The following is a 404,080-nucleotide window of genomic DNA, read 5'->3' as shown; positions in this document are numbered from 1 at the left end:
TATCCATGGAAAATGAAAATAAAAAATGAGCAAAAAGAAAAAGTTTAGAAATTGGACGATGAAATTGCCATCTAACGTACCAAAGCAGCAAGATGAGAATTTTGCTATAGACATAAAAGTCAATATTCGTTATGAGGAGAGAAAGTTTTTCAAATTGGTTAGAACATGATTCAATTCATCACCCAACAAAAGTAATAAACAGTGAAAGAAATTTTTCGCTTAAATGATACCATAAGGGACTTAAAAGCAGGAACAAAAATAGATGAATTGAAAAAGTTGTGTAATAAAACACTTCACGGAATATTAGAAACTGCTTGAACCGTCTTGAATGTTGAGCAAATACGCTTTGGGAAAAGCAATTTTATTTATTCATTGAGTTAGTTTGTAATAGAATTACTTGGTTTAAAAGCTATTCTCAGAAATTTTATCATTGTTCATTTTCCATGAAATTTTACATTTTTTTTCTGCAAAATTTCTTCTTTCATGTAAATTTGAGAAGAGAATTGATATTATTAAAAGCGGTTTGTCGATAAACGGCTCATTTCTGAATATTTTCGCAATATCTACTTGAAATGAATTATTTAATAAAGATCATGATTTCTCAAAATTTTACAGTATACTTTAAAAAGGTTTTTTTGGAATATTAAAGTATTTTTTCTAGGTAATATTAAAATTTGATGAAGGTAAATATTTTACGGATATTTTCTTTTATTTGAAATAATATTGAATGGATTCGTGATCATACATACATATTTGCTTGCTCTAAAGTTTCGTTAGTTTTCTTTAATTTTTCTTAAAAACAATTCAGTTTTATTAATGAAAACTATTAATACGTTTCGTGAATATTAAATATAAAAAGATTAGCAAATTGAATTTAAGACATTATTTAAAGTACATGTTGAAGAGTTTAAACATAATATAACGCACTGTGCGTTTGTTTTGTGTTATTATATATATTTTGGTTGTTATCTAAAATAAAAATAAACACCAAAAATTTCTCACTCTAAATTTATCCCTAAAGGCTTGTAAAACGTTTACAAATGAATATTTTCAAACTTCTAAACATTTGTTGTTGCATGTATATGCATATATATGTATAAATAAGATAAATAAATATGATAATAAAGTTTCTCAAGCCATTAAAGCCTAAAATTTGTTAAGAGAAATTTTCCCATAGCGTTTTGTTTTTATGATAAGTGATTCTGTGTTTATTGATTTCACCCAAAAAATCGCACTGGTAATATATGTTTGTTCTACTTTTCTATGTCTCATAAACTTATTTTTAACTTTTTTTTCCTTCCCTCAAGAAATATTTATGAAAACAGCAATAAAAAGGGTAGAACGAGAGACACAAAAAAATAAAGTTTTAGACGTGGGTAAAAGGATTTCAACAACAAGTTTTTGAGAAAAAAATAAAGAAATTTATTTCTTCAAGCCGTGGACATGGCATAAAAATGTCAAATTATATTGTTCTATTTGGAAAACTGAGAACAAATGGAAGCGATTGAAAATTTTTGAAACTGATCCAATAATGGATTTAGTCAAAATTACTTTTGGGAAAACAATTTAAATGGAAATTTTTGAACTAAAAAAAATATATATTGGTCTCATTTTAAGTTTGATATTGGGATGTCGAAATTTTATGCTAATTCAATAAAGAAAGTTTTCAAGTTTACACAATTTTCAAATTTTTTTTGGATATATTGTTACTAAAATACAAAAATTCCTTTGTTCTTTATACATTACAAAAGTCTTTGTAATATCTTCTAGGGCTACAAAATAAGATCGAGTTATCAAAGAGAACAACTAATTTGTAAAGTGAAAGTTTAGACAGTTTTGCCACTTTCTAGACACTGCTTAAAAACATTAAGAAAAAATAGACTAACTTATTAAAAGAACAAATGGCTTTAATCTAATTTAGACATTAAAAAAAGTACACAAATTCCTCAAAATATAAGTAAAACAAAATCTCAATTCATACATGTCACATGAAATAAATCCTTGTTTCGAAAGAGTTTTTATTAAAGAGAACTCTTCATCCTTGTCATGCTTTTAGGGAAAAAAGTAGCAACGGAAAAAAAACCGCATGAGATAAAAAAATCTCAGCAAAAGAAACCATGAATGAAACTTTTCGCCGCAAAAAGTAAGAAAAATAACAGGAATTACTGCTTCAATTATTTATTGTTGAAAGATAAGAAAAGTAAGGAAATGAAAATTTGTTATATTTCTGGTGATAAAAGCCCGCCATGACCTGCTTATAATCCATTTAAACCTGAATCTTTTTTCATGAGCAATATCAAATTCCTTTCGTAAAATATGTGGGTAGAAAATCATAACACACAATATCCGATATTTAATGCAAACACATAAAGCTCTTATTGGCCTTTTACCATTATGAATTAAGATTATGACTTAACATGGGTTGAATGAAAAACTGAAAATTATCATGAGGTTCATCGTAAACTTACCTTTCATTTTTACTATGCAGAAGTATTAAATATATTAATGCAATATTCAGATGATATCCAAAAATCATTTTTGTCTAAATCGTCAGATAATCCAAAGATAATCGTGTTTTAAAGTTACAACTTTGTAAAACTGTGCACACAATATGCGAGAATGCCTTGTGTGTAATTCCTTTTCATTCGCTTATTTTATTTTTTCTCGCTTTACTTCTTATATATCTTGATGTTGTTTATGACATAAGCATCACCACTGGAAAACACCGCTGGCTGTTTCCGTGTGAGAAAAGTAGAAAAGCGAATATAAAAATTTGTATTTATTCCATATTTATCTCTTCTGACACCTTATTGTTGAATAATATAAAGGTGGTACAAGCTGTATGGGAAATTCTCAGAAGCATCTTCGTGCTACTACTCATAAATTTCACTTATTTTTTATCTTATTAGATTCTCTTTTTTTTACTTTTCACTCCATTCATACACTTTTTCACTCTCCTTTTTATTTTCTTCTTTTTCTTTTACTTGTCAAAATGATAATGCACGCAAGAATTTTTTTTTTTGAGTTGTTATGCGTTTAATGAGAATGAGAAAATTTTTCTTTTCTAATCTTGTCTAAAGATAATCGTCTCACAATTTGTAATAAAAGCGTTTCTTTTTATTTTTCATCTGTGTATATGTCGTGTGCCGAATTTTTCTTTTTTTTTCTTCTTTGCTGATAAAAAATTTCATTTTTTCCTTCTTTTCTGTTCTTTTTGCACCTACACTTCTCTACACTTTATAACATATTCTCTAAATTTCTATTTCACTTGTCGTTTTTGTATGCTTTCCTTCCTTGACAAAGACGAAATTTTTGTGTGTGCTTAAGAGTGATACGTTAAACTTTTTTCCTTGAACATACAATGGAAATAAGATAGAGTAGAAAGAAAATGACAAGCAAATTGGTTATTTTCATTCACTTTCTTTTCTTCTCAAATACCTTTACGCATTTTCGCACGTTGGGAAAAGAATTATTACACTTTTGTATTCATATAATATACAATATTTTCAGCACATGTATCATTACACTTCTTTTTAAAATACATATTTTTATGGATTTCTTATGATGACATTTTCTTCCTCGTTGTTTAGCGATGAATATATGATAAAAACAGAGGGGTAGATTCAAATTGTCACAATTTTTTTCGTATTCATCATATTCAAAGACACGAGCCAGCGAGTTATCACAATTTTTTATTATTCTCATATGTATTTTTATTATTGTTATTATTCATTCAATATTTAAGCTAAGTGATGAAAAACAATTCAATTTTTAAAAAATTATTTGAAAGTAATGGATGGATCAAGAAACGATAGAGAAATTCAATATTGCAAATAATTGAATGTACTCGAGAACTGTTTTTGGTACACATAAATGTAACAGCAGTAAATGATTTTGAAATGTAAGTCATAGTTTCCACAAAAATAAAATCAGTGCTCAATGATTTTCCGCAAAAACCACATATGTATCGCGCTCAATGCAACAATTTTCAACAAGTCTACGGTTATTGTGAAAAAGGTTATGTAAACGACGAATGAAGCATGTACATACTCAAACCTCGGGCACTTTATCCCTTTTTTACACCTAGTCTTTTTATATTACTTTTATGATTTAACTTCTTCAAATCTTTACAAGTAATACACATACTCCTTATATTACTCAAGCAGATATCATATGTAATATAATAGGAATTTAAGAGGATAAACACTTCCAAAATCGTTATTATGGTACTTTCATTCTATTTTTTTATGCCACTTTTCCTCCTCTATATTTATCTTGTTTATTATTTTCATTTTATTTTTCTTAACCTAATATAATGCATATGGTATACAATCAATGTTATCCTTATCTTGTTTTTTCTCATTTCATATTTGCTTTTGTTTCAGTGAATGAGAGCAGAAAGTGGAACAAAAAATCTTTTTATGAGATAATCAAATTAAACTATGCGTAAACGATTATCTGTTTATTGTGTTGTGTTATTCTCTGCAAATGTATTTATTAAATTTCCTACTATAAGCTTCCTATTATCTTGCATTTATACATCAATTTATATTTTACTCTTCTATCTCTTGTAGTTTCAGGATAATTTCAAGCCTTATCAATTCGAAAATTCCGTAAACAATTGATGAAAATTGAGCTTTTGGAATTCAGAACGATTTGTCTGTAAGTACTACTTTCAAACTGAATCTACAGAAAGCAAATCAGTATGAAGAAGAATAGAAATTGATATTTTACCAATATCAAATTTAGTCTCTACTCAACAAAAAAAGAAATGTCGAGTATATGTGTATACAATATCGGTATCCTTGTCTCAAAAACTTTCCATTCATTCAATTTTTGGCTTGAATAAATTTTCCGTCTATTAAACAATTTCATAATTCAAAACGTACTATTGCTCACACTCAGTTGTATTATTATTTTTTGCAATAAATATGTCAATCTATGCAAATGTGAGTGTCGTATAAATTATACTTTATTTTTTTCTAGTGCCATTCAATAGCTTTAAAAAAATGTCTATCATTGATGTCGAAAGTTTTAATGCGGGTAGTTTTGTCTCAACTTTTTATAGCATTTCTGTCTGCTTAAAAACTCGGTAGATTATTGAGAACGAAATATATTTATGCTATTGCAATAGAATATGTATCCATCAAGATTAACTGTATAACTCAAATGCACCTAGACATAAAAAATTACCTTTGTGGTTTATATAAGAAAACCTCCCAAAGAAATAAATAATGGTAGAAAAATAGGGATCTAAGGTTTGAGTAGGTATTCAAAGTTTACAAAGAGCTTCATAAATCAAATTGAATTAATCATCAGGTATATCTATTATTAATGTTCCAAAGAAATTCAATTCTAAGGAAAAATTTTCAGGGCTTCATATTCAATTCATTACTCTTGACATTGTAAGATAAATTTGAAAAGTTATTTATTATTGTTGTTATTATTATTTTGTCTGTCAAAATTATATAGCTTCTATTTATTTTAAAATATGATTCCTACAGTATCTTATCATGTCAAAAAATAATCACTTTAATTAAACAAAGTTGTCTGCCATAGTAGGTATTTAAACACAATACATTATTAATGCTGCTATTATTAATTTTTAAACCTGATTCGAATTTCTTCATGTTCCATTATTTTATTGATTTCAAAATACAGACACATACACTCAATCTGCAATATGTATGTTGTCTTGAGATAAGCTATAATTCTCTTGTTTGTTATTAAACTTTTTTTTTCATTGTCTTCTTTTTATTCACTTCTCAATCCTTGCCCAATAAAGAAGAATTAAATAAATGTATGACATGAGGAAAAACAATATTGCAGGCATGGAGGCATTCGACATTCACAATAAATCATTTATGAGCTCATTTTCTTGTATTTTTCGCAATCATAATCCTGTTTGTCTTGTACAACATATTATTTCCATCTTTCTTTCTCTATCATTTCTTTATTTTATTTTCTTTATCACAGCTCACAAGTCTTATTAGTGTAGTTTTTAGCATGAACTATTTTATTATTACTATTATTATTTTTTCTGTCCTTTTTTTGAGACATATATGAAGAAAGTTTCAAAAAATTATTTTTTGGCAAACAGCCAATCTTAAATGAGTATAAATCATAAACGAATATTCAACCTGCACAAATATTTATCAAATCGTAAAAATATCCTAGACTTGTGGTCATTATTATTGTATGGAACAAATCACATTTTGATAAAACAATTAAATATTTTCACATTTTCCTCTTGAAATAGATTTTAATACGTACTGACATTTTTTTTTAATTAATTAAATTCTGTTCAGTAACTGCTTTATCCATATATTTTAAAATGTTCTGCATTCGACACGAAAAAAATAATTTTTAAACGATTTTTTATCTCCGCTATACTAATTCAATTATTCATCGTTCACGTTTTAAAAAAGTAAGAGACATCATTAGTGTCTTGACCGAACGATAAACATTATAGTACTAAATGCAAAGTTATCTCGTATATAGGTTATTCACGCAAGAAATCAAGAAACATTTTTGATGATTTTTCCACAAAAAATATTCCAGTGGAAATTAATGGAAATGTATAGACGTGTGGAAATGAACATTCCATTTATTCATGGAAATTTATATCCCCCAATATGAAAATTGTTGAATATTTTTATATACAAGGAAGAGATAGAAAAAGTTGCTCAACAGTAGAAGCATGCTTGGCTAATTTTCATGCATTTTCATGAGAATGACACTATGCGACCCCAATATTTTTTTGTATCTAACTTTATTTTTCCTTACCTCCAACACATAAAAAAATTTATATATTTTTTTTGTCAGTCCAGAATATTTTTCTTCATTTCTTTGCTCGAGTAAAATTCTCGCCTTAAGCATTCTAAATGACAGTAGAGACTGCCTTAATAACTTTCAAATTTGAGAAAATTTTATTTGCATAATGAACGTCCTTGTTATAGCTCCGCATGACTTCATAACAATATACAATTCACTTTTATATATTCATAAAAACAATGGTGGTTATGATATAGAATAGGAGCAGGGATAGCAACAAGAAATGTTTAATGAAAGGGAAAATTTAGTGTAAACGATTTTTTTTAATATATTCATTACGCAAACATAAAACAGAAAATTTTCAGACAGACAAAGAGTAGCAGTTTATATTAAAAAACAAAAATTCACAGAACGCTTACTGAATTAAAGCTCTTTTCTTTTCTAGAGTCACTGCCTGCTTAACATTATTATATTTATTCTACATCTTATAGAATTATATTATATTAAAAAATTTTCCGCGCATGCATGAGAATTTTCTTTCTTCAAAGTAAACTTTAGATTTTCTTTTTTTGTCATATCCTTGTATCTACATTTCAGACATAAGAAGAAGATTGACCATTTCTAAAACAGCCAAACATTATTGAAAAAAAATTTCAGAGCACGAATCCTTGTCTAAATTTTTGATCAACACATTCATCACCCTTCCTGATTTGTTTTCAAAGACAAACTTCATATTATATTAGATACAGCACAGTGAAGCAAGACTTTTTGTTATAAATTATCCCATAAGAAAAAAAAAGATTCAAGAACATGTCAAAGTTATGAATAAAAAATAAAATTTAAGAAAATTCTCAAATTTTTCAAAAAAGTGCCACATAATTCTTGTTCTTGTCTTGCTTAAATTTCGCAAGTAATTGGTTATTTTAAATTAACACTTAAGATTGTTTTTTTGAACTGTTTTAAACGTTCTTAACAAAGGTCGAAACTTGTTTAAAGCCGGTTTTTTCGGCTAAAACTTGGTTGTATTAAGTATACAGGATTTCCATAAAAGCTCTAGTATTGATTAACAACGTACAATATCAAAATTTATAAATTAGAAAATTCATGAATTATATTTTTAAAAACATATTTGATATTTACATCTAGAATAATCTCAATATAAATGGATCAAAAAAGATCAACATTTTTCTGGTCTTGTTGTTCATATTATTTCTGCATGAAAAAATCATCTCCTTTATGCATAGTTACATATACATATTTTTTAATTAAAAAACTTTCCACATATTCATTTTTCATGGCTTGACATTTGCCCAAATAAAGGAACCAAGTATACACAAATCTGTATATATGTACATATTACTATTACTTACTTATTCATAAATGTATAAAGCTGAAAATTTTAAAACGCAAAAAGAATTTTTTTTATCATGCACACAAAAGGGGAGAAAAGGAAAGAATGAACAAAAATTGTTAGTCAGTTTCATGCTTTATTATTTAACAGACTTGTAATCACTGCTTACAGACAGTCTCAAATATGAAGAAAAATGATGTGACGGGAAATAAATGTTTACATGTGTATGAATGATGAAGTCTTTTTCTTTTATTCTTCATTTTTTGCATATAGTGTCTATCTACTCATGCTTGTTTTTCATACTAGCTACTTTTTACATGTTAAAGATGACATAAAGGAATAATCTGATGTGAATGAAAAGGTTGAAAATTCATAAAAAAAAAACTTTAAAACACCTTTGAATGCTTGTTCGTACATAGCTTAATTACGCTTCTATTATGCACGATATGTTTTCTATCGTCATTGACTACTCGTTTCATCAATTTATGTGAAAGGTGAATGCAGACAACGAGATGACATATTATGAGATGAAATATCAAATATTCTGTGTCTCGCAACTTTACTTATTCTATTTGTCTTCGTTGTCTTTCCTCCTCTCATTTCACTTAACTGCCATCAATGACGGTAATTTTATAAAATGACATGAAGCTTTGTATTGAAGCTTCTGCTTCATGTAATTTGTTATAATAGGTGCAACGACTTTTCGAGTTGTCATCATTGTTGGCGAGAAGAGAGTGATTTTGTTCTCATAATGATGGAATTTTTTAGTTGTATTGTTCACAAGACTGTTCAACAAAAAGAGGCCCATTCTAGCTTTTCATTCTTCTTTTCTCTTCTCATTCTTCTTTGCACGGATATTTACACGTTCTTTAAAGTGAAAAAAAGAATGATGTGTGTTTAAATTTTTATGACTACTAACACTCGACTCGCTTTGCATAAATGAAGGAGAAAGAATGGTCAGAATAATTTTAGCTAAATTTCTTGAATGAATGAATAAAAGTCTGTATCAGATTGTCAATAACATGATTTTTGTGACAAGTCTTTTTTATTTGAAAATTTGGAAGAAATCAACTAAAATTTAAATGAAATAAAAATTTCACTTTAAATACAATAATGTCAAATTATTTTTAAGATGAGCTTTAAATTATTAATTTCAAGTTACATCTTCTAATTTGTATCATTTCAAATGTTTGTAGACCAAACATCAAAAAGAATTTTCTTGTCTACTTTTCACAACATTGACTGTCAAGCTTATTTTTAATGGCTAAAGAGTAAAAGACAGAAAAGTTTTATACATGTTTGCTTTATGCTCCATTGAGTACACACCTTACAACTTCCTTCATTGTTTTAATCGTTTGATCATTGAAAAAATATAGTCGAGAGATGACAAGAGACAACAAAGAAATACATTGAAATTATTGAGAAAGAAAGAAATGAAAATGCGAAGCTGCTAATAACAACAAAAAGTGAGGAACAAACATAATGATAAACACAACAGAACTTAGATTGAAAAGAGAATCTCGATAAAAAAAAATTGAGACAAGCATAGCTATACAACAGAGTAAAAAAGAGTTTTAGTCATTATTAAGTAGTCTTTATTTCGATGTGATCGGAAACAGAAGCATTGTTCGCATTTTTCCTCAAAGCTATAGAACGTGCTGAATGAGATTTTCCTTATTTCTGACATACTAAACTGTTTGTTATCGTTATATTGGAAAAATAGTGTTATCACTACAGTTGCATATCTTGAGATCTGTTCATTATATGTTCTGGATAAGTGAATGAAGAAATAAAACGGAAGAGAAAAAGATTTTTTTAGTGTAAAAGAGAGAAAATGAAGAAATTAAAAGTGATTGCACTGCTACTATCAGTACTAATCGAGATTTCTTCCACAATATCTATCTATTCAATAATTAGTGATTCAGAGCACGTCTCAAATGATAATAATCGCATACCAAAGAAACTTCAACCAGTTGAACTAATGGTAGATGCAACAAACAGTTTGGGCTTTACTATTCTCGATCTGCATTCAAAACTCAATAAAAATAATGTTGCGTTCTCTCCATGTGGTTTGATGAGTGTTCTTGCAGCACTTTTTGAAGGAAGTGGCGGTAAAAGTGCAGTTGAGTTGAAGGAAGCTTTAAGATTTCCGCGTGAACGTGATATTGTAAGAATTGGAACAAGAGATATTCATCGGAGATTAAGAGTAGGTAGCAATTTTTCTTTCACAGTCTTTTTCACTGTATTTAGATGTCAGTGGAAATCATGATTTTAACTTTGAATATGAATTTCTACATTTTGATGGAATATTCATTACCTAAATCTGTTCATAGTTCAGACATGTCGCTTTCATTCAGACTTTTAAAATATTAAGCACTTTTGTCATATTTAATATTTTTTTACATTCAACAGAGTTACTTCTACAAAAAGGAAAATCTCTTAAGTGGCTTAATATTTAATAAAGAAAATATTACGATAAAGCAAGAATATGAAACTATTTTAAGATTTTATGGTTATGATCTTGATGGCGCATCAAATATGTTAACAGACTCTAAAGTGGACGAAATGACAAATGCGACAGAATTTACAGATTCTTCCAAACCTTCGGCATCCAGCTCAACGTCAACATCTTTAGAAATGACAACAGAAGTCCCAACTACGAATATGTCAAATACAACAGAGACAAATGTCACGGGAGAAAATGTTGATGAAGATTTAACAACAACACCTCAATCAGAGGAAGTATCTGAAGACGATACAACCACAACGAATGAGGCAAATGGAACGGATGATGAAACTACGGATGATGACGAAAACATAACGACTGTTGCATCTACTCGAAAACGACGTGGTAGATTGGGACGTGGTTTAAGGGGAAAACACCGTAGGGACAAGAAGCAATCATCACCGCCAACATACGTTGCTCAAAAAAATCGTGCGATAAACAGACGCTCACGATCTTATGAAATACTCGACTATGAGAATGAATTTCATTTGGAAGCAGTTACGCAATATTCTCCACTCACGTCATTGAGTACAACATCTATAATACCTACCACTTCGAAATCATCGTCGTTATCTTCTCACCACGCCTATCATGAGCACAATCACCATCATCATCAACCTTCATCAACAGAAAATCCAATTCACACGCCTAGGTCGACAGCAGCGGAAAAGCGTAGAATTAACAATCACAAGGACTTATTTGAAAACGTGAACTCAGATACGATTGAACATATTTTCTATCTCAATGAGTATGAGACAGTACGTGTACCATACAAACTCTACGATACAGTAATGAAATATGCTTATATAAATTCACTTCAATCATCTTTTCTCGAAATCGACTTAGACTCTGAATACTACAATTTAATTATAATCATTCCTGATTTTCAAGATGGTCTAAACACTCTAACGAGTAAGTTAAGATCTCATCCAGCAAGTACTTTAAGATTTATTAGAAACTCGATGGATTTTCATTGGATTAAGACGATTGTACCCAAATTCCATTTGAAAGGAAACACAATTTTAACAAGTGATTTACAAAATGTATGTATAGGAACTGAATTCTAATATCGCACTATTTTTCATAAATTGGATTTTATTCCATTTTAGATGGGAATTATTGACATATTTGAACCAACTAAAGCTGATTTTTCATTGATGTCAGATGATGACACTTTATATGTGAAAAATGTGGAACAGATGATAAATATAAACATTCGAACGCAATCAACACAGCAACTAAAAAGTAAGTACGTTATGATTTGGATTTGAGGAGTTGCTATACATATGTATTTTTATATATTCCCATATTAGAAATATCATCACTCTACAAACGACCAACAGAAGTGCCTGTAAACATTCCATTCATTTACTGTGTTATTGATAAAAAACTTGACTTGATTATTATACTTGGAAGGATAATTAATCCACTTAATTCAAGAATCCAATAGGCAATAGCCATGTTATAGAAAAATAAAATAATTATGTTAATTTTTATTATTTTTGTAAAACTTCACTTAACCAACAATAAACAATTTCCTAATATTCTTTCATGGTTCATCAGTGCCTTATTTATAGCTCTTATAATATTATCATTTATACGATCACACAAAATGCTTTTGAAATAAAATTAAAGAATATTATGCTAATCTGTTGGAAAGACTGTTGACTTCAAAATATGCATTTAATTTCTTATACCATTGCTATCAATGTAAATCCATAAATTCAATTTGTATGCAAATTAGTTAGATAATTTTCAAACCCTTTACCAATCTTCCTTTTCAGATTCTTTAATACGATAAAAACAATAAAAAGATTAAAATCAATCTTAATTAAAAAATTGTAGTCTTTTATGCTTGCTCTTCGCTCGCATCTCAAGTTATTATAATCACGTCAAGTGTTATTCAATTAATTTCCTTCTTTCCTTTTATTTTCCAATTTAGTTCCTCTATTCGCTTAACGCTTTGTTCTTTTTATTAGAAGAAAGATCTCTCCTTTGACACTAAACGTGCCGAAAATATAAAATACAAAATGAATCCTTAAAGCTTATTTCTACTTTAATGCTGTAACAAATGATTGTCTTATGAAACTTGATAACATCTTCAAGAGTTTTCTTAATAACAAAAAAGTTTCCAAAATGAGATTAGATTTCGAAGTTAAACGATTTTACGCGAATTTTTTAACTGTATATTATAACAAAAGTTATCAAAATATGATATACAAGGCTTTTCAAGTCTTTAAGATTCATTGGAAATTTATGAGAATTCCGCCTAAAATCATAATTTTTTTGAAATTTCCATTGTGTAATTTATTAAGTTCTTCATTCAGTTTTTATTATAATTGAATTAGCAGTAAAAATAATGAAAAATGATGAACAAGATAATAATTCAAGTCCAATTATTGATTTTTATTTTAAATACTTTTTCAGTCTTTCCATTTTTGCTTAATTCCTTGTTTTGCAAACCTCAACACAAAAATTAATGTAAGCAATGAAAAGTTTACTACCTGAAGCGATTGTTCTCTTATTTTATACTACATGTAATGTTTTCCACCCAGCAAAAAATGCGGCTGCTAGAGATTTCCTTTTTTTTCTTCCTTCCGAAACACATCTCAACTGTTTCTTTTCTTTGCTATGAGATTTTTTTTTTACTGTTGTTTTTTATAAAGAAGAAAGTTCTAAAATCAATAAAAGAAAAAATCGCAAGTATATTTTTATTTTTTGAATCATGTTTAAAATAAGAAATTGCATTAACTAGAAAATTTTCTGCCTGTCTTTGAACTGGAATGCCATTCGAAGCTTGAAGTCGACTCAGATTTCATATAAAGTCAGGTTAACTTGAAATCTCTTAAAAATTTAAAAAATGCAACATATTCAGCAATATTGATTATTTGGGATCTACAAACATATTGAAAATGCGCTCATTCACATCAATTTCTATTCAGGTTCCCTACAATTCAATCGAGAAAGTTTTATTTTATTTATATTGTGTAAGTTTTTTTGTATAGAAGTGCAAAAAAGTGGAATTTATGAGATTTATACGAGCCCAGACCTCTATCAATACACATAAAATAAAAAGAACATATAACCATTGAGCAAACATTGATTTCACTTCTGAAACATATCAAATTTATTTTTTGACTACTGCTAATATTACGCTAAAGAATAAAAATATTATCTCACGTGTATTGACTTCAGGATTCCAACTCCATTCAACGATTTCTTCGCAGAAATAAAGAAAGGTAAAATACAATAAAATAAATGGAAATGCGGAATATAATAGTGAAATTGTGTTAATATAAAAACTTATGGGCATTATTCTTCGACATTCATACACATTGGTAATATTTATTTGAGAAGATACATACATACATTGTTTAAATATTACTGGTTTGTATATAAAGGAGAAAAGTTGTTTTATGAGTCACATAACTTTGTGTATCAACTTAATGATTAAGATTGTGCTATGTCTGATAAGAAAAGAAATTAAATGCATACAGAAGAAATACACCGACAGTAAATCCAATTAAATATAAATATATTTTATGATTATGGTCTATTAAATAGCTTTTGCAAATTGTTCAATCGGTTCCTTAAAAGCTTCTGAATTTGTTTACTTTATCATGACGTCAATCATACATTTTTTCTATTTTTCATTTGAATGTTTCGACATTTCAATTTTTTTCATATAATTTTCTTATCATTCAGGTCAACAATAATTACCGTATATGTGTGCGTATTTATTGACTAATGACTGTTTGTAAGCAATTAGGTGGTATCTTAAAAAACCTTGAAAGTTTCAGTGAAATTATTTATAAAAGTAATGATTACATTAAACATAGGTCATATACTATTAATACGTTGTTATTTTTTGCAAAAATAATTGCTTGTAGCACATTTTGATGGTTGTTTCTTCGTTGAAAATTGACAAGATAAAGAATATAGAGGAAAAATGGCCAAGGATCACGCAATGATACTTTTACGGGTAATTTAGATATGATGAATTAGAGAATTTCTAGGTGTGTAACATAAACTGTGTAAAGTATTCATCAACATTTGTGATATAATTAACAGGAAAACGTATACAAGGGTTTTCAAGATAGAAGTGAGATAATAAGAAAAAAACACATTTAAGTGTACTAATGACCCGAATAATACACTTCCTTTCTTGCCTAATATCAAGGTTTTTTCCTGAATAAATTGGGCACAAACTTGAAAACATGAGTTAAGTTCTACTTTTATAAACATTTCGGCACAATTTTCCTTGTTGATTCTGTATGCTGTATACAGAAATAAAGAAATATATTATGAACAATTTATCATCTCCAACATATCAGGACTTCTTTCTTCAACATTTCTCAAATTTATTCTCATTATGTACATATGATATATACTCATTCGCATTAAAGCCAGTTAGTAGTTTCGCAATAATATATTGTCCATCTGAAAAAAAGAACATAATTTGATCTCTCGGGAACAATAAGGGACATTAAAGTAGCACTGACAGAAATATATAAGAAATTCCTATAAAATATAATCTCGAGCCTATAAACATAATGGCGTAATGTATTCTAAAGCAACAGAGTACACAGTACACATACACAAATATTGTTCACTGCATTTGAACTAGTTTATACAGTATTTTGCGATCATTATTTGCTATAAATTCTTTCGACTAAAATTATGCTTCGAAAAGTTCTCTTAGTGGTATCAATACATTTAAGTAAGTTTATGTTGTGTAGCTTAATTTTTTAAAAAATAAAATGCCCATTAATTTATTTGAGCTTGCACTTCGTTTAAACACAGTTTTTGTTTAAAGTACAAGAAATTTATAGTTAATTATATTGTAAACATTTCATTCGTATTTTACTTTTAAAAAGTTCCATAGCACTTTCTACTGCAATTTAAACATTTTAATTGAAGTTTTCCACATAGACCGAGAAGAAAAAGAAAAAAAAGCATTTAATTGCAATAAATTTTGGTGTAATCTTCATTTGAGAGATTTTAAGTAACTAGCAGATCAGTAGTAACATACAATATTGTTGTTTAAAGATATCCCTGTATTTATACTTATGTGTAAAATTTATTTTCGATTTCGAAGAGGATTAAAGGAAAGATAGACGGTAGTTACATTATGAGAATATATCGACTACATGAACACATCACAGCTTCTGCAGTGGAGTGTTGCTACCAATGATAGTAAAGTACCATATGCCATATAGAGAATTAAGAAAATGGAAAAAAATCAATGAAAAAACATTTTGCCAATAAAATTTATTAAATTTTATAACAGCAGTTACAATTTTATTTCAAGCGCTGGAAAAAAAATTTTCCTTTTAAGCTGAGATTAGTAAAATTGTGAAAAATTATTCCTTTAAGCACAGTTGATTTTACTGAATTTATTTTATTGATCTACTTTGTATTTATTACAAAATTAAATTTTAAGCTATTTGTCAAAAAGTGTCAATAAGATTTTCGAACTAAAGTATTTAAGGAGCTTATCGAGCACTCCGATTAATTTTATAAATACTGGAACTATTGGAAGCATTTTTAAAACAAAAAACGAAAACCTTTGAAAACCACAACATTCAGGGATTTTTAGCTTCTATAATTGAGTTGAAGTTAATTGGAAAGAAATCAATAATTTATGTGCTAAAAGGAATTACTTACAATGCAATAAATTTTCTCTCATACTGTTTTCATCCATTTATTTGAACTTTTATGAACATTTACGGTTCATGTAGATGTGAGGAAAAATAATGATTCGACATATTTTCCTCTCCCATATCAGTAGGGTTGTCAATATCTTATACCGATATTCAATGACGGTAAGCTTTGTTACAGATTAACTTAAATGTCGAATGAGATAGCAAAATCAACAAAAATGAATGAGCTTTAGAAGTGTTCAATTGTAAAATAGCAAAGTGTTGATTAATTGACATCCTTTTTGCCACAAGAAGATCCATTTATCTACTATGAATCTTAAAAATATTTACATATAGAGCACATAATGTTTATCAATTTTCCACTAGAACGAAAAATGATCGAAAACTTTCATTGCTATAAATTAATTTATATGCTATGGAAAGCATCTAAGTAATTTTGTCAATATGTGATAAGTCAAGAGAATTTGTCACAAAATGTTGCATTCAATTCTTGCATGTTCCATATTTCATTGCCATGCAAGCCATTAAATCCTTGATTTAACACCAACACACAAACTAATCTTTCCCTTAGATCACACAATTTGTCATCATCTTTCCACTTCTACTATTTTATCCTTTAGACACTTTCATTTTCCACTTTTTATTGTAGTTTGTGGACATAAAAAACGAGTCATATCAATTAAAAACTGCTCAACAAGCAATTTAATTTTTCATTTGAATGATAATTAGAATTTTGTGAGTAAATTTCGGAAATGCCATGTCGTTATGCCTCATTATATAAAAGAATAAATTTTCATTAAATATCATGCAACTCCAGTGGTGATTATCATTTTTCTATAAAATTATTACTTTTTTTTATCCATAAGCTTGTGAAAGGTTAGCCACAATTATAAAATTGTTAAATAATGACTTTAAACCTTTTTTATTCGTGTTCCTACAAATGAAGCTCTTGAGAAAGAAAATTTATATTCAGTATTGTAATAAAGATGTTTATTCTTGTGTTAAATATTTCATACAATTTAATGCAAATATCTTTGCATAAAAAATATGTTTTAAACGAATTCTTTCATTAAAAGATTTTTTTAAATGACATGAAAAGTCAAAATGAAATTCTTTACAGTATTCCTGGTGGAAAATTGTTTGGAGCAGTTGAAAGTTTTTAAAATGAAGTGAAATCAAAAAAAAAAAAAAACTTTTTTCCTTTTACCAGCACGGAATTGCCATTGCAAAGAAGAAGAAAGGTAATCTTAGATGAGAGGAATGAGAGGTATTATATTTCAGTTGGTCGCCAGTCATCTTGGTATTGTACTTCTTGCCTTTTATGTGACTTCTCTTAAGTTGGTGATATTGCTATTGTAAATAGAGAAATAGAAGAAAAAAATTAATTAAAATTTCATTGTTTCAGTCACTTCAAGAAAAAAAGAAACCAGCTTGAAGCATGCAAATGAAAAAAGAACTGGCTTTTCAGAAATGAAAGTGACTTATATTTTTTAAAGAAACTTACCCTTCGGTGCATAATTTTAGCATAAGACCTAAAGAGAAAAAAAAAGACAACACAAGAGGGAAAAAAAGAAGGAAAAGTCATTATAAAACTTTTTCATTACTTCCTTGCCGCTTGATGATGAAAGCTGCTTTTCTTACATCTTTTATAAAAGCGCAGCCACTTAATGAAAGTTTTCTTCTCATTTACCTAAAATACATGCACAAATATATATGTTTAAGTACATAATTCAAAGGACTGCAGGTGACTCCATGAACAAATAAAACAAAATTATGAAATAAAAACTTAAATGAAATGAATGAAGAATACATAGTTGATTAAGAATACTTTGCGATTATCCTAATGTACTTTTTCCGCATACTTAATGCATTAAGAAGAGTTTGCATAATTTCTTGCATTTTCAAAAAAATTACGCTAATATAGCTTTTCTGCAAACTTGATTAATTATTCACACCTTTTCACAAAAAACCGCATTTTATTTCGATTCCTTCTTGTTTCTTGCCACACTACTATCGGGTGAGCGATTTTTTTATTCAGCTTTAAATATTTAATGAGAATTGTATGAGTTTAATTTTTTCGGAATGAAAAACTTTTTGATGAATGAAAAAAGTTATAGTTGGCATGCATGTAGAGTTAGCATGTCAGTGCTATAATGACAAAAGTGTATGTATATATCATGATACATGTACATTGTTGCTAGATTGCTCATTTCCACATTTAAACAAAAATCCTCTTTTGAACAATCATCAAAAACTATGTTTCTATTCGTCTTGCTTAACGGGATTGTATACTAGTACAACAAATATTATTCAAATCTCAAATCAACCAATTTTCTATAGATTATTACTCGTCATGCTTGTTGTGGATTTTACTAGTTTTGTGTAAATGTTACAAAAATAACTCTAGTAAAAGTTTTGATCAATATGTGTGGTTTTGGAAAATATTTAAAATTTTTAATAATTTTTTTATCCTGGATCAGAACTATTTGCTTATGGAAAATGAAATGACAACAAAACATGGATAAGATACATTTTAACATAAATAATTTGACACGATTTTTTATGAGCTGACAAATTAAAATGTAAATCTGTCATCGTTTTTATAAAGCACGAAAAACATTTTTCTCACTCTCTTCATATGGATCCGCTCATTCATGATAATATGTTAATGCTACGAGCAATTTTTCCTCCATCTCGCTCTATTATTCGGAAACAAGTTATGTGTCAACATTTCAATTTTGTTTGCACATAAATGAAACTACGGCTATGACAAATCCTATTAAGATGTATTAACATATACTATCTGTCATGTTCTGCTGGTTGATGTTTTATTATTTCTATTGTGCTGAAACATAGAAACTACAGAAATCTAGACAGACGAATCAAAATGAAAAATTAATCTTTATTTTTATGAAAATTAATATAGCACTAAAGGAAATTCCAAAGCAAATTGACAACTATGGGAAAAGAAAACGGAAGAATGAAAGATGAAACAAAAAGTCAACGAGAAATCATTTTGTTTTCCCACAGAGATTGTTATTGAAATTTAATATCTTGCTATGGCAATAAAAGCTCATTAACAATGCGACCATAAAAATTAATTAAAAATAAAACCGCTGGCAAAAATCAATATTATAGAAAAATAAATCTGGTTCATTCTGTTGAATTGTTTTATTATTTTTAACAATTATGTCAATTGAAAGCAGCATGAGACAAGGGTGAAGTGGAAAGATGTGTTAAAGAAAGCGGAAATTGCCAAATCATTTTTTATTGAATGTCTAGCTATCGAGGAAATGTTGCGCATATTTTTCAACAAGAAAATCAGCAGATTGAAAATTCTGAAATATCAGCTAAAAATAACAAAGACTGTCAAGTATTAAAATTTTCATTCAATTCAATATTCGTAGGTATAAACGAGCAGACATACATGAGAAGAAACTGAATAATACTTGTGCTTGCAAAAATGAGTTAAGGAAAATTTCATACAATTTAGTCTTTAAATATCAAATTTGTAGCTGAAAGTGATTAACATGATTTATTGTTATGCTTTCACATCAGGATTTAATCCCTTACAATCAGATTTTTCATTAGATCTCTTTAATGTATAGGTACATATGGTGAAATGAATTAACATAATCCGTATTTTACCATTTTTTTAATAAGCTGCTCTCATTCATCCATAATTCTTATTTACATATCCTTTGTAAATATATCTTTTTAATATGATTAAGAGTTTCCTCTTGTATAGCACACACATACGTATTTTTATTTTATTCATTAATTCCCTTGTTTGTCTCCAAAAAGCTAAATGGAATATCACCACTGAGAACCCAAAAAATTTACAAAAATTTTTTTTCATACACATGCATTTTTTATTTATTTTTTACAATCTTTTGGAGATGACTCAAAAGACTTCAAATAGAAGATCTCTGCAGGCTTCTATTTCGACATTTTTATTCTTCCTCTATCCGTGTTATATAGATAGTATAAGGTTTTCTCCGAGATTTCCCCACTGTGGAAACGATGGAAGCATAACAGTGGTAGTAGATACCTACAGTGAAAAGCGATAAGATTTATGTAAAATTTATGCCTCATCAACGTTAAATTACGCTTCTTCTTCTCATGTTTCTTTCAATTGCCTTTCAATTCAATTGACTAATAAAAAGGAAACATTTATTCTGAGCAATATTACTTGAAATATACATGCATGTGGTCGTATTCATCAGTTGCTTGATTTATGAATGAGAACTCACGCAATATGGTTACTACTTAAATGTATACTTTTGAATTTACATGCTAAAGCTTCAATCCTTTTCATACAGCATGAATATCATTTATCGAGACCTTGAACGAATCACTGCACATCATGCCATTGCTCCTACATTATGTACTTTATGTCTTATTTTCATCTGTCATGTAGAAAAATTATCCATAACATTATTTATGTTCATTGCTATAATTCAATTGCTTTGAAAGAGAAGAAAAAAAATATCGCTACACAAAAAGCCAATTCATCTCACATTGATCAACTCATGATAATGCGTAATTCATCTTTAACAAACGTTAGATAAATTGTGACATTTTTCTTTAAGGTACTTTATTAAAGCACTTTAATTTTATTTTCTCACAATTTCTTTTAAAGCGGGAATTTGAATTATATCTATATGTGCAGACGAGAAAATACGTTGGTAACGTCTCCATTACCAAGAATATTGCACAATATTCATTTGTTTTAATGTGAATCGATTTTTTATGTTTCTACCATACAAGACTTAAAGTAAAAGCATGTGCGAGAAATTCAAATTTAGGAGTAGCAATTTATTATATAAAATGCTGTTGAATTTTTTCCATAAAAATTTCCTTTGCTGATCATGTATTGAAACGTTATAGACCCTCATCTTAAAAAAGATGAAATGTTGGGTGTTTCAAGATGTGCCATTCAAAAATAAAAAATTTTTGCCTAAAAAATCAATTGAACACTTCTAGTGTTTTCTACCCAATATTTATCATATGTAATACACACATATGTTTCATAGCACTTTTATGATACATACTAGTCAATTTTTATATAAAAAAAATATATAAAATTTTTGGATCCAATTTTCTATTACATGATATATACAGTAACGTTGTCATTTTTGTTGTATGATATTCCTATAAACTACGATACTAAATGAGTTGTTAAATTGATACTAACATATCGGTTAAATTGATACTAACATATCGGTATTATTTTTTACCAACAGCTGTAAATTCTACTACATACTGATGAAAATAATCAAAATAATTTATTTATGTGCATCAATCAATAAATTGAGGTACATTTTTCAACAAGTGCAAAACCCACAAAATTTAAATCCATTTTAAAATATTGAATACAAATACCAAATAAATGTAAATATAAATATGAATATTATTTAAAACAGTCTTGAGTTTGATTCTTTGTACAGATCATCCCAAACAGTCAATCTGCTTGTTTCCGGTAAATCCTCAAAAGTTAAGCTCTCGCTAATATTCAAGCATTTAAATGGCGGTTCAGAACAATCCACTGCATCCCATTTTACACTTTCCATGTCAGCATTGATAATGTTAGAATTTGCATCACCAGTCACAGCAAAAGATGTTATCAAGGATACCTTTTATTTTAGTACAAATAATTTGATTAGGTTCACTTTAATTAAAAGATTACTTACGAATCTTTGAATTGATTTAAATTCAAATGTTGATCGTTCTGGAACATCACCATATTTATTTTTGAACATGTATGAAAGTTCATCTCCATGACAGACTCCTCTAAGATCTGGTCCATAGCGATTCATTTTATAATGATTCTGAGTTGGAGAATCAACGGCAAATCTATAGAGAAACGTTTTCCCTTTGCCGTTAGAATTTTGACGACCTTGAATTATTCGTTGCAAACCATGCCAAAAAGCTTTATCAGTCTGCAACTGTATGCAAAGGGTGAAAAAAAATTTACTTTAATCGATAAAAGAATGAAAACATAGAACAAGAGGATGAATGTAATATAAAAAGGAAAGAAAGAAAAAAAAAGTTTATCTTCGTTTTATATTAACCTTACAAAAGGCCAATTCATCTTTTGTTGAATCTCTACTTGATGATGAATAGTAGGTCTGGTGTAATTTTTCAGCAAAACGTAATCGTATAGGGTCATCGTCAGATAATTCTGTAACATCTACAGGCACCATATTTTTCAACTTTAATGACGCAAGTAATTTTGGCATTTCTCGTATGATTTCTAAATACATTAAGCCTTCATCAGATGTTCCACCAATAAGAATATCAATTTCATTACTCCATGCCATTTTTAGTAAATCGATGGGATGCTTTGAGATAAATGTGTTAGTTGTTACATAAGGCTCAATATGCGGTGCAAAAGGAAAAGCAATTTTCCCAAATTCTTCTGGTCTTATCAACTTATTTTGTACCTCAATCATTTTGACAGGATTAGCATTTTGTAAAAACTCTAGTATAATACCCTCTTCACTATCGTCACCATCATAACCCAAAGCTTTTGCTAAACGTACAGCCCAATCGCGCTTGGGAGTAATGGACCATGTATTTAGAGCACATCCACTCATTATAACTGCTTTTTGAAAAAGATTCTTCGATATGTCCGACAGACAGTGCAAACTAATAGAGCTTGCTCCTGCACTATGGCCAATTGCTGTTATATTATTTGGATCTCCTCCAAAATTTCGAATATTATCCTTTACAAAGTTTAAAACCATCAACTGATCTTTTAATCCTGCATTTCCAGGAACATTCAAATTTTTATCATTTAAATACAAAAATCCTAAAGGTCCAACTCTATAACTAAATGTCACCACAACAATGTCAGCCATCAATAAATAATCAGGACCATATATTTCTAATTTTGAAGAACCACCTTTATAAGCGCCGCCATGAAAGTAAACTAATACTGGATAAGGTTTCTCTACGTGAATATTTTTGGTAAATATATTTAAATACAAGCAATCTTCAGATCCCACCAATGTTTTCGTCAAACTATCAATAGAAAGGCAACTCGGCTTTTCTGTAGTTGCTGGACGTACTTTGTCCCATGGAGATGGCTTTTGTGGATTCTATTTTTTAAATAAATATAACAATCATCAATAATTGTTTTATTATTATTTACAAGATAACAAAAGAAAATAAATGATAAGAGCGCTTTTACCTTAAATCGAAGTTCTCCAAGAGGTGCTTTAGCGTATGGAATTCCAAGAAATTTTATATATGGCTCATTAAGCACTGAATCTGTTTTAACACCTTGGACCTTTCCATATTCTGTTTCAGCAATAACATCAGTCATTTTAATTTTAGTAATATTCAATCACTGCCCAACTTCCGTATGCAACTGAGTGAATATTTCAAATTTGTTGATACTTTAAATGTTTTTAAATTATCAGTAGCTCATACGCATATAGTATGTGTAAGCAGATAAGTCTTATTATAGTAGAATTAGCTTTAAAACTTTATAAACACATTCAACACTGATTCATATGCCCCCACACATGTATACATGTTTATGTACATATGTATTCTCAGCGTAAATACAGCAAATTAAAACTTCGATAAACTGTAAAACTCAACAAACAAACATTATTCATTGTCTTGTGAAAATATTTATGGGAATTATATTCATTAAAAGTAGACCAATTTTAGTATATTGTACTTTTTGAAACTTCATTATTATGCTTTTATGCTATATAAAATATTATACATTAATTTTTCGAGTATGAGAAACTTGAAAACACTTAAAATGGTAAAAACATAAACTTTACGAGCAAAACTTTATCTTTATGCAAGAAAAACGCCATTGCTTACTAAAACCAACGGGGGAAGAAAGCTAAATAAACTACAAAGCAGGTGTAGAAATTAAAATAAAGAAACCTTCCTTCTCTTCTCTTCACTTAATGATGATGCTTTTTGAGGTAATTTAAAAGAAAATATGAAAACTATAATACTTTTTTCCTTGTAAACTGAAAACATGAAAAATAGCAGCATGTGATATTAATTGAAAATTTCTATTTGTGGCAAGCATTATACGCTAAGCACATATAATCATGCTACATACTTGTTTTGAAAACTGAAAAAGTCGAAAATATTTTCTTTTACACTCGCTCGTTAAACACATTAAAACCAAGGTGTGCTTGTACTTAATGAGTAATTAGTACAATTATAACCATACAAACAATACAAAATATGCTATGAGCAAAGCTGTTCAAAAATTAATTAGAATTTGGATTTCTATTACTTTGAACTTTTAAAAGAACCCTAAATTTTTGTTACAAAAATATGTATGTACTTATAAATTTGGAACTAGCTGATAGCTCTCTTCAAAATGTGAATGCACATTTGTGAATAGAACACAACGATATCAATATTATAACAAATCTTTACAAAATGTAGAGCAAAAGGAAGAAAAACTTTATGATGAAATCAATATCTGCGTGAAAGAATGGAGAGCAGAGAAATTTAGCAAGAAAATAACAGTGAACCTTTATCAGATTTTTGCTCTCGTTTCGTTGTTTTTACATGAGTTACTTCAGACAGCTTCTCCTGCCCTTCTAACATTTTATTCCTACATTTTGTAAATGCGCCAAATTTATCTCCATTCTCTCTTCCATTATATTAGCGAACCTTAGCTTTTAATTTATTTTATCCGATAAATTTCTTGACACAATTCTAACCCTTTAATTCTAGCGAAACCCCTTTAATTAAATTTTCTTAAATCAATGATTAAAGACTAAAACCCAAAATTTTTGTCTTACTTCATCCCGTTTTATCTGTGTCAAATGCAGAATATGAGATTTTAAACCTAGACAGACATGAATCATGCTCATTTACTCAAAATTTGAGCATGCTCAATTTATATTGATTGAGTATATTCATGCCTCTCACTTAGATGATTATGCTCAGTGTCTGTTAGTGAAAAAAGAAATAAATATAAAATATAAATCTTCTTCTTATTTTCATTAATGATAGATGTGTGAAAAAAAACCCCATCGCTATTAACTCTTCCAATCAATCACAGTAATACTCTTTAAACTCGTAAAAATAAAATATATTCTTTTATAAAAATAACATTAAAAACCTGTTTTGAAGAATCCCTTCTTTGAAGTTTGTGTAAGGATGCTATAAACTATTATCTCGTCTGATAGTCTCCGTTGTGAACAAAACACAAAAATCTCTGTTTCTGTTTTCATGACAAGGCATTCAAAAAAGGAAAACATTGAAGCTTTTACACTTGGGAGTCAATTTTATGATTTGAAACATAACAACAGATTTAGTGAAAATTTATATCTCTTTGATGAAATGTGCGAGTGACTTTTTATAACAAAAATGAGAACAAAAAAGACATTTTCAATAAGTTTAAAAATGTTGAATTTTAAAAATAAATTGTAAGTAAACGTGCACATTAGAGCACAAGAAATGATTCTACTGTTATCAAAATATATGTTGCGCAAATATCTTTATCCATGTTAAAGTAAAGCTTTTGTGTTTGAACGTTAGAGGGAAAATAAAAAGAAAAGGAAAGAAGAGAATACGAAAGAAGATTTCGGGTCGCCACTGAGTCTGAATACTCAGTGAATTATTGAATAGTTTTCACAACTGGTATGATATGCGATATGTTAGGGATAGTTTTATTCATTTTCAGCAAAAATAAGCTATTTATATATGTGACTCTTGGTAGCTCGTTCATTCATTATAGCTCATGCTTGCCTTGCGTATCAAAAAGAAGTATAAAAAAAGAAAAGAAAAGCGATAATGTTCGTGAAGTGGAAATGTGGCGAAATTTTTATAATTTACATTCGAATTGGTGGCACGCACAATAGAGAAAAATGAACCCATAAATAAATTATTTATTATGCGAATCGTATAATTTATGCTTGCTATCGAGGAAACATTTACAAAGCCTCTTTACAAATACCACCAAATCTATTTACATGTTTATTTTCAAAGGAATTTTGTTACAGCAAACACAATTTGAGTCTTTTTATGTCAACACATATGAAAAAGCTTTTGTTATTTTTCTAAGAATACTCAGTCATCAAAAAAGAATTTGTTTTTTGTGTCCTTCTCTATCTTCCTCCTCCCAAACGAAGTTTTTGTTACCTTCATAACGTATTCTAAGAAAGTATGCTTGACCATACTAAATGAAGTGTACTGAAATTTTTAAAATAAATTGACTCTTTTGAATGGATTTCATATTCAAAGCTCGGTCTTAATTTGAACTTTACTCAATATCATTTTTAAATTATTAATTTTTCAATAATTATATTTGTAAGCTAGTCTAAGCACAGAAGGTCGGAAATCGACGATCTAAATCTCAATTTTTTGAAATCCTTTACGTATAGCCAACATTCCTTTCTTTATGTTGGATAAACACTTTTAAATATAATTCATTTTATCATCTTATAAACACATTTATGCTTACTACATAATCCTTCATACTTAATAAATTAATATCATTGCCATTGCAAAAAAATTAGCTAAAGCTAGCATAACAGAAAATTGTATTAAGCTGAATCTTAAGTAAAAAGCAAAGCTAGTGAAATAGAAGAATTTAATCAAGATACGATGTTTTCATTATCATTTCTTTATTTCTGTTCCATCGTGGGAAAAATTGAAAATCAAACTGATTTTTAAGCTCAACTGAAACAATAGAAACTGACCCAAATGATCTGAAATTTCGCAAAATTTGAAACAATATCGAAGTAAATATTCGCTTTTATATAATTTTTTCCATTAGCATACTTCAAACCTTATTAATTTTTTAATTTTAAAAATACGGCAGGAAATAAAATCATTATTATTTTGAACATAATCATCAAGAGATTTTTAATGGATTAGAGATTACGAATGCTTCGTCTTTTTAATGTACGAGCTGGTATGAGTTGTAAAGAAAGAAATGAATAAAGTGTAATACCTTGATTTTTTCTGTGCTTTCATTTTCATTTATTGTTTGAAAAAGTTTATAAAAGTTTTCAACATTTTTCAATTTCTTTTCATAATATTACATGCACATACTTACTACCAAATATTTTTACTCACTTTTTTTCTTTCTATATAAACTTTATATTCTTGTATTATGCCATAAAAAACGGATGTTCTTCAAAAAATAATAATAATTTGTAATGAAATTCCTTCCCTCGCTTACTCAAAAATTCATTCCCAAAAATCGCATAAATTATGGAAGGAAAATGAGTATAAAAAGTTTATTTTCGTACTTGAATAATTTATCACACATGTGTATTTTTTGACTGTGAATCGTTGAAAATATGAATAACTGAATTTGAAGCGAATTTTTCACAAAAATGTGAAGAAATGAAAGCAAATTTTGTTTTTTTCTTTTTCATTTCTTTCCCATGTGACTTACACAATATGACTCATCAACAAATGTTCTTCACCGCAGCATCGGTAAAATTAAATGAGATTCGACAGTATGTAACTTTTAACAATTCTCTAATGTTCATTCAAGTAAAATATTCATTTAAATTTATGATTTTTATTATTTATTAGGTTATGAATGATATTAAATTTAAAATTTTTGCTGTAACTTTAGGACAATTAAATTTTCTTGTTTGTGAATGTAAAAATTTTTTCATATTAATAAATTTACCGTCACATTGTTGAAGAATTCGTGTGTGTCAACATTTGGAAATAAATTAAATATGAAATTTAATTTTCATTTTAAATGAACTACAAATTCAAAATTTAAATTAAATAAATTTTTTAATTAATTTTACTTCATTTTATATAACCATACAGCATTGCACTTTATTTAATTTCATGTTCACGATAATGTCACTGTGACAAAATAATGGATTACAAAAAAGTATGAAATTTCAAGAGCTTTCTGTAAAAATGCGAAAATAAACATCAACATGAAAAAAATGGTCCCTTATCATTACTGACAAAGATTAGAAACAAAAGCAATCCAGTTTCAGTTTCGAACATAAGATGATTTATGTCCTAAAATATTTACGGAGAGAGCTTTTTTCCATTCAAACAAACATAACAATAACATAAAAAGAAAGTTGGGAAAAATCTCCGTACATATAGCAAATAAAAATGAATTAATTTCTCATCTTGACTTTTTTTTTTGTATTTCCATTCATGTGTCAATTTATGACCGAAAAAATATGTGACATTTTCATGACATTTTTACGATTTTCACAAAAAAATTAAGGGTATGAAAGCTTTCCCGGTCGTTATTTCATCATTTCAAATGGTACGGAAAATTTAATTTGATCATAATACCCACTTTGGGCGCTTTGCTTTTTGTTAATCACACATTACTGCACATTAATTTTTACAACAAATGAGAAAAATAAATTACCTATCAAAATATGAATTAAATATGTGATGATAATAAGCATTTGAATTTGAGTATGAATTTAAAGTAATTTGAATGTAAAAAGTAATACATACATACTAAAAGTGTTAGAACTTCATTACGTAATCATAAATTATTCAGACTAAAAGTTCTCATACAGAGCTTTGCTAAATAGAAAAGAATTATTATCACCAGAACAGGAAAACACACAATGAAATGTACAGTAATTAAAAATGTCTGTTGGGTTTTTATGTTTTTTATTGCCATTTAACATGTTGCACCTGCAATAGAAAGAACGACAACACTAAATTTCAACCTATTAATAAAGATAAGGAATGGAAAAATGTTATTATTGCAATGAGATTTTTATTGTCCTTAGCTCATAATAAAAAAAAATCAAAATGTTATTAAAACTTAAAAAATATATCTGCCTCGGTAGTAAAATTTGCAGAGTAATTAGTGATGTAACTGTTCTTTTTCTAATTAGGGGTAATATTCAGTAAAAAAAAGTATTCATGTCTGATGATTATCTGTAAAAATAAAACATAAATCAAATTTTTTTAAATGATATTCCTGATGTGAACGTTTATTAATTTCCTCTCAACTCAATTTGAAATTCAAATTAACTTAAGATTAATGTTCCGTTAACATTTTCACGTTGATCTTTTTTCTGTTTCAATTAAAATTTCATTTCAACATTGTTTCATCGATAAAAGTTTTCCCCTCTGTGTAAACTCACGGAAGCCAGTGTTGAAAATAAAGTGAAGGGAAAAGAAGATTTTTTGAATACATATTGACAGATCAATATGGAAAAGCTTTCATAAAGATCAATATTGAAATAATTGACTGAATGAGTAAAAATTAATTTTCATTAATACCCTCAAAAAATTTAATTAAAATCAGCCGCACTCAGAATAAGAGCTCTAGTTATTGATTTTTCATTTCGTTGTTAGCATTGTACCTACCTCAAAAATAAAGACTTTCCGTTACTTTCCAAAATATGAAAATATTGTGCACAGCAAAGTTCAATTATTAATTCGATTTATTGTGTTCATGAAATTTTCATTGGAATAAAGTATCAATTAAGCAGAAAATATCAGTAATCTGCTACCTAATAAAAAATTAATATTTATTTACATTCAGTTCAACGAAATGAATTTTCATTTTTCAAATTCAGAATGTTTGATTAATTAATGTAGAAATTTGCAAACGTGATGATAATTTATAATGCACAGTATTTTTTCCACAAATGTTTTACAAGAAATTCTCAAGACACTTCTAAACTCAAATTTCAATCAATCTTTATTACTAATGAGGAACATTTTCTCACATAATCTACATGTTGATTAAAACCACAAATTATATTCTTGCTTTTCAGTAATTTGTAATCCTGTCAAAAAACTTTCTTCTTCATTTTTTTCTCTCCTCCTTCTTCTTCTATCCATTTTCACATCTACTAAAAATCTCAATGCTCAAATGAAGTTAAAGTTCAAACCGCAATCTTCTACTCTTACTTACAGAATCATCACATCTCATTATTTAAAAGACTTGAGTGAATAAAAAAAAACCTTTCTGACACCGTAACAGACATGCGATATTGTCATTAAAGAATAATTTTCTCTTCATTTTCACTAAACTATACTTTTTGTACTTTGATCAGCAGAAAATAATCAAAGAGAGGTTCTTTTTTTTATCTTTCATTTCATGACGTACAATCATTAAGGATTGAGTGTTACAAAATATACCACAAATGGAAATGCACATACTTATCTGGTTAAAGCATTTGAAAAATAAATTTCTTTCGTCTTCTATTGCTAAGAGCATGTTCAATCATTAATGTTCCAAATGCTATTGTTAAGCTTTTGATGTTTGAGAAAATAAAACTTTCAATCAAGTTTAAAGCTTTTCTTATGTTGCTCAACATATTTCGTGAAATAAATTCGTAAAAAAAATTGATAATAGCTAAAAAAAATTATTTCTTGATCTCGACTTAACTACAAATTCGACAAATTGTGTAGGCACACATAGAATGTTATGAATATTTAAAAACTGTTTACCTTTTTACTCTATCGTGCTCTATATGAAAACAACTGCTTAATAATGTAAATCCAAGTAATTAATTATTTAAAAATCGAAATCCCTTCATTGTGGCTACACGAAGATTAAGATCGACAAGTTTTAATCTCTCTTTTTTCTCTGTATCTTAAAATTAAGAGGGATTAAAACATTCACCAGGTATGCGAATGTTGTTTTGATTAAAAACACATAAATAAAACATAATACAATATAGTAACAATATAATTTATATTGCTAATTTTTTTATTGCTCTTATGCGTGTGCTCGTAAATAAAATATTGAAGGAGATTAGATCCTAAATTTTACATCTTAAATCATGAACCCTTATTTACAACAACTGACGTGAATTAGACCATTTCCTAACGATTTCTTGATAAACTATTTATATAAAAAAAAGTTTGGATAAAATCTAGTATAACAAATCAATAATCATCTATTAAAACTTCTATGTTTATTTAGTGCTGAACCTTCCCAAGAAAGAATATGCAAAGCCTTTCGTATATGAAATTTAAAGTTTCAAATTACTGCAAAATCAACTATAGAAACTAAAATAGTTGTAAAAGTATCAAAACTGTGTATATTAAGGCATAGTGTTGAACTTCATTAACTATTTATGTTGTGAAAATAAATGGAAGCATTTCTGAAATAAAAATATTTTAAAATTCTGTTTTATCCTTATCTGTTTCACTTCCATTAAAATATGTTAGCTCTTAGGAATCATGAAACAATTTTCTGATCAACCATACAATTATGACTGTTTTTATGACATCGAGGAATACATTTAAAATTATCTTTCCCTTTTTTTACACATTTGTGATACTTTGTGTTAGATAGGTTTTCGATTTATTTTATGAGAGATATTTTTTCTTACATAAAATTCAATGAAAAAAAGAAAATATTTAAGAAGTGATTACCATCAAATTTAGTGAAGCATGGCGTTGTGGACATGCCAAATATTTCAAAAATCGTCAAATTTATTAACGAACTGCTGAAAATTGTAGGAATACTGAAACATTGATATGCTGAATTAAACCTATGTATTTGAAAAATATTACAAAATTTTATTACACCATCAGGAACAAGCTGAAATAAGAGAGTCCATAAAATTTTTTATATGATATCACCAAAGTTGTTTTTATCACTTTATTTGATGTGGTTTTTAGCTGTTTCTAGTAATTGACCAAAATATAAAATGTCAAAATATTTGCGTTCCTTTATTCCTATACCCCATTCCTGCAAGATAAAAAGCTATTTTTCAAATAAAAATAAAAGAAAAATTTAAGAAAAATGTTTGAACAAATACTTGTAAGAAGATTCTTCTGTGGTGTGGTATTAAAAAGTAAAATATTTGAACAATGAAAACAAAATCAATATAGGATAAAAATATCAATGCAATCTCAAATCGTTATTTTATTTACTTTTCAATGGCTGTTGAAGAATAGAGAAATTGAATCAAAAATTATGATGAGATTTCATTTTAAATAGATTTCCGCTAAGTGATAACAAAGCAAATGCCCCTTCGTCTATTTTAGGTACGTTATTCATAAAATTTTCAATTGTATCACTTGCCGGATTCAATGGTACTTTAGATTTATCATTCAATTCAATTTGACGCTTCGCTGCGTAGGTAGCAATAGCTTTCATCAATGGTTGTAAATTTGCTCCCGGCAAATCTTCAAATGGACCTTTCATTTCACTGTTTACAAGATATCCAACCAAAATCATTGCATAGTCATTTCGAATACCTTTCATTTGAGCACAAAATGTAACGTCGATTTTTGACAGTGCCTGAAGCCATAAGTTAATACGACTCATTTTGTTTGCATCACATCTAAACGATTCTTTATAAAATTCTGCTAATGCTAACAAATACTCAAACTGTTTATCTAAACATCTTCCAATTTTGACGTCTTTCAAATCATTGGGGCATTTTTCGTTCGATCCATGAATAGTACAGATTCTATCGAATGCTTTTGTTTGCTGATTCCTATATGTGGATGATTTCTTGAAAGCATTCTCTTCATCTTTAATGCTTTGAAGTCTTTTCTCCCAATAACGAGAATTTTCCCATTCAGCTTTGCAAAAAACATCTTCAATGTTCGTCAATTTCAATGGATCAAAAGCATCTTTCAAAGAGTGAGGAAATCCATGTTCATCAGCTATTGATGGTTTCATAGCTGCCATTTGTCCTTTCATGCCGGCAACTTTGGCGAATTTTGATTTTTTTAGACTGATCAACTTTTAAATGTTTTGTTTTGGCCAATTTCAAAAATGAACTTATGTTTCCAGTAAGTAATCCACAGCAAATGATAAACAGATATTGATTGCGTTTTTCACGAATTTCCAATGATTGGGCTGCATTAAGCGGATTTACAAGTAAATGAACCCATTTTGCTATCTTTGGCTTATGCTTTGAGTCTTCCGGTAAAACATCGACAAGCTCTCGTATTAAGATACTAATGGAATAAATGAAGAATCAAAATTAAAGAAAAAGAACTTCTCAGAATAAATGTTTATCTTACCAATACTTATTGTATTCAATTTCTATGTCTTCGTTTTTTCTTACATTCACTCGAGTCATTTCGTCTGTTACTGGTCGATTTTGAATAGTATTATTATGATTGGATTTTTTCGGCTTTGCTGTCATCTTTATGTCAAAAGTATTTTAACTAAACAAGTCAACAAAACAAGGATTATTAACTTTCAATTTGCGCAAGAGTTTTTAACAAAGCAATTTAAATGAAAAATTTATTTTGAATTCAAAAGCTTACTTTGATGTAGAAAAAAATCGATTGGTAAAATCAAAAAGCTTATTTGCTTCATAGATTGTTTGAGAATCGTCTACCTTGTATTACTGTGCAGTTTGAAATAAAAAAAACTTTATCCCTCTAATTCATCTGCGAGCAACTTTTCGCTCTAAATAAAGGAACACTGTTATTTATGGTTAATACAATGTTCTAATGAATATTTATGAAGATATTGAAAATGAAAATGTTTCATGCCTTAAGGATAAAATCCAATTAACTTTTCGACAATAAAGTATTGCTGAGACTTTCAACACATACATATGATAATATTTATATTTTTATATACATAATGTAACAAAAATCAAGCATGGGCGATGAAGTAAAGAAATCTCAAAAGTATTGGAATCATTTCATAAAAGAAACTCATGAAATCATTAAATGTCGAGAATGTTTTCATTCGAATGTTTACTCAAAAAATTAATATACCTTATAATTTTGTTAGGTATACAATTTGTAGGTATTTGCACATCAATTTTGAAATTACATTTTTCTTTTTAAACAAATCAATCAAATTTATCGCACACTTGTATTGTTGGAAAGGTTGAAAACAAAATTTTGAGAAGCCTTAAATATATTAATTGAAAGTTTACAGTATACCTTTTGCATTTGGGAAAAAATTATGCTTCTTCTGCTTAGCTACACGGCAATTACTCGGTTATTCTAGATATATTTATCTTGCAATCCTTCTCGTTTGAGTTTTCAAACACTTACTTAAGGTAAATAAGAAATACTTCAACAACATACATTCATATAGGAAGTGGCGCTTATTTGAAAATCACGCTCTATGACGAGACAAAAGCAAGCAAATTATTGAGAGTGGTTTGAGACAATGTTTTATGACTGGCAAAAATATTCTATTGCCGCCAAATGCTCTTGTTTTTCCTCACATTTTTCAGAAAAATAAAAACAGAAAAAAATTTCTCTCTCATTTCATCCGACAAAACAATTTTCCCTTCCTTCATACAATATCAAGTTTACTAACAGAAAAAAAGAAGAAAAAGAGAAAATTATGTCTATGAAAAAAGTTCGCCACAGGCAGGCAATCTGTAATAAAAATCCAATAAATTCGCTCGCATACTGTGATAAAATTGGCGGCCCCAAAATTTAATATTTCATTCATAATTCATTTATTTCCAATTTTTATTTTCCCAATCGTAAATATCTTTCAAGCATCGTTTTAAATCTATTTCATCATAATATTTGAAAACATTTTTATTCCTTGCTTGAAGTTGTTATACACTTTTCATCTATGTATTTTGAAAACTTTTTAAACTATGAGAATCAACGAGTATTATCTTTATTAGACTATAGACTTCAACTCTATAAATAATGATACAAGAAAATTTATTTCTTTTCTGTCAGAACAATGTCGAAAGAGAAAAGGATTTCTAAATTCTGAAAAATATACAAGTCTCAAATGGAAAGGTTAATGTTCGCATAAATCATTTTGATTTAAGGTTTAATACCGAAATTTCAAAGTGCTGCGAAAACCGCTGATACGTGTCAAAATATCAAAATAAGTGACATAAGATTCCCATACAAATTCACACATATTTTATTTTTCAGAGAAAACACTTTACAAAATTCAATCAGATAATTGTCAATTCGTTTAATGGTGGTTTTCAGGCATAATACGCTCACCCAAGGATGAAAATTTGTGAAATTTTAATAAACCGATACCAAATGGGATTTTAAGTTTAAAATAAAGTGTTTTTATGGAATGATGGATTTTAATTATGTCAGCCCAAGCGACACATGGTACTTTGATGGAGTTGTGATGAAGAATTTTTTATTTGTGTCGCTCGGGATAAAGTTGTTCAAAGAGTTCACAAAATAAAAATAACAATTAGTATGCAACTCATTTCCTTTAAATTGAATAGCATTTTCCTCGGTGATAAACGATATTTTATCAAAATATTTGATGATAACAAATTTTCACTTGAATGATCCTCTAAAAGGGATGAAAAGTCTTCCTTTATTTGAATAGTTTGGAAAAAGCTTTTTAAAAAGAAGAAAACAAATTTCCTCTCATTGATTTCTCAATTTCCATCTTTGATGATTTTCCAAATTATTATATGTTCCATTCACTGTTCAATACTCATTTCGTTTCATTTTGTATGAGTATTTGCACGTAGAATGAAACGGAAAAGCAAAATATACTAGATGATTCATTCATACAGTGTGCCTTTTTGAGTACTAGAAAAGAATTTCCCTATTTCTGTAACTCATGAAAAGTCATTTTCCTTTTTAATGGCATTTTTAAAAGGAAGATTGACAACCCTTTTAACCCTTTACTCATTTTGGTTATATTGGATATACAATTTGAATGTGATGGTAGTAAAATATTCACAACTTTAATATAATACAAAAAGAACGGGTGCTACATAAAATCTCACAATTAGTTGCTATGATAAAGAAAAAAACTTTTCCATTCAGACACATTTCATGCAAAATTGCTAAGCTTTGTGAATATGAAAGATAGACGCAATTATTGATGTAGCTTTTAAACATTTTCATACTATGTATCTGCATTAAGGATTAGCTCAATGAAAGAAGAAAGAAAAAGGATGTTTGTTAGTTCCGATTGACATACGCTGTTAACAACTACAACCCGATTTTTGCAAATCTTCATGATCTTGTTAACACATAGTAACTTAATATAAAATGAGAATATATTTTTCAACTGCACATGTAAAAGGATTTCATACAGCATATAACTTTATACAAATCACTTCACAGAACCTCTACTCTGCATAAATTTTCACTTTAAATTTCTGATATCTAACACTTGACTTCACACTTATTCCTACATACAACAACAACAACAACAACATAATAATAATCTATTCAAACATATTGTCACAAACAGGAAATTCTGTCATGATGAGAGCGAGAGCTCTTTGAAATATGAAATTTATTTCAACATCTACCTTTTTATTGTTGGAACGCGAATGAGTTACAGACTAAAGCATCAAACTTATTTTTCCGCTTTTTTCACTCTCTGAATATATATTACATACCGCTAACAATGTAATTTGAAATCGTAACAACGCGTGAATACTATTGCGACTAAAAATAACGTATAAAAGCAGTATGCTGTTATATGTATGCAGACTACACAAAAACAGCCATGAATGAATAAGGATTTTCTTATTTTGTTCACCAGTTGTTCTACATATTGATAGAAATAAACTGTTCCTTTATTGCATGTTTGGCTTTTTTAATGCATAATTTGTTCTTCTGGATAGCAATAGACTTGATACTCAATAGAAGAATATTATTATTAATATGTTTCATTACGAAAGGTTCTATCCATTTTGTAATAGAATAAATAAGAGACATAAAGGATTAAATTACCAAAAATAAAATAATTTATACAATGATAATGTTGTATGCCTAATAACATTAACAATTTTCAAAATCTTAAGAATTAAGTCCCTAAATAAACATTTATATTCATGAATAATGCGTCATATACTGTCGCCAAAATGGTATGCCTTTCTTTTTACCTCATTACAAATACCATGATCTGTGTGTATACATTTTAATCTCGAGGGATATTTATGTGACATTTAGCTACAAAACTTATATTTTGTACCAAATATTAAAATGTGAAAATTCATTAATAAAAATTCCCTTCCATTAAAAAATTTCCGTATTTGAAAAGTTTTTCGATTAGAGTTGTGAAATGGTAAAGTTTTATAGGAAAATTCAATTAATGTCAATATACATATAGATAGAAAATGAGAAAGAATAATAATCGATTCATATTGCGTTTTTTTCCTCCTATACTTTTTACAAATTTCTTTTTTTACATTTTAAAGACACATAATGAATACAAAATTTTCTTTTCCTTTTCTCTCCTACACACGAGAAAAGCATGTTACATGTAGACACTACTGTAGAAGAATTTTCATTTTTAAACGAACATTTTTTTGATTCCAGCATCCAATAAACTGGAAATTGCGACATTGGAAATTCCAATTTTCCATATGTCCATGATGGAATGCATGTAATATTGTTGTAAAAGCTTTTGTTCATATTTAGTAACGGACCAGTGTAATTGATAAAATGAACTTACAGGAACATTACTGAAGTCGATTTCAATAGCACTCAACAAAATTAAAAATTTTAATCGAAAATCCTCTAAATGGATTTTAAATAAATTTTCCTTCACTATTGAGTAATAATTCTAAGAAGGGATGAAAAAATTGAAATGAAAGAACTGACAATATTGAAGGTGATTTTATACAATAGATTTCTGATTCAAGTTTCGTCTCTACCGAACAATCCAAAATCTTCTTTTTAATCTCATAAAAATAAATTAGGTTATGTACACATGAAAATAAAAGACCAAAGAAAAAATACAATAGAGATAAATTTTATGATTTTTTTATTCATTCACTCTTTCAACTTGAGGGGGTGAGGTTGATTACATAAGGAAAGACTGAAAACTGATAACTTTTAGACGAAAGAAAATACATTTGAATATGAAAAAATGTCCAAAAATTCACTCACCAACAGACATTATTGAATAAACAGAAGTAAAGTTTATCCACAACCATAGTTTGAAATGATTAATGGAGCTCCTGTCATTGAAGAAACGAAACGTAATTTACAAAATATTCATCTTTTTGGTTTCATCATTTGTTTTCAAGATATAGTGAATACGATTGTCGGACACATGAAATTCAGACCATATTCGAAATTACATTTTATTGAATATTTATATAATTAAAATTGGCACGATGTTTACTGAATGATGTGCTGTGTCAGTTATCATTAAAATGATTGCAGGAAACAATTCTCGCTTGGATGTCAATAATGTTCGATAACTAATGGTCAGTTTTAAAGTAATCTTAATTTATTTCACTCTTAAATCAAAATCTATTAGAACTTAGTAAAGTTTTAATTCCTTTCAAAAGCTTTCACATTGCTTTCAGTTATTCCATAGCGCATTCTAGTCTATTATTTAAAAATATTTCATCAATTTAATTCTAATGAGTCATTTCAAATCTCATTTCAATTTAATTTAATTTTCTTGGCCTCTTAATTCCAAGCATTGTTTTTAAGGTTCTCTAAGAAGAAATTTGGGTCTTATCTTAAATTTCTGTCTTCTTGTTTAATAATAATATTCTTTTTGCTCCATTGCTTAAGGTTCTTATCTCCTAGAATTGTTAGAAGACTCAAATGAATATAGTGCAAAGACTTGTAAAAGTATAATGGTACGCAGACATAAAATAAAATTAAATTTTTTTCGTGTCTACATTGAAATAAAAGAGTATTAGAAATATGCGTTAAGAAAACGCATTTCCTTAAAAATACAACAAGTACATTAATGTTTTTTTTAATGAAGTGCTAACAATAAACTCAATGGTTTTCAATGAAGAATGTAGTTGCACGAAAAATTCTCCTTTATCTTGCACACACAATTAAGCTTCAAGCATCATTCAAAGGAATTTTTTATTAATTCATGCATAACAAAAAATGCGATTTTATAGAAAATTTATTGTACAATATGCAGGTATTCACATACATATTTTGGATAAAAAACAAATATAAGCAAAGTTAGATGAAGCAAGAGAAACAAAATGATATTGAAGAGAATAAATAATAAAACATAAGCCATAACATTTTTTTGTACAGAAATCATCATCGTGATGCCAGCGTACAGGCAAAACAAGAATACTTTTCATATTTCTATAAAGCCTAAGAAAAATTTCTATAACATATTTCATGATAAATCGCATTAGATATCTGAAATTGATTAAAGCGGGACCGAGAGCAAGCGGTCTTTCCGATAACATGGCATTTTTTAGTCCATAATAAATAAAATAAATTTTTTGTTGTTCATTGGTCAACAAAAATACAATTCGTGTGTAAAAAATTTATTGAAAATTTTTTTCCTATTCGTAACTGATGCGGTTGTTACTTTACCAGTCGTTTGTAATAATGGAAATTCTTTTCTTCCTTGGCAAAATAAATATGAAAAGTTGCTGTTCACAAATATTTCGGAACGTATGTATCAAGCTGCTGGAACAGAAAAAACCATTCCTATATATATATTTTTTTGGTTAGCCACAAACTATGCCTTAAGATTTTTGTATATTCATCTTAAATAAATTTGAAAATTTTTTAAATCACCTTCAAATCTATTTTGATCCTTAAATCAAATTATGTCAAAATTCCTTCCAATAATTTTTTTTCGAGAATTAATGTCTGTCAATGACTAACATATTATACAGTAAAAATAAACGTTTGGCAACAGAAAGTATAATAAATTTCATCTAAAAATAAGAAAAAAATATGTCTTCTCATTCTCTTTCTTTTCGACCCATAACCATTACTTCAAACTTCTATAAAACTGCAAAGGATAGCAAAATAATTTTTATGTACATGTGTTTGAATACAAATGAAGTTCCTTGATTTGAAAATTTTGAATAAACTTGAAGTTTCATGTGCAGTAATTTTCTTTGAAAAGTCCAAAAAGCACAGTTTTAATGAAAGGAACAAGTAATGTATTATGAGGATGACTCTCGTTTACGGAAACCATTAGACGGTCATAAAATTTCTCAGCGTGAACATGATATTTTAATTAAATTAAATTACAAAATTTTTGTGCTACCTTTCTTCTCTAGATCCATGTACACAAACATGTAATGTTATGTGCAAAAAAAAAAATTAAAAGTGAAAATAAATTAAGAAAAATGGCAAATTTAAATGAATGAGAAAGGTTAATGTTAGTGGTAGATTAATTAATGGATTTTCTTAAAATTATTAATTCTAAATAAATGAAAGGTAGCCTGGTAAATGTTGAATAAGCGTTCCCAAAACTAAATCAAAACGTGTCTATATCAAGAGAAGACAAAAGCCTGGTTTTGCTGCTTACCAGTCCACCTTCCCAATGAAGGGTCGCCATTGGCGAAAGTTACCATTCTGTGGAAACAGTGTAGTCCTCCAATGATTACTTCGAAAGTTCTTATCATACTGAAATTTTCTATATTAATTACTAATACAAATTTAATTAAGACCGGCAATCCATGTAAAGTACATAATAAGGGTTTCCCGCACATACCTATTTATTGCGATAAACATAATTGCTCGCTGGTGTAATATTTTAAGTGGAAAAGGAAAATGAAACAATTAAAAATTTGCACGCGATTACTTTCATAACCTCAAATTACTTAATGAGTGTAAAATACCATTGAAATATTTTAAAAGGGAGGAATAATAGTATGAGATATATTAAAAACTGACCACCAATAACTTGCAGTCAATTTCACTATAGTGGATTTTTTGATTTCAATTGTTTTATAAAATATTGTATGTAAATTATTTCTAATTCTTGTAATAAATCTCTTAAATTCTTTAGTAATGTAATTCACTTAAAAATATTTACCAAAAAGTGAAATGGATAATCTAAAATCGAGGATAATCCACTTTAGTGAAGTAATGAACAAAAAGGTGTTATTTAATATTCAAATCTCACCTTGACGCCCTTAAAATTGATTAATTATCAATACCACATTTAAAAATATAATTTTAAAATTGATTAATTATCAATATGTCCTTTTTCATCATTTACAGGCAGTAATGTCATCAAAGAATTGGTTCGGATTCCACTATAAACTGTAGGTCTAGGTTTTATGAAACGCATATAAACGCGCAGCTATGGACCTTAAGGTCTGCAATGCTAATGTTTATTTTTTTTTTTTAATATATATATTTGAATATTTACCATGTATATTATGTTAAATATTCAACTTAATTTAGGAATTCAAGACGAACATTTTCAACAGAGCTTTAAGAGCTTTCTAAAAAAAGCTGTTGTATTATGTTGATGCAAACACAATTTACAAGTAAAAAGAAAAAAATAAACAAATAGCGAGAAAAAAATAAACACAGTCGATAGAAAATGCGAAAAAGATACACACATTTTTACCTTCATCGTTATTTTCCTCCTCATTGTTTTCTCTTTTCTTCAACATTTCCCTGTATTCATTTCTCGCATTCTCAACTTAGGATGCTTATTTTACCTGCTTAAATGATTTATTGCTTTTCAGTTTTTTTACCAACCACATAAGATATTAAGCAGAAGAACAATGCTTTTTCAGCATAAAAGATTTTTTCCACTTTTCTCCTTTTTACTTGCTATATATGTACACATTACACACATCATAACGTAGAATGGGCTCATGGTGCGCAATGAACGAAGAATTTTTTTAAAAGAATTATAGAATGAATGCTCATTTAATATACCTGCTGCTGTTTCATTTATGAAAGGTTCACTGTAATAATTTTCATGTGATAAATCATTAAGCTTGTAGGAAGAAATCATTTTTCAGCAAAGGTTGTGTGAAATAAAGTCAATTGATGACAAAGTATGTATAAAAGAGGTCACAATGTGAAAGAAAATAAATTGCAAATTTATTATCATCATTATAACATTAAAAGGAATTATCTTTACGGGATTTTTCATATTATTTAGATACAAAGGTAATCAAAGCGTGTATGTGGAACTAAGAAAACAACTCGCTATGAAGCGTGAGTAAACGGATAAGAAATAACAATACATAAATTTTAATAAATAGCTGCTCTTTCTTCCCTCTTCCTATATCTCTCTGAAATATCGCCAGTTGACATCTACTTTATTTATAGTTAGCGCTTGTTTTCAAAAACAACAAGAACATATTTTCCTCTTTTAACTCGGACACTTAGTTAGGGTCACAATAAACTTGCAAAATATGCTTTAAATTTACAACATAAGTTTGTGTGTTCATGTTTGTTTACCATGTCAGCGAATTTTTTATATGCTTGATTGTTAGATGTAAAGAAAAACTTGCAAGCTTGTGTTATAAACTTCATGTCAAAAATAAATTTTGTTATTTTGAAACCAATCGTATTTGAATAAGTAATTGAGTAGATGAGTAGTTATATTAAATCTCTAGTAAATTAATGTAACATTACTAATTTAAAGAAAAATCTATTTTTGAGGATGTTATAAGAAACGACAAATGTTTGAGCATAAAATTCATCTTCTACATTAATTCCAAAAGGGAAAATGCAAGTCATTATGGGAGGAGAGAAACCATAAATTTTGATATTCACAAAACTGACTGAAATGGCAAAAAGCTTCACGTTAAGTATAAAAAAAAGAAAATTTTAAATGTAAAACATAACAGCCCATCTCGTTAACATTTTGTACTTTTTTTTGGAATAAGATACATTGCTTAAACCATTCTTCTTGTGGATCAACAAGTTTCATCGTTTTGATCAATCTTTGAATTCGTTTTTCAGATTGCAAAAAAAATCTCTGAATATGAGAAATAAGAGATAGAGAAAAGCTTAAGATTTATGTGGAAAAATCTACGAAGAAGGAAGTTTTGAAAGCATTTGAAGTACGAGGCTTTAGCTATATTCGTATCACTGTTAGGAAAAGGAATCCATAATATAATGGCTATTGAATACGTGAATCATTCATAATATATTCTAAATCCTCTGGATAGACATTTTCACTGATAACCGACTCCATAGGTAAAGTACGTAAAAGAGAATAAGGTGGGGAATGAAAAGGGTTTCTATTATACTGTGCACTAAAAAACGAGTTAACAATTGGATATAGAAGAACACGAAGAAAGTGGAAAGCTTTCAAGACAGCAACGATGTGAAAAATCACTTCTTTCACAAAAGGATTTTCTTGTTATTTATGTTCGCTTATCTTAGCATGTTAAAATATAGAAGAAAAAAAAAAGACAAAATAAACTTCCGAAGGGTCCATAATTCTAATGAAGTTCCTATTTTCTTATGTATAAAGCGATAAATTTCAATATTATGATAAGCACCAGCAAAACAACACGACAGTGTAACAAAAATTCCTTTAACCTACCTTTTTATAGTTAGTTAGATACAAAAATTGAAAAAGGCTCCGAATTTTTTTCTCACTCCAAAAAATTTTGGTCAAAATATCCATCCAAATTATCCAACCATGAAATTCATAAATTTAGCCGAATTATAAAATTATTAATAATGTTATAAAGATCCGAATGATCAAGATCTTCATATAACCTATTCATCCACGCTTTACTTATTGTGTTCATTCGCCATTCCTGAATTTATAAAGATCCATTTAATTAATTAAATTTTGTATCCACAAATGTCTGTTTTATATCATGTTTGATAATAATAGCACATATTCCTTCTACGTACACATAATAAAAATCTCCCTTTTTAAACAATACGTATTATTTTCCTTAAAAATATTTTTCATTCCAAGTAAGTATTTACTGAAAATGTTCAAATTAAATACACTCTATAGTTTTCATCATGCTCAGTATGAAGCAAAGCTCAATTTACTTTCAAATACAGTCTCGTCTTTTTTTATTGAATTTTCATAATAAGCTTTCACAACAAAATCGTGCCAACAGACAGAAAATGTTATAGTATTGTGAAACAACCTTTTGTGCACGAAAAACAAAAGTTTTGTGAATTAATTAGATTACAAAGCGTTTCTTTCACCCCATATAAAAGTTCCCAATATCCTTCCCTGACGTCAACTTGTAATAAAAGTGATCATGATGGTAATGACAATTCCAAATCACAATGTTTTCAGAAACAAAAGTTATTAATGCAGAGGAAACCTTCAAAGCTACTGAGAACTTTACATTGAAAATAAGGAAGAATCAAAGGAAAACTTTTAAAATGCTGACTCGAGGGAAAAAGTTAAAAATTTAAACATTTAAAAAGTTTTGTTTTAAAATTTTTTGATACGCATTGAGAGAACTAAATAAATTTTTAAAACTTTTGTTTTCTTGCATTACATTGTTGCCACAATACGATACAACTTTCTTTTGAAAAGAATATAATTTCTTTTTCCTTTTGAGCAGAATTTAATAAACATTTTGAATTCAAGTACCCCAAATACCATTCATTCTTATTCATTCGAGGTATGTATTTTAATGAATCATAAAAATTTCATAATTTTAATTTTCTATACTACAAGTATTCACCACAGCATGATGGGTTAAAAAAAAGAATTTACAAAAAAATACACTTTGAAATATTCTATCAAATTCTAGTATAGAATCAGATCACGTTTCTTCAGACATATTCACACAAGTTCATTCTTTCTACATGTTTTTGAAGATTCGTTGTTCAAAATGTGAAAAACAGAAGTTTTTCTGTTTTTTGATGAATCGGAATTAAAAGTAAATTAGAACGAGTTAAAATAGTTCATTTTGGACATTAAGCAAACAAAACATGAAGTCTTAAATCGTTCGCGTTGTTGATATATCCTGTAAATATACTTGTTTGAGTCAACCTTAAGTTTTTGTGAATATCGACTATGGTTTAAACTTTTTTGATGCGGTTTTTGGCATATGTTAAGTAATTTCAGGGCCAAATGTTGAACTCGAGAAATTTTCTGTCTATCTTAAAAAATTGTAAAAATATTCTAATTTTCCAAAAAGAAAATTTAATTTATTAACAGCGTGAAACGGAGATATTAATTATTAAAATTCATTAAAGAATATGAGAGACTAATTACTTCCAAAACATGACAACAAACCATTAAAATGCCACATATAGAGAGGAAGAAAATTATTTGAGAAGCAAGAAGCAATGAAATGAAGAATATTAAATTGTAAGAAATATAGAATTAGAATATCACATTGTGTGTCGTTAAACCATTAAGAACAAATAGCAAATTACTTTGAAAATAATTTCTGTTATCAAAAAGAAGAAAATATAACAGAAAACTTTTTTAAAAGTTTTTCCACTTTCAGCATGACTGCTAAGTAAAATATCGTGTAACAGTAAAATGAGTATACATTAAATTTTATAGCTTTCTGTTTTAATTAATGCCACATTTGCTACCTGTGAGTCTGATATAAAACAACAGAAAAATATAAATTAAAACTTTCCACATCGTTGTCAGGCAGGCGAGAAGCAAAACTATGGACAATTTTGTTGCTTCATGTACACGTGAATGTTTACTGTTTGCACCAAATCAAACATGACTGCACGCTAGAGAAATTCTCCCAATATATGCATATTTTCAAGCTCCCATAATATTTTAATTAAATGAATTTTTGTTTCAACAAAATTATTTTTTCATCTAGAGTTGTTTTCGGCATATTAATTTTTCGGAAAGTTTTTCTCTCATTTTTTTATGTAAAAGCAATTAACAAAATGTTATGGTACCCAATTATGGTTGAGTTTTTCCTACAAACAATATTTTTTGGGAATTATCCATCAATACAAGCGCCTAATTCAGGACATTAACAAAGAAAATAATTGAAAATTTTCTATATTTATTCTACATTCTTTATATGATTTAAATCAGATAAAATTGTAAATGCATACATAAAGTGCTAAAAATTTCTACATGACTAGTTTTCCTCCTATATCCTTCTCATTCTTTCTTAACCTTAAATATCCCACCATGAGTAAACATAATCCAACAATGATGAACAATCCAGATATCCAAAATTGAATTCTAGGAAGGGTGTTTATAGAGAAATTTAGTAGAGAGATTATTATTGGAGATAAGCCATCTTGATACTGTAGTAAGAAAATGAGAAAATAAACTTAAATAAAGAATTTAAATAAACATTAATTCTTGTTATATGTTACATATTCCAGCCAAAACATTGGTATTATCATGTTGGAAAATCTTGCAAAATCTGATTTATAACTTGACAAATCCTTTAGAATCACATTGCTTTGTGAAACAGCCTTTTGTTTCATTGGTACACCATAATTTGGTTCAACTATTGTATAGCTGTCATGAATACTCATGTTTGGTGACAGACCATCAATGTATTTATCCCAAGGTCCAGAACGATTACAAAAGTGTGGAAACGATGCAGCAATAGGTTGATCTAAATGTGTAAAAGATAAGTGAAACAAAATCACATCATACAAGATATAATAACCTACCGAAAAAGCATTTCGATACATCGCTCAGTCCATCGGGCAAATTTTCACCTTTATAACAATCCACTTCAGTGTCATGGTTACGATCAAAAACATCATATCGTAAAATGTATTTATACGCTTTTAAGTTGTACATTGAAAGTTCACTATCGTAAAATAATGGAACTGGACGGCATAATGTTTTTCGCCAAAACCAAAAAACTGTATCTTTTGATGCTAATCCAGAATAAATTGCTCCCTCAGTACTGCCTTTTAAACTTGCATTACAATATTTTCTATCAATATCAAATCTTGGTACGGTAGGATGGTCATTCCATGTATTGATAGTAAAAAACTTTTTATGACCATGCTTTAAGCCAATATTCACGTTTACACGATCTGTGAAATTTTTGTATATCTATATAGTAAAAATGTAATGATGAAAAAAATACCATATGTAGTTTTAATAAATTTTATATAGGGATCATTCAATGTTACAGCATATTGTGAATGAGAAATTAAAAAAAAAATACATACATTCTGTAATATTCCTGTATCTTTTGTTGGAGCAATAAATGGAACAACCGTATTTGCTAATTGCCTGTAAAAATCACAATAAAGTACAGTCAACAAAATGAAACCATTATTGCAATTGAAAAAATGAAATGAACTTGAATGGAAAACAAAATAAAATAAAAATACATACAAAATCGGATCAGTCATATTGAAGAAATAATTGTAAATTGTAGTGGACACAACTGGTTTGGTTTGAAGGGTACGTAATAAAATATTGTAAGAACGTCGCATAAAAAAGCTCTTATTAATGTACGATGCCGCACTCAATGCCATATTTACTACATAAACTGTCTCATTTAAAATTCCCTTCAAATTCGCTGACTCCTTAAAAATGATTTGCCTTGAGACTGTATATGACATTGTAGAATTTTCGTCATGAAATTGGATGTCTTTATGTTCCAATGTCTCTTGAAATATTATTGGCCCGATTTCTTGAAGCTTTAACTTTTCATCTTTTCCAGCAATAAAATCTTCTGCATTGGTAATATTAAAGATATAAACTTTCAATAACACTTCTGGTACAGGATTCTTCCACAAATGGAATTGTGGAAACAATGGAGAAAATTTAAGATCTGAAATGATTGTTATGCATTAATGTAATGAAAAAACATACATTGGTATAATTTTGATGTACTTTCATTCAACGAATGTTCTGACAATGGAAAATATGTCGTCAGGAGGCCAAGAGTCAAAAACATAAATCCAAACAGAAGTGAAAAACCAATCGCACCTGCAATTTAATCAAAACGTGATGCCATTTTCAATCATTGTCAAAAAGTAAGAAATGTAGCATTACAAAATAAAACAAAATGTCTCACACTCTATCTTTTCTCTCACGTTTCTCATTTGAATACGTAGAGCTTTGATGTTCAAAGCCTTGTAGAATTTAATTCAGTGACCTTCCTCCCACAAATTTACACGTAACATCAAATAATGATCTTTTGTGTTCCAACGTACGAACATGCAATTGCATGTTTGGTATCTTAACTAATATATGCAAATTTGTGTACACTACATGATTAAGGCATGCGAGGAAATTTCCATTATAGTGTAATACTTAGTGGTCATCAATTTTTGAAATTTGTTAAGACTGAATGAGAGAACAGATATAAGAGTAAAATGAAACAGTCTGCAAGACCAAAACAATTTTATTCATTTTTGAATGACTAGACAAGAAAATTAATAAATTTATTTTTAAAAGCATTGAAACCAATTAAATAATTTCACTGTCAATGAAAACGTGCATTATTGATTATTAGTAAAAATAAAATCATCTAAGCAGAAAGTAGATCAAATGTCAATGTTGTTTAAAAGTTCATTATCAATTCTAATTTAAGTGCTAATTAAATATAAACAAAAAATAACGATGCATGCTTTATTCGTGCCTTATCAGCATACTTTTAATACGCAATTTAATATTATTTACTCACAAACATCACAGCAGATACTTTTGCACATAAAATCAGAATTATCGGCTTCTTCGCATGCTAATTTTGATGTTACATTATTTTTAGAATTTGCTACATAAATGCTCTTGTATTTTGGTTCCCACTTCTTCATTTCATTCATATTTTTTAAATTTATATTGTTATTATTATGTTTATTATGGGCCATTTTCTTTTAATTCTTCTAGTTTTGTACGAAGACTGTTCAAAGAGCAAACTTTTCAACCTTACACTGTTTTAGTGATGCAAATTAAAATGTGTAAAACTTCTCAATGAATTATTCAAATTTCTTTTGTGCTTTTTTTGTTTAAAATTCAAATCACGATTTCACAATACACTACATTATAATCTGTATTGATCGAGCATACAATTTACTTTTTTGTTTTTGCAAATAAAAATTATTCTTATCAGCTAGAAGGGAGCGTGAAAAGCATTTTTAAACTTAGATTCCCATGTTTCTTTTCAATGTCATGTTGTGATAGGCAAAAATACTTGATTTCCTATTTTATTTTTATTTTATTTTCACCTAAATTGTTCTTCCTTTTTCTTAAAATAAACCCCTTAAATTGCGTATTTTTCAATACCGTGACATCACGTAGTTCAAGTTCGTAGTAATTTTAACGCATAAGCACGACTTAAATTTCCAAATTCAAGTACATTTAACTTATACATCCATTAACAATTTGAGTTCATGTAATGTTTATGTCTCTACGGTTGAACATATCTTACTACACGATTTGCATTGTCAATGAACTTTTATCAAAATTTATTATTTAAAAAAAAATTGATTTTCTTCTTTTAGATTCTGATTTTCACTCTTGAAATTTTAAAATGACACTGAACTGATTTTCTACTCATCAGCAGACTTAAATGAAAGTTCTCAAAATAATCAACAAGAACATACTTATTTACAATCATGATGCTTCTCATTTTTCTTTCTCTCGCAAAGCTTCTTCATAATTACATTATACAACTGTATGTACATATTAAGAATAAATTGAAGTTCAAAGTTGATTACATTTGTATTTGTCTTGTTCGATAGCGCATAATATATTCTCGTATGAATAACTGAATTATTTGATGACCAATTGCATGAACCATATAATAGTAATATGTGGCAGTGATATAATGGAAAATATTAAATTTTGAGCACAATAAATCAATGGTTTTATTCCTTCGTTCATCAGAGTAAAGCTTTTATTGATTGAATTATGAGCATTGGTACTTTATTATATAACCATTTCTCTGCATGCATATTTTTCATGTTTACATCGATGCTCTCTATCTATTGCACATGTGGACAGCAAACTATTCTTTTTCCCATAACCATAAATTTTTGTACTAAATCGACGATTCTGAATTCATCTCTAAATCCATAGATATAAAACTGTAGAATAAAGGACTATAAATTAAAAACAGTGAAATAGTGCACAAGTCAATATTCTAACATTTTAAAACTAACTGTGGTAATGACGCAAAAATATTGCATGCTCAAGCAACACGACAGAGGACAGTTCTAAAAGATTGTCAGTTAGATGCAAAAACGGATAATTTGTACAAACTTCGTGATAAAGCCAGTAATAGAATCTGATGGAAAGTCTTTTGTAGTAACCTAGGCTCCACGTCCGAGCATAGTTCCAGTAAGTATTGGATGCTCTTTAATAAATTAGATTTCAAAATAAATTTAGTGTCAAAATTCTAATTAGCTTTTGTTCGAAATCGAAACAGACAAAATGAAGACGAGTGCCCATACTATTTAATGTTGATCGTTTTTCATAGCTTGTTTTTTATAGGATAGAAAAAGTTTTTAGACGTTTGAAAACATTGAACATTAAAATATATTATCATGGACATTTTATGTTCAACATCATCTCATTGGCCGTTTTACCATGAAGCTTTTTATAATACCATTTTTTATTTTTGTTTTGAAAGTATACGCGATGATATTTTTCACTGACAAATTCATTTCCGCAAAAAATTCATGTAACTAGTTTTATAGATGAAAGTATTCAAAAACAATAACAATTTTTTCCAAATCCTGATTGAAAAAACATTAACATTAATCTCATATGTAGACGTAGAAATATCATACTATAAATAATGCAAATTAGCTTCCTTGTGGAATAAATTTTTTGATTTAAATTTAATAAAAAATATTGAACATGAGACCGTCTTCTGAATAATCTACTATATTTACATGCTGGATATATTATAGATTTAAAGAATTAATGGTGTACTTTTTGAAATATAATTAAAATAATCGAAGCTGACACTGAATTTGAAGACCAAAAAATCATTGAGGATGCGGCTTGACCTACAATTTAAAGTGGAATCAGAATCATTCCCTTCACAAAATTGCTGCCTATAGCCTAAAAAGGATGGTAGTGAACCGCGCTTAAAAACTAAAAATTTTGAGGATAATTGGAAAGTACCACAAATTGAAAATTATTTTAAAATTATCTATTAATAAAGAAAATAAAAGAAACTTTAATTAGATTAATGAAATAAAGGATATTGTGATTAATGTTAAAACCCCAGATGATAATTGAAATGGAAATCATAGCATAAATATTATGCAATATGATTGATGCGGTTAGTAAAATGAGCCCCAAGAGGTTAGAAAATGGGAAACTTTTGGCATTTAATAGAATGAAAAGGTCGTTAAAATATCACTTTCCTTTATTACACTTCTAATTCGGTTTAAAAGCACATTATGATGTACGGGCTCATAACTATAAAACCAATTAAATTCTAGTGAAAGTTTTTATAGGCATTTATTTTTGTTAAATGAAAATTTTATATTTATTATCAAACCACATATAAGCTTTATTATACTTTATTTTAATTGATGAAAATGATCAATTAACAATTCCGCAAATATTTTTTTCGTGAATCGTGTTATACAGGAAATTTTTTTTTTCATTAATTTTTTTTTTTTTTGTGTGTGCAAATGAATTATGTCATAACTTATGCAATTAATAATTTAAAACGCAATAAATATTAATGTAAATTTTTGCATTATAACATGAGAATGATTTATAGATTTTTGTATGTGACACTATTACTATTTTTGTAATTTATGCTACTAAAGCATTTATAAAGTTGATCCTGTTTTTCGTAAGTGTTGAAAAAAAATTTAAAAAGTACTCGACCTTATCGAGTGACTTCAACACTTTTTTGATTTAGCGATCAGTAATCGGTTAACAAACAAATAAGATAATAAAACATAAATGTGCTGAAAACTAACAATAAGATAGATCATCCCATTGAATCGTTTACATCTTCTTAATTAATTTCATCCGATTCTATTATTCTGTTCCTTCATTTAGATATTTCAGTATCTAAAACATATCTGACCACCTAAAATATTCCGATGATAATTTAATTACAAAAAATGTAAAACAGATGATATCAATAAAACTATTCAATAACCATTTTCATGGTGTTCAGAAACAACGACTTAGTAGTGAGATCTCGACATTGTAGGGAGCTGAGATTTAAAGCATTAACAAATCAGCTACTGGCTTATTGGTCGGATAAATTAAATCTGTTTTTTTTTTTCTTTTTAATACTTTAATTAATGATTTTGGTTCACATGAAAAACAACCAACGTTTTGAATAAAGGGACCTTCTTTAAGCTTTCACTAAAAAATTAAGCTATAGACAGATGGAATATCACGTGAAAACAGAAAAATTTAAATATCTTTAGAAATAATCTTTAAAGAATATTTGGAAAATTTTTAGCAAAGCAACCATTGAAAAAATCAAAATTTCATTTATTTTTTCAGTATCATTCATAACATAGAAGGAGCAACATCTTTAATTATTATGGAAGTGTCGACAGTTGATCATCAAATTAAAGAGGTTTGTCATAAAACAGAGAATATTTTTCCATGGAACAATTACTTATTTGGGAATCTGTATACAATCGACTATAAAAAAATAATTTTATCAATCATGAAGACTTTTTCAAATTTAATGATCGGAAGGGAGTGCAAAGGGTAGTGATGCGCAATACAGGTGTTCACCGCCCTTTCAGCCTCTCCTACCCAAGTACCTACTTCCACCTCCTCGTGGTGCATTCCTGGCTATGCCAAACCGCTAAGGCGGTACGGTACTAACGGAGCAGGTTAAGTTTGAGTGTGAGGCCTGGCGAGCCCACCCTCGTTAAGCATACGATAGCCACGAAACGCATAGAGAAAAATCAACGGACGGATTTACCAATGAAGACCCCAGCTAAACACAAACGGACTAGAGACCTTCAACTCAGCACGTGGAATGTCCGGACGTTATCACATCCGGGAGCATTGCAGGTTTTAGTGCTGGAGTTGAGACACTATAGGTGCAATATTACAGCAATCCAGGAAACGAGATGGACAGGAAACAACGTTTTGGATGTCAATCAATTCAGGGTTTTCGCAAGTGGTCATGCTACGCAGAGGATTAGGGGCACTGGCTTCATCGTTGATCCTGTTTGGAGTGAGAAAGTTATCGATTGGAAGCCTGTTAGTGACAGGTTGTGCGTATTACGGATCAAAGGGAAATTTTTTAACATCAGCCTCCTCAATGCTTATGCTCCTACGAATGAACGCCCTGAAAGCGAAAAGGATGCTTTCTACTCGCTATTGGAACGAACGTATGACAGCTGTCCCAGAAGTGACATAAAGATCGTCATCGGTGATATGAATGCCCAAGTCGGAAGAGAGAAGACATTCAGACCAACAATTGGATCCTTTAGTCTGCATCCTAAGTCAAATGAGAATGGATTGAGGCTGATAACGTTCGCTGCAGCAATGAATATGAGGATAAGTTCAACGTATTTCCGACGAAAAAATACCCGCAAAGCAACGTGGAGTCCACCTGGAAGAGGAAAGAAATGTCAAATTGATCACATTATGATTGATAACCGTCATGCATCAAGCATTCTGAATGTAAGGAGCTTCAGATATGCACATTTAGACATCGAACACCATGACTCAGATCATTATGCTGTTGGAGCGAAGATCCGCTTCAGAGTGAGCAACATCGGGCGTATCAAAAGCACGAAACAGAAGAAATACGATGTAGCAAAACTTAAGAATGACACGGTGAGAGCACACTTCAATGCTCGAGTGGAGCAACAGCTAGATGTTAGAAATGGTGAGGCGTCGTGGCAAAATTGTCAAGCTGCAATGAAGCAAGCTGCTGAGGAATGTCTTGGATATCAGCAACCAGGAAAGAAAGAGTGGTTTGATGACGAATGCAGGAATGCAGTCCAGAAAGTTATTGATGCAAATAAAAAGATGAGAACGAGAGCGAGATCCGAAGAACTGAGAAAACTTCAACGAGATAAGAAGGAACTTTTGAGGAGAAAGAAAAGAGAATTTGACAGACAGTGTCTTGATGATATCGAGGAACTGCAGTCCATGAATGAGTCAAGAAAGTTCTTCAACGCAGTTAAATTTGCTAGGAAGAAATTCCATCCAAGGGTAGCTATCTGCAAGGCCAAGAATGGGGAGCTCCTCTGCAGTAAGAGTAAAGTACTGGACAGATGGAGGGAACACTTTCAAGAATCCCTAAACGGCGGTGAAGTTGGTCATGGCAGTGAAACAAGCAAGCTGTATGAGAAAAATGATGGCAAGGATTGCCCTGAACCGACAGTAGATGAAGTACGTGAAGCCATATCTAGACTTAAAAACAACAAGGCGCCAGGTGAGGACAGCTTACCAGCTGAGCTGTTCAAGACTGGCTGTGCAAAACTAGAGGAGATAATGCATCAAATTATTGTACAAGTCTGGAGACACGAGGTGATGCCGGATGAATGGACAGTCGGAGTTGTCTGCCCGCTTCACAAGAAAGGATGTAAGCTCACTTGCAGCAATTTCCGTGGCATAACATTGCTTAGTTCTGCCTACAAGGTGTTCTCAAAGATACTCTCATCAAGACTAGATCCTCTTTATGAAGACTTTCTCCACGATTTCCAGGCCGGCTTTAGGAGAGGGCGATCGACAATTGATCAGATCCACTGCGTAAGACAAATCATCCAAAAAAGCGATGACAAGAATACAGAAACTCTGCACTTGCTCATCGATTTTAAAGCCGCATACGACTCAGTCAATAGAGATGAGCTGTGGCATCTGATGGCCGAATTTAAGTTCCCACATAAGATGATTCGTCTTTTAAGAACAACATTGCTGAAAGTCCAGAGTCGTGTTAAAGTGCAAGGCCTCTTATCAGAGAGTTTTGAAACTCTAAGTGGGCTTAGGCAAGGAGATGAACTTTCCACGAAGCTCTTTAACATCGTCTTGGAAGGAGTGTGCAGGAGAGCACGTTTAGAACTGTGTGGGACTGTATTCAATAAGTCAACGCAGTTAATTGCGTACGCGGATGACATTGATATCGTTGGAAGGAATTTAAGGTCCATCACGGAGGCGTACTCCAAGTTAGAACGTGAAGCCGGACGTTTGGGATTATTGGTGAATGAGGATAAGACTAAACTCTTGATGGTTGCTGCGTCAGAAAGAACAAAACAGCGAGTAGGTAGTCATCTAAACGTCGAGAGTAAACGTTTTGAAGTAGTCGAGGAGTTCAAATACCTCGGGTCATTTGTAAACAACAAGGCAGACGTTACAATCGAAGTACGCAAGCGGATCCACTCGGCATATGGTGCATTCTACAGCTTAAAGCACCTCCTAACATCCAAGAGTCTATCGAGAGGAACCAAAGTCATGCTGTACACGACGCTTATCCGGGTCATTGCGCTATATGGTTCAGAAACCTGGAATTCAACACAAGCGGATGAGGACGCATTAGGTGTCTTTGAGAGACGAGTGCTACGAGCGATTTATGGCCCTGTGAAGGAAGGAGAAGAGTATAGGTCTAGACATAATAATGAACTTTATCTGTTATTCCAGGATGCAGATATAGTGACAGTACTTCGCGCGAATCGCTTGAGATGGGCAGGCCATATATACAGAAGGCCAAGTGACGCCCCAGTCCTTAAGGTAACTACCTCAGACTTTGTGGATGGCAAGAGGTCGCGTGGAAGACCAAAGAATTCCTGGATTGCATGTATTGAAAAGGACGCTAGAGTCCTTAATATCCCGAACTGGCAGAAGGTTTCGAAGGATAGAGCTGTCTTCAGACATTCCCTATGCGCGGCAATGGGCCCTCGTGCGCCCCAGCCAAGGAAGTAAGTAAGTAAGTAATGATCGGAAGCTGAAAGTAAATAACAAATCCTTTCAATAACATTGCAACATATATCTTCTGACATTTTTTGTGCATAATTACTAAATTGTGGATCAACATGTGATATGTATGCTTTATCGGGATCGGTTTTTATTTGACTATGATGTTTTTTTTTTCGGTTCCGATTTTTGTAATTTGGTTTATTCCAATTTATTTCAATTTTGATTTAGGTAGGTATTCTTTAATTTTAGCATTTTTCAATTTCGACTTTTAAGTTCAAATTTTAAAATAAAAGAAAAAATGAAGCTTTATAAAGTATTTTGTCCGGTCTAGGTCAATTTTCCAGGCTGAGAAACTAGGCGGTATCGGCGGTATTTCGCGGTATTTTGCGGTATTTCGCGGTATCGCATTTATAAGGTTTTATCTTTTTAATATGGGAAAACCGAGATGGAAAATAGTATTTTCCGGTAGTTTTTCACCCTGGTAAAAGAAAATTTATACGAAAATAGTCATTCCCGAGAGTTTTGAACCCTAATATTGAATAGTTGAAGCGAAACTTTGCTTTTTTGAGGGGTTTTCACACTAATTTTGGAAAACTGAAAGGAAATTATAGTTTTCCAAATGTTTTTCGCCTTAACATGAGAAAATTGAGGCAAAATTCGACTTTTCCGAGAAATTTTTACCATAATGTAGGAAAATTGTGGTAAAACTTGGCTTTTCCGAGTGTTTTTCGACAGAATAAAGGAAAATTGAGACAAAATTTGGATTTTCCAAGAGTTTTTCATCATAATATAGGAAAATTGAGGCAAATTTGGACTTTTCCAAGAGATTTTCACCACAATATAGGAAAATTGTGGCAAAACTTGGCTTTTCCGAGTGTTTTTCGACATAATATTGAAAAATTGAAACAAAATTTGGATTTTCCAAGAGTTTTTCATCATAATATAGGAAAATTGAGGCAAAATTCGACTTTTCCGAGAGATTTTCACCACAATATAGCAAAATTGAGGTAAAACTAGGCTTTTTTGAGAGTTTTTCGACATAATACAGGAAAATTTGGATTTGTTTAAAGAATTTTTACCAAAAAAATTGGAAAATTGTGTTAAAACTTTTCTTTTTTGAGTGTTTTTCGACATAATATTGAAAAATTTAGACAAAATTTGGATTTTCCGAAGAATTTTTACCATAATATACAAAAATTAAGGCAAAGTTTGACTTTTTAAAGAAATTTTCATTATAATTTAGGAAAATTGGGACAAAATTCGACTATTCCGAGAGATTTTTATCCAAAAATAAGAAATATGAGGAAAAATTCGACTTTTCCGAGGTTTATTCACTTAGGATTGAGCAAACTAAGGTGAAATTAGACTTTTTCCAAAGTGAAAATAGAATTTTCACAATTTTCTATTTAAGTGTTTGAGTTATAAATTATCAGCGGTATTTATATGAAATACCGCGGTATTTGGCGGTATTTATATGGAATACCGCGGTATTTTGCGGTATTTAGCGGTATTTATATGGAATACCGCGGTATTTTGCGGTATTTGTATGAATACCGCGGTATTACCGCGGAGTTTCTCAGCCTGGTCAATTTTATTGTAGTCTTAAATCTTGTAATCATTCCTAAATTTGTTATTTAATGATTTTAATTTCAAATATATTTCAATTGTAAACATACATAAAGGCATGCAGGCTTTGAGTTAACCTTTAAATTGAAAGCTGAAAGATGAAAAAAAATACTAATAAGAAATGCAAATTTTCAATTAAATTTTGTAATAAATGTCAGAAATGCCAAAAGTTATAAAAGCGACCTTAAATAATTCATGTCTGATAAAATCCTCTCCTGACGGCAAAGTGATAAAAAACAAGAAAATAACAGAATTTAAATCGCATTGTAAATCAATTTTACATTTTTTTACATCGAAAAGCGATCAAAAAACAATTTATGCTCGAATTCCCAAAAGCACTGTAGAACCCCACAACTTCATCATTTTTTCCGCAATACCACTGCTGATATTTGCGTTTTATAAACATGAAAGGCAGTTAATGAAGTTATATACGCACGCCGGAACATGAAGAATGGAGGAAAAAAAAGCATCACTGAATGATAGAAGTGAATAATGAAAAGGCTTTTCATTACTTTTTGCTATCATTTTGAATTGAATCGAGAACAAGAAGGAAGAAAGCACAGCAGTTTGTATGGTGTGCCATTAAATTGATTTGCATGTCTAATTTCCGCACGTACTTTTTCATCATCGAAATGACGAACATCAAGGGTATAGGGAATCAATGATGAGAGAGAGAAAGATTGTAAAAAATATCGCATTGAATGTGCCTACAATTTGTCAGACATCTTTACAAAAGAATGAAGAAACACAATGATTTCAATGAAGGAATCGAAGAAAATGAGCAAACGAGCAGAAAGATATGGTGACGATATATTTAGATAACAAGTAAAAATGAATGTAAAGACATACAAAAGTTTTTTTTTTGTATAATGTTGTGCTACAAGCATTATGAATTTATTTAGAAAAACATTAAACTATGCAGATCATAAAAAATGCAGAAAAGTTTCCCAACAGCAACAGCAACTTAATAAACATAAATATGCATAGTCGAGATTTAATGAATTCCTATAAATTTTATTGTAAATCCTTCTTCATTCCTTAAAGCAGTAATAAAATTGCATTCATTATATTGAAATGGCAAAGAAACATTCACAAAATGTAAATCGAGATATCAGGAATCTAGTTTGCAACAAAACTTTTCAACCTATTGTCATTCCGCTCTGCCTTCCGCTTTTTTATAAAGTGCTAATTTTTCATTTAGGAAACTTTTTTGATGATATATATTTTTACATGCCTGTAAAAAAGTATTGAGATTCTCACATCCTTTATATTGAAATTAATAAAAAAATGTATTAAATTATAATGCAATAAGCAAAAATTACATTAAATATTTCTATGAGCACTATGCACATAAAAAAAAGCACCGGATTAGTATACTAGTCTCTCAACTGCTCTTATTCACACCAATTTCAGGTTTACGATAATGTAAAAGGAAAAGTTTTTCAACGAGTAAATATAATAAAATTAAAATTCCCAACTTGTTCTGGAGTACTCGATTTTTAAGCTTCTGGATGTTTTTTTTTAAAAACTTTTAGTTAAGGTAATAAATTTAAAACAAAAATCCATACTTAAAGAGAAGCACGAGCAAAATCTATCAAAGCCAATTTTTAAAGCTAAATAAAGTCATTACAAAATCTACAAAAAATAAAATAGAAGCAGCAAAAGTTAAGCAAATATTGTCTCATAAAACAGCAGTATACCAATGAAATAACTTGAATACTTTATCATTTTGATATCTTCATTTTTTATTTTATTTTTTTTTCGTCTATGAACATAAGGCGTAATTCATCTTTTAGCATTACGTATAGAAAAAGTTGTCTCAATATTATATTTTCATGTCGCGATATTGTATGTATGCAAGCACTATATAGAAACAAGACGAAAAAAATCGTAACAAATTGTTATTCTTCTTTGAAATTAAATAAAAACTTTTTCCTAAATGCCTGCCTAGATGATTAGTCTCTTGACATTACAAATATTTGATTTCTATTGATTTTGTAAATTAAGAACTGAAATTCAAAAAAAAAATTGATTGCGGTAAGGTTTTATAATGTTTAACCTTAATTAATGTCAAGTTAGAAAGTTCAACGCTCAAAAATCTGACATTCAGGAATGATTAAAAGAGATTTTAAATTAAGAGTCTCTGATAGAAATGAAGTCCTTACTTATTGTTTCAAGCGTCCTCGATAGATAATGAGCAAATCATTACGCCAATTGGCAACTGCAAGACTTTCATTACTGTGCTTTGCTGCTCAGCACGGGATTTGCCAGAAAATAAGAGGATGGGGTTTGAATTGAACCTTATGAAAATCACGTGGTGTTTTTATTTGATATCATGCTTATGCTCGTATGCTTAGTATATATAACAGTTTCTCTGCCAAGCTTTATGAAATTCGGATTCTACTCAACTTTTAATATTCTTACCTGAAAGTGATACAATTTCGTATCTGAAAAATCTTCCTGAATCTTATTTAGAACAGCACTCAGAATCCAAAATTTCCATTCTTAAAATTTATTTCAAATTAGTTGAGTAAATTAAGTAAATTTAAGTAAATCAGATCCATAAACACTCAATGAAAATAAAGCAATCTTTCCACACTCAAGAAAGGACGTAATATACTTAATGTATTGTTGCATTCCGAGGAGTAGTTAAATTATAATCTTGTGACGTAACAAAAATTGCCGTAGATTCTGAATTAATTGTCGTATTTGAATTATTACGTTCAATTTCTTCTAATGTTGGTGGATGTTCATTATTTGTAGAATTACGCTTTGGATATTGATTAGGAAGTCTAATTACATCATCGTAAGAAGGAGGTGCCTCTATATTCGAAGCTGGTGCTAAAATAATAAAATTGATTTATAACAATTAATATCAGTTATGTATTACATACCGCTTGGATATACTCCTTCATCGAGTACAAAAGTTGGATTAACATGTGAATTTGATTCAGATTGTCGTATATGATAGCTCCTACATCTAGAGTTGGAATGTTGACATCGTGAAACAGGAATAACATCATAAAATTGATTTCCAATTTGTATCACATGGACTGCATTCTGAAGTTGTGCTAAAAATTCAAATTCACAAAAAATGGAATTAAGTGCTTTAACTTAAATTATTTTCTTTGTTTAAGCTCACCTTGGTGGCGTTCCATTGCAATTCTTTTTTCTCGAGCTTTACGACATTTAATGATGAGAATTAATAAGGCCCAGCCTGTGATAACAATTAGATACAGTAGGATTATCATCTGCAAAAAATTAACGACAATATATTGCCCATAAAACTATGGTTCTTCCTCTTTTTTCGAGATATAGACTCGTAAAATATTTAATAAATTATTTGAGGAGATAGCGAACATTTTCATATCTAATTTAGTACTTTCTATTTCCCACGATGGATATGAACAAAATGACAACGCAAACTACTTTGAAGCATGAAATGTTGGAAAGCTTTTATCGATCAGTTATTGATTTACTTTTGTCCTTTTCCTTTACACTATATTGTTATTGAATTTATCAATAGCATTTACACTCAATTATTGCATGCTCATACAGTTCATTGAAATTTCATTGAATTGATGCAACCAAAGAACCAATTCAAACGGAATTATTAAAGCACATTCGTTTTAAGGTTGGCCAAAACATAACGTTCCATACTGATTAGTACTGAAAACTCAAAAGTTCCAATAAAATTTTAAAATGGTCAATGAATGGCATTAAATGAATTTAAAAAAATATAAATCTGCAAGCTTCATAGTTATTAAAACTGTAAATTCAGGTATGTATATCAAACATACCGTACATTTTATTTAAAACTCACATTTTTCCACACACATTTATATCCTTTTAAAATTAAAATAAATTCTCACTTAAAATGAGGCATTACGATTCAATAACTTTTACTCATTTGCTGCTCACTAATCACATTTATTATAATCTGTACAAGGAACCAAACAATGTAAACTCTATCTCACATAGTTTCTCGAAATATGCATGTAAAGCTTAGAAAATTTCTCACATGACTAACTTTATAAAAAGTTTCTATGTATTTACGTCGCAATGCTTTGTATTACATATTTGGGGGCAAAACAGAATGGAAATTTTACTTACTATATCCTCGAATATGTGGCAAATATAGTCTATAAATGCTTCTGTAGAGGAACTTTCACATGCCTTTTTTTATTATGCAGTTGTGTATAAGACGTCGCAAATGTTTGCAGGCCAATTATTATTATTGCTGACTTTTTTAGTATATAATATGGACTATATTAATGCACACTGTATTCCTTTATAAGTTCGTGTAGATTCCCGTTATTTTACATACTGATAATGAGCACGGAAAGCATATATCGATTGACACGAATCATATGTGTCTTGAAAGGTCATCAAATATTCATTAGGAAAAGTCCATTTTCGAATTTGAATTCTTTAGTTGGGAAAGTTGCATATTTAATTGAACGTTGTTTTAAATAACCCATACTTCTATGATGTTCTCTTCAAATGACCTACATGTGATTCACGCATCATTAGGTAGTCCGAAATAAGGTCCTCGTTAAGAACTGCAACAAGCAATCTCAAAGATAAAGTTTACTGGATTAAAAAAAGTAAAAATTAAAAAAGTTCATGTATCATTCTTATATTTGCCTTGTCGGCTTTATTACTGATTCATTTTTACTTCTGTTCTTGTTACAAAAAAAATATAGTAATAATGAAATTCATAAAAATAGAAAATTCATGTTAAGCGTATAAAATTCATAATTTCCTTTGGAACACACTTGATATTTATATTATTGAAGTTTTGAATATATTTCTCAATATTCATTTATTTCCATATGAATTATCATTTCCATAAATACACAAGATCATATTTCTCATTTGTTATAAATTTCTGCTAATAGGCTCAAAATCACTATTTCAATTAAATAAATGTAATTAACATAAAGAAAAATTGGAATTATCACATTTTTCACTGAAGGAAAATAAAGAAAAATCATTATAAAAAGAAGCACGCTGCTTTCATCACTGCTAATTGTTTTGGAAGACGTAAAGCTTTTTTTTTTCTCTGAGGCTATTAGTGGCGACAGTCAGTCTATTCAAAATTTTGTAGTGTCTGTAATATGTTGAAGTGATTACTATATCTCATGAAAATTTATTAGATACTTTATCGCTCGTTCTCAAATCTTCTCGGTTGAATGAAGTTGAATAAATTTCTCAAGATTCATTGGTACACAATTTCGATAGTTAATTTTATGTTGTGCAATCACTCTAGATGCAAGACATTTAAGTGTTATTGAATTGATCTCATGTCGCTTAATGAATAATTCTAATTGCTCTAGAAAAAGAAGAAAAAAAAATTAAAATTACTAATGCATAAATAAAAAAGTGCTTTAATTACGTAAAGACGATGATTTTGCAGCGGTTGATCCATCAGTGTTGACAGCATCAAGGTGTATTCCAGCATTAATGAACATCAAGATTATTTCTTCAGCTTTTGCGATCATTTCGTTCGCATTAGTTCTAAATGCCGGGAAAGTTGAAGCAAGAATATGGAGTGGAGAATTTCTTTCACGATCGAAATTATCAATTGATGCACCGCAATGAAGAAGGAGCTTTACTGTGTCTATACAAGGAAATCTGAAATAAAATATTCATATATGCGTTAAGTATGCAGATAATAAAATTTCCAAAATCTTGGACATACTTGCAAACGTCACTTGTGTGAAAATCATCAACAGGCGATGCACCATTAACAGCTAAATGAAGCAAACTTTGTCCATCTCTAAGTTTCAATCCAAGACGATTCAACTGAAACACCATTCTGTAAAGTTCTTTCAAATTTTCTGATGTAATTTTGACTTGACGATTTCTCATTAATTTTGTTATAATTGTCAGTAAGTATAAAGATGTAAATATATTTGTTTCATATTCCTCAACTATTATTTCTATGTCATCTTTTGGTCCTGGATTCATAATTTTTCCCTGGTTTCGATGAAGTTCAGTTATAGCTGCATTAAGAACATCCATAACACCAGTTATTTTTGTTTCTGTATCAACGTGTATCATTTGACTAAAAAGTTGGGCGAATCTCAATAAATCTCTCTGAACTGATATTTTATTATCTTGTCTTAGTTGCAAAGCATGTTGCCATAAAGCGATGCATCGATCAAATCTTCCATTATCAGCACAAACTGCTCCTCTAAAAACGACAGGATGAGCTACTTCTGGACATTGTGTTCCTAAAATTCGTTCTCGAATTGTTAATGCCTCCATATGCAGTGAATTATGATTATACTGAATTGCTACGAGATCTTGAAGAGACGTACATTCTATCCAATTTTCGTATGCTGGAACTGGTGGTTTCAATTCTTTTTTTACAATATTGCTAAGATCTTCATATCTTAACATCATTGCTGTGTGCAAGTAATAAAAAGCTTTGGAAAGATTATAATTATCCTTATCGTTTGCAAAAGATGCACCAATCAGCTCATAACAGTCAATTATCTAAAAATTAATATTATGTGAAATACAACTAGATTATGAAAAAAATATATTACCTGTTCTTTAGTAAGAAGATTTTCACGACTACAATACATTTCAACGATATCTTCCTTTGTTCGTTCTGCTGCTTGTATGAATGCTGTCATGCCATACTCATTGGTAATATTACAATCTCCACCATGATCAAGCAATAATTTACAAATTTCCAAGTTACCACATTCACTAGCATAATGTAAACTTGTGGCTTGACAATTGGCTTGTGCATTAACATTTGCTCCTTCTTGAAGCAAATATTCAACAACTTCTGTATGGCCTTTATAAGATGAGATCATAAGGCATGTATTGTTATAAATATTGGCTAGATTAATGTCTGCATTATGATTTACTAAATATTGTACGATGTCAAGCCTTCCGTCAAAGCATGCTGCTCTTATAGGTGACGAATTTGTATCTGTGCAGTGATTAACATTAGCTCCATGCTTTATAAGCTGCTTGACAATATTTAAATGTCCTGCAAAATGTTTTATATATAAGTAAACTCAATAAAAAAAAAAGTATAATTTTTTATAAATACCTGATCCTGCAGCAATCCACAATGCTGAAGCACCATTCACCATGTGTCCATCAAATTTGATAGTACATCTTTTGTCTAAATCAATTTTATCATTTGCCAATAACATTTCGACTACCTTTTCGCGACCATATCTACAGCCTGCTGCTAATGGTGTTAAAATTTGGCCATCATCCTCTATAAATTCCTAAAGTAATCAGAAAGAGATTAGAATTAAGTGATTCAAATGATCTATAAATTTAAGATAATTCTCTTATCATATAATTTGTCAGTATACTTGTCTAGCTTTAAGAAAAGCGTAGCTATATAGTTTACTTTAATCGCACTAAAAATAGGATCTTACTCATTGAATGAGGATTACTATAAGATTTATTACTATGATATAGTCATTACCCTATCTGTGCAGCTGCATATTTAAATTGTTTGGACATTTTATTATGGCGATAATTTAAATTGAATTTCTATGATTCAAGGACACTTCCGAAAACGAGAATTTTACGAGACTTTATGACTTTATTTGTTTCCGACTTCTTAATACCTATGAGTAAGAGATTTTGAGGATATTTTTAGAAATTTACGTTATTTTTTCATCTTTTTGTCTTTGATTCTTTTCATCGTCGCATGGATTTCTTCTTTAAAATATGATACATCGGCGTCATTAGTATCTGATTTAAGAGAAAATTAAATGATATTATTAAAATTTATTGATAATGAACAACCTCAATATGATTTTTATTATCTTGAATTTTCTTTTATATAGTTTAAATTGAGGGTTTAAAAGAAAAATCGGGTCCAAATTAACGCGCAATTTTCTTTAGTCTTTCAAAGAGGTCATAGTATGAGAATTTTTCTTAATTTCCTTCTTTGTATTAAAGAGGTTGTTTTGCGAAATGAAAATTCTCTGCGGAATTTTCTTTGTTTCCTGAGTACTTGTGTACAGAGAATGTGTTTATTTTTCCACGATATACGAGAAGAAATTAAAAATCAGGGATAATGTTGACTCTAGAAACTTTTTGGCTTACTTAAATAAAAAATTCCAAACATTCTTTATGCGGCTCAAGCGGCAAAAGCATGTAAAATTCATCAAGTAAATTTCCATTAGAACATGTGAAAGCCCTGATAAATTCTTTGAACCAGGAAATAAATGTCAATTTAAAAATGTGTGAATAATTTTCACACGAAAGGGCGAATGTGTAGGACGTATCCAAAAAATCTTGATGATGCGATCATGAAGATATTTATTCTTTTTTTGGTTCTAATACTATTTATGTCTGCCTAATAGTTCATTAGCATATAATCTTTTAATAATGACGATGGCCTTAAAAACCAAAAGATGTATGTAAATTTTGTTGTGAATATCCGCATGAGAGAGAAGAGATGAAAATCATATGTGATATTTTCACTGCCAATGATGAAAAGAAAATTTTTTTTGCGCGTCTAAGTACTGACTAGGAATTTTTTTCCATTTAAATATTTTCTATTACCTGATTCACAAGAATATTTCTTATATCTGGATTACTAATTCTGTTTAACAGTGTCGCTAAATTCAACGAAAAGCCTGACTTTGCTGCTGCATAAATCTTCTTTTTAAGTCCGTAGAAATATTCATCTTTATCAATCTCTGATAAAAGATCCAATTGATTTTGTATTGATGTCATTTCAATAATTTACTTCTTGCACAATACACTAAATTTCACGTTTTAATTAAATTGCGTATTGACCCAACTACACACTACTGTTTTGAAAATATACACTTTCTCCTCTTTTAAACTTATCTCTAGATATCTTTACTTGCTTTTTTGTCTTCTTAATATTACGAAAACTCACTAAAGACTGCTAAAGACTAAAATTCAATAACACTTTTTTCATCTCATGAAAATAAAAACAAAGCAAATTCAAAAAAAAAAATTAAAGCAAATTCGTTCAAATTCTATTTGGTCGGTATTTTTCCATCCATATATATATTTTTTTTATTATTATCCAATCTTATTCATATCCACTGAATTGATTCTTCTTATAAAAATCAAAAATTAAACAACACAATTAATTCATTTGATTTGTTTCAAACAACCTGAAGAAATAGTCAGGAATCAAGTTCTTACAAAATAATCGCATAAAAAATATCGCCATATAATTATTATATTCTTTACGAAGAATGTAAATATAAGATATAGGAATGAAAAGTTCGTATGATGAAAATTCAAAATCTATTCCAATTATTTAAACTAAATGAAATGTAACGCCAATAAAGTATCCTAATGATTTTGAATTTCCAGTTATATTTCTATGACTTGACGTAACATTGAAAGGAAAAAGAATACTTAATTGCTGTGAGTGCAATCGTCACAGTCATTATTCATTATTTGTTGATCTTTCTGGACATTTCCAGTTTTAGGGTTCATATTAGAACCTCCAGACATTCGACGTCTGCTATTAGTTCGTGAACGGCGACGACGTGAGTTTGGACGAGATCCTCGATTTTCCTTATTATTTAATCGTTGCGAGTTTCGACGACGAATATTTAAACCACTTCTTCCAGTTCCATTGTTCTCACGTCGTACGACCGGTTTGAATGGTTTCTGTTCAGGATCATAATGATGTTCCAAAATATTAATCAGTTCTTCGCGATCTTCTTCCTTGATTGATTCCAAGCCTTTTACTAAGTTCTCAATGCCTTCACGTTTTTCTGTATCCCAAATAGCTTGCAATGTCTTTGAGTCGTGATTTTGATCAGCTAATGCACGACGGAAATCTAATGCTCGACGACGATGGAAGCGAGATGTTGAAAAATATGTCAAGAAAATGTCTCGCATATCTGTTTGACGAGTAATACTCTCTTCCATTTCAACTAATTCATCCAATTCACGGTCGATTGGACGAGCTTTGTTGGAAATAAACTTGTTCATTGCATTATATATTTCCTTTTCATCTAAATCCTTACATTCGCCTTCATAAGACATCAGTTTACATATTTCATAGCTCAATTTTGCACGAACAGTAGCATTTCCCTCAAATTCGTCAGATTCTTTAGCATCAATTTTCAAGCAATCAGCATGAACCTTATAATTTTGTGCTAACGTCAGATATTTTAATCCTTTTCCTTTCTGATCGTCACCACTTAATTCATATCCATTGATAAATGCTTTAACTATCTTATCAAATCTTTCAAAGAGGTTAAATCGTTTCATCGACTCAATAAGCATGTAAGGTGCAAGCTTAGATTGTTCATGATATAACAAAATGATTCCATCCTTCTCATCATTAATTTTCTCTAGCCAGCTTAAGAAATCCATCAATGTTGCTATTTCGGTTTTTGTTTTAATAACCTATAAAAATCAAGCATTAAAAAAATGTTTTTGAATTGAAAATGTGAAATGCGTTACCTTATAGCTCTTCATACATTTAAGCATGCGGAAATTTCCGACATTAATAACACGAACTTGATGGCGTTGTCTCGCTCCTGGATTTAAATTCATTAGCGGCATAATGTGTTGAGAAAATTGTTCTTCCGGAGTATAAGCAGCAATTTGCAAAATTTCGTCAATCAATCGCCGTCCAGTTGTGTCAACATCGAATCCAACATACTTGTATGTTCCTTCTAACTTTGCATATTCAATTTCAGCAACCATTTTGATAGATTTAATCCTTTAATAAAAAAAAAAAGTAAAGTGATCTATGAAAACGTGTTCTATTGTATGATCTTTTGTGTCTTAAACAATAGAAATACATTTTTTATACGATATTTAATTATTTTTAAAGCTTATATTAGCATTTTTTTAAATTAAGTTAATAAAAAAATTACTTACTTTTTGAGTTATTTAAGCTTTTTTCAAATCAATGTAGTTGAGAAAATTTTCCTCTTGAAAACGTCTGAATTGCTTAATCGTAGACTTTGGAATGAGTCAAAATTTTGACTTTTGCTATAATGACGAATTCGCTGAGGGGTTTGTGACTTTAATAAACAAAAATCAAACTTAAATTTGATCTTTAAAATTTCACTAAACATGTGAATCGAATAGCTAAATATAGCATAATTTAACTAAATTTATGAAAATTCGATTAAAACCAAAATAAAAGGCTAGTTACAAGGAAGATTTAAATTTTTTTCATTTCTCTCCGAAAATGTTATTTTTAAATTATTAATTTCCGTTAAAACTTGCTATAATATAAAAAAAATTGGAATTTAAAAAAAAGTATTTTACCGGTTTTAGTTGAAACATGTGACGATAAAGCTACATACTAATGCATTCATAGGTGAAACACTCACAATCCTATTAATGTAAACTTTAAAAGAGAATAAAACATCAAAAAAGATAAAGAGATAAAGAGAGAAAGAGAGAAATAGCCACCTGTTGCAGAATAGAGTTTCGTTGAATATGTGATAAAAAGAAAACAATATCTAAATTTATTCAGGTATTGATTAATGAACAGATCATTTTTTGAATTTGTAGACCTATATATTTTTTTTAAAAAAATTCATCTGTAAATTTGTAATGTGAACAGTTTACTAAAATTGAATGAACTGATATTGGTAATAATATTATGCCCCATTTGTAATTCCTCTAGTGTAATTTTCTCTCAAAAGCGAATGTTTTCTGAATGGAACAAAACATTGAAGAAAATAATATTCAGTTTCTCGTGAGTCGTTCGATCGATAAGACATGTGTCGAGCTTATTCGTAATTTATTTTTTATATAATCCAAAAATAAAAGTAAAGAAGAAGCAAAAAATGTGCATAATGTGTTTTAGGCTCAAAAAATCAATTGTTTGATAAGAGAAAATTAGAAATAATCGATAAATATATCTATGAAGTTAAAAAGCCAAAGTTATGTGAAATAGCGTAATGAAAATAAGTTTAAGTGAAAATAAAAATAAGAGAAATATTTCAGTGAACGAAAGTTTCGTTCGTTTAAAGTCATTGAGGTCAAAAAAAGATTGCCAAAAAATATATGTAACAATGAGTAGTGGAATGGAAAATGTGCATCACCACAAGCTTAGATAGAAAAAAATCTGTAAATGCAAATTATATCGAAAGTTCATTTGCTGAAATGGATATATGAATCAGCAACTTTAAAAAAATGTGCACTAGACGAAGTTATCTTTTATTTGTGTGTTCGCTGCAATTGGTGAGTGTTATAATATCATTGTATTATTATTCACAACATTGTCCAGAGTGAATAAGTCTCATAAGTATGCAGAACTGTTGCAATACATTAAGAATGTTTATTAGCTACATCCTGTTCTCGATATTCTCAATATTTTTAACTCTCAAGAAAATTGACTTATTTTTCTTTTCTCATACATATCTTGAGCATTGTGAAAGTGGATACTTAATTGTATGTGCGATACAAGTTATTAAAAAGTAAAATCAACAATAATAAAGCGACCACTTTTGTGGTAATTTATTTGTCTGAAAAGAAAACTTCATTAAAAATACAAACATATCAAATAACGAATTTAATTTCAGCACCACAGTTTATGATTTGTTACACTTGCCTGAATTTTGAGCGTGGAATTAAAAATCTATTGACTGATTATTATTTTAAATACGATAATTCTCTTCTCATTTAATTTCTTCGTACTTTACTCGAAAACCAAATTCATAACGTGGGAAATTTTACATGTGATATACATAAATAGAGCCAAACTTAGGCATTCATTCTTAGCTTCTTGTAGCATTCTTAATTCTTCTGAAAGATTAACTAAAAGAGATTCTTTGTTACAAGAACTGAAATCAAGCCTTATCCTTAATAAATCAATTAAGAATCATAAAAGAGGTGCCTTAAAAGAAAATTATAAAAGCATTTTAACAAAAGATACGTTCCCATTTCTTTCTGCTCGTTTTCTTGCTTCTTAAATCTTAATTGTAATGAATTTCTGAGGAGAAAAATCGATCGAATCTTTCTCAAAATTAGTACTAATTGACCTCGATACTTACTATGCTTAGTAGCTACTCGATATAAAAAAGAAATATCACTTTCATTTCATTTGATTGAAATTGAAATGCTAAATAATAAATATGTCTAAATCCGTCCAACTTTTTTTTTCTCATATAAGTGTATATAAAAATATCCAGAATGAAACATAATGACAAACTCTTTGAATAATGTAAAGAATTGTCTCGAGCAAAATGACCTAAAGTTTAAAAACGAAACCTCTGTAGCGTAAAAATAAATAGAGAAATACATAGAATGGTAAAGAGTGGTAGAAAACGTTGAAAGATTGTTCTTAATGCAAGTCATTTCGTTAACATGATTCGTTTTTAGCTTTTCTGACTTCTTTTTCTTATTCTACACTTTATTATAGATTTACACGCTTAATGATAAAATTAACACAAATTGGTTCACATTTAAGATGATAAAATATATTGATTTTTATCAAATCTCTCTAATCATCTATAATAATTCGATATATGAAGTTAACGATCATCGTGACTCTTTAAACGCAGTATAACAACATTTTATGCCCGAATTATTTAATATCACTAAAACTCCCAACTTACATAAAATGATGAACCTTAAAAATGAAAGTTGCAGACAAACTAAATGTATTTTTGGCTCCATAATGGCTATACTATTCCTTAAGTGCCGAGAAAATTGGCAGAATATATTATGTATAATATTATCTTTTACTATTTGAACTTATAAAAGTGTCATAACAGTGATAGTGTAGTTTGCCAACAAAAATGAACGAGTAAGAAGAAAAAAATGCAACCAACTTATTTAATCTAGATAAATTATGTTCTATGCTTATGATATCGCAGAAGTTCTAATTTATTTTTGGCAAGGGATTCCAAACGAAAAGGTATTTCCGTTGAGCCTATCTCTTTCTCAGCCTGCGGTAGTATATAATCGATTAAATAAATTGATTTCGCAATTTTCATAGAAAGAGATGAGTATTCTGCGATGAGTAAACTTTCAACGAGTGAAGTATTTATAAAAGCGTGAGATATTTCAATATTATTGTAAATTTGCTGTTTCTGTATTTAATGTTTCACAAAAAATATACGTTAAAAAGTGAGAAACAAAACAAAGACATATAACGTGTTGAAGAGGAATATATATGTATCTAAAGATATAAATTGTGTGTATTTGACAGAGGTTTAACATTTCATTTTATTCCTCTATGCAAGTATATGTATGTTAAATATATTTGCCTATGTCTTGTGTCTTGATACAGGTTTACTCATATATAAATATATATTGTAAAGATAAGAATACATACACAGAGCAACAATTTTCTTGAGAATTTCTGCTCAAAACACACTCGAAAATTAATAAATGATTTCTTACTGTTTCACATTTTTCCTCTTCTTTCGTCTCCTTCTCAACTTACTTTGTTGTGTATGTGATCACAATTGTTTGCTTGCTTTTGAAAAGGAAGTGAAACAGGTAAAATCGAGAATAAAATATAAGAATTTCTCTCTTGAGTGTACTCTTCAGCATGAACATGCATTTGAGAATACCATAAAAACAAAATGTTAAGTATACTTTTTTTTTTTTAAATTGAAGTATATGTCGAAACCAGATAGACAGAAGGATTAAAATACTACTTATGCATAAGTATTGCCATATATGTGAATGTTATCAATATTACATTGAGAAAACAAATTTAATATTATTATGGAAAATCCTTATAAACCTAATGCCTCTTATATCCTTTATAAAAATAAATGTGATAATATTGAATTCATTCCTATATTCTGTTGAGAGCATTTGAATTCATGATCCGATTGTGTTTGAAGTTAAAAGCTCGTAGGTATATAATAATTTTAAGAAGATAAACAACACTTTCAATTAAACAGCTAAAGTAAATAATATTCCCATCATTATTTAATGACAAACATTTCTGTGAATACAACTGCTATGTTTGGAAGTGACATTTTAAATTCCGAAATGAAAGAATAATAATGAAAAGGTTGTGAAAAATTTACGATTGTATGACTAAGAGCAATAGAAAATGAAAATATGTACAAGTAAAATGGATTTCGGCTCACCCAAAAATAAAGGCATAATAATTAGAGGGTTTTTTGTCGTAATTTGTCACAAGGCATTTTTTGTATACCCCAATCTGACAATTTATTCATTTGCCTTCCATGGATTTTTTAAGCACAGACAAACAAACTCTGTTATTTTCTTTCAAGTTCAAGATTACTGCTCATAATGAAGACTACAAAAGTGTACTGTTTCCATTTCCATAAAACTGTATTTCTTATATTCCATATACACTTTTAAATTTAATTAGATATAACTCGACTGCTTAACATTTTTTTAAAAAGTATTATGAAGGCGTTTTGTAATCCTTTCTTAGATTTTTATCTGCTACCTGTTACATTTTACTATATCTTTTCATTCTACGGTTAGCGTAAACATAATCTTATGCTACAAAATGGAATGCTCGTATTCTTTTATTTGCTCTTTCTTAAAATAAAATGTTCTTTTTATAACGATAATATTTTTACTTTTACAGTGGTTGCATGAAAACACAGTAAAATTGGTAAAGCATTTGTAAACAAAATCCAGGATATTCAATTTGAGAGTAATTTTAATATTAATGAAAAAAATACCACTACACCGGTATTTTGTGTTCAAAATAGAGTTTTATTCGACTTCTGAAAACACTACATTTAAGAATACTAAGTTTCAATGTATGGAACTGTTGTTTTTGTTGCTACAATACGTAGAACTTTGAGTGAGAAAATAACAAAATTTTATATAGGTAGTTCTTGTTATTACTAAACGCACCTGTCTTATTATTTATTTCGAAGCAAGGAAATTGCTTGCAAAATTTCATATTATTTTTTTGTCTCCCTTTTCATTCATAACTTTTCACGTGTTAATTCTTTTAGGACAATTTCTTCGGCAAAATATTAAGGAAACAAGGAAATTTACTATAAGCTAATCAAAATTTATCCTAAAATAACAGTTTTCGTGAAAAACTGATTTTATTAGTGAATATAATTTTTGTGGTATGAAATATAATTTTTGTGGTAAAAAAATATAATTTTTGTGGTAATAATAAATTGACGATTTCTAGCTTAATTCTTCAAGGAGATTGGCTAAATTTATTATCAGGCATTTGTTTTTTATTGGATATTGGACTTGAATTTTTAGGGTAAATTTTTGGATCGATATAACTTAGTTTTTTCATTTTAATAGCATTCTTTCATAATTTATTTACCTTTCTGGAAGTGCATACTTCGTATAAACATAATTTGATTTTTTTTCTGGATCAATAGTTTTTTTTATTATTGATGTTGAATTTTCAAGTCATACATATTCACAACATATAAACAACTGAAATGCCACTAATAAAATATTTGTGATATTATTCGAGATAAGAATACATGCGTCATGCTATTAATTGTGTTTGATGAAATAATCTATAGATTGAGAATGTTTTTTATCAACGAATCGTAAAAGTGGCACAATTGATAATATGTGCAATGCTTTTACTTATTTTGTTTTCGAACAAACATTTTCTCTTCGTTAATACCTAACGATGAAGGAATCGAAAATGCTCTAAAAGTTTTTTACATTTTTGCCAGAATGACTAAATCTCATACATCGTAATATTTCAACCACTTTATAAAGAAATATGATTTAATTAAATATTTCAAAAACAGAAAATTTACGAATGAAGCATACATATATGATAATTTTAGGTATGTTCTGCGAATTATGAGAAGTGCTAATTAATTTTATTTGACTGAACATTATGAAAATTGAAAGGCTTCTGTGCTTCGATAATTTTTTAATATTTACGACGTACAAAAAAATGACAAAATTTAAGCAACAAAAAATGTGTATACAGCTTATTCCTACATAATTTTTCGTTTAAAACATGTCATTATTAATTATTTTGCTTGTCAAAGTTTATGAAGGGCTTCTTGTGAAAGTCTATTCTACACGACTTGTTTTTCTTAGTTAATTTTTTAAGGAAATGCTATTTCCCCCTAGTTTACACGAATCAGGCATGAATTTTATTAATGTGTTTAAGAACTTTAAAACAGTTAATAAATAGAATCAGTCGTAAAAAGATGTAATGCAAAAAATCACTTTACCAAGCATAAAATCATTGACAGTAAAAAAGTTTAATTAAAATAATTGTGGGAAATTTCATGTGTGCCTTGCGTGTACGCATAATAATGTACTAAATACTTTTCTCTCTAAATAAATAAAAATGTCTTCTGGGTGTCAATGATTTATTGTTTTGGGTTACTTCCATCATCTTTTCTCTAACAATAGCTCCATGCTTATTTCATACCAATATAAATCTCAAAGCTATAAACCGGATTTTTATCATTGTCAGAATTAATGATTTTGCTCCTATGTATATCCTAAAGAAATTTTTTATTGCAATGCTCATGAGACTATTCTTCTAAATCATAGAGTTGAAAATCTATAAATTTCCTTTTATTATTTCTTTTCAGCTTACTATCATCGAACGGCAAATATTCGATTTTTTAGGATATATGTTTGCACCAATACTTGCCAATTTCCTCCACATAATTTTCGTCATTTTTGGTTTATTCGGTGCTTACCAATTCAGAGGAAAATATTTGAGCTCTGTAAGTAATTTGAACCCATGTCGAATGATATTACTTAATAACCGCAAATTAATGCATGTTCTTAAAAATTTGAACGACATACATACATATCTTCACAGCAATATAAAAATTTTATCATATACATTCTAACATGAATTTTCATTACAGTACTCAGTTTGGAACGTTTTATGGATAGGATGGAACACTTTTATTATTTGCTTTTATTTAAATATAAGCCCATTGGATAGAGTAAGTGTTGAATCAACGTTTTTACTTTAATTTCTTTAACTTGTAGTAAAGAAACTAACTCACAATCAAAGAAATTTTTATAGCATTTTCAATAATGCTGAATTACGATAAGTTTATTTATTTAATAATTCATTCTCCACACATGAAATCAACATAGTTTGTATATTTGTGAAATGAAAGTACTTAACATTTGATACAAATGTTTATGGCATTATGGCAAAATGCGTACAACTGCTTGGGGCCTTTTACTGACTTGTTACAAATCCGCCCCTCTCTCTCCCTCGTTTCAAATTTCTTACGGAAGCTATTACAAATCCCATCTTCTTCTCCTTCTTCCTAAAAAGCATACGTAATAGGTAAACGACCCCTTTAATTATGTCAATAAATATGTTTTGACTTTTCTTCGTTTTCAATTACAATTACCATGATTGCATGCCTTTAGTAAGTTAGGAAAATGAAGAGGAGTAATGAAATTCGTTGAGTAGAGTGAGAAAAAAATATAAAAAGACTATTAGAGCCATTTATGTAGAAGAACAAATTAATAAATTTTTGTACATATACCAACCGTACAATATTTTCACCAATTTTCACGTTGATAAGAAAAATAACGAAAATTGACTCAAGAACTTAGGCATCACGTGTAAGCAATAAACTACTTCAGTCACTTTAGCTCTATTTCATTCAAAAAGAAAAATCTGTTTTTTAATAGAACTGTTAATGTTGCACGCCTTGTGTTACAAATAAAGTGACTAAATGGGAGTTTATTGGTAGTCATTTGTTATGCTCATAAACAATATTAAATTGTAAGCTTCAATAAAAGCTGAAGAATTTTTGTACTTTTGTTTCATCGCAAAAGAAATTAGAAGCCTAAAATTGTGGGTTAGCACTCATTAGTATGTCTCGAATTTCCAACAAAAAAAATCTCTACATTTTCATTCAAAAGAGGGTAAAAACTCGCATGCTCTATTTGGATTGTTGCCAAAAATCAATCGTCAAAGAGTGACTGTCTAGCGAGAGGAAAATATTTTTTGTTTTCCGTTTGCTTCTTTACAAGGTTTTTGTACAAGCAATTTTGTTTCAATATTACATATTTTAATATCGTTTCATATTTTATGAAGTTGCTCTTTCATATTTTCCATATTTTATCTCTCAATTTTTATTTCAAGGAAGCAAAAAAGCAAAGTTTTTATTTGAAACGTTGGAAAAGAAAAATAAATAAATAAACATTACTCTCATTTTCATTGATGAAAATTAGTCCGAGTTTTATTTTGGAACCGTCGTCAAACAGTAGCAAAGTAAGAAAAATATTTTAGGAAGCGTCCAAATTTCTTTCTTTTATATTTTATTCTACTTCATCTCTGCTTTTTATCTGCACATTAGAATAAAAGAAAATTTCATCTCGTCTTTGTAAATATATTGTATTCTCATACTGCTTCTGATTTTCATCTTGTTTATTCTGTTTGAAGTTTGTTGAAAAGTCATAATATCATGATAATAAATTTTTGTTCATTTCATTAGTTCTTACTTATTGTGAGAAAGATTCAAGAAAAAACACAAAAAAAAACTTACTGATCTAATTAATAATATAGCGTTGGAATTTGTTATTTGATATAAATATAGAAATAACATTTTTTTAATAAAAAGAGTTCTTTCTTCTTTACAACAAGTCTTAATAAATGTACACCTACGACTAATAAATTTTTTAAACATACATAAATCTGTTTTGTTTTCAGAATAGCGATTTATTAAATATTGGTACTGGAAGTGTATCATGGTTTGAGACTCATGGATATGGATGTAAACCAGTGTACCTTACGAATTCCACACAGGAAGATCCTTTTCGACCTATTCGTCCAGATCGAGTAGATGATTGTTTTCTTGATTACTGGATGATAGAAGTTATTCATTCATCTATACAAATTTTTCTTACAGTAAGTAAATGAACTTTTCAAAGAAAAAGTCTACTCAAATAACATAATAATGATCTGTATTAAAAGTTTTATTAATCTTAATCTCTTGCTTTTTGTTTTTGGTTACAGTTATTAGGTTTAATTGGTGCGATTTGCATTGCCTGCGTGCTGTGGGACGATGATGATAGCTGTAAGTACAATCTTCATTAAACATAATCTCTCATCATACAAAATTCACACAACACATACACACATAAATTTATTGCATAATGGTATAAATGTGGTCCAAGATGGTAATTTTGTGTTTAGTAGAAGATAAAGTTTATAATAAATTTGTATATGGTGAATGTATTTAATTTCATCAATTTTGTTCATTTGGTGAAGGCAGTATAATTTAGAGAAAAAAAATATACTCGAAATTTAAATAATCTATCTTGAAAGCATAAAAACGAACATTTTGATGTATAATATGTTATATAAAACACTATAATTAAGCTACGAAATTTAAAAACAAATTAGATTTCTGATAAAAGTTCCTTTTTGTAATGGTTTATTAAAATTTTCATTCTAAATAAATTCCCATGCTACATAAAAAACTCTTTTTCGTGCATATTGAGAAAAAAATCTAAAATTATCATTTAATCGTGAATTGAATAAATACTTACGAAAAAGTACGCAAAAGCTCAAATGAAAAAAGCAGGAGTTTGTACAATGGAAGAAGAAAGAATAAGAAAAATAAATCTTAAGATGTTATCACACATGCGAGTTGAAGAAGATGGATGGTTAATGAAATCGCAATATAGGAAAGAAAGAAAAACATGAATTTGCCGAATCTAGGATATTCCTTTTATAAGAAAAATTTCACATCATCATTGATGTATGAATACATCTCATTCCTTTATGATTTTATGTAAACCGTAAATGTTGACATGTGATGATATTTAATTTATTTTTAAAATTTCTATGTACCTACCTAATTATATTTTGCTGGGGTTGAATTTTCTTGAATTTAGGAAAATAAAGAAAAAAGTTCAAGTAGGTACATAGTCCTTGTTTGTGAAAGAAAACTGTTTTTGTATATAGATGAAATGAATGTTTATGTTTATTTTGCTTAAATCATTGCTTGATTACTGGTGTACAAATTATTTCATCAATAACATACATACAATATCACATGAATATAATAATGAGGAAAACAAATGACTGATGAAGTTTCCACTATTTTCCGAATTTTTTTTCTTTTTTCTTGGTTTATTACAGTTGAATTTATGGGGAATGACATAAAAAGTCCTGTTCATAAATCATTGCAACCGATGTATGTAAGCTATGCAAGTATACCAACTGAAGGCGCTTCAAATATACAAATCAATTCTAAAAAAGATTCTAATCAGTTTGGTGTTGTTTTAACATCAGTTAATAATCCAAACAATACTAACTCATTGTCATTATCTTCAACTTACATAAAAAATCATAATAACACACCATCGAGCCTCAACAATATTTCAAAACGGACACAGTCGCCAACACATTTTCAATTAATTGATCATCGACAATTAAGCAGTAGTAGTAATTTAAGCCAATATAATAGTAAAAATAATTTAATATCTAAAAGTGCCAGTTCACAACAAATAATAAAACGTAATCCAAGCTTCAATAATTCCGGTTCGAATCGATCCGACATTCGTTACACCGAAATTATTTCGACTGCTGATGAAATTTTGAGTCGAGATGAAAAGGATGTGGATACAAATAGTACTAGAAGCTATTTTATGCCATCATCCCAAGCCTCAACAGCAGCTGCTTCTCCTATAACGAGTAATAAACTTATGTCAATAAATTTGCAGCAACAACAGCTTATCAGTAGAAGTTTTGGAATTCAAAATCCACTAAATAATTTGTTGCATGACACTGATCTACATAATACAGATTTTAAAGGACAAAAAATACAACAGATGCCAGATAGTCCAGTTAACACGCGAAAAATTCATTCTCCAACTTTTCGACAGGACACCAATAATAAATATCAATCAAATCAAATGTCAAAAGGATGTAGCGGAAACAATAGTCAAATAGTATCTCCTGAAAAATATGCATGTGTGTCTCGCTCACCGAACTTAAATCACATGCCACGTCGAAGACCATTACCTCCAATTCCACAAGATGAATGTTTACCTTCTTCGAATGTGTCTCTTCAAATGCCTATTCCTAATTCAATTGTCAATAATAGATCGAGTGGCACAAATTTTTGTGATCAAATTCGTGAAAAGCCTATGCCTCTGAGATATAACTTGAATCAATATCTTCCTGAATATAACGTATCTAATCCTTTACCAGCAATACCTCCACATATGTTTCAACATCCTATGTATAGAGTGCGTTCCCAAGATAGAATTGGAAACCGATTGAAAAGACAATCTGGTGCCCCTCAAACTGGTGTTTCTCCACATGAAAATCAACGACCACGTTCATTTTGCAATAATACAATCAATTACCAGGATTACAATGACATTTAATGAAAATAACAAAAACAAAAAGAATTAGAACAGTTGACTACAGATTGCTAGAGATTAACATGACGCATTAATTGAATTTTCGTGCATGACTAAATAATTCTTCATATTATGCAGTGAGAACAAAAGGTCGATAAACAAGTGTGTAATACAGACATTCACAAGAAAAGTAGATAAAGCATAACCACAGGATTTGCTCTACATTCGTTATGTTTAATCTTTCTTATTGTGTTGTTCCCTGAAATTTTATTTAATTTAATATCCTGATTTTTTTTTTAAAAAAATGTAGGCAATATTAGATTAGGTAGTTAGATCCTGTGACATTTATTGAACTGCTGTATTAAAAGTTTCTATTTATCTCTGTTTGAATATTAAGTTTTTTCGCATTACAAGATTGATTAGTTTAATTCTAAATTTTAATCTTATTATTTTCATATAATTGGGACTGAAATAATTTTTAATTCTTGGAATATTGATTAGATAATTAGAATTTGTGAAATAACTTCATTATTGCTGACAAATTGCCTCACTTTATTTATATATTTGCAAATAAAAAAGATATACCCCGATATACCAAATTATTATACAATTTTTTAAATCTAATTTATTGAAATGAACGAAAATAATGAATGTCTAATAGAAATCGGAAAAAAGATGTTGACAAAATCGAATGTCCCACTTTTTTATTAAATTATCCTATTTTTCTTATCCTAGTCCTTTATATTGTACTGTGCATATTTGTCTTAATTTCAAGTAAATTCTCAGTACAAATAGTTATAACGAATTTATGATACAGATGCTAAAAACAGAACTTTAGAATGAAATCTTTTTAAGGCAGATTAAATGCTTACGTTTTTGAGTATTTCTTTTTACTTTACGTTCCAAAATAAATACCTACTTCTTTGAAGAAAGAGCTTTGTATACAACACTAGATAATGTATTTTTTTTTTGAATAATTTATGCATTCAAACTTTAACTTCGTAAATATTAAATATTTTAGACTGTGAAAATATTAGGGATATATAAGAATTAATTGTTAACATTTAGAGGCTACTTTAGCTTGAAGTGTATATTAAAAAACAACAATTTTACATTAAAACATTTTACGTAAAATAAAATCTTTTTTTTTTTGTCTTTGAAGACATGATACATCGAATATTCTAGTTCTCAAAATATTACACAAGAATTCATGCGTTTCAAGTATAATGAAGTATAATGCTAAACTTGTTGGATAAAAAGAAATGTTTAATGGTACCTTCATTTTTTGATGTTCCTTTGAACATAATAAGAATCAGGAATAAACACAAAAAATATTGAATTTCTTTCCCTAAATTGTTCATTATGAAAAAATCTGCGTACCTTATTAAAAAAATTCAGAATGTTACCGTTTCCTTTTACTTTGAACTAATGTTATGTCCTTTTTAATTAAACATGAAATTATGTAACCTGCACATGGAATTAAAATTTTTGGATGATTCTTAACGAAATTTTTCAACTATACCTAATTAAAGGAAACCTCGATGATTCAAACCTAAAGAAGCCTTAAAATTAAATAAGCAAATAGAAATGAAAAATGTAAACCAAATAAAATCAAAAAGAGGTCTATACATGTTTAAATAGGTACAATAAATTAATTTTGCAAATAATTTTTGAAGCAACCAACATTAAATTACAATAGCTTTATAAAGAGTCCAAAATGTAATCATTAAACATAATATATAGTTGTTGAGGATGTATCCTAAATTTTTCGTTAATGTTAGAATAAAAATCATTGTATCTGTCTGATTTTATAGACATGTAGGAATTTAAAATGTGCATCGTTTTACATGTAAAGTTTAAAGTAATTTAATATTTATAAATTTATTGTGATAGTCAGAAATCAATCAAAAGGAAATTTGAATTTGAGTAAATGAATTTCCATCCTAGATACTTATTAAATTGTTTTTTCTAAACTAATTTTTTTAAACTTGTAGTCAATGAAATTTTCTAAAAAATTCTTTTTGCTCACTTAAAGTGTAGTGTAATAACTAGAATATAGATAAATATATACCTAATTAAGTTCCAATAACTGTTAGTTTTTATAGAAAATTTTTATCATCTTTTAGATATTGTAATTACTTCAAAATTAGTCAAGTTAATAATAAAATGTTTTGAAATATAGTTGACTGAATGAAATTAAATAAGGTATTTTGTTTAATAATTTTTTAATTAAATGTCTGTATGTTAATTACGCCTACTCAGGTTTCTAAATACTATTATCTTTTTTCTTTATGAACTTTTTATAATTTATATCGTTATAATTTATAATTGGAGAAATTAGACCTTTTTGCAGGAGGTTGCAGTAAAGAATCATTGAAATTAATATTAAGCATTATTTAACTTTTTAGCAAACACAAGTCCTTTATCATACTGCTTTTGTATTTTTAGATTTTCCTTATTTTATCATTCATAACCTTTTGTGATTCTTTCACTCTATTTTCTCTTTTCTTTAGTCATTTTCTTTTATGCTTAAGTGCGTGTATGTGTGTATTTTTGTATAATAGACATCAGCAAGAAAATTAATTTTTTTGTTTGCTTTTTTTTCTCTTTTCTGTTCTGTTTTTATTCCTATCTTTTGTATACATCCATGAAAATTAACATTGATGTACGCATAATCATTCTTTCTTAATGATTTAGTGAGGAGAAATAACAAACAAAAAAGACACTCATTGTATACAGTAGAGTTTGGAGCTCCTGTCGATGCAGTAAGAAGTGGCACGTTGAGTCATAATCGAGATGATTCATTAAGTCCAAAGGCACCGATGACACCACGCCGTAAGTTTACCTTTATTTCTTAAAAATTATATTATTCATCCGACCGACACAAAGTAGGCGGAAGACATAATAATTGATCTTTCGACATTACAATGATTAACATATTTCCTTTTTATATCATTGATTCTAAAAGGTGTAAAACGGCGATCTGTAAGGGGGACAAGTAGCAGACAAAGTAAAAGATCTGATCGAGGTTCAAATTCTGGAACTAATACTCATAGAAGTAGTACAAGAAGTTCTCGCAGAAAAGTTCATCAGAATCCTGTTACTAAATTGATGGAACAACAAAACTCATTCCCATCATTTAAGCTCACTAACTCTTCCAATTTAACTGAAAATAATTTAAAAACATTAAATAATGATTATATTTTGAATAATCAATATCAGCATCAAATTCCAAAGAAAGACATGATGCCATCAAAATCAGCACAAGCTTTAAACAGTTTTCAAAATCAAAAACAAATGAATGAGCATACTGCAGCTATGAATCGACATACTCCTACTGATCCTATTTATTATAATATGAATTCAAGTTCCCCTCTTTTAACCCAACAAACGTCTTGGAATGAAGTATCAACTCCTTCACCGCAAGGTTCCAATAATTATCATCACCATCATCATCATCATCATCAACATAATCATCCCTTAGATGCTGCCGTTAGTTTAGGTCATACAAATTTAACGTATGTTCATTCAAATCCAAATTTAGTTGATGGAGAAATGAATGAATATTATCAGACTGAAAGACCACCCTCAGCAAGATCCAGTTACTCTAATTTCCATGGTACTCGACCATTAAGCTATAACGCAAATACAGTAAGCAATAGTAAAATTAGAGATAGTACAAAAGATAACTTATTTGCCGGGCTATCACAACAGCAACAACAGCAACAAGTACAGCACCAATCATACTCGCACTCAACCCGTCCACATTCTCTTTATCATCAACCTTCACAAGCAATACCACAAGTGCCAATGAAAAAAAATACAGGCTCTAGAGAAAGTCTTAGATTCCTTAATTCAGCTCCCCCAGCATATCATCAATATAATCATACTCCGCCCGACTCTGAAACAACGATGTGAAAGGACACATTTACTTAAAAGACTTTTCAATTGAATTATTTTAAATTATTAAATTTTGTGATGTTCTTTTCCTTTTCCCGAATAATTTACGAAATATATATACATGTATATATTGAACAAAAATGTCAAGTATAGAATATTGACAACGACAACTAAATAGAATTAAGTTTTACCAAAGTATGATCGAATAGTTTAAAATTAATTAATTAACATAAGTGATAAAAAAAGATGCATCAAACGATCTACAAAATAGACAAAATTAAAGATCTGAAGAATTCTTTATGTACTTATACTATTGCTTTATATTTAGATGATTTATGTGTGAATATTTAAATTGTTTAATTAAAATAGATTGAATAAAATATAAATAAAGTGAAAGATTCTCAATCAAATATTGAACATTTTTTATTTAATAGCTTTCATGTTCTATATAAATTCGATCAATTCTTTAAGTGCTAATAAATCTCAATTGTTTCACTATTGTCGTGTTGTTAATATGAGAGACGTATGGAATTGTAAAGGCTAAGCAACACGATATCCTTATCATTCTTTTCTATTCGTTTCTCACATACATCGAGGAAAGAAACGTTAATAGTGAAATATCGATATCAAATCCAATTGAAATATATTGCGTGTTTTACAAGAGTAAACATGATCTGTTGTCAATTCATCTATCCTTTAAATTGGGGATTTATCAATATTCGATTGAATATCTCCAATTTTTTACAAACCTACCTACATCGCATTAAATGTGCAATAATATTGAATTTTAAAGAATAAATTGTCATAAATAAAGTCACATGTCAAGCGGATAAGCAGCTTCGATTGTAATAAAAAGAAATATTTTAAAAACTATCAAACAATAATAATCGGAAAATGTACGAATCAGCACTTTTCATATGTATGAATCCATAGAAGATATATACCTTAAAAGAAGTTAACATGAAAAGATATGCAGACTATAAGGAGCCTCTTGTTATTGATTCTTAAACTTTCATAAAATTAAGAAAATGGTATAATTTTTAAAAGGAAGCAATAAAAATTCAAGAATTTAGGTTTTTCATTATATTTAATAAAAAAGAATTATTGAGCTCAATTTGTAATTTGAAATTTATTTTTTAATTATTTAAGGTAGGTCGGACACAATCGGACATAGTCTTGTTTTGCTGATTTTCCCTTTTTTATTTATATTTCTGTCAAAATATAAAATAAGATTATGTCAATAATAATAATCATAAAGATTCACTTAAAAACTCATTTAAAATGTCTTAAAAGTTACAACTTCAATTTAATGCACACTAACTGTACTTAGGCAATATCATAACGGCCGTTTTAAATTCAAAAAAACCAACGGTTCAGAAAAGTTTGAAAATTGGCGATAAAAAATTAAGGTAAACATCAATCCACATTTTTAAAGGATTTCATAAATAATTAATAAAATCAAGTTAATTAATGCTGTTCAGTACAATTTATTAACATTAAACAGTCAATGATTTTGTAACCAATAAAGTGCGAAGAAAAAATGAGTGGAAACAACAATAAAATGATGTAAGTTTTATAGATTTGTCGGCTTTTTATTTTCTTCAAATTTCTTCATTATTTTTTATGCTTTTTCATTAAATTTAATCCTGATCTTATCATGTATTTCATTTTAGTCAATGGAAAAAAGTGTATCAATTAATATCCGGGACGTTTTATAATGAAAATCCAGAAGTTGTTAAAAAAAGATTATTGGAACTTCAGAATGAGATCCAGGATGGACTTAGAATTTTTAAAAAGCCAAAAACTGACGCGAATGAAGAAGTGGAGAAATTGTTAAAAGAGAAGCAGCAAGAAAAATTAATATCATTTGCTCAAAAATTGTATAAATTTCTGGATCTTGATGTTAGTCAATCATATGAACTGCTATGCTATTATTTAGTAAATGAATATCGAGGATCGGCAGCTTCATTGCAAAACTTTGTTTCCAACGAATCTTTAATGATTAAATTGTTAAATGACATCTGGTTTTACTATTCTCTTGAAAGAATGGTCTTACTTAAAGTTGTTAAGTGTGTCCTTGAATATCATGAATCAAATAATCATCCTTACCGTCAAGCTTTCAATGTTATTGTAGAAAAGATTGGAATGAGTAATATACGAAAATCATTCATTGATCAATTTGAGACTGTTTTAAAAGACGTTCATCATTCAAAATATTTAACTGGAGATATTTTCAACAGTCAGCAAAAACTACAAAGCTGGTCAGAAAGAAAGCACCGTGAATTAAATGAAATTTTACAAATCATTATGATTAGTACTTATTATGAAAAGATGAAACCTGATGAAATACAGAAGATGCTTGAATTATTTAAGCTCCATTCTTTTGGAAAACAAAATCAGTTTTTGAACACAGCAAATAGCATACATATGGATTTAATTCAACGCGTAAATTACAATGAAATAGCTGTTTTAATGATCGCTCTATCGTCAAATAATATCGATTCAAATACGACTTGGACGAATGAAGTAATTGATAAATTGGATGGAAAAATCATTTCAATGCATCATTATCAAGAACATGGACCAATCTTACTTTCATGGATGATTTATAAATTTGCATCAAAAGGTCAAGATACAACATTAAATGAAAATTTTGAAAATTATGGAAAATTGGGTGCAAGAGCTGTTCAATTGAATGTTTTTGATTACTTATTAAAAATGTTGACTCATAAGCAATTTAAGGATAAAAGTTTAGCATCGAAAATCATCACTCGTTGCATTTATGATAACATCATATTCCTATGCAAACTTTTTAACTCAGACGGCTCAATGGCAAATCATCCAAAAATCTTTGAAGTTTTCAGTGAAATTTTAAAATCACCTTCGATTGCCAAAGATTTTTGTAAAGACGAAGAAAGTGTAATTAGGACATTATTTAATTCTGCAATTGAGATGTTTCCAGTTAACTTTGTTCCTCTGTCGATGCTTGCAAAGTCTCTTTCCAGTGCATCAATATTATCGAACAATTGGATTTTAAATCTCCTTCAAAACATGCCAGTTTATGCGGAGCAGCCAAATGATCCTTATTACGAGCTTCGAAAAAGCGATGATGATCAAGAAGATACATTTACTTTATTAAACGACTATCGACCATTTCAGATACCAGATTTTGTTATTCCGGCTAATACACAGGCAATCGTGCGTGAAGAAAAAGGAAAAATGTTTGTTTATTTTCTCACAAAACTTAACTACTTTCATGCATTGCACAATGAAATAAATCAACTCTTAAATTGTGTTGTAAGCTTCTCTGAAATACAAGACTCTAAATTACAACGTCTAGAAGCAGGAATAAATTTATTGGCAGCTCTAATAACAAGACTTGAAAAACCTGACGATATCACAAATGAAATGATTCATCCGACAGAAATGATATTTGACATCTTGGAAAAATTCAAAATATTTCAAAGTCCATCACTAGGTATAATGGCAGCATGTTTAAATGTTTGCGCTGAGCTTGTTATATTTTTTGGTGAAGAAATTATAAGACGATTCATTAATTTGAATATTGCTCCAACTGTAAATGTCATTCATTATGATTTTCAAGCGTATTGTAATGGAAATGCTTTTGAATCTGGTATTGTTGGGTATTACCTGATAAATATTGAGCGCTCATTAGGACGATATGATTTTACAAAAGCCTACTTCAATTTCCTAAAAAAATGCACAAAAGTAAGTTACAATTAAGAATTCTCATTATTTATTTCAACTAATTTAATTTTTTTAGCTGGAAGTTGCAGATATACATGCTATTGAATTGCCCGGACTCTTGTTCATCATAAGAGAAGTGTTTAACAATGTACATTCGTGGTATTATGAAAATGAGCAAGATAGAATGGAAATTTTACTGTTTATCTTTGAGTACATTCATTGCATTCTTACCCTTCCGAATGAAATTATAAAGGATGATCCATCAAAAAGATTATTACGTGACATTTGTGTATATAGCCTTTTATATTTAGACAATGGATCAACATTGCTAAGATATATTGCTATTGGAAATCCAGGATTAAACAACTTTATGGAGAATGAATCCAATTGGTTTATTGCATCTGAATCTGATTTGAATAAATTAGTTTTGAATGCAATACGTATATTAATGCAGACATTGCGATTAAAGGAAACAATCACTAAAAATAATGACATTTTAACTCCATTAGAGCAAATGATTTATACGCAACCAAAGCAACGTGATACGCTCAAAATAATTCCAATTGTGGCCAACTATACAACATATTCATTTAATCGACGTTTTCCAGTACTTTCGTGTAGATTGTTGAGAAGATTTGCTATTGAATTTCAAAGTTCACTATCAGCATGTCTTGATTTAGAACCCGATCAAATAAGAATGATGTTTTTGCAACGACTTCGTGATGACTTGGAAAGTGAAGATTTAAAAGTTTCAATTTTGGATTTTGTCAATGCTTGCATCGATAAACAACCTGGCTTAACTGAAGCCTTCTTTAAAGTTTCTTATGAAAAAGATACAAAAAGCAGCTTCTTTATAAAACGGTCTAGCGAAGATGAAAGCACTTGTGAAGGTATTATTTTTTATATGGAGGAATTCTTAGAAGCAGTTTCCAAAGATCCTTCAAAAATAACAAATGATCAATTAAAACGGATAATGAATTTGTTTCATGGTCTTTGGAAACAAGGATTACAGTCACTCGTTAGTAGTCTACTTAAGAAAAATACATTTTGGCCATCACTTTGTAGTCCAATATTAACTACACCAATTGAAAACTATCAATATTCACAATTGATTAATATAATTGGAATTGAACTATTCAAACTTAGAGAAGTTAATGCTGAGAATGAAAACTTTAGAAAAGTCGTTGAAAAATTTTTATCACCAGATATATTCAAGAAATGGCTTTCTGTTGTTTTTGAGCTATCGCATTTGAAAAATGTATTTAATGGCGAAGAAGATACTCCTGAGTGGTTGTCGAGATTACAATCTTTTAAAGACTTTCTTGTGTTGCTTTTCAAGAAAAAATCTGTTATAAAAATGCCAGCGGAATGCAAAAAGATGCTTTTGGATAATGCTTTGACAACTTTGTTACATGTGTCTCAAGATATGGAAAACGGAAATGATTCTAGACCTTTTATTGTCCTAGCTGAACTTTTCATGTTGGTTTTACAAAATCAAGATTTGAAATATACAAAAACAAATGAAGAAGATTCAGTATTGTTAAATCAGTTCCAATCGCTATTAAAAACTACAAGCAACTGTTATGGAAGCTTGCATAAGCGCTCAAAAGAGGCTATTTTAGCAATAGCAATAAAAATTTTAGACTTGGAATCTGATGAAATTAAAAATCATCCAGACATTGCCAACAGTTTAGTCATGTTTAGTTTGGAAATTTTAAGCAACGAGTTTTTCAATATCGAAACTCACTTAAACGAACTAGAAAAGGCTAAAAATGGATCAACATCAGCAATTTTGTCAATCAATTTATTGAAGAAAATTCTCTTAATTGGAGAAGAATTTTATGGAAACTGCAATTACTGGTTCAATTATTACAAAATTTTTAATAGAATTTTAAGTATCATCGGCATAATTACTCAAATTCCCAGTCAAAGCAAAGTTACAGCTGAACTATTTGATCTTCTTTTATTGATGGCAAAAGGTTCATATAGCAAGAATATTATGTATTGTGAAATTGGCGACTATTTATGGATGAATTTATTGACACCAAAATGTTTAACAGAAAGACCTTTGAATAATAACAAAACGTCTGATTGGACATCACAAGAATGGTGGTTAATTTATACTAAAGGCATTCAACTTGTCAAAATTTTATTGGAGAAAGAAAAACATCTTTTCATTAAAGAAGCTCTTTTCTTTGTTGGCATTCATGAACAGTATCTATCTGAAGCAATTGCATTGGCCAAATATTCTCTTGAACAAAACGCGATGATGCTTATAAAATCAACGCTTGAATTGCTGTCCGAAATAATAAAATATGAACATTTTTGGAGTTCTGATTATCAAATGACAATTCAAAACTTAATTGTAAGTTTAAATTAAACATATTTTGTTAAAATTATTTTAATTAATTTGTTCTAATTTTTTTGCAGCGATATGTTCAATGTCTTTTGGATCATGCAGTTTCGTTATTGTATCGTCCAAAACTTTTAAAACGTCTAACAGAATCGTCGAAAGCACATATTGAAGAGTACTCGGATTCAGTTCTTAGTGATCCAAGTGAAGATTTTATTGACGCAACAAATGGATTAATAGAAGTAATATCATTATGTTGTCAGTGTTTGCTGCATTTTAGTCCCAAACTAATAAATCTGTTGTGTGATATTGAATTTCATCAAGCTAAATGGATTCCATTTATAGAAGTTCAATTCGGAGCACCAAAAATCAGTGGAACGCCACAATTACTGTCTTATGGATCAATACTCAGTATCATAGCTTTATTGATAAAAACATTAAATCTTCAACATTTCAACTTTAAACAAACTCCTTTGAATAAATTTCCCGAGTTTGTAGAATATGAAAACGAAGGAAATGATACAGTTTCAATGATTTCCATTGGTGATTCAACTGCTCAACAATTGGGTTTACCGACAACAGCAACGTCACCATCCAAATCTAAACGACCATTTTCGAAATCATTATCTATTAGTTCTATGACAAGTTCTGTTATTCAGCCTTCAAATGAGCTGTTGCTACACATTGACACAAGGATGTGTTTAAATTCATTGGAATTATTATTAACATTGTTAGCATCTCAGAGTTTGCTTGCATTAAAAGCTAGACAATTGTCAAGTCGTGAAAAACAAATGATCCGTCGTGAGCTATCAACAGAATTATACTGTTTCCACGATTTTGTTAGGAAGAAGATTTTAAAGGATACTACTAAATCGCCGCTATTTAGACAAAAATTAGGAATTTTCCCCATAACAAATAGTAATGAAAATAATGATGACAATGATGATCAAAGTGCTGGACCATCAAGAGCTATTCCTTCGCAACGCAGAAGTCACGATTTAAGAGTCAACGTAGTACGAAAGCTTCATTTACAACAAAAGACAGTGCCTTTTGAAATTCCACACGCTATATCTCCCATCTCTGTTCATCACGGATCACAAGCAAAAGATCAAAATCCTCCTGATGTAACTCCAATTCGAAGCACTATTAATCCAACAACAAGCACTCATGTAAAACGAGTAGGATTTGACTTAAATTCAACACAGATTAACAAAATATCGATTCAAGAGTATGAAGATGAGCCTTATGCTGTCAATAATGGTGATCCTTCTTTTACAGGACTCTCATTCATTAAATTTATTGAAGAGGATTACTTACAACTTTTATCAAATATTTTCATCTTCATTTGTCAAAACGAAAATTAATGAGAATGTAGAACTTATCTTTAAAATTATAGTTTTCTTTATGTCTTAATAAAATATTTTTTTTTATAAAATTAAAAAAAACTTTCTCTAATTTTCTAATATAATTTGTTTATTTAACATAACGTTTAACATCGAATTATTGTCATCAAATTTTGAATAATTATTAAACAATGGCTAATAATAAGTTATTGTCAAATATTTTAGAATTCATTCACTAATGACATCATTTATGAAGAATTCCGTAATTGTCCGTTAAATTACATTAAATAGTGGTGTCCAACCTTTGTGCTTTAGCCTGCTGCTTGGATCAATTTTATTTTAGTTTAAACTTATTTAATTTATTGTTGTTCCACGAAAAAGTTGGAACTCCTTGCAAAAGCGATATAACTAATTTAAAGCAGCTTATCACCACTGTCACTGGAGGGAGGAATTGGTGAAGATGATTCACTCTTATCATATAAACTGTCTTTCGAATCTGATTTGTTTAAAACTTCATGCTGAAATGATCAAAAATGCATAATCTTTATTGCTTAATTATTGAAAATTGTTTGTTACCATATTGAGTGAAAATATGGGCTGTGAATTAATTTCTGATTTATCCTTATCATTACTTTTTATTTTTCCTGCTTCGTACTCTTTTAAATACGTTTCTATCTTGTCATGGTTAAATGTTTCCGCTTCGTCTAAAGGCGTATTTCCCCATCGATCTAATAATTTAATTAAAAATTGTATTTTCAACTTCATTAATCATTTATTGATTACCTTTTGGATTGTGCGGAACTTGACACTGCTCCAATAAGAATTTAACGCAATCGAGATGTCCTTCAGCTGCAGCTAAATGTAGTGCTGTTCTTCCGTCATAATCACTTTTTAAGTCAAAGCGACAAAATAAATCCGTTAAACAAACAAAAGTTAAATAAATTTGAATTAATACCTCAGTGTGATGTCCATCCCTGACAATTTATGTCGCCTCAATGCTGTAACATCTCCAGAAGCAGCAGAGAAGAGCAAATTTACGATTGAAAGTCCTTTTGTCTCATATCGATGTCTTCTTGGATCTTTCTTATTTGTTGCATGCTTCAAATTATCATATCGATGAAAATTAAAGACGTTTAAAAGTTCTTTGCAGAACTGAACTCCTCTGACTGAATTACCACATGTATCAAGTGGTGGACTCCATGCGAAAATACCAGCAACATTTGGAATAACTAACAATATTCCACCACAAACTCCAGATTTTGCAGGAAGACCAACATTGAACGCAAATTGTCCCGAATAGTCATACATTCCACAAGAATGCATCAAGGAAAGAACATCGCGTACAACATCAGGTCTAAATATCTATATGTGAAATCGTATGAGATTACCAAAAATGAAAATTTAAATTTTAAAAAAATTAGTACCTTTTCTTCCGTTATGGGACAAATTCCACCATTTGCTAAAGTTGACGCCACGACTGACATAGAATCGGCAGTTGTTTCCATCGAACATATCTAAATGTAAAGTAAACAAGTGTGACAACGATCACGATCAGAGATAAATATCACAATATTGATATAAGCATTTTACGTCAATGAGTTTTTCTGAAAACATGTGGAACTTACTTGAAAATAAAAGTCTAGACATTCGCGTAAATTTGTCTTGTCAGGAAAAACTTTATGCTCGCGCATATAAAATCCTAGAGCATAGTTTCGATCAGCAGCTTCTCGTTCAGATAAAAAGATTGAATTATTAAAACCAAAATTTTCTCCTCCAGCCATGCGTTCGAACCAGCTCTGTGTAAAATCAAACTTTTCGGCTAGGGTCATTTCCGGATGAACTAAAGTTTGCATCAATGAGCAAACAAGAATTGCACCAGCATTTATCAATGGATTATGTGGCTGTTTGTTATGATCCAAAACTAGTTCATTGAAATTCCTTCCAGACGGTTCTTGACCAACATATTTATGAACAATTTCTTGAGACAAGCATTCCAATGCAACTGCATAAGTTAGAGGCTTACTACAACTCTGAAGTGTAAATGGGACGTGAACATCTCCGATAGAAAAGCGCTGACCATCGATTGTGGTGACAGAAACACCCCAATAGTCAGGTGATACTCTTGCCAGTTGAGGAATGTATGAGGCAACTTTCCCATCCGTATTACTTTTACACTTCCAATAAATTTCTTCGATATCTTTGGTGAAACTTAAAAAATCGGGTACCACAAATTGATGACGAAATGCTCTTGCTATCAATACAATATTGGGTTCGATAACTCTATTGATGATGAAGAAAAACGAGGTAAAATAAATTAAGACGTCATATACAAGTGAGAATAGTAATGACTTACGCTTTAAAAGTTTCCCGATTTAAATTCAATGTTTCTGGACTTCCGCCTTCATAGTTGTTAGTTTTAAATACTTTTTTCAAATTTTCCATCATTTCAATAATCCGAGGATCAGTTCTTCTTATTCCTGTTGTTCGCAATGCAGCCAAAAAACGTCCCATTGGCAATAGTCCTGTTGACTCACTCTTAAACATATCAAACAACGTGTCTTCAACATTTTTTTGATCAGCCTCTCGTTGACTAAATGCAATTAAATAAAAATAATGAAAAATATAATTTAATAATTTTCTGAATGGAAACGCTCTATTTTCGATTCAACTTACTCACAAGTAATCCTGTTATATTTTTTTAAATAATTTATAAATTTTTATAATGGAATTGGTAATAATGTAAGTGTTATGTATGTTAAATATATGACTATGTTATATAAAGCACATGCATGGGAACTATTTAATTATACCTCATGAATCTCGATAAGAGCTTAATTAAGTGATCTTTTTGAATATCACTTGTAATGTCTTTTGATTTCGACATTTTTGTTCCTTTAAAATAAATTTTGACACTTTATTTACAGAATTATCAACCTTCTGATTTGTCACACGATTTTGATATGCAGGCATGATAAATTTTTTGAGGCTTTTATAGAAAAAAATCTTGTTGACATAAAATGTTTGCTTGCGCATTTCTTTAATAGTCAGCCGAGAATTAATAATGTAAATTTTGATCATATGAGTTCGTCTTATTTTTAGAATAAAATTAATAGTAAAAAGATCGGATTATTTATGAAAATAATGTGCAGACAAGCATAGATAGATAGATGCATATGAGAAATGATAAATATAATAGTCTATTTGAATTATAAAGTATAAAGTCATAAACTATCAAACAGGTTGTTGTTTCTCATTTCTGCATATGCACAATTCGACAAAATTTATTTTCATCTTACTGATCGATCGTGTCTCCTTCTTGAAAATACTGTGAATCACGTTTCATGAGTTTTTGTGTGTGCTGTGTTATTTTATTGAAACTTGTGTACAACAGTGTACAGAAGAAATTAGTTAACTATTTGCAGGTGAATAAAATATTATTTATTACCTTTCATCTGGTCCTGACCTATCATAAAATTTAACTCGTTCTGAATAACTTTTCAGTTTGGATATAAGTGATGAATCATCTGAATAATATCTGGATGGGATTTTCAATAGAAAATTTGGATTTTCATTCCTTTGACTTTCAGGATTTAATGAAGAAGAGTGGAAAAGTGATGTAATAATCCTTTGTGAATGTAATTGAATGTTTCTTGCGAAACTGGCAAGTTTTGTGACACTCATGATAATTTTATAATGTTATTTTAATATAATTAATAAATAATTGACTAGAATTTCACTCTAAAAATATAAATTCACTAATTTAAAGGAAAAATCTCCTTTAAGCTTTTTTAAGGACAAATAAAACTTTGATATTTTCTTTGATTCAGTAATAGATGGAGTAAGCGTCGATATGAAAGTAACAATTAAGTATTTTTATTCACAAGAATTTATAGAACATTGATTCATATTTTAAAATACATCTATTTGATACTTAATTTCAATAAAAAGTGTCCATTAAAAATAACGTAAATTAGGGAATATAGGTACTCATTTGATCAAGAAATAGGGAAATCTTGCTGAACACGTGATTGAATATATTTGAATTTTAACAGTTTTGTATTGCTAATGCGTCGACATAATATTTTTATGTTAAATTTCTGTTTCTTTCTAAATCGTTGGTCTACTTAATTAAACTTTAAAATAAATTATAATTTCAATTTTAAACTCATAAAATCATCTAAAATTTAAGTACAAAATTTTTTTGTTGATGCTCATTTATTTTTATATTTCCAACTCTAGAGCAAATTCAAAAGTAAACAACTTATATAGATGTAATTACTAGACTAACAAAAGCGCTATTTCTAAGCATAAAAGAGCACAGAAAATTATTTGATATAAATTAGCTTTGTATGTAGCTTCAGGGAATAATAATGGGTAATATTTTTAAAAAGTAACGAAAAAAATAATTTGAAAAAATATATACTTAGTGGCATGCTCCGCTGATTTTTAAATGATGTCTGTTAAAAATTAAGATTGGTTCAGTTGTTAAATTTACATGACATGACTAATAAAACATGGTGAAATGAGAAGGTCAAAATTGGTTTGAATAAAAGACACACAGACAAAATATGAACAATATAAAGAAATTCCGAAAAATGAGGTAAAAACATCGTGAAAATATTCAGAAGGAAATTTAATTAAATTGTTTAAAATGCTAAGCTTAGTTAATAGACCGCTTCAAAATACCAACTTAATTAGAAGTTTGTACAGTTCTTCAATTACTGTCATTCGATGTTATACTCAAAATATCGAAAATAATGAAGAAGTCATAAAAAGTAGCCAAGAAAAAGGTGGATTTGCAAAAGCATTCGAAAAATTTAATATGCCGGAACAGATAGAAAAATTGAAGGAACCAGATCTTCCATTTGCGACTCTTTTTAAAAATTCCAAGTTTGTTGAAGTAAGTACATTTATATTTTCGATAAAGCCTTATTCAACTTAACAATATATTTTTAGTTAGGAGATCCAGTAAATAAAGTTGTTGTTGGCAAGATCTTTCATATTGTTGATGACGACCTTTACATTGATTTTGGATGGAAATTTCATTGTGTTTGCACAAGACCTATTAAAAATCCATCTGCTTATGTGAGAGGCGCTAGAGTAAAGCTTCGAATTAAAGATTTAGAGATTTCATCAAGATTTTTGGGGTCAGCAAAAGATTTAACATTAATGGAAGCAGACTGTCAGCTTTTAGGAGTTTTGTCATCTCCAGCAACTCCTCGTACGAAACAATAGATTTAAATAAATTACTTTAGAAATAAAATTTTCAATAGACACTATATATTCCCTCTTTTATTTATCGAATAAATAGTAAGCACAGGTTTTAGATCATGAATTATGCATATAATGATATGTATTGAGGACTTCATAATTGAAGTACTTAATTTTATTCTGGATCTCAAATTGATTGTTTATGGTGAATTTAAATTTAATGTTTTTTTTAAACGGTTGTAAACGATTTAAAATTTTACTGTGGTGAATATAACGCGCAACGTGCTCGAGATATTTAATTTTTTTAAATTAAATAATAAAGAAACAAATTGATGCTCTGCGTCATTAGCATATAGAATCTCAAAGAAATAAGTAGTATCAATTGAAGATATTTCCTCATTCAATATATTGCTAAATTTTTAATTACACGCGGGTAAGAATTTTTTGGGCTTGTTGATTCGTTTGTTTATATTTATTTTGAGATAAATATGCACATCAGGATGCACATTTATTTCATTAAACGCATAAACAGCATGATAATCCTTGAACTCCTCAGAAGTTATTTGTTTTTTTTTTCCTTATTTAATTTGAACAGACAACCGATTGTTGATAATAATGGCATCTGAGAGATTGGCCTTAATAAGCGTCAGTGATAAGACTGGATTGATTGAACTTGCTCGAGGATTGATCGAGAAGGGATTGAAAATAACAGCAAGTGGAGGTAAATCTTAATAAATTCCACTATTAGAAAAATACATTTTAACATAAAGTTTATATTAAGGAACATCAAAATTGATCAAAGAAGCAGGCTTGGCATGCATGGATGTTTCGGAAATCACAGGAGCACCAGAGATGCTTTCGGGTAGAGTTAAAACTTTGCATCCAGCTGTTCATGCAGGAATATTATCAAGGACCATTGAATCAGATGTTGCAGACATGAGTCGAATGAACTATAAATTTGTTCAATTCGTTGTTTGCAATTTATATCCTTTTTCTGCAACAATCTCAAAAGAAAATTCCACTTTATCTGATGCCATTGAAAATATAGATATTGGTGGAGTTACTCTTTTACGCGCAGCAGCAAAAAATCATGAAAGAGTTACTGTAATTTGTGATCCAAATGATTACAGCAAAGTTCTAGAAGAAATAAATCAATTTGGTGATACACAGAAATCAACAAGACAATTATTGGCTCTAAAAGCATTTACACATACTGCTGATTATGACTCAGTTATATCCGACTATTTCCGAAAGAATTTTTCATCGGGTACTTCTCAAATTAATTTGAGATATGGCATGAATCCACATCAAAAACCAGCTCAGATCTTTACTACACTCGAGAAATTGCCTTTGAAAGTGCTAAATAGTGCACCTGGGTTTATTAATTTATGTGATGCGTTAAATGCTTGGCAATTGGTAAAAGAACTGAAAACTTCTTTAAATTTGCCTGCTGCTGCGTCATTTAAGCACGTCTCACCTTCTGGTGCAAGTGTTGGTATTCCTCTAAGTAAAGAGGAAGCCTCAGTTTGCATGGTCGACGATCTTTATGATATGCTGTCACCAATTGCAATTGCATATGCTCGTGCACGTGGTGCTGATCGAATGTCATCCTTTGGGGATTTCGTTGCTTTATCCGATAAATGCGATGTAATTACAGCAAAAATTATTTCGCGTGAAGTATCTGACGGAATTATTGCTCCAAGTTATGACGATGAAGCTTTCGAAATTCTAAAGAAGAAAAAAGGAGGTAATTATTGCATTCTTCAAATGGACCCAAATTATGTGCCAAATGATCTTGAAAGAAGAACATTATTTGGCCTTCAATTGGAACAAAAGCGAAATGATGCTTTAATCGACGAGAAAGTATTTTCGCAAATCGTTTCCAAAAATAAAGAGCTGCCATCTGATGCATTGAGAGATTTAATTGTTGCACAAATTGCTTTAAAATATACACAGAGTAACTCTGTATGCTATGCTAAAAATGGTCAAATAATCGGATCTGGCGCTGGTCAACAGAGTAGAATTCATTGTACTCGTTTAGGTAATATAATTTATTTAATGTCTGATTCCTTAATTCCATTTCAAATTTTAATGTATAGCTGGTGAAAAGGCAAATATTTGGTGGCTCCGTCATCATCCAAAAGTTTTAGCCATGAAGTTCAAACAAGGAGTTAAACGTGCAGAAATGTCTAATGTAATTGACAATTTTGTCAACGGAACAATCGGGCAAGATATGACAATAAAACAATTCGAATCAATGTTTGAGAAAGAAAACATTCCGAAATTACTGACTGATGATGAAAGACTTGAATGGATTAAGAAATTAAATAATGTTTCGTTAGCATCGGATGCCTTTTTCCCTTTTAGAGACAACATTGATCGCGCCAAATTGGTACGTAAACTTTCTATTTTCTAGAAATGTACTGATTAATGATAATGTAATCAAATTTATTAATGCGTTGTTCTACTTTTTTTATACATATAGAGTGGTGTAAAGTTCATTGGATCACCCGCTGGATCTACGAATGATCAAGCAGTTATTGATGCGTGTGATGAACACGGAATTGTTTTAATACATACACCTTATCGTTTATTCCATCATTAATTCTTTAACAAAACAAAAAATTATATAAATGCATAATAAACGTAAAAAAAAAGACATTCAACATTCTTGCCTTACCGGCATAAAATTTTTATAGTTTGTATAGAAAAGTATAGAAATAAAGGAAAAGAAAAAAGGGAAAATAAATAAATATGCATGAATTGAAGAAGAAAATCAATAATGAAACGGAAAGGAAGAAAAATAATGAAATGAGTAGAAAATGGAACTGATACACATTTTTTTCTTTTGATTCTCTTGTGTAAAGTGTAAACTTCTGTATTCATTCAGTCAGTCTTTATTCGACAAACGAAGAGATAGCACAACTCATTGCCTTTAAAGAACGGAATTTTGTCATAGAAATTTCTCAATTTCCTTAAAGTTTTTGTTCCTTTCATTTCATTCAGTTCGTATTTGTGAATTATCATATTAAATTAGTGCCTCTAAAGTCGAATTTTTTTTATAATAAATATTTTTAAAATTTTTGTACATAATCCCCGTGAAAATTTATATCAGACTTTTTTTTAAAACAAATACATCAAATAACCGAAAAGAAAAACTGCTTGAATGAGAGAATAATCGATAATAAAGAATAATATAGGAAACGATTTAAATATCAAAAGTGCATAAACTTGCATAAATCGAGAAAAAGTTTATGAATGAAAAAAATATTACCGAAAACTGCTTACATAACACGATACTTTTTTCCCGAAATAAGAACTTTAAGCAGTAAATAGTTCATTATTTAAATCATAATATTTATGATTGGTGGAAACAAGTCAATGCAATTTTATTTATCATTACATTGCCAAATTATTTAAGAAGGATTGCAAGCAAGAGGCAGCAAGAAAATCACACAAAAAAAAAATCATTAACTGACATTGCTTGTTTGAGAGAAACACGTGCTTAATAGAAAATTTACGTAATATACAACTCACACATACAAATAAAGAAACATTTTATATGAGTATTTGAGTTGTGCACAGTTTACATACATTTTGGAAGTTCCAACAAAAAACAGTCTCGCTTTCCATTATTATGGGGAAAAACAAGAAAACTCGATGGCGAACATTTTCAATTGATGGCTCTAAAGGTAAGGATATTGAATTTAAATGATTTTAATAGAATAATTAAGCTAAAAGTGATACAAAACAATGGTTAACACATTTTAAAATAAATATTGTACAGAGTTAATGCTTAAAATAAAAATTTATGTGTAAAAATTGAGCCGGTAAAGTGGAGAAAAATTTTCTTCTGTACTTGTGTTATGAATTTACGCATTAGATTGAAAAAGATGGGTCACATGTCTTGAAAATATTTTTCTCTATAAGTTAGTACAATTGTGCATTATATTTTGCGGTTGTTGCTAAGTAGAGCTGTTTGTTTAGCCTTGTATGTTGTTCCTAATAATAATTACATTGTAAGAAAGGTGAAAAGTTATTCTTTTGTCATATAAGTTATATATTCGTTCAAAACAATCTTAGCATACAGTGACATCACAAGAAAAAAAGAGTGAGAAAAGAACGAGATGATTTGTACTATAGTAGGTGGCGAAGGCTAAAGAAATTACGTAAAATCTTTTTCGCGAGTATATAATTATATATTTTCAATTCGCGTCTCACAAAAAAAAATCATGTGAATATTTAAATTAGTAACAACAACAAAACACCGCTAAATGTTTATTAGTCACCTCAAATATATGTCAGAGAAAAGGAAGAGAAAATTCCAATAGAGCCGGAAAAATTGCAAAAGTTCATTGACCTTCAGTCTAGGAAATTCTCCAGACATAATAATCTATGCAATGTAATACGCTTTCTAAAGTCAGGAATGCTTGTTAGACCAGAACACCCGAAAAAAGATACAATGTTAATAGCTGTATTAAAATTCTTACTGCAATAAATTGCCTTGATTGTGAAATATTTAAAAAGAAAAGAAGAAATATTTTTTTTATATACACAGCTTATCTCGTAAGCTGTGATGTTCTATAATCTTCATCAAAATTAAATTAAATGTTCATTTGTCATTTTTTTTCGGTGATTAATTCCTGTATGAAGAAAAGGAAGGATTGATAAAAAAAAGCCGGTCAAAAATGTACATACTTTTTTTCGATTATGCAATCGCATTATTTTGTAATCTATTTCTAATTTTGAAAATAAAGAGCTATCATTTTGTTTAAAATGTTCTCTTTTGTGTGAAGCACGTAGGAGAAATATTTGTGCACCTTTCACTAGACTAAACTTTGTTATTTTCAACTGTCAAAGAAAGCAATTTCCATAGTGAAATTTATTTTATTGATTTTTATAGAGAAATAATTTTTTTCTTCGTTCTGTTTCATTTCTTTCCTTCCTTATTCCAACCCTCAATGATTATTTTTAATAAAGATAAAGATGAAACCCACATTTCGGATACTAAATTGAATGATATTGACACTCAACATAATTCAGCAGAAACTCCACATAAATATTCACAAATACTTGGTGATCATACAAATTATATATCAACAAATAGAAATAATATTCATAATTCTAAAACGCGAAGCAGCTATAACAATAAGGAAAATTATTACAATCAACGAAGTGCTGCTAAAATATCTCTATCAAAAGTTCCATTCGGCTCGCATCGTACTCATAAATTTCCAACAACTGCCTCAGCAACTTTAAAAGACAACAAGAAACCTGAAGAAAATGGATCATCTGAATGTAAAGATGTTCCTACAATTACAACTGAATCTATAAAATTTAATGAGGGTAAGCATGGAAAAGTTTTTATTTCCTTTGTAATTAAAAAGCTAAGTAAATGAAATTCCATTACATAGATGAGTACACGCGCATAACAACTCCTCGTCAGGACGTTTTGTTCAAAAAAGGCTACCTGTCACGGATGAATAATAAGACTGTATCACAACCTGCTGTTGTATCTACAACAACTGATTCTACTGCACCAAACAGTTCTATCACAACAACGAATAGTGACCAAGAATCAAGTGTAAGCACATTATCACCGTCAACAACTCCCTCAATGGATTATGGACAAATAGATGGAATGGATTATACTGCTCCACTTTATTACCCTAGCTACTATTATGATGAAAATGGAATACTGGTTATTCGTAAGTATTAAGATCGTTAACTTTTAAATAAAATTCCTAACTTTTCAATTTCATACTAATAAAGCAGCAATGTATAATGGATATAATTACTATCCAAACACATCATCAGCAACTTCTCCTGTTTATTTGATGCCTTATCCGTACCAATATGATCCATTTTTTATGGCTCCAAACACAGAAGTACCGTTAACTTCTGAAAAGACCGATTCAGAAGATCCTCGAGATGACAGTGTTGAATCAGTTGAATCGAATGAGAAGTCTGAAAATGAAGGTGTGAAAGCAAACAGCTCAATTGCTGAAGAAGAAAATGTAAGTATTTATTTTTTTTTTATCTAATTCTGATGGTGCTTCAAGATAAATAGATAAGCATTTTACATAGAAAATATGATATTTCGTCAAAAAAAAAAATGTACTGATTGTCAAATATATATTTAGCGTATTAGTCGCTTTCCTTCTTAGAATTTAAATATTTTAGTTTGTACGAGCCACTTTGATCATATTTTGCTTCTAATTTTTCCCATTCCTCAGGACGGTTGTCAATGCTATAAAAATTTGCATTAACAAATTTAATTTATTAGATTACATGTTAACTTACATGAAATGCATGATTTTATCACTACCAGCCTTTTGTTTCTCGGAACATTTTGAGCAATTAGTTGCCACTGCGTCAGGTAGAGTTTCCTTTAATTCACGTCCATCTTCAGTACATGGACCTTCTTCCATCAAGCAATTGATATAATTTGTTAGCAATCGCTCACTCTTCAATATCTCGTCAATATCAATATTGTCATACTTAATGTCGTAAGCGTTTTCTTCACAATGGACAACGTTTGTGAAAAGCAGTAAACCTAATGTCAAAAAAACGTAATAAAATGCAAACTTTGGCATTTTGTCGGTTCTCTTTTTAGTATTTAGTTTGATTCGATACTAGATGTAATTTCATTAGAATTCAAGTCATTTTATAGTCATAGTTTTGCATGAGTTTAATTGGAAAATTTCGTTATCAAAATTAAATTATCATGCATATCCAATTACCTATCTATTTTACATACATGAAAATAAAATAATTTTCTAGATGCTCTATTGATGCTTCAAAACAATTTTGAGTAAAACTTATATAAGCTTATATTTGCAATTGATATTATATTAATATATACCTGATTTGATGTTCACAAGTCATTTTGAATTTTTTATTTTCAAGTCGTTTGTTCACATGAGGTCTTATAAATTTGTTATCTGAAGGAAAAATTTCTCACTCTCGTAGGATAAAGATCCTTTTTATACCTCTAAGTAGTAACTCAATATTTTTTTGAATTTGAACCTCATTCATATATCAATAGACAGTACATAAGAAAACAGTATAACCATATCTTTGTAAAATATAGTTTTTGAGTTTCCGTTCTCACTGTTTGCATTTCTAGTTAACATGCTCAAATTTTTTCATCATTACGTTAAGCTAACTGGATCGCTTTTTTGAAGAAAATGTACATTTTTAAAGAAAAGAAGAAAAAGAGATAACAGAATATGAGTTCGTGAAGATAAAATGAGTTTCTGCTATTTATGTTTTGATTATCATCGTAGAGCTAAAAACTGTTTTACACCAAAAATGCTTCTTTTTTTATCATCAATGAATTAAAAAAAAGAAAGTCACGATATATTCGAGAAGTATATATGAAGGTTTTCTTCTTTTACTCTATTTCAGGGTGCTAGAATGTCAAGCGAAGATGCAACAAGCAACAGCAGTCAACGTGAGGAAGCGGAGGTATTTTTAAATATAGCATGTTGTTATGTGGTATTATTTTAAAAATATTTTCTAAAATTGACTAATTTATAGTCCCCACGAAGAGATACAAAGCAAATTTCCATTATGTAAAGTATTCTCTCAAAAATATTTCTTTTTGTGCATTAAATGAAAGAAATGATGCATCATTTTTCAAAGTATGCACATGTGTGTGGTGATGAATATTTTCAACATGCAATTGTTTTTGACCTTCCTTTTCATTTTTTTTTCTCTTTCTCTACAATTTCATTCACGTTATGTGCATTTTATGCGATGTTCTTTTGTTTTTTTAATGTATTGTGGGAAATGTCGCATTTACACATTGACCATAATATTATCTTTTTTATTTAAAACTCTTGATTCGCATAAATATTTTAAGTCCAAAATGTGATGACTGAAAAACTTGTGGTCGCGTGTGTTCGCATAAAACATTTTCGTTTCATTTCTTTCTGTTGATCTTCCAATCAAATGAAATTATGGGAATCATTAGACATAAAATTCTTATTTAATCGTATTTTCAAAATTAATTTTTTTCCCTTTATTTAACGCCAAAGAAATCACAGATGAAAATTTCCCATACTAAAACAATATCCACCTTATATGATGAGAACTACAGATGTAAAAGTTACGAGTAAATTGTCTAAAAATAATTTAAATAACGATTTAAAAATTCTCTTCTCAAAATAAGTAGAGAGGTCCTCTAAACTCTCTATTTATTGCCTTTTATTTTAGTGTATCAATCATGAACACATGAGTATAGTTTTTTGATTAATCTAATTGAATACTTTATTTTTCTTTTGATAGAGTGACGAAAAAGATGCAAAACAAGAGCAAACGGAACAAAATGAAAACTCAGTGAATGAGCAGTTATCAAAACAATATTTGCCCTTTTATCCTGGTAAGCTAAAATATTAAAGATAATACTAAAAGATTAGTTTTTGATTAACGAATAATTTATTGAATTAGAATTCGGTTATGTGTATCCGACATACGGCAATGGTTTTTATAATGGCTTGTGTTATTATAATGGAATGCCTCCTCATCATCGTCAAACAAAACTGAAGAGACGCAAGCGGTTTTTAAGTGCACGAAATTCCCATCCGTCTCGTTCCACTGAAACAACAACTGATTACTCAGACGATGATGTTGGAAATTCAACAACGTATTCAAACAGACGATATACACCAAGACATCATAATGGATGGATGTACCATCACAATAATCATTACAATTACAATCAGTATCATTATAACTCGAAATACCATAAAATGAATGTAGATAAAAATGTAAGTTAATTTATTCACAGTGTTCACACCTTGAGACATGTTGTACATTTTATTTCTTTTAAAAAAAAATTATGTCTTTAGGCTAATGAGACAACATCGCATTCAAACTTGAACGTTAATGTTCAAGAATTCTATCCACGTGACATTCAATCAAAGGATGAAGAAAAAGAGCAGGAAACTCCAAAATCAAATAATGATGTGCCAGCAAAATTAAATAATGATCTCCAAAATCAGAGTGTACCAAAAACAAAAGGCGAATTGCCTACAAAAAACAAAACTAGTCACACATCCAAAATATCAAATGGACGTGTAACCAAAAAAGAAATTATTGAAGGAATCAAGTCAATGGAACAACAAAATATAAATTTAGTGTCTACATCGAAAATTCAATTAAATCCATCTAATAATACTAAAGTTGATGACGAATGGAACATTATTAAAAATGGGAAGAAAATCAAAGTTTTAAAGGATACTGATAATGGCCTTTTAAACTCAAATAACTCTGACGAAACTAAAATTGGTAATGTATTTGAAGTTAATACAGAAATCGTTCAAGAAGAAGCTAAACCCATTGAAGTAATTCAAGAAAAAATAAATATTAGCACCAAAAAGACTACGCAACAACCTCAAATATCAAAATCTACGCCGCAAACATCAAATAATTCGAAAGCAAAGAAAAATGCAAAAGGCAAAAAGAATAAGAAGAAGAATTTCTTGATGACAAAACAACAGGATGGCTTCGAAATCATCGAGCCAGAATTTGGAAATAATTCATCTGAGAATAAAAAAATCGTAGATGAGGAAGAAGCCATAAATGAAATTGTCGAAGAGGATGGAGACTCAGCAACCGAATATTCGGTAGAAAATTTATCGGATACAAATATTGAATGTGAATTATCCAATGTTGTTACTGTTAATGAATGTGAAAATTTAAATGTTGTGAATGAGTTGGAGCCAGTAAAGGAAATTGAGGAAGAAGAAGTAATTTTAAAGGTACTTAATGTGGAAGCATCTCAACCGTCTGACAATAAAAAATATAAGGATGTTGAAGATGCAGTCATTGATATAAGTGATGAAGAAATTTCCAGCAGAACAAGTATTGAAATTGATTTATCAATTGCTCAAGAGATTGCTGAAATCGAGAAGGAAGAAGAGAAGCAAGAAGATGAAAATAATTCTAATGATGTTTTTGATGATATAAACTTTTTTGAAAATCGCAAGAATATTGCAGAACTGGAACGTGATTTGATGGAAAATTTAAAGATTTTAGATGATGGAATTGATATAAAGAGTCCAATTATTAATCCATTGTATGATTTTCCTATTACATCAGCTGTCCAAAAATGGCTTCAAGAAAAGCAAAACGAGTCATTCGAAACTTTATTTCGAATAGAAAATTTTCAAAAGCTCAGTGAGCTTTATGATGATTGTGAAAATGATGATGACGAATCAGACATAAGCGATTCGCCTATCAAAAGTGAAGCCTCGGATTCTGATTACGCAAGTGATATACAAGTTAAAGTTAATGGATCACCAGCAAGTTCAAATGCCAAAATTGATACAAAAATTACATCCAGATGCAATAATAAGATTATAGTTAAAGAGTCGTTTTGTGCACTCATGTAAACTTTATCAATATGATATAAACAACATATTCTATGCTTGCACAAAATAATCCTAGCAACTATATATTTTACACATATGCATTCATAGCAATTTATAATTTTTTTCCTGATTGAATTTTCGTCATTCTTGATTAGTTTTTATTATTATGCATTCTAGTTTTGAGAGTGAATTCTTATAAGTGGAGTGGATCCAACATTAGGAACATTGATTGTGATTAGAGCTAAAAATTAAAATTGGACTTAGTATGTTTTGTCGTAATTTCCTAAAACAAAACAACAAAATCATAAAAAAATTAGAAGAAAATCTTTAAAAAAAAAATTTTTGTAGGGAATTTAATCATATTTTAGTATTGAAAAATTCATTAAAGGATCTATTCTAATAAAGAATATGTAGGGGCTTAATGCGATATTTGTTTTATATAAATAATAATAAGAAGATCGGATAAGTTGGAAACAATGCTGAAAACACTACTCAAATTATCATTATGATTAATGAAATATTCACAATAATTAACATTATTAATATAATGTATGGTCTCTATCATCTTAAATATTAAATGAAAATCATGGATACATAATTAATAATAAAAAAAAAATTAGAAGTTTTACAATATTGTTTCACCACTGATGAACCTAGATACTACTACGCAAACTATCGTTAATACCCACCAAATATCTGAATTCCCTTACACAGGAAATGAACTGCTATCATGCTCAGTCGCTTAGATTACTACTTAAAGCAATTACATAATGCCTGACAAACAAAGAACAAAATATCGAGAATATACACCTATAATGATACATTTTTGCGACATTTTTCTATTTTATTTGATATATCCAATATAATAGGTACTTGAATTTTGCTTCGAATTTCTAAAGGAAAATTGAAGCAAGCATTATTTTAATTAATTTGAAATCAAAATCCTTGCAATAAGTTTGATAAAAGAACGATGAAACGTACTTCCCAAAATAAAATGTAGGCATTGAATCATAAATAAAATCATAAGAAAATAAAGTTAATATTAATGAGAAAAATACCTTCAACATAAAAATGCAAAACAAATTTGATTGTTAGAACTGCAAAATAATATTAATTAATAAAAAAAAAAGAAGTAAAATATTAAGAATTTTTATTTTTTCTATTTCACAATTTTGCAGCAAATTACAGCATTGTCTTAATACAATCAGGTTTACAATCACGTTAGACCAGCGTTTCTCAAACTATTTCATATACAGCACATCAAATCGGTATGAGATATGACAGCGTTGTTTTCTAGGTGATTACATATCTCCGATAAAATTTAAGCAATCTGTAACGTATAGCATGTCTTTAAATTGAATTTAAAATAAAACAATTAGCGGTTCCATAACATAAAAGTTAAAAACCACTGTCTGAATTGAATGCTTAATTGTTTCATAGAGTATGAAAAATGCAGTTTTTACTTCTAGTCTACGTAATTGACGACTACTTTTATCAAGTCATAAGGAAACACATGTGCTAATGAATTCATCTCAGTTCTAATTTATGGAGATTGAAACTAACAACTGATTATATTAGCATATACATTAAAAATAAAATATTTTCAATTCATTAAAATCAGGTGATGATAATTTTCTTGTTGGCAATTCAAGCGCGGAACCATGTGTGACTTTAAAAATTTATTTCAAAAATCTCATGCCACTCGTCTGATGATTTAAATAGTTCATTAATCCCATGGACCTGCCTTTTGTTGAATATTTTTCAACAGACATGTTGATATGTAATCGACATTTGATAATCAGCTTTAAAGTACGAGAATGCAATAGAAGTACTTATTTTCACAAAACTGCTGATAAAAACTTGCAGGGGAGATAGTCACATGAGTTGAATTTTCATTCTACGTTCACAGGCTTCCAACAACAAAATTATTAGTAATGAGCTGAAATTTCCTGAACTTGTGCTGAATAGATGAAAACACTCATTCAGTAAGAATGCATTTCCTAGTTTTTTTGTTTGTAAAAAATGAATAAACAAATTTAGTCATATCAATTTGTGCAGTGGAAGTTACTAGGGAGGTATGTTATTTATTTTTTAGTTTGTTTTCCACATTCGTTCGAGTAACTTGTTATTATGACTTTATAAGAAGTACGAAAATATTTTCCATCAAATCACAACATTTACCGTTTACACATGTCATAACGTAAATGAGCCTTTAGCCTTTGTGTTTATATAGGAAGAAAAGAATTACGTTAAAGACATCACGAGTTTACGTTTAATACTTAAAATAATCAAATAATAACTTATGACGTTGTGACGATTGTTTATAAATAGGTGAGAAACTTAACTATTAAAAGTTTTTGGAAGTTAATTAAACTGTAAATGTTTTAAAAATATTATGCGATATAGGTAACAAGTTTTTCGAATGACCTCTGGATCAGTTTTTTCTAAGTGACCGTGAAAATATTCCAAAAGTACTTGCGCACAAACTCTTTCTGAAATAGAATCATTTAGGGTGTTCCAGTTGCAACCCAAAACCTTTGTTGTGAATCCTTCCACTTCATTTGCAAGTATTTGAAATGACTCTTTCCTTACGTTGTCACCAGGTAATTGTTTTAAAAAATCCAATGAATTGCTTTGAAAGGAGATGAGGTTCCAATTCACGAGATTGATAAAAGTCAGAGAGAGAGTAGAAGATAAAACTTGAGTATATAATGAGAGGAAATTCATTCATTTAATAAACAATAGAAATTTCCCGATTAATGTAGTTGTTGTTTAGGCTGCAAATTATTCAATGAAAATTTAACTTCATGCAAAAATAAATGAGGTCAATAAAATCATCAAAAAAAAAAAGTTGATAAGGCATAGAATGGCTAGAAAACTCAAATATTCAGAGAAATTCATTCATTTGTTGTTATGACAAGTTTGTAGAAGATAAAACTTGAGTCTATAATCTTCAAATTCAATTTTAAATTCTGGTTCAAACAATAGAAATTTCCCGATTAATGTAGTTGTTGTTTAGGCTGCAAATTATTCAATGAAAATTTAACTTCATGCAAAAATAAATGAGGTCAATAAAATCATCAAAAAAAAAGTTGATAAGGCATAGAATGGCTAGAAACCCAAATATTCAGATTTGTTGTTATGACACCGTTTGTGAGATGTTTATGTCTGTAATCTTCAATTAATTTTAAATTCTGGTTCAATCTGAATTTCTTGAAAAATGATTAAAATATTATCATTAAAATTAAGGTTCAATTCATCAACCTTAATCCGGCAATTTCCTCGTACAAAATATATTAATTTATGATTGGTCGAGAATTATTGAATGTCCATGTGATTCTTATATGACATAGCAGATGCGATGGAAAAATACGTTAATCATAAACCAAAGAAATACCTAATTATAAATAATAATAATTTTAGTCATATTCTTATCAGACATTCCTTAATTCCTATTCAATTCTCATTATTTTTCATTTGTTTCTATGGTTATTTTGTTTACTTATATACCAGACACAAAACGCAATATTGGTACTTTCTTTTTCATCTTCTCAGTCTGATGTATATAAAGCAGTAAACATCAATTGAGCAGCATCACTCTCGTGAAGTATTTAAAGTAGTGATAACAAGTTTTATAGACTTATTCTATTAAAATCTGTTGTCCAAGTAGTTTTACAACTTTTAGTATTGAAAACTCGTGGAAACAATAAACGTGTCGATCAGTGCAATTTTTGTTAATAATATATTTTTTTAAAAATATTAAGGCCAATAAAATTTGTGATAGATTTATTTTAATCAAATTAAAGGGACTGTGCTCTATTTAATATATTTTTGTACTTAGTAACTGAAATTCAAATTCAGCTTCAAAAATGAATCGGTAAGATAGAATATTCGTCGTCAGTGAAATATTAGACTTTGTGATTCCTGCTCGACTTTTTTAAAAAAATGCAATAATAAATTAAATAGTTAAAAAAAATGCATACGGTAGTAAAACTCATACTAATTGTGTTTTTGAACTTGCATTATTGCAGTTGGAACAAATCGTTTGTCAGTTTAGTGGCGATCGCTTCATCGACAACAAATGCTTCAAACTCATTAATAACTACAACCATGCCTCAAATACAGTCATTAGTGCGCAATATCAATTCAACAACAACAACCGGTTCCAAAGTATCAGCTGATAGTAATAAAACAAAGCGTATTTTGGATGCTAAAAGAATCATTCAGTCATCGGATGTTGTTTGCTTTGATGTTGATTCGACAGTCATTATTGAGGAAGGAATTGATGAATTGGCCGATTTTTGTGGAAAAGGTGAAGAGGTGTCAAATTTGACCAAAGAGGCGATGGGTGGATCTATGACATTCCAAGAAGCTCTTAGGCGTCGATTGGACATCATTAAGCCAACTCAATCACAAATTAGACAATTTTTGGTGGAAAAGCCAAGCACATTATCTCCTCATATTAAGTAAGTTGAAAAAAACATGAGTAATTGACCCCAAATTTGACATTTAATCAGCTGATTGATTTTTTGAAGCATATTATTTTGTTGACTACATAATTAACAAACTGGTTCTTTTTTCTAGGGACTTTATTGATTATCTTCATAGTCTCAACAAGAAGATCTATTTGATTTCCGGAGGTTTTCATTCTCTGATAGATCCGGTAAGAATAGAGCATGCATGATCACTGATTTGACATAATAATGTTTATATTTCATTATTTTGAAAGGTCTGTAAAGAACTTGGTATTCCTCTAACGAATTTATTTGCCAACAAGCTTCTTTTTGATTACAATGGCAATTATGCAGGATTCGACATCAATCAACCAACAAGGTAAGTTGAAATTTACAAAAAAATTATGCCACGTGCACTGTTTGAAATTTAATTTAATTTTATTTCAGTCGAAGCGGCGGAAAAGGAGATGCAATTACTCAAATTAGGGATTTCAACAACAGTCAATTAATCTCAAATAATCAGCAAGTTATTGTTATGATTGGTGACGGAGCTACTGATTTAGGTTTGTAATTTGTTTTCTATTGGATTAATGTGTCCGAAAATAACTATTTATTTTGATTTTTGCAGAAGCCTGTCCTCCAGCTAATTTCTTTATTGGATATGGCGGGAACATCATTCGAGAGTCTGTGAGAGAACGTGCTCAATATTATGTGACAGATTTTACACAACTTATGTAACAATGCTGCAGATTTCTATCTCAATATTTTTAAAACAAAATGATTAATTTCATTACATTATTAACATTATATTTCATCATTTGGAAAGAATTGTCAGCCTTTAAATTAAAAAATTGAATTATATTTATTATTTAACATAAATTGGTGATAAGAAAATTGTTATTTGGAACTCCACCTAATATTCATAATTGTATGAACTATTTTTAATAAAATTTTTATAAAACCTAATTGTCGACCAGAAACTATTAAATGGTGAATAATATTCCTGAAGGTCGAAAAAAAGTTTATGAGTATGTCGGATAGTATTTTTATTATAATGTGAAAAGTTTAAAAATTTTTTTAAATAGAAGCTTTTATCAGATCGTAGCACACAATTAGAGAACTACTGATATTGAAGGTTACTCTAAAAAAAACAGACAATAAAGGATGAATTATGAAAATTAAAAGACTAAGGAATGGTTTTGTTGCATGAATATTTCAAATCAATTTATTCTGTCTCATTTTTGTTTAAAGGATATTTACAAGAATCAATTTAACATACAATTCTTTATCTCTTAATATACCTATTAAAAATAATTTCCTTCATTTTTTATAGGGTTTTCAAAGGCCTAACAATATATGTTTCTCATTTATCGGATTATTCTCATCTTTTTCATTATTTAAAATCTAAATTATAATTAAGAAAGAAAATGAAAGAGTTCATAATTTTGAAAATAGTTCTTTTTTCTGTATAGTCCTTACTTTTGATACTTAATATTTTAAACAATTTTTTTTCATTTATTTATTAATTTCAGATACACATAATTAATATTTTTTGCTGCATTTTGTACATAGCTAGTACACAGTGCATTTATTTTCTATTATTATTTAGCTTAGAAATGTAAAAACTTGAATATTTGTGAATGTTTTAAAGGGGGCATCATTATAAGTGAATATAAAAGAAGTAGAAGAAATAAAAAATGTATTTTGTAAGAAAAAAAAATTAATTAATATTCACAATCTCACAGAAAAAGTGAGTTGTCTTCACATCCTTTAATCATATTTCTGAATGAAATTCAACTTACATAGTAAAGCATCATAAACTACGTCAACATTCTAGCTATTTTTTTACTTTTTCTTATTTTTTCATTAAGATAAGATTACTTTCTACTATATTTTTAAATTTTTTTACAATTACAAGTCCTCTTTTCGTCAGACAAAACGATAAGAGTGACGAAAAGAAGAAGTCTGTAATAACATTATTTCATCATCTTAGGCGAACGAACTAGTACAAGCTTAAATATTTTACAAAGGATCGTGAACTGCTCTTTTCTGATGAGTTGCATCAAGCTATTGTAATGGGTGTGTTCTTGTACAGAAAGTTCTCATCAAATCACGAAATTCACTGAAAAATATATTTAAAAAAATTAAATTATTCTCATTCAATAAATATAATTTTCATGGCAATCATACTTTCTCTGTCGATTCCTTTTCGTCATCTTTGTTTAATGCTGTATCTTTGTTTTCACTATCGACTGTAGCCTCCACTTCTTTTGATTTATCATCATTATTGGATTCGACTTCTAGAATTACTTTTTCTTCAGATGAAGCAGTTGGAATTTCAGGTTCTGTACTATTTTCAGGCGTTGTTGAAGCATCTTGTGAATTTTCTTCGAGATGCATGGCTGTTTCACCTTCATGTGAAACTTGTTCTTGGCCTTCTGCCAATTCGACGGGTTGTTGGATAAAAATTTGTTGACCATCCTCACCAGTTCCTGCCATCGTAACAGTTATTTGACCATCACCCCCATCACCGGTAAAGGAAACAGATACAGGAATTCCATCAGCGGTTGTTAGTGTTGTTTCTCCATCAGCTCCTTGTTGCAATACTAAATTTCCACCTTCTGTTTGAAGCATCGAAGCATCAATTAATTGACTTTCACCATTTTCGTTCTGCACAAGAATCATTTGACCTTGTCCACCTTCACCGAATTGAAGCGTTGCACCCTCACCGTCGATTCCTTCACCATTTCCTTGCAATTGAACAAGCACTTGATTTCCATCAACGCCAACACTTTGTAAAAGATGCTGTAATTGTTCCTGATTCGTTCCTTGCACTAAAATTTGATTACCTTCAGCGTCTGTTGTTAAAATGTGATTATCTAACTGTAAAAATTGTCCATTTTCGTCTACAATGAATTTCAATTGTTGTCCTTCGGCTGCTTGCTGTAGTTCTTCAAGATCCATTGGAATCTGACCTTGATCCACTTGTTGATTTTCCGAAGACTGTTGCTGTTCTTGGCTACTTTGTGTATTTTCATCGTCATGTAAACTTGGCATGCTTACGGTAGCACGATGATGCGCTTGTTCTGCTTCATTCTTATGAGAATCATCTATTGTATCGTCCAAATTTGGCATATCAATGCGAACTTTTTTCTGAAATTAATAAAGTCATTTTAATGTGACATAAATAAATAATTAATATTTATCTACATACCTCCTCGTGCGGAATATCATCCTGGGGAATAGTGATGTTGTATGTGATTCCACCGCTATCTTGTGTTGTAATCAAAATATTTTCGTTGCCATTATTCGAACCGTTTGATATTGTGACATTTTCAGAATGCATTTTCTCAAATATGCTTTCTAAATCTCCCTCTGTTATTTGAGATTTACTCTTGCCATAAGTAATTTGTGACTCCTCATTTCGCACAGACGAAGGACTTTCGTGTGTCTTCATGTGTTGAGCGTACAATTTCTTGTTTACAAATGTTAACGAACAAAGATTGCAAGAATGAAACTCGATAAATTCATTTACACCATCTTGATCCTCCTCGCTTAATGCTTCTTTAATGATATCAGTTAAAGGCTTCTGAACTGTTCCAAGACTTTCATTGCTCTTATTCATTACAATGACTTCTTGTTGTGAGACAGTCTTGAATTTTTCGTGTGTCTTCATGTGAGCTTCAAACACCTCCCTTTTAATAAATTGACGATTACAAATTCCGCACTTCATTCCATTTCCAGAATGAATTTTTGCGTGAGTTTGTGCAGCTTCTCGTGTGGCAAATCTTTCCAAGCACATGCGACATTTAAATGGTCGAAGCTTCATGTGATTACGTTGATGATCAGCAAACAAATTTCGATCATTTGTCTTGAACTCGCATTGTTGACAACTGAATTGAGATGAATTACTGCTTCGAATGATTGTAGTTCTTCCTACTTGTTGAGAAATTGGAGATGATACTGCCTTCTGTTGCTGCTGCTGTTGAGGACTATTTTGATATGCTACACGATTAACTCGATTTTGTGGAGAAATAATAGTATTTGGTTTTGTTTGTTGTTGCTGTTGTTGTCCTTTACAAACACTCGAATGCGGCTGAAAAGCATTTAAATCTGTGGTCTTGAAGTCACATGCAATGCATTTGTAAAGCTTTACAGGCCCGCGTTGTTTTGAATTAGCTAAATGCTTTAATTGACTTTCGGCTGTCTCTTTATTGACTGATGCTGCAACTGCTGGAACTTTACGTGCAGGAGACTCGTCAATGCTATTATTTTGCCAGCGATAATTATTATTATTATTGTTGTTGCTACTGTGAACTCCAGACGATTGTTGTTCATTTAATCTTTGTATTTTTACGGGAGGCTCTTCGGGCTCTTCAATTCCATATTTTTTGTTTATGAATCCCCTTAAACGTGTCTTTACGTTCTGAATATCAGATTCGTACTTATCCATAGTATTAAACAATGTAAGACAACGCCTACAAATTACGTCCTCTTCTGATACAATAACACAAAACTCGTCGCCAACTAATCTGGCCAGTTTCTTTGTAACTTTCTCACGAGATGTACTAGTTTCAGTTTCTTTAAGGCTTGTCGGTGCTCCCATGATATTTTCATCGCATATAAAACACTTTATGTTGGTCTGAATTTGTGGAGAAGCATAAATTGTTTGCCGAATCACTCGTGGTGAATTTGATGGAGATACGGTGACATTCGATAAATTGCTTACTTTATTCACTGCATTTAGACTTTGTGAATTGTCTCGTGGCTGAATTACCTACAAGGATATAAATTTACATACTTTAACTAATTCACTGATACTTGTTTAGATGAACGATAAAAATAATTTAAAAAAAATTAAGTTGAAGTAAAAAATGAAAGCGCGTCCCCTTTTCATGAAAGCGCTAAATTTAATTTAATATCTTCAACATAATCCATCCGATTTGAAACAAATTAAATTCCTTACACGACGCATTATCGTATTATGTTGTGGTTGCATTATTGTTGGCTGTACTCGCTTCATTATTTCGGTATTTTTTAATAAAATTTATTCCCTGGCTAAACTATGTATTTTTTCAATATGGACGACATGAACACGGGATAATTCCTATGCTAAGATTTTCTATGAATTTAAATTTTTTTTTGTCCGTTATGACTTCCGCGCGTATAAAAACACTTTTTATTTTAACTACAACTTTTCAACGACACGTTTCGCGACATACTAAAATCCTCTCATCAGATTATCACGCAGGAAACTTCGATAATGCTACCTGGAAAAAAATCGCAAACTAACGTAAAGCAAAATAAACAAGAAGTTTTGAAGAAATTAGAAACAAGAATCCAGTCAAGAAATTATTTATTTAATCTTTTGTTAGTAACAATTTTTACATGTTTCTATCTTTGACGAAATTTATATTAAAATTCTTTTTAGTTTCAAATAATTTATGACATTTAGAGTAAAGATAAATCATAACATGATCATTTCAGAATACCAAAAAAGTATGAATTGATGTGTGTGACTAACGCAATAACACAAATATTAAAAATATTGTAAAGAGTACTGTCGGTGATTAACTTTTCTATGAATTTTTTTATGACTTGTTGTAAAATGGAAATTTCTTCTGATTGAACTATCTATTATTTATCATTTAGGCATTTTGCATTTTGAAATATCTATCGATTCTATTATCTTTCTTTTGTATTATTGAGATATTCATATCTTCTCTTTTCTAATAAAAAGAATATGAATAATGCATTGATTGTACAAAATAATTAAATTAGTCGTTTTTTTTTCTCGTTACTATAAAACATTATAAATAGAAGTTTTTTTTTCGTATTTTTGCTTTGCGTTCATGTGATTTAATTTAGTATTATGGAGAGAAGAAGGATCAGGATATAAAAACTATCGTTTATAAATAAATGAAAGGAAATTAAAATATTCTTCATTTTTATATTCGTTTTTTTTTTTCTTTCCTTTAAATAACTGTAGTTTTAAGCGAACGTGATAGAAGAGTCAACAATATTATTATTAGGTATTAATTTAATAGATTTTTCATCATTTTCTTTTGTTTTGTTTTAAAGGTATCTCGGAAAAATTCGTATAAAATATCGTTTTCAATTGTTTTTTCTTCTTTTTTTATGAATGAAAGCTTGATGATAAGTAAATCAAGGAATGTCAGAGACAAATTTAGAGACTTTTAAATCAGAGTAGTAAATATGTGAAAGATATGGATATATAATATTATTAAAGCAAGTGTTGATTAAAAATAAACTAAAATAATTAAAAAGCGTAGCTGCCTTAACAGTAACAAAGCTTATATAATCGAGTCTTTTCGTGTGGATTTTCTTGAGTTAAGCAAGAAATTGTGGGTGGCGAGTGAGTCTCTATGTCTTTAGACAATCCATGATTTTCTCATCATCAAGTTGTTTTCTAGTAACGTGGTTGCTTTTGTTTTATCTATACAATTTAAATTATGTATACGTCATATTTTTTCTTTCGTTTTTCTTAAGCTATGTACAAATTAAAAATTATAATGTGTGGATGTGTGTGTGTGTTTTTTTTAAATAATGCATTCCTTTTCTCGTTTTTATGTTTTTTACTGATTAGTATTTTTGTGATCTCTTTTTTCTCTTCCATCGTCGCTTATATTACTATGTTTATCATTATTATCATTATTATTACTAATATTATTACTTTTACTAAGAGTAGCCTCCGATCGTGAAGATTGAAGTAATCTTTGTTCGCAATATAAAGGATATAAAGGAGCAAGTGGAGATGATATTGGTGAAGTTATGCTTCTTGTGTATTCAAAACTATGATCGCTGGTTGAAAAGTTTCTCGTTATGAATGATTGTTTGCCATCCTTATCGTTTGGGGCGGTGTTTAATGAAGTAGGTCTTCTCTCCGCTGTTGCTTGTTGGTTGCTGTCGCGATGTTTAATAGGAAATTTGTTAACCGCACAACTCAAATCTAGTTCCAAAGTATTGAAACGTCGTCTAGGATGTATAATTTCAGAGCCAGCACTTTCTGTATCTTTCTTTTGATGATATCCATGAATCTCGGCCGTAACTTTTTGTGAACTTCCAGGAGAATTTTTATTATTGTAACCAGTTGACATTAAATTATTCTTATTATTAACTGAATCAACTTCATCTTTGGTGCTTTTCGGAGGATCAATCAAGTTTTCTATACTGCTTTCATGAACACTGGCTAATAAAGGTGATTTAATAGAATGCAATTTATGTGATAAAGAAATTGCTTGTGATGATGATGGATTATGAAAATTTTGCATATTTGAAACATTTAAAATTTGTGAATTTGTAGTTGATTGTGGTGATGACGTAGATGATGTTGAGGGAAATGTTTTGGATGTATCCAATAATTTTTGATCGGCTAAACGTTGACGTGCCACATTTAAAATTAAATCAATGTCATTATTAAAAACATCATAGTTAAGATCCAAAAAAATTTCTTGAATAAAGCGACGCACAGACATTCTATAGTTACATATTCCCATATATTTACAAACTTCTGAATAAAGACAGACATCTTGAAACGATTGAGGGTATTTTTGCCTTAATTCCATCAAAATTTTCCGACAAGTTTTAAATAAAATTGGATTTGCCATTTTTTGAAAATTTCGTAAAATTATATTTGAGATGCGATCAGGCATGTTGGTGTTCGCAGAGTCATCACTGATGACACTTTCAGGCGAATAAAATGACACATCAGAAGAATCGCGAGTCTTTCCATTTGTCGTTATTGTAATTTCCTTAGATTCCTGAATTTTTAGTGATGTATCCACAATTTTTAACTTTCGACAACACAATAAACATTCATCCTTATTATGTCTCTTGGTTCCGCCACCTGAACTCATTGAACGAATCATGTTCGATTGATTATCATTATCATTCATATTCATGTTTTGTTCAGTTGTTATTGCTGTTAGTGATGATATCCCTGGACGTCGCTTAGTTTTTTTATTGCCTCCCGATAAATCTGATAAACTTGAAACAGTCGACTCATCGGGTACTTGTCCTAAGCCTTCTCCAGTATTATCTATTGGATATTGTTGGTTCTTTGTAAGAATCGACGAAATTGATAAATTATTTGACTCAAGGGTCTCAATATCGTGAATATAACGTGATACATATGTTCCATTTTGTTGATCATCCGGAAATAATTCAAGGATGTTTCGTGGAAGACAAATTCCTAAAAAGAAATATTTCTCGTTAAAAAATTAATTTTCTAAAAAATAAAAATTAAAAAAAAAATACCTCTATAGCAAGGACCTTTTGTGTCAACTTGTGTTAAAAGCTTTGCAACATATATATTTTTCTGAATATCATCATCATATCTGTTTGGAAATGTTTAAAAATTAGTATAATTTTATTAGGCAAACAATATTATTGCACGTTCAATTACCCTGAATTATTGATTGCTTGAGATTTAACATTTTTCTTGTTTATCCTACGTTTTGAATCGATATTAAATGAATTTAGCAAACGGTTCGTTGTAGTAAGATTTCCATCATTCTCAAACACATCTGCCAGAATGTCTTCTGTGTTCGATTCGCTCAACATTGGCCTGAGATTTTGTCTAATCATTCGTAGCTTTTTGTATCCGTGCACATCCTGATTTGATAACTGACTTGTATCTTGAATTACATTACCTGATAAAGATACTCTTCTGAAACGCTCATCTAAATCAAATGAAAGGACACATGTGAAAAAATACAAATTAATACATATAATTTTAAATTTATTTACTTATTAGTGTCTTCGTGTTTACTGAATCGCAACTACTGATTTCGGATGTGTTGGAATCTCCTGAATTGAATCTTGTTCGATTAGTTGATGAGCTTATCCTCATAATTCCGTCTGTTGTTTTTGATTCCGAAAGTGACCGAATATGCTTTGTGGCACTGTTGTTTCTTTGATACATTTGAGATGGTTGAATATTGGCGGGCAGTGTTCGTGATCGTTGCGTAGATGTAGTCATATTCAAATTAAGTGACTCATTTAGATCCTATAATTTCCGTAAATAAAAGTGTCAACAAATTCATATATTTAGAAAGACATGAAACATAAAAAATAAATAATTGAACTTACGTCATCTTCTCGAATAGAGTCACTTGATTCCTCGATGTAAAATGATGGATTTAAATTACTTCCGCTAAGATTAATCATAATACTTTCATCCATCGTTCCATAATTGTAAGCCGGCATGTGATGATATCGAATAGGAGATGGATTTTTGAGGTGCCAATCTTCAGGCTCTAACACTGGAAATTCATTATTGCGATCATGTCGCACACTAAGCCAATCAAGTTTATGAAGGATGTTTGATCCGGTAACAGTTGTACTCATAAGGCAAATGACATTAAATGCAGTTGAACGGATTGAATATACTTCAGCAAATTTTGCTAAATTAATGACTTTTTCAAAAACTTTTGTTACAGGATTATTTAAGAAGTCAATTCCATCACTATTTGTAGAAACGTGACCGAGGAGCCACAAAGCAGATTTAAGTTGAAGACATTCCTCGTCATTCGCACATTTTCCTTGCGATAAGATGTCAATATACTGCACAACATTTCCATATTTTTGTAAGTATCCTAGACCTGACTGAGTTTGAACAAGAGCTCCATAAAGATGACAAGGTATAGTTGTTGTTTTTGTGACTTGCCGCTGATTAAACGTATTTCGACTCATATAATACCCATCTTCATTTCTTTGATGAAGTGTCATGGACGAATGAATCTCAGATTCAACAAACATGACATACTTCTTATTGTAAACATTAATCCATAATTCAATTTCATCTTTCACATTTGCTTTCGGATGATTTAAACCTCGAGGTGTTGAATAAAATCTCATCATAATGTATTTTCCCATTTCATGATATTTGTCTAATTGTGGCCAAACATGTGCCAATTCCAATAAATAAATATTTTCGTGACAAGCCTCTTCCAATATCTCCATTGTGGCTAACATAATAGCCCTATCTTTATCCTTTAATTGATTCATTATTAAAGGAATTCCATATTCTTCAAATGTCGGCAATCGTGCTCTTAATAAAACAAGTAAAAATTGCGTTGCATATAAGCGTGATGCTTGATTTGGCGATGCAGTTAAAGCTTTTTCAAGAATCAAACGTGGTATACTCTGTGTCGAGTAGTCCAAGCCAGAAACAATTAATTTCACATAAATTGTGTGATTTGTATTTGCTACAAGATACGTTAGGTGCTTTATAATATCGGTATTTTTCAAAATATCAATGCCCTTCTTCGATCTACACATCCTTCCAATAAACAAAAAATATTGCTGGCACATTGTCGTATTCATGTGAGACGGTGAGAATAAACAATCCTAAAATAGATAAAAAAAGTGTTTAATAAAAATGATTAATAAATAGAATTTAGAGGAAATTATAATATTACATGAGCTTTCTTTTTGTAGATTGCTTGAAGATTACTGCTAATATCGGTAAAATAATCAGTTAGTATCCTCATGTATTCCAATTCATCGACTTGATCAAGCAAATAATCTATTAACATGATTCCAGCGTGTACATTCGGAGGAATTATTCTTCCTATTCCAAGTTCCATGTGAGAGAATTTATTACTGCTTGGCTTAAAATATTGCGTAAGCGTTTTAATAAATTTTAATTGATTCTCATCCAACTTTGTGCTGAGATTTCTATTTCGAAAAATTATTACAATTATCTCCCAATCCCATTTTGCAGGATCAACATGGGATAAAACCAATGAATCCTTAATCAATCGTTCATTCTCTCTAAATTTTTCAAAAAATCCTACGACTTTTTGTCGAATAATTGTTGATCTTTTCGCTCGTTCTTTACTCGTTTCGTTTTCACCACTCATATTCAAACTTGTGGTATCACGTAAATGTTCATAATAGTAATTATAGTTATTCGCATCAGCAGAGCCAATGGAGTCGTGACGCATTCGTTCAAATAATGTTAGACTAGCAGATTTGGAAAGACTTTCAACAGCATCAATTTCACGTTTAAAGAGCCTCGATTTAATTAAATCACCATTCTGAATGATACAGTCAAGAAAAAGACTGCATGCCGCTGGCCGATTCTTTATCATTGAATGATATGATTGCAGTGCCGATACGGCTGCTCTAGCCTGATAATTTCCTTGAGTTGCTTTTGCCACTAACATTGGCAGTGGAGCGTAATGGTCTGTATCGGACGGCAATGTCGTATGAATTAATTGAAGTATCCTTGCCAATAAGATAGTTGCACGTACAGATATAAATGTATCACTACTGATTATAACTTCGACTAAGGCATTGAGCAAACCGTTTTCGATGAAACAGTATAGAAGGAAGGCCTGATGTATTTCAGTAATATTGGGCACTTTGTTAATAAAACTTGGTAAAATTGAACGACCTTCGACAGCAACAAATCCTTCAGAAAGTCGCCACGAATCCTGATAGTCTGATGGATCGACTGCAGCCAGAGCAACTGAATATTCATCTGTCCATGTCGATGCTACGAGGCCTATTAAATCATACATGAAGTCTAAAATTGCCTTTCGAACTTCCAACTGATTTAGATATAATATGTCAATTACTGCTTTCAGACCAGATGCTTTGTTAGGATTACAAAACTCAACTGCACCATTAAAGCTTCTTAGGACAGACAACAATGCTAATCTTGAACATTTGAATCTCAATTCTCGTGCATCTTTATTTTTATCCCATAATCGATAGGTAAAATCGCAATATGGTGCTGCAAGACAATCTAATCGTATTCCTGATATCATTCGTATTTGAGGATATTCTAGTAAATGCAATAAGACTCCAACTAAGCTTTCACAAATTTTTGGCGAGTCACACTCCAAAACATTCCGCAGGAGCACTGAGACACCATTTGAAATGATTAATAATGTTGGATTTAAAACACCCAATTCCGATAAAGTTGCTAAGCATGCCCTCACTAAAGATAATAAAAGGAGTTAAAATTAATAAATTTAAATTTATTTATATTAAAATTTTTCAAACCTATGCGATCTGGCTTCGTTCCATCAATCATCAGTGTATCAGCTAAAGATGTTAGACATCGTACAATTTTTGGCGATAATTGCTCTGGTGATATTAGAATCATTTTTCTAATCAATTTTAATGCTTGTATCCTCTCATCCTCATTTTTAACAACTAAATCGAGACTCCTGCACACCAGAATCGGAAGTTGAAGATTGTTAAATATCTAAAGAAAATAATTTTTTAATGTAAAAAAAATCCAGATTAGACACACATATATAAGAATGAAGGAAGGCTGCAAAGAAAAAATGTACGCTATTATAAAATCAAATTTATTGTTCATTACCTGCAAATCATTTGGTGTTTTTAATAAATATCTTGACAATCTCAACGTAGCAGCTCTAATTTGTGGACATGATGGATGTACAAAGTTTTTACTTAGGCTAAAAAGAGAGGAAAAACAAGTGTATGATGAATCGTCAATACATAGAATACAGTAGAGGAAAAAAAATGAGATATATAAAAACGTAATTAAAAATATTGAAGATTAAATGTTTTACCAGTAAAAAAGCTCCTCTGTTGTAAATATATTATTAGAATTGCTGCTAGTATTAATTATTTTGGTACATGAATTAATTGCAGATAATCTTTTTTTCTCATTTGTGTTTTGATTTGATATTAAATAAAAATATTCTATTATGCTACTTTCCGAGCCATTAAACTCGCAATAATTATTAATCGACTTCATATCATAATTATTTATTACAAATTTACACTTCCTTTTATCGTATAATACACGCTTAACTTAATTAAATATACTTTTAAATTTTTCTAATATTACTCGTAAAAAAAAGTTGAAGTAGGGCAAATCCATGAGTCAACTTTAGCATCTTCATAAAAAATTTACAAATTTAAAAATATATTTTTTAAAATTTAATTAGCCACAATAATCTGAAATACATGAATTTTTCAAGTATATTATTGCAAATACTAAATATTATTGACCACAGAAATTCTATAAAAATCAAAAGAATTAAGAAAAATTAAAACAAAATTTTTCTTTTTTATCGGTTTTTAAAACATTTAAACACAATTTCGATGATTGGTCTGAAGTTAGCATCAATAGTTTATTCCCCTGGATTTCACTGTATTAGTATACATTTTTTTGGAGTGATTTTATTCTTCTCAAAACTTAATAAACTATAACTTATTAAGATGGCAGATCCAATTCTTATTGACATTTCTAATGCCTTCTACATTGGTAACTATCAACATTGTATAAGTTTAGCTGAAAAAATTAAGGTAAATAAGAAAAAATATCCAGAAAACAAAAAATCTTCCAGCTCATCATTTCAATAATTTTTTTTATGTAAAACAGAAACCACTTTTGGAGAAGGATATATTTATGTATCGTTCATATTTAGCGACCAATCGATTCCGCATAGTTCTTGATGAAATCAGGTAAATAAAACTTAAATAATCTAGTCATAATTTAATTCAATTTCAATACATACATTTGTTCTAGCCCTTCTAATAGCGGAGATTTGCTGTCTATAAGATTATTTGCTGACTACTTGATGAATAAGAATAAGTTTGTTGATTTGATTGAAATTTTTGAGAAAAAGATTTCTGGATCTGATGACATCCATGTTGTATGGAAAGTAATTGCGAGTATTATGTACATCATTGAGAATCAATTGAAAGAAGCATTGAGAGTTTTGAATGGAACTACCGATTTGGAGTGTCAAGCTATTCAAATTTATGTATACTTGAAAATGTCTCGGCTTGATCTTGCTAAAAAAGTTTTAACTGCAATGTCTGAAAAAAATGATGATGATACTTTGACACAATTGTCACAAGCTTGGATTAACATAGAAATAGGAGGTGAAAAATTGCAAGGTACAGTAGCAATCAATTATTATGAATACAATAGTTGTGTAGAAAAAAATTTTGTCTATACAAACTCACCATAAATGTGATTAAGGACTTACAAAAACTTTTATTACAATATCTAAAATGTTCATTTCAGATGCTCATTACATTTTCGATGATTTCAAAGATAAGCTAAGCTCATCAGTGCTGCTTCTAAATAATCTAGCAGTTTGTGCAATAGGACAACATAAATTTGCTGAAGAAGAAACCAGCAATTATTTAAGAGATGGACTTGACAAAGAGCCGAATAATTATGATTTACTAGTTAATTACATTTTCCTATCACAACAAACTGATAAAAATGCAGAAGTAACTGTCAATCGCTACTTGTCATTATTGAAGGAAACCTGTAAAAATAGTGAATTGGTTGATGAATTTTCTAAAAAGGAGACAGAATTTGACCGGCTATGCCAAAATTTCACTTTCAAGAGAGTAGAAAAAATTACATCGTAAAAATATTTGATAATAATCATGTTTTATTTTTGTATCATTAATATAAAAAATGGTTCCAATAAGTTTATTCAACTATCAAATTTATTATTAAGTCACAATAAAATTTATTCAATTTGAGGAAAATAATAATAAGATTTTTTTATAAATTACTAAGGCCAATGAATATAATAAATTTTGAATTTCTCATACCTAATAATTTTCTCTTTACAATAATATTAATTTTGATAATGTATAAGCAGCAGTTGAAAAGCTTTGAAAATGTCTAAACAATCGTTCCAATAAGAGTAGTACGTTACTCGTTGCTTTCTGATAACTTACTTATTCTAAGACCTTAAAACATATTTAATTGTAGGTATATAAATGAACATCTCTGTATCTTTTCTTAAGTTTAGGTCACTATTACGTGCAATCTTATGGCTTTAAAGCTGACATTATCAATAACGAAGACTCGTTAAAGCAAAAAGGTAAAAGAAATGATTAAACATTCAAAAAAATTACATGAAATATTATACTTAAAGACAAAGGTAATTAACGTTAATTTCAATGACTAATTTGAATGTGATTGTAAATTTTTTTATCTCTTAGAACACAAATAAACTTGTCCTTAGTTTATTTCTCCATGAACTCGGAATCTATACAAACATGTATATTTTGTATTTCCATGATTTGATTCAATCACCAGCTCAACAAATTGATGCGGTTGTTCTATTTCTTTATTTTGGACGGGAAAATATTGAAGACTTGGAGCATCTTTCGATGCTGAGTAAAAGTAGTTTCCAAACAAAATTGGATTCTTATCGAATTCACTCGTTAATCCCTGAAAAGAGGAAGACAACTTTGTCAAGAAGGAGAATTTTAAAAACAAAAATTTAATTTATGACCTACCCAAACTGAAAAATTGTTAGGTGCAGAATCAATAACATTATTTGGAGCATTTGACTGAGGTATGTGCTCAACAGTAAAGCCTGTTACTTTTATGAGATTACTAAGTTTGATTACGAGGAAGCCAGGAAAACCTTGAAAAGCCCAACATTCGCCAGGAGCAATCGTAGGTGATATCACTGTTCTCGGTGTATTCCTTGGATACCAAATTGGGATTCCAAAAATTGAAATTTCCGCACTTTTAGTTCGATAATTTTCTGTACATCTTGTTGAAATAATCTCCCCACCAGCTGATTCGAGTGAGTAATCTACAAGACCAGTTTTATCTGCATCATAGATTGCTAAAATATCTTTCACAATTTTAATCACATCAGCTTCGGTTAATCCTCCTCCAACAATGTTTAAATTTGTACTTTTAAGTTCCTCATTTTTTTGCTCAACAAGAATTTTGATTTGATTCTTAAGTTTCTCATTGACATCCTCCATAAATATACCCGCATTTTTATCAACTTGTTTCGAAAAAGCCTCATCAAGCTTCAACTCCAATTTTTGTAGATGCTGCTCTAAGTAACTTTTTGCAACAAATGTGTTTTCGATCCATTCCTTTAATAAAGCTTCATCACCAATTTCAGGATTTTTTAGTCCTAATATATTTAAAAGACTTTTTCTAACACTCAAGTCTATAGATGAAAAGTCTGAGAAAGTTGCAAATTTGTCAGTAATTTTCATTAATATGCTTTTCATTGCTTCATCATTTTCTCTTTTAAATCTAATTAAATCGTCAGAAATACTTGTTTGTTCAATTTTAATTCTATTTAATTCATCATTATAGACTGCAAATTTTCCAACAATATCAGATTTAATTTTTTCAACATCTGAGTTAAGGATGGTTGCTATATGATCATCAAGAAAGATTGATAGTTTATTTGATTCCAAAATCATTGCAATTATCTTATCAAGATCAATATTTTGAGTTGCTGTGCTCTGTTGTTGCCTCATGCTAACGCTTGCAATTGATTTAATTTTCTCAATATTTTCCTGATTATTCAAAGATATTTTTGCAAGTATACTTTTCTCCTTTTCATCTAAATCATTATTTAATTGCACTTTTATTTGGTTTACGATTAATTCAACATCTTTGGTTGTAAGATGATATTCATATTGCTTTAAGGCATCATTTAAGTGATTAGCAATTGTAAACACTAATCGGTCATTAACTTGATTTATTAAAATATCATTGCTTAGCTTTAGCTTTTCCTGAATTGTATTGTCAACATACTCATTAATATGTTTTAAAAGAACATTAAATTTTTCTTCGTCCAATTTAAAGTCTGGTTGTTTTGTGGTAGAATAACTTACAAATCCTCGAAATAGTGCACCAAGGTAGAATAATGGAGATAAGATCCATCCAAAATTAAAATGAGGTATTGATGGCAGAGATACACCAGAAAAGTATTGTGTTAAGTAATTTAATCGTTCAATTCGATAATTCTTTGTAGTAATGATATTATTATCCTCAGATAGAAGTAATGCTGTAAATTTTTATTTTAAAAATATCTTAGTAACTTAAGTTATAGCATGTTATGAATATAAAAATTGGAACTTCACATCCTTCTTCAAATAATGAGTTTCGAATTAATTAGAATAAAATATTAAAAAAAAAAAAATAAGCAAAAAGCAGAAAAGAAGATTCCACATTGCTTGTTACTGCTGATAATATTTTGAGGATGAAAGAGCTTCAATGAAGAAGGATAGAAGTTCAGTGATAATAATAAATAGAGAAAATGAAAGAAATATGCAGCAATTAAGTTCTTAAAATTTCCACTCACCTTTTTTATGTTATTTATTTTTTTTAAAGCATTTACTCACAAATTGTAAATTAAATTAAATTTTTAAATTTGATAAATCAAAATTGAACGTTAAGTTAAAAAGTTTTAGTATAATTTTCTTAAATTTTATTTAAAAAATCTTTTGATCATATGAAACAAAAAAAAGTATCCTATAAAAATCTTTCTTTCATAATTTGTTTGTTTTACATCTTAAACATATATAGGACTACTAGATAAATGATAAAGGATGAACAAAATACTTTGTTGTTACAAAAAAAGTAATTGATTCAATTGATGAGTTTAGTCAATCCCACATAATTTTCTATCCTTCTTCTATGATGCTTTTATGATTTTGGTATAAATGTTATTGTTCATGATGCAAATATGTATGGTTAGTATCGGTGATGATATGACAATTAATAGTGGTGGGTTTTGGAAATTTGATGAATTTTTGTATATTTTTTTAATGAAAAACTATTTCCTTAATCTTTAAAATCATATCTTTTATGTGCTTTGCAATTTAATTTAAATGAGATTTATGCAGTTTTTAAACATTTTTCCATCTTTTTCAAAATTACAACTACATATTAGTACTAGATTTGAATTATTTTAAAACTTATTCTTTTTTTTTTCTTCAAAAGATGATATCTTTATCATGAAAACATTTCTACAAAATAAATCTGTACTTTGAAAGTTAAATCGTGCCTACTAAAAATCTTTTAATTATTTTTTTTTTTCTCTTCCATTTCTCTATTTCTTCATAATTTACTTGTCTGATGCTGTCTTATGACATATAAACATATTTTTCAATTAATTTCATCAACAAATTACTTAATATTGAAATTTTCATTCCAAACAATTTGGAATTCATCCAAAAGGCCCATAGTTGCACCTCGAATTTTATCTAAAAACTCAAGTGAAGTCGACTTTACTGATCCAAAAACATCAGCCGTATAGGTGACGAATGAATTCAAAAATTCGAAAGAAATTGATGGCATTGATAAATTCAATTCGGGCAACTTAAACCATTCTGGAAGAGCAAATGAAATTTCTGGCATTTTAAGCCATGAAAATGAAAATTCGGGCCAACTAAAGGAAAGATCAGGTAAATAGAATGATAAGCTAGGCAAACGCAACCATGAAGGTAACGAAAAAGAAGGCCACGAAAAACTAAATTCTGGAAATTTCAGCCATAATGGCCAAGAAAATTCTGGCCATGAAAACTTGATGGAATCGAATGATATTTGCGGCATTGAAACAGATGGAAGTGAAATTTCCGGAAATTTAAGCCATTCGGGCCAAGAAGGTAGAGAAAATTCAGGCAATTTGATAAAATCAAAAGATATGTTTGGTATTGTAAAAGATGGAAATGCAATTTTTGGAAACGAAATTTTAGGAAATTGAGGAAGGGTAATTTGAGGAAAGGAAATGTTTTGTGGAGGATCAAGATAAATGAAAGTTCCTGTAAATAAAAGGAGAAATAATATTTTTCATGTTACAAGTTCCAATTTTTTTTCTTCAGCTTGGTTATTTTAATTTAAAATAAAAATTTATCACTTACCACCAAACAGCATCAATGGAAGAAGAACTAACAATCCGATCAAAAATCGTTTACGCTTATGATTTTGATGAGTATTTTCAGAGCGTGTATAAAGAAGCCATGTGTCCAGGCAAAGAATTGTTGAGACAAACAGGTAGAGTTTGCTGATGCATAACAGAACAAATCTTTGAGCAAAATTGTAAACGCTTCTCAAAAATCCTATTGTAAATATTGATTAAATGAAAAATATTGATAAGAAATTTATTAGATTGAATCAGGTAATAAAAATGGGTACCTTGTTGATGATGTCTTTTTATGGGTGTGTAAGAAAGGTGTTGTTTTGATCCATAAGTAACTCTTCGCTTTAGATTTGAGTATGAAGACGAGAAGACTCCAACAATAAACATAATAAATCTGGAGAAAACATTCTTTTGCGAATTACGTCTTGCTGACAAGTTTTTATAAAGGTCAGATACGTCAACTTCATCCGCAGAATCGTATTGCAAATCTGCTGACTTCTTTTGATATGACATGTTGCTAAGAAATTTACGTCGAATGAAACTTTCTTCGGTAGGATTTTGTTGAATCATGGCTTCAATACGATTTTGATATTTGTCAAGTGATTTTCGAGACATGTTTGGCATTGCAACAATTCCAGAACCCAACTCTCGTCGATGAGGTGACAGTTCCGAATAAGTATAGTCAGTTTTCGGAAATTTGTTCCAATACTCGCCAGCCTCTTTATATTCTTTGTAAGCAGGATGAAGATTGAAATCAACATTTCCCGTTAAGGAGCTATTTTCGTGAGTAGTTCTCTTTGTACGTTTGGTAGATAAAATTGGCGTACTTGTTTTGATAGCATTAAATATATTATTAAATATACTTTGACTTTCTGGAATTTCAGGTGCATCATTATTAGATGTTGTATGTGTTGTTGTTTTTACTGATGTCGATTCTTCGCTCTTTTCTTCAGTTCCATTAATTGTCTGTTTAGAGGTCTGTATTATTGTTGTTGTCGTCGTAGTTGCTGCTGTGACTGTATTCTTTGATTGCTTGCTATTGCTGACAACTGTTTCGAGCTGAGCATCTCCAGACGTATCTGATTGAACATTTTTTGCGCTTCGACGTTGACGTTTTGGCCTTTGTGAAGGCTGTGAAGAAACTTCAATGACATCTTCCTCTTCCTCAATAAGACTTATTGAGGGAACTTTTTTTGCTCCTTTAGAATCTCCATTTTCATTTGATAATAACCCAGGTGTTTTTGATCTTGATCGACTACGAGTTTCAATTCCAGCAATATCCGTCATTGTTATTAATTTTAAAGTTATTTTTTCATATATTTATAATCTATTGATAATTAAAAAAAAAAACATTATTTAACAATTTTATAAGAACAATTAATTTTTTCGAAACGAAGCGAGTTTTAAAAAATGTCGGGAGAAACCTTATTTTTACGCGCGTTTTAAAGAAGAGAATAACTTGAATATATTTTAAGAAAATGAGACCGAAAATACTAGCTTCGCTACTTATTGGAAAGTTCATTTTTTTCTTTTTTAATGTTTATTTTTAGCTTCTCTCTCATTTCTTCGAATTGTAGTTTCTATCAATGTTCGGTTACCAAAATGTGTTAAGTGTAATCATACAAAATGCATATCTTTAATAACATTCGATTTCATTAATACATAGACAAATTTGCGTTTCCAAAACAAAAAGGCAAGAGAGAGGCATGCGATCACTTCTTAACATTATCTTCAATAAAACTTTATCTGGGAGTCTTCTTTTTATTATTTAATCACGAAGAGCTCTCGTCTAATTTTAATTCCGTTGGTCGTCTTAGTATTCGCTTATTAAATGATGCGTCGGTTTTTACGCATACTAAATTAAAGTTATCAAAATTATCAGTTTTTATGTACAAATAAATAGATACACACTTTACAAGTAATTATTTATCTTAGCCGCGAACCGAATTTACGCTCACAAGAATCTTGGCATTTATACAAACATTACACGAAAGAAAGAGAATCAGAGAGCCATAATGTAGAAAACGGCTTTTTTGAAGGAGTGTTATGATAACTATTTTTAAACTTGATTTTTCACTTTTAATAAATGAATTACTTACCAAATTTTTGTCACAATTAATTGATTCTTCTTCAAACTATATAATACAACTATTTAATATAACAGAAAACACCAATTACTCGCTTAAATTTAATATTATTAATGACAATGATTTTTTGAGCTGTTGTACATGACGCTCATGATAACGGATTGGACTCATGTCCATGCAAAACTTTTCAAAAAAGTTTGAATTTAAAAAAACCGTTTAAATTATTTTCTCATTTTTGAAAGTTTTTTTCGTCTTTTTAATACTGAATTAAGTTCAATTGATTAACTTTAAAAACAAATTTGTGGTTAACAAAATAAAAATAATAAAAAAAACACTAATTAATATCAAATTTTGAAGCATTTTGAACAATTTTGAACAAGAACGTAAAATTCAAGAAAACCATACAAAATAAACGGTTTTAATATCAAAAAATATTCTTGGAGTTGAAAAACTATTAGTGACGAAATTTTTTGATTTGATTGTGTAAAATGGCACTTGTAAACTCATCCTCAAAGATGCTTTTGTCAAGCGGTTTCTTTGGACCTGTAAGTTATTGTTTATTCCTTATATCAAGCTCGATTTAAAAAGTTTTCATGTTTTTGATTGAATAACTTTTTTATTAGTATAGCCAGTGAAAATTTATGGTTCCTCAAATTAAGAAAATCTACTAGATTATGAAAATACTCATAACTCATTACATACATATGTTTAAATAAGTTCTTTACACTTCATGAAGTGTTTTCCATGTTTTTTTCAAAAGAAATATTGAGTTAATAATCTTTTTACGTCTTTGGTGAAAAACAAATTAATAATAACTATAGATATAATGTATATATGCACTAAGATGTCAAATCAACTTGATTTTTTTCTTTTTATTCTAATATAGCTTCGCAAAATTCACACAACAACAGCAGTTTGTGCCCAACGATTAAAGTCTTTTGACATCTATCGCTATAATCCAGAGAATCCAAATGAAAAGCCTCGCATGCAAACATACAAAGTTGATCTTAATACCTGCGGACCTATGGTTTTAGACGCATTAATTAAGATCAAAAATGAAATGGATCCAACCTTAACGTTCCGTCGCTCATGTCGCGAAGGAATTTGCGGAAGTTGTGCCATGAATATTGGAGGAACAAATACTTTGGCATGTATCAGCAAAATTGATACTTCGAATTTGGACAAACCAGTCAAGATTTATCCCCTACCTCATATGTATGTCGTTAAGGATTTAGTTCCTGACATGAACAATTTCTACAATCAATATCGATCAATTCAGCCATGGCTACAACGCAAGTAAGTCTTTCATTTTTTGTAGTAATTAAATCAAAGTATATTAATAACGCGTGAATAAGATTAATTAACATCTACCTATATACTTTTGTAGAAACGAAAAAACTGAAGAAAAGGGTAATGCTCAATATCTTCAATCAGTTGACGATCGTGCAAAATTAGATGGATTGTATGAATGTATATTGTGTGCATGTTGCAGTACTTCTTGTCCAAGTTACTGGTGGAATGGAGATAAGTATTTGGGACCTGCAGTTTTGATGCAAGCTTATAGATGGATTATAGATTCGAGAGATGAATCGACTAAAGCACGCTTAGATAATTTGAAGGATCCATTCAGTGTTTATCGATGCCATACAATCATGAATTGTACTCGCACTTGTCCTAAAGGCTTAAATCCAGGCAAAGCAATTGCTGAGATCAAGAAACTTCTCGCAGGACTTGCTCAAAAGTCTGCCCCTGGATTGGAAACTGCAAAATTACACAACAAATAAATAAATCTATGTCCTCTCTATTTGTCCATAAAAAATTTCACTAATGTTTTTTTTTTTCATTATTTTAGCAAAATTGTTATTGCTTCACATATATATTTATGAGTTATAGGAAACGAGAGGCATATTGATTACCTTATATTTTATAAATTTTATCACGAATTCTGTCACATAATAAATATTGAATCAGAATAAAGTATTTGTAGCTTGCAGATTACAACAAACTGTATTTCCTTGCCTTTACATACATTTGATAAACGAAAGGTTTTATGATCTTTAAAATTTTCAGTGATTCTCATTTGTGGGTGTCTTTCTAAAAATAGTTACTTCGTAAATTATTTTTATGAAAATTTATTTATGCAGCTCATGCTAAGGTCATAATTATTACTAAATACGTTTCGATATCATTCATCAAATCATTCTTTATTAAGGTATTTATGTAAAAATAATTAATTAATTTAATTCAATGACACGCTCGATTACCAACTCTGGAGTATAAAAGTTGCTTGCCCCTTTAATTCATAAAGGAATTTAAAAAAATATATATATATTGAAAAGTAGACCTTCCATGAATATAAGTATAGTATAATTAAACAAATATAGAATAAAGACAATTGCGAAGATTTTAAAGATGGAACACATAAGAATACCAAAGGTAATAAAGTGATAAATATGTTAAGAGCTGTCTAATTTTTATGATAATGAACTTATTGTATATTTTTCGAAATTTGATAAGAACATTATCCATTATTTTTGTACTGTGATGTATATGATTTAACTAATGCACTATTGCGTATAAAAATATTAAGTGAAAATTGTCGCAATATCAGTTATTAAAAAAGTTTTAATCAATACATGTATTTCCAATGAAATGCAATTTCGAAGAATTTTTGATACAAAATGCACTTAATTATACCAGCCTATTGTCTTATACAATACAAGTGTTTTCGAAGTTTTTAATAAACTTTAATGTCATTTATGGAAAAGGCTTAAAAATCATAAAATATATTACATAGTAGTTCTTGTGCTTAAAAATCAGGAAAATGAGAGTGTTGGGAAAATCCTCTCCTGTGGAAATTTACTCTCAAAATTTTCCTAAAAGGATCATTAAGGAAAATCAATTGAGAAGAAAAGCAAATCAAAAAATTTAATAATTGACATTTTCGCTGAAAAATTTAGATTGTAGCTATTTAGATTAATATTTAAAGATTAGGCAATGAGTAGATTCTCTGATTATCAAAATTCAGCTAGTTTTAGTGATTTTAAGCAAAATTTCGATTTAGTTTCACCTGAAGAAATTCAGTATTATAGTGATTTGTTAGTTAATGATTTCGAAGAACTGAATCGTAGATCTTGTATACTCGGGATAAGCTTGCCAAAATTAATAGTTGATTTTAAGAAATGGCTTGAAGAAAATTTAGCTTCTGAGGAAGAATTGAGTATTCCAATATTTTTTCGCGATATTCTTATGATTAGAAAGGTAATGCTTGTTACATAAAATGTTATTTTATTTTATTTAAGTACAAGAAGTTAAAAAGGAATTAAATATCTGTAAAATGTACCTATATATATGAAATTCTTTCCAGGTTGAGAATGTAAGAATGATTGATAGGTACAATAGCAAAAATTCAATTGTTGGAACACTCTATTTGACAGCAACTCATCTCATCTTTGTCGATCCAATCGCCAATAAAGAAACATGGGTAAGAACTTATAAAGCATAATTTACATTCGAATTATAACTGACTTAAGGTCTCATTTTAAGATTCTTCACATGCACATTTCAAGTGTTGAGAAGCAACCATTAACGACTACGGGATCTCCACTATTAATACGATGTAAAACATTTTTATCAGTAACGTTTGTTATTGCCAAGGAGCGAGAATGTCATGACGTATACACAACATTAACTAAATTGTATCAGCCAGGTAATTAAGTAAATAATAAAATTAATGTGATCAATGATACATGATCCTTCATCTTTATTTCAGTAAGCTATCAAAATCTGTATTGTTTTCAGTATACATCCAGTACTGAAGAACTACAAAAATGTGCTGGTTGGGATTATTTTAAGTTGGAAAGTGAATTTAAACGTATGAAAGTTCCAAATGAAGAGTGGCAGCTTTGTAAAATGAACAAAGGCTATGAACTATGTGATACATATCCAAATCAGTTTTATGTACCGAATTCAGTAGATAAAGCTATTCTTTTAGGAAGCTCTAGATTCCGAAGTAAAGGACGTTTGCCAGCTTTGACTTATCTCCATCCCAATAAAGCGTCTATATGTAGATGCTCGCAACCATTAGCTGGATTCTCGGCTCGTTGTGTTGAAGATGAACAGTTATTACAAGAAATAAGAAAAACGAATTGTAATTCAAACATCTTATATGTTGTTGACACCAGGCCTAGGGTACTTTTAAAAATATTACTTACCTAACTTTTGTTATGTCTAATACCATTTTAATTTTTAAATGTAGATGAATGCATTAGCAAATCGAGCTGCTGGAAAAGGCTATGAAAATGAACTTTTTTATGAAAATACTAAATTTCATTTTTTGGGGATTGAAAATATTCATATTATGAGAGCAAGCTTACAAAAACTTATTGAAACATGTGAACAAAAATCAATGAGCGGTTTTTTATCAGCACTTGAATCATCTGGATGGTTAAAGCATATTCGTTCTATGCTAGATACTTCATATTTTATAGCAAATGCCGTATATAAAGGTATTTCAGTTGTGGTGCACTGTAGTGATGGATGGGACAGAACTTCTCAAGTCTGTTCGTTAGCTTCGCTGATGTTAGATCCATATTATCGTACAATAAAAGGCTTTCAATGTCTTATTGAAAAAGATTGGCTGTCATTTGGGCACAAATTTAGTGAAAGATGTGGACATTTAAGTACTGATCCAAAAGAAATTTCACCAATTTTTACACAATTTCTTGATAGTGTATGGCAAATGATGCAACAAAGAATCGATGCTTTTGAATTTAATGAACGATTTCTTTTGATCTTACACGATCATGTCATGTCTTGTCAATTTGGAACATTTGTTGGAAATTGCGAAAAGGATAGAATAGATTTAAAATTATCTGAAAAGACATTTTCATTATGGGGTTTCATGGCCAATCATATGAATGAATATCTAAATCCTTTGTATAAACCTGGAGAGGTGGATGATATTTTAGTGCCAAACTTAGCGCCTCAATGCATCAAATTTTGGCGAGGCATGTACAGTCGATTTGAAAGCGGAATTCATCCAAGAGAAGATGTAAGCGATTTCTTACTTGCAAGTAAAGAACATTGCTCCTCATTAGATGAACACGTTCAACATTTGACTAAAGTAAGTACATTTTTATAATTTTATGTGCAAAAAGTAAATTATATTATTTTTAAATTTTAGCGTATTGGTAATTTGAAAAATTTAATATCTAAATCGGCAAAGAAGCTTCAATCAAATGGAGCAACTTTATTACAAAACGCTACGGGAAGAGCTGATAATAAATTTAATTATGATAATAAGAAATTAAGTGAACTTCAATCAGCCGATCATGATCACCCACTAAACCCTTTGAAATCTGACAGTTACTGTTTCTCAAATTTATCTGTTACCGATAATAATTCTGAAGAAGTTGATCAAATTAATGCTGAAATCAATTCAGTTGCGCTTGATTGGAAGAGTCTTCGGAGTGCAACAGCTTGTCAATGTTCAACGCCATTCTCTCAAGAAATGAAAAAGGTAAAAGCTTATTTAAGTACTTCTTTACAATAAATTTTAAACTTTTTTTTCTAATTAGACCCATTGTTGGCGATGCGGTGAAATTTTTTGCACTAGATGTATTGATAAATCAATTCCATTACCCGGCCATCATTCCAAAAAACTTGTTCCGGTTTGTAGAGCTTGCTTCAAACTAGTAACAACTATTAGTCCATAATTTCAGTATAGATCTGTTTATGTCCCATATTATTATATCATTTAAAAACAAGCTTTAATAAAGTCAAAAAATAAATGGATGCTTCATCACAAGACCTATTCATATTTTAAAATTGTGATTTAAAAATGTTGATAAAAAATGTACAATTATAAAATAAAATAATACCTATTTTAAAGCATAATTCATTGAAAACAATTAGCATTTTCTATTCCTTTGTGGTTTTTGAAATGAAAATAAATTGGAATGTTCTGATCAGACAAAGTAGCCACAATAACCAATTAGAATTAAAATGATATATTTAAATAATATTTATTATTTGTTGGAATCCAATCCAAAATTTATTAGGTATATTTTCAATTATTTTGGTAAAAAAATAAATTTTCATTCGGTTATATCCATTATAACAAAAATTGAAATTCTTAGAATTCAATATTAAACATGTAATATTTGTGACTTTTGCAAGCATTGAAAGGAACAGTTCTATGCCCTGTATTAAATCCATCCATAAATTTCATTTCTTCGTCTGATAGTTCGAAATCAAAGATCGAGATGTTTTCAACAATTCTTGTTTCATTTGATGATTTGGGGATTGGTACTGTGCCAATTTGATATAAATATCGCAGGACCACCTGTCCAGGAGTTTTGTTATATTTTTGACCAATTTCTTTTACTTTTTCATCTAAAATCGCTGGTTTTGGCAAAGACTTATCTTTTTCATAATAATGTGGTCTTGTCATTGGGGAGTAAGCCATAATGACAATATCTCTAGCTTTGCAGAATTCGATTAATTTCTTTTGATTTAAAGTAGGATTGCATTCTACTTGGTTAACGACCGGAGTTGAACCGTTTTCCATAATGCGTGTTATTTGCTCGCTGTTAAAATTGCTAACTCCAATTGCTTTTACCAAGCCAAGCTCAACAAGCTTCTCCATTTCTTTCCATGTATCTAAGTAATCAACGTCACTGAAAATGAAATTTCCGTCTGCGTCTTTTGGAAGCAGTTCTTCATTCTCAGTATATTTGTATCCGATCGGAGTATGCATTAAATATAGATCTATATAATCAAGCTTGAGATTTTCAAGACTTTTGCGACATGCCTTCTCTACAAGTTCTGGTTCATGAAATATATTCCACAATTTTGTTGTTACAAAAATATCTTCCCGTTTAAGCAATCCTGATGCTATTACATCATTCACAGCTTTTCCAACAACATCTTCGTTTTCATAAAAATAAGCAGTATCAATATGGCGATATCCGTTTTCCAAGCAAAATTTTGTGTATTTATAGCCATCGAACTCAGTGCTCTACGAAAAAAATTGTTTATTTTTAGACATAAAATTATATTCCGGAAATAAATTATTAGAAACAACTTAATGACAAGGAGTAATATCCTAAATTTTCCATCTAAAGTATAAGCTCTCGATAATAGTAGAAAATTGATTTTCTTCGTTTTCCTAACACTACAAAGAATTATTTACTACGCGTTGTTTGTTTTACGGTCTTTAAAATAGAATCTAATTCTTACAGCTTTAATATGGATAAACCACTTAAATGTCAAAAGTTCTCTAATTATGTATTCTAATATTGGTAATTTGTATTGTGGCTAACTGACTTGATTATGTTACCAGTTAAAAAGTCTATTGCAAACACGATAAGGCATTAATCAATTATAATCTTTATCAGTAAGTACGTACACAATAAATGTATATTATTAATTAGTGATAAAAATTTTAGAGTACTTATTATTTTTTAAACTTAATATTGATGTAAAGAAAATACTCACTAAATAAGTTCCTAGTCCAAAAGCTGGCATTTGTATGCCATTATTTAATTTAATTAATGGTGCTGTCATTGTAATTAGCAGGAATGAAAAAAGGAATTGAATAATGAAATTTAAGTGATCAAGCTCTAGCAATTGAAGGGCAATCCACTATGTTTGAAAGGGGAAAAAAATTGAGCAATAAGTTGTACATTTTGCTCAGTTCATAATCCAAAAAAAAGGAATTTTGTTTTTAAACGAAAAAAGCTATAATTAATAAATTAAAATGCTCGGTGTTAATCAATTCCCTGAATATCAAGTTCCCGGAGCAGTCCAGCATCAATTTAATCCATATGAATATAATGGAGGGTAAGTTTTTGCAGAAAAATTTAAAATATATATTAACCTTAGCAATGATGACAAACAAAAAATCCGACTTTAATTTTTATCTTATTTTCTTATTAAAATTATAGTTCAATTGTTGCAATTGCTGGAGATAATTTCGCAGTCATTGGAGCAGATACTCGATTAAGTGCCGGATATAATATTTTTTCGAGAAATCACTCAAAGCTATTTCATTTGACATCAACAGCAGTTTTAGCAAGCTGTGGAAATTGGTGCGATTCTGATACATTGACAAGTATTTTACAAACTAGAGTACGACAATATTCAGATACTCATGAAAACAAGGAAATTAGTTTGAATGCATTAGCTCAGCTTCTTTCTACTATGATGTATGGTCGCCGATTTTTCCCATATTATGTTTCAAATGTTTTAGCTGGAATCTATGAAGGAAAAGGATATGTTTATTCCTACGATCCAATTGGTCATTGTGAACGTCACACTTATCGTGCAGGAGGTTCCTCGTCTGCATTATTGCAGCCAATTTTAGACAATCAAATTGGCTTGAAAAATATGGAAGAAAAGCCAAATGTTCCATTAACTATTGAAAGAGCTGTAAATTTGGTACGAGATACTTTTATTTCTGCAGCAGAACGTGATATTTATACTGGAGATGGTATTCAAATTTCTATTATTACTGCAAATGGCATTGAAAAGCGTAATGAGCCACTGAGAAAAGATTAATTTTGTTTATATTTTATTCATACATATTATCTCATTTTTTCTATGAAATTACTGGAAGTGAATAAAGCATCTAATGTAATTTAACAGAATAATTATTTGACTTTTTCATGTATTGACACTTTATTTAAATCCTCAAAAATCATGAATTATCATTTGAACAAAGGAGAAAAACACTTTTCGATTGAAAAGCAAGTATCCAGCATTTATCAATGTTCATTATTCTGAAAACACTGATCCAAATGTGTGATAAAACAAAACTTATCAAACATTAATTCAAAATATAAATGTTGGATGTGCTTCAAATGAATATTGGAATAAATTTTGAATAAGTAAGTTAGTTGAAGATGTAAGAGATGTTCAATTGCCTGCATTGATATTTTAAAATCTTAGCATCGCCTCCTAGAAATGCAGCATCTATTTTTTAGTGCTAGGAGGCGGAACAAACTGATTGCCAATATCTTTTCCTCGCAATTTTACTCCAAGCACTCTTTCCATTTTTCCAAGGATGATGTTATTGGGAATTCCTCTGTTAAGACAAAGATGAATCGAATGTTAAATTTAATATTAAGAAATTGAAATAAAGTAAGAAATTACCTTCCAGCTTCATAATCTGTGATGATTTGCTGTTTTTCATTGATTTTAGTTGCAAGATCCTTTTGTGACAAGCCTTTTGCCTGACGGCCTTGCTGGATCAAACGAGCAACCGAAACATCAATTGCTTTGTGTTTTAATTCTTCAGTCTCACGATCTAATTTTGCAGTATTTTTTGTTGGCAAATGTTGCTTGTTAGTTCCTGCATTAACTGAAATTATTAATATATATTTATAAATACAGAGAATAAGTGAATGTTGTCTTACAGTAAGTCATAAGTCAATGATTTCAAGGAAATAAAATTTGTTCTAGCTATATAAAACTAAAACTCTCTCCAGTTTAATAAATAATTGCCTTATTATTATCATATTGAGAAACAAAAAACGGATCAAGTTAAATATATTATAGACGCATTGTTAATATTTGGATAAAAATGTAAACGAAAATGCGCTACAGGACTTTTGGAATCATCCAGAATTTCACAATATATGATAATTTTTTGCATCATAAAAAGCACATGATTAAAGAATTAACAGTATAATTAGACTAAATTTACTTACATTTCTGATGTGTTTCAACTTCAAATCCTTGCCTCCCTAAAATACAAAAGATTGACGGAAAAAGTATATTAGTGTGTTGGCCATTTTTGTTATCGTCGAAATTTTTATTTACTGGCTTGATTAACAGCAGATTCCGTCTTTAATTGTGCTGCTTTCAATGGTTTCTTCTTCAAAACTGTTACTGAATCCCAATCAGACATTTTTAAATGTTAATTATAGTGATTTTTTCAATTACTTCAACAAATGATTTTTCTTCAATTTTTTCAAATAAAACTTTAGTGACATGGATCATAACAACAACATTGAAAAATAATCAGCAATTGGCATAATTAAGCAACATAGCTAGGCGGAATAAAGTCTATAGAGTAAAATTACATCAAATATTATATTACATGCATACATTTTCTCAAATATCTATCATTTTTTATTATTTACATCTTGGGTGAGGATTCATTTTTCCTTGGATAATGATGTATTTTTTTCATATAAAAAAATGTTACTGTTCATTTTTTGTCTGGCTGTCAGACTTCATAAATCAATTGTTATAATTGATTTTAATGACAAGTTAAATGAAACTTACGTACTTAGCGTTATGCAAGGAAAATAAATCAGTAATTGATCATTACTAAATTCTGCTAAATTCTGATTATTATAAAATTGGAATTTTCAGACACTTTAATCGTTTTCATAAATTGTAATACATCGTAAAATCTTTCAAATGAATGTCAAACACCTCATACGTTAACGAAGAACGTCTTTTACGAGCGACTTTATCCATATTTTGACTGTTTAATGAAAATGCGCATTTGTTAGTGACATTGTTATAACATCTATACTAGATAAGTATACTTTTTTTTTGAAAAGTGTACTTGTTCATCATTTGAGTAAAATTTGCTGAATGGATCGGAATTATTAAATAATTTTTTTTGTATGAGAGTCAAAACAGTAGATAACTTTCTAAAATTAATTAAATTGGATCAATAAAGTGCTGTGATTAAAGTTCAAGTCAAAAAATGCTAAAAATTCCATCAGCAAAAAGTTAAATTAGTGAAAAAGTGAATTTTGGGTAGATACAAAAAGAAGAAATAATAAAATTGAAAAAAAAAAGAAATGAAAGCTTTAAAAGACGATAACTCCAAAATTTCCCAAAATATCTGAAATAATGATGTAAAGGAGTGATAAATGTATTAAGATTTAATCACATAAAGTGAAATTTGTGCAAGTTTTAAGAGAAAAATCAAATTTAGTGAATTATGGGAAATCAACAGTCAGTAAAATCCGAGTCTAAACAATCTTCCTTACCAAATCTTTCGATTGGAGGTGCGGTTCCATCGTCTATCCGTTCAAGTCGCTCAAAAACAAGAATTCCAAAAGATCCAAGGATATTAGGATCAAATATATTTACTGAGCATAGTGGTGAGTAAATAAATTGAAAATTTGTGTAGTGTTTAAACACAAAGAATGCAAGATTTTTTGTGCCTTTTAAGTCTCATAATGCGTAAAATTCTTTTATATCGATGTTTCCTTCATTTTTTCACTTCTTTCTCGTAGTGATAGAAAATGTTGTGCCATAGATTTTTCGGCTTTTTTTATTTTCGTCATGCTCATTTATAAATTGTATGCTGTTAGGCCCAGATTGCTACCTTTTTATTGCTTTTAAATGTGATTTTTCATGACACTTCTAAGGTCCTCTTTAAAAATCAATTAAAAATATTTATCTTGCTACAAGTAATTCAGATTGCGTTATTTAAAACAGCAGTTGTTTTCTCCCATAATTCATTTACATGCAATTCAATCATATGTAAGTTAGTTCATACGTGATAATGCAGGCTAATGAGAATATTTTCCGTCCAACTTGTCATAACAATAGTGAGAGTCTGAAAATACATTATACATACTTTATTTCATAAATGAAATTCATAAATTTTTTTGAATGCTATTGAACTGTGCAGGAAAAAATGGAAAAGTTGATTGGCATGAAAGGAAATTCCTGTATTCATCAAAACATGTATAAACGAGCAATTAAACTTGCGAAAATTATGCTCAATCAAGAAGTCTTCGATGTGTTATTAAGTAATAAAGTGCACAAAACTTCAATTGTTGTTGCTGACTGACTCCAATATAAAATTCTTCAATTTGAAGAGGAAAATAAAAAGAAATCGAAGAATAAATGAGAGAAAATAAATATTTTATGCGACTAAAATGGGAGAAAATTTTTCGATGACTGATGCAATGCACTGTTGCCAATTTTGTCGATTCTACATTCATCTTCTGGTGTTATCATTATTTTAGCGCAACATATGATTTATTCTTCAAAATATAATCTATGGAATTAAATTTCAATCAATGGTTTGTTTATAAATCACAGTTCACGAGCTAGAAATTGAAACTAGCGTAATTTTTTAAAGTTAAACATATCTCTTAAAACGGTATCGGAAGTATCCATCAATCGTGCATAATGTAGATAAAAGATGTAAGGCCTTATATCATTTTTTTCACTTTCATTTTCATTCTCAAGATTAAAAACATAATTGTTAACTTTCCAATGGTACTGATAGTGAAAACATTTTTTGCTAATTAATGAATAACACTCTCAGTTATATCATAAGTACAATATTGTGCATGCAAAGTTATCTGTGTATTTACTGTTAAACAATGTGTTAAGCAACGATGCATGTGATGAAGAGATAACGTAAATCCAAATGTTATACGAAGTATTTAGTACATCGAAGACATTAATCCTATTTTCTTTTATATTTTTTTCCATTTTAATATTCAGCATTTTATGATTTTTTTTAATAGCTTAATGACATTTTGAGTCCAAAATCAAATTCAAAGGAAGTATAAAAAAATTTAACAATTTCGCAACCATTTGAAGTGCGTGGAAATTAATTTATGGTGTTATTCCCTTTGAGTTTTCTCTCTACCTCACTTTATATTCATGAAAATGACTGGCCAAGTTTAACTGACATTATGACAACGCTTAAAACAAAGTACAGATTTTTCCCAACACAGCAATTTACAAAAATGAAATTTATACCACCTCAGTGAAGTTTAAGTAGGACATAAAAATTATCGTCCAAAATCACGATAGCGAAATTTGAATTTTTTCGCCTATTTGAAGTGAAAATCATAAAGAATAATAATGACATCAAGAGTTAGTGACATGCAATATTATTTAAATTTCTTTAGTATACAAAAACCTAGAGCGATATGTATATTAATGGTAAACATTTTTTATTAGTTAAATATTGCACTGATTACCAACAATAGTCTCGTTGTTTATGCTTAAATCGAGAATATGGAATGGCATGATTAAATTATTTAATCGCTAGGGTGAAAAGATTGTTATTGCCCTCTTTAAATGTCTACAGGATGATCTTCCGGTCATGATTTTTGTTAACATATTTACATTTAATGTATTGGTTAATTTAAAAATTCAAATTGAACTACAATTTAATTTAATTTTCTTTTTAATTTAAATTCAATTGGGTTCGCTTTGAAATATAATTTCTTTTAAAGAAAACTGTGTATGTTATAGTTTACTTTTAATTTTTATCATTTTCTGTAGCTGAATGACACTGATTTGAGGGAGAAAATTTTGATGGTTTGAATGAACTATTCAATTTTGTGAATAATCCTTTTATAGACACAAATTAAAATCTCAAATAAATTTTTGATATTTGAATTGGTGGTTTCATTTATGTGTATTTTGACCGTTATAAACGTTTTAATACAATAATTTATAGACAGCTCAAAAATTATATTAATTTAGATTCATGATGGATTCACTCGATTATTACTTTGTTGTCGGCATAAATTTTTATTTGAAATCATGCAATAATTTAATACAAATTCGTTCTCAGACTTTGAATCGTCATTTTATTTCATTTCTCCTTTCTTATTATGATCTTCATTTCATGGGCACTTGTGCACGATTCAAATAAATTTCCATAAATTTTCTATGTCTATTTAATATTTATTCTTTATATGAACCACTTTATGTGAACTTGGATTTTCTGCAGAATCGATGCGTTATCTTTTTTTATTTTTGCTTAAGAAAGTTTTCTTTCGTTTTTCTTTCTCTTTCTTTTGTTCAATTGTTCACATTTTTTTATAATTAAATTAAGCAGTTAATTCTTAGAGTGAGAAAAAATTCCAAACAGCCATAATGTGTAATGTGTTGTTAAATTTTCAAAGACTACCAAGATTGCGGTGTTTATTATTATTATTTTTTGCTATTTATCAGCACTTTATGATGTGAAATAAAAATAGTGTGTTTTAATTAATAATATTAGGTGCTATGTTGTCAAATTTTATTTTCAATACATTCGAAACATGTTTGGTAACATCCTCTTAACGAGAATTTAGGAAGAAGATAAAGAGTCATATGTTCAAAATTTAATAAAGTTACAGCATGAATATCGCAAAATTCCTAAGAAAAATTCTCAACAATGACTCATTCATTCGCTCATGTTGATTAAAATTCAAAACAAACCAAGACCTAAATTAATGAGTAAGCAATGCTGATGAATGAGTGAAATATAATAAAAAGTAATATTCAGTATTCTGTGAATTGTTTGTTTATGTTCTTCCAGTTGCTCCAAATTATTATGCTATATAATTTTAAAAATTAAACATTATACTAAGATAGCTAGATGATGCTATTACACACTGTTATATATAGGTGCTTGATTGTTTACATGCGATTTTTTTTATCATATTTTCTCAGTAAATATTTACTTTCCTATTATAATCATATGGCTTCATAAACAATCATAATTTTATTATTTATTAGTTGTGGATAATCGTATGACATTTTGTCTGTCACTTTTAATTTAATTTTAATCATGTTTACATTCCATAATAAAAGAAGCATAATCGGAAGAGAAACTTTATTGCGTATAAGTGCAATTATTGCGTGAAAAAGCGAAAGCGGAAACAGTCAAAATAGTTTTGATAGAAACATCTTGCAAAGGAAATTATAATTTCTTTATAAAAAGTTTCTCTAAAAATGTAACTTCTCTTTCATCGAATCTGATGGTTTACTAAATAATCTCATATTTTTTGCTTTTGACTTGTGTTTTTTACACAAATAGCAATGAACTAAATTAGTACACATTTTTTTATTATTTTAGTTTGTTTAATATTGCTCTCAATTTCAAATTTGATCTATTTTTTTCATTTGTTCTATTTACAGAGGCGCTTCTGCAATCTCGGCCATTACCTCATGTGCCGCATAATCCAGTAGAAGTTTTGTGTCAAGAAAACTCGGATCATAGTGGAACTTTACTTTCACAAGGAAGCAACACCAGTAATACGCAATCAACTTTTGAAACTGCAAATCGCTGGACTTCAAAAGAGAATCTTTTAACACCAGCTCCAGAAGATGATGATCCACAGTTGTTTGTGGCGTTATATGATTTTAAAGCAGGTGGAGAAAATCAATTGAGTCTACGAAAAGGCGAACAAGTGAGAATTCTCTCGTATAATAAGTCTGGTGAATGGTGTGAAGCTCATAGTGATTCAGGCCATATTGGTTGGGTACCATCAAATTATGTGACGCCATTAAATTCGTTAGAAAAACATTCGTGGTACCACGGTCCAATATCGAGAAATGCAGCAGAGTATTTGCTGAGTTCCGGAATTAATGGCAGTTTTTTAGTTCGAGAATCAGAAAGCTCGCCAGGTCAAAGGTCTATAAGTTTACGTTACGAAGGAAGAGTTTATCATTATCGTATTCAAGAGGATGTAGAGGGAAAAGTTTACGTAACTGCCGAATATAAATTTAACACATTAGCAGAGCTAGTTCATCATCATAGTGTTTTACATGAAGGTCATGGACTAATAACCCCTCTTTTATATCCAGCGCCAAAACAGAACAAACCAACAGTATTTCCCCTTAGTCCTGTAAGTTTTAAGTCATAGTATTTTGTTCATTTGATCTCATTGAATTATTTTTATTTTCAAGGAACCTGACGAATGGGAAATTAGTAGAACGGATATTGTAATGAAACATAAATTAGGCGGAGGTCAATATGGTGAAGTTTATGAAGCTATTTGGAAAAGATATGGAAACACTGTTGCTGTAAAGACATTGAAAGAAGGTTAAAAAATATAAAATTTCATTACAATAATATTTTATTTATAAGTTATATTTTTGCAGATGTCATGGCTCTCAAGGACTTTTTGGAAGAAGCGGCAATAATGAAGGAAATGAAACATCCCAACTTGGTACAATTGATTGGTGTTTGTACTCGTGAACCTCCTTTCTATATAATAACTGAATTCATGTCTCATGGAAACTTGCTCGACTTCTTGAGAGCTGCTGGACGCGAAACACTTGATGCCGTTGCTCTATTATACATGGCAACACAAATTGCATCTGGTATGAGCTATTTAGAAAGCAGAAATTTTATTCATCGTGATTTAGCAGCAAGAAATTGTCTTGTCGGCGATAATAATCTTGTTAAAGTTGCTGTAAGATATAAATATATTACTTTAACATAACAAAAATGATATGTTTTTGTTGCTATCATTCTAGGATTTCGGACTTGCTAGATTGATGCGTGATGATACATATACTGCCCATGCAGGTGCTAAATTTCCCATCAAAGTAAGATATTTGATTTATTTTGTTGTTTTGGATGTGGAATAATTTTTTTCAAAAATTTTAGTGGACTGCGCCTGAAGGCTTAGCATATAACAAATTCTCAACAAAAAGGTATGCATAACTATCGCAAACTATTAGTTATAATATAACTAATTTTTAACGTATTTTATAGTGATGTTTGGGCATTTGGTGTATTGCTCTGGGAAATTGCAACTTATGGAATGTCTCCTTATCCAGGAATCGATTTGACTGATGTTTATCATCGACTCGAATCCGGCTACAGAATGGATATTCCTCCAGGTTAGATTTTAATTATATTCAATGTAATTTAAATGTTAAACTTTATTTTTTTTAATAAAAATATTTAGGGTGTCCTCCAGAAGTTTATGAACTAATGAGAAAGTGTTGGCAATGGAGTGCAACAGATAGACCAACATTTAAATGTATTCATCATGATTTGGAGCATATGTTTCAGGTGAGTCTAATTATATTATTTTAAAAGCATTGATTTTAAATTGAAGAATTTTTAAATTTAGGAATCATCCATTATCGAGGCAGTTGAAAAGCAATTACAGGGATCGACGGTGCAAATACAACCGAGTTTAACTCCTCAGATGAGCAAAAAACCTCAAATGGGAACACACATCGTTCAGCAACAAATCGAACAAGCAGTTACTCCACTTTCGGGTATATATATTTACTCTTTATTTTAATTAATATTTAAGCATTTATTTTAATTATTTACAGAAACTGGTTCTTCATCAAAATTGAGTTCTTTTTCTTCAGCTAAACAAAATTCAGCAGTACAAATGAGAAGAACCACAAACAAAAAAGGAAAAACAGCTCCTGCTCCGCCGAAACGCACAAGGTTTGTAAAAGTCATTTGATTTTTAATTATAAAAATTATTAATAAAATTTTTTAAATTATAGTTTGCTTTCAACAAATCGAGATTCAACCTATCGTGATGATGACAACCGAAATATTGACGAAATTAATGGTATGGGTAAAATAGCAAAATCTTCTTCATGCAGTAGCTTCATAATTGATTTCTTATTTCGAGGTATTTTTAAAAATTTCTAGAATATTTCCAATTAAAAGACGTGTGATTTGAGTTATGGTAAATTTTAACCAAATAGATACAACAGATTAATTACTAATTTTAACACACATAGTTAATATTTAATTCATGCTCGCGAGTTGTCTTCGAGAAGTGTGTCAAATAACAAAAGAATGAAAATTTTGAAAATACCTTTAATATATTATTATTTTTTTCTCATTAATATGTCAATCATTTCTATAACTAATTTATTACGCTAAACATTATGTTGAACATTTTAAAAATATTTCGAAAATCTTTTATATTGCAGGATTTTCTCGTGAAATAGCAAATTTGGCATCTCGAGCTGATTCTGAAAACGAAAATCAAGAAATAACACCAGATACTGACACAGATAGTCAGGAGCATTTATCAAAGCCACCAATTCAATATTCATCTCAATCGTCCTCATTTAAACGAGCTCCGATGATGGGAACTCGTTTGGATAATAGAAACAGCAAATCAAGGTCGAGTCAACGCAAAACACCTTTAGGAACATCAATAGGAAATCAATCAATAATTTCACAACAACAAACTTTGCAATCACAACAGCAGCAACCGCCACAAACAGTAGTAGGAGCACTCGAAGTTCAAAATGTAAAAAGAGCCATAAACCGTTATGGAACCTTGCCAAAATCTAGTAGAATTGGGGCATACCTTGAATCTCTTCGACAAAACGGTGAAAATGAATCACCGCAAATTATCCAGCCTGTCAATCCATCACAAGTTAATATATTAGGTATTCCATTATCTGATCAATTGCCATCCATTCATCATTCACCTAGAACTGCTCTGAAAATGCAACCACCAGCCCAAATGATTCGAAGTAATTCTTCTGGAGGAGTAACAATGACAAATTCTGCTACAGCTAGTTTGACAAAACTTCAGAGACATCGAACAACGACAGATGGAACAATGATGACAACATTTTCCAGTTTTAGAAGTACTGGAAGTAATAATAGTCCCAAAAGAACTATTCCTACACCAGCATTGCAAGATTTAGAATTTCCGCCACCTCCACCACCTGGTAAAAGAAATTCTCAATATAAATGATTTAAATCAATCCTTAATGCATTTTAAAATTTATTTTTAGAAGAATTTGATGGAATGAATTCAAATAATCAATTCATTGCGGACATTCCATCATTAAAGCATCATAATAACAATAATGACGTTTCTAATACAGCTCCGAGTGTCGAGGAGGCCAGTACTCGATTTGGAGTTAGCTTAAGAAAGCGAGAACCATCGACCGATTCATGTAGCTCTCTCGGAAGCCCAGCAAATGATCTCAATGATGTATCAAAAATACCCTTTCAACATAATGAAATTGTGCCAAAAATCGATCCAGCAGCATTGTTAGTTAATGAATTGGCTGAAACAATGCAAATTCCCAAACCTGATGCTCCTGTTAAGCCATCAGATCTTGGTAGAAAACCGAGCACAGCTAAACAAATACTTTCGAATGTGCAAAATCCAACAGCATTACCAGTGGAATCAAATAATGGTATTGGATTTAAAGCACAACTTAAGAAAGTTGAACCAAAAAAAGTAATAAAGGAACCACCTAAAGATGAGATATCCACGAGTATAATTGACTTTAAATCACGATTACGTAAAGTAGATCCAACAGATTCTGAAATTAATCCAGATGATATTAATAAGATTAGTAGCAAGGGTGATGAGTTAACTTGTAACAGTAACAATAACAATAAAATCAAATCAAATAGTAACACTAATAATAATAACAATAATAATAGTGTTAAGGAGCCACTGAAAAAGACTGAAATTAAAATAGACGTGGTTGACGATAAAAAAAGAGAAAGTAACGGCGACGGAAAATTAGTTACAGTCGAAGAGGATGATAAAAGAAAAAGTACGGGAAGTATTAGCAGTTTGAAGAAATTATGGGAAGCCAAAGAACTTGCCGCTCCGTCAAATGATTCGCAAATTAATCAATTAAGTCCAAAAATGGGAAATCCAAAGAAAAAGGACGATTTTACTGATGATGGAAATAATAATAGTACATCGTCAAATAATGGGCAGTCTGAATCATCAAGTATGGATCCGCCGATAGCAAAAAAACCAGCCGTGCCAGTGAAACCATCAAAATTTACGATTTACGCAACACCACAATCTATGCCACAACACCAACAGCAACAAAATACAACAAAAGGAGTTGAAAATAATAATCATAATGTTATAACAAATGTGATGTCATCAACAAATTCATCGCCTCCTGCAAGTCGCGAAAATATTCTCGAACTTGTTCAAATGGTTGAGTGCAATTTAAAAATACCAGTTAATTTTATCACTGCTACACAATGGTTACAATTAAGTGATAAATTAAATATTATTCAATCGTCATGTGTAACATATGCAGATACTTTGCCATTGCATACGAAGTTTCAATTTCGTGAATTGGTCACGAGAGTGGAAAATCAATCAAATTGTTTACGTACTGCTGGTCAAAAAAATGTTCAAGACAATGAAAAACTGCTAATTGAAGTTGGACAATCGCTTAAACAACTATCAAATGCATTGCACAGATAGAGTGCAAATTTAAAGCGTTTTTTCTCTATGGCTATTTGATGTGGTCTCTCAAACGAATAAATTTTTAATCCTTGACTCTATTTTTCTACTCTCCCAATTTCTTCTATATACACACTCATACATACATATATATTACCTTTAAAATAATATATTGTAACATTTTTGGAGTATTTACTATACATAACGAATAGTATATATCGAATAACTAATGTAATAATACCTTACTTCAATACTCCTCGCTAATCTTTCCGTGAAGCTAAACTTACAACAAAATTGTTTAATTTCCATATATATTTTTTTTTAAATAATTATCTTCTCGTTTCCAATACACTTCACCAAAATTATTTAAAAAACTGATGAATATTTCCTTACAATATCCCATGTTTATATTGCATAATAATGCAAAAACTATTATGCATGCCAAAAGGCCAAAGTATTGACTGATTATGAGTTTTGTGTTTTTATATATTAAATAAATGTGTTTCATAATATAACTTAATTCCTCATTTTTCTTTTTCGCTGAGATGATGATGATGATATTTAAGCATTTCAATAAATTAATAAATATAAATAAATGTGTAGCAGAAAAAAAGGCTTATGAATGAAATGATATGATAAGTGTTTGATAAGAAAATAAAGCTTTATGCTCAAATATCTTATAATTCATGATAAATTTTAATAAGAGGGATACGTAATTTCTCAAGATAATACATACATTTCCATAGTTTTACGGTAATCACTCCAAAAAAAAAACACAATAAACGTTTATTTTCGTTAATTTAGTGATTATTTTAAGATCTCACTTAAGGTTCGTTCACTTATGAATGTATGTCTATTCTTATGTGATGTGTGTCACATTGGATATTGCTTGACTATAAACATAGAAAGACCATAAATCTAGATAGACGTCATCTGAGAATGATTCTTTAACAATATTATCACGAAAATTCTAAATTTGTCTACAGCTTAGTCATAGATCATTTGTCTCTCATGTACTAATCATTTATGCCAATATTTATCCAAACTGTATATTGAGAGCTCTTTAATTAGCACATTTCTTTCTTAACAATCCTTTTGTCATATAAAATTATGATATGTCGATAGCTTATTGAAAGCTATATCATTTGAAAATATTATTTTTTTTTTTTATATATTCATGCTTGATTATTCCTTTATCACAAAAAAATGCTAGTCGATTTATTTTACTTCCTTTATAAGTTTAAAATAATTATGAGAAAAGAGAATCAACTGATTATGATAAAAATATGAATGATAAATTACGCAAGAAAATTTTAACAAATAAGTTTGAAATTGTTTCATATCTGAGTATTAAGGAAACAAATCAAGACAAAAGGAGGTCAGATGAATTAAAAATATTTTAATATAAATGAAATTCTATAAGATGATAATAAAAAAAATCACTTTATTTGTGTAATTCTTAGATTTCAATGTCTTGACTAAATATAATAAAAAAGTAAATTCATATAAAATTTTACATATAATCATTATATAGACTATCAATGAAAGAATATACATAAAAACATTTTATCCAGTTCACTTAATTTTAATTTGACAAGAAATTTATTTCGAATAAGAGAAACCTATTTTTGGAACTTAAATTGAATTATTTATTGAAATCAATTAAACAGGAATTTATGTTGTCTATTAATCCTTTTGAAATCATACATGAAATGTCGTGACCATTGTGCAAAAATGCCAGTAATGTATGCATCCTGAATATATTTTGAGGAAATTAACTTCCTTAGTTCTTGTATGTAGACCAGAGCTCGTGGTTGATTTGAATTTTTAATGGAATCGAGTCGATTTTTCAATACAAAATCTGAGTCGACTAAGATCTCTGATGTAGACTTATCCTGGGTGACAAAAATACTTTATAACTAGTTAATGTATTTTTATCCAATTGGGATAATTTCAAGAATTTGTCTTCAAAACACCATCTCATGAACGGTTGACATCAATAATGGAAATAATACTAAAAAGAATCGAACATAGGTAAATGTCTTCATAAAAGTTGTTGCCTATCACATATGCCTAAACACCATAGATTCCATTTTGCCACGACACCACAACTTTCATGTTGCTCTATAAATAATAAACTTTGACATTTCAATGAAAACTAGTTTTTCTTTATAAAAACTTTCGGAGCAATGTTAAAAGTTGTCAAAAATCAAACAAATGAATTGGGTTGAATGAAAGGAACTTTGAAGCTCCAAGGAAATATTCGTTGCTTTAACTTCTGTCTCCAAAGATATTTATTGACGTAGAGTCTTTCGAAAATAATATTATGGTTTATTTTAAAACTTTTGCATACTTTTACATGAGCTGCAACGATTACTCCTAGATTGTAAGAAAATAAAACAGTAGAATATGATAAGAAAATTTCAAGAAAACAAAATCATTATTAAGCATAAACAATGCATAATGAGCAAACATATATTATTATCTATGAATTTCAAAACTGAAAAGGTAAAAATAAAAAATAATTTTTTTTAAAATTAAAATTAAACTTTTTTCTTTTCCTTGCATTAAAGTCTACTTTATTTATTAGCTTTAAATTATCCAATAATCCAAATTCCTTCATATTATTACCTCGTTTTTCTTAACTTGCTTTCTTGTCTGTTTTTTATTCTTCAGTTTTTAGTTATTTAAGACTTTTGTGAGGCAACTGTTGTTGGGCTGTAAAAATTTGCAACATTATTATTAGTTCACTAACTTTGTTCCCAACTTCCAACCCTTAATGATACACTCTTTTTGAATGTGGAAGGAAGGAAGAAGGTAAAACTTATTTTAGCATAGTAAAATACTTACGCTTCTGTTGTTGAACTTGCTTTTCTTCTTAAAATCTGATCAACTGGAACTGGTCTTTTCAAACCAGTTGTTCCTTGATTATCTGATTGCTGAATTTGGGAATTGCTTAGTGGTGTATCTCTTTTTGGTTTTGACTCTGTAACAGTTGAAGATGGAACATTGGTTTTTGTGTCACTCTTAACATGTAAATCAACCGGTTTTGATTGATCAACAGTCTTTGATGTATCACGTCTTGAGCGAGAGTTTGTTAAAGGTACTCGTACAACTTGTGGAGCAGTTGTTACTGAAGATGTTTTTTGTGCATCAGTTAATGTTTTCTTTGCATCATCAGTTTTGATAGTTTCACGAGTTTTACGTTTATCATCAACAAGCTTGGTGTTGTCAGCTGTTTGAGTTTTTACTGGATCAACTGATTTTTGTGGCTGAGCATTTGATGAACTTGGAACGGCTGGTGTATTTTTTTGAGCTGTTTCGCGAGTTTTGCGATTATTATTAACGAGCTTAGTATTGTCAGCTGTTTGGGTTTTTACTGGACCAACTGATTTTTGTGGCTGAGCATTTGATGATGTTGGAACGACTGGTGTATTTTTTTGAGCTGTTTCGCGAGTTTTGCGATTATTGTTAACGAGCTTAGTATTGTCAGCTGTTTGGGTTTTTACTGGACCAACTGATTTTTGTGGCTGAGCATTTGATGAAGTTGGAACGACTGGTGTATTTTTTTGAGCTGTTTCGCGAGTTTTGCGATTGTTATTAACGAGCTTAGTATTGTCAGCTGTTTGGGTTTTTACTGGATCAACTGATTTTTGTGGCTGAGCATTTGATGAGGTTGGAACGACTGGTGTATTTTTTTGAGCTGTTTCACGAGTTTTGCGATTGTTATTAACGAGCTTAGTATTGTCAGCTGTTTGGGTTTTTACTGGACCAACTGATTTTTGTGGCTGCGCATTTGATGAAGTTGGAACGACTGGTGTATTTTTTTGAGCTGTTTCGCGAGTTTTGCGGTTGTTATTTACAGGAACGGCTTGCGTATTTTTCTGAGCTGTATTTTTTGAGTTGTCAACCTTTGGAGTAAGTGAAGGAGCTGCAGCAGATGAACCAGTAACGGAAGTATCACGCTTGTGTAATGGATGCTTGTCAACAGTTGATGGAGATAAAGGTGCTGAATTCAAAGGAATAAGGTCACCTGAAATTTGCTTATTGTCTTGGGAATTACTTTTTGGTACGGATGTTGGCTTGTTATCAATAGGATTTGCTACTGCAAAAACAACCAATGACATCACAAAGAGCTGAAAGTAAATTAAAAATAATAGAATTATACATAAGAACTTAATTTATGTTTTAATAAAAACTTACAAATTTCATTTTGAATTATTTTATATTTTCCTTCACTATAATCCTAACTTCACCCTTTTCAAAATTAGACTGTTGAATGATGAAGAAAATTGTCATCTTTTTATACTTACTCTTAATAATTAACACCTCCTAAAACCGTTGAACATTTATATTTAAAGATTAATCACTGATAAAAACTTAACACCTCAATACAAAATGAAAAGTTCAAATACCTATTCTTTAAATATGTGTACTATATCTATATACAAAATTGCGTGATTGCAAACACCAAAATTTCTTCTGTTTCTTGCTATTATCGAATACGTCGGATGAAAATTGCAAAATATTTTAATATCTTATTAACACATTAGAGTCCCGAACAGCACGATGTGTTCGCTAGAGCACTGGTATGACACCATAAGACGCAAAATTGTCCAAACAGTATCGTGATGACTGTTTTTGATCCATTTTTATGACAAAAAATGCGGTATGTCGCAAAGTGCCGCTCGGGACTCGGGATGAGTCAATGGGAAATTTAAAAATGTGATAAGCTTTTAGTGTAGCCTCGTGTGAATTGAGACGTTGTAGAGAACTATTCCAAAGGCAAGAATATCTTTGAAAGTTTACACATTTTTTTCAATATTTTTTCTAAAAATTATCACAGGGATGCTAAGCATTTAACATACACAACAAGATGAGTCAGAGTAAGCTTAAGTTATAATTATTTATTTGAAGTAGACTGGGATATGCAGCATAATAATTTTTTTATCTCTAGATTTTGGATAATGGATAATATCCTTTTAGCTGACATTATCTTTATGCACTTAAAAACGAAAATCAATATTCTTTCCAATATGCTAAGGAGATCTATGAAATTTGATATTTGGTATTGAAAGCACAGGTTTAATGTATTGTAAAGATTACAAAATTATTAACTTCTTAAATTGAAATTTTAAGTATTAATATTCAAATCTTTTTTGCCTACTTACTTCAAGTTGTTGTTGAAATTTTCTTAATCGAAGACAATTTGAAATTTATTTGGAGTAGAGCTCTCATTTTCATGCAAAATCCGAACTCTGTTTTGCTCAATAAATTTGATTTCTTCTCGAATAAAAACAAAATGAATTTTTAAAATTGCAGCAGATGAATTTAATGTACCTATGTATGCAAAATCAATGTCAATATCATGGAGTCTAAAAATAAGGACAAAATTTCTATGATAAAGTAAAGTGTACCAGATGCTAAAACACTTCATTTTAATGCACATTTTGAATATTCTTTCTATTTTTTTGCCGAAGTAAGTTAAAGTAAACAATTTATAAAAAGTTCATTCTAAATCCAATTTACAAAAATCATTGCCTAAACCATAAAAATAATTTAGTAACATCCAGAAATGTCATCTCTAATACAATACAATGAGATTGTTATTGTTTAAAAAAGAAGTTTCAAAAACCTGTTTTTAAAAAAATTGAGCACCAATCTATCTTAATTATGAATCATTGGGGTTTCGAGGAAAACAAAGATTAGCGAAACCTCTTCATTAAGTTTACTTTCCTTTTAATTAAGTATAATATTTTCTATTAGTCATTTCTCACGATTTTTTTTTTCGAATCAGACCTTAAGTTCAACATTGTAAACTTCATATCATATTGTTAATTAACTTTAATTTGTACATTTAATTTAAAACCGACTAGGTTAGCATCAAACTATCTAGTTTTATTCCACCTTATATGATTGAATAAATTAAAGATCTGATAAAGTATATCGTAAGCAATCGATCCCTTGTCCTTACTTTTATTAAACAAAACCATGGAAATCATTTGCCGATCTGAATATATTAATTTAATTATTTCTGACAACTTATACCTATTGTAATTAAGATTGTTTTGTGTTTCTTATTCTGAATGTTTTGTTATACGGAAAATTTATCATGCGATAACTTATTGCTGAGTAGGCAACAAAATAATTTTGTATCAATCGAGTTTGATAAAAAAAAATTAAAAATGTAACTGCCATACTGCATTTTCCAGACAAATAAACATCGGAATACAATAAAGTGCTACCTAATTAAATTTTAATTGGGCTTTAAACTTGAGTCGGAAGTGATAAGATTTAAACCGAATGATTGGGTTATTTTTTTCAACAAGAGTTCGCACACATGATAAAGTTAAATGGATTTTAGCTACTGAAACTGAATAAAATCCGTAACAATACAATAAAAATTCCTATCGCATGTTAAGTTATCTATTAAAAAGTTTAGAAAAGTTATTCTGTCGATTAAAAGTATCTTTAAAATACCTCTAGACATTCAGTACTCCTAAAGTGTTCGAGACATTCACTTTAATTTCCGATCAAAGAAGTAAATTAATATTTTTCCTTTTTATGTGTGTTGACATTTAAAGGTATTTAAGATATATCCTTAATTCAGGACCAGTGTGTGACAGAAAAAAATAGTTCAAGAATATTTGTTGTTTAGTTCTTAATTTATTTTTTAAATAATTCTTTTACTTCACGTTAGGGACCAAGAAAAGAAATTTGATTTCTTAGAAACATTAAAATTTACCGGAATCAAACAATAAACTACAATATGGCCATTTCACGTGCTTGTGCTTTATTGATTGTGTTTACCACCCTCGTTTTATATACATCTGCAAAATCAATTGAAATGACAGGAAATGAATTTTTCTTATCTATAGATCCAAGCAGTAAGTATTACTTTTCTTCAAAATATGACATGGAACCGTTCACTTATTACGTTACAGAATAACGATCTTCTTCCAAAAATGAACAATGAAAATCTCAATATTTCTATTGTTTGAATGGACTTTACCCCTCCACCCCTTCTTGAACGAAATAAATTAACGGCCCCTAATAAGAAATAATTGTTTAATAATGATATATTCCATTATTTCATGCCAAAAAGATCAAGTAAAATGTTTGGTTTATGTCTTAGGCTTGCGTTCTTTACAAAAATAGCCATTACTTTTTCATCATTGTAGATTTAAAAATCTTAAAATTCATTCTTTGAAAAGAGTAAAGGACATTAAACCCATAGTCAATGACAAATCAAAAAAAAAAGTTTGAAGCAGTACACCTTAAAAGGCAAAGAGACTGTTTTAGGTGCCAGAGAGGTCTTTCTGAACTATGAAAGCATGCTCTTTGCCTTTTAGGGTACAAGCCTTAAATTTTTTGTCACCAATGTTTTTAAGTGCTATTTTGCTTCGAGATAGCTCTTCAATAAACTCTGATTTAAATCTTGACGTCAAAAATTTAACACATGATTAATTGCTATCTTATCATACATGATTAGAGTCACTCCTAATAAATAGATTCATTCATTATTTTTCATTTTTTTTTCCTTTTCATTCAGGGCGTGACTTGCTCGTGAAGCATTTCCTAACTGATGCTTTACAGAGACATCAAGTAAATGTAATTCCTGATCCTCGTGTTGATAATCCGATAGCAGAATTTGGGGTAAGATACGACAATTATGATGTGATTTTCGTCACGTGAATCGTGACTGTAATGACCTTTAAAATATTTTTGACACCTTGATTTGTTTGTATGCCACTAAAGTAAACAGTACATGCCAAGACATAACATGTACTTATCATAATAATTTCTTCAAGCTACTTCATGGTGTACATTATATGTTCTTTTCATTTAATAGTCTTGGATATGATTAATCTTTAACTGCCATGCAAATATTTGATATTTAAAAGATAAATTAGTTCAATAATAAATTGAGACGTGAATAAAAATAAGGGTAGTAAAATTTGATTTAGATAAATAAATCATTTATGATGATGCAGATAGGAGAGAATATTTGATTAAACAAAATTAGTTATTATCATGAATGATTGTGCGAAAATTTCTACTAACTGCCTTCGGGTTGTTAAAATTCAATTCACGCATTTACATTTTATTCAAGAAATGAGCTATTCAAAATGCTTACATAGGAAATGAGTGAGCGGATGAGAAATTTTTTACGGATGCCGTTTGCTGTAGAGAAAAAAGCTTTAAGTGTAAATATATATTTATATGCACACATTGTTACTCAAAATTCATTGGGGGAGATTTTTGATAAGATTCTGTAGAAATCATATGTTGCTAGTTGTTATGTACAAAATTAGTTGACGACGTAAATATTTTCATCTTATCAAGTTTCCAAGATATTTAACACATACAGGCACTGCAAACTTTCATATATTACATCAATTCTACGATACTAAAGTCATTTTCTTTTAAATGAAAAGTTCTTTAGAGACGTGTAACAAGTGCCTCTTCCATAAGATAAAATTTTACATATTTAATAGCGTTTATGTAGTTGAATACACATCCATTCCACTCCAACCCTACATACATACATACATATATGATTCCTTAAATTTCATATCTTTAGTAGTTTCATCTATGAATATTACGATGAAGCATAAGAATCTTAATAGATATAATGGTACGTGATTACAACGAAATAGCACACAAGCTTTTGTTCAAAAATTTTTCTTTCCTCCTTCGCCTTTCTTAAAATATCTCTTTCCCTAGCATCACTCACATGATGCTTTTTCACAAGTCAAATAAATATAATTTTTAACATAATAAACGTTCCAGTTGGGAATTTAAACTTTTTTTTCTTTTGTGAACTTCTCACTTTTTCATTTTATATTTTATATTTTTGAAATGTTAAACCGACAAAAAGTGAAGAAGGAAAAGTTCAAGAAAAGTTCTTTGAAAAGTTAAGTAGAATTAAAAATTTATTTATTAAAGTCTAGTTTTAGACACATTTCTCTTGTCCCAGTAAAGTAAATAAATTAGAGAACCTATTAAATCTTTAACCTTACGTAAAACCTAAGCAATGTGAATCATGAATAAATCTTGAATACTAACTAATACTTGAGCAAGAAAATATCAGTAAAACTATTATGAAACTTGTCAACTTATTCACTTAAAGAAAGGAAATGACTAAAACATTCATAAAGAATATATCCAGATGAAGGCAAACTTTAATTGTTATGAAAATTGAAGTCTTTTTATGAATTTTCCATTAAACAATAAAACTCACTCTTTAAGTTTGTCGTAAATTCATTTTATAAGACGTTAATGAACAATAGAAATTCATTCCTTTTGTTTCGAAAAAAATGGATACCAAATACAATTAGAATACATTTTAAATTTATAAAGTTACAGCTAACGCTTAGGATGAATATTTTTATGTAAAAAATGGAAACTCTTCAGTTTTTGACGGTTAGAATTTTTTCTTAAATTAATCATAAAGAGCTTTTAAAGAGATGAATGCTGTGTGACATTTCTCATGCTATTCTTCATGTTTTTTATTTCAGATTCCACCACAAAATTTTGCAAATAATCTGTTATATTGGACCCGAGCAACACTTGAGTTGGATTATTTTCAAATTGCAGACCTAATTGCTGAAAATTATGTCAACACCGATGAATTAGGATGTAATCCTCACGACCTTGGATGCCATTGTTGTCCTTTTTAACATATACATGATATGTAAAAATGTAATAAAGTACCATGATTTTGATATAATCCTGATCTTTTTATCATGTAAATCAAGCTAAAGTTTTTGCTAAAATTATACTGATGCAGTGTTTATGTTGTGTTAGACAAACAAAACTTACTTCTTCTATGTAATGTAATACTTTCTCATATGTATGTTGATCGAGAACGGAAGGAATATTTCATTGATTTTCATGAATAATTTAAACCAACAATCTAAATTTGCTATGTGGAATTTCTTTAAACAATAAAGAAAAAGAATAATAAAAAGTTGATGAATTAGATTAAATAGATTGAATTTAGGAAACAAGACTAAGTTGCTAGTTAGTATGAGTTGTAAAGAATAGAAAAGGGAAAAAATCAATCTTGATAATCATTTTTGCTCTTTACAAGAAATGATAATCAATTCTGATACCGAATTCTCACAAAAGGAGTGCTTTTATTGCAGAATTGTCCACATCATGACTGACAATATCAAATATAATTAAGAATCTCTAAAGAAATATCAACGTAATACACAACGTTTATGGATAAAGATAATTGAGAAATTTGAGTCATGTACAACCTGTAACCTGTAGGTAGGGTGCATCGTTATGCATATAAATACAAAAAAGCGTATAAGAACATGAAACTTATTATCATACTTTTGATTTATTTTCCGTAGGTAGTAAAATAGGAAGAAAACGAGCAACAAAAAAATAATCGCGAGCTTTCACATTAATTAAAAAGCTCGCTGTGAATTATCATGATATGAAGTTAATTATGAAAAGTAGAAATGAAGAACATAAATGAGTGAAAGGAGCAAGAATAGCAGTGAGAACGTTATTAAAAATTATGCAAGTTTTCCTTATTAAGTGGGTAATTTGTTATAATTAAGATGAAAATAAATAAGTACTGAAAATCTCATCGTATTTAATGTTCTAGGAAAAAGTATTTTGAATCCATTCTTTTGTTAAATTTGGAAGCATTTTAATAGTACCTAGAAAATATTTATTTCTGATACTTTAGATTCTAGTGATTGCATCAATTAAAATAAAATACTTTCAATTCCGAATGTTAGATAAGAAAGTGATGCTATAGTTTAAAAAGGAAACTCTGACTTTACGAAATAATTCAATGCACGAACTTAACATGAAATGTAATGTGCATGTACTAGTGTTATTTACATAACAATGGCAAAACCTTTATTACGCTCCAAGCTTAAATGTACACCTCATACATCCACATTTTAATTATTCGTATCACGCTAATGATGCGACAAACGTGTAATGTTCCTGAATGGAGCAACAATGTGTTGAAGGAACTCGATGGATGATACAAATGTAATGAAATACAAAGAAACATTTTCTCTGTGGGTTTCTTACTGTTACAGCATGTGTTTTATATTGGTCCTTTTCCCAGCTTCTTCTCGTTCCATTTTATTTCTTTTGTTTTAATATCAAATCCATTATTCAAGCTTCACTTCTATAAAGGGTTTTTTTACTGGGTTCGCGCGCCATCCTTTTCGATATTCATTTATGAAATTTACCGCAATTTTATGATTCATGGTAGCAAATTAAATAATAAGAGTAAGTAGGAGTAGATTTATGGCCATTTAGTGTTGGATTTTGATTAGCTTCCTACCATTTTCAGTTCATATTTTATTTTAATGTGCATGATTTAGCACGAATGAGTATGTAACGTGAAATAATGCTTCAATTAATATTGTTCACACTTTCAATGAAATTTTTATGTTTAAAATCGGAGATAAATTCTAAAGCAAAATATTATAAAACTAGAAGAATACCACACCAAGCATGATGAGATAAACAATTGTCCGAACTGTAAATTTCAAAGTTACAATAATAAAAACTGCGTATTTTTGATTCTCAAAACTTTTGTACATTACATTAGTAATAAAAAGACTGAAAATCTGTCCTCAGACCTACGTGACTCAAGCCACAGGTAAGATTCGATGATTTCCGGCCTCAGACAAGTGTCAGGCATAGAGTCGAAATAATATTGTGAACCTAAAAATTTTGAAAAAAGTTCTAAATACTTCTGAAAGATAGAAAATTAAAGTATAGTTGCGGTATTTTGAATATGAGAAACTTGAGAACTACATATGTACCTACTTATTTGACGATAGATTATATAGTCAGTATATATATATAGTAATATCATTTTCAATACTCTTGATTTCATCTAACATTACAAAAGATAATGCTAGCATAGTACGCTTTCAATATGAGAAAGGAAGACTGTTTGTATTGTGTATGCATGCAATGAAAAAAGAGAAAAGAATGAGAAAATGGAGCAATTTTATACTCTGATTTATCAACCTTTAGATACTGAAATATATTGTAGAAGAACTATCTTGAATGCGGATATTTTTCTTAATTTCCAGAATTCTTCTCCTTCGCTTACTTAAAAAATTCAATAAAATCATCAAGTAAATTGGAATGATGTGTAACAAAAGGTAGTTTCCAATTTTTCACTATTACAATTTAATTTTTTTTCTTATTCAAAGCTTTTAAATTAACTATTAATCATCAAATGTACAATCGCTTATAAATCTCTTGATTTAAAGTATATTTGAATTTAAAAATGAATATCTGAAGTAAGTTTTCATTGATAATAAAATAATGGAGCATAAAGAATCAAAAGAGCTAAGCCACTTTACATATATGAAATTTTTAGAACAAAAAAAAATCATAAATAAAAATGGTAAAAAAATTATTTTATGAGTTTTTTTTCCACTTGACTCATATGGCTTTTGTCGTGCTTATTCGGAAAAGTGTGGAGGGATAAAAAAAAGATTAGATATTTGAATACTGGATGATAAATATTAAAATCTATATTCACAACTAAGAGCAACAAGCTATATAAAGCAGAGGGGACACTAAAAATACAATGGTTTATACAACTTGTGCAGTATACATAAAAGCACACGGCGATTAAAGCATTGAAAAATTTTTTATGTAAAAAAACTTAATAGAAATGTGAAATATTCATGAAATTTCGTCCTTTTTTTCTAGATGAATCGTATCGTATAAGTGTATTTATGAGAGTAATACTGATAGGAAATCTGTTCAGTTTTATCTTTCCCATTTAGGCAAATCGTAAAATGTAAATATATGAATTCATCTTATGCTATCTTATAAATGTATATTTTTGTACACCAGCATAAACGTCATAAAGCGATGACAGATATAATGGTGCAAGGAAGGAAATAATATATATTGGTATTCACACCATAATCTTGTTTTCCAATTTTGTGACATTCTAAGGAGATACGTGTAGCTTGCCATTTTTGTCATAGTTGAATCTGACTAGGATTTTGCATCAAAATGTTGACTTGACTGCATATAAAATTTGATTTAACTAAGAGTTCTGATGTGTTAGCACGGTGTGAATATGTGTGCTTCGGCATCCTAAGGAAGACATAAAACATAATGTGTCACAAAAAGCAAGTGATAATCATTGTTGAGTAAATCTAATTGTGCTACTAAGAGAAGGATATCATCAAAAATTTGAAAAAGAAACTGTAAAAATATCTTTATTGAATCTTAAGTCCGTACGTGCAAAGAAAGAGTAGTAAAGACTAGTATTGGAAAAAAAATTAATTAAGCTTAAATTTGAAGAACATGTTAAACCAACTTTAATATTAAAATGATTTCCTTAAATATTATCAATTCGACTGTTACTTTTCGAGTTCATGAAAAATGACATGAACAAGCTTTGAGTTGAAGTAAATTTAGAAAAAGGTATGATAAATATTTCATTAATCAATGTGGATGAAGAAATATGATGCTTAGGAGATTTTTTACTGTTTCACCCTATTCTCATAAATCAGTAACACTGGTGGGAGATGCGAGTGTAAAATCCAATGCTTCTTCATCGGATGTCAAATATCGTATTTCGCTAAACTCTTCATCTGCTCGTTTAGTTCCATTTTCATTTTTTTCTTTATAATTGAGTGGATTTGTTGATTTTCTATAATGCTTATATCCAATGAAAATAGCAATAGAAAGTACTGCACTTGAAACAGCAATTACAACTGTGCTGATGATAAATGATGAATTTTCATTCCTTTTTGCTGTCTGCATTTTTTGAATTGGAAGTTTTTCCACTGCAGATGTCGGCATAAGTATTTCATCTTCACCAGACATTATATCATGTTCGTCCTCTATGTCATCATTTGTATTTTGTAAAACCTCATCATAGTCAGTTTTTATCGTTTTGTTTTGCATTTCATCATTTTTATTCTCCACTGTTTCATTAGATTGTTGTGGAATTTGCGGAATGGTGGAAGCCTTTGATGTTGAGGATGAGGTTGATTTCTGTGTTGTTCTTAATGTCGTTGTTGTAGTCATTAAAGTCGTTGATTTAAATGTTGATGATGAAATTGTAATTTTGGGTGTTGTATTCATTGGTTTTGTTGATGTTGTTGTAACGGAGAAACTAGTTGAAGCAATAGTTGTCGGTTGAGTAATTTTAGTGGATTCTGTTGTTAATGACGCAGTTGTGATATTTAATTTTGGTGAAGTACTAGTGCTGATTATTCTATTTATAAATACTGTCGTTGATGTAGCATTAACCGTGGTTTCCGGTGTCGTTTCTCCTAGCGATGAATCATCTTTTATGCAAACATCTACAAGTGATAATAAAAACAACATATTTATGACCATATGGGAATTTTTTTTATAATTTTTTATCGTGTTTTTATAAATTATATTTCGGGTCTGCCTCAAAAAAAAAAAACTCACAACGAGCTCCTTAAAGATTTTTTCTTTATATGTACACTTCAGAGACAAAAAGCTACTTATCATGTTTTATGGTTTTCCAATAATATTTGGTACCCATTGTTTTCAAATATTTGGCCATGCATATATATATGTATGTATAAGATATTGTGCAAATATACCAATAGAGTATGCTTAACACACAAATAAACAAGGTTTTATTTACCCAAAAAATCAGGACAGCATGTTACACTTGGATTGCAATCACGCGAACAACTGCAGCTTAAGGTTTTATTTGCATTTAAATGAACTGTTGAATTGCTTTCTTCGAAGCATCGATTGACACAAGAATCTATTGAGAATATGCCATCATTATTATCCTCAATATCATCTTTTATTTCACTTTCCTTTGCATCTGTTTCATTATCGTCACCATCGACTATTAAATCATCACAATCTTCATCTGTTAGTATTGACACATCATCAATTGCAATATCTGATAAGCGAGTTTGTCCGCTGATAGCTTCAATGATAATCTGCATTTTGATTCGATCGGAACATTATTTGTGTGTTGACGAGATCGATATTATTATTATGGAATAGATAGAGAAAAAAAGGGGAAGAAAATAAGGAAATTGAATTTATTTCATCGCATGCTTCCTCCATTTCTTTATTTTAGTAGAAAAATAAAGGGGAGAAAAATACTCAAACATGATTGCCTTTAACATACCTGGAAGCTCTCGTTGAAATTTTTTATCATTCCACTTCCTTTCTGCCATGAGTTCCCTTGAGAATCTGCATAAGACACATAAATATACACATATCAACTCTTTTCCATATTATTTTATACACGTTGATAATAAAAAAAGTAATTGAAATGGAAAATGAAAAAATGAGAGATTTTTTTTTAACTCCAACCTTTTATCTCAAATATGACATAATCATTTTTTGCTTCTGTTTCCATATCCTCAATCAGGACATCTTGCAAATCTACGCTTTCAGGTTTAGCGTAAACTTTTAATGTTCCAACACTAATTCCATACATATAATAGTACAGTTGAAAGCACAGCTTTTCTGCATTGAGGCGATACAATGGTGATATGAGACGAGCTTTCTTGGTAAATACTTCCGAGTTCGTATTTATGACCATATAATGTCCTTGTAATGGAATTCCTATAGTGTGATCAACTGATGGTCCAGTGTGAATTGATATTGTTTTGTTGTTGTAACCGTTGCGACGCTCAAAATCTAAGTCATGAGTGGTGTCATGAACATATCCACATAGTGATTCACCTCCAAATATAAAAAATTGCGATTAAATTCCGTTAAACTACACAAAAATTTCCCTTTTACTTTCAAAATCACACGATGTCGGTGGCAGATTATCTGTTTCCTTGCACGTTCCGATGACTCGATCCCAATGTGTTCCATTGCAATGAGCAAAATTACTTCCGACAATTTCGAAATTCGGTTCACAAAATAGCATTGCCGATGCTTTCGCATTCATATATGTTATTTTGCCATTATCTACTATAGACATTGTTGGACATCCGCTCTCTATGTATTCATGCAACGTTAGAAAAAATTTAGAGATTTTTTTTTAAATTTTAAAGATTTTTTTTTCACTTAATGCACAGAAAACATACTTATGCAGATGGGAAAAGAGTAAAGGGACCATCGTCCATTAGTGCATTCCGAGTATCGTTCACCTAAACGATAATATCCCTTGTTGCAATCAAATCGCATCATTTTGCCTTTAAAAAGCGGGGTCACTATGCCATTCAATAATTTTGGTGGACTGCATGTTCGTGTTTTTCGAGCTCTATCTCCACTATTCGATCCACTTTGTCGATTTCGTGGACGTGTTCTGGTAGCTTTTTAATTTAAAAATTGTAATTTAGTTATTCATCATTATTATGATGATGTACTTACCACAACTACATAAGGATATAAAAAGGAAAATAACATAAAATTTAATTAGAAATTTCATATTGATGACTTTTTTTATCTTAGAAACTTTATTCAAAACTAAACAACTTGACGATCAAAATGGAAATGAAGCTGTTACTTACAAGAGTTTGCATAAAAAATTCATTGATAAGAATTTAAAAATATTCATTTACAAATACATTAATGTATTTATGTATTATTTATTCTGTACAATTTTAACTTACCCTCAGAATGTCTCTCTTTTCCTCTCATTCTTTCTACTCCGCTGTTATCAGACAAAGTTATTTATTCATGAGTGATGTCTGTGCTTTTCAGCATGTTGTGTATGTTATTCTTTCACATGAAAACAGCTTAATATCCACCACGTGAATTTTTCTCTTCTAAATATTTGATTGGTTTTATGCTAATTGCTTTTATTGTTCTTATTAGAATTCAATTCGATTTACGAAAAGCTAAACTTGAAACAATTATAATATGTATGATGATTAACATTCTAGGCGTATTTTCAAATATGAAAATTTTTAAAATAATTCTTTACAGTAAGCAGAGCTTGAAGTCGACTCGTCTTTTCTATCTAAATATAAATCTTCAAGCTAAGTATCTAATCTTTGAAGAATTGATGAAATATTCTTAATGTGAAGGCATGAAACTTTTTTCCATGGGAGTCATGGTTATTAACTTCTGTATAAGTTATTAATGAAGATATTTGAGATTCCAAAAGATGAAATAAGACCAAACTTTGAGGAGAAAAAATAATAATAAAGTTGACAAGTCAGATTATAGACAGAAGTTTTTAAAATAATTTTACACCAACAGGATGCTTAATTTATCTTACGAAGCAAGAGAAGAAAATTAAACTTTTGGAGAAGCATCATATGACATGAACTGTAAAATTTTAATGACTATATAATGCTTAAAAAATATATAGGTAAGAGAGAAAAGTCATCCATCAATTTATCGTTTTGGAAAATAGAGGCGCTTTCATTTTTATTAATGCTGTCTATTGAACATATTGAACATTGAAGGGAATAATGATGATGATGATGATGAAAAGTATTAAACTTGAGGATTTTCATTATATTCAGATTTTTCAACGCTTTCTACGGAACTTAAATTACGATATTTATTTAAGGAACATAAAATTTTGTCCGCAGGCTGCCGCTGTCAATAATTTAAGGAAGATAACGTTTTCACGAGAAACAGAATCTATTTTTGTGCAATCGTTCAAATTACATTAAAGCTCCTTTAGTTTGAAAAGAGTCACTATCATTTTCTTCTGTGACAATCCCTTTTGAATGGGGTTTAGGTTATAGCCTTCTCATTTGGTAGATTGTTTGTTATATTAAGAAAAAGTATTTGCAGTCATGATGATACGCATCGAGGTGATGAAAAATTGATGATTTCAGATTAAGGAAATCGATTTTATCCTTTCCATTTTCCCCATAACACTCTGTAGTAATTTAGTTTGAAAAGAGTCACTATCATTTTCTTCTGTGACAATCCCTTTTGAATGGGGTTTAGGTTATAGCCTTCTCAAATATTTAATAAGGGTCTTTACCAGAACAAGAATCTTTCCTTTTCTTCTTCTTTTTATGTATAAAGCATTATTCTTGGGATAAGAAAATACAGACAAGGCAATTTGAAGACATCATTGTCCAAAGATTTAACAACAATTTAAATTGTCCTTGACTTGTGAACTAAAATCATAGCAAGAGTTCGAAATTAAGCCAACAGCAATATTAAATTGCTTCAAACTGATTGAATTGACCACTAATTTACAATAAGGATTGACAAACAAAAGGCTATTGAATAGAGTAACTTAATACAAGGAAAACAAACAAAAACATTACAGTTTATTAGAAATTGTCTTTATTGAGTATCGGTCCAGCAAATAATGTGAATCAGCTTCCAACATGTAGAATATACAATACACTATTTGATGACTAAATATTTTTTATTAGCTTTAACTTCTTTTGTTTCTCTTTATTTTCTTTTTTCGTTGTCATGTCGATGTCGTGAAATCTTTCAGGATTGATTGATAAAGTTGTGATGAAAATATTTATTTATTTCTCTTGATCATGTTGTTTTCTTTATTTTATTCTATTACGGCTCACTAGGCCTCATTTTCTCTCCCTTTCTATGTTTCTTTCCCGCTTCATGGCATTATTGTTGTTTTATCACCTCCGTAGGCATTTACCTCATTTTTTTCTGATTTCATCGTTTACATTATTATAGGAGGTGTTATTTATAACATAAAGTTTCTCATTTTCATTTTCTACACTGTTTTTAAGGTCAAAACCTAAGTATTCAGAAAGAAAGTCATTTCCTACTTTTCATTGAATTTTTTCTTATTCTTTCCTTATTTAAATTTTCCGCAATTTGTGGGAAGGCTCTTTAACGAAGAATTCTTTTTCTTTACATTTTTTGTGTGTTGTTATGTCCTATATAAAGCAGGCGAGCAATATTGAATGTAATTTCTTTTCAACTTTAAAACATTTCACTTGCTGTACTTTCAGGATATAAAAAAATGTTCTATTGATCTGTTCTCATTTAAGAATAATATTAAGTTCATAATTTATTATTATAAACAAGTGCTTTAGTCTTTATTTTCCGAATTGTAATACTGTTCTCAGTAACTGCAATTTTTTTATTCGAGGGATTTAACTTGTTTAAAGCATACCATCAAGAAATAATACCTTTCCTCGAAACCGACACCAAAAATTCTCAGTATCGGTCGGAATCAAGGCTTCAAAGAATTCTTTTGTAGTCTCAATCTCAAAAATTCATTGAAACCGTGACTTCGGGTTACACCAGATTTAATTCTATCAGTGTTGATGAAAATCAGCTTAGGGAACATTTTTTCGAAATATATTGTAATACAAATAATGTGATCATATAAAGTACTTAGCAATGTTCTTAACATAAGACTAATAGCGGTAGGTATACGTTTGTATCCGAGCGACATAAATGAAGAAGGCTCCGCTAAACTTCCACTGGATTCCATTGAAGGCAGCCTCCAAAAATAAAAGTTAAGGCGTGTAAAAAAAGCGCTCATGTGTTTCAGATCCAAATGATTGACAATCTTTTCATTGGTTTTTTTTATAGCGACTTGATGCTTGCCTGCTGTTTGTTGTGTATTTCATACAAAAAAAAGTAAACACAAAACTTTTTGTCGTAATTAAGCAAAAATTTTTTGTGTTCATTTTCCAACTCTCTGTGGATGTATGTTTTATTTTTTATTTTTTATTTTACTTTACCCTTACTCCTGCCTCTTTTATATTTCTTTCATGTTTTATATATGTTCATCTATTATTTAGTGATACAAAGAGAAGAAAGCAGTAGGAGTATTAGATTTTCCACGGTTCTATTTATTTGCATTTGTTGAAGTCAACAATTGATGCTTCTGAGATTAACATTGAAATGAAAGCGGAAAAAAGAGAAAGGACTGTGGTATTTTGGTTGTGTTAGTGCTAGAAAATTCTCTCACGATATTACATCTTCCTCTCACTTAATTTTGATGGAAATTTTCATTTAATATCATACAATAACAACAGCTTTTTATTATTTTTATTCAGAAAAAATTGTTTTCATACAAAGGAACGTACTCGTTTTTAATTGGAAATGATTTTTCCATATTTTTTCAAAGCTTTAAAAAATTTCCGGTAAAAAAATATTTTTACTGCATATTTTATTGATCTGACTATTTTCTGAAAACTTTGTTAATATCATATGTTTGAGCTTCTGTTCTCTAGAAATTTACATCCAACATACATACTATTCGCTTGAAAAACAAAAAATGTATATAGTCCCTCCAGTTTTATGCGTGGAATGAGATGCAGGAATTTTCGATCCCCTGTATTGTTTATCAGTATCAAAGCTAGTTATCCATACATATGCCATAGACTGTCAATAAAAATAACACCAATCACTTTAATAAAGAAGAAAATAACGAAACTTTATTGATCCGTCTAGATTGCAATTTAACATGATTGCATGACATGTAATACATACATAAGTTGTATAGGAAAACATACATATATCAAATGTCTACAAGTTCTTCTTATTTCTGAAAACTTCTGCATTAACTTATTAACAACAAGTTAAATGTTAATAGTTTACATTCTTCTTTTATTTTATTCTAGTAAGGAAACTAATTCAATCGATTTTATTCACTTCATAGCTATACAACAACTTTATATTAATATATTCTCAATGTACGTGTTTCTATAATCTTATAACATATGTGGTTATTTTAGATTTACTGTATTTTGGAGTAGTTGAGGTGCACTAAATTAATATTTGTTGTTTGTAAGCTTTCAATTACTATCAACTTGAAATTTGCAAAGGCATTTGTTGTATATTGTGTAGATGAATAATTAAATTTACCCATGTGCAAATTTTAATTTTGTTTGCATCATTTTGGGAATTTGTAGAAAATTTTGTCTCATACAGTAGAGATGCACATTCAGATTTAGACAGGCAACTTTATAACTAAACTTGTTGTCGAACGTTAAGCAAATGTACAACTAGACAAATTAAGTCAATTAAAATTCATTACGATTCACCTTTGTTGAAGCATTCTGTGTTTTATTTTGAAACCCCATTCTTAGTATTTGCCATCAAATCATTCGAAAATTGGATTTGAATTGTCAACAGAAACATAAATAAAATCAATACATTTTTATCACCCAAAAGTAAATCATAGATTTTTCATGTCAAGGGACATGAGATCCCTTTTGGATTTCAAAGAATTTGCGGATATTGCCTGCCTCCCGGCAGCAAACCTTTTCACTTACCCATATTCTTTCTTAGTCTTCTATTTTCAATACTCCCAAAATGACCAATCAAATATCAATTCAATTAAATTGCTAAAGCTACCATGAAAAAAGTCCATTGGTATCAGAAATCAATCAATCATTTTATATAAAATGAAAATTGTATTCCACCTGATAACTTTTTCTGTAATGACATGTGCTTCAATCCGCTTTAGAGCATTTGGTCTAATTTTTTATCAAAAATTTCAAATTTAAATATCGTTAGAGGAATAAAATGGGCACAAAGGTAGACGATATATAATGATAAAAATGAAACCATGTTTTGTTAAATGTTGCACAAGAGAACTTCTTGACCAAAACCAATAAATTTTTTACTCTACCCAAGACTTGAAAAAATATTTTCTAATCTTCTCATTCTCATGAATAAAACCCAGTAAAATAAAGGTATCCTCTCTGGACATTCATATGTATTACATGAAGCAAATACTTAGACACACATGTACATGGCAACAAAATACGTGTATGAATCGAAAGATATATTTATCATTGCTTGTCACATGAAAGAAAGAAGAAGAAATTTATATTTATAGCCGTTAAGTTGTGATACATAAAAAGCATAAAGTCATAGGTTGTATTAAGGTAAATCTAAAAATAATAATATTAATAAATAATTCAATGCATAATATTATACATGTACTTGATACATTAGATTAGTACATGTATTTTCTGTCAAAAACACGTGTACAGTTTTAATACTTTCTTGAAAGCATTCATAAACTTTAATAAAACAATATTAACACAGAGGATTTTACATATTAAAACTGGATTTAATTGAGCTTTTGTGTTTCAAAATATCATTTTTGAAATTCAGTGAAATTGGGTGGAACTATAAAATAAAGGTGTATGTCTTTAACGAGACGTTTCATGAAAGCTTTATGATGATGTATGTTTCATATTTTCATTTTTACACATCTCCATTATATGTGTACGAGATACTAGGATTTAACTTGTCTTTTAAGCCTTGATGAATGATCATGTTGTCATGTTTTGATCTAGTCATTGCGTTACTATATCAATGGATGAATTCTAACAACTTAATTTTTTTTGTACAAAATAAAATAATTTTTTGTGCGAAATATATACATGTCTGCCATTAAAATCAAAAAGCTTATCCAAAAACCGCAGGACAACAAAATAAGTAAGGGATATGCAATGGATATGTCAATATGAAAATCAGATGGTTTACGATTACGTACACTTTTTGGTTTTTTAGCCAGAATATCTTACCCCAACGGTCCATTAATCTGACTTCTTAATTCTTATAAAAAGGATCAGAACAGCCTTAACAGCATCGTGTCGTGATGGATGATTTTTACGGCAAAAAGTGCGGTTCGTCGCATTGTGCTACTCGGACAAATTAGTTAATATTCACCCATAAGTGTAAAGTTCACAAAATGACAATTTTTTTGAAGATTTACAACTGGCTAATTGGTCAGCAAACTTCAATTGCTGATAGTTTACAAATTAATCTCTTATCAAAAGTTTTCGCAATGATTTTATAAGCTGTTGAGTTTGTGACATGAAAAGCATACGTTTTACTTTGAACCGATTCGATTCCATATTCTGGATTAAAAATGTTATACTCAGTTTTACTTGATTTCTCATCATATTTAATAATCATCATATGATATCACATAAATATCACTACAAAGCTGATGCCTGAAATTTTAAGATGACCAAATTTTTGATATGCAAAAACCAATGTCTTAATTTACGTTAAACAAATCGATGCCATATGGAACATTTTCCGTTGCCAAATTTAAATGTTTATTGATTAAGTCTTGAATGGTTTTAATTGATTCATGTTTTGTGTCTAATAAAGAACTCACAATACTCCCAGAGTAAAATTGCTGAATAATGAACCCAAATAGCATCAGTGAAAATTTTGTTATTTTTACTGATAACAAATTGTCTTTTTAAAAGGAACCTATGATAAATGAGAGATAAAAGAAATCGCATATAAAATATATGCATGAATGTCCTTATCGTTGCTTGAAGAATTATTACCCTGTAGAGAAATAGCACTAAAAAAATCAATAAGCCATTGAAAAACTGATTGAGTGTTGCACAAACGCCTCTAGATTGTTGATTTTGTTTCTGTGACAGACATAAGCTTCAGTTTCTCGAGCTCAACGTCGTCTTTGACTTTCTCTTTACGATTTTTTTTTCATATTCATGCTACTATCATTATTATGGGATTTACTGAAAAGCGTGCACATTTTTGCCACATGAATGTTTCGGTTGATGACATTCCAATGTCTCTTTCCCCTCTCAAGTTGTTGTCTAATATGAAGCTGTGATTTATGATTTTGATTGATTGCTTCTTCCTTTTTATGCGTGATGTGATATTTGACTTTCATTTGTTTTATTGAGCAATTATGATCGATGTGATTTGTCCTTAATTTTGATTTATTGATAGGATTTTTATATGATTTTATGTGGTAAAAATTATTCCACAAAACGAAAAGAAAAATTGTACAAATTACTCCATCCATTCAATTTAAAAAGCATTTCACAATAATACTGTTGACAATATCAAGTCAAAAGCTAACCAGACCTTACCATAAATATTTAATCCTTTGAATAAATTGAGCATGAATGTAAAAACAAGACCTAAAATTCCTAAAATAATCCAAACAACACCAGAAAATGGTTGTAGAAATGGATTGTGAATAGTTGCTGAGTAATCAGGCTGTTGAAATATAAAACATGCACGATGAATCTGCCGTATATGAAACAACTGTAATATGAGAAAGGAGAGAAAAGAATTTTTGCTTTTATGAGGCAAAGCGCATTTTAATATGAACAATGTGTTGGAATAGACAAAATGTACAGTCATCATAAATATGGTTTGCATTTTAAATGAAAGAAAAATTTTAATCTCAAATGTTGTTTAAAAATGTATTGCTAATGTTGCATAAATTTAAGGAAAGAAAAATTCAATTCAATTTTTTTATTTTCTGCCTTAATGTTATGCAACACAACACATTTGCCTTGCTCAGTCGAAAACAAATGAGTGAAATTAAGAGAAAAACTTGAAGCAAGCACAAAAAACATCTGTCAGAAGAAAGAAGGAACAAAAAAAAATATCTGTAGAATATGGAAAAGGAACCGCTATGCAATGATGGAAAATGTGTAAGGAAAGTAGAAATATGAGATGAGAAATTATCTTGCCTTCATGTCTTTCCGCTCTAAACAACATTGATGTTCCACCAACATCAACTTCTTTTCACACTAATGTTCCTATCGTTCCATCAAATGTTCCATCTTCTTGCAAATAGCCCCATGATTTACTATGCTCGAGAGTATAGCTTTAAAGAAGGGAAGTACATATATAAATATAACGTGATACAAAAAAGAACGAAAACAGAAGGAAAAAGAGAGAGAGAGAGAGAGAAGGAGCATTCTAGGAAGAGAAAAAAATGTAATTTATGGAATGTAAAAAAGAAATGTCTCGCCTTGTCAGCCAGGATGGAAAAGAGCATAATTTCTCATATATGTTGAATATTTAATTGTGTAAAAAATTAGACACTTACGTAAGATTGAACATGTCTTTAATTATATCCATTAATGAATAAGTGGCTCGTGTTAAATATTCTCGAGTCGGTTTATAACGCGCAAATAGTAAACCTTTTAATGGCTCTTCAAGTTTTTCATGAATGACACAATTTACTTTTAATGTGATTCCTTGCATATTCATGCGACGTTTTATTGCTGTTACATTTCGAAAATCATCACTATTCAGTTGTAGACGATTTGAATCAGTAAAATTTCCCATTTCCGTCACGACCATATAACCTCCATGAAGATGTGATGGATTCCTGATTGTGTAAAGAGAAGAATAAATTCTTTGTTGACATAATGTGTATGTGCTTTTTGGTTTTATCATGTATTATAACTACATCATGAGGAAGCAGTAGGAGATAACATTTTAAATGAATAATAGAAATACATGAAGTGGAATATTCCAAATATCGTAAAGAGTAACTTCTGAAGTACTTGTTTTAGTCCAATAAAGTGTAATATTTGAACTAATGGATATATTGAGAGTGCTCGACACTTCAAGGATTTCTATGTATTTTTTGATAATTTCACAATAACTATCAAAAAGAAATGGCCATTAAACATTTCTAATTGCAATGCCTATATTTTTAAATGTATGAGTAAATGTAATCAAGAATTATTGTTAAGACAACGACATTATATTCTTGCTATTTGAAATGCAACATGAGAATGTATGGATTCAGCATCGACAATTATCATTGTATGCCAAACGTGATGCTGCTCATATTTGATTGTCGATAGCCTCATTTCAATTTGGTCATTGATCATCATCATCTTACAAATTAAATTCACATTGCAATAGAAGCCTCGAGTCATAAATGCTTTTGGTATTTGATTCACATCATTTGTTCCTATTGCACTCTCATTTCCACAGTTCAAAAATAGTTCAATCATTCGATTTGTATGAAAAATTTTTGAATATGCCAAAATATTCTATGCCAAATTATCAATTTCATCATTTCCCAATGATGGTTGTATTATTGTTAGAGAAAATAATAGTTAAATGTACGTCTGCTATAGACTCATGTCACAATATAAACTTCAATTTCGACTCACAATATACCGCTCTATTTATACTCTGATATTCTGATAATTCTTCCTTCCTATCAATTCACGTCAAACATATCAAATGAAAAATGTAAACGGGGCAATAATTTCTAATAAATCTATCATGAATGCCAATTTCTTTATGAATAACTGATGTTTTTAAAGCTTTCAAAAAAAGGTCATGAATTTTTCCTATCAGGATTTAAATTTCATTTTAAAAATTAATGTAATTTCAAAAATAGCTAATAGATTTTTTCCTACATTTTCTCTCTAATTTGTTCAATGATTGCCTCATTTCATTTATAATTTCCGAAGTCAATATACATAGCAATTAAAAAGTAAATTAGTTGCGGTGATAATCTCATTAATCTCTTGCTGCACTACATTCATGCTTATTTACTGTTTGAGATTCATTTATTTTTAAAATCTATGAAATTAGCCTGCCGAGAATTGCTCATGAGTTATGGATAAAGTTCAATTAGATATTGAATGGAAAAGTTGCATTTTTTCTACATTAATGTTCAATCGATTTTAACAAATTATTCATAAATTACATGCAGAATTTCTAAAGTCATTTACCTTTTCAAATTTTCAGCATTACGAAGTCTCACTTATTGATTCACATGGACTGAATCGTATTATTCGCAAAAAGTCTCTTCCCGAGCAACACAAAGCTTCGCCATTGAAGCTTTTAACACTCTTTTATTAACACTAAGCTTCGGAAATATTAAAGCTGCGTGATTTGAATAATTGATATGTTTATCAGTCTTGTAGATATCATGCTGACTTTGCAAAAATATAGGCACGAATATATGAATCAGATTCAAGGATTGAAAATTTTCATTAATTTCCTTTCAGTTTTCGCAAATGAAAAGCATTTCCATAGGAACGTATATTAGAAGAAAATTGCAGAATCTCAAATAGCTAAACAACAATGAATTAATACAACTGAATATGTATCCTTTTGAATCATTTGATATGTTTATCAGTCTTGTAGATTTGTATAAAAACATGTATCAACTGACTTTTGCAAAAATATAGGCACGAATATATGAATCAGATTCAAGGAACTTGAAAATTTTCATTACTATTTTCCTTTCAGTTTTCAAGCAAAATGAAAAGCATTTCATTTTCATATTATAACGTATATTAGAAGAAAATTGCAGAATCTTAAATAGCTAAACAACAATGAATTAATACAACTGAATATGTATCCTTTTGTTTTTCTAAAACAATATTTTTCCACGAAGTAATGATACTCGAAATTGATACTAAAAGACATTGCTATACAAGATGTAAGAAAATACGACATTTGTATAAAAACGTAAATAAAAGTATGACATTACAATTGTTGTAAAAGAGCGGAAAAACATCGTGATGTATGTCAACTTCGAGTATTTAAGAAACTTTTTGTAATTTTTCCTTACTAAAGCATTTTCTGGCCGTTCCTCCCGTGTCACTTATTTATTCAAGTGGCGATAAATCATAAAGTTTCTTTTATGAATAATACATTTTCCATCATTATAACGACATTTATATCAGTAAAAAGGGACATTTATGAACATATTTTTGCCTTGTCTCAATTATGTTGCCTTACATTCTATTCATTTTGTCGGGGTATTCTTGACATATATATATGGTAAGAATGAAAATACAATGAAACATTTATTTTCTTTAATACTGATTATGAGTAATAATTTATTGAATATGCTGTTAAAGCGAATGTATTGATAACATTTATTAATCGATAAAGCTATTCACTTTAGGACATTTTTTATTTTTAAGGGTATGTGCTTCCTTATTCGTAAAGAATCAAATTACACATTTTTATATTCTTTCTTACAGCGCTAAAAAAAATCAACAATTTGGACACAAAAGTATCAATTTTCATCACATTTAACGATTTTGGTGATTTTAGACATAATCAGAACAAAGAAGCTTTAGTGATTCTTTTTCGTGATTTTTTTTAGTTTTCACAGAATCAAAATTAATTAACTTGAAATGAAATATATATTTCCATTAAAGTCATCTTCAAATTTTTGAGAAAATTAAATAGAAAATAGAATTTTTCAGTTCTCGCTTTGTTTTAAGGAAATCGACCCAACAAAGAAAAAATATATTATTAATATCATCAAAAATTATAGAAAGCCAGTTAAAATCAAAAAGTTTACAATTTTTACAACCCCAATGTTTTTCAATATCGATTCCTATCAGTACATGTGTTGTCAATAGCATTTTAATATAAATTATTACAAGAACATTCTTGATCGTTTCAAGAGTCAATTTAGGTAAATCGTTGACGATATCGATAGGTAATAATCACGATTCGTTATCCAATTCAATTGATTCGTTTAATCATTGGATATCGATGTAATAAAAATGCAGATCCGAATAAGAACTAATGAAACTATATATAGGATAAATTATTGCCACTTAGAAGTTCTCAGATCCTTTCATATCAATTTCTATTCTCTATAGACAAAAAAAAATGTTTTCCAATTAAGAGCGGTGAGAGTACGAAGCAAAGCAGAAAACAGAACCATAATCATAAACAAAGTCATTATGATAGGAATCACATACAGGTTTCTTTTCTTGTTTTTCTCTTTCACTCTCACGAATTTCCTCTCACAAATTTTCATTTCTGAATGTATTAGTGCTAGAATATATCCTCGACAGTAACATTTTCAGCAAATATTTTTAAAATTGTACTACTCAGTCATCGGGTAGAATTCGAACGTTAAAGACGTAAAGACAAAGTATTTGATTTAGTTTATAGAAATCAAGAAAAAAAAAAGTCAGTGATTGTCTGTAAAATCGCAAAAAATTAAAAAAATATGAAAATAAATTTTAAAGTGTAAAATATCATAGGATAACGCCCATCATTTTCATATCAACTAAGATATATCAATTCATGGAAATTCCTGAATGTAAAATAAGAAAGAAAAACAAGTGAAATAATAGGAAAGAAATCTAGCGTTAAATTTAACTCAATGTGATAAGCAGCTGTCTACATTTATGTTATTATCGTAAACATAAGCATCGCATAAGAAAATAAGATAGGGGTAAATGTTTTTTCTTGGCATCAATTTAACAAAACCATAGAGAAAAGTGAAGCTTTGTGGTCGCTCGAATGAAAAATGCTTGTGAGAACTTTTCTGGCAGCTCATCTAGAAACGAGCTGAAAATACTTGCGTTAGAAAATTGTGTGCGAAAATTTGTGAATAATTTAGTGCTATAAATAACAAAGTGATAAATACACCCCAGGAAACTAGTTTCATTCTTCTCGACTTTATGAAGTTATTAAAGTCTTATACATATGATAATAAAAACAATACATAAACAAATAGACTAATGTCTGGAATAATTCGTAAAAAAATCGATTGCTTACATTCTGCTTGATAATTTTTTCAATGATTATATGAATCCATTTCTCAAATAAATTGTATTTTTTATAAATGAAGTAATTTTCCCACTCTTCCTATTTCTCTTGGATAATAATGATAACAAAAGCATTGAATTCTAATACTGGCTATACGCCAACATAAAAATTATGTTTTCGTAATGTATTTTGGTATTAATAATAAGGATGTGAGAAGGATATAAGGAGAATGTTAAGTGAGAAGAATGATTTTGATGGATGAATGTGTAGATGAATATGAGAGTAAGCAGGATTAATGTGCTTTATGGAATTCTAATCTTATTTCAAATTTTTTAAGCATTGCACAATTTATTCATAAGAGAATTAACTTTTTCTTCTCATAAATTGATAAAGTTTTAATAGATTCTTGATACTTTGAGCTTTGAAATTGGAAAACATTATACTATAAGCCATTATTAGTCACTCCTAAAAAGGCCGGGCATGTGGTAAACCACAATTTCACCATGATAGTCGTATAGCGATATCGTGAGAAGAAAATAGCTTTTTCTGACATGCTTTTAAAAGTAGAACGTTAAAAATTGTAGATTTTAAATGGATTGAGTTCACGTGATTCACAATAATGGATTTTTTGCTACATTCTCAAGAGTTAGGTGAAGGATAAGCTTTAAAAATTTTTCTATTTTTTTTTAAATTGCATTGAAAAGTTGAAAGAAAAGTTTAAAAATTTCTGCAATTGACAGTCAAAGAAAATAATATTTTAGTGAACAAAGTTTTATAAAGTCTTAGTTTTTCCACTTTATATTTATTTAATTGACCTCGTAAACAACAAAAAGAACTTTTTTTTTGAGTTTTCCAAACCAACATGAAACGAGAGAAGATAAATAAACTTCATGAATAAATATGGAAAAAGTCAAATAGATATAAAAGAGATGAAGAAGAAAAATAATCAAACACATAAAAAACTTTAACATTCAACATTTTTCTTTTTTCGCTCATGTCTGATGAGTTTTTGGAATAAAAAATAATGGGAGGGAGAAAATAAAAGAAGAAATAAGCTTTAGAGGAGCAATTTTTTTTTTGAATGAATACCAATAAGTTTGAGTCCATAAGATTGACTTTTTTTAAACTGAAAGTCTAATTGTGAAATATTTTTTTTGCCCAAGCTTAATGTGAAATTCAAATTTAATTCATTTTCCAAATGAATATGTCCTTAAACAATTAGACAGAAAGCCCTCATTGTATATCCATTTAATTATGTTCGCCACATATTGAACTGAGATTTATCTTATATACTTGATGGATATATTTACCAATATTAATAGATGACTTGGAGCTTTTAGGAAGAACTTTATGAAACTTTTAGTTATTTTATTATCTGTCTAATATATGTGTACAAACTTCCAAACAAGCTTAGCATGAGAATGTTATACAAATAATAAAATTTAGGAGAACTTGATATGTGTATCATTATATTTAACCCACTCTGAGGAAAGATAAATTTAGTTGTGTCATTAGATGATGGATAATGCTCAATATCAAGTAAAGGAATAAAGAAAAGATAAATTTCTCATACATTTTACTGTTCATTCCTATGAATGAAAGTGATTTGCTAGAAAAAAAGTTCTAACATGCTGTGCGACATATTTTCATCGTTTCGTTCATTTTTCGTCTACGTAATATGAACTTACCTAGGGAAACTTTTCATACATGAGAAAAAGTAGAAGAAGTACAAAACAGGAATATCATGATATTGCTCCAACATAGATAACATCTTCACCTTTTCCTATATAATGTTTGAGAGACGAGTAGGAACAAAAACTCCATGCTTTTCTACAAAATGTCTTTTTCATTATGACATGATGCATTAAAAACTCTTTTTTTTTATGTTTTCGTTACCCTTAAGTACTTTAGAACACATATATTTGAGATGCTGTTAGCAATAAGCACTATCTGGAGTGCTTTTACCACCATTTCTGTATGTGCCGTTTGAAAAAATGATAATAAATAAATATTAAAAAAAAAACATGATGGCAACGATGATTATAAAGAAATTGTAAAATAGGAATGCTTTTCATAGAAAACTAATGAATTTTTAATAGCATGTGCTTTTATCTCATTCTGCTTCTTCGTCTACAATTGCAGTACAGTTTGTTTGTTTTGTATTAAAATATGCCGGTTTGGTGTTTGCATTGCCCAAATATAAAAATTTAACAAAATTTTGTAGGTACAGTATTAAATGAAATAAATGGCAAACTTATTATGAATTAAGTGGACACATAAAATATAGTGAACAGTAAAATTGTGAAAGTTCGTTTGAATATTTCTTTAGTGGCTTGATAGACTCTAGTGCTATCGTAGTGCTGGTCGTAATGAAATATTCATTACCATGTTCAAGTGAAATACAAAATAAAAATGAAAAACTTTTTACTCTCTGCCATAAAAAAGTGTTGAGGTTCTCTTTTAGATGGTTGGTATTTTTATGAGTTTTGTAGTTCATTCGAGAATATTTTGCAAATAAAAGTCATGATATGAATAAAAGCTTTTTAATTATTCAACTTTCTTGCTGAAGCTTTTTTCTTATTCTAGAAAAAGTTGAACATTCAATTTCAAACGAAAGAAAATATTCATATTCAAATGAATCCTTTCATATTGTAGACGAGTTGCTAAGCTAAAGTTGATGCAATAATTATTACTGTATAATAAACTCAACATTTACATAGCTTTGTTCATTTCTAATTTATGAGGACTCTTACACACCTTTAAATATTTTTCCTCTATGTTTATGTAGTCACACAACAAAAAAAGGAAAATAATGTATACAGTTTGTGTATTACGTGCTATTTTATGTACATACAATGTGAATTTTGAGGTTTAAAAATACCTCGCGGTAAAATGAAAATCAATACACTTGGAAAAAGTTCCAACATTTATTCTACAGACATATATAAACATGTATCGATTATGAACACAATGTGGCAAAAAATTCACTTATTATTATTATTATGATGATTGTTATTTAGGTGCTTGTACAATTTCATTTCGTATGATAATTTCACTTATTAGTTTATTTCATTATTTAAATTTTCGGGTCGTAATTTTGTGTTATTATTTATGTGCAATTTGTGCTGTATGAAAAATGGAAAAAATAATTTCGTCCTTCTTAATAAATTTACTTGACTTGAATGACATGAAAATGCTTTGCACTTTTCCTTGGGTTTCAAAAAGGAAATTGATGTTATTAAAACGTTCCCGCAGATAAAACATCTCAATGGGATCCTTCACAATCTTTCTCATTCACTTCCAACGTTATTTATAATTTTCTAAGCCATGTTCAACTTTAAGTTCTTAATGAAAAATGGTTAATGTAATAACGTTTATTTGAGATTTGAATAAGATTTATTAAACTTAGTTGAAAGCCCCTTTTCTTTCTGTTTTTGAACTCGAATAAGTAAGCATCTCATTAAATTATAATTCAATGAAGAAGTATTTTTAATTAAACTACAGTCATCACAATTACAAAACTTAGAAACTTTAATGTAATATATATGGAATATTTATTCATCCAGTTCAATTCAAACATAGTAGTTAAGAAAGAAGTTTTTGATTCAAAATCTATAAATTCAATTGAATCTTGAAACATTCGAGAGATCAATTTAATTGATCTGTAAATCTTTAGAGAAATTGCTTTTCTTCATTTATGAGTTTGTGTAGTGACTTATGAAATATCAGAATAAATAACTCAATTATGTGCTATAAATGATTGTTATTGAGAAATATCTTGTTAAATTGTCTGTATACATATATTGCCCATGAATGGTTCCATGACATGAAAAGCTCATAGTCAATTGTTGTTTAACTTTTCCTTCTGGTTCTTTGAATTTGATTATGTTTCATTTCCTTCTAAATATCCTTATAATATGCCAATATATTTTTTGTACATGTGTATTTAAAAGGAAATGTATTTGAAATCGAAAGGAAAAAGCAATTTAAGAAGAAAGGTGTTTTGTCGACTCAATATAATTTGGCGTATACGTCATCCTTCTTGAGTGATGAAGGTTGATGTGGAAAAAGGAAGGCTTGAAAATTGGAAATGGAATCTCATAAACTTCAACATTTCATTTTCATTCTTATTCCAATCTATTTGCAGGATCTTGAAAAATGCTATTCAATATGAGGCGAATTAAGATAGTCGTTAGATTTGACATATTCGTTTCCTATTTTTCCATTGCATAGTCCTCTACATGTATAGAAATATATAAGCAAATAGAAATTGATATTGGTTATCTTACTGCTACAAATCTGTCTTTATCGTTTTAATCTAAAGGGACCCCAGTGACTTTTTCAAATTCCTTTTGTTCAACTTTAACTCACTTAAGAAAAGGAAAAGAATGTCGTCGGAAATATTTGAATTGCCACTTAATTTCTTTTCAATGACAAATTTTTGTTCTTTCTTTCTTTCTTTCTTTCTCAGTGTTTCTGTTTCTGTCTCGGAACCCCTTAAGAAACGTGGAAAACTTTCTCTTCGTTGTACTTATCTTCTATCTCGAATAATATTATCATATTAAATTCAAATACATTTTTCATGCCTAAAAGTTGAAGCTTACAATTTTCCTTTTTGTCGTCTTCATATTTCCTCTCCTTTTCTCACTCTCGTCTAAATAATTCGAATAATAAAATTTTTTATTGAATAAAGAAACTCTCTTTCCACCAAAAGTTAAAGAATTTATCCTTTGGGAATTGCGATCCTTGTGCTTTAAACACAGAACAAATCACAAGTCTTTCTCTAGTGATGGATGGCTTAAATAAATAAGATTGACGATGATTTTTGTTCATCTTCAAAAATAATTTTTTCACTTGTTTATATTGTGTAGATAGAGAAAAGGAATAATCGATAGAAATAAGAAGGCCACAGGCATGAAGGAATGTGAAATACAAGAAGAATTATTTTCTTCGTCGCCTTTGCAATTCTTTTTTCGTGATTTGTGACAGGCAAAAAGCTCACAGCATGAAATTCATTGATTTTAACTCTCTTTATTTCTTTTTATTTCTCCTATTTTTATTAAGCAACGCGTTTGAGTAAATGAATTATGATTTTTGGGTTTGACATGATAATTGTTATGCGATAAATTACATTTTTATTTATGTATTTTATGATTTATTAATTTTTAAAGACTTAGCCAGAGGCTATCGCAACTTATATTTTGATATTGATGTGATAGACATCACGAACATAGACATTGATTACAACTCTGTATATTGCATGATCTAGGGTATATCATTGCATTGTACCTAACCACAATTTGGATGTCTCTATTCACACAAACCGAGCTGACGTGGCTAGAACAGCGAAAAATCACACAAATTCAATTAGACTTTGCCAAGGATAGAAATCCAGATCATTAGATCTCTTGTCCGACATTTTTCTCACTATGTCACCGCCTGACAGTGAATTAGTGGATGTAAAAAAATTCATTTTGTTAAAAAAGATAAAAATTTTTGTGCTTCTTGTTAAATTTTCATGTTAAAATAACATTTAAAAATATTAAGTGATTGCTCTTGAGTTTGCTGATCTTTGGAAAATGCGTTCAGAACGGCAATTGATGAGTTACGTTAAATGAAAACGTCTTGCTATGGTTTTCGTCATTTTTCATTGCTGTAACATTCTTCTGTCCCTAAAAAATAATAAAAAGTAGGGAAAGTTCGGAAGAGAAAATAAACAACTCGGAAAATTGTCCCCGATGTGATGTCAACAAAGCAATCACAATAAAAATGCGTAAAATATATAAACAAAAATAATTAATTTGTTGAAGATAAAATTTTCCGATGTTTTCCTTTTTTCCTTTTTATGATTCGAAGCTATAAAAGTTTCTCGTTTTCAAGATGAAAATTGTACTAAATGACTTCTTTATAAAAGTCTAAAAAATTATTTGTTTTTGTTATTTTAAAAAGCTGAAACTTTTTTCATCAATTCAGTTAATTAGGACTTCTGAGTAATAGACATTTAACTATTGAGTTACATTTTCCGTTGAAATATTTTAACCGTGCAAACCAGTGGTGGGCAACCTTTTATTTTTCGCGGCACACCTTTGGCAAGCCATAACCAAAACTGCTCATGGTATAAGGTTCATAGCAGTTTTTAAAATTTGTTGGCGGCACATAGATTGCTCACTACTGGTGTAAGCTTTAACTGTTCAGAACTATGAATTGCAAAAAGTAATATCTACCATGAGAAAATTTGAATCAGACATGTAATCTTGTTCATTGAATTAAAATTTATTTATCGAGCACATATATGAATGTAAATCATATTATGCAATCACATGAAACTTCTATAAATGCGGTCTTTCAATTAAGAATTCACTCAATTTGTGGATCTATATTTTCAATTCAATATTTTTAAAATGACGAACCGTACAAACATATGAATGGACTTTTTAATACGCTTTACGACATCAATGAAATTTCTTATACATATATTTGGTGTATCAAATTTGAGCAAATATTTCGTACAACATATTTTTTCTATTAACTTTCGGTCATGCAATAAAAATCAATTTTGTTTCACAATAAAAATGTAAAGATATACATACATGTGATGCTTACAAAATAAAGCGGATTTGCAGTCTGAAAAATAAAACTCTTCAAATATTTGAAGATCAGTACAAAGAATTGAATGAGAGAATGATTGACTTTGTATATGCCTTAGTTCTGAATTCTCAAGTGTAAAATTCAACAAAGTGTGTAATTTTCTACTTTCAGATTATGTGGATTCTAGTTTCTTTTCTGTTACTTTTAAGCACTCTTTTTGACATTTCTGCCTTTACAATAAATACTGAAAAACAACAGGTGATGACAATTTTGAGCTATAGATTGATTCAGTGATGTATTTTAAAAATCTATATTTCTACTCCTTTTAGTTGGTGAATTCGCTGACACATTTTAGTGGTAAGTGTTATTTAATTACAGTTTATTATGATTATATTGAGTTTGATGCTTAATAATGTATAAAATTAAAATATAGACATGAGAATAATCAAAAAGTTAACTATCACTTCATAACAAGATTGAAGGAGAATCAAGCAGTTTGGGGAAGAACAGAATACAATGAAAGGATAACTCTTTTAAAATCTGAATTAGGGCAATAAACCCTTAAAGAATTTCATCCAATTACAGTAAAAGTTTTATTTTCCTTTTCTCTGAATCCTCACTCCACTTCCTTCATACATTACATTTTACAGACTTTAGTTTTTATTTCGTTGGCTGAAGGAATTGAAATGATGTACAAACAGTCGTAAATGCTCAACAATAACAATGTCTTAATACATGATTCATGAGGGAAATGTGAATTACTTTAGCGAAATTCATGGCTTGAATAACTTAATACTTATCTATGTCTAGAGAAAATTGGTATAGAGGATGATTTTTTTTTTGCCTTACCTCCTACATTCTTTTTTTCCGATACTTTGTATGGATGTATACATTACCTTTTACGTGTTTCCATTTGCATTACTAACTTTCGTTAATATATAAAGGAAGAGAAACGAAAATAGAATGTAAGAAGTTTGAAGGGAAAATTAAATTTGAAAATGAAATAGTAAAAGCATGGTCATTTCGCACTTTTTCTTCCAATATTTTTATGCTGACCATTTTCCTAACCATTTGTACAAATGCCTATACAAAATTCAAAATTGATGTGAGAAGCTATCAATGTCTCAAACTTATTGTATATATACTGAGTAGGAAATTGTTATAAGTTTATCACTTATCTATTACTGAAAGATATACAACAGATGATTCAATAGACAAAGTATTTTCTTTTTAATTTTCCTCTCTTGTTTTCCGGTTCTTCATCTTCATCTTGAATGTTTTGTTGAAGATAGGAAATGAAGTTTTAACCGAATAAAGTTATTCAACACATCCATTTACTATGCATGAATGTTGTAAAGTTTCAACTGTATAGAAGATGAAGAGTGATCGCCGGAAGCTAAGTATGTGAAAGACGAAATGAATTTAAAGAATCAAAATCTCGAAAAAGGCATTGTATGAAGTTGTGCTTCACTTTAACAACATCTTAAACTTTATATTTATTTTTTCTTCAACTACGTGACTTATCTTTCATCTCTTATTTTTTACAATGGAAAAAGGGTTTTTCTGAAAATGGGCTTTTACATGTTTTTATGTATTGAATGTATAAAGGGCAACTAAATGTTTATAAGGAGAATAAGCATAAAAATAATATGCTTCTGTTTTGTGTGACTTTATAGCATTTTAACACTATATATGCATGAAATCTGATTTGTACTCATAACTTTTTGTCAAAATATCCTTTTTAATGAACTTTAATAAATATTCATAGCAAAAAATACATCCACAAAAAATTCCTATCCAAAATTTCTTTTATCCTAGTCACAATTTAACTAAAATTTATTTCTGAGATTCAAAATCAAAATTTGTTCATTAATTTTTAATAATTTAATCTATTCCAATTTACCTACCTCATCTGGCTCATATCGAATGTTTTGTTATACTTATATACACACATTCATAGATACATATCACATTAAAGTATAATGAAATAAGTTCTGTTTATTTTTTATATTATCTCGACCCTTCCTATCCCATTTCTGTTTTTCTGAAAATTTTATTTGAAAACATTTTTATTTTCTTTTTAATGTAAAATGTATGTCCCAAATTGATTAGCTCCTATCGATTCCAAGCTTCGATTCTTGAAGTCATAAGAAAGCAGTGAGCAACAACAAAAAGTAGTTTTATCTGTTTTGGTATAGATTCTACTAAAGTATTTTTTCATTCTTGTAAAGCATAAAAAGGGAGGCTCTTTTTAAAGGAAGATATAATTTAATTATGTCACAACATAAATTAAGGATCGTAAAAGAATGGAAAGCGTAAATGTGGAGAATTGGGAGTAAGAGAGTGAAGTTAAGTTTTCATGTATCGTTATCTAAGGATAGGGAAAATAAAGTACAAAAAAAGACAGGAAATTTGTTTCCTTTTTATTTTGTAACTTCCTTATGTACTAAAAGCGCAAGTGAGAAGGAGCATTGTATAAAGACATTTGTGAAAATTGAAGATGGCATTTTCTTTAAAAGGAAAAGTTTTGTCACTGTCGTTTCTCAGTTCATTGTGAATAATATTTCACCCCGTTTCCGTTGCTTTCGGTAAATAACTTCTCATGGACTTTTTGACTTTTAGGATCGTAAATAATCCTAAATTGTATTTTTTAAGTTTATCATAAACTGCTTCTGCTTCTCTCCAATAATCAGTAATCAATATTTTACCTTATATTTGAGCCTTCAAATTATAAGATTTTCTATGTCACATCCTTTCGACATACCTCAAAACTCATTTTGTCATAGCAATATGCTATTAATTATTTAAAGCAAGTAGATTAATGGGGAAAACGAAATTCGATATTTATTTCCAGTTATTTTATATCCAATTCTCTAAAGCATTCATGTTTAATTAATCTTGAGACACATTTAATTCTGTTCGTATATAACTATGAATTATTCCCGATCGGCACACGTTGAGCATAATTGAAATAAACGGGTTTAAACTTGGTGAAAATGAATAATTTTACCAAGTGGATAAAACTTACTAATAGGTATACTGCCGCCCCGTTATCATGATAGCCACTTTTCAATATGTGCCGATCGGGATTGAATAACTATGTACGATTTTAAAACTTGAATTTCTTATTTATTTATTTAAAGCAAATTGTTTTTTGGATAATTCAACATATTACCATGGAGAGACATTTAAGCCTGATTGTCGGACGCAATGTGTTTGCCAGGTAATTTAACAAGATCTCATTATTCTTCATATTTCCCTCTTCTCTAGTTATCATAACCACCATCGAAAACATTAAAGAAAAGTCCGAAAAACTTTGCTCATTAATTTTTGACGCAAATCAAAAACTTTCATTTCATCAAAAACCCCAATGGAATAATTTCTTACGTGCACAAACTTTATCACTATTGTAAGACTTAGACTTTCTCCTCTTTTTCGAGTCTTGTGGATAAATAATGTTTATAATACTAAATGTTATTTGTGGGAAAAGTTTTTCACTCAATTTATCAATTAGACATTTTTCTTATTTGATGAGATTGAAATAAGAGACCTAAGATTGAGCAAGTGTCACAATTGCTATATTTCTTCATTTTGGTTCTGTTCTTTTATTTGCAGCATAAATATAAATTAGAATAAATTTCCCCTCGCTTCAATGTCATTTGTTTCCTCCGAGTTATCTCTACCCCCTTTTTATTATTCACTCGTTGTTGAAAGCTTTCATTTTTCAGCCTTTACCATGCCTGACATACATAAATCATACAAACAAACATAACACAAAGAGCGAAGAATAAAAAAGAAGAGAATGAAAGCTTTAATAATTATAATTAATTTGTTTAAAACATTTAGAATGGCCACCATGTCTGCTCATCTCTATGTCCACATGAAAATTTGCCACCTCCAGTGGATACTGCAATTTGTATAGCACCAAAATTAGTACAACTGCCAGATCACTGCTGTCGAGTTTGGCTGTGTGAGACGCCTACAACTGATGGTACGCATTAATTTATCTTCTAAAATCTATTTCATTTCCATTCTTTCCATTCTTTTTTTTTCAAATGTAATTAACCTAAAATTTGTTCATTCTGTAATTATATAGTGAATGCGACATGCTTCAATGCTTCTACAACGCCATGGTCACGATGTTCTGAAAATTGTGGGATTGGTGTATCAACGAGAAATGTAACAACAACGCCTGGATGTACAGAACTTAGTAATATTCGACTTTGTCAGAATCATCGCTGCGGTCAAATTGAACATAATTTGATTGTTGATAAACGCGATAGGTCATATTACTCATCATCTTTAAACAATATGAAAAAAAATTTAATTAAAAAACATAGAATTAGGGTGGGTGTCACATAATATATTTTTTTCATTTTTAAATTAACTCTAACACAAACTTTCTATATTTATATAATGTAGAAAGGACATGAGTGTCGAAGTTCACAACGAAAAGGCCCATCGAGATTACGTTTAGGGCCGTGTGTATCACGAAAATTGTATCGTCCAAAAATATGCGGACAATGTCAAAGTAAAAACATGTGTTGTGTGCCTTTAGTATCATCAACTATTCAAGTAAGTTTCCTTCCTATAAAATTTTACACATGTATTGGGTTACATCCACGCCCAAAATGACATAGAAAAAAATTAATTTGTCAATTTAATCTCCCAACAGGTAGAACTTCTATGCCCACTAAATTCGGGTAATCTATTTGATTTTATTGAATATGGCTATGATTTATGGGATAGCGATTCAATTGATCCATTAGATCAAGAGCTACTGAATTCGCGGCAGATTCATATTGAAAATAAATTCATTGATGTTGAATGGGTAGTAAAATGTCAATGTGGTTATAGGGTGAGTAGCTTTGTAGATAATATAGAAAAATGTTCTTACTTTTGTGACAATAGAAATTCTCATTAAGTTTTGCCTGACAATTTATTCACAAGTGTATTTGTAGAAAGCCTCAAAATTCGTCGTCCTTTTAAATATTTGTATTTAAAGTTAGAATTAAGCTTACGAATGAATAGAAATTGAGAGCAAAAATTTCATTTCACACTCAATTAAACTGTGGAAAGTGAATGAATGGAAATTTTATTCATAAAGTGCCTTTTTACTAATTAAAAATTTATTCTCGTAGACTTCGAAATATCTTCTAGATGAAAATAAGACAAGATAAGGAGAAAATTCAAATTTAATTATCATAAGTTAAACAATTTAATTTTTCATGAATTTAAGTAAATACTCTTTGCATTTTCTTATTAAAATTCTGATGCTTAGTTTAACTCATCTTGTCGTCTATACGAACTTTTTATTATTTAAATTATTAAACCTACATTTTGCCGAGAAAAATTTTATATAAAAGAGAAGAAAAAATATGCGACATGCTGAAAATGAATAATAAATTAATAAGAACTACAGATAGGTTGTATAAACAGCACATTGACATAAACAAAGAAAGCTTGTATAAAAGTTTAAAGAAATACAGCATTAAATTTTTCATAATTATAATTTTTATTTAATTGATTCATGAGAATTTTTCGTATCTCTTGAGGACTATTAAGTATTTTCGGATATACCCGTGTTTACATCACCAATTTTTTCTTGCAAAGTATCTTAATATAAAAATAATTGAAAGCATAATTAATTGTACTTTGTGGTTGTTTCTAAATATAACAGAATTTTTTAATGGAATCCCATCCTTAATGATATAAAATACTGTCAATCAACTAGCAAGCATTCATTTAAAAATAAAATTTGACCACCTTAAAGCTCGTTTTAGAACAGCTCTTATGGTTTAGTAGATTGTTTACGAAAACACATTAACTTAAATTAGATTATTTTGTGTTGAATGCAATTATTCTTAATTTACTTATCCTACTCCACAATACACAGCAAATTCGTACATAAAACAACCACAAAAGAATTATAAATATTAATTATATAAGTCAAATCACAATAGATACGCTCTAATACGCACATTTTCCCTAAGGAAATGAAATGCTTATTTAGTACGATTATGGCTTTTTTTCTTTTAAAACATCCGTACTTTTCGAATAAAATTTTTCTTGGAAACTTCATAATTAAATGTAATACATTTAAGAGTACATGAATGAGATTACTGTATTCCTCTAAATGGCAGGTATCTATACCTTATTTTAATTGACTCAATTTAAGGCACGAAACAGTATTTAGAAAAAAGGGAGTACCTTAATTTCCATGCTAACATAAATTCTACTTTTCTGTAACACTTGACTTCGGTTATAATAATTGAAAAAAAAAGAGAATTTAAAGGAAAATGAATTTTTACCTAGCTTTAAAGAAAGATACGTGGGTATATGAGCTAGAAAACGAGAAATATAATAGAACGAAGATGATATGAATGGGAAGAAATCTAAATCAAATTGAGGAAACGATTTCGTCATGAAAGCTTTCTTACATGAAATTGTATTCATTGTTATTTAACAACTTGTGAATCTAAATGCAAATATTTCCAATAAAACTCAACAAAATTGTATTGAATGTAAACAGATATATGTAAATTCTCTACTTTATTATACTCATGTTTAGCAATCTATCTTCTCTGTTCATTCACAGGGAAAGAATTGTACATCTCATCCACAAACTAGTGAGGATTCCATCGAGCTTTTAAAGCGGGTACATCGAACGTAACTCAAGAAATAGGTGAAAGCAGAATTATCGAACGAATAAGCAAAACAAGATGTGAGATTCAAGGAAAAGTTGAAACCTTGCTATTGCTTAAAAATGTGACCTTACACAGCTAAATTTAAAAATGCTAAGAAACATAACATAACATAATATTACGGTTTTTTTAAAAAAGGAGCAAAGTACACATGACATTACATTTGAATTTTAATTTAAATAGATACGAGACGAAATGAAGAAGATAAGATGATGGAAAAATCGTTTTATAATTTTTTTGTGCTTTTTCCTAAAATTATTGCATGCATAACTCTACTTTGTCTGCCTCAATCGGCGCCAATTTCTCATGGAAGCCAAATGACGGCCTCATGGCATCTAAGTGACAGTTAACATGAAAATTGAAACTTTGACGTCATATATGCCTATTGACTTTCATGAATAATTTATGCTGATTGTCTGCTTATTTGCTATAAATATTGCAAACATATACATTTTGATTCTTATCTGGATTTTGTCCAATGAAATTATTTAGAAGCAAATGACCAAGCTCATATCAAGTTTGTAAAAGATGCAACATTTCAATAAAGTAGAAATGCGCTTAAGTCGGTCTTGTATGACGAGAATTATACAAGTTGTAATTCATATGCGAATCAAATAAATGAAAAAGGAGGAAAATGTAACAAAAGCAAGGAAGAGAATTTAAATGAATAAAAGATGTAAGCGAAAGTTCTTTTTACGAGAATCTGTATTTTCGCACCTTTTGTGAAATAGGAAATAAAAGAAGATAAATGTATGAGCATATCGACCAACATGAAGTACGTTGAGCTTAAAAAGTTGACAGATTTAATTAAAATATTTTGTAAATCTTTAAATTTTTGGCAGAAACTCATTTCTAACCACCACAAATTCATTGGATATTAATTTTGTTATTTTTGCGTATTACCTAATTTGTTTAAAAAAAGGCTGTCTCCTTATTTTTTTAAGTCAAGTTTTTAATTCGGCTAAAAGCATTTTAAAAATTATAAAAATATAAAAAGTTAGGTTATAAAAATTTTGATACAAACAGTGGGATCTTCTGCATAAAACTTCACCACGTCAATTCATTCGTGCAATAAAAATAAATATTTAACATGGTACGCTGATTAAAATGAATTGTTTGAGTCATCTTCAATTTTCAACACGGGAGCAGTAATTTTTAAAATTTTAATTTCCTTAATTGTGATCATCACAAAACTTAAAATGTGTGCAAATTACTCAAAGTAATAAGTCTCACTTTATAACATAATTATTTTGAAATGAAATTTGTGAAAAAATATTTTGACATATTTGCAAATATTTGCTTCAATAAGCAAGCAAAATTCAGTCATATCATAGGAATAAAATAATAAAAATAAGAACTGGATGAAGAGTCTTAAATGATAGCAAAACTTACTTATTTTAGTATTTTACTGACATTAATTGATTTTTTTGTAAATGCAACATATAACACAAAAATGCATTTAATTTGAGTATTTTATTTATAATTACTGTAGTTTTTATATTATGCATGCTGCGTAGTTTATTTGCCCGAGCGGCACAAATTAAGAAGGTTCCTTCACGGGGAACTTTAAAGGCCCCGCTAAACCTTTTTTATTAACACCAATTTTGGCCAAAAATAGGCGACTTCCTTTGTTGTTAATAAAAGAGGTATAGCGGAGGATATAGAGTTCTGTGGTGGAGCATTCTCCGTATATGCTGCTCGGGCTGATATTTAAATTGATAAATTTTCTAAAAGTTAGTTTTTAATTTCAAACTTCTATCTAATTTTTAGTTTTAAAGATAAGAAAAAGATCCTTTTTTAAGCTTTTACATTCAATCCTAATTGCCAACATTTTGTATAAGTTTATGATGATTAATAATAAATTTTGTTATTTTATTAAACTTATTTAAATAAGAAGAATGTTCAGAGAAATATTCATTAAAATAAAAAGAGAAAAATTTTCTTTGATTTTGTCTCCAAATTAAAATTATTTAATAATTTAAAAAAATACCTATTTTAATTAGTCGCAGTACAAGAAACAAGGGTGTAGTCAAGGGGAGCTTTGGTGACACAGACCCCCTCCGAGAATTGGAAAATCATTTGTACAATTCAAATGCTTTATTTTAATTTTTTAATTAGAAACACAAGTAAATGTACATCAAATATGACTTTGAACAGAACAAAATTCAAGATTTCACAAAAATATTGGGCGACTCCTATAACTTTCAAACAGTTTGTTTCTAACTTTTGATAATTAATTTTATTTATAATAACTTATACCTACACAATTCCTAAATATAACATTTTTATAATGACAGATGGACACAATAAATGTCAACAACTTCTTTGAAACAAGTATTTAATAAACAAATAATTAATTTTATAGCATTAAAAAAGTCAAATGTATTTACGTTAATTACCATCATTTGATATTTTTTGCAACAAAAGAAAAAAATTGTATAAGATAAATTAATGTAAAATAAATAAATTATAATTAATTAATTTATAGAAGTTCATAATCAGTTAAATGGTTAAATAAAAAAAAGATTTTTTGCGTAAATAAAAAAACAATAAATTGAATAAAAAAATACAAGAGAAGAAAAAAATTTATTAATTATACCAAAAAAAAAACAAAAATAGTATTGAGTAATTTTCATTAAGTAAATAAATTAATAAAATGTAATGGATAATGTAATAATTCTTTATCATCATCAGCAGCACTCGCTCAATAAAACTGTGAATTGAGCATTAAAGTGGAATGAGAATTGCCGTAATGGAAGCAGATGAGGTGGAATTAAATTATACTCTAAATGTGGCGAAGCTAACTGACACAATGGGTCTACATTTTACAGAATTCAATCATTTAATTATTTACAGCTAGAGTCATGAAAGCGATTTTAATGAATTTCAGTCTTCATCAATAATTGTGTATACTTAATTGTACTTTTTTCTAATCATACCTAAAAATCAATAAAACACTAATGCCGATAATTGGATTAAAATTTGATTTCATCTGCGCTCTAGTTGACTATAAATTTCTTATATGACTTTTTTCATGTTTATTACAGATGATACTAATTTAAACATAAAAGTACTGCAATCAATCTGAAATAATAATTTTATTAATCATCATTAATATGTTTTATTGGATATTAATTGTTTAAAAGTAAATAATGTCTTAATTATTTAAATTAATATGCTTTTCTGTAGTTGACTCTTGTTAAATTTGACAATACTTATCATGCTGACAAAAAATGAACACAAATTTTTGATATTTACGTAAATTTTTTAGACAATTTTCCATCCATCGATTATTTAATAAGTGCTAAATTTGACTGCATGTTATGAGACATTTCACGATATTATTATTATTACTTTATATCCATATATTCACATTTTTTGGATGTTAGTTTTTCAATATCTCTTTTTACATTTCTTCGATTCAGTTATCTGTTAAATATTTTTTTTTGAATGAAAATTACTATTGCTTACCTATATACACATACCACTGTGTTCGTGCTCAGCGGAGAAATTTTTATGTTTCGCTTTCATCATTAACCGTGTAATTTAGTTAACAAATCGTTGTCATAGTGCGCGACTACAGTGCGATCTTCATTGATTTTTTATAACGCATCTATAGGCATCTGTATTATTTTCTTCGCTTCTCAAAATTTACATATTTTGTCGCGGAATTTCTCTATGAATACTCATCTTCTGCTTTTATTGTGTATTATATCATTTATGTGTTTTTTTTGTCATTTTCATCAATATCTGCTCTTCTCGTTTTTACATTTACGAAGACAATCCCATTTATATATATTTTTTGTTTTGTTTGCCGATATAAAAAAAAACTTTCATCCAAGACCTATCATTGACCTTCGAATAACATTTCTTCTTATATCATATTTAATGAATACCATTTCTTCCAATACAGTCGTTTCAATAGCTCATCAAAAAATATTACTTAATATTACAAAATATTTTTAGCGCCAAAAATTTGAGTAAAAATTTGTTCGTTCGTTTGTTCGGCTGTTAAAGTCGAATCCCACAAAAAATTTTATTGTTTTAATATCGTTCTAATTGATATTTACTGAATTAACCATAAATAATAATAATTTCTGAACATTATCAACTAATTAACAAAAATTTATTTATGTTTTTAATTCAAGAAAAAGTTATATTTTTTGACCGTTAATAAATTTTAACGTTTGATCTAAATTTCAAACATAAGTGCTAAAACGAATTTGAATGCTAAAACCTTCGAATAACATTTCTTCTTATATCATATTTAATGAATACCATTTCTTCCAATACAGTCGTTTCAATAGCTCATCAAAAAATATTACTTAATATTACAAAATATTTTTTTCTTATAGGTAGGTAATAATGAACATTTTTACTTTGCAATTAACATTATATTAAAAGTTCAACGAGAAAGGTTTGTATTTTTTTTTTATAAAAATTCCATATAAGTGAATCCTTTTTTTTCAGAGTAAATGCTGATTAATTCAAATCTCAGGTCGAAGCCGGTTTTTTGGCTTAAACTATTTTTTGGCAGTATGAAGTCATCCACAAATATTTTAGTGATTCAAGCTGTTCTCTTTATCAGAATTATGCAAAAAATTCGACGGCACATAGGCTGGCCACCACTGCTCTGGTGATTATTAGGAGTATGTGTCATATATGTTTAACTTTAGAACAACCTCGAAACTGTCCTTCAGCCGACTGTTTGTCTGATCGGCTATAAATAAAGCTGAGTTTTGGGCTTATTATAGCTACGAATTGATCAAAAATGACTGAAAATCCTGAAAAAATAATTTTAACTGAACAAATTTGCTTCGTCGTCTGACATGAATTATGAAAATGACTTCCATCCAAGGATGAAAGCAGTTGAAGTCATCATATTGATCACACTTAATTCCCCTAAACTCTACTAAGCATACGTTTAAAAGAATTACGTAGCATGGGAAATTTGTGCAAGATATATATTGTTAATATCTAATATTTAATAAGATAATAAATAGTCATATTTTTTTGCTTAAATGTTAACGTGTTAAAGATTGTCTTTTACCATTTCGAAATAGAAGACTAATGAATCTTCAAGAATGCAAATGATGCAGTAGATTATAATTTTTTCTTAATGCAAAATAAATTTACACGTTGCTAACTGATCAATGTCTAAATTTTGAGCTAAGGTTTTTATTTTCAAGACACGTTTAGTTATTTTTGAAAAAAAAAAAATATTTTAAAATAAAGACAAACTAGTAATTTTGCATAGAAAAAAAATATAGATACCTTGACTTAATATAAATGTCAATGTTCATAGCATGTGAATAAATTTTCAATTTCTTCTCTAAATCACTTTATCAAAAGACATTTGCTACATATGTATAATTTTTGCAAGGTTAACATAATCAAATGCATACAAAGCGGATTACAGTCGGAGTATGTATGCAAATTTTGCTATAGTCTCAATTTCTTGAGAAACCTTCTGACTAAAGCATTTTGTATTAATCGACATGAATTGATCAGGTTTTTTTTACTCAAAACCAGGAAATTTATTAGTAATGTTAAAGAATCTTGTATAATTTACTAATGACTAATATTCTAGCAAATCGGGGTTGGACATTTTACTTTGTTTCAAAATGACTTTATACATTCACGCATTATACGAGACAAATTTTTGACAGGATTGTCAGAAAATCATGTATGAAAAGAAACAAAAAGTCATTGCGCTATGATGTTTTTTGAAAGATCATGTACGAAGAAATCTTGAGTGAAGGTAATTTCTTAAAGATCATTTTGTTGCTTAATAATTTTTTATATTGTGTTTTTTATGAATAACTAAAATATCAAAAGTTACAAGAACAACAACTTTCTGCAAATGCATACACTCAAAATATGCTCAAATGTTAATTTCTGCTGTCTAGTTTTTGCCGCATTTCTCAATTTTTTTGTTGTTTCTATTCACAATTCAATGCATGTTTAAAAGTTCAAACCTTTTGCAAAAAAATGGAACCCAACCAGCAAGTTTTATGGGTATAATGGAAATTTCATAGCAATTATATCACGACTACTTAACACGATATACATAGTTATTCAATTAAATCAGAAATTATTATCAACTAGTGATGCTGTTTCTTTTATCTTATCTTCTGCCAACTGTTTCTTTTGATCATAATAGATAATCAATCATTGACATAACCAAAATACTCAACTTTTCTTTTTATTCATAATTTACACAACATTCAGCACATTGACAAAATCTTAAGACATAAACTTAACTAACTTTTCACAATACCATAAATTTTATTCAAACAATTTTTCAATATTTTTCTTTCACAACGACAGCGAAAGACCATAGAAATTGAAATTATGTCATTTAGATTTGTACTTTTTCATCTATTCTACTGGTTTTGTATGATTATTACATAGTTTCCAGACATACATGATTCATAACATTTTTTACATGGTTCAAAATAGAATAAAAAGGTGTCAAATGAAGTGTTCATACTCTTTTTGTTTTAAATCAATAGTATCAATGGTATACAGCATTTTATGTTGCTGGAATGTGGAAATAAGAATTATGTGATACTTTTACATTTCAATGTCACTCCAAATAATTTTTTTTTCCTAACTCTTAAACTAGTTATTAATTTTACTTTTTATATAATAAAAACTTGAATTTGGCACAGATGCTGTAATTGTCTATTTATTTTAAAAATTACCAATTCTCTATTTTTTGAAATTATTATGCTACCTTCAAAATTATATTGAATGAAAAGCTTTTTTCCCCGAAAAGTCTAGCTTTCTTAATTCTTATTATATTTTTGACACATAAAATCTGTGAAACAATTAATCGGGGATTTTTGAATGAAATTCGGCTTTCCTTGAATATTTTTTGTTCTTAAAAGTTTGTGAAATCAATCATCGTTTATGAGCAATTAATTTGGTAATTTTATTTAGAAAATATAAGCTAGAGCAACACTTTGTACAAGTTAGCATTAAATTACAGCTGTTAATTGATTTTTACGTAGCATATTACGTTTACAGCTGTAAATTAAATTCACTATTATGTAACTACTTAAAATAAAATTCTTCTTCTTCTTCTTCTTCTTCTTCTTCTTCTTCTACTTCTACTTCTTCTTCGTTGGTCATTCAGATCAGCTGTAATACATGCCCTCTCTCAGTTGGTGAATAAAATTTGTCTTATCACTGACTACCCTTTGTCAATTATAAAAACCAAATGATACACTGTTTTTATCAACAGCCTCCTTTTAAAAATTCTTTACCATCCTCGTTCTCTTTTGGCATCGACCAAATCAGACTTAGAGACTTTATTAATAGTCTCCTAACAATGTCTAACAAAATGTAGAATCGGATTTTGTACGACAAGTCAACTAGACTTCCTATGGAATTTAAGTCAAATCCGAGCTCTGATTATCTGTAAATTATCTGTTCGAGCCGATGTCTGTAAATTATAGATGTATATTTTATTTACAGCTATAATATTTGTAGTTTTATCATGCAATATTAATTTACAGCTGTTTTTTTGTAAACGTACTTTGCTAATGTAAAAATTGATTTACAGCTGCAATTTAATGCTGACTAATAAACAGTGAGAGCAATAATCATGAATTGTGCGAAATGGACATTGAAATTGAAATTTAATACTTTTATTGTTCACATTCCATTTAGGTATACATAAAGATAATAAAGAGAAATTTTGATTATTTGACAAAAAAATAGCAACAAGCATCTCTTTGATAACATAAAAACCATAAAAGTTGGATGGATGGGCATTTTATTATTTGACAAAAGACCTATAACACATGAAACAGTAGAATATAGCGATTAAAAGCTTTTTGCAGCTCAAATGAAATTCAAGAAATTAGGTAGACAAAATTCATAAAACTAAATGCCAAATAATTGAAGAAAAAGAAATACATTGGTGGGGTTGCAACGATGACGCATATCGATACTGTGAAAATACAAATAAAAAGTTGAACATGTATAGCTAAGCCCCACTAAAGCACACAATTTAGTGTGTTTATCATGCACTTTTTTTATTTTACAAAGTGAAAGGAGTGCTAATATAACTGTGTATTGTGTATTTTTAGTCTGTTTTGTTCTCTTTCTATTCCTTAAAGACGCAAGATAAGCGCCTTTGTGTAGACATTTAACAACATTGAAAGAGCAATATACTACCAAAGACGCAATCTTACTTGCCTCAACATTAATGTGAAATGAAGAAAAAAAATAATGTGAAGCAGTCTGCATGCTTTGCAGCACAACTAACTTTTATTTTCATTTCGGAGGTGTACGAAAACGGAGAGAAATAAAAAATAAAAAAGTTTTCGTAACCTTTTTGAATTTAATTTTTTAAATTCTTTTTTTAGTAAATTCATCGTGTCATATTAACTCGTTATTTAGTCTTGGATCAATGCTTTGCCTGTGAAGATTGTTGCGCGCGCGGCTACAAAAATTTAAAAAGTTATTTTGCAAAAAAAAAAATCCAACTCCCGCACAATAATAAAAAATTTATAAGAAAATGTTTTAGCAATAATTGTGGAAGTGATTTAAAAAGTTGGTGATTTTTTGGAAAAAAAATATTGGTTTTATAATATATGCATACTATATGGTAGAAGAAGAAAAGAGCTAAAAGTGAAAGTATTTTGCAATAAAGTCAATAAAAAATATTCAAATAAATTGCAACTGGATATATTCATCAGACAAAGTGCAAGTGTTGCTCGATTTACTGTCTCAACATATTCAAAATTTTTTTGCATACAATAACATTTGCAAATAAGTTCAATGATGCATCACCAAATACGATTTATGTAAGTTTTAATTTTGTAGATGCTTACATACTGTTGTGGCTGAAACATGAAATCACAGTTGCGGCATTTTCATTTTGAAATGTTCTTTTCTCATGACGAAAACAAATTTCTGCATAATAATTTACTTTTTGGTAAATTGTTAAAGGTGAATGAATATTTATGAAATATAGTTCAACTCTTTACAAATAAACGAGCACAGAAAACTGAGAAAATGTTGTGAAATGTGCTTCAAATGTTTGCTGTTTCAAGATTTTCCACTTGGCGTAATTTGAGAGAATGCTTTAAAATTTAAATATTTTTTTTTCATTCATAAATCTCTTAGATCATAGTGATGGAAGCATGCTGTGACACAAAATTACACATTTACGCTTCTTGTTACCTTCAAAAAAAAATAATATTCAAAAGTATTTTAGGTGCAATTTCATGCTAACAATTTTTCCATTAATTAAATTAATGACGCTGCTCTTTCTCCCCTGTTTGCTTTTTATCGTGCTCATCTTCTTTTTTTATTTTCGACTTATCAATTACCATTCAATTTCTTTCTTCTTCCATTTCACATTTTTTTTTGAATTTTGTTGCTCGATAGTGTGCTTTAAAGTAGAAAATTTTCAATTAAAATTTCTGCGAACACAATTTTCAAGGTGAATGATTTGGCAGCAAATTAACAGCTAAAAGTAAAGTTGAAATAAGCTAAAGGGTAACAACTTTTCAATATCACATCTTAAGCTGCCATTGAACTACTTATACCTTTTAATGTAAATTATATTTTAATATAAAATGAAGACAAAATTTAGTTCATATTTAATATTAACGTCATTTACTAAGCATTAAGAGAAAACTTCAATTAAGTTGGGTTCATACCCTATTAATCCACTAGAAACGTCTTTTGAAATGACGGTTGGTTGATTCAGTTATAATTTTATACCATTTAGATAAAATCTAATAATAAGTTTGGATGTCTGAAATGTCACATGCAAATCAAAGACTTTTCTAGATTGCAACACATTTCATAATCAAGTTTATTAACATTTTAAAGATGAAGATTTGGTTTTAAAAAAGGAAATCCATAATTGTCGAAGTATTTTTTAAGATATTGGCAAAAAATTGACTTAAAGACCAAAGAAAGTGAAAACATCAAAAGCAATTACAGTTCATTTGGTTTTCAAATATAATGAATAAATGTAATTTGATTCCCTCTCAGCGACGGAATGATCAAAAAAAGAAACATAAAAGATAATAATTGAAAAAGTACAAGAAGAAACAAAAAAATTTAAAATGCAGCCATAATCGCGGTGATTTTCGTCAAAAGTTTCATTTAAATGATGAAAAATTTTATTTGAAAAGCGTTTAACAAAACATTTCTTTTTTTGGCCTTAACCTTTAAGTATCTTTTGTTAAAATCCGAACACGACAATATGGACATGAATTTTACTCATCATATACCTACAACATACTCTTTTCGTGACTTGATTAACTCGATTGTTATATAATTATCTGTCATTTTTTGGACAGTAGGAAAAAAGTTCGACCTTAAACAAGTTTTATACGGAACTGACAACATTTATGAAACGTTCAATAAGACCTTGTATGTAAAATGTATTTAAAAAATTATATAATAAGGAAAGTAAACTGAAATATCTTGTATAGGATTAGAATGAAATATACGCAAGATTTTATCAACGTAAAAATATCTTGAATTGCTTTGCCTACATTTGTTAAATTCCACAGAAATTGTTAATGATTTATCTTTTTTTATTAAATTCAAATTCTTTTATTATCTTTGTACAAAAGTTATTAAACTTTGAAAATACAAAATTTGTTCTGGTTGCTTGCAATTTTTTATGCCTTAAATGTTCATCCGTTTGAATGGAAATTTATTCTAATTTATCAACCCTGAAAATTTCTTTCAATTTATTGAAATATTTGGTCATGAAAATCGTTTCTCATTAATTTTCTTTGCAAGTCTATCTGTTATGCCATCCATAATTTAACTCATGCTTTTTTTATTTTGCTTTCTTGTATTCTACCAGTTGATTTAGTTGCGATTTCCTGTATTCAGGCTAATTATTTCAATATCTGCTTTGATTGTAAATAAAAAAAATTCAGTGATTTTTTCTTCTGTTTATCTTTTGACATTAGAAAGTAATGAATTCAGTCTTTAAAAAAACTATAGATATCGATGGAGAAAAAAATGATGAGCAACATTGCTTTATTGTAATGAAATTAAAGAAGCGATGTAGAAAATTGACATACAAACAATAAAAATTATATTAAATGTGTCGAATCATAAAAAAAATTTCATTTCGAAGTAATCAAATCAATGGCTTATATTTAAGCGCCGCATCTGTGAACATTCGAGCTCGCTTTTTCTTCATAAGCATTGCTGTTATGTCAATGAAATAATTTCACTTTCATCGTCATCAGAGTCGTTGCAGTTGAAGAAGAAGTGATTTTTTTATACAAAAAATATATGTATATAAATCACAAAAATGCATTCGGCATAATACGCATACATTCGAGACGAAAAGGCTAAAAAAATTAATATAAATGACATTTTGATGTTCAAGCCGGACGTATCAGCATAAATTTATTTAACCATTTTGTTGCATTTTTTGAATAAAATAAATGCACTTAATATTGCTTGCCAAGAAGAAATCACAAAAAAATTTAACAAAAAATTCAAACAATGACGAAAGTGAAAACGAAACGATACTTTTCACATTTTTATTTATTTTTCATTTCATTCGTAAAGTCATGATCATTTAAAATAAATATTTTAATGTCCTGCATGTGTTAAGTAAGCATTCGGAAAAATTTAAATCTTTATTCGTAATAAAATTTATTCATATATGAGTGAGAATTGAAATCCACATGAATGTAGCAAAAAAAAGTTATGCAATACTTTTTATCTCCATGTGGAAATCCATTCCGCCGACTGTTACCAATCTATAAGATATATAATTTAGATAATTTATTGGTGCTTAAAGAATGCTGATTCGAGATTTTTAATTCTATATTTATTCCAAAACTTGTTTCACTTCTACGTTAGTAACAGTTATACGACATAGACATCGAACCAGAAATGGTAACAACGTGAAACAGATGGAATGAGAAATAAAATGCAATAGTTCAAGGACAGACATGTTGGAAGCTTGGCTATTTACACTCATATTCATATCACAACATTTTTTAATTAAACTCTTTTATTTGAATCATCATTTCAATAATTCAATTTAATTTATTTTTCAGATTTATTTGCTCTTTTCTTTGTGTAACTATCGCAGCAACAAATGATATTATCGACATACCAAAAGAGTCACACCAGCAATCAACAGTAGAGGTTTGTTAGTTTGACATTTTTAAACATTGCATATTTATTGAGTAACGTTAATGTCAATGTTCCTTGTATTTAATATTTCGCGGACATGTATGCATATACTATGCCATAATCAAGCTACAAGCAACAATGTATCTACCTTAATTTATTATTAACGTGCGAATATGACTAAGAAATTTTTTAGGCCTTTCTCAATTAATTCATTTCTCAATCCAGTGGTTCCCATTTCATGAAAATATTCATGGGACTTCCGTAATTGTTTTATTATGAAATATGATCCCAACAATCCTTTTTTATTTTTATTTCCTTAAAGCTGTCACATTTATCTCATTAATATTAATGAATAAGAATTATGTCAAAAAAAAGTTTGAGAAATACTGTTTTATTTTTTAAAATTGTGCTTTTATGGCACACCTTACTGCTCATTGTTAAAATATTATTAATTTAAAATTGTAATTTTCTCTTGTTACTTCATTTCACTCAAGGTGTGTCAATGAAACTTGCCATATTTAAGAATATTTCAAATTATATCTATGAAATGCCTGAGTGTTTCAGCAATTCGTGACTTGATTCTTTTTCTTTGACATTTATTCCATTTTTAAACCTATTAATTTTGTCAAAATTCATGCTAAGGTCATACAACTTGAGAACAAGGATTTCAAATAGAGAAAGCACTCGTTTAATATTCTTGGCTATAAAAACGCATATATGCAGTTTAATGCATACATTCCACCATAAACATACGGAAGCTTATTGCTTGTGGCAGTGTTGTTGGAAATTAACATGCTTACTACATTTCAATTCATAGAAGGAAATTTTTTATTGGAACTAAATGTTGATTTTTATGATAGTATATCTTGCTTTATCCAGTAAATTTTCATTGGTATTGAAATATTTTTCGATACTAAAGTTATATTGTTTATGATATTAATCTTAATATGTTGCCAATAAATTTTTTATTAACTGCTCTTCTTGATTTTTTGATTAAACCTTACTCAATTTAGGAGAAATTTATAATTTGTGAATCTACGAAATAGTTGTCATGTGAAAGTGAATAATGTTTAATGTATTATGAAGCACATTAAATATCATGACATACTCTTTCAAATTTTCTCGTGAATCGATTATTATTGTGTCATCACTTAAGAGACATAATGATACAATTAAGAATGGATTTTCTTTATGCTTTAAATGGTTTTCATTTATCATAAATATAATACATCAAATCGTTAGTAAAGACATTACTAATATTACATGAAGCTGTTTCCTCAATGAATGCTTGTATATGCTTCTAATATTATGTTTATTCTATAAGCATTAAAGTGAATAGATAAAGGCAATAATAACAGTAATCTCACATATGAGTTTGTGTGTCTCAAACAACAAGCACTTACTCGAATTGGATTATGCTAATGATGTACTGTAAACATTTCGTTTATCTTATTTCTCTATGGTTCTATACACATACATTGTACTTTCCTTTTATTACGTTCTGCTTCATTCTAAACTCGAAATGCTTGTCTATACAGTATAAATGTCTCCCTACCATCTCCTTCCTACATATTCATATTTTTTTTTCTCTTTTCAGATAGTTTCAGATGATGCTAGTAGTAGCAGCGAGGTAGCAGGTAAATAAATTTTTGCATCATAATGCATTTTTAATGTTGATAGCAATTATAAAGAATTTTCCATCATAAAGGTATTCCATTTGAGACATCACACAAGTCACCTTATCACAATGAATTCCAAACATCTCACAAGATTTCACCCGATGCCCTGCAAAGACGTGATGACTTGTTCAATTCAATGAAATCAAAGGAAAAACCAGAACTTGATGAACAACTTGGTGAACTCATTGCTGCTGATATTAAGAGCAACATTGAAGCAAAGAGATTAAGTGAATATGAAAAGTATGTGATTGAACCACTCACAACAGAAAAGCCAGTATTAGCAACAACAGAAGAGGGCATTGCACAAAGCATAAATGAAGGGTTAATAGATGATTTCTCTATTCTTGAGGAAGCAGGAAGTGAAAATAAGCAACAATCACGTATTCAAATAAAGAAAGGTCCAAATGGACAAGATTATGAATATGAGTATGTTTACTACTATTATGATGATGATGAGAAAAATCCAGAAGATAGCGATGTTATTGTAGCAAATCGAAAATCCCCATCATCATCATCAACGACAACAACAACAACAACACAAGCACCTGAGTCAGTAAATGCAGGAAAAATCAGTTACACATCAATTGAACGTGGTTCATCATCATCAAATGGAGAGCGTAATGAAATTCAGTCACGTGGCAAAGGACGTGCTCATCAAGCTTCACCAGCACCTGTTGTGGAAGATATTGTAAGTTTCCTTATGAAAATTTAAATTTTATTTAAATACGTGACGAAAATATTTTTCACAAATGCACTTTGTTTTGCTTCTTCACTATTTTTATTTTATTCAAGACTGATGATCGTCTTCCGCCTGCAACACGTTTCCCACAACGTAGCAAATCTGTAAATCCGGCACCAGTTGAAAATGCTGCACCAGCAGAATCGGGTAAAAAGCATCATCCAAAACGACCAAGTCTTGAACTTGTTGACAGTTTACTTTTTAAAACAGATGAGAAAGACAAAAATTCACAAAAGGGGCCAAGAATTATAGAAACTGAGCTCTCCAAGTCAGAATTACTTGAAACTGTTTCAAAAACTTCAATTGAATATGCATCAAGTACAGTTGAATCACCAGCAAACGATATTGAAGAAGAAGACACAACACCATCAATGGAAAAAGCAACATTCGACTTGTATGCACATATTGCTAATGAAAATGCAAATGAAGATGAGAAAAAAATTGTTTCCGCTGATATTGAAATAACAACAATTGAAAACGAAGACTTGACAACTGAAAAAGATTCTGATGACTTTGTAGAAGCAAGTCCATCTACTGAAGCTCCAACCACAACAACAACAGAAGCCACTACAACAACAACAACAACTGAAAAGATAACGACTACAACAGAGGAAGTAACAGAAGCAACAAGACGAGGAGGATTAACAGCTGGTAGAAACTCAAATCGCTTTAAATTCCAAGGACGTACTGGCTCATTATCTACAACCACATCAATCCCAGAATCAACAGAAGCAACTAAAGGAGTTAAAAGCCGCTTTAATAAGCCATCATTTAATGCAGGAGGAAGAAGTGGTGGACGCACAACAAAAACCACAGCAGCACCTGTCGAAGAAAATGTTGAAAAATCGGAAGTAACACAACAACAAGCAGCACCAGCAAATAAATTTAGAAGTGGTGGAGCAAGAAATCGTTTCAACTTACGTAATACTGCATCACCATCGAGTACAGAAAAGGCGGCAGTAAATACTGAAGTTGAAACCACAACAGCATCTCGTTTAGTTAAACCACGACCACAATTCAGCCTTAGAAGTCGCAGTAGGAGTGGAGCATCACCATCATCAACTGAAACACCGGCTCAGTCAAATACCGAAACAGCTGTTGCCGAAAATGAGCAAGACAAAGAAGAAAACGCTGTTGATAAATCATCATCATCGGCGCCTATTGTTCCACGACCTACATCTCGTCTTAATATTAATCGTTCTGGTAACCGTATCGCACCAACAGCAGGTCAAAGAAGTCGTCCATCACCGTTAAATAGAAGCCGTGTGAATTCAAATGTCGATAGTAATGATGACAATAAATCAGCAAATGAAAATGAAAGTGATGCAGAGGCAACAACTCAAAATAATTTGAATAAATTAAAGAGTCGACCACGCATTCAAATTAACACCGAGTCGAAAGCCAAGAAAACCACGGCTCAGCCTGTAATCAATAGAAAAGTTAATCCATTAATCTCAAAGCGAAAGTTTGGCGTTACATCAACCACTGGTATGTATAAAATCTATTTTAATCCATTCATTTATTTTATTTCGTAGCTACTTCTCTTATAATTTAGTTATCACAATGACAAATTATAATGAAAAAGTGGATCATCCTTTCGTATCTTAACATGTTTTGTTTTTTTTTGTTGTTGTCTATGACATGTAGAAGCTGCTGTTGATGAAACTGAAGAGAATGAAAGTGATAATGCAGCCAAAGAAGGTGCAAAAGATGTGAGTGAGAGTGTAAATGAGCTTAAAGAAGAAGAAACAACGCAAGCAGTTGAAGTGACATCAGAGCAGCCACGTGGTTTAGGTAAATGAGACATGCAATTACTTCTTCTGCATATATGCATGATATGCCATTATGTTAATTTCTTTATCTAATTGTGTTTTTTAAATTTCTTTCTCTCTTTTTAATTAGGTTTATTAAATCGTAGAAAATTAGTTAATAGAAGACCTGGTACAACAAACTAACTTGATTCAAGAAGACATTTCATTAATTACCGTGCCTAGATAGAAAATAAATAATTGAAAGAGAAAATTTAAACTTTCTTTTTACTCGAAATTTTGACAGAAATTTTTGTAAATTTTTCTTCTTTTTATTTTTAAATTTTTTTGTAGTATCTCTTATCTCCATGTTTTCCTATATATAACTTTTGTATCATTAAAGGAGATAAGCTTCCAGCAATCAACAATGTGCACATGAGATAAGAAAGTTTTTATTTATTATCGAAAAAATACTCAATTTTTATATCAAAATTTTTAAAGGAAAAATACGATGTGAATGAACAATAAAAACGAGATTTTTAATATAAACCCAGACTGTATTTTTAAAGTATTAAGTTACACATTTCGTGACTCATTGGAATGTAGATATTATGCAATTTTTTTTTGTCGAAGATTAAAAGGAGTTGGACAGACACTTAATACCCAGAGTGACACAAATTAAAAATGTTCCGTTAAAATAACGGCCACCTACGTGTATCGTTCGGGTATCTAATTCAATAAAGATTAAGATGGACTCAAGCATTTAAGGTATAAAACCAATTTATTATCATTGTCTTCATTGAATTAGAGCTAGTAAGTTTAAATCTTATTGTTGCACCAAAATTGCTGATTTGTAGTCTTTCAGAGCTTCCTTAATGAATCGGTTCCATTTTTTCAACCAGACTTGCTTTGCAAATGCTTTTTGAGTTTCATTTAATGTACTGAATTCAAATGAATTTAATATTAATTTCTTAATTGTTCTTAAATCCTGTCGTGCTGATGCAATTCCAAGAAAAGCAAAATAGAAATCGTGCGTTAACGGCAATGCTCCCCAGAATGATGGATCATCACTAAATAAGAAACAATAGAATAGAGTAAGAACAATAGGAAGTAAATGTAATGAAAAAATGTTCTGTAAAGATAATATTAAGTAAATAAAACCTTGATATAACGATTGGATAATCATCAGAGAAGAAAATTGATGCGGGATGATTTCTCAAGTCATCGACTAGTTTAAGAACTTGATTGGATATTGGATTTACTTCAATTCCAATTCTCTTCTCCTTAATTATTTTCAATAAATGCGGGTATTTAACAGCTGCATATCCATGACCGATTCTCTTTGATCCTAATAAGACAGCGTCAATCTTAAAAAAGAAAATAAATAAGCTAAGCCGGATAAAAAGTTCAAAAGAAATTTCACTTACTAAATTCTCATCTGAAGGTGTTCCCATCCAATTTGTTTCGCCAGCATGGAAGAAGAATTGTATGTCTTCAGGAACTTGAAGAAGTTTTTCAGCATAATAAACCAATGGTTTTGCTATAAAGAATAAAATATATTGGAAATGAAATTGAAATGGATAATGAATGAGATATTGTTCCATTTCTTACATTTATCTTCTTGTCCAACTAAATCAAATCCAGCCATAAACTCGGGAAAAGTCTTTGCAAGTTTTATCATGGTGGGAATGTAAGTGTCGAATTCGTCATCATCAACATATTTTCTTGGGGCATAAATGAATCTACATCCAAAGTCCGGATGACTTGCTCTAAATTCTTTCAATACATCTACGTAAGCTCGACATGTTTCAATTGGTCCGTAAGTATTTCCATCTAAATCGTACAACTTCAAAGAGATTTATGAAATAATAGACGTTAGCTTTTTTCCCTTATCATTTTTAATAAATTGTAACTAACCTCGGGTAAAACTCCACGGAACTCTAAATAATTTACGCCATCATCATACATTTCTTGTAGCGATTGACGATAATAATCTTTCCAAGCATCGATAAAGAAAACTATGGGACCTAACACAGAAAATAAGTCTTCAAATTTTGTCCATATGACGTTGATATCATTGTAATATGTAATAGGATTGTCAACGATCAATGTAAAGAAATGCCGTATTTTGCTATCATACACGTCATCGCCCATTTCTTTCCTTACATCCTTTACAGGCCTCCATTCAATATTGTTTAATATTTCAGGCTTTTGTCGACTAAACAAAAATTTTGGCAAATCATTGCCCTCAATTTCACCCCATTGCCATAGATTGTCCCATTTTGTCAATGACACGACATAGTCGGTTGAGCCTAAAGAGGGTTTTTGTAAAGGATTATGGTATCAGTTTGAGAAAATTCTTTTTCATTTATGTATCGATTGAATTGGTTTTAACTTACACATTGCAGTATCATGAGCATGTAAAACGGCACCTAAATGATAAAGGCAAAAAAAAGAGATTGGAGAATGAAGAATCTTTTCATTTTAAAAAGGTCGCAATGGGAATATAGATTTCAAGTTACTTTGCACCTTTTGGCATTTTGTGTATGAGCTTGAAAAGTTGAGATGATTCGACGGATTTTATGGTGTCAAAAAAATGTCGTGCCGGCGTGAAGTTAAATGGATTTTCAAATCCACGTGCCAGCTCTTCGGCTTTTAGGTCCATTAATATTGTATTAAACTGTTGCTCTTCTTCATTTAAGAGAACATCAGAACCCAATGCTCTGGATAAATGCGTATTTAAATATTCCGCCCTCATCTCATTATATTGCTCTAGTGATGGCCGCTTTGTATGTGATTCCATTCTTAATATTTTAGATGATGAAAGACTTATACACCCGATGACAATTGAAATTAAACTAAACACTTTCAAACTATACTGTGACATTTTCTTGCTCTTGAAATCTTATCGTTATCACAAAAATCGTTCCTTTCTGATATCGCAAAAATATTTCCGACACTTGCTGAAAAGTCTTAAGTATTATTATATATCGCTTATCAAATCGTGCTTTATGTATGATCTGCTGTAGAATAATATTGTGAATATCAGCTGATATGATTTTGTTTGAAAAATATTAAGGTCAATAGAACTGTCAGATTACAACTCGCGTGAATATATTAACATGTGTGATAGCAGAGAAATTTCATGTCGACATTTGGAAACAAAACTGGAAACAATTGAATATGTTCGAAACAATTGTAAAAAGTTCATACATTGTATTGCGTATCAATGCTTCCGAGCAACACAAATGTAGAAGGTCACTGAACGTTTAACCACTTTTGCAACACCAAATGGAAGCTGTCTATATTTTGCGTATATCCCAAGTAGACAAAATTTAGAGTTCTAAGGTGTAGCCTTTTCCAATTGTGTTGCCAAGGGTTGGATGATAACAAAACAAATTTAGTATAATTTATTTAAAAACCGAACCAAAAACAGCACTACGTTGTATATGGTATTAAGAAATCTGTAAAACAACCTCACGGTTAATTACAAATAAATGAATTACATAATAAAAAAGAATTGTGAAATATTCAGACTGACTCAGACTTTCGAAAAGTTGATCATTTTCAAGTTAAGCTGAACACAAATGTATGATAACAAATCAATTCAAACAGTTTTGATAAATTACAGAAGTACTGTTGCAATATTTTCACATCATAAATATGTATTTAACCAGCATATCAGCAAATATTTATGTTTGTCATCTTTTCACACTTATTTAACTATTTGCTTAATATGTTGCTTTATTTATTTTGACAGTCCATTGACCTTCATAAAATTTTACTGATTCATTTATACAAACACAAAATACGTATGGCAGTGCAAACACCAATAACAAAATAATTCCCGAATGCTTACTCGATGACAGTTTTCAATACACTAAGTAATGAAATGGAAATTAAATTCATGAGAATTCATCATCATCATCAAATTTTACATTATTTGCTGTGAAGAAAGAGTAAGATGCTCACAAACAATGTGCTTTATTTATTATATATTTCATTCTCTTCTCTTCCATTTCTCTTTACTTCCAATTTACTAATGTAAACTAAAGAAATAATGATTGACATTTGACGATCTAAAAATAAGCCATCATTATTGATTTATGAAATTCTAAATAATATGTACAAGACGTAATATCCTTAAGATTACGAGTAGAGAAATAAAATAAAATTGCACATTATTCCAAATATAAACAATATGAGTCAGCACTCAAAATATTCAGAACTGCTATCAAATTCATTTATAATAAAATATGTCATTTCTCAATTTCCTCTCAATTATACGAAAATGAGCTTTATTGAGTATTTCATTTAAATATTTGTCTTAAAAAGAGAGCACAAAAAATTTGTATTTTTCTTTCTCCTTCATTTGCTTATTTTTCATTCATTGATAGCTTCAAGATATTTTCAACTTATTTGTGCACATGCGACAATAAATATATTTTATTTTGTTTTACTTTATTTCATTTCATTGCTTTTTTTTTCAAATAAAATATGCGGAAATTCTGAATTCGATTGTCTGCTCAATCGAATTTTTCCTTTAATTTCACATTAAGTGCTATAAAGTGATTTTTTCTTTCATCCATTGGGAATGCGCTTTTATTCTTCACTTTACATTATTTATTGAATTGAATCTTTTCCTTGAATTTGTTATTTTTTTCAATCACACTTGTTGTTTTCTTATTCCTATCAAAAGCAAAATTGACGCACCTGAACAACAATGTCTCTTGTGTAATAAAGTTCTCAAATCTCGAACAAACAATAAAGAAGAATTTACTTTCGTTTTTTATTACACAGAAATTGTTAAGGGGTTATGTCTTCTCCTAAATGGTCGATATTTTTGATACATTAATTTTAATTTAATTGACATGACTGCTTCTTTGATCGTAAATTTTATTGCAGACAGAAAATGTTGCTGGACGGGATCATGAATATTTCTTTACTGTCAATCCGTTTAAATATTTTGTGACATTTCTTAGTTAACATTTTATAGCATATTAGAGTACTGTGCTTACTTTAAGCAAATTTTATTATGGACATTGTTCCTTAAAAAGGCATTGAGACAAATTTGAAAAAGCTCTAACAGGCAAAGAGCATGATTTCAAGAAATTGCTCAACTTAAATATTTTAGATGAACATGCTCTCAGCTTAGTCTGTTCATGAAAGCACGCTCTTTGCCTGCTAAGGAAGTTCATTTATTAGGTATATAAATTGATCTTACCCCTAACTTCAGCTTTTATGAGGATTATTAGATTATATGTAGACTTAAATTCGATCGAAAATCACAAAAGAGGATCAACATTTCCATAAACGAACTCATCACTATTTTGGATTCGAAACAATTTTCCACTTAGATTTATTCCACCTTACCTCAACCAATGACATCATATTTAATAATTAATGGTGTTCTAATTAAGCCACTAAAATTAAAAATAAACTTAAATATTTTATTGATAACCTTAAAAGTGAATAAAAAATTCAAGTATGACATTTGAATTTTGAATGACTTTTAATTAAATTAAACGTTTCAAAAGTCCTCAATTAATAAGCCATTAAATTTAAATCATCGCTTTTACCATTCAATTTTGAATTACAAATTAAAACCAAATCAAATTGAAATAAAATTAGCATAATAAATTTAACAAAATGTTATTTAATTCCATCAGCACTAATGAGAATTTATTTTCCTATAAATTGAAAGCTTTCACTCCATATTCCATCAGTTCTTTCGAAAGCTAAAGTATTCAATTGATTTATTAACAAGCTATTTGTAGCTATAGAACAATATTAAATTATGTATCCAAAATTTTTCATCGTATTTCTTGCTTGCCTTCTTTATGTAAGTTGAATTATTTTGTTTTATAATAATCTACAATTGCTGTCAATTCCGTTTATTTCATAGTGTATAAAAGATTCTGAAGCTGGGCAATGTGATTTAGGTCATCCTGCAAATCTATCTTCATTGGTCCCAGGTCAATGCTGTAAATTAAAGCATATTTATGACCAAAACACGGAAGCTAATTGTGTTCAAAAATATCAAAGTGTGATTTCAAATGTCAATATTGGAATTAAAGGAACATTTGATGGATTGGAAGTAAGGCATTTGTATTATAACTTATCCTATTTTATATAAATATAAATAAAATCTTTTATAGTGCTTCTTTACATGTTTGCTGAATGGCACAAAAGCTTTCAACAATAATGCTATTAATGTTCAGGCTTTAAAGTCTTATGTAGCAACAACATTGAACAACGATCAAACATGGCTTCCAATAATTAATTCAGCTATAGATTTTTGCAACTCTCAAACCCAGACTAACTTGAATAATCTGAACAAAAGTATGGGCAATAGAAATGTTGACAACCTAAAATTCTGCTCACCGGTTCCAGAGTTTTTCGCATCTTGCATTTATTTCTATCAAATTAGAAAATGCCCACAAACCGCATTAATAAATCCAACTTCTAAAGATTGTCTTGCATTACGTAGCTATTACGACACATGTCCAGTCTTACCACTTCATACTACAAATGGCGCAGCAGCTACTGCTCCTAAAGGACGACGATGAAGATAATGTCTTGAAAGTGTAATAAATTTAAAAGTAAAATGGACTAATGAATTGGTTGCACAGTTTTTCTTGTAGTGCATGCAGTCTTGTTCTTTATGTTTTTTCCTTCACTTTTTTGTCACGATTAAAATCAATTAAAGAATCTTATAAAATAAAAGAATTATTTTGATTAAATATACAGCATAAGGTTTATTTAGTGTAAATTTAATCAACGGTATCACGAAGTGTCAATTTAAATAACAAATTACAAGATTGAGCAGAATTTCCACTCACTGTTATCGCTATTGCTATATTTAGTTATGTATGATTGTGCTAAAAATAGCTCTTTATCTTAGCTTGCTTTGGAATTATTTCCTGTGAAGCAAGCGTGTCGCGATAAGAAAGATTCGGTGAAAAACACCAGGCATGGTGGGATGATTTTAAACAGTTTCCGGAAATTCTTTGAGGATTTATATATCAATCAAAGCTCGAAGTCAACTCCAATTTTATATGGAGTTTGATCGACTTAAATCAACCTTTCAATATGAAATCCGAGTCGATTTCAAGCTCTGATATCAACTGTAAATTTCAAAATTAACATTTATTTAAACTGGGTGTGAGATTCTCGAAACTTTTACAGGTACATATCATTTATCATCAAATCTCAGAATCTCAAAAAAAGTCAAGAAAAATGGGGTGGAGCTTTGAGTGGAACGACAAAACACCTAATGTAGAAAATAAAATACCTAAAATAATTTATGACATTCGACGTCTGAACTACGTCCAAGTTCAAAATTAGGAAATGCATAGTTAAGTTCAAGTGTAATTAAAAATTATATTTTAAATTGCTCTGTTTTCAATTTTACAGATTAAATATTTGATAACATAACTGTTATTCAGCAGATTTCAATGTCTATTTTAATTACTGTCGAAATTCACTATTAAAATCACTGAATATGTTTATCCAAAATCAGTCAGATTTTAAAATTTCATCCAAGAGTTTCTGGTCTTACAGCAAATAATAATGACATTGTGGATATATTTTATTTTATTCTTAATTCAATTTATTAATGTAATTGACAATTTATTCTCAACGATAAATTCTTTTTAACACTGAATCGTACTTCCCGAGTGACAGAAATGAAGAAGTCGTCGCTTTGGATTAATACTAAACGGAAGACATTCATTTATGTCACTCGGACTCCAACATAATCCTTTTTGATTTTACTGACTTTTATTTCAGCAAAGAGCTAGAGCTGATGAATGCGAACAATTTCCACCAGAAATGAACATGAATTTACAGGTTCTTATTGTCAAAATTTTAATTTACTAATTACTGCTTTAATGACTAAATATTTGTATAGCAATGCTGTACTTTTGCGAATATTTCTGATCCTAAAATCGAAAATAAAATTAAGACATTGGTCAAGGAAACATCATCAAGTAGTAAAAATAATTTTGAAACGGCTTGTGTAAGTTAACAGCAAGGATATATGAAGGAATAATTTAGTAATAATTTATTTTATGACAGAAAGTTGCTCAAATGGTTTTTAAGGAAATGAAACTTACAAAGGATAATTTAATAGACCCTGATTCATACTCAAAAATGATCGATAGTAAAATTCCGGAAAACATGGAGTTTTGGAAGCAGCCATTAAAGAACGGTTTTAATCAATGTCAACAAAAACTCTTAACTGATGTTACAAAAATTACAGAACTTTTTTCAAATCATCCTTTCAATGTTAAGAAAGAAGAATGTGATGCACAATATTTAGTCATGTTCATGTGTCTTCATCTCGATTCTTTTGTTGTATGTATATGTAATGTAATTATTTAAATATTTTAATCCTGTTAATCATTTCACTTAGAATTGTCCGGAACAAGCTTGGAAAATTGTTGGTGATGAGTCCACACATAAAGCATGTGATACTGTAAAATCGTGGTTTGGAAACTGTGGTAAAGATCTGAATGCTTTGAAGAAAATTGTTTTGAAAAGTACAGGAATGAACTAGTCAAGAATTGAATCTGGATAAGCAATCTCAAAAATATTTTAAAATGACGACAATGCCAGAGTGTGCCAGTATTATCTTTGAGTGCTATCTAATCCAAAAATGATGTATGAGCATTACAAAACACTTTTTAAAATACAAATAAAGCAGTTTATAGTTGCTAATCACCACATAATATTGATAAAAGTTATTCCATAACTTCCGAAAGATATCACTATTTTTAATTTGTTGGAACTTATCATTCATTGAAATATATATTGAAATGGATGACATAACGAGGATAAAAACACGAGATCATATAATAATGACACTGAGTAAACTATTAGCAAATCAACTTTGATGCAAAAAATTCAATACGTGAAATTCTTGTGCCTAATGATTATGCCCAATTTTCTAACAATGTCAAAATTAATTCTATGATTCATAACATCCAAAATATAAACAAAACATCAAGTTTTTCAATGCCAAATAAAGCTCGTTTTTATTCAGTTTTACGGTACATTTAACATAATAATAGCTTAAACTCCCTGCAAGTGTCCATAAGCTTCAAAAAAAATTTTTGTAGGTGCCATCAATTATTATTATTTTTTTCTTCCGATTCACAGCGGATTCAAATACAATTACTGTAATCTGCTTTTTATTATTATCGATTTCATTATAAAGTTTTCGCTATAAAATGCTCGCCAACTTTTCCAATTTACATCAGTAATTTTTTGAAAAGTTCTTGGTCTGAAGCTACATTTATAGATATTGTTGCCGTAGAATTATGAAGCGAATTATTATTGCAGTAATCACCATAGCAATGGTATGAATAATTACGTTTACAAAGTATTGTTAATCAGCAGGTGATTATCTTTTGTAGGTTTTTGCAATGCCACCTGACATGGACCCTGCATGCGCACCTTTCAATCTACCCAGAAATGCAACATTTAGTGATTGCTGTCAAATCAAGATCCAAATGATTCCATCGGATGTATTTCAAAAATGTGCTGCTCAATTCCCAAAGGTATTTAAATAAAATTATTGTTCATTAAAACTTAATATCAATAACAATTTTTTGCATTTTAAGCCTGCATCTCCACCTCCCCCACCCCCACAAGATGGAAAACCAATGGGACCACCACCAATGATTGCCTGCATAGCTGAATGTGTTTTGAAAGATTTAAAAATGTTTGTCGATGGAAAAGTTGATGTTAATGCTGCTGTCACACAACTTATCGGAAGTGATAGTTCATTGAAATCAGTGAGTAGTTAAATAAATTTGAATATGAATTTTTTGATTTATCTTTTTCAAATTAATTAGACGGCTGAAGCTGCAGTTAATTACTGTGTTAATAAAACAACCACCATGACCACACCACCTCCACCACCAGGCGCTACATGTAGTCCAATCCCTATGATTATGATTGGCTGTGTTTATGGTCAAATTTACAAAAATTGTGGTTCACAACTTGTACCTAACAAACCTGAATGCACACAATTAAGTGATTTTGCTAAAAAATGTGACTGGGTTCCACCTATGAAAAAGGAATAAATTTGGCGATGATCTTAATAAGTTAATAATATTTGAATCGGAAATAACATAAAATATTTTATGAATAAAAATAATCGTTGCATCAATATTACATAACGGTTTTTAAAAATTTGAATTTTTCGGAGATCTACTAGAAAATCTCGCACAATACACAGTTCACAATTTCAGTTACATAAATGTGTAGCTCCTCCCCTAGTGTTTATGTAGAAATTATGTGTGACGCATCATATGGATAGAAATGACAACAAAATAACGACGACATTAGAATTATAGAGGTTACAAGCTGAAAAAGTTTTATTATTTGAGAAACAAAAAATTTGCAAAAATATATTTATTAAGTTGTGAAATTAATTTTATTAAATGGATAAATTTATGAAAAGTGAGAACGTGGATCATATTTACTGTAATAAATTGAACAACAGAGACAAATTGCCTTACACAGAAAGTAATAATAATAATTTTATTGGTGATGATAAGACGGTGAAAAAAATGAAAAATTTTATTTTATCGAATATAAACTTGATTGAGGAACTTCAAAATCAATTGTCTGAACGAGATCAATTAATTGCAAAACTGATTCATGAAAATGATAGTCTAAAGCAGCGCTTGCAAAGGTACAAACACTCGAAGGGATCGAATAAAAAATCAGATTTTTCTTCAAATAATAATACAAACAACAGTAGCAACAACAACAACAACAATAATAACGTACCGGTAAATAAAAACAAAACAGAAAGAAGTCATAAAGATGAAAATTTACAATTTAAGGAGAAAAGAGTATCAATTGATACATCTGAAGATGAAATTCAGAATAAAAAGCGATCTGAGGATTCGCAAGAATCTATAAGCATTAAGCTAAGTAATAAAAATTTGTTTTTAATGACAAATAAAGAGTATCGCATTAATGATTGGAAAACATACAATTTTGAAAATGAAGATATTGATAATAAAAGTTTTGAGGGTGACGTTAATTTAGAAATTCCTAAATGGATTGAAAGAGATTTGACACCCTCACCAATAAATGAGATTGAAAATATACCTGTTGAGGATACAAGTGATGAAGCATATCTGAAAAGGCATTTAAAATATGAGGCAGATGAGAGAAGGAGAAAGAAATGGGATCAGCAGAGAATAAGAGAACAGAAAAATATTGAGAGATTGAAGAAGCGTCATTTAAAGGAAGAATATGCTGAAATGATGAGCCAGAACAACAAAATACAAAAAACTATGACTTCTTTCTTCCCCGATGTTAAAACTATAAAGTTTATTCAGATCTCGGATGATCTACCGATATCTGCCTTTGGCGAACAAATTCCTAAATTGATACTAAAAGATTTTTCCTTGCCCTGGCTCTCGGATCAAGATAACGACAACAGTAATGTTTATAGCATTGACAATTTATGTACGAATGGCGCTTCTGCAAAATTGAAGGTGCGAACAAAATTCATCAGTAGATGCTCCAATTCGATTTCTAAATAAGCAAATCCTATAGAAATAGCATGCCATTTTTGAAAAATTTGGCGGCATCCCAATAAGAATATTTAAAAGAAACAAAATTTTTGGAAATTGAGAAGACTTGAAGTTTTTCGACAAAATAATTGGCTGTTCAGAAATATTGTCATTATTAGATGAGAAGAAAGAGAAATAGAAATGTTGATTATAAAATATATTTTAATGCTTTATTTCTGCACACAATACTTAATAAACCAGATTAAATAACTACTCACAATTCAGATACAAATCATTATTTACTTTATTTTTTACTCTTGTGTTTGCTTTTGATTGATGTATTTTAAACTATATATGTAGTTCATGCAGCAAATTGATAAATTTATATTTGAAAATTTAAGTTCAAGGCTAGTAGGGCCAATAAACGAGTGTTGTCATAAAACATAAATTGACATTGATTGTTTTTATTCTATTTCCCCTAAATTCTCATATTCGAAGAGGATTTAAACAATGTAGTGTATTTCCATTTTTATTTCAATACACCGATGACTGTGGTTCATAAATGATAAGATAATCTATCATTCTTATCACTTAAAAGTCATTTATACTCACCAAACAATTTCACATTCTCCTTTTAAATTCATTCGAGTTGTAACTTTTGAGAGAATCAAATGGAAAACGTAGACGAGAGTTCTATTTTAAAACCTGGTAAATAAAAATGTGCGAAATTTACATATCGATTTAACCCAGAAAAAAATAATTCTAGGTACCAGAATAAAGCCTCAAGTTGATGCAGAAACAGCAAAAAATATTTTGCTTAAAACTTACGGAATTAAAGTCCTTGAAATTTGTGAGCTTAATTCATATGATGATAAAAATTTCCTAGTTTTTGCAGATAAGTAAGTGCATCCTGTAAATTTTATTATATAATTAATGAATTGCGTCTTTTTATTTAGAAACATAAAAAATCCAAACATTAATTTTTGTGCTGACGGTTATGTCCTAAAAATCTTGAACTCGTTTGATTCGAAAAAAATTGCATTTATTGAAGGTCAAACAGCATTATCACTTTATTTGAGTAAGTATCATAATCTGATAAAGATTAAAAAAAAATCGATAAACTCATGCATGTATTTATACTGTAGATAATCAGAAGATTGTATGTCCTCGTCAACTTCAGGATATTAATGGGAAATATTACTCATTTGAAAATGAAAATATTATTCGATTGTATGACTTCATCCCAGGTAAAATTCTCGGGGATGTTCCATCATGTTCAAATTTATTCTATCATGCCGGTGTTTTTCTTGGAAAGATGGATAGTACACTGAAGGTTTGGGTACATAATTACATTAGACCAATACTATTTGAATTAATTTTAACATGTCTAAATAGAATTTCAACCATGATGGATATAAAAATCATAAAACGTTATGGATGCTATCATCAGTGCCACATCTTGAAGAATTTGTCAACGTAGTTATCGATGAGGAAAAAAGAGGAATGGTTGAAGACATTATTGATCTTTTTAAGCAAAAAGTATTAAATCATATTGATGAATTTCCAAAGCAAATCATTCATGGAGATTTTAATGAACAAAATGTTCTTGTTAATAAGAACGCAGCCTCTGGAGATTACAAAGTTGTGGGTGTTATCGATTATGGAGATACTCAATATTCATGCCTTTTATTTGAAATAGCAATTGCTCTAACATACATGATGCTGGTTACAGGAGATATTGAAACTGGTGGATATTTTCTTGCCGGATATAAAATGGTACGCTTGATACCGGAAAATGAAATGAATTTGCTGAGAGTATGTAAATACAATATGTGTGCTTTGGATTTATATTACAAATTTCATTCTTCAATTTAAGATTTGCGTTTGTGCTCGTCTCTGTCAATCGCTGGTTCTTGGTCTTTATACTCACCAATTTGATCAAAGTAATCAATATTTGCTTACAACTCAAGCGGCAGGATGGAATTTACTAAGGGATTTGTATACTAAAACTGACAAGGAAGTTTGCCACATTTGGAATGAAACTGCAGATGAATATTTGACTCAAAGCTACAAATAGAAATAACAGCTAATTGCCTTACAGAAACTGTTCAATTAATGAGAAATATGTAATATTTCCTTTCAATTTAATTAAACCTTATACATAATCAGATAGTTAACTCAAAATAATGAACAGTTTGAAATCTTTAAAACATAATTTTGAATGCCTACTTATGAGATTTTATTTTATGGTAGTGACACTTAGCGCTATCTGAATTTGAAAAGTTTAAGTGTCATAAAAAAATGATACAATTATGATAATGTCAAGTGCTTAACGGACAAGAGCTTCAATATATTTCGAAATCGCCTCTCTAGCCTTTTTCAATTGTGGAAAATCTTTTTCACTAGGTTCATACATATTGGCACAATGTGCTGTTCCTTGAATGTATATTGTAGGTTGACGTTGGTTTTTGTTAGTTTCTGTCAATCCTAATGCATGCCATGGATCTATACTGCCGTGAACATAAAGTACATTTGTTGTTTCTGGTTTCAATGCACCATATATAATATTAGTGCGGTCAATGCCACCATTAAGTGCATCAAAGTTAAAACTATCACCATAAATGTCTGTACATTGCTTAACAAAGAAGTCTGCTGGAAACTTGTCACCAAAAAGTAAATTTGGCTTATCAGATGTTTGATAGAATCCAAATTCTGTACATGTTTGATATGTCCATTGACGTCCTCCTTCAGACACTTCTGAATCCCATGAAGTATTTTTCATTTGGTCAATCATTTTGTCATACTTATAATCAAAGCATTTTTGCTTGCTTTCAAGTAAAATCATTTTATTTACTTCAGCCAGTCGAGTTACTGGAACACCAATTGTTTGATTACACATTACTCCACAAACATCATCAATTGTTACAGGATTTCCATCTCTATTATCTTTGTTGTATTGAACAACACCAGCAAAATCACCGGCAAGACCTTCAAAAAGATTTGCTATGTCAAGTGGATTGTCGATTGATTTTTCAATTGGATCACACAGTACAAACTTTTCATTTAAAGTTCGTTGCCCTATCATGTGTTTTAAAAGCACATCGACCTGCTGAATTGCTTGCTGAACTTTTGTAACACAATCACAGCCTTTGTAAGTAGATAAGGAATCTCTTACAACTTCAAAATACTCATGAAAGTCAATTTTGGCAAGTAATGGCCCAGATGTCGAAATAGAACCGTAAACAAGATGAGGATATTTCTCCCGAAGCCATGCAGCTAATGATCCAGGATAACTTCCTCCAAAAGCAATCCATTTATTTGATGTTAAATTATATTTTTCATTCATACGCTTAATGAAGTACGCTAAATCGGCTAATGCTTGTTCCGATGATAAGAAACGAAGATTTTCGGTTGAAAGATCACTAAAATAGAATCAATTAATTGATGCGTATCGACATATTTTATTTGTAGTTCACTTACGGAGTAGGACGAGATTTTCCATAAAAGCGATGCTCTAATTGAAAGCAAAGTGCTCCAAACTTTTTTGCATATTGCATCCATGCTCCTTTGTGCATCCATTTTGATGTTGCTTCACCTTCCCCACCAATCATGAGAAAAACAGGTCCATTAGGTTTGAAGTATTCATCATTAACGTAATATCGCTAAAAATTTAATTTATAAGTCACAATAATTTTTACTTCCGAAATAATCAGATAATTACTTGATTCCATGTTTGTCTATTTAATGGCTCAAAATGATCTAAAAGTTGTGTAAACCATAAATCTTCATTTCCACTTTCTAATTCTAGATGAAAATGAGTAGGACCTCCCAAATTTCCATTAACTTTTCTTCCTTTCCAAAAATGTCTCCATCCACAAACTGCGTTGATGAACAGTATAAAAATTGCACTTTTCAAAATGAACGTCTTCATCGCTTGATTATTTCTTTACGACTATATAAAATATTTTTTTAAAATGTGTATATTCTCTTTTGTTGTATGAATCAGCAGGTCAGAAAATTCACAATAACAAAAACATTCTATTTGTGCTGCTTCGTTCCTTATTCAATACAATCAATACTATCGCTCATATGTTCAGGGTTTTGTAGGATTTTACATGCAATTTAAAACCAGCATAATATACGTCATGTGTTTATTTCTTTACTTTTATTCTCCTTATAAATCGTGCACACTAATTCCTTTATTATTAACTAAATTAACACTTTTCTCTCGCAATTATCAAATTTTAATTCGCATTCATAAAAGTGCAAAAATTTCATTGTAAAAAATGTCTACGATTAACTTTAACGTGAAAGTTGCTTCTCGTTTTGTAACTTTTCGAAAAAATTTATGATTAATTTTAGCAATATTTTTTAAATAAAATCGTCAAGTTAATTAATTTATATGAGTAATTAGAATAATCTCAAAATGTATACTTTTTTATACAATAGAAATTTTATAAAATTCACCTTAGGATAGGAATATCAGAACAAAAAGGATTCTTAAAAATGAGTATTGGTAGTTGAGGATATTCGTTTTAAGTCTTTAGTCTTGTTTTATGCCATTAGCTTGAGCAGCTGCAGCTTCTTCTTTTTGCTTTTCTTTTCGATGGATCTGTAGTAAACAGAAATAAGAAGATGTATTAATAGCTTAATGGAATGAACATTATTAATTTTTTTTACCTGGAAAAATATAACTAATCGTCCTACAAGCATAAAAATGAAGACTAATGTCGGACCAAGTCGTTCGAAGGGGTCATTAGCCATATATTGCGAATAAAGTGCCAAGAACATAAGGCAGAGAAGTGTACCATTTGCTGCATTTTTCACAGTATCTATGACGAAATAGAAACAATAAATTTTGTTATGAAAATAGCTTTTTATGTCAAATGAGCCAGCAACTTAATGTATTTGTAATACAATACGATAAATGCAAACTCAGCTGACTCATATGTGTACATGATTAGTAATATCTTACGGCTTGGAAATCCGGCCATTAATCCACCACAGATGACTTCGATTGCTCCTATAATACGGCGATACCACTTTGAAGGTACTCTAATGTCAAATAATGATGCCATTGGAAATGCCTTTGCGTATTTGACATAGTGTTTTCGCTGCAAAGAAGTATACAGATGTGAAAATTTTTAATCAAACAGGTGTTTTAAGGTTCAAGGCTTGTTTATATATTTGCTTTATTCTATGGCCTAATTAAATCTATTGAGAATTGGTCAAAGTAAGTGAAAGATTTTCCTGTAAATATTTACATTTCTTCGCATACATTTTCAGCTATGCTATATATTTCTTTTAATGAGTGAGATGAAAGAAGATAGAATAAGAGGATATATGTATGATATAAAGGCACATTAAGTGCTTTAAAATGTACAAAATTATAATAATCGTGCAAGTTTTAAAGAAAAAGTTGAAAAGAAATTCACAAAGTACAATGTTTTGCGACTCTATTTATAGCAGAGCATTTGATGATGCTATTCGTTGGAAATAATGAGAAGGATCGTAGGCCAAATTTTGATGGGAACGTGATGAATAAATTAAAACATTGGCTTTAATCCTCCGATTAAGTAATTTTTATATTATTATAATAAATCACTAACCGACGTTAATAAATTTTGGCAATAACTCTAGACACGCGTTCAAATTTCTTCTTCTTATTAATTATTTATGTCTGGAGTAAAATGAATTTCAACTTACCAAATCTCTGTGCAGTTCTTTTGATATATAAGGACTTATTTTCATAAATCCAGTAAAAAGGAAGAATAATCCGAGAAGAATCGAGAGGCCTAAAAATAAAATAATGAAAATTTTTTTGCAATTATGAAATATTTTTCTATTACCACATACTTTTTAATACTATGGAAGTTGTTTGTTGCATTGCGAGTTTGTTGATACACTACAAAATTCACAGTGCGAAAAAAATTTTATTTGACAAAATTTGCACCTCGCCCGATTTTTATTTCCCAAATAGAAAACTTCACAGGATTATTTTTCTTTCTTTTTTAATCAAATTCACTTTTTTCCCAGGCCAAATCTTAACTCACTTCATTTATTGCATTTCCTTTCGAGGAAATATTGCTTTTTTAAAATCTTGTTTACATTAAAAATTATTAATTTTAAGAGAATTTCCCTTTATTTTGTTAATTTTTTGGAGTGTTAGATAATGTACGCTTCCTAAGCATATGACTAGCTTGGAAAAATGTAAAAATGAAAATTGAAAATTTTGAGAGGAAAATTTATTTTCTCAGTGCTCATGCGCATAACATTTCATTCAAATGGAAATGCTTCATATACTCATGATAATCTTTAGTGGAAATAGAAGCGTGTATAACGATACAAATTAGCATTTAGGGCTGCCAATCACTATAAGCACTTTGTTACCACGTGTTTATTTCATTTTCGTTAATTCTCAGATTTATGTAATAAAACGTAAATTTATAATATTTGGGAGCACATTATGTCCTTAAAATCATTGAACTGCTAGACGATATTTTCTGTCTGACTTAGAGTCCTATTCAGACAATTAAAATGTCATTCCAAAAAATAAAATAACATTGAATCAGAAATGCAACATAATATTAATTATTACAGGGTGACCAAAAACATATGAACAGCTACAAACTTCTGAAATCAGAATTTTATTTATTATCACCGGATTCTTAGTAAAGGTGAATGTAATACGTCCATTTACTGATTTGATAACTTTTTATTTAAACTGCACTAGAAATTTAACAAATTACTCATTTACTTTCATCGCCCATTTCCCTTTTCCTTTCTTCTTCAGCGATGAATTCTTTAAGACGTTTTTGGAAATAAGTTTTACGGTCTGTTAATGGTATTGTTTTGGTTCTAAAATAGCTATTTATATTTCCCATCGCTGTTAATTCACTTGTATCGGTCAGGCTTTTAATTGCCATGTTCTTTTTGAGCATTTTATCGTAAAAACCTAATCCAGCAACTAGAAAATTACTTCCCAAATTCGCTAATGTTTCATCTACATATTTGTCTAGAGCCACTTGAGTGAAATCTTTGACGAAGAAGTACATTCCTATTGAAAAGAGCCCAACTATTGAATACATGACCAAACGTAGTGACAATGGCCCTCTAAATAGTTGATTTCGTGAATTAATTGTAGATGTTATGCTGTAATACAAGAGAATTGATCCCACTGGATATAAAGAATTGAATAAAATTTTGTGGGATTTCAATTCAAGTATTTCACGACACATTCCAAATATTTGTTCAGGTTCCGATAAAACTAATCCTTCCTGCAAAAGTTTTCCAGCATTTGAACTCCAATCCACTTGATCATATCCTCTTACAGTAATTTCAGTACGAGGTATTTCGTCACTTGCAGTGTATGTATAATTTACAGGAATTCCAACTAGGGAACCGTCACGAAACTTTGTTGAACCAATAGAATATAAATCAAATCCTGATACCATGAAAGGAACGAAGAAATCTCTTTCCGAATCCGTAACTTTAAGAGAATTAAGTGCCGTAACAAGTCGTTTCTCGAGCGTTTCACTGACTTTCCTTTCAATGCCATTTCTAGAAGTGAAATAATGTTAAATTTATCTTCAAATAACTTAATTTAATTAACTTACTGATAAGATGCAACTATTTCCTTGTGCTTTTCAGCTAAAAGCGTATGCGGTATGTATTTTATACAAAATGCAGATAATCCAGCTGTTGTCGATGCGTACATCATAAATTTTTTACCTCTTTCAGTTGTAAAGAACCTGAAGAATCTTTCCGATGCCATTTTAATGAGTTACTTATTTGATAATTCGTAAAATTATTAAATTTTTATTTTATTGTTTACAAAAATTCTGCAGAAAACTAAAATATTGGAAAGTCCTAGAAATCAAATTTCCAATAGATGGCGCTCGCTTATTTTATTTTTGAAATTATGTGTCTGTTATTTTTAGTCATGATTGACTTATAACTTAATTAATTATTTGATTTTATTAATAAAACAACTTAGAAAAAACTGTTATAAATCCGTTATAAAATTTTTGAAAATTCCAACACGGTTCAAAAAAAGTTTTCAAATTTTAGAAAAACGTTAATGTTTTATTTTAAAAAGCTGTGCAATTCAAAAAGTTAAATTAACTTTCTTAGATTTATTAATGAAAGAATATTTTACGAAATTCATTTTCTGTAAAAATTTCAACTAAAATCATTCATAACTCTTACCTTCTTAGAAAAAAATTCATATTTGGTTAAAAAATCGTTAGTTTTACACAGCATAACATGTGCGGTCTCCTAAGTCATCGCATTGTGCGATCTAAATTTCAGTTCTTAATCAATTTAAAATTCAATTTACTTTTTTTATCTCCATTCAAACAACAGTTAAAAAGTCCTTAATATCGCATAAAATGTCAAAGTATTTTTATGTACAAATCATACTTCCATTGATTTTCTTTTCTTCAAAAGAAATATTGAATTCTCTAGAGCACAGGATTTATTTTTACGTTTGAATAATTTTATTACATCTGTAACATCACAAAAAGTTACTTTGCTTATCGACGGAAATGTTGGGAAAATATTTCAATATCAAGAAAAAAAAGGATGAAAGCATTTGTACGAATAAGCAAATTATATTAAGGTTTATGCAATGATTTCCATTGATGACAGTTCTATTGAAAATAAGATTAGAAAAATATATAGTTTGAAAGTGTTAAAATCCGTTGGATGTTATGTACTTTATTAAAAAATAAATTTAATGCGATCGACAAGAGTTCAAGTTCCTCGTGGATCTTGTGAATTTTAATAAATGTAGGTCATGTATTTATTTTGATTTGAAAAGCTTTAGACATAATATCACATTCATCTTTTCTGTACTTACAATTCATCTTCATCTTTTTTGATTTCTCAAAAAGCATTTTTTGAATGGGGATGAAAATCTTGAAGTATTGTACAGAATCTACATCAACATTAAATGATAAATTTTCCCACACGTATTTCCAAATGGTATAGAGACTTTCAAAGATTGACTCAAAAGGTTCATTGACAAGAAAATGATTCGGAGTGGAAAATGCGTGATGTCTATTAATTTTGTCTATATAGACGACACGAACATGCCTGTAGACTCAACATTCATTACTTATCCAATTCATGGAGATTGATGATGGAACTGGGACGATAAAAACTATTTCCTAGGATTAAAATTGCTGCAAAAAAAGATAAAAATTGCAAACATGTGTACGTTTATTCCAAATCTGTATTTTATTTTTTCTCGGCCATTTCAGAGCGACCGAACACCTTCTTAATAGAACTGCGAAATTAATTACATAATTTGTGAAAGTTTTTTTTTTGACGTTAATGAATTGCTAAACTATAAATTAATAGAATGTAAAATTAGTTCCAATAAAAATTAATAATCATGGTGAATTAACAATTTTTGGTAACAGACATTCAAGTATTCAAAGATGAATGAATAACAGCTTAATAAACTCGATTTGGTGCTTAATCTCTTAATTTATAGAGAACATTTACAAGCTAATATTTCATTTTCATTTTAATAGCTTTTATTTCGCTATTTACTTCTTCTTTTATCATCAATAATTTGATCGTTAAAGCTATTTTTAAAGCTTGTGAGAATTTTACATAATAAATTCATTTCTACATTCTCTAATTTTAAAAAAGAACATAAAATATGGAATTTATTTTATAATTTTCTTGGTCATAAAGTGGATTTTTTGGTACAATGTCTTAATAGATTAAAGTAATTTACTAGAGATATCCTTCATTGGTTTTGTCAGTTTTTTAAGGCATGTTTAAAATTTTGAAACATACAGATTTAATTTGTTTTAACAGTGATTCAGGAATTCATATTTGGATCAAGATTTTTCATCGTTTAAATTTTCAACATTAAGGTAGGTATTTAAGGAATTCAGATTAAAAACGGTAAGAATCTTTCAATATTATATTTCTATTAAAAAAAGGGTTTAATAACTTTTAAGAATTTGGGTACAAAAGATTTAAAAAGAAAGCAATTTTCGGTAACTGCATAAACTCTTTAAGATGTTATTGACTTAAAACGTGAGCGACAACTTAACAGACAATGATCACTCGCCTAAATGAATGTGTTCATTAGTATACTCATGAATGCCTCTTGTCTGTTCAAGACACACATGGAGAGTACTCATCTAAAGCTCTTCCATTAACAATAAATGGGATCAAATGGGTTCACAAGATTAAAAGATTCTCACTGAATTTCCTCTGAATTCCTGTTATTTTAAAAACATGGGAATTCTTAATAAATTTGGTTCGTATTAATTCTAGGCATAAAAGGTAAAAACTTTTAATCTCTTCAATTTCATCAAGAATATACTTTTCTTTACACATTATTTTCAAAATGGAAATTGGAGGGATTTTTTCTTTCTATGTTTTTTTTTCTACATCATCACATAAAGAATACCGTTGCAAAATGCTTGCAATGGTCCCAGCATTATTTTACAATATTGATGATAAAAATCTTTAGTTTTGAACAAAAATCAATGCAAAGTATCAATTTTTAATCAATTTAAAGAAGTACTTGAGAAGTACTCAAAATGAAACCTTGAACTTTATTATCATTAATAATAAAATAAAATCAGTGCAATGGAAGGACAAAAGATTTCTTTTTTTGTTATCTGATGTATTTTATTATAAGTATGGTTATAATAAATAAATAAAGTGAATGTAGAGCATCATAAAACTTTTTTAAGAGGCAAGATTTCTCTTTTATTCATCATCATTGTAATTCTCATGAAAATAATACACAATGAGACAAAAGCAAAGGATCATTTTCATTATTTTTATTGATTTCGTTTCATCTATTTTTTTGATAATAAAAAATAATTTTGATATGGAAGATTTACTTTATATTCAATTTTTACTGTTTGATGATATTAATGGTATCGTCTTCTTTATATACATTATAGAATAGAATAAAAGGAAGAAGATAGGGTATCACAAATGGCTCTTTATAAAGAAATTTCAAACAAATTGATTATGAAAAGTTGTCATGAAAATTATCGGTAATGATTCTGATAGAGTTTGGTCGTGATTATAATAGATTCTTAAAGCATATCGATTATTATTCAATCCGGTTTATCTTCTTACTGCGTTGTGTGCTACATACTACCTTATGACATTTATCAAATTTAAACAGCTTTAAGGATTTTTTTTGGTTTTATTTGAGACAAATTTTTTAGAAAAGCCTAAAGGAGCTAAAGGACATGAGATATCATAAGATTTCAAAATATTTAAGAGAATAACCCGAACAGTACATTTTTTGCCATAAATATGGGTCGAATTCAGCCATCATAGTAGCGTCTGGACAACTTCGCGTCTTGCCGTTAATACGGCGACGAACAAATGCCTTAGCGAACACGCTGTGAGGTTCGGGTAAGTGGAATTCTAAATGTGTTATTTTTGGTTGCTTTACATGTCCTTAGCATATGTAAATCAGCTTAAGAAAATGTCGGAAAAGATCTAAACTCTGCATGCTTTTTGACCTTTTTGAATAAAATTTTTAGGAAATTTTAATTTAAGGAAAAAGGTAATGCTCAAAAATGACATGTGTAAGAATTCTACTCATAAATATCCATTTCAGTAATTTTCTTAAACAATGAATGAATTATTCACTTTTATTTCAATATTTATTCCTTAAAGCTCAAACTAAAAAAGTTTTGGTAAAATTTGATTAATCATCATGAAGTTGTAGATATTAATAATGAATTGAAATGAAGAAAACAATACCAACATAATTAATTATTCGAAAATGATTTGTGATTTATTTAACGGAACTTTTATAGTTTTACTTTATAAAAGAGCTATTTGGATTATTTTAGGCTTTTGATATGCTTTATTAGACTCTTTTTAGAATTTTGTATTTTGATTCTTTTTCATTTGAAATAATTGTGAATTCCAAAATTTCTCTGAGTATTGAAACTGTAACTTGATCTTTTCGATATCATCTATGCATATATTCGATGTCAAATGAAAATTGATTTGAGAAAATAGAAATTAGATAAAGGTACATCTGTATTATTTTACAGATATTTAAATAATGAATGACTGAAGAGGAAAACCATAAAGTGCTTTCAAGTTGTGCTTATGAAGTTCATTGTTTCATTTTCATTAGCTCATTTAACTTTCAATTTTCAATAAGATCGATTAGCTTTGGTTCTCATTAATTAATTAAATATAATACTATCGTTTCCTAATGTATGCTCATCATGAATCATTTATGTAGTTTGAGGAAATATGAAATGTTTGCACTCGTTAAATTAAAATTTAGAACTCAAACAAGAAAAATGTTATGCTGAATGAGACAATTTTACGATAGAAAATTTGCCTACATGTGTGCGCAAAAGGAAAATATTTTAAAAATTCTTCAAATATTTTTACATTTATCATATTTACAATTGTAAATGCGATCTGCTCATGTTTTAAGTAGTAAAATTTCTATTGACTCGTTTTACATTCTCTTGTTTGAATCATAATCAAGAGCACATTTTCATTTTATGCCAATTTTTTTTAGTCAAAATGTATAAACATAAATAGTAAAAATAAATAATATTCAATTTTAATGTCTGTAAAATTTCAAGGAAATCAAATGTAAATTTATATTCAATTAGCCTATTTTCCATTCGTAATTGATCAAATAGAAAAGCTATGTTACCCTAAACCTAATTAATAATGAATTTTATAAGCCTTAAATGAATTTTGGCTCTATATGCCGACACTAAAACTCATCCTTTTATAAGGGTATACTGACCTCAGCAAGAAAAAAAAAACAATGATATCAAGCATTCAGGCATAAATTTCTCTTTTCTTTACTAAATGTTTACTTTTAATCTCGAACTTGATTCGATCTTACTGTTCATTCGATCGTAAATTTTTGCCCCATCGTTCATCAGATCATTAATCACATAACTCATTTTTAAAATTTTAATGTTAACATAAGCGAAAAACGAGTAAACTGGATGTATACAAGTATATCATTTCTGATTTCAAATAAATTTTCTTTGTAATGGTAATAAATTTTTCACTATAAATATAGCGTCTGCGAGTAAAGTTTTAATTAATTGCCGATGTATCATTAATTTTAAACGCATTAAATAGAAATTAATGCCTTTTTTGCCTTTCAACATCCTGTAGAACTTGCATACTAGAAAATGATGTAGAGCCAAATTTAATTTCACTAAGAAAAATATTTGTGCATTTACATTTGATTATACATATCAGGTTTATAGGCATTCATAACGAAAATTTATTATGACTTAATTACTGTACAAAAATGTTGATATTTCTAACCGAAAAGATTTTTTTAACAGTCTTTAGTCTTTACAGAGACATTAGGTATGTTGATCTAAACATTTTTGTAATACTTTCAGTGTGGAATTCCACCTCCGATTCAATTGAGTTCTAAGATATTTTTAAAACATTTATTTATAGATTTTCTTTTTTTGACGATGCAATAAACTTTTAATATTGAATTGCAATTAAGCTCATTCGCTACAATGTCTTTTAAATTATTCATATTTTTTTCTTCTCAGAAATTCAGAATTTCGAATGCAGCTAATTAAATTAAGTTAAAAATATTCTTTCATTATGTTGAAATTGACATTTTGTTGGCATTAAATTTTTTGATTTTACGAACATTATGAGCGATATCAATGGATACGTAGATGAAGTTTTTGATAAAATTTTGTTAATTTTATGAATTTAAAATCTAATTTGATATTTTCTATTTTCATCGATCACTACACAAGCAGTTCGTTTAGTTTACTACTAGTATTTACAAATAAAGTTTTCTCGTTTAGCTACAAAAAATTTTGCTGTTCTTCGTCCTCTTCCTTGGTTGGTGAATTAGATGTTGGTGATGTATTTCTAGATGGTGCTGGCGATGGTCCACTTATACTCAGTGTCGGTAATGCTGCCAGAAGCTTTTTGGGCGTTCTCTTTGGAATACTGGCAATTTTAAGTGACGGATCATTATAGCACTCGACCATTTCAATCTTTTCTCGTGCTGGCGAATTTCGACATTCTTCACTTTCCCAGAGTTTACTACTAGATGGATTTTCTGAAAATCGACGCTAAATTTTTGTTTGGAATGATTTGAAAAATATTTAAATTGAAATTTCAAATTATAAACTATGACTAAAAGACTCACGTTTCTATTTCCAGCAGGAATATTTTCCGCACTTTTTGCCTTACGACAGAGGACACTTTGTGAACCATAACGTCGAATGAATTCAATTGAATCAAATCCACGTCCTTCTGATGATACAAAAATGGCTGAATTTATGCGTGCCCTATGACATCTGTCAGCAATCACAGTTGATGGTTCATCGTTATTCCATATTGGATGAATATGCTGCATAGTTATCAATTTCATCATTATTATTGTTATTTTAATTTATTAACAGATAGGATCTAAATACTCTTATTACATATTTTATTAATTAAAATAACAAAAAATTGAATGTCAAAAAGGAAATGTGAATTAAAATTTACAAAAAAATAAATATTTCTATGTATAATCAAGTACTATATATCATTGTAATTGCGAAAGATATTACATTTGAAGGAAGGAAGTGAGTAGGGAAGAACAGTAGAAAAGTACAGAAAACAGAAGAGGAAAGAAGTATTTTGATTCAAGCAACTTTAAATTAGCATTAAAAATTTGAAATGTATCGACGTGATGAAATAATAATTTTACTGTAAAATCTATTAACATTTTTAATTATTTAGATTAATTATCTTCTTTTCTGTTTTATAAAAAAAGTGAATTTCACAGAAAAATGCAATGTGGTTTTGAGAATCCATGTAGTCACGGTTCATAAGTAATCTCCCATATACTAAGAGTATTGGCACTTTCATCCAATAGTAAATCATTGAGAATTTTCTTTTAATCCTTTCATGCTTATTATGCCTTTATTCTCCCCAATATCTCAAGTTTTTATTATCTTACTTGAATCTTGAAAATGGAATAAATGTGTAAAGGAATAAGAGAGATGAGGAAAAAATTCTAAATTAAATTTAAACATGAATAATTTATAAATTCTGTGCTTTTATTGGTTTTCGTGTTAGCAATGAAGACCTTATTTTATATTATTCTGTGGATAGTGAATGCGGCAGGAATCAAAAAAGAAATCATTTAATTTCAACAGAATATTTTGACTCAATTGATATAAATTAAATTCCAAACTCAAAAATGTGGAGAATGTCTGTTAGTTGAATGGAAAAGTTTTGTAGGAACAAGAAGAGGAAAGATTGGACATAAATTAATTAGTGATTCTTGTTTTGCAAATAATCTATTAACATCAGTGCCTTGTCGACCAGTAAATGTTAATTTATAAAAAAATGTACAGGAAATTTTCATTATAAAGCGGGAAGAATGTTTACATCTGGCGAACTTCGATATTATTGATCACATAAATAAACTAATGTGTTATTCAACATAACAGCGTGGTGCTTTTTTAGCATATAAAAATGAACTTGGCTCATAGAGTACAACATTCAGACCCTACTGTAAAATACAAAATGACTTCAGATCAAAAAATTTCAGAAGTTTTGAGGTATCGTCTACAAAAAATATTTAATGGGAAACTTTTTCTAGAATTAATTTTTTATTGAATCCTATACTGCAAAAATGCTATGATTGTCTAAGCGGAACATTTAGTGTTCAGGACGTAGGATTTTTATCCAAAGCAAAATTTGCATAATTTTATCATTTATTCAAGATACCTAAATTTAAATATTGACGTAAATTTGGGTTATTATGGAATTAATTTTTCATTGAATGCAGGAGCACAACCAGGAGTAGGCGGATTTGGGGATTAAAAACCCCTACATTGAAAATGAATTTCTTCAATATAATCGGAGGTGTATTCATAGGAACTTTTGAGACTTAACTACATAAGTTCAAAATGAGTGCAAAATGTATTATTAAATTCTTAGAAACACACAAAATTCTCTTTTCACAAAATTCTTAGATAAATTATATAAAAAGCTTGTTAAATAGGAAGCATAGTTTTTATTAGTGACTACCTAGTTGAGCATGAAGAGATGAAAGAGGTGAAATAGTATTCTAATTAAAAATAAATTTGTGTGCTAATTTATTGCTTAAATATGTAATAAGCATCTAGTGTAAGTTACTACAGCGCATATATATTGTAAGCTTGTGTAGGTGCTCTAATGTTTGCAATCAAAATTTTTTGCAGTGAAAATTTCATTTCGGTAGGATGAAATTTTGTTTTGAGTTTTCACATTTCACATTTTAATCAAATCAAAAACACGAGTGTGTGTATAAATATAGAAGTTTACTTTAAAAAAGTTATAAATTTCTTTTGATAAATGAATTTTATCAAGGCTTAAATAAGGCTTTGTTGTTACCAGTTGTTACGATGTTTTATTAAATATTCATGATTCTTATTTTTCCTTACATGATTTCTTGAAAATTATCTCATATGAGCTTCTTTCAACTTTTGCTTTTTATTTAATCATAAAATTATTATTTTTCTTTTTATTCAAGGTATGAATTGAATGAAAAATTTGGGGAAAAATCAGCTAACTATCTTTTTGGCAATCTGTAGTCAAGTTTGTCTGCAGTACAGTGTTTCTTAAACTTAGCATATCTAGAGGATATTCCCGAATGGAACAAGTCGGCTAATCTATCCGAAATTCGACATCCGGCTAGCGTGCCTCTGCCATGTTGCCAGATCAAAACCAAATCCGGGATCAAGACAGAGTCATGTCAGCCTGAGACTCTTTTTTTGATCGATTAACCTATTTGTACTATTCGGGATTTGTGACTCACTAGTATTAACTGTAACTTAGTTTAAGAAGCACGGCTAGTAAGTGGGATAGATTAAATTAAATAATTGTTCCAAGAAAGCTGCTATTAATAGTTGGTCTAATAGCTTCAATTTGTAAATTAATAATTTTCTTGTTCAAGAATGACGAAAGTTTATAAATGGTTATAATATTATGAATGAATAATGAGAACATTTTGTAAAAAGGAAAAAAATAATAGATCGGAAAGAGGAGAAATCTATAACAATTTGTAAAGTTCTAAAGGTAATTAAGATAAATGTGAGTGTAATAAACTAAATGGTGTTAAAAGCTAAAGAAATTTACAAGAAATAAATTATCCAACACAAAATAATAGAAATTTACTAGAAATCAACATTAAGCAAGTTGACTAATACAGCGTAGAGCTCTAATAATTTTTCAATTTTATTTACAGATGACAGAGGTAAAGGAAGAAATAGGGAAAGTTTATCTTAATGGACATATTTTATTTATCAACACTACACATTACTAATTGTATGTCCACTTCATATCCTTGTGTTAAGCTATTTACAAAAACTATAAATTCGTATATAATGATGTGGATTTGAAAATTAAAGGAAATTAAGCCAAATTACATGTTTTGTACGGGGGAATTTTAGATTGAAATGTGAAATCTTTAGTTGAAGTTTCAAAACTTACACAATATTCAATTTCGTCATGATCAGAACGACTGCGCGAACTTCGACTTGATTTGGAATGTTGACCACTTTTTGCAAACATTAGGCGCTTTTGACGGTGTGTATAGTGTTTATGTGTTGTTGTAGTGGTGTGAAGATCAAGATGCTAGCTCCCTACTTCATGGTCAGCACGATGTAAGAGTGCAAATTGACATCCGCAATCACGAGAATCTCTTGAACGACGTGAGCATTGGAAGCATCGATCTAATAAGCCACAGCCTTCGCATCGCGGCAAACACTTTTTTAGGTTAAATTTTTTTTTATATTATAATTAAATTAATTAAGTCTTATATTTACATATTTTATCTTAATGGTTTTTTTTGGGGGAGATGACAAATGAATAGTGTTTTCAACTTTTCTATTATGTTATGTTAATTAATTTAGCATAATTTTGAGCTATTAGCAACGAATAATAAAATTTAACATTTTTTAATAGCAAAGTGACAAATGACAAACAATAATGACGACGAAAAGAGAAACAAATCACAATAGTCCAATAGACGTAAAATAAAACTTTTAAATTTCATGACATTTTGCACTCTCCAAATAATTTCGGGCCTTTTTCATAATTTAAAAGCCAATTAATCTTTCCTCATTTGTCTCTTTAATGTAATATCATTGAAGCTTTCTTAATTGTTGCACAAAAAAAAAGTTTAAATCAATTGATGAATACGTCAATTATCGATTTTTGATATAAAATTAAAAATAATGGTGAAACCTTATATTATGTGTGCAAAAGTTTATTGAAATTGAAAAGTGATAGCTGCGAGAAATTGAATATCTTTGCATACGTTCTAATTAATGAATTCTTTTCTGTTAAATTGAATGAATGTTGATTAAAATGTTATCTTTAAATGAAATTAACATGTTTATTATAGCTATTACATTAGTCCGATGGATTTGATATGACAAATTAATTCAACTATAAAAATAAAGTCTCTAAAAATAAACAATAAGCTTTTTCATAAAAATGAAATAAATTAATATTAAATACAAGTTTCATGAGCACAGATCACAATTGGTCGTTTGCAATTCAAATTTCGTTTTTATTCTGTTTTCGACATGTTAAGTGAAAACTTATTGAACTCGACAGCATCCAGTTTTACGGTAGACAAAAAAAAATTACTCCAGAATTTTACAAAATTCATTTATATTGTAAATGTTTTGCCTACAGCTTATAAATAATGGAAATAAAATTTAATTAATATAAAGCGAATTCAATCAACAACGATGAAAAAAGCTGTACATTTTCATTCATTAAAATTAATAAAATAAGCTCAGGCAGAGTCACTTGAAAATAATTTGCAAATTTTTGCGTATTTACTCAATAAAAAAATCATTTTAAGCTATTAAGTCCTTACGGGAGGTCCTTGTGGGAGGTTGAGATTCTTAAAAGACCTCATCAAGTTGCTGTGAAATTTTTATGAGCAAACTTATTATTACTCATGAAAACTCAAAATTAATTTCGTCATAATTTTGCTTAGCTCAAAGCAATTCGAATGAGAATGAAAAAAACTAATCAGTATTATAACGATAAAAAACAGTTACGAGTGGAGAGAAATGAAATTGTAAAGATTTATTCAATCTTCACTGCATTAGCTCTTTTTCTTTATTTGTTCCTTCTCCTCTTGCTGTCTACTGAATGAGGATGTAAAGCAAATAAGCTTATTCACAAATTCAGATTTTCAATTTCAGCAGAAATGAAACAAAATAAAAAATTCATTGAGTACGTCATTTATAAGTTTGTAATTTTCATTTCCATCCTGCTGTGATAGAGATATTAGGGAAATGCAAACAAAAGAGAAGGAAATGACTTTTTATAAAAGAGAACCAGAAACTTTTACAACTTGAAATTTTGTAAGCTTTTTTGGTTTAATTCGAGATGAAAACTTTTTGAACGATTTTAATTATGTGATATTACAACAAAGTTGCATAAAAAGAATCACTTAAAATGTAAATGCAGTTAAAAATTTATTCTATGCAAACTGAAATTTATTCGTACGGTAAAAGCTTTCCTATCTACCTAAAAAGATCAAAGCTATTGTATTCATATATATATATATGTTTACTACAAAGCTATCGCAATTATTGAAGTAGAAACTTGAAATGGAAATAGAGTCTATGCATAACATCATTATCAGCAATGTATCATGATATGCATATACAATTGCATGTGTGTGACAGGTCAGCGTTTATGCAAATTTATAAAAAATATATTCTTCTTGAAATATATTCATGTATGTATCCTTTAAAAAGCATGAAAAATAAAGTACGTTTCAAGGCTTTTAAGCTTCCTTATTAATATCATTTTTAAATGGATGCCATAGAACATTCAAGTACGTATTTCTTGAATGTATGTATACACCCAGGAAAACTTTTTTAAGAATGACTTTGAAGTTCAGATAGCAAATTTAACATATCAGTCACTCAAAGTTCCATGTTATTTAAGACTGAACGCTGATTAATCTGAAACTGAGTTGTTCTTTAAAACAGAAAGAAGACTGAACAAATTTGTTATAAAAAAGCAAAAAATAATATTTTGATTGAATTTGGTACCTACCAATTTATTTAAAGTCAATAATGGCTGAAGATGCTGATTAAATTACAAAATATGTTTTTATGTGGGAAACATTTCCAAGAATTGTTGACAAAATTTTTAGCATAAAAGTATATGCTGCTAAGATGCAATAAATAATTTTGAATTATAATAATTCTTTGTAGCTTGCTTCCTATTACTTCGTAGGCGTTTTTGATTAATTGAGTTGCTTCACTGCGAAGTGCAGTGATTTGTTTTATGCTTCTTTTAAAATTTATGATCCGAATCATAAGTTAGGGTTCTTGATACAGAGATCAAAAGTTCCCGGTTTCGGTCTTAAGATTATTTCAAGACCGAGACTTTGATAAATTCCCTTTAGACTCGGTCCTGTTCTCGGTCTCAAGAATTTTTCGAGATCGAGATTTCAGGAAACCCTAATCATAACTTGATTCTTAAACAACAAGTACAAATGATTTTGAAAATTTTTGAAAACTCTTTTATTTAACATGCAGCACGAAGAATGAAAACAGACAGAAGGAGAGAATAATAATTTATAATAATAATTCTTTTGCATACTTTATATACCGATTTATAACAGAAAACATTAAAGAAGGAAAAAGGCAATAGAAATATATACTTGAAATTCAGTAGCGAATGCATTACAATAATTTTATTCACACTCATGATAATAGCATGTATGTTTATGAGTAAAGCAAAATTTGCATAAAAAATTATTTCGCGTGCCTGCAAGCTATTTTTATTTCATAGAGTAAGGCTTTTACTTTTTTAACAGGAAAATTATGTACAGCTTTTTGTATATCATGAACTTGCATTTTCCCACTCTTTGTTATACAAAATCCTTTATTCTATCCTTATAATAGTCGTTAGAACCGTGGTGAAGGAAATAGCTTATCGACTTATGATGTCCAACTATATTGCTGTTGTGTACAGGTTTTTGAAATTTTTAAAATAGATTAAACCAGTCTAATTATGTTTATGAAGGGTGATATCAAAGAAAAGTGTCTGAATTCTTCGGATCATTGAATTATACTCTTCAGTAAGCTATTAAACTCTAGTAGACATCGTTTATATATAAACTAAAGCATGTGTTAGACAGTACTAATTTTACTTATCTCATCTCACCGACACTCGAAGAGATCCAGTGAGTATTTTCAGACAAAACCCACCAACATAAATTCCAAAATTATCCCCTCAGAAAGCTTATGACTACGTCCTTGAATTGAACATAAGCGTGTTACTGTAAACGTAAAGTTGGAACAATGAAAGGTTCACTGTCAAAATCAATATCATACCAAAACAATTTTCAAAATCACTAGGTACAACTTTGTTTTCTGTTTAGCAAATTCAATGACGACATTCATTCGTTTTGACATTAAATAAGTATAATTTAAATAGTCTAATATACTTTGTTATGTTTTAGACTACTCATAGTCCTTTATAAATCAATATGAAGCAACAGCGAATAAGAAAAAGAGTAAAATGTCTTCAATAGAATTTGTGTCAAGTGGAAATTGAAAATGTCTTTTTGTTAAAGGTCTAATATGCCTCTATCATAATTCTTAGTCTGAATCATTTAATCAATGTTGTAATATGAGTAACATGCAAAGATATCCAAAACGCATAGCTTCATGTAAACATAATGTAAAAACATTTTAGATTAATGGAATAGAATGTAAAGGAAAAGAATTAGGTCAGTAAATAATTGACTTTTTCCTCAGTAGCAAAGACGGTTTTATAATGAGTAAATAGATATCGTTGAAATAGAGAAAAGTGAAAAACAAAAGAGTGATAGACGAACTTTATGTATGTTTACAACATGGACGGTAATAAAGCCACAAAATGATAAATAATACAAAATACTGAATGGTAAATAATGAACGTAAAACAAAAATAGAAATCATTTTTTTTTTGGATTTTTGTTCTTCATACAAGTAGTCAGTATTTACCGAGAGAAGCATACATATATGCTTATTGTGCCTTGAAGTCTTGATTATGATGTAGATTTTAGTAATGAACTCCTCATATTTGTTTTGGAACACTAATCGAAAGGATGTGCAGCATTTTAATAAAATAAATTCTTTACACCATTGTCAAAAAAGGTATAGAAAATTTTTTTGGATCTAGTTTTTGTTTGTCTAAAAGAAGTAATTCATCATTTCTGATAGCTTTAGACAAGATCAGTTTTTTTTAATGTACAAGTAATCACAAAATGTTTGTGCATAATAAATTGGTGAAATCTTAAAGAATCTAAGTCTTTATCGACATATCATTACGTCTTTCTTCTCTCGTTGTACGTAAGTAATTCCCACGCAATAAATAAAAATAAAAATTTAAGAGAACGTAAAAAAATAAAAGTATGTCTTCATAATCATATCAAAAGAAATTTTGTAAATAAATACTTAACATTATTCAATTTTTGGAGAAGTAAATTTAATAAAAGTAAAAAGATCGATTTATAAAAGTTAATTAAATGATGAATGAGAGAGGAGATAAGATAAAATGTAAAGATTTTCATTACCGTAAGTGATGTTACCTGATGTGAATGTTGCCCATTACAGGCACCTGCCGCGCAGACACCAGTGCCAGGCACTTTCAATTGATCTTGTTTATAATCAGGTTGATAAGGTAGAAGCATTCGAATTTTGCCCCATCGATTAAAAAATAATGCTATCGCTCCAGCCCATACGAATAAAACTAAAACAACAATTCCTACTTCGATGCCACGTATCTGCAATGAGATGATATTATTGACGTAGTTTCATATCATTATAATACATACATTTATATTAATCAATGAATCAACACGAGATAAATAAAAATATCGGTTGGAATTTCATTAATGAAAGTAACAAAGAGATATAGCTGGTAAGAATAAACATTCGCTCGACATGATGTTGTTATACTAATAAATTTTACGTAAACATTGTCTACTCATCTATCTATGCGCAAACATATGCTTATCAAGAATCTGAAAGCTTAGCTTAATTTGATCCACGTTCAATATCGCATTGATATTGATTTTTATCAGTAATGTTAAATATAGAACCAAAGAATAAATAAATCATGAAACTGTATTAAGTTTCATCACATACCGTTGGAAGTGCTCGTGTCGTTGTTGTAGAATTTACAGATATATTAGCCTCTCGATACCGTGGATCGGCTAAAGGCGGATTGGGAGGTCCATCCATTGGAAAGTCTTGTTGTGGTGATGTTCTCGGTGATTCTGTTAAGAATAATAATTTAATTAAAAAAAATTAGTGATGAAATTCATGGAAAACATTTATTGATGTAATCTGATTTACCTTCCGTCTCACCTAATGTTCTAAAAATAATGGCACGACTTCGATATTTTCTACCGCTCCAAATGGCTGCTACTACTAATTGGTATTGTGTATCAGGTATAAGTCCACCCAGCACAACTGCTTCACTATTTCCTGCCACGACCGCAATAACCCTGTAACTTTGTGAATGAATTCAATTATGTTCCTTTATGAATTTCTACTATAAATGAAAATAAACTTAAGAATAAACAAAAAGAGCAACTAAAAAAGTCACCTTATAATGAAAATGTTTGCATTCTTTCATCCCTTAAAAACATAATAAATTAAAAAAGCTCTAAGCAAAGTGAATACAAGAAGCTTAATTAAAATTCATTTTAATCACATGAGAATGTATAGCATGCTGCAACTAGATCATATAAATGAATTCACATTTTCAAACATGTTTTAATGGCGATATGTAATACAATGAGTGATAGGGGCGTAGCCATCTTGAATCTTATTTACTCATAGCTTCCCTTCTCCCTGACTACGTGCCTGTTGTATGCAAGCAGTTATTATGACCTGCACAGTTGTTTATGCATGATACACATTATACATAATATTATTAATTTCTTCTATATTTTAAAATGAGTAACTTCTGTTGCGGTTCACAATTGGTTCAGATCATTCATACTGATAAAACAATAAAGTTTACATGCTTATGTCAAAAAGATTTTAGAAGCTTTTCTAAACTTAAATATTATTTTACGGTCACATCAAGAGAATAAAAATTTTAAAAATGTCAGTTTCCTAACATTTTCATCCATCAAAGCCACAAGCAGACAGTAAACTTTTAATGAGTTCAGACATGAATTTCGGAACTGTGTTACAGCATCTTCACATTAATTGAGAGTAATGTTTTTATTTTGTTCATGGTTCGCAAAATTGAAAAAAGCTTCCTGATTCTTCCTTCATATAGTAAATAAGGATAATTTACATTAAATTTTTTCAACCATATTAAAATTATTCTGAATCACTGAATTTTGTGGAAAATGAAAATTATGGTCAGGTCTGAATTCATAATGTGATTTAATTCTGTTATCTTTAAGGAGAAAGTTTGAAATTATCAGATCTATTAATCAAATATGGTCAATTTAATACTCAGCAGTTCCATGCATGCATGACGAAAATTTCAACAAAAATTCTGTCAATTTTGAATCGAAATGAAAAGTTGTTACTTTTGTTATGGTTACATTAATGTAATTAATTAATTTTTTGAATTAATAATGAACGTGACTTACAGAATAATAAATTTTTATTGGATTATGAGGATTTACTTTAGTAATTAAATGTATTTAATTAAATTCAGTTGAATATACAGACAGATATTTCTGGATAATTCCAGAAAAAAAGATAAGCATTGAGAGAAACTATGACAACTTAATTACATTGATAATGTGGGTGAATTTTTTTTTATAATTGCTAAAATAATGTGACAAGAGATAAAAAGAACTGACGGCAAACTTAATGAGAAATTATGTCAAAAGTGATTTCTTAATAAAAATAAGATTTATTGTCTTCAAAACCTGAATACAACAATTGAGAATAGGATAATAAGAAGATTTAATTGTGTATATAAAGATTAATGGTTTTGACTTAGTTGTTCTGCATATTTATTTTGTGTGAATTTTTAAAAATCTAAATTTTCAGTCGCCCTTCTGACCCTCCTCACTTTTAGTTTAATATCAAATTATTTTCAAAGACATTGAATGTTTCAGACTTGTAATTATCGGAAAAAACGAATCCTTTTTCTGGAAAAGCTTCAGACAATTTTTAAGGGTTGAAGAGCTTTTTTTTTAAATTGCAACTTAACCCGAGTGATACAAATAAAAATTTAGAGGCTCATTTAAAGCTTCTTTATTAATACCAAATGAAAGCGCCTTCATGTGGAAACTATAAGGCAGCCATTTATTGTTAATAAAATAGCTTAGGAGAGTCATAAAAGCTCCGTGGGGAGTCTTCGTCATTTGTGTCGCTCGGATACAAAACAAGTAAATATTTTATTTCAAACTCATTAATAATTTGTCGGCAAAAAACTTTTCAGCTATTGCATTGATTGTAGTTAATTTATTTTTCTGTTCCATCTCTTAATAATCATGTCCATTTTCTGAAGAATAAAAAGACTGAAAGCTCATCACGTATTTTTTGTTTATAAAACTTGTAGTAAATATTTTCTTATACGAAACTCATCATAGCCATTATCGCTAACAGAATATTCTCATGATGATTATTTGCTTTTGTTAGAGTATATAAAAGAACACTTGATGTAGATAAAAAATATATAATGGAATCAATGTTGTAAGCATTTTAGTTGATAAAGATTTTGAATGTTATTGCTTATGCTTATAAAAAAATATTTTATCTGAATTTATTCGTCAACGTTAAACGTATTTGAACGGGCTTAATGTGTCTGAAGCCTTTAAGGTATCTACAAAAACATTTCTGTGTGTGGCTTCATCTTATTCAATTCAAAACAAAAACAGGCAGACTAAGCAACTGAGAAATAAGTGAATTTCATGTACGTTTTCATGGTTTTATGTTGCCCGAGATACATACATGTAATGCCTTTAAGGTTTCTGTTGACATTAATTCATTGTGCTATGTAACATGCTTATACATTTAAGCGTTAATATTTCGACAAGTTAAATTAATTCTTGTGTGTCTTTAATTTTAAAATTAATTATCATAATATCCACAAAAACATATTTAAATTGCAATTATTTAATTTTTGACAAAGTAGATGTGGAAAGGATGGATGGAAAAAATTAATGGAAAGTAAAACAGAGAATGAAAGTTTCGCTCATGCAATATGCACGGAAAAAAGCTTTAAATTATTCATCCTTCTCTAAAGTGAACAAATATAGAAAGGAATATATGAAAAATTGAACGACTTTTCTTTGTTCAAGGTGGAAAAGTATTCCTTCATTTCATGAACAGTTCCACAAATCACTTGCAAATTATGTGCCATGATTTTATATCTCTTGGGGTTGTATAAAGCTGAACTCATAAAAGTGAAATGAATTTATATGTTCAAAATTATTTTTATTCAAAACGCTGTTTTCCAGGTAGTGAGAATATAATTCTCGTCGTCAACATAACATACAAAAGCTACATGAAATAAATTGTCGATATTGAGAGATTGTCGAAGTTGAAAGCTTATACGCTCCAAAACAATCTTAAAGTATAAAATGTCGACTTTTTCTTTTACAATACGGAATCCATGGCAATGGAAATTTCCTTACGGAATGAACTGCGTCGAAGTTATTTTGATAACGAAAAATAAAGAATTAGGAGAACTCGAATATGAGCATAAAAATTATGACTCACTTGTGTTTTTCACTTGAGAATTAGAAAAAAATCGCTTATAAACATTTCATATCATAATTGTACTTTTATAAAACTGCCTGTATACATTCAAGAAGGTAGCTCATTGAATATTTCAGTACATCGAACGTTGTGTTGAGCTCGAAAAAGGATATTGGAAATGAAAATATTCAATAAAATTTGATGAAAGGTCAATCCTATGAGGTTTGAGTATGAATTGCAAAAGGAAATAACCATTTGAATTTTCTCCGCTTTATTTATTTTTGTTATATTATTAATATTTTCCATGCCAATTCCATGATGTCTTCATCTTCTTCAAGAAAATATATAGAACGACATTTAAGTCAGATTTTTGAAAATTATTGCTTAATTTCAGGCAATTCATTAAATTTCTAATGATGAAAAACTAAATTAAAGGAAGTTATAACTTTATAGATCCACCATAATTTATTTATTGTCAATCCTTAAAAAAGCAATAATGGATAAGGAGCATCTAAGAAGAAAGTTTTTAAAATCATAGAAAAGCATCTGGAAATTTCAAAAGGTTTCTTCAAGTTTTATCGTTTAATAAATCAATTGTACAGAATTTTTTATATTAAAGCACATAAAAAAACTTGAAAACCTTACTTCACAAGAAATTCTTTTATTTTTCTTTCTTTACTGCGCCTTTCATCTTTTTTCATACCTTTCAAGGTTTTGATGTCTTTAAGAATGAAAAAAATATAAAAAAAACTTCCTTTGTTATGCTTTGAATAATTGACTGAGAACTTTGTAATAAAAAGTTGAGAACTTTTCAAGTGTTATTCACTATAAACACCTAATTGACATCTTCGTTTGTCAAAAGCTAGTTTATTACTGAAAATGTTACCTTAGAACAATTTCATTTTAATGTAAGAGCTTGAATTTTTTATTTACATTCGTCTATTTTCGTGAATGCTTTCATTATTAGCAAGTTTAAAAGGCTTATAAATCAAAAGTTCATAGTATATCATTATGCCTAGCTAACAATCAAATTTGAAAGCTTATGTACTATATAACATTTTTGAAACCCCAAATTTAAATTTAAGCTTCCACAAATTCAACGATTATGAAATTTATGTACAAAATGCGCCTTTACTGAATTACAGTTACTTGTTCTTCAATCTAGTTCATTTGCTATTGTTTTTGTAATACTTTGTTCGTACATATCCACTTATTTGTACATAAAATTATGGTTAGGGAAAAACGTCACATGTGAAGCAATCATTGACATAGATCGATTACCAGAAAAGCTTTCGACCTGAACATCCTTTTTAGATTAACATTGTGTCGATATTAAGCTGTTATTTAATGTTTTCCACTGTTTTTAAAATTGTTAAAAATTTATTGTTGAATAATTTGTACATTTTTAGAAGCATACAGTTAAAAAAAGGGCAAAAACCATAATCAAAACAATTGAATAGTCGTCGGAGACAGACTTTTAACCTAAAGCTTGCCTAAAGCATAAAACTTGAAAACTGGCCTTGATAAAAAGGTTTGATAATCCAAAATATTCTCAAAACAATGAACAAAAAGGGTTCATTGTCTTCACTCTTTAATATTTTAGGTATCTTTAAAATCTTTTTGAAACAACGCGCTTTTGGCTGTCTTCAAGTAATATTTTATTCTAGGTCCTTATTTAGGTAGATTTTCAATTAAATTTTAAAATTAATTTAAATTAATTAAAAAAAGATTCGCAAGAAGTTAAGAAAATTTCAAGGAAACATCATCGCATTTTATGTAAATCGTGTGATTAAAACATAAAATAACCCGGTGAAATAGCTTGAAATAAGTATACACTGTGAAAACATGTCAGAAAGCGATTAAATGTTTAGTAACTTACTTAAGGGAATTCCAAAAAAGCTTTTATATAATTAAATAAAATCTATACATAAGCGAATACCTAAGTAATTTTTTTATTGTTCTTTGCTCTTTTAAAAACAGTGCATGCCTTCAAGGCTGTAAGGTAGAGAATGAATGAGCATATTTGAAGCGGAAAAGGAAAGAAAACAAGCTTGAATGTTTAAAAATTGGGTAACGAGACGAGTAATTGAAATAATCGTTAAATTTAAAAAGTAAATTTTACATATGAGCATTTCCACATCTTATACATAGAACAGCCTTAGCATTTATCATAAAAAATATTTTATGCGTACAGAATTTAACTGTAACGACGTTAAAATGGCATGTGCATTGCACGTGGCATCTTGTTCCGAGCGACACTAATGAGGAAGGCTCCGTCAAAGCTCATGACATATGAAATCCGCATCAATGTTGGAAGCCTTTTTCATATGTGTCGTTCGGGTGTGATTCAAAGAAGAATACACATAAGTGAGTCACACAATCACAATAAAAATTTTTGTCTCATTGCTTTCGATTTATAGAAGCTTTTTAAGCAAAGAGCAATGTCGTACCAATGCACTGTGAAAGTACGTCATTCATATAAAAATGTGCTAACTCTGAATAATATAAAGTACATCATGCAAGTGAATTACAATTCCAAAAAAGAATCGGAACGACATGTGTACCATAAATTACATTATGCACTTTATTTAACCCATATACATAACAGTTTCGTAGAGTGGAAGTCATGATAGTTATTTAGGGATTTTGTGACTACCTCTGCTCTATAGGATAAAGTTCTATTCACATTACAAAATAACTATATACATCCAGTTCCTTTTTCTATCAGAACGTGAAACTTTTAAGTGCTTTTGTCATTGCCAGCATCGGCATCATCATCATCAATAGCAAAGCACCGTTCCATTGGGTTTTTCAAATATGTATTTCACGTTGGTTTAAAAATGGTAGAAAGGAATCATTGCTTATTATAAGGATGACTATTCACGAAAACGAAAGATTGTGTTATTTTTTTATGAGAGTCATAGAAGAGGATAGTAATTCATATATTATGAGAAACAGCTTTCAACAGCATTTTTTTTAGTTCTGATCACACTCATGACTCTTTTTGAACAATTTATTTTTTTAGCAAATCACTTCATATGAATTATAACTAAGAAGCGGAAAAAGCATGAAGTACGGGATATAGCAATAAATTATAATTCTTGTTGGGAATTTCTCAATTATGTTGTTACACCCAGTTCCTTGCTTTTCCTAACTTACTACGCCATTGTTCATCTTATATGATTTTTCTGTAAAGCTCCGTATTATCTCGAGAATAAAGCAATTTTCATAACGTCACGTATTACTATACCATTGTTTTCATCGTGGCATGAAATTTTTTGCATTGTAAAGAAATCAGGTTTATATCGTATGCAGTAAAGAAGAGAAAAGAGTTGAGAATGTGAGAAATTTCTTTGGAAAATAAAAAATAGCCAATTAGGATGAGGAAGAAGATTTTAATTAAAAATAGCAAGTGGAAAAATCTATAATTACTGTGAACTTAATTTTAATTGAGGTAATTTATTATCTTGATTAAAAACTGTATGTCGACATATGAATAATTCAAAAGTACGTACCAGCATGTAGATATACAGAACACATACAATTAAAACGTGTTCATATTTTCACAATTGATTATCAGTAAAAAAATATATTGTTTCTTATTAAATTGAAAAATCTGTAGATTTAAAAAAGATTGGCAGAAGCTGTCTTGAAATACTCATGAAGAAGAACACACAAATCATGAAATACGATTGACAGAATTGTTTATTTTAAAATGTGATCGATCATTAAACATTGCAAAATTGAATTGGAATTAATCAAATTCTTCATGAGAAATACCTACATGCTTTACAATTTGATATTTTGAATTTATAAACAAAATAGGAACAATCTAAGTCAATGTTAAGACTATGTACATATTACTACAACTGTACATAATCGAAAATTAATGTTTAACTATTTACATAGAATATTCACTTGTGACACTAATATTAATTTGATAGACATCAAAAATCGATTTGATGATTTCAATACGAATTTATATCATTAAATGGAATGATCAAAATGGGAATATTAAGCAGGACAAAAAAGCCTAATATCAAGGTTAATAAAAAAAAGTGTCACTGACCATCGTCAACATGAAAAGAAGAAATGAAAGAAATGCTGAACGCATTTTGTGGATTGTTAAGAAGGGTTTGCGTAATTTTAATGATTCAAAATCCTAACAGAGAAGATTTTTGTTTCCTAACTTCCATAAACTTGTATTATTTTTCCTGCTAATGTAAATTCAAGTAAACAACCATTTTTATTTATGTGTATACATTAGTATACATAAGGATTTTTACATATACATTAACAACATTATCATTTCCCTCCGGTCATGAATATTTATTTTTATTCAAATAGATCTATGCAGTACAAGGTTTTAGTTTTTCTGTCGCATCATAAAGCACATTCATCTCATTTTCTCCTTTTGTACAAATGATATTTTTATGAATTTTATTCCATAATTTAAGATATAACAACAATTTTTGTATTAATGGAATTAGAAGCAAATATCCATTTCAGGTGTAAATAGAATCGAAACTCATATTTCAGCTTTCACATGCAAATGTCGATTGATGTTGATTGAAAATCGGAAATCAATTTGTTAATGTTCTAACGGATGCGTTTAGACAGGTTGATAGACAATCGATAAATAGTTGCTGAATAGCATTTAAGCACATCAATATTGAATTTTTTATCTCCTAATTTATTTTCGTAATGTAGTATGGAATTTGTTGAAATATAAAATAGAAAAATTATAATTTACTTTCCTTTATGAACTAATTTCAAATGACACCATAAAGCAACAAAACTCAACGGCAATAAGGTTAATGAATAACATGGCATGAGTTGCAATTGTATGTGTATATTTGAATAGAATGAAAAAGTTCATTGTCTTATATCATTTGTACTGACATTATCACAAACAACCGTCAACCGTCATATCCTACGCATTTGGACAAATAAAGAATGAGAGACCATATTGTGTATGCACATAAAGCTGTATTAAATGAAATAAAGCTAAAATAATTGTAAAATTTCCATTTTATTTTCCTAAGCTCTTAGCAAATGCTATATTTTCATGCTTATTTGCTTTTATTTATTTTGCGCTTGTTGGCAGCATTGAAAGTATATTCCATAATGTAGAATTAAATTTTAAGCAAAGCACTCAATATGGTTGATGCAAATTTTGTTTTATGTATTTTTTGTTACAGACTAATGACTTATGAATTGAGCTTGAAATTGTTTTAATTTTCAATAATTTAGAAAATACTAAGAACTGTTTTTGATCCCTCATTTGTAAAGCTACATTATGCATAGTAAGGCGAATGACATGGGAATTAAGCACTATCTTATCAATTATTTGCATTTTTACATGAAAAATAAACCGCCTCGCTTCATCGTCCTTTCGTTTTTATTTATCTATGAACATTAACGAGATTATTTTATTATTCCTTTGAGTATAAACAGAGCAACAATATTGCTGCCATTTTTTTTATTTTTCGTCCATTACATTTAAATTTAACCTCAATTAATGTGTCATTTTTCGTGGGTTGGAAGATAAAGCAGAAGAAGCTATTTGTACTTAAATATGGAAATCATCAGAACCTTTTTGCTGATAAAATTTTTAAATTTTGCTTTGAAATCATAACATGCATCATTTGACAATTTAATTATAATTAATTAACGTAGCACAAAATTGTATTAGTATGATTATTATGTCATATCTAATGGCATTTTTAATGATTACTTTCGATATGAAAATGTTTCAACAAAGCATGAACTTTAACATAAAACAAAATAAAAAGAATGGAAGCATGATTATTTTGGTTACCTTGCATCTGTTGGCTTATAAGTTACATCATATTTTTCTATTGGATATGCAGTATCCATTGGTTGTTGCCAGCTTACACGAACTGATGTTGGATTAATAAATGTCACCGTAATATTTTCTGGAGCCGCAGGAATAGAACCTGAAAAAACAAATTTTTAACTTTTAATTTTAAAGATTTTAAAGGTTTAAAATTAAACTTTAATTTTCTTGGATCTTCAAATTTCAGATGCGATGAAAAACAACTTTACAAAGCATACGAATAATAACATCATTAACTATACATTTTTACTGTCGTAAGATTAAGTTATGCACTTAAATTCAATGAAAAAATTCAAAAGGATTCTTCTCCTCTCTTCACTTAAGATTTTTTACTGCTTCATAAATCTCTCCTTTGCATTCCTATGATACCTTACTCTTTTCTTTTATACATTATCAAAAAAAGCAACGAAAGAATGAAAAGAAAAGAGAGCACGGGGGTAACGGAAGCAATAACGTGCAATGTAGAAAGAATGTAATCTCAAGTTTATAAGGATATATGAAGTGACTCCAAGAGATTTGAACATGAAAAACAAAGAAAAGATACATTGTTTTAAGGAACACTAAAGTTTTTTTGTTGTCTAAGAAAGTTTCATCTAAAATTTAAGACTTCTTTTTTTAAAAAAAATAACTTTAATGTCTTTCACTTTAATATTTTAATATCTTTTTAGCCTTGTTTGTGTTTGGTAAACAAAAGGCTGCATGATAAACACTTTTTAAAAGAGAATTATCTTTGGGAACTCTTTTTTAAGCATGTGTATAAACTGATAGATTAAAGACTAACCGGATAAAAATCCATAGTATATAGACAATACATTATTGTAGTTTCTATCAGAAAATTCAAATGTCAAATGATTGAAAAGTTTGCAAAGCAGTTGCCATTTTAATACATCCGACATCGCAGTCTTTATTGAATCAATAAAATTTTCTAAATATTTCATTTGAGCAGAGTAAACTCTTTCATGAAAAGTTTACTAGGTATTTCAACTTATTTCTAACATCCCGAGCAACACAAGTGAAAAAGCTTCCAATACGGAACTTTCATTTTCTGCCAAAGTTCTTTTATTAACATCAAATGAAAGTTGCTTCAATGTGGATTCTATATGAGTTTTGAATTGCCAAGCTACATGACCACACTGAGATGACTCCCACTTCACTGTTAATAAAAGATCTTAGGCTGTGCCTTTTTCACTTGTGTCGCTCGGGAGCATTAAATATAAAAGAGATGTTTAAAAAATGAAAAGTTTTTTTTTGTGAAAATATCGAGGGAAAAACGAGAGATTTGCCGCTTCAATGACATGAAGCTTTAAGCATTGAATTTAAATTGATATGAAGGTTCACTCGGAAAGAAAACTTTTTGAAACATTTATCGATTTTTTGTTCTTCACATTGAAACTGGATGGATTGAAAGTTTAATGATTAAGCTATTGACTTAAATGAAGTTTCGTAAATTAGCCGTCGTATATTTATAAACCTAAATAAAATAGAATGTTCGACAGAGGATACGAATGATCGGTTAATAATGGTCATTAAAGCTTCAGATAATGAAATAATAATGAATCCATTAGGATAATCATTCGATTCAATTTAATGATCATTTATCACCTCGTCTGATGAATAAAAAGTAAAAATGGGCAGTTAAGATAAGTAAGTATGAGATAAAATAAATGGTAGAGTCAAGCAATAATTTCAGAGGAGTTACAAGTTTTTTACAAGTGGTACTTATGGAGTGAATTTCAACATGAATAATTAAATATGCCAAAAGTCATCGTTCTTATCAAACTTAAATGTATGGACATACAGCATGCAAAAGTTCTTAACGAGAATAGAATACAGCTTGGAATATTTTGTGTGAATTTCAAACATTGTAGATCGATAAGCTTAAAATCAATTATTCAATAGGTTCATGACTTATTTATTTGCAATCTTGTATTGAAGATTTTCTTCCAGTTGTATTCCTGTTTCCTCAAGGATATATTGTTTAAATTTTAGTATAGGTATGTTTTTTTACTGCAATAAGTAATTTCATTTCGGAATTGTAAGTTACATGATTTGGATTCCTTTCCTTCATGGAAATCTGATATACCATTAAATGAAGCGTAAATGATGAAATAAGAAGATATAATGCCTAACGAACTTACGTATACACAACATATCTATTTTTTGGGAGGATAGTAAGAGGAAATTGTAATTTATTAGTATTACGAGACCTTAATTCCTATGCTGTAAACTTTAAGCCTTCGGGATTAAATTAGTCAACTTGAGGATTTTGACGGAATAACAAAATGAAAAAAAGGAGGACAGCAGATTGTCAGTAACATTTTTATAGGATGTGCCTCTATTTTTTAATTTATCACGAATTAATTAAATTGCAATTACCTTCCGTACCATATTGCTTCTTTGATGTGATATTAAAACCTAATTTTTAATTGTTCTTTCTAATTGAAAAAGAAACCTTTTTAGAATGAGGAACAGTGAATAATCCTTGATGCAATACCTTTTGTTATGGACAATTTTATACAGGAAAGTATTGCTTATAAAGAATGCCTGTCTCTTATGGAATATTTTTTGCAACATATGAGATGAAAGCTTTAGGTTAAGCTCAAACCACTACTTAAGTTATAAATTTATGTGTATATTTTTATATGAGGAGAGGATATACGAGAAAATACTTTACGACACACGATGAATTTATTTTTATATATATGCATGATACAACTAGAGCAAAATACTAGATGGCTTCAATATAAATATGTATCTTAGTTATGCTCTGGGTGTATATTGAGTCACATATGTTGTAAATTTTGAACTTTACTGTCTTTTAAAAAGTAACGTAAATAAAGCAAAACTTACCGGCTAATCCACTATGAATGGCTAAAAAATATGTTATCAAAAAGAGCATGTTCAGCGCGTGAAATGATCTATCAAATTGTCTTTATTACTAGGCCACATTTGTTTAAAGTCACTAAGCCGATCCGAATAATTATCCAGTAAAATTAATTTTTTTTTGTATATTTTTATTTTGCACTCTTTTTCTAATCCGTCGATGACACTTAATATCCTTATCCACAATTACATTTGATCGTAACGTATAGCATGTTACAATGATGATAAGCGAAGACAAACTTTTTAATTGAATCAAGTATTGTAATAGGAAAAATTGTATCTTCAAACACCAATGATAATAATATCAAGCTGTGATTGAATTTTTATTTTGGCTCACTTTTAGATGAATAACTTGTTCATGTATATTAGAATGCTTCACTGCTCTCTTTTGTAACACATAATGACACTTAATTTACACTCCTTTATTTTCTTATTCTCCTCTATAATGAAATTGCAATTTGTCAATTTAATATTCATAGAAATTTGTGTTTACACTCTATCATTGGTCTCCACTTTGTATACATTCAAACAAAATAATACAAGGGTCTCGTTCAATAAATTATAAATCACACTTATTTTTATTTTACTCATTATTTTTTTGTTGCTATGTCTTCTGCTGATTTTATTTTTCCTATTCATTTGTTATTTCCATTATACTGGCTAAAATATCTTGAACATTACAATTGGAATTTTTCTGTTTTCACTTGAAGGATTTCAAATTAAACAACACCAAAAGGGAGAAGTAGAAAAATAAAGAGAGAAAAAAAAATAATAGAACGAGGAATAACGAAATGTACTTTAATTATGCTCTAGAGCAAATGTTTGTCTTTTTCCACCGCCCAGTATATAAAAAATTCCGCTCTTTTCCTCATACAGCACACTATTTGATTGTTCCATTACAATTGACACGTTGGGAATTTTCTATTCTTCTCGTCACTTTAGTCACTAAAAAATATTGTGCGTAATAAAAGAAAACGTTTTGACATTACATATTTTTTGTTGTGTTGCCTTCAATTATTTAACAGTCGAGAGTAATGTGTTGTTGTTCCATTAAAGCTTTTTCACATTTCACTAAAACTGGTAGGCAAATCTGCAAAGAAATAAACACAAAAGAAGAAGAATTAAATGTCTGAATGTTACATTTCTACTGCTAAAGCTTCAATCATTGTTCCCGTTTAACTTATTTTTGTATAAAATGTGCTTACTATTGTGTCACTAGTGTCGAGTCTTAGATAATTTGAATATATACAATACGTTATTGTTGTCTTCAAACAATCACTCATGACGTTCTGTGTTGGAGGATTATGAAGACTCGACAATTTTTTCCAAGAAATCTATTGATTCCCTTGAAAATGATAAAGTTTCTATGTATGTTTTAGACGACATAAGTAAACAATCCCTTATTTTTTTATTCATTTGAACCTTTCATATAAATTCATCTTTCCGTTCTTCAAACGTGTCAAAAACTGATCTGACTTCACAGAAAGAAGATGAAAAATGAAAAACTCAATTTCAAAGCTTTCCATAAGAATGAAGGAAATGTAAATCGTTGTTGATGTAATTTTTTGTTTGTTTGGATGATAATAAAAATGTATGTTGTTCACGTCAAACATTGAGTGTAGCTCAACATAAAGTTTCGCAGAGTTTTCATCGAAAATAAGAGACATTTTTGAAAGTTGGAAATTGATTTCATTCAGTTGTCAAAAACTGAATTATTGCATCAGATTATTTGAAATTTTAATCTTGTGAACCAGCTGGATTGAAAATTTGAATTGAGTTTTGTAAAGTTATTCCAACAATTGTTCGCAATAAGTTTTACCACAATGGCATGCAAGACTCTTCCATATTTGTCATATACGAAGAGATCGTTTACAGTACAAACCCACAAAAAAGGATTTTTGTTAATCTTGTCAATAAGTAAATAATTTATTATTAGTTATTCTAACTGTTTGAAACATATTAAACAACTATAAGTTGTGCATTTGATAGGCAAAACTGTGGTAATAAATTTCTAGGAAGAAAGTTTTTCTTTCCAAGTTTCATTGATTGATTTACGGTTCATGAAATGAGTTCAAATCGGAAAGTATGAGAATGAAATAACCTACGCGTATATATAGCATTACCTAAAGCTCATTAAATTTTCTGTTTGATTCATGAATTTTAGTAACACAACATGTATGTACATATGCTCATATTTTAAGTTACTACAATATAGTGAATTGATAGTGTTTCAAGACATGTACGAATATCGTAAATTTAATTATGGTTCATGACATTTTCTCCCTATTCCTTTGTAAGCTTGCATCTGTAGCTATTTATAGATCTTGTTTAACTAGAGCTCACATAACTTATTGATTTTGTCCACACATTTTTTATTCCATATTTTTTTATTTATATACATACATCAATGGATGCAAAACTGATATTTCATTCAACAGTGTTGTGGGCAACAAAACCTATTGATTTCATAAATCATACTCTTAGTAATACAAGAATGTAGTCGAATTTAGTTCAACATTTGGAATATTCTTTACTCAATTTGCTTTAATGTCAATTATTTATTGTTAAATTTGATGGTTGAATAAATAAATTGAAAAATTTTCAACAGAATGATTTAATCAGAAAATTTGATCAGCTTTTATATTTTACTCATGCCAAATTTATTTTTAAAATAAATGCAAACAAAAGAAATTACATTTAATATTATTATCGTCATGATGAGTATGCATAAAATATATTTCTATAGCAATCAATTTCAATCAACCGAAATTAATAATTTATTTCAACTTTTTTTGATTTTCAGAAAATCAATATCGACGTAGCATTTATCTTACAAATTTCAAATCATATCTTGTTTCACTACTAATGGAATCTTTGTTGTGTCTATAAAAATATAAAGTCTGCTGTTCAACAAAAGTCCTTAGCCTTGAGTAATTTTATTAAAATAATTTTATTTCAAGTACCAACTCGAAAGAGCAAAGGAAAATTGAAAGTTTTTCATTTAAGCATTATAAGCTTTTCCTGTCTACGCTACCTTAACAAAAAAACAATAATTACGAACGCGTGCTTATATTGTACCAGCTATAAATATTTCATACATAAATCTAAAATGTTCCATAAAATTTAAATCATTACCAAGGATAATAGCATTTATTTGTGGTCAGTCGACCTTACTAAATTTTCCCGCAATTTCAAACTTTTCTGTACCTAATCATAATATTTTTAATTAATTGAAATTTCTCCGTATTCGATTTTCATTTTAAATTGTTTTTTAAATTAATCCTAAATGCAAAAAGGTTGCTTTCTATTTCTGCTTCACATTCTTCCATACACTTTTTGTAATTAGTACAAAACCTGCAACGTTCATACAGTTGGTGGATATTATTTGTTTTTGTTATCGATTTTTTCAATACAATGAACTTGATGCTGTTATGCAAGGAAATTTTAGGTATTACTTCCATTAATTATTAATTCATAATTTTGTACAAAGATCTCTTAATAATTTTATGCCTACATATTGCTGCAATTATTTCATTTTTTAATATTTTTAAGTAAACTTTATATCAGTCTGTACAGTTGTATCTGATCGACAAACACAAAATGTTTGCACATTGCTCACTTTTTAAATAGCAATTCTAAAAATTGTTCATCTTAAGTTTCCTCGACTTTGATTTCTTACACAAGTCTGACTAATGATAAATATTTACATTTCATTCTCCCTCTTATATTTCTATCATTCATTATTCTATATACTAATTTTACCTCACCAAAATTACCGCAATATTTACAGCATTTCGACAAAAAAATAGAAATAAATTTGGTACAATTTTAAAATCAATAAACATTTTGATTCCAACATCTCTGACATGAACTTCATTTTATTTAATTTTCAATGATTTAAAATGTATTTTGGTAGGTGGTCGTTCACTGCACATTTATATGCAGAGCGGTGATCCAAAAAATTTCATGAATTTGAATATTTTTAAATTTAAGTTCAAAGCTCCTTGAATAGAAAATTCTTGGAGGTCAACTTGGAGGTGGTCTTGACCCGATCGGCACAAATTTTTCATGACAGTCAGGTGGCGACCACATGGTATATAATTTTTATAGCAATTAACATTAAAATTGGCTTTTGGACGTCATCTGACACCCACTTGGATGCAATGAATAATTTGTGTTGATCGGGAGAAATTTTATATTTTAATAAAAGTGTCAATTTCCAACAATTTTCTTAGAAAATCAAAGAATAAATAATAATACTAAAAGTTATTTATGAATGAACCTAAATCAAAGTATTTCTCATTTCTAACAATTTCTAAAATCAACATTAGCATAAAGTGATACATGTTTTGAATGAAACATATATGTCAATATACACTCTTAAAGAGAATGAACAGAAAGGTGTTCATCAACAACATATTGTATCAAAATGTTTTGTAGAATTTGGAAGATGTGAGTGAATTAGAGAATAAAATACAAGTAAGAAAATATGTTAATATTGTGGCAGTCAGATCCGTAGGGAATAATTTGTTTATACAATTTTCATCTCTGCTTAATTCAAAACAAGAAGAATAATAAGGAGAAAGATTCATAATTTATGACATTATCAGCAGTGCTTATGATAAGAGATTATTATGAAGATGAAATGAAAAGAAGATAACATGAGAACGTCGAAAGCTCTTAATAGCCTGAATTTTTCTCGTGCTTTTATGCTCGGCTTACTGTTGCTATAATTATTTTTTAATAACTCTTGTCAGAATTGTTTTTAATCATGTGAAATTATTTCATTCATAATATTATTTAAGCTGTATAAATCTTGATTATTCTGAGTAAATATTAATTTCTCATTCTTTAGAGTTTCATGAAAATTTTACAAATTAGCTTTTCAGCACCCTAATAAAACATAATTTCCACCTGCTTACACAGCAAATAGTGAAATGCTGATAATTTAATTTAACTCATTTTCATAGTAATAAAATGCAAAAAAGTTTCATGTAAAAAACAAGAAAATCAATTCCAAGCCGCTACATACGTTAAAATTTTTCCATTGGTAAATATTTCGTGTCTCCTCTATTTACAGTTCATGTTGTTTTTGTTGTCATCCGTGTTGCTTCAACGTTTACAAAATAAACTTTAATTCTTACTCTACACGTTACTATTCATATAAAATTTTGGTAAATTTGTGAAAATATTTATTGTTTTCTTGGGTTTTCCTGTGTTTAATTATTGATAAAACTTCCTTAACTCCTTTTAGATCCACTAATTGTTAATTTCTCGTTTGAGGTTACAATCAGTCAATATTTGTTAAAATGACATTTCAATACAAAACTCAGTATAGTCTGAGTCTAAACAAATTTGCATTTACGGATCGAGTTTATCTATTTTTAGCTGCTTATTTCGAACCTTGGGCAGGTTGACATTCAGAAATTCTATACAAGAATAAGATTTAAGAAAATATGAAATTGGGATTTTATTTCCTTTTTTTATCATTTTACCAATACAATGTTGGTATTTTCATATGTTACATGATAAATTTATGATTTGTTGCTGACAGTAAATAAAACACCCAAAAAATGAAGAGAAATCTTCAGCTCAACCTTTTGTGGAATGATTGTGAAAGTTTTCCCATAAGTCCTGATAATTTTGGCACTTACGAAGGTAATGTTGGAGAATATATTTGAATTTTAAAACAAAATTATAATATTTTGAAGTTTGTAAAACTTTTATTACAGGTCGTGGAAACTTGAGATTAATACCAAAATATTTCAAGAAAATCTTATGTGAATAAATAGGAAATCTGGATGTGGGTTTGGAATTATTCATTTGAAATTCCACACCTTGCTTCAGAATAATATGTGAAAAATCCATTTATTTTTTTAAAACAAAAAGTCTTTAATTTGTACTTTTTCTTTATGTTGAATGTGCTGAAAGAAAAATTGAGAAACTTTTCCTACAGATGTGAAGATGATTTTTTTTGGCACAATGAAGCTTTTGAGTGCATCACGAATTATTTCTTGTTTTATCTTTAATTAAATTTAAGAGAATCATAATCAACTTTTATATTAATTGAAATTATGAGTTAACATCTACAAAAGTTCATTGATTGTCTTTGTCAGGGCAATAAATTCGGGTTGATTTTTAATGCAAATTACTAAATCATGTTAAAATTAATTGAAATAATACTTTAGTATATCATTTATTATTTAATGCCATCATATTACATACATTTGATGGCAAATAACATAATTTTAAATAGCATATAAAAAATAATAATGATTTTCAAACAAGCTTATTTTTCAGAGAAATGTACAATTGGGAACATACAAGAGAATCATTAAAGTACATTATTGATGAAGTGCTTGAGTAATCCTGAATGAATAAATATCATCAAAATACATAAAAAATTATTTCTAGTAAATTCGTTTCGAATATCCAAAAGTTTGAATTTGGTTCCATAATATTTGTTTTGGACTTTCCCAGACTTTACAAAGCATTAAAAATCGATATCATTTAATATTCAGAGTTATACATACAACTCTATTGGTTTAATTAAAAGTTTCAGATTCTCCTTAATTCATTGACGAAATGAAGTGTGGGATAAAGTAAATAATTTAAAACTTCCCATGTCCTTCAAATGTTCACGTATTACTGTAACTCCAAAATTACTCATTTCCAATTATTTATTTAATTATCAACGTAATTAGACGGTGGTCTTTGAAGTTAATTATTAATCCATTTCACTTAATTTACTCTATATTCATTTTCAATTTATTTTAAAGATAGGATTCACAGCACTAAACCACTTTACCTAATCATGATTGAAAACTGTTGAACGCATATATTGTTTTCGTTCTACATAATATGTGCTTTTGAAATTAATTTTTATTTCTAAATTAGTTTTTGATTCCTTCCTTTCTGATTAGATTAACGTTTTTATAGCATCACATAAACTATATGAAGTGCTCAACATTTTTATTTCCCAAATTTCAGAGCAAATGAAAATATATTTCATTAATAGAAAGAGTCATTCTACTTGTTCTGCTCAAATTGTCTGGTTTTTGTGAACTAACAATTATTATCAGTTAAATTGTATTACTAATGCATTGTCAGGTGTAAATTCAGAGCTCGAAATCGATGTATGGAAAAGGTGGTCTGGCTCTATATGAGGAAGAAGATTTTGTGGCCGCAGTTGGACAGTATCATATGATTTGCTTAGGTAATAGGTAAGGAATGTCATATGAATTATTGCAATTTTGATTGAATAACATTTGTTTTCTTATCAAAGAACACAATCAGGTTTTTTATGTGCCATTGTAAAATAGAACCGTGTCTCATTAACAATAGCATTATCAATTTTAATTACGGCAAACAATTGTCTTTTTTTTCTATATAATTACATTTGATTTACTTTTAATATTACGAAGGTACGATATGACAATGAAAGAGTAGTAGGAGTCGTTGCTTTGAAATATATATTAACATACAAAATTTACTTTCTTGAGAGTGTCCTTTTAATTGTCGTTGTTCGGAGTTGTGGAAAGGTCGTTTGAGACAATAGCAAACGAAATAATAGAGAAACTAATTTTTGTGACAGAAAGCAGTAGAATAAGACGATGAAAATATTAAGTCAATTGAGCTCACCTTTTATTCTTTTGAATAATTTATTGGACCCAATGAATAATTTATACAGTTACTTTTTTACGCGTGTCCATGAATTTCACTTTTACCCGATACAAAATAATAGAATAAAATTGTTTTATGTATGATAATTATCATTTGCTATTCCATCACTCAAATTAATTTATTTTCTAGTTAAAATTATTTTTCACATGATTGCAATTTTTAATGACACAAAAAATCCGACACTAGATAAGCTATATTTGTTCACAGCAAAAGAGTTAAAGAAAAAATACATTTTTTTATTTCACTTCACTTTTAGTGTCTTTTCAACTCTAGACCTCACCGACCGATATCGAAAACTCTTCTGTGCATTTTTTCATAAAAACAGTAAAAGTTATATATACATTGTTATATATGTTTGAAATAATAATAAAAGGCAAAAAAATACACAGCACTAACTAGCGAGCGTATATAACTTTTAATTCAACGACGATGAAAACGTGAATGATTCACGACTAAAATTCTTTCTCTCACATTTCTTTCCTTTACTTTCCGGCACGAGTTCGAATATTCGAAATATAGAGAGTAAGCAGTAGTAAGCTGAGAAGGAAAGTGAAAAAGAGAGAAATGAAAAGCACGAAGATGCTTTTAAGCTGCCTTTCAGTTTCTTGTTCCTTTACAGAAATGATGATTACCACGTTTTTTTATATGCTGATAAATGAAGCAACAAAAGTTTACAATATATTACGAGTCAAGATTTATGCTCAAATGGTAAATGAGAAAACTGCATCGGCAACATAACACTGTTTCTCTGTCAAATTATCTCTCACTTTCTCTCGTTTACTTCCACTTCCTTTCTCTTGATTTATTCATTTATTTTTAGATTTTATCCATTATTTCTTGTGTAGAAAGGAGTTGTTAATTTAATTAAACAAAAATACTGTTTGATATATTATCACGACATTATGTCATGCGTAGCTTGTAAATTTTGTGATGTGTTAAAACAGAAGTGCACAAAATATGATCCTTGAAAAAATTATTTAAAAAATTTAGTATCCGCGAGACAATTTTGGTTGAAAATTATATCGGGAGACAAATTTATTTTGAAAACCACCGTGGTAAAAACAGTGAGTAATCTCTGGAGTGCATTAAAAATTCCACATTTACTTCACACGTATGAAAACTTTCTGAAAAGCTTAATTTTAATAATTTGAGCAAAATGCTGTCTAAAGTTTTAAATACTTTGTCTTGTGATTTTCGCAAAATTCATTTTCAGCAAATTCTAGTAATAATTCTCTATTCAACATGCATACTCCAAAGTGCATGATCAAATCTTTAATCCTTTTAAATTTATGGAACCTCATATATGAGAGCATTTTTGTAACCCGCATAAAATTACTATTCATTCTCAATGTTTCTGTAATATATAATCTTTAACACTTCCTTAAAAAATTTGCATGGCTTTATGGAAGATAAATTTTTATCTTAATATGATATATATGCTACCTAACTGAAGAACAAAAATGTTTTATATTTTATTGCAGGAAATGTGAAATTTCAACTGTACGCGGTTGTGAATTTCAAAATTTAAATTTATGTTTACATTTTATGGCACTATTAACCTGAATGTTTGCAATTTAAGGTTGAAAAACTAATTTTTTAGTAATTTCATACTAAATTAAATCGAAATTGAACCGAAAAAGTCATATATCTTTTGGTTACTGCAATCTTACTCCCTTATAACTCCAATTTTATTTGAACAATCTTGCTCTTATGCTTGTTTTACTACACATCCATTCACAATAAGTCAACAGCATTACATATATCTTATAGTATTTACAAAGTGTTTCAGTTGAAGAAAATAATGGAACTTTATTTTCCATTTCTTTCTGTTTCTGTCTCCTTTATCTTCTTATTTAACCATTTTTTATGTTCTCGGGTTGTAAACGAAGTGAAAATTTCATAAGTGCACATTACGATGGAAACCATTTAAAGTATCATGGAATATACAAACAACCTTTTGACTAGGGATGCTCAGCAAAATGATAACGTTTTTCTTAAACTCTATTTTATTACTTTTATTGCCGAATGCTTCTTTCAAATTGAATTGATAAGAACTTTTTTTATGCATTTATTTCTTTAGAAGATTAAGATATTTATTTCAAATGAATAAAGTATTGTGGAATCTACCGTTTATACATTTTATATCTAATTTAAAAGTATTTAGGAACTCCTTGCAAATTATAAATTATATAAAGGATATTTATTGTTTGACAATAGAAAACAAACTAAATAAGCATTCCAAAGAAGGGGTTTACAACTATTAAAGGGAAATCAACTGATTGAAATTGCATACTTTATTTTGACGCTTCAATTTTAATGTTTTCGAAGTCTTTAAGAAACAGCTGATTAAATATTTTATGTTCATGTAATAATTCTAAAATAATCTTCAGCAACGATGATCTTTTAAAAGAAGTAATGATGACTGTGTACGAAAAGATTTTCTCATTTTTATAGCACTTTATTGTTCAGTTTAAGGTGCTGAGAAGAAGAGCAGTAATAATGCATTAAGCACAGATCCCTGTAGTATGTGAAAATTTGATAAAAGTTTTACTGTATCCTTCCACTTGTGCTCTACATGAACATGAATTGAAAGTCATTATGTTCTTGTAAATATTTACTGTAAATTGTGTCATTCATTTGTATAATAGAAAACCTTTTAAGCTTTTACTGAATTTATCGATAAGAGATATTTTCAATTTACAATAACATTCTTATCCATTCTTATCAAACCAGGATTATTGTTTGTGTTTTTCGAGTAGATTAAAAGAAAGAAATTTGCATGTTACAAAATATTGAAAGTTAAATTTTATTTCCATTAAGTCTTGTCCATTGAACATTTACATTTACTGAAATGATTTATGAATCTCTAATTTCAATTCCCGAATATTCACTGATCCAGTCAAGGAATGTTGAGAGTCTTGCAGCTGAATGGAAACTGAAGCCATCTACAGTGCGACGTCCTGCATGAACTCCAATCTGTGTCATATGCTCACCTTCTCTGACAATAACTGTCAAACAAAATAAAGTGAAATTAGAAATAATTTTAAACTCTTGGAAAAGAGCAGTTCTTACCTGGTCCACCTGAATCGCCCGGTTGAGTCATTGAACTTGTGCCATTGTCAACATAACAAATTTCATATTCTGTGAAACGAGTGCTGCAGACGTTTATGGAAAGTACTAAAAAGTGTGCGTATTGAAGATGAACTGTGCTTACTCCAGTATTATCTCGTCCCCATCCGATCGTAGTTACTGGCCAACCAACGAATTCATAATTAGTTTGTACACGGGAAGGAATTCGAATAAAGTCTATTAAGGATGTGCGGACTATTGGTTGTGCAAATCGAAACATTGCAAGGTCTTTAACTAAAGTTGCAGGTTGTTCAAGGAACCAAAATTCTGCAGAATTAACAATTGTTCCAGGGACATTTCTATTGACAGTTCCAATCAAGAATGCGACATTTGTAATCCAATCTGGATTTGGTGTTACACAGTGACTTGCAGTTAAAGCAAATTGTTCATGAATTAATGATCCTGAACAAAGTGTACCAGATGACACTTCTGTCTCTGGATTTCTTCGGGTTATTGAAAGTCTAGCAACGAATGGAAATTGACCAGGTGTTGCATCACTTCCATTAATAATTCTTGCATCTCCATAAAATTCATAAACTGTATCACTTGATGGACCTTCCAAATTATAGTGATGAACTTCAAACTCCTTGTAATATCCAACGATTTCGGCAGATGCCGTCGCAACAAATAGCAATAAAATTATTCCTTTCATTGTGTATTTTTTGAAGTTTAAACAAAGACTAAATTGAATGAAAAATGCCTTGCATATTTTCGCTATATTTAATCTTTAGGTATTTTTTATCGTACACATTTTTGTTGATAAGATACTAGCCTAATATCAGTTAATACTTTTAATTAAAAATACTCATTAATATCAGAATTTCTGGACTTTAAATGCTTATTTTTAATTCAATTAATCAACAATGATATGAAAAGTTTTCCTGGTCTAAACTAGCTCTGTTTCACTTTTAATACCTGTATATGCACGCATATGGACAAGAAAACAAAAAGGTTTGTTCGATAAGATATAAATAATATTAAGAAAATCTGATGATCTCAAAATGTTTTGAAGGAAGTACTCAAGTATATCAAAAGAATTTTTGTTAATTGAATATCCAAAAATATTGACAAGTAAGCTCTTAACAAGCTGTTTATTATCCCAATCATCTAAATTTAGAGACACGAAAGAATTTCTATTCAGTCAGGTATACAGGAGAATCTGAAGGATACCATTCATAAACGTACTTCCATTCATTTCCTTGTGTATGAAATCAATGTAATGATTTTTTTGCTTTCGTAGGCAGAAACTCATCTTGATCTTCAGTATTTAAGTGCCATCAATATGCAGAATACTTGAAAGTCATAACACGTATTCTTTTCTCATCATCACAGTCTATCGTTCTGTACATAATACATGCATTGATACAAGTACACTTAGTCTTCATGATAACTTTTTACATGGCATATTTCAGATTCATAATTTTTTCTTCACACTTTAATAAAAGTCATTGTCATGCAACATTTATGTTTATGTCAGCAGAAATATTATGTACATCAAAATCAGCAGCACACAAACAAATATCTATAAAATTTTAAATTTTCAATATCTTTTTTGCGAGAAGAACTTTCATCACTTTTGCCTAACAGCTACTTCAGAGTGTTTTCAACATCATGATGATGCTAAGCATTTAAATTCATTAATCTTTGTTAAAACAGTAAGTTTCTGAAAACATTATAATTTAACTTGTGCATGAATGTAGAATAAAGGTTTTTATACTTGTTTTACACCAGCAAAAGTTGTAATCAGTCATGCTCATTTTTTATGACAAATTTAAATAGTTAGGTATTTATTGTCGATTTTTTATTATTACTTCTGGACATTTGCGATCTTTTTAAATCATTTTGATTTGTTTAGGTAATTTTAGCAAACTTTGAGATTCTATAAGCCTTGCCCTGAAGAATAAGACAAAATCAACTGTCATAATGCCGTCAGCGAAGCTTACAGTAACGTAACGGTGTCCTAGCAAACATGATGTGCTGTTCGGCAAACCAGGGTATTAGAATCGAATATCTTTTTTTGCTTCATGGTGCAAAAATACACTCAATTTTGTAATCTCTTTTAAGCCTCTCAGAGTGTATTTTATAAGATTCCTACTGCTATATGAATTCAGAATATGTAAATTCAATGATTTTCAACATGCTCTTTTATCAGTACACGAAAAGTCGTTAGAGGTTTCACAATTGAACTTATAAAGATGAATTACATAACAAAGTGCTTCTTGAGGCTGTTAGTTAAAACCAAGTAAGCACTTTTAATTATTATATAGAGTAAAAATAGAAAAAAGGCACTCGATGAGCTCAGAGATAAATTAGATTTATATTTATCTATCTTTACTTCCCATTAATTATGTCACGTTTCTTTCCTTTTAATTTGCAATGCAACTAGACAGGCCGGATGAAAACTTTTGTCATCAGTAAAGGATGAAACAGAAAAATGAAAATTTTCGCTATTGTATAAACGTGTATGAACTAAAAGCTAAAAGGAAATGTGAAGAAACTTTTAATTAATTATGAAAGTAAGAAGAATAGGAAGTTCTACTTAAGATTAATAAGAATTGAGCGCAATAATTTCCTAAGAGAATAGCATGATACATTTACTTATAAGTACAAATAAATCTAATAAGCATCATAAAGTAATTATTACCGTATCTTGCAATAACCCAGAAAATTTATTTTATTAGCTATCTGTAGCTTTTCTAGCTTGCAACTGAATAGTTTGGAATTATTTTTCTTAATGACCTAATTATTGGCTTCGTTAACGTCAGATTCCTTTTAAGGAAGATTTGCTTTTAAATGTTGATTCTACTTTTCAAAAAATTGCTGATTTCAATTTTTTATTGGAGTATATCCACTCTAGTTCATGTTGTGAATATGATCCCATCCTCAAGTTCAAGCAAACTTCAAGTATTCTAAAGTTTAAGAACAATTAGCATAAAAAGTCATAAAAAAATCTCAAAAATATTTCCATGGTGACAGAATGAGATTATTAAGTCATACACAGAGCATATTATGATCAAAGCTATGCAAAAGATGTAATAAAATGTTAAGAAAAATGATAATCTTCTCCATTTCTTAGTTCTTTGATATACAAAATGCTCTTTAAGCAGCGGGAGTTATGCTTAACGACAGAGTAATTTTGCAATACTTGGCAATGTTATGTCTAAAATAGAAATAAAAACATGATGATTATTTTTTTTAAAAATAATAATCCTTGCTATTGTTAATTAGTATATTGTCGAGACTTTCATAATTATGTGTAGGAAGTGATGGAAGAGAAATATCATTAATTTAATTATTGACTTATGTGACATTTTAATGAAGAACTTTTTATTCGTTTCCATTAAATGCTTTGACATTTTAATTTTTCTTATGTATATCATCTAATTATAATTGAAAGTGGGTAGACTATAACAATGAACAGAACTTGAAAACATGGCAACACGATGTATTATTTTTTCCTTTTTACCCCAATTGGCGATGGAATTTGAATCTGCAAGTCCTTTGCGTGCAGCATTGAATCAACTAAAGCATCTAGTCTTTTAATTCGAGGATCAATTGGAGGTGGTAATGTTGGAAATGTTGGTGGCGCAGTATTTGCTGTTGTCAATGGAATGGAATTTTGAATAAAAGGAAAGTTGTAGGGTAGACCATTTCCATTGACATGAGGACCACCAAATCCAAAACTATGAACCTAAAATAGACAATTTTCGAACTAAACATTTAATCATCAATAAAGGAAATAACTTACCATAAACATTTTTGCAAACGAGGAAGTAATGATGAAAAATGCCAGCAGATTCATTGTCAATATCAATTCTGAATTTCAATAGTAAACCAAGAAAATAACAATAAATCTCGGTTGAAGCTTAAATAATACTAACGTGTGATAATAACATGCTTCTGCACTTTATGGATTTTCCCTATAATTTAAATTGATTTTTTTTCTCCCGTGTCAAAAATAAAAATACTTTTTTATTACATTTACGATGTTCAAGGAAATTTATTCCGTTCTATATCACACAGTGGTCAGTGTTGAATATATTAGAGGTAAAGTACCTTGTTATCTTGGTATCAACGAATGCAACACAAAAATAATAATTCGATCTAGTTGATATGAAAAACTATGTGAGGTCATTTCAACAACGATAAAACATAACAAGCAAGTATTGAGACATTTCTGTTATAATTCAAGTGCACTGCACCACAGCAAAAAAAGTACTGAACTGACAGAATATGAATATCACAAAACATGTATGGTTTTTATTTTCTCTATTTTTCTTGTTGAAAATATGTCAACTGCCGTTTAATATTTAAATTATATTTGTTACTACAATTGGTTGATTTTCCCCTTTGTAGTTGTTGACCCCTTCATAAATATTTTAGTCTGCTCCTTTACTTCAAAGAACAAACATCATCCTAATTTAAATTCGTAAGGAAGTTCTTTAATTATGTTTATTTTTAAATAAGCATTGTAGTAAGTATTTAATTACAGATGGTATAGCTTTTTAAAGCAATCTGAAGAATATTCTTACGTTAAGTTTCATTTCAAAACCTCAATGTTTTAATCCAGTTTAATAGTTGTAAACAAAGATTATGTTGATTTTGGAAGCAAATCATAAAATATATTCCTTTGTTACACATATTATGAACAAGAATAAACAGTAAACATGTTAAATAAGGAATAAAAATAGATAAAAGCTCTTAATCTCTTTAAAATGGGTATATTTTTTTTATTGCACAAAGTTATTTCTCAAAAGATCTGTACAAAAATAAGTCAGTATATTATCATTTTATTGGCGGGCTAGCATGCCTCTCGGAAGAAGTCCATCGTTTCTGCCTTCACCAACATTTGATGTTTGATTTAAATATGCTTCTCCTGCAGTTTTACGATCCGGAGCTCCTGTCGAATGGTATGGCTGAATTTGTGCTGCACGCTCTAATTTAATTAAATAAAACAAATTTGGGAGAGAAATTTGTCTTTATAGTCAGATTTAATTTTGACTTGAATATTGGTCCTGACACCTTTTTGACTTAGAAAAGTCAGACTAAACAGTATTTGTTTGTACAACATTTTACTTACTGACAATACTAAGAGGCCCATTTTCTCCTTCAATTGCTAGCGATAATCCAATCTATGAAAGATGCATGAAGAAATTTCTTTAATCAATTTTATTGATTTATTTTTTCCCCTTTCAATGTATCTAGAAATATAACAATAGAAGTAATCAAAGTAATATCTACCTTCCAAACAGCAGCAGATGTCAAAAATATAAAAATCAAATAATAAAATTTCATCTTCAATTTCACGAATTGTTAAAAATAATAATAAAATGTAGAGGTGAATACAACTGTTTGTTTAAATGTCTGAATTTAGAATGAGTTCCGTAGAATGTTAATGAAATTTTGTTTGAATATTATCAAATTATTCAGTCAAATCGAATTGACATACAAGAATGACAATGAAATTGTTGGCCATTAACACATTTTGCCAACAGAAAATTGTAACAAAACATAAATTACAGTTTATTCATTTAAATCATGAAGAAGAAAAAGCTGTTTGTTTTTTTTGCGTAATTGTATGATAATTTATTGTAAATAATTTTTATGTCAATATAATAATTTTAAGCTAAAGAAAAATTACACTGAAAATTTGAAAACGATGTTTTGCAAAAACATTAAACAACAAAACATGCAACATTGAATTTTGTTCATATTAAACTTTTTGCCAAACATTAAGTATCTGAGTTTGATATGTAAACCTTACATATTAGATGGTTTTGAAATGCTGCGATGTCCGAGTGGTTAAGGAGATTGACTCGAAATCAATTGGGCTCTGTCCCGCCTAGGTTCGAATCCTAGTCGCAGCGTCAAATCTTTTTTGATAATTTTTTTGCTTTATTTTATTTTCTTTACAATTTAATTAAAATTAATACATTAAGCATTTAAAGTCCATACAACAATCCATCTGGTTAAGACAACTTTTTAATCTCGTTCAAATGAGATTTCATTCAGTCATCGATTTCCTCGAATTGCTCGAGTTATCAATTGTTTACAAATAAAATTTCCAAATCATCCGACTCTCAATGTTATTAAGCAATTGTCTCTCAATTCTCAATCCATCCATTTGTCAGTTTATAATAAATTGAACTTGACTTGTACTTAATTAGTTTAATTTCGAATTCATTAAGATGAAGTTCTTGTGCCTTACTGTTCTTTTAGGTGTAGCTGTTTGTTGTTTGGCTGATAGCGATGCTGACTCAACATACAACAATTTATACTGCCAAACTGATTACGTGCTTAAAGAGAAATTGCTTGACGTAAAGAATACAGAAAATACTTTTGAAATATTGTTGAGTGGAGATCCAAAGAAGTTAAATTGTAACGCAATTTTGGATGCAGAAAAAGACAGAATATACAAGGATTTGCGAGAAAGACAAGAAGATAACACAACAATTGATTGCAACATAAAGAAATTAAAGGACCTGGAATTCCATAAGCTACGATTTAAGATTAATTCACTTCTTGGATTGAGCATTCCCACTTCTGAAAAGAATAACATAAGAAAGAAGATCAACAAGGAAATTGAGAATGCGATTAGCCAATCGGTAGATGTTTGCGATATTTAAAATATTATATGTGAATGTGGAATTAATGAATAAAAATTTGATTCTATTGAACATATTTGTGATTTTAGTTACACTGCTCATAGAAATATGATCTAGATAGCAGTATCCTTTAAGTGTAAGAACATACTTGAAAATGAAACAAGAATTCCTCTTGAGATTCTCAAATTGCTTATACATTCTCATTTTTAATACAATTTTGAATAGAATAGAAGTCATTTAACGAAATTAGTCTGTGATTTATGAATCACTTGCTTTGTTAACATCCGCTATCATTTGCAAATAAATTAGGGTTTGGTACTAAAAGTCGCTCTGTCTTTTAAATCTTTTCTCAAAATATTTTTGGTCCAATTTTATAAAATGCGTTTCAGTTTGTTCACCAGTGATCATGTCTACAAGTTTGCCTTATCAGTTTCAGGTACTTTTACTGTTTGCAAAAAAAATTGAGTTACTTATCAACTCATGCGACATACACTGACATTTCTTGACCCGCAGAATTTTTTGGAGTAATCTCATTTTTTTAACAAAACAGATGCAAATGTTCTCAATTTTCAGTAGATGTTCTTTAAGTGGCAAAGTGAAAAGACGATGAGGAAGAATATCAAGCATTTTTTGTTGCTTCTTTTTATTTCAATTGGTGTAAATTGTGACGAATCTACATTCGATAAGGAATGTCTCGCAGATTACTTAAAACGGAATGGAATACTAGAATCTTCATTTGTATCTGCGCCGTACAATAACACTACTGAGTATTGTGATCAGTTTATGATAAAACTTGTAAGCGATTTCAATAATGATGTTAATAGACGTATCTATAATGAGAATTTGATGGAGAATCAGGAGTGCATAATTGAGAATTTCGAGAAGCATGGAATTGTGAAATTTTATTTGAAAGCCTATGTGTATCAGATGTACGGGAAGATTCCAAATTTCAAGAGAAAGGCATCAGCAACAAAAAATAAATTCATTTCAATGCTTGACAAGTCATGTCACCCGGATATTTTCGGAAAGGAATTTGATTTAATTAGAGGATCTCCAACGACTCCAGATGAAAATATTGCGTGCATTCAAAAAGCTTACTTTGAGGCTAACATCCTTAATTTTAATGAATTCAGAATAGATTTATCTAAATTCAAAATGCCAAATTGCACGACAGAAGCTCAAGAATTTTCTATTCCGCCTCTCATCCAACGCGATTATTTTGGACTTTCAGCACAACGTGTAAAACGATGTTATAAAAATTATTTCTTGAAGAAGCAAGTGTCATTACGGATGGCAACATCAGTTGTATTTAAGAATGTTGACCTATCACCAGATCAAATTGCTATTATTCGTAATAAGTATCATGTATGGATGACTGAAAATCAGAATGCAATATTTACGTGTATTAATAAACATATTTAATCAATTCTGAAAAGTTTGTATGACTTTTAAATGTACATGAATGTTTCAGACATGACAATTGGGAAAATCCTTATAGATGCGATTGTGAACCATTTCAAAAATCATGAATAGCTATTAATAAAGATATATAAAATTGATTAATTCACCTCAGTAGTCTAAGGACTATGAAATACATAGTAAGCTCAAAAGAGATTATTTCTTGACCTTGCTCTCAACTGTTTGTTCTTTTATTTCAATATTATTAATCCACATAATGATTATTATTTACGAATTCATATAAAACTTACAGGAATTATCTTGCGTTTATACTTCAATTAAAGGTATTATTAATTATGATCCTAGTAATATTTCCAGTTGCTTTCTCCTTCTTGATTTTTCACACGCATTTTACGCTCAACTAATTCAGTAAGTGCTTCAGATCGCACTGACAATGAGTCAATTTTTTCGACAAACTGCTGATAAGGACTCAAAGGTTGTCCGCCCATAACAACATATCCCAACTTTGAATCAATCTTAGCATCAAGACGAGCATTTCGAATGAGATTGACAATCCAGCATTCTGCTTCTTCTGGTTCCATATTCAATTTGTCAGCAAGCATTCTAAAATATTAAAAATTCAATAAATATTTGACATTATTAATTTGTTATTTAATTTCAACTTACTGGCTTGTAATGCATTGATGAATTCGACAGAATGTTTCGAAAATCATGAGACGAGCATTTTCAATAAACTCATCCAAGCATCCAATAATGAAGAAATCATTGAGAATGACTGTTTGACACTCGTGCAATTTCATTCTTGCTCCTTCAAAATCAAAATTGACATATAAATGCTCCAGGAATTCTGTAATTGGATCCTTATATGTGTAAGATTCTTGCTGAATGACTTTAATTAAATCCTTCAATGCATTTCTTCTGCCTCGATTGATGACAACGGCAACAGCAAGGTAGCGAAGAATGTGTGGACACATTGTTTGAATAGCGTTCAAATATAAAGGTTTATACAAGAACATCTCAATGATCAAATCTCGTCCTTTTGGATGGTTGAAAAATACAAGAACACTCCAGTGAATGAGCCATGTGCGTTGTTGAAGAACTTGAATGTTTGTAAAATTATGATTATCGATAAATTCTCTTAGGCGATTCAAATCCTCAAGAGCTGTCTGCCAATTCAATGTCAAAATTTCTGATGCAAGCTTTCCCCAAAGAACATTCAAATAATTCTTGTCACTTGGCTGCATAATCATCAAGCAAATGTACAAATATGATGTCGTTTCTGTGTAGTTACCGCATTCATAGAGGTATTTAGCTAATTTATACACACTCTGGATGATATCGATTTTTATCTGTAATTTTGACACAAACATTATGTTTCAGTTCTTATTTTAATTTTTTTTTCTCTACTTACATTATATTCAGATTGCAATACATTGATCAGCGTTTTACTATCCTTCATAGTGTCTCTTGTTTTGATTTCTTCCATACATTTCATCAATGGTTCCACTTCAAGTTGTAATTCCTTCAATTTTGCTAAAACAGTCTGACGTTTTAATTGAAGTTCTTCCGGCATCTTTTCCGATAGATTTAAACGTTGTCTGATGTCCGTAGTGTAGTCAATCATGTTAGTCTTATTAACAGTTTCCAATATAAAATTGAGAAGTTCATTTTTATCATAAATCTGTGAATTAAAGAAAGTGATAAAAAATTTAAGGTTATTGTTTAGAAAATATAAATTTTTCACTGAATTTTCAATTATTTCACTATTTTGTTACTTACATCCTTACTCAATAAGAATTCTAATAGTGGAAAAGTCAAATGACGATCCAAAAACTGCAGATTTCGCGTAGTTAAATCAAATTTTGCCATTTTTCTTAATTTTTCAATGATGATGTTTTGAGAGCGTAAGCAAAACTCGTGCGTTAAATTCAAACGAAGACTGAAGACTTTTTTCAAAAATTTCCAAACCGTTGCACTTTTGAATGTTTTTAATCACCTTAATGACAGTTTAGAAATGTTTTTACCAGTTTTCAGGTGAAATAAATGTTAAATAATTTAAAATAAAGTTATTTTAACAGCAAATGAATTCAAGGGTTAAAACACTTTATTTAAATCAGAATAACGGTTTGTTCTGTAGGTTTACAACAATATTATGTGTGTAATTACAAACTAGACGAAAACATAAATTTGTGTGTCAAACTAGATACGTTTTGGTTTTTAATTTTAAATTGTGGTACTCGGAAAGAAATCTTTGGCTATTTCTAAAATTCGATTAACAATATTCAAAACCTAATTTTTTTTGTCCTAATTATCTTTTAAAGGCAGAGTTGCTTGATAAATGTTGAAAGTTCAAAATGTTTATGAACTTGTATTTGGATTATGCCAAGCTCGTTAACAACACTGCAGCGGAGATTTAGGTAGTAAAAAGTTTAACAAATTTTCCATTCTAATTAACATCATCTTTCTACACACGTTTCAATTACCTGTTCAATTATTTCCCTTATTTCAAAATTTCTTCATACAAAATAGACAAAAACTTTTAATTTTTTGATATTAAATTTTTAAAACGTTAAAGTGCTCACAATTTTAGGACGAAATGTGATTCATGTTGGCTTATAAATGTTAAAACATTGCTGTTATATTTTTTTGGTTGAAAAATACATATTGCAAAGGACTTTCCCTAAATAGAGTTTTTTAGTTAGATTGACTTGAAATTCTTTGTTAATTATTTTATAATATCTTCTTTAAATTAATTTTATCATCAATCAGAAAGACACTCATTACTTTTTAAATGAAATATAGTAAAATATTAAACTTTTCCTTAAAATCGGAATTTTTCCGTATCTCTTGAATTCTAAATTTATCTTGATAATGATCGTAGATTATGTTAGTTGCAGGCAACATTTGCAGGGCGAGTTGTCTGCGCATAAATGCTTCCGATTGCAAGACCACTTTGTGGTCCCTTGCAAAGCTTACTGGTCGATCCACGTGGTGTATATGTTCGTTCAGATCTTAAGAATTGATTTGGACCATTGGGTTTGACTTTACATCCGCCAATTATATCAGGATTAGCACCATTCCAGGCTACATAGTCCACTCTGAATAGAAAATCATCAATTAGAATTGGAATCAATTTTCCAAAAGTATTTTGTACTTACAACAATAAATCATCTTTAGGTCCTTTAGCAAGATTCGGGTTTGGTCCTTGACTGCCTGATTTTGTAACAATCGACATGAAATTTCCTTCTTTGTTTTCTTCAAAAACAATGGATTTGCTGATAAAGGTTTTCGATGAATCCTTTGAGCTTGTATCCTTACGATTGACACTCTCGCTTCTACAATTTATTGGACATCAATAAAGTTAATTAAATAAAATTATTAGCAAATTGAATTAAATTAAAAACTCAATACACCAAATAACACCGAATTCTGATTATGATTGTTAGAAAACTTGGGAGGGTTGATAAGATAGATAGGTGATACTTCAAACATTAATATTTATCGCTACAAAGCTGTATATCCAATATTTTCTATTATCATAATTAATAATCAACTATTCGAAATATATGACTGATAAGGAGATAAGAATAAAGGAGGAAGGATGTACAAGCTAATTTTATCTTACAACATTGCATTATATTAATAGTTTTAAATGAAAAATCTAATCAAAAAGTAATTGCATCAAGGTTTAAAGGATTCTTAAAATGTTAACAAAACTGTGACAAACAAAAATAATTGATTTTTTTCATACTTTGCACTGCGAGCTGAGTCACTACGAGCTTTTTGTCTCTTCTTGCGTTTATCAACAGAATTAATAGCTCCATTGCTTGATCCATCTGATGGTGTCTCATCGTATTCCACTTGAAGCAATTTTGATGATACAGACATTTTTCCAGATGCTCTTGAGCTACTACCAAAAATATCCGTTTGAGGACTATCGATCGGTGTAGTAATTATAGTGTGATCGCTGTTAATTATCATTGTTTCATCATTTTCAATTGCAGCAGCTTTATCAAGATCAACACCCTTGCTATAAATTTTGAAAATTATAACCAATTTTGATTTTAGAGTCAGAAATTCAAAATAACAAATTTTCCTTCTTTAACAAAAAATAAAAGTTATTCATTTGATAAAGAGGTACTTTATACAAGGTGTGAGATCTTTCAAAAAAGTGATATAACTACTGAATAATATTTAAGATATGTTTATGCATGCAAATGTGGATAATTTTAGGTAATCTTTTAAGTTTTTCAAAGTGCGCATAAAGCATATTTTTTGATATTCATTTCGGTTTTCAAGTATCAGAAATTATTTTAAAAATGTTTTTATTCATACCTTGGTTCCTTAAATGAAACATTCTTCTCTACACCATCTCCCTTCTTCCTTTCCTTTTCCGATTTTTGCTTTGAATCTCGATCTTCTTGAAGCACAATGTCTAAGATTTTAAGTGCTTTCTCTTCAGAATAATCTACGGATTCTAATGCCATTGATATGACTCGTTCTGGGATCGTATCCTTGTATTGTGCTTGAAGCTTAGCTTTCACTAAAATAATTCAGCATATTAGAATCAATTTAATAATAATTAATTACAGCAAAATTCTCACATTTCTTCTTCTCATCAAATGTCTTCTGCTTTGGCGGTGGAGTCGGTTCAACATATTGTTGCTTTTTAACTGCAGTATCTTCTTTTTTGCGATGAGATAATCTTGGTGCTGGTGTTATTTCCTTCTTTTCATAACCCATTCTAATCAACTGTTCAGATGCTTTTTGAACGTTATTTTCACAAGACGCCAAGATATCCAAAATTATAGTTTCCTCGCATTTTGGGAACATGGATTTAAGGTATCTATAAAATTCAAGATTCATTAGAATTTATTGGATATGAATATTTTAATAAAAAAAGGAAATCATAAAACATAAAATAAAATTTGTTAGCATTTTGCAACATAAAAATATCAAGAAATTTAGCAACAAAGCCAATAAAATTCATAAAAACTCATAAGCAAATTTATAACAGAAGAATTGCAATATGAAATATATTAAGCAGTAACCTAAGCTTCATTTTTGGCGATGAGTGTGGTTTTGGAGAATTCTTCATGACTTCTCCAAAACGTGGCGATCCATAATATCCAGATGTATAATAACTGCTCGAGCTTTGTGGACGTAAAATAGGACTTCCGTTTATGGAAGATGAGTTTAATGTCAAATGATCACTATATAAATGATGTAGTGCTTTTCTGCTCAAAGCAGAAGACGATGGCGGAGTTCCAAATGCCGATAATGCTAATGCAGTTGTGTGGAAGGATCTCGGTGGTGGCGGTGTGTTTGGACCAGGCGTATGTGTTGGATGTTTTTCAACTTGTAATGCCGAAATCACAACTGCTTCACGATTGTGATATCTTTATGATTTCATTTGAATTAACATTAATTTGTTGCAAGAAGATTAGAATGCATACATAGTGTTATTTACAGTAATTGATAAAACAAGAAAAATGTTACACGCGTGATTATTTATGTTATTAGTTAAAAGCCGAAAGAATATAGTGAGAAAAGAGAGAATAGAAGACATTAATAAAGCAGCACTTCATTGATGTCACATAAAATTATTGAATAATATTAATGTGTTTATATCAAGTGCATATTCCACTCATGAGGTGTGTCTTTATGTTTTGTGACATATTTATATGTGTTTTTTTTTAATGAATACCCTTAAACCACTCACTTTTTCAATAGAAGCCTTATGTGATGTTCACTTGCCGTTGGAAACATAGAATTAATTTTAGAAACTGTTGCATCCGTTTCCATGGTAGTAGGCGTTGTGAAAGACGTTTCCTGCAAATGTTGTTGTTGTTGCTGCTGTTGCATCATTTGTTGATGTTTGATCAAATTTCCTACTCGTGGAGTATGAGGAGATGAACGTGATAAAGAGGACATTTCCTATAAAAAGGAAACAAAAGATGCAAACATATAAACATAAATAAGCATATATGGGAAAGAAGCAAACAATAGAAAATGTATTATATGATTGACCCAATTAAAATATGAAACGAATACATTTGGGAGTTCTAATTGATGACCTTGACATATGATACTTACAACAGTTTGATTTGTGTGGCTTGTATAATGACTAGCTCTTGTGGATGGAACTGGACTAGCATTTACTGATTGGCCTGAATGACTTTGAAATGCTTGAGTTGGATAGCTTTGAGTAGGATAAACTTGAACATTTTTTGGGGAACCATGCAATGTCTAGAAAATATTTTTTGTTGAATATGAAATTTTTATGTAACTACAGATTAAAAGGGGATTTAGTTTATACCTGCATGGGAATGGAAGGACCATATACATGCTTATATTTCAATCTAGGATCCTCCCATGTTGTCGTTTTCTCCTGAAGATTTATAAAATATCTAGAAAGAGGTACAAAATTTCAATAGATTAGCATGTTGCATAAAATTAAGGGGCGGCCATTTTTATTGAGCATTAAAAATTATTCAAAAATAAAAATTTGGAGGATAATATTAGTTTATTGATTAAACTCTTACTGTCTTCCACTTCTTGGATCTACTGCTGTAGCCCATCCAGGTAAATCAAATTTTGAATCCATCTTTTTCCACTATTTTACATAAAAATTAACTTTTTCACATAAACAAGTTCGGAATATAAGCGATACCTGGTGTTTAAAATGTGAACATAAAATATTTTCTGATAAGAATGTATTGGATGCATACTAACACATCGATAGGTTTGTTTTGAAAACTATTTTAATTGAATTAAGGAATTTGCATAAATGACAACTCATAAAATTAATTTTATCAAAAAATATTCATAACTATGAATTGAATCAAACAGAAATTTTCAATATGACTTTCTTAGAAAATGGACAAAAACATCTTTAATGCTGATGAAAAATAACTGAAAATTCAAAATATATCCCACATAAACCTACACAATTGTAATAAAGTATTTTTAAGTTCATAAAAGTTAAATTTATGTATCAAAAATTTATTTTTTAAATTTACACCATCGAATGCAATTTTTGGCGACATAAAGTTATTTACAAAACAAATTTAGGAAGTATTCTTCATCATCGAATAAAAGATTTACGAAAAAAGAATTGATTTCAATCGAAACTTTAAAAAATAAAAACATACTTAAAAATAAATATTTCAAAATCAAATTTTCATTAAAATGGAAGATATTTTCTACTGGTGCCGTGAAAATAACACAATTCAAGTGAGATTGTGGCTAGATGATACAGAAAGTGACTTCAATAAAGGGTAATTGAGCAAAAATTACAATTAGTCCATTTATGGATGTGAATGAAGGGGTGTGTCATTGATTCTAATTTTAACTTTTGCTTACAAATTTTAGTGATGATCACGGATTCTCACCTTTACATTGGTCTGCTAAGGAAGGACATACGAAAATTGTAGAAATGTTATTATCACGAGGTGCAAGAGTTAATGCTACTAATATGGGAGAAGATATACCATTACACTTGGCAGCTGCTCATGGTCACTTAGATGTAGTATTGATGTTGATTAAAGCAAAATCAGATGTGAATGCACAAAATGAGCATGGTAACACTTCTTTACATTATGCTTGTTTCTGGGGCTATCAACATATAGCAGAGGAGCTTGTAAATCATGGTGCCTTAGTTTCACTTGCCAACAAGGACGGTAATAATTTATTTTCTCTTTAAGTTCAAGCTCTTCAGTAAATACTATTATAATTTATTTTACAGGTGATACTCCTCTTGATAAAGCAAAAGCATTATTGGCAAAGCGTCTTCATGATTTGGCAATTGAAAGTGGCCAAGAATTGAAAAAAATTAGTATCAAGGATAACAATTGGCTAGGATTAAAAACAAGATCTCGTGATGCTACATTGTCCAGATACAAAGGTATTAATATTGAAGACTTAAAGCTTCATACAAAGGTATCGATTAGTCCATCTGGAGAAACATGGCGTGGAAGGTGGCAAAATAATGATGTAATTGCAAAGATTCTTGCTATTCGTGAAATATTACCAAGAATATCACGAGATTTTAATGAGGAATTTCCAAAATTGAGAATTTTCTCACATCCAAATATTCTTCCTCTTATTGGCGCATGCAATTCACCAAAGCATCTGGTAACAATTAGTCAGTATATGCCAAGAGGTTCTCTTTATGACCTCTTACATTCAGCAGCAGGAATTGTTGTAGATACAGCACAAGCTGTTCGTTTTGCTCTTGACATTGCAAAAGGAATGGCGTATTTGCATTCATTGGAAAGAATAATTCCAGAATATTTCTTGAACAGTTATCACGTTATGGTATGTCTTTAACTTATCAAAGAGTAACAAACTAATTAATATGTGTCAAAATTGATTTTTAAAGATTGACGAGGATTTGACAGCACGTATCAACATGGGTGACTGTAAATTTTCTTTCCAAGAGCGTGGACGCATTTATAATCCAGCATGGATGGCACCAGAAACATTACAGCGAAAACGAGCTGATAGAAATTGGGAGGCATGTGATATGTGGAGCTTTGCAATAGTTATGTGGGAGTTAATGACTCGAGATATTCCATTTGTTGACCTATCACCAATGGAATGTGGAATGAAAATCGCAACAGAAGGATTACGCGTACAAATTCCTCCTGGTTCATCAGCACATTTAGCAAAGTTGATTAAAATCTGTATGAATGAGGAAGCAGGAAAACGTCCACGATTTGATATGGTCATACCTATATTAGATAAAATGGGTTCAAAATTTTAAAGAGTTGCACAGAAAATGTTCCCAAAAGTTTATATTGTGTTCTTAACAACGATAAATCTCAGCAGTTGCACAAATTGATTAAATTATAATTTTTGAATCCATTAAGTGCCAAAATGAAATATTTTGAACATGCATATAATCTCAGATGCATAAACTACATTAGACTTAGTCTTCGATTAATCAATTTACTTAAAAAGTATAATCAAACTGCTTTTAACGTCAATACATGGTGTCTTATACTAATGTGCCTAAACATTTGTTTGTTATATGATAGAAATTTTAAGAACAAGTTACCAGACTCTTAACTAAGTCATTAATTTACGTTCTAACGTTGAATTTTTAATCAAAAATGTTTTAAATAAATAATTAAATTTTCGTTTATCTGGTAACTTTACGACTAGTTAGGTTCTACTAATTATATTACTTACAAATTGAATGTATTTTACTTAACAGTTAATAATTTACGCATAAAATGTTGCAGGACTATATACAAATAAATTTTGACTATTTACTTTTGCAATTGTAAGTAGTTGCAGTTATTTTTGATAAAAGCGTCTTACTTAGTTCCAATATTATATTTTTGTAATAAAAGAATATCGATAATTGAATATTAATAAATTATAAAAGATTAACAAGAGCAATCTATAAGTTCATTCATTTTTTGCATACATATACAGTTCTCTCATTTCCGGCTTCCCTGGCATTGAAAAATTTACAGTAGCATTTTCCTGTCTGTGTTTGATTTTACCACTTGCTTTCAAAATTTCCCTATGCACAAATACTAATACATATTTTATATATTCTCTCCAAAAGTTCTCTTCTGTGCTCAAAGCTGCAACAAAAATAGCACAAGAAATAAGACACAAAACAATATCAACAGAGCGAAAATGAGAATGGAATTTTATGTCCGTATAGAGTTACATGAGAGAATGAGAGGATGTCTCTCACAAGGAGGAATGAAAAACCTGTGAAAAACTTTTTCCATAGGCAGGAATTTCATCACTCATTTAAAATCGAATTTTCATCTAAAGATGACGTGTAAATGACTGTCTTTAATTCCATTTAGAAGGATTAATATTTGAATTTTCAAATTTTATAAAAGAATTGCCTGAAGATTATTTAAGTGTTCGGGGAAGTGTTCAAAAAAAAGTATTAAGAATTGAAAATAAATTTTTTATCCTAGATAATGTATTAAGAGCATTCTTTTGGAAAAGAGAAATGACAATCTGATATAAATAAAAAGTTCCAAGTGTTAATCAATAAACAAAAAATTTATTAGTTTATAAATGAGTTTTCTTTATTATCTCGTTGTGACATTAAGCATATATGTATGAAATATTAATCTAATACTCATTTGTACATATGTCTAGGTGAACTTGAAATTATTGTACCATAGTTTTCAAGGCTTGTGTGCTAAACAGTAAATCGAACATTGGTTTCAGAATTTAATACTTGAGCTTTTATACCTCAGAAACAAAAGGGAACCAAAAAATAAGAAGAAATAAATAAAAAGAAAATAAAATCAAATGACGTCGTTGTCGAAATAAAAAGATATATAAAATTTTGCTTCAGAAGCTTTTAACAAGTGCCATACAAGAGTTGTCTTCGTCATTGTAATAAAAAGAAGATAACCTACGAAAATCCAGTCCCTGTGACTTCTTATTTCTTCGTGGCTCGACAGAAAAAGTGAAGAATAAGTAAGTGATATTGAAAAAAGAAAGAAAAACGAAAACCGTGAAAACATAGGAAAATACGATTATAATATTTCATAGTATTTGAGAGTGTCTACCTTTAAATTTAGCATAAAATACATAAAGAACATTAATTTATGGAATTATATGAGAATGTTTTAGTGTAAAATAAACAGGAATTAAATAAATTTTAGGAACAAAGCAAAGGATTTAAAGTGAAAACTGGACAAGAAAAACAATAAAGGATGACTATGTGGAATTTTACAGTGATAAGTCGTGAAAATCGATTAGCATTCAATTGATGCAGATACAATCTTCATCGAATGGAGTCACAATCAATTGAATTGAATGAAAATAATTCAAGGTGAACAATTGAAAATGTTTTAAATGCCTTATTATGAATGCCTAGAAGCTTCGTCCCTTAGATACGATTCAATCATGATTGATTTAGCTCATTCATACATCTTAAATTTTTTATTAGCCTACACAAAGATTTTGAAACAGGCAAGCTTAAGGCTGTATAGGATTATTGAGCTTTTTTCATTTATATCGATTTTATTTCCTTTCCATCTCTTCGACTCTGTTGCTATTCTTTTGTATTCATTCTACGGATGATTTTCATGAATAAAATATTGCGAAAAATAAAACTGCTTTTGGATATGAAAAATTAATGAGATGGAGTTTTATGTAATTTTTGAAACAAAAAATAATGGGTAATTTACCCCGAGCAGATAAGGAGCATGGTCATGAACATGCTCACTTAATTGAGTATGCTCAATAATATTGGTTTAGTGCACCCGAGTGGACCCATTTTTATCCACTCAGAATACTAATTAGCACGTTCATTTAGGCGAGTATGCTCATTATCTGTTAGGGAATGCAATAATGATGAACACCATTTATGATGAAACAGCTCAAAAAGTTTAATTAAAATAACTGCAAACTTAATGCATATGCTTTTCTTGTGCATATATGCATGGTAATAAGAAGCTGTAGAATTACCAGTAAACGTAATATCTTTCACTGTAATTATAATGCTATGCATTTGTCGCAACTATTTCCTGAATACTCTTTTTCCCGTTTTACTTCAAGGATTTCACATCCCTCTGCCAGCTCGTTAATTTAATTCGCTTCACGTGCTTGCGCTTTTCCTCAATTCCTTTTTTTATTACACTATAACAGCAGCTTTTTATCTCAATATAAAATAATTGACAATAATGATATTGGTGCTGATATTGCATGGAGATAACGAGTAATATTCCGGGGAAAATGCGAAATGTGTCAAGGTCGTTGTCCTAAAGATGTTTATTGTTGTATTTTGAGTTTTCTTCGTTAATAACCTTGAAATCATCCCCATTTTCCTCTCTTTTATGGCTGATTGTGTTTAGGTAAAAAAGAAGATATAGAAGAAAAAGTGTACACGCAAGGCACATAAAATGAGATAAATTGTGAGTTTATGAAATGGATAGAGACTAAAAGCACATTTTCTACTCACATTATCGATTTTTTCTTCGTTTCCTTTCTGTTGCAGTACTAGAAATGCGCGGCATTGAAAAGCGTATGTGACCTTAACATATTTATGAAGATGCTAATGATAATTTTTCCTTGTCTATTTGTGATGATGCTTATTCCCATTCATTCATTCATTGTTATTCATTTTCTTTCTTACAGTTCAATATTGCAATTAAAAACGACACAAAACATTTCATCACCATCATCAATATCGACTCTTAGTGAACTATCACCATTATCAGAAATCGTTGCAAGTCCAAGTGATTCGTCTGCTTCAACAACTGATTTGAATGAAATTTTATTAACAGGTACGTCTAGTCAGAAATATTTCCATGTCTGTGAACATGAATTTAACTTATTTGTGTTTCATTTTTAAGCTGGGTTGAAGCTCAAAAATTAATGAACAGACTTTGTTTACTCTAGTTCTGTTATTACTATATGAATTTTCATTTTATTGCATAAATATTAATTATTTACATGACTTTTAATCAGTTTCTCCGTCCCGAAATAAAGCATAAAATTTTATATGGCGACCTTGACTTTCAACGCTCGTTCAAATTTTCTTTTTCCTCATTTTCTTTCTTTTTCCTCGTCTTCATTTTTCCATGTTCTTATTATTACTTTTTCTCTCTATCTCTTGTTCTCTCCTCTCTTCTGAGTTCTCTCTAGTGTTCAATCATATTGCTTACTTGTTGTTCCTAAAATCCATTTTTTTCTGTTCTTTTTATTGTTCGATAATATCAATATAGATCGACATTCTTTACATTGTATGTTCTAGACTAAGTTGGCAAATTAAATTTTCTTTTTCGTCTTTTTGGTTAATTTTAAGGTTATGAGCTGATTTATTCAAAAACTCAAGTTTTGTCTCAAATTAAATGATTGGCTGTGCTGAGTTATATGAAGAAGGATAGTCCTGATATCTATTTGATTGCTTTGACTCACTTCTTTAGACAAAAGAAATAAAAAAGTATTTAATTCAATAGAAGTTCCATTTTTATTGCTCACAAAAATATTTCTTTTCTGATATACTTTGATGGACTTTGATTTTACAGTCTTTTTATTTGGAATATTAAATCTATGATGCTGCATTAATTATGTATATCATTTGCAAAAAGAGTCAATATCATCTTTTGGTTTTCAATGTAGGTAGGAGTGCACGAGCTTAATTCTTATTCTTTCGTTTTATGTAAAAAGCATTCGTTCTAAAAATGAAGAGTCACAAATGTTTTATCTACCAAAATCCAATAAACCTAATAATTTTAATGTTTTTGCCAATTTGCTTAAGCAATTTTACAAGTTCCTTTTCAAAAAAATTTGACTGTGCAATTTTTCTTCTCACTGTGAGTCGTCATGTATTCGCCTTTTCTCCTCTTTGTCAATGTCAATACTATATATTTAATGGGCTCGTGTAATAAAAATGTTACAAACAGTTACATAATAAGAGTAAGAACAAGAGCAGCAGAAAATGTTATGGTAAGAAAACAACAGAATAGGCTCGTAAAAAACCATGGCACCATAACGAAAAGAAGACAATACAATAGCGATGTTGCAGGGAAAGCAAAAATGAAAGATACATGTAAAGAATCAGCAAGTAAAAGTCTCTTAATGCCATTTCGCTTTTATCAAGAAAATAATGGCAAACATCAGAAAAGAAAAACAGTTTTCCGTCCTCCTACTTTCATGTTCTATAAATTAACTTGTTTTCATGTCGTTATTCAATGAGGCTTTTACGTATGCAAAAAGCGACACATCGAAGTTTATCGATGGGTCACTGAACTTTAATTTCGCATAGGCTTTATAACATACACATTTTATTTACTCAATTTTTTTTTCATATGGGAACGCATGCAATTGAAGCAAATTTGTGTGAACATTATTTTTACATTTTTGATGGACATGCGGTTCAAAATTATATAAATGCATGAAAATTATGCATAACTTTATAACATTATGTTTATGTTTTGCGGATTTAATTTTTAACAATATTTAAATTCAATTTAATTGTTGAAACTGACCGAGTAAAAAGTCATGTTTGGTAAATTACAGCTGTTCATAATATAATAATTTGACTACAACCTACATTTATTTATCTATTGGCATTAAACTTGAAAATTTAAAATGAGCTTCTAGTGCGCAATAGGATTGGTCACTTGGTTACCAACAATCAAATTCTTTAAATTTTTTAAAACTTCTAAAATTTTTAAATTTTGTTATTTTTTTAAAAAATTTAAAATTTGACAGACAAAGAAAAAGCGCCTTGATCAAGGCACAATGAGGGCTCAAAAAGATTTTTGTTTAATTCATGAGCTTTTGTGATGTAAATTTTACTCACTTATTCTACTTATACGAATTACAATAGTTGGAAACATATATGTAGGCATTGCTTTCGATATGAAGTAAATAATCTGATTAGGAAAGTAGTTGACGCTTTTAGACATTCATGAGATCAAATTATAAGCGATCAACGAATTATCATTGATCACATTTGTATCTGGGCTTTTCTGCATTTAAATATATTTTAGTAATCTTCTTGAATTATACATGAATAAATTTCCATTTCCCCTTGAATTTTATCATTTCTTTTTATGTATTTTTAATAAACGATATCCGTTAAAAAAAATAGAAATTTGCCTAATTTCGGTTAACTACCGAAATATAGTAACGATTCTTAAATTAAAATTTAGGATTTAGACAACCTGTAAAGATTTTCATAGAAAGGAATCATTCAGAGAGCAATTAAAGCAATCAAATCTCAATAGTAAGGCTTAGCAAATCTTATGATGAGAATCAATTTATTTATCATAACAAATAATCTTATCATTATTATTATTAAGCTGAGTGTCTCAATAAATTCGAAGTTTTGAATTCCGACATTAAGAAAAGGTTGTAGAAAGGTGTTGGACCTTTTAAAAAATAGAATTAAGAATTTAGGGTTTTTACTATCGGAATCACATACAGTTGTCAATATCTTATCGATATAGTTGTCAACGAACCAGTCTTTAAAAAGTTAAAGCAGGTGAAAAATTTGAAATTTTTTGTATGGATCGCAAAAAATGAAAGGGGATTTTGGAATATTTTTCACGAAAAACCTTAGGGCATTGAAGATTTTTATCAAGAATAAACCCCTCTCCTCCTTACTGAATACGTCCCTAAACATAAAGCGCGTAAAAAATATCATCTTTAATTTGGACATTAAAGTAGAAGCAAGAAACGAATTCTATTGAATTATCATTTACGTTGCTCCCTCAATCATGATTCATTTATAGACTTTGAGTTCTAAATTATTCATTTACTGCGTTCTGATTTAATTTGTCTTCCTCTTGACTTTAAACGAGGAATCACTCTACATTGGAACACAACTTTTTTATTCATCAATTTCAAGATCAAGATTTCTTTGCATCACTTTGTTTTTAAAACCAGAAAGTTTCTATTTCTTCGTATTGTGCCAAAAATGTTTTTTAGGTCTTAGACTCGTGGCTGTATGATAAATAGATTTCAAAGTGCAAGTTAAGGAAAATTTTGAATAGAATTAGATGTGAAATTTAAAGCTGATGTCGACATTAGAAATGAAAATAAAAAATGAAAATCTTTAAGATTAATTGATGATTTTGGAATTGAAAGAAAATGTTATATCAATGGCTTTAAAGCACAATTCGCATTTTATTATAAATGTCTGTTTATAAAAAATGATTGGAAATATAATAGGCAGTATTAATAAGAATAATGATGATTATAATATTTAGCAACACAAAACATCACACACAAAAAAGGAAAAAGGGTGAGCGACATGGAGGCATTTTGTAAAGCATTCACGTTAAGGCAGGTAACCAGGCACGGAGAAAAAAAAGACTTTTTCAATTGTGTTTTAACAAAAGCAGTTTACATTATCTAATTAATGCCATTTATTAATTCCATATTCAGCTACGAATGAGAACAAGATGAAACATTAAGCGATAAATTTGAATATTTTACAGAATGAGAAAGAAAAATATTAAATAAGCAAAAAAGAAGAGTGAATGTATGAGCGAATGAAAGAAAGACAGAGAAAATCGGAATAAAAGACATTAAAAATACAAAAAGGTTTATTATTTTAAATATATTTTCCTTATATTAGAATAATAATAATAATAATAAACAGCAACATTAATATCCACGCCATCAGGTACGGATAAGGAGAATATAGTAAAGTAAACTAAAGAGTAAATATTATTTTAGCGCAGAACTTGCCCAGAGGCCTTTAAGAAAAAAAAATCACAAGCCTATCTCTTTATGTTAAATATCAAACATAAAGAGGAGCATATATAAGCAAAACGGGCAATGAACTCTCTTTATTTTATGCTGTTGTTATTCTTGTTGTGCTTCTTATTGTATTTCACAAATAAGAACAAGAATAAGACAGTCAATTGCGATTGTATTTCATGTGGAAAATATTTTTTATCAGTTTAGTATTTTCATTAATCTACTCGTGATCATTGTCGCCAAAGAAAGAAGTTTCCAAAGATTCAGCATTTCTACCTTTCTGTCTCTGCGATTAATTATATTCAAAAAAATTAAAATGACAAGACTGAGCAACTATAATGAAGAGTCGTCGTTTAACTTGTTTTGTTGTCACTCTGCAACTCCTTGAAAGTCTTTTACTCTTTTTAATTTAATTTGGAAGCGATCAATGGAAATAGCATTAAACTAGTTGAAAATAACTCTATTTATAAATGGTATTCTAGTCGTATTATAACAATTATTTGCCTACCTTTATTAAACAGCAGAAAAGGCATCATTGTGTCACACCGATTTAGAGTAAAAATAAAAAAAAAGAGAAAAAATATATTTTGTATTCACATGCGGAACTTAATCAATGTTCTGAGCAAAAAAGAAAAGATTGCGAAGAAAATTCAAAAGCAAAATTGACGATAAATGTGGAGAAGAAGACTATAAAATGTGCTAAAGTTGTGTAATATCATAAAAAGAAGTTTTTCATTTGTCTTTGTCCACTATCACAACGAACATGATAAATTGAATAAGCTCCATAGTCCTCTTATAGTTCAGAGCGCTGTTCATTTTAGCAAACTTCATTTTTGAAATTCGCTAAAATTTATAAAAATATTTTTAAATCAGGTTTTATCTATTATAATCCGCAAAACATCAGTGTTGTCCAAACTTTGTGTCGCGATATTTGTTTGCCGTAGAACAAGCTCAGGTGTGCCGCGATAGAATTTTAAAAATTCACAAAATATTTAGTTTTTAGAAAGGATCAACATTAAAGACTGGACAACACTGTAATAGAGCTTAAGAAGTTTTGGACAAAATGATGTTTATCAGAAGAGATGATGAATATAATTTGAATATCAAGTTCTTTTTTTCACTTTATTCTAAGCAGAGTTGGTAATACTGTTGCGACAAACAGTAATTTTCGATTGCAATTAACTCGACGGACGTTAATGTATCATCAACAGTTGGTCAGTCGCTGGAGGCTGTCGATTGTAGAAGACTGAAAATGACTGAAGACAGTCGATTACTATCTCTGCTTCTAAGTATTCCTTTCTCACTGAAATTTAAAAATATTCAGAATTAATTCAAATTTTTTATCTTGACATTTTGTAAATTTTATTTTCTTCCTTCTTTTGTGTATTTCATGCAAACTTTGATCTTACACTTACTATTTGTATACATCGGCTATAAACGAACGAGAAATAAAAAAACGTACCCAAAAGTATTTTGTAATAAAATGAGAAGAGAGTGTTAAGAGAATCAAATGAGAGAATAAAAAAGTCTTATTGTTAATTTCGTGCAACTTTTTCCGTCAATTCAGAAATGTTTTATTTTATTTTTCTTTATTTTATTGTGTAATCATCATAAGTTATATTTTATGAATGTGTTATGAGATTTTGTTCCAAAACTACTTACTCAATATGAAGCTGGCTTTGTGCTCTCACACTCATATGTGAGAGCAGTGTACACATATTTATATACACACTCCGTTCAGGAATGGAACGAGCCAAACGGCAGAATGAATGTTGAAGAAAAAAAAAAAAGAAATTAAGCGCGAGTTTAAAGTTTTTATTATTTTCATTTCTTTTTCTTGCCTTGTCTTGTCTTCTCAGCGACTGTTGCTGTTTCAGTGCTTCGTAAGAATTCTTGGATGATCGATGTGTGTCGTTACTTCGTGTGTTTCTAGTTTTTCGAGCAATATTTGTCTTAGAATGACGATATAAAAATAATAATAAACAATGAGCAGCTATTACTTTTAGTGTATAAATTATTTATTGGAATTCTAATGAAAATGTTTTATAAACGCAACATTAACCAAAAAAATGTTAAAAGACAGTAATATTGACATGCATTAGAAAGTTTATTTTAAGTTACCTCGATTGTTTGCCGGTAGTTTTTACATAAGTTACAAAATTTAATTCATTTATCAACTAAATTGGTGCTATTGTATATTTTTATACTTACATTCACGAGATTGACAACACAGAATCAGATAATTCTAAATTCGAGATTCACTATTCTTTTACGCTTATTTTTAAAAATAGAATATAATGTAATCGAAATTGACCACACAAAACCGTTTAATTTATCGATCATCTAGTTGCTTATAAAGTGTGAAGCATAACAAAGTGATATTAAAGTATAATAATGAAAGGTCAATAAAACCGCAATTTTATGCAGTTTAAAAAATTCACTCTGCTGTAATATTAAAATGAAGGAGAACGAAATGTAAAAGAATTAAATTCCCACCTGTGAACTTTTGTAAAAGAAATGCTATACTGTGAATAATTAAAAAAGTAAAAGAAACATAAAGTGATTAAGACTGTTTTCTGGTGCCATTTGATAAAAGAAACTTGTATCTTGTTATTGTAATGGATATCTTCCACATTGATTCATCGAATATCAGTTCAAGTATCGTCAGCACCGATCATGATACGTCGGTTCCTGACGAAATTACTGAAGTTAAATTCGAGTCTCATTCGGAATTTGATTTGAATTTCTTCGACACTCCTGATGACTCCATGACTCAAGGTGCATTTAGCAATCCAAATTCCGTTGAATCATCTGTATCATTGGCACCAACACCAGAACCACCGAACTCTACCAATAATGTAATTAACAACGGTATTTATACTATATCATCAACTTCATCTCCCAGCATCAATTTTAGTCAACAAAATGTTAAAACCGGTAAGACGAAAAATGCCTTTAGACTCAACAAGCGTGATAAGAGTCGTTTTATAGCAGACGCAAAAGCAAAATGTTCAGGCTCAACATTTATTTCCTCACAATCACACTATTGCATCACTTTGTCCTCATTACTTCTCTTCTTTTGTATCAAATCCCAAAACTCTATTAATCCCTATTAATTCGAAAGAAGTTAGCTTAGTGTCTAAGTATGACTAATAATATAATAAGTGATTTTGCAGAAATTAGTGAACAAGAGTCTATGATCTTGAAAATCTATGTATGAATATCTCATGCTTACACGTTCCACGTTTAATACATCTCAAAAAATGTGCGATAACGTGTCAATGACCTTACTCTTATAATAAAAGAAAAGAAAATAAATATGGCTTTACTCTTTTTCATCTTTATAATCAACATACAGTCTCTCCTCTCTCACTTGCTTATTTTCTCAAACTGCAATTGCTTAAAAGTCAACTCTGTAAATCTAGAACCTAACTTTTGATGCGAAAAACTAGTGATTTAATCAGTTCTAAGAGTGAAATTTCGAAGGAAAGCAGCTTTAGTCACATTATTTTTTAAACAAAGTTCTTTTCTTAATATGCGGCAAATAGAGACTTGTTAACTCATTTATAAGTCTTGTGGATTTATGTACTTACATTCTATATACATTGATCTGTGTGTTTTGTTAGAATGTATCATTCAATAAGTCTCGTTTATTTGTCCAATGACGGAATATGTATGAAAAAATAATAAATATTATCACAATGGCTAGGCTTTAAGTGGAAAATAATTATGATAGCATTAAGCTGTCGAAGCAATACATTTAACAAAATGGGATGAATTGTTATTGAATTAATTATTAATGAATGGATACGGAAGTATCTATCAATCGAGTGTTGATTACAATTAATTGAAAATCGCCTAACGAATCTGCAATCATATACATCGATAGGTTCAACATTAAATGAACTTAATTGACATTGATTCGGATGATAAAATGAAGATTCTGTGCGATTCGCCTGCCTGATTTCATTAGACTATTTTTATCGAATTTCGAAACTGTGCGAATATCTATTTTTTGCGAGAATTACATTGATTTGAGGTGACGAAGAAAGATAATTGAAATTGACAATGATTTGGATATACTTTGTTGTTTCTCGTGTTGATATTCTATTTTCAACTGCTAAAGATGTTAGGAAGTATAATGTTAACATTAATTATATTTAGGAACGCAAAGACTTGTTGGCAATTTCAATTTTTCACATAAATACATTAAATGCTAAAGACCAATGACCATGAGCATATACATCATTCTTTCAGAATTATGTTTTTTGTTAGTTTAAAATTTACATTTAATGTATAGATGACACGCAACAAAATGTAAGGATATTCGCTTCCTAAGAATTTTTTTGCGGTATATATTATTTCTTTCTGATATAACGTGACTTACATTGAATTTTTGGTGTACACACGTATACAAACTTCTCAACTCCAAAAACACATTATGCAAATTAAAATCTCTATCTTGTTTATGTTTGTGGGTATATTTTTGTGGTTTCTTTATTGTTGATTATCTGAAATGCAAGTAATTTCCATTTTTTGGTGATTCCTTAAACGAATGTGCATTGAATTCTGATTCAGTAGTGGCTTTACATATATGTATGTATGCATTGCATTTAAACAATTTTCCATAAGAAAAACAGCGACTTGGCTTCAAATGACAAAGTCCAAAATTTACATTGACCATTGTAATACAGTTCATATGTATGAGACTGCCTTTTTTTCTAAATATTATTTAATTTCTTGGTGCTATAAGAAGCTTTAAGACTGCTTTCATGTTTTCGATACATATAAACTCAAACTAATTTATTATTTAAAGCTTAATTTATATTTTATTGGATCAACTTTTTTTTTTCAAGAATGAACAAAAAACCGAAGAGCTACAAAAAGAAGTAACGAAAAGAGAAGCGAAAATGTTTTATTAATTTTTTTTTTATTATAATGATGTTGATCCCTTTCCAATGTTCATTTCTCTTGTTTAAAGTTACACATCGAATGAGGAAGTTTGACGCTCCGAGTATATATACATTTTTTTACCTTTTCAAGTTACAATTGCATTCTGTGATTGTAAGACACGAACGTATGCAAGCAGCATACTCTTTTTACGAACGTTTATATTGGAAGAATAAGAAAGATTTACGATTTTTTTGTTTTCTTAATAAAGCCGGAATTTAATTGAATACAGTGCAGGTTTTAAAATGAAGCGATAAAAATCGCAATAGTTGAAAATTATGTATTTTCGTGATACGAAATCATCAATTGGAAATATAAAGAGAAAATAGCGCATATACAGATTCATTGAACTTCACATTTTGTTTCCTTCTCATTTGCCAAGCCCACAGTTCTCTTGCTTTATTTCAATTCTTCAGGCATTCAAATTTCTTCATTCTGTTATTCAATAAATCTCCTTGTGCCAATCTTTAAATTGAGAATTCAATCAACGCTGCTACACGATTTAATATTTCATGATTTCTGCAACAGTTAGGCTTGCAAAAAAAACTGAAGAAGTTATGCTTTAAGACTTAAGAATTTATTTTGATGGTGTTCAGAATAAATAAGATAGGAACCTTAAGCTTACATTTACAGATATATCGCTTACTTAAACGTGACGTTTTAAAATTTCCTTATATGGATACTTTGAGACATTTGAGGATTAATTGATTCAGCACTGGAATTAAAAAGTTTGAATAGAAGAAAAGTTAACAAAAGGTCGGTCATTACTGACGTCTGTCTAAAAAAAGGATTGAAGAATCCCAATTTGTGCAAAATAAGTATGCGCTGAATTATTTCAATCAACTTAATCATCAAATTTTATTCTATATAACTGTATTTAATATTTATAGAACATCTTTATGCTATAAAAATTACTTGCTAAAGTGTGAAATGCCAGGATAAAAATTGATGAGATCTTACATAATGGATACATTCATGTTATTGCAGATGTGAATGAAAAGATGACCCAAGAGGATATAAAGAGCATAAAAATGATCAATCTTATGATAGAAGAGAAAATAATGAGGACATGTCCCATTTGCCTTCGCATTGTACAATATTTGTTATAGGATCCTTTTTCTACTTTATTATTCGTTTTCATTTTGTGCCTTGTTATTGATAAAGTCTTCAACCTTTGGGAGTTAAAAGGCATATTAAAAGTTATTGAAAGGTCACTTCTGGCTCATATTTCAAGAATTTTAAATTTACTGCTAGCAGTCTCTAATTGATTTCTAAATTCAGTGACGTCGCTCCATCAATTAAGAAAATGATTCATTTGTCTTTAGCAAGTATACAGCATTTAAAAAGTATCAAGCAGGAAACGTATTATCATTTTAAAAGTACTGATTGGAAACTGTCAATGACATTAAATAGATGATGAAAGTATATGTAAATAAATAAGATCTTAGCATTTATGGAAATGAAATGTCTGTAGAGCTTTCATATGCAGATTTAAAGATTTCTTATTTCACATTTTTTGCGCAGTAAATCGGGATAAATATTCCGTCTTTTTTGACTACCTATATATTTAATAAGTTTTCATAATTCAAACTCCCAACTAATTTTAAACGAGACGGATCATTAAGACACAAAAGAGTCAAAAGATTACAAAATGAAATTTAAAGTGAAAAAATATAGTCACAATTTTGGATGAGACTTAAAAGTATTTGACTCTTAAAAAATACAATAAAGCATATGCTTTAATTTGCATTACAAAGAGTTTGTTTGAAAGATTAAAAATAAGTACATCGCAACAAGAAAATGACCTGACTATACAGAAGCTTCATAATCAATTTAGACGACTATCTTTTATAATGGCCAGAGGTTAATCCAGAATTTTTGGAGGAGGAGTTTATTGTATAGGTTGTGAAAATTTAGATATATTTCAATTGTATATCTCTAAAATCCATAACAAATTGAAGATATTGTCCAAATAGTGGTTTAACCCTAAAACCATCCTTGGTGCACCCCTGATTATGACCACATGAAAAAGGATAATACTATTATAGCTTCATATCAAATTAACTATGTTGAACCATGATATTTCATCGTCGTTTTCTAATTTTTCTTTCTTATTAATATTTTTCTTCTTTGTGGTTCATTCACGTCAATTTGTAATAAATCTTTTTTTCTTTAAAAACCAGCCTTTCCTTTTCGACGCAATAAAGAAAAAATCACAGTCATTCTTTGAGTCGAGACATAATAATAAGAAAGAAAATTAAAAACGAGAAAATGATTTTCATCTTTAAAGCTTGGAAAGGAAACCCGAAATATTTTGGAAGCTTTTCTTTTTATGTTCTAATTGTTATTAAATCAGACTTAAAAATGAAAAATGATACACTAAGTATTTTAGTTAAATAAATTTAAGTAGTCCTACGTAAGATACCAAATTATTTGCGTAAATACCAAAATTACAGTAGTTATGATAAGCTTTTAAATTCCTGAGAAAATACAAAAGTGAGAGAAAATGAGAGATGAAAAGCATCTTTATGTGTGTGTAAGGAAACGAATATCAGAAAACATGTAAAGAAGAAAAATCGTGATTACGTATAAGGGAAACCCAGACTATGCTCTGGGTAATTTGTTCTAAAAATGCTCTCGTTTCTCTCTCCTTGTATTCTTTTGTTTTCTTTTTGTTGCTGCACTGTCGGTTAATATTGAATTATGGAGCAAGAGAGAAAAGTTGAATGTCATGCACTCTGTCTGTGTACACATATTTTTGACTGTATATGTAGGAAAAAGTTTGTGATGGCTGTGTCAAGTTCATAAAACGTATTAGCTTTATTTTACGATTTATCGTTCTGGAAAAAATATTTTCTTGTAGATATTGTAGATATCCAAGATATTCTTTCAAAAATATCGCTTTTAATTGAATATTTCTTAGTTTAGAGGATACCGAAATGGTCGAGAAATATGTAAATTATGTCTTTAAGTATTTTTGCATTGGAGTTCTTGATTTAACTAAACCTTGAACCCCATTGAACTTATTAATAGTATTGATTACCCGAGCGACACAATTATTAACGAAGGTGGACCGCTTTTGGATACGGAGCCTTTTTTGATCTGTGTCGTTCGGCTATTGAATGATAATAAATTAAAAAATGATGAAGCTTTAACTTATCTAGACGAAATAGTGACGGAGCTTTTTTTTTTTGTGTCGGAAAGGGTTAGACGCATTTTTAAGGTTGACAAATCGTTGAGTTTAGATAAGATTCTATCTCAATTCATCTTCTCTTGTTGATACTTTTTCCATTACATTTGTTTAGCTTCGAAATTGCAATTTAAGGTCGAGTCCCAAAAGTTATGCGAGACCTTGAAATCAGAAGAAGCTGATTCCAACGTTGTTAACACAATAAAGAGCTGCTCACTGATTACGCAACGTAAAATACGAATTTATTTTTGTTTACACTGGTTTAAAATGCCAGACCAGAATCTCCACTCTTGTTCCATAAAAATGCGAACGTAAAGTAACCTGTCCCGTAAGTAAAAGTAACGATATTAAATTAAGTATGATGAACTTACTAAGACTCAAGAATTTGATTTAAGGACTAAAATCACCCAATTATGAAAGCAGAGTTGAATACTTATGAACCAAAAATCTAAGAAAAATGTGTTAATAAGTCACATTTACGCACTTGCTCATACTGTCGATGGTGATGTTATAAAACGTGAAAAGATTTTCTACCTTTTTTTCATTTTTATGAAGCCTAAAAAAGCTTTCTTCTTCTTATTCTATTCCAAATGCCTGCTACTTCCGAAGGCATGAGCTTCAAACTCACATTTTTTCACAACTGTCAATGTAAAGGAAGAATTTTATGCGTTTTAAAAGTATTTCTTTATATTTTTTAGCTAAGTAAATCTGATCTCATCTCAGTTTATGTAAGGAGTTTTCTTATTACATCTACCTTCTCTTTTACGCAATACAGCCTATATGAAAAGGCAAACGACCTCATCAAGTACATTATTTATAAGTTTTCTTTTCGAAAGATGCTTGAAGGTGGCTTTTATTGATTAAAATTTTCACTGCACGCGTAACTACCTAAATTTTTCTTAAACTTCTCACTTCATAAATTTAGATTTTTAAGAAATTGTTTGAGCTTTTTAATTTTAGACGAATTTTAGTATATTATTTGGGTATTATCAAATTGTATATTTTCATTAAATTCAGTTTAAATTCCTTCGTTTTTCTAATTTTTCAATTCCTGTTATCCATTTGAAAATTGATGTTCAAAAGTCAAATCGTAATTATTAGTTATTAATGTTTCCTGGACTATACTCAAATCATTCCATATTCCAAATTTTTAAGAAGTCAATGTCAAGACATATTTTTGTTGCCAACCCAACTGAGTGACATAAATGAAGTAGGTCTCCGAATGGCTACCATAAAAAGATGCATTTTATTCGAAATTAATAAATGTGTCCATGACAGAGTTTGTGTCGCTCGGTTGTGTCAAATTAATTCATTGACAGTTTGATCATTGCTTAAGATTAATAGATAAACTATAATCGGCAATAAACTTACATATTAGATATTTGTATTCAATAAGTGTATGCGAAATGATGAAGAAAGAAGAGAAAATTTTGGGAATCTTTGTTTACGAATCAAACTGAGAAAGAAAGTTCTCTCACATTGAAAAGTTTAGGAATCGCTGTTGTAAGTGAAAATATAAATAAATATTTATCAAATGTGGAACCGACACAATTGTTTTTAGATGCTTTTAAAATTATAATACAACTGTAGTAATACATGTATTGTGTGCTGACATCCAGAATGCTATTGGTCAGTTGAATTTTAGATTTCATTAGGTTATGAAATTTAGTTAAGATTAATTCATGTCGAACTTGTTTTAAATAGTATCTTGAACGATCCAATAGGTCCACAAATAAATTTTATCTCTGATGTTATCAATTTGATACTAAATAAGTCATTACTAAATTAGTAGAGTACATTCTCTTTTTGCAAAACTAGCTTTCGCACTAATTGAACTCCAGTGTAAAAATAAGGAATATAAATTAAACAAAGAATTATTATCTAGCAGCTTTCGGTAACTATTGCGAACAGAAAGAGCTAATGGCATTCAGACTAAATGAACCTTTGATATTTATTTTCTCCATAATTTGAATAATGCATGTGTTCGGAACGTGAATGCTATTATTTCTCATCCACCCTTTTCAACTTTACTTCTATTTTATAAAGCAGCGCCAGCATTCATATATGACCATAATATACTCTATTCTTTACTTATTATTCCAAACTGTTGACGACCGTTCCACAAGATCATTCTAAAAAAGCTACATTCATTAAGTTACCGTTATGTGATATATATCTATGTGTACAGTAAGACTATGCAGAAGATAAAGAACTTTGTAGGAATAGGTTAATTTTCTAACTTTATGTTCTAGAACCATTTTTATATCTTCATTGTTTCTATTCTTCATCTACTTTTCATTCTCTGCCCTGCTTTTTGTTACAGAATACAAAAAAGTGATAAATACAGAAACAATGAGAAGCGGAAAATCAATAAATGTTTTGTTTTTAAATATTGTCTCGTGAAAATAAAAATTAAATTTGTAAGCTTTAAGTTATAGCCTTAAGTTTTTATTGATCATGAAAAATTGTTGACGTTTTGTTCAAAAATGAAAAGTTTTTCAAAAAAAAAATAATGCAAGGTGTGGGGTTCGAACCCACGCTCCCATACGGGAACCAGAGCTTAAATCTGGCGCCTTAGACCGCTCGGCCAACCTTGCTATCCGATGATTTGTTTCATTCTTGCAATAATCTTTTCTTAATTCCTTTTCTGGATATCTTTTAATTTAAATGCTTAAATTTATATTAAATATAATTTTAATTATATTATAAATTTATCTGTTATGAAGTCTTTATGCTTAAATTCTCTACTATAAATAACACTCAGCTTTTGTTCAATAAAATGGATAAAAATATTAATACACACATGTTTATTTCAGAAAATCAGCCATTTTCACCAACATCAACAGCAACAGGAACAACAACATCAGCAGCTGATTCAAACTCAAGTTCATCATCGAGCACAAAAAGTTTTGTTGCCTGCAAAGTCTGTGGTGACAAAGCATCAGGTAAAGTTGAAGTCTTTTGAATTTTAATCTTAATTAAAATCATTTATTTAACAGGATATCATTACGGAGTTACTAGCTGTGAGGGATGTAAGGTGAGCATACAGAAAAAAAGATAAAAAAAAAACGATAGCATCACATGCAAATTTAGAAAAGATGTCTGATGCTGATTATGAATAAATCAATCACATATGTAACAATATCATTTTTACAGGGATTTTTTCGTCGCAGCATACAGAAACAAATTGAATATCGTTGCTTACGTGATGGTAAATGCTTGGTAATCAGACTGAACAGAAATCGATGCCAATATTGTAGATTTAAAAAATGCTTAGCAGTTGGAATGAGTAGAGATTGTAAGTATCATCAATGACAATGCATTATTTACATTATTAATGTATGCATAAATATAAGCTTTAAATTAATATTTCTGCAAAATTCATTTAATATTTTTTAAATGCAAAATTAAGTTTTGCATATTTATGCATAGCCTAAATCTATAAATAAATATGCATTTTAGAGAAATTATACACAAAAATATGAATTTTACCATTCAAATATTTAAAGAGGAATGGTCCCCATTTTGACTCAAAATATCGCCAATAAACAAAATACATAAAAATTGAATTTTACATTTTTAACTTCGCAAAAATATTGAAAATGTCGCAAAAAAGTTGATTGCATCAGTAAAACTCGTTTCTTTTCTTTTTAATCCAATCTGTTGCATAACATTGACGTTCGTAAAAATATTTTTTTGCGATGCGATAAGAAATTCAATTCTACACTGATATCATTAATGCTTTTTATGTATTTTTTAACATAATATTGTATTTTTGAAATATGCTCCATTTGGCAAACATGCATTTGCGATATCGCTAAACAATCAATAATTTATAACATTACAGTTTTTTTCACTTCATAATGTTCGGCTGATAACGATAATATTTTTTGCTCGCAAACCCATTCACTGTTCGGAAGCAACAATATCAACAAATTCTCGATTTTTCAAAATTGACCCTAGATACATCTCTGATCAGAAGTTTTCAATTAATTTTAGTTTATTGAAATAAGAAATTTTAAATATTTTATTTCTGTTCTGAAGTTTTTGTCATCTGATCCTGTTCACATGAGTAAACAGATTGAGCTGATTTGGTCGTTATGAGAGTGAGGACATAATAAAAATAAAAAAATGCTAAATCAATTTCCTTTGAAAAGTTTCGGCTAACAAAATCAAAATAAATGTAGTCAAAATATACTTTTACATGCATTAAATGACTAATTATCCAATGACTATTTGAATACTTTAGTCATCACGTAATCATGAACATCGTCTGTCGATAATATCATTAATTATTAAGTTGTATTGACTAGTAAGGAAATGGCTATTTTAATTGTATTTTGCATGCGTCTAGCATTGAAATATTTTGTCTCATATGAAGTCTAATGACTTCACTAGACTTACTCATGAATTAATAAATTTATTTTATTGCATTTTAATTGCGCGTACCTTACGTTTTATAATGTATGACACATTATTTATATTATAATATAAGCACAAAAATTGCACCAATATAAAAGAAAAGCGCGCAAAGAATGAGCAAGTCAAATCGAGTGCCAAGGTGGTGATTTCGATGAGAAAATATAGCAAAACAAATGCTATAGAACGTTTCATTGATGTCAGTGACTTATAAAACTGTGTGAAGCTTAACGATTATTTTTATTGGTGTCTTTCTGCTCTGTACTTTATGTCCTTGAACAAAAATTCTCTTTTTTAAGATTTAATTTATCTAAAATTCTTTAATTTTTGGCTTTATCGTTGTGCCAAACAAAATATTCTAAATATTCAACCAATGCAATAAGATTTCTTACACACAGAGATAAAGCGAAGTGTCATGCGATTAACTACAAGTGAAAAACGTTGCATTTTTCGGTGTCTGTCATATATATGATATGAATTTTTTTTTTCCTCTCTGATGTGCGCTTTATTTGCATGTAAAATTGGCTTTGTCAAAAGAATTTCATTTTTTATATATTTAATTTCATTTTTTTTTTTACAAAAAGGCATATATGTATGCATAAAAAAATTATTGCGAGGCGTGTGCATGTATTTCAATAATGTTTTGGTGTATTTTGAGAGTAACTGACTGTACATATTGCATTCAGATGAGATGAAGATAGAAGGAAAAAAATTGGAAAATTTACTACACCAGCCAACAATGTATCCCACACGAAAATATGAATATGTGACACAATATCATCATTTAACGTCAAGTATCGTTTAACTAAATGCATTTGATTGTTTAAAAATTTCTAATAATAATGCAAAAAGTATATTCTTGTGGGCGAAATGAATGAAAGCTATTATAAAACTAGATTTCACATCGATCGTATAACAAATATGAAAATTGCAGTGTACAATTTTGCATTTCTTGCATCAAAAGTGAACTTTCATTTTAAACCAATATTTTCTACAAATAAAGAAAATGACAGATAGTAATGGAGAAAGGCAACAAACATGTGGGATCACGGGTATCCGTATATGATATCATTCAAGCCTATAAGTCATGGACACTGTCGACTTTCTTAAATTGATACCAAAATTCTTCTAAAATGATCATGTCAAGTAAAGATCTTCCGGATTATTTTAGACAAAAAAATGTAAACAAGTGTGTCTATGCCTTATTTACAGTCCCACGAAAAGTAAATGTATTCATATTTGCACAAAATTACATTTAATCTTCTTAATATTAGTGTCATTATTGTTGTTTATTTTGCTTTTCATTGAACTTCTCCTATTGAATTACAAGAGGTCGTCGTTACACTTTTCCTCAGCTGAAATTCAACTCTTTCAGTTAAAATAATAAGTAACAAACAGATGAGCATTCATGTGCATTTTTTTTAATATGTCAGCATATACTGCATTCAGAATATAAAATTATATATCATTGTAATTTTGTCCCGCCTGTTCTTAGCACAGTGAATCTTTCACTTGTTAAATTTCATCACAATCGTACTTTAACTTTTCGTTCTAAAATTGGCAACGCTCTGAAAGTAAGCTTTTGATCGGATTATTACAGTCACAGTTACAGCAAATATGAATGTCGTTCAGGAAAAGAAAAAAGTATTTTTTTATTGATGAAAAAAAAAATAAAGGGCAAAAATCCGAATGAGCAGCTAGTCGAAGAGAGTGAAAAGGTTTTCATTAACAATTATTAATAGTTTTTTTGACGAATGCATTTGTCTATAACAGTGATGGACTACCTGTGAACCGCGTTATAATATTTTGAAATGCCGTGAACTGTTTGTCGTGTAGTCTTGGTCGATGCTTGCTATAAAAGTATGCCGAGAAAAAGAAAACTGATCTTAAATATGAAGTTGTTTCAATCCTGAGTGGCACACTAATTAAAAGAATTATTGATACTTACTAGGGACAAAGGACTTGATTCTTCTTCCTTTTATAAAACTCCAAATTGAAATGATTCTTAGAATGATTGGTTACCGTCAGTTCATTGAACTCTTAACACTTGTGTCAATTTTCTAGCTTGATATAATACATCACTAAATCGTATATAATACAAAAGGCTCTCCTTGTTTTCTAATTTAATAGTTCGTTCCAAATAATCACTGAATTTCGCATTTATAAGAAAATAGTCGAGTGTGTGTACTAAATAAACATTTTTGATAATACAAAACAAATTCATTTCATTCTTCTTTTTATGGGTGCGTCATATCACTTATGTGTGCTTTTGCTATTTATTATATTTTCCTGCGTCGATTAAAATGCGTACAGATACAGCAGAATGTACAAACAACTCATTTTTTAGAGTTTGATAAAACGCGTGCAAAAAAGATAAATTAATAAGAGTGATATAAATTTTTTTGCTCGAAAATGGAGTCATTTAAGCATTTTATTATTTAATGATAAATTGTAGCTGATTAAAATCCATTTACAGCTTTAGAAATATTAAATTACTAAGTTTAAGGATAGTAAAAGAAGTGATGCAATTCTATTTTTATGGCAGACAAAATAAATCAATTATAGAAAGCAATCAAGTCATGTGATCCAAACGACATAATTATAAAGCTGACTCATTTATGAAGAAAATTTGAAATCTTGTCGAAAAATGTCGAATTCAAAAAGACGAAGGATTATATGACAGACGAACGAATAAACAAATATATTAAATGAATTTACATATATATTTGCTAATATAAGTGCAATCGTACTAAGTCAAAGAAGAAAATAAAGGGAAATATATAAAAGAAGAAGGAAAGCTGAAGTGGAAAAAATATAATTTGCTCAATGTTATGACTAAAGTGTGAATATTAAATATATGTATATCCATGTATATGAACAACAAAAAAGAATATGGCGTTAAAATTTAAAAAAAGAGATTTCCACACTTGAGAGTTCATTGCATTTTTACTCTTTTGAATGTCACTTATTAACACACTCATCAGTCGTCACTTTTGGCTTGGCATGTACAGTGAAATCTTCATTCTCCTTGCTTCTTTCTTGAAATTTAACTAAATGCTTACTGTTGACTTTACGTTTAAAATTCTTACATCTAATTCAGTAAGTACACAATGATTTATTACGTAATCTCAGGCACACATTTGCACTCGAAAAAGTTATTTTTGACCTTGACTGTATAAGCATCTTAATGCAGAAAAAAATAATGATTTCAAAATAGCAACAGTATTGTTTCATTTTTTGTTTGTTGTTCTTTACACTTCAGATATACGTTAACTTGTTTCTGTATATGCCTTCACTTGACGTATTTTTTGAATGACGTTAACTTATTTCAGAAATATAAACCTTTAACAGATGAAGACACGTTTTGTATTAGTGTGGTCTTATGGATCTAAAATTTGTATTGTATGAACAATAAAATAAATATTAATATTAATACGAGGTCAACGCAAAGGGAAAATTGATGAAGAGTTAAGTAGAACATGGACACAAGATGGGAAATCTTCCAAGAAGGACAAACATATAGAAAGGCAATGACAACTCAATGTTCACTTTTCAATGGCAAAAGTCTTCTCATCTTTTACTTTTCCTCAAATATTTAATTTCCTTTGGTTGCTTAAAATATTCAATGATTTATTTTTATACATCTGTTTGTTATCAAAAATCGTATGACCTACCTAATAATATGCAGTATTTTGTGCCAAAATATCCATAAAGAGTTAGTTGTCCCACATTATCGTACGAAAAAAAAAACTTTAAAAGTGCACAGCACTACGTACTCTACTTTTCTTTCATTCCATCGTTCCTATAAACTACAAAGTACGATAAACTCATCTATTTCACACAGTTTTTTTTTTATATTTTATTTTATTCCGTACATTCACCCGGGAAGTTTTTTTTTATTATTTTATTCGAATTTCTTTTATATTTTTATTTTTGTTTGTGCAAAAAGATATTCCATGTGTGGATTAAATAACACATAGCATACATAATAAAATAATCGCGAACAGAGTTCCAGTTTTTAGTCATAAATGTATTTCATGCAGATTTTAGATTTGTAAAATTCATGAGTCAAATGAATTATTAAAATTGTACACAACCTATATTCCTATGTACAATTTCATAAAGTATTCGTAAAGACAAGGAAATACTATCTAAATATAAAATTAGGATGATTTAAAAGGTCAAAGAAAATTGTCCACTCTGACATATTCAAGGCTTTCAATGCTTCGTTGTACTAGAAAAAAATTATCGTTTTGAAAACGTAAGTCTTCTTAACCTTGAAATGAAAATATACAATTTACTTTTTATTTGCTCATCGATTCTTTCTTTACTTCTGTGTGTATTACTATTTTGCATAATTTTCAAATTGTTATAATTAGATGCGTATAAATACAAAATGTACAGTTATATGTTCTTTCTATACATTTGCCGAAACAGTTACAGGTTGCTAGCATTTCTATAGTAGCTACTGAATTTTTTTAGCTGTAGTATTTAGAATCAATTATCAATTTTTGTATCTTTTTTGACCGAATGAAGGAGAAAGTTTTCAATAATATTTAAGCTAAAAGTCAGTTGCATTTTTTAGAAGAAATAAACCCACACAGAAGTAACTTCTAAAAAGTTCACAAAGTTTATTGAAATGGAGATTTTTAACTTTTTAAAAGTTTATTGGTACCATAAAAAGTGAACCTATGGGGATCACTCTATGCTGAACTTTCTATACCCGTTCGTTTTGTTCTACAGTTGCTGAAAGCATTAAAGGAAATAAACTCTTTTTATTATTTTATAGAGAAATTATTTTGCTCGCTCAAAAGAAGTCAATAAACTTCTAATTTCCGCGTGGAAAAAATGTATAGTTGAGGGAAACTTTGAACATTTCGAAACAAAAAAAAAGAAAGAAAGAAATGAAAAGAAAAGAAAGAAAAACATATTTCAGACGATGATGTCGATGGCAACGATGAAGGAAAAATTTTCTACACGAGTCAGAGAAAATTTGAGAGATTTTTTATTGAGAGAAAATGAGAGAAATATATGAACTAGTGTGAGAAAAATGTGGAAAGCTCAACGAAGCTCGTCAAATAAAATTGAAACTGTAAAATCACCAAAAAAAAAATCAATGTGCAACGTTAGTCAGTAAATACAGTTCATTCGACTTATATACATAGACTGAATTCGGCAAGTGGACGAAGAAAAAAAAATATATTTTTTGTTAATTTTTTTTTTTTGGTAAATAGAAAAAGTTTTAAATTTAAGAATTGTCTTCTTGTTCTTACCATTCATTCCAAACGATCATTGACGACTGTCGAAGAGAGATTTTTTTTCAATATATATATACATACATAATAAATGAAATAATAAGAAAGAAAAGCGTTTTTACGCGTGTGTATCTTTGCGAAGGCCGTGAGCCGCTAGAAGAAGAACAGTTAGTTACTATATTCTTCTTATTCTTCTATCATCATCATCGCCATCATTATCATCATCTTCCACATTTTTTTCGCATTTTTTCGTCTTTCTTTTGCTTTCTTTCTTTTTGTTACTTTACTTCATTGTTGTTGTTGTTGAGAACTTATCGTGATTCTCTATTCTGCTGCTCGCTCGTATATATGTACGCCGAGTGGAGTGTGTGTAATTTTTCGTTGATTATTCATTTACTCACATTTCGCTCAGAAAGCTACAAATATTCGTCGAGTGCACAAGTGCCTGTTTGCGGTCTGAGTCAGTCTTGCTTGGTGAAATACGGATTTTTTTTTATAAAAGAAAACAAATAAAAAATAAAATGTGCAATTTTGAATGATATATAAACTTTTAAAATTTTCCTCATTATTTCGAATTAAATTTTATTTAGAATGAGACAAATCAGAAAACATATTGAATAGTGAAATATAATAAAAATAATAAAAAATGGTGTAGCAAAAGTTAAATTTTAGATAGATCAGAGGTGATAATATTTCAATTGATAATTTCAAATATTTTTTTGATCTAAATCCAATAATATTCGTCCCAAACTTGTTTATACAAAATTATTTTAAATACTACGAATCGAAATAAAAAAATAAAAATGTGTATTTAATAAATAAAAAGGCGACAATAAACTCATTTGTTCAAATGATTTATATATTTTAACAGAAAAATAAAGAAAAAAAAATATAAAGAAAAAGTGAGAGAAACAGAAAATTGAGTCGAGTCTCGTTACGCGTATTATATGTGTGATTTCATGTGAAATAAATGATTGTACTGTGAACTCTTCGTGTCGCACATGATGATGATGATGATGATAGCTCGACAACAGTCAAAATTTTAAGAAGAAGAAAGTTGAAGAAAAGTTTTTCGTGCTAAGCAATATTTTCTTTTTTTTTGTGGCACATTCGTACAGTTTAAGCACATTGTGAAAATTATTCAAGTCTTAATTGTGTTCAATTAATTAAAAAAAAAAAGAAAAATTGATATGAAAGAGAAATAATAAGTTTGATGTATATGTGAGTGTGAAACACTCTCATACTATAAATGCAATGAAAATCTCGGTTAAATTGTCTTGATGACCGAAAAAAAAGAAATAAAATTACCATTAATTTTAAGTTGAGACAATTTAGTGAAATTATATTTAAAAAAATTCACCAGAAAGTTACCAAAATTTTCATTAATTAAGCGATTCAGTTTTTTAAAAAATTTCTGTGAAACGAAACTAATTTTAATGACAATTAATTCATAAAACTTTGTTGATAAATAGTTCAAACCCCATTGATAAATCGTGAAAAGTCATAGTTTTCATTCAGTAATTCAGTGAATAAATTTACCGTGAAATTCAATTGATATTCTAATGGATGTTAAGTTAATACAGTAAATACACTGGACCTTTAAAGTAAGATATTTTTATACTTATTATTCAGAAAATCTATTTAAAAATATATACTTTTGAGCTATTGACCACATAGTTTTTCAAGCCATAATCAAAATTAATGATATATCCAATTAGAGTCCGGGAAGATTTCATCTCATTCTGTTATTGATTTTCTTTAGTTTGACCTGCTGAAACTGTATTTTGCATAAACTTTAAAGGTTTGTGAACGAATGTAGTCTATTGACATAGAATATGCAGTGAAGAGAGAATCGGAAAACTACATTTCTCTTTGATTTACAATTATTTTTATTCTCTTTAATGATTGGTTGTGACAATAAGGAAGTGTAACTATACTGAGATATTTATATTCGACGTATTTTCTTTTTGCAAAAATTAATTTTAATTTTAGTAAGACTTCTTGACACATTCAAGGCCATTTTGTCTGGCTATTTAATTAGACATTTCACCGATACTTATTTGGTTGTATGAATAGTAAAATTGTCGTTTATGAAAATTCCATAGCTACTAATAGTGATACACACAAAAAAATATGAATCGTGTATTAATAAAAAAATTATATTTTCATGCCAATTTAACAGTCATTAGCCGAGTGCATTTGAGGCCATAACAAAAAAAAAAGAATTCAGGCCGTGCACGATTTTCGAAAACTCTTTATTTACGATTGAGCAGCAGCAGCAGCAGTAGAATGCAAACACAAAAAAATACATACACGCAAATCAAGTAACTAAGAGAAAGACAGAGAGAGTTAAAAAAAAAACAAATAAAATGAATAAATAAATTTCAATAAATGGAGACACACATGGCTAATTAACGCCATTCGGGAAAAATTCTCACTTAATCTCTTTCCTTCGTATTATAATATTATATTTATACAATCACTCGACACATTCAGAGAGGCGATTATGTGTTGATGCCTTTTTCACATACAAAAGCATCAACAGACTTACGGGACATACAAAAAAGGTTCTTGACATCGCTTTAAAATGTATATAAAATTTTGAACAATTTCCGTAGAGGCAAAATATACATAAAAAAATTTAAGAAAAAAATTAAATTCTCATCTTCTTCTTCTTATTTTTCGAATTCCTTCAATTATTGATGCGGATCTCAACAGCTAACTTTGTTGCTGAAACAAATTTTAAGGTGCGATTACATCTTCAGATTCTCATAAAAACATCTTTCAAAAGATCTAGTTTTTAAGTTTATTTTTATCAATTTTTTAAGCTCCAATTTTCGTGTTGACAATTGAGCTTTTAAGGATACTTAATGAGAGAATTTCTAAAACTTTTTGGAATCAAATTAAAAAGTTTTTTTTCCAACTTTCATCATGCTTGCCTATTTATCAATCTTACTGTCTGTCTGCTAACCTAAAAAAGCAATTTCGTACAGTTTTTTGACCTTTAGAATCAACAAACTAGTCAATTCAGCATTTTTTTATTAATGAGCATTTGCTGATGACTGTGCACGTTTTTGAACTTGAAATTGAAACGAATATCATGAGATGGAAATTTTCAATTACTGCTTAGTAATTCCCTGCTTTGCAAATTTCATTTTTAGTCATTAAATTACATGCAATTGTCAATTTTTTGCCAAAAATTTGAATACATGTGGATGGAAAAATTATTCATTACATCTCATATTACATACCTTATGTTAAGTATCGAATATCGATGAATTTCCTATTAAAAGCTATGATAATGCTGATATTCAGAATTAAATTATTACATTTTTACGCAAACGCATTAAATTTGACAAAAGACAGAATAAAAAGTAAGGAAAATGATTAATATTATCTCATATAGTTCAACGCAACTGATTTCGCAAGTTGAAAGATTAACGAGAATTTGCACAAGCTTTCGTTATGTGCGTGATTACAATCGAATTGTAGTCTCAAAATATAAACGAAATTTTTTTTTTTATTTTTCTCTCAATTTATATTTCTGTGTGTGTATGTATGTACATATATGTAAGACGTAATTGAACCGTAGTTCTAATAATGTCTATCGATTTTGATAGAGCAAAAAAAAAACTTTTTCGCCAATCGTCAGCAATTTAATTTTGAGTTTTGTAGAAAAAAAATCAGTTTTATGCTGACTGTGCGTATAAGAATTATGAATTTGCTGGTATTTTTAAAATGTCAGTCTATTAAGAAAAAGATTAAATTTACGCGTTACTCTTTCTCCTCTCTCACAGTCGCTGAGCAGTCATAAGTATATTTTTCTGCGTTCATGAATAATTTTCATGGGCAATGCGAAAAAAGTCGTAAGAAGAAGAATCTTTTAATGTGCTCATGTTTTCGTTAGTCAGTACATACATAGTATATTTCTCTTCTTGATCGTCATGATGAATCATCAATGAAGTCATTGGAAATAGTCAGAACCCTTTTTCTTGCTTTCGCTTCTATCTAATTTTAGTGATTCATGTATAACTAGAACTGATATAAAAATAAACCTCAACTTGATATCTGAATTTAAAAATATATTTTTGTATATCCAGAAGATTCACGCATATCAGCTTAGAGATAAATTCGCAAAATAAATTTTATCAATTTTTTAATTCTTATGATTCTTCATGGCTTTTGCCTTTTGTTTATATGATAGCCTAAATAAACTTTCCGTTGCTAATTTCAATCGCTTTATTTATTTTTTCACTAACCTCAATGTTGCATGAACCAGTGGCCTCATACGATATACATTTCCACTTTATTTGCTTATAGAGTTTTTGAATATCCAAAAAGCAGTTCAGCAATTCAATTGTTTCATTCATTCCATGTGCGCTCTCAATGCTTCAATGACTTCAATTAATTGTCGTCGTCTCTCTTTAATTTTATTATTATTATTTTTGTTGCTATTTTTGTGCTCTACAATCTACAGAAAAACACAATAATTTTAGTCGGATTATTTACCATTTGAAAATAAGAAAATTGGAACTTTAAAAAAGAGGCGAAACGATAAATGTTAATCAAATTATGCAATTAGGTCGGTCATTGACTCGTCTATTATATTGCACTCAAAATGTTTTTAGTTTTTAAATCGAGTCAAAGCAAAATAAAAATATAAAAATGTTATGCGTGAAATCGGACTCAAAATCATCTCATACAAAACTGACCAAAAAAGATGGAATTCGCGAAATCTGTTGATGCTCAAATGGTTTTTTTTTCTTCATATTTTTTTATATATAGATTATATATATTTGCATGCATATGAATTTTTTTGGTTTTCATTGTTAGTTGATGCTGATGAGGTTTCACCTTTTCGCTCTCTTCTTCACAAACAAAAAGCACACTAAAAATTATTGCATTTTTAATGAGAGAAGGCTAATAAAAAGCCCACCTGAAATAATAAAAAATTTCGCCATATCGCAAACTGAAAAAAAATCACACAAAAATTTATGCGCGAAATCTCAAGGCGAAAATTCGTTGAACCGAAATGAAAGTTTTTTTTTTATTGCTATGTATAATAAAATCTTTTTTTTTGTGTGTCGAGGGAAAACTGTACGATATTTTCAATGATAATTTCACGATATCTATGTTTAGTCGTCATAAAATGTGGCCGAAATAATTGGAGAAAAATATATCCTTCTTATTTAATCATTTTTTTACTAAATACTTGCTGTAGATATGCAATATTTACATTTTGATTAGCACTAAAATATTCACTCAACAGAAATATTTCTGAATTGAAAGATTTCAAAGAAACGCGAATTACAAAGTTTTAAGAATGTTGAAATCATAAGAATAAACCTTTAAACTTAACTGATCGCACTAAAGAATTGAAAAAGATTTACTGCAATAAATAGACAATCCGTTAAGCACATACGCACCGTTGCTCAAAGGCCTTGAGTTCCAACGACTTTTCTTTTATGCGATCATCATACTAACGAGGCAGTTCATCGCACTCGTTCAACGGTGGTTTTTTCATCATCTATTTACGTGTCTTTCATTCTTATTTCTAGCATCAAAAATTTTTTAGAAAAAAACACATAAAATCTGACCGAAAAAGAAAATCATTGGCACAATTTTTGTGTTCTATTTAGATGCCTATATAAAAGTGAGGCTTTTCAGATTGATAATGTATTTGACAGTTGATAAGAATTTAATTTTGAATAGTTTGAAATATTTCAATTCAAATTGTATAAGTTGAGCCAGAACTCGAAGTCGGCTCGACTTAATTTCGAGCTCTGAGTGGAACTAACCCAGGAACTTTTTTCATTTCCATCTAGGGAGGACAAAAAAATATATTTTTGTTGTCTGTTATATGCAAGAGAATTTGGAATAAACAATCTAATTTATTATAAGCAGGACCTGCTGCTGCTCATAAATTATCTACTTAAAAATCAAAAACAAATTTAGGAAAAAGGTGTAAACAGAGCTATTAATGAATTCAAAAAAAAAGTCCCCATAGCGTAAACAAGTAGTGTTACAAAAGCTAGAAAAGGGAAGAGATTGATGGTATGCAATAGAAATAAACAATGCGAAATTGTGCTGCTGTGAGTCAGGGACATGGCGATTGCTGCATAGTTCATTCGAGACCTGATTTGAGATTCGAAAAAAATAAAGTCACGTAACAAAAACAACAACAACAACAAACTAAAATGATCATTCAACATACAAAATTTTTCTCTATTTTTTTAATAATTGTGCTATGTTTGCACTTGCTGTGCTTGTGATGGCTTTTTATGCTTATGTTGCACTCGTTTTCATTCATTTGTTCATTCATATATTTATTATTGAGTCGTGAACATAAAAATAATAATTGTACTGAAAAAATAGGAACAACTCAACTCGGTTGCTCATATATTGAATTTGATATAACGCGGGTACTGTAAATGAGAACGGCAGATACTTAAAAAACAATCCGCGCGCAATAATGTCTCCAGTTCATATGACGTGCATTGCTCTAATTAACGTGAAAATATGAAACCTCTTCGGCTTTTTTCGAATAAAAAATTTTAGTGCCTCCACGAGTAAACTATAAATACATATATGTGGATGTATTAATATATGCTCGTGCAATTTTTAGTTTGCTGAGCGAAGCAAAAGCAAAAAACAGAAATTAGCACATTTTAGCACTTTTTATTCACTCATGAATTTTTCAAAGTTCATTACTTGATGAATGACTGGAATGTGCGCCGTAGGAATCTTACGTAAAAGATATTAATTATGAATGCAATAGTTTCAGCTTCTTTAACTAGTTCAATGAACTTTAGTTCCATTTTTGCAACCTCAACATAAGCAATGGGAAAATAACATTTTGTGAGCATAATCCTATTAGCGTGGAGATGAAATGAGAATAAATTGTACAAGCACATGAAATTTAATCTAGGCTTTCAATGTTTTAGGACAAGTTTTTGATACAGTCTTGATTACATTATATTTTCTATGGTTTACAGCATCTTCAAAAGTTGTAGTATTGCCTTTCTTGTCTAGAAGGTATAAATACAGATATTTTCCCATTTTACATGACTGCACTTTTCATGCGGAATTTCCTCAACAATCTCAGCGAGTCAACTCTCATTTTACTTATTTTCCTCTCTCTTCCATGCTCAAAATTACTCTAAAACTCCATTACAAGCGACATGCACATTATACAGTTGCAGACATGAACTTATTACTTACCGTTGTTGAAAGGGAAAAGTTTCTTTCTTTTGCTTCATAATGCGAAAAAACTTCTCATCGAGTCATTGCATTTACATAATGAAGATTACGTGTGCACAGCACTTAAAAGATTTTAATCAGTATGCTCTGCAAAAAGAGTTGATAAAAAATGCTGAGCACAGGTTTTCAATAATTTGGCTAGAAAGAGGCGACAGTTTAATAGTTAAGCATTATTATTCTAAAGTTGCTCATTAATCAGGTTGTTGGAAATCAATAAACACTTTTGCCACAAATAAAAAATCAGAACAATAACCTGTATTTATGCTAAAAGCATTTATTAAGCACATGGGATGGGGAAGAAATATGCTGAGGTTAAATTCGAGACCGATGAGTGGGTGATGACAAATTTTCGTGTGCATTTGCACCATTGTCTACGATAAATTTTATGTTAATACATAAAAATTTATGCTCCGTGCCGATTCGGGTTTCAACAACAACAAAAAGAAAAAATATGAAGAAGTTTATTGACCCCCAACTAACCGTTTCTCTAACATTGTTCTCTCATTCTCTTTATGCTTCTCTCTTTTCGGTCGTGCACTCATCAGATTTCGTCTGCGAATTGGGAAATGCAATTCTAAGTTTCATGTTGTCTCCTTTGTGCATTAAAATGATTTTTTTATGATTTTAACAAGATGATACAAGACATATTAAGTCGATTTAGATTGCATCAATCTCTTATTAACTATAATTTTCCAAATGACTTATACACTATATTTATAAATTCTCTGGATCATGAACTTTAAGTTCTTGTGACTCTTGGGTTCAAATTTATTCTTATTTCGGGTTGACTTTGACAAAATAATGTCATCGACAATGGAATTGCTTCGCTTTCATACAAGTAATTCTGGCACACGACGAAGGAAAATCGAACAGCAGTGTCCACATGTTGACGTGACTATGACTGGCTGACATACTGGACATTATTTTTCGTCATTTCTATACCGTATACCTTGTTAGAAAGATTTAGATTCTCAAATCAGCAATCATTTTCTTAGAATAAAGGCACTTGACAATTTTAAAATAATCAGTATCCTCAGTAATTAATGGTTTTTAAGAAAACTTTACTCGCAAGGGAAAAAGATATCAGAACGAGGCGGAAAAAGATAAGATGTTTAAATATAAGGCACATAATGACAAGTCGCGGTTTCATGCAATTTTGTTCAAGGAGAGACAATAACGTGAAAAGTATTGTGCATTTTACGATGCGATCCAGGAAATGCATAGTTCAATTCTACCGATACATTATATATGAATAAATGAAAAAGTACAAAGTAATAATTTAAATTGAAAATTGCAATGCATTAGCATTTCTCACTATTGCCTTTTCTTTTCGTTTCATTTTTTTTTATTTTATAGCGGCGCGCAATAGTACAAGAAAGTACAATATTTTGCTTGCTGTAAATGTGTACGGTAGTGGTGCAGCAGTTAGCAAGTAACCTCGCTCATTCAAGCAATGAAACAATGGAAAAAGTGCATTCATATATATGTACATGTAGATATATTTTTTGGTTTATTGAACTCTCCATTTATATTATTATTATTATGTACGATAGTTGGTGTGTGTACAATAGCGTGAGGAGTTAAAGTGGCATCTAGTTCGCGAAATGCCATAAAAATAGTATTTGGGTTGAGGTGGAAAAACTACTTTACTCACTGTTTCATAAAATCAACTCTTTTAAGCTTAAAGGTCTCATTTGTCGGAGAATGAACTAAAAGAGCAAGGAATTGAAAATCATTCCTAATGGATTCTTTTACTTCTTTCTATTCTTCATCAAAAATACTGATAAAGTTATTATGTTCTTGAATGAAAACATGATTGTTGAGCAGCTAGCTGCAGCTTTAAATTTTGAAAATAAAATCACAATATTTTTGAAATATATTTAGGGCTCAGCTCTCCAGAAGTCTTAACCTACTTAATTGTATGCAAACTCACTGACTACTTGCTTAGCATTTGCATTGTTAATATGTTTCATATGTTTTGTAATAACCTTCATTCATAAAAGATTTTCAGTATATATACAGTCAGTATATATTGTAAACAACTTATTATTGATGTATTTTATGCAATTTTTCTTGTACTAATATTAATAATCCATCAAACATGCCTTACAAATCGCACGTACATATTAGAAAAAATTCAGTTTCCATCTCCCCATCGTCTTTCGTTTGCAAATTTTACATGTAAGTGAGATAGCTTATAGTATTCGTTTTGTGGGGCTAATAAACTCAGCGACCTAATGCATCAAATAAAGAGCTATAAATATAATGAATTAGCTATTCAAATAATTTTTTCTACTTATATATCTCTCGAGGTAAATCAAAATGTACAACTTTTTTTGCTGTAAGTTGTAAATATTTGTGAGTATAGAAATCTATTTGCTTGCATTTAAAGGTACAGCTGAATATTTATCTCTGTTCATTCGTTTGTATGAGGAAAACAACTAATGAATCAATGCCTTTGGAAAATAAAGATTAGATAAAACTAAAGCGGAAATTGTATAAAATTAATGTGAAATGATTTCTAATGAGAGCCTATACACATTTAAACATGAACACAATGTAAGGTTTTTCGCCTTTAAATTGCATATTGTACAATTTCTGCTGCAATTACAAATAATTGAAGATTTTTTAAAAGTGATTTGGAATAGAGTTTTAAATAGAATACACCTTCATGTTAAGAAATGAATCTTTTGACTTTGTGCTTATATTTTAAACAAATTTTAGCATCAAATTTTTGCATCAGATACCTAATGTTCTCTAACTTCTGTTTAGACTGACTATTCTCAATAATATTCCCGAACAGCAAAGCTAGTTCGCTATGGTACTGTAACGTCGCCGTATCAATGAACCCGTTCCTTAAAATTCCTAAAAATGCGGTTTGTCGCACTGTGTCGCTCGGGTTTAGCGGTACAAAACTACACATAATAAATGTAATATGTAAGAGTAAAATGTTGAAATATTGCGGTAGCAGGAGAGTAGAAAATACAATAACAAATGAAAAGATGAAAAAAGATCAAGAAAAACATTAGCATCACAAATGTGAGCATGAATTGAAACTGTGATGAGAAGTCAATGAACAATGTTGTTTCTGTCCTCTGTACATATATATGTATATTTCCTGACATACTTGTACATGAAGTATTGAAAAACATTGCATGCAATATTGCAACTATAATTGAAAGTCCAAAAAAGTAAAAATTGTAATTACGAAAGCACGACATAAAAAAATCTTTGCAGCAGTAGACATGCAAAATATTTTTTCAATGCAGCTTATCACGTAGGGAGTATTGCAATAGCAATAATCTTAATTTTTATGTTTCAATCAAAGTTGACAGAATGCATGGAAAATTCGAGATATATTTAATTAAGCACCAATGAAGGACAATTGAAAAAATCAGCTGTTTCGCTTATTTTCATACCTAGCAATGGGCAATGGGGCTAAAATTTTGTTACGTCTCTAACAATGAAAGCTTTTTTCCTGTGTTCGAAAAATTCAATCAAAATCAGAAACATAATAAAGTACCTCTTGTCGTCGATTGGATTAAGCATTACTAGTATTGTCCCTTGTAGCCAGGTTTATTAGAGATTTCACAAGGAAATCATACATGATTACCGAAGAGTGTAGTAACTTCCTGATTTCAACTTTTCTTTATTATATGTAGTTGTAATAATGCGGATAAGAGCGGGAATAGCTTTCAAGCCAATTCAAAGAGTTTATGAAAAGGTAATAAAGCTAGGAAGATACGTGACAGTGGGCAGATCGGAGAAATGTTATGCGGCTGAGAAACTTATTTACGGTAAAATTACATAGTGCAACAAACTGTACTGAAATGAATTTTTGTAGGAAAAAGCAAAAGTTTTGCATTTCAATCGAGACACGGAAGTGCATTTTCACTTTTCTTAGCTTCCATGTGAAATTATGCGGTTTGTTTTTATATATATATTTTCATCGTTTTGCTTAAGAAGGAAGGTAGAAAGAGGTATTGTAAGAGTTGAAGCAATAAATTATGCTTCATACAATTTCATTCACCTTTTCATTTCTCTGGTCTTTCTCTCATTCGCTATTTATTTTCATTCTGTTTTGCTTACCATTTTCGTAAAATTATTGGTAGAATTCTTAATAGGAAAGTTACTACTCTCTTGAAGAAAAGAACCGTTCGTTTTATGTGGCTGTGGCTATAATATAATGTTACATTATAAAGTAAATAAATGCACAACATAAATTAATTTGTTCTCTTCTTAATTTTCTTTGACTATAGCTGTACGATACGGTCGTGTTCCAAAACGTACTCGTGATATTGGCGGTAACGCAATCGTAGATGACTTATCGTCGAATGGTATGATTGTAAATGGTCAAGCTGTGAATGGAAACGCAAACATTTATGTGACAAATATTCGTGTTGTCAATGCAACAGTCGCAGTAGCAACATCTATACAAAACACGACAAGTATTAATAGTTCTGCTTATTCCCCATCAATTGTAACAACAACAACATCAGCATCAACAGATATCAGCAGTGTAAAGAGTACACAAAGTGCACTGTTAGTTTCTTCACATCAACAAATGTGTTCAACCACCACTACTAATCCACCGATCGAGCAAATATCGTACATTAGCGCAGAAATGATTGAGGCATCACATATGAACAATAATAATAATAATAATAATAATAATAACAATAATAATAACAATAATAATAATTCTGATGAGAATCAAGAATTATCTGTGTATGATGTGATATTGTGTGTGTCGCAGGCACATCGAACCCATTGTTCATACACAGAGTGTGCAGTGAAAGGACTCAATCATCGACCATTAATAATGCCAAATAGTTATCAATCATCTAATAACACATCTAATAATTTAATTACATCTTCTACACAACAAACACAGGCGATGGATGATAGTGGGGTAAGTTTTTCTTTTCTTCATTTCCTTAACATTCATTTTGAAACTAATGAACTTTTTATGCTTTTATATACAGATAATACCATCATCAGTTTCTGAATCGTTAGAGCAGCAGCGCATTTTCCTTTGGCAACAGTATGCACTTCGCATGACTCCGTCAGTTCAACGTGTAGTGGAATTTGCTAAACGTGTACCTGGATTTTGTGATTTCACTCAAGACGATCAATTAATATTAATAAAATTAGGCTTTTTCGAAGTATGGCTAAATTACATCGCAAAGGCAACCACCGATTTAACACTAACGTTTGATGACGGCACTTTTATGACTCGTCAACAACTTGAGATTATGTATGATGTAAGTACCTTAAACTTTGTAAATTATTTTAAATATTTAAATTTGATAAGTTAAAATGTACAAAATTATTTTTAAAAACCTCATAAAAATGAGAGCCTTGTATTAAGTTTGTCTTTTGTCAAAAGTCTTCATATAATCAAATATGCCGAAATAGCTCAGTTGGGAGAGCGTTAGACTGAAGATCTAAAGGTCCCCGGTTCAATCCCGGGTTTCGGCATTTACTTTTTTTTCATTTTTTTTATTTAATTTTTTTCTTCATATTTATTTTTTTTAGGCTGACTTTGTCAACGCCCTGTGCAATTTTACAAATGGACTTAATGCATGTAATCTAAATGATACAGAAGTTGGTCTCTATTCAGCATTAATTCTACTTGCTGCTGATCGTCCCAGTATAACAGAACAAAAACTAATATTGAAAACTCGTGAGCGAGTAGCAGAAGCATTACGACTTCAAATCGTACGTTCAAGGCCAAATACAGCAAATGCCCTCCAAATTATGCCGGCCCTCGAAGCAAAAATTATGGAATTGCGTACACTCGGTTTACGCCACTTTAATCATCTAGATTTTTTCAGAATTAATTGGCAATATTCATCACGCTTGCCGCCTTTATTTGTGGAAATATTTGATATTCCAAAATCTGAAGAAGACTTGCAATAAAAAATTTCTTAATAATTTTATTGCGATCAACTATCAAAAGTAAAGCAACAAGAAAAAAAATAAAAAAAATATGAATATTATGTAGATTACAAATAATTTAAAAATATAAAATATAAAAATTGGAAAACGTGAAATTGATTTCTGCCAAAAAAGATGTAATTTTGAACTGATAAGGACTAAACTCAAAAAAATGATTTTAATTAATAAAATCTATCGTATTCTAGAAGAGGGCCGTTGATTTACTAACTAATACGATTAATTAAGATTTATGAAATATAAAATTAAACAATTTGCGGCCATAGATAAAAATGAAAACAAAATGTTCATTGATATAGTGTTCTTCCCTTTCTTAAAAACAAAAGAAATGATTAAAATATTGTACAAGAACTCGAGAGTAAAAATATTTCTTTAAATTTTTGTTTTACAAATCCAATTGTACTGAGGCACAGAGACTTTTGTTGTTATCTTGCATCTTTTCATTCAAAAATTTTATTTCTTTATTCTTCATTTTATAGAGTTTTATGGCCGAATCCAGGGACATTTCTATTGACATTGTCATGGCAAGTTGATAAGCAAGTCGACATAAATTCTCAAAAATCCAGTTAATTGAAGAATCTTTTCCGTAAGTCAGAAAGATTCAGCCACATTCTTTAAATCAGTTATTCAAATTCTATGCTCTACGAGTCGCGATCAATATGGCGATAAGATCAAAAATGTATGAAAGCTCTAGATCATCCCTGCTGAAAACTATTGAAAATTAAAGTTAATTTGACTATAAAAATCTCAATATTTTCGAGATTCTACTATGTCGCTAAGAAACTTTTTGTTCGAAAATGAGTGTGAAAAATAATAAATTTGACAATGACAGGTAGTCAGTTAGTCTAGAACTAAAATTAGAAAAATAAAAACTGAAATTAATCAAATAAAATTTTTAGATGAACAGATAAGATGAATTGAAAATTCGATAAATGTCTAAGCCAAGTGAAAAAAAAAAAAAAACTCAAATTTTAAGAATCACGAATGTGAAAATTTCGATCAAGAACGTGAAATTGATGAAATTATGATTGTAGATGTACAATACATAAATTTAAAGTATAATTACATTACATTGCATAATTGTAAACTTGTTTTTTTGTTTTATTATTGATAAATTAATTAATTAAAATAAAAGTAATAAAGATACAACAAAATGCAACATAAAAAAGAAACTGCACAGTAATTTTATGCATCAGACGCTAAAATAAGAGGCGTGAGTTATGGACTCTTTACTATGTGATATCTCTTTTTTAATGAAAAGAAATAAATAAAAAGTCACTATGTTATACGTAGCGAATGACTGCAGCGTATTTCCATTTCAATGCCAATCATTGTGAAGTGAAAAATATGATAAAAAAAATTCAGTAAGTTAATTATTTAATCTCATTAGCGAAATTTTTCTTGTCTTTTTTTATTTCTTCAGTTTTGTTTTTTTTAAAACCTTTATCAAAGATTTCTCTTTTTGACATATTAAAGTGATATTGTTTACAGTATAAATTAGGCATTAAGTAAAAACGAATTTGAACAAAAATGAAAATGAAAATGAAAAAAAAAAAAAATTAAAGAACCACTCAATAATATTTATAAACGGCAATTGAAAAATTTATGTACTGTATACTATTTTTTGATAAAATCAAATAAAATATATTATTTGAATAAACATTTTTGGCATATTTGCGTGATAAAGTTGATGTCTTTTTTCATATATTTTTTATTTGCAAATCATATAAATGAATTGATGCGAGCACTGCCCATACTTATAGTCAAATATGCAAACGACAAGAAACCCAAGACTAATCCATTCCGAATTCTTGCTCGACTAGCCAGAATAGGTTTCTTAAATGGTCTCATTTACACAGTCAGTCAATAAGGAAAAAAAAACAGTGTGAAAATGTGCAGAAACTAATTAATGTCATAAATACATACATACATGCACTGATTAAAGGATTAGCAATATTAAAGAAAATTCCCATCATAATAACTCCAATTGAAGATAGAAAAAAAAATCTCATTACTTTTATGCATAATCATAAATATTTTTTATAAAATTTTGTTGATTCAAATTCTTTCATTTGATTATCAAAAAAAAATGTTTATAGGCACATATGCATACATATGTGGAATTAGACCAAATGACAAAGAATTTTCGGCCATTCATCAAAAACTAGTGAAATTCAATAAATTTAAAATTCAGAATGGTTGTATTTCTTTAAAGAAAATTTCTCAAATATTTTTAAGTAAAATTCAAGTTTAATTCCACAATTATGTATGCATAAGTATCTATTTATCCTCCCATCAATTACTAGATTTGAATTTTCTTACATACACAAAAACATATAAAACAATTCTCAAGAATGAAGAAATCTACTTATAAAGTGAAAAAGATAGATAGATAGCTAGATAGATTAAGAATGATGACGATGTTGAGAATTTAAATGAATGTAACAATAAGGCAACATATCGGCATTCTTAGAAATGAAGAATTTTTATTGAAATGAATATGAAATTTTTTTCGTATTGCGGTAGGATTAAAGAGTAATGGAGAGTTTTTCTAGAAAAAAAAATTAGAACATAAGAAGAATCTTGGTGCTGTCCTACTGGAAAGATTATTTAATGAATAGAAGATTTACAAAATATTTTTTCTTCATTCGATGAATCAAAATACGAGAAATAATGAGAATATTATTGTATGTAATTTAGGGTTTGAAAGAATCATGATGACAAAATTGTAAGCTTGCTGATTTGTTGATGATTTGACATAATAATAACCAAAATGAAGTCATAGAGATCTAAAACCGTGTGTTCCACACTATTTTTGATACAAATAATATTTAAAAATCTAAAATCATCAAAATTTCATCAAGTTTATAATTTTTAATTCATTTAGAAAAGAAAACAAAGTGTTCAACAATTTATTTTGAGAAAACTTTCACCAAAGTTATGAAAGCTATAAAAAAAATAAAAATTTATTTCAAACCCTTGTGAGAATTAGATGGAAAATGAATGTAGGAAAGAATTTAGCGAATTTTGGAACTAGGATGAATGCTTGATTAGGGAAAATTTATTCTGAAGAATATAAAAAATAGAGAATACAATAATGAAGAAAAAAAAACTAGTAAATGAAAAAATAAATGCATATATATACCTTACGAAATACCAATAGCTTAAAAATGAAAGAAAAATCAAACTCTCCGCAAATAAACTCTCAATACTAGCAACAATTTTTAGATTTTGACGATAATTGAACAAATAAATATCACAATTTAATTTCCCGGAGACACCATGAAAAAAAAATTTAAAGTTACATGTTTGTGTAGTTTGAAAAAATAACTTATAAATAAAATATAATAAAAATCAATTTCAGAATTTGAAAAAAAAAAATAATAAAATAATTAAATAAAAAGTTTTAATTTTTCCTCCCTCTCTCCCACTTCCAATAATTAAACCATAGTGAAAACAAGGAACATAGATTCTTTCATAAATAAAATAAAAAATAATAATTATAATTATGGTATAATATATTAATTGTATAGTGGAATTTTAAAAAAACAGAAAATACATATAGATAAATGAATGACAAAAATGCTCTTCAAATTGAGTCTGATGTCTGATTGATGATTGATGAATAGATAAATTGCTGTATTCAAATTTCTTAGATAATGATGAAATTATATTTTTTACATAAAACCATCTTGTTTGATTTTAATGTTATCGAAAATAATGTTTAGAGTTAATTTGAATTTAATTACTATGAGTTTGATTTTCAGCTTATATCCTTAAAGGGTCATTTTGAATTGACGTCTAGTCAGAGCACGAAGTCGACTCGTATTATAAAGGAAGTCGAGTCAACTTGAGTAGACTTTTCCATTCAAAATTCGTGTCGACTTCGAGCTCTGCGTCTAGTTTTAGAGTGATTGAAGATCTACAATGGAGGAATACCTAACAAAATATCACTAGTCATTTGTAATAGATCCTTAAAGGAAACTCTAAATATTATGGTTCGTTCCCATCGAGGATATCAATTTGATTCAATATGATTTGTGAGAGATAAAAGCACTAGTTCAAATTTATTACTTTATATGTATTAAAGAATTATATTTTTTAGGAACAAAGCTATTCTCAAAACGAGAAATTCTAAGGCTATGTTAGAATTTATTTGCTCTGTCATATTCATAATTACAAACTTTAAGAAACTTGATAAAGTTTTGTGAAAAATTTAAACATAGGAAAATTTCTTTGGAACAAAACGAAAAATGAACCTGCCCATGCTTAGAATTCAAGTTATGAAGGAACAACAAGATACTTGTTGATTTTATTATTACATTAACTTAAATTATGTTAAAAGAAAATAAAACTCAAGTCAATTTTTAAGATTATTTAAAAATATTTTTTTCTTGTTTTTATTATTATATAAATTTAATTAATTTTTTGTCATCATTAAATAAGTGAAATTGATAAAAAAAAAAATGGTCGAAAATTGTATGAGTTTATAGTGGAAATAATGTAAATAAAAATTACTTATAACTAATTTGCAGCAAAAATGAAGAAAAAAAATATATGACTTCTTTTAAAATTTAATTTAATGAAGATATATTTGAGGAATAAAAACATATCTTTCATCAAAAATGTATTCAAAATTAGTTCAATTTCTTTGAAATATTTTACAGGAATATGATTTTTAGACTTTTGAACTTTAACTGATTTATAGCTTGAAACAATTTCAATTATATTGATATCACATTAATTATCATTAACCAATTCTAATTTAAATCTAATAAACAAATGAGCACATGGAAGAGCTGATGTGTACAAGCGCCATAAATTTGCAATAAAATTCACAAATCGAATATAATTTTAATCTACCATTCCAAGTATTTAGTTCCACTATTCACTAGCTATCGATTTTTTCAAAGCTTACATATTTAAATTAATCTATTAACTAGTGAGTATTATTAAAAATATTAATATATATTAAAATTATCTTTTAAATGTTACTTGTTGCTCTTCATTTTCTTGTTCTTTTGGGATGTCTGAATTTAAATCAGATGCCTCTGGAGTTGTGGGTGAATCTGCTTTTTTAAGGAATTTTCCACCAGCATATCCACAAATGCCACCACAAAGTGTTGCCGCTGATCCCGCTTTTATACCTGCTATTAATCCAACAGGTCCAAGCATACATGCTCCAACTAAGCCTAAATTTAGTTTAAGTTTTGATTATTATTTCAATGATTTTTAATATTAAGCTTTGTTTTACCTCCAACAATCGGATACATTGTCTTTTTATATTTAAGCGCCGTTTCTAGATGCCTCGTTCCCTCTTCAACTTGAATTTCTGCCACTTCTACATTTTCTGCTATTTTCTCTACCATTGGAGCCTGCTCTATGACTAATTCATGTACATTGCTATATAATTGTGAAATGGCTACACATTCTGTCTGTAGATTCTCAAATTCCCTTAATCTATAGGAAGTAAACAAAAAATATGAGACTTTGTTTACAAGAGTCAAATGATTGATTGCTTAACTGTATGCATACTTACATAGCTTCCCTTGACTCAATTTCTCGTTTTCTTAATTCGCGATCATCAACTTGCAGTTGGATTTGTAAATTTTGATTTTTCATTTCCTGTGGTGACAAATCATAATCGATATCGCTGTTTGAATGATGTGACAATTCATTCAATTTCTCAATTGGTTTCATATCTATAATTTGTTATTTAAAATTATTAATACTCTGTTATTTCTAGCATTACTAATTTGTTTACCTTGGTACATTTGTATTTCTTTAAGAGCCTCATCTCGCCTTCTAGATGTAAGTTCATCAAATTTCTCATGATCTTCGTCTCTTGTTCTCGATCTTAAATGATCAATTTCGATTAATAACTGTTTCAGTTGTTTTACAACCCTTAAACAATTTATTGCATCTTTTCGCAATTTTTCCAAGTCATTCAAGGACGATGAATTAGAGTTTGCAATACGGAAATTCCGTAATTGTAATATTTTGTGATGAATTTGATCATTAAATTTATTTATTGATATTTCTGCGACTTTTAAAGGAATCTTGTTTTGATCCATAGCAAAATATTTTGAAACTTATATATTAAATCACAAAGTAACGATGGTCAATTTCTTTGTTCTTTATAAAATTTGTATTCTAAGCCTTTTAAGTTGATATCCAACCCATAACAGTAATTAATTTGATAAAAAATATTGTATAGCTTTACAATTTAAATGACAATCACAACTTTGTTCGACTTGTTATTATGAAATGATGAAAATTTTTTGGTTCGTATTAAATTCTGTTTATTTTTATTAAAAAATAATAAAAAAGCTATGCAACCCCAACTTTCGAAAAAGAGGTAAAGAACTTTTCGAATGTCGAATTTTTGAAAATAATAAGCCGTTAGAAACTTTTTGCTCTACTACCTAATTAAGTCAAATAATAATATTGGTTTTTAACACTATTTTAATAAATTATTCGTTTTAAACTAAATCTTTACAGTAAAACATGTTTTAATATAAATCTTTATGCTAATTTATTACTTTTATTTATTGCTTTTAAACGTGTTTAGTCACTTACACAAACATCAATCGAGTAGCCGAAATAGCTCAGTTGGGAGAGCGTTAGACTGAAGATCTAAAGGTCCCCGGTTCAATCCCGGGTTTCGGCAACCGATATCTTTTTTGCTTTTTTTAGTGGCGATTTTGATTTTTTTTTATTAGCACTAGATTTCATATGTTTGAATATATAGAGGAAAGGGGATTCATTCATCATCACGTGGACTTGGATAGTATTGAATTAATTCAGCCGTCAACTGTTTTGCCATTTCAATGTTATTGGCTACTAACAATCGACGTGACATTATGTCAAATTCTCCTCCTGATGGATCTATTGTTATACCTCCTGCTTCTCGAACGATGAACTCACTTGCTGCATAGTCCCAAGCATGAGCACCAAAATCATATGCACATTCTGCAGCTCCTAATGCAACATAGCATATGTTTAGAACTGCACCTCCAAGGCACCTTAAACTTCAATAAAAGTTTCATTTAAAAATTAAAGCTAAAATCAAAACGTATAGCATAATCTTACCCATGTCCTTTTCTGACAAGTTTACTTAAATTTTCCATGATAACTTTAACTTTTTCACTTTCCCTGTTTGTTCCAAACTCAACCATAATAAGCGCTTTTGTTAAATCTTTTTCATCGGAAACATGAATTTGATGACCGTTGTAAAAGGCACCTTGACCACGACGTGCTGTAAATTTCTGTCCCAAAACTGGATTATAAACGATTCCAATTTCCGTTACTTTGTTCACTAATAATGCTATAGAAATTGCCGAATGTGGAAAACTGTGTACAAAATTCATAGTTCCATCGATTGGATCTATAATCCATGTCGGTGCATTTGTCAATATTGCTTTCTTTCCTTCACTCATATCTTCTTCACCAATAAACTGATGATCAGGAAATTTTGCGCGAATTCCATCAACAAAAAGCTTTTCAACTTGCTGATCAGTTTCCGTAACAAAATCAGTTGGATGAGATTTGATTTGTACAGTTTTTCTTTGCGAATTACGTGAAGCTACAAGCTGGAATCAAATTTGATCTTAAAGAAAGACAAGAAAACTTATTTAATTCAATAATTTACCTCTCCAGCTTCATCAACGAGCTTCATAGCTAATTCATAACAATCATCAATATTCATGTCCGACATTTGTGCTTTAGAATAGTTTGTGCTTCGACTTCAAATGTAATTTCAAGTGTCTAAATTAGTAATCTACTTAACGATGCGGTTAAATTAAAAATAAAACGATAGCAACACCAATGAGATCTTTAAAATGAAAAAAACTTCTTATCAAATTATGTAAACATACACAACAAGCGACAACTGTAAATAAATAAACAGCTGATTGAAATAGTACTAGATTCTTCCAACCACATAATTTTAGATAATAATTCAAAATACAAATATTTTGCACTAACACATATTAAATTCTTTATTAGAACTCAGAGATTTCCTAAACATTGAACATATACATTGATATTTTTGGAATAACAGTTTTCTACACATAATAGAATTTTCCTGATTTGGCCATGATCATCCTTGTAGATTCAAAATATTTAGTCATCACGTGGCATTGGATAAAATTGAGTTAAATGAGAAACGACTTCATCTGCTAATTCCTTTGATGAAGCACAGATGATACGACGACTCATTAGATCGACTTCACCACCAGCAGGATCACAGCAGTAGCCACCAGCCTCATTAACAATTAACATACCAGCCATAAAGTCCCATATGTGTATACCATATTCATAATAAAGATCAGCTCCTCCTAATGCAACGGATGCAATATTCAAAGCAGCAGATCCAAGCGATCGAAAACCATGAGCTATTTTTACAAGTTTAGTGATGTTCTCAAGTACAACTTTGGTTTTCTCTTCTTCACGACTTGTTCCAAATTCAGTCACTAACAAAGCACTGGAAAGATTTTTCTCTCCAGAGACTTTAATTGGCTGGCCATTGTAAAATGCACCTTGGCCACGTCGTGCAGTGAATTTTTGTCCCAAAACGGGATTATAAATAATTCCGATTTCGGCTTTCTAAAAGTGATTTGACTTAGATATTTGGAAATGATAAGTTTTTGCTAGTCACTCACCTTTTCTATTACACAAGCAACAGAAATTGCAGAATGTGGAAAACTATGCACAAAGTTCATTGTGCCATCAACTGGGTCGATTATCCATGTTGGATCATCAGTTAATTCTGCTTTTTTACCACTGCTTGAATCTTCTTCTCCTATGAACTTATGATTTGGATATTTTGCCTTAATTCCATCAATTAAAAGCTTTTCAACTTGTTGATCTGTTTCAGTAACAAGATCAATATCACTAGACTTTTGTTCAATTAATTTACGTTCGGAGTTTCGGCTCTCAATAATCTGCAGAATTAAAATAAATTGGATATGAGTGAGATATCATAATATTGTCAAATAAAGTTCAACTCTAGCTATAATTCTCAATACGTCGTGACAATTGTCTCAATATATTTCCACATTAACAGCTGTTCCTTTAATTTTCATACATAGAAGTTGCTTTTGAGTAAATTTTAGTGAACATACGTCGACAGTAGTTTCGACTTTTAAGACAATAAGGTGTACATTGACTAGATGACGTTATCAAATTTCACAGTTTTTCTTCTAACTTTCATTGCTTTTGGTGCCTTCGTAGTTATTTTCAGAAGACACAAAAGTTCACAAAAGGATGTGATAGTTTACACAATAGGAAACAAAGATTTCCTGATTGAAGAAGATAATGAGCATAGCGTTCATGGATTATTACATGTATCTCAAATTGTGAAAAAGGTTCAAGATGATGATGATCTGACGGTGGTTCAAGCACCTTTTCCAAAAAATGTAAGTTCAAAACAGTAAGCTATTCTGCTAGACTTTACTTTAGTTAATTGAAAACTTATTTAGGGACAAGATTTTATCATAACGCTTGTTCGTACTCTGAACTACAATTCTATATACACAAATGAGGAGTTGTTGAAAAGTGAAAAAGAAGATGACAATTTTTGGGTTCTCATATCTGACGGTGCAATAGGTAAATTTGTTTCGAGAATAACTGATTTTTATGCTGACTAATTTTATAATTTAAATTTCAGGCACTAATTATGTAACTGTGGAAATTAATTCATATATGGATATTGATGCTGACATCGAGTTTTATGGATATAAAAAGGAAGATCCAAAACCAAAGGATTTATAATGCATAAAGTTGATTTAACGAAAAAATAAATAAGTAATAAGAATGTTTTCATAATTCAGAGCAAAATTTTTTTATATTGCTTCTTTGCCAACCACGGCGTCAACTAAAGCAATTGGCCCCATAGCTCAGTTGGTTAGAGCGTCGTGCTAATAACGCGAAGGTCGTGAGTTCGATCCTCTCTGGAGCCAAAATTCTTTTTTGTCAATTTTTTTTATAGACAATTATTATTTTAGCTCAGAATTTTGTGATAATAATCGTATTTAATTATTTCAAACAAACAAATTTTTAATTAAGTTCCTACGAGAAGGGTTAAAAGCTTTAAATTTTCAACCTGTTTATTTTATTTTTTCAAAAAAAGGAACAAAAAGCAAAAAAAAAAAGATGGCTCCAGAGAGGATCGAACTCACGACCTTCGCGTTATTAGCACGACGCTCTAACCAACTGAGCTATGGGGCCTCTTAATTCGTTGTGAAATTTTGTACAAAATACAAATAAATCCATGACACGCTATGAATTGAATTTTAAATAAAGTTTCATTTTTCGTCCATTCTATTCATATTAACTATAATAATTCTCACTTAATCTAATTAGTTTTTGATTTAAGAATCAAAATCACTGAACATAACCGCAAATATATTGATAACAGATTCTAATGTAATATCTAAGCAACATGGCATGTTTTACTTCCTTACATAAATAAAAATCAATGCAAATCGATTTCATTTTAGGACATTGTTTAAATAGACAATTAATTTACCTTTCCAGCTTCATCAATCAATTGTGAGATGAGCTCGTAATAATCGTTTACTTCTGAGTTTGACATTTTCTGACTGATTAATAATTTATATTTCTTTAAATTCGAATAAATTAAAACTTTTTGGTATTATTTTTCCTAAACTGAAGTTTTTAACTTAAACTTCAAAACTGTAGTAACTTCTGCGGAACCTTTACAGAATATCAATTTGCTTTGATATACACTAATCAATTGTTTAGCATAAACTGCAACTCAATTTGTAAATTACTTGATTTAAATACAATTATTTTTGTTCCCTTTTCTTGTTTATTTCTAAACCTTAAGTAGCGTATCCAAAGTTTTTGTTAAATGATCGGTAATAAAGTGAAGTAGTAGATTACTTCCAATAAGAACACTTGTATGCGTAAAAGTATATTCACAAAACCGGCTTTTACTGCTGCAACAAAAAATCAGTTGCTCCGTGGATTTTCATTGATTCAGACGTAGATTTATTTTCTGCATGCGAAAAGGAATAAGCGCCAGTTTGATAGTTTGAAAAAATACTACATATTGGAAAATAATTAAAGAAGAAGAAAAGATTAATCTTTTGATTTTACATTTGCATTCGGATTTCAATCCTTAAAAAGAAGTTTTCTCTTAAAATTTTTGTTGTATTTGCTGTCGAGACATCTTTATAAATATTTACACTTCAAATATATCAAGAAAGAGAAGTCAAATATTCACAGTGATTAAATATACAAAAGAATTAAGTGGAAAGATTGATGAAAATTCTAGTTCAGTGAAATCATACATAAAAAAAAAAATTAATTCCCAAAAAAGTTGAATGAAAATCTTAGATAAAGTAAGATGTGAAAACTGAGAATATTCCTTAAGGTCACATAGTCGTTAAAACGTGAATTCCTATCTACGAAATAATATTTTTGTGTATAGTGATTAAATTTACTGTGTCGTAGTCGTACTGAAATAACTAAAGAAAGACGAAAAAGGCAATAAGAAGCCGAAAACAGTAATTAATGCCACTTTAAGTGTTTCTCTTCTCTCTTTTTCTGGTGATTAATTTTTTTTCCTTTGAAAATATTTGCTAAGGAGCAAAAGAAATATACTTCTTTATCGGTGAGTTTTTATAACTGCTGACATACACTAATATGCATCATAAAATACTTATCATGCAAAATACATTCACTTATCCAGTTTTTTGTTAATGACTGTTACCATTCAAAAAATAATTTAATGTATTTTTTTTTAATTCAACAAAATATAAAGAAGTGTTAAGATTAAGATTCCTTTGGGGTTGTTCACTTATGTCGTGATAATATTCAGGTAAAGTGAGATCATGAGCTGTATAATTCCATATAATAATAGACCTCATTTGTGGACGATTCATTTTTAAAAGCATAAAAAAAGTGTATTGTGCGTTTCAATACAGGTTCTATAAATATCGCATTATGCATGTATATATAGTTCAGTTTTTGTCTCAAAATCCAAATTTACATATGAAGTTTTTGTTCTTTATTCGGTTGCTCAAAACATGTGAAAGATTTAAAAAAAAAAGCAAAACAAATATCATTTTTTAAAAGCAATGTATCTTATTTGAAACAGGTTTGAAAATAAATATGTTTAAGTACCTATGCTTAAATCACTAACTTATTTATTTATATATTGAGAAGCTAAGTATTATTTTAATAATACAGCATTGTAATTCAGTCCGGATTATTCAATGGAATTCTTAATACATTGTCCTCCGAATTTAAAAATAAACTTAATGAACAAACGTCGTAGATTGTTAATAAAAAAAAGCGAAATGATTAGTTAATAACAACTTCACGAATTTCTAATTAGACCATTTTGTTCAAAACATTTTCTTTCCAGTCATTATTTGATTATAATGTTTTATAAATTTTTCTTCTTTTTTATGGAACAAAGTACTAAATAGGTAAAAGTTTTTGTGGATGAATATTGGCAAACATTTGCTAAAACGGCAAATTTATGTACTTTTAATGAGGGTAGAATGAAAAAAAAAAAGGAAATAAAATCACATAAACTAGAGCAAGGTTTTTGTTGAAAGAAAAACAAAACTCTACGGGTAGGTTTGACTCCTTGCCATATATTTATATCTATTGGTACACATGGTTACATTACAATTTGTTTTCTCATGCATAAAATCCTTTTATTCAAAGAAATTCAAGGTGTGAAAAATAGATATTAATTTATAATCTCATGTAGGGATACATAAGATGAGAAAACATGTTATTACTTACTCTTACATACCAGCCAAATATGTGTTGTACATCGCATACCTGAAATTGGTGTTTACAACAAATAACTTTCAATTTATTCTTTCCTAGATTCTTATTTTCATCATCATCATCGCCATCTTCAAGATGTTGAAAAATCGTGTGAGAAATAATCAAATTTTTGGATGATTCAAATTCCAAAGAACTCTGATTTATTAAATTGCTAAGTTTTGTAAATTCTTTAATTCTGTGAAGAAATTTCATTGATTTTCAATCAGATTTGGTTTCAATGTCAAGGCTGGAAAATTGAAATTGATACTTTGGATCAGCAGAAAAGATTATATTTAAATGATAAAAATGAAATGAAGCAAAAAAGGAAGGGAGAAGAAAATAATATGATAGTCACGACGGTGTATAACTTTTACATCAAATGCCTATTGGCGTGAAATTGCACAATCAGTTTTGTTTTAACGCTCGAGTAAAAAATAAAGAATTCGATCCAATATTTTGTACAGCTTCGTGCAGTTTTTTTTATTTTGTTTTATACTTTAATGTAATACGGATGGTTGAATTAAATTTAAGTAACATGTGATCTGACTTATACGAAAAATGAAATATTTTTCAGCACATTTATTTAATTTTGGAATTGTGATACTTAACAGAAGTTGAAAGATTTCTCAAAAATTCTTGTAAATTTATTAAAATAAATCTGAGTATGAACTCACATCATACACATGAGAAACAAACTCCATTCGACCTTTAAGGCCAAGTATATTAATTCTATTTCATTTTGTTCTCAGTTTCATTCATGTCTCTCCTTATGCATTTAACTTCTCAACTTCATTCAAAATTACTTAAACGAACAAGAAATATCAGACGGAATCACACAAAAAACCTGGGTTTTCAAGGTCATTAGTCAAAAAAATTGTTCGGTAAGAATGACGAGATATATGTATACATAACGGCGTCAAAGATTCTGATCGATTACCAAGCCTGAAAAATAATCGAATCCAATCAAGTGCTGGTGTATCTTTTTATATTGAATAAAATGATACTCAATGGACCTGAAAGATACAAAAGCCATAAAAATTCTATCAAGTTGATGAGTTTCACACTTCATGCTCATTTCCACACCATCAGATTTTGTTTCAATCAGTTGTTTGTGAACCTTTTTTCTTTGAAATATCCTAAAACAATAAGGAATGCTTATTTATTGAGATACTTAATATAATTTCTCAAAAGCATCTAAATTCAAAATCTTCAGCATGTGTAATCAACAATCAAATTTAAAACGTATTTAATAGATATTTTAGTTATGTTAATGTTCCCATCTCCAAACATTTCATTTGTTTGCTTAAATTATTTGATACGTGAAAAAACTCTCCTTTTATTGTTTGCTATAAGATTCATGAAGTGGAATGAGTCCTTCCTAAATTTTTTATATTCCACATAAACTCTGACTCATTCAGAAAGTTAAAAATAAAAAATATAAAACCTGATATTTATGAGAAATATTTATGAATGAAAGATTAGTCACCGGCGAAGTTTTAAAACTATTCAATACAAGATTAGGGGTTTCTTTTGGTAAATTTTGATCAAAATTTCGGACATGTTATCTTTAAAAATTTCGAATTTAGTAGATTTGTCAGATACAATCTCAATTACTTCGCTGGTCTTACATTTCAATTTTGATCTATGGCGTCATTCAGATGTGGCAACTAATTTCCAATACCAAGTGCAATACTGTCTCTATCGACAGCTTCAGATCTAATAACATTTCCAGACAATCGAAGCCAAAAATTGATACAATTCTATGTTGCTCCTACATTTGTACTGATCTCCTTCTCTTTTGAGTCCAAAGATGACTCTAAGGATCTTCATCTCAAAAATCCAATTCCTCAGATAAAACTGTTAATATGAAAAGATATATTTCATTCCATAAAATTAGATCACAATTATAGTAAATCTTTTTATTGGAACTACATCGCACAAAGATATGAAAACATAATTTTCTCATGAACAATTCTTGAGATATATTATTGAAAATTAAATCCATTATAATTCAAAGCATGCACTCTTGATTGTATGATAAACATAATATGTTTCATCTTAATGACACTTACGAGCTTTTAACATCAAGAATAATATCATGTGAACATGTATAATAATATCAAGATTTTCTCAGAGAGACAAAGTGGCGTCAACGACATACTCCGTAAAAATGTTTCTTCTTCTTATTTACCCGATTTCTTTTATAATCTCATCATCTGATTGTACTTTAATTCCATTATGTCTTTCATTCATTCATTCATGGGAAGTAGAAAAATTGAAATCTATCCCACAATCAAAGCTAAATACATTATAAATATTAAACAAGAGAAAGAAGCAGAAAATTAGAATAATTTCTATTAGCTTTTTCTTGTTACAATATAATGGGTTTGGTTCTTTTCAAGATGCATAGCAAACAATGAATCGCCCACTCTATTGACTTGTAATGTTATGAATAAATGACAATTATTTATTTACCTTTCTAAAAATCAGAAAACACAAATGTCTGGATGAATAAATTTTTAGTTCTGCAAATTTGGAACTAATGGATCTTATACTTGAGTAGAATTCTCCAGGAAGAAAATATAATATTTGATTAGGAGAACAAAAGACGTTTATGAGAAAGTAATTCTTACAAACTGCTTTTCAGTTTAGGATTATATCCAGCCCACAACTTCCTGTTTGTATGTAAAGTATGTAGCGCATTATTTCCCTCTAGAAATAAAAAAATGTTCATAGTATCTCACAAAGTAAGTGCTGAAAACAAAAATTTACTGTGGGCAGCGATAATCGTTCAAATTATAGCCACTAACTGTGAGCTTGCAACTTTTTTCTTTTATTTTACGGCAATGACACGCGCATTTTATGGAAATTGAGATGAGTGTAATAAAAAGAAGATAGGAAAAAATTGAGAAAGGCTCCCGGCTAAGTTTAAATTGGTCTCACTCATATAGCCACAATAAATCGTAAATTTCAATTTACATTCTCAAGTGACACATCACAATATGAGACGCAGCGAATTATTTATGAATAAAGTGAAGAGAAGGTCCATGAGTAATTGGAAATACTTAATTTGAATTAGATAAAAAACATGTGTAGCTTTTAAATTTATGAGCATTTTGCGTTACGCTTCTAACTGGTTTTTAAAAAGTAAAAAAATATGTTAGAGATTGAGATATTAATAATAAGGACGTGATATACGGATTATATGTTTACCTTCATTTAGATTATGAACTAGGTATATGTATATATGGATTTACGTTTCTTTTTCAAATGTCTAGGTAACGTATTAAATGCTTTTGCTTTTATTATTAATGATAGACATTGGGTTCTATCTAATACATTATCACATCTTGTACTGAAAGATTTATACATAGAATTTTAATCAAACTTTAATAATCTTAAATGAATGGAATTGAATTTTTTTACGATGTTGATAGATTTTCTTATGATTGATGTTTATGCTTACTTTATTGAAGCATGTTAGAAAATTGGGAATCAAATCAACTACCGAAAAGATGATATAAACAATGCTATAAGTAAAGATCCAGAATTCTGACATCGATGTACATAAATGATATTTCAACTAATATTATACTTTAATTCGAATGACACAAATGAAAAAGTGTCCATTACGTATACTTAAATGTTCCGTCACGGAAACATTTATTAACACCAAATGGATCATTTGTAACAAATCTTTGTTCATATTAAATTAAAGTTGATTTTTATGAAATCTTCCAGTGTTGCCCAAACTCTTTTGTGAGCAAATTCAAGTGGAAAGTCATGATCGAAACCACAAATTCATGGCAGCACACAAGTGTACCGTGACACACAGTTTGGAAAACACTGTTAAATGCTCGTAGCTTCAGCAAAGCTAAATTTGCAATAATCATGATGTTTTCTGATTTTAAAAAATATTGTGTAAAAGTTTGAATTATAATTTCGAATATGAAATTTAGATTTAGTCTATCAGATTTTATGTCACATAGAATTCATATTTAACTGCCAATTGATTCTTTTATATCGTTAAATAAAACTGGGGAAATTTATTTTTGAAGAACAGCAACGTTTTGTCAACAGTATGTAATAAACATTCATATTGTATTAGAACAAATTTTTCAGATTCACATCACACTTAAGAATAAACGTGTATAAAACGTAGTGTATTATTGCGTCTTGAAATCTACGTGTACTGAATTCATATAATTCGCAAATACATACCTTTCTGCACATTGAAAAGCATATTAACCTATAAAACTCCATTTCATCTCACTTTCATAATAAAATATGATTATTATGAAAAGAAGAAAAGGAAGCAATAAGTAAAGGATGTAATTTCTGTTGTGAAACGAATTTCCAAAACGTTGGATTACTAAGAAAGAGTATTGTACATATCGATTTCTTGTTCAATGCGAACATTTCCTTTTGACAAACAGTCTTAAAAGCTCTACAGTTTCATAAAGGAGACTTTATGCCCTATTTAAAATTCCTTATTTGTTATCACACGGGCTGTATAGTTTTTGGGGTCATGAGATGCATATTGAGGCAACGTTTTTGCAAAATTATTCGTTGTTTTGGATCTCGAAAATTTTGATGGCAATATATTGACTAAATTATTCTAATAGATTGAGAAGCTGTCAATTAAGTTTATTTTGAGCAAATTTATATGAAAAAAATTGGATTCTGTGCTGAAAAAAAAAAATTTGAATTGAAAAAAAAAAATCGGAACTGAAAAAAAATAAATTTAAAAAAAAATTGAAATAAAAAAAAAATCGGAACTAAAAAAAATTACTGAATAATTGGAATAAAAAATCGAAAAAAAAAACGGAACTGAAAAAATAGGATTAAAAAAAAATTGAAATAAAAAAAAATCGGAACTGAAAAAAATTGGAACCGAAAAAAATTGGAACTGAAAAAAAAATGGAATCAAAAAATGAACTCAGAATTTAAAAGAAGAAAATTAAATTTTTATTAAGAACAAACAAACAAAGAAATAAAACAAATTTGAAACCAAAAATTTCGGAGCTTCAAAAATTTGAAACCGAAAATTTCTGGAACCGAAAATTTCCAATTTCAAAAATTTGACAAAAATTTGAAACCGAAAATTTCCAGCTCCAAAAATTTGGAACCAGAAACTTCCAGCTCCAAAAATTTGAAACCAAAAATTTCCAGCTCCAAAAATTTGGAGCCAAAAATTTCCAGCTCCAAAAATTTGGAACCAAAAATTTCCATCTTCAAAAATTTAAAACTGAGAATTAAAAAAAAATTTCCAGGAAACTGAAAATTTCTAAAAATTCGGAGCTGAAAAAAAATTGAAATCAAAAAAAAAATTTGGAACTGAAAAAAAATTAAAAATTTCCAATTGGAACTAAAAATTTCCAGCTCCAAAAATTTGAAAAAATAAATTATAATCAAACTCCAAAAATTTGAAACCGAAAATTTCCAGCTCCAAAAATTGAAAATTTCCAGCTCCAACTGCTCCAAAAATTAACCAAAAATTTCCAACTCCAAAATTTGAAACTGAAAATTTCGAAAAATTTGGAACCAAAAAAAATTTGGAACAAAAAATTTCAACTCCAAAAATTTGTCACTAAAAATTTTCAGAACTGAAAAAAAAAATTTGAAACCAAAAATTTCCAGCTCCAAAAATTTGAAACTGAACATTTCCAACTCCAAAAATTTGGAATTTCAAAAAAAAAATCGGAACTGAACCAAAAATTTCCAACTCCAAAAATTGTCAAAAATTTTCAGTTCCAAAAATTTGAAAAAATTGAAAATTTGTTCAGTTCCAAAAATTTGAAACTGAACATTTCCAACTCCAAAAATTTGGAACCAAAAATTTCCAGCTCCAAAAATTTGGAACAAAAAATTTCCAACTCCAAAAATTTTCAGCTCCAAAAATTTGGAACCAAAAATTTCCAACTCCAAAAATTTGAAACTGAAAATTTCCAGCTCCAAAAATTTGGAACCAAAAATTTCCAACTCCAAAAATTTGTCACTGAAAATTTTCAGTTCCAAAAATTTGAAACTGAACATTTCCAGCTCCAAAAATTTGAAACCAAAAATTTCCAGCTCCAAAAATTTGGAACCAAAAATTTCCAACTCCAAAAATTTGAAACTGAAAATTTCCAGCTCCAAAAATTTGGAACCAAAAATTTCTTGAAAATTTTCAGTTCCAAAAATTTGAAACTGAAAATTTCCAGCTCCAAAAATTTGGAACAAAAAATTTCCAACTCCAAAAATTTGTCACTGAAAATTTTCAGTTCCAAAAATTTGAAACTGAACATTTCCAGCTCCAAAAATTTGGAACAAAAAATTTCCAACTCCAAAAATTTGAAACTGAAAATTTCCAGCTCCAAAAATTTGGAACCAAAAATTTCCAACTCCAAAAATTTGTCACTGAAAATTTTCAGTTCCAAAAATTTGAAACTGAACATTTCCAGCTCCAAAAATTTGGAACCAAAAATTTCCAGCTCCAAAAATTTGGAACAAAAAATTTCCAACTCCAAAAATTTGGAACCAAAAATTTCCAGCTCCAAAAATTTGGAACCAAAAATTTCCAGCTCCAAAAATTTGGAACCAAAAAATTGGAACTGAAAATTTCCAACTACACAAATTTGAAACTTTAAATTTTTCAAACTATTGGAACTGGAAATTTTTATTTTCAAATTTTTGGAAAAATTTTCTATGACCTCACCACGTGAAGGTGGAGTAGGTTAAATGAGCATTGGAATGTCATACATTCTCAGAAAGTAAATTCTAAGAAAAATCTCTTTTCCTGCACAAATGCTCAAGTTGCAAAACATCCAGAAGAACTTGGTGTGTATCGCTCCTTCTTAAAATCGTATTTTATACGACTACTTTCAGCTTCCGATCCTTAAATTCCCATCGATCAGTTAATTTGAGAAAATTGTTCATGCTTAATAAAAATTATTTTCGTTGGTCTACGAAGTACTTCAAATGACAAAATTAATAAACTTTGAGTTCCAACTAAATCTTGTTGTATGGAAGAATCTCCTCAGTCTTCTAATGACCCTATACGATGTGATGTCTGACTGTTAACACCTCCAAAATATTTGAAAATAATCCTAAATTTTATTAGGAAGTAAAAAGCTCATGTTATGTTAAATCCTTCTATGCTTAAATTAATACTGAAGAAAAATTGTAATTTTGATTTTTTCAATGGTTGCTTTGATTAAATTTTTCCAATTTTTTAAAATTTAATGAAATTTAGTAGAAAATCCTTTTAAATCTCAATGCTGATGCATTGAGCAGCATTGTGTAGATGTCATAATGTTTTCACATGATATTCCAACTTTCTGTCAATAATTTTTTTAATTATACTGAATCTTTACTAAGTGTGAATATTCTCATAAAGCGTGATCCGCTTTATTACTGTTTTGAATTTATTATTTCCTAAACGTGAGATCCAAAGAGAGAACTGAACTAATCATTTTTACTAAAAAGAAATGATTAATAATGGAGCAAAACGGTCACATCCGAAAAAATGTTTAGCTTCCGCACACAAAGAAATAATTGATTGATTAAATTAATATGGAACTTCTTTCCAAGCTAGTAAAAATGCACAATTCAATAATTTACAAAAAGTAATTGATGTTAGAACAAGAGGAAGCTGATGAGATTAAAAATCTACAAAAAGAAAAGAAAAGAGTGCTCCAAAGGAAGAAAAGGGATAAAGACCTCAAATTGATTACAAATGTTCCTTTCAATCAATCCAATCCAGCTTCTTGTGATTAAAGGATGAAAGTTTGGTATATCGCAAAAGAGCATTAATTAAATTTTTTAAGATATTTTTGGAAAAGAGTGGATGTTTATTGCAAAATGACCTGTTCAAAATATTACTTCTCTCCTCGAGATTGGAGCCGAATTCAAAATCATGGGCGAGTACCAAGCAAAACAAAATTTCTTATGATTGCTGCAACGGATGGATCGGGGAAGTTAGAGGGACCGCATCTAGTTACTGCTGCAGAAGGTAACCAGTACAAATGTAGAAGTTGAAAAAATCACTCTAATGAGAAGCACAACTGGCCGGAAAATTTAAGTCTAAGAAAAAATCAGAAGTAAGTAATTAAGTAAGGTGCTAAAATATTTATGCAAAATTACGTGCGAAGCAAAATAGCAATTGATGTTTTGGAACGTAAATGACAAAAGCAGTTTTAATAGAAGCAAAATCACTTAGCGTACAACCGTATAGGGCGAGTTTCAGGCTACATCTGATTAAATCCATGGATCATAATTGATATGACTCACCATGAAGACCATTGACCATGAAGAATGTTGACCATGAAGACCGTTGACTTTCACTTCCTTCAAGACCTCTTCCGACTTCAAAATTTTGCTTCCCCAGTTGAAAAAAAAAATAAAAAAAATTATTAGTTTGGTACAATAAATTTTGAAGTTCATCGGAGCAACCTTTGATTCACTGATTTTTCATGTTAGAAAAATTTAAGGAAAATGAAAATTTAAAAATGACAAGAAAGAGGATGAACTATGCTTTTTTATAAAATAAAAAGCAACTCACCATAAGTCCAATGTCTAATCGATTTAAGAACGTTGACCCTAACTTCCTTCAAGACCTCTTCAGACTTCAGAATGTTTCTTCCACTGGCAAACGATATCGTTTATGCATACATTCGGCTGTTGATATAAAGATGAGGTACCACTCTGCGAACACAAAATTTTGTCTCCATCTTAAACATTTCTTCTTTCTTGATCTGAAAAAAATCAAATAAAAATTACCTTAGAAACTGGTAAAACAAAAAAAAATATTGCAGCAACCATTGATTTTTCATGCCCAAAAAATTTAAGGGAAAGGAAAAATGAAAAGTCAAGAAGTCATGCACAAAATTGGCAGAAGGTGTATGTGGAAGAATTTTGAAAATATTTTATACTTACTTTCAGCTTCCGATCCTTAAATTCCCATCGATCAGTTAATTTGAGAAAATCTTCATGCTTGATAAAAATTATTTTCGTTGGTCGAAGTACTTCAAATGACAAAATTAATAAACTTTGAGTTCCAACTAAATCTTGTTGTATGGAAGAATCTTCTCTGTCTTCTAATGACCCTCTACGATGTGATGTCTGACTGTTAACACCACCAAAATATTTAAAGATGTTGCTCCTTCTATGCTTAAATTAATACTGAAGAAAAATTGTAATTTTGATTTTTTCAATGGTTGCTTTGATTAAATTTTTCCAATTTTTTAAAATTTAATGAAATTTAGTAGAAAATCCTTTTGATTCTCAATGCTGATGCATTGAGCAGCATAGATGCATAGATGTTTTCACATGATATTCCAACTTTCTGCAGCTTAATAATTTTTTTAATTATGGTGTGAATATTCTCATAAAGCGTGATCCGCTTTATTACTGTTTTGAATTTATTATTTCCTAAAGTGAGATGCTGTCAATCATTTGATTAATAATGGAGCAAAACGGCACATCCGAAAAAATGTTTAGCTTCCGCACACAAAGAAATAATTGATTGATTAAATTAATATGCTTCTTTCCAATTAGCACAATTCAATAATTTTGTTTATTTTTCTCATTTTCCTTTCATTCATCCAATCCAGCTTCTTGTGATTAATTTATCGCAATTAATTAAATTTTTTAGATATTTTTAAATGTTTATTTGCAATATTACTCGTTTTCAGCAGCTACTTATCTACTGAAATATTTGAAAAAATCACTCTATGAGAGCACATGAAAATGTGAAAAAATGCAGACTAAAATATTTATGCAAAATTACGTGCGAGAAAATAGCAATTGATTATTTTTGAAATGATGTCGATGACTCATTAAACGAATGAATCTTTAAAATATTGCTCATATGCACTACATTAATCTTCAAACTGTATGCATGTTTTATTAACATAAGTAAAATAAAATTTGTTAGGCATTTACAACTATATAATTGATAAATTTTACTCATTGACTACCTAAAAGTAATAAAAAGAATTCCAATGATTTCAACATATATATTAAAAAACTTCTTCCAGTAAATAAAGTCAATAAGTTGTCGACATTACAGAGCAAGTTTTCTGAGACGAGACCATAATATGATGCAGTTTACATTGACTTCATTAGTAGTTTTGGCTCGAATCTACAAATTTTTAGTTTTTTTATCTGTGCTGCGTCATTTTTCATTACAAATTGTAAGTGAACTCATTTGTTACGTAAATGACACATCTAGATGGAATCAGTGATGGACAATCTTCTATTTTTCGCACACTCGACCGAAACCGCACAAGAATAATACTTTATAGCATTAGTGACGGTACACTAATGTACACAGGCACACAGGTTTCCCAACACTGGTTTAGACCTAATAAATGAAAATAGAAAACTAAAAAATGCGAGAAATTTTAATTATTGATCTTGACTTTGTCTCGGTTAATGAATTCTTATGAGCTAGTAGAAAATTTGAATTTGTTGAAAAAATCATTAAAATATACTTAGTAGAAATAATCAGCATATATAACAAGGTCAGGATCATTCGCACATTCTCACGAAGCTGTAGCTATTATAATAATAATTTAATTTGAAATTTTGAAATTTTTTGTCTAGAATACTGAATTATCAAATACTTTTGAATCTTGTATACAAAAGTCGATGCTCGGTTTTATCAATATTTTTAAAAGGTTCTTGGCAGGTCGTTTACGAGTTTTTATGGCGCCAAAAAGTTTTATTTTCTTGATCTACATTTCAGCACAGAGCATTTCATACATAATTCTGTAGTCGTGCAGCAACTCTTTGATTTCACTTTTTAGTTGTTGCAAATTTATGAGTTTCACAGATTGGAGAAGTGAATGAAAATCAATAAAATAAGAAACTGGAAATTAAAAGGCATTAAAACTTATCGCTGATTTCTCTGACTCATTAGAACATGCAAATGTGATGCTAGGCTATATTTACTTAAGATGTCTTCTTCATTAATTATTGAAATTTAAACTCTTGTGACTATCTTCAAAATTGCAAAAAGAACTTAGCTATCCTCTTATTTTAGCTCATATACCAACTTCATATGGTTCTTATTTCTGTAATTCAAACCATTTTATTCCTTTGTAATGTTTGGGTTATTAAATGAAATACAACACTAAAACAAGACTAAGTATCAAGTAAAAATAAAACAATAAACGCAATAAATTATGACGGAAAAATATTCTGGATAAAAATTCACGATTCTTATTTCAGTGTAAATCACAATACTTATTTATTGATAAGAATATTAAGAAGAACATCCTTACGGATTTAATAAATGAGATGTTTATTCTATGAAGTTCTAAACTAGAATAAAATATTCAATATTAAAGAGTCAACAACTATAAAAGGGGAAAATCAACTTACTGATAATTACTAATTCGCAAATATAATTTGAATTTTAAACGACAGTTGATGTATTCTCAACAATTTTCAACCAATTGATTATTCAAAAATTAATCCAGTTAAAATAAATGAAAAATTGAATGTGGGATACCTAATTTGCAGTGAATGGACAATACCTTGCATATACAATGCCGTTCCATTCTATAATCATACAAAATTACTGTTTTACGATGTTTCAATAATTAAGTACCAAGTGTCATACGTAAAACATTTCTCATATGTTATTTCACAATTGTTCTTGTACGTACACATTTCACTGAGGTTTGAGAATGGAATTTCAATTATTTTATGAATGGTGAAGCACTTCATTGTAATTCTACCTGAAAAAGTACACTCATGAATTTATATTTTCGTATGCGCAGATTCTTATACTAACCTAAATAAATGAATTAATTAATATGGGCAGTAAATTAATCAAATGTATGTTTTTGTTTCTTTCAGAAAATATTTCACCCTTTGTCTGTCTGAGATAACATCCAATATAAAATACAAAACATCAAGAAGAACTAAAAAATAGTTTCTCATAGGATGTTTCTTAATTAATTAACTCGAAGAACAGCAGAGGCAAAGTCATTAACACTCATAGTACCAGCATGTCTTCAACACTATGGTTATAGAGAAGAGAAAAAAATAGGCGCGACAAGAGCGATTAAGAGTAACAATTTGCTGAAGTTGGAATGTTAAACAACAAATCATTTAATTTAATTATTCAAAGCGCGTATCAATTAATTGACATTTTATAAGTAGTGACAAGTTTATTTTAACTCAATTTGATTTTATTCAAATTTAGTCTCATTTCGATTTTATGTGATGAAAATTTGAATTGCTAATATGGTAAATGGCATAAAATAATAGTAGCAGAGCGGAAAATAGGCAAAAAATCATCACCATCATGTTGCTCATATATTAATTAATTAAGCAATAAGGTTTTGAATATAAATAAGAAATATAAATAAAATTAGTGAATTAAGAAGCAAGAGCAAAAAAAAGTTTAAGTGCAAAAAATTAATCAGCATCAAAATGTTAAGAACATCATCTACATTATTAAATGCGTCATTGATTTTATTCATCATATTTATGATATTAATAAATATTAATGATGGTTTGATATCTGCTAGTCATAATCATCATAAACGTGGTAATCATCGTGGAAGAGTCAAAAAGAGTGGAAATGCAGGAATCTTTACGCACGCTGATGGTGGTCCGATACGGAATAATCCATTCATGCCAATGAAAGAGCGAAAACCAAATATAATATTGATTCTAACAGATGATCAGGATGTAGAGCTTGGATCACTTAATTTTATGCCAAGAACTTTGCGTCTCTTACGTGACCAGGGCGCAGAATTCAGACATGCTTATACATCAACTCCAATGTGCTGTCCTGCACGTTCGTCAATATTGACTGGCTTATATGTACATAATCATCATGTATTCACAAATAATGATAATTGTTCTAGTCCTCAATGGCAAGCTACACATGAAACACGTTCATTTGCGACTTATCTTTCAAATGCAGGGTATCGAACGGGTTATTTTGGAAAATATCTTAATAAATATAATGGCTCATATATTCCACCCGGTTGGCGTGAGTGGGGTGGCCTTATAATGAACTCTAAATATTATAACTACAGCATCAATATGAATGGTCAAAAAATAAAGCATGGAAATGATTATGCCAAAGATTATTACCCGGATTTAATTGCCAACGACTCTATTGCTTTTCTGCGTCAATCTAAACAACAAAATCATCGCAAGCCAGTGATGTTGACAATGTGAGTTTTAAATAGTTTATCATTTGTCGTCATCTATTTAAAATACGAAAACAGCATTTTTAAGTCATGTAGACATTATTTTAAGAATCAAATTTTTCATTATCATACCTACTTATATTAGCCGTTCAGAAATTAAGATTATGTCGGACATTTAGTAAAACTTCAATATTTAATTAGTTTTATCTCGAGCAATACTAAGTAGGAGGAGAAGTCCATATGGAATTTAGTTTCTTTAACCTTTTTCATTGTCTTAAATTATCAACGATTTAAAGAGGTCGACAAATCACCGAAAATGTGTTGATCAAGACAATACTCGAAATACTAAATGCTTGTATATTAATGCAATAAATTCTATTTCCAGGTCGTTTCCCTCATGTCATGGTACCGAAGATTCACATCCACAATACAGTCATTTATTTTTCAACGTTACTACTCATCAGTAAGTATTTTCGTAATTTTATCTTGTTTTCTATCTTTATCCTGTTAGTATAATTTAAAATTTGCTATAATTCGACTAGCCACATTCGTATCAAATTAGAAACAGACAATTAACTATGTATATGAGGCAGGGGTGTAGCCAGGAGGTGTTGATTAAATTTGAACCCCTCTGTGATTTGAAAACAATGCTCGAAAATTTTTTAAAAATTATTTAAATGCCAATTTCTAACATTTAAAGCATATTCATAAAACATATGCATAGCATGGACCCTCTTTAAATTATGGTGTAGCTATTTTTCAGTCATAGAGTGAACGATGTGTCTTGTATCTCTAAAGAACATACAAAATAAATTAAAATTGTATCACGCAGCAAATTGTTTTGCATTCTAAAAACTCTCATGCTCTTAAATTTTGAAAGCTAGAGTAAAATATTCTACTAAAATCCCATTCAACGCATTTTTTGCTAAAAGCAAATAATAGCCATAAGGACAAAATAGCAAATCAATTCCTTTTTCAAAGGAACATTTTAAAAATCAACAAAATAAGGGAATGAACATGTTTTGCTACTCTGACCATTAAATTGACATAAATTTTAGAAAACAAATGAAATATTTGACAATTGTTTTGTTGAACATATGGAAGGAATACTTGAGTATCATGAACACATTCTGTATGTATGAATTTAAATGCAAACATGTTATTTCTGATTGTTGAAAACTTTTTACAGTTTTAAAGACAAACAATTTTTTAAAAATATAAAATTTATTATTTTACTTTACAAAATAAATGAGGAAATTTAACCAAAAAATTGATTTTGTCCATAAAATTAAAAATAAATTTGGCAATGGAGATGTAATTCTAGTGGCTCAGCGGTTTTGACCAAACAAAAAACATTTCATATTAAAAATTTTATTACACTATTTAAATAAATAAAATTGATCGTAAAAAATTTATCAATCTTTCTAAATGAATGGATTAAGCCAAAAAATAAAAATTTCCACTATAAAGATATAAAAATAGAACATAAAATTATAAAACTTGAATTTCCAATTTTTATATGTATATCATATCTCTGAACGCAATTTAATTTTTCCTTACTCAATCACATAGAAAAATCTTTTTTCATACTCATGCATGATAATCTTATCTTGTAAACCAGAATATTCACTCACATGCTTGTTTGAGTTTAAAATATTTCATTGAGCCAAACGTAATCAATAAATCAAATCGGCCCCATAGCTCAGTTGGTTAGAGCGTCGTGCTAATAACGCGAAGGTCGTGAGTTCGATCCTCTCTGGAGCCAATTTTTTTTTTTCTAAAAATAACTTTTTTTTTACTTTTTTGCAGCACTCCGTCATATAATTTAGCACCAAATGAAGATAAACAATGGATATTACGAGTAACGAAGAAAATGGAACCGATTCATAAAAAATTTACTGACATTCTAATGACTAAGCGATTACAAACACTACAAAGCGTTGATGTGGCTGTTGAGAGAATTTATCAAGAGCTTAAGCAGCTTGGAGAACTTGATAATACATATATATTCTACACTTCGGATCATGGATATCATTTGGGTCAATTTGGCTTAGTTAAAGGCAAAAGCTTTCCTTTCGAATTTGATGTTCGAGTACCATTTTTAATGCGTGGCCCAGGTATTGTTGCAGGAAGTTTGTAAGTCATTTTGACCATCATTTTCCAATTTTGAGTAATAATTCGAAATCATTGTCTATGGAATATAGGGTTGAAGAAATTGTTCAAAATGTAGATTTGGCTCCTACATTTTTGGATATTGCAGGCGTTCAAGTACCTCCTCATATGGATGGTAAATCAATATTGCCATTAATAATTAATCGACATCGATCAATAAAATATAAATGGCCGGATACATTCCTTATTGAGAGTTCTGGACGACGTGAAACACCTGAGCAGTTAGCAGAGCAACGTGCTAGAGCAGCTGCTGCAAAATACAGTCAAATGTTAAGCGAAACTAACAATAAAATGGAATTGACATTAATGAAAGAAAACCGAACTTTTGAAGAACTGAAAAATAGAGAACATGATGCAAGTTCTCATGAGGTCGAGGAGGACATCGATGAAGACGATGATGAGGAATTTGATGATATTGTGGACGAAAGTGATTTCGATGCTGAATTACAAAGTGATGAGCCACACAAAAGTAGAAGAAAAAGGCAACGAGAAGGTAAAATTTCATATTATTTTATATGCATAAAAATATTTAATTAATTGTTACAGGTTTTACTCATCTTGACCAACATCGGACATATTTTGATAATGACTTGCCTCCATATCAATCAAAAATTGCACGTCTTAATGTAGAATGTTCGGATCCTACATTACTTCAAAATTGTGTAGCAGGACAAAAGTGGAAATGTATTAATGAAGAGGGAAGATGGAGGAAGCATAAATGCAAATTCCATAAAGAAGTTCAAGATCATCTTCAAGAAATTAGTAAATATCTTACAGCACAACAAGCTCGTCGAAATTGTGCATGCTTTACACCTAATGGTGTGGTTTATACAAAGATTAAGCCAGAAAGAGATCTATTTCATCAAAAACAAAAGCGCAACCACAAGATTCGATCTAAAAGAGATGTTGAGGTTGAGGAAAATTACAATTCTAAATTACCTCCAGAATTCCTGAATCTATTGCGTATGGATGATGTTCTTGATGGTCTGGAAAATAAACTTTTTGAAGAATTAGAAAATGTTAATGAAGAGAAGCATTCGAGAAGGAAGCGTGATGCAGATTACATAACTCAAACTATTGATGAACTTCATTCAGTTCTAGTATCATTAGAGAAAAAATATTTAAATAATAGCACAAAAAATCCAGTACAGTGTTTCGTTGAAACATCTGGAAAAGTAAATTGCTCAACCATTGTGTATGAAAATGAAGAAGCATGGCGTCAAAGTCGAATACAAATTGATATGTTGATTAAAGTTTTAAAGGATAAAATTGGAAACTTGAAAGATATTCGAAAGCATCTAAAAGAAAATCGACCTGCAAACATGACATCTGTCGATGATGATATTTATGATAACCTTAATACATCAACCGAAGATTTTGATGAAAACATTGAAACTCAATCAACAACAAAAGCGACATTACATCAGCATCGTCATCATCAAAGTAATGTGAATGAAAGGCGAAGAAAGCAAAAAGTTTCCACAACTTCTTTATTTACGACAATCGATGAAGCAACAACAAGCATAACCAGAACTTCTGAATATGACGAATCTTTCAATACATCTGTGACACAAGATTTTTCACCTGAGGAAAGTTCAAGTACTATCCAAACAACTAAAGTATCATCGACACATAAGCCTCGAAACAGAACAAGATTTTTCAAAACTACATCAACAACGTCTATTGCAATAACAACAGCATTGCCATTTATACCAACTGAAGATTCCATTTCAAGTACATTATCTAATAATTATGATGAAGTCTTATCAAGTGAACTGACATATGACAATATTACTTCAACAACATCCCAAATGATAGAATCTTCAACAAATTTAAATCCTTTTGACATACAAGGATCTAAGTCATCAAAAAAACATTCCAACCGTCAACAACATATTTTTGCAAATAGTGTCAATCATGTTGTAAATATTACCTCAAGTGAGAATGAAAACAATTCAACAAAGAGCAGTTTACCAGCTGAATGCTATTGTGAGCCTGAAGCTGAAAGGTTAATAGTAATAAAGTATAATTTAAAGGAAATAAAACTAATGAATATTTATTTTGTACAGCTCACCTTTGCTAGAAAAAGAAATTGCTCGTGATGCGCGCAAGAAGCTGAAAGAAGAGAGACAACGAAAAAAAGAACGTAAACGTAATAAGAAGGCAAGAATAGAGAAGGAGTGCTTTGCTGAAAAAATGAATTGCTTTAGTCATGATTCAAATCATTGGCGTACTCCTCCATTTTGGGATGATGAACCATTCTGCTTCTGTATGAATGCAATCAACAATACTTACTCATGTCTGAGAACAATTAATCAGACACACAACTACTTATATTGTGAATTTACAACAGGTCTAATAACATTTTACAATCTCAAAAAAGGTATTACGCACTTTATAAGTAATTTATTGCATTCAGTCAGTTATCTAAGCAAACTTGTTGTCATTTACAGATCCATTTGAGACACAAAATATGCAATCATCTTTAACAGTACAAGAAAAGTCATTTCTACATGATACTCTTGAGCACATGAAAGGATGTAAAGGAAAAACCTGTTTACTGCCAAGACGACATCATCAACAAATTAATAGCAATACTCAAGATAATGAAGAAGTTGTTAATAATGTTAATGCAATTCCTCACAAGGGGTCGAAAAGAAGATATGGTAATATATAAAGTTCAAATTATATCCATTGATATATGACACACATTTTTTGATATGGGTCAACAGGAAATGTCCATTTGGTAGAAAATGAAACGTCAGAAAATCAGCCAAAGAAACGACAAAATAAGTAAGTCCTTAAATTATAAATACTATTTTAAGAAAAAAATTAATACATGCATTGACAGATATGGAAAGAGAAAAACTTGGTATGAGCAACAGCAAGCATCATCAAATCTCAGTTCACGCTCAACAACTAAACGTACTAGAGCTAATAACCGACGATCAGTTTTAAGAGATTCTGTATTCTATTAAAGATTCTTAAGTGCAATGTCTGATTATTTATATAGCAACGACATCCCAGCATGAATTATAGGAATAATAACAGATAATCATTTTGCAATTAATTATACTGCAAGAAATCAGCAAATATAGAAGTCTTCTATAAATCCCTACCAAAGCTTTGTCATTAAATATTCAAAAACCAAGTAAGCAATCTTAATTTTTGGAAATAATTGTAAAATGGTTCAATGCTTGTTATAACTCTTATTATACTATAAATTTTGGTAATATTGAGGTATTAATTGAAAATATTTCTTACCTTCAAGTGATCTCGAAGCTTGCAAATTCTTTGACTCAAATGTTTTCCTTTCTATTTTTATTTTAATCATTTCTCCTGCCAAAACTGCCAATTTCTATGAAATTATTTAAATGCAAATTTATTTGTTGCAGAGTTCGATGCCGACTTGAAATTCCTCTGGTATGCTAAAAACTGATTTAAACCTTACAATTTTAATCAGTTTTTAGCAAATTCAAGTCGGCATTAATACCTGAATTTTATTGTAGTCATGATAATTTTAAGTAAATTTTTTCGCATTCCTGTCAATTCTTAGCAGTTTGAATACTTAGAATCTCTGAAAAATCCTAACTCATCACAAAGTCTTTTGAATGAGTTACTAAAGTCTCGTCGACAATTGTATCAGAAAGAGTTCATGATACAAACCTATTAATATTATTTTGCTCTAAATACCTCCTTTTAAAAACCTGCATATACTCTTAAATTACACAATATCTTCATACGCCCTCGTAAAAGTTAAAAATCTAAAAGCAAAGCCTAACTTTTTGTTTTTTTCTTTAGTATATTGAACTCAAACTAGTTCATAAAAATGTAATAAAACGAAATACTGATTAAAGTCAGTCCAATATAGTAGAATACTATAATTAGTTGCTTTTTGTTCATTGTATATAATATCTATGAATATGAATACATAAAGCTATCAAATAAGTATAATATTCCAGAAATATGACAAAGAAATATTAATATAGAAATATCTAATAAAATAGTGACAATCTAATAAAAGCTTCAATGAATGCTAATGAATTTAAATAAACTGATATGATTTTAAAATTTTAAGCAGTAATAAAGGACTCAGTGCTAATTAAAAAAATCATTTTTAAATATTATTTAATTGTGCTATGAAATCTGAAATATAAATTTACTTCTTTTTAGTTTTATTTTATTTATTTCAACTTATTCCAATAGTAAATTTAAAACTGTAAATAATCATTTAAATATTCGTCAAGCTAATTAAGTTTAAGATAACCAAAATATACCTAGCTTATAAATTTGTGAAAATAATTTGATTTCGTTTACAAATAAATTTTATTCTGTCAATTTTTGTGCGCATCTTAATTTCTATGCTATTTCTTATGTGCATGCTCTAATCCTATGGTGAGCAAACTTAGTGTCACCAGACATTTTTGAAAATTCCATGAATCGTATGTCGTGTGCGGTTAAGGTTTACCATCAAGGTGTTCCGCGAAGAATAAAAAGTCACTCACCATTGCTATAAACCTACTACCAATAATTTAAGAAAACTAATTGGATTCACTTGTTGAGATTCATGTTTTAGGTATGAGGGACATCAGGAATATCCATACTGAGAAAACATTATTTGCGTACTCTTTCACGTATACATTTAATGCAAATTCGACCTTGTTATCAAGATTTAAATGTATGCCGGTATTTTTAATTTCAGTTACAATCGAAGACAGGTTTGAGTACTTGGAATTAATTGTAAATCCAATAACCTTAATAAAAATTGAATAATAAAATATTGTTTTTATTGGTATTGTAAGTCCTCACCTTGTGATTGGCAAAAAGTGTTTTGAGCATCTCCGCATGATCCTCTAAATCGTTCTCTAAGCACACATCATTTTCCAATCTAATCAAAATTGGCTTTAAATTCTCACTAACATACCTATTTTTTTTTTAATAATAAATAGACGATAAATCATAAAGTCATGATAAAATGAATAAGTGCCTCATACCTATTCCAAACAGTCTTTCGGTGTGACCTCCATGAATTAATCTTTTTAATAATTTTTCCATTAATTGTTCGCTGTAAATCTTTGGTATCAAAAGATCTTTCGTAACGAAAGTTGACATCGTGAACAGTTCCGTTTGGAATGTCTACCACCTTCTGAAATAACGGTCTCCAATCAAAGCCTCTATTTATATCAAATTGTGTCATAAATACGCGTTGCTCTTTCTGAATATTAGCCCATACATTATACTGATTAACAAGGCAGTAGCATTTTATAAGTGGACAATAAATATCTTTGCAACTGTATTTTCGACCACTAGATGGATCTATTATGAAAAACTCATTTGCTTCACGGATTAAAACAAAGCAACTTTCACCACAAGTTGTACTAGATCCAAGAATAAGCCATGCAGGATATCCTAGTTCCAAATAAAAGCAAGCTAATAATACGCCAAGATCTTTATTTGACGAAGTCATTAACCCAAGGATGTGCTGCAAAAAAATAAATTATTTAGATCTGATAATATTTTCAGCCTTAACTTACATAATTTGATAGCCAAACACCATTTAAACTGGTGCAACTGCTATGTGTGGTGCTCGCATCATGTTGTGTTGGAATTAATGATACAAATCTTCTTATCATTTGCTCTGTTGAATCATTTTTTTCAAAAGGAAATGATAAAGGATTAAGTAAGCGAGTCAAACATGCTCGTTTTCCGCTTAGTAAAGTAACAAGTGGACTCCATTTTTTAGTTCTTAGTGGAAACTCAAGTTTTAGTTGCTCATACCACAATTTAATATGCTGTTCAACATGAATAACTTCAATGCATTCAAGACCTGAAGATATTAATTGTGGTATTTCCACTGTCGGTTCGAGACTAATAAATAAGCTAATGTACGTTTTCTTTGACAAATCAGGTAAGCTATCAATCGCAATTGGAGTTTGATGATCTGCTGGTGAAAATTTTGGTTTTGTATATCCAACTAATACAGATGGAATTGAAATTTCAAATGTTCCTTCGATCCTTTGATTTGTGCAAATATTAATAATGGGTATCTTCAAAGTACCTAACCATTTACTTGTAATTCTTTGATACACTTCAGCCACATTGTCTATTAGATCTTCAACAACTTCATCATATAAATCGATTGAAAGACTTCTTTTTGCATCATCAGAATCAATACTTAGTGGAAGCGATAACTGCTCGTTCCACATTGGATTCGTTCCTTCAGATGATGAGGTTCGACACGTATGATGGTGATCTTTCAAAGATATAGCAACAAAAACGTGCGGATGTACACTGGAATTCTTGAATGGAATAAATTTACTTGTACCCTGAGTTGATAAAGTGCTGCTTTTGCGGGAGGAAGTTTGTGTTTCCTCACAACGAATTGGAACATTTGTTGCACGTACAACAGTTACTACAATATTGAAATTTGTAACTTCATTTAATTTGCAAGATGCACGTGATGATGTGACGCGACGAGTTGGCTTGAGAGGACGTTTTGGACCAAACATTTCAAAAAAGGCTGTTGAAAGTGATGAAAAGGTTGGAAATTCATCACCAATTAAAATATTTGTGTTCATTTTATCGCGATTAAGATTCTCGCAATGATTTGTAATAATTTCGTAGACTTTACGTAAATACTTTCTACCGCGAAATCTTTGAAGGTCAATTGGATCGGCAATTAGAGATTCATCGATTATATTTGTATCTTTATCTTTATCAAATTCCAATTCTCTTTCTAATTGCGGAATTAACTTCTTGTTCTTATAATTCAAGTCATTTTGGTACCGTGCTTTTAAGATATTAAACCTTTCAATAGAATTAAATTCTTCTTTACTTATAAAGGCAAGTTCTTCCTCATTCAAACGAAACAGATCACTTTCAGGTAAAGTTGAAGTACCTTTTGAAACATTACTCTGAGCTTCATCATTTTTATTGTCAACAATATAGTGCACTAATTTTTGTGCATCAGGATCTAACGGATTTAAGAGTTTCTGATCAAACCATTGCTGCAAAACGTTTTGTGAAATTGAATCACTTTGAAGCTCTACTTTTTTCGAAATCATCATATCGTTTAAACTTGATTCATTTCCAATCTCTTCGTCCTTATTAATCCATCCAAATTTAATACCCAAGTTTCCGGATGTACTTATTAATCTTCGGCTGCTATTTCTGCGAAACGATGAAAATCTTACGTTCGAGTTTCTTCTCTGTAAACGTTTCGATGAAAATGTATAATTTGTCACTTCCATTTCATTGAAATTCTCATCATCTTCAGGCAGTGGAAGGTGAATTTCTGTTACTCTCCTTGTTGAGGATTTCATCTCCATAATCTAAAAAATTGTAAAATTTAAAGCATATTTTTATATATTTTTAAGTCTCAAGAACTTACAATCAACTTTAATTTTTCTGGTATATGCTTTGTGAGCTTTAGTACAAATGCAGATTGTATTGCAATAGAGAAACTTTCATTTAACTTAAAGTTTTTAGTGCTTCCAACAACTTCACCATCAACTTCCAGTTCAATGCAATAAGAGACTTTACTAAGCTTCTTAATTTTCTCCTTGGACTTATCTTGATCATTACGTATTAAAATGATTTCAAGTTTCGGATTGTTTGTCGATATTTCATCATAAATATCATTTAATTGACTCACAATCTTATCAATTACTGGCTTTTTAGGCTTTTGCGCAATTTCATGTGAATCTATTACTTTATCAGATTGACTAATGCTTTTAATGTGATCTTTATATCTTTGTTTTGCTGCGTAATAATTTTGAAATTCCTCATTAATCATTTCATTTAGTTCTGTGTCATACTGTTGCTGTCGTTCTGCTTGCAAAACTTCAATATCGATATCCTTTTTATAAATTTTTATTGTCGCATTAGTAAGTGCGTACTTTTGTTGCGAGCGAATATCCTTTAAATGCTTCCAATTTTCTAAAAGGCTTTTTAAAATTTTCTGGTCATAAAGCTCTTCAGCATGAAGCTTGTTACGAACAGTTTTAATCTGCTGGGTGATGGAAATATCGTCAACTTTTGATCTACTTAAACTTTCTTCTTTCGCTTCTCGAAGCTTTTTCAATTTTGTTTGCAAAGTTCCAACAACATCAAATTTCTGTCGCCTTTCATATTCACTAAAAATTTTCTCAACAATTTTCTCTGCATAATGCTCATTTGTGAATCTTTTATGTTGTTCAAACGTTAAGTTTGTTATAAAGATTTTCAAAAACTTTTTCTCAGTAATGATTTTATCAATTGGCTCAAAAGTCATTTGTGTTGGTGGAACGTAAATTGGTGTAAATGTTCTATCACATCGCAATCGATAAACATCATCACCTGTGATTTTTTCAAAGTTCTTGAGTTCACCTTTGGCAGTAATGAATTCTGTTGAATTACTTTCATTCAGACGATCTAATAATAAAAGCATATTTGAGTCTCGATTGATGACTGGTGGATCATTAGAAAAAATTCCATCATCATCTTCTTCAGGACAGGATATATTTTTTTCTTCATCATTAACTTTTCTAAATGAAATTGGATTAGCTTTAGGATAAAATAGCAATTCAAGTTCATCATATGAAATTCTTGTTATTTCAAATTTGTCAATGACTGATTCACAATCCTGTCCAATATATGTGGAAGCCATATGTGTATTTGGTGATGAATTGTTTGAATGTTGTTCATCGGATTTTTGAGATATTTCTTCGTCTTCCTTTTCACTCTCATTCTCATTTTCAATTTTTTCATTTTTATGTAATTTCTCAACATAAAGAGGAATTGATGAAAATGGATCACAGAAAAAGTCAATTTCATCTTGTTTATTTCGAGCATACTCATCATCATCATTGAGATTTTTGACTTTTAATATATTTTCAATTTGAATATCTTCCTTCAAATACTTTTCACTTATTTTACGAATCTTTTTATTCTCCTGTTTCTTATTGACTTGTTGTTGCTTCTTCTTAGTATTTTTCACCTTCTGCTTCTCCTTTTGTTTCATTTTAATTTCACTTGACATAATGAATCTGAAATTTTTAAATAATTTATATTTTTTGTTTTGATGTTAAAACTTGCCTTTGTTGCTATGAAAATTCGTTGCTATTAGAATTTTGTTTCCTTTTTTAGGGTTGCCATGAAAACAAACATCAACAGGTGGTTTCGAATATTTTAAAGCTAAGTCTACCCTCATGCATGGATGATGATTCTGTTAAAAACTATTAAACCAATTGATTTTAAATTCACTTTACTCTTTCAAAGGGAAGAAAAGTTTAAAAAACGGGGCGTTAAGTTAAGATGCGAACATTTGAATCGGGAAAATACGTTAAATGTTGTAATTGAATTGATCTAATATAATTTGATAGATAATTCATGAAATTTGATTTTCAGCTAAAATAAAACAAGAAATTACGTCTTTTAAATAAATTTTTAACATTTATTCATTCATTTTAATGAACTATATTTCCTATAGATTGCCAATTTATTTTCATTTCTTGATTCATTAACAATATTTTAAAATTTTCAGTTTTAACATAGATTAAAACATTTATGAGTTACAATATTTCTCTATCATTTTAATCTCTTCATCTCTATAGTTCTTACATGTTTCATTTTATCAGTACTGCTTTTTGATTCAATGTCTCTCATTACAGGAAGTTTACCATCTTTTTCTCTGAAATTTCTTAAATCAGCATTGGAGATTTCTTTAGGAACAATAATATAATATATTTTACGTAATATTTCATATTTATATTCTTAATTTTAAAAATATATTCGAACTTCAAGATGTCAAAAAAGTTCTATTCTCTGTAAAATATTCTACAGAGGAATATAGAATGATATGTATGAATTAAGGACGCATTAATGTTAGGAATTTAAATCTATGGTCATCTTAAAAGTGTCACCTTCATGTTTCGCTTTCCAATCATTTCATTAATCGTGATGTACAGCTTATCAATCTCATTGCTGCGAATAAAATATTTTTACTGAAAGTAATTGAACTTCCGAAAAACATTAAGAAGTCCAAATATTAGGATATGTATATTGACACTTAATCAACAACAATTAGAAGATATATATAGTAAATTTTCTAAAACCATATTTTCCTCTGTGTATATTTAATGCATAATGTTTCATATTTAGCAGTCAATAAAGTTTAAGCCGTATTTTTTTATTATTCATTTTAATTGTAAAATTCATCTTCAAATTTTAAGATTTAGTAATTAAATATTTGTCAACTTACAACTTTTTAATGATAATGTTGTGCAAAATATTTATTTTACATAACAAAAAAGTAGATTTTTTTGTAGTCAATCACAAATAAGATATTTGATGAGCTCCGATTAGAGAATCAAAATTTGATTAAATTCTTTCATCGGCAATTAAACTATTTCTATTTATGGATTAGTGCCTATGTATAAGTATCAAGTGAAATTATTGTAATTTACGGAACGGGATTTTCTTCTTTTTTCAAAAATCAAATGTTATATTGTAGGTGTATGTGCTTCGGTAATTTAAATATTCTAAGTTTGTGCCTTAAATTGACAAAATTTTAATTCCAATAGATAAACTTTTTGAAGATGAAAATACATTCTTTTAATAATGTTAATAAGTTCGATGAAATTAAAATATTTTTCATTCATCTACTTTTAATTGTTTTAAAATATTTTCATATTGCTTTAAGCATAAAATATTACTTTATTTTCTGGGTGTTGCTATTAAACAAAACGTTGTAGCTTGAAGCTTTATTATTAAAAATATATATCTATAATTTTACTTAACAGAAACTTCAATGAAGTAGTCTTAAACTAAGTATTCATGCTAATTCAGTTTACCATCGTTTCATGGCATACAAATAAATTCAAGCCAAAGCTTTCAAAACTTAATAAGCATGATTAAATTCCCAAAGGATAAAAATAAACATTTAAAATGATAGTCAACTGAACTTTGAAAATTTGAGGTTATAAAATTAACATACGTATCAAAAATAAGAATATGAGATTTCAAATTTCCTTATGTCCCTATGAAAGTCTATCCTTATTGTTCAAACAATATTGATGTATAGAAACTAAGTTAATATTAATTGGATTAAAATTCCAATAAAGAATAAACATATATGTGGAAAAGCATCTTGTATGTGTAGCTAGATGATTTAATATTTTTTGTGCATTTATTTTATTTCGATGGTCGATTATTGAACAAGACTTCGACAATTTGTTCATCAGCAAGTGTTGATATATCACCTACATCGCGGTCATTTACAGCCACTTTTCTTAAAATTCTACGCATAATTTTACCAGACCGTGTTTTTGGCAAACCTGGTGCATGTTGAATTGCATCCGGTTGAGCAAATGGTCCAATTCTTTCACGAACAAGTACTTTAAGCTCATCAATCAGCTGCTTGTCAAATGTTTCATTTTGATTTGGTGTTATAAAGCAATATAGACTTTCTCCTTTAACAGGATGTGGACGAGAAACAACTGCAGCTTCAGATACTCTGGAATGTTCAGTTAATACAGCTTCTACTTCAGCTGTTGACATCAAATGGCCAGAAACATTCAACATGTCATCAACTCTTCCAGTAATCCATAAATATCCATCTTTATCACGTCTTGCTCCGTCACCCGTACAATAATATCCTGGGAACTTGGAGAAATATGTTTGTTCGAATCGTTTATGATCATTATAAACAGTTCTCATCATTCCTGGCCATGGCTGAGAGAATACTAAGTATCCTTCTCCTTCTCCTTGAATTTCTTTACCACCTTCATCCAAAAGCATTGGTTTCACTCCAAAGAATGGGAATGATGCTGAGCCTGGTTTCATTGGTGTACATCCAGGTAATGGTGTTATGACATGGCCTAAAATGGATGTTATTTTTTGTTATTAATATGTCAATTTAATTAAGATTTACTATTTTACCTCCAGTTTCTGTTTGCCAGAATGTATCAACAATTGAGCATTTCTCTTTTCCAATTACTTTATAATACCATAACCAAGCTTCTGGATTAATAGGCTCACCAACACTACCAAGGATTCTGTTGAAAATTAAGAATAACATTTAAAGACTTCAATTCTAAAATCTGTTAAATTGTTCTTACTTCAATGATTCCAAGTTGTGCTTTAATGCAGGTTCATCTCCGAATTTCATCAGTGATCGAATTGCTGTTGGTGCAGTATAAAACTGTGTTACCTTATATTTATCAATAACTTGCCAGAATCTATCATTGTCTGGATAAAATGGTGTTCCTTCAAACTAAAATTTAATAAAATGTGGATATTAATTAAAATGAAATGATTGAAAATAAATTGTAATAAATACCATAACAGAAGTAGCTGCATTTGCCAATGGTCCATAAACAACATACGTATGTCCAGTAATCCAACCAATATCAGCAGTACACCAGTAAACATCACCAGGTTTGTAGTCAAAAACAAGCTTAAATGTTGTACTGGAATAAAGCAAATATCCTCCAGTTGTATGTAAAACGCCCTTTGGCTTGCCTGTTGATCCACTTGTATAAAGCATAAAAAGTGGATCTTCAGCACTCGTCCATTCAGGATAGCAACTTGGTTCAGCTTCTTCCATTTCATCATGCCACCAGAAATCTCGATCATCTCTCATGTCTACTGTGAAATTTTCAATCAGTTCCGGTTTTGGTGCTGTTACACGATGAATGTGCTTTACAACAATGCAAGTTTCGACATGATGTCCTAACTCTTCAGCCTTTTCCAATGCATGATCACAAATATCCTTTAAATGCAACAACTTTTCTCCTCGCCAAGCTCCATCAGATGTTATTAATACTTTTGCCTGACAATCTTTCATTCGTTCAGCTAATGAGTCTGATGAGAATCCAGCAAACTAAAATAAGTAAAATAAATATTATTAATTTCAGTTTCTAAGCAGATTGTGCATCTCATTGAAGGTTGAATCAAGTAAAAATTGCTCATAAAATATAAAGTTTTCATCTTTAACTATTAAAATAGATTCAAGAATTTACTTCCAGAAAAAAATGCTCAAACGATCACGAGCTTCCAATAAAAGTTTTATTTATTTATTTATACTAAGAGAGGTCATGAATTTCAAGTATATGCAGCATTAATTTGAAACTGAACACCTGTTGAATTTAAAGTATAGTTAGGTGAAGGGAGCTTTTAGAATGTACATATCTATATACTAGAATTTTATTATATACATATCCTATATAGGTCAGATTGATTCAAAGCGGAATATAAAATAAATTCTATGCTTTTTGTCGTGTAACTCAATAGATTGTTATTAGCTAAAAATATGAACTATGCAATATACTTACGACAATTGAATGAATTGCACCAATTCTTGAACATGCAAGCATTGCTATTGGTGTCTCCATAATCATTGGCATGTATATAGCAACTCGATCACCTTTGTTGACTCCATGCATTTTGAGCACATTTGCAAATCGACATACTTCCTCAAGAAGTTTTCGATAAGTAAATCTTGTATAATCTTCTGGATGATTTCCTTCCCTAATGTATTATGATAAAAATATGATTAATTTTGTTTGAATCTTGCATAATTTTTTGGAACGGATTAATTCATCATAATTTTACTTTATTTCCATATAAAACCAAAAAACTACTTAATGTGAACATACGAAAAACATCAATTCCTTTTTATATAATCCAGTAATTTGCTTTTACTACTAATTAGTAACAAGTTGAGTACAATCAAAAAGTTTTAAAACTATTCCGCAACATTCCCTTCTTTTATAAACGAATGATTGGCATGATTGACATTGAAATATTATTTGAGGTTTTGCTAATATATTGGGCAATAAAATTTGAGATTATTCTGGTTACATAGATTTAATCTGTTTTGCTTTTACTATCAGAAAATGACTATACATGATTATTATCGCTAAAAAAATTTCCATAGCTCATAAGTATGAAATATAGACGGTCACTTATAAATTTATTATCATAGATAGACTAGTAGACTCTTATGGCATAGCTAGTTATCAGTTTTTCTCATATCTTAAGTACAGAACCGATAGTTTACTCAATCACTATCAGCACAATTTAATTGAAAAAAACCCACAACATTGTCGCGGTGACGGCAAGACGTCTTGACTACAATATGACGTCTGTTTTGGCCCATTTTAGAGACGAAAAATGATATTCATCACATCTTGATGCTTACTCATGATTATAAGTACTCATCAATTACTGACGTGAATGAACTTTCATCTAATACATCATACGTTCATTTCGAGTATCAAGGTCATTTATTCTGAGTTCATTGATTAATCTTCCGTACTAAGTATTTCACAACTTTTCCGATACAAAGCACCTGATACACATTTTCATTGTCTTTTGTAGATAAAATATTAATTCATTATTGACACATTTTTTATCAATGATAAGTGAACCTTAATCAGAATCAATGGAAAATCCACTGATCAAGTTTGTTTTCGTGACTCGGCAGAGGTCTTATGCTTTAAAAATCAAATGTTGCTCACGTGTAGATTTTTTTATCAATTACACTACGTTTCGCACTTAAGGATCACGTATTCCTTCGACTTTGGAATTCATAAAACTTTAATGTCTGTGGAAATGACTCTTAAAAGTTTTAAATTCGACATTATTTACTAATTAGGAAATTTGCAAAGAACTTAACGTTATAGCTGTACTGTATTAAAAACTAATTAATTTATACAAATTCAACAGCATTTACCCGCATATAAAGATTTAGACAGCCTTTTCAATAATTGATCATTGAATTTAAAAATAAATTTTATTTCTCATTTGTTAAGTATCGTGATCAAATAGCTTTCAATTAACGTGATTGCCGAGAATTACTTTTTTTTTTTGATTATCATTGTTATTATGTATAAGTCAGTGGTGGACAACCTGTGTGCCGCGACACTAATACCGCCAAAAAAATTTGTATTGTTTGTCCGGTTTGGTCGAGTCTTACAACAAAGTTGTGCCGCGAAAAATAAAAGGTTGTCCACCACTGCAAGATAAATTTATTTATCGTGCAATTTACGTCACATTTTAAAAATGACGAAAATTAAAAATATGTAATATACCTGTCTCTTCATGTACATTGTATAAAAATTCGTTGAACTTTACTCTTCATTTGTATACGAAAAAAACAAGTGCCGTCATACAATTAAAATTGCCTGAGAGACTAAATTTGCCTTAATGTTCTTTAGTTCCCGACTCATTTTACGTCAGCAAAAGCAAATTTACGTCGCAAGTTAACGACCATACTCAACATGTTCTTTGGGAAAGAAGATGAACAATTATCAAGCAAATATAAAGATTTACATGACGTATAATCGTATGTTCATTCACATCTAACATTCAAATAAAAAGATGAATAACCGTTTCACTTTATCAGATAAGCAAAAAAAAATCAAAATGAAATGCAGAGATTACAAAGCTTCTTATAGAAAAGCAAGATTCTAAAGCGTAGGCAGAAAAAGTTTTTCGTGTATAAAATGAAAAAAAAAATCAATACTAGAATTGAAAGTTTCTGCTTCTTCGTCTGCCCACGATTAAGAATGTAAAATTTGCAAACATTGATCTGATAACGTTAAAAAGCCAGACATACCAATAAAATGCAATTTTATCACCATGTCCATTTTTAATGTTCCGATCTAAAAGATTGTAGCAAATGTTTGTGGATGCTCCTTCCATCCATTTGATCGATATCGGTCCTTTTGATATATCAAAGTTATAAGTCATGAAATTTTTGGAATCAGCTGGAGTCTCCCAGTGAAATTGTTTCACGACATTATTCCAAAACTTTTCTGGATGATTGATTGATAATTTGTAAAGCTCTTCATATTGCTGAATGGATGAAATGTATGATGAACGAGATAATTTTGGATCTGGTTGGAAAATATTTTGTTCTGGCATTTTTAATTACACTTCCAATAATTTTTCAGTCTAAATTTTTTTTTGTCGGAAAAATCAATAATTTTCAATTTAAAATTTTCTTTTCACAAGTCACAAAAAAAAAGCTTAAATGCTTTCTGTGATGAAGCAATTTAAATAACTAATTAACCCAATTTTATTAAATTAATTTAAATTAAATCACACAGCACATTTATATGAATTAAACAAAAAGTTTTAGGAATTTCAAATATAAATCGATTTTTTGAAAGTCTGAATTTCTTTACACGGAAGTTGAACTATCGTCTACCAAGTTCATTCTATAACTGAAGTACGAAAATTTTTTCATATGACTTCTATATGTCTTTTTTTTACAGTGTCTATACACAAAATATATCAGGTAATTACAAATACAAACAAAATTTCTTTTATTGTGTAATCAAAATCGTCGTGTTATGAATGAAAACTGTATGTGAAAATGCGGAAAATTTACTCTATACTATTTTCATAAACTTTCACTCCATGAACTGCTCATGTGCCAAAAATATATGAATGTATTGGTGTGAATTACTAAAGAATCAGAAATGGTTCAAAAATTGTTTTTTATGATTTGACAGACTACAATGAGATTTTATTTAATAACCTAGCTACAATACTTAAACTCACTAAATCGCTGTTGCTGAAGCCGGTTATTGTTTCATAAATCTCCTTTGAACCTATTACTTGTGTGTATATGTAAATGTTTCTAATACAGTAAAGAAATTCTAAATGCATTTTAAAGACCTTGAACTAGATTTTCATCAAGTTTCTGGATAAATGAACAGAAACAATAAATATGGATAAAAACGGAACTAAGCTTTTTATTTGCAAAAGAGAAAAATACTGAAATTTGTAGTGTAAATAAATTGAATAATCAGAAAGTGGATAACTTTAGAAAATAATATGTTATGATACCAAAATATTCCTCTATTTACATATAGCACATAATATAAGACAGTTACACTTAATATGTGTTTGTAAATCAGTATAAATCATACGATATTTTTAATCAACTCGTAATTTTTTTTAAACATTAACTTAAACTTCGTTTTCTTTAGTCTGAAATCGGACGATGAAACAGCTGATGACTGCAGCTGATTTCAATCAAAAAAGAACACGTGAAATTTTCTGTTATTAAATTTCATAATATGTTTAAAATATTGTACTATCGTAGCACATGATACTCATATTGCGCCATCTATTGGAAAAAAAAAATTGTTCATAATAATGCATATGGTTAAGGAGTAATGTGATGATCTATTACAAAACGATTTGTATGGCGCCATTTCAATAAAGTATTACTTTGGGAGTTACAAAATAACAAAAAATCTTTTCTTTCTTAATTTATAATTTGCGGTCTTGAAAAAGACCATTTGGGATATGCGATGAAACGTAGAAAGCAATTTACTTGGATGATGTGTATTTTGTGACGGCTTTTGTTCCTTCTGAGACAGCGTGCTTAGCCAATTCACCAGGTAAGAGTAAACGAACAGCAGTCTGGATCTCGCGACTTGTGATTGTTGAGCGTTTGTTGTAGTGAGCCAATCTTGAGGCTTCAGCAGCAATACGTTCAAAAATGTCATTGACGAAACTGTTCATGATGCTCATTGCCTTTGATGAGACACCAGTGTCTGGGTGAACTTGCTTCAAGACTTTGAAGATGTAGATTGCGTATGATTCTTTACGCTTATGACGTCTCTTCTTCTTGTCATCCTTTGAGATTGCTTTTTGTGCCTTTCCGGCTTTCTTTGCAGCTTTTCCGCTTGTTTTTGGTGGTGCCATTTTTACTTTATGAAGTGTTTTGAACAAAATTCAGAATACAACTGATTACCCTTGTTACTTTTGTCTCTCTTTATATACATTTTCTCTCTCCATGTAGCATAGGCCACGCCTCTTATTTTTCCCGCTCTTAAAATTTGTATAAATACCTGCACATTTTTCAGCACACAACTCAGTATCGAATCATCTCTGGTTCTTAAACTTTCTCGTACAAAACAAAACCAAATAATCTATTGAAATAATGTCTGGCCGTGGTAAAGGAGGCAAAGTTAAGGCAAAGGCAAAGTCACGTTCAAACCGTGCTGGATTACAATTCCCAGTTGGTCGTATCCATCGTCTTCTCCGTAAAGGAAACTATGCTGAACGTGTTGGTGCTGGAGCTCCAGTATATTTAGCTGCCGTCATGGAATACTTGGCTGCTGAAGTTCTTGAATTGGCAGGAAATGCTGCTCGTGATAACAAGAAAACAAGAATTATCCCACGTCACTTGCAATTGGCCATCCGTAATGACGAAGAATTGAACAAACTTTTATCCGGAGTAACAATCGCACAAGGTGGTGTCTTACCAAACATTCAAGCCGTCTTGTTGCCAAAGAAGACCGAATCAAAGAAAGCTTAAATTCATCAACTATATGCCTTCAAACAGCTATAAACCGTCCTTCTAAGGACGACAAATTTTAATTTCCAAAGAAAAACAAATTTTAATTTCATAACGTTAAATTAATTTCACTTTTTAGCATTTATTAAATAAAATTCATATAAAATATTATGACGTAGTCTAGGAATCCCAATAATACAATTAAAACTAATTTATGTAGAGTACCTTACCAAATGCATAACATAAATTTTTATGCTTGCCTGATAGATTGTAGAGCTTGTATTTGCAAAAAACTATAATTTGATCCAATCGGGATAGTAGGTAAATATACTTAGAAGTTGTTCTTTACAATCAACTAAGTTCTGAACTAAAACATAAGAAAAACTTAACATAATCTAAAAATCAAATGAAAAATTAGATGATTGTACAAAAGTATTACCATTCTTTGCTCCTACCAGTTCCAGAGCTGACGAATATCTTGATGATGGCTTTATTGTTTGCTTATCACCCCCAAAAATTCAATTGAATCAAATTTAAGCTTTATTTATGTTCAGATAGTACTAAATTTTGGAACATATTTTTCAAAACAATTTTTGAAATCATCAAATCCGTTAAAGTATTTAAAACTAAAAAATATGTTAATAATATTTAATAACCGTATTTTACATAATACATCAAATAAGAATTGGAAGCAGTAGAATTTCGAGAAAATGGAACAACAATTAAGGATGAATATGATTAATTCAGGTACTAAAAATAAGGAGCTTTTATTGGTTCAATAAGAATATGCGAATAAATTAAAATAATTTTCTTTAATAATTTAAATTGCGGTCTTGAAAAAGACCATTTGATGTAAGTTGTTGATGATAATGGATTGAAGTAATTTAACCTCCGAAACCGTAGAGAGTACGTCCTTGGCGTTTCAATGCATAGACGACATCCATAGCTGTGACTGTCTTTCTCTTGGCGTGTTCAGTATAAGTGACTGCATCACGGATGACATTTTCCAAGAAAACTTTCAAGACACCACGGGTTTCTTCGTAGATCAAGCCTGAGATACGCTTGACACCACCACGACGAGCCAAACGGCGAATAGCTGGTTTTGTGATTCCTTGGATGTTATCACGAAGAACTTTACGATGACGCTTTGCGCCTCCTTTTCCTAAACCTTTTCCTCCTTTACCTCGTCCAGTCATTTTGTATTTTTAATATATTCTTACTTGTTTACACGAGAAAACGTAAAACTTGAATGATTCCAATTCATGAAATTCACTCTCTTTATATACATTCTCTCACCTTCCCCTCTCTCATCAGTTTTACATCAATTTCTTGTCATTTGAAATAGTTTAATTAATTTTATGCACCTTAATACTTGGATCAAAACAATTTGAAACTTTTTGATAACAATTCCAAATATTTAATTAATTAAATTAAATGATATTCAACAAATTGATCAAAAACTTCTCGTTTCCCCTGAATTTGTCTCTCCCCACCACATAAACACATATGCGCGCCATAGTATTCATATATAAAGGGGACTAATTTCTCGCTCTCGCATCATTTCTCGTTTGTATTTCAAATCGAAAAGTAAATCCTCAAAAATAAAATGGCTCGTACAAAGCAGACAGCTCGTAAATCAACTGGTGGAAAGGCACCACGTAAACAATTGGCAACAAAGGCTGCCCGTAAATCAGCACCAGCAACCGGAGGAGTAAAGAAGCCACATCGTTATCGTCCAGGTACAGTCGCTCTTCGTGAAATCCGTCGTTACCAAAAATCAACTGAATTGTTGATCCGTAAATTGCCATTCCAACGTCTTGTTCGTGAAATCGCTCAGGATTTCAAGACTGACTTGCGTTTCCAATCATCAGCAGTCATGGCTTTACAAGAAGCATCTGAAGCTTACCTCGTCGGTTTATTCGAAGACACAAACTTGTGTGCCATCCATGCCAAGCGTGTCACAATTATGCCAAAAGACATCCAACTTGCCCGTCGTATCCGTGGTGAACGTGCATAAATTCCTACATCATTCTACATTTATTTGAACGGTCTTTTTCAAGACCACCAAAAATATTCACATGAAAAGAAGAAATTTTTTAGTCAATTTTATGATCTCTGCAATATTTTATCATAGCAACTAGTTCCTTAAAATGGAGTCATTTTCAATATCAAGCAAAAGTCCATTGATAGCTCACTTTTCATTATGTGACGTAAAATGTTACAAAGGATGAGTGTTGTAGTCTAAGAGAACAGAAAAATTATAAACAGGAACCGTAAATTCACTGTTATGAGTTTCATAGAACGTATCTGGATACGCTGTATTGGTCAATCATTCAAATATTGTTATGTGTTGAATCTGTAACTGAGCTTTAAAAATCGTTACTTTTATAGATTTAAGAATTATTAAGCGCTTTAAGTATTCTTGGTATATTGTCGCTCGATTTATGAGAAGGGATGAGTATGTAGGATTCATAATTTCACTCACAAATATGATACATATTTAGAGGTGATATCACAGAATTTTTATTAATTTAGGAAAAGCTAAAATAGAAATTGGAATTAAAAATAAATTTTTCTTTTTCGAATAACATTTTGTAGTCCTGAAAAGGACTTTTTTGAGGTGATTGCTGAATATCAGCTATTAAAGTAAAAATATTAAATTTATGCTTTCTTTGCTGCTGGTTTTTTGGCAGCTTTTGGCTTCTTCTCTGCTGCTGGTTTCTTTGCTTTTGGTGCTGCAGCCTTCTTTGGCTTGGCCTCCTTCTTGGGCTTAGCGGCTTTTGGTTTAGGTGCAGCTTTTGGTTTTGGTGCTGCCTTTTTGGCTGCAGGTTTTGCTGCTGCTGGTTTTTTTGTGGTCTTTGCAACTGGCTTCTTGATCTTTGTGGCTGAAGCAGCTTTTGGTTTCTTGGCAATTGTTTTCTTAACTACCTTCTTCTCGCCAGCTTTCTTTGGCTTGGCAGCGGCCTTCTTTGGTTTCTTCTCAGTAACCTTCTTTACAACCTTTTCTTTCTTGGCTGCTGCTGGCAATTTGAATGATCCTGATGCTCCTTTACCTTTTGTTTGCAATAATTGTCCCTTTTCAACGGATGATTTCAAGTATTTCTTGATGAATGGTGACAATTTGTCAACATCAACTTTATATTGAGCAGCAAGGAATTTCTTGATTGCCTGAACAGATGAACCACCTCGTTCCTTCAATGTCTTAACGGCATTGACAACCATTTCACTAACTGGTGGATGAGTTCTTGGTGCCTTTGGTTTCTTTGGCTTGTCGGATTTTGGTTTCTTCTCCTTCTTTGCTTTTGCTGGTGAAGCAACTGGAACTGGTGCGACTTCTACTGCTGGGTCAGACATTTTTATTTTATTTCACTTGATTTGTTTATATAAAAATAATTTTCGAATTGAAAATATTATGAGAAATACAGTAATTCAATAGTCCCTCTACTATGATATGTGAATGGAAACGAAGCCTCGCGCTCAATTTTTGTTGGAAATTTTTCCCTCGTAAACTTCTGCGTCGATCTCAAAATTTGTTAATTTTTTCGCAAACTTTCATCGAGTGACTTCAAATCTTTTTATAATCTTATTTTAAAATGAAAATTCTCTCAAATGCTGATTTTAGAATTCCTTAATTAAATTAATAATAGCTAAAAAACAACACTTAAAGTCAAAATTTGTGAAAAATTTCGGAAATTTCTTTAATTAATTGTCAATAACTTTTGAACCAAATTGACTTTTTTCATGAGATTTTCACTCAATGAAAGTTTATTTATTGTAGATTTATAAAATTAAGTTAAAAATCTCAAAATATTAATTAACTTAACCAAAGACAGGTACCAACTAAAATAATGATGAGTACTCAGTGCTTGAAAATTTATGCGATAAAATTTTATGAATTTAACTTTAATTTAACCATGTCTTGTAAAATTTATTTAGGTGCTAAATTGTAGAAATTTGTCAATATACTTAAATTAATTTCAATTTTAACAAATTAACAGCAACATTATTAATTAAATTAATTTATAAAATTCTTCATACAAAATGTCAGATTCATACAAATTGAATAAGGTATATCAAGTAAGTGATAGAAGCTTTGTATAGGAAGGCTGAGTATAAATTTCAAAATTTATTACAAATATTTATTTCAAATCATGCTTTTTAGTTAATTTAACTTGAACTTTACATGAAAAATTTCACAATTGAGTCAAAGTTATGATTCTCGAATTTATCTATGCAAATAAAATGCGTCATCAGAAATATTCATATATCAAGAACAAAGAACAATGTCTAATATAACAAATTTAGGTAGAGCAATAAGTTAGAAATAAAATTCACATGTAGTTTAAATTTTTAAAAACATATTTATTTTAATTTTAATTTAATTAACTTTATTCTTAAAAATATTCTACTATATACAGAATCATTTATAGGTTATTTTGTAATTTTAGTAAATTTTATATTTTAAAAAAACTGGAATGAGGAGGTCTGATTTAATTAAAATTTTTCTCTTTTTATAAATTAATTTGCGGTCTTGAAAAAGACCATTTGGGATATGCGATGAAACGTAGAAAGCAATTTACTTGGATGATGTGTATTTTGTGACGGCTTTTGTTCCTTCTGAGACAGCGTGCTTAGCCAATTCACCAGGTAAGAGTAAACGAACAGCAGTCTGGATCTCGCGACTTGTGATTGTTGAGCGTTTGTTGTAGTGAGCCAATCTTGAGGCTTCAGCAGCAATACGTTCGAAGATGTCATTGACGAAACTGTTCATGATGCTCATTGCCTTTGATGAGACACCAGTGTCTGGGTGAACTTGCTTCAAGACTTTGAAGATGTAGATTGCGTATGATTCTTTACGCTTATGACGTCTCTTCTTCTTGTCATCCTTTGAGATTGCTTTTTGTGCCTTTCCGGCTTTCTTTGCAGCTTTTCCGCTTGTTTTTGGTGGTGCCATTTTTACTTTATGAAGTGTTTTGAATAAAATTCAGAATACAACTGATTACCCTTGTTACTTTTGTCTCTCTTTATATACATTTTCTCTCTCCATGTAGCATAGGCCACGCCTCTTATTTTTCCCGCTCTCAAAATTTGTATAAATACCTGCACATTTTTCAGCACACAACTCAGTATCGAATCATCTCTGGTTCTTAAACTTTCTCGTACAAAACAAAACCAAATAATCTATTGAAATAATGTCTGGCCGTGGTAAAGGAGGCAAAGTTAAGGCAAAGGCAAAGTCACGTTCAAACCGTGCTGGATTACAATTCCCAGTTGGTCGTATCCATCGTCTTCTCCGTAAAGGAAACTATGCTGAACGTGTTGGTGCTGGAGCTCCAGTATATTTAGCTGCCGTCATGGAATACTTGGCTGCTGAAGTTCTTGAATTGGCAGGAAATGCTGCTCGTGATAACAAGAAAACAAGAATTATCCCACGTCACTTGCAATTGGCCATCCGTAATGACGAAGAATTGAACAAACTTTTATCCGGAGTAACAATCGCACAAGGTGGTGTCTTACCAAACATTCAAGCCGTCTTGTTGCCAAAGAAGACCGAATCAAAGAAAGCTTAAATTCATCAACTATATGCCTTCAAACAGCTATAAACCGTCCTTCTAAGGACGACAAATTTTAATTTCCAAAGAAAAACAAATTTTAATTTCATAACGTTAAATTAATTTCACTTTTTAGCATTTATTAAATAAAATTCATATAAAATATTATGACGTAGTCTAGGAATCCCAATAATACAATTAAAACTAATTTATGTAGAGTACCTTACCAAATGCATAACATAAATTTTTATGCTTGCCTGATAGATTGTAGAGCTTGTATTTGCAAAAAACTATAATTTGATCCAATCGGGATAGTAGGTAAATATACTTAGAAGTTGTTCTTTACAATCAACTAAGTTCTGAACTAAAACATAAGAAAAACTTAACATAATCTAAAAATCAAATGAAAAATTAGATGATTGTACAAAAGTATTACCATTCTTTGCTCCTACCAGTTCCAGAGCTGACGAATATCTTGATGATGGCTTTATTGTTTGCTTATCACCCCAAAAATTCAATTGAATCAAATTTAAGCTTTATTTATGTTCAGATAGTACTAAATTTTGGAACATATTTTTCAAAACAATTTTTGAAATCATCAAATCCGTTAAAGTATTTAAAACTAAAAAATATGTTAATAATATTTAATAACCGTATTTTACATAATACATCAAATAAGAATTGGAAGCAGTAGAATTTCGAGAAAATGGAACAACAATTAGGGATGAATATGATTAATTCAGGTACTAAAAATAAGGAGCTTTTATTGGTTCAATAAGAATATGCGAATAAATTAAAATAATTTTCTTTAATAATTTAAATTGCGGTCTTGAAAAAGACCATTTGATGTAAGTTGTTGATGATAATGGATTGAAGTAATTTAACCTCCGAAACCGTAGAGAGTACGTCCTTGGCGTTTCAATGCATAGACGACATCCATAGCTGTGACTGTCTTTCTCTTGGCGTGTTCAGTATAAGTGACTGCATCACGGATGACATTTTCCAAGAAAACTTTCAAGACACCACGGGTTTCTTCGTAGATCAAGCCTGAGATACGCTTGACACCACCACGACGAGCCAAACGGCGAATAGCTGGTTTTGTGATTCCTTGGATGTTATCACGAAGAACTTTACGATGACGCTTTGCGCCTCCTTTTCCTAAACCTTTTCCTCCTTTACCTCGTCCAGTCATTTTGTATTTTTAATATATTCTTACTTGTTTACACGAGAAAACGTAAAACTTGAATGATTCCAATTCATGAAATTCACTCTCTTTATATACATTCTCTCACCTTCCCCTCTCTCATCAGTTTTACATCAATTTTCTGTCATTTGAAATAGTTTAATTAATTTTATGCACCTTAATACTTGGATCAAAACAATATGAAACTTTTTGATAACAATTCCAAATATTTAATTAATTAAATTAAATGATATTCAACAAATTGATCAAAAACTTCTCGTTTCCCCTGAATTTGTCTCTCCCCACCACATAAACACATATGCGCACCATAGTATTCATATATAAAGGGGACTAATTTCTCGCTCTCGCATCATTTCTCGTTTGTATTTCAAATCGAAAAGTAAATCCTCAAAAATAAAATGGCTCGTACAAAGCAGACAGCTCGTAAATCAACTGGTGGAAAGGCACCACGTAAACAATTGGCAACAAAGGCTGCCCGTAAATCAGCACCAGCAACCGGAGGAGTAAAGAAGCCACATCGTTATCGTCCAGGTACAGTCGCTCTTCGTGAAATCCGTCGTTACCAAAAATCAACTGAATTGTTGATCCGTAAATTGCCATTCCAACGTCTTGTTCGTGAAATCGCTCAGGATTTCAAGACTGACTTGCGTTTCCAATCATCAGCAGTCATGGCTTTACAAGAAGCATCTGAAGCTTACCTCGTCGGTTTATTCGAAGACACAAACTTGTGTGCCATCCATGCCAAGCGTGTCACAATTATGCCAAAAGACATCCAACTTGCCCGTCGTATCCGTGGTGAACGTGCATAAATTCCTACATCATTCTACATTTATTTGAACGGTCTTTTTCAAGACCACCAAAAATATTCACATGAAAAGAAGAAATTTTTTAGTCAATTTTATGATCTCTGCAATATTTTATCATAGCAACTAGTTCCTTAAAATGGAGTCATTTTCAATATCAAGCAAAAGTCCATTGATAGCTCACTTTTCATTATGTGACGTAAAATGTTACAAAGGATGAGTGTTGTAGTCTAAGAGAACAGAAAAATTATAAACAGGAACCGTAAATTCACTGTTATGAGTTTCATAGAACGTATCTGGATACGCTGTATTGGTCAATCATTCAAATATTGTTATGTGTTGAATCTGTAACTGAGCTTTAAAAATCGTTACTTTTATAGATTTAAGAATTATTAAGCGCTTTAAGTATTCTTGGTATATTGTCGCTCGATTTATGAGAAGGGATGAGTATGTAGGATTCATAATTTCACTCACAAATATGATACATATTTAGAGGTGATATCACAGAATTTTTATTAATTTAGGAAAAGCTAAAATAGAAATTGGAATTAAAAATAAATTTTTCTTTTTCGAATAACATTTTGTAGTCCTGAAAAGGACTTTTTTGAGGTGATTGCTGAATATCAGCTATTAAAGTAAAAATATTAAATTTATGCTTTCTTTGCTGCTGGTTTTTTGGCAGCTTTTGGCTTCTTCTCTGCTGCTGGTTTCTTTGCTTTTGGTGCTGCAGCCTTCTTTGGCTTGGCCTCCTTCTTGGGCTTAGCGGCTTTTGGTTTAGGTGCAGCTTTTGGTTTTGGTGCTGCCTTTTTGGCTGCAGGTTTTGCTGCTGCTGGTTTTTTTGTGGTCTTTGCAACTGGCTTCTTGATCTTTGTGGCTGAAGCAGCTTTTGGTTTCTTGGCAATTGTTTTCTTAACTACCTTCTTCTCGCCAGCTTTCTTTGGCTTGGCAGCGGCCTTCTTTGGTTTCTTCTCAGTAACCTTCTTTACAACCTTTTCTTTCTTGGCTGCTGCTGGCAATTTGAATGATCCTGATGCTCCTTTACCTTTTGTTTGCAATAATTGTCCCTTTTCAACGGATGATTTCAAGTATTTCTTGATGAATGGTGACAATTTGTCAACATCAACTTTATATTGAGCAGCAAGGAATTTCTTGATTGCCTGAACAGATGAACCACCTCGTTCCTTCAATGTCTTAACGGCATTGACAACCATTTCACTAACTGGTGGATGAGTTCTTGGTGCCTTTGGTTTCTTTGGCTTGTCGGATTTTGGTTTCTTCTCCTTCTTTGCTTTTGCTGGTGAAGCAACTGGAACTGGTGCGACTTCTACTGCTGGGTCAGACATTTTTATTTTATTTCACTTGATTTGTTTATATAAAAATAATTTTCGAATTGAAAATATTATGAGAAATACAGTAATTCAATAGTCCCTCTACTATGATATGTGAATGGAAACGAAGCCTCGCGCTCAATTTTTGTTGGAAATTTTTCCCTCGTAAACTTCTGCGTCGATCTCAAAATTTGTTAATTTTTTCGCAAACTTTCATCGAGTGACTTCAAATCTTTTTTGAATCTTATTTTAAAATGAAATTTCTCTCAAATGCTGATTTTAGAATTCCTTAATTAAATTAATAATAGCTAAAAAACAACACTTAAAGTCAAAATTTGTGAAAAATTTCGGAAATTTCTTTAATTAATTGTCAATAACTTTTGAACCAAATTGACTTTTTTCATGAGATTTTCACTCAATGAAAGTTTATTTATTGTAGATTTATAAAATTAAGTTAAAAATCTCAAAATATTAATTAACTTAACCAAAGACAGGTACCAACTAAAATAATGATGAGTACTCAGTGCTTGAAAATTTATGCGATAAAATTTTATGAATTTAACTTTAATTTAACCATGTCTTGTAAAATTTATTTAGGTGCTAAATTGTAGAAATTTGTCAATATACTTAAATTAATTTCAATTTTAACAAATTAACAGCAACATTATTAATTAAATTAATTTATAAAATTCTTCATACAAAATGTCAGATTCATACAAATTGAATAAGGTATGTCATGTAAGTGATAGAAGCTTTGTATAGGAAGGCTGAGTTTAAATTTCAAATTTACTACAAATATTTATTTCAAATCATGCTTTTTAGTTAATTTAACTTGAACTTTACATGAAAAATTTCACAATTGAGTCAAAGTTATGATTCTCGAATTTATCTATGCAAATAAAATGCGTCATCAGAAATATTCATATATCAAGAACAAAGAACAATGTCTAATATAACAAATTTAGGTAGAGCAATAAGTTAGAAATAAAATTCACATGTAGTTTAAATTTTTAGAAACTTATTTATTTTAATTTTGATTTAATTAACTTTATTCTTAAAAATATTCTACTATATACAGAATCATTTATAGGTTATTTTGTAATTTTAGTAAATTTTATATTTTAAAAAAACTGGAATGAGGAGGTCTGATTTAATTAAAATTTTTCTCTTTTTATAAATTAATTTGCGGTCTTGAAAAAGACCATTTGGGATATGCGATGAAACGTAGAAAGCAATTTACTTGGATGATGTGTATTTTGTGACGGCTTTTGTTCCTTCTGAGACAGCGTGCTTAGCCAATTCACCAGGTAAGAGTAAACGAACAGCAGTCTGGATCTCGCGACTTGTGATTGTTGAGCGTTTGTTGTAGTGAGCCAATCTTGAGGCTTCAGCAGCAATACGTTCGAAGATGTCATTGACGAAACTGTTCATGATGCTCATTGCCTTTGATGAGACACCAGTGTCTGGGTGAACTTGCTTCAAGACTTTGAAGATGTAGATTGCGTATGATTCTTTACGCTTATGACGTCTCTTCTTCTTGTCATCCTTTGAGATTGCTTTTTGTGCCTTTCCGGCTTTCTTTGCAGCTTTTCCGCTTGTTTTTGGTGGTGCCATTTTTACTTTATGAAGTGTTTTGAATAAAATTCAGAATACAACTGATTACCCTTGTTACTTTTGTCTCTCTTTATATACATTTTCTCTCTCCATGTAGCATAGGCCACGCCTCTTATTTTCCCGCTCTCAAAATTTGTATAAATACCTGCACATTTTTCAGCACACAACTCAGTATCGAATCATCTCTGGTTCTTAAACTTTCTCGTACAAAACAAAACCAAATAATCTATTGAAAAAATGTCTGGCCGTGGTAAAGGAGGCAAAGTTAAGGCAAAGGCAAAGTCACGTTCAAACCGTGCTGGATTACAATTCCCAGTTGGTCGTATCCATCGTCTTCTCCGTAAAGGAAACTATGCTGAACGTGTTGGTGCTGGAGCTCCAGTATATTTAGCTGCCGTCATGGAATACTTGGCTGCTGAAGTTCTTGAATTGGCAGGAAATGCTGCTCGTGATAACAAGAAAACAAGAATTATCCCACGTCACTTGCAATTGGCCATCCGTAATGACGAAGAATTGAACAAACTTTTATCCGGAGTAACAATCGCACAAGGTGGTGTCTTACCAAACATTCAAGCCGTCTTGTTGCCAAAGAAGACCGAATCAAAGAAAGCTTAAATTCATCAACTATATGCCTTCAAACAGCTATAAACCGTCCTTTTTAGGACGACAAATTTTAATTCCCAAAGAAAAACAAATTTTAATTTCATAACGTTAAATTAATTTCACTTTTTAGCATTTATTAAATAAAATTCATATAAAATATTATGACTTAGTCTAGGAATCCCAATAATACAATTAAAACTAATTTATATAGAGTACCTTACCAAATGCATAACATAAATGTTAATGCTTGCCTGATAGATTTACAGAGCTTTTATTTCAAAAAACTATAATTTGATCCAATCGGGAAATAGTAGGTAAATATACTTAGAAGTTGTTCTTTACAATCAACTAAGTTCTGAACTAAAACATAAGAAAAACTTAACATAATCTAAAAATCAATTGAAAAATTAGCTGATTGTACAAAATTATTACCATTCTTTGTTCCTACCAGTTCCAGAGCTGACGAATATTTTGATGATGGCTTTATTGTTTGCTTATCACTCACAAAAATTCAATTGAATTAAATTTATGCTTTATTTATATTCAGATAGTACTAAATTTTGGAACATATTTTCCAAAACAATTTTTGAAATCATCAAATCCGTTAAAGTATTTAAAACTAAAAAATATGTTAATAATATTTAATAACCGTATTTTCAATTTTTACAATCAAATAAGAATTAAAAGCAGTAGAATTTCGAAAAATGGAACAACAATTAAAAGAATATATTTTATTCAGGTACTTAAAATAAGGAACTTTTATTGGTTCAATAAGAATATGCGAATAAATAAAAATAATTTTCTTTAATAATTTAAATTGCGGTCTTGAAAAAGACCATTTGATGTAAGTTGTTGATGATGATGGAGAAGTAATTTAACCTCCGAAACCGTAGAGAGTACGTCCTTGGCGTTTCAATGCATAGACGACATCCATAGCTGTGACTGTCTTTCTCTTGGCGTGTTCAGTGTATGTGACTGCATCACGGATGACATTTTCCAAGAAAACTTTCAAGACACCACGGGTTTCTTCGTAGATCAAGCCTGAGATACGCTTGACACCACCACGACGAGCCAAACGACGGATAGCTGGCTTTGTGATTCCTTGGATGTTATCACGAAGAACTTTACGATGACGCTTTGCGCCTCCTTTTCCTAAACCTTTGCCTCCTTTACCTCGTCCAGTCATTTTGTATTTTTAATATATTCTTACTTGTTTACACGAGAAACGGTGAAACTTGAATGATGCCAATGCATGAAATTCACTCTCTTTATATACATTCTCTCACCTTCCCCTCTCTCATCATTTTTACATCAATTTCCTGTCATTTGACAATATTTCATTAACTTTCTTATTGCACCTAAATTTTTGGATCAAAACAATACGAAACTTTTTGATCTGATAATTCCAAATATTTAATTAATTAAATTAAATGATATTCAACAAATTCATCGAAATTCTCTCATTTCCCCTGAATTTGTCTCTCCCCACCACACATATACATATTCGCGCCATAAGAATCATATATAAAGGGGACTCAATTCTCGCTCTCGCATCATTTCTCGTTTGTATTTCAAATCGAAAAGTAAAACTCAAAAATAAAATGGCTCGTACAAAGCAGACAGCTCGTAAATCAACTGGTGGAAAGGCACCACGTAAACAATTGGCAACAAAGGCTGCCCGTAAATCAGCACCAGCAACCGGAGGAGTTAAGAAGCCACATCGTTATCGTCCAGGTACCGTCGCTCTTCGTGAAATCCGTCGTTACCAAAAATCAACTGAATTGTTGATCCGTAAATTGCCATTCCAACGTCTTGTTCGTGAAATCGCTCAGGACTTCAAGACTGACTTGCGTTTCCAATCATCAGCAGTCATGGCTTTACAAGAAGCATCTGAAGCTTACCTCGTCGGATTATTCGAAGACACAAACTTGTGCGCCATCCATGCCAAGCGTGTCACAATTATGCCAAAGGACATCCAACTTGCTCGTCGTATCCGTGGTGAACGTGCATAAATTCCTACATCATCATCTAATCATTCATTTATCATTTGAACGGTCTTTTTCAAGACCACCAAAAATATTAACATGAAAAGAAGAAATTTTTAGTCAATTTTATGATCTCAGCATTACTTTGTCGTAGCATATCTAGTTCCTTCTAATTCCTTAAAATTTTCAATTCATTCTTGAATCATTTCCAAAATGATGTTGATACTAAGATAGCAGAATTAAATTATAAATTTTGACTCCCAGGAACCAAATATCACTGATGCCATGATGAGAATTTTAATATGGCGTCCATAGATGCGTTAATATTGGCGTCACTTGAAAAATCGTTCCTTAATTACAGATTTAAGAATTATTAAGCCATGATTAATTGGTATATTGAGTCAAAGATCGATTTATTGGAAGGGACAAATATGTAGGAATTGCACTCAAGTCAAAAAAATGACATATTTGAGGAAATATCACAGAATTTTTATTTAATGAACTAAACTTAATTTAAGCTAGAAATTGTAATTAAAAATTGAATTTTTCTTTTTGGAATGAGATTTTGTAGTCCTGAAAAGGACTATTTTGAGGTGATTGCTGAATATCAGCTATTAAAATATAAATATTAAGTTTATGCTTTCTTTGCTGCTGGTTTTTTGGCAGCTTTTGGCTTCTTCTCTGCTGCTGGTTTCTTTGCTTTTGGTGCTGCTGCCTTCTTTGGCTTGGCCTCCTTCTTGGGCTTAGCGGCTTTTGGTTTAGGTGCAGCTTTTGCTTTTGGTGCTGCTTTTTTGGCTGCTGGCTTTGCTGCTGCTGGTTTTTTGTGGTCTTTGCAACTGGCTTCTTGATCTTTGTGGCTGAAGCAGCTTTTGGTTTCTTGGCAATTGTCTTCTTGACTACTTTCTTCTCACCAGCCTTCTTTGGCTTGGCAGCAGCCTTCTTTGGTTTCTTCTCAGTTACCTTCTTGGCGACCTTCTTTACAACCTTTTCTTTCTTGGCTGCTGCTGGCAATTTGAATGATCCTGATGCTCCTTTACCTTTTGTTTGCAACAATTGTCCCTTTTCAACTGCTGATTTCAAGTATTTCTTGATGAATGGTGACAATTTGTCAGTATCAACTTTATATTGAGCAACAAGGAATTTCTTGATGGCCTGGACTGATGAACCACCTCGTTCTTTCAATGTTTTAACGGCATTGACAACCATTTCACTGACTGGTGGATGAGTTCTTGGTGCCTTTGGTTTACTTGGCTTGTCAGATTTTGGTTTCTTCTCCTTCTTTGCTTTTGCTGGTGAAGCAACTGGAGCTGCTGCTGCTGGTGCGACTTCTACTGCTGTGTCAGACATTTTTATTTAATTTCACTTGATTTGATTGTATAAAAATAATTTTCAAATTGAAAATGTTATGAGAAATACAGAAATGTGATGGTCCCTCAACTATGATATGTGAATGGAAACGAAGCCTCGCGCTCAATTTTTGTTGGAAAATTTTCCCTTGTAAACTTCTGCGTCGATCTCAAAATTTGTTAATTATTTCACAAACTTTAACTAAACGATCTCAAATCTTTTTAGAATCTTATTTTACAATGAAAAATCTCTCAAATGATGATTTTAAATTTCCTTAATTAAATTAACAATGCCAAAAAAACAGCTGTTAAAGTCAAAATTTATGAGAAATTTCAGAAATTTCTTTAATTAATTGTCAATAACTTTTGAACCGATTTGGCAATTTTCATGAAATTTTCACTTAATTAAAGTTTATTTATTGTAGATTCATAAAACTAAGTCAAAAATCTGAAAATATTAATTAACTTAACTATGGACAGGTACCAACTGTAATAATGATGAGCACTCAGTGCTTGAAAATTTATGCGATAAAATTTTATGGATTTAACTTTAACTTACCCATGTCTTGTGAAATTTAATTTGGTGCCAAATTGTAGAAATTTGTCAAATACTTAAATTAGATTACATTTTGGCAAATTAACAGCAACATTATTAATTAAATTAATTTATAAAATTCTTCATACAAAATGCCAGACTCAATCAGGCTATGGGAAGTAAGTGAAAAAATTTTTGAATAGCATGGCTGATTTTAAATTTCAAAGTTGCTGCAAAAATTCTCAGTTAATTTAACTTGAGTTTTCTTCAAAAATTTCACAATTGAGCAAAACATATGATTCTATCTAATATGAAATTTATCAAAGCAAGTTTAATGCGTCATCAGAAATATGCATCAAGAACAAAGAACAATCTCTCATATAACGATATAGTGTAGAACCAGAAGTTAGAAATACGATTCAGATATAGATTTTTGGAAATTCATTCATTTTATTCATATCAATTTTAATTTAATTAAGTTTATTTTTAAAACTATTCTACTTTATACAGATTAATTTATTGGTAATTTTATTATCAACAGTTTATTGCGTATCTAAGAAAATAGTAGAACAAGTCATTCTGATTTGATTAAAATCTTTCTCTTTTTCATAAAATATTTTGCGGTCTTGAAAAAGACCATTTGAGATATGCGATGCAGCTTAGAAAGCAGTTTATTTGGATGATGTGTATTTGGTGACGGCTTTTGTTCCTTCTGAGACAGCGTGCTTGGCCAATTCACCAGGCAAGAGTAAACGAACAGCAGTTTGGATCTCGCGACTTGTGATTGTTGAGCGTTTGTTGTAGTGAGCCAATCGTGAGGCTTCAGCAGCAATACGTTCGAAGATGTCATTGACGAAACTGTTCATGATGCTCATTGCCTTTGATGAAACACCAGTGTCTGGGTGAACTTGTTTCAAGACTTTGAAGATGTAGATTGCGTATGATTCTTTACGCTTATGACGTCTCTTTTTCTTGTCATCCTTTGAGATTGCTTTTTGTGCCTTTCCGGCTTTCTTTGCAGCTTTTCCGCTTGTTTTTGGTGGTGCCATTTTTTATGAAGTGTTTTGTATAAAATTCAGAATACAACTGATTACTCTTGTTACTTTTTTCTCTCTTTTTATACATTTTCTCTCTCCATGTAGCATAGACCACGCCTCTCATGTTTCCCGCTCTCAAATTTTGTATAAATACCTGAACATTTGTTGATATTCAACTCAGTATCGAATCATCTTTGGTTCTTCAACTTTCTCGTACAAACTAAATCAAATAAACTATCAAAAAAATGTCAGGCCGTGGTAAAGGAGGCAAAGTTAAGGCAAAGGCAAAGTCACGTTCAAGCCGTGCTGGATTACAATTCCCAGTTGGTCGTATCCATCGTCTTCTCCGTAAAGGAAACTATGGTGAACGTGTTGGTGCTGGAGCTCCAGTATATTTAGCTGCCGTTATGGAATACTTGGCTGCTGAAGTTCTTGAATTGGCAGGAAATGCTGCTCGTGATAACAAGAAGACAAGAATTATCCCACGTCACTTGCAATTGGCCATCCGTAATGACGAAGAATTGAACAAACTTTTGTCCGGAGTCACAATCGCACAAGGTGGTGTTTTACCAAACATCCAAGCCGTCTTGTTGCCAAAGAAGACCGAATCAAAGAAAGCTTAAATTCATCAACAATGTGCCTTTAAACAACTATAAACCGTCCTTTTTAGGACGACAAATTTTAATTTCTAAAGAAAATCAAATTTTTATTTCATAATCCCAAATTAATTTTTTCCTTTTTTGCACGAATCAAATAAAATTCTTGTAAAATATTATGACCCAATCTAGGAATCCAAATAATTCAAATTCTATTCTTATTCTAACTAATTCATAGCAAGAATGTTAAATATCGGGTATCTTATCATATGTATAACTGAAATGTTTATGCTTGCATGATACATTAAACAGCTATTTTGTTAGAAACTTTAGTTATGTGATTTCTGTTTTTTAAAATAATTTTTTTAAAATAATATAAATAAAAAAGCGGACTTCTGAAATATCAAATTGACGCAATATGCGTAGTAGGACAAAAGTTACTTAGTAGTTACTTTATACAGTCCTCTGAAAAAGTTTTGATGCTTGAAAAACATAACGAAAATTTGAAAATTTCAAGCATAATTCAAAAAAACAATAATGCAACAAAAATTTGTTTTACAAAAAAATCGACTTAAATTTTTGATTGAAATCGCATAGTTTTGATTATCGCACAAATCAATAACAGCAATCATTTTATGCCTTAATCATGTGAATTCTATTTAATTAATTAGTTAATCTTGGTTTGAAATAATTTCACTGACTAAATTTCGTTGAAAAAATTCAAATTTATGGCCAACCGTTACAAACAACAAAAATGTTAATTTAACTTAACAAGTTTAATTCATAAATTTACGATAGTCAGAAATTCAAAAGCTTGTGCCAAGTCTTTAAATTTTTAAATTAGCTGCTTATTATGTTTCGAAACCTCAAATTACTTTCTTCGTCAGTAACGGTGATATAAATGGCTCTAAAAGGAACCAAACATCGAAAGTTGTAAATGTGGTACCAAATTGTGTGATTCGGCGAGTTCTATACGATAAAAATATAAAATTATATAGTGTAATGGAAAATAAAATAATTTAGCAAAAACTATCCGTTAATAGAATTATTTTTCGACAATAACAAAATTTATAAATAATTTGAATATATACTTATTGTGCAAAATTGACTTCACCCTTGAAGCTGATCACTTTCAGAGCAGAATAATATTCTGATGACGGCTCTAACTTTTTCATAACAAAACTTACAAAATATTTTTCAATTTAATTTATCGTTTGTTTACAGTCAATAGTTAAAAGAACTAAATTTTGAACAAATGTTTAAAATACGTATACGTTAATTTTTCAAAAAAAAATACGTTAATACATTTCCTTGCATCAATGAGTATTTTCAATATTTTTAATCATATACAACCAGTAGAGCAGTAGAATTTCGATAAAATGCATAAATATAATTTATTCAGGTACTTATAGTAAGGATTAGAACTATTGGATCAATAAGCATGTGCGAGTAGATAAAAATAATTTTCTTTAATAATTTAAATTGCGGTCTTGAAAAAGACCATTTGATGTAAGTTGTTGGTGTTGATGATGATGGAGAAAGAAATTTAACCTCCGAAACCGTAGAGAGTACGTCCTTGACGTTTCAATGCATAGACGACATCCATAGCTGTGACTGTCTTTCTCTTGGCGTGTTCAGTGTATGTGACTGCATCACGGATGACATTTTCCAAGAAAACTTTCAAGACACCACGGGTTTCTTCGTAGATCAAGCCTGAGATACGCTTGACACCACCACGACGAGCCAAACGACGGATAGCTGGCTTTGTGATTCCTTGGATGTTATCACGAAGAACTTTACGATGACGCTTTGCGCCTCCTTTTCCTAAACCTTTGCCTCCTTTACCACGTCCAGTCATTTTGTATTTTTAATATATTCTTACTTGTTTACACGAGAAACGGTGAAACTTGAATGATGCCAATCCATGAAATTCACTCTCTTTATATACATTCTCTCATCTTCCCCTCTCTCTCAATCATTCTTACATCAATTTCCTATCATTTGATCATATTTGATCTTATTATTGACCTAACTCTTTGGATCAAAACAATACGAAACTTTTTGATGATAATTCCAAATATTTAATTAATTAAATTAAGTGATATACAATAAATTTATCGAAATTCTCTCATTTCCCCTGAATTTATCTCTCCCCACCTCACATATACATATTCGCGCCATAAGAATCATATATAAAGGGGACTTAATTCTCGCTCTCGTATCATTTCTCGTTTGTATTTCAAATCGAAAAGTAAAAACTCAAAAATAAAATGGCCCGTACAAAGCAAACAGCTCGTAAATCAACTGGTGGAAAGGCACCACGTAAACAATTGGCAACAAAGGCTGCCCGTAAATCAGCACCAGCAACCGGAGGAGTTAAGAAGCCACATCGTTATCGTCCAGGTACCGTCGCTCTTCGTGAAATCCGTCGTTACCAGAAATCGACTGAATTGTTGATCCGTAAATTGCCATTCCAACGTCTTGTTCGTGAAATTGCTCAGGACTTCAAGACTGACTTGCGTTTCCAATCATCAGCAGTCATGGCTTTACAAGAAGCATCTGAAGCTTATCTCGTCGGATTATTCGAAGACACAAACTTGTGCGCCATCCATGCCAAGCGTGTCACAATTATGCCAAAGGACATCCAACTTGCTCGTCGTATCCGTGGTGAACGTGCATAAATTCCTACATCATCATCAATAATCATTCATTTATCATTTGAACGGTCTTTTTCAAGACCACCAAAAATATTAACATGAAAAGAAGAAATTTTTAGTCAATTTTATGATCTCAACATTACCTTGTCGTTGTATTCTAGTTCCTTAAAAGCCCCTTCTATATTCATTCATTTGAATCATTTGCATTAAATCATTTATTGACATGACATACTTCCAGAATTACTATAACAAAATGATGCCATTAAATGGCTCTTTAAAGGTTTCGGCGTCAATGATGAGCGTCACTTTCAAATTCCCACACAATATTTCAAGTCGAATGAAATCTTTTATTCTCTTCTGATGTACAAAAATCCTGAACCGATTCTGCCTTAAAACGTTTCTTATGGCTTGATCTCGACATAAACAGTTGAAGTTGAGTTCCGAAATTTGGATCACAAAAACCTCTTTATTAAAGTAATATCACAGATTTTTTATTTATTTAAGAACAGCTATAATGCTAGATTAAGCTATAAAATTGTAATCAAAATTTGATTTTTCTTTTTGGAATGAGATTTTGTAGTCCTGAAAAGGACTATTTTGAGGTGATTGCTGAATATCAGCTATTAAAATATAAATATTAAGTTTATGCTTTCTTTGCTGCTGGTTTTTTGGCAGCTTTTGGCTTCTTCTCTGCTGCTGGTTTCTTTGCTTTTGGTGCTGCTGCCTTCTTTGGCTTGGCCTCCTTCTTGGGCTTAGCTGCTTTTGGTTTAGGTGCAGCTTTTGCTTTTGGTGCTGCCTTTTTGGCTGCTGGCTTTTTTGTGGTCTTTGCTACTGGCTTCTTGATCTTTGTGGCTGAAGCAGCTTTTGGTTTCTTGGCAATTGTCTTCTTGACGACTTTCTTCTCACCAGCCTTCTTTGGCTTGGCAGCAGCCTTCTTTGGTTTCTTCTCAGTTACCTTCTTGGCGACCTTCTTTACAACCTTTTCTTTCTTGGCTGCTGCTGGCAATTTGAATGATCCTGATGCTCCTTTACCTTTTGTTTGCAACAATTGTCCCTTTTCAACTGCTGATTTCAAGTATTTCTTGATGAATGGTGACAATTTGTCAGTATCAACTTTATATTGAGCAACAAGGAATTTCTTGATGGCCTGGACTGATGAACCACCTCGTTCTTTCAATGTTTTAACGGCATTGACAACCATTTCACTGACTGGTGGATGAGTTCTTGGTGCCTTTGGTTTACTTGGCTTGTCAGATTTTGGTTTCTTCTCCTTCTTTGCTTTTGCTGGTGAAGCAACTGGAGCTGCTGCTGCTGGTGCGACTTCTACTGCTGTGTCAGACATTTTTATTTAATTTCACTTGATTTGATTGTATAAAAATAATTTTCAAATTGAAAATGTTATGAGAAATACAGAAATGTGATGGTCCCTCAACTATGATATGTGAATGGAAACGAAGCCTCGCGCTCAATTTTTGTTGGAAAATTTTCCCTTGTAAACTTCTGCGTCGATCTCAAAATTTGTTAATTATTTCACAAACTTTAACTAAACGATCTCAAATCTTTTTAGAATCTTATTTTACAATGAAAAATCTCTCAAATGATGATTTTAAATTTCCTTAATTAAATTAACAATGCCAAAAAAACAGCTGTTAAAGTCAAAATTTATGAGAAATTTCAGAAATTTCTTTAATTAATTGTCAATAACTTTTGAACTGATTTGCCTATTTTTATGGAATTTTCACTCAATTAAAGTTTATTTATTGAAGATTCATAAAATCAAGTCAAAAATCTCAAAATATTAATTAACTTAACTATAGACAGGTACCAACTGAAATAATGATGAGCACTCAGTGCTCGAAAATTTATGCGATAAAATTTTATGGATTTAACTTTAACTTACCTATGTCTTGTGAAATTTAATTTGGTGCCAAATTGTAGAAATTTGTCAAATACTTAAGTTAGATTAAATTTTGACAAATTAACAGCAACATTATTAATTAAATTAATTTATAAAATTCTTCATACAAAATGTCAGACTCAATGACAGGCTATGGGAAGTAAGTGAAAGAATTTTTGAATAGCATGGCTGATTTTAAATTTCAAAATTGCTGCTGAATTCTCAGTTAATTTATCTTAATTTAACTTCACAATTGAGCAAAACATTTACTCTAAATGACTCTATTTATCAAAGCAAAATGCGTCATCAGAAATATCAAAGAACAAAGAACAATCTCTCATATAACGATATAGTGTAGAACCAGAAGTTAGAAATACGATTCAGATATAGATTTTTGGAAATTCATTCATTTTATTCATATCAATTTTAATTTAATTAAGTTTATTTTTAAAACTATTCTACTTTATACAGATTAATTTATAGGTAATTTTATTATCAACAGTTTATTGCGTATCTAAGAAAATAAGTAGATAAGTCAGTCTGATTTGATTAAAATCTTTCTCTTTTTCATAAAATATTTTGCGGTCTTGAAAAAGACCATTTGAGATATGCGATGCAGCTTAGAAAGCAGTTTATTTGGATGATGTGTATTTGGTGACGGCTTTTGTTCCTTCTGAGACAGCGTGCTTGGCCAATTCACCAGGCAAGAGTAAACGAACAGCAGTTTGGATCTCGCGACTTGTGATTGTTGAGCGTTTGTTGTAGTGAGCCAATCGTGAGGCTTCAGCAGCAATACGTTCGAAGATGTCATTGACGAAACTGTTCATGATGCTCATTGCCTTTGATGAAACACCAGTGTCTGGGTGAACTTGTTTCAAGACTTTGAAGATGTAGATTGCGTATGATTCTTTACGCTTATGACGTCTCTTTTTCTTGTCATCCTTTGAGATTGCTTTTTGTGCCTTTCCGGCTTTCTTTGCAGCTTTTCCGCTTGTTTTTGGTGGTGCCATTTTTTATGAAGTGTTTTGTATAAAATTCAGAATACAACTGATTACTCTTGTTACTTTTTTCTCTCTTTTATACATTTTCTCTCTCCATGTAGCATAGACCACGCCTCTCATGTTTCCCGCTCTCAAATTTTGTATAAATACCTGAACATTTGTTGATATTCAACTCAGTATCGAATCATCTTTGGTTCTTCAACTTTCTCGTACAAACTAAATCAAATAAACTATCAAAAAAATGTCAGGCCGTGGTAAAGGAGGCAAAGTTAAGGCAAAGGCAAAGTCACGTTCAAGCCGTGCTGGATTACAATTCCCAGTTGGTCGTATCCATCGTCTTCTCCGTAAAGGAAACTATGGTGAACGTGTTGGTGCTGGAGCTCCAGTATATTTAGCTGCCGTTATGGAATACTTGGCTGCTGAAGTTCTTGAATTGGCAGGAAATGCTGCTCGTGATAACAAGAAGACAAGAATTATCCCACGTCACTTGCAATTGGCCATCCGTAATGACGAAGAATTGAACAAACTTTTGTCCGGAGTCACAATCGCACAAGGTGGTGTTTTACCAAACATCCAAGCCGTCTTGTTGCCAAAGAAGACCGAATCAAAGAAAGCTTAAATTCATCAACAATGTGCCTTTAAACAACTATAAACCGTCCTTTTTAGGACGACAAATTTTAATTCCTAAAGAAAATCAAATTTTTATTTCATAATCCTAAATTAATTTTTTCCTATTTAGCACGAATCAGATAAAATTCAATTAAAATATCATGACCTGATCTAGGAATCCAAATAATTTAATTCTACATTCTAACTAATTCATATCAAGAATGTTAAATATCGGGTATCTTATCATATGTATAACTGAAATGTTATGCTTGCCTGATACATTACATAGCTATTGTTTTATTAGAAACTTTAGTTATTTCATTTCTGTTTTTTTAAATAATTCTTTGAAAAATCGAATATAAATAAAAGAAGCGGACTTCTGAAATATCAAATTGACGCAATATACGTAGGAGGACAAAAGTTACTTAGTAGTTACTTTATACAGTCCTCTGAAAAAAGTTTTGAACTGCAAAATATAAAAAACATAACGGCCTGGTCGAAAATTTGAAAATTTCAATAACGGTTTTTCATAATTCAAATATTATTGAACAATTTGTGTGAATGCAACAATTTGTTTTACAAAAAAATCACTAAATCTATTCCATTACCTTTGATTGAAATCGCATACCTTTGATTATCGCACAGAATAAAATTCATTTAATCATTTTATGCCTTAATATAAGTTCAATTCTATTTAATTAATTAGTTTTTAATGAATCTTGGTTTGTTTACAATAATTTCACTGACTAAATTTCGTTGAAAAAATTCAAATTTATGGCCAACCGTTACAAAATTTTTCAACAAAAATGTTAATTTAACTATCTTCAACAAGTTTAATTCATAAATTTAATAGTCAGAAATGTCAAGAAGCTCATGTGCCATTGAGTCTTTAAATTTTTAAATTAGCTGGTCCACAAAAAAAGTTATTAGTGGTTTCGAAACCTCAAATTACTAAATCCTTAAAATTCTTCGTCAGTAACGGTGATATAAATGACTCTAGCAAAGGAACCAAACATCGAAAGTATGTAAATGTGGTACAAATTGTGTGATTCGGCGAGTTCTATACGATAAAAATATAAAATTATATAGTGTAATGGAAAATATTCGAATAATTTAGCAAAAACTATCCGTTACTGACGTAGAATTATTTTTCGAAGGTCGATAACAAAATTTATTGATTTGAATATATACTTATTGTGCAAAATTGACTTCACTCTTGAAGCTGAATTTCAGAGCAGAAGAATATTCAAATTACTTTTTTCTGTAACAAAACTTACAAAATATTTAATTCAATTTAATTTATCGTTTGTTTAATCAGATAGTACTAAACAGAAAAATTTTGGAACAAATGTTTATTTTTGAAATCACGAATACAAATTTTTCAATTTCAAAAATACGTTAATACATTTCCATGCATCAATGAGTATTTTTCAATATTTTCAATCATTAGTAGTATTAGAATTTCGATAAAAGCATAAATATAATTTATTCAGGTACTTATAATAAGGAACTATTGGTTTAATAAGTATATACGAGTAGATAAAAATAATTTTCTTTAATAATTTAAATTGCGGTCTTGAAAAAGACCATTTGATGTAAGTTGTTGGTGTTGATGATGATGGAGAAAGAAATTTAACCTCCGAAACCGTAGAGAGTACGTCCTTGACGTTTCAATGCATAGACGACATCCATAGCTGTGACTGTCTTTCTCTTGGCGTGTTCAGTGTATGTGACTGCATCACGGATGACATTTTCCAAGAAAACTTTCAAGACACCACGGGTTTCTTCGTAGATCAAGCCTGAGATACGCTTGACACCACCACGACGAGCCAAACGACGGATAGCTGGCTTTGTGATTCCTTGGATGTTATCACGAAGAACTTTACGATGACGCTTTGCGCCTCCTTTTCCTAAACCTTTGCCTCCTTTACCACGTCCAGTCATTTTGTATTTTTAATATATTCTTACTTGTTTACACGAGAAACGGTGAAACTTGAATGATGCCAATCCATGAAATTCACTCTCTTTATATACTTTCTCTCATCTTCCCCTCTCTCATCATTCTTACATCAATTTCCTATCATTTGATCATATTTGATCTTATTATTGACCTAATACTTTGGATCAAAACAATACGAAACTTTTTGATGATAATTCCAAATATTTAATTAATTAAATTAAGTGATATTCAATAAATTTATCGAAATTCTCTCATTTCCCCTGAATTTATCTCTCCCCACCTCACATATACATATTCGCGCCATAAGAATCATATATAAAGGGGACTTAATTCTCGCTCTCGTATCATTTCTCGTTTGTATTTCAAATCGAAAAGTAAAAACTCAAAACTAAAATGGCCCGTACAAAGCAAACAGCTCGTAAATCAACTGGTGGAAAGGCACCACGTAAACAATTGGCAACAAAGGCTGCCCGTAAATCAGCACCAGCAACCGGAGGAGTTAAGAAGCCACATCGTTATCGTCCAGGTACCGTCGCTCTTCGTGAAATCCGTCGTTACCAGAAATCGACTGAATTGTTGATCCGTAAATTGCCATTCCAACGTCTTGTTCGTGAAATTGCTCAGGACTTCAAGACTGACTTGCGTTTCCAATCATCAGCAGTCATGGCTTTACAAGAAGCATCTGAAGCTTATCTCGTCGGATTATTCGAAGACACAAACTTGTGCGCCATCCATGCCAAGCGTGTCACAATTATGCCAAAGGACATCCAACTTGCTCGTCGTATCCGTGGTGAACGTGCATAAATTCCTACATCATCATCAATAATCATTCATTTATCATTTGAACGGTCTTTTTCAAGACCACCAAAAATATTAACATGAAAAGAAGAAATTTTTAGTCAATTTTATGATCTCAACCTTACCTTGTCGTAGTATATCTAGTTCCTTAAAATTCCTTCTAAATTTTTTTCTTTGAATTTGCATTTCCATTTCTTGACGACATACTGTCCAGAATTACTCATATTACATATTTCATAATCAAGCTATTAAATATAATTCTCAAATGTAGGTTTCGAATAAGGCTCTCGTTTCAATATTCTATGAGCGTGACATAATACTTTCAAATTCGTTCTAACAATATTCGAACCGAAAGGAAATCTTTTAGTTCTCTTCTCTTTTTCTCCAGCTACACTCCAAATTTCTGAACCGTTCTCCTAATTAAACGTTTCCCAAAGGCCCAATCATGGCTTGATCTCGTACATTAAACAGTTGAAGATCGATGTTCAAAAAGTCTTAAAATGACATAAACCTTGTTTGAGAAAATATCACAGATTCTTTATTTATTTAAGAACAGCTATAGCTATGCTAATTGTAATAATTTATTAGAAATTGTAATCAAAAATTAAATTTTTCTTTTTGGAATGAGATTTTGTAGTCCTGAAAAGGACTATTTTGAGGTGATTGCTGAATATCAGCTATTAAAATATAAATATTAAGTTTATGCTTTCTTTGCTGCTGGTTTTTTGGCAGCTTTTGGCTTCTTCTCTGCTGCTGGTTTCTTTGCTTTTGGTGCTGCTGCCTTCTTTGGCTTGGCCTCCTTCTTGGGCTTAGCTGCTTTTGGTTTAGGTGCAGCTTTTGCTTTTGGTGCTGCCTTTTTGGCTGCTGGCTTTTTTGTGGTCTTTGCTACTGGCTTCTTGATCTTTGTGGCTGAAGCAGCTTTTGGTTTCTTGGCAATTGTCTTCTTGACGACTTTCTTCTCACCAGCCTTCTTTGGCTTGGCAGCAGCCTTCTTTGGTTTCTTCTCAGTTACCTTCTTGGCGACCTTCTTTACAACCTTTTCTTTCTTGGCTGCTGCTGGCAATTTGAATGATCCTGATGCTCCTTTACCTTTTGTTTGCAACAATTGTCCCTTTTCAACTGCTGATTTCAAGTATTTCTTGATGAATGGTGACAATTTGTCAGTATCAACTTTATATTGAGCAACAAGGAATTTCTTGATGGCCTGGACTGATGAACCACCTCGTTCTTTCAATGTTTTAACGGCATTGACAACCATTTCACTGACTGGTGGATGAGTTCTTGGTGCCTTTGGTTTACTTGGCTTGTCAGATTTTGGTTTCTTCTCCTTCTTTGCTTTTGCTGGTGAAGCAACTGGAGCTGCTGCTGCTGGTGCGACTTCTACTGCTGCGTCAGACATTTTTATTTAATTTCACTTGATTTGATTGTATAAAAATAATTTTCAAATTGAAAATGTTATGAGAAATACAGAAATGTGATGGTCCCTCAACTATGATATGTGAATGGAAACGAAGCCTCGCGCTCAATTTTTGTTGGAAAATTTTCCCTTGTAAACTTCTGCGTCGATCTCAAAATTTGTTAATTATTTCACAAACTTTAACTAAACGATCTCAAATCTTTTTAGAATCTTATTTTACAATGAAAAATCTCTCAAATGATGATTTTAAATTTCCTTAATTAAATTAACAATGTCAAAAAAATAGCTGTTAAAGTTAAAATTTATGAGAAATTTCAGAAATTTCTTTAATTAATTCTCAATAACTTTTGAACCGCTTTAACTATTTTCATGAAATTTTCACTTAATTAAAGTTTATTTATTGTAGATTCATAAAATCAAGTCAAAAATCTCAAAATATTAATTAACTTAACTATGGACAGGTACCAAAAGTAATAATGATGAGCACTCAGTGCTTGAAAATTTATGCGATAAAATTTTATGGATTTAACTTTAACTTACCTATGTCTTGTGAAATTTAATTTGGTGCCAAATTGTAGAAATTTGTTGATATTGTTAAATTAAATTAAATTTTGACAAATTAAAAGTTCCAATGTTAATTAAATTAATTTATAAAATTCTTCATACAAAATGTCAAATTCAATGACTGAGCATACTATATGAAATGGATATGAGGAATTTTGTGTATCAAGGCTGAACTGAGTCCAAATTTTATGTCTCAATGAAATTTCATATTTTAAATCATTTTAGTTAATTTAATTAATTTTATGTTAAAATTTCAAATTTGAGTAAGAATAAGGATTAAAGTAAACTATGTAGGCAAAACTAATGAGTCATCAGAAGTATCAAGAACAAAGAATATTTTCTCATATGAGAATTTTGAGTCTGAAAATTATAAAAATTAAGTTTCAGGAATTAGTTTGGTAACTTTATTTATTCAATCATAATTTAATTAACCTAAAATAATTTAAAGTACATACACAGATTCATTTATAGCTAATTTTATTATCAACAGTTTATTGCGTATCTAGAAAATAAGTAGAATAAGAAGTCAGTCTGATTTGATTAAAATCTTTCTCTTTTTCATAAAATATTTTGCGGTCTTGAAAAAGACCATTTGAGTTATGCGATGGAGCTTAGAAAGCAGTTTATTTGGATGATGTGTATTTGGTGACGGCTTTTGTTCCTTCTGAGACAGCGTGCTTGGCCAATTCACCAGGCAAGAGTAAACGAACAGCAGTTTGGATCTCGCGACTTGTGATTGTTGAGCGTTTGTTGTAGTGAGCCAATCGTGAGGCTTCAGCAGCAATACGTTCGAAGATGTCATTGACGAAACTGTTCATGATGCTCATTGCCTTTGATGAGACTCCAGTGTCTGGGTGAACTTGTTTCAAGACTTTGAAGATGTAGATTGCGTATGATTCTTTACGCTTATGACGTCTCTTCTTCTTGTCATCCTTTGAGATTGCTTTTTGTGCCTTTCCGGCTTTCTTTGCAGCTTTTCCGCTTGTTTTTGGTGGTGCCATTTTTTATGAAGTGTTTTGAATGAAATTCAGAATACAACTGATATACTCGACACACTTTTCGCTCTCTTTATATACAATTTCTCTCTCCAGGTAGCATAGGCCACGCCCCTCATGTTTCCCGCTCACAAAAATAGTATAAATACCAGAATAATTCTCAATATTCAACTCAGTATCGAATCATCTTTGGTTCTTAAACTTTCTCGTACAAAACAAATCAAATAAACTATTGAAAAAATGTCTGGCCGTGGTAAAGGAGGCAAAGTTAAGGCAAAGGCAAAGTCACGTTCAAGCCGTGCTGGATTACAATTCCCAGTTGGTCGTATCCATCGTCTTCTCCGTAAAGGAAACTATGGTGAACGTGTTGGTGCTGGAGCTCCAGTATATTTAGCTGCCGTCATGGAATATTTGGCTGCTGAAGTTCTTGAATTGGCAGGAAATGCTGCTCGTGACAACAAAAAGACAAGAATTATCCCACGTCACTTGCAATTGGCCATCCGTAATGACGAAGAATTGAACAAACTTTTGTCCGGAGTCACAATCGCACAAGGTGGTGTCTTACCAAACATCCAAGCCGTCTTGTTGCCAAAGAAGACCGAATCAAAGAAAGCTTAAATTCATCAATAATACATTCCGACTTCTATAAACCGTCCTTTTTAGGACGAAACATATGGCTTAGAACTAAATAAGTTATACAGCCGCATGAAGACTCCACATGGCCGTATACATTCCAAACAATGAAGGCAACATCAGCAGCAAGCAACAAAAACATTCTTTAAATTATTCATGACCAAGAAATGTGCATAAAAAGTAAGAAGAAGAAAAAAATAAAGTTAGTTATTACATTTCATTTCAAGGAACAACTAGCCTTAGAATTATTTCCAAGCTTTCAAGAACTTATTATTCCTTTACAAGCTCTACACTCCCATAAATGGCACTGTAATGCAGTAGAATCAGATTCTTTGTGAGCTTAGCATTAGAATAAAGGATGGTTTATCTTTTATTAAGGAGAGAACTGAACCCTTTATTCAAAAAATTAAGTTTAAGGACCTAGAGAAAAGACCTCAAAAAAAAAAAATAAATAAATAAGCAAATAAATACAGTGAACAGTGTAAATTGAAAGTTTAAATACGCTATACCGAAAAGTCGGTAGCGAATATCAGCTAATAAACTGTGGTGAGTTAATTTAATTAAAAATTTCACTAAACTCATACGCACGAGGGTTCGTACCATATCCCAGACGGCCAGGTCGCTTACACGAAAGACAAATGAATCCACAACCACAGTTCAGGGCCAGGTCGATCCTGAACAGTTACGAAACTATTGGATTCAATTAAAGCTATTCCAGATCTTATTGCTCTCAATATACCAGAAATATGCCAGCTCTGTAGGCAATTAACGATACGAGCTAAAACAATATGTGAAGCAGCTTTGATCGCATCAGGATGTGATCATCAATGGAGAAACATCCTTGAAAACCTACTGGAGCATTTCGGTGGTACAAGAAATCTAAGGGAAATAAGGAACTGGGAGATTGTTATCTCCAAGCCACAAAATTTAGTGTTGACATTGATCAGAGTGTAGCTCTCGAAGAAGCGTACGTAAGGCATACACAACAAATCATGCTCATTGCACGAAATTTTTGGATTCATCAGTGTCTTCAGTTGGATTCCAATAGAAATAACCAAGAGATTCCAAGTATGAAGAACCTGGTTTGTAAGGACTTATTATGCCATTGGGCAGGATGACACGTTTTTGTGCTATGTTTAAATCACCCGTGCCTTCATATGTTTGGATGTTATAAGTGGCTGGAACTACAACGTTGTGGTGTAATTTTCGTCCAATATAGTCCATAAAGCACCATCACAATGTTCTGCATCCAGTTGGCCATTTATAATATTGTGGAAAAATCCGTGGCCATTCTTGATGTCGATTTTCACGATTTCAAGGTGACGATCAACGTTTCGGTTGTCTTTGATCATTTCTTGGCAGGTTTCTCTGCTTATTGGTTGATTATATGTATAAGAGTCGATGAAGTACGTCGAGGTAGAGAACCATCCATTTTTACATTTGTTGATAACGACGTTAATGTTGACCATACATCCATAGTATGGGATTTTTGTGAACTCTTTTAATTGTAATAGTTGTATTGTGGCTGGTTTTGTGTCAATAATGCGTTGTTGTTTGTAGCAGGTGTTTGTATCCATCATCGAAATGGTTTTATACTTGATATTTGAATGTGAGCAATCATAAGCTTCAAGGGCGTTGGTTTGGTGGAGATGAGTGACCAGATAAATGATCCAAATAATTATGGAGAGTTTCTTTATTTGATTTGGTTTTAAGTTTTTGATTAGAATTGCAATAATAAGTTGAATCTTGAAATATTTTATTAATTTTGATCTGTTTTATTATTTTACATATTATCAGTGTTACATTAATGGTGCAAGGTGTGAAAAAGAAAAAGTACATAAATAAATAAGTACCCACAAATAAAGTGAATGTATGTGAAGATGCGAAACTTATAAACTAACGATGAGTATAAAATTAAATGTTTTTAAATCTAAGAAATAATTCCTCAAAGCGTGCTCAAGAAAGAGAAGAAGCGAGAAAATTAATTGAGGAAAAAAAAGCAGTCAGAAGAGCCAATAGAAAGCTCAAACTCATGACTGAAAATTTAAATGAATAATAAATAAGGAATCTTCAATCTACTTCTACTCCAATTAAAGCAACCGCCCCAAATTTACAAGACCTTGATTCAGATAGTTTCAATCGAAAGATTTTCAAACATTAATACATAATTCTTTAAAAGATTATAGAACCAATCTTTCAGACTCGCTCAATCGATCATTAGTTAAGACATTAGTCATGGAAGACAATAAAAAATTGTTGATAAAAAGGATTAAACCTTTCGAGGGCACGTACCTCTCATTTCAACAATTTATTGATAATATTGAAAGTGTCGTAAAAACTTCAGATAGACCCGAAGAAATAACCCAAATTTTTAAATTTAAGTTATACACGTTGAGTTAAAATGTAAACTAATCTCATTAGAAGTCAAAACTCAATTGCCACATTTCAGAGTTTGATGGATTATTATTATAATTGTCAAGGCGATTATTATTATATTGGATATTTTTCTGAACTCTTCTAACCATTGGTTATATTTTTCTCGCGTGATCTTTCAAATGCTTGCTCATGCGATAGAGCAGCTTTATAAGCTTCAACCATTGAGTTTGGTTTAAAACTTCTAATGAGATTAGTTTACTTTTTAACTCCACGTTATTTCTTCGGGTCTATCTAAAGTTTTACGACACTTTCAATATTATCAATAAATTGTTGAAATGAGAGGTTCGTACCCTCGAAAGGTTTGATCCTTTTTATCAACAATTTTTTATTGTCTTCCATGACTAATGTCTTAACTAATGATCGATTGAGCGAGTCTGAAAGATTGGTTCTATGATCTTTTAAAGAATTATGTATTAATGTTTGAAAATCTTCCAATTTGGAACTATCTGAATCAAGGTCTTGTAAATTTGGGGCGGTTGCTTTAATTGGAGTAGAAGTAGATTGAAGATTACTTATTTATTTTTCATTTAAATTTTCAGTCATGAGTTTGAGCTTTCTATTGGCTCTTCTGACTGCTTTTTTTTCCTCAATTAATTTTCTCGCTTCTTCTCTTTCTTGAGCACGCTTTGAGGAATTGTTTCTTAGATTTAAAAACATTTAATTTTATACTCACCGTTTTTTTATAAGTTTCGCATCTTCACTTACATTCACTTTATTTGTGGGCACTTATTTATTTATGTACTTTTTCATACCTTGCACCATTAATGTAACACTGAAAATATGTAAAATAATAAAGCAAATCAAAATTAACAAAATATTTCAAGATTCAACTTATTATTGCAATTCTAATCTAAAACTTAAAACCAAATCAAATAAAGAAACTCTCCATAATTATTTGGATCATTTATCTGGTCACTTATCTCCACCAAACCAACGCCCTTGAAGCTTATGATTGCTCACATTCAAATATCAAGTATAAAACCATTTCGATGATGGATACAAACACCTGCTACAAACAACAACGCATTATTGACACAAAACCAGCGACAATACAACTATTACAATTAAAAGAGTTCGCAAAAATTCTATCCTACGGATGTATGGTCAATATCAACGTCGTTATCAACAAATGTAAAAATGGATGGTTCTCCACCTCGAAGTACTTCATCGACTCTTATACATATAATCAACCAATAAGCAGAGAAACCTGCCAAGAAATGATCAAAGACAACCGCTACATTGATCGTCATCTCGAAATTGTAAAAATTGACATCAATAATGGCCACGGATAATTCCATTACATTATAAATGGCCAACTGGATGAAGTACATTGTGACGGTGCAGACTTTATGGACTAAATTGGACGAAAATTACTCCACAACGTTGTAGTTACAGCCACTTATAACATCCGAACATATGAAGGCACAAGTTATTTAAACATAGCACAAAAAGTTCAAGACGTTCTAACGTCTCTATGTCAGGAATTTCTTACCGATCAAACGCAATTGATAATAATTATGATTATTAATTGTTATTAATTATTATTATTACTATTAATTGCGTTTGGTCGATAAGAAATTCCCAACATAGAGACGTTGGAATGTCTTGAACTCATGGACTAGTCAGGTTCTAAAGCTCTTGAGAGTTCTTGAGAACTCTTGTTTTGTTGATAATTAACATTTTGCATGTTTTGATGTTGGGCTTGGGACCATGTTTGAATGTTTTGGTTATTGTTTTTATGATTTTTTTCTGTTTAACGTGTCCTCGCTTGAAATCGTCTGCATATATTTTAATAATTTCGTAAAATTTTTCTCGTTGTAATGCATTTTGGTATTTGTCGGCTAAGCTTTTGAGATCAGCTAGAGTATTTGCGTCTTTTGCCATGACAAATGCTTTTATGTCTTGATTTAGCCCGTCAATAAAAGCTGAAAGAACTAAGCTGTCTGGAGTTTGGTACGAACCCTCGTGCGTATTGGTTTAGTGAAATTTTAATTACTCACCACAGTTTATTAGCTGAAATTCCACTGGTTGGTATAGCGTCTTTTAACTGTTGATAGAAGAGAACATTAATATTTGTAAAATTATTTAATGAAATTTTGCTAGTGTTTAAATATTGTTAAAAATTTTTTAAAAAAAACGTCTAAAAAATGTTAAAACAAAAATTTCAAAAATTTTTAAAAAAACCCAATTTTCCAAGAAAATGAAATAATGTTTGTCAATAGAAAAGGAATTAAAGATTAATTGAAGCCATGATTGTAAAAGAAGGCAATAAATAGCCAGTAATAGCAGAAAAATACATAAAAAAAACATATGTAGAACATAAGTTACCATATTTTTACTCTTTCCTCAAATTTTAACTTTCATTTGCATATTTTATAAACTTAAGTAATTTACCAAACAATTGTAAACCCTAAAAATCTTCTTGCAAACATGCACAACAGCAATAATAATTTAACATACATGCTGATTTTTGACAAAATTTTCGAAGTCATAAAATTTAAACATATAACTTCTGCAATATTATGCAGCATATGACTCCATCGACAGATAAGGACTTTGGAACATAATGACAGAATTCAGCTTC

At 29.6% G+C, this 404,080-nt stretch overlaps 77 protein-coding genes, 1 long non-coding RNA gene, 7 other non-coding genes and 1 pseudogene across 107 annotated transcripts; 40 read left to right on the top strand and 46 right to left on the bottom strand.

Annotated features, from left to right (window-relative positions):
• Window positions 1–9,742: 9,742 nt before the first annotated feature.
• LOC139093078 (uncharacterized) lies at window positions 9,743–12,199 on the top strand. Of its 2 annotated transcripts, XM_070643678.1 has the most exons (5): window positions 9,743–9,945; window positions 10,043–10,331; window positions 10,538–11,674; window positions 11,741–11,876; window positions 11,945–12,199. In XM_070643678.1, exons 2-5 carry the CDS (start codon window positions 10,107–10,109, stop codon window positions 12,079–12,081), a joined length of 1,635 nt encoding a protein of 544 aa, XP_070499779.1. In that variant the 5' UTR covers window positions 9,743–9,945; window positions 10,043–10,106; the 3' UTR covers window positions 12,082–12,199. The 2 variants fall into 2 exon arrangements, with proteins under 2 accessions (XP_070499779.1, XP_070499778.1); XM_070643677.1 differs by having other exon boundaries at window positions 9,743–10,331.
• An 8,663-nt stretch (window positions 12,200–20,862) lies between these two features.
• LOC139093103 (esterase B1-like) lies at window positions 20,863–23,932 on the bottom strand. The gene is made up of 4 exons (XM_070643707.1): window positions 23,490–23,932; window positions 22,369–23,397; window positions 21,988–22,242; window positions 20,863–21,930 (listed from the first exon to the last, which is right to left on the bottom strand). Exons 1-4 carry the CDS (start codon window positions 23,622–23,624, stop codon window positions 21,712–21,714), a joined length of 1,638 nt encoding a protein of 545 aa, XP_070499808.1. The 5' UTR covers window positions 23,625–23,932; the 3' UTR covers window positions 20,863–21,711.
• Window positions 23,933–45,829: 21,897 nt separating this feature from the next.
• LOC139093093 (protein peste-like) lies at window positions 45,830–49,291 on the bottom strand. Of its 2 annotated transcripts, XM_070643698.1 has the most exons (8): window positions 48,457–48,592; window positions 47,845–48,116; window positions 47,661–47,756; window positions 47,157–47,598; window positions 46,988–47,051; window positions 46,475–46,868; window positions 46,169–46,416; window positions 45,830–46,096 (listed from the first exon to the last, which is right to left on the bottom strand). In XM_070643698.1, exons 2-8 carry the CDS (start codon window positions 47,870–47,872, stop codon window positions 45,917–45,919), a joined length of 1,452 nt encoding a protein of 483 aa, XP_070499799.1. In that variant the 5' UTR covers window positions 47,873–48,116; window positions 48,457–48,592; the 3' UTR covers window positions 45,830–45,916. The 2 variants fall into 2 exon arrangements, with proteins under 2 accessions (XP_070499799.1, XP_070499798.1); XM_070643697.1 differs by lacking the exon at window positions 47,845–48,116 and having other exon boundaries at window positions 48,457–49,291.
• A 10,228-nt stretch (window positions 49,292–59,519) lies between these two features.
• Window positions 59,520–61,255, bottom strand: LOC139093107 (uncharacterized). The gene is made up of 4 exons (XM_070643711.1): window positions 61,090–61,255; window positions 60,409–60,517; window positions 60,161–60,337; window positions 59,520–60,107 (listed from the first exon to the last, which is right to left on the bottom strand). The coding sequence occupies exons 2-4, from the start codon at window positions 60,515–60,517 to the stop codon at window positions 59,887–59,889; spliced, it is 507 nt and encodes a 168-aa protein (XP_070499812.1). The 5' UTR covers window positions 61,090–61,255; the 3' UTR covers window positions 59,520–59,886.
• Window positions 61,256–61,895: 640 nt separating this feature from the next.
• On the bottom strand, window positions 61,896–66,210 carry LOC139093070 (protein fem-1 homolog B-like). The gene is made up of 6 exons (XM_070643669.1): window positions 65,823–66,210; window positions 64,342–64,525; window positions 63,824–64,278; window positions 62,971–63,770; window positions 62,665–62,903; window positions 61,896–62,601 (listed from the first exon to the last, which is right to left on the bottom strand). Exons 1-6 carry the CDS (start codon window positions 65,994–65,996, stop codon window positions 62,444–62,446), a joined length of 2,010 nt encoding a protein of 669 aa, XP_070499770.1. The 5' UTR covers window positions 65,997–66,210; the 3' UTR covers window positions 61,896–62,443.
• A 129-nt stretch (window positions 66,211–66,339) lies between these two features.
• On the bottom strand, window positions 66,340–68,204 carry LOC139093069 (maternal protein exuperantia-1-like). Its single transcript, XM_070643668.1, has 3 exons — window positions 68,145–68,204; window positions 67,722–67,983; window positions 66,340–67,664 (listed from the first exon to the last, which is right to left on the bottom strand). Exons 2-3 carry the CDS (start codon window positions 67,965–67,967, stop codon window positions 66,660–66,662), a joined length of 1,251 nt encoding a protein of 416 aa, XP_070499769.1. The 5' UTR covers window positions 67,968–67,983; window positions 68,145–68,204; the 3' UTR covers window positions 66,340–66,659.
• A 770-nt stretch (window positions 68,205–68,974) lies between these two features.
• NKAIN (Sodium/potassium-transporting ATPase subunit beta-1-interacting protein) lies at window positions 68,975–83,771 on the top strand. Of its 2 annotated transcripts, XM_070643637.1 has the most exons (7): window positions 68,975–69,464; window positions 74,771–74,908; window positions 75,056–75,136; window positions 76,870–77,067; window positions 77,176–77,236; window positions 82,233–82,370; window positions 82,504–83,771. In XM_070643637.1, the coding sequence occupies exons 1-7, from the start codon at window positions 69,417–69,419 to the stop codon at window positions 83,451–83,453; spliced, it is 1,614 nt and encodes a 537-aa protein (XP_070499738.1). In that variant the 5' UTR covers window positions 68,975–69,416; the 3' UTR covers window positions 83,454–83,771. The 2 variants fall into 2 exon arrangements, with proteins under 2 accessions (XP_070499738.1, XP_070499737.1); XM_070643636.1 differs by lacking the exons at window positions 82,233–82,370; window positions 82,504–83,771 and adding an exon at window positions 78,307–81,481.
• Window positions 83,772–84,838: 1,067 nt separating this feature from the next.
• Nup188 (nuclear pore complex protein Nup188) lies at window positions 84,839–90,900 on the top strand. Its single transcript, XM_070643656.1, has 4 exons — window positions 84,839–85,001; window positions 85,109–87,164; window positions 87,220–89,508; window positions 89,574–90,900. The coding sequence occupies exons 1-4, from the start codon at window positions 84,976–84,978 to the stop codon at window positions 90,858–90,860; spliced, it is 5,658 nt and encodes a 1,885-aa protein (XP_070499757.1). The 5' UTR covers window positions 84,839–84,975; the 3' UTR covers window positions 90,861–90,900.
• A 66-nt stretch (window positions 90,901–90,966) lies between these two features.
• On the bottom strand, window positions 90,967–94,565 carry GLS (glutaminase). Of its 3 annotated transcripts, XM_070643684.1 has the most exons (9): window positions 94,285–94,565; window positions 93,513–93,524; window positions 93,193–93,429; window positions 92,465–93,119; window positions 92,264–92,353; window positions 91,795–92,201; window positions 91,623–91,726; window positions 91,416–91,567; window positions 90,967–91,357 (listed from the first exon to the last, which is right to left on the bottom strand). In XM_070643684.1, the coding sequence occupies exons 1-9, from the start codon at window positions 94,518–94,520 to the stop codon at window positions 91,253–91,255; spliced, it is 1,998 nt and encodes a 665-aa protein (XP_070499785.1). In that variant the 5' UTR covers window positions 94,521–94,565; the 3' UTR covers window positions 90,967–91,252. The 3 variants fall into 3 exon arrangements, with proteins under 3 accessions (XP_070499785.1, XP_070499786.1, XP_070499787.1); XM_070643685.1 differs by lacking the exon at window positions 93,513–93,524 and having other exon boundaries at window positions 94,285–94,564; XM_070643686.1 differs by lacking the exons at window positions 93,513–93,524; window positions 94,285–94,565 and adding an exon at window positions 93,650–93,897 and having other exon boundaries at window positions 90,968–91,357.
• A 925-nt stretch (window positions 94,566–95,490) lies between these two features.
• Window positions 95,491–96,074, top strand: mRpS28 (mitochondrial ribosomal protein S28). The gene is made up of 2 exons (XM_070643671.1): window positions 95,491–95,739; window positions 95,796–96,074. Exons 1-2 carry the CDS (start codon window positions 95,491–95,493, stop codon window positions 96,072–96,074), a joined length of 528 nt encoding a protein of 175 aa, XP_070499772.1.
• Window positions 96,075–96,325: 251 nt separating this feature from the next.
• Window positions 96,326–98,821, top strand: LOC139093043 (bifunctional purine biosynthesis protein ATIC). Its single transcript, XM_070643641.1, has 5 exons — window positions 96,326–96,483; window positions 96,646–96,771; window positions 96,832–98,091; window positions 98,150–98,442; window positions 98,536–98,821. The coding sequence occupies exons 2-5, from the start codon at window positions 96,666–96,668 to the stop codon at window positions 98,653–98,655; spliced, it is 1,779 nt and encodes a 592-aa protein (XP_070499742.1). The 5' UTR covers window positions 96,326–96,483; window positions 96,646–96,665; the 3' UTR covers window positions 98,656–98,821.
• A 377-nt stretch (window positions 98,822–99,198) lies between these two features.
• Window positions 99,199–107,567, top strand: LOC139093041 (putative uncharacterized protein DDB_G0282499). 2 transcript variants are annotated; one of them, XM_070643639.1, is made up of 8 exons: window positions 99,199–99,742; window positions 101,031–101,396; window positions 101,465–101,758; window positions 101,826–102,067; window positions 103,461–103,520; window positions 104,343–104,436; window positions 104,505–104,824; window positions 104,906–107,567. In XM_070643639.1, the coding sequence occupies exons 1-8, from the start codon at window positions 99,688–99,690 to the stop codon at window positions 106,448–106,450; spliced, it is 2,976 nt and encodes a 991-aa protein (XP_070499740.1). In that variant the 5' UTR covers window positions 99,199–99,687; the 3' UTR covers window positions 106,451–107,567. The 2 variants fall into 2 exon arrangements, with proteins under 2 accessions (XP_070499740.1, XP_070499739.1); XM_070643638.1 differs by having other exon boundaries at window positions 99,202–99,742; window positions 101,823–102,067.
• On the bottom strand, window positions 102,198–102,646 carry LOC139093046 (ejaculatory bulb-specific protein 3-like). Its single transcript, XM_070643646.1, has 2 exons — window positions 102,354–102,646; window positions 102,198–102,300 (listed from the first exon to the last, which is right to left on the bottom strand). The coding sequence occupies exons 1-2, from the start codon at window positions 102,644–102,646 to the stop codon at window positions 102,198–102,200; spliced, it is 396 nt and encodes a 131-aa protein (XP_070499747.1).
• LOC139093047 (uncharacterized) lies at window positions 107,563–108,915 on the bottom strand. The gene is made up of 2 exons (XR_011544665.1): window positions 108,611–108,915; window positions 107,563–108,429 (listed from the first exon to the last, which is right to left on the bottom strand). It is a non-coding gene; the product is annotated as an uncharacterized lncRNA (long non-coding RNA).
• Window positions 108,379–112,073, top strand: aay (phosphoserine phosphatase). 4 transcript variants are annotated; one of them, XM_070643645.1, is made up of 6 exons: window positions 108,379–108,504; window positions 110,461–110,895; window positions 111,014–111,092; window positions 111,159–111,262; window positions 111,331–111,446; window positions 111,512–112,073. In XM_070643645.1, exons 2-6 carry the CDS (start codon window positions 110,540–110,542, stop codon window positions 111,619–111,621), a joined length of 765 nt encoding a protein of 254 aa, XP_070499746.1. In that variant the 5' UTR covers window positions 108,379–108,504; window positions 110,461–110,539; the 3' UTR covers window positions 111,622–112,073. The 4 variants fall into 4 exon arrangements, with proteins under 4 accessions (XP_070499746.1, XP_070499745.1, XP_070499744.1 ...); XM_070643644.1 differs by lacking the exon at window positions 108,379–108,504 and adding an exon at window positions 108,540–108,760; XM_070643643.1 differs by lacking the exon at window positions 108,379–108,504 and adding an exon at window positions 109,447–109,496.
• Window positions 112,074–112,077: 4 nt separating this feature from the next.
• On the bottom strand, window positions 112,078–115,984 carry pzg (putzig). Its single transcript, XM_070643640.1, has 4 exons — window positions 115,850–115,984; window positions 114,098–115,660; window positions 113,074–114,036; window positions 112,078–113,005 (listed from the first exon to the last, which is right to left on the bottom strand). The coding sequence occupies exons 1-4, from the start codon at window positions 115,904–115,906 to the stop codon at window positions 113,003–113,005; spliced, it is 2,586 nt and encodes an 861-aa protein (XP_070499741.1). The 5' UTR covers window positions 115,907–115,984; the 3' UTR covers window positions 112,078–113,002.
• Window positions 115,985–116,198: 214 nt separating this feature from the next.
• Window positions 116,199–123,758, bottom strand: rictor (rapamycin-insensitive companion of Tor). Its single transcript, XM_070643733.1, has 9 exons — window positions 123,459–123,758; window positions 123,245–123,341; window positions 122,920–123,124; window positions 121,326–122,854; window positions 119,995–121,254; window positions 119,653–119,911; window positions 119,309–119,585; window positions 119,161–119,240; window positions 116,199–119,095 (listed from the first exon to the last, which is right to left on the bottom strand). Exons 1-9 carry the CDS (start codon window positions 123,644–123,646, stop codon window positions 117,480–117,482), a joined length of 5,511 nt encoding a protein of 1,836 aa, XP_070499834.1. The 5' UTR covers window positions 123,647–123,758; the 3' UTR covers window positions 116,199–117,479.
• Window positions 123,759–124,047: 289 nt separating this feature from the next.
• Window positions 124,048–125,479, top strand: epsilonCOP (coatomer subunit epsilon). Its single transcript, XM_070643627.1, has 4 exons — window positions 124,048–124,200; window positions 124,277–124,359; window positions 124,424–124,797; window positions 124,928–125,479. The coding sequence occupies exons 1-4, from the start codon at window positions 124,114–124,116 to the stop codon at window positions 125,281–125,283; spliced, it is 900 nt and encodes a 299-aa protein (XP_070499728.1). The 5' UTR covers window positions 124,048–124,113; the 3' UTR covers window positions 125,284–125,479.
• koi (klaroid) lies at window positions 125,289–131,807 on the bottom strand. Its single transcript, XM_070643625.1, has 5 exons — window positions 131,654–131,807; window positions 129,830–130,881; window positions 129,556–129,753; window positions 126,169–127,697; window positions 125,289–126,100 (listed from the first exon to the last, which is right to left on the bottom strand). Exons 2-5 carry the CDS (start codon window positions 130,839–130,841, stop codon window positions 125,888–125,890), a joined length of 2,952 nt encoding a protein of 983 aa, XP_070499726.1. The 5' UTR covers window positions 130,842–130,881; window positions 131,654–131,807; the 3' UTR covers window positions 125,289–125,887.
• Window positions 131,808–132,030: 223 nt separating this feature from the next.
• Window positions 132,031–133,651, top strand: LOC139093037 (succinate dehydrogenase [ubiquinone] iron-sulfur subunit, mitochondrial-like). Its single transcript, XM_070643628.1, has 3 exons — window positions 132,031–132,186; window positions 132,528–132,937; window positions 133,029–133,651. The coding sequence occupies exons 1-3, from the start codon at window positions 132,130–132,132 to the stop codon at window positions 133,423–133,425; spliced, it is 864 nt and encodes a 287-aa protein (XP_070499729.1). The 5' UTR covers window positions 132,031–132,129; the 3' UTR covers window positions 133,426–133,651.
• Window positions 133,652–133,939: 288 nt separating this feature from the next.
• Window positions 133,940–137,452, top strand: Mtmr6 (Myotubularin related protein 6). Of its 2 annotated transcripts, none has more exons than XM_070643650.1 (7): window positions 133,940–134,077; window positions 135,009–135,125; window positions 135,188–135,350; window positions 135,414–135,832; window positions 135,900–136,766; window positions 136,827–137,162; window positions 137,221–137,452. In XM_070643650.1, exons 1-7 carry the CDS (start codon window positions 134,054–134,056, stop codon window positions 137,356–137,358), a joined length of 2,064 nt encoding a protein of 687 aa, XP_070499751.1. In that variant the 5' UTR covers window positions 133,940–134,053; the 3' UTR covers window positions 137,359–137,452. The 2 variants fall into 2 exon arrangements, with proteins under 2 accessions (XP_070499751.1, XP_070499750.1); XM_070643649.1 differs by lacking the exon at window positions 133,940–134,077 and adding an exon at window positions 134,458–134,902.
• A 214-nt stretch (window positions 137,453–137,666) lies between these two features.
• On the bottom strand, window positions 137,667–139,287 carry LOC139093058 (aldo-keto reductase 1B-like). The gene is made up of 2 exons (XM_070643657.1): window positions 139,142–139,287; window positions 137,667–138,662 (listed from the first exon to the last, which is right to left on the bottom strand). Exons 1-2 carry the CDS (start codon window positions 139,208–139,210, stop codon window positions 137,778–137,780), a joined length of 954 nt encoding a protein of 317 aa, XP_070499758.1. The 5' UTR covers window positions 139,211–139,287; the 3' UTR covers window positions 137,667–137,777.
• A 1-nt stretch (window position 139,288) lies between these two features.
• Window positions 139,289–140,295, top strand: Prosbeta6 (proteasome beta6 subunit). Its single transcript, XM_070643658.1, has 2 exons — window positions 139,289–139,486; window positions 139,591–140,295. Exons 1-2 carry the CDS (start codon window positions 139,404–139,406, stop codon window positions 140,201–140,203), a joined length of 696 nt encoding a protein of 231 aa, XP_070499759.1. The 5' UTR covers window positions 139,289–139,403; the 3' UTR covers window positions 140,204–140,295.
• Window positions 140,296–141,633, bottom strand: mbf1 (multiprotein bridging factor 1). Its single transcript, XM_070643660.1, has 4 exons — window positions 141,467–141,633; window positions 141,355–141,390; window positions 140,798–141,005; window positions 140,296–140,729 (listed from the first exon to the last, which is right to left on the bottom strand). Exons 1-4 carry the CDS (start codon window positions 141,552–141,554, stop codon window positions 140,618–140,620), a joined length of 444 nt encoding a protein of 147 aa, XP_070499761.1. The 5' UTR covers window positions 141,555–141,633; the 3' UTR covers window positions 140,296–140,617.
• A 606-nt stretch (window positions 141,634–142,239) lies between these two features.
• Window positions 142,240–154,141, top strand: Abl (tyrosine-protein kinase Abl). 2 transcript variants are annotated; one of them, XM_070643709.1, is made up of 13 exons: window positions 142,240–142,770; window positions 146,555–147,264; window positions 147,326–147,461; window positions 147,521–147,834; window positions 147,899–147,970; window positions 148,032–148,078; window positions 148,140–148,267; window positions 148,336–148,442; window positions 148,504–148,654; window positions 148,715–148,835; window positions 148,898–148,965; window positions 149,336–150,091; window positions 150,161–154,141. In XM_070643709.1, exons 1-13 carry the CDS (start codon window positions 142,608–142,610, stop codon window positions 151,612–151,614), a joined length of 4,227 nt encoding a protein of 1,408 aa, XP_070499810.1. In that variant the 5' UTR covers window positions 142,240–142,607; the 3' UTR covers window positions 151,615–154,141. The 2 variants fall into 2 exon arrangements, with proteins under 2 accessions (XP_070499810.1, XP_070499809.1); XM_070643708.1 differs by having other exon boundaries at window positions 150,158–154,141.
• Window position 154,142: 1 nt separating this feature from the next.
• Window positions 154,143–155,938, bottom strand: LOC139093106 (mediator of DNA damage checkpoint protein 1-like). The gene is made up of 3 exons (XM_070643710.1): window positions 155,797–155,938; window positions 154,444–155,729; window positions 154,143–154,311 (listed from the first exon to the last, which is right to left on the bottom strand). Exons 1-3 carry the CDS (start codon window positions 155,803–155,805, stop codon window positions 154,281–154,283), a joined length of 1,326 nt encoding a protein of 441 aa, XP_070499811.1. The 5' UTR covers window positions 155,806–155,938; the 3' UTR covers window positions 154,143–154,280.
• Window positions 155,939–158,019: 2,081 nt separating this feature from the next.
• Window positions 158,020–161,326, top strand: LOC139093039 (uncharacterized). 2 transcript variants are annotated; one of them, XM_070643634.1, is made up of 4 exons: window positions 158,020–158,134; window positions 158,294–158,480; window positions 159,146–159,249; window positions 161,115–161,326. In XM_070643634.1, exons 2-4 carry the CDS (start codon window positions 158,363–158,365, stop codon window positions 161,274–161,276), a joined length of 384 nt encoding a protein of 127 aa, XP_070499735.1. In that variant the 5' UTR covers window positions 158,020–158,134; window positions 158,294–158,362; the 3' UTR covers window positions 161,277–161,326. The 2 variants fall into 2 exon arrangements, with proteins under 2 accessions (XP_070499735.1, XP_070499734.1); XM_070643633.1 differs by having other exon boundaries at window positions 158,020–158,177.
• A 3,529-nt stretch (window positions 161,327–164,855) lies between these two features.
• On the bottom strand, window positions 164,856–168,057 carry LOC139093074 (serine-rich adhesin for platelets-like). Its single transcript, XM_070643674.1, has 7 exons — window positions 167,953–168,057; window positions 167,667–167,894; window positions 167,374–167,577; window positions 166,939–167,313; window positions 166,751–166,815; window positions 166,247–166,556; window positions 164,856–165,929 (listed from the first exon to the last, which is right to left on the bottom strand). The coding sequence occupies exons 1-7, from the start codon at window positions 168,008–168,010 to the stop codon at window positions 165,121–165,123; spliced, it is 2,049 nt and encodes a 682-aa protein (XP_070499775.1). The 5' UTR covers window positions 168,011–168,057; the 3' UTR covers window positions 164,856–165,120.
• Window positions 168,058–180,209: 12,152 nt separating this feature from the next.
• On the top strand, window positions 180,210–196,444 carry Ccn (cellular communication network factor protein Ccn). The gene is made up of 9 exons (XM_070643673.1): window positions 180,210–180,478; window positions 187,555–187,641; window positions 187,713–187,740; window positions 190,527–190,606; window positions 191,230–191,374; window positions 191,480–191,730; window positions 191,806–191,958; window positions 192,059–192,241; window positions 193,982–196,444. The coding sequence occupies exons 2-9, from the start codon at window positions 187,558–187,560 to the stop codon at window positions 194,054–194,056; spliced, it is 999 nt and encodes a 332-aa protein (XP_070499774.1). The 5' UTR covers window positions 180,210–180,478; window positions 187,555–187,557; the 3' UTR covers window positions 194,057–196,444.
• A 5,945-nt stretch (window positions 196,445–202,389) lies between these two features.
• Window positions 202,390–211,582, top strand: LOC139093111 (serine-rich adhesin for platelets). Of its 2 annotated transcripts, XM_070643718.1 has the most exons (8): window positions 202,390–202,906; window positions 206,156–206,246; window positions 207,832–207,871; window positions 207,943–208,601; window positions 208,706–208,799; window positions 208,863–210,140; window positions 210,300–210,446; window positions 210,555–211,582. In XM_070643718.1, exons 1-8 carry the CDS (start codon window positions 202,881–202,883, stop codon window positions 210,605–210,607), a joined length of 2,388 nt encoding a protein of 795 aa, XP_070499819.1. In that variant the 5' UTR covers window positions 202,390–202,880; the 3' UTR covers window positions 210,608–211,582. The 2 variants fall into 2 exon arrangements, with proteins under 2 accessions (XP_070499819.1, XP_070499818.1); XM_070643717.1 differs by having other exon boundaries at window positions 208,706–210,140.
• Window positions 211,163–214,267, bottom strand: LOC139093112 (adenosine deaminase 2-like). 2 transcript variants are annotated; one of them, XM_070643720.1, is made up of 8 exons: window positions 214,204–214,267; window positions 212,930–213,363; window positions 212,800–212,832; window positions 212,318–212,712; window positions 212,012–212,246; window positions 211,828–211,940; window positions 211,562–211,767; window positions 211,163–211,470 (listed from the first exon to the last, which is right to left on the bottom strand). In XM_070643720.1, exons 2-8 carry the CDS (start codon window positions 213,285–213,287, stop codon window positions 211,227–211,229), a joined length of 1,584 nt encoding a protein of 527 aa, XP_070499821.1. In that variant the 5' UTR covers window positions 213,288–213,363; window positions 214,204–214,267; the 3' UTR covers window positions 211,163–211,226. The 2 variants fall into 2 exon arrangements, with proteins under 2 accessions (XP_070499821.1, XP_070499820.1); XM_070643719.1 differs by having other exon boundaries at window positions 212,930–213,423; window positions 214,204–214,245.
• A 1,864-nt stretch (window positions 214,268–216,131) lies between these two features.
• LOC139093081 (uncharacterized) lies at window positions 216,132–217,149 on the top strand. The gene is made up of 3 exons (XM_070643682.1): window positions 216,132–216,242; window positions 216,306–216,497; window positions 216,559–217,149. Exons 1-3 carry the CDS (start codon window positions 216,198–216,200, stop codon window positions 216,967–216,969), a joined length of 648 nt encoding a protein of 215 aa, XP_070499783.1. The 5' UTR covers window positions 216,132–216,197; the 3' UTR covers window positions 216,970–217,149.
• A 743-nt stretch (window positions 217,150–217,892) lies between these two features.
• On the top strand, window positions 217,893–219,417 carry LOC139093082 (uncharacterized). The gene is made up of 5 exons (XM_070643683.1): window positions 217,893–218,020; window positions 218,192–218,251; window positions 218,313–218,420; window positions 218,480–218,758; window positions 218,817–219,417. The coding sequence occupies exons 1-5, from the start codon at window positions 217,973–217,975 to the stop codon at window positions 218,958–218,960; spliced, it is 639 nt and encodes a 212-aa protein (XP_070499784.1). The 5' UTR covers window positions 217,893–217,972; the 3' UTR covers window positions 218,961–219,417.
• A 190-nt stretch (window positions 219,418–219,607) lies between these two features.
• On the top strand, window positions 219,608–220,587 carry LOC139093120 (general odorant-binding protein 67-like). Its single transcript, XM_070643731.1, has 4 exons — window positions 219,608–219,762; window positions 219,820–219,963; window positions 220,027–220,200; window positions 220,261–220,587. Exons 1-4 carry the CDS (start codon window positions 219,724–219,726, stop codon window positions 220,489–220,491), a joined length of 588 nt encoding a protein of 195 aa, XP_070499832.1. The 5' UTR covers window positions 219,608–219,723; the 3' UTR covers window positions 220,492–220,587.
• Window positions 220,588–220,720: 133 nt separating this feature from the next.
• LOC139093115 (male-specific lethal 1-like 1) lies at window positions 220,721–222,388 on the top strand. The gene has a single exon (XM_070643727.1). It carries the CDS (start codon window positions 220,852–220,854, stop codon window positions 221,968–221,970), a length of 1,119 nt encoding a protein of 372 aa, XP_070499828.1. The 5' UTR covers window positions 220,721–220,851; the 3' UTR covers window positions 221,971–222,388.
• A 102-nt stretch (window positions 222,389–222,490) lies between these two features.
• LOC139093117 (hydroxylysine kinase) lies at window positions 222,491–224,155 on the top strand. Of its 2 annotated transcripts, none has more exons than XM_070643729.1 (6): window positions 222,491–222,648; window positions 222,707–222,839; window positions 222,897–223,018; window positions 223,086–223,273; window positions 223,336–223,755; window positions 223,817–224,155. In XM_070643729.1, exons 1-6 carry the CDS (start codon window positions 222,612–222,614, stop codon window positions 224,015–224,017), a joined length of 1,101 nt encoding a protein of 366 aa, XP_070499830.1. In that variant the 5' UTR covers window positions 222,491–222,611; the 3' UTR covers window positions 224,018–224,155. The 2 variants fall into 2 exon arrangements, with proteins under 2 accessions (XP_070499830.1, XP_070499829.1); XM_070643728.1 differs by having other exon boundaries at window positions 223,086–223,279.
• LOC139093114 (putative serine protease F56F10.1) lies at window positions 224,142–225,992 on the bottom strand. Its single transcript, XM_070643726.1, has 3 exons — window positions 225,662–225,992; window positions 225,421–225,602; window positions 224,142–225,362 (listed from the first exon to the last, which is right to left on the bottom strand). Exons 1-3 carry the CDS (start codon window positions 225,869–225,871, stop codon window positions 224,270–224,272), a joined length of 1,485 nt encoding a protein of 494 aa, XP_070499827.1. The 5' UTR covers window positions 225,872–225,992; the 3' UTR covers window positions 224,142–224,269.
• An 87-nt stretch (window positions 225,993–226,079) lies between these two features.
• LOC139093121 (novel acetylcholine receptor chaperone) lies at window positions 226,080–228,149 on the bottom strand. Its single transcript, XM_070643732.1, has 5 exons — window positions 227,797–228,149; window positions 227,647–227,735; window positions 226,916–227,054; window positions 226,621–226,772; window positions 226,080–226,552 (listed from the first exon to the last, which is right to left on the bottom strand). The coding sequence occupies exons 1-5, from the start codon at window positions 227,825–227,827 to the stop codon at window positions 226,484–226,486; spliced, it is 480 nt and encodes a 159-aa protein (XP_070499833.1). The 5' UTR covers window positions 227,828–228,149; the 3' UTR covers window positions 226,080–226,483.
• Window positions 228,150–228,635: 486 nt separating this feature from the next.
• LOC139093118 (transmembrane protein 177) lies at window positions 228,636–229,862 on the bottom strand. The gene is made up of 2 exons (XM_070643730.1): window positions 229,557–229,862; window positions 228,636–229,500 (listed from the first exon to the last, which is right to left on the bottom strand). Exons 1-2 carry the CDS (start codon window positions 229,712–229,714, stop codon window positions 228,690–228,692), a joined length of 969 nt encoding a protein of 322 aa, XP_070499831.1. The 5' UTR covers window positions 229,715–229,862; the 3' UTR covers window positions 228,636–228,689.
• Window positions 229,863–231,157: 1,295 nt separating this feature from the next.
• On the bottom strand, window positions 231,158–265,466 carry LOC139093113 (uncharacterized). Of its 4 annotated transcripts, none has more exons than XM_070643721.1 (8): window positions 265,048–265,466; window positions 257,374–258,496; window positions 254,485–254,623; window positions 245,340–245,497; window positions 245,130–245,260; window positions 244,556–244,765; window positions 236,120–236,323; window positions 231,158–236,042 (listed from the first exon to the last, which is right to left on the bottom strand). In XM_070643721.1, exons 2-8 carry the CDS (start codon window positions 257,420–257,422, stop codon window positions 235,770–235,772), a joined length of 1,164 nt encoding a protein of 387 aa, XP_070499822.1. In that variant the 5' UTR covers window positions 257,423–258,496; window positions 265,048–265,466; the 3' UTR covers window positions 231,158–235,769. The 4 variants fall into 4 exon arrangements, with proteins under 4 accessions (XP_070499822.1, XP_070499826.1, XP_070499825.1 ...); XM_070643725.1 differs by having other exon boundaries at window positions 244,571–244,765; XM_070643724.1 differs by having other exon boundaries at window positions 245,352–245,497.
• A 2,397-nt stretch (window positions 265,467–267,863) lies between these two features.
• LOC139093050 (collagenase-like) lies at window positions 267,864–268,908 on the bottom strand. Its single transcript, XM_070643651.1, has 2 exons — window positions 268,162–268,908; window positions 267,864–268,097 (listed from the first exon to the last, which is right to left on the bottom strand). The coding sequence occupies exons 1-2, from the start codon at window positions 268,868–268,870 to the stop codon at window positions 267,946–267,948; spliced, it is 861 nt and encodes a 286-aa protein (XP_070499752.1). The 5' UTR covers window positions 268,871–268,908; the 3' UTR covers window positions 267,864–267,945.
• A 5,094-nt stretch (window positions 268,909–274,002) lies between these two features.
• Window positions 274,003–274,085, top strand: TRNAS-CGA (transfer RNA serine (anticodon CGA)). Its single transcript has one exon. It is a non-coding gene; the product is annotated as a tRNA-Ser (tRNA).
• Window positions 274,086–276,437: 2,352 nt separating this feature from the next.
• eIF3e (eukaryotic translation initiation factor 3 subunit e) lies at window positions 276,438–278,164 on the bottom strand. The gene is made up of 4 exons (XM_070643654.1): window positions 278,022–278,164; window positions 277,654–277,923; window positions 276,909–277,591; window positions 276,438–276,845 (listed from the first exon to the last, which is right to left on the bottom strand). The coding sequence occupies exons 1-4, from the start codon at window positions 278,109–278,111 to the stop codon at window positions 276,584–276,586; spliced, it is 1,305 nt and encodes a 434-aa protein (XP_070499755.1). The 5' UTR covers window positions 278,112–278,164; the 3' UTR covers window positions 276,438–276,583.
• Window positions 278,165–278,328: 164 nt separating this feature from the next.
• Window positions 278,329–282,924, bottom strand: LOC139093038 (uncharacterized). 4 transcript variants are annotated; one of them, XM_070643629.1, is made up of 10 exons: window positions 282,788–282,924; window positions 282,562–282,652; window positions 282,339–282,491; window positions 281,965–282,179; window positions 281,294–281,641; window positions 280,847–281,088; window positions 280,578–280,785; window positions 279,994–280,272; window positions 279,401–279,577; window positions 278,329–279,340 (listed from the first exon to the last, which is right to left on the bottom strand). In XM_070643629.1, the coding sequence occupies exons 1-10, from the start codon at window positions 282,847–282,849 to the stop codon at window positions 279,130–279,132; spliced, it is 1,986 nt and encodes a 661-aa protein (XP_070499730.1). In that variant the 5' UTR covers window positions 282,850–282,924; the 3' UTR covers window positions 278,329–279,129. The 4 variants fall into 4 exon arrangements, with proteins under 4 accessions (XP_070499730.1, XP_070499731.1, XP_070499732.1 ...); XM_070643630.1 differs by having other exon boundaries at window positions 279,994–280,209; XM_070643631.1 differs by having other exon boundaries at window positions 279,994–280,176.
• A 305-nt stretch (window positions 282,925–283,229) lies between these two features.
• Window positions 283,230–285,316, top strand: Ilk (integrin linked kinase). The gene is made up of 4 exons (XM_070643715.1): window positions 283,230–283,522; window positions 283,617–283,924; window positions 283,990–284,561; window positions 284,626–285,316. Exons 1-4 carry the CDS (start codon window positions 283,434–283,436, stop codon window positions 285,007–285,009), a joined length of 1,353 nt encoding a protein of 450 aa, XP_070499816.1. The 5' UTR covers window positions 283,230–283,433; the 3' UTR covers window positions 285,010–285,316.
• A 276-nt stretch (window positions 285,317–285,592) lies between these two features.
• Window positions 285,593–328,012, top strand: Eip78C (Ecdysone-induced protein 78C). Of its 2 annotated transcripts, XM_070643713.1 has the most exons (8): window positions 285,593–287,064; window positions 288,372–288,520; window positions 303,408–303,536; window positions 303,591–303,628; window positions 303,748–303,889; window positions 321,785–322,437; window positions 322,511–322,789; window positions 323,064–328,012. In XM_070643713.1, the coding sequence occupies exons 1-8, from the start codon at window positions 287,024–287,026 to the stop codon at window positions 323,445–323,447; spliced, it is 1,815 nt and encodes a 604-aa protein (XP_070499814.1). In that variant the 5' UTR covers window positions 285,593–287,023; the 3' UTR covers window positions 323,448–328,012. The 2 variants fall into 2 exon arrangements, with proteins under 2 accessions (XP_070499814.1, XP_070499813.1); XM_070643712.1 differs by lacking the exons at window positions 285,593–287,064; window positions 288,372–288,520 and adding an exon at window positions 294,812–295,388.
• On the bottom strand, window positions 303,105–303,188 carry TRNAL-UAA (transfer RNA leucine (anticodon UAA)). The gene has a single exon. It is a non-coding gene; the product is annotated as a tRNA-Leu (tRNA).
• On the top strand, window positions 322,934–323,006 carry TRNAF-GAA (transfer RNA phenylalanine (anticodon GAA)). Its single transcript has one exon. It is a non-coding gene; the product is annotated as a tRNA-Phe (tRNA).
• On the bottom strand, window positions 327,938–329,783 carry Syx17 (syntaxin 17). Its single transcript, XM_070643716.1, has 4 exons — window positions 329,248–329,783; window positions 329,023–329,185; window positions 328,738–328,943; window positions 327,938–328,675 (listed from the first exon to the last, which is right to left on the bottom strand). Exons 1-4 carry the CDS (start codon window positions 329,555–329,557, stop codon window positions 328,461–328,463), a joined length of 894 nt encoding a protein of 297 aa, XP_070499817.1. The 5' UTR covers window positions 329,558–329,783; the 3' UTR covers window positions 327,938–328,460.
• Window positions 329,784–330,007: 224 nt separating this feature from the next.
• Window positions 330,008–331,363, bottom strand: LOC139093055 (inositol monophosphatase 1). Its single transcript, XM_070643655.1, has 3 exons — window positions 331,135–331,363; window positions 330,576–331,075; window positions 330,008–330,514 (listed from the first exon to the last, which is right to left on the bottom strand). The coding sequence occupies exons 1-3, from the start codon at window positions 331,198–331,200 to the stop codon at window positions 330,247–330,249; spliced, it is 834 nt and encodes a 277-aa protein (XP_070499756.1). The 5' UTR covers window positions 331,201–331,363; the 3' UTR covers window positions 330,008–330,246.
• TRNAF-GAA (transfer RNA phenylalanine (anticodon GAA)) lies at window positions 330,081–330,153 on the top strand. The gene has a single exon. It is a non-coding gene; the product is annotated as a tRNA-Phe (tRNA).
• Window positions 331,364–331,457: 94 nt separating the features above from the next.
• On the bottom strand, window positions 331,458–334,334 carry LOC139093052 (inositol monophosphatase 1-like). The gene is made up of 3 exons (XM_070643652.1): window positions 334,015–334,334; window positions 332,147–332,428; window positions 331,458–332,090 (listed from the first exon to the last, which is right to left on the bottom strand). The coding sequence occupies exons 1-3, from the start codon at window positions 334,078–334,080 to the stop codon at window positions 331,608–331,610; spliced, it is 831 nt and encodes a 276-aa protein (XP_070499753.1). The 5' UTR covers window positions 334,081–334,334; the 3' UTR covers window positions 331,458–331,607.
• Window positions 332,430–333,416, top strand: LOC139093053 (uncharacterized). Its single transcript, XM_070643653.1, has 3 exons — window positions 332,430–332,902; window positions 332,966–333,092; window positions 333,154–333,416. The coding sequence occupies exons 1-3, from the start codon at window positions 332,657–332,659 to the stop codon at window positions 333,255–333,257; spliced, it is 477 nt and encodes a 158-aa protein (XP_070499754.1). The 5' UTR covers window positions 332,430–332,656; the 3' UTR covers window positions 333,258–333,416.
• TRNAI-AAU (transfer RNA isoleucine (anticodon AAU)) lies at window positions 333,372–333,445 on the top strand. Its single transcript has one exon. It is a non-coding gene; the product is annotated as a tRNA-Ile (tRNA).
• TRNAI-AAU (transfer RNA isoleucine (anticodon AAU)) lies at window positions 333,640–333,713 on the bottom strand. Its single transcript has one exon. It is a non-coding gene; the product is annotated as a tRNA-Ile (tRNA).
• A 148-nt stretch (window positions 334,335–334,482) lies between the features above and the next one.
• Window positions 334,483–355,742, top strand: Sulf1 (Extracellular sulfatase Sulf1). The gene is made up of 10 exons (XM_070643648.1): window positions 334,483–335,124; window positions 348,144–349,477; window positions 349,839–349,916; window positions 351,263–351,589; window positions 351,658–352,118; window positions 352,172–353,633; window positions 353,695–354,008; window positions 354,079–354,291; window positions 354,358–354,418; window positions 354,477–355,742. Exons 2-10 carry the CDS (start codon window positions 348,723–348,725, stop codon window positions 354,601–354,603), a joined length of 3,798 nt encoding a protein of 1,265 aa, XP_070499749.1. The 5' UTR covers window positions 334,483–335,124; window positions 348,144–348,722; the 3' UTR covers window positions 354,604–355,742.
• On the top strand, window positions 351,145–351,218 carry TRNAI-AAU (transfer RNA isoleucine (anticodon AAU)). The gene has a single exon. It is a non-coding gene; the product is annotated as a tRNA-Ile (tRNA).
• A 129-nt stretch (window positions 355,743–355,871) lies between the features above and the next one.
• Window positions 355,872–360,626, bottom strand: Cc2d2a (Coiled-coil and C2 domain containing 2A). The gene is made up of 5 exons (XM_070643624.1): window positions 359,016–360,626; window positions 357,160–358,956; window positions 356,620–357,107; window positions 356,435–356,549; window positions 355,872–356,379 (listed from the first exon to the last, which is right to left on the bottom strand). The coding sequence occupies exons 1-5, from the start codon at window positions 360,624–360,626 to the stop codon at window positions 356,191–356,193; spliced, it is 4,200 nt and encodes a 1,399-aa protein (XP_070499725.1). The 3' UTR covers window positions 355,872–356,190.
• A 404-nt stretch (window positions 360,627–361,030) lies between these two features.
• Window positions 361,031–367,751, bottom strand: AcCoAS (acetyl coenzyme A synthase). Its single transcript, XM_070643665.1, has 6 exons — window positions 367,227–367,751; window positions 364,939–365,134; window positions 363,945–364,487; window positions 363,724–363,878; window positions 363,545–363,660; window positions 361,031–363,483 (listed from the first exon to the last, which is right to left on the bottom strand). The coding sequence occupies exons 1-6, from the start codon at window positions 367,532–367,534 to the stop codon at window positions 362,798–362,800; spliced, it is 2,004 nt and encodes a 667-aa protein (XP_070499766.1). The 5' UTR covers window positions 367,535–367,751; the 3' UTR covers window positions 361,031–362,797.
• Window positions 367,752–368,710: 959 nt separating this feature from the next.
• LOC139093066 (histone H2B) lies at window positions 368,711–369,357 on the bottom strand. Its single transcript, XM_070643666.1, has one exon. It carries the CDS (start codon window positions 369,329–369,331, stop codon window positions 368,954–368,956), a length of 378 nt encoding a protein of 125 aa, XP_070499767.1. The 5' UTR covers window positions 369,332–369,357; the 3' UTR covers window positions 368,711–368,953.
• A 157-nt stretch (window positions 369,358–369,514) lies between these two features.
• Window positions 369,515–370,475, top strand: LOC139093068 (histone H2A-like). The gene has a single exon (XM_070643667.1). It carries the CDS (start codon window positions 369,570–369,572, stop codon window positions 369,945–369,947), a length of 378 nt encoding a protein of 125 aa, XP_070499768.1. The 5' UTR covers window positions 369,515–369,569; the 3' UTR covers window positions 369,948–370,475.
• A 193-nt stretch (window positions 370,476–370,668) lies between these two features.
• Window positions 370,669–371,159, bottom strand: LOC139093079 (histone H4). Its single transcript, XM_070643679.1, has one exon. The coding sequence runs from the start codon at window positions 371,120–371,122 to the stop codon at window positions 370,811–370,813; it is 312 nt and encodes a 103-aa protein (XP_070499780.1). The 5' UTR covers window positions 371,123–371,159; the 3' UTR covers window positions 370,669–370,810.
• Window positions 371,160–371,505: 346 nt separating this feature from the next.
• LOC139093062 (histone H3) lies at window positions 371,506–372,354 on the top strand. The gene has a single exon (XM_070643662.1). It carries the CDS (start codon window positions 371,533–371,535, stop codon window positions 371,941–371,943), a length of 411 nt encoding a protein of 136 aa, XP_070499763.1. The 5' UTR covers window positions 371,506–371,532; the 3' UTR covers window positions 371,944–372,354.
• A 160-nt stretch (window positions 372,355–372,514) lies between these two features.
• LOC139093089 (histone H1B) lies at window positions 372,515–373,318 on the bottom strand. Its single transcript, XM_070643692.1, has one exon. The coding sequence runs from the start codon at window positions 373,278–373,280 to the stop codon at window positions 372,588–372,590; it is 693 nt and encodes a 230-aa protein (XP_070499793.1). The 5' UTR covers window positions 373,281–373,318; the 3' UTR covers window positions 372,515–372,587.
• A 1,027-nt stretch (window positions 373,319–374,345) lies between these two features.
• Window positions 374,346–374,909, bottom strand: LOC139093090 (histone H2B). The gene has a single exon (XM_070643694.1). It carries the CDS (start codon window positions 374,878–374,880, stop codon window positions 374,503–374,505), a length of 378 nt encoding a protein of 125 aa, XP_070499795.1. The 5' UTR covers window positions 374,881–374,909; the 3' UTR covers window positions 374,346–374,502.
• Window positions 374,910–375,063: 154 nt separating this feature from the next.
• Window positions 375,064–375,552, top strand: LOC139093091 (histone H2A-like). Its single transcript, XM_070643695.1, has one exon. It carries the CDS (start codon window positions 375,119–375,121, stop codon window positions 375,494–375,496), a length of 378 nt encoding a protein of 125 aa, XP_070499796.1. The 5' UTR covers window positions 375,064–375,118; the 3' UTR covers window positions 375,497–375,552.
• A 664-nt stretch (window positions 375,553–376,216) lies between these two features.
• LOC139093092 (histone H4) lies at window positions 376,217–376,707 on the bottom strand. The gene has a single exon (XM_070643696.1). It carries the CDS (start codon window positions 376,668–376,670, stop codon window positions 376,359–376,361), a length of 312 nt encoding a protein of 103 aa, XP_070499797.1. The 5' UTR covers window positions 376,671–376,707; the 3' UTR covers window positions 376,217–376,358.
• A 346-nt stretch (window positions 376,708–377,053) lies between these two features.
• LOC139093063 (histone H3) lies at window positions 377,054–377,902 on the top strand. Its single transcript, XM_070643663.1, has one exon. The coding sequence runs from the start codon at window positions 377,081–377,083 to the stop codon at window positions 377,489–377,491; it is 411 nt and encodes a 136-aa protein (XP_070499764.1). The 5' UTR covers window positions 377,054–377,080; the 3' UTR covers window positions 377,492–377,902.
• Window positions 377,903–378,062: 160 nt separating this feature from the next.
• On the bottom strand, window positions 378,063–378,867 carry LOC139093094 (histone H1B). The gene has a single exon (XM_070643699.1). It carries the CDS (start codon window positions 378,826–378,828, stop codon window positions 378,136–378,138), a length of 693 nt encoding a protein of 230 aa, XP_070499800.1. The 5' UTR covers window positions 378,829–378,867; the 3' UTR covers window positions 378,063–378,135.
• Window positions 378,868–379,878: 1,011 nt separating this feature from the next.
• Window positions 379,879–380,456, bottom strand: LOC139093095 (histone H2B). Its single transcript, XM_070643700.1, has one exon. It carries the CDS (start codon window positions 380,425–380,427, stop codon window positions 380,050–380,052), a length of 378 nt encoding a protein of 125 aa, XP_070499801.1. The 5' UTR covers window positions 380,428–380,456; the 3' UTR covers window positions 379,879–380,049.
• Window positions 380,457–380,610: 154 nt separating this feature from the next.
• Window positions 380,611–381,076, top strand: LOC139093097 (histone H2A-like). The gene has a single exon (XM_070643701.1). It carries the CDS (start codon window positions 380,665–380,667, stop codon window positions 381,040–381,042), a length of 378 nt encoding a protein of 125 aa, XP_070499802.1. The 5' UTR covers window positions 380,611–380,664; the 3' UTR covers window positions 381,043–381,076.
• An 828-nt stretch (window positions 381,077–381,904) lies between these two features.
• On the bottom strand, window positions 381,905–382,223 carry LOC139093098 (histone H4). The gene has a single exon (XM_070643702.1). It carries the CDS (start codon window positions 382,214–382,216, stop codon window positions 381,905–381,907), a length of 312 nt encoding a protein of 103 aa, XP_070499803.1. The 5' UTR covers window positions 382,217–382,223.
• Window positions 382,224–382,631: 408 nt separating this feature from the next.
• On the top strand, window positions 382,632–383,042 carry LOC139093072 (histone H3). Its single transcript, XM_070643672.1, has one exon. The coding sequence runs from the start codon at window positions 382,632–382,634 to the stop codon at window positions 383,040–383,042; it is 411 nt and encodes a 136-aa protein (XP_070499773.1).
• A 539-nt stretch (window positions 383,043–383,581) lies between these two features.
• LOC139093099 (histone H1B-like) lies at window positions 383,582–384,372 on the bottom strand (annotated as a pseudogene).
• Window positions 384,373–385,512: 1,140 nt separating this feature from the next.
• LOC139093100 (histone H2B) lies at window positions 385,513–385,970 on the bottom strand. The gene has a single exon (XM_070643704.1). It carries the CDS (start codon window positions 385,943–385,945, stop codon window positions 385,568–385,570), a length of 378 nt encoding a protein of 125 aa, XP_070499805.1. The 5' UTR covers window positions 385,946–385,970; the 3' UTR covers window positions 385,513–385,567.
• A 153-nt stretch (window positions 385,971–386,123) lies between these two features.
• Window positions 386,124–386,612, top strand: LOC139093101 (histone H2A). Its single transcript, XM_070643705.1, has one exon. It carries the CDS (start codon window positions 386,179–386,181, stop codon window positions 386,554–386,556), a length of 378 nt encoding a protein of 125 aa, XP_070499806.1. The 5' UTR covers window positions 386,124–386,178; the 3' UTR covers window positions 386,557–386,612.
• Window positions 386,613–388,011: 1,399 nt separating this feature from the next.
• On the bottom strand, window positions 388,012–388,423 carry LOC139093102 (histone H4). Its single transcript, XM_070643706.1, has one exon. It carries the CDS (start codon window positions 388,385–388,387, stop codon window positions 388,076–388,078), a length of 312 nt encoding a protein of 103 aa, XP_070499807.1. The 5' UTR covers window positions 388,388–388,423; the 3' UTR covers window positions 388,012–388,075.
• A 352-nt stretch (window positions 388,424–388,775) lies between these two features.
• Window positions 388,776–389,255, top strand: LOC139093064 (histone H3). Its single transcript, XM_070643664.1, has one exon. The coding sequence runs from the start codon at window positions 388,800–388,802 to the stop codon at window positions 389,208–389,210; it is 411 nt and encodes a 136-aa protein (XP_070499765.1). The 5' UTR covers window positions 388,776–388,799; the 3' UTR covers window positions 389,211–389,255.
• A 503-nt stretch (window positions 389,256–389,758) lies between these two features.
• LOC139093084 (histone H1B-like) lies at window positions 389,759–390,538 on the bottom strand. Its single transcript, XM_070643687.1, has one exon. The coding sequence runs from the start codon at window positions 390,526–390,528 to the stop codon at window positions 389,830–389,832; it is 699 nt and encodes a 232-aa protein (XP_070499788.1). The 5' UTR covers window positions 390,529–390,538; the 3' UTR covers window positions 389,759–389,829.
• Window positions 390,539–391,660: 1,122 nt separating this feature from the next.
• On the bottom strand, window positions 391,661–392,118 carry LOC139093085 (histone H2B). The gene has a single exon (XM_070643689.1). It carries the CDS (start codon window positions 392,091–392,093, stop codon window positions 391,716–391,718), a length of 378 nt encoding a protein of 125 aa, XP_070499790.1. The 5' UTR covers window positions 392,094–392,118; the 3' UTR covers window positions 391,661–391,715.
• A 151-nt stretch (window positions 392,119–392,269) lies between these two features.
• On the top strand, window positions 392,270–392,759 carry LOC139093087 (histone H2A). The gene has a single exon (XM_070643690.1). It carries the CDS (start codon window positions 392,326–392,328, stop codon window positions 392,701–392,703), a length of 378 nt encoding a protein of 125 aa, XP_070499791.1. The 5' UTR covers window positions 392,270–392,325; the 3' UTR covers window positions 392,704–392,759.
• A 1,502-nt stretch (window positions 392,760–394,261) lies between these two features.
• On the bottom strand, window positions 394,262–394,673 carry LOC139093088 (histone H4). Its single transcript, XM_070643691.1, has one exon. The coding sequence runs from the start codon at window positions 394,635–394,637 to the stop codon at window positions 394,326–394,328; it is 312 nt and encodes a 103-aa protein (XP_070499792.1). The 5' UTR covers window positions 394,638–394,673; the 3' UTR covers window positions 394,262–394,325.
• A 348-nt stretch (window positions 394,674–395,021) lies between these two features.
• LOC139093061 (histone H3) lies at window positions 395,022–395,502 on the top strand. The gene has a single exon (XM_070643661.1). The coding sequence runs from the start codon at window positions 395,047–395,049 to the stop codon at window positions 395,455–395,457; it is 411 nt and encodes a 136-aa protein (XP_070499762.1). The 5' UTR covers window positions 395,022–395,046; the 3' UTR covers window positions 395,458–395,502.
• Window positions 395,503–396,083: 581 nt separating this feature from the next.
• LOC139093080 (histone H1B-like) lies at window positions 396,084–396,869 on the bottom strand. Its single transcript, XM_070643681.1, has one exon. The coding sequence runs from the start codon at window positions 396,848–396,850 to the stop codon at window positions 396,152–396,154; it is 699 nt and encodes a 232-aa protein (XP_070499782.1). The 5' UTR covers window positions 396,851–396,869; the 3' UTR covers window positions 396,084–396,151.
• A 1,098-nt stretch (window positions 396,870–397,967) lies between these two features.
• LOC139093075 (histone H2B) lies at window positions 397,968–398,481 on the bottom strand. Its single transcript, XM_070643675.1, has one exon. The coding sequence runs from the start codon at window positions 398,431–398,433 to the stop codon at window positions 398,056–398,058; it is 378 nt and encodes a 125-aa protein (XP_070499776.1). The 5' UTR covers window positions 398,434–398,481; the 3' UTR covers window positions 397,968–398,055.
• A 132-nt stretch (window positions 398,482–398,613) lies between these two features.
• LOC139093076 (histone H2A) lies at window positions 398,614–399,062 on the top strand. Its single transcript, XM_070643676.1, has one exon. It carries the CDS (start codon window positions 398,668–398,670, stop codon window positions 399,043–399,045), a length of 378 nt encoding a protein of 125 aa, XP_070499777.1. The 5' UTR covers window positions 398,614–398,667; the 3' UTR covers window positions 399,046–399,062.
• Window positions 399,063–404,080: the final 5,018 nt, after the last annotated feature.

The sequence above is a fragment of the Chironomus tepperi genome, unplaced genomic scaffold, assembly GCF_022539635.2.
Source record: "Chironomus tepperi strain 1889 unplaced genomic scaffold, CSIRO-AGI_Ctep_v1 contig_323, whole genome shotgun sequence".
NCBI classification, from domain to species: Eukaryota; Metazoa; Arthropoda; class Insecta; order Diptera; family Chironomidae; genus Chironomus; species Chironomus tepperi.
Note: the sequence above shows the minus strand (reverse complement) of the source record. Positions and strands in the feature narration are given on the sequence as shown.

Excerpts from the sequence above, each read along its gene's own strand:
- LOC139093078 (XM_070643677.1), top strand. The coding sequence starts at position 9,960 with ATGAAGAAATTAAAAGTGATTGCACTGCTACTATCAGTACTAATCGAG. Across the intron at positions 10,332-10,537 it reads ATATTCATCGGAGATTAAGA|AGTTACTTCTACAAAAAGGA; the intron begins GTAGGTAGCAAT and ends TACATTCAACAG. Across the intron at positions 11,675-11,740 it reads TAACAAGTGATTTACAAAAT|ATGGGAATTATTGACATATT; the intron begins GTATGTATAGGA and ends ATTCCATTTTAG.
- LOC139093103 (XM_070643707.1), bottom strand. The coding sequence starts at position 23,624 with ATGACTGATGTTATTGCTGAAACAGAATATGGAAAGGTCCAAGGTGTT. Across the intron at positions 23,398-23,489 it reads TTGGAGAACTTCGATTTAAG|AATCCACAAAAGCCATCTCC; the intron begins GTAAAAGCGCTC and ends TTTAAAAAATAG. Across the intron at positions 22,243-22,368 it reads ATGAATTGGCCTTTTGTAAG|TTGCAGACTGATAAAGCTTT; the intron begins GTTAATATAAAA and ends CTTTGCATACAG.
- LOC139093093 (XM_070643697.1), bottom strand. The coding sequence starts at position 48,640 with ATGGCCCATAATAAACATAATAATAACAATATAAATTTAAAAAATATG. Across the intron at positions 47,052-47,156 it reads AATATGACTGATCCGATTTT|GCAATTAGCAAATACGGTTG; the intron begins GTATGTATTTTT and ends TGATTTTTACAG. Across the intron at positions 46,417-46,474 it reads TGTATCGAAATGCTTTTTCG|ATCAACCTATTGCTGCATCG; the intron begins GTAGGTTATTAT and ends TTACACATTTAG.
- LOC139093107 (XM_070643711.1), bottom strand. The coding sequence starts at position 60,517 with ATGATAATCCTACTGTATCTAATTGTTATCACAGGCTGGGCCTTATTA. Across the intron at positions 60,338-60,408 it reads TGCAATGGAACGCCACCAAG|CACAACTTCAGAATGCAGTC; the intron begins GTGAGCTTAAAC and ends TTGAATTTTTAG. Across the intron at positions 60,108-60,160 it reads TGAAGGAGTATATCCAAGCG|CACCAGCTTCGAATATAGAG; the intron begins GTATGTAATACA and ends TTATTATTTTAG.
- LOC139093070 (XM_070643669.1), bottom strand. The coding sequence starts at position 65,996 with ATGACATCAATACAAAATCAATTGGATCTTTTATCAGAGATTGATAAA. Across the intron at positions 63,771-63,823 it reads ATCTTCTTACTAAAGAACAG|ATAATTGACTGTTATGAGCT; the intron begins GTAATATATTTT and ends ATTAATTTTTAG. Across the intron at positions 62,602-62,664 it reads TGCAAAATCATCGTCTTTAC|AGCAATTAGAATTATTCATT; the intron begins GTAATTAAAGCA and ends TTCTTTTTCTAG.
- LOC139093069 (XM_070643668.1), bottom strand. The coding sequence starts at position 67,967 with ATGGTTGCTGAAATTGAATATGCAAAGTTAGAAGGAACATACAAGTAT. Across the intron at positions 67,665-67,721 it reads AATGTATGAAGAGCTATAAG|GTTATTAAAACAAAAACCGA; the intron begins GTAACGCATTTC and ends TGATTTTTATAG.
- NKAIN (XM_070643636.1), top strand. The coding sequence starts at position 69,417 with ATGTGCACTAGACGAAGTTATCTTTTATTTGTGTGTTCGCTGCAATTG. Across the intron at positions 74,909-75,055 it reads GAGGAAAATATTTGAGCTCT|TACTCAGTTTGGAACGTTTT; the intron begins GTAAGTAATTTG and ends TTTTCATTACAG. Across the intron at positions 77,237-78,306 it reads GTGGGACGATGATGATAGCT|TTGAATTTATGGGGAATGAC; the intron begins GTAAGTACAATC and ends GGTTTATTACAG.
- Nup188 (XM_070643656.1), top strand. The coding sequence starts at position 84,976 with ATGAGTGGAAACAACAATAAAATGAT. Across the intron at positions 85,002-85,108 it reads GGAAACAACAATAAAATGAT|TCAATGGAAAAAAGTGTATC; the intron begins GTAAGTTTTATA and ends ATTTCATTTTAG. Across the intron at positions 89,509-89,573 it reads TGACAATTCAAAACTTAATT|CGATATGTTCAATGTCTTTT; the intron begins GTAAGTTTAAAT and ends ATTTTTTTGCAG.
- GLS (XM_070643684.1), bottom strand. The coding sequence starts at position 94,520 with ATGAGTGTCACAAAACTTGCCAGTTTCGCAAGAAACATTCAATTACAT. Across the intron at positions 92,202-92,263 it reads GTCCCATAACGGAAGAAAAG|ATATTTAGACCTGATGTTGT; the intron begins GTACTAATTTTT and ends TTTCACATATAG. Across the intron at positions 91,568-91,622 it reads AGTTCCGCACAATCCAAAAG|ATCGATGGGGAAATACGCCT; the intron begins GTAATCAATAAA and ends TTAAATTATTAG.
- mRpS28 (XM_070643671.1), top strand. The coding sequence starts at position 95,491 with ATGCTAAGCTTAGTTAATAGACCGCTTCAAAATACCAACTTAATTAGA. Across the intron at positions 95,740-95,795 it reads AAAATTCCAAGTTTGTTGAA|TTAGGAGATCCAGTAAATAA; the intron begins GTAAGTACATTT and ends ATATATTTTTAG.
- LOC139093043 (XM_070643641.1), top strand. The coding sequence starts at position 96,666 with ATGGCATCTGAGAGATTGGCCTTAATAAGCGTCAGTGATAAGACTGGA. Across the intron at positions 96,772-96,831 it reads GAAAATAACAGCAAGTGGAG|GAACATCAAAATTGATCAAA; the intron begins GTAAATCTTAAT and ends GTTTATATTAAG. Across the intron at positions 98,443-98,535 it reads ACATTGATCGCGCCAAATTG|AGTGGTGTAAAGTTCATTGG; the intron begins GTACGTAAACTT and ends TTATACATATAG.
- LOC139093041 (XM_070643638.1), top strand. The coding sequence starts at position 99,688 with ATGGGGAAAAACAAGAAAACTCGATGGCGAACATTTTCAATTGATGGC. Across the intron at positions 103,521-104,342 it reads GTCAACGTGAGGAAGCGGAG|AGTGACGAAAAAGATGCAAA; the intron begins GTATTTTTAAAT and ends TTCTTTTGATAG. Across the intron at positions 104,437-104,504 it reads ATATTTGCCCTTTTATCCTG|AATTCGGTTATGTGTATCCG; the intron begins GTAAGCTAAAAT and ends TTATTGAATTAG.
- LOC139093046 (XM_070643646.1), bottom strand. The coding sequence starts at position 102,646 with ATGCCAAAGTTTGCATTTTATTACGTTTTTTTGACATTAGGTTTACTG. Across the intron at positions 102,301-102,353 it reads GATAAAATCATGCATTTCAT|CATTGACAACCGTCCTGAGG; the intron begins GTAAGTTAACAT and ends AAATTTTTATAG.
- aay (XM_070643642.1), top strand. Across the intron at positions 110,896-111,013 it reads ACATTATCTCCTCATATTAA|GGACTTTATTGATTATCTTC; the intron begins GTAAGTTGAAAA and ends TCTTTTTTCTAG. Across the intron at positions 111,263-111,330 it reads GACATCAATCAACCAACAAG|TCGAAGCGGCGGAAAAGGAG; the intron begins GTAAGTTGAAAT and ends ATTTTATTTCAG.
- pzg (XM_070643640.1), bottom strand. The coding sequence starts at position 115,906 with ATGAAGCGAGTACAGCCAACAATAATGCAACCACAACATAATACGATA. Across the intron at positions 115,661-115,849 it reads ATAATACGATAATGCGTCGT|GTAATTCAGCCACGAGACAA; the intron begins GTAAGGAATTTA and ends ATATCCTTGTAG. Across the intron at positions 114,037-114,097 it reads ATGATATTCCGCACGAGGAG|AAAAAAGTTCGCATTGATAT; the intron begins GTATGTAGATAA and ends TATTAATTTCAG.
- rictor (XM_070643733.1), bottom strand. The coding sequence starts at position 123,646 with ATGAAGTCGATTAATAATTATTGCGAGTTTAATGGCTCGGAAAGTAGC. Across the intron at positions 123,342-123,458 it reads ACAGAGGAGCTTTTTTACTG|CCTAAGTAAAAACTTTGTAC; the intron begins GTAAAACATTTA and ends CTCTCTTTTTAG. Across the intron at positions 119,241-119,308 it reads CAAGCAATCAATAATTCAGG|ATATGATGATGATATTCAGA; the intron begins GTAATTGAACGT and ends ATTTCCAAACAG.
- epsilonCOP (XM_070643627.1), top strand. The coding sequence starts at position 124,114 with ATGGCAGATCCAATTCTTATTGACATTTCTAATGCCTTCTACATTGGT. Across the intron at positions 124,201-124,276 it reads GTTTAGCTGAAAAAATTAAG|AAACCACTTTTGGAGAAGGA; the intron begins GTAAATAAGAAA and ends TATGTAAAACAG. Across the intron at positions 124,798-124,927 it reads AGGAGGTGAAAAATTGCAAG|ATGCTCATTACATTTTCGAT; the intron begins GTACAGTAGCAA and ends TGTTCATTTCAG.
- koi (XM_070643625.1), bottom strand. The coding sequence starts at position 130,841 with ATGACGGATATTGCTGGAATTGAAACTCGTAGTCGATCAAGATCAAAA. Across the intron at positions 127,698-129,555 it reads TCCATTGATGCTGTTTGGTG|CATTACTTCTATCTGAGGAT; the intron begins GTAAGTGATAAA and ends AAAAATTTACAG. Across the intron at positions 126,101-126,168 it reads CTAACAATTTTTCAGTTTGG|GGATTAACGAGTGAATTCGA; the intron begins GTAGGTCATAAA and ends TCCTCTTTTCAG.
- LOC139093037 (XM_070643628.1), top strand. The coding sequence starts at position 132,130 with ATGGCACTTGTAAACTCATCCTCAAAGATGCTTTTGTCAAGCGGTTTC. Across the intron at positions 132,187-132,527 it reads CAAGCGGTTTCTTTGGACCT|CTTCGCAAAATTCACACAAC; the intron begins GTAAGTTATTGT and ends ATTCTAATATAG. Across the intron at positions 132,938-133,028 it reads CAGCCATGGCTACAACGCAA|AAACGAAAAAACTGAAGAAA; the intron begins GTAAGTCTTTCA and ends ATACTTTTGTAG.
- Mtmr6 (XM_070643649.1), top strand. The coding sequence starts at position 134,639 with ATGAGTAGATTCTCTGATTATCAAAATTCAGCTAGTTTTAGTGATTTT. Across the intron at positions 135,833-135,899 it reads TTGTTGACACCAGGCCTAGG|ATGAATGCATTAGCAAATCG; the intron begins GTACTTTTAAAA and ends TTTTAAATGTAG. Across the intron at positions 137,163-137,220 it reads TCTCTCAAGAAATGAAAAAG|ACCCATTGTTGGCGATGCGG; the intron begins GTAAAAGCTTAT and ends TTTTCTAATTAG.
- LOC139093058 (XM_070643657.1), bottom strand. The coding sequence starts at position 139,210 with ATGACAGCACCATTAATTAAATTAAATAATGGCATACAAATGCCAGCT. Across the intron at positions 138,663-139,141 it reads TTGGACTAGGAACTTATTTA|AGCACTGAGTTCGATGGCTA; the intron begins GTGAGTATTTTC and ends TTTTTTTCGTAG.
- Prosbeta6 (XM_070643658.1), top strand. The coding sequence starts at position 139,404 with ATGCTCGGTGTTAATCAATTCCCTGAATATCAAGTTCCCGGAGCAGTC. Across the intron at positions 139,487-139,590 it reads CCATATGAATATAATGGAGG|TTCAATTGTTGCAATTGCTG; the intron begins GTAAGTTTTTGC and ends TTAAAATTATAG.
- mbf1 (XM_070643660.1), bottom strand. The coding sequence starts at position 141,554 with ATGTCTGATTGGGATTCAGTAACAGTTTTGAAGAAGAAACCATTGAAA. Across the intron at positions 141,391-141,466 it reads ATCTGCTGTTAATCAAGCCA|GGAGGCAAGGATTTGAAGTT; the intron begins GTAAATAAAAAT and ends TTTGTATTTTAG. Across the intron at positions 141,006-141,354 it reads AGTTGAAACACATCAGAAAT|TTAATGCAGGAACTAACAAG; the intron begins GTAAGTAAATTT and ends TAATAATTTCAG.
- Abl (XM_070643708.1), top strand. The coding sequence starts at position 142,608 with ATGGGAAATCAACAGTCAGTAAAATCCGAGTCTAAACAATCTTCCTTA. Across the intron at positions 148,836-148,897 it reads GCTCCGCCGAAACGCACAAG|TTTGCTTTCAACAAATCGAG; the intron begins GTTTGTAAAAGT and ends TTTAAATTATAG. Across the intron at positions 148,966-149,335 it reads AAATATTGACGAAATTAATG|GATTTTCTCGTGAAATAGCA; the intron begins GTATGGGTAAAA and ends TTTATATTGCAG.
- LOC139093106 (XM_070643710.1), bottom strand. Across the intron at positions 154,312-154,443 it reads GCAAGTTCAACAACAGAAGC|CCCAACAACAGTTGCCTCAC; the intron begins GTAAGTATTTTA and ends AAATTTTTACAG.
- LOC139093039 (XM_070643634.1), top strand. The coding sequence starts at position 158,363 with ATGGCCATTTCACGTGCTTGTGCTTTATTGATTGTGTTTACCACCCTC. Across the intron at positions 158,481-159,145 it reads CTTATCTATAGATCCAAGCA|GGCGTGACTTGCTCGTGAAG; the intron begins GTAAGTATTACT and ends CTTTTCATTCAG. Across the intron at positions 159,250-161,114 it reads ATCCGATAGCAGAATTTGGG|ATTCCACCACAAAATTTTGC; the intron begins GTAAGATACGAC and ends TTTTTATTTCAG.
- LOC139093074 (XM_070643674.1), bottom strand. The coding sequence starts at position 168,010 with ATGAAATTTCTAATTAAATTTTATGTTATTTTCCTTTTTATATCCTTA. Across the intron at positions 167,578-167,666 it reads CTCTTTTCCCATCTGCATAA|AGAGCGGATGTCCAACAATG; the intron begins GTATGTTTTCTG and ends ATGAATACATAG. Across the intron at positions 165,930-166,246 it reads ATGCTGTCCTGATTTTTTGG|ATGTTTGCATAAAAGATGAT; the intron begins GTAAATAAAACC and ends TATCACTTGTAG.
- Ccn (XM_070643673.1), top strand. The coding sequence starts at position 187,558 with ATGTGGATTCTAGTTTCTTTTCTGTTACTTTTAAGCACTCTTTTTGAC. Across the intron at positions 187,741-190,526 it reads TTCGCTGACACATTTTAGTG|CAAATTGTTTTTTGGATAAT; the intron begins GTAAGTGTTATT and ends ATTTATTTAAAG. Across the intron at positions 192,242-193,981 it reads AATGTCAATGTGGTTATAGG|GGAAAGAATTGTACATCTCA; the intron begins GTGAGTAGCTTT and ends GTTCATTCACAG.
- LOC139093111 (XM_070643717.1), top strand. The coding sequence starts at position 202,881 with ATGATGCATCACCAAATACGATTTAT. Across the intron at positions 207,872-207,942 it reads TAGTAGCAGCGAGGTAGCAG|GTATTCCATTTGAGACATCA; the intron begins GTAAATAAATTT and ends TCCATCATAAAG. Across the intron at positions 210,447-210,554 it reads AGAGCAGCCACGTGGTTTAG|GTTTATTAAATCGTAGAAAA; the intron begins GTAAATGAGACA and ends CTTTTTAATTAG.
- LOC139093112 (XM_070643720.1), bottom strand. The coding sequence starts at position 213,287 with ATGTCACAGTATAGTTTGAAAGTGTTTAGTTTAATTTCAATTGTCATC. Across the intron at positions 212,247-212,317 it reads TCCGTGGAGTTTTACCCGAG|TTGTACGATTTAGATGGAAA; the intron begins GTTAGTTACAAT and ends ATCTCTTTGAAG. Across the intron at positions 211,471-211,561 it reads TATCCAATCGTTATATCAAG|TGATGATCCATCATTCTGGG; the intron begins GTTTTATTTACT and ends TTTCTTATTTAG.
- LOC139093081 (XM_070643682.1), top strand. The coding sequence starts at position 216,198 with ATGTATCCAAAATTTTTCATCGTATTTCTTGCTTGCCTTCTTTAT. Across the intron at positions 216,243-216,305 it reads TTCTTGCTTGCCTTCTTTAT|TGTATAAAAGATTCTGAAGC; the intron begins GTAAGTTGAATT and ends TTTATTTCATAG. Across the intron at positions 216,498-216,558 it reads GAACATTTGATGGATTGGAA|TGCTTCTTTACATGTTTGCT; the intron begins GTAAGGCATTTG and ends AATCTTTTATAG.
- LOC139093082 (XM_070643683.1), top strand. The coding sequence starts at position 217,973 with ATGACATTGTGGATATATTTTATTTTATTCTTAATTCAATTTATTAAT. Across the intron at positions 218,021-218,191 it reads TCTTAATTCAATTTATTAAT|CAAAGAGCTAGAGCTGATGA; the intron begins GTAATTGACAAT and ends CTTTTATTTCAG. Across the intron at positions 218,421-218,479 it reads ATAATTTTGAAACGGCTTGT|AAAGTTGCTCAAATGGTTTT; the intron begins GTAAGTTAACAG and ends ATTTTATGACAG.
- LOC139093120 (XM_070643731.1), top strand. The coding sequence starts at position 219,724 with ATGAAGCGAATTATTATTGCAGTAATCACCATAGCAATG. Across the intron at positions 219,763-219,819 it reads CAGTAATCACCATAGCAATG|GTTTTTGCAATGCCACCTGA; the intron begins GTATGAATAATT and ends TATCTTTTGTAG. Across the intron at positions 220,201-220,260 it reads GTGATAGTTCATTGAAATCA|ACGGCTGAAGCTGCAGTTAA; the intron begins GTGAGTAGTTAA and ends CAAATTAATTAG.
- LOC139093115 (XM_070643727.1), top strand. The coding sequence starts at position 220,852 with ATGGATAAATTTATGAAAAGTGAGAACGTGGATCATATTTACTGTAAT.
- LOC139093117 (XM_070643728.1), top strand. The coding sequence starts at position 222,612 with ATGGAAAACGTAGACGAGAGTTCTATTTTAAAACCTG. Across the intron at positions 222,649-222,706 it reads GAGTTCTATTTTAAAACCTG|GTACCAGAATAAAGCCTCAA; the intron begins GTAAATAAAAAT and ends AAATAATTCTAG. Across the intron at positions 223,280-223,335 it reads ATAGTACACTGAAGGTTTGG|AATTTCAACCATGATGGATA; the intron begins GTACATAATTAC and ends ATGTCTAAATAG.
- LOC139093114 (XM_070643726.1), bottom strand. The coding sequence starts at position 225,871 with ATGAAGACGTTCATTTTGAAAAGTGCAATTTTTATACTGTTCATCAAC. Across the intron at positions 225,603-225,661 it reads ATAGACAAACATGGAATCAA|CGATATTACGTTAATGATGA; the intron begins GTAATTATCTGA and ends TTAAATTTTTAG. Across the intron at positions 225,363-225,420 it reads GGAAAATCTCGTCCTACTCC|TGATCTTTCAACCGAAAATC; the intron begins GTAAGTGAACTA and ends ATTCTATTTTAG.
- LOC139093121 (XM_070643732.1), bottom strand. The coding sequence starts at position 227,827 with ATGCAACAAACAACTTCCATAGTATTAAAAA. Across the intron at positions 227,736-227,796 it reads AACTTCCATAGTATTAAAAA|GCCTCTCGATTCTTCTCGGA; the intron begins GTATGTGGTAAT and ends TTTTATTTTTAG. Across the intron at positions 226,773-226,915 it reads AATGGCCGGATTTCCAAGCC|ATACTGTGAAAAATGCAGCA; the intron begins GTAAGATATTAC and ends ATTTCGTCATAG.
- LOC139093118 (XM_070643730.1), bottom strand. The coding sequence starts at position 229,714 with ATGGCATCGGAAAGATTCTTCAGGTTCTTTACAACTGAAAGAGGTAAA. Across the intron at positions 229,501-229,556 it reads GAAATAGTTGCATCTTATCA|AAATGGCATTGAAAGGAAAG; the intron begins GTAAGTTAATTA and ends TTTCACTTCTAG.
- LOC139093113 (XM_070643721.1), bottom strand. The coding sequence starts at position 257,422 with ATGCTCTTTTTGATAACATATTTTTTAGCCATTCATAGTGGATTAGCC. Across the intron at positions 254,624-257,373 it reads CATTCATAGTGGATTAGCCG|GTTCTATTCCTGCGGCTCCA; the intron begins GTAAGTTTTGCT and ends TTGTTTTTTCAG. Across the intron at positions 236,324-244,555 it reads ATCAGGTAACATCACTTACG|CATATTCATCCAATATGGAA; the intron begins GTAATGAAAATC and ends ATAACTATGCAG.
- LOC139093050 (XM_070643651.1), bottom strand. The coding sequence starts at position 268,870 with ATGAAAGGAATAATTTTATTGCTATTTGTTGCGACGGCATCTGCCGAA. Across the intron at positions 268,098-268,161 it reads GGGCGATTCAGGTGGACCAG|TTATTGTCAGAGAAGGTGAG; the intron begins GTAAGAACTGCT and ends TTTGTTTGACAG.
- eIF3e (XM_070643654.1), bottom strand. The coding sequence starts at position 278,111 with ATGGCAAAATTTGATTTAACTACGCGAAATCTGCAGTTTTTGGATCGT. Across the intron at positions 277,924-278,021 it reads AATTCTTATTGAGTAAGGAT|ATTTATGATAAAAATGAACT; the intron begins GTAAGTAACAAA and ends TTTAATTCACAG. Across the intron at positions 277,592-277,653 it reads TATTGCAATCTGAATATAAT|ATAAAAATCGATATCATCCA; the intron begins GTAAGTAGAGAA and ends TCAAAATTACAG.
- LOC139093038 (XM_070643629.1), bottom strand. The coding sequence starts at position 282,849 with ATGGATTCAAAATTTGATTTACCTGGATGGGCTACAGCAGTAGATCCA. Across the intron at positions 282,180-282,338 it reads GCCACACAAATCAAACTGTT|GAAATGTCCTCTTTATCACG; the intron begins GTAAGTATCATA and ends TCCTTTTTATAG. Across the intron at positions 279,341-279,400 it reads CCTAAAGATGATTTATTGTT|AGTGGACTATGTAGCCTGGA; the intron begins GTAAGTACAAAA and ends TTTTCTATTCAG.
- Ilk (XM_070643715.1), top strand. The coding sequence starts at position 283,434 with ATGGAAGATATTTTCTACTGGTGCCGTGAAAATAACACAATTCAAGTG. Across the intron at positions 283,523-283,616 it reads GAAAGTGACTTCAATAAAGG|TGATGATCACGGATTCTCAC; the intron begins GTAATTGAGCAA and ends TACAAATTTTAG. Across the intron at positions 283,925-283,989 it reads TTCACTTGCCAACAAGGACG|GTGATACTCCTCTTGATAAA; the intron begins GTAATAATTTAT and ends TTTATTTTACAG.
- Eip78C (XM_070643712.1), top strand. The coding sequence starts at position 295,070 with ATGGATATCTTCCACATTGATTCATCGAATATCAGTTCAAGTATCGTC. Across the intron at positions 295,389-303,407 it reads TCAACAAAATGTTAAAACCG|AAAATCAGCCATTTTCACCA; the intron begins GTAAGACGAAAA and ends TGTTTATTTCAG. Across the intron at positions 303,537-303,590 it reads CTGTGGTGACAAAGCATCAG|GATATCATTACGGAGTTACT; the intron begins GTAAAGTTGAAG and ends TTTATTTAACAG.
- Syx17 (XM_070643716.1), bottom strand. The coding sequence starts at position 329,557 with ATGGATCAAAACAAGATTCCTTTAAAAGTCGCAGAAATATCAATAAAT. Across the intron at positions 329,186-329,247 it reads AGAAATACAAATGTACCAAG|ATATGAAACCAATTGAGAAA; the intron begins GTAAACAAATTA and ends AACAAATTATAG. Across the intron at positions 328,944-329,022 it reads ATTGAGTCAAGGGAAGCTAT|ATTAAGGGAATTTGAGAATC; the intron begins GTAAGTATGCAT and ends TACTTCCTATAG.
- LOC139093055 (XM_070643655.1), bottom strand. The coding sequence starts at position 331,200 with ATGTCGGACATGAATATTGATGATTGTTATGAATTAGCTATGAAGCTC. Across the intron at positions 331,076-331,134 it reads TCGTTGATGAAGCTGGAGAG|CTTGTAGCTTCACGTAATTC; the intron begins GTAAATTATTGA and ends ATTTGATTCCAG. Across the intron at positions 330,515-330,575 it reads CTTGTCAGAAAAGGACATGG|TTTAAGGTGCCTTGGAGGTG; the intron begins GTAAGATTATGC and ends CTTTTATTGAAG.
- LOC139093053 (XM_070643653.1), top strand. The coding sequence starts at position 332,657 with ATGACGTTATCAAATTTCACAGTTTTTCTTCTAACTTTCATTGCTTTT. Across the intron at positions 332,903-332,965 it reads AAGCACCTTTTCCAAAAAAT|GGACAAGATTTTATCATAAC; the intron begins GTAAGTTCAAAA and ends AAACTTATTTAG. Across the intron at positions 333,093-333,153 it reads CATATCTGACGGTGCAATAG|GCACTAATTATGTAACTGTG; the intron begins GTAAATTTGTTT and ends TTTAAATTTCAG.
- LOC139093052 (XM_070643652.1), bottom strand. The coding sequence starts at position 334,080 with ATGTCAAACTCAGAAGTAAACGATTATTACGAGCTCATCTCACAATTG. Across the intron at positions 332,429-334,014 it reads TGATTGATGAAGCTGGAAAG|ATTATTGAGAGCCGAAACTC; the intron begins GTAAATTAATTG and ends TTAATTCTGCAG. Across the intron at positions 332,091-332,146 it reads TTGCTTGTGTAATAGAAAAG|AAAGCCGAAATCGGAATTAT; the intron begins GTGAGTGACTAG and ends AATCACTTTTAG.
- Sulf1 (XM_070643648.1), top strand. The coding sequence starts at position 348,723 with ATGTTAAGAACATCATCTACATTATTAAATGCGTCATTGATTTTATTC. Across the intron at positions 349,917-351,262 it reads TTCAACGTTACTACTCATCA|CACTCCGTCATATAATTTAG; the intron begins GTAAGTATTTTC and ends ACTTTTTTGCAG. Across the intron at positions 352,119-352,171 it reads AAGAAAAAGGCAACGAGAAG|GTTTTACTCATCTTGACCAA; the intron begins GTAAAATTTCAT and ends TAATTGTTACAG.
- Cc2d2a (XM_070643624.1), bottom strand. The coding sequence starts at position 360,626 with ATGAAACAAAAGGAGAAGCAGAAGGTGAAAAATACTAAGAAGAAGCAA. Across the intron at positions 357,108-357,159 it reads GTGTTTGGCTATCAAATTAT|CACATCCTTGGGTTAATGAC; the intron begins GTAAGTTAAGGC and ends ATTTTTTTGCAG. Across the intron at positions 356,550-356,619 it reads CGAAAGACTGTTTGGAATAG|GTATGTTAGTGAGAATTTAA; the intron begins GTATGAGGCACT and ends AAAAAAAAATAG.
- AcCoAS (XM_070643665.1), bottom strand. The coding sequence starts at position 367,534 with ATGCCAGAACAAAATATTTTCCAACCAGATCCAAAATTATCTCGTTCA. Across the intron at positions 364,488-364,938 it reads GTGCAATTCATTCAATTGTC|TTTGCTGGATTCTCATCAGA; the intron begins GTAAGTATATTG and ends TACTTATTTTAG. Across the intron at positions 363,879-363,944 it reads ATGCAGCTACTTCTGTTATG|TTTGAAGGAACACCATTTTA; the intron begins GTATTTATTACA and ends ATTAAATTTTAG.
- LOC139093066 (XM_070643666.1), bottom strand. The coding sequence starts at position 369,331 with ATGGCACCACCAAAAACAAGCGGAAAAGCTGCAAAGAAAGCCGGAAAG.
- LOC139093068 (XM_070643667.1), top strand. The coding sequence starts at position 369,570 with ATGTCTGGCCGTGGTAAAGGAGGCAAAGTTAAGGCAAAGGCAAAGTCA.
- LOC139093079 (XM_070643679.1), bottom strand. The coding sequence starts at position 371,122 with ATGACTGGACGAGGTAAAGGAGGAAAAGGTTTAGGAAAAGGAGGCGCA.
- LOC139093062 (XM_070643662.1), top strand. The coding sequence starts at position 371,533 with ATGGCTCGTACAAAGCAGACAGCTCGTAAATCAACTGGTGGAAAGGCA.
- LOC139093089 (XM_070643692.1), bottom strand. The coding sequence starts at position 373,280 with ATGTCTGACCCAGCAGTAGAAGTCGCACCAGTTCCAGTTGCTTCACCA.
- LOC139093090 (XM_070643694.1), bottom strand. The coding sequence starts at position 374,880 with ATGGCACCACCAAAAACAAGCGGAAAAGCTGCAAAGAAAGCCGGAAAG.
- LOC139093091 (XM_070643695.1), top strand. The coding sequence starts at position 375,119 with ATGTCTGGCCGTGGTAAAGGAGGCAAAGTTAAGGCAAAGGCAAAGTCA.
- LOC139093092 (XM_070643696.1), bottom strand. The coding sequence starts at position 376,670 with ATGACTGGACGAGGTAAAGGAGGAAAAGGTTTAGGAAAAGGAGGCGCA.
- LOC139093063 (XM_070643663.1), top strand. The coding sequence starts at position 377,081 with ATGGCTCGTACAAAGCAGACAGCTCGTAAATCAACTGGTGGAAAGGCA.
- LOC139093094 (XM_070643699.1), bottom strand. The coding sequence starts at position 378,828 with ATGTCTGACCCAGCAGTAGAAGTCGCACCAGTTCCAGTTGCTTCACCA.
- LOC139093095 (XM_070643700.1), bottom strand. The coding sequence starts at position 380,427 with ATGGCACCACCAAAAACAAGCGGAAAAGCTGCAAAGAAAGCCGGAAAG.
- LOC139093097 (XM_070643701.1), top strand. The coding sequence starts at position 380,665 with ATGTCTGGCCGTGGTAAAGGAGGCAAAGTTAAGGCAAAGGCAAAGTCA.
- LOC139093098 (XM_070643702.1), bottom strand. The coding sequence starts at position 382,216 with ATGACTGGACGAGGTAAAGGAGGCAAAGGTTTAGGAAAAGGAGGCGCA.
- LOC139093072 (XM_070643672.1), top strand. The coding sequence starts at position 382,632 with ATGGCTCGTACAAAGCAGACAGCTCGTAAATCAACTGGTGGAAAGGCA.
- LOC139093100 (XM_070643704.1), bottom strand. The coding sequence starts at position 385,945 with ATGGCACCACCAAAAACAAGCGGAAAAGCTGCAAAGAAAGCCGGAAAG.
- LOC139093101 (XM_070643705.1), top strand. The coding sequence starts at position 386,179 with ATGTCAGGCCGTGGTAAAGGAGGCAAAGTTAAGGCAAAGGCAAAGTCA.
- LOC139093102 (XM_070643706.1), bottom strand. The coding sequence starts at position 388,387 with ATGACTGGACGTGGTAAAGGAGGCAAAGGTTTAGGAAAAGGAGGCGCA.
- LOC139093064 (XM_070643664.1), top strand. The coding sequence starts at position 388,800 with ATGGCCCGTACAAAGCAAACAGCTCGTAAATCAACTGGTGGAAAGGCA.
- LOC139093084 (XM_070643687.1), bottom strand. The coding sequence starts at position 390,528 with ATGTCTGACACAGCAGTAGAAGTCGCACCAGCAGCAGCAGCTCCAGTT.
- LOC139093085 (XM_070643689.1), bottom strand. The coding sequence starts at position 392,093 with ATGGCACCACCAAAAACAAGCGGAAAAGCTGCAAAGAAAGCCGGAAAG.
- LOC139093087 (XM_070643690.1), top strand. The coding sequence starts at position 392,326 with ATGTCAGGCCGTGGTAAAGGAGGCAAAGTTAAGGCAAAGGCAAAGTCA.
- LOC139093088 (XM_070643691.1), bottom strand. The coding sequence starts at position 394,637 with ATGACTGGACGTGGTAAAGGAGGCAAAGGTTTAGGAAAAGGAGGCGCA.
- LOC139093061 (XM_070643661.1), top strand. The coding sequence starts at position 395,047 with ATGGCCCGTACAAAGCAAACAGCTCGTAAATCAACTGGTGGAAAGGCA.
- LOC139093080 (XM_070643681.1), bottom strand. The coding sequence starts at position 396,850 with ATGTCTGACGCAGCAGTAGAAGTCGCACCAGCAGCAGCAGCTCCAGTT.
- LOC139093075 (XM_070643675.1), bottom strand. The coding sequence starts at position 398,433 with ATGGCACCACCAAAAACAAGCGGAAAAGCTGCAAAGAAAGCCGGAAAG.
- LOC139093076 (XM_070643676.1), top strand. The coding sequence starts at position 398,668 with ATGTCTGGCCGTGGTAAAGGAGGCAAAGTTAAGGCAAAGGCAAAGTCA.